Source organism: Panthera tigris, chromosome B2 (assembly GCF_018350195.1).
Source record: "Panthera tigris isolate Pti1 chromosome B2, P.tigris_Pti1_mat1.1, whole genome shotgun sequence".
Lineage (NCBI taxonomy): Eukaryota > Metazoa > Chordata > Mammalia > Carnivora > Felidae > Panthera > Panthera tigris.
Genome location: NC_056664.1, coordinates 148120174 through 148662879, shown reverse-complemented (window position 1 = coordinate 148662879; position 542706 = coordinate 148120174). Strand labels below are relative to the sequence as shown.

Genomic DNA, 542706 nt, shown 5'->3' with positions numbered 1-542706 from the left:
AAACACTTACTGAGCACCTGCTATGCGTCTGGCACTTTTCTAGGCAAAAGGGTTACAGCAGTGAATAAAACAGACAAAATCCTTGAGCCCGTGGGATTCACATTCTAGTCATGGGAGCTGGACAATAAACAAACTAAATAAAAAGATATACAGTATGGTGGATGGTGGTAAGCTCCAAGGAGAAAAATCAAGCACGGGGGGGTCAGACAGGGACTGTCGAGGCCATTTCAAGTAGAATAACCAGGGAAAGTTTCACTGAGAAGGCACGACTTAAGGGGAGCCCTGAGGGAGGAAGGGGGGTGAGTCATACGTTCGCCTGGGGAAGGAACATTCCAGGATGAAGGAACAACAAAGACCGCGTCCCTGCAGCACACATGTCCCCGACATGCTCGAAGCCAGTGTGGGTGGGGTGGGCCAGGGGAGGCCGACCGGAGTTGAAGTCAAAGAGGTGACAGGAGCCAGGTCGTGGGGCCGTGCCGTCCACGGTGATGACTTCGCCTCTGCCTTCCCGTCGGGGTGAGGTGGGAAGCTAGTGGACGGTATCTCTGTTGTGACTTATGCTGTAAGGACGTTACTCTGGTGTCCATGTTAAGAGTAGATTAGGGAGAACCCAGGTGCAATTACGGTGACCATCCCAGCAAGATACGATGAGTCTGTGTTGGAGAAAACATCAGCTGGATCTTCTGGACCGGACACAGGGTTTGGGAGATAGGAAGCCACTAATCATCACCCCAGGGTGGCTGACCTGGACCGTGGAGAGATGGAATTCCTAGCACGGTGGGAAACGTTGAAGCAAAGGCAGGGGTGGGGGGTGGGGGCAGATATCAGGAAGTAGGTTAGGGACTTGAGAAGTCAGAGAACAAGTGGACCGTCCCAGTGGCGATATTTAGCACATACGTGTTTATGGAGTCCAGAGAGCGCGGGGCCGGACGTGGACCGTCTGGGCTCATGGGCTTGTGAGGTCACCAAGGGAGGGGGTGTAGATGGACAAGAGAAGACGCCCGGGGTCTGAGAATTGGAGGCCAAGTGCAAATGTGTCTCCAGAAGGGGAGAATAGTCAACCATGTCAATGCTGCCGGCAAATCAAGCAACACAAAACTGAAAAAATTGACCACCAGACCATTTAGCAACATGCAAATCCCTGCAACCTCAACGTGGGTTCTGTCGAGTGGTGTAGGGGGAAAAAATCTGACTGGAAGAGGGTTAAAAATAGGAGAGAATACAGACGTTTATCTCAGGGAGTTTGCATGAGGGAAAGAGAAATAGGCAGTAGCTAGATATGATACTCAAGTCGAAAATATTTGGTTCAGATGCAAGAAATAAGGGAGGGGTTTGCCTATTGGTGGGAATGGCCCAGTAAAGAAGAAAACGGTGACGACGCAGGAGAGGGAGACGTGCTCACTCTCCATCACCGAGGAGACCGAGGTGTCTGGGAGAGAGGGCGAGGAGCGGGGCGGCCCTCCCTCCCCACCCTGCGCGGAGGCAGCACCGTGGGCACCGAGGCCGGGAGCGGGTGGGGGTGGTCATGCTTCTGCAGGTTCCTTTCCGATCGGTCCTGAGTTCTCAGTGAGACAGGAAACGGGGCCATGCCCTGAGAGGAACGATGGAAAGAGAGGTGTCAGAGCTTTGCCCAGAGAGAAAGCAGAATGAGGCAGCCGGGGGGGAAAGATAGAGAATTCTCTAGCCGCCAGACAACAGTCGGCGGGCAACCGTGAATCCACAGCGAGGCCAGCCCCCATCATTGTTTGCTGTCTTTTTGTAGACGTATCAGTTGTGTGGGTGTAAGAGCTGAGTAGGAGAGGTTAATTCAAGCAGGGCCGTGGTTTAGCCAGCTGAGTAAGACAGAGAGCGTGCCAGTTGGTGACAGTGTGTGCAACAGAGGTATTACACTACCTTCTACCCACGTCACCCACAATACTCCAGTGATGGCCCATGGACAGACCCCTCCAGCCAGGATATCCCGGTGACGGCCCAAAGATAAATAACACCCCCCCCAAAAAAAAATAGCAATCACCATCTAGCTTCAGACACAGGGTTTAGCCAACCCACAGTTTTGCCTCCGACGCTGCATCTAATACGCTCTCGTGTTCTGATATTTAGCAGGCAAGCCCACGTGTCGTACAGTAACGTCCTCGATAATAACGATCGCTGCATCAGGCCGTTTACGCGGTAGATATTTTGCAGGCAGGTAAAAGTGCTACTTAAGCGAAAGCTAACTGAAATTGTTTCTGTGTTCTTAGCGAGTGCAATAAACGGGATGAGCGGTCTTGGGGTTACCTGCCCGTATTGATACCGAAAGCTTGCTAATAATGGGTGCTCTTAGACATCAAATGGAGGCCCGGAGACCAACCTGGGCCGGGGTTGGGGAGACATTACTCTGCTAAAATAACATGAATCTGGGGGCACGGAGATTTGTAACCTTCGATTTTAGCTTGCCCTGGCCTCACCTGTGATGTAGCCAGCACTCCACTAACCCTAAACTGGAGGGAACACCCGGCCCCGTACATTGGCCAGACATTAGAGGAGCATCACAGGCACGGGAATGAAGAAAAGAAAAGGTCTTCAGAATTAGGCACCGAAAAGGGCAATTGTGTGGCCAGGGGCCGAGAGCAGTGTCAGAACCCTGGGACCATTGGGAAAGCAGGCGGCGGGACCAGGGTGTGGTGGCCCTGAGAGTCCCCTATAGGTGTCCCGCTGTGACCCAGGTCGCACACAGAGCTTCCCACGTGCTGCCAATAAGCAGGAAGTTAGAAGGTGACTTACCTTCTGAGTGAGTTCTTCTCCACTGAGCTGGCTGGCCTGACTTTGTACCACCCGGAACAATTGAGTCACCTGAGCCCACGGAAACACACAGAGCGAGTCCCAGCTCGAACCCAAGGCCTGTTTCCAGCAAATACCAAAGAACTCAGAAAACTTGTAAACATTGCCCTGAGATAAATGTATGCCTTCATTGGTTTTTTTTTTTTATTTTTTTAATGTTTTATTTACTTATTTATTTTCAGAGAGAGACAGAGGGTGTGATCGGAGGAGGGACAGAGAGGGAGACACAGAATCCGAAGCAGGCTCCAGGCCCCGAGCCGTCAGCACCGAGCCCGACGCGGGGTTCGAACCCACGGAACCGCGAGACCACGACCTGAGCTGAAGTCGGACGCTCAACCGACTGAGCCCCCCAGGCGCCTTGTTTTCATTGGTTTAACACATAGACTGTTTTTCAAAACATGCAAAAGATATCACAGTTAAACGTTTTGTCTTGTTGAAAGACACAATTGCGAGAACACCAAACGGGGCTCTGGCAGGGTGGGCAGGAGACTTCCTTAACGTTTGAGGAGGAGACCCGTGCCGGTCACAAAACTCGTTTATTCTGAAAGAGTAAAATGGGCCCAACCTGCCTCCTGCTGCCAAACGGAACAACGTTGCGGGACTCGATTCTTTCTAAAGAAGAACCGCTAATAACCACGAGTAACACGACCAGGGGGTGTGCTATTGCACGCGGGGAATTTGAGACTCCGTGCGAGTGTAAATAATGAAGGCTGTTCATTCTAACCCTCATGGTAATGACTTCCCTTAGCGCATAGTGAGACCTCATTATGTAGAAACATCGCTGGCGCCCATTGTCGCGTATTGGGTTGACGTGATTAGCTAAAAGCAGAGCTTCCAGGAGTTGAACAAAACGGCTCAACGTTTCCTCGGCCCCCCTGGCCGTCCCACGGCTCCCAAGAAGAGGGGCCGACATGAGGTCGTAGTCAAATTCTGAACATGGTCATAGAGTCCCACGCGCTGCCTTACATCTCTCCCAAGATTAAATTTCTAAACATCGGTCACATTCGGGCATTCGGCTTTCCAGTGATGCTCCCTGTTTGTGTTAGTGCTTCGGAACCAACACATGGTCAGATAAAACGGAAAGTTCGTTCGTGAAAATAAGTGCAAAGGGAATTCCGAAATAGAGTGAGCTCCCAAGTGTCTGATGGGAAAAGGGTCGCCATGATAAAACTGAAACGCTGACTCCACGGTCTGTACCGTCCGACCGCTGAACATGCTTCTCTGGTGTCTTATGAGGTCTCCATTAAGTCACTTCCTCTGGACCCACCTTCCATTTTTCACAACATCCCGCGTTTCCCGGCTCTAAGTGGGCAGCAAATGTAGAAGAACCTATCTGTGGCCAGGCTGCGGTTCGCCGTGTTACGGAGTAGCGGTAAGGACCCCGTGACGACACGGACGCAAGAGCCGATAAACCTTCACCGTCAGCACAGACCCGTCGCCAGCATCGCATCCTCAGCTGCCTTCAGGGGTCACCACTTGTCCCATTAAAGCCATTCGGAGCAAAACGGCCCGTCTACAGTCACGGGGCCTGTCCCGTTCTCAAGGTCTCCTTCAGAACCGAGACCAGTCTGTCGCTGGTCTCAAGACCTTGACTCCTGATGACTGCAGAATGCTCCTCAGTTTGGGTTTGTCCTTATGCCTCGAGGCGGGATACCCACTTCTGGCGGAGATATCACAGAGGTGATGCTGTGCTCTTATCACCGGGTCCTGCCGGCTGGTGCTCGGCCGGGACTTGTCCCCGGGCCAGTGTTAACAGAGACCCCGTGACGGAGGTGGCCCTACCGGACTTCACCTCTGGCAAATCATTCTCTTCCACCTTGGAATGAATATGCATCATAAGAGGAGCAGCCGGTGAGGCTCTGCACGTGTCCCCGCCCCCCGCCAGCCCCCTCACTCCCGGGTATCTCTCGCATTACTCATTACGACTGTCCGGGGGTGACTGTCCATTCCCCAGCCCCTCGACGTCAAGAGACTGGCCTCCTGCTGAAAGCTTCCTCTTTTCCCCATTCGTCGATGTCAAGACAGACTCCCGGATTCCTATTTTATTTGTTGAATAACCCGCTGTTGCTCCACTAATGTGAACATCATTCTTTATCTTGCTGGAGTGTCACTCCAGAGCCGACCAGTAGGAGCCCCTTCAGGCTGGGACCTCCTACATCCCGCGTTCAGCCCGTCCCGTTCTTCTCCAGCCCCCGCCCTGGAATCTGCCACTTCTCCAAGTCTGGCTCCTTTCTGCGGGGAACCGTATATAGAAACTAATACGTGACCTCTAGCAGGTGCATTGCTGTGGGGTGTCCGCTCCCAGGCCCTCTGGGTGGAAAAGCTGGGGGATACATTTGTGTTGACACACACACACTCACCTGCTAGAGCACACACGTGCCCCTGTACTCGTATCTGCCCACATGGGCTGAAACCAGGACTCCTCACGAATACCCCCAATTTTAATTCAGCGCCCGATGATTTATTCTAGTCTTCTCTCTTTCCATCTTCGTAATTCCCTTCTCTGACCACGAGAAACGTGGCTTCCACAATCCTCAGGATATTTATCTCTTGGATCAACCCTGCCTCTAGCCAACCAGGCTCCCACCACCACTGCTGCCATCCTGAGACGCTACCGTCTCCACTTGCCTTGGCCCTCACACCCCACTCTGGGCTGCCACCCACACTCCCACATAAGCCACCTCCTTAACCCTCTTGTGTTCTGGGCTATGTGTCCACCCTGCACCAAGCGTCCACAGCCACAGCTCCCCCGGGCACTTGAACGTTAACTCACACACGAGTAGCTGTAAGCTGGTCTGCTGCTCATGGTTGCACAGGATGTACACTGAAAAAATCAGAGTCTGTGTACCGTTCAATCATAGTTTGGGGAGTTTTTGACCCTAGTTTCCTTTCCAGGCTCTTCAACTTTCTTCAGATATTTACTAACACATCAGCCCTTATGAAAAGATGACTGCAGGGGCGCCTGGGTGGCTCAGTCGGTTGGGCGCCCGACTTCGGCTCAGGTCACGATCTCACGGTTCGTGGGTTCGAGCCCCACGTCGGGCTCTGCGCTGACAGCTCGGAGCCTGGAGCCCGCTTTGGATTCTGTGTCTCCCTCTCTCTCTGCCCCTCCCCATTCATGCTCTGTCTCTCTCTGTGTCCCAAAAATAAATAAATGTTAAAACAAAATAAAAAGAAAAGAAAGAAAAGATGACTGCAAGAGTAAACTCACGAACATTGTTTCTCTCCAACCACCTGAAGAAACTTGTCAACAAAACTTTCCTCAAATAGAGTTCTTTCACTTGGTCGGTACGTACCGAGAGTCTGATTCATGCTAGAATGTGATCCTTTGGGTTAACGTTTATCGGGACCTCAGGATTCGTTAGGACTTTCCGAGTCCACACTTCCGCTCCTCATTTACTCTCGAGAATCCGGGTATCTTCCCGGACCATGACCTTAGTTTGGTTTCTAGGACATTCCCTTGGACATTCGAGAGACAGAAATGACTTCTGTCCGTGACCAGTCTTTTCAGCTGTTGCCAGTAAAAGTCACTGGCCACGTACCCTAAGCAGCCCGGAAAGAGCCTATTTCTCTTGTTCACAAAGGCGTTTGTTTCTTATTTTGTCCCCAAGTCCCTCATTCACTTCCTGGAGGGTCACGGCTGTAACCAAACAAACCCTGCGGGGTTGGTTGTCCCGGCGACGGCGGGCCGCCTGCACCACACAGGCTTTCGGTGCTGTCCCCCCCACCCAGGCCGGCTTCCTCTTCTCTCCACGGCCCCGGGGTGACAGGCGCTGAGCACCGAGGCCGTCCCGCCGCCTTTGTGGGGCACAGCTCTCCGCTCGGGGCCCTGCCTCCCGAAGCCACCAGCCTCTGACCACTTACACGCACACTCTCCGATCGTTGAACTGCTTAAAACTGCATCTTCCGTAGGAAACACGGAGACGACACGGTTCCACGGGGCTCAAGGAAGACCGTCGGAGGAGGGCACCTCATGCGAGCCAGCAAGAGCCTCGGCCCAAGCCGCCGAAACTTCCCGAGCGTTTGTTCTGTCTTTGGACCCACGTGTGGCCCAGCGGGCGAGTCACAACGCATGACAGAGGTCCCCGTGATGGCAGTGAGGGAGAGTGCTGTCCTAGAGACTGATTCCCCCCCCAGACCGTGGCCCTGTCTCCCACCCTGGTGGGCGTTTTGCCTGCACACGCGGGCCCCCGGGACAGAGGCCTGGGTCTGCACAGCAGCCTGGCAGCATCCAGCGCGGCAACGTCACAAGGCCCTGGCTGGGAGGCGTCCGCGGCATTTGACCGTGTGAGCAGAGGGCCCACCCTGGGGAGAGGGGACAGTGGGGGCAGGGAGCCCCGGGCCACGCGTCTAGGGACAGCTCGTCCACGGTATAGCAGAAAAAGCCAACCGCACCTCACTTGAGACTCGATTTAAGTTTTCTGTGTGTGTTCAGACTGCTCGCGGCTAGCTGATACGGGGACAAAAGATAACAAAACGCAACCACAGCCTTCCTGGGGGTTCGATCCAGGGCACAGATACCCGGGGACGGTCCTGAGAAGCGGCAGGAAACAGGCTCTCAAGGAGGTGAGGTCGGCGGCCAGACCCCTGCACTGTCTCCTGAAGGACGCGGGCAGGAGAGTGTGGGCATCGGGACATCGCGAGGAAGGAAGGCTGGGACAAAGGAACAAGGGGAGGACACCCGGGCGTCTGGGGGGTGGGGAGGCGGGATCGGCACGCTTCGTCCTGGAGAGGAGACAGGAATAAAGAGGCTTTGACTCGGCTTTTTCAAGCCCGAATTTGCCGTGTGGGACGTCGCGCTCGCCCGTGTAAGAAAACTCACTTCAGGGTGTAAAAATAGTAAACCCTCAGGATCCTTGGGCAGCAGCAAGGAGGCCTGGGGTCGGGGGGGACGGGGAGGACTAGAGACAGGAGACAGTCCCACCGCATACACCGTCGGGCAAGGCTTCAAAGAGGAACGCTCAACGGGTTTTATGCCGCGTCCAAATATCCTCGGGGGGTCATGGTCCTACGAGAATAATTCTCCACACGTGAGAACAGCCCACACAGTCACACCAGACGGCCCGTCAGTACTGCCGGGGTCTGCAGGCAGAAGCAAGATCAGGTTGGTCCGAGGCAGTGAGAGCCGCCTGACCGTTAGAGCCAGAGGCCCTCGGAGCCCCTGAGGGTCATGCACTGGTGAGCAGGTTGAACACTGCTCTACAGTATGGTCTGTGTGCTGGAGGCGGGATCCCCGGTCAGCTGGAGGAAACAGAGGCAGGCGGACGAGTTAAGTAAACCACCGCAGCGGTCTGGACACAGTGAGGGCAAGGGACACGCCACCCCAAAATCTGTCTCTCTGGCGTACAGATTGTTTTGGACGAAAGCCCCCTGAGAACCAGCAGATGTGGGAACAAGTTCTAAAGCTTGGCACACGTTCTCGTGGGGAAAGGGGCACGTCCCCCTGCCCCAGCCCGGGAAGCGGGGGCCTCACCAGTTCCCCCAGCGAAGCAGGCACAGGCTTAAATCCGCACGGCAAGCCTGACTCGCGGCCCTCCTCACCCTACTTTCCTGGCCGTCCCCCCACAGCCCGCCTCCCCCCACCCAGAAGCTCTGGCCCTTCCCCGATGGTGTCCAGGCCCGCGCTCCAACCAGCCTTCGGGGGACTCATCTCCGGGCGCCCCCGCAAGTAAACACAATGCCGTCCGAATCAGCTTCTGTCGATCCGAGTGTGGCCAGTGGTCAGCCCTCCTCGCGGGGCCCCCGCTGGAGAACCCAGGGTGGGGGACGGCACAGGACCCGGGGGGGGACGAAAGAGGAAAACCGAAATGTAGGAGAAGGTTTTGAAGGAAGAGTTAGCAGAACTGACACCTGAATCCGGAACTCGGGGGCCGAGCGTGACACACAGGTGGCAGGCGGGGGTCAGTGCCGGGAGAGCGCTGGGCGCCCTTGATCGGCCACCTTCCAGAGAGGGAGCGTGGGGAGAAAACGTTCCAGGCTTGAGCGAACAGCACGCGCAAAGCCTTGAGGCTGGGGAGTCGTCCCCCAGCCTTCCTGTCCAGGGGCCACAGGACCCTAACCCTCCCTCTCCCCCAGCAGCTCCTTCTCAGGTGCCCACGGGACCCTAACGCATGCGGGAGGCACAGGCGCTCACAGGTGCAGGTGTGAGGGCACCTAGAGAAAATCTGTTGTGTGTCCTTTACAAGTGAGAACATACTTCATGGGAGAAAAGTCAAATCGAGAGTATTAAGGAAGGTGTTGAACTTTACGAAAACTTCAGAGGAGATTGTTCTCACTAAGTGAAAAACTCAGCTTGCCTCCATGAACAGAACTTTTTATGTCTGGGGCTGAAGTGGCTCCGGGGTCCACCCTGACTGAGGCATTTCAGCAGTGACTTCTGCAGGACCTTGACGGTCTGAGTGGGTTTGTGCGGAGGCCGGCAGCCTCTGACGCCTGGCGGGGACCAGGGAACGGAAGCACGCGCAGCGTGACGATGACCAACGTCCCGCACGCCTGAGGAGATGGGAGCAGGGGGAGGGACCCCCACCGAGCTGCAGACGACAGATGTCCCGAGTTCCAAGAAGCAGCACGGAAAACAAGCACGGAGGACCAGCCGCGCCTCGACACCCAGACGTGTCTTAGGACGTGTTGTCTCATGAATACTCTCGGAGGCCTCTGAGCACATGGTCGGAAAGCACCGTCTTCGCTCTACGTTGGCACATAAAATGGCGAGATATTTAAAGCCTGCGGCGTGATGGCTCAGTGCGTGTGTCACGTGACAGGACTCCCCCCGTGGAGTGACTGCACCCACCGCCTCACAGGACTAGCTTGGGTTTCAACGTGTGACAACACTGACGTTCCGCTCGGAGCAAATGTCAATCGCACGGGGTAGTGAGATCACCTACGGTCACCACGTTGGACGTTAGATCCCCAGACCTCGCTCTGAAAATTTGTACTCTGAAAACCGACTTCTCCCTACTTTCCCCGAACCCCCAGCGCCGGCCAAGCACTCTTCTGCTGTCCGTTCGAGTGCAACTTTCTTGTCTTAGGTTCCACATACGAGTGACGCCACGCCTCGTTTGTCGTTCTCTGCCTGGCTTATTTCCCTTAGCACGATGCCCTCCGGGTTCACGCAGGTTGCTGCAAACGACGGGATTTCTTTCTTGCTTCGGGATAAACAATGCTCCATCGTGTACGTGTGCCGTAGTTTCTTTATCTTGAGTCAACACGCACTTGGGTTGTTTCTGCATCTCAGCTATTGTGAAGAACGCTGCAGCAACCACGAGAGTGCAAACATCTCTTTGAGACAACAGCTGCATCCCCTTCGGGCATATACCCAGAAGTGGGATTCCTGGACCACACGGTAGTTCTATCTTCAGTTACTTGAGAAACCTCCATACCTTCTCCCACCATGGCTGCCTACACCAGCTGACACTTCCACCAACAGTCCTTTTGCCCCACATGCTCGCCAGCGTTTGTTACCTCTTGTCTTTTTTCTTATGTTTTTATTTATTTTTGAGACAGAGAGAGAGAGAGACAGAGCATGAGCGGGGGAGGGGCAGAGAGAGAGAGGGAGACACGGACTCGGAAGGAGGCTCCAGGCTCTGAGCTGTCAGCACAGAGCCCGACGCGAGGCTCCAACTCACGAACCGTGAGATCGTGACCAGAGCCAAAGTCAGACACTGAATCAACTGAGCACCCCCAGGTGCCCCTAAACTTCTTCTTGGTTTTGACAGCAGCCATTCTAGCGTGGTTAAGGGGAACCCGCTGAGGTTTGGATGGGCATTTCCCTGGTGATTCATTAGTGACGTTGAGCATTTACCTGTTGGCCATTTGTATTTTCTTTGGAAAAAATGTCTATTTTGGTTCTTTGCCCATTTTTCAATTGGCTTTATTTTGGGGTGATTTTCTGGCTCTTGAGTTGTAGGAGTTCTTTGTATATGTTAGATATTAACTCCTTCTCGGATATTCGGTTTGCAGATATTTTCTCTGTTCAGCACTTTGCCTTTTCACTTTGCCACTGGTTTCCCTCACAGTGCAGAAGCGTTTTCATGAGATACGGTCCCACTTGCTTATTATGGCTTTTGTTGCCTCTGATTTTTGGTGTCATATCCAAAAACTCCTCACCGAGACTGATGTCAAGGAGCTTATTCTCTATGTTTTCTTCTAGGAGTTTTATGGTTTCAGGTCTTATGTTTAATCCATTTTGAGTTGATTGTTGTGTATGGGAGTAAGATAGGGGTCCGGCCCTTTGTATTTCTGTGGGATCAGTTGTAATGTCTCCTCTTTCATTTCTAATTTTATTTATTTGAGTCATCTCGATTTTTCTTGGGGAGTCTAGCTAAAGGTTCCTATTTTGTTTATTGTTTCAAAAAACAACTTAGTTTCATTGATCTTTTCTATTGCCTTTTTAGTCTCTATTTTATGTCTGCTCTGCTCTTCGTTATTTCCTTCCTTCTACTAACTTTGGCCTACTTTGTTATGCTTTTTCAAGTTCCTTAAGGTGTAAAGGTCCTTGAAGTGTAAAGGTGGGTTGTTTATTTGAGATCTTTCTTTTTACTAATGTATGTGTTTATTGCTATAAACTTCCCTCTTAGAACTTCTTTTGTTACACCACATAAGTTCTGATATGTTGTGTTTCCATTTTCATTTGTCTAAAATTTACTTTTTGATTTCTTCTGTGACCCATTGGTTGGCCAGGGACATGTTGTTTTGTTTCTACATTTCTGTAAATCCTTCAGTTTTCTTATCATAATCATTGATGTCTAGTTTCATGCCATTGTGGTCAGAAAAGACGCTTGATATGATTTTGACCTTCTGAAATTCATTAAGACTTGTTTTAATAAAGTATGTATTTTGGCCTAACATACGATCCATCCTGGGGAACCTTCCATGTGCACAAGAAGAGTGTGCGTCTTGCTGCTGTTGGATGGAATGTTATATCTGGTAGGCCTATCTGGTCTAACAGTGGTGCAGTCCAGTGTTTCTTTATTGTTATCTGGATTCTCTAGCCGTTGTTGAACGTGGGGTACTGAGGTACCCTACTATTATTGTATTGCTATCTCTCCCTTCGGCTCTGTTAACATTTGCTTTATATATGTAGGTGTTGCTATGTTGGATGCATAGGCATTTACACTTGTCACGTATCCTTTTCCTGATTTGACCCCTTGATCATTAGATAATGACCTTCCTTGTCTCTCATTACAGTCTTTGACTTAAAGTATACTTTGTCTGATACAAGTATAGCTACCTCTGCTTTTTTTCCCATTTGCATGGAATATCTTTTTACATCCCTTCACTTTTAGTCTATTTCTGTCTCTTGTAGGCAACATATAGTTAGTTGGGGGTTTTTTAATCCAATCAGTCACTCTATGTCTTTTGATTGAAAAATTTAGTCCATTTACACTTAAAGTAATCATTAATAGATAAGGGACTTGTGTTGCCATTTTGTTCACTGTTTTCTGGTGGTTTGTGTTCCTTTGTTCCTTTCTCCTATTCTTGCTCTCTTCCTTTGTGATTCGAGGACTTTCTGGAGCGGTGTGCTCATTCCTTGCTCTTTATGCTTTGTGTATCTTCTACAGGCTTTTGTTTTATGGTTACCATGAGGCTTACATAAAATATCTTATATTCATAACCACCTATTTTAAGCTGGTAAGACTCTAACTCTGAACATATACCAAAGACCCTCACCCCCACATATTTTTTATGTCTGGAAAGCTTTTTATTTCTCTTCAATTCTGAAGGACAACTTTGCCAGGTAGAGTATTCTTGATTGGCAGTATTTTTCTTTCCATGCTCTAAGTGCATTATCCCACTCCCTCTGGCTTACAAAGTTTCTGTTGAAAAATCTCTTGATGGTCTGATGGGGGTCCCCTCATACATAGCAGGTTGCTTTCCTCTTGCTACTTTTAAGATTCTCTCCCTGCCTTTAACTTTTGACAATTTAATGACAATGAGTCTCAGAGTGGGTCTCTTTAGATTCACCTTTGGAATGGTCTTAGCTTCTTGGATCTGGATGTCTGTGTCTCCCCCCAGCTTAGGAACATTCTCAGCCATTACTTTCTTGAATAAACTTTCTGCTCATTTCTCTCTGTTTTCCTTCTGAGACCACTAAAATGCATATATTAGTCCATTTTGTAAATTTTAAAAAAATTTTTTAAATGTATTTTTGAGAGAGAGAGAGAGAGAGAGAGCATGAGTGGGGAAGGGACAGAGAGAGAGGGAGACACAGAATCTGAAGCAGACTCCAGGCTCCGACCTGTCAGCACAGAGCCTGACACAGGGCTTGAACTCACAAACCTCGAGATCATGACCTGAGCCAAAGTCAGACATTTAACCTACTGAGCCCCTATATTAATCTATTTGATAGACTACTATATTTGATATAACCCTACTGGGGCTCCAGGCGCCCCTATATTAGTCTATTTGATGATGTCCCATAAGTCCCTTAAGCTGTCTTCACTATTTTCCACTTTTTTTTTTCTTTTTTCCCCCCTTTGAGTTCCAGTGCTCTGTCTTCAAGCTTGCTGATCCTTTCTTCTACTTGATCTAGTCTGCTGGTGAACATTTCTACTGAATTTTTTTGTTCAGTTATGATGTTTCGGTTCTGTGATTTCATTTGGTGCTTTTGAATATTTTCTATCTCTTTGTTGAAATTTTCACTTCATTCATACACTGTTCTGATCCCTGTGAGCATCTTTATAACCATTATATTGAAATCTCTATCAAGTAAATCACTTATCTCTGTTTAAGATCTTTTTCTGGATATTTATCTTGTCCTTTTCTTTGGAATGTATTTCTCTGTTTCTTTTCCTTTACTCTCTGCTCTGGTTTCTACACATTGGCCAAAGCGGCCACCTCTCCTAGACTTGACAAGAATACTCTTGTGTAGATGAACATCATCAGTCAGCCTGGCCCATGCTCCTAGTTCCTTGTCTCTCAAACTCTGGTGATTTTCCAAGCCTCCTTCTTTGTTCTCAGCGGCTTCCCATGCTTGAGGGGTGCTGAGACCCATCATCAACCCAAAGGGGAGGATTGCAGTCAGCACCTAGCTGCAGGCTGATTAGAAGCTGAGAAAATAAATAGGTCCCTTCGAGGGAGAAACTTGGAGGTGGGCATTTTTACCTGCTCCCTCTGTTCTGGGCCTGGGTGTATAGCCATTGGCAGGGCACGTGGGGCAGATGAGGATATGTTGCTCCTGTGACCATTAAGAGCTGTTTGTTTGGGGTGCCGAGGTGGCTCAGTCAGTGAGGCATTTGACTCTTGATTTTAGCTCAGGTCACGATCTCACAGTTTGTGAATTCAAGCCCTACATCAGGGGCTGTGCAGACAGTGCAGAGCCTGCTTGGGATTCTCTCTCTCTCTCTCTCTCTCTCTCTCCTCTGCCCTCACACTTTCTCTCAAAAATAAATAAAGAAACTTTGAAAAAATAGAAAGAAATCACTTTGAAAGAAAAAAAGAACTGTTTGTTTGCTACAGCCCTGGGAAGCGTAAGTACAAGCCCCATTGGCCATTGGGGACGGGTGATCTGTGGCTCTGTCCCTTGGTGCAGCCACAAAGCTGAGAAGCCACACGTGTGTGCAAGCACTTTCCAAGGAGACACTGGCGGCTGGGTTTTATGACTGGAGGGCAAGAGGATCAAAGGTATCGACCAGCAGCCCAGTGTCGCCTTCTAAACTAGAAACGTGGCCTCTGGATACCAACTTTTAAAGTATGCAGATAACTCGCTTTCAGAGAAAGACTGGGAGATGGGCAATTTTGTCTGCTTTCTCCGAGCTGACTTTGGGGGGACAGCCAGGTGCCTACCTGCTTGCTCATCGACAATTGCCTCTCCCATTGCCCCAGTCTTGTGAGTCTCAGGGACACACATCCCAGTGGCTTTCGGAGCGGGTTGCAGGGGCCCTCCCCTCTGGCGGGAGCCTTAAGAGTTGGGTACTGGGTGGGGGATGCAAACCCTTTACCCCTCGGGGAGAAGCTAGGAGTTGGGGTTCCTGCCTGATTGTCTGGTGCTGGGCCAGGGGCAGAGTTTATGGTAAACGTGTGTCTCAGCCTTTCTTAGGCGATTGGACGTGGGTGTTTGTTCACATGTCTCACATGTGGAAGTCACTTCACCAGCGTCTGGATCTCTTTCAGAGGGAATTGCTCTGTGTGTGGCTGCAAATTCGGTGTGGCCGTGGGAGGAGGGGGGCTCAGGAGCGTCCTGTGCCATCATCTTGGTTGATTCACACCTGGTTTCTGTTCTCGTGGTGTCAGTTCACTGGTGCATGCTGGGGAGCACCTCTCACTCTGCAGATCTCCATTTTAACCCCCGTCCTGCAGATCTGGATTTCCACAAGTGTGTTTTCATTTCGGCAAAGCACTTCACAAAACTGAAAGACGCTGTCAGGAACCAGGAGAAACTCGCCGCACCGCGAGCACAAGTGTGTATTGATGGGAAAGGAACCGCTGGCTGAAAGAAGGTGGCTCGTAGAACAGCCACGGCAGGTGATAAAAAATCTTCAGTTCTCCTTAAAGAAGTTGGGGGTAAACAACCTCTCTGGTATTGAAGAAGTGGATGTGTTCACAAGCTTCATCAATGAATGAAGCAAACGGAATTGTGTCAACTTCTGAAGAAGATAAAATGTGAAGAAATTTCTGGGAGCTGCCATTTTGTTATGACTGCTTTGTCAAAATCGTGTTCACGGAGCTGAGAAAATCTAGATCGCTAATATATTTTTTTAAATATTTATTTATTTTTGAGACAGAGAGAGAGAGAGAGCATGAACAGGGGAGGGTCAGAGGAAGAGGGAGACATAGAATCTGAAACAGGCTCCAGGCTCTGAGCTGTCAGCACAGAGCCTGACGCGGGGCTCGAACCCACAGACCGCGAGATCATGACCTGAGCCGAAGCCGGACGCTTAACCGACTGAGCCACCCAGGCGCCTCGATCGCCAATATTTTTAAAGCCCAAGCCCCTCGGACATCACAGCTCTTTTCAGTATTTGCTTAGACACAATTCATTCTTTGCAGCTAATGAAGCTGAAGAAGCCTGGGAATCAAGTTCTTTGCCCAGTAAAAAAAAAAAAAAAAAAAAAGATTTTCTCTCTCCCCCTGCCCCCGTCCCGCACCTGTGCTCTCTCTCTTTCAATAAGCAAATAAATAAAACTATAAACACAGAGGCTGGAAAGATACTATCTTGAATGGTGTTGTGACACATGAGTCCCACGTGTAATTTTTAATTTTCTAGTAGAACATTTAAAAAAGGTGAAGAGAAACGGAGGAGATTCATCTTTGAAATATTCGTATATCCAACATGTAATCATCTCAACATGTAATCAATACGAAATTTATCGGTGAGGTACTTTTCCTTATTTTTGTATGAAGGCTTCAAAATCAGATGTGCGTTTGGTCAGGTCAACGGAGCGCATTCCAAGTGTGCCCTTGCCGTGCGTGGCTACGGCCACCGTACTGGGTGGCACGAGTCCCACGTGGGTAGACGTCAAAACTGCGAGTTGGAGGCGGTCGCTCGCAGGTTTGACGCGAGTCACTACGATAGGTCATCCGGTCCTGGACGGCACGGGTGGCAGGAGGTATCGGTGATCTACGGCCAAAAGGACACTGCGTGAGAAACAGCCCTAGCACCTCAGTGGCGTGCAACGCTGACCCTCGTTATCGCTCGAAAGTCTACGGGGAAGCTGGGCGGCTCTACGACTGAGCCAGATGGCCAAGGCAGACCCGCGAGCCGGGAAGACGGTCCGCCTCTTGACAGGAAACTGTGAAACCCCACTGCAAAGGACAGGAGTGCTGGGCCACCACGCGGGGCCCCCGGGGCCACCTGTCCACCTCAGGCGGGGTCCGCGCTGACCACACAAGCGGGTCGTCTCTTCCAGGCCGGGCACCGCGTCCTCGGAGTGACGCGGCCTGACGGCTGAGCTCCCGGGACCCTGCCCTTTGTAAGGAGCCACACGAACTGCACCCGTGTGGGCCCCAGACGAGAACGTGGCGGGGGGGGGGACGGCCCGACAGCTGTCCTCAGGTTGGGGCGAGCCATCCCGGGCAAGAAGCAGCCCTCCTCTCAGTTCCCCTATTTTCTGAGGGTTCGTGTCACACGAGGAAGTGGGCCAGATGAGGAGACCGGCCGAATAAGGGAAGTTCCAGCAGATACCGGTTCATTCAAAGGAGAACTTTCTAACAAAAGGACTCCTTCCTATCAAATGATGCACCTGCCACATGAGGTCTGAGACTAGAAGTACTTGGGCAGAGGTGGGGAACCGAGGGACTCCTTCCCGGGGCTGGGTCACGGAGCTGCCGCCCAGGGGGCCTTCCAGCACTTTCCTGTCCGCGCCGGCCTCCCAGCTGCGGCTCTTTGGCGCGTGGGGACACGTCACAGCACCCTTCTGCCTACAGACCCAGCCAGACTTCCAAAGGGCTCCCATCGGAGACACGATGGCCCGTCTTCAAACCAGCCCCAAGTCGCGAGGTGTCCGGGGCACTGTTTTGTGACACAAAATGGGGAGAAAGCGCGGACCGGCCTGGGACTGGGGCTCACGGGGGACGACAGCCGGTGGAGCCAGAAGTAAAACGGAGGCTGGGCTCATCCGTGCGGCGCTCCCGGCTCCCGTCACCGTCCAACCACAAACCCGGACGCGGCGTCCGTGAGCCTGACCCGTGCAGGACCTGCCTTCTCGTGGGGCTCATGGTGGGACTGCTGAGCATTCCTGTCCACAGCGAAGTCATTTAGCTTCCTCCGGGCGAAACCACAGCAAACGGCCAGCAGCACCCGAGCTGGAATTCAGGACCAGGAGAGCCGGGGCTTTGGCGTGAAAAGCAAGCATATCACGCCGAATCGCCTGCTTCCTTACTAGTACAAGTTCGAGTCCCGGGAATTCGTGGTGGGGACGGCTGCCGGGGACGCCGAGTCCCACACAGCTGGAGGGGCCGCGGGCTCAAAGCGGACAGCCTCCTGCCAGCCTCCGGAGAAACCCGAAGAGGTTCCGGAACCCTCCTGGTTCTCAGAAGTCATGTAAGCGGAGGACAAGGAGGCCACGGTGGCAGGTGGGAACGAGAACTTCTGTAGCCGGCTCGACGAGAGCCATTCTCTGACTCAGTTTACGAAACTGTCAGGCTCTGGGGAGAAGGTGCATAAATCTGCACGGGACAGAGGCACCCCTATGAGAAAAGCCATAGGTTTCTTTTGGGGGTTCAGCATTACCAAAACTTCCGGGACGATTAGGGTGGTCTCCACTGAAGGCCACTGGCCAAGAGAACATCACAAGCCCCGGGGGAAACAGGCCATGAAGGAGGGGGGACCAACAGGTGACCAGGACTCATAGGTCTGCCTGTCCCTCCACCAGTGGGCTGAGCACACCGGGGGACAACTGAGTTTGTGCCAGCGCAGGCTACACCCTTGACTCGGTGGTGGTGTCCCCTTCCGTGGGGAGACCCCTCAGGCCCGCACAACGTTCCAGACGAACCACCGCGAGGGACCACTCATCCTCCTACCACCACGCGACAGAAGCCACGACAACCGAAGACGTGTCCCCATGCATTCAGGCTGGGGGATGGGCCAGGGTCTCCATTTCTCCCTCAGTGGTCCCTTCGAAGCAGGACAAGCCCCTCGAGGACACCCTCCCAGGATTCCTGGGAGATGGGGGGCAGTCAGGTGTGAGCAGGGCTGCAAAGACAGAAGCAGCAACAGGTGCTGGGTTTTCTGCTCCCGTGGCCAGAAGAACGAGGAAATTAGAGCCGTGACGGGCGGTAGGCTCCTAAACACGTATCAGCTGGCTTTGCGGGAGATAAAAAGGCCCAAAAGGCCCAGCTGACAGCACTTTGCCGACTCCTGTGGTGTGAATCTGGGGCGTCAGCCAAGGTCAAGCGGCCCCACAACGCCACCGACCCGGGACCGGGGAGAGATGTGCAGCCGGCCCCGGGGCTCCCGCCCACCGATGCACCTGCAGGGTGGAGGGCTCAGAACAGCACGCACAGGAGAGTACATTCCGTGTGATTCCACGGACAGGAGGTCCAGGGGAAGCCCCTGGCTCATAGTGGCCCCGCACAGGTCAGGGGAGGCTCACAGCAGGGGGAGGGGCAGGGGGTGACGGCAGAGGAGCACAGGGAACTTCCGGGACGGTAGACAGATTTTCTATTTTGATTGCTGAAAGGACTTTGAAAATGAACGCATTTTGTGGCATGTAAGTTGTCTCTCCATAAAGCTGACTTTTAAAACACGTGCCACCCCCCCACCGGGCGAAGACATCCGAGGTGGATTTCTAGAACTGGGCACCGGGCCGCGGCGAGGCCGAATGATGGCCCGCCCCACACGCGGCTTCCTTCCCGCAGCCGGCAGCTCCCAACTGTTTCCCACGGGGGCTGTTTCTGGATCCCACGGGAACGTTGAAGAGCCTGAGCCCGGTCCTGCTCTGGGGCCCTCGCCTTCTCTGCCCTGGAGGTCAGGGTCCCCTGGGCCCCGCCCCGTCTGGCTCCGTCCAGGCCGAGCCCCCACTCCCGTTCCCCATGGAGGTCTTAACAAAGGACCACACGCTCGGTGGCTTAACAAGAGACTTTTCACTCACAGGTCGGGAGGCCAGAAGCCCCAAATCGGGGCTGGTTCCTGCCGAGGCTCCGGCAGACAGACCCCTCCACGCCTCCCTCCCAGCTCCCGGGGGCAGACACACCCCTCCGTCTCTGCCCCTCCCCCCCCCCCCCCCCCCCCGCCCCGCACACCTCCGTCTGTGCGTCTCTGCGCCCTCTCCTCTGACAAGGACACGGCTTGAGGCTGGGCCGGGCATCCCACCCTGAAGCCAAGATGATTCCCTCTGAGACCCGGAGCTCATTCCGTCTGCCAAGACTCTCTTTCCAGAGAAGGTCACGTTCTGAGGTTCCAGGTGGACGTGAATTTGGGGGAGACACTATTCCACCACCCACACACACCCCAAATTGTACCCCCAGTCCAGTCCTCTCTGGAACCCCAGATGTCAGGCTGCCGCATCTCTCCTGCCCCTCGACTCCCCCTCCCGGACTCCCCAGATTGCCCAGACTCTGCTCACGCAGTCATGCTGGTCCGGGCTTCAGACGCCCCTCCCACCCCTCAGGCCACGCCCACCCGACACGAGCCAATCCGCCCGGCTCTCCCTCCCGGATCCACGCTTATCCTACGCCCTGAATCACGAGGCCTCCCCGCTGGTCTCCCGCCCCACCCCCTGCCCTCTGAGGCCCCTTCTCCACCCAAGGGACAAAGTGGGACTTTTAAATGCATTGGAATCATGTCTGTATTGTGTTCAAACTTCTCCAGGGGCGCCCCAAATACATGAGAATAAACCCCCGCACCCTGACTACGACCCCCAGGGCACACGCAGGACGTGCCGTCTCCCTGCTTTATCCCCCAAGTGCCTCTGTTGTGGACACCGGTCACCCCGACCCTGGCAACCAGGCCCTTCCTGGAGCTGGCGGGGCACATTCCTGATTCAGGGCCTTTGTCCTACGTCCTGTCCTACGTCACTACCAAGAATGCCTCCCCCAGACGACCCCCCCCCCCCCACGCCCTTAGGGGGCCACAAATGCTCGAGCTTCCCTGACCACCGATTTGCAGTAGCTTCCGGACCCCAACCCCATTTCTGGCTCCATCGTCCCCTGCCCGAGGCGTTTGTTTGCCTGCTTGCGCTCCCCGGCGTGCAAGCCCCAGCAGCGGCAGAGCTGTGTTTCGTTCACGGCTGACTCCCACCGTCTGGAACAGGGCGGGCGTTCCAGAAACACCTGCCGCGTGCATGGGGGGACGAAATGGCGACGGGCTCGGGGAACTCGTTAGACAGTGTGGATCTCGTGAAAGCTGAATTCGTTTCTCTAACCATCTCCAGACCTGATCTCTTGAATCGGCCTCTGGGCGACGCACAGATAGGGGGAGATCACCACAATCTGGGGCAAGCCGATTTTGTGATTTGTCATCTCAAAAGGGGAAGAGGTTTTAGGTTGAAAGAAAAAAAGGTAGGCAGCCTTTCTATGGGCCGGTTCCGCGAACCCCGGCAGGGCCGGGCGGCTTCCTTTCTGACTTCTCCTTGCTCGGGACTGCTCGGTCACCCCTTGGCCAGAGACCCCAGAGATGCCGCCAACCTCCGTTAGACAGAGAGTCTCAGTTGGCCAGAAGCCACACAGATGCTCTGGCCGTCGGAAAAACACGTCTCGGGGAAGTGAACGGACTCTCACACTCGGGGTTTCCTTTGGAAGCTGAAATTCCCTCTCAGTTAAGATATGAAAGGGTACAGGCCTAGGACACGGAAACGAGCAACACGTGGGGCACCGGAGCTGGGACTGCGGTGGCCGGGCCACGCGAGCGAGACGCCGGGTCCCAGCCGGCCCAGGACGCGACGGAGAGCAACAGGCCCCGGGGTCACATCGGCGTCTGCATCTTGACCACCTGTCGGCGGCGGGGGAAGGGAGGGGGTTGTGCGAGTCGCGCCACCTCCGGGCCGCCATCTCCTCGAGTGTGGGGTAGGGGTGCAGGCCTCACAGGGAGGGGTGCGCCCGACGGGCCTGGCGGTTGCACGCGGAAGCTCGACGAGGAGCAAGCAGCTCCTGCGTCATCCGAGGAGACCCGCGGCAGGAACGTCGCTTTCGGTGGATCCCGCTTGTCGACACCGCGAAGGGCTGCCCGCCAACAACCGACCCACGGCCCCAGGCCACCGCCGCGGGCTTTTGGGAACCAAGCCTTCAGAAAGCCGGTAGGAAAATTACTCATTTGGGTGTAATGTTGGCAGAAACACGGTGTCAGGCGGCGCTTTACATACGGGAACCCGAATGGAGGAAGTGGGTATGGAAGAAGGGAGAAAACCAGCCACAGAGGCGGGGCGGCCACGCCTCTTCCTGCCACCTGGAGGAAGCACACACCTAAGGAAGGGGTCACCAGGGTTTCCAGATTTGGGGTATTCGGCCGAGCCTCAGCCTCCCCCCCACCCCCCCACCTTGAGTGGAAGAGAGAAATCCTGTCTCTGCTGTTCCATCGAGGGAAGGACACTAGTCCGGGAAGGAGCCACCCACTGTGGTTTCAGGGCGGCACCGTCCTCCTGCCCACACGCCTCCCCCCCCCCCCCAGGCAGCCCAGCCCCCACCCACGGCTTCACGCTAGAATTCCCCTCCCCCATCTCCCCGTCCATCTTCTGACCCCCGTTGCTGGTGACGCGGCGCAACGCCGAGGGCTCCCTCGCCTCGCGTCTTCACCTCCAGACCACGGCCATGGTCGACTCAGGAGCGCCGGGCAACCTCGTCCACCCAACCCTGGCCCCACGGAATACGTCCCACACGTGGCCCCAAGCCAGCGTGGGTCTCCGAGGAGATGGTCCTCATCTGTGGCCTCGGCCTGGACGAAAGGGGGCTGTGGGATCTCGCCGTGGCCCAGTGGCTCCTGTTGTAAACCACACAGGGGCCCCCACGGAGGCTGGTGTGGTTGGCCGCCCGTGGCCCCCTGGTTTCTGGAGGGTAAGGTCCCTAGATTTGTCGGGGACAGCCCCTTGTTCCCGGGGAATCCTCTCTCTCCACACCGACCCCCACGGGAAGGCAGCTGCTTCTTTTTTGATATTTATTTTGAGAGAGAGAGAGCACGCGTGAGCACGAGCTGGGAGAGGGGCAGAGAGAGAGGGAGAGAGAGCATCCCAAGCAGGCTCCATGAGGTCAGCACAGAGCCTGATGATGCGGGGCTTGAACTCACGCACCGTGAGCTCTTACCTGAGCCGAAATCAAGAGTCGGATGCCGCCAGGCGCCCCGGGAACAGAGCTTCTTGTTAAAAGCAGGGGTCTCCCTGGGGTTCATCCTGGCTCCAGTCTCCGGGCAGCAGCGAGAGGGGCGGTTCACTGGAGTCAGCCTGGGGGCCCGCCCGGAGGAAGGCCGCGTGCACCGCTGGAGGACACGTGTCCCCAGGGGGCACTTGAAGCAGGGGGCATCACCCAAGACAGGTTCGGGCGTCACACTTCTCACGCACCGCGCCCAGAAAGCTCAGCTTTAACGAACTCTCAAGAGGTTCTGACATTAGCTGGATTTGAGAACGACTAAACTAAATGATAAAAAGGCTTTTTTCTCTCCAATCTGAGCCTCACGCGGACACAGGACTGTGTACACTTCTTCATGGGTAACAGTGTTCGGTGATACAACCGATCTGAAAGTCCCACTTTACGCCTGGAAACAATCGGAGAATCTCAAGATATTATCAGACCTCGGCGGCTCGCACTGACCACGTGATCCTTCCAGCCTCTCCCTCCCATCCTCAAGGTGGTTAATTCCAGGTATTCTGCCTCTCCAGATGTTATAGACCCTCGCCATTTTTGCTTTAGTCAACCATCTCTTAAAAAATGGTGATAAGAGGGGCACCTGGGCGGCTCGGTCGGTTAAGCGAACAGCTCCTGGTTTCCACTCACGTCGTGATCTCTCGGTTAGTGAGTTCGAGCCCCATGTTGGGCTCTGCACTCACAGTGCGGAGCCTGCTGGGGATTCTCTCTCTCCCTCTCTCTCTGCCCCTCCCTCGATCTCTCTCTCTCTCTCTCTCTCTGTCTCAAAATAAATAAATAAACATTTTTTAAAAAGGAGTCTTCTGCTCAGCTGACTGAACAAACAGGCACCCCAAATCCAGCTGATTTAAGTGAGCTCCACACCGAATAGGGGGCTCAAACTTAAGCACCCTGAGATCAAGAGTTACACAATCTACTGACTGAGCCAGCCAGGTGCCCCTCCCCTCTGGAAACAATCTATATTTGCTCCTTGTTTTGGGTTCTTAACAGTTTATTACGGTATGTGGAGGTGAGTTTTTATTTTATTTGGGGGGTTTTCTTTGGTGGGTTTTGTTAGGTTTTTTCATTCTGTTTTGTTATGTTTCGGTTTGTTTTTTGTATTTATACTGTTGAGGTTCTCTGAACTTGGCTCTGAGGTCTGTTGTCTTGCATTATTTTTGGAAACTGCTTAGCTCTGGTCTTTTTAAATGTTTCTTAGGCTGTATTCATTCTCTTTTACTCCGGACTTCAGTTACGTGTGTTAGATCATTTTACGTTGTCCCATGGCTCTTACATACCTTGTTTGTACCTATCACTCTTTTATTCTTTTTGTGTATCACTTCTGTCCATCTCCGTTGGTCTGTCTTCAAGTTCGTCAGTCTTTCTCCGGCTCAGAGTAGTCTACTGATACTCCCGCCGAAGGAATTCCTGTGTCTTGTATCAGTTTCTACCCGCGGCGTTCCTACTGGACGCTTTCTTACTGTGTCTACCTTTCTGCTGAAATCCTACACCTGTTTTTGCACGCTACTCGCCTCTTCCTCCAGACTGGCATTCCTCACGGTTACGGTAAAATCCCTGCCTTAGAGCACTGACACCGGGTCATCTCCAGTTCTGGTTCTGGCTGTATCTGTTGGCAGTTAGTTTTTATTTTTGTGTTGTTTAACTTTCCTTTTTTTTTTTTTTAATTTTTTAACATTGATTCATTTTTGAGAGACAAAGAGAGACAGAGCATGCGCGGGGGAGGGGCAGAGAGAGAGGGAGACACAGAATCCGAAGCAGGCTCCGGGCTCCGAGCCGTCAGCGCAGAGCCGGACGTGGGGCTCGAACTCACGGACCGCGAGATCATGACCTGAGCTGAAGTCGGACGCTTAACGGACCGAGCCACCCAGGCGCCCCTAACTTTGCTTTTTTAAGTGTCAACTTTTGATCGACTGCTGAAAGCCATGCATAAGTAGTAGAGACTGAAGGAAGTGGTTTTTCTGCTCGTAAAAAATAATTTTGCCTGTGGTGTGGGGGCAAGATGGCTGTTGATCACGTTAGATGTTGAACCGGCTTTGAGTTTCGCTTTGTTTTAGATCATTACCTTCAGAGCAGCACAGGCTTCAGAACCCTGCAGGGAAGGGCTGACTGCGTACAGGGTTGTGGCGCTGGAGGGTCTCCTGGGTTCCTGCTCCATCCCGACTCTCGGCCGCCTCGCTGTGAGCCTGTGCCCCTCGGGGTGGGGGGGGGGTCGCTCTCCCCAGGGGCTCTGGCCCCTCCCCAGAAATAGACAGCTCTTGCTTGTTAATGGTGCTCAGCTCCTAGTGGTGGCAGGAGGGATTCCTGATGCTGGGTCTTAGGCAAACGGTGCGAATCTGGGCCCCAGCGGGGAGTCTGGTGAGCATTCCCGCTCCTCCTTCCCATGGAAGCCATTCTCAGCCTTATATTTGTGCTGGTCTCAGGAGGGACAATGTCTCCCGTCCCTTTGCCTGCAGCACTGGGTCTTTGTGTTCGTCCTGGGACGGGAGGCTCGAGGCTTCTGCTCTACCGGCAGAAGAGGATAATGGGGAGTTTGTGTCTATTTCGCAAGAGCCACTGACGCCCTCATACGAGCCGGTGCCACCGAGGGGGCTCTTCCGAGGCCTCCGCCCCATCCCCAATCCCTCGGGCAGGCCCGTAGAAGGAGCCTGGCAGTGACTGCAAGCTTCCCTATGTCCCAGGCCTCCTGATATTTGAACCTGACCCGCTGGCCCAGGTTCGGTCTTTAAAACTGGCTGCTTTGCTCCTACCTATGATTTGGCTGCCACCTCGTTCTCCTTTCTCTGCCACGTCTGGCACAGTTCGAGTGCCCGTCTCCCCTCAGAGGGGGCCGCCTTGGTCTGGAGTCCGGCTCCGGCAGCCGTCTCGCACATGAAGCTCTCTGACGGTCTCAGGGAGAGCTGTCACCTGGTGGGAGACCCGGAGTTCTCTTGGAGCCGTGATCAGAGCGATTGTCCCCTGGGCCTTTCGACGTGGTTACGGGAAGCAGACGTCCGGCAACTGGCAAAACCCGAACGCGTGTGTGATTCTGGAGGCCGTGACCAATACGCCCGTCCCCTCCGCGGAAGAAACGCGCGTCGTAGGAATGAGCCCCCTCTCCTCGTGCTGGGGGCGGGGTGACACCCAGAAGGGGCGTCACCGGGTGGATCGCCAGGGTCAAAGCTGAGCGCGGCTGGAAGGCGTGTGGAGTCGCCTGCTGAGAGTGGGCCGGGCCGTGTCCCAGGTCGGGCAGAGGCTGGCCCTGGGGCTGTCGCTCAGGAGCAGAGCCAAGACGTGAGAAAGGCCACGAAGCTGCGAATCGAGGAAACACACGTCCAGAGGGGAGAGTGAGCCCGAACAGAGGGCAGAGTCCCAGGAAGCGGCCTATGGACAGCCTGGGCCGGGAGCTGCCTCGCCGGGACCGCGGCTCGCTTCCTAGGGCGCTCCGGGTGCCGGCTGTCCAGCTGAGAGAGCCGGATGAGCAGGACGGAAGGTGCGACAGCCGCGTGTCAGCACCAGGGCCCGGAGAGGACTCAGAGGCTGTCTTCGGCTCCCCTGCTGTGGGCCGGCTTCCCTGCCGTCTGCCTGTTCCCTGAAGAGCTCCAGTTGTGGCCGGAGAGAAGAGAAGGCCATTTCTCCTCCCACCAGGAGTTGAAAGTTCAGGGGCCATGGAGCAGTCTTCAAGGATCGGCTGTGCAACTGTCTGGCTTTAAAGAAGTCCTCCGAAAAGCATCTGTCTATTCTGGAAGGAATGTGAGTTGTTCTGTGGGCTGGGTGCTTCTCAAACTCCAACGGGCACACGAATCCCCCGACCCGTGGTGAGTCTGCAGATTCTGACACCCGGGCCCCGGGCCGGGGCCCCAAAGTCTGCCTTTGTAGCAAGCTCTGGGCGCCTAGATGCTCATACAGAGCGGGGACCACACTTCGGGCAGCAAGGTTCTAGAACACACACACACACACACACACACCAAGAGCTGGATCCAGGACGTGCCGAGCGCTTCTGAAGGATTCCGGTGCTCACAGCCTTGTCACCGCTAACATGCTGTGACAGGCGGTGGCACAAGTGGACATTCCACGCGCAGACTGACAGGTGGCCTTGTCTCGAGGGCCCGAACCTGGGTCCCGCCGGAACCCCGCGCGTCCCCCAGGTCTCCCAGGCAGGCGGGACACACAGCAGCACCGAGGGCAGCAACATTCAGCAGGGCTGCGAGCAAACGCAAGCATTTATCAGGCGCCAGTTCTGAGCCAGACGCTAAGCTAAGCATCTTTAGGTGTGTTGTTCATCGTTTACCCACTTTTCCAAAGGCGCGCACCCGAGATGAACGAGCACGGCCCCCCTGGGATTTACCCTGCGGGTGGCGGCACTCACCTTCCTGCTCTCGCCCTGCTGCTTCTGCTGTGTGTGCTGCTCCGTATTGGGACGGGTTTCTGTGGACACAGCTTACGCTACAGCCGACCCGGTACCGGTAAGATTCGGAAATGTGAACACCGGGGATACGGGAGCTATTGAAAGAAAGATCTGAAGCAAGACTCATTCCTCGATGCAACGTAGGACTGATCAGGTCTTATTTTTTTTTAGTGTTTATTTAATTTTTGAGAGAGAGAGTGCACGCGGAGGAGAGGGGCAGACAGAGAGGGAGACACAGAGTCCGAAGCAGGCTCCAGGCTCCGAGCCGTCGGCGCAGAGCCCGACGCGGGGCTCGAACCCACGAACTCTGAGATCACGACCTGAGCCAAAGTCGGACGTTCAACTGAGCCACCCAGGCGTCCTCATGGGGTCTTATTTAATAACAGATCTATTGACATGAAAGTTGCCACAAAACAAAAGTTTTTGCTGATGCTCTAAATGGAAATACGGGCCATAGGGATCTGCCGTTTCTTCCTTAAAGGTTTTCTTGTCAGCATCTCAACTGCCCAAATTACAGATTAAACACCACATTGCTGTTAGGAATGACTGCATTCAAGTTTTCATTCACAGATAAGGTCACTTCTTCAGTCTCCGCGTCTAGATCTGTATTTCATCATCGGTTCCTAGGAAAAGCTGTTCCTCAAAGTCACGTTGAATTCAACTATAAACTGATGAGTCTTTTTTTTTTTTTTCATTTCCCCTGGGAAAAAGCACCATCCATTCTGATATCCGTGCCATGCAGGCCTTCCCAGAACATCAGCGCTGTTTCATGGGTCAAGCAGAATCGATGGGTTCGCGTGCCTCACGTTTCTGTGAAGTCAGGGTGCTGGTAATCGGAACTCAGTACTTCCAGCTCTCTGCCGCCTGAGTCCACGTGGAGTGGCCTGCACTCCTCCACACGTCACCCCCCGGGCGTCGGCAGCTGCCCCATGACTTGCTTTGGTTAATACAATGAGTCCGGAGGAGAAGGACGGCACTCTGGGAGAGGCCTGTAAGTTCGGTGTGACTGTGCCCCGTGCGCCCTCTCCATTCTGGAGTGCTCCAAATGGTAGAGCCCCGTCAGGCCGCCTAGGGTGGAGGGCCGAGGGGGGCACACCTGGAGCGGGCGCGGGTGAGAAGCGGGGCTGTCTGTTACCGCAGCAGAATCCGGCCTGCCCTGACTCGCATGGCTTCTTTACTCATCTGAAGGGAAAATTGCAAAGGCACAGACGTCCCCAAAGAGAAACGACCTTAAAAATGTTTTAAACTCTTAGGACGCTTCCTCAAGGAGTGGGTTTCAACGGCTCCAAAGCTGTGTACGTGCTGGGGCCACTTTACCTCTTTCTTGCCGTTGCCAGGGGAGCGGCTTCCCCTGCCCGAGGTGGAATCACAAAGATCGCGCGCCTCGTTCTGGCTAACACGCGTGCAGCCCTGCTGCGTGCTAAGCGCTCTGCGTGGACCGCCTACCATCTGTCCCGCACGCCTATGAGGGAATGCTCTGGATCAGGAAAGAGGAAGTGAGAGCGGAGAAGACATGTGCCCGGGGTTACAGAGCCAGGAAGCCACGACACTGAGATGAGACTCCGGGTGTACGCGTGCACCTAATGACTAGCATCCGGGCCACACGCTGGCCGCCTCCGACGCCCGCATCCCGTATCTGGAAGACCCGGCACGGGGAGACGCTGGCTTCGTGCTGGTGATGGCACACGTCACCGTTCGCGTCGGCACGCGTCGCTTGGGACCAGGAGGCCTTGGCAGGAGCTGGTTCCTCTGGAAATCCGAGACACGTTGGAAGCCACAGAGGTGAGGAGGAAGACCACGAAATTAATAGGGAGAACCTGCTGCATCCCGGTGTCGCTTTTCTGCGTAAGAGTCACAAACTCGGGGCGCCTGGGGGGCTCGGCCGGTTGAGCGTCCGACTTCGGCTCAGGTCGTGATCTCGCGGCTCGTGGGTTCGAGCCCCGCGTCGGGCTCTGCGCCGACGGCTCGGAGCCCGGAGCTGCTTCGGATTCCGTGTCTCCCTCTCTCTCTGCCCCTCCTCCACCTTATGCTCTCTCTCAAAAGTAAACATTAAAAAAAATTTTTTTTTAAGTGCTCTAGGTGAATGCCAGGTGACAGAGGGTGGGGAAACAGGTCATTTTGATCATTTTGAGTGATCGACTTTCCCCTCCTCTTCTGGAACTGCCTCAGAAAACTGGAAAAAGTGGTTGCCTCGCCATCCTGGACAAAGTCTAATGGAGGTTGACCGAACTGCACTGAGGCATGTTTCAGAGCACTGAGAGACCAAGTCCATCCAGGTGACCCTGCCGTCCCACTGTCCCTGTAAGATGCGACATACATCCGTGTCCAATGTCATTTGCTTTGCCTCCAGACCCGTGTTGAAAGTGGGACCATTTCACCGTCTCCATGGCCCAACCCAAACCACGGGGTACTCACCCAGCTCCTGGTATGGCTCACGTGGTTTCAGGAGCGGCCAACAGAGGTGGCCTGCCCAGAGCTGGAGTCTGGATACCGGCCAGGTGACTCCCTCAGAAAGGGGAGGTTTGTTGACCCCTTTACACGGGTCCCACCGTGCAGACTTAGTACAACAATGTTGCTATCCAAATATAATTCTCTTCTCTCTTTGGGCAAATGTTCAGTTGGGACATTAAAAATCCTTCTCACTGTGTTAGAAAGAGTGGAAGGAGGGGGAGGGGAGGGGAGGGGAGGGGGGAGGAGAAGGAAGGAAGAAAGGAAGATTCCTCTCTTTCTCTACTAGAAAGGGACGAGCCAGAATATTTCTAGAAACAAAGAGAATTATCACAGGAATTTCATAAACACCTTCATCACATATATACACAACACATGGGATGTGTCACTTGTCTTCAAGGAAGAAGCACACAGAAATAAAACAGTTTATTCCATTTTTTTCTAAAATTAAAATATATATATTATGTAATGAAAGCAGAGAATTGTCCAAGAGTCTCACATGTAAGAAATACAGAGTTTGGGGGCACCTGGGTGGCTCAGTCGGTTGAGCATCCGACTTCAGCTCAGGTCATGATCTCGCAGTTGATGGGTTCGAGCCCCACATCGGGCCCTATGCTGACAGCGCAGAGTCTGCTTGGGATTCTCTCCCTCTCCCTCTCTCTCTGCCCCTCCCCCGCTCTCTATCTCTCAAAAATATACATTAAAAAATATTTTTTAAGAAACATAGAGTTTGATATGAGATATGCTATCTCGATTTAATATACGTGAACTGATGAAGTAAGTACAATTATCCCCATTTTTGCGATGATCAAACTGAGAGGTTAGATAACCGGGTCAGGGTTCAAGCAGAGAAGTGAAGCCAGTAGAATATGGACATATTGAGTCTATCAGTCCATTTATCTCCACATCTGGTCCTGGCGTTTGAAATCCATAGGACACACAGGAAGGAAACCAGATAACAAATGGGAAGGATCAAGGACAGCCGGACCCTAAGTAATGAGCTGGAACCCATGAGGTCAGACTGAAAACTGGGTCAGCTCTTCTGCCTCTGACCGTGGTGCCAAGAGCATCCTGCAGAGGCCAGAGCCCTTTGTCACACTTGGGTGAGGCACCAGAGAAGGTGGAGGGATCAGCCTGCAGAAAATCCCAAGCCCAAGGATTTTATACGTAAAAAATCATGGAGTCTTGGATAGGGACAATTCTGCATCTTCTTTCAGATCTGTGTCCTTTCTATTTCTTTGTCTTGCTTTATTGCACTGGCTACCACTTCCAATACAATAACAAACAGGAGTGATGAATGTGGACAGCCCTGGTCTTGTTCCCAGTCTTGGAAGGAAAGCATTCACTCCTTTACCATCATAATGAGCTGTGGGTTTTTGGTTGAGGTCCTCTAGCAGACTGAGAAACTTCCCTTCTGCTCCTTGGTTTGCTGAGAATTTTTTTTTTTTTTATCATGAATGGATATTGAATTTTATCAACTGCTTTTTCTATGTCAATTGACACGATCATGTGGTGTCTTTAGAATATTGCCATTTTGGTTTACATGGATCATTCTTCCAATATTGAACCACACTACCATTTCCCTGATAAACCTAATTCAGTCGTCACGTATTATCAATTTTATCTCTTGCCGAATTTGATCTGCTAATCTTTTGTTAAATATTTTTGTACCTACGTTGATGAGGGACATTTGTGTGTTGTTTTCCTGCATTGTCTTTGTCTGGTTTTGGTCTCCAGGGTAATTCTGGCCTCACAAAATCTGTTTGGAAGTATTCCTTCTTTGATTTTGACAAGACTTTGTAAAGGACTTATATTATTTCTTCTTGGGAGAATTTACTAGCAAAACCATCTGGATCTGGAGCTTCCTGTTTTAAAAGGTTTTTAGCTCCAAATTTATTTTCTCTAACAGACTTAGAATCATTCAGGTCACATATTCCTTCTTAAGTGAACTTTAGTGCTTGTGTCTATTTGGGAATTTGTCCATTTATCTAAGTTGCCGATTTTACATGTATGATGTTGCTAATAGTGTTCTTTTTAAAAAAAAAAAATTTTTTTTACACTTATTTATTTTTGAGAGACAGAGAGAGACAGAGCGTGAGCAGGGGAGGGGCAGAGAGAGAGGGAGACACAGAATCAGAGGCAGGCTCCAGGCTCCAAGCACAGAGCCCGACGCAGGGCTCGAACCCACGAACCGTGAGATCACAACCTGAGCCGAAGTCAGATGCTCAACCGACTGAGCCACCCAGGCGCCCCACTAATAGTATTCTTTTACTATCCTTTTAATGTATGTAGGGTCTAGTGACATCCTATATTTTCTTCATTATGTTAACAATTCGTGTCTTCTTTTTCTTGCTAGAGTTTAATAAATTTTATTGATATTTTCAAAGAACAAACTTTCGGTTTCATTGACTGTATTTTTCTGCACTCAATTCATTGATTCCGACTTTTACCATCCTTTCATTTATTTTCCCTTTTTTTGATACTCTCTTAAGGTAGAAGTTTGGATTACGGATTTGAGCCCTTTCTTTTTTAATATAAGCTCTGAAGGCTAGAAGTTTCCTTTTAAGCACTGCTTTTATGGCTTTCAAAGCACCCATATGTTTTGATATAGTGTATTTTCATTTTCATTCAGCTCAAAATATTTTAGAACATCTGTTGAGATTCCCTCTTTACTCATAGACTATAGAAATGTACCGTTTAATTTCCAAGAGGTTAGGGTTCCTTGTGAAACCTCAGGAATATTATCTTGTGAATTCTTTTCTTTTGTTAAGTTCTAATTTAGTATCATTATGGTCAGAAATGTGTTCATATCATTTCAGTTCTATTTAATTCATGAGGAGTTTTTAAATAATCTAACATATGGTTTATTTATGTGACTATTCTTTGTGCACTCGAAAAGAATGTTTATCTACTGTTGTTGGGTGGGGTATTTTACAAATGCCGGATCCAATTGGATGATGATGATGTTTGGTCCTTCTACATCCTTACTGGTTTTTCTGTCAGTTAATTCTATCAATGAGAGAGACAGGAATGTTGAAATTTCCAACTATTATTGCAGATTTGTCTTTTACTTGCTTCAGCTGTGATTTTTTTTTTCAGTTTTTGTTTTGTATGTTGTGAGATTTTTGTTTATTTATTCATTTTGAAGTAATCTCTGTATCTAGCATGGGGCTCAAACTCACAACCTTGAGATCAAGAGTCCCATGGTTCCACCGACTGAGCCAGTCAGGAGCCCCTGTTTGGTAGGTGTAGAAGCTCTGTTGTTAGTGTCTTCTTGGTGAGCGGACACTCTTTATCTCCGGTAATGATCTCTATTGTGGAGTCTGTTTTGTCTATTACTAAAAGGGCCACACCAGCTTTCTTTGGATTTGTGTTTACAGAGTATATCTTCCCCCAGGCTTTTTCTTTTTCTTTTTTTTTTTTTTTAACAGCTTTATTTGAGACAGTAATTCACATACCATTCAATTCATCTACTTAAAGTACATAACTCAATAGATCCTTAGGACATTTACAAATACATGCACCTATCACCAGTCCATTTTAGAATATTTTCATCACCTTGAAAAGAAACTCCATGCCCCTTAGCATTCAACCCCTATCCCCACCCGCCCCCCGTCACACCACCCTGAAGCAGCAACCACTAATCTACTTCCCCTACATACAGATTTGCTTGTTCTGGACTTTCGTATGAATGGAATCAGAGCATGTGGATTTGGTGAATGGCTTTTGCACGTAGCATATGTGTTCAAATTTCATCCAAGTTACAAGCGTGTATCAGTATTTCACTCATTTTTGTGGCCAAGTAATATTCCATTGTATGGATACACCACTTTTTATGTATCCATTCACACATTAATAGCCACTTGGGTCGTTTCCACCTTTGGTTATTATGACTAATGCTGCCATAAATACCCATGTGCCAGTTGTTGTGGAAACAACAACTTCTCTTGGGCATATACCTAGGAGTGGAATTGCCCAGTCATAGGATAACTCTGTGCTTAATCATCTGAATAACTGCCAGATGGTCTTCAAGCAATAGCACCATTTGAGATCCCCACCAGGGGTGCGTGAGGGTTCCCATTTCTCCATATCCTCCCCAACAGTTGTTATTATTTGACTTCTTTATCTCTAGCCAGGCTAGTGGATACGAAGTGATATTGTTGTGGTTTTGATTTGCATTTCCCTGAGAATCCGTGACATTGAGCATCTTTTCATGTGCCCGTTGGCCATCTACACATCCTCTTTGGGGAAAATGCCTATTCCGATCGTCTGCCCATTTTTTAATTGAATGTTTGGAGGAATCCTTTTGCTACTGAGTTGTAGGAGTTCTTCTCTACTTTGGATATAACCCTTTATCAGATAATGTGGTTTACAAACATTTTCTCCCACTCAGTAGGTTGCCTTTTCATTTTGTCGATGATTTCCTTTATTGTGCAGAAGCAAATGTTTTCTTCTTTACACACTTTTTCTCATCTCTTTCTGGTATCCAAATGATACAAATGTCTGCCTTTTTGTGGTATGATCCCAGAGTTCCCCGTTTTTCTCTTCAGTCTCTTTTCTGTTGTTCAAATGATCTCATTTGGTTAATTCGTCTTCAAGTTCACCGACTCGTTCCTTTGTCACCTTTGTTCTGCTCTTGAATCCACTGAGTATTTTATTCATTTAAAAAATTTTTCAGTTCTAATTTCCACTTAGTTCTTGATGTCTTCTCTCTCTTTCCCGGTTATTTCTCTCTCTCCATGCATCGCAAGGAGCATTACTACAATAGCTACTTTGAAGTCTTAATCTAATAATTCCATCCTGTGTCATCCCAGTATGTGCAACTGTTGACCGTCTTTCCTGTGCAAGTTAAGGGTTTAATGGCTCTTTGTGTGCAGTGCAAGTTTGGACTGTATCCAGGATAGATGAACATCAAAACCTTCCAGGTCTTGGTTCACTGTGTTTTAGAAGGCAATCAGTTGGTTGAATTTGAGTCCCAAGTCCCTATCTGCCTTCCATGGGTTTTGTTTCCAAAGCCAGATCAGTTCTCAAAGCCTTTGCGGGATTATTTAGGTCTATCAAATCCATATGGCGCCCTGTGGCTACTCTCGGGGCCGGGGAGCTCATCCCACAGTTCAGCACTCAATGTGTAGGGATACTGTGCAGGGTCAGATCCACGCATGAACAGCTCAGGGGTGCCCAAGTCATAAACAATGTTATGGGGCCATTTTGGGGGCTGCTCCCTTCTCTGCCACCTCCAAGCATTTTCTGGCTCCTTGGTTTCCCTTAAAGTCCTCCGGCCAGATGGCTCTGGCTTTCATCACCCACAATGCCCCTCACTCCCTCTGACTGTGCTTCTACTCGGGGCCAAGAGGCAGAAGCAGAAGTAGAGAAAAAAAATCTCATACAGGTTTATTCTGCCCTCCGGGGACCTCACTTCCTCCCGTCACAGCAGAGGGTCCTTCCTCCCTCAAAGACGAGGCAGCCGTGGGCCTCCAGAGGCTGGGGCGCAAGAGAAACGAAGCGGGACACAGACGCTCCTCTGAGTGCTGGGCGCCCCATTTCCCGGTCTTGGAGCCAGAACTCGGTGGCTTTTGCTGACACTCCCTCAGTCCACACCCACAAAGTCATCCCTCTCCTCTGACACCAATCATTCTGTGCAAAACGAACACAGTCTAAGTCCCGAGGGTCATTTCATGTTTAGAGAATCTTTTTCCTTTTGAAAAAACAGGACAGTGTAACAACACTAAATCCGTTACTTAAAATCCCCAAACCCATTCCCCTCTCACTTCGCACTTCACCTTCCTGCAATGGATACATTTACATCTCTGAATCATCTTATCCAAACACACGATGCAGCTATTTAGGCATTCCCGTGTCCTTTCCGGCGTGGTCACGTGGGTCCGTGTCTATGCCGCAGGACCGAGCCTTGCAAACCTATGACGTGGAATCACACACACTTTTATGCAAATAGGGCTTATTTGGCGGAAGGCTTCTCATGCTGTTCTAACGTCCACTTTACCACAGTGTCTGCTATGACTTCCCAACACATCTCTTTGACCCGGATCACGGAATTAAGAGTGTGTTAATTTTTTGATAAGAAAAGAAAAAGCCCCGCTCAGCTTCTTAACCTGATTACCATTTTTGGTGAACGAGAACTATTCTCAGTGATGGCGGGAGGAGCACGAAAACGTAACCTTTCGTGGATGGTTACTGCCATCCCTTACCCCCCTCCACCTTATTTTTATTATTTTCCACCAGTGTGTTATTTTTACCTCTTCAAGTAATTCAGGAAAACTTGTGTTTGATTGACTGTCATGTGTGAGAAATATTCTACTATAATTCCTTTCTATTCATCACCTTTAGGAGTAAAGCAAGTAACAATGGAAAGACCTTCGGGGCACCTGGGGGGCTCAGTCGGTTAAGCGTCCAGCTCCGGCTCAGGTCACGATCTCACGGTTCGTGGGTTCGAGCCCCGCATCGGGCTCTGTGCTGACAGCTCGGAGCCTGGAGCCCGTTTCAGATTCTGTGTCTCCCTCTCTCTCTGCCCTTCCCCTGCTCACACTCTGTCTCTCTCTCAAAAATGAGTAAACATAAAAAAAAAAATTTTTTTAAAGAACTTAATAGAGGGATTTACTTTTTATAAAATATCTAGCACAGCACAGGCCTCTCCTAATACTGAAAGTATGAATGACTGAATGAATGAATGAGTAGGATTTTTAAGGAACGGGTTGGTACACACACTTTCTAACTCTTGTAAAATGAAAACATATTGGCTGGGGCGTAAGTTACAATAGCGGCGGGCAGAGTCAGCTTCAAAACCTCTGTAACTTCACACAGGAGAACTTCGTGGGCGGGGCATCTGCCTCACATGGCTATTCGGGGACCCAGGCTGCCCCTTCCTGCGGCCACACCACTGTCTGTGGCCCTTAAGGGTGACTCCGAAGGCCACCAACAAAGCGACAGCTGGAGACGGTCGCACCGGGATGCCGAACGCAGTAACTTCCCTACAAGCCCTGTGGCACGGAGGATTAGGCAGCAACTAACGTTGAGGACGATGAGCCTGAATTAGTGAAAGGTCCTAAGTCACTGAAGAAAGAAGTGAAGAATCTGGACACTCACGAAGCTTACTGATCAGTTAACCTACATTTTAATTACGTTCTCCAACCCTCTGATTTGGAGAGAACGCCCGATCGACGTGAGTGCTCCTGGGTGCCGTCCTGGGCACAGGGCTCGCCTCGGGCGAGCGTGGCCGAGTTAAGGACCGAGGGCAGGTACGGCGGGGCTGTTACATAAGAGAACACTCGGCACACACATCGCTTCTGAAACCACAGAAGCCAAACCACAGTGGAAAATTCAGCTACTCTGGAAAGAATCAGCAAGATAATTTTCTGCAAAGTTTCCTACTCTGGTATGCCTTCTTCTAAGGTGGCCTATATTTTTAGTGCCTCTTAAAGCCCACATGATTAAAGAGCACCGAGTCTCCGAAAACAATGTACGTATACACATCCTATCACCACGGCTGAGGCTGGGGACAGGTGGCGGACGACACGTGCCGTGGAAAAGCAGCAGGGGTCCCGCCAGCTCGACCCTGGGAAGGAGTCTGCCTCTGGCTCCGGGGTCGAGCTCACAGACGGGGCTACGTGTGAGATTTCAGGTGTCTCCCAAGACTGAAGATGCTAATCCTTTTCTTCAACACGTATAGAAGCCTCTGAGAATTCTGAAGATCTTCATCAACTCAGGTGCTGAGGATCACCTAGGGCTTAACGCACACGTGGACGCCCCCACCCCTCGGGTCCCAGCGGTCCCAGGAGCGGCTGGCCCAAACCTGCTGGACTCTGAGTCCCGCCGCAGGTCCCCGGGGCGCTGGCCGTGCACGGGCTGGTCACCTCGCGGCCCAGCACCGGCAGGACACAGGAGGACACGGCAGGGCCCTCTCTCTCGTGCCCGCGCCCGGGGCTCCCGCCGCGGCCCTCCCCTCCTCACCCCCCTCCCCCCGCCTTCTCTTCTGCACCTGCGCCCTGGCCCATCGCTGCTCCCCTCTCTCCGTCCTTACTCGCCCACGACGCATCAACTGAACGTTTCTTTTTGTTTGTATAAAGTTGGTCTGTAAACACGATTTCCACGTTTTTTGAGCCCTCAATTTATTTTCTCCGTAGGGAAAACGTGTAAGTCTCTCTGCTGTTTCTTAGGACACACACAGCCAAGTATGTTTATGCTCCCATGGCGACTGGGTTCTTTTTTTTTTAATAAGAAATGGGAATCGCTGTGCTGCTCCCCTACGGCTTGAACACACGGAACTAGATAAACGACATAACTGGGCCTGTTGCCATTACTGAGCGCACTGTGTAGACGGGGTTATTTAAATACCGAAATGTGAACAGAAGACCAGTAGGTACTTCCAGGCAGCTTTTGGTGGCTGGTGCTCTGACGACACAATTGCAGGAGTCGCGCTGGCTTTCAGTACAGCTGTGCCCGTCCCCCCGCGGCCGTGCAGCCGTGTCTGCCCGGGCCCAGGGTCCTGCTTGGCCGGCCCGTCCGCACCCCCCACCGGTTTCCCTCGCCAGGCGGTTGGCACCTCATAGGCACCGCCCCAGCCCAGGCTGGCAGCTTTTTTCCCTGCATGACAGGGACGGTTCTGGAAGTCCTAGAAGGTCGGGGCTGGAGGCACCTGGGGCAGTGGCTTCCCCCGAAGCAGCAGAGGAGAACCCTCAGTTGTAAGTCCCACAACGCGATTCTGTGTTCCAGGAGGAGCAATCGTGGGCAAGACTTGGCCGCTTATCTTTCCTGAGGCTCACCTCAACACCTGTTTTGACTTAGCACTCAAAGCTCAGAACATTTTGGTCACTGTCCAGGAAATACCTACATTTCACTAAATCGTTGTTTGGTCTCCACGGTAAAGGATGGGTCCGTGAAGCCATTCACACGTTTGCTCGCTAGGATTTATCTCGATTGTAGAACAGACCCCTTCTCCACCAGGACAGACAACAACCTGAGAAAACAGTATCCTCAAGCCCGTTTCTGGAAGAATCACATGGCAGACCTTCACCAGAAAGTCACTGGGTTGGCACTTACTGGTCCTACAGGCGTTAAGTGCGGCCTTGTGGCAACGAAGGCAGCCAACCTCAGCAGCCCGGCCCATCCCCCGACCCGCTATCTCACCTCTGCTCCCTGCAGGGCGACGGCGGCTCCTTCACCATCGGCCCCGGACTCGCCATCCCGGATGCCCGCTTCACAGTCTCCTCAACGACACGGGCAGCCGCGAAAGCCTGTTGCCTGAACTTCACCGAAATCCTTCCGGAGTCACCCGGTTTGTGCGAGTCCCAGGCAGCGGCACCGCCGAGGAGCTCGTCAGCCAAGTGCAAGGTGAACCCGGGAGCGCCCGGAGTCACGTCAGAGCCAAGCACGGCCCAGGGCTGCACGGGGAGCAGGTGACCCGGGAGAAGAAAGGGACGTCCTCCGGGGCTCACCGTTGGCAGAGGGGTGAAGCGGGGGTTCACGAATACCCTGGAGAGGAAGCCCCGGCTGTCCCCTCCACCGGGAAGGGCGGAGTCGCCTTGAATGGGGTCTTCCTTCCTCCCCTCTCCCTTCCCTCACTTTAGAGCCTCGAGTTCTTTAAAGGACCTGAAATTACTGTGTTGTTTTTACATTTCTTTTAATGTTTACTTTTGAGAGGGAGGGAAGGAGGGAGGGAGAGAGAATGAGTGGGGGAGGGGCAGAGACAAAAGTGAGACACAGAAGCCGAAGCAGCTCCAGGCTCTGAGCCATCCGCACAGAGCCCGAAGCGGGACTCGAACCCACAAACCGTGAGACCGTGACCTCAGCCGAAGTTGGACGCTTCACCGACAGAGCCACCCGGGCGCCCCAAGACCTAAAATTATTTAAGGTGATAATTATAACGGATAATTCTTGTGCTTGTAAGCTACAGAGAGATAGTAAGTACAACAACACCACAAGGACAAGACCAGAGGGAAGAGAGCTGCCTGGGAGGGGAGTTTCCCTAGGCTGGTGGGAAACGATTCGGTGCAGACCTATGAGAAGTACGCTGTAAACCCCGGGGCGACCGCTGAGAAAACGCCTTAAAAATACAGTGAGGACCCTCGGGAAAACTGTGAAGAGACCAGAACCCAAGAGTTCTCCTCGCAGGAAGTTTTTCTTTCCTTTGTGCTTATCTGTGTGAGAGCACAGATGTCAGCTGGACCTGGCGTGGGATCGTTTCACGGCACACGGACACCTAACCGTCGTGCCGCACGCCTGAACTTACACAGCGACGCATGTCAATTCTCCTCAACACAACTGGAAAAATATACAGTGAGAAAATAATTTAAGAAGTTAAAACGTTGCACTAGAAAATATTCACTTACTGCAAAAGAAAACAGCAAAGGAACAGAGACAAAAAAAGACATGAGACAATTACTCGACAAATAGTAAAACTGCCCACGTAAGTCCAAACTGTATCAATAATGACACGGGATGTGAATGGACCAAGCAATCCAGTCAAAAAGTAGAGGTCACCAGACTGCATTTTTTTTTTTAAAAATCCAACTATATGCTACCTCCAGGAGACAAACTTTAGATTCAAAGACACGAATGTCATGCAAACGGCCACCACAAGAGCAAGGCGAGATGGTTTGTTTGTTTTAATTTTTTTAATGTTTACTTATTTATTCATTTTTAATTTTTTTTAATGTTTATTTTTATTTTTGAGAGACAGAGTGCAAGAAGGGGAGGAGAAGAGAGAGAGGGAGACACAGAATCCGAAGCAGGCTCCAAGCTCCAAGCTGTCAGCACGGAGCCCGATGTGGGGCTTGAACCCATGAACCGCGAGATCATGACCTGAGCTGAAGTCGGATGCCCAACCGACTGAGCCACCCAGGCGCCCCTCTTTGTTTATTTTTGAAACAGAAAGAGGCAGAGCATGAATGGGGGAGGGTCACAGAGAGAGGGAGACACAGAATCTGAAGCAGGCTCCAGGCTCCAGAGCCCGACGCGGGGCTCGAACTCAAGGACCGCGAGATCATGACCTGAGCTGAAGTCGGACGCTCAATGGACTGAGCCACCCAGGCGCCCCCAGGCAAAATGGTTTTAAAACAAAACGAAATTGCTAGAGAGAGACATTTTCTGAAGATACAGCAATTACACAGAATGCACCTAACAGCAGAGTTCCAAAAACACCAGAAGCAAGACCCGACAGAACCGAAGGAAGAAACTGGTAATTCAGCAAAGGCTGGCAATTCTGATGCCCCCGCTTTCAATACAGAATAAAACGGAAGAAGATCAGTAAGGAAACCGAATGCGTGGACCACACTGCTGAGCAGCCAGACACTCTCCCCGACGACAGCACAGAGTCACAAGGGCACGTAAAATCACTCCAGATGCAAATCGAAACCACGGTGTGAAACCCGTTCACACCCATCAGAATGGCGATATTCAAAACGAGAGCTAATAACGAGTGTCCCGTGAGCCGCGGCTCCCTCTGACGGCCTTGACCGAGCCACGGACCGACTCAGCGGGCCTGGGAGCCCGGGGACAGGAACGCTGTCCCCAGGAGGTGGCTGCCCAGCCAGAAACGCCTCCCAGGCGCCCCTGCCGACACCCAACCCCACGAGCGGGCTACCGTATCTGTCCCCCCGCCCCGTCCTTACAGAGCCACACGATGGGCCACGTACTATTCCAGGTGCCAAAGACACACCCAGGTGGCGAAACACGGCGCCCGCTCGGCCGGCTCGCACACAGCCCACGGGCCTGCGTCAGCGACGACACGGGAGTGAAATACCCTGGGTACACACGACAGAGACGGAGTGGGAAGGACAACTGGCGTCCCCTCGGGCTGGAACGTCTGAGAACAGGAGGGGCACGAGCCGGCGATTCTTGGGCAAGGGCGGTGCGGACAAGGAGCCGGTGAGTGGCGGGGACAGCGTCAGCGTGCTGACCATCCCACGTGAGACGCAGCAGGTGCAGGGACACAAATGGGGCAATAAAGCCTTTTTATTCGCTTTGAGCCACTACCAGTAAAATGACACGTCGCACGTACCAGTCCCACCGCACAATCCAGGCTTTCCCATACAGATGTGTTCCGTGGGTTAGTATCTCGGAAGGTATTTCCAAACAAAAAGAAACTACTCGTCACACTCACACACTCAACCTTTCTGCTCAAGGACGACGTGGGGAAATCACACTTTCCAGAGGGATGCAGTGCTAATGACAAATGAGGTTCCAGACGGGGCGTTTCCTGCCCGTCCTCCCAGATACGACCAAAGGTCGGGTTCTCTGCGTAACGGAACAGGGACCAATTTCAGACGGTGCTGTTCCAATGCTTTCCCCAAATTTCAAAAGCCACCTCCAGCTGTCACTCCCAATCCTGTCACTGAACTCTAGCTCCCATCAGGTAACAAAAAACAAATCACACCCAGGGGCGTCGGGGGGGGGGGGGGGGGGGGGCTGGGAGGGCTCAGTAGGTTGAGTCAGCTGTGTGGACAGCTCCGAGCCTGGAGCCTGCTGCGGATTCCGTGTCTCCCTCTGTCCCTCCCCTGCTCATGCTGGATCACTCGCTCACTCTCTCAAAAATAAAGCGTAAAAAGAAAAATTGTTTTCAATAAAAAGTAAGTCACACCTGTGACACAGGTCCTGCAGTGGCTCAGAGAAAGTGTTTCCAGAGACGGTTTCCAGGCAAATGCAGTTTGGAACAAGCACACGGGGGGACTTTCGGCAACAGAGCACATCCCCACACGGCGCTGTTCACGCGCACAAAACGTGACCCACCGCCAGGACGGAGGCCACAGCCCACGGACCGAGGGCAGACCGACACTGCGGCTCCCAGGGGGCCCTGGCCCGTCTTCTGTCCTCCTTCCTCTTGGTGTTTATGGCTCAGTTTCACCGAGGGGCTACACAAGCAGATTGTCAAATTATACAATCTCGCTCCTCACGCCATCACCTCCCTTTACCTCTGAGGGCCCAGCAGATATTTCTGCCCCATTTAGGCTAACGTGAAATGAAAAACGGGCACTCTGTGAACCACGGAGTCTGCTCACTTACTGAGATCAGTCAAGTAGGTCTAGTTCACTCTTTATTAATAAAGGTGACTTTTAATAAAAAGCATAATTGAATTCAAATAAAAAAAGTACAGAACATAACACATAATCACAGCGTCACTTACACAAACAGGAACGGACGTGCCCTCTCTGGGCTGTCTGGAACGGAGACCTCAGAGCCCTCGGTGACCTACGTGGACAGCTGCTCGGCAGGTGCGGGGGAGGGGGGCTGCCCCCAGGCCGGCACTGGCCCCGTGTGCCAAGGGCCGCGGTGGAACGACCTAGAGTGAGTGGGTAAAGCCCGTCAGACCAGATGTGGTCTTAGGCCATCACCACTGTTCCCGTCCAGTCTGGATTTGGATACGACCAGCCTCCACATCTGAAATAAAAGCGCTGCTTCATGCTTTCCGACGCCTTTTGGCCTCTCGTCTGTTTCCAGGCATCTTTATAAGCAATAAATTATAACTATAAAGAACACAACCTGCCGCTGACGCTCCTTACGTGGACCTGGGCAGCGACCACTAATGTCAGCGACAAGTCCAGGAATTAAAGGAGCAACCTCTAGATTTCTTCAAATCAGGCAAAACTACGTAGCACACACACAAGTGTTTTCATAGAAGCTTCCTGGTCTAACGACCCTTCCAGATGGAAGGAAATACACAATAAAGCGGACACGTCAAATTTAACTTCAAGTAACAGGCTTCAATGCTACACATGTACCAGGTCGTTTTGCCAAGTATGTGCAGAACCACCTAATATCGAATATGCTTTGATTCCAGACGGCTCAAGCCACACACACACACACACACACACACACACACACACACACACAGAGTTGTGTGAACCTACAGCTTTATTGACACCTTTCGGATGCTCTTAATACTCGTATTTTCATGGGTTCACTCCCTGTGAGGAGTCTGAGTTGTAGATAATCAATTTCCACAGAGAAATGTGTAGCCAAACCAAATTAAGAACTTGTATCTTCCACACATGGGCTCAAGTCGGAAGCGTTTTGTTTAGTATAACGAAAAGTTAATTTTTAAAAATATCTGCAGTCTTTTTGAAACACAAGGCACCAACAGGGAGCAGACATTCCAGCAAAGAGTGATTGTCTGGGGCGGGTGGGGGGGGGGGGGATGCAACTGATCAGAGTCCTCTGTCCTTTGTTGATGAGAATACTTCCTCCTTTCGTGTCTATGCAACGTCTTCCAGATAATCCGCGACATCACTGAGCTGGGACACAGTCAGGTCCTGCGTCAGGTCATCAAGCTTCGTGGTTCAAACAGAAAAAGGAAAGAGAGCTGGTGTCAGAAGAGAGAGTCATAAATAATCTCTAAAACATACTGCTGTCATTTACAGATCACCTTGTACTCCACAAACCACTTCATATTCAAAAGTCCCCTAAACCCTCCCCTTCCTCCCCCTATTTCGAAACCTGGGACGATTACCGAAGGCTGAGCTCGCAGCCCAAGGCCACGCTAACGAACACCTGTTGCCATAACCCTCCCAGCTGCCCCGGTGGCTGCAGGTACATCGGGTGCGACCAGAGACCAAGTGCCGGGAGCCGTCCTCCCCCAGCCTTCCCGACGCTCCCGTGAGGCACACACTACTGGTCCCGCTGTGCCAACGGGCAGGCTGGAGATGACCGATTAAAGCGCGCCCAGGAGACCACAGGACGCAAAAGGACACGCTCCCGGAGCCTGCCGGCTCCGACGAGCCGCCTCTCCCAACGGCCTGCCGCGTCCGCTCATCCCGCGGCGGTCACGGGCACTTGGGGAACGCCCCTCGTCCACCTCCGGGCCGGGCCGCCTACGGCCTGAGAGGCGCCCACCTGACCGGCAGCCGCCTCTGTGACGCCGACGGGACAGCCTGAGATGCCGCCTCCGTCTCGAGTGCAACGTGCGTCCACCCAAGTACACTGTGCCCTCTGCCCGAGAACAAGGATCTCCAGGACGCACTCCTAACCGCACAGCCCGCCGCACGTCCGCCGCATCGTCCTCTCCGGGCTTCCGCGCCAGCCCTGGCCTGCCTGTTGACACGCCGCTTCACCTCCCCCTGCACGGGGCTCCCGTCCCTGCGCCCACTCCCAGTCCTGTCCCGACTTCTCTGGCCTCTGCCGTCTACACCCCTGAGGCGGTCAGTTCGGACTCCAGTCCCGACCCACCGGGGCCCACCTACACCCACGACGCCCAGCCACAGGGCACAGGTGCCCCAGCGGCACGCACTGACCCCGGGAGCGGCCATCAGGGGCACCCTACAGACGCGTATAGGCCATGGTTTCTCGACTTGGGCCCAGTAGCTGTCACGTCACGATTTTCAACTGTTTTTCTCCTAATCCGTGTACAGTTTTTGAAGCTTCACAGTAAGTCAAGACAACAGACACAAACAGCGTTCCACAGGAAACGCTAACACCATACTTTGTCACTGGTATTGATGTCGTCCATTTCCACAGAAAGATCTTCCTCGATCTCTTCACCGATACTCAGCTCACTTTTTTCTGAGCGATGGCTGGTACTAGTTTGAGAGAAGGAAACAGAATAAAGGACACTGAACATGAACGTTTAAATGAAATATCAGGTGCCATTAACTTTGTACATATTACCTCACCTGACCCTTAACATAACTGATCGAGGGCAACAGAAACAGGGGAGTCAACTTAAGACATGAGAAAACCAAGGTCCGTGATGGTGACTGTGGCCACAATGCCAGGAAAAGCACAAACCCAGGTTCTTAAAATTTCATCTACAAGCAGTGCCATCTCTCAAGAAAACTGTATGATAAATCATTCTGTTAAGAAATAAAATATAAATTCTCAATTGGGGGGGGGGGTGAAACCTTGTCAGTTACATCAAATTCTCAGGCTCTAATTTAAAATTTCTCATCACACCCACAACAATTATTTCCAAACCATCAGGCAACTCACAGATTGTAGTATCATTACGTACGTAAAAAGGTATCTGAACAAAACATGACCTGTCATCTGAATGAGGACACTAGTTGGAGAGGGCAATGTCTGAAGTTAGGCACGCGTCCCCACCTTCCACATGGCTGGGGGAGCGCACGTGGACCACGGCGACCTGATGCGACCTGACGCCTCCGACTGGCCGTGTTGTGTTCTTACCAAGTTTCCTGAACATGACGCGTTTGTTCGCATTCTAATGCAAAACCAAAACAGGCTGCAAAGTGCAGGGTGTAACTCTGGAGTGACTAGCGTGCACGAGAGAGTCAAATACACTAAAATAAGCACCAACGTAATTCCGTGACACTTTCCTGTGTCACAAACTCTTTGCGATTTATTTGTTGCCCAGCTATTTTTCTTACCTGTTAAAATCATCAACATAGTCGTCGTCTTCTCCAGTCCCTGTAAGTTTAAGAAAAGACGGGCGACGTTTACATCAGCACGCTTCACGATGTAGCTACGATCGCACACTCACGTTTCCTTCAGGAAAAACCCCATTACCGAATGATATTGCATCATTAAAAATGAAGTCTCCAGGGTTAGAAATATCTTTCCCGTATAGGACACGAAAGCAAAGGACCAAATAAACTACCTAAGAAATAACAAAATGTCATTCATAAAATGTGGTTGATACCCAGTCTTTTATTCCAAGTACCCAAAAGCTAAATCACGTTGTATGTTTATCATTTGTAAAGTCGTCTGATATTAAAAATATCAGGTGCTGGATGTAATGGGAGACCTCAAAACCAGGTTATCATGAACCCCCTACTGCTGCCTCATGGGCTGTGAGTTCGAGCCCCGCGTCGGGCTCTGTGCTGACAGCTGGGAGCCTGGAACCTGCTTCCAATTCTGTGTCTCCCTCTCTCTCTGCCCCTCCCCTGCTCGTGCTCTGTCTCTCTCTCTGTCAAAAATAAATAACATTAAAAAACTAAAATAATGTCCAGGTGGGGCTCTCAGTTAACGTACCCGCACTTCACAATCCGCGTGACCTCAGGCAACTCACGTAACCTGGCTCTCATCTGCAGAAATGGAGGAAATACTAAAACCAACCTCACAGGGTTAAGACTGAGATAAAACCACCTGCTGCTATGGTGACAAGTGCGTGTCGCCAGCGTCATTATTACCCTAGGCTGGCCCGCTAACACTCGTACGTTACTTCAAATACTGAGAAGTCCACAAATTCATGACGACGATGAAAACAAACAGGAAGCAATACTGTTGCAATACCATCAAACAAAACTAAACAGAAATGCTGATTTACACCAAACCCCCGCGTCCGGCTGAATGACCAGACTTCAGCTGACGAGTCCCAGGTCTTCCCCGCAGTGGCACCCACAGCCCCAGCCCAACGACCGCACAGGTCCCGGCGAAGGCGAGGGAAGCAGAGGGCCCCCTTCTCCCAGCTGGCACCCGCGGCGCGGCCGGGCCCCTTCCCTCCACGAGGGGAACACTCAGTGTCCCCTCCTCAATAGCAGGCTGGGGCTGCCCTGGCTTTGACAAAGAGCAGGCTGTCAGAGCAGAGGGACAGCAGGAGGCAGACACCTGGCACAGGTGAGACGCAGGTGAGACATAGAGGCAGCAGGCCAGGCAGGGAGCGGGGCGGGGGCGGGCCAGGGGGCGGGCCAGGGGCAGGTTGAGCCGGCAGCCGCGGGTGGGGCTGAGGAAGAGGCGGCCTGCCCAGGAACCGGGGGAACTCTGGGCAAGGGCGCAGGCCCACCCAGCGTCACCTTCACCGCCACCGCAACCGCCACGGCTGCAGAGTCCGGCAGCTGGGGCGCGTCCACGCTGCGGCTGCAGGGCGAGCCGAGACACCACCAGAGGCAGCTGGCGCTCATGAGGCACCGTTCACTAGGGCCTGCGTGTGTCATTAGACTGTCTCCAGCGTACAAGGAGCTGGGTGCCGTCAGCGCCCGCAGACAGGCCCGGAGAGGGCACAGCCGGCCTCCGCCTGTTCGGACGTGCCACGGAGGGAGGCCCCATCTGCGATGTCACCTGCACCCACCCGCTCCCAAACCGGAGTCCTCTCCGCTCACTGCAGTGTCCTCCAGAATGCGGGGGGGGGGGGGGGAGGGTGTCGCCAGGCCCCAGCGCCCACCCCGTGAGCGCAGATCCGGGGCAGCGGAAGGTCGCGTGGGGCACACACCCATGTCCCGCGGGGACGGAAGAGGGACCGCCAAGCACGCGGGCCGAGCCGTTTCTTCCAGCCCCTCCCGGGTGAGGTGCGCCTAGAGGACGCCCATCCGCCTCTGTCCCTCCCCCGGGACCGGACACCGGAGGAGAGCCCCAGGGCGCTGTAAGCGCTCGCGTCCGCAGAAAGGCATTTCCTCCCTCAGGGTCACAAACCACCACTCCACATGACACAAGTGAACACCAGATCCACAGCCTGTCTCCCGCTCAGGCTGCTCCCCCAGGGCCTGGACGGCGCACTCCCGGTGCCCAGAGAAGGGACTCTGCCTTTGCACAGACTGTCCTCGGTCCGCGCTGAAACGTCACCCACCTGGTCTCGGCAGGGAAGTCGCCCCCGGGGCGAGGACGAGCCCACCCCCCGCCCATTTCCACCCCAGCGCCCACTGGCTCCCCCCACACCGCGGGTGTCTGCAGGGGCCCGTCCCAGGCAGAACCCCCCCCCCCGAGAACCCAAGCTCCACAAGCAGGGAGCCTGTGGTGGCCGCTGCGTCACCCACCCCAGGGGACCGCCAGGCGCCCAGTCAGGAGCCGCCTGCTGCAGGCCAACCCGCTGCATTTAAGATTTTATTCTGAAACATAATGGCCTTCAGGCCATTAAGACTAAAAACAGGAAATCTACTTACCTAATCCAAGTGATCCAACTTTATCATTGACCAACTTCAGATCTTTCAAAACCGTGTTTCCTCTTTTACCTGTGGAGGAAAAACATTCACACGGCATTGACTTTTAGAACCCGACAGTCTCTAAGGCGTATCACTGGTTTTGCCGGTATAGGGTTTATGACTATAACGTCATAACCAAACTCGAAGACAGAACTGCAAACTCTGACGAATGATGCTCACATCATGCATCGCACCCCCTTTTTAACCACACACCATACTGCTCTTTATTGAAATCTGACCAGGAAATAATTTCTGGCCTAACAGATAGCACCGTCTGTGAAAAGACTCATTAAGTGTAAATTCAGGCACTACGGTTATTCTCAATTTTATTTCCTTCAATTTTGCTTTAATTCAACGGCTATTTCATTTACCAAACTGATTGTTTTTTCAGTCCTAAGTGCTCAACATCCTCTCCCGGTCGTCATTCTCTACTCACCGTTAAGAGCAACTTGACCATGACCCGCTAAGTTCTCACTGCAGGTGACAACGACTGGGGAAGAAGGGGGCGGGGGGGGGGGGGGGGGGGGGGGGAACGGGCGTGGGCCACATGAACAGATAGGTGGCCAGTTTACTACCCGGCTCAAAGAAGCCACACGTCATCTCCTTCACATATCCTGGGGAATCCCGCAGCCGCACCACGTAACATAAAAAGGTTAGTAGGGGCGCCCGGGGGGCTCAGTCGGTTAAGTGTCCGACTTCGGCTCGGGTCATGATCTCGGTTTGTGAGTTCAGGCCCCAGGTCGGGCTCTGTGCTGACAGCTCGGGGCCTGGAGCCTGCTTCGGATTCTGTGTCTCCCCACTCTCTGCCCCTCCCCCACTTGTGCTCCGTCTCTCAAAAATAAACATAAAAAAAATTAAAAAACAAAGGTTAGTAAATACTACAAAATTATGCAAAAATCACACAATTTCTTAATAAAGATCTACTTTTTAGTAGGGTCTAAAACAGTGTCCATTAAATCTCTATTTACTGTGATATAGTAAACAAACTTCACCGACACGCGTCTTCGTTCAAGGCTACACTTTCAAACCCTCTGTCTTGTCACCACCTGCATGTGGGAGGGGAGGGAAGGTAAACCGTGCAGCGGCACGGCCCTACCACGTCTGACAATCTGCCTCTCCGGTACGTGGAAAAAGAGAGGTCAGATTCACATTCCGAATAAGGAAATCTTGCCATTTGCAATGACGTGGATAGAGTCAGAGAGTATAATGCCGAGGGAGAGAAGTCAGAGAGAGACAAATAGCATACGATTTCACTCACGTGTGGAATTTAAGAATCAAAACAAACGAGCAAAAGGAAAAAAAGAGAGAAACCAAGAGTCAGACTCTGAACCATAAAGAGCACACGGATGGGTCACCTGAATGGAGGGGCTGGGGGCATGGCTGGAACGGGAGGGCGTTAAAGGGCACACGCATCAGTCAGAGAAAGACAGATGCAGTCTGTTTTCACTCCTGTGTGGATCGCGAGAAACTTAGCAGAAGACCATGGGGGAGGGGAGGGGAGGGGAGGGGAGGGGAGGGGAGGGGAGGGGAGGGGAGGGGAGGGGAGGGGAAAAGAAAAGTTACAGAGAGGGAGGGAGGCAAACCACAAGAGACTCTTAAATCCAGAGAACGAACTGAGGGTGGATGGGGGCGGGGGAGAGGGGAAAGTGGGTGATGGGGGCCGAGGAGGGCGCCTGCTGGGATGAGCACTGGGTGCTGTGCGGAAGCGACCAACCACGGGAATCCACCCCCCAGGCCAGGAGTATGCGCCGCATGTTCGCCAACTTATCAAAAAAAAAAAGAACACGCATCATGGTGAACAAACACATAAAATAAATCTAGGAGATCACACACACACGCACACAATGATCTGGGGTTCTGATATCCAAAGGGGAAAAAAGATGGGCCGGCTCCAAATGGCTGAAGGGAGAAGATTTTAACATTCCCGTGACGATTATTTGCAATCATAAAACCTACAAAACAAATTCTTAAAAACCGATCGACTCTAAGTCCTGCTCGAGTCCACCTAAATGCCCCACACGGGAGAAATGCCTCGACACACTCACGATCTAAGGCGGCTAGGAACTGGGTTTTGGAAGCGTTTTGACGGCTGGGAAAGCGGCGGCACGAGGAAGCGAGGCGACCACGACCGTGGTAAAGGGAGGGAACGGGAGCCCCCTCAGGAGCACCGCGGGCTGAGCACTCGCGCAAAGGAAACGGCTCACGGGCTACTTAACCAGACAAAACCCATCGCCAGGCCTCGGCCGTGTCTCCAGCGCACTCACTTCCGGCCTCTGCGGACGAGGGGGCTCCGGGGGCTCCGGGGGCTCCGGTCAGGGAGCTGCAGCCGCTCTTCAAGGGGGGCGCGTCCGAGAGCGAGGCGAGGCTTCCCGCGGGCGGCCCGGGCTCGCTCCTCCTGCCAACAAACAAGCGGGTCGCTCAGTCGCCTGCGGCCAGGCCAAGGACACAGAGGCGACTCCACCGCGGCGGGAGTGCGCGCGGCGCCGGGACCCAACGTGCAGTCGCCGAGTCCGCGGCGCGTGACCGGAGAAGCCCGCTGGCCTCTCCCAAATCGTCTGCGACCTTACAAACTGAACTGTTCGGCACCTTCAGGCTCTGTGATTTTTAGAAGCCGGCGAGGGGCAGCACAGAGGCCACCTCCCCAGCGGTGCCCCGCCCTCGCGTGGGCCTCTCGCGGCCCCACCGCCCTCCTCACCCCTTCCCCGGGGCCTCCTCTCCAGCCCTGCCCACGCCCACCCACGCCAGCAGGAACCTTCCCAGGCCGCTACCGTCACCCCTCACCCCCCCACCCTGCCAAGTGCACCCGCACGCTCCGCCCTGCGCACGGCACCGCCAAGACCGGCCTCTCCCCGCACCCCTGCACGTCGGCCCCCTCCCTCCTAGCGCTGTCCTCAGCAGACAGGCGCACGGCCATTCCCCACTTCCCCACTTCATTGTCCTCCCCCCACCCCTCACACCCCTGTAAGACACAGCTCCCCACCTACCATCCACCCCATCCTCTGCCCAACCCGCTCTAACCCTCCGCCACCGCGGCCGGCCCCACGATCCGGCACCCCGCCCCCGTGTCACCCCTGCCTCCGTGCTGCGACGCAGTGACTGGCTTCCAGGACTCACTCCGGCCTCCTCCTTCCAGGACACCTCTCCGAACCCCCCGGGTCCCTTCCCTCTCCCCCTCCTCCTCCCCTCGCTGACTTCCAGGTGCCACCTGCCACTTCCCAGGTGACAGCCTCCAGGCTCCTCTAGGGGCAGCATCCAACACGGACACCTCCCTCCCCCCTCACTGGGCCTCGAGCCCAGACCTCTCCCCCGAATGCCCGTCGTCGGACGCCCTCAGTTACCGGCCTGAGGCCTGACCTCGGCAGCAGCGAGCTTCCCAGCCCGAGTTCTAGACCGTCACCTGCCGAGCTGTGCAGCCCAGCCCTGCTCTCCACCTGTCGGCGGGGTTTCCAACCTTCCAGCCATTCAGCTGAAAACCCTGGACCCTCCCTCGAGGTCACTTCGTTCTCTGACACTGACCGGCAAACACTTTTGGATCCGGCCTCCAAGCACACCCCCAGACTGCCAATTTCTCACCACTTCTGACGTCGTCTCTCACCCGGATAATCCCGACCGCCTCCCAGATGGACGCCCAGCAGCCAGACCCCCAGGGCTCCCGGTCTCCCTAACGGTGAAGTCGTACGTACTCCCGCCGCAGTGCCCCTCGCCGCTCTCTGCCGTGCCCGCAGGGCTGCGCGAGCTGCCTCCTCTCCCCGGAGTTCCAGAAGCCCCGCCATCTGCCCGGCCGACTCACCAACTCAGTGAGCTCCCCCCCTACCCAGGACGGACGCTCTAGCCGAGCACCACCGGCCTCTGCTCGCCCCGTCACTGCTCCCGTCACTGCTCGGCCATCACTCTGGCTGCATCGCCCTGGCGGCTTGTCGGGACCGCCTCCTCCTTGGTGCCTCTGTCTACAAGACTGCAGGCTTCTGGAGGGAGGCGCCCTGCCTGAGCTCTGGCTGCCCCGTCCTGGCACGGGACAGGCACTCGGTACGTGCCCGCCGACGGAAATCAGTGATACCCAGGTTTTTGCCACCTGGGGTTGTTTCACGGCACGAAAGGCTTTAGCGACACAAAATCAGACTTACGTATCAATAATTACAGAAGCTTTAGTAGCTCGTTTTTAAATTACGAAATACTGGGAAATGATGTTTTTAAGCCTCTGGCCTGATAATCCAAAAACACGGTTTACTCACCAGCCGTAAGTTTTTTCCGGTTCAGAAATGGGATCATCAAAGAAAGAATCCCCTTCCATACCATCTCCGTCTGGACAAAGGCCAGCTTTGTCTTTGACATCTAGACTTTTGTGACTTAGGAAAGGTCCAATTTTCGTTTCATGAGTCAGCAAGTGGAGACTGCTTCTGCTCTTTGGTTCTGATGAGGAGAGACTCGTGTCACTCTGACTGGCCTCACTGTTGGCCTAGAAAAACAGAACGGGAGAGAGAAGAGGCCTCCTTGGTGAAACAAAACATTAAGAAGCTATTTGACACAAGAAAACATCACACGGACATACACAAACCTGTGTGTGTGTGTGTGTGTGTGTGTGTGTGTGTGAGATCTCACAGCTGCATGGAGGGGAGAGTAACCCCGTGACCTATCAGCGCGTCCCCAGTTCACGGCATGGCTAACTTCCGAAGGAGAGAATGTCAAAAGTAATGTGTTCGAACCATTCTTCTTCTCCCTCCCTAAATGGAAGTATCTTTCCCTTCCCCGTTTATAAAGAAGCTTTCTCACTTATAAATAACTTCTGCATTTCCTCTTACGTGTCCATCACTGCGTCAAAAGTTATCTTAAATTAGTAAGTCGCCAACTTGCAGAAAGGAGGAGGGCCCACGGGTGAAGAAGGAAGATTAGTGCACATGAACGAACCAGGCAGTAAAACAAAGCATTCATCAGGGAAGACGGCACTTGTCCACCCAGCGCCAAAGAGAACAGGCGTCGAGGCCAGAGGGGCCCTCTCCGCCGCCCCCGCGTCGAAGGCAGATTTGCTGCCGAAAGCACCGGTCTGACTTCAGACACCGGACAACTGCCCGATCCACACTGCCTCACCCGTCCGCGGACAAGTGTCCCGCGTCCGCCTCTGCACACCTTACACGGTACAAGATCCTCAAGCGTCTCTACCCCCGTCCTGCCCATCTGGTGTTACGGGCGCAAAACCGCACACCGCAGTTTCTTGTTTTCAGTTGGCCTTGATCCGCACAACCTCACTTTACTCCATCCTTGGTCCCATTTCCTTTTGCCCTCAGACACGTCTAGGTCAACAACAACAAAAACAAAGCACGCTAGTGGCGATACAAGCAGCTAGCCTTTCTGGAGAACCTTCAAATCTTCCTCCAGGCGATCTCCTTTTCATCCTCAAAAGCAGCCTAAAGCACGGGGAGGGAGGGGAGGCGCGGGGGCAGGGGCCGTCTTCCCCGCTGATTCGGAAAAGGCGGCGTGCAGTCGTTTTAGTCACTTGCCAAGGTCCCCAGAAAGCTCAAGGGTCAGGTCAACACTAAGGTCTGATTCCAGAGCTTAGCCCTTAACACTCATGCCACGCCATTAGGTCGACTCGTATGAAATTGCACTTTTGTGGGTTCACACGGACAACTTCCCCAGGTTCGGCCTTCCGCACCACAGAGGGCAGTGCTGTGGCCGGGCCCGCACGTGTGCAGAGGACTCTCCCGTGTCCCCCCACGGACGCCTCCCCCGTCCACGCTCTACTGCCGACCACACAAGGAACCGAATTCAACTAGAGTAGTATTCTCCAGCCGGGACTGCTGCTGGGAGTTAAGAGAGGAGGCGTGTGCAGGGGGAGAGGCGAGCGGGCGAGGAAGCCGTGACGACGGCGCTCCAGGAGGACGCACCTTCGGTACGCGTACGGACAGGGTGGGGCGTGTGTGTTAACACACAGTTCACACTTCTCCACGAGAGGCCGTGACCGGCCGACAGCAGGCAGGACATGTGCCACACAGTGTTTCGGGCCTTGTACAGAGCCACACACTCCAGAAGTTCCTAACGTAGAGAAATCAATTCTTGTGAAAGAGACGTCCGGGAAAAGAAACACCAACCTGTCCTCCTTTAGACGACACGCGGCACTTTCATACGGCAGAAACGTTTCACCGTCTCCCAAGCACTTTCTGGAAGTTCCCCGTGTGATCAACTACAGAGAGGCACCACCCACCTACATGGTCCCCGGATTCGTGCCCGACGTCATTTACGATCCATACCCGCTGAGACACGGATTGATCGTGTTTTCAAAGACATATACATGTGGAAATAAATACCGTGACTCGTGACATTTAAACCCATTTACAACTACAGATACCGAGAAACACACTCTCTCCGTCAGAACACTCCTGAGAAAACTCAAAAGGTCGAACCAGTGTGAAGTAAATGGGACGTAAACGTAAAGCAACTTAACAAAACACGGTATTATTCCAAAAAAGTCTCTCTCGCCCGTGAAGTCACGTAACGGTTTATGTGACGTAACTGCAGTCCCCGTGATGAACCGCAGACACTTAGTGATCCCTCCCTCTCCGTCCCTGGTGATCTCTGACTGGTCCTAGCAGTATCGCCGGTAAAGGCACAAGGACTAGTTTTAGGAAGACAACTTCCACAGACAAGCGCGCTCTGATGTTCGGCACAATGCGCATTTTTAGAAGTAATAATTAGTTTGTTTTAAAACTGCAGTTCTCGGAGCGCCTGGATGGCTCTGTCGGTTGGGCGTCCGACTTCAGTTCAGGTCACGATCTCGCGGTCCGTGAGTTCGAGCCCCGCGTCGGGCTCTGTGCCGACAGCTCAGAGCCTGGAGCCTGTTTCAGATTCTGTGTCTCCCTCTCTCTCTGACCCTCCCCCGTTCACGCTCTGTCTCTCTCTGTCTCAAAAATAAATAAACGTTAGAAAAAAAATTAAAGCTATAGTTCTAGTCATCTAGGGGGTAAAATTTAAAAACACTCCATCTGCTTTGGAACTGGGCTCCAAATCCATTTCTAAGCTACACAGGAATGTGTCACCCTAACTGTGACTAAGTGTTTATCTAAAGAACCCTTACTCAATCGGGTTCCTAATGAATTCACTCAACGTGACTCCAAATCACTTCTCCCGTTGGAAAACAAGCCACACTGACAGAAGGATTTATCAAAACATCGACAGGTTACCACAAAAGCACCACAGAACTTTAAAACCGATTTCCACATGGGAAATCCGAGTCCTCTGAGCAACAAGAAGTCAAGTCACGACGTGTTCCCTAGAATGTGTTTAAATACCCTGCATCGTGGCTTGAGACGAGTCTGTCTTGTGCACATAGATCCAGTGACCGCAGTTTCCATCACGTACATGTGGACAAACCGGAGGAACCAAGGTAGCTAAAATTAAGCCCTGTTTACAACAAACCAGTGTGACAACAACAGAAAGAATCCCTAGACGAATTCACTCCCTTCGCATTCACTCCCTGGACGAGCTCAGAGCCCTCAGCGGTTGTGACGGGTTAAACGGTGTCTCCCCAGAAGGGAGGAGACGGAGCCCTAAGCCCCGGTGCTCCAGAGCATGCCCTCACCAATCGGGTCACGACAGACGGGACAGGTCACAGGCGCAGGAGGCAGGCCTGGCTCCCCAACGGGGAGGCCGCCCGGGGAGAACCCACGGGGGCATCCCGGCGGGGACGGAGCGACAGGTGCACGCCGTCCTCACAGTCCTCAGAGGAACCGGGCGTGCGGACACCCCCCTTTCACACCTGCGGCCTCCAGAACCACGAGACAGCAAGGGCTTGCTGTTTAAGCCACCAGGTGGGTGGTGCCTTGTCACAGCAGTCCTGCTCAGGGCTCCAGACAGTAGCCTCCTAGAGGTCGGTCTTTTCACAGAAGCCACTGAGCAGCACGAAAGCAGTCACTAAGTGCCCGTGCACCGACCTCGAGACTAATAACCGTCGTGGTAAATTACAGTAAAGTTGCAAGAAGGTTTCAGAATGTACCTAATTCTCTACAAGTACACTTACACATTTAGACTTCAGTCATTTCTAGATTAACAGAAAATTAACATCACAGAGAAAGAAGTTTCACGGTGAAAATAACTACAAATTTTCCAGGAACCAAATAATGAGTTACCACTAGAACATCTCGAGAACCAAAAAAATACCAAAAAATTACCACTAGAACATCTTGACCACCACCAAAATAATAATAATTCTGCTTTTCCAAACGAAAGGCTTAATCTGCACTGCTCATGCACAGAAACATCACACCTAAAGAAATAACCCACTTTAAAAAAAAAAAAAAAAGAGCAAACCCACTTTTGCAAAAGTACTAAAGGAACCTATGAGAACTAATTCCCTTCCTCGCTGGTGTCTCAAGCCCCCAGCTCTGCCCCACCCCCCACCCTGCCAGAGGCCTTTTTTGACCCAAGATTTAAAGAATTTTACTACAGCTGTAAAACTACATTTAGAATTCACTCACCTAGAAAATAACACCACCGTAGGTCTCGAAAGCCACAAAACATTTAAACTCCTCTAAAAACTTTCTCTAGACCACCAGTGCCTTTGATCTGCAGACAATCTGCAATCCCTCCAGACGCACCCTACCTCTGGCTCTGAAAACAGACTAGAAAATGACCCTCTGCACCGAGGCTCCGCTCTCCCAGATCTGGCCAGCAGCTCGGGGGCCAGCGGGAGAGGGCCTGGCTGTCCCCTCTCGAACCTGAAGCGGCCCCGCGACACGCAGCTGGCCGGGCACAAGTGCGAGTGGCCCAGTGCTGGGCCTGCTGCTCACCCACGTGTACCCATCCATTCAGGAAGGGGTGTGAGTGTGTGTGTGTGAGTGAGTGTGTGTGTGTGTGTGTGTGTGTGTGTGTGTGTGTCTGTGTGAGGGAGTGACGCTGCTCAAGTATCTAGAAAGCCCTGAGCAAAGTGCAAAGACACAGAAGCATGCCCACCCCACCCCCAAACCTACCCGCATGGCGGTCTTCACCCTTGCCCTCAATCAGTATCACGCTGGGCCGATCCCAGAATTTTGAAAACAAGGAATAACAAATTCAGAAGCATCCCTGTTTAAGAACTTGAGAAGCAATACGCTAACTAATTTGGATGTAAATCTAAAAAGATAAAAAATGAAAATTAAGAACAAAACAAAAAAGAAAGAACTTGAGAAGCAAAACATACCTCCACACACACTAGACTTAAAACCCTGAGAAACGATTACAAAAAGGATGATCTTTCCCATTACATTCAACGCAATGACAGAAAGCCTCTGAGTCTAAACATCGCAAACAAAAACTCCCTCACGTCTTAAATAACACACCTAAGTCAGTGGATTCCACCAGTCTGTCTGCACCACAACTGGCACCGGGTCAGCAACACCAAAGGGTTTACGGTGAAACGGACCGGTACAGACTCCGGAAGTCTGGAGTCCGGACCAGTAGAGACGACGCTCCGGAAGGAGGGCTCCCGACACACTGGGAACGTTTACCGCCACGCCCGCCCACCCACCCAAGACCCCTCCACCCAGGACTCCAATGCCCCCGGCCACCCTCCACCACCCTTCAGCATCTCACAAAGGAACAAAAACCAGAAATGTAACTTTTATGCAACCAACTTAAATTCGCTCCAAAACCTTGGATTTTGCTCTGCATATTGACAGGTTTATCGTAACAAGTACAAATCAAATATATATACGTACATACATATACGTACGTATATATATACGCACACGCATACATACACATATAGACATAAATGATTTTTGAAGCTCATTTCTAGTATGGATATAACTTCTCTGAAAACAGCCAAGGATCTCCAAATAAGCCCTAAGTCCCGAGCCTTCCTGCTTCCTGCCTGCAGAAGAACACGACCCGTCCACACCCCTGCTCCCTGCTCGGCGTGGGGCTCTCCTGCCGCTCCGCCCGTGGTCCCCACACTGGCTCCTGGCAGGCGGGGCCACGCTCACAGCTTTGCACCCTGGGAAAGGCCACCTAGCTACCCTGTGAAGGGCCCAACGTCAACGTCCACAGGCAGCTCGGTATTTGATTATTAAGATGTTAAGAGTGTTAGGATATTAAGGACACTGGAAGCCCACCGCACATGCAGGCAAGGCCGAGAGGCACTGGAACGAGAGCTAAGGGCTCACCCATCAGGCTGGACATAGGGGATGCTGGGTGCGACACAGATTTATCATGGCAATTCAGAAACAAGATCAAGGAGGGGGGGAGCGGGGGAAGTTTCAAAGTGGCTAAGTATCTTTGGTCAGAAATACAAAAGTGAGATAAAAGGGGCCCGACTGATAGCCTACAATTCCGGGGCACAGGCCTGTCCACATTCTTCAGTCGCCCCCCAGGTCGGGGGACCACGAGGCCTGCCCGCTGTAGACTGAAGGGTAAAGTCTGGGCCCACCATGGCTGCAGTTCACTGCAAAGTGAAAATTCATCTTGCGACGTGCTTTGGTTCTATGTATAGACCTCTTCGAAATGTCTGAACCAGGAAGACTGGATGAAAATGTAATACTATGAAATATGCTTTTAACGTTTTTGAAAAGTCCAACAAATTGACTAAATGTATCTTTAAAAAAACTACGCTGTTTTATATCGTTAGCCATCTTTCTTAAGGGGCGGGTCTCACCTCTCCAATGAGACTGTCGCCTGTTTCGGTGGGGACCACGGTGAGGTGCCCACAGCGCTTAACACAGTGATGTGCACCACACACGTGTTCAAACGTACCTGCTAAATGCCACTCTAAAGGGTCTTCTCACGTAGAAACACACACAGACGACACGAACAAGTACAATAACGGGAATTTACTGGAGAAACCACAAGAATGAAGGCAGCTAACACCACAAATCCAGGGTTTAAAAGCCCTTTAATTTTGAGGGTCTTCGATTATAAGCTAAGGTTCCACAAGAACTGAAGCATCTCACAGAACTAAAAACTAAATATCTTAAATATCTTATCCTAAACAGGTATGAGAACTGTCCTGATGAGTAGTGTGCTTCTAAGAACTCTAATACTTAAATTTTAAAAGCAGCTAATCTACTGGCTGGGTCAATTTTTGTCATCTCTGGGGAGGAAAAAACACGGCCAGGCACAGATTCAGGGCGCCTACCCCGTGCACCCCCACACACCCCCCGCCCCAGGCACCCCCGCGGCCAGGGCTTCGTGGAAAGGCTCGTCATCGACATCGACGTGCAACGGGCAGATGAGTTGCTGAATGCTGAACACCTTTCATTTATCGCCCGGAACTTATCCAAAAAGTAGTCTGATGTTCTATTTACCTCAGATAAAAATCATAACGTTAAGAATAAGAATGGGACCCCCTCCCCTGCTCATGCTGTCTCTGTCTCAAAAATAAAAACGTTAAAAAAAAAATTTTTTTTTTTTTTAAAGGGGTGCCTAGGTGGCTCAGTCGGTTGAGCATCCGACTTCGGCTCAGGTCATGATCTCAGTTTGTGAATTCGAGCCCTGCATCGGGCTCTGTGCCGACAGCTCGGAGCCTGGAGGCTGCTGTGGATTCTGTGTCTCCCCCTCTCTCTGCCCCTCCCCTGCTCATGCTCTGTCTCTCAAAAATAAATAAAAACATTAAAAAAAAAATTTTTAAAACAACATGTATAGGACCATCCAAAGGGAAAATAAATATTTTCGACTTTTTTTTGGACAAAACAAAGAATTCTCCAAGTAAAATTAACCGCACATTTGAAAAATACAACAGTATGATTTTCACCCAGATGAAAACTGAAAGTCAGATTACTTTTCTCGGCACTGTGACTTTATCACAAGTGACCGCAGACAAAGGAGCACGGGCCCGGGGCGGGCAGGGACCGTCCGGCAGGGACCCGCGGCCCCCAGGCTGGCGGTCTGCTGTGGCGCGGGCTGCGCTTCCCCTCTGCCCTCGCGCGTGTTACCTTGGCACCAGACTTCCGCCTGCTTGTCTTCTTCTTACCTTGTCCTGTGTACCTTGGTATCTGAGCATGAGAATAAAATGACATTTTACCACAAAGCATAAATCTGCAAAAAGAAACTAATTCATCACCAAACTAACAAAGCTTCCGATTAGCAAAGTTCTTAAAACTGGAAACCTGAATCAATCTGTTCCTTTTAGAGGCCCACTATTTTTTTTTCTTCTCTTGCCTTAACTCTCTTCCTCAAGTGCTTCAACCCACGGGGAACCGCTGGGCCTCACGGCTACCCGGTCACCCGTCCACACCGCGGCCGCAGCCCGCCCCACGGCAGCTGTGCGGGCAACCGCTCCTCCGGGCCCCGCCGGGCCCGGCTTCCCGAAGCTTCCTCGGGAGCACACGGCACGGGCCCCGAAGGTCGGGCTGCCCCCAGGCCTGACCACGACTTCCCAGGGTCCCCGGGCCCCTCTGTGGGCTCCCGGACCGGTAAGGCACCTGCTCTAAGACACAGGCTCTCCTTAGAGGCCAAAATGATTCCGGGAGCACCGAGCCGTAAAGGAAAGCAGGTGAGTGAAAGGTGGGGAAAGTGCCAAAACTCCGAATCCACACGTCAGCGCCGCCAGGAACCGCGTTCCCACCATCGGAAGGCCTCCCGTTGACACGAGTCGGCCGTGGCACCGGGAGCGGCCACGGCCACCCGGAGCACGGAGGACCGCTCTCTCAATCACCCTTCAAAACGACATCACTGTCCTGTGAGCCCGTGGGGCAACGTTCCCCCGCCAGCTAACTTCAACGATCCTCAGCAAAACTCCTAGATCTTGAAACTTAAGTCTGTGCACAGAGAGTAAGAACATGCGAAAGGCTTTGCTATCTTATCCTGAAGACACACCGCGTGCAGAAGTCGGTGCTGCTAACTGGCTTTAAAAAAATACTGCTACTCTGCTAAAGAGAGAGCGTCCAGAGAGCTCAATGCCGTGGGCACTAAGTGTTCTGGAATATGCATTAATTTGAACCCCTTCACAGCCAGACATTTTCACAGAAAGCAGTGCTGCTCACAAAGGCTCTGACAGCTGGCAATTCGTTTAAAGGGTCTTCTTAAACTCACTCACAACCTCGTTCTCTCGGTTACTGTGGTTACGGCCTCCCATGAGCATCAAGGGAAAACCTTCCCCACAGAAAAAGCTCACCAGACCTCGGGGAGAGGGGACCGCTACGCACGGGATGACGGCCCCTTCCCGCGGCGGGAAATAAAGCACCAAACCCTTTGGTCTCCAAATCGAAAAAATGAAAAGGAGCAGCCACATCCCAGAACCGGCGACAACACAGCAGGGACCGCTCACGGTGTCTGAGCCCGGGCGTCTGAGAGAGAGAAACCCCCCTCTACCACGTCCGGCCCCTACACGTCGCCTCACCTGGAACCACCCGCACAGCCCCTCCAGCGCGTCACCCTAACCCTGCGGGCTGGAGATCAGAGCGACGGTCCCAACGCCACCCGACCCGACCCCACCCCGGCTGGGACTGGCCGGTTCCACCGGTGCGCGCTGCGCCCGACCGGTCACGGGGCGGCACGCTCCCGAAGCATCCTCCTTCTGCCGCCCTGTTGCCCCCGGCTTCCAGTCCCAGGGTCCCGCTCTAGTCTCGTCCAGGGTGCCAAGTCCCTGAGACCCGACGGCCTCGGCTCAACAACCCATAGCCGCCCCCTACGCACGCAGCCAGAACAAACGTACGTTCGTATGAATCCTCCAAATGGCTCGCTCACATAAAACCCTTGTAATTTACCATCCAAACTGGTCCCCCGTCTGCGATATTGAACACAACGATATCCTGGAACCGCAGTCTGGAACCTAGTACCCTCAAGCCAGGAATTTATAAGCGAAGAGTAAGTAAATGTCCTGGTCAGCTGAGGAAGAAGATGTTCCAAGGACCAAACTGAGGAAGAAGATGTTCCAAGGACCACATGAGCCCACAGAGCCCCCACTTCTGTTATTCAACAGCATATTCCTCTCCAGGACACAAAATTCAACACAGTCCCAACCAAGGGACATAATCTGTAAAACCACAGGCTGCATCAGGGGAAAGACGCGTCTTCGCGAAACTATGCAGCGCTGGCGTCAGTCACGCGACGGGAGAGACAGCAGCAGAGTCCCCGCGGCCGGCTCACCTTGCTGGGACTGCTGTGTGCGCTCGTCTTGCCGTCCGGTGACTTCGGTGGAGAATGCACATCAGAGAGATCTAGCGCACCCTAAAACATTTCACAGTTAAAATTAAAACAGATTCAGAGCAAAACATAAACATACTAATTATGCCTCAATGGAATTGTAGCATTTAGAACTACTACAGGACGTCGGTGTTTTTGTAATTATCGTAAATATTCGTATGAGACTTTCCCCAATTTTGCTACAGCAGAAACAAAACGAAACACACTTAGATCCCAATCACCTAAGTATTTCGCTCAATGACCTTGACCCAGTCTCCCCCCACCCCCCGCCCCCGCCCAGCCCGTGCACGTGAACCCGGCCCGTGAGCCACAGCCACGCTTCCAGACTCGCTTCCCTACCCTGCCGTGTCTCCATCGTATCAACGAGCAACTCTCATGAGTCGCCCTCTTCGACGACCACGCCCCTCCCTTCCTCCTCCCTGAGCCCGGTGCCCCTCCAGCCCTGTCGCCGCCCGTCACCGCCCACGTCCGCGTCACACAACCACCGTCTGCAGGGCACGGCCGGTCAGCTCTCGGCGCTACGCTAAACGCGAAGGAGGAATTCTGCCATGTTTCTTGAACGGAAATCACCTCCTGAAATTCACCCGCTCCATCATCCCAAGCTCTGTGCGCCGTATGCGTGTTAAACATCGGTCACTTTGCCACAAGAACCCTTCCGACAACTGCAGCTTTTAAACGCGAAAACACGCTGCGCTTCACACCTTTGCTCCTCCGGCGGCCCCGTGACGTCGAGTCATGGCGTCGCCTTCTCCCAGGCCGACCGCCTCACCTCACCTCGGCAAACTTCTCTTCTTCCCGATTACCCTCCAAGGCCCTAGCCCTCTGCCAAGATATTAGCTCACTCGGTCTGGCTGCTTCTTCCTTCATAGGGGATCTTTTTCTGCCCGTTTGTCTCTGTGTTTACAGCCACCGTCCTGGTCGAGATCCGCCTTCCCCCCATCTCGCCATCTAACCTTCCCAAACGTGTACAAACGTGTACCTCCCGTGTACGCAAGTCTACAAAAGCTTCCCACTGACGTGAACGCCCGATCTGTTAAGAATGCCTGTCCCCAACAGAGGCCTGACGTGAGGAGAGAGGGCCGGGCCACAGCAGGCACGGCCACAGGCAGGTGGGGCCAGGGCTCAGCTCCAACGGCAGCCAGCGGGGAGAGAGGACGAACAAGGGGCAACATCCCAAAAGGCAGAGTGGAAGAGAGGCTGGGAATGAGAAACTCCCCGGCCGGATGCGGGGGTGAGGTACCGCTGCAGGGGCACAAGGGATCAGAAGGCGAGAAAGCAAAAGCCACTTTCAAGGACGAGCAATCTGCCTCAAGCTCAAGGTCCCACGTTTCAAAAAAAGACGTAAGGCCAGAAAGACGAGTCGACGCGTCAAGACTGAGGAATCTGGACGCTGCCTGGTTGCCATCACACGGTGACTGCAATTTCCAAAGAGGAAAGGAACAGATAAAGAGCTGAGCTTCAACACGGAGCCGGCAAGAGCGAAGGGTGCAGACCGAGCGCCGAGGGCACCCGCAGGTGCCGCTGAGCTGGACGGGGGCGACCACGAGGTGCTCCCGGGGAGGACAGGGCTCACCAGGGGCAGTGCAGACCGGCGAGTGCGGGACTCCACGCGGGGGCACATCCGACACCCTCTGCCAAATCAACTCAAAGTCCCGGGCGAGGATGCGGGCCCGGCAACGGGATTCTTCAGGTGGTTTAAAATGCAATCTGGGTCAAGGCATCACTAACTGAGTTCAGTGGGCTTAATCCACAGCTGGTTTTCTTCCCCGGCGTCAGAAGTCAAAGATTAACTTTAAAAAAACCTACCATTTTTTATTTCACTATATAAATGACAGGCTTCCTCTCAAAGTTATGAACACTAGTGAATGACAGAAGAGCCAAAATGGACACCCGGGAGTTCCCTACTTTAAATATGAACTTGACTCCGGATTTATTTGTGTGCACCCACACGCACACGCACACACGAAGTACACACCCCAATATTACGAGGGGAAAAGTAGCAGAAAGTAGGTATCTCGCAGCGGTCTCCGACCTCGTGGTGCCACGGAAGCCACGGAAGGGCGTCTCCGGGCCCGTCCGACAGACCGCAGCCGTGACACGGGCTAGGCTGATCGGGGAGGCGCCGGGGCCTCCGGTCACGACGACGGAAGAAGGCACCGCTGAGTTTCCATTTTCAGACCAAACCCACTAGGACAGACAGCTCTGACCGGGTCCCGGCTCGAGGCCGACCCCCCGTCCACAGCACACAGAGCTGGCCGGTGACGGCGGCTTCGGGCGGGACAGGGAGTCCTCCTGACAGAGGGACCGACCGAGGCCACCAGGGGAGAGGCAGCTCCTCGGAGCGGGACCGAGGAGGCACAGGCACACGACCGACACACACAGAGAAGCGGGGGGCGAGAGGTGGGGCTGCGCGGTCACGCGGGAGGAGGCGGATTTGTGTGTCTCGTGTGGCTTCCACTCGGTCAGAAGATAAAGCCGGTTTTTTCACACAGGACTCAGACGCCCGAGTGAGCTGACCAGGCGGGGATGTTTGTGAGGGGCTGGAAATCCTGGTTTCGAGCCGGGAGGAGGCGCTGAGCTGGATGTGGGGAGTCCTCCAGACGGGAACGGTAACAACACGAGACACGGCGGCAACACAGGCCAAACCTTACGAGACCTCTACGTGCCCGGACGACCTCGGTCCTCACCACGACCCTCGAGGCTCCTTTCTAGTCTCTCCGTCTCCTAGGTGAGGACCCAGCGCGCGTGAAGGGTGAGCGACCTCCGGGAGGTGACCCCAGCAGCCCGGCTCCGCGTCCGAGCCAAGGCTGGCGCGTGAGGGAGGGACGGCGAACCAGAGACGACGACGACGACGCGGGTGGCTGGCACTGCAGGGAGATGGACCGAAGGGCGACCCGGAAGGAAAGAGGAGGGCAGGCAGACAGACACGGCTCACCACCACCCACCGGCCCAGGAGAGAGCAGGAAGCGAGACGGTCTGGAGTTGGTTAAGTTTACGCGACTTCTTCTTCGCCACTAGCTGGTACGACGCCCATCCCATGATAAGCACCACCAGACACTGGGGAAACAACTACAAACGAGTGAAATTACACCCACAAGCCGAGCAACAACGTGGGCTCTGCGTGGGTGACTTGCTCACCCACCGGGACGCGGGTCTCACCGGGACGCGGGTCTGCTTCCTGCCGCTCGGAGCACCTTCCCGGTCCTGTCCCCTCCTGTCCTCCCGCAGCAAGATGGGGTTTAACGACTGGAAACGACCGCTGCCCCCGGGGCGCCCGGGGGGGGCTCAGCCGGTTAAGCGTCCGGCTTCGGCTCAGGCCATGATCTCCCGGTTCATGGGTTCAAGCCCCGCATCCGGCTCTGTGCTGACAGCTCAGAGCCCGGAGCCTGCTTCCGATTCTGTGTCTCCCTCTCTCTCTGCCCCTCCCCTGCTCATGCTCTGTCTCTCTCCCACTCTCTCTCAAAAATAAGTAAACACTGAATTAAAAAAAGAAACCAGTGTCCCCTTTAACTAACCTTCCTGCTCGTAAAATGCTCAGAACCAATCGCTTACTGGATACTCCCTCTGGTATCAGGAGCGTCACGTCAACGTCTGTTTCCTTACGTGAGCGCATTCCAGCTTGAATAGCTCTCAACTCTTCTAGTCCAAGAAACGTTCTCATATCTTATCTTTTCATTGGAAGTGTCTGTTAGGCCTTACACGTAACAGGTGCTCAGTCAGGCTTTCCTGATGTTCAAAGATCCTAACAGAAAATAAACTCTGAGGCTGTGTACGTGGCAGTGCGCAACCCCCACAACCTTACCTATAAATCCGGGACTCGTGGGACTAAAAGCACACCATTAGCCAGGTGTCTGAGACGACTACCATACCATCCACGTCTGTGAGACAGCGTCCTTACGTAAAGCTAACGTTTGCAAATAGAAATCAGACCATTAAGCTCATTAGTGGGATTTCTCAACAAAAGGAGTAAGAACACAGAAGCTTGAAAATGTCCAGAAACTAAGCATGACCAACAGCTTCACCGGCTCTACGTCTCTTTCTCAAAAGCTTTTAAGTTCGAAGTGTCGTTAACCAGCCTCTACTGCAGCCCTGTTGTTTGAAATGGTAACCAGACAGCGGCTAACGACAAGCGCAGTGTCCTCCACGCTGCGCGTGCACTAACTCCTGCATCAGGCTCTGCGATGCCCATGAGGCGGCCTCTCCCCCCACCCCACACAGGAGCCACTGGGGAGGGACGGCTCACCTAGAGCCAACGGCTAGCGGGTGGACGAGCCGGACCCCGCTCCAGGGAGCCTGGCCCCTGACCCCAACACCCCCACGTCCGTCTACACAACGAGTGCAGCTCCAGACTGGGAGCTACCACTTCTCCGATCTTCCTCAACATGTGCGTTTATACAATCCGAGTGTGTTTCGTTTTGCTTTAAGGGAACAGCTTTTTTCCGTTTAAACTCTGATTCGCTATGTATGCAAACACGTGTGTGGCTCTGCTGAGCAGCCAATACTTAAAATAGAAAAAGATAACGGAGGCTAGGACTGTACTCACCTCCCCATTGGTTGATCCTTTTTCTTTCTGTTGACAACGTCTGATCACTTCTAATAATAAAGGTCCACCCACAGTACCTTCTGCTTCAATAATACCTAGGTCTCGGGCTAAATTCTCTCGACCGTCAAGACCTTGAAACTAGGGCAGAAAGAAGGCGTGAGAAGTAAGATATAAACTGCACAAAAGTATGCAAATTACTTTCAGAGATTAAAGAAAAATATTTTTGAAACTGAAAGAGATCTCTAAACTCAGAGAGACCATTTTTCTAACAAATAAAATGCTTATTTAAAAAAAACTATCTAGGGGCGCCTGGGTGGCTCAATCGGCTGAGCCTCTGACTTTGGCTCAGGTCATGATCTCACAGTCTGTGAGTTCGAGCCCCACATCGGGCTCTGTGCTGACAGCTCGGAGCCTGGAACCTGCTGCGGATTCTGTGTCTCCCCCTCTGTCTGCTCCTCCCCCACTCACACTCTGTCTCTCTCTCTTTAAATTTAAATAAACTTGGGGCGCCTGGGTGGCTCAGTCGGTTGAGCCTCCGGCTTTGGGCTCAGGTCATGATCTCGCGGTCCGTGAGTTCGAGCCCCGCGTTGGGCTATGTGCTGACAGCTCAGAGCCCGGAGCCTGCTTCAGACTCTGTGTCTCCCTCTCTCTCTGCCCCTAACCCACTCACATTCTGTCTCTCTCAAAAAAAAAACAAACATTAAAAAAATTTTTCTTTTAATTATTTCTTTTCCTTTACCAAGTCCCTACACCCAAAGTCCCCATTAAAGTCCCCATTAATGGGTGTCGTCAGGCCACAAAAGACTCCTTTCAAAGTTCTATGAGGCAGCACTGGAACCAAGTAGCTGCAGCGCAGACGGCTTTTATGAAAAACAGATAATCAACTACCAAAGAAATCTCTACGCAAGACACTGCAAATTGTCAAATTTCATGAAGTTTCGGCTTAACCGAACCCACTTGTGACGGAGACAGTTTCAAACGGTAGACGCAAAAGTCATCGTTCTTACTGTGCTAGTTTCAGGCTGAAAAACGGCCAAGGTGAAGTCAAGGTTGAAAAACTGAAGAAATTCTGCAACAAGACCAGCCACCAGCCGGCCTGCAAAAAAGCGAGAGCTGATGAGCAGATGCCTCCCCTCCGGGAACCCCGAAGCCTCCTCGCGGACACCATGAAATAAGACCGACCCACTGATGGGAAAAACGAGGCTTCTAAACCGTTTCACCGCAAACTGATCTGAGAGGAACACGTTCACGCAATGAAAATCTCAAGTCTCCTCGTTTTTCTCGTAGGATCATCAGTTTGGAGCCAACTGTTAATCAGACAACTTGACATTTCACAGGTGGGCTCGAGCGTTCCGCTCCTTAGAGCGCTTTTAGCCAACAATTTCCCATGACCGATGATATTTAAACAACTTAACAGTTGTTCAATAAATGGCAATTTTAAAGTGAGGAGTTGTAAGAATCACAGACCTCAAAAAACATCTCAAACCCCTGCTCTCTCTGAAACGGAGCCATCATTTGAAAATCCGGAGAGAGACAAAACAAACAAGAACCAGCTGAACATCTTACCATCTCTCGTGTTCAAGAACTTTCTCAGGCTCTCATTGACTAGTGGAGTTTTGTTCTGTTGAAAAACGAAACACTGTGTCATGTGTTTATCCTAAAAACAACTACGACATGTGGTTTAACATTTAATGTTTTGGCAAAGATATAAATGAGATATGGTCACTCGCAAAATTACGGTCAAGCCCATTCCAAAACTCTTAAGTACTATAAAAACTCTTCCGTACTACTTAATGTTTCAAACTTAATTAAATGAAACTATACGTGAAATGTGTATTTATTTATAATTGGTGGGGTGCCTGGGTGGCTCAGTGGGTTGAGCATCTGACTTCAGCTCAGGTCATGATCTCGTGGTCTGTGAGTTCGAGCCCAAGTCGGGCTCTGTGCTGACAGCTCGGAGCCTGGAGCTGCTTCCGATTCTGTGTCTCCCTCTCTCTCTTCCCCTCCCCTGCTCACGCTCTGTCTCTCTCTCTGTCAAAAATAAGTAAACATTAAAAAAAATTTATTTATAATTGGTAAACATTTCATAAACTGCTTATTAAACTACTTCAAGGCCTAGATCTTCAAGCACTCCTGCAAAATGACATTACATTTACTTACAAAAACAACTGCTTATTATTCCAAACACGTGAAGCTGACATTTTGTCGCCGGGCACATCCACCATTTATAGCACGCTTTCAGTGAGCGGGACTCAAATTACACACACACTTGCTACTCCCCGCTCGTCAGCAGTATGTGAGATGATTTTCCGCAGTGCACAGGCCAGCTTATTTCTGTCATTACACGTTTATTCGGATACAGGAAAAATACTTGTGGGTCACCCCAGCTTCCTTAAGCAGACTGAACTACAGGTGTAACGGGGGCCTCACGCTCCACCAACGGGACTGTAAATGGTGCAATCGCTTGGGAAAGTAATCTGGCCATGTTTTCAAAAGCTAAAACTACCCCTGCCCTATGACCCATCTGTCGGTATTTTCTCGAAGAAAAGCACGGATCCAAGCAAAGATGTGCACGTGAACGTTCACAGAAGCCCCGTTTGTAAGAAACCTGGCAACAAGTCAAAAGTTCATCCCCAGGTGAGTAAACAGCCACGTGACCACACAGCGGGCACTACGCGGGAGGGGGATGGGACCAGCCAGCAGCACAAAGGACATGAAGCATCTCGAAGCATCTCGAAGCATCACGCGGAATGAACGCAGCCAGGTCGAGGAAGAAAGGAGCCTATGCTGCAGGATTCCACTTGAATGGCACAGGCATGGATGCACTTACAGGCCTCACAGGCATGGCACTTACAGGGCTGGGAAGGGTGTTGCAAAGAGGTCTGAGGAAGCTTTCGAGGGTCAGGACACGGCCACTCTCTTGACTGCCTCGTGGTTGCATACATTTGTTAAAATGTAACACGTTGTACATTTAAGTATGTTGAATTTACAGTGGGTCAATTCTCAATAAAGTTGTTTTTAAAACACCAAAGATAAGGAAGGGAAAGAAGACAAAGGTCCTTGGGGCGCCTTGGGGGTCCTTGGGGGGCTCAGTCGGTTGAACGTCCGACTTCGGCTCAGGTCATGATCTCGCGGTTCGTGGGTTCAAGCCCCGCGTTGGGCTCTGTGCTGACGGCTCGGAGCCTGGAGCCTGCTTCCGATCCCGTCTCTGGTTCTCTCTGCCCCTCCCCTACTCATGCTCTGTCTCTGTCTCTCTTCTCTCAAAAATAAACATTAAAAAAAAAAAAGAACACGGAGGTCCTTAATAGGTTGGTCTAGGGAATTTTAAGACAGTGAGTCGACTGAAATATTTAAAGAAAGTGGAGGGTCAAGATCAGATGTGGATAAAAACAGCCAATCGGGGAGCACTGTGGAGAAGGACTTCAGGAAGACAGCGAGGGACACGAGCAAAGGGGAGACTAGAGGGAAGGAACGGGCAAGGTGGAAGAGAAGTAGCTGAACACAGGCTAGGAGGGCAGCAGAGAACCTCAGACATCTCGGGTACAGTATGACACAGCCCGGCAACTCACTGGACACACAGAAAGAGCAGGGTCCAGGCACCTGTCTGGTGTCCCGCTTGGATACAGAGCTGTCCCTGTGAGCCCAATCGGTCTAGCAGGTGCTGTGACAGGTCTGAGGCTCACGCTATGGGTCAAAGCTGCAGGGCCGAAGTCACTGCTGTGGCCGAGGTCGTCGGGGAGAGAACACAGAACGAGAACCACCAGATAACGCGCCAGGGATTTAAGCGAGGTGCACAGGACAAAGATCACGCTAAAGGAACCAAGGAGGGGTCAAAAGGAAAAAAGAAGAAAACAGAAAAAAGTCCCAAAACTCCGGGGAGATTTTCAGGGAGAGAAGGATTAAGAATGCCAAATGCTGCAAAGAACTAAGATAGGTAAGAACTAAAATACAGTCAGTAAGGAGATTCTTCTTGACCTCAGCAAAAGGAGTTACTTAGATATAGCAGATTCAAAACCAATTTAAATGGACTGAAGATGCTAATGGACTCAAGGATGCCTAGAACTTAAGAGATAAGACCTGCACGCTCTTTCCAAACTTGGCTGTGAGGGGAAGAGCCAGCGGGGTATTAAAAGCGGAACATGAGTCAAGCAAACAGTTAAGGGAGAGCCCAAAGACGCGGCAAGCGGCTAAGGAGCTGAGAGTACCTGGAAGGCAAAACGCAAAGTGACCACTGATGGACGAGACAGAGCCTCCTCTGCCGAAGCAGGAAGGAAAGAGGCACAGATAAATACAGATGCGGGCAAGCTTTTCCCGGGCTGAGCGACAGACAGACGGGGGCGGGGCACACACCAATCGTCAGGACTGGATGCTTCTATCTCCCTGTGAAGCAAGAAACGAGAGTGGCCGTGGAGAGTGGGGGCAACGGGAGGTGGAAGTCCACGTGGGCCGAGCGGGAGGTGCTGAGCAAGGCGCAGGGCCTGCTCGGACCCGGCCGAGGCCGGCACCCAGCAGCCAGTCACAGCAGCAGGCCACGCTGGGTGACCGCTCTAGCACACACGTGCACAAGCAGGGAGGGGAGCAGTCTGCTGAGTTGAAGGACCTCCGTGGCTTTTCCCAGCGCAAGTATGGCTGGAAGGCGAGGCAGCTGCGGTTTCTGAGACACGGGCCACGGGGTCCAGACAAGTCAAGAACAGAGGGCAGCCGACAGAAGACGGACACCTGGACAAACACAGAAGGGCCAGGAATCGAAGCGCTTCAGGAAGTTTGGGGGGGGGGGGGGCACAGGCACCCAAGTCTAAAGAGGTAAGGAGATTAGACGGATTTGCCACAGAGGACGGTGAAGACCCTGACCGTGGAGTGGCTGTCGCCGACCAGTTCCCGAATACTTATTCAGAGTGGTGGTGAGACTGTGTGCCCCCACCGGGCGGGTGTTCACAATGCACACTGACACAGTAAAGGTCCTGAAGGATCCTGCCGGGAACTCGCGGACCACGGAACCATTTCTTCAAGCGGCTCCTATGACCTTGTTTCCCAGACTTCCCCTACGGGAAGGGATCTGCACCACCTAAGATTTACCACCAGCCTCAGACTTACCGTGGGACCTTGGCTTTCTTTAGATTACTCCAAACAATCTAAAATACAGGCAAAAAGAGAGTCATTTTGCCTCCCTTCCAATAGCAAAGAAATGTAATCCTTAATAACTCAAACTCCTCGCCGGCTACATGCTACTGTAAGCAGCATTTTAGAAAGATCTCTAAGTAATTAAAAATCAAACATCAACGAACAGGGTAATATTGAAATTTGTAGATTTCATACCTCTACTTTTTCTTGCTCTTCTAGGGCTAAAAACACAGCTGCTCGGAGTTCAGCCTTTTTTTAAAGGGGGTAAAGGAACACAAATGGTTTCAAGGCAATTTTCATGGCCAGAAGCGCACACATACGGCGTACGTTCCACGGGCGCCATCCCCACCGTCTAAAAGCCAAACAAGGAAAACCAACGGCGGGCAGGTACCGGCGGGGAGGTCAGGAGGCGCGCCGCGAGCTCTCTCCGCCGCCCCCCGCGTTCCCCCGGGGCCCACCCCCCCCCCCACCCCGGGCCTGGCGCCGCTTTCGCGCCCGCGACCACGCCAACTAGTTCTGGCGCCGCCCGAGGAGAAAGAAGTCCTCCCGGGGTGACACGCCGCAGCTGGGACCGCGACCACCCGCACCGGGAGCAGGGGGAGGGACCGCCTCGCCCGCGCGCCGCGCGCCACCCGGGGGCTCCCCGCGCGGACGGCCTGGAGCTCGCCCGCCCCGCCCCGCAGGGCCCCGCCCCCCACCCCGCGGCCCAGACGCGGCCCGGGCGGCCGGTCCCACGCGCGCCGCGACCCTTTGTGACGCCCGCCGCCCGCAGAGGCCCTGCGGCCCGCGGGCGGCCGGCATCCCCGCGTCCAGGCGCGGCCCGGCCCGGCCCACCTTGATGCGGTTCAGGACCCCGCTGTTCTCCAGCGTCTGCACCAGCAGGTCTCGCAGCTCCGTGTCCTCCTCCGGCACCACCGCGGCCGCCGTCGCCGCCATCTTGCTTCTCCAAGACAACCGCCCAAGCCGCGCCAACGGCCAACGGCCGCCGCCGATTCCGCTCGGCGCGCGGCGACGCGGCCGAGACCACGCCCCCGGCGCCGGCGCGAGCCCGCCCCCACGTCGGGGGCGGGACCAGGGGCGTTGGTGGGCGGGGCCTGCGGGAGGGGAGGGGCGGGGCCCCGGCTGTCCGCGGGCCGCTGGCAGAGGCGGGGGCTTTGAGGGAGGCGGTGCGGGTGGGGACGCAGCGCTGCGGTGCGTCGTCATTGAAATTGTACTACATCGCAGGCATGAATAAATCGTGTGCTTTGAAGGCTGGATGCGTTCCCACCGACCAAAGGGACGCCCAGTCCTGCTCAGCCCCGGGCGCAGCGGGGCGGGTGGAGGGTCGGTGTCCGAGACGCTTGAGACGGTCCCGGTGTCGCGTGCAGGCTGCCCCTGCAGACACACTGCAGCTGGGAAAGTCTGCCTCGCTTCCGTGGTGGAGCCGAACTGTGTGCACACGTGCGTCTGGGTGTGTGTGCACGCGCGCACCGCGATAGAGCCTGCACGCACATGCATGCATGCCTGTATGTAAATGTGCTCTTCAAGAGGAGCTTGTGAAAACATGCGTGTGTGTGCACGCGCTCACCGAGAGATAGCGTGCACAGACACGTACACACGTATATACACGCACTTCCCGACAGCCTCTACTTCCATGCAGGTATGTGCGTGCACACGCTCACCGATAGAGCCAGTGCATACGTCCCTGTGTGTGTGTGTGTGTGTGTGTGCACATGTCACAGAGAGAGAGCCCGGGAGCATGTACCGGATATACTGAAAGGAGGTACTGGGGGACTTACTATTCAGTGTCAATTATAGAAAGAATTGTCAGTTGCAGGTCTCAAGAGAAACGTGGTCAACAGGAAAGAACCATCAATCACAGGCCCCAGCAAGGAAAACTGCACTGCATCGTCTAGAAAAAATCAGCCTCTGCTGCAGCTCAGCCAGTGAGAAATCATCACCACCCTGAACTCCTGCTTTTCTCCAGAGGACTTTGGTTCAAAACACCCCCTCCCAGTCCCCCCACTTCTCCACAAAATAACGTTCCGTCCTTTGTTTGGAGGACTTACTATGGTTTTGCGAGGTTTGCATGTCCTAAATTGCAATTCTCTGTTCTCCCAAATAAACCCGTTTTTGCTGGTGAAAATAACTGCCTTCTACTTTGTGTGGGTTTTTTTTTTTTTGCTTCTAGTTTTTTTAATGTTTTATCTATTTATCGAGAGAGTGAGCACCAGCAGAGGAGGGGCAGAGAGAGAGGGGGATCAGAAGCAGCTTCGACCTAACAGGCTGACGGCAAGAAGCTCAATGCGGGAGCCAGGAGACCTTGACCTGAGCCAAAGTCGGACACTTAAACCGACTGAGCCACCCGGGCGCCCCCTGTGACTTCTGTTTTTGAGGTTAACAATACATGTGTGTATGTGTGAATATGTGCATGTGCACAGTGAGACAGAAAGTGCATATTTACACTGGGGTACAGTGCATTTACGAGAACGTTCAACATGCTGCTGTGCCGTTCCTCACACTCTGCATGTTTCCATAGTTTTGCAGTAACGTGTTGGGAAGGTGAGGAAATCCAGAACTATGAGGAAACTGGTAAGAAAAAGTGTGGATTCTAGAACCCCACCCTGGGACCCTCACTGGGTCTCACTGGGTCGCCTCTTCTCCCCACCAGCAGCGTCTTTTAAAATTGTATATAGAAATGTTACATACACACATACTTCTCCCCTTCCATAATTTTCATCCTACGCTTACTTTTTAATTTACTGGTTTCACTTAATAAGTCCTGGGCATCTTTTGATTTTGTACACATAGATTCTATGTACACATAGATTCTACCTCATTCTTTAATTCCCGCATAGTATTCGGTGTAAGGGTGCTCCAAATACTAGTTTTTTTAATTACACTAGGATGTGTTTGAATTTGTTCTGGTTACCGTGGAAGTAATGCGTACTGATGATTAAAAATCCGAACAAAATACACTTGTCATGAGCACAAGGTGAGGTAGGGAAGGACTGAATCACTATATCGAACACCCGAAACTAATATCACACTGCACGTTAGTTAACCAACTGGAACTAAAAAAGAAAATCTTTTCTAGCAAAATACAATTGTCCTAACACTCAGGTTATTCATCATTAAGTATTTTATAAATACAAATTTGTTGAGGAATCTACCCAAAAAATCCAAACAAAATGGGAAAATATTAAAAGTAAAAGTGTGCACATCTTTCCTGCTCACCTACCCACCACCCAGGACCACACTCTAGACCCAACCACCATAAAGTCTGTTTTTAGTTCCCCTGGTTCGTTTCATATCAGTCTAAACGCTATACACTTACATCTTGACCCAACCAGGAATGGTGTCTTCCAAAGAATAAAAATTTGTCTTCCAACTCCTAATTCTTAAAATTGTGTTACTTTTCATTTCACTGGTGGGGACTGTGTGACTTTGAACTGTCTAGCTAAATCATCATTTGTCCATTTCACACATGACCTGCTGCCTCCCCGCCCTGGGAGATGTGGAAATTAGCATATCTGCACTCTCTCCGCTCCCCGCCCCCTCCCTCCCCCTCATCACCTGTCCTAATGTTGTCAGTTTGATTCTTGTTTTTATACTGTCAAGAATTTACATTCTTTCCCTAATTACATCTTTCAAACTTTGTAGGTTGGCCTGAAAACCATCCACAGCATTCACAATATTAGGGGTGTAACAGGTCTGTTAGGCAAAGCCCATAAGCCTTTGAAATGAACATTTTCCTGCTCCCTGGACCATCCTGCAACTGCCAGCCCCCGAGGTGATCTGCCTGCGGGCTTTTCTGGCCACCAGAGCTTGCCCTGCCCGTGTTTGGGGAAGCCCTGCAGTGCCAGGGTAACACCCCCTCCTGAGAGCACCTCAACCCCTGGTGCAAGTGGATAAGGCCCCCCTGACTTGCTCCCCAGTGGGGGAAAGGAGGGCACTTCAACACTAGCCTCCATGGTCCCGACCTGAGCGCCAGTTAACTAGAAATCTGCCTGATAGCACAGCCTCTACGGGATCCCAACCTGCCTTGTCCCATTGCCCCCACCCCCCTGTGCCGTTTGCTGGGGTCCCCTCTCAATTTTATGTCTTAGGGTCTGCTTCCGGGGCACTGGAACCAAGACAGTTACCCCAGGCTCGGTCATGTAAAGCAGGTCCTAGGGATGGGGCCCCGGAATTGGATGGCTCACCAGCCAAATGCCAGGGAGGAGCCGTTGCTGATGGGAGCGGGGTGGTCTCAATGCTGACGGGTGCAGCGGCAGGTGGATAGGACAAAGTGGGAGAGGACACATGGAGGGAGGGGGTCCGGCTTGGGCCACCTCTCTAGCATTGGAGATGGGGAAAATGGTACTTTTAAAGATTCAGGAGTCAGATTTTTTTTTTAAATGATATCAAAGAGCTGAGGGAAGAGGATGACAGGTTCAAGTCAACCAACTGTCACCCCAGGGCCTGGTGTAAAAAACAGCCCTCGTGAGCCAGAAACTCCCATGACATCCCATCCGCAGCTTGAAATCCACTGCAGTAGGAAACTCTACGGACATCAGCAACTGCTATAAAGTAGGGCTTCGTATTTAAAGGGAGAGTCAGTTGTTAAGCATCTACTAGTACATCTTGGCATTCACTCTGCTTCCGGACCTGAGGGTTCATACTGTCTGTTCATTCTCAAAGCCTCTAGTCCTAAGCTTCAGGCCCCTCAGCTGTGAAGTGTCAACCTGTCCCGCAGAGTTTGGCCACGTAAAATAAGACCGCTTGTTGGAAGTCACATCTATTTCCTGATATCGAGAAAGCATCTATTGAGAAGTCGGTTTCTGAGATTGGCCTTAAGGAGAACAATTCCATCAGAAATAAAGGTCATTCCGAACGTAAAGGTTAACACGAGTAAGAGAGAGGGCTGGGGAGTATGGCCCGTGTTGGCGAACGTGGGATCAGGACACGTGCGAGAAAAGGGGAGCCAGTGGATCTGGATGTGGAGAAAATGGGAGGAAATTCCTACCTGTAGACTTCAGGCAGGGGAGAGCCAAGAGCTGTGCGTGGGGAGGAAAGTGGGGCACAGAGGCAAAGTTCGTATCGGTGACAGAAGTAAATGGGGGCAGTTCCAGCGGGTAATGGCGTGTCATTGGGGGAAGGAACCAATGATGGACACCTAGGGTTGGCTCTCCAGGAGGCAGCCGGAAACCCATTTGTCAGCACTGGAAGCCGAACCCTGGCTGTGGAAGGTGCTAAGAAAACAAGATCCAGCTCCTTCAGTCAAGAGCTGGCCATCCCAGGCATCCAGGCAAGTGACCAATTCCTGTGGCCCCTTGAAGACTCCGGTGAGGTCTCTGGGAGGTAGGGAAAGGGGCAGCTGGCCCGCCCAGCCCAACTCGTGCAGGAGATGGCCCTCAAGGGGAGGCACAGACAGGATCACAACAGGAGGTTTGCTGATGGCTGAAGGAGAAAGGGGCATCCGGATGGGTGGGGCCAAGCCTACTGGAAAGCCAGGATGACCCGGAGTGCAGGGCAGCGTCAGGGAGGGCAGCTGGGGCCCACGGCTGGAGAGGGAAGCCACCGGGTCACCAGGGCTTCGTCCACCACAACATGGGTTCGACTTTTTTTTTTTTTATGTTTATTTATTTTTGAGAGAGAACATGTGTGAGTGGGGGAAGGGCAGAGAGAGAGGGAGACACAGAATCCAAAGCAGACTCCAGGCGCTGAGCTGTCAGCACAGAGCCCAACGTGGGGCCTGAACTCACGAACCGAACCGTGAGATCATGACCTGAGCCAAAGTCGGACACTCAGCCGAATGAGACACTCAGGCGCCCCCAGAAGCTCACTAATTTCTTACGGGATAGCTCAAACTTCCTTAAACATGTTGCCACATGCCGTGTAATAAAAGAACTAATAAAATTAAATTATTGTAATTTTAAAAAGAATATAAGTTTCTAAAAGTCAGCCAGAGATTACAAGAGATTTCATTCAATACAGTAGAAGGAGGTCTGTTCAAAAACACTTCTTTCTTTTGTGAAAGTTGTTACCCGGTATAGTAGTATGTATACGGAGGGACTTCAATAAAAAGTTGTCATTTACTGTCTACAATGGGCCATTATTAAGCTCTGTAAATTAAATCAGTAAACTCTGCACAATAACCACGAACGTTGCATCTTATCTTTACTATCATTGTTACTATTCCTCCGGTGACCCAGCTGGGACTCAGAATGCGCATCTGAGATCAAACCCACTCAGAAAGCCAAGGAATGAAATGGTGTGGCCCATTTCCTGCAACAAGTTGGCAGGCTGAAATGAGGGAGAGAGGGAGGGGCTTTGCCTAATACCCCGGCCGGTCAGTAGCTCTGGGAACTTGCTAAGTAAGAAAGGAGCAGGGAAAGCAGCCCAGCAAGAGGACCATGTCCTCAGCATGTGGCCGGGGCTCAATGAACCCTTCCTGAGGAGACAGCAATAAATGAGGGAGGGAGGGAGGGAGGGAGGGAGGGAGGGAGGGAGGGAGGGATGGGGAAGGGGAGTCACAGAGAGGAAGTTGGGGGGGGGAGAGAGGGAAGGGTGGGAGGAGGGAAGAGAGGGGAGGGAGGAGTGGAAGAGGGGAGGGAGGGGAGGGAAAGAAGGGGTGGGGGAGAGGGAAGGAAGGGGTGAAGGAAGAGAAGGGAGGGAGGGGAGGAGAGAAAGGGGTGGGGGAGGGGAGAGGGGAAGGAGGGGAGAGAGGGGAAGAGAGAAAGGGGTGGGGGAGGGGAGAGGGGGAAGAGGGAGGGAGGGGAAGAGAGAAAGGGGTGGGGGGGGAGGGGGGAAGGGGGAGGGAGGGGAAGAGAGAAAGGGGTGGGGGAGGGGAGAGAGGGGAAGGAGGGAAGGGGAGGGGTGAAGGAAGAGAGGGGAGGGAGGAGTGGAAGAGGGGAGGGAGGGGAGGGGAGGAAGGGGTGGGGGAGAGGGAAGTAAGGGGTGAAGGAAGAGAGGGGAGGGAGGGGAGAAGAGAAAGGGGTGGGGGAGGGGAGGGAGGGGAAGAGAGAAAGGGGTGGGGGAGGGGAGGGGGGAGGGAGGAAGTGGAGACCAGAAGCCATGGGGAGGGGGAGGGGGACTGCTCTGACCAGCCCAGTGGACCTGGAGAAGCCAGCTTTTATGTGGCCTTTTCTGGGTCAGCAGCTAGGGTTCCTCTTTCAGCTAAACCACAGTTCTCCATTTTGTTTCTTTTAGCAGCTTTAGAAGATAACTTTCTAAGTCACCAGGGCATCATTTCAATGGCTTCTTTATCAAAAGAGTAAAGGGACCTCCTCCTCTACTCCCAGAGAGCAGTTGCCAGGGAGGGAATTTCCCCTCCAATGGGTGTGATTTTCCTATGGCAAAGACAATCTGCTAGGAGCTCTGCAAAGACACTAATGTCCTTGAGCAGCTTGAGGCTGAAGACACCACTATCTGTGCATTTGTCAACGTGAGGTTTTCAGTACTGTTGCTTAAAATGTATTTAGTAATTGAAGGGAAACATACTACCTTCAATTGAGTTGAGGAGGAAGAAATGGAAAATGATTCACTGGCTGTCTTCAGAGGTAAGAGAGCTAATAATTTATTAATTTTCATATCTCACCAAAGCGGATGGATTAAAGGTTAAAAACATTTATTGGGGCGCCTGGGTGGCGCAGTCGGTTAAGCGTCCGACTTCAGCCAGGTCACGATCTCGCGGTCCGTGAGTTCGAGCCCCGCGTCGGGCTCTGGGCTGATGGCTCGGAGCCTGGAGCCTGTTTCCGATTCTGTGTCTCCCTCTCTCTCTGCCCCTCCCCCGTTCATGCTCTGTCTCTCTCTGTCCCAAAAATAAATAAAAAACGTTGAAAAAAAAATTTAAAAAAAAAACATTTATTAATTTTTATTTTTTTTAACGTTTACTTATTTTTGAGAGACCGAGAGAGACAGAGCATGAGCGGGGGAGGGGCAGAGAGAGAGGGAGACACAGAATCCGAAGCCGCTCCAGGCTCCGAGCTGTCAGCCCAGAGCCCGACACGGGGCTCGAACTCACAGACCGTGAGATTATGACCTGAGCTGAAGTCGGACACTTAACCAACTGAGCCACCCAGGCGCCCCTGGGTTAAAAAACATTTAAAAGGAAACAATGGAAAAGATGCCCTTGAATGTGTTACCGATTATGTGCTTCCCACCTGGCTTCTTGTGCTCTCGAATTTCGTCTCCGTGTTTTGTTGGAGAACACTGCAAAGAAGGAACACACAGCTGCACAGCTTGTCGTTTTGTTTTATCCAAGCTGTTCAACAAATCGCTCTTTTTTCACAGCTTTATCGAGGGGTAATTCACATTTCATGCATTCATTCATTTAAAGTGTACAGTTCAATGATTTTAGCATATTTACAAAAGTGGGCAATATCACCCTATTCTAGTTTTCGAATTTTTCTGTCCTCCCCACGAGAATTCCCCCACCTGCTAGCAGTCACGGAAGCCCGAGGCAGCCACCGATGGGCTTTAGGTCTCTGTGATTTTGCCTATTCTGATCTATGTCTATAAATGAAATCGTATAACATGTGAGTTCCTGTTTCTGCTAAGTTTCACTTAGCATAATGTTTTCAAGGATCATCAACGTTGTGGTAGGTGTCTGACTTCGTTTCTTAGCAGCGATGAATGAATTACTGTTACTACCGAGTAATACTCCATTGTATGGATACATTTATTTATGTATCTGTTCATAGATTGATGGACACACAGGCTATTCTCCAGTTTGGGTTATCATGTATAAGGCTGCTTCAACACACAAGTCGAGTTTTTGTGCGAATATATATTTACTCGATGTAGCTCTGATTGACCCCTAAAAATAAAGACAACTTACTTTAAAAGAAAAGAAGGGTCTGGGCTCGGGCTGCAGAAATGAACGGGCACGGAAGATGCTTTGAAAGGCAGGAATGAACCACAAAAGCAAACTCTGTACCTCGATTCTGAGAATGAATTCTGGAGGCTACCGTAGGGAAATTCCTTCAGACACCCCACCTGCATGCTCTCGGCATGGAAAGTTCCTGATTCTTTAGCATTACAAAATTTATATGACGTAACTCCATTAGATAAAATAGAACCGAAGGATTGAATGAAGGCGGTAGGAATGCAAGAACTAGGAAAGTTGCTTCCACCCTCCCAAAGACACAGTCGATGCCACCAGAGGGCAGTGTGGACCAGGACAGACGGCAGCGGTCCCCTTTCTCAGCCTGTTTCGCTAGCTGCTCAAAGGCAGGACCTGGAAGCTGATGGCCACTGGTATCAGTTAATGGACCCTCCCTTTAACCGGTGCCTTTAAACTGGGTATTCTTCAATACCGAGAACAACGCGAAAGTGTTTTTCTTCTTTCCGCTACTTCTGAGTATTTATTTAGCTTTGCAATGCATAGCCCTCTTTTTGAGTTTATTTTATTTTTAGATGAAAAAAAAATTTTTTTAAGTCATCTCCACACCCAGCGTGGGGCTCAAACTCACAACCCCGAGATCAAGAGTCACACGCTCCACCGACCGAGCCAGCCGGGTGCCTCTCCTCTTTACGAATGTACTCACTTTTGTTGCCAAGTGCATATCTCCCCATGGGTGATTGGTCCAGGAGCCAGAGCTTTGGTACTGCATCGGTATGTGGTGCATTCGCACCTTGCAAATACACATTCTCTGGGCTTCGGGAGCCGTGTGCGACTCAGACTTGAAGAATCGGGATTTTTAAAAATTACTTTGAATTGCTACTGCTTTCGATTCACTGTTTTCAGCCATTGGTTAAATAGCTTTGACCCTGAAGCTCGGCATTTGAGCAATGTTAGGACTAAAACAAATGGGTTAAAACCATGAGATGCCAGTACTATTTTAATTCCAAAATGGATGTGCGTTGATTTTCTATAATGTGAGTGAAATCGAAAAGTGGGCTCATTGAGTTGGCGACTCTACAAAATACTCCAGAACGTTAAAATACACACAACACACAAAGATCAGGATATATCCGTTGAAAGAACCCTCTAGCCTCTTAAAATGTCTTTCGCATGTATTTGTATATGCACATATGTGATGGCGAAAGATAGGGTAAAATAGGCAGGGGGGAAAGGTTGGGACCTGAGGTCCCTGGGTGGAGAAAAACACATTTTGGAACAATGCTGGGAGGGTCTGACCACTGCAGACCCCCTCAAGGGTAAGGTTCCTCTCCAGCATGAAACAGACCCCACCTACTCCCCCTCAGGTTCCCCTCAGGAATTTGACAAAAGATCTAACTAAGAATAAGAAATAGACCATGAAACATATGACCCACAAGGAATGATGTGGCCATAGACCAGCCCTCATACAACCGAGACGAGCCAATCAGGAATGGACCTCCCAGCACCCAGAGCTATCAAGCCAATAAGGGTGGGACCTGGGAGAGAATAAGAGGGAAGGGAGGGGGGGAGGGCAGACCAGGACCTTCTAAAACAAGGACCCTTGCCTACAGTCCGAGGGCATTCGATGCCCCGTCTCTGTAGTGAGAGCTTTCCTAATATTCTTCCTTTCTAATAAACCTATGCCTGCTCCTCGTTCTGTGTCCACCTGTTCATTCTTCGAAGCAGCGAGACGACGAATCCGGGTGTTGAGGTAAAAAAAAAAAAATCCTGCAACACATGGCAAACTCCTCTGTTTGCTTTTGGCCTGTGTTTAAAATTTTTTTTAATGTTTTTTTTATTTATTTTTGAGACAGAGAGAGACAGAGCATGAGCAGGGAAGGAGACGAGACACAGAATCTGATGCAGGCTCCAGGCTCCGAGCTGTCGGCACACAGCCCCACGCGGGCTCGAACCCATGAACTGGGAGATCATGACCCGAGCCGAAGTCGGCCGCTCAGCCGACTGAGCCACCCAGGCGCCCCCTGCTTTTGGCCTGTGTTTTAAATTTGCATTTCCCCAGTGACTATTGAGGTTCCGTGTCTTCTCATCTGCTTGAGCTACACGCAGACACTCTTCCGAGATTCTTGTTGCCCCATTTTCACATAGCTGGTGTTTTGCTGACCGATTTCCAGAAGTTCTTTGTATGTCACGGACACCAACCCTTTGCTGGTAGTGTGCGTGGCAGATGATGGCTTACCTCTTCAGTTTCTTTGTGTTTGCAGAAAATTTAAATGTGAATGTAGTTCTGTTTACCATCGTTTAATGGTTCCTACTTTTGGGGCTTTGTTTTTCAAAAATCCTAATGTAACCCAAGATTAGAAAGTTATTATTCAATGTGTTCTTCCAAAAGTTTTAAAGTTTTGCATTTCATATTTAAATCCTTAACCAATCTGAAATTGATTTTTGTGGATGGAGTGCGGGAGGGATCAAATTTCACTTTTCCACATACATAAACAATTATCGCGCTGTTATTTATGTTGAAGATGCCCGTCTTTACCCGCTTACCGGCAACGCGGTCTCTAACATAAATCACCGTTCCATACATGAGTTCTCCCCTGAAGTCTCTATTCTGTTCCATTTGCATGTCGGCCTGTAACTACCCCGGTAACACAGGTAAGTCACTATAACTGTATAATAGGGCTTGGTGTGTGACAGGACGATCTTCCACCTTATTTTTCTTTTTCAGGAATGCTGTGGCTCTTCTTGGCTGGGCCTTTACTCATCCAGGTAAGATGTTAAATTAGCTTATCAAGTTCCTCGAAAACACTTACTGGAATTGGCCTGGGCCTAAGTGTGAACCTTAAAAAATAAAACTGTCATTTTACTAGCAAAAAAAACAAGTGTATTCAGGAATATAGCAGAGAACCGCAATCCAGGCCAAGCAAGCTCCGGCAAAACCACACGCAGGTCCAGAGAACGAAAGAGTCGCACGTTTCATAGACCAAAGGCGAGGAGGAGGGGCTGTTGTAAACCAAAAGCGGATTGGAGTACACTGGGACTTCAAAGGCTTCTCATTGGCTGAACGACGACTGCCTCTCATTGGCTGGACAGTTGCTAGGGGGACGAGGAAGATTTTCTTCCTCTGCAGGGGCGAAAAATTAGTAGCGAAGGGGGTATGAACTCGCCAGGTGCTCTCTTCCTATTGGGTCTGCAAATGATGCCAAGTGGTAGGGGCTGAGAGCTCCCCCTACTGGCCTAAGCGAAGTTTCCTTTCACTAATTTTCACTGATGGTGAAGTCGACAGCAGAGGAGAGAGAAAACGATAAAATGAGAAAAACCACCCTAAGTAAGTCTTCCCTTCCACGTGTTCAGGAAAACTAGTGTTGCACAAAGACGCCTAACAGAAAAGGATGAAGGTGAAACCCCATACAGAGGCGTTACAAGAAAAAAAAGAGGATAAAAAATAATCCTGTAAGTAGTACATCATGCCAGAAAGTCATGCTTCCAAACAGAGGAACGCTGTAATATTTTAAAATAACTTTTACTCCGGGGGCGCCTGGGTGGCTCAGGTCATGATATCGCAGTCGGTGAGTTCAAGTCCCGCGTCGGGCTCTGTGCTGACGGCTGGAGCCTGGAGCCTGCTTGGGATTCTGTGTCCTCCTCTCTCTCTGCCCCTCCCCTGCTCACGCTGTCTCTCTCTGTCTCTCAAAAATAAGTAAATGTAGGGGCGCCTGGGTGGCTCAGTCGGTTGAGCGTCCGACTTCGGCTCAGGTCATGACCTCACGGTCTGTGGGTTTGAACCCTGGGTCGGGCTCTGTGCTGACAGCTCGAGACTAGAGCCTGCTTGGGAATCTGTGTCTCCCTCTCTCTCTGCCCCTCCCCCCACTCAAAAATAAACATTAAAAAATGTTTAAATAATGTTGAAGGATAGAAAAGAAATGAATATTTTAAATATTAGACACAAAGTATGCCCCACTTTTATCTCTATATAAATGTTTTCGTCTTTCTTTAAAAATATTTCTTCATTAGGTGAAAACATTGTAACAAGTGAAGTGTTGTTTCAAGTGTTGTTAGTGTCATAGTTAACATTTGCTTCTTGTGTTTACCATATGTTGTAATTTTCATGTGGCAAAGCCCCTGGCTCCCAAATGTCATGACACAGAGACTACCAGTACAGTTAAGTAACGTATTATTCTGATAGACAATCAGCCATTTCATGCAGCTTGAAAGATTTTAACTTGGGGGTTGGAAACTTTCTCATCTTAAGATTTAGGGTGTGAGCCAGTGTATACTGAATCAAGCTCATATATTCAACATTTATTGTGCCGAGTAATAAGTTACATAATAGCTAAATGGTCAAGAGTCCTACAAATGGTAATTGACCACCTTTTGAATACTAAATGGAGGGAAGGAAGACAACCGTCCCCTTAGAATGTTCTCCCATACTGACTGATGAGTAAGGACAATCTTGCCTTGGGATATTTTAATCTTAAGCGGTGAAATTAACTAGAGAGGTCAATCACTAGGTAGAACATATCCTCCTGTGTTTGTATCACATTCTTTTTTGTTAAGTTTCAAGAAATCATCTAATTCAGCTTGGAAGCCATGTCGGTCTTCACGAGAGGTGTGCACACACACGCCCATGCACAATTACATGTCATGACAGCATCTGAATTTTGGTCCATATCTGCCCCTAAAGAAGTCTCTCATTTTGAAGGAGCAGCCTTCCCTAAGCTTCGATGCCTCATTATATTGTTGAATTACCTGAGTAACATCGAATGGATATAAATAATAATCGCAGAGAGCTCGGGGCTCCAGCCCTGTTTGTCGGTCAAGGCAATATCCTAGAGCTGCTCACATGTCTAAGCAAACCAAAACAGGAACAGAAAGGAAGGTGGTCAACACGACAGAGGAAAACCACAGTGAGATGCCACCTCGCACCTGTCAAAAGGGCTGTTACCCAAAGGACCCGAAAGGAGTGTGAGTGTGACGAGTGCCAGTGCGTGGAGAGGAAGCCCTCTGCGCTGTGGGTGGGAATGCAAATTGGTCCGGCCACCAGGGAGAACAGTACAGAGACTCCTGGAACCCCTGCGTGCTGGGAGGAGCCGACTGGGCCGAGAGAGGCCACGGGGAAGCCACAGGGAGGGGCTCTGGTGACAGTGCCAGCTGGGCCTTCCCTCCTCCCAGGGGGCGGGAGGGGGGTGGGGGGCAGGTGGAAAGTGCGTCCTCCAGTTCCAGCCGCCTCAGGGCCCAGTGATGGGAACAGACCGAAAGCGGCTTGAGCCTTCCCGCCGGAGGCCTCAGGTACCAACGGAGCCTCAAACGCCACTCGGGACAGCCGTCCAAATGGGCCTTTCCACCCAGCCCGTGGGCATGATACAATTGTTGGTCCACGCTGCAGAACGTGGGGTGGTTGCCCAGCCAGCAAAGTAGCAAACGCTCAGACCTGGGCCTGAGCCTGGAGGGAAAACAGAACCGAGGGGGCGTGGCTGGCACCGAACGGGCCCTGTGGATGTCAAGGCTGGGCGCAGGTGGTGGTGAGGGGTTAGGCCGGTCGGTAGACTTTGGCCTAGGGAAACCGCGCCTGTTTCTGAGACCACCCTTTTCTTCTCACTTGCATTTACCCAGTCCTTGCCCACACAGGACTTCCATGTGCTCATAGCCACAGATCGGCGAGCCCCACAGGGCAGGCTGCAAGCCGGGGGCACCCCTGGACTAAGACAGGAGGCCCCGAGAGCCCAAGGCCAACACACGGCGACACTGGGTGCCGAACTTTGACCTCTTCCTCCATCCCACCACGCTCCTCCCTCCCGCGTTTGCATACGATCCTGCAACACACACAGATCTGTGTTTAATAGCAGAGAATAATCACGCACGGTTTCCATGTATGGGTCCCTCCAGCCGGAGGAGCGTGAGCCGGTGCTCAGGGTAGCTCTGATTTCTGCACGTTCCTCACCCCCACCCCCAGAGGCAGCTGCCCTTCCTCCTGCGGGACTCCTTGAGCACAAACACCCAGCTTCCCTCTGCTGCGAGATCCAGATCAGCCTCAGTGTCGAGAGCCACATTCCGTGTCCTTCTTAACGAGCTGCCTCTCGGTTTTTCTCAGGTAAGAACTACTTAGGGGTCAGCCTCCAGCAAATGCCATCTCTGAAAAGATAGGAAGCAATCAGCGGTCTTCGGTCCCAAAGCACGCGTCTCCTCACACACGCTTCTCACTTCCTAGGTTAATGTCACCTGCTCTCCGTTATCCGTACCTCAAAGGACTGGGTCACCGCTGCTGGTGCCGGGAACTTGCGTGAACCTCGGCCCAGGCGGCACAACCATTAGAGTGACTGTGGCTTCCTTCGTGACTGCGGACGGAGGCCACTCACAGCCACTCTGCCACCGTGCTAACTCTGAGCCCTCGTGTTCTACCAGACGCCTCTTAATAAAATTAATAAATGACTTAATGCATAAATAATAAAATTTAATAAAATAACGTTAGGGGCGTCTGGGTGGCTCAGACGGTTGAGCGTCCGACTCTTGATCTCGGCTCGGATCACGATCCCGGGGTCGTGGGATCGCGCCCTGTCGTTGGGCTCCATGCTGAGCATAGAGCCTGCTTGAGATTCTCTCTTCCCCTCTGCCCCCCTCCACTGCTCACACCCTCTCCCCCCACCCATATATAACAGACCAAAAAAACACAAAACAGAATGTTGTCAAGGGCATTCCCCAGGAACCCTCAGTCTATGAAGCAAAGCCTCTGGGCCAGCAGGTCACAGAGAGGATGCTCGAACCCTGGGGGATGCGGACACACCTTGCAGGGGGGTGGCGGAGATTTAAGACCGATTTCCGTGTGCCCGCCTTCCAAGGATTCTTCTTCCTAATACTGAGCCTCCCGAAAAGGACTCTCGAGAATAGGAAGCCTTCTCCTGCTCAGGATAACAAAGATGTCCCCTCTCTGCGGGGCGCCGTCTTGGGGTGTCAAACCCTCTAGGGCCACAGAGTGGACAGCCCCTCACCACCCCAGGCAGCGTTTCGCTGTCCCCCCGCAAAGCACACGGGGGCTGAGCTGCCGGCTGAAATGCATTTTTTTTTTAAATTTTTTTTTTTAACGTTTTTTAATTTTATTTTTGAGACAAAGAGAGACTAGAGCATGAACGGGGGAGGGTCAGAGAGAGGGAGACACAGAATCTGAAGCAGGCTCCAGGCTCTGAGCTGTCAGCACAGAGCCCGACGTGGGGCTCGAACTCACGGACCGCGGGATCATGACCTGAGCCGCTGTTGGATGCTCGACCGACCGAGCCACCCGGGCGCCCCAGTAACATTTCTGAAGTATTTTCCAGAACTTCTGTGGTGCAGGAGAGAAAAGTCTCTGAGGACTCAGGACACTGGGCTCACCCAGCAGGGACCTCTCTCCTACACCTGCCCAGCTTCTCACGGCCCCAGGTTCCTCCTCTGAGACGTGGACGCGAGCACCCGCTGGGCCTGCCTGTTGGCGTGTGGGAAGACTGAATAAGATAATTGTAGCAAAACGCTCTCTAATCCAGAAATGGCTGTGTAAATGTAAGTTTTTTTGTTTTGTCCGTCAGCCTCTAGAGGGGCCATCTGTGAACAGAAGGCTTTTGGCTGAATGGATGAAGCAGGGCTGCATTTATTCCTTAGCAAGTGTGTGTTAGTTGTCTGCCTCAGGGTTACACATTTCTTCTCCTTGGGATGAGAACTTTTAAGATCTACTCTGTCAGCCACTTTCAAATGTGACATAGCGCATTATTAACTGTGGCCGTCATGCCTCGTGTTTTGAACGGATAGGATTGGACGCGCAGGGCCTCCGGCAGACAGGCGAAGAACGATGGGGAAAGAGCATGGCTTTGGTTTCAGAGCCCACACACCGGGTGGCCCTTCGAGGCCCCAGACCTGCCGCTGGCCTGGCAGGAGGCAGCCTCCGCGGGTCCCCGGCACCCCGAACTCTTGGCTTCCCCTGCTGCGTTCGATGCTGTATTAACACAGGTAAGGGGATTAATTAATGACGAGCGAAATGACTCCCCCATGACACAGACCTTTTAAGACAATGATGAAAGCCGAATTATGATGAACCCCTGTTTACTTTAAGCCAGTTAAGACAAACTATGAGTCACCGTCTTGATCTGGTCCACGTAAACTATTTTGTGGTTGGGCCGGCTTTGCAGACCGAAATCAGCCCCGCGGCAAAGGGTAGATTGCTTTAATGACGAGCTGTATTCCGAAGGACTTAGACTAGAGTCCCCTTTTTAATCTGTGGCCAAATACATACTTGAAAGGGACGAAAGGGAAACACAAAGATATACCAAAAGAAGAAAACAGAGTAACAACATGAGCCCGTCCGTCCTAAATTTGACTCGGAAGTGAACCCATGATGCATTTTCTTTAAAGCTGAAACCAAACAAACGGACAAACGTAAACATATGTCCTAGATTTGGGCCTCCGCAAGGCCTGGAGACAGGGCAAAAAGTTCCAGGACTAAGATCTCGGAGTACAGATCTCCGCCCGAGGGCTCGGGAGGCCTTTCAACAAAGAGCAGTAGCAGAAGCAGGGTGCCCATTAACGGATGTGGAATCCACGGCAAAGAGCAACAGGGAGACATTTCTTCATGATACAGGGGAGTTTTATAAAGAAAAAGCCGTAACACCAAATGACTCGAAAGCAAGATACACAGAAGTGCAAGACTGGGGCCAGGCTGTTACCCAGATGGCACGGCGAGTGTCCTCCTATGTGGAATCCAGAGGACGTCAGAGCCCCTTGTCTGTCTCTTCTGATGTTGACGCTGACCGCGGTGAAACCAGTCCCCAAAGGACTGAAGCATTCACAGATTTTAACGTATTTAATGTGTATTAACGCACCGCCACTCTGATTTTTTTGATGCTCGGAGAAGTATGATTCTGCCAATGGGAGCCCTCAGGTGCGCTCCTGAGCTGGGCGGCATTCGACAGCGTCCCCTCTCTCTCCAGTGTCCCCGTGCTCCGGGCTTTCGGTGACCAGTCTTCTCTCCCAGCCTGGAAGCCGGGGTTCTCCAGTCATGGTGCGGGTTGGTCCCAGCTGGTCACCGCCACCGGGACGGTTCAGTGGAAAGGTAACAAGGTTTTTGTTTGGTTGGCTTTGTGTTCTCTTTTTACAGAAAATATACTTGAGGGGCGCCTGGGGGGCTCTGTTGGTTAGGTGTCTGACTCTTGATTTCGGCCCAGGTCATGATCTCACAGTTCTTGAAATCGAGCCCCGTGTTGGGCTCTGTGCTGTCAGCTTGGGATTCTCTCTCTCTCCCTTCCTCTCTCTCTGCCCCTCCCCCGCTTGGGCACTCAAGCACAATCTGTCTCTCTCAAAACAAGTAAATAAACTAAAACAAACAAACAAAAACAGAAAAGAAAATATACGTTGAGTTGGTGATAAGATTCACAACTTGGATCCAGCCTGCCAGAACGTCTGCTTAACTTTGAGCACATTTCTTAATCTCTGTCTTACTTTCTCTGTCTTTCTCTTGTTCTTAAAACATCCCCAGTGCCGTTCATATCCTTCTTGACTTGTTTTGTGTATCTATTTTCTTAGCTTCTGAGCAACAGCGCCATGCACTTACTACCAAAAGGGGCTCTGGGAACAGCTGGGTGCCTTCCCAGCTCTTTCTGCCTTAGGATGTGTCCCCTGGGAAGCACAGTCCAATCACTGGGTTCCAAGTGACTTCAGCGGTGTCGGGGTGGCTCAGTCGGTTGACCACCTGACTCTTGACTTCTTCGGCTCAGGTCATGACCTCACAGTTGGTGGGATCGAGCCCCACGTCTGGCTCTGCACTCAGTGTGGAGCCTGCATGGGGTTCTCTCTCTCCTTCTCTCCTCACTCCTCTCCTTCTCGCACACGCTCTCTAAATACATACATACATACATACATACATACATACATACATAAACTTCTAAAAAAATAAAGTGGCTTCAAAGAATTCTTCTGTGTGGGTACACAACTATTCAATACCAACTTACGTTTCTTCCACTTTGCTTTTAATTACTAGAGGCTGCCTTTCTAAGAATTAAACTGTTGCCTAAAACACTGTTCCGAAGTTAAATCTACAGAACAACTCCTCTCAAAGAATCCTGGCTTCCCTCCTTGCCCCCTTCCGTAGCTCCCTGCGCTGAGAACCATCTATCTGTCCCACTTTCCAAGGCTGGGAACAAACGACAGAAAACTTAGTGGGGTGCACAGCCATTCATTAACCTCACTAACTTTGCGGGCCACGGGTCCAGACAGGCCACGACAGGATGACCGGCCCCGCCTTGTGATGACCGCAGGCCTCAGCTGGAAGAGGCCAAGGCCAGGGGGCCCGGGTCACCCACAGGCGGCCGCCGCTGGCTCTCGGCTCCCGTCCAGATGGGCCTCTCCAGGCGTCTCTCTGTCTCTCTGTCCGTGCGAGCGGGTGCTTCCCCACAGCCTGCTGCTGGCGTCCTCACAGCCAGCATCCCGGGCTGTGGCAGCCGTGTGGCCTCGGGAGCCACCCGGGATCCCCTCTGCCACCTTCTCTCTGGCAGGGGTCAGCAATCCCCTCCAGGTTCACGGGGAAAGGGGGTCTTCATATCTCGATAGAGCAAGGCAAGATTCTGGAAGAGTCTCTGGGCTGGAAAGAATGCCAAGGCCACTCTGCGATACAAAGTGCCACCACATTTTAATTAGATATTTTTTGTCCCTATAATTTAAACACTTTAAGAGAGGAGGAGTGGACAGAACTAGAGGGTATTATGCTAATCGAAATTAATAAATCAGAGAAAGATCAATGTCCTGTGACTTCACTCATATGAGGACTTTAAGATACAAAACAGACAGACACAAGGGAAGGGAAGGAAAAATAATGTAAAACCAGGGAGGGGGACAACACATAAGAGACTCTTAAATATAGAGAACAAACAGAGGGTTACCGGAGGGGTTGTGGGAGGGGGGACGGGCTAAATGGGTAAGGGGCATCGTGGAATCTACTGGAATCATTGTTGCACCATATGCGAACTAACTTGGATGTAAATTTAAAAAATAAAATAAGATAAAAAATTTTTTAAAATTAACAAAAAGAGAGAGAGGAGGAAAAAGGGAAGAGCTATATAGCAGCATTCCATGTCACAGTGGATCTGGGAAGCCAGAGGAGGGTGCTGTCGAGGAGGGACAGGACCCCTAAGAAGGAGGAGGAGGGGCAGGGCAGAGAGTACAGGATGGGGGGGGGGGTGGGCGTGGGGGGGCTGTGAGGCCAGACCAGTAGGAGCCCTCTTTTCTCCATCTACTCCGGGGGAAGACGTTTGTTTCTCTTTGAACGAGCTGAGATTTTTTTTAATTGACTTGTAAACGCTCCTATATAAGGGATAGCTGTTATTATGGGACTTGTATTCAAAGAAGGCACAAGCTTCTCTGTGCAGGCAGCGTCATGCGTAATGCATACGGGCCCCCGCCCAGCTCACGGAGGAAATCTTTCTCCAGAGGAGGTGAGGGTGGGTGGAACGACCGAGCACAGTGCAGCATAGCAGACCCCTTCACCCTTACCCCAGGGCCTGAGGGACACATCTCCAGCCTCACGTGACCTTGTCTAATGCCACAGGGTGCCACTCAATGGCTGGCTTTAGAGCTGGTGCTCTTTCCAATAAGCCCGGGCATTAGTTATCTGTATTTCTCTAAGCTACTAAAAACGATCGGTCAAGACCAAAGTGTTTAGACTATCTACTACATTAACAGTTAATGCAATATTCAACTATTATTCATAATGCAGTCTATTTCTCTGAAGGACGACTCAGTTCTGTAGGAATCCCTGAGAAGTCTACAACAGCTTATGTCTTTTACTGTAAGTCATTGTTAGAAACAGCCAAGTAAACCGTTTGTTCTAATATCTATGCAGGAGGGCATGTGAATGTGTGTCTGGCTGTGTGCACGCATGTGCACATGTAGGTGAGTGAACTCATCTTTTTGCTTTTCCGTCTTCAGAGCCTTTTATGAGAGCAGTCAGAAATACCATAAATAATACACCTTTGAGCAAACATTTGGTAAGAATTCCTTGGCCTTGAAGTCTAAACTTTGTCATCAAAGAATAAAGTTAATACAGTTGACGTTTAAACAACGTGACTTGAACTGCTTGGGTCCACTTACATGTGGATTTCCTTATGATTTTTTTTCGATTGCACACATATATGTAACCACACAGTTTAATATAGGATGCTAAGAGCACTTTTCTTCATATTTTATGGAAGGACCAAAAACACGTGGACTTTCTATTAATATCCAACACAGCCAAATCGAATTCCTAAACAGACGCGTTGCGATTTGTTTAGAGTCTAAAGGCTTAATGGCAATGATGAGGGGAGGGAAAAGTTTATTTTACATAAGTGAACGCAAAACAATTCACGAAATAGTAAATAAAATTTAATATGGCCTCAGGCACCCTGAAGGAGGCGGTGCCCCATGTGGAGGGGTGTTTGCTACGCCCAGATAGTCTCCTATTGGGAATTCTGTGACCGTAGGGTCATGGGGTCACGAGTCCCCTTCCTCCCGGACATGGTGCGGCCAACCTGCTTTGCTCGACAGCCAGGTCTTTTAGGATCTGTGAAAACAATTGCAAAATTGAAGCGTGTGCCCTTCTTTCTAGCTTCTGGGTGGGTAGACTTCTTTTACTAAACCAGTCAGTTCTTTCAAAGTTGTATCCACCCAAGCATAGAAATGACATTTTCTTTTCTCTGCGTTATTTTAGGACTACAGTATATACAACATACAAAACATGTATCAATCAACTGTTTTCATTGTCAGTAGGGCATCTGGTCAACAGGCTATTAGTAGTTGAGTTTTGGGGGGAGTCCAAAGTGACACGCAGATTTCTGACTGCACACCATTGATGCCCTTAAGCCCTGAGTTGTTCAAGAGTCAACTGTATATTCTTTTTTTATGTTTGTTTGTTTGTTTGTTTATTTATTTATTTATTTATTTATTTTTAACGTTTATTTTTGAGACAGAGAGAGAGCATGAATGGGGGAAGGTCAGAGAGAGAGAGGGAGACACAGAATCCGAAACAGGCTCCAGGCTCTGAGCGGTCATCACAGAGCCCGACGCGGGGCCTGAACTCACGGACCGTGAGATCATGACCTGAGCCAAAGTCGAACGCTTAACTGACTGAGCCACCCAGGCGCCCCTTTATTTATTTATTTTTGAGAGAGAGAGAGAGAGAGAGAGAGAGAGAGAGAGAGAGAGAATCCCAAGCAGACTCCACGATGCCAGCATAGAACCCATCTCGCGGGGCCTGAACTCACGAACCGTGATCATGACCTGAGCAGAGATCGAGGATGTTTAACTGACTGAGCCACCCAGGCAGCCCCGTTTGTATACTCTTTTATTTCGCAGTTCAGAGTCTCATGCTGTTTGACTTAGTCATTTTCTGTTCCAGAAAGTTTGTTCCCTGTGGTTCCAACTATTAGTCACATCTTCGAGAAACTTTACCCCGAGACACCTTTGTCTGGCCTCCCTGCTCGTCTCCCATCCCTCTTGCGTTGTAGACACTGCCCACAACAAACACGTCCACAAAATAGTTGCCAGGGTGGTGGCCACATTGCACGGGGAGGCCACACATCCTGGGAGTAAAAGAAGAGAAAGGTCAGAGGGAAAACATCTGGAAAGTGTCCTAACTATCTCAGCATACAAATAACTTAGAATGCAGAGGATTTTTTTTTAAATAAGATTCCCCGGAGGGTGACAAAGTTATTTAGGGATTGAGAACCCTGAATGAGCACAGCAGAGACGGGGGCCACAGTCGCCCGTCACACCCTTAACACACAAGGTCTACCACCAGCGCCCCCAAAGCCAGGTTCAGGGCCAGGAAACAAGCTGCAGAGCTCCCACCTGGAGCACCTTGCTGTCCGTCCCTCCAGCCGAGGGTCCGGAGAGCTTGCGGTGAGAGAGGACGCAGCCCTGAACTCCCAGCCTGCACCGGGCTCAGTGGGCTCGTGCCAAGCCACTAGTGACATCCCTTTTGATGATCGCGACACATTGTTAGAGAGGATCGCTTTCCTACTTTATGAATGAGGAAACCGAGGCTTAGAGGAGCCAGGTTTACACAGGTAACAGGTGGGAGAGCAGTAACTTATACCAGACGATCGGCCGTCGGAGGACATGCTCCTGGCCTCTGTGCGCCTCCTGCTCCAAAACGAGGCGACTTCGACCCGAAGCCCTCATCCACCCTGCGCCTCCTGGCCTAGGTCATGGCTGTCTGTCTGGGAGACGCCCGGTAAACATGAGCTTTGAGCCCAATGAGGCCCTCCTCCCGGGCTGGCCGGGACCCTGCAGGCTCCCGGGGTGGCGTTCCTGGAGCACACACACAGACAGTGAGGAACATGTTTGAAAACTCTGCAGCCTGACATTCCGCACGCTCCGTTGTTCCACAACTGAGTGTTGGTGTTTATTAGTCGCATCTGACAAATTCCCCGGCAGCAGACGCTGCCTGCCCACGCACAGCTGCTCAGTCAAGTGTGAGCGTCCCCTGTGCTTCCCGCACCCTCACTGCCACCCCGCAGGCTGCCCCTCTGTGCAGCGGCATGGGGCCCTCTGACCCCAAACCCACACGACCACACGCCTCACCCCTCACTTGCCCACCTGGTTTGCTTGAGGTCCTATTTCTGCCTCCTCGTTTAGTTGCTGTCCCCAGCTATTTGCCACCGTTCCCCGTATGTCCCAGACGTTTGCCCTGTGGCTGCAAGCCCCCACCCCCACCCTTAGAAGGATACTTTCTACTCTCCTGAGGCCAGGCTTGGCCATGTGACCTGTTTGGGCCACGAGCGATGGGACATCAGACCCCCAGGGCTCAGAGCCACGGGGGGGCTCCCCCACTGCTGGGCCATTAGAAGCCAGAGCTCAGGTCAGCCTGGTGGGGGGGGGGGGTAGGAGGTGGGAGCCACTGGCGCTTCGACACTTTGTCATTACAGTGTGACCTGTCAGGGAAACCAGGAGGAGTGAAAGTACCCAGAAGCTGTCCCTAGTCTCAGTCGGCGAGGCATAAGCATTGACCTAAGGATGATGTCTTCACATAAACGGCAGCTGCTGGTCGCTGCCTCCCTGGACCTGTTCCTGCACAAGCTGCCCCTCCTCGGACGCCTCCCCACCTGCCCTTTTGATGTCCTGTGGGAGCCGTGGTTCACCCGCAGGCTCCTCCTCCCCACGCCCTCGTGCGGAGGCCCCCGTGGCTGTCACGTGGCCGCGGGCCAGCTTCCAGAAAGCCCGAGCATCCACGTCCGTCTGCAGGGACGAACCCGCTTCTCCCCCCCGCCGCCCCGCACCCCCTGGGCGAGCGTCCCTTCCCCAATCTCACTAGGGCCACAGAGCCTCCACCTCTGGTCACCACGGGTACGGCGGGGCCCCTGGTAGCCGGTTCCCACACCTGACTCGTCCTGACCCTGTTCCCCCACCCCCCCCCCCCCCCCCCCCCCCCCCCGCCACCATGCGGCGCCAGACCCCCCACCCCCCACCCCGGGGAAGGGGTCGGTGCGGGGCGAGAAGCAGACATCACGGAACAGCCACATACATATTTTATTCAAACAGCCCGCACACGGTGGCCTTTAAAGTCGACTTCACGGTGCGGGACAGGAAGGGACACGAGGCCGGACGGCACCCAGGCCGAAGCGGAAACCTCCTCCGCAAGGAGCAAGAGCGGGTGGAGAGCGAGCGGCCGGGCCGGAGGCGTGTCCCGGAGGCGAGGCGCCGGGGGGGGGGGGGGGGGGGGGGGGGGGGGGGGGGGGGGGGGGGCGTGTCTGCGAGGCCGAAGGAGCTTCCGGGCGTCAGGGGACATTTCTGCCGAGCTGGGGGCGTGTCTGCCCGGCCGGGGGCGTGTCCTGGAGGCGGGGCTTCGGGGGCGTGTCTGCCCGGCCGGGGGCGTGCCCGCCTACGAGGGCGTGTCCGGGGCCGGGGGCCCAGAAGCGGAAAGGCGCACTTCCCGGCGGCGACCGGGCTGCGGCGACCGCGAAGTGGCGGCGGGGGGTCGCGGTGCAGCCCTGGCAGAGACGCGTGCGCGGCTGGGGGACTCAGGTGAGGCGGCTCCCCGGGCTGGGGTCGGCGGGCTCGGGGGCCGAGGCCTACGCCGGACGGCGGGCTGGGGGCCCCCCTCGGGACGGCGGACGCGGCCTGCAGCCGGTCAGAGGTGGGCGGGCTCCAGGAATTCTGCCCGTTTGCAGGGAGACGCAGGGCCCGGCGCCGGACGTTGTGTGTCTCCCCCCGGATTCGGGCAGGATGAAGCCTGCAGCCGCTCGCAGCCTGCTCCTGTGCGCCTTGTGCCTGGCGATGTGCCGCGTGGGCGGCGCGAGCAGGTGAGCCCCCTGCACGGCTGCGAGCGCCTGGTGCGGCCTCAGCCTGGCCCGCGCGGTGCCCCGGGGCGTGGGGTCGGCGTCGCGGCCCTTGCGGGTGCAGGTGCGGGCGGGAGCGGCGCGTCGGGGATTGTCGACGCGCATTTAGGTTAGGTTCCAGTAGTATCTGGGAAGTGCTGGTTCTTCCTCTTTTCAGGTTGACGGACAGTGATGGTTCTGTTTCTACGCGTGGCCAGCCTTAGGAGGAAGGCACTTTATGGTTCCCCCCCCCCCTCCGGGCCGTCCCTGGCTTTCTGGTCTAAAATTTCAGCTCCCCTCCTCCCTGCTGACATGCCTGTTCTCTTCCTTACTTATATTCCTTTTTTTTTTTTTTTAATGTTTATTTCGAAAGAGAAACGGTGCTCAGATGAGCAGGGGAGGGACAGAGAGAGAGAGGGGGAGAATCCCAAGCAGGGTCAGCACTGTCAGCACAGAGCCCGACTTGGGCCTCGAACTCACGAACTGTGAGATCACGACCTGAGCAGAAACCGAGACTTGGACCCTCAACTGACTGAGCCATCCAGGCGCCCCTGTATTCTTTGTTACTGATCACCACGGGGCACCATGTGTGTTTTCTTGGCTACCACCGTCACCGTCTCCCTCACTGGCATGTATGCTCCAAGAATGCCCGGGACTTGGTCCCCTGCTCACAGCAACGCCTCTGTCCACAGGAGGGCCTGGGGACTTGTCCCTTGCTCCCGGTGGTGCCTGGCCTGTCACAATCACTCCGTGTGTGTTGAACGAACAATGGCGTGAATGGATAGATGAATTAATTTTTCTTTAGCTTTAAAACAGTTCTTGAAAAGTAAGTCCTTTGTCTTTTAACAGTGACAACCATGAGTGGAAAAAGCTAATTATGGTTCACCACTGGCCCGTAACAGTGTGCAAGGTGAGTTTTCTGATCTCAACCACACCGCAACCCCCCCCCCACCCCCGTTCCTCCGTGGAAGCCCCATGCAGAGTCGTTTACACGCATGTTTCCTCGTGAGCTGGCATGTCATTTCTGGCCATCTGTCGCTTACTCTTACTGAGGCTGCTCTCTCTGGTTTTGGTTTTCCGAACTTCGCACCGTACCGTGTCTTTCTGGCTCTGGTGCTGTTTCCGAGCTCCGGGTAGAGTGTTGGACGGGAGGAGAATGAACGGGGTTGCTGGTGACCAGCTTTGAGCTCTGCTGGAGACCTGGCTCTGCCCCCCACACCCCCAGCAGGTCGGTCTTGTGAGCTTTGTAAGCCCCAGGTTCCGGTGGGAGGGGCCGCGTGTGGACAGCCCCAGTCTTAGGGAACACAGAAGGTTTGCCCCTGGGGCAGGGAACAAGGTCGTTTGGTGGGTGAGGCATTACTGTGACCCAATGTGGGTGTGTTCCTGGGCCCTGACTGTAAATATACCAGAAGTGCTTTCCTGCCTTGAGGCTTTAGAACTGAGATTAAAACAAAACAAAACAAAAAAAATCAACTCCTTGGGAAATGTCATTGTTAGGGAATTTCAATCCGGGGTGGCCTTGACGAGGGGACCTGTCATTACTCTGGCCTAAGCATCTTCCTGGGCAGTGGGGCTGTCTCTGGGCTCCTTCCCCGCATGAGTGACATGGGCATTGCAGGTGTGGCGACAGATGTGTCTTTCTCTCCCCGACCCTCCTCGGTGCTCTGCCCAGGCCCTCGGGCACACGCCGGGCACTGACCGGTACTTGCCGATGGTGGACGAAAGCCGCCCCAGCGCCCCCTTACAGGCTCGTCTGAGACACTGGACGTGGAGCCGGCAGAAGCCCTGGCTCCTGTGGCCAGTGGTGGTTTCCTGGGGGGCGAAACTGGGGGTTGGGAGAGGTGAGGTTCACGCCCCCTGCTCTGGTCCTGCCCTGGGTCGTCCTGCCCTTCTGCCCCCTCGGCGTGTGGCGGGTACCTTTCATGCCTCCGCAGGCCGGTCTCCTAAACCAGAGCCTCCCTCCTTTCCAGACCAACCTGGGACAGAAGCTTGCTCCCTGCCCAGGCGACCCCGAGAGGAAAGGCTTGAGAATCTGCGTGGTGCCTCGCCTGTCCTCGCTAGACACCCACACCCGCTTTTCATTGGCTTATTCCCTGCGGGGGCGACGGGCAGGACTTGGGTCTCGTCTGGTCTGACGGCCAGTGTAGTTCTAGACGGTCGGCTGTTTTGGAAAAACTCGACTTTAGCTAAACACTTTGGAGGTCCCGGGAGAGTATGCCACTGGGGTTTACCTCTGTGAACTTATCTTCATTGTCCCTTCCTCACCTTGGTGTCTTTGCTCTGGAATGTTCGCAGTTTCCATACGTGTAGCACTACCGCGTTCGGACCTGGAGCCTGAACACCCTTGAGTTTAGCTGGGTGTCGTCATCCCCACACGGGTACTTTTGGTTACACGTTACGAAAGTTATGGGCAAGTGAGTGCTTCCATCAGGCTGACTTAATCTGAGGACACGTTTAAAAAGAGGAAAGGCAAAGCAAAACTCAGGTTTTAGTTCTGTCGAGTAATTGTGTGAGATTGGACCCCTCCTTCCAGGACCAACACGCCCCCCCATGTAGGGCCGCACTGGAATCCTCCCCAGATCCCCTGGGGGCTGGTTTGTGTGGGCGCAGCCTATGGCTGGTGGTATATGTGAAAAGAAGGGAAAGGTGCTACGTGTATCTAAATAAACAGTGAAACCGATTATTTGCTCTGTTTTCTCGTGCCCTTTCTCTGCAGGAAGTTGGAAAGGACTGCAGAGACCCTCCGGACTACTGGACGATACACGGATTATGGCAAGCCCTTAGTGTGATTCCGATGTAAACAGGAAGGGGCGCCTGGGTGGCTCAGTCGGTTAAGCATCCCCCTTCAGCCCAGGTCATGATCTCGCGGTTGCGTGAGTTCCAGCCCCGCGTCGGGCTCTGTGCTGACAGCTCGGAGCCTGGAGCCTGCTTCGGATTCTGTGTCTCCCTCTCTCTCTGCCCCTCCTCCACTCAGGCCCTGACTCTGTCAAAAATGAATAAACATTTAAAAAATTTAAAAAAAAAATTGAAACGGGAAAAAGAAGCTAGCCGACCTGAAAGTAGCTTGAGGCCGGTCCAAACGGTTACACTCGTGATTTTTGTTAGGAGTTTATTCGCTAGACCAAATCCTTATTTATGGCATCTTCAGTCTTTCTGAAATAACCCTGATTTTGTTGCTGTTCGGTTCTGTCTTGATAGAACGGTAACGATCTGGCTTAAACATGCATTTAGGGACTCTGGGCCCATTTTAAGACGTAAGTGTAATTTCCTCATTTCGTCCTTCTTTTGGGGGCAATGAGTAGATATATAAAAGTAAATACACAAGTGTCCCACTCGTTTATTACACGTATCTATGTTGGCACCTGTCACAGTACCCAAATTCATTTTTCTGGTTTTGCCTGCGTTTTGTTTATCGTTTCCCTATTTGTGCATATTCTCGTGATGTTTAACCGCACACATCACTCTGCCCCGTCAAAGGGGTGCCTCATCCTGCCGCTCCCACGACAGGAGGGCCATGCTGGCCTTTGCTGGCACAGGCCTGCTCCTCAGGAACAGGGTTTTGTGGGAAGCAAATTAAACTGGGGACTGGGGCCCGGGCTCTGGCCCCTCCTTCGCCCCAGACTCACCAGTGACCCCGACACTCGTCTCCGGGACCTTGGCCTTCTTGGGTCCTACTGATGTACCTGCCACTCTCCTTGTGGCTGGAAGGACGGTGCACAGCACTGCTCTCGTCCCCGTGGGGGCTGCACCGATTTCGGGTTGCTGGGCCAGCCCGTTGACCCTGGAGACACATCAGGGGTTGGAAAGTAGATTTGGTGGCCTTGGGAACTCATCTGAAGACAGGAAGTTGGCGTGTCCCGAAGTAGGCAGACAAAGGGAAGTCGGAGGGTACCCTCGCTTGGTGGTTTAAGAAATCATACTAGCCGATCCTGGGTCGTTGCCAGCCACTGCCTGAGCCCGTTATGTATGTCCTCATTCGCCCTCATCGCCATTGGAAGAGAGGGGAACTTGCCGGTCTGCCCAGCAGCAGGGGAGATTGTCAGAGGGCAGTTGACTTAGACCCCACCCTGACTCCAGAGCGCCCCCTACCGGGTTGTTCAGTTTGCTTCCTGTTTGCCTTTCTCCTGGACGATGTCTTTGAAAGACGCGCCACCGTGACCGCTGATACCTGAGCGTCTTTGTTAAGCGACTCGCACCATGTGACGGTTTCTCTTCCTTTGCTCTCTGCAGACCTTACTGGAAGTGTTTCCTCCTGCCTTTTGGAAGCCATCTCGACCGAGACTAATTTCTGTTGTTTTTAATTTTAATTTCGAGGCCCGACAAAGCGGAAGAGTGTAACAGATCGTGGCACTTTAACTTCCAAGAGATTAAGGTACAAACTTTTAGTCGTGTCGCTGCTGCAGAGCTTTGGACTCAGTGAACTCTCTTCTCCGCAAGCGTGCCCTCAAGGTCATGTTTGAAAATGAGGACTCCCGAGCGTTATTCACCAAGATTGAACCCTTGGCACGTTGTTCGTATTTGCTGATAGCTAAGACAGTCCCACAAGTTAAATTCGAACTACGTGGTCTCCTCTGCCCTGGGCGCGAACCACTCCCAAGTGAACTGTACAAAGTGAAAGCAGACGTGAGCGGAGACGGCCCTGGCCGTCCCCTGCCAGCCCACGTTAGTCCCCGGTCCCCCGTGACTCCTGGTCGGCTTGCTGGGGTTAGCGTTTCTGGACAGCTCTGGCTCGGAGGACAGACACGGCACCACGCCTCTCCTTTCTGGCCGTGGCGGGTGGGTTTCTGAGTAGGGCCTGCCGGCAGGGAGGAAGGGTTGGGCCTTTCCAGCACAACCGCCCCTGTCACAGAATAGCCCAGGGAGTGGCTTTGGCGAGCCCTGCTCGTAGAAGGTCTCCGCTGCGTATGCTCACCCGCAGGGGCGCTTCCCTTTCCCCGCGGGATGCGGGCGACCCCCGGTGTGTGATCTAACTAGTACCTGGGTTTACAGGTCGCTGGGGCCTCCCCGAAAACAGGGGGTAGCATCAGGATGTGCTAAAACTAGGTTCCTTCCCGTGAAGATACGGCCCCCAAAAGGGCAAGGCAGTTAGTTCTAACAGATCGTTCTAACTGCTCTAGTCCAAAGGGTCTCCTCTGCTCCTCCTCCCTTCCTGTGAGGGACCTTCAGTCGCCTGAGCCTGGAGGCCGGGGTCTGAGGACCATCTGTAAGAATCATTAGTGTGCCCCAAAGCCTGGTCACGTCCCACTCTTCAGACATCCTTCCCGCACGCGGGTCAGCTCGCCCGATCCCGCGGGCTCGTTCGTGACTGGAGTCCCGTGGCCTGCACGTGGAAGTACGAGGTCACTGGTGCTGGGACGGCGCTGAGTGCCCAGAGCATTCAGGCCGCAGAGTGAACGTGACCCGCGTGTCCCAGCAGCCGCCCTGGCTGCCGGCTGGGCGGCGGGCGTGGGGGGACGAGGCAGGGGTGAAGAGCTGAGCGGGGAGAGGCTGTGGGAATGCACAGCAAGAGGGGAGCCCGGAAGTGGAATGAACAGGGCTGGGGGACTGGCTGGAGGGGAGCATCAGGCGGGACTCAGGACAGGAGCTTAGGCCGGGTGTCGTCTCCTTCCTGACACGGGCCCGGCAGGGGACTGCGCTTCGGCGGGCAGCCTGTTGCGGGTGCAGTGCCCCAGAAACGTCCAGGTGGGTTACGTGTGTGTGCCCGCAGAGAGGTGTGGGCCGGGGAGGACCTTCGGTGTGACCAGCGCGCGGCTGGGGAATTCAGCACGGGGACGGGGAGGACAGCAGGAGCGAGCCTGGGGCAGCCGTAGGGTTAACAGAGAAGCAGGACAGAGAAGCAGGAGGGATGGGCTTGTGAAGCAGCAGCCAGAAGGGGGGGCGGGGGGGAGCGCTGGCGGGGTTCATCAAAGGAAGGCTGGAAGTACCCTTTGGAGGGAGCGGCCTGGGGGTCAAAGCGGGGAGGCGTTCAGGTCGGTGCCGGGGCACCTGCTCTGTCGCACACGGCCCAGGGCAGCGGTGGTCCCCGAGGAAAGCGGGCCGCTCCCCCCGCCCCCTCGGTGCTGGCGGGGACTGAAGCCAGAGTGTGGGGGGTGCAAGACGGGGACGGGGACACCGTGAGGGGGGCAGCTTCCTGGAAGATAGGGCTGGCTGGGGCGGGGGAGCGGGTGGGGGGGGCCCGGTGGTTCTGCGACTGGTGGGCAGAGTGAAGCCGTCCTGAGTTTGTTTCTACACGGTTTCACTTTATTTCTGGTCCCGGGGGTTTCTGGAAATTGGAACGTAAGCCCGAGCACCGTTCAATTTAGGGAAACTACGGTACGGGGGGCGCAGACTGCCCAGCCCACACGGAGCCTGTATTTTGTGTTGTCTCTTTTAACGAGTAGATGCTACTCTTTAGGGCAGTTTCAGAAACCTAAAGCAGGAAAATTAAGTGGAGACCAGACTGCCCACGCATGTGCCCCCGACACGCAGACCGTCGCGTGTTGTTAACGCCTTGCGTCGTGCGGGACCCTCGTTACGGTATCGGTGCCTCATCACTCGCAGAACTTAGGGTTCCCATTGGGTGCGCGCTGTGTCACGTAGTTTTGGGGTCCTGACCCATGTGACGTGCGTCCACCGCTGTATCCTATGGGGCAGCCTCGCGCCCGGAGATCCCCTGTTCTCCACGTACTCACCCCTCCGTCCGCCAGCCCCTGACCCCAGCGACCCTTCCACCGTCTCCGATCTTCTGTCTTCTCCGGAGCGTCGCACGTTTGGAATCATTCAGCCTTTTCAGACTGGCTGCCTCCGCTCGGTTATTGCTTTGAAGGCTCCCCCGCGTCCCCTCCTGGCCGATGGCCGTGTCTCTTTAGAGCTGGGCAGTAGTGTTCCCTGTCTGCACGGCCACTTCACCCACTCACCTACGAGCGCTTGCGTTTTCAAACACACTTCTGTGATTAGTCAGGTTTCGTTTTCGTACGTGTCTTAAGAAACGTCTCCTGCAGAGTGAGGCAGAATCCTTTCATCTCTTCTAACGTATTAGTTTATCAAATTTGCCTGGTAAGTTTTGAGCTGTTAGGTCCTACACAGACTTTTTTTTTCCCCCCCGCACAGGACCTCCTGCCGGAAATGAAGATGTACTGGCCTGATGTGCTCCATCCGCTAAATCACAGCCATTTCTGGTAAGGGCAGCAGCCACTGAGTCCATAGCAGGATGCGGGGCCGGGGAGCACCGAGTGGGGCCGGGGGAGCACTGAGCAGGGCTGGGGAGCATCGAGTGGGGCTGCGGAGCACCGAGTGAGGCCTTGGAAGCACTGCGAGGAGCCGGGGGAGCACTGAGCAGGCCCGGGGAGCACCGAGTGGGGCTGGGGAGCACCAATTGGAGCCTTGGGAGCACTAAGCGGGGCTGGGAAGCACCAAGTGAGCCTTGGGAGCACTGAGCAGGGCTTTTCTTTGGCATGTTATCTTCAGGGCCCTTCTCCGGTGACTAAAACATGAGAGCAAGTGGAATTTACCTTTTAGGCTTGTGCTTCATCCGTATTTCATTCATCACTTTGTTTAGACTCTTCCTCTCCTGAGGTTTCACTAAACCCAGATAGGTATGTGCGTATCTAAGAGGCAGTCACTGCAACTCCCGCAGAGAGAGTGTTTCTTAAAGACGTTGTGCCGTTGTCCCGAGACACGTCGAGAAAAGAGAAGATGTGCCGACGAAGGTGGCTGTCTCATGCTACGACTTAGGGAGGAGAGGGAGGTCCCACCTGTGGCTCAGTCCGTGGTCTGGCCCAGGACTGTCTTTTGAGTGTGGCGGGAGGTGAGCCAAGGAGAAGGACGCTGTGTTTAATTCAGCATCGCTTCTTAAAGCATTGCTTTTGAAGAAGGTAAAATTAACATTCCTTTTATTTACATTAGGTTAACTGAAAACAATGATTTTCTGTCTCGCCCCTATGTGGCAACTCATGATTCACATTACAGTTATTCAGATGTTGTCCAAAATGATGAATTCCGTTTGGAGATATTGTGGAGACTGTCAGGAAAGGAATTCATTTTAGACAGAAGCTTTCTGCAACCACGTAGAGTGGCAGTGATGCCTGAACCCCCGCACCCCCTGTACCCCCAGTCCCCTGTCCCCGTCCCCCCCTCCCCGGTGCCCCGGCTGAGATCTCACTCCGGGTGTGTGGCAGGGATGCGGCTTTAACGTACCCAGGTCTGTAGGTCGAAATCGTCTCTTTGGCGGAGAAAACCACTCAGAGTTTGGGACGTGAATGGTGCAGGTCTCCAGGCGCGTGCTGCACAGCTGTGTTCTAGAAAACGGTTTCACGGTAGATAAAGTCGAGATGGAAACACAGTGGAAAAAGTGCCCAGGCCTTCACATTGTACTGGGCAAATGACAGATCCGGGCTAAGTGTGCAAAATATAGTTTTTCTACCTGTTCCAATGTTCTGGGATGGAATCAAGCAGACTGACGGGTGACTTAAAAATAAATCAACAGGTACGCGTAAAGAGGGCTGTCTGATTGGGGCCCTCGAACATTTAATCCGAATAACGTGGGCAGAGCACACATGTAGTTTTGGGCTCTAATAAAGGCAAAATGATACTTTTTCAGGTTGGATAGTTAAACGGCACATTTGAAAACTTCGGTTCCAAGCCCAAAGGTAAACATCGTGCGCTAAGGGTATTTATGCTCCCCGGAGCTCCCGGGGACAGGGACACGCGGGGACTGACTGCACCACTCTGCGTCACTGCCTCCCGAGCGTGGCGTTCGGGTCACCGCTCCCCTGCTGCCCAAGTCGCCTCTCCTGTGTGAGCTTCGAGAGTGTCTGCCTCGGCTTTGTCATTGGGAGCCGGAGGCCGAGGAGGGCTCCTGGAGGAAAAGTGTCCTGTTTAGTCCCAGATGGGAGTCGGGGGTGCAGAGTTCGGGGCCTTGGTGTCACTGCCCCCTTGAGATAATCCTCTGAGATCAAGTCTATCAGTAAGATTAGCCCTATGAGAAATACCACGCACACAGCCCTCTGCAAAGTAGGATTTTTCTTTGGTTTCTGATGGTTTTTGATGCTTGTACGGAAAAGAACAAGGGCTGGGGTCGCCCAGTTAGGCGAGCGGCCTCACCGTGGGAGGTGTCCCTGGGCCTCGGCCGCCCGGAGGGGCGCGCACCTCCCGTCCCGCAGGAGGGCCAGGCAGCCCGGGAGGGCGGCCCCCATGTCCACTCACGGTGGTCACTTCCCAGTGGTAACTGACAACTCTGAGATGAAAGATGCCCAATTCCAAGTGACGTGGGATTAAATGTTGGAACCACGTTAACAATAATAGATTCTGATCCTTCAGCGGTATTGAGTTAAGCTTGATCCCAAAACAACAATGATTGACCTTCGCTGGGTATTTCTTACGAGCCAGGAGCCGTTTGGCCAGTGTGCTAGTCCTCTGCACTCGTCCCGCGTCGTCCGCCAGCGCCCTCCTGCACGGGCTCCAGAAAGAAACGTGCAGCCGGGAAGACCCTCCTTTTCTAGGCCATAGGACATGGGCAGCTGTCAGACGATTCATTCTGGAAGCTGCTCTAGACGAAGAAGTTGTTCACACGTGTGTGTCTTTTCCCGCCGTCTCCGTGGTCTGGAGAGAGTCGCTGCTTGTAGCCCTGTGGTCACTCAGAGCCGCCTCCGTGGGGGATTTCACCAGCGGACGAGTGCACTTTGGACTGTGTTTTGTGAGCCGGCATACGACCCCCCTACGAGCGCCGGCGTGAACGCGGTTCGCTGAAACCTTACGAACTAATCACCGATGATCTAGAGGAAGCCCGACGCCGTCTTGTCCTTCCGCGCTGCGGGTGGCCGACACCCGAGCGGCCGCTGTCGTCCCCTGCGGGCGGCACACCTCCCATTTGCCGGGCGTCCGGATAGGGCCCTGCGCGTGGACTCTGGGCTTCCTGGCTGACTGGCCTCAGCGGGGCGCCTGGCTAGTCCCTCTGAGCCTCAGTTTCCCCATTTCTAAGCCAGTGGTGGTTTTGCAGAGTTGTGGGCACGAACGAGGAGTGTGAAAGCACCTCGCGGTTAAATCTGCAGCGAAGCCCGAGGAGTGGTTATCGATACGAAGGTTTCTCTGGGATACGTATTCGTGTTCGCCAGCAGCACCTGCTTAGTGGGCTGCCGTGTGAGGGTCTCTGGGCGGGGCTGATGGTGCAGGCGTGACGGGGTCTCATGGCCCTGGGGCCTCGGGTCCCCCTGCAGGGCAATCCGGAAGCACGCGTGTCGCACAGAAGGAACTTTACCCTCTTGTTTTGTGCAAGAAACGACGTGCGTGTCGAACGTCCTGTCCCGGGCGTGAACGTTTTCCTTGCGAATTTGTTTGATGACTTTTAACCCGATGGTTTTTGCGAAACTTCTCTCACAGGCAGCACGAGTGGGAGAAGCACGGCACGTGTGCGGCCCAGGTGGACACCCTCAACTCTCAGAAGAGATACTTCGAGGGAGGCCTGGACCTGTACCAGAGGCTGGCGCTTAACAGGTAGGGGACCCTCTGGGGCCTGGGCCTCGTGGGCGCCACCCTCCGCAGCCGGCTCTCCGGCCTGGGGATGAGCCTGGAACCGTGCAGTCCGGGGACCGAGGGCCCCTCTGGGCCCTAACGTCGTCGGACACGGAGTCGGCCTGAGGGAACCAGACCGACCGGGCGTGCGTCTCTCGGCCGGGTTTTCCCACGGAAGGATCTTGCGTTAACATGACAGTTTGTGTCGACTGCGCGTCACCAAGCGTTTGGGGCCCGGCTGTGGTGGCCCTGGAACAGGCAGGGCGGGGATGCGGGCGGGGCTCCCGACCCGGAATCCCGCACCGCCTGCCCCGTGCCTGTGCTCCGCAGACCAGGGAGGCTGGCTCACGGCCACCGATGTCCCTGCCGGGGACCGGGGACCCCCTTCTCCCGCCCACCAGGGCCCAGCCCGTCACCGAGAGATCGGGCGGAGAGGCTGGCCGGCCAGCATCTAGATGCTTCTGTGACCAAGCGTGCGAGGAATTCGTACTCTTCCTCACCTGAGTCATAATACACTTGTGACCTCATTTTCAAGGCCATGACAGGAAATTCTACCGTTTGCTTTGGTCAGAACAAGCCAGAATCCCGCCAGGCACCCGTGCCGACGCCTGTGTGTCAGCTCTGTAGGTCACGGTTGCCGAGAAGACGCGCCAGCCTCTGTCCGTTCCCTAGACGCCCGCTCTGCTTCCTCGGCGTGCAGGGGCGCCCGCGAGGGGAGTGTCCCGTCCCGCACAGCTGGTCCTCTGTTTCGCTGTCATCAGGGCCGTGCAGCCCCCGGGGTTCAGATGGGACCGGCCCAGTTCTGGAATGGGCAGGCGGTGCCTTTGCGGGGAACAGGATTGCAGGGGCACAGCCTGCAAACACGGCCTCAGAGCTTGTGCTTTTTTTTTTGTTTTAATTTTGTTTTCACGTTTGTTTATTTTGAGAGAGAGAGACGGGGGAGGGGCGGAGAGAGGGAGAGAGAAAATCCCAAGCAGGCTCCCAGCTGTCAGCGCAGAGCCCGATGTGGGGCTCGAACCCACGAACCGTGAGATCATGACCTGAGCCAATGTCCAGACGCTCCTCCAACTGAGCCGCCCAGGCGCCCCAGGTTTTGTATCACTTAACCCAATATGTTCAGAACATTAATATTGCAACTTGAAAGAAATATTTAAAAATTTGCAAAGTTTTGTACTTCTAGAGCACAGAGGCTTTGAAATGTGTTTGGATAAACTGTACATGGATAAGGCGAGGGCACGTTTATTTCTAGGGCCCTAAAGACCTTGCCCACTACCCCGTCCTGCCTGTTCCAGCAGAGAGATGCAGACGCTTGTTGGGGTCCTCTTTACAAAAACTGCCCTGTTAACGCGGCAGATAGTGTTGCCAGAATTCGCGGCCGGAGCAGGCGTGCCCTGGTCAGTCTGGTTTTCCTCGAGCAGGCTTCCCTGGCCGTGTCAGCATCCAGAGAGGCAGCCCAGGTCTCCGTGTCCGCTCTGTGTGATCGTGGCCCAGATGATCGGGGGGGGGGGGGGCGGGGGGGGGGGGGCGGCGGGGGCATGATGGGGGCTCGAGTGCTGGCTGGGGATTCTCAATCTGAGAATTGTTGATCTCCTGCTCCATAATTGAATGAGGGAGTTAGCCATGTGCTATTTTGACGGGATGGCTGGTCAAAACCGTGTGCTTTGGGAAACGAGTCGGGTCTGTGGGTGTTTGAATGTATGTAAGGATTTGCTCAGGTGTGGTTTTTCCGGGAGAAGCCTGGGATCCCAAATCAGTTGCTAACTATCTTTTGAAAAGCCGTGGCCCGTAGGTGGTCCCGTGTGTGCCAACCCCCTGGCATCCTGCCCTCCGGAACGCCGTTGGGAAGGACCCCGTGCTCGAGAGAGAGCCGGATCGGCAGTGTGCGCTGAGGGTGAGGGGTGGTCGGGGAGCACGAGCGCTCTTTATTTGCTGTCCTTGCTCACAGGTTTATTGCCCAGGGTGTAGACGGCAAGTGCTTTCTGTGCCGAGTGTCTTAATTTTTGTTATGAAATAGGATGTTTGAGAAGAACAAGAAAGGAAAGCGTACCGCACGATACAAGTAATCTTTCTACCTTTAAATTTTAGCATGCTCCAAAAGTTGGGAATAAAGCCGTCTATCAATTACTACCAGGTAAGTCTCACGTGGAGCCCCCTGACCCAGCACGGGGACTCCCGGCAGCGGCCCCGCGTCACTGCCTCCTGTGAGTGACACTGGGGTTCTGAAGTGACCGGACAAGCTCCCTCCTATTCCGCTATTAGGTTTCCGATAGATTTTATGTGAATTCTGCTTCCCTGTGCACGTTGAATGTAAACTGAAAACGGCTTACGCCCATGACTTTGAAGCACGGACTCGCGGTCCCCTGGTGAGAAGCGTGTTCTGGGCTCGCACAGGGCAGGTGCCGGACGCGTTTGAGAAGTACGTTTGGTTTTTGCGGTATTCTGTGTGAAGAAGAAGGCCCAGGAGTTGATTTTGTTGTCCTAGTAAAACGATAGTCGTGTAACCGCGACCACATCTTGCTGTCTGGGAAGCAGATACGGAAGCTAAGTGTCGTCCGCTCAGGACAACCCGTTTTCATAAACAGGCTCCTCCCGGCTCGCGGCCACAGCCGTTCCTCCGCGGTCACCTGCGGTCGCCCACACAGTTCAGGGGTTGGACAGGGAGCGTCTGAGTGACCCCCGGAGCCTGAAGCGCTCACTCTGGGCCTTGGCAGAATAAGCTTGCTGACTCCCGCTTTAGAGGGCCTATCTTCGCTATTTAAACTACTTCGGTCCCCGGGGGTTAACACAAAGATGTGAAGTGACTGGTTTCAGCGGCTCCTTGTCTCCAGCGTCATGGCTGCGTCCTGGGCCGCTTCGCAGGTCTCTTGACTGTGAAATTAACCGGCTCCCCTGTGCAGTCGGCTTCCTGCTCCCCTGTTCTCCTCCCTCCAGTGAGAGTAGGGGTGGCAGGTGACCCTGCGGCGAGAGCGTCAGCTGTGCCTGCGAGAGGGTGTTTGCAGGGCCCCGTCGGTCCCCTGGGCTCCTTTCTGCCCAGAATGTGCCCATCGGGGAACTGATTTCAAGCACATACTGGCACCGAGGACAACAGACGTCGGAGGTCTGTGCTGCAGGCGCTTTGTTAGGTGGCAGAGGCAGCAGTTGTGACCCAGACGGAAGTCCCCGGGCGGCGAAAGCTGATCTGACCGCACTTGGGAGACTCTCAGCTTTTGCGCGCGGCACCCAGGCTCTGGGTGTGGACAGAAGAGCTGGGCGGGGGGAGGACGGAAACTGTGTGGGACACGTGTGGGTGCCACTGGGTGGAGCCCAAGCAGGCGACAGCCCCTCCCCCGGCACCTCCGAGCCTTGTCTGCGAGCCCTGCTGTCAGCTGTGCACGTCAGCGACGTCTGCGTGGGGCAGAGCCATCATACCGCCTCTTGCCAAGGGTCATTTCTTTGCTTTTAATGTTTTTATGTATTTTTGAGACAGAGAGAGACAGAGCATGAGCAGGGGAGGGGCAGAGAGAGGGGGAGACACAGACTCTTTTTAATTTTTTTTTCCAAGTGTCATTTCTAATGCACCGTGTGTCATTTCAGATTTCAGACATTAAAGACGCCCTTGCCAGCATATATGGAGTCATCCCGAAAGTCCAGTGCCTTCCACCAGAATCGGTCAGATATGCTACATGTTGTTGTCCTTTCTGTCTTTATCAAGGAGACAAGTTCAATTCTTTTGACGTCTTTGTGGTCACCTGGAGTTCCCAGGGCCAGAGCTGTGCGTGTGTGTGTTTGTGGGTGTGTGTGTGTGGGGGGGGGCGGTGGTTGTGCGTGCGCACAGGCACGTTCCGTGTCTGTTTTCACATCACGGATGGGACACACGTTCTCGGATGTTTCTAGCAGCGTTAGCTCCATTAGCCAAATCACGGAAGCAGCCCAAGCGTCATCGACTGACGAGCGGATAAAGACGACGTAGTATCTATACGACGGAGTATCACGCAGCCACAAGACAGAGTGGAATCTTGCCGTGTGCAGGTGTACGATGCCACGTGAAACAAGTCAGTCAGGGAAAGACAAATATCACATGATTTCCAGTGAAATGCGGAATTGAGGAAACAAACGAGCAAAGGAAGAGAGGCGAGCCAAGAAACAGAGTGTTCGCTATAGAGGGCACACTGATGGTTACCAGAGGGGACAGTGGGGGGGTCACGGGTGGGGGTTAAGGGGGGCACTTGCTGTGATGAGCACCGGGTGATGTACATTACTGTGAGTCACTCTGTCGCACAGCAGACGTCGATGTGACACCGTGTGTTAACCACCCGGGATTCTGTTCATACGTAAAGCGGGTTGTTCTTTGACGCCACACTAGGATGGGGTTTGTTTTCTCGAGACTTCGTCCCGGCAGAAGAGCACGCGCGTTCTGCAAGGGCTGCTGGGGGACAGGAGCAGGGAGGTGGGCGTCCGGAACGTTCGGAGTCAGAAAATTTCTCAGGGTTTACGTTGTCAGTTTCGGTCACGTCAGTCGTGGGTATTTGTCTCACAGGTGAATTGTAGTTTCTTCCGTCGGCTTTGGTAAAGACTTAAATCCTTTTACCAGGGTGCCAGGGACCCAGTTCTTGTACAAAACCACGCGTCCCGATGCCGTGACGCGCCCGCTGTGTGCACAGAGGTGTGCGTGTCTGGGTCTAAGCGGTGTCCCTCACACGGGGCTGCCGGGCCGGCACGGGGAGCGTCTGGGCGGTGAGCCGGGTGGCGGGCCCTGCGGCCCACTGCCCCGTCACCTTGGGTGGCGCCATTGGAGAGGGCTCGTTCCTGGCGCCTGGAGCCCCGGGTCTGCAGTCACCCCTTGTCTCTTCAGGGCCTGGGACTCGAACGCCATCGGTGACCGTCTGAGATCAGAATCGTTTTCCGTCTTTCCCTTTCCCTTCCTAGGGTGAGGAGGTGCAGACCATCGGCCAGATAGAGGTGTGCTTCACCAAGGGGCTGCAGCTACGCAACTGCACGGAGCCCGGGGAGCCCGAGGAGCCCGCGTCCCGCCGGCCCGGAGCGGGGGGCCCGGGGCTGGAGGTCTGTGAGGACGGCCCCGCCTTCTACCCCCCACCCGACGAGACCCGGAAACACTGAAAAGCGGGAGAGTCACAGACGGCCGCGTGTCTACAAGCAGCTCCAGAGCGGAAGCGTCTGTTCACGGTCGTCCCTCCCGGGAGCGTGTCTGTTTCGCCGTCTTCGCGGCCGGGAGTCGATCCGCAGGCCCCGCAGGGCCGGGTGCAGCGTGGGGACACGGAGGGGAGGCAATGGCTTAGGCCTTCGCCCGCTCTGCGGTTGGAATAAAGGATACAGATTTTCCTTGTTTCTCCCTTACTGAGCGCTTCGGCATCCGAGCCGAGGCGGGCGCCCTCGGAGTTCGGGCACCTGCCGGGGGCTCGGGAGGCCTCCCGCCCTCACGCTGGGATCAGGCCGACGATCCGACGTCAGGCCGGGTGTCTCCGCCAGCTGCCTCAGGGGGGCGCGTCTTGTTTCTCGGGGCCAGAGGGGGCAGGACACGTTCACCCCTCCCCCTCGATGGCCTCGCATGGGTGTGTCCCCTGAGGGCCTGGTGCTGGCAGGCTAGATGCTCTGAGGGGCCGCGGGGGACACTGAGTGTGCGACAAGGTGCCGGCCGGCGTGCCCGCCCCGTCGGTGCTCTGACCTGCAGACTGAAGACCGGTTCAAATCCTGCCTCGGTTCCTTTCTGTGAGGACGTAGCCCAGACACAGAAGTGCGGGGGCCACCGGCAAATCAGTCCTCAGAAGTACCGTGACGCGGGGTGGCCGTGAGGGCAGGGCTCCCCCCGTGGACACCGCGCCCCTCCGTTGGGTGCAGGACGAAATGGCTCTGCTGCTGGGCGGTCGGGGCCGCAGGCGCTGCCCAGACTCGCCACCTGGCGCATCTATGAACAGAGGACACGGAGGGCTCTGTGAAATGGGCTTCCCGAGCTTTGGGAACCCTCGACGCTGTTCCTCCTCGCTCTCGGCCCTTTTCACACGTGTTTGGCCGCGTGGGTTGAAATCCGACCCATCTATCTGTCCTGGTTCTTTTCCTTACCAAACACTTAAAATAGAATTTACTCGGTGCCGGGCATTGTGGTCGACCCTTCAGAACATTGGCTTACTTGACCCTAAGACCACCCACACGTTCCGAACCTTGTCTATAACAGAAGCCCCCCCCACCGAACTGAGTGACCGTCAAAGGTGATGCTGTTCAGATAACTGATGCTTCCTCTCACGTCTTCTGATTATTGTTGGTGGCCAGGTGGGTGCGATCGATTCCAACAGCAAAAAGGTTTTTAATAAGATGCCGAGTTTCTCATCAGAGTGTAGTCTTGATTCTGTTTCCCTGCAGGGTGAATCTTTAAGGCTCTGTGCGTGTCCCCAGGGCCACTGTTCAAAGGACCACAAACTGGGGGGCTTCAAACCACAGAAATGCCTTCTCGTGGTTCTGGAGGCCAGATACCTGAGCCCACGGTGTGGGCAGGGCTGCGCTTGCCATGAACGCTGGAGGGAGAGTCCTCCCGTGTGTCTTGTGGCTCCTGCCGGTCCTTGGCAAATGGACACATCATTCCAGCCCCTGCCTCTGTCTCCCGTGGCTCCCCGCTGTGTGTGCCTGTCTCCATGTCAGATCCCCCTCTCCTCTCTCTGAGGAGGACACCAGACATCTTGGACAAGGGCCACCCCGACGACCTCATTTTAACTTGATTACATCTGCAAAGACCCTGTTCCAAATGAAGTCATATTCACAGGTCCTGGGGATGGGGACCCAAGACCCCTACCAACCGGACAAGGATGGGGACCCAAGACCCCAGTGGACAACGCTGGTCTGGCTGCTGGTTTTTGGATTCTGTAGAGTAGGGCTTACACACTGTGACGCCATTACTCCAAAGAGGAGCCCACTGGAAGATGGTCCTCCTACAAAAACGAGGACCGTGGGAATTGTTGGACGGGAGGTCTCTGAAGGATCTCAGCACAGTTAAAACCATGCAGTAAAGTTGGCAAGTTGGTTGACTTGATCAGAGCTGCAGGGATTTGTTTTTTTTTTTTTTTTTTTTAACAAGATCGAGGTTATCCTTTGTAACATTTGCCTTTCTGGCAACGCACAAAGACTACAAGTGAGAAAGCACTTAATAGATTCTCAACAGGTACAGTTCAAGACGTGAATAGTTAATACCCAACCGGATGGGTCACTTTGATGTGGGAAACATAAGCAAAAGCAAAAATTAAATTTCCTTACAGTTTCCAGCCCGGTCCGGGTCCGTGAAACAGGCAGAGGGGCCTCTCTCTAGGAGCTCAGCTCCTAGATGATGATGACACTTTGCTGAGGGCAAGAGGTGACCTTAGCTTAACATTATCCCCACCCCACCCCCCCCCCCCCCCCCGAAAATCCTCTGAGGATTTAGAAACATTTAGAAATTTCTTTGGAAACTTCCTTTATCTCTAGTCCCTCTAGATATATGTTGACAATCATACTCTAAGCTCATGGCCCCCTCATAGACATCTGAAGGGTCTCATGACTGAGTTCTTACTAAACAGTAATAAATGACATTTTCCTAACAATAGCGAGCCCCCTCAGGGTCCTGGAAATCTTGTTTCCAAAATTCCTTGAAAGCTTGAGCTGTCCCTAACCCCTCCCAACTTGAACGGATGTAATTGGCCACTCCCCGCAACCCCAGCGCATCCGGTCCTGTCCCGGTGCTATGAGAAAACCACCTTTTTGTACCGAAGATGTCTCAACAATTCTTTCTTAGCCATTCACAACAAACCCCAACATTTCCACATCAACGTTGGCATGAAGATTATTTTGACTTAAAAAGGCAATCAAGGGGCGCTTGGGTGGCTCAGTCGGTTGAGCGTCCGACTGTAGCTCAGATCACGATCTCGTGGTTTGTGAGTTCGAGCCCCACGTCAGGCTCTGTGCTGACAGCCCGGAGGCTGGAACCTGCTTTAGATTCTGTGTCTCCCTCTCTCTCTGCCCCTCCCCCAAAGGTAAACAGTTTTTTTTAAGTTAAAAAACACACACACACACACAAGATTCAGGGAAAGCTCTTTAAGTCCCCTTCAACGGTGGAAGAAAGAATTTAGACCGAGGCCCTGCTCCAGGAGGGCTCACAGTAAATAACCACAGTTCTACCATGAACTAGGGGTGTAGATGGGGAGCAGGAACCTAGCACAGCCGGTTTGATCCAAGTCCTCTGTGTCCCAACTGTCTGTGTGGCCACGAAAACATTTTTTTTTACCAAACATTTACTCTCGTACATCTCCTGTGAATGGAATTTCTTTCCTGGAAGTCCCAGACGCCTGCCCGCTTCTCCTTAGTTGAGAATGACATTTATACCTCGTTTGGCCTGTCTCTGGGATTTCTGTCCGTGTGGATTCCCCGTACGTACGCTATTAAATTTGATTTTCTCCCGTTAACCTGTCTCATGTCAATTTGATTCTTAGTTCAGTTAGAAGGACCTTTGAAGGGGACAAGAATGCTTGCTCCCGGACCGCTGGCAGATGTATCAGTGAACTTCTGGAAGGCGGAGAAGGGCACAGACAGCCAGACCCTGGCAACGGATTGAGAGAGGACATGGTATTTACTCAGTTCCGTGGAGGTTTGCTAGGCTACGTCTCAGCGGATCATTCTGGGCCAGTTTCTCCTGGCACCCCGCGGGTCCTTTCCAATGTGTACATTCACATCGTTTATCTCTGGAATGTCTTCAAGGGATGTAATTGTAGAGGTGAGTTCTGTTACCTTGTTAAAGCTTTATTTTTCAGGGACACCGTGTGAACGCTGTGAAGTCTTAATCCGAAGGTGACCGCTAGAGCGAAAACACAAACCTTCCCAAGAACCAAAATGGATTTTTCGCAAAAAGGACACACCAAATAAGGACACATTAACGGTAACATAACCCCCGCAGTAATTGCCACATGATATAAATGACCGAGTTGAGACCACACATACCAGTTACATGAATACACGTGGGTGCACATCACTTACCCATTGAAAAAGAAGCTTTTTTAAATGGCTCGAAAGCAAAACCAAATTCCACAATATAAAGGAGACACGCCTGAAACACAGCGATTCGAAAGGCAACAGGTAGAGAGGGACAGAGAGGGACCGGGCAAAGGGAGATGGTATTGGTGAAGTTTTGGGGTGATGGCGGGGGGGGGGTGTGGGTGGGCGGTCTGGAGTTGATGGCCAAGAAAGAATTCTTGAGACATCTTTGGTGCAAAAAGGTGGTTTTATTCCAGGGACCCTTGGGCAGCTGGAGGACCAGGAGGGGAGACTGGTTATATATTTGGGAGCTGGGGGAGGTAAACTTAAGGGGAAGTTTCCAAAAGGCTTTCGCATGCTAAGGAAGGCTCACCGGATCCTGGAGACCTAGCTCTTGTCCAGCGAAGGTTGTTTTTCCCTCTTGGGGAGCATTCGCATTACGACAGTAGTAGGGAGGTCTGGAGAAACATTTCACTCTATTCGCCTCGAGTATCTGTCAATGGGCTGCAGGTTATAAGGACTTTAATTTTTCCCGCCATTTCCTTCTGCCTTTCTTCCCCACATCACTGTGGAGGGGAGGGTGACGTTGGGCTCCAGGAAACTGAATCTCTAGGAGTTTCTGGAGATTAGACTATTGATAAACTTGCCTTTTTCTTGTAATTTAATTTGTAAACTGACAGAGACTCCTGTCCTGCATGACTCTGATCTCTATTCAGTGAACCTTCTGTTTCCTTTCCTTTCCTTTGTTCTCGGGCAGCCAGGAGAGCCCGAGGAATGTCACACACATCCCACCTTGGGGTACTTTGTCCTCAGCCTGCCTGAGGCTCCCTCATCAGTGTGATAGCAGGTGCCGCAGCCTCAGAAATTGGACTCCCCGAAGCATTCAAGGCCCTGCGGAAGGCAGGCTACTTGGGAATGCATAAAAATAAGCATGACTCGAAGACCTGGTTTCCCAAGACAAAGACGCTAAATGCTAAGTGATTGCTATGCTTGGGTGGTCAAGTGGCCGTATCCGGAGTTTGATCAAAAGCAGTCCCCTTTTTCTGTCTCTGTGACGGGGAGAGGGACAGCACGCTGCCTTCCAGGAGCTGTGGGCGGGGCCCAGGCTCAGCCTCCCAGGAAGGAGGCAGGGGTGGGTGGTCCTCGCCCCTCGCCCCAGGCTTTCCTGTCGGCCTGCTGGCCCCCCTGTGTCTCTGCTTCTCTTCTGCTTGGACCGGCTGTGTCTCCTGTCTGTGCAAAGGCAGAGGGTGAAGCAGAAACCGGGATTTTATCTGTGTCTACACTGGCTGGAGTCGCTCATCACCTTGGTCGCCTCCAGCAATGTCCTTAGTAGACAAAGAGACTTCGTACCCCAGAGAGTCATTGAAAAGCTGGCTCTTGTTCCTTTGAGTCGTTTTGCAAAGACGCGGCTCGAGGCTAGGGTTTCAACTTCATTATTTCCGGCCTAGCCAGTGAATTCGAGCAAACTTCATGTTTGAATTGCATTTATTTTCTAGCCCCGGGGAATCAAGGAAAACAGTTGCGGCTCAGACACCCTTGGATCTAAAGTCTGCCTTCTCTTTGTTCTGATGAGCCATTATCTTTTTACTTAGGGTGTATTTGTGAGGATGCTACTCTGGGCATTGCCTGCGGGTGGACGGACCCGGCGGGGTGCCGGCGAGGCCGGGCCCAGGTTCGGGCCCAGGTTCGGGCTGCCGCGTGGCCGAGCAGGGTCAGGGGCACAGAAGGCTTAGCGCGCAGCGGACGGCTCGCGCCGAGTGACTGTTCCCGAGCCCTTGTCTTGGCCTGGAGCTGGGTGGAGGGTGGCGGTCACCTGTTCGGTGACTGGGTCGATGCCAGCGAGTACCGGCCCGGCGGCGGCCGAGGACACGGGAGGGAGCAGACGTCCGCCCTCCGAGGGCTCGGTCCCGTCCAGAGACACAGAAGAGTGTGTGCGCATCGCTCACTGTGATGAGGGAGCGTGGGGCAGGCTGACGGCACCCCCCGTCCCCCCAAACCAGGAAAGGACAAAAAGACAGAAGGTTAAACGGATAAGGTCTCCACCAGTTTTCCAGGAAAAGGCAATCCCATCACAGCCTCAAGTCCAGGAACTCCCTGCTGTCTTGATGCTGATGCTTTGCTGGAGGGAAAAACAACCTTAGCTTGACCATAGCCAGGCCTCCAGGAAGCCTTGAGCTTGTGAAAGCCTCTTTGGAAACTTCCTCTTGGCTTTATCTCCCCGACTGCATAAAATGGTCACCGCCCCCCCCCCCCCCCCCCCCCGCCACACACACACACACACACTTACAGGGCAGCTTTTTCTGCCCACGGATCCTGTCCCCAGGCTTTAATAAAATCACCTTATACACCAAAGACATCTTCAAAAATTCTTTCTTGGCCCTCGGCTCTGGACCCCACGAACCCCAACCATCAGCCCAAAGCTTCGTCTACTGGATCCAGCTCTGCCCACGCCCTTCTCGCTGCAGACACTGGGAGGGGGGCCAAGGGCCCCCCGCCCCCCACCCCGGAGAGTCAGCGCCCAGTGGGTGGGAAGGAGCGGTTGGGAGAGGGCAAGCCGGGAGGGCAGGGACAGGGGTCTCCCTCACGGCCGAGGGCGCTCCCCCCACCCCAGAGCTGAGGGCCGGCGTCGGGGAGACCCCCTTGCCTGAAGCACCACGGGAAGAGGGCCCGCGAATGGACTCAGAGGAAGACACGAACAGTGAGGTCCAGGAGTGACCTCGGGGCCGCCAGCACCCCGGCGCGGGGAAGGGCCCTGGCCCCTGGTGCTCGGGTCCCCCCCCCCCCACACACACACCCTGCATCATCTGTGAGTGATTATGGTGTCCGGCCTCTGCTTCCCGTGGAGGCCTGCTGTCCCCCTCCGTGAACGTCCCCTCCCCTCTGCCTCCAGGAAACCCCAGCATTAACTTGGAACTTTCTTGTCCTCCGTTCTGCTGCCCTCAGTCAGAAAGTGTCTGAATTACACTCATTTTCTGCTTTCCAGCGGGACTTGGTTCAGAGCCCCTGATTCCTCATGTAGACCCCCCCCCCCCACTGGCTCCAAGCCCATCTTTCCTCCAAGTGCACCTCAGGACTCTGTCACCTGACTTAATCACAGCAGGGGGCTCTCTGCCATGGGGTCAGGCCTGCGGTCCTTAGTGTGGGCACCAGGGACCCCCCAGTCCCCTCCGCCGTAACACCACAGCAGCACCAGCACTCGGCGGGCTCTGGAGGGGTCTGGCCACCACGTCCCCATGGCCTGAAGTGTCCCTGCTTTGTGTGCCTGGAACGCTCTCCTGCAGCCCCCAACCACCCCCCTCCCCCCCCCCCACAAGTCCACTCTCACACCAGCTCCACTGTGACCCTCAGAATCTTCTGCAGACTTCCTGGACAGCACTCTGCCCCCGTGTCTGGGGATCTGGGGTCTCACCTCTGCGAGGGCTCTTGTTGAGTGAAGACAAGGGCTGCACCTCGCCTGCCATTAGACCAGGGGCTTCTTCATTCACTCAGCAGACGTTTTAGCGCTTCTGTGAGCCAGGCAGGCTTCCGGCAACTGGACCCAGCTGTGAACAGATAGACAGAAGCCCTTCCTCTTGGGGCCTACATCCTAGGACAGACAGAAACAGACAGTGAATAAGGACTGTGGTTGGTCTGTTTAACGGTGATGAGTATCCGGGGGGGTAGGGAGGGGCTGTGTTTTAAAGAACGTGGTCTGGGAACGTTCTGGAAGAAAGCAGCTGTCAGGGGTGCCTGGGGGTCTCGGTTAGTTAAGCATCTGACTCCTGATTTCGGCTCAGGTCATGATCTCGAGGTTCATGAAATCGAGCCCCTCGTTGGGCTCCGTGGTGCTGACGGCGTGGAGCCTGCTTGGGATTCTCTCCCTGTCTCTCTGCTCCTCCCCCGCTCGCTCTCACAGTAAATAAACATAAAGTAAAAAAGATATTTTTTAAAAAAATTGAAGGGAATTAGTTGGCTCCAGTAATTGAAAACTCTGTCTTCAGGTATAGTTTGATCCAGGGGCACAGTTCGATTACCGCACAGATGGCGACTGGCATTAAGAAAGGCACTTGAACCTTTGAAAACACCAGCTGAGCACCCCCCCATCGCACAGCAGGTCTGCTGTGAAAGGCGTAAATGGGTAAATAATGGCACCCGCGTCTCGCCGCGTGGCCCCCCACACCCACCCTCGCTCCGTGCAATCCGCTGGCGCCTGCCCGGTTGAACTGAGGGCATCGTCAGGTTCCAGGCCAACGTGGAGAGCCGCCGGTGGCTGGCATCCTCCAGCTTCCTTCAACGGTGAGGCGGGCTTGTGGTGTGGCCTTGTCACCGGCTCCCTTGGTCCCTCGCTCCTGCAGAGATGACAGGGGTGGGGAGGCCGCCACGGGGCAGGGCAGAGGCAGGGCCGTCCTGGGCCAGCAGAGGACGGCAGTCAGCGGAACGCGGCCTTGCCCCCACTTAGTGGACCCGGTGGGCCCAGGGGCCGCGTCCCCAACATACAGAGGGCCTCGGACCCTGGGCACGTCCCCAAGCAGAGCACGAGGGGTGACTCTTTGCCCGGGGAGCAAAACCCGGGCGCACGAGTTCCAGGAAGGTGTTCGGTGCGGGAGCCGTGCCATTCAACCCCCGGGTGGGGGTAGGCAGTGCGGTCCCCCCTGAGGCCCAGAGGACACGGCGAGGCCGGGAGTCTATTCCTGCTGAGACCCAGGCTCCCTCTGGGGACCCGCTGGCCGGGAACGCACTCAATTACTGAGCACTTTCTCTCACTTAGAGCGAAGGCATTTGTGCAACGCCTTTTTCTCTGCTGTTCCTGCCGAGAAAAGGTGGGCAGGCGGTGACTCAGGCCTCGTCACGCGGGCTTTGCGCCCCCCAAGCTCCGCGTGGCCTTGCGGTCACCAAGTCCCGGGCAGCGGGAATGGACTGCACAGACACCTGCTTAGACACAGAAAGCTCGGGAAGGGCTCACCGACGTCCGCGTTCTGGGGGTGAGGCCCCGAGGCAACGTGAGCCCTCCTGGAAGCAAACCTGTGCCCCGTTTGCCTCGTGTCACACTTCCGGTTTTCCCAAATCTGACTTCTGCCCAGTGCGTCTGTTGGGTGTGGAGGCGCCCAAGCCTGGCGAGCCGACTTGAACTTGGGAAAGTGTGTGTGAAGCCCCGTCCTCTCCTCTCCTCTTCATCACGGGGTGGGAGGGAGCACCGCTCAGGCAGGTGGCCAGAGGGAATCTTCCCAGCGAGGACGTCCGTGTTTGTAAATCGGGATGACAGTTTCCAAGGTGATGACAGGCGGGCAGATGGCAGCTAGCTTTCACTCAGGCCAGCAAGGCTTCTCGAGTATTAAAATCAGGAGCTCTTGATCCCTCTCCGGGGCTGCTGTGTTCGTCTGTATGCAAAAGCAGGGGTCGTGACGTCCAGAGGTTGTGTCCTTTATAAAGCTCGCCTCTGCCTTCCTGATAATATCTGTGCCTTCCCTGTCCGATGGGATCCGCGTTTCCCCCACCGGTGACTTTCCGGGAGAATGTCAACCTCTTAAGGATGCGGTACATCTTCCGCTTAATTTCTGCAGGCTGCTCGCTGATTCTTAAGCTGAGCTTGGGACGGGCCTGCCCTTGTGTCGTCTGTACGGCTGCTGTGGACCACTGCACCTTTGTCACAGACGGTGATGCGGAGAACGGGGACACGGCATTTACAGCGGACCGCAGCTGCGACGTTCAGGCAACTTACCACTTCCGTATTCAAATAATGAGACTCTTGCGTGAAACCATGGCCCCAAAGAATTGAAAAATTGTTCTGCTCTCGTTTTGGGTCTTCCGTTCAAACGTCTTGATCCGTTGTCTGGGTTGTTTGTGTCAACTTGGCTGGGCCACGGTGCCCCGAGATGGGGTCAAACATTACTCCTGGATGAGATTAACTTCTAAATGGGTAGACGTTTAGTTGCACAGATTGTCCTCCCTAAAGGGGGTGGAGCTCACTCAGTCTGTTGAGGCCTGAATAGAATAAAAGGCTGACCTCCCTGGAGCGAGAAGGGGTCTCCTCTCTCTCTCTCTCTCTCTCTCACACACACACACACACACACACACACACACACCCTACTGGTCTGTTTCTCTGGAGGACTCAGACTAATATGCATGCTTTATTTTTTTTTTAATTTTTAACGTTTATTTATTTTTGAGACAGAGAGAGAGCGAGAGGGCATGAACAGGGGAGGGTCAGAGAAAGAGGGAGACACAGAATCTGAAATAGGCTCCAGGCTCCGAGCTGTCAGCACAGAGCCCGATGCGGGGCTCGAACCCACGGACCGCGAGATCATGACCTGAGCCGAAGTCGGATGCCTAACCGACTGAGCCCCCCAGGCGCCCCTGCATGCTTTGAGTGAAGGTAGCTTTGGCTCATGCGAGCCACCCACCCACCCGAATTCTTGGGGTCTCTGTGTGTCAGACTTTCTGCTGTTCTCTTTCTCAGGAACGAATGAGGAGTTAATGATATGACTCCCTGCGGGGCCCCCCGGAAGTTTCCACCGCCAAGAAAGAACGAGCACGCACAGACACAGGTTGTAATGGGCAACCGGCCCCCGGAGAGCTGGCAAGCATCGTCACCGGGGGTGTCCGTGAGGGTGGTTGTGCAGGAGGTGAGCATTTGACTCGTGCACGGGTAAAGACACTCACCCTCGCCACCGTGCAGGGCACTGTCCCACCCGTGGGGACCACCGCACGGTCCGATCCGTGGGGGCCACCGTCCCATCTGTGGGGGGCGCAGTCCTGTCCGTGGGGGTCACCGTCCCATCCGTGGGGGGCGTCGTCCCATCCGTGGGGGGCACTGCCCCATCCCTGGGGGGCCTGATGGAATACAAAGCCAAAAGAAGGGCAAAGTCCTTTTCCTGCCCTTGGACACGGGAGGAAGGTTCTCAGGCCTCGGGCTGTCATAAGCCTCCTGCTTTCTCTGCAGACCCCCTGACACAGGGGTTACTGCTAATAGGGACAGAAGTGGAGGAATCGTCAAATGCGGAGCCGAAAACGTGGTGGCCAGTGAACTACCCCCGCCCCGTCCCGTCCCCGAGTCGCTCGGAGACACTTGGCCGCCTGTACCTTATATCTACGTCCTGAAGAGTTTCGAGTTTACGGGAAGGTCGGCAAGAATGGTCCAAAATGTCTCTCCTCCGAGGCCTTGGAGGGTAAGGTGCCACCATGGTGCCCAGCACCCCCGAACCTTCGGGTGTGTTTCCTACAAAGGACGTTCTCTTAGGGTCTCACTGCACCGCCATCCGGATGATGGCCCACTGCCCCCCGACCCGCAGACCTCGCTCCGTTTCCACCAACACCTTAGAGAAAAAGCATCTCCCCAGGACCCCTCCTTGCATGTCGTGGCCCTGCCCCTTGGTGTGCTTCGATCTGGAAGGTTCCTCGGGACTTCTGTGACCCTTGTGTCCTTGGCACGTGGCAGATGGCAATGTAGGCTTCGTCTGGTGCTTCCTCAGGGCATGCTGCTCTGTCAGGCCCGCGGGAGAGGGGGGCCTGGTCTCCTGCGTCCCGTCGGGGCGCCTGATCTCCACGGCTCCCGGCGGGCGTGTATCTGGCAGCTTCCACACCGTCAGGTTTCTCGTTTCTTCCTCTTTGTTAGTAACTATTTTGTGCGTGGACGGACTCTGCGTTTACGTAAGTATCGTTGTACTTCCAATCTACTAATTTAGTCATTTAGGTCGGCGTGGACTCGGGCTTCCTGCCTTTTCCCGTGAGTTATAACCCAGTACTTTCATCATTTGGTGCTCAGATAGCCCCTGACTTGGCCGGTGGGAGCCCTTCGGGCTGGCCTCCGTGTCTGTCCGCGTGGCCCTGCCGTTGCCTGAGCATCTCTTCGGTTTCTGGCACAGAAAAACGCCCTGCGACACTTGACCTCTACATCGATGTCTATACTGGCCCACCCGTGTTGTCAAGGAGCTCACGCTGAGGGCGCCAATGCCAGTCGAGGGCCACGGCGGTTACTACAGTCTCTCCCTCTCCACACCTGTGACTTCCTCTGGTGTCAGCAGAGCTGGCTGGGACCGGTCCGTGTCCTGCCGTGCCCCAGGCATGCGCTCTGACACCCGTGCTGGACCTCTTTGTCCCCCACCCCTACGGGGCCTCATCCCACCGGGGCCAAGCCGTCCCGGAGGGCCTGAGGGGGGAAAGGAGGGAGAGTAAGTTGGCGCCTTGCAAGGCTGTGTCTGGCGTCCGCGTTTTCACCATCTGTAAGTTCACGCACCTGCGCTTGCGGAAGATGTCAAACGGAAGCCAGGAGACCAAAGAGAATGATGCGTATTTAGTAATGAGAGGGTTCTAACAGCTAACACTCAAATAATTATATCCCGATTATCTGCTGTGCAAACCCACCCAGAGGGCTGCTGAGAGCCTCGTCTGAGGGTTAAAGTAACCCTGGAGACGGCCTGGATTCTCCCCACCATGCAGGGGTCTGGCTGGCCTGTAAGGTGGAGTCGTAGGGTGTTTCTAGGTGGCTTCATGCTGGATCTTTGGGACGCCGTGACCGTTTGCTTTGCCACGTCTGTTTCCCGAGCTGACTGCGGCGCGGAGAACCAGGGCCTCTCCCGGGATGTGTCCGCGGGAGGCGCGGGAGGCCGCCGAGCAGAGTGGACAGAAGCTTGTCGCCCCGAGGAAGGCTGAAGAAGCAGCGAGCATTCCTCCCTGAAGAGCCAGCCTGGCAGAAATGTCCCCGAGCTACGAGGACAGCCATCGCCTCGCTGCACCTGCCGCCCGGATACAGCTCTGTGCTCGGTCGAGCACCAAGCCCTCTCAGCGTCCTGGTTTCCCGTCTGGCCTCGGCGTTCTCACAGCAGGTGCGATGCAGCGGGCGGTCTTTGCCTCAGAAACGGCGCCTTTCCCCTCCCCGGTTTGTCTCAGAAACCCCCGTGAGCAGGACACCGAGGAGGCAGCATCTCTGGGTGGGAACAACTCCGTACTTGGCACGGTGGTCGGTCGGTGCCCGTCGGCCCTGCGGCCTGTGTGTCCCCACTGAGATGACAGCAACGTGAGACCATCGTCCCCCGTGAGTCAGGGGGCACAGCGCCGCCAGCTGCCCGGCGAGGCCATGCGAGGCACACACATGCAGACCCAGGCCCTGGCCCGACAGTCGGTGGGGCCGGGGCAGACACAGAAGGCGGGCGGGAGTAACTTGCTACCTCACCGCCTCGGGGCCCCGTGACGCGCTTTGTCCTCCCTCGATGAGCCTGCCGTGGGCTCTGTCTCGATGCCTGTTCATCACAGGGCGAAATGAAGCAGAGCGAATCCCAAACAGACACGGCTGTGCCGAAACTTTGGTGTCCCCACCGATCCATAGTGGAGTCGCTTAGTGGGAAACAGGAAAAGCGCCCAAGGGCTACTTAAAGAGTAAGACCCCTGAGATGATGCTGTATGAGGACGTGAGGGCAGAGCTCACACAGCGTCCCCAGGGCCGGGAGCGGAGGACCAAGATCCCAGCACACAGGAACGCATACAGGAATTGGCGAGCGGACGCCCCCTTTCTGGATCTTTTGCGCTGTGCGGACTGGTTTCCAGCTTAAGAAAGGTGTCCAGCTGGCTCCTGAGGTCGCCGGTGGAGGAAGTTGTCACCTAGAGCAGACGCAGGAGGCGTGGCTTTCGCACGTGCTCCCAGGACGCCCTCCGGAAGGGCTCACCAGCCGGGACTAAAGAGCGTGCGGGCAGCTTCGGTCCACGCGAGGCGACGCGAGGCGGAGGGAGAGCTCGCCCACCGGCAGGTGCACGGCTCCGACACCGCCCCGGCCCGTCCTCTGCTCTGTCAGCGCCGCGAGGCCACCTTGGTGTCAGCGGGGCCAGGCCTGCTCTCAGCCTCTCAGCCTCTGCTTCCGGAAGCAGGCACATCGGAGACCAGTGGCTTTGCTTCCTGCTGGCGGGAGACTCGAAGGGGCCGTTACCGAGGCTCCCTTGCACCCGGGGCAGCTGACTGTCCCTGTAGGGGTCGCGCTTCCCGGCCCCTCCCCTGTCGCTCTGGTGACAGGCACCTCACCGCCTCCTCCCACGGGCTCCTGGGCCTTCTAATCCGTTCTGCAGTTTTTATTACTAGCGTGTTAGCAGCGCTCACGGAGTGCTCGCCGCGACGCGGAGGGAGACCCTCCGTGGCATCCCTGGTCTCACAACGTCACGGGTGCCGAGTGCGGACATTGGGGCGGATGACGCAGCGGCAGCGGGGGGGCGAGGGGCCCAGGCCACGCGGACGCGAAGTGTCGGGCCAGCAACTCAAGCTCAGGAACGTCCGAGTCTGAGGCCAGCTGCCATCTGTCCCTTGTCGATGACGGTTTTCATCTCTCCACATACACAGCCACCCTCGATCGCTTACTACCAACTCCTTGCGGATGAGCCGGCCACCGGACACGTCTGGAAATCGTGGGCACGGACTGTGTCCAAAGCGAGTCTGCCGAAAATCACCCACCGTGCCCGGGACACACAACCCGAACCCTGTAGTCAGGTCTCAGTCCCTCGGGCTGCGGCCGCAAACAAAGCCCGTCCTGAGCAGCATAGACACAACAGACCCTGGTTCCTCCCCGTTCTGGAGGCTGCAAGTCTGAGGTCAAGGTGCCAGCGGAGTCCGTGTCTGGGGAGGTACCTTCTTGGTTCATAGAGCCGTCTTCTTGCTGTGTGCCCACGGGGCGCAGCGCTGAGGGGCTCTCTGGGGTCTCATCCCATTCATGAAGGGGCGCCCCGTGACCTGACCCCCTCCCAAGGGCCCACCTCCTGACACGTCACACTAGAGGTGAAGGTTGCACCATGACGAGTTTGGGGACACATGGTGGGGACACAGCATTGGGGCTGTACCAGGAACCAAAGCCAGCGGGGGTCTTTGGCTCCAAATCAAAGTCCTCTTGGGGGACTCTCATCCGGTTTGGGTCCATCTTGAAATCTCAGCGCCCCCTGGGAGCCGTTTGGAGCGCGCAGGTGGCCGAAAGGGTGTCTGGGCAGAAGATGTTGCCCGTCACATCTCCCCTTCCCTGCTCCTGGGAAAAGCAGACGGCCTCAATTCTCCCGTCTTCATCGAAAGGGTGGGGCTGTTTTTCACGTCCCCTTCCTGCAGAGGGACCGTGCAGACGTCTCTGCACAAGAGGGAAAGGACACCGAACGGTGAGCCAGTTATGATCAACGATTGCCAATCATAATGTCCCTAAACTGGGCTTAGTTGAGTCAGGATCAAGGCGTAAATGTTTCTGGAAGAACAGCTCACCGCAAAGGGGAAAGCCAACTTAAAAGCAGTCATTTCTGTAAACTACAGGCTCAAGAAACGTGGCTCTAATGAATTCCCTCATGCCAACGACGACGGACTGTAGTTTGTGAAAGATCGTGTAATTCAGAGTGTTCGCTACCTCAGAGGGGACCCGTACGTTACCTGCCTTGTTTTACCCTTTTATTTTTCTGAGCCCGTGACCTTTTCGTCCTGACACGTCTGGGAGTGCTGAGGAGTATCTTCATGATCAACGAAGCTGGCCTCTGAGAGCACAAGGGAAAATGAGACATGGTCCCAGCCTTCTAGAAGCTTGCTCTACAGCTGGGTGAATGGGATGTTCAGAAGAACTACGATGCGATACGCCATGTGGTTGGTACGGAAGATTGGTATCCGAGGGGCCTCTGGAGGGTCCTGACAGGTGGGGGAGCGCCGCAGGGCCTCCCAGAAGGCCGAATCGTTTGGCAGCAACACGGAGTAAGAAACGAGCCGGGCACGTGCGAGGGAAGGGTTGGGGGCGGTTGAGCCGGGTGGGGAGTTTGTGAACCAGCGTGGAGAGCCTGGAGAGGGGGTTAGGGGCCCTGATGACCGTGGCAGTTACAGGAAGCTTAGCAGGAAGGGGCTTTACCAACACCACGTTTCCCAGATGAGAAGGTGGTCGTACTTACGGACACGGGGCTGGGAGCTCGGCGGGGGCACAACCCCCGGAGGTCGGGCACTGGCGCTCAGAAGGGGTCCAGGCGACCTCGGAGGAAGAGAGAGGGTGGAGGAGGAAGCGAAGGGCCCCGCGCTGGAGACTACAGCCCCCGATGGGAAATCGGAACTCATTCTAGGGGCTGGCCGAGTGGGAGGAGAGAGAGTGGCCGTGGCCGTGGCCGTGCCGGGGTTCAGGGGCATGGGACGCTCCGTCGGGAATGACGGAAAGGCACTAGGAGGGGCCTGCCCAGGGGCCTCCACGCTGAAGTCGTCGAGACCCTCCGGGGGAGGATTATTTTACCAGAGCGTCCCGTGCGTCCTAAAGAAAAATACACGAACTCTAGAGGGACACATGTGGAGTTACGTTCTGTGTTTCTACGATATGAGGAAACACGAATGTGCAGGTCATGCTGCGGTGGGAGATTTCCCAGCTGAGAGGGTCTGGTTGCACGGCTGTCCCTCCCCCGGGGACAGTTCCACCTTTGCTGATCAGTTCACTTAGTCAACACCTAGTCTCGGAGGGCAGAGGGGTGCCGAGGGCGAGGCCGGGTCCTGCGTGGGGGTTGCAGCGCATGGGGCCATCGGGCACGTCGTGGGTCACCCTCACCGTCGGGTTCCCCCACGTGTCTCTCTGCTCCCCCTGTGACGTTCTATCTCCTGTCTCGAGTAGAGAAACTACCCCTCCCGGTCTCCATGGTTTCCAGAAACAGAAAAAACCCATAAATCTCTGCAAGCAGACCCTCCCAGAGACTCTGAGAAGGTCAAGACCCTGGCTGTCCTCGCGCTTCGGCCGCGGACGTGGTGCAGGTGCGCCCAGAGCAGAGGCTGTGTTAGTGTGCGCCCCCACCCCCACCCCGCGTGCAACGTCTCCATGGCAACGGGGCTCCGTGCTCAGCGAGGGGCGCCTCCCACCCGCCCGTCAAGGCTGCGAGCAGAGGGAGGCGGGAGGCAGCCAATAAAGGCGAGAATTATGTATTGTGACATGAAACACAGAAAGCCACATGCTGTACTTTTCATCTCGGCGCTGGGAATTGTGACCTTGGGATTTAACGCCCACACGCAGTCAGGATCAGACTAGAACTCCGGCGCTCAGCTCCCCAGGTGGTAACTAGAATGCCCCGTGTTCCTTCCATGTGGCGCGTGGTGCCACACTCGGTGTTTATTTGCCAGCTGTGTGGTGGGCACCGAGCCCCCGGCCGGTGGCCCGGGAGCCGGGTGACGCTGGGGTTGGCTCCTGCAGCTGGGAAGTCGCAGGCAGGTGTTCGGTGGCTCCCGTGCTCCTTTGTAACCTTCCAGGAGCGAGATGCCACCCCTCTTCCGGCCTGAGGTTGCATCGGAGCTGAGATCCTTGCCTGCGACTCAGCCAGAGTCCTTTTTTTTGCCCGCGTGCGCCTCCCACAGACCTCACCCGCTGGGAGCTGCCCCCGCCGTCTTCCTCCTCGTCCTCCGTGGGGCCTGTCGTCTGCACTTCCGTGGATCTCCCCTCTGATCCACAGGGACTGGCAGCAGGAACCCAAAAGGTCTACACAGCAACAAGCCACTTAGGTGTGAGCTGTGCTTTATGCGTTTCCTCCTGCTGTTTCCCACTCGGTCCTCCCCGCGGGCCCGGGGACGTGGACGCAGCAGGTGCACTCACACCCACTGAAAGGTTACGAGAAGGCCTCCTCTAGGTCCGTGGTCCTCCGGCGTGGGCCCTGGGCCTCCGGCTCCGGAATCAGCCGGGGCCGGTCAGAGACGCGGTCCCCCGTGTCTCGGCTGTCTGCTAGCACCCGGTCACTGCTCCCACGTGCTCGACGGCGTCCGAGAAGCGTGGCTTCAGGGGCACAGAGCCAGGAGCTCCCACGGTTCCTCGACACATGCCCACCCCGTCCTTCCGACGGCAAGCCCAGCCTTTCCCCTGCTTCACGCTGTCCCCCAGTCAGGTAGCTCAGGACTAGGGTCTGGCTCCGGGACGCAGAACCAAATGTATCTACAGCCCCCGACGCAGCGACTGCAAGGCTGAGCCGAACCAGCGGGGACGGACAGGGAGGGGTGAGCGAGAACGGCATCCGACGACGAGGGTCCGGGACAGAATGCAGGGTCCTGGGTTGGAATCCCAGCTCTGTGCTGTCCTGGCTTCCCGACTCTGCCTCCCTTGCGTCACCTGCCAAGTGCAGACAGCATCGGGGAGTGGCGGGGGAGTCAGCGCACAGACGGGCTGAGACGTGAGTCTGGCACGCGTGAAGATCTCAAAGACGTAGCGGCTGTCACGGCCCGAGACGTCCCTGGGGCAGGTGAGAGGCGCTGGTCGTGCTGGCCGAGGCCCGAGGCTCACCCCCTCCCCCCTCCTCACGTCCTTCTGCGTCGTCGCTGGCTGTGCTGGGAAGAGAGGGGCCGGTCACGCAGCCCTGGGATCTCTTGGCTCAGTGACCGTGTCTGCTCCCCGTCGTCACTGCAAGGCCAGTGGACGACGTGACCCGGGGGCTCATTTCCAAAGCAGAGCGATAATGACATGACACCCTGGGTGTGAGTGTCACCAGTGGGGCTGAGGAAGGGGGCGGGCAGAGCTCGGCAGACGTGTGGGCGGAACAGCAGGGTCCGCCTGACCTGCAGGACACCCCGCGCCCCGGGCAGGCCCCGTGGCACAGGGCCGGTGAGCCACAGAACAGGCTGGGTGCCCGTGCCGGGCTCGTGTCGCCGTGCTAGCCGGGGCCGTGCCGGCCGCCACGGTAAACACACGCCGACACCTCAGTACCCGGGCCGGCCGGGGCATCCTCCCCCGGGTTACCTGTGTGGCCGACACGTGGAGCTAAGCCTTCCAGAGGGGCGTCTGTCAAAGCGAGGGTGGAGCGGGGGCCAGTGGAGCACGCCCGGGGGCGGGTGCCAGCCACCCCGGGGGACAGCCAGCGTGTCAGTCCCCCCGGAGAGCGGGAGACGTAGCTTGAACGACAGGCCTGGCTTGTCCTACTTTTCCGGGGCTGTCGCGGCCAATTACCACGCTGAGCGGTTTAAAACACAGGCGCTCTTCTCTCCCCACCCCTACCCCCACCCCCTCCACCCCCCACCCCGGCCTGGAGGCCAGGAATCCAAAGTTAAGGGGTCAGCAAGGCTGTGCTCTTGCCGAAGGCTCTGGGGGACGCTTCTTCCTGCCTCTTCCAGCTTCCTATGTCGCCTCCTCGTTCTTTGGCCCTGCCTCAGTGGTCCACGTGCCCCCCCAAAGCAGACGTCATCATTTCAGAGGAAAACGAGCAATAACGATGAAAACGCACGGGCGCCGTCTGAGCAGTCGCGTTTGCTCGTTATTTCAGAACAGATCGGCCTCGGGCCCGCACTCTTGAAGGACTAATTTTCTTCAGGCGGCCGTTTGCTGGGAAGGGGAATGTAAGAATCTTGACTCACGGTGCCTTTATTGTCTCAGAAAAGACAGAAGGGCCGTCGTTTCGATTTCCTTCCGCCAGGACCACAGGCGTGAGGAAATATCGTGGATGACAGGCGGGTTTGAGTTTTTATCCTGCCACAGACTCGGGGCAGGTCACTTAACCATTCTGAACCTCAACGTTAACCGTGTAAGGTGGGGCCACCAGCCTGACTAGCGGGACTGAAACTACCAGGTCGGGGAGGGAGGGTTTTGTAAGGTGCGCCCGACTGCGAGGCCAGGCTGGCTGTGGCAGGTGCCCTCGGTCTGTCCAACATTTTTGAGGACCCGCTAAGCTGTCCTTCCCTGGGCACTGAGCACATCTCCCCTCCTCGAAGGGACTGTAGCCACTGGCGGGGACAGGCGTGCACACGAGTGAACCCTTCCCTTCTCCTGCTCCTTTCTCTGGGGGAGTTCTCCTTGTCAACAGCCACTTCTGTCGCTGTGTTTTCCTCCCCAGAGGCCCCCTGCAGTTCTTCAGATGAAAAGCCTCTTCGTTCCAGGACCACATTGCCTGCATTTTTATGAAAACTGGTAAAAACAAGGTAGCATTGGTTGAAAACTTGTTGGGACAACATACCAACAAATTGCTTTGTTTTCTTAAACGCTAGCTCCTCTGGTCTTGCTTCGCACTTGGTCCTTGTGCTGCCTACACGGGGATCCATGGGGGTGAGGCTGCCATTGGCATTGACCTTGGGCTTCAAAGACCAACCTTGCAATTATTATAGAACCCGTGATTATTGAAGAAAACTCAGGAAACACAAATGAATATAAGGAAGAGAATTAAGTTCAGCTATGATGCCACCATGCAAAGGGAGTCATTTGAAAAAGTTCTCTCCTTGTCTTTCTCCTCTGCTCCGTAACACATTTTCAGCGCTGGTTACAAAATGCCATCTGAGTGGTTTTTAAAAACAATCACTCAAGGCTGAATCAGTTATAGCAAATCCGTGGCAGCCTCAGACATGAGCTTTTTAAAAAAGTTCCCCAACCATCTCCCCACTGATGTAAAGCTTTGGGTTTTCAGGTTCCAATTTTTGTTCACGCTCTTCCTACACATCCAGTTCGTTCTAGAAGATAAACAATTTCAAACAAAAAACAAAGCTGAAGGACTATCTCAGCAAACGTGTGCTCATCAGCTGGAACCTACCGTTAACATCTTACCACGTCCGTTCTGCCATCGATCCGCTTATCCGTCCCTCTGTCTGTCCACTGAGCCATTTGACCCATTTCAAAATAAGCTGCTGGCATCCGTCCCTTTTGCAAATATGTCACCATATGCGTCAGTAACGCAGTTGGCATTTGTTTATAGGTTTTCACTTCAGGTGTAATTTATTTGTGTGTGTGTGTGTGTGTGTGTGTTAGAGAGAGAGAGGGAGAGGGAGAGTGCTCACGCATGGGAGAGGAGCAGAGAGAGAGGGAGAGAGAGAGTCCCAAGCAGGCTCCACGATGTCAGGGCAGAGCCCGATGCGGGGCTTGAACTCGCAAACTGTGAGATCACAGCCTGAGCCAAAATCAAGACTCAGACGCTTAACCCACTGAGCCACCCAGGTGCCCTGAAAGGCAGATCTTAAGTGTCCATTACCTGGGCTTTGACCGAGCACACACTTTTGTGCCCTTGACCCTATCAATCCAGAGAACATGACCATCGACCCAAGGGGTCCTCACGTGTGTCTCTGTTACTCCCCCCTGCCATCTCTGTTCTGATTGTTTTCCCATAACACACGTGAGACTAGCCTGTTCTAGAACTTTACAAAATGGGAACCATCCAGAATTTGCAATTTCACATTAGCATTCTTCTACTTAGTGGCACTGGGTTTCTGTGGCCGTCGCAATAAGTTATCACAGATTTAGCAGCTGAAACAGCACAATTTTGTCTTCTCACCATTCCCTGGGACGGAAGCCTGATGTGGGTCTCCCCAGGCTAAAATCAAGGTGTGGCAGGACCGGCTCTTGTCTGGAGGCTGCGGGGGAGAGTGTTTTCTTGCTTTTAACCAGCTTCTAGAAGCTTCCTGCATTTCTTGGCTCATCCCCTCCAAATCCCTGTATTTTTTTTTTTTTTAACATTTATTCATTTTTGAGAGACAGAGCACGGGCAGGGGGAGGGGCAGAGAGAGAGAGGGAGACACAGAATCCGCAGCAGGCTCCAGGCTCCGAGCTGTCAGCACAGAGCCCGATGTGGGGCTCGAACTCACAAACTGTGAGATCATGACCTGAGCCGAAGTCGGACGCTCAACCGACCGAGCCACCCAGGCACCCCAATGTTTATTTATTCTTGAGAGAGAGACAGAGCGTGAGCACGGGAGGGGCAGAGAGAGATGGAGACACAGAATAAAGCAGGCTCCACGCTCCGAGCTGTCAGCACAGAGCCCGATGCGGGGCTCGAACTCACGAACCTCAAAATCACAGCCTGAGCTGAAGTCAGACGCCCAACCGACTGAGCCACCCAGGCGCCCCTCAAAACCCCTGTATTAAAAAACCCAATTCCTGTTTTCCTGTTACTCAGCAAAACGACTTACTTGCTCGATCACTGACTGATTACAAGTGACATTAAATAACACAGATGAATGGTCAGATGAAGCCATACATAGGGTGAGGTCCAGAAGGGTCCCACGCACAGGAGCTTCTGTCCCCTTCGGGCCTCACCACCCTCCTGGCACATGGATGTGTTCTTGTTAACCAACCCAGAAGCTCTCTGAACCCCGTCCTTCCTAGTTTTTATGGAGGTTTCATTACACAGACACGACTGATGAAATCATCGGCCACGGGTGGTTAATTCAACCTCCAGCCCCCTCCCTGCGTTTGGGGGTGGGGCTGAAAGGTCCAGCTCCCTCATCACGCGGCTGGCTCCTGGGGTGACCAGCCCCGTCCCCAAGTCCCCCCGGAGCTCTCCCAAGTCACCTCATTACGTGTGCTCAGCGTTTGTCACGAACGACGAGAGACGCCCACGTCACCTTTATCGTTCCGAAACTATTTCAGGAAGCAAGGACAAAACCCAAATATAACGAAAGGTGCCCCTGTGGCTCTAATCACTTAGGAAGCCACGAGGGTTTGGGGAGCTGAGAGGTGGGACCGAAGACCAGGTTTACATTTATCATGTCACGGTCACACCCTCGTCCTCCAGCTCCAAAGCCAGCCGTGGCCTCTCTCGCCTCACGCTTCCTCTTCAACTTTTAGGGAAAGTGACGACCACCGCCCCCTTGGGAGTCGGGATAACGTCCCTATTGGAGGTGAGCTGATTAGCACCCCGAAGGCCTCGTGTGTAAGCAACACGGTCAGGGTTCTGGGGATCAGCGCTTGGAAGTCTTTCGGGGGCGTCATTCGGTCTACCCGCGTCCGCATGGCCGTCTTGAGAATCACCAGGGTGGCTCACGTGCCAGCGGTTCATTCCTGCTACTGCTGGGGAGATTTCCACCGTATACAATTACCAGCGTTTATCCATCCTGCTGACGGACAGCTGGGATCCTCCCCGTTTGGGGCCACGATGGGTAAAGCCGTTTTGATCATTTCGATCATTGTTGTTCAAGTCTTTGGATGAGGTACGTGTTATTCTCTTGAGTAAACACCTAGGAATGGAACTGCCGGGTCACAGAGCGGGTGATGTTTCCGTTTTAAAGGAATTGCAGCCCTTTTCCCAAAGTGGGACGTCCTTTGTCACACAGCAACGATGCGGTAAGAGCCCTTTTTGTGCCACATCCTTGCCAACATCGGGCGGTATTGATCGTTTTAATTGTAGGAATTACAGTAAGTTGGTGGGAGTATCTCATGCGGTTTTTACTTTGCATCTCCCTGATGACTAATACCGTTAAGCACTTTTTCTTGTGCTTATTAGCTGTTTCTGTACCTTATGTTACGAAAGGGCTAATCAAACCTTTTTAGGGGATTGTGTTTTTATTACTGAGCTGTAGGAGTAGTTTTCATACTCTGCAAACCAGTTCTTAGATACGTGTTTTGCAAATTTTTTTTTTTTTTAAGTTGTAGTTTGCTCAGCTGTGTCCTTAACGGTGTGTTTGGATGAGAAGGTTTTATTTGGAGGTGCCCGGCTGGCTCAGTCAGTAGAGCACGTGACTCTTGATCTCAGGGTCGTGAGTTCAAGCCCCACCTGGGGCATGGAGCCTACTTGGAAAGAAAAAGAGATTTTTTTTTTTTTAAGTTTTTTATTTCACTATAATCTAATTTTTTTCTTCTATGGTTATTTCTTTCTGTGACCTGTTTAAGAAACATTTGACTACTCTTGGGGAGCCTGGGTGGCTCAGTGGGTTAAGCATCCGACTTCGGCGCAGGTCACGATCTCACGGTCTGTGAGTTCGAGCCCTGCATCGGGCTCTGTGCTGACACCTCAGAGCCTGGAGCCTGCTTCAGATTCTGTGTCTCGCTCTCTCTCTCTGCCCCTCCCTGCTCACACTCTGTCTCTCTCTCTCTCTCAAAAATCAATAAATAAACATTAAAAGAGAGAGAGAGAGAGAGAGAGAGAAACAGTTGACTACTTTAAGTCACAAAGATTTTTCTCTTATATTTTCTTCTAAAAGTTTTATGGTTTTACCTGTGATTTATGGCAAATCACTCTTTGTATACGGCATGACAAGGAGTCAAGTTTCCTTTTCCTACAAAATGGAAATCCGGTCATTTCAACACCGTTTGTTAAAAGGATTGTCTCTTCCTCAGGGGGTTGCTTTGGCACTGGAGTTGAAAATCGGCAGACTTTCTAATAAAACGTCTATCACTGGGACCCCCGTTCTATTGTATCCATTTGTCAATCTTTGTGCCAGTTGTCACGCAGTCTTGATTACTGGAGCGTTATGGAAGTTCTAAAGTCCGGAAGTTTAAGTCCTACATGATTTTTCTCTTAAAGGATTCCTTTGGATATTCTAGATCCTTCAAATTTCTGTACACATTTTAGAATCTACTTACTGATGAAGTTTTGGGGTGATGGTGGGGGTTCGTAGGGTCCAGAGACGACGGCCAAGAAAGAATTTTTTGGAAACGTCTTCGGTGCAAAAAGGTGATTTTATTAGAGCACGGGGACAAGGACCCGAGGGCGGGAAGGGTTGCACTTCAAGTGTGGGAGGTGATTGTTTTAAGGAGTCGGGGAGATAAAGCCAAGAGGGACTTGCCCAAGAGACTTTCACCTGCTAAAGACTTCCTGGAGGCTTGGCTATGGTCAAGCTAAGGTTGTTTTTCCCTCTAGCCAAGCATTCACAGTGAGCATAGGAGTTCCTGGACTTTAGGCTATGATGGGATTGCCTTTTTCTGGGAAACTGGTGGAGACTTCTGTCAGTTTCACTCTTTGTTTTTCTTTTGTCCTGTCTTGTCTTTATGGTTTTCAAGGTAGAGGTCTTACATATCTTTCGTTACATTTGTTCCGAACTATTTTGCTTCTGACGTTATTATAAATGGGCTTGTTTTAAGTTTAATTTTCCAGTGACTGCTCTAAAGATGAATTTTACTTGTTGATGTGATAACCAAGCACTGGTTTTAAATTCACTCATTACAGTGATTTCATGGATTCTTCAGGATTTTCTAGATTCACAGTTATGTCATCTGCAAACAGAGTCAGCTTTTTTCTTTTATACCTTTTGCCCCCTGCCCAGTTAGACTCTTCGGGACAATGTTGAATGAAAGTGGTGAGACAAGGTATCCTTGTCGTACTTTTTGCTCCTAAAGAGAAAGCTCGTGATTTTGCACTAAGGGCGACATTAGCTGGAGATCTTTCCTCAGGTTGAAGATGCTTTCATCCATTTCTGAGAGTTTTTCCTTTAATCATGAATGGGCACTGCACTTTGTCACATGCTTCTTCAGAACTATTAAAACAATCCTGTGGGCTTTCCTCTCTGTTTTCTATTAACTTAGAATTCATCTTTTTTACTTTTTGTCTGCTAACATGGTGATTGAGCTTTAAAAAAATTTTTTTAAGTCTATTTATTGATTTTTGAGACAGCGTGAGTGCAAGCGAGGGAGGGGCAGAGAGGGTGACAGAGGATCTGAAGCGGAAGCCCGATGAGAGGCTCGAACTCACGGACCATGAGATCATGATCTGAGCCGGAAGTTGGACGCTTCACTGACTGAGCTGCCTAGGCGCCCCCAGGCGATTGATTTTGAGTAGGGTTAAACCCATCTCGAATTTCTTAGATAAACTCTACTTAAGTATATGTTCTCCTTCTCATAGGTGTGTAATTTATATTTGCTAGTATTATGTTAAGAAAATTTGTATTTATGAGGGTTACTGATGTATGCTTTTCTTCCTATGTTTTGTTTTTGTCAATGCTTTTGTCGGATTTTGGTATAAATGTTAGATTGGACTCATGAAGTAATTGGGGTGTTCATTCCTCCTTTGTCTGCTGGAGGAATTTCGGTGACATGTCTACTATTTTTTTCCTACGGTATTTGAATTCAATGCTAAAACCATCTGGGCCAAATATCAAAAGTCTTTTTGATATTGATTCAATAATGTTAGTAGATAGAGGATTATTTAGATTTTCTGTTACCTGTGCCAATTTTGAAAGTTCTGTAGTTTTCGATCTAGAGAAGTCCCATTGGATCTTTTCTTCATAACTTTGGTTTTTCTCCTCTTTATGCTCCTGCTTTCTTCCACCTGCTTAAACATATAGCGCATATTTATAATTGCGGTGTTAATATCTGTTTCACTTATTTCTATCATCGCTGTCATTTCTGAGTCTGCTTCTTCGATGATTTTTCTGCTGATTATGGGTCATATTTTCATGGTTTTTTTATTCAAAAAATTTTAAAATTGAAGTGTAGTGGACATGTAATATTATATTAGTTTCGGGTGTACCACATAGTGATTTGACAATTCTATACGCTATGAAATGCACACCACAGGAAGTGTAGTTATCACCTGTCGCCGTATTTATTACAATATTATTGACTATATTCTCTGTGCTGCGCTTTTCATTCCTATAACTAATTTATTTTATAACCGGAAGTTGGCCCCTCTTTATCCCTTTTCACCTATTTTCCCCATCCCCCCCACCTTTCTCCTCAGTGTATTCCCTCTATGAGTGTTCTATATTTATGAGTCTGTTTCTGTTGTTGTTTTCATATTTTCTTGTTTCTTTGTATAGCTAAAATTTTTTGATTGGATGTTGGACATTTTCTTTATTTTATTTTATTTTTTTAATGTTTATTTGTTTTTGAGAAAGGGAGAGACAGTGCGAGTGGAGGAAGGACAGAGCGAGGGGGAGACACAGATTCCGAAGCAGGCTGCAGGCTCCGAGCTGTCGGCACAGAGCCTGACGCGGGGCTCGAACTCACGCACCACAAGATCATGCCTGAGCTGAAGTCGGACGCTTAGCCCAATGAGCCACCCAGGTACCCCCAGATGTTGGATATTTTAAATTGAACATTGTTGCGTGCTGAATTTTGTTGTTTCAGTATTGTTGAGTGTTGTCTGGGGATGTGGTTTAGTTACTTGTAAAGGGTCTAAACTCTTCAAAGCTTGCTTTAAAACCCTGTTACATGGGTTCGGGACAGCCTTTAGTCTAGACCTAATTTGTTCCTATCACTAAAGCAGTACTCTTTTGAGGATGTTACTGATGCCCAGGTATTAGAAGGTCTTTCTACATGGGAAAACATGAACTGTTCTCAGCCCATGTGAGCTCCAGGGATGGCTCTCCCTTCTCCTTTACTATGGCTCTTTCTCTGCCTCTGGCTCTTTCCCCACGCAGGTGCACACGTGAGGATCAGCCACGTTTTCCAGGGTGCATCTTGTCACATTTCTGGAGCTCCTTCTTCATTGCTTTTAAAACCAGAAATTATAATCTTCCCAAATCCTAAATCCTTCCCAAATCCCAAATTCTGTCTCTTCAATTCAGGGGGGCCACTGGGCTCTGTTCGGACTCTGCTCCTTTCTCTGTCACCTGCAAACTCTCTCCAGACGATAACGTGGGCAAGTCTTAGGCTCATCTTACCTGTTTCCCTTTTCTCAAATAAATGGTCAGTGGGATCTCTGTCCTGAGCTGAACTGAAAATGTCCAGCATCGGATCAAAATTGTCAGCCATGCAAAGAAACATGAAAATATGACTCGTATCCATTGTTTCACATATTCTGAAAAGCATATTTCTTTATGTTTCTTTTTGTTTTAGATAGGAGGATAAATCCAGCCTCTGTCACTCCATCCTGGCTGAACAGAAGTCTCTGTGAGTTTTGATCACAGTTTTCAGCCATACCGTGCTGTTACTCTGCCTAAAAGTCATAAAACAAGAAACTCGCCATGTGGCATTTCTTTCTCCCAAATTGTGCCTCCCTTCCAAAATATGCTTGTTTTAGTTCACTCTCAGAGCCTCCTAGTAGTTGTTTTTGTATTTTGCACATAGTCAATGATTATTGCATTCCAGAGGTTGGTCTGATGAGGGATGAAACCAAACTTTTATCTTTTCTTTAAAAAAAATGTAATTTATGGAGCACCTGGGTGGCTCAGCTGGTTAAGCATCCGACTCTTGATTTCAGCTCAGGTCATGATGTCACAGTTTGCGGGATCGAGCCCTGCATCAGGCTCTGTGCTGATAGTTCAGAGCCTGCTTGGGTTCTCTCTTTCTCTCTGAACTTCCCCTACTTGTGTGCATGAATGTTCTCTCTCTCTCTCTCAAAACAAATAAGCGAATGTTCAAAAAACGCAATTCACTCCATCTTTAACCCTATCCCTATTAATACTGCCAACCAATGTGAAAATGTCCTCCCATCCTTCTGATTCATACTCTCGTTCCGCCTAGGCTGGACCCAGTGTATTTCTAGCCTGCAAACTCTCTCAGTTAGTCAACCGTGACACCTCCCTCCCCACCAGCCCTTTGGTTGCACATCTGTTTCCTGATCTTCACTTAGCCTTTGGACCATGTGAGACATAGTCCCGCTTGAGAGGAGCTTCGATCATTCTGTGATGGAAGCAGCTTTTAAGTTATAATACAACACTAATATCCAAATTATTAATTCATTAAGGAAGCTCCCAGGCACTCTGCTAGAGATACAGTTGACAATCAAGGTCTCTGTTCTCAAATCCTTGGATTCTAGGTCAGAAAAGTGAACAGGTGACATCAAGCATCAGGGAAGGCGTGTGAAGGAAAGTATAACACACTTGGGTCATTGTTATAATGGCCCTAATGACGTCCAGCGTGGATTTAAGGGAACTGTTGTACAAGAGGGCCAGCAGAACAGGGCCCTGCACACAGCTGTGTAGGCACAAGACAATGCTGGTGGTACCACTGATATCTTGGCTTCCCCCGAGTTGTGCAGTGCAACCCCTGTACAACAGTACACCATAACCTTGGAAGAATTCAGCAAAGCCTCGGGAGAGGCTAATTTTGAAGAAAGACTTGAAGTATGAACATTCATGTGCCAACGATGCGTTTTGGGTTCACACCATCCGCGATTTGGGCTGCTTGTAGCGTCAGGGGCGATGCTCCTCCCTCCCATCCGGGAGCCGAGGAAGCTCAGGCGGCACCGTGGGGTTGTGCCTTTCAGACACGCGAGGTCGTTACCGCGGTTGATTCCAATACTGGGCGGAGACAGAGCTCAGAGAAGGGAAGCCTTCAACCACAGGGCAACTAAATAACGGAGTTGGGGAGTGGACTTTGGGTCTTGGGCTTGGACTTGGTGGTCTTTCTACGCCACGCCCGGGCTCTTTCCTTAAGTGGATCGAATGCCTTCTTTTTATTCATACACAGGTCATGTATCACCTGCTGAGTCGTCTGCTCAATGGTGCTCATGGGATGTCCCCATCTTCCTGATTCTGTATTTTGTGAGTGTCCAGCACCACCAGCCTGCCGTTCCCTAGATATGGCCCCCAGGCATCTAGGTTTGTGTTTTGTTTGGTTTTTGATCCGCTTGAAATTTTGCCTCCGGGCCACATAGACGTTTACATTTCTGTGCTCCCAAAAGGCCCTGGGGAATTCAGGACACACGTGTGTATTTAACCTGATCATCTTGAGCTGCCTGTCTGGGGTCCTGTTTCCACACCTACAATTGCCCCCTCATTTTCTGGGAACATTTCGCTCAGCTGGTAACCATTAAGTCACCACCAATAATACAAGCAGAAACAAGTCTCTAATTTACCCAATTACTAATTTCTCAAGTTTTGAAACTAATTTTTCGACAGATGGCTCATTAAAATGTAGTAAAAAGCATCAAGAGTGTTACAGACACATAATGAAATATATAGACAATGCTTCGATTTCATGTTAAAAAAAGAGTCCTTTCCCCTCCAATTAGGGGAAAAGGCAGAAGTTTTTATTCCTAGGCAAAAAGGAAAGGGAAGATTTCATAACTATGTTCACGTTAATGAAGATTTGGATTTATCCGTGCAGTTCAAATCTTACAATAACATGAGTTATATAAGAGGGATTATTGCAAACCTTTACGGTCCACTCAGTATAGTCTTTAACTTTTATGTAGACAAGTCTATTAATCTACTCTTTTGTGATTTATTCCATTTTTAAAAGATTTTATTTTCAAGTAATCTCTACACCCAACGTTGGGCTTCAACTTACAATTAACCTCAAGATCAAGAGTTCGGTACCCTTCTGACTGAGCCAGCCAGGCGCCCCTGCTGTATTCCATTTTTTATGCTTAAAAAGTTATTCCCCAAACAGCAATCCCTGTCAAAATAACACCAGCATTCTTCACAGAGCTAGAGCAAGCAATCCTAAGATTTGTATGGAACCGGAAAAGACCCTCAACAAAGCAATCTTGAAAAAGAACCAAAGCTGGAAACATCACAATTCCGGACTTGAAGATGTATTACAAAGTTGTCATCATCAAAACAATACGGTACTGGCACAAAAACAGATACTCAGATCAATGGAACAGAATAGAGGACCCAGAAATGGACCCACAAACGTATGGCCAACTAATCTTTGACAAAGCAGGAAAGAATATCCAATGGAATAAAGACAGTCTCTTCAGCAAGTGGTGCTGGGAAAACTGGACAGCGACATGCAGAAGAATGAACCCGGACCACTTTCTCACACCAGACACAAAAGTAACCTCAAAATAGATGAAAGACCTCAATGTAAGACAGGAAGCCATCAAAATCCTCCAGGAGAAAGCGGGCAAAAACCTCTTTGATCTTGGCCACAACAACTTCTTACTCAACACGTCTCCGGAGGCAAGGGAAACAAAAGCAAAAATGAACTACTGAGACCTTACCAAAATAAAAAGCTTCTGTACAGCGAAGGAAACAATCAGCAAAACTAAAAGGCAACCGACGGAATGGGAGAAGATATTTGCAAACGACATATCAGATAAAGGGTTAGTATCCAAAATCTATAAAGAACTTACCAAACTCTACACCCAAAAATCAAATAATCCAGTGAAGAAATGGGCAAAAGACATGAATAGACACTTCTCCAAAGAAGACATCCAGATGGCCAACCGACACATGAAAAAAGGCTCAACATCACTCATCATCAGGGAAATACAAATCAAAACCACAATGAGATACCACCTGACATCTGTCAGAATGGCTAATATTAACAGCTCAGGAAATAACAGATGTTGATAAGGATGCGGAGAGAGAGGATCTCTTTTGCACTGTTGGTGGGAATGCAAGCTGGTGCAGCCGCTCTGGAAAACAGTATGGAGGTTCCTCAAAAAACTAAAAATAGAACTACCTATGACCCAGCAATTGCCCTACTAGCCATTTATCCAAGGGATACAGGTGTGCTGTTCGAAGGGACACATGCACCCCCATGTTTATAGCAGCACTATCGACAATAGCCAAATGCCCATCGATGGATGAATGGATAAAGAAGGTGTGGTATATATATACAATGGAGTATTACTCAGCAATCAAAAAGAATGAAATCTTGCCATTTGCAGCTTCATGGATGGAACTAGAGGGTATTTTAAGTGAAATTAGTAAGTCAGAGAAAGACAAATATTGTATGACCTCATTCCTATGAGGACTTTAAGAGACAAAACAGATGAACGTAAGGGAAGGGAAGCAAAAATAATATAAAAACAGGGAAGGGGATAAAACATAAGAGACTCTTAAATATGGAGAACAAATTGAGGGGGTTATGGGAGGGTTTATGGGAGGGGGGATGGGCTAAATGGGTAAGGGGCTTATGGAATCTACTCCTGAAATCATTGTTGCACTATATGCTAACTAACTTGAACATAAATTAAAAAATAAATCGGGCGCCTGGGTGGCGCAGTCGGTTAAGCGTCCGACTTCAGCCAGGTCACGATCTCGCGGTCCGTGAGTTCGAGCCCCGCGTCAGGCTCTGGGCTGATGGCTCGGAGCCTGGAGCCTGTTTCCGATTCTGTGTCTCCCTCTCTCTCTGCCCCTCCCCCGTTCATGCTCTGTCTCTCTCTGTCCCAAAAATAAATAAAAAAAAAAACGTTGAAAAAAAAATGAAAAAAAAAAATAAATTAATTCATTTTAAGAAATCTAGCCCCCCCCCCCCCCCCGCCACTGCCCCGAAAAGAAAGTCTAGTATCAATAATCGTAGCTCCCATTTCAAAGCTTAGGTTCCATCAGGAGATGCTTTGCCCTCAGGGCCCTCACCCTGAGCTAAGAGACCAGCTGCAGGGAAGAACAGGCAGGAAAACAGGACACATTCGGTGTGGTGTGTCCGTTGCCCTGGAAGGAAGGAAGGGGGGGCGGGGGAGAGCCCATTCACCTCATGGGTCTCCACTACCAAATCCTCCCGAGAGCAGTTCTTTTCTATTGTACCTTAAGCCCGTGTGCATTTTCTGCAGTCACTCATTGGACGACTCCCTCCCACTCACGTATGTGTGTATTTTGTGCTGCTCTTTGCACAACGTGCCTTTCACGTGTGTGTTACGTCTGATAGAGCAAGGATTGTTCCTGTTATCCTTTTGGTTCTTTCTTCGGTTAGTTTTAAACTCTTGCTTATTTTCTTAAGTTCTAAATCACAATTGGGTTTTGGTGGTCGTCAACGGGAACATTAAAGTCAATTTTGTGGAATATATATGCTTGCACCTTTCAGGTTTCCTAGCCAGGAACGTAGCATATTGTTTAGTCTACTCATGTCAATAAGTCAGTCCTTTTACAGCTTTTATATCCACTTTCATGAAAATAGCTCAACACGGAAAGTACGTTTGAGTCACAACGATCTTTCGGGCCGCTTCTAAAATTGCCCAGTAAGCAAAGCTCACTTTTCCTCTTTGTAAGATGAACTTCGTATTAAAAATTATTTTATTGTAGTATTTTTTTTTATTTTAAACTTTTTTTTTTTTTTTAACGTTTATTTATCTTTGAGACAGAGAGAGACAGAGCATGAACGGGGGAGGGTCAGAGAGAGAGGGAGACACAGAATCCAAAGCAGGCTCCAGGCTCTGAGCTGTCAGCCCAGAGCCTGATGCAGGGCTAGAACTCACGGACCGTGAGATCATGACCTGAGCTGAAGTCGGACACTTAGGAGCCACCCAGGCGCCCCTTTATTGTAGTATTGTAAAGGCACACACAGTAACAATGTTCCTGTCCACGGTGCAAAAGCTCTATGCACAGGGATGTTCACTGAAGCAAAAACACTCATTTGTAGGGAAAGATCAAGGTAGGTCAACGGAGTGGAATGTTCCATAGGAATTTAAAATGATTTTGAGGGGGCGCCTGGGTGGCTCAATCGGTTAAGCGTCCGACTTCGGCTCAGGTCATGATCTCAAGGTCCGTGAGTTCGAGCCCCGCGTCGGGCTCTGGGCTGATGGCTCAGAGCCTGGAGCCTGTTTCAGATTCTGTGTCTCCCTCTCTCTCTGCCCCTCCCCCGTTCATGCTCTGTCTCTCTCTGTCTCAAAAATAAATAAACGTTAAAAAAAATTAAAAAAATAAAATAAAATGATTTTGAGGATGTAACAATGCTGGAAAACATTTTTACCAGGCTGTGTTTTAAAAGGTGGGTCCGACGGTCTGTTCTCTGTAAGAATTTCTTCCTTAACGCTTCCTATTTTCACTCCTGTTTGCTCTACACGAGCCACACTGCCTCTTTTATGTTTCTTCTACTAGTCCACACACGCCTGCCTGTATATATGCCCAGTACACGCCTGAGTATGCACCCGAGTGCACTCCCAGTACCTGCCCTAGACGCGCCCAAGCGTGTGCCCCGTTACACCTTCAGGCGTCTGCACCTGCTATCTGCCCGCATCGCCCCACCCAGAAGGCCACGACACGCAGCTCTCTCACCCCCTCCGAGGAGACTTCACACGACTTTTCTTCCCGCGGGCCCTGTCCCCCTTCCCGATCGTCACGCGACGTATGACACGGTACCGATTTACGTGTTTCCTGTCGGTCCCCTCCCGCCCCGATGTGCCCTGGACAGGGAATTTGTCTATCTGTGCAGATGGTTATACCCAGGCCACGCGGAGAGGCACCTGTGCACATAAACAGTGTTCACACGTTAAGTACTAGAGGGGCCCAGAGACTTCCTTGCGTCAATCCTCCTTCTGTCGTGATGATGAGCAAGGCCTGTCCTGACTCCTGCTCGAAGCCGCTCTGCCCACCCACCCTCCTTGGTTACTGAGGGCATCTAACAGGTGCGAAACATTCAGGTGGGCGGACGGGCTGACGGAAAGCGGCTGCAGTCCCAGCCTGTTCCTTGGGGGCACCGGCATTCTGGTGGCCACACACAGGCTCAGCCCCTGTGCAGGGAAAGTGTCCTCCCCACGCGTCCCCCCGTTCCCCCCTGCCCCCCCCCAAGGGAGGGAAGGCTCTGCGGTTTCTGGTGAGCGTGGCTCCTCTTGGAATCACCAGAGCGGTCCCTCGGGCCTGGTGACTTTGCGGTGGTCGAGGAGGCAGACACAGACAGAGGCCAGGCACCCGAGCCCCGTGTTCACACGGGTCACGCCGGCCTCGGTGGAGACGTCCTGGCCAGACTCCAGCCTACATCTCGAGTCCCTCGCCCGCCCCGCTTCCCAGAGGAAGGCTTGCTGACCTGTATCGTGTCTTACTCCTCCGTCCCCAGACGGCCCGCCAGATCATCAGCGACACAGGATCTAGAGGTCACGAGAAATGGATGGTCTGCCCTCTCTCCTGGCTTTTCAGGAGTTCATTTAGAGAATGTTCCTAAGAGAGAGCCAAGATTTATATGCATGAGGGCCCGGCACGTGGCAATGCAGAGGAAACGCCACGAGCTCCAATCAGAAAACATCTATTTTTACCGGAGAAGAAAAAGTCCAGGCGAGCTCTCTCTGCTGACGGAAGTGCCATCTAGAAGACTGCGGTAATCAGCTGCGGGGAAGAAAACAGACTTGAGAAACAGGAGACCAAAGGCTGTTTTTAAAGAAAATCAAGCCCTCTAACAGAAAAGCTGGATGAGATAAACACATCAGAAGGGCGATCTGGCTTCTTTGAAATAGCTAAGACTTCAGTGTTTCTGTAGGGAAGGAATCCGGGTCTGGGAAGACGCGTAACGAAACGAAATCGTTGGCAGAAATGGGGGATTGTTGTCCCAGCGCTCAGGGCTCTGGAGGGTCAGTTTGCGGGGTTAGGGTTACGGTTAGGGTTAGGGTCACGGTTAGGGTTAGGGTTAGGGTAGGGGCAGGCCTACAAGGAGAGGGGATGCGGATTTCAATAACCATCAATTTTAACCACATTGTGGATGCTGCCTTCTGGGGACCAACTAGAATAACTGGAAAGAACAGCACAAAGTCATTTTCTTTTATTCAGCCTCTCACTGTTCCACATGTAATAGTAGTCATGTGATGGGAGGGTGGCACCGGTCCTTCCCACCTCAAGCCCTAACCCCCGACCCCGCTCCTGAGAGGGGAGAGGAGCTGGAGGGTGAGTCAGCCAATGGCCAACAGCTTGGTCAATCGTGGCAGAGGGTGGGTGGGTGTGACGAGTCTGCTGTAAAAACTCACGAGATCGGGTGTTTGGGCATTTTTTCCGGAGAGCTCCCCCGCTTACCAGCATCCTTCCACATGCCCCTGAGCCAGACCTCCAGCTCCAGGAGGGTAGAAGCTCCTTAGTGCAGGACCTCACCCCACACATCTCTTCATCTGGCGGCTGCTTTGTATCCTGTGCCACATCCTGTAAGATAAGCTGGCAAACCCGAGTTCCCCTGAGTTCTGCGAGCCACTCTAGCGAGTCCATGGCCTCTCGAACCTCCGATCTGTGTCCTGTGGGTCAGAAGCCCAGGAAACAGCCTGTGCCTGGCGCCTGGTGACCTAAGTCTGCGGTGGGGACAGGGGCGGTCTTGCGGGACTGAGCCATCACCTATGGGGTCTGATGCTGTCTCTGGGCAGACTGTGCCGGAACTGGCTTGAAATCTCCGACAGCCTGCTGCTGTCTGAGAGCTGCTGGGTGTTGTGTGGGTGTTGTGTGGGAGGTGGGGGTGGGGAGGGGATTGGGCCCAGGAGCTCTAAAAAAGGAGGGGTCCCCTGGAGACTTGGGGGAGGAACAGAATGGACTTTTCCCAAGACTTTTTACCCTTACAAGAAGTGCACACAGCTTCATCCAAAATTAGTCTGAGGATTCAAAGGTAGGATAAATTATTCTTTTTTTTTTAATTGTTTTTATTTATTTTTGAGACAGAGAGAGACAGAGCATGAACAGGGGAGGGGCAGAGAGAGAGGGAGACACAGAATCTGAAGCAGGCTCCAGGCTCTGAGTTGTCAGCACAGAGCCCGACGCGGGGCTCGAACTCACAGACTGTGAGATCATGACCTGAGCTGAAGTCGGGCGCTTAACCGACTGAGCCACCCAGTCACCCCAGGATAAATTATTCTTAAAAAACTAGCCCAGTAATACCAAAGGGGCATTTGCTTTTTTTTTTTTTTTAATGCCCTGCCATGATGATTCTTTAACAGGATTTGTATTAATACGGTCAGTATTGATCTTATAGATTTTACACTCAAAAGTAGGGCAAAACCCCCTCACTCTTCTGCTCATATCACTTTGGCAAAGTCCATAATCAAAGCGCTCAGATCAATGCACAGGTCTCGTTGGTCCTGCACACGATTTTTTGTCTCCCTCTGCCACTCCTACCCCTCTGAAGCCTCAAATATCCCTCCGTTTAGCAAAGACTGGACCGTAGACTAACTGTGAACCAAGCACTTTGCTTGACTGCAGAGACGTCCAGGATAAGACGTCCTGCCCCTGTGGAGCGAAGGACAAAGGAGTCACCTGCTGGCAAGCTGTTTTACTTGGATGGTTAAAGAATCAAGTCAACGGGAATGCAAGCTGGTGCAGCCACTCTGGAGAACAGTCTGGAGGTTCCTCAAAAAAACTAAAAATAGAACCACCCTACGACCCAGCAATTGCACTACTAGGCATTTGTCCACGGGATACAGGTATGCGTTTTGAAGGGACACATGCACCCCCATGATTATAGCAGCACTATCGACAACAGCCAAAGTCTGGAAAGAGCCCCAATGTCCATCGATGGATGAATGGATAGAGAAGACGTGGTTTATATACACAATGGCGTATTATTCGGCAATCAAAAAGAATGAAATCTTGCCTTTGGCAACAACGTGGATGGAACCCGAGGGTATTATGCTAAGTGAAATTAGTCAGAGAAAGACAAGAATCATATGACTTCACTCATAGGAGGACTTTAAGAGACAAAGCAGATGAACATAAGGGAAGGGAAACAAAAATAATATAAAAACAAGGAGGGGGACAAAACAGAAGAGACTCATGAATATGGAGAACAAACTGAGGGGGTTATGGGTGGGAGGGGGGATGGGCTAAATGGGGGAGGGGCACTAAGGAATCTACTCCTGAAATCATCCTTGCACTAGATGCTAACTAATTTGGATGTACATTGTAAAAAATAAAAAATAAAATTAAAAAAAAAAACAAGAATCAAGTCAGAGGGGAGAAAGACCACTCGACAATTCTGTAACATTCCCTCTTCCCAAATCAACGTGTTTTGTGGACGCCTTGTAAAATTCCCTTAGCAACTAACTGATTATCATTTATTGAGCTCTGAGCTCCTTCAGGTCTCCGTCGGGTGTTCTGGTGAACGCGATGTGACTTCTCTTCCAGGACTGTGTCCGCGCTTTGCTTTCTGTTAGGAAACACTCCCACTGCTCGCACAGGGGTGACAGTGACCGCACAGTGAAGCGGGGACTGTCATTTGGCTCCTGACTAGTGTGGCTTCTGGCCAAGCCCGTCTTCCAGCTGGTGCTTTCTCGGGGTCTTCCAAGCTCCCTGACAATCTCAGCCTCGAAAGGGGTCACCCTGGTTCTGCCCGCTACCTAGCCGTGCGGGTTTCTGGGGCGAGCGGACGCTGTGCGTGGATCCCAGTTCACCTTTGCATAAAAGGAATGTTAATGCACTCTTCCAGATCAACCAGGGCAAGTGAGAGGACACAGGTTTGTTTGGTTAGCAGCAGGCTGTTAGTTTCATTGGTCTAGTACCCTAAGGGGTATCTTTCCATGCCTTTGCTCTGTATAATTCTGCTCATATCTCAAACATCCATATAGAAATGGGTAAGCCTGTCATTTTTACTGTCTTAATCATTCCTTGAGTCAAGCACTTCATGAAAATACTATTTGTTTTCTCAAGACTACGTGTCAAGATGAGCTCAACCATTCTGTTCTTACATTTTCCTAACAAGATAAGGTTTATCTTTAAAAAATGTTTTTTAATGTTTATTTATTTTTGAGACACACACACACACACACGCACGCAGAGTGAGAGCGGGGGAGGGGCAGATAGGGAGACACAGAATCCGAAACAGGCTCCAGGCTCTGAGCTGTCAGCACAGAGCCCAACACAGGGCCCGAACTTACATACCGAGAGATCGTGACCTGAGCCGAAGTCGGACGCTCAAACAACTGAGCCACCCAGGTGCCCCAAGTTTCTGATCTCAGGAACAGTGACACCATGACCTGAGCCGAAATCAACAGTGGGATGCTTCACCCACTGAGCCACGCAGGCACCCCTGCTCACCTGAGTGCTAACAGAGGGGCCCCGGGGTGCCCCAGCCAGTGTCTCTCAGATGAGGTATGGCTTTGAGAAAATGGCAAAGGCAGCATCTTCCAGACCGCGTTTTGTTCGTGTGTGTTAGTTGAGGGGCTATATGATTGGCCTCGTGAGATCTGAGATAAATTTTGGAGCAAATAGGTTTGGCTTGAAGCCAAATGTATTTAATTTAAATAAATACATTCTGATTCGCTGAATCAGAGGGGTTCAGCATTTGTCTCACGATCTCCCCGCAGGACCAGCGAGTTATAAGCCTCCCCGCTTATAAGCCGCTAAACACCATGCAGGCTTTTTTTTTTTTTTTTTAAACAAGATTGTGCTAACTTCTGGGAAGTGTTATAGGTGGGCAAATACGATGAGGGAGCTGCAAAGGTAAATGTAGATGTGTTATCATTTTTACTTCCTTCCATATTGTGTGTGTGTGTGTGTGTGTGTGTGTGTTCTTTCTTATCTCAGGTGTGAGGTTCACGTGATCGGTAGGTATTTGTCAGGGCCGCGTGCGTCCCTGCGGGAGACACCTTCGGGACGCGCAGGGAGACCTGGGGCCCAGCTGGTGGCGGCCGAGACATCACAGGGCTCGGTCACATCGACCTTCCTCACCCGTGAGATGAAAAATTAGCTGCAGGACTGCAGACAATAGCTCCGTCTTTAAAAATGTTCTCCTAGCTTATAATTTACTTTTCATGGTGAAGAGACGCGGTTTACTCTGTTCTCGGCCTTTTTTTTCTTCCTTGTGAATGATTTCTTTTGGAAAAAAGCTGCTGTTATGGCTCAGTGAGTCACGACTCTGTTGTGTTGGAGATGGGGCCTGGGGTATTTCCCGCCAAAGGGGCTGATTTGGATTCCAACGACCTTTTGTGTCTTTCTGGACGGGCTGCAGCATGTTAGTATGTAAAGTGGCTTCTGGAAGCCTGTTAGCCGCCAACTAAAGCGACGTCCCCTGTACCCTGGCCAGTCCCCATGGAAGGAAGATGCAGACTGGGGTCTCTAAGCAGCAGTTTTCTTTGGGCCTCTGGTTCCTGTGGCATGCACCGTGCTTTCTGAATAAGTACAGTCTCTCCTCATTCTCCGGTGTGTGTTTGCTTGGGCCTCCATGACAGAGGACCACAGACGGCGTGGCCTCCCCGAGAGAAACTCGCTGCCTTGTGGTTCTGGAAGCTGCGAGCCCGGGATCCGGGCATCGGCAGGGCCGTGCTCCCTCTGAAGGAGCAGGCAGATCCGGGCCGTCCTCCCGGCTGCTGGAGGCTCCCGGGCTGGTGGCAGAACTCCACCTTCCACGGTGTTCCCCGTGGGTGCCTCTGTGTCCACATTCCCCATTCAGAGGGACACCAGCTGCCGTGGGTGAGGACCCACCTATTCCAGTGTGATCTCACCTTAGCTGACTACAACTACTTGACCGGAACCTCACTAAAATGGAGTGGGGAGGTTGGGTGGGGGCGTTCTCACGCCCTACGGTTTGAACTAGTAGTTGTAGACCCAACGGGAAGAGGCAGACCAGACCCTACATGGACTTGACCTTGCGCGCGGACACTATTACCCCACCCGCTTCCTCGTCCCTCGACTGCTCAGCCAATGAGAAGCCGCCACACTTCTGCCGACTCCCGGTGGACCTTCAGTTTAGGACAGCCCGCCCACTTACTCCTTTCCTCCGCTAAGAAGTGTGCCTCTCCTTTGTCCTCCAGAATCCCCTAGGGTTTGGCCAGAGCTCATTGTCCCAGGTGGCAATTCTCCTTTATTCCCGAGTAAACCCGTCTTTGGCTGACGGAGTCACTGGTAGATTTATTTGGAAGGTTAACGCTACAAAGACCCGATTGCCAAATAAAGTCACATCCTGAGGCGCTAGGCTTAGGATCATGCCATGTGGACTTGGGAATGGGGGAAAACACAGCCCCCTAACAACGGATAGCATGCGTCTTGTTAAAATTAATTTGGTTTCGAGGGTCTGGAAAGGTTTTGTGACATTCTGGAGATTGGAAACGCCCAGGCCAGTGATCACTCCCCTAGGAAAATTAGTACTTCTCTTCGTTTTATCAAACCCTTCCAATGTATCAACTTGCAAAATGCAACGGCCTCGCATAAACCGTGTGGGTCATTTAAACATGCCCATCACAGCACGGAAGCCTTATCATCTCCTCAAGCACCGGATGCCTCGGAGTCAGCCGGGGTCCTTCCTCTCGGATCCTGCCCCATATTCACACGCACTATTTCTGATGAGAAGATGAACTTCAGACAAGTTGGGTCTTAGTTGCAGAATGGGGCCCGAATCAGATTTCCCGATTCCCACTTCTGGTCTCGGGAGGATTTGGTAGCGGAGACCCACAGGCTGAATGGGCTCTCTCCCGCCCACCTCTCCTTCCTTCCAGGGCGGTGGACACACGGAGTTCTCCTGGTTTCATTTACTCAGGAGAGTGACTTTTCATGGGGGCCACGTTTCAGTGAGCTTGGTGCCAGTCCACACCTCTCATGTTGAGAGAGGACTGAGGCTGCCTCCCCTTTGACCTCACGCTTCCCTGTCGGTTCTTCCTTCCAGCTGGTCTCTTGGCTTGGGGTGAGGGCCCTTGAGGGCAAAGCATCTCCCGGTGGAACCGAAACTACCCCTTCGAGCATCAGGACGGAGCTGAGCCAGCAGGACCAGCCGGGATCACTGGGAGACAAGCTGCCTTTGACCTTCACTGCCCACCTGCACAGACCCACCTCTGCCCCACGTTCTCCTCGCATACACCTGCAAGTATCTTCGGTACTTTGGAGACCGTCCTTGAGACGCCAGTCCGCCGTCTTCCCGGAGCTGGCCTCCCTGAAATCAGTCCCTTTCCTGTTTCTCCATCACTCCTTTCTCTGCCTTTGGGAACCTGGTGTGTTTGGGGCCCTGGGACCAGGTGCTCGTGGGTCCCTGCGCCCCGGCTACAATTTCACGATGATTCCGTGGCCAGGGTCTCTTGAAATACTGCTTTTAGTCCATGGGGTTGGCTTCACGAAAGACTCATTTCAGCAAGTACTCTTCAACTGCCTTCTCTTCTTGGAAACTGAGGCTTGTGGGTGGCGTTCCTGGAAATCAGCTTTTTGAGGTGGTGTTCCTGTTGAGAAAGCTGTTCGAGTTTTCTTGGGATTTAGTTGGACACGCTTCCCCTGGCACTCGTGATTTCTTGAGTCCTTTATTTGAAGCTTTATCTTTTTAGGCATTTAGATAAAACCATCCTTTCCCTTCAGAAAACTTGCCTTTCTCTTCTCTAATCGTCCACGCTTCCTAATTGCAGTGCGAGCCCTTCCAGATGCGGCCGACGCTTTTCCTGGATCGGTGCCCTTTTTTTAAAGTTGTCTTTTCTATCTGACTCTGCGTTTCGGTCTCGCAGTCTGTTTCACGGTCCTCTCTGTTCTCTGTCCAGTGCGCCTGGCGCCGTGTCTGGGCACGGAGTCCCAGGGAAGTGACACGTGCTGAGAAACCAGTGCCGAGGTGATTCACTGAGGTGGTTGTTCGTTTTTCGGTAATAATCTTGGGTGCTGCAGGAGGGAGCGATTAAGAGCGGAGAAGTGATTCCAGAGCTCCCAGATTATGTAAACTCTCGGATCCCTCCAGGGCCCCTGGCTCCTGTGAAGCAGCTAAACGAGGTTCAGCCCCTTTATCGGTGCCACATTTGCATAGGTTAGTTTCAGCAATTCCTAAGCTATGCCTTGAATAATAGCTCTTTTGTGTTTGGTGACAGCTGATTGTGGTAAGGTTCTAGCACAGGGGCCAGAGGCTGGTCCCAACTCACTTCTTTCCCTCCATAGTCCTTCCCCCAGATGAAAGGGCCTGTGGAAAATTCCGGAAAGTACAAGTTTTAGGAACACCCAATGAGGAATTCAATTCCACTTCCCTCCCCACCGCTTTCAGGGGCTTCATGTTTTCAGTTCCTCAGATGAAAAGATTTTGACATCTCGTCAGCGCTATTTTTTAGGTCAACCATTTCCCTATTGTTACATAAATACCATTTCAGTTATCAGTCTGTGAGCCTCTTATATATTATGTTCTGTTATAAATGACCTTATATTATGATGAACCCACTGGAACCCTTCACTCTACTAGCGAATGTCGACTTTGAAAACAAACAACATTATTATTTTTATTTTGAATGGACTTAATTCTCAAGATCCTCGCTGGGCTGATTTCGTACAAAGAGAAAGTGACTCACAAATCAACACAGAATAGGATGGAGCCTCTTCCGTTGACTCTGGCTCTATTCTTTTAGCTCTGAATTGCAAAGTATCTGGGATTTGGGCTAGTTCAGTGGGGTGTGTGTGTGTGTGTGTTTTGTCATCGAGTGGATTTCTTAGTGATTTTATCAAGACGAAAGAGACAAAGGGATTGCTAAGTTTTGGAAGCAGTAAGCCTTTTTCTTGGATGTTTTTCTCAAACATCAACGACTCCGGAAGCAACACTCTGTCGCATTAGACTTTAACACTGTTTTCCCCAAAGAGGGAAGCAAAGGTGAGATGAGCATTCAGGGTCTGGGAGCTGAATGCCCTTCACTCGAGGGCAGAAATGGAGTAAGACAGAAGCAAGGAGAGGGAAGGAGAAGGAGCCGGGGACGGAAATGTCCCCTGGAAAGGTGTTCCCCCGGTGACCCCTGTCTAGACGCTGGGGTCCCCGTCCGCAGTTCCGGGCCTGCGCAGTGGGCGGTGGGCCTTGGGGCGAGTCCTTCCCTGGGAGCCCCAGGACGCTCTCATCTGTGAAATTGGGTGGTTAAGTCCACATTAGGTGGAAGTTAAACGGGAACATGTGCGCGACGCGCCACATTCTTCCTGGAACTTGGTGAACGACTGACACCACACTGTCTGACTTCGTCTTCCTGCCCCCAAACCCCGTTCCGACGCCCACGGATCCTGTTTACTCCCGCACCCGTCCTGTCCGCTCGGGGACCGCCGGGCCGCCGCGTGGCTGGAACCCGCAGGGGCGCCCTGTGCGGTCACGGGCCGCGCCCCGGGTGTGTGTGTGTGTCGTGGGGGGGGGGGTCCCAGCGCTCGGGAGGGGGCAGGGCGGGCGGCCCGGAGGTATCGCGGGGTGGGGGGAGGGGACGCTGCTCGGGCCGCCGGGTCCGCAGCGGTTCCCGGAGGCGAGAATTTTCTTCAATATTCGCGCAGGAGAAGCTGCCCGTTGCATCCGGCTTCCTGCCTGGCGGCCTGGTGCCCGGCTCACGGGGCCTCCTGGGGCTTAGGGGGTGGCGGGCAAAGGAAGGGGTGCGTGTGTGTAAGGGTGTGCGTGTGCGCGCGCGCGCGCGAGTGTGTGGCGCGCCGGGAGGGAGAAGGGCAGAGCCTGCCGCAGGGCCCCCTCCGCGCCTCCCCTCTTCCCAGCGCCCGGTTGCTATGCAGTTTCTATGGCAGCGGCATCCTCAGCCCCAACTTGCACCCATCATTTAGAGCCAATTAAGGTAAAATAGTGGGGGCAGGGAAGGAGGGAGTGGCGGTGCAAGGGGGAGGGGCGAGGCCGGGAACCGATCTGAGGCTGCTGGTGCAGATCCGAGGTTGTCTGCTCTGGTCGTCGGCCCGGCCCGGCCCGGCCCAGCCCAGCGCAGCCCCAGTCCAGCCCAGCCCAGCTCAGCACAACCCAGTCCAGCCCAGAGCAGCCCAGCGCCACCTGGAGCAGCCCAGAGAAGCCCAGCCCAGCCCAGAGCAGCACAGCACAGAGCAGTCCAGCCCAGCCCAGCCCAGCCCAGCCCAGCACAGAGCCCCACAGCCCAGCAGCGGAGCCCGGCCTGGGAGGGCATCAGACTCACCGCTCAGCCGTACTGCAGACCCCTGCCCACCCCCCCGGGACCCTCTCCCCACGGTGCCTGCCTCTGCCCGGGCGCCGACTGTCTGTCTGCCCGCCTCTCTGCGCTGTTCTGTGCCTCTGCTGGTCTTTTTCCTTACCGTCAGTACTTGATCGGAGGGAAAGGAAAGTTGTAAGAAATGCCGATCGCACAGTTGCTGGAACTATGGAAGAAGATCGAGGTGGAGCCCATGGAAATCGAGGTGAGTCCCAGAGAGGGGTGAGTCCTGAAAAAGCCTCACTTAGGACTGAGTGCGTGTTTAACAGAAGGGATGCTTATTCGCTGGGGACTATTGGGTGACAGAAGGCTGGGTGTTGAGTGCGTGTGGAGCTGTGGATGTAGAGTCCTGCAAATGTGTGTGTGTATACGTGCCCCCCCCCCCCACCACGGGGCACCGAGTGTGGTGCAAATGTACGCGTGAGAGCTAACGTGGTGAAGAAAAAAATTGTCGCCCTTAAACCAAACTTCGGGATGCTTCTTGAAGTCTTCACAGGCTTCCCGACTCATCTGCATCAGTTTGGTTTTCCTTCAACAAGTGGCTTTACGTTGTAAGAATTCCATTTGCTGCAGTCTAGGCTGAGCCAGAAAGCCAAACTGTGGTGACTTAAGAAACAGAAGGCAGGAAGATCATGCAGTGTTAATAGCCCGTGCGTTCGAAGAAAGAGGAAAGAGAGACTCATAAATCTGGAGAACGAACTGAGGGTTGCTGGAGGGGTTGTGGGAGGGGGGGATGGGCTAAACGGGGAGGGGCATTGGGGCATCTACTCCTGAAATCTTTGGTTCACTATATGCTAATTTGGATGTAAATTTTAACAAATAAAAAATAAAGTTAGAAACAAAAAAACCAAAACAAATAAAGAGAAGAGATAATGAAATGAAAGGGTCCGTGGCCCCCTCCCCAGGGCTGGCTGGGAGGCAGCACCTCTGCCACTGTTTGACTACGGGCTTCCCTAGGGACGTGGAACTCTCTGGAAGCCTGTTCCATGGAATTCGATTTCCTTAATTTGAATTATGGATGCTCAAGGTACATTTTTCTGTGAGGCTCAAGTTTCTCAAAGTTTTGAATTATTAGACGTACCTACTGAATAATGAGACTTACCTGTACTGCTCCTAGCTACTCAAATTGCTTTCACCCGTGGCAGATTGCTAACTTACTAAATGTTTACAAAATGCAAGCTTTAATTTTTGCCTTATCCCCCATCTCAGCGTCAGGTCTATAAATTCTTCTCTTAAATGTTATTTGTTTTGATATTACGCACTCTCTGTGGAGACATTCACGTAATTTTAAACCGAATGAGAGATTCCGTGTTAGAAGAGAATGTATTTAATATTTTGTATTTAATGCTTTTTGGGGGAGCCAAGCTAACGTAATGCTTGCAGTCTGTTGATGTTCCACAGACACGGTTGGGCACGGCATAGATGGTCAGCCTATTTTTTTGATGGAACAACGTTGCCGTCGCTGCTGGTGACAACTAGCTAAGCCTCGAGAGAGGACATCCCACAGCTCTTTGTGGTCATTGACTGTTCTGTGTGCACGTGATGGTGTTCTTGGCGTTGAAGACCGCGCCTTAGAAAGAGCCTCTCTCTCACTTACATTTGGGGGGCCGAGGAAGGGCAGGAGTGAGGAAGTGGAGGGGCTCGGCAGACATCCTCGCCAGGCTCCGGACTGGGCATCCGGCCAGTGACCAGGGCTCCAGGGAGCAGCTGGTGTTATTTCTGAAATCGATTGAAATGGACCAGCAATGAATATACCTGTGTTATTTTCTTTTCAGCTTATTTATTTATTTGGAGGGAGACAGAGACAGCGTGGATGGGGGACGGGTAGAGACAGAGAGAATCCCAAGCAGGCTCCGCACTGTCAGCCCAGAGCCCGATGTGGTGTTTGAACCCACGAACCGTGAGATCACCACCTGAGATGAAATCGAGAGTCGGGTGCTTAACCGACTGAGCCACCCAGGTGCCCCTATACTCATGTTATTTAAAAAATACGTCATAGGGACTCCTGGGTGGCTCAGTTGGTTGAGTGCCGACTTTGGCTCAGGTGGTGATCTCACCCTTCACGCGTTCCAGCCCCACGCTGGGCTTGCTGCAGTCAGCACAGGGCCCGTTTCGGATCCTCTGTCCCCCTCTCTCTCTGCCCCTCCCCTGCTTGAGCTCTCTCTCCCAAAAATAAAAAAACATTAAAAAAAAAGGTCATAGACACCACTGCCTTGCCACCCCCTTTAGAGGATAATTTAAAAGTCTTTGAGTTGATGTATATGCAGCAGCAAATCACAAAAATTTGATAAAATTTTCTTCCTGCTTCCCAGGTAAATGTTTTAGGATGGTTTATACCATACACAGTATGTTTGTTAAAATAGAGCATCCAGTCCTATTTCTCTGGAACCCAGAAAATCAGAGCTTTTTCTGGAAAGATTGAACCAGAAGAATTGGTCCTGAGGTCCTCTGGGTCCTGGGGAAACCTATGACCCCCCCACGCATGAAAGCTATCCACCGTGGGAACCCCCCACACATTAAATCTATCCACCATGGGACCCCCCCCACGTGAAATCTATCCACTGTGGGACCCCCCCCCCCACTCCCCCCACACATGAAATCTATCCACCGTGGGACCCCCCCCCCATGTGAAATCTATCCACCGTGGGACCCCCCACGTGCGTGAAATCTATCCACCGTGGGACCCCCCCCCCACACACACGTGAAATCTATCCACCGTGGAAATCAGAAGCTGGTTTTACTTCCCAGTTTGTCCATGTTTTATGTTGTATGACATTGAAATAAGTCACATACCAAGAAAATGGGCAGAACAAATGGACAACGTGTGACCTCTGAACTCCAAACTAAATATTACCGGATCCTTGCATGTAAAGCTCCATGCCCTTCGTAGAAGATCCGCTGTGGGTATGGTGCTTGTGACTCCATGATTCATTCGCTTTTACACAAATTTAACGTGACTGATGACCAGTCTCCCGGTGGAGGTGGCTCCCGGATTCCAGCTTTATTCTGACTTGGGTGCCGCTCTCCCCTCGGCCTGGTGTTTTCATCTGTAGCCCGAGGGCCTGGCCCGGGTGGGGCTGGAGGCTGGCTGTGCTGGGGACGCTGTGGGTTTCACTGGGTTTCACACAAACGTCTTGCCCCCGCACACAGGTCAGGGGAAGTTCATCTGGCGGTCGAGGGAAAGTATTTGCAGTTTTGTGAGTTGTTTTCACGTGTTTCCGGCCGTGTGTTTTACCAGTTAATGAGGTGTATTGACAAGGAGACGGGTGCTAATTAAAAACCGGGCCCTCCATGAGTCCCTGGAGAATCTGGCCTTAAAAAGCAGCAGCGTGGTGGGAATCGCTTTCGCAGGCCTCCCAGTAGCTGCTTTCAGCAGTTCAGGGTGGCCAAGGGCATGCCCTGGGGGGGCGTGCAGGGCAGAAAACGGGAGATGGGATTGAGTGAAGGGGGCAGAAGCCCACCCCCAGGGTCTGGCTGACCCGGGCGTTCCTTTATTGGAGTTCTTTCAAAGCAGTAAGAGTGACCTTTCTTTCCCGGACGTCATCATGCATTAAAGGAAAAGCCCCTGTTTTTGAACAATGCAGATCATATGGGACTCCCTGACAGGTCACGGTCTGGTCTGGCTCGTACAGTGACGTTATCTGATGGCCACTAGGTAAGCCGCCGAGCTGGGTGTGCGGCGGGTCAGCCAGCTTGGGGGCGGGCGGCGTCTGGTGCTCGTTCCCTGGACACGCTCCACATCCCTCGGCGGTACCTCGGGACATGTTCCTGACCTGTGTAGGGAAACTGAGACCCACGTTAAGCAAGGCTCAGGCCCAGAGCCTCCTGATGAGGCCTCATCCTGCAGAAACACTCTGCTTTATGTGTTTACGGGCCAGGAACTTCACTCTGTCTGGTTTAAGTCATTTTCTGAGCTTCGGCCGAGACTGTGATTTTATTCCATTCGAACAAGAATGGTCCAAACCCCCTCCCTTTGTCACTCCTCTGTTTCCAACTTCTCTCTGTCAGTGTCTGAGCCCCATCTGAATCCACGGCCCCCACCTCGCTGGTCAGGGAGTTCCGTAAACCACCCGCTTCTCCTCTCGCCTGTGGCGTGAGCGTGGCTGACCCAGTAGCCTGGTTACTCAGATGGTTCCAATGAGTCAGGTGGAGATGTCCTCTTGCACTGATACGGAATGTCTAGTTTGCCCGTTGTCTCGGTGACCTGTGTGATGCTGTTTTCGAGAATGTTGTCACGCTAACTCTCTTCCGTGTATGTCTTTGTTATCAGACCCCCGAGGAGGATCTTAACCTGGACTCGGAGCCCATCGTACAAGATACCGTGGAAGAAGTAACTATACACGTTTTATTCCAGTCTGGTTATTTGGGGGGGGGGGGGATGGTGGGGTGGGAGGGAATGGTGGGGTGGGGGGGCAATGGAAGTTTGAAATTAATAGCCCGTGAGCAGTTGTCGTGGTGAAATATGTGTCTGCACACATACACCTGCACAAACACGTTATGTGCACAGGTGTAGGTTGTGTGTGTATTCTAGTCGATTTCCCTCAACAGGGACACACAGAACATAGGGAATGAGAAGAAAAATCACCAGCCAAGGAAAAGGTCCCAGCCGTTGGGCATGGACTTTTCCAAGGGGACATGATGGATTTAAAGACAGGCATGTGGGTAACGCAGCCTCTGACAACGTTTGGGGCTGCGTTTGGGACAGCAGAGCGAGGACGTGGCCACTGTCCCCGGAGCCAGGCCGGTGGTGGCTCGTGGTGTAGGCCAGCAGCCGAGGGGGGTTCAGAGGGGAGGCTGGGAGGAGAGGTGGGGGTTGGGCAGAGGGTGATGCCCTGCAGGGGGGGGGGGGCGTGGAGTGGCAAAGAGCATTAGGTGTCACCGACTGTGTCAGTCTCGTTTCCACGCCGCGTGGGGCCACGTGCCTGACCCGGGCGGTGGGAAACCACGCTCGACCTTAACGGAGCCCAGACCACAAGGGTGTCATAGGGGACCTTGTGGTGCCAGAGCGCTGAACTGCAAAGGTGAACGGAAGCCGAGGGCAAGGAATTCTATGTAAGCAGCCGCGTGTCTGTCGCTGCTAAAGAAATGCCCTCGCGCCCTCCCAGGCAGCTGCAGCCGCGGAGAGTTGACAAGGCCATTAAGAAGCCTCAGCTTCCTGAGTGGCTCAGCGATGCTCCGCTTGGAACCATGGAAGTTGTAGAATTTGCAATTCTGCCGACTTCAAAATAGCTGGCAAGGTGCGGTAGCTGGGAGGGGTGGATCCGTGAACGTTGCCGGCTGCACAAAATCGTTTGCTCCGATGCCGAAAGCCGCGTGTCGCGTCTGTCTAAACGTGGGCGCGCCGACCCGCGTTTCAAGCCCAAGTGCCGCTTGGTGAGTGATCACGTGACACAATATGTTGGTTAAATAAAGACAAAGGGCACAAAGTTGCCTCGTCATTAGCTGGCGGCCTTTCAGTTCTGTGCTTTTTGTTCCCGCTCTGGGAGTGGGCAGCCCGGCTCTGCCCCTTCCTGGCTTTGCAGGAAGCTTCCAGCATTCTGGAGCACAACATTTGGCCTGGTGTGTGCATTCCCTTGCACTCCCTGGGACGGGAGGTGTAGCCCTGTTTCTGCCAGTTCTGCAGGGGTCCAAGGCTCACTGGACTTCTAGCCAGTGACTTCCCTGAGAGGGTGGCCGGGGGAACGGATAGCCGCCCTGTGACGGGTGCAAATAAGGAAGGAGTGCCCTCCTTGCACATTAACGAGGTCGAAGGCCCAGGGTCTCAGAGCAACCAAGCCGTGCCTGGACTGCACTTTTATTTATGCTTTGCTGGGCATCTGTGGGCAGTTTGATGGCCAGGAACCTTCGAAGTGTTTCTTGCAGGCAGATTCGTGTAGTACGCGAGCACTGAGCAGTTACGTTCTGGAGCTCTCTACGGCACTGAGCTACAGGTGTGCGGACCGTTCCTTTCGGTAGGCTGAACTGACCCTGTGATTGTGTGATGTGCAATGCAGTTAACAGACAATCTTTTAAATCATTAGCGATATTTGTTTCCTAAGACCTCCTAGTCTCCAGTTGCCTTACCCTGAACATTTTGGATAGAAATGCACATGATAACGTGATGCAGAAAAGCAGTAAAATCAATCAACCTCTTTCAAGTTATTTTTGCTGATGGAAAAGTACGATACAGCAAGTTATTACCATTTCCTGATGGTAGAAAATCAATTTAACTTTGTTAATAAATGAAGGAGGACAGTTCCAAACGCATTTTAGGAGTATTCTGAAGGACGTAATGTTGATACGTAGTACATCGGTGCTGTTTGTGGGAGACAGAAATTTCGGGACAATGAGCTGTTTACCCAGGCTTCTGCCAGTGCTGGGAGCCACACGCAGGGTCGGCCACATAGCAGGCGGGTGCCGATGTCCAATGCTCAGTTACAAGCAAGGACTTCCTTTCTTGTCCGCGTTGGCCTTCCTAGTGTAACTGCACAGCCTCTGTTAAGGGTCGATGGTGCAGACACACGATGGGAATTAGAGTATAAAAGTCTCACACTTTGGCCAGCCTGACGCGTATGATGATGGAAAATCTTATTGAGGAAAAAAAATCAAGTCAACAACAGTTCATTCAATCAATCGATCAATCAATCAAGAATACCTATTGACGACCTGTGGTTAAAACGTGGTGCTCAGGGGCGCCTGGGTGGCTGTCGGTTGAGTCTCCGACTGCTGATTTTGGCTCAGGCCATGATTGCACGGTTGATGAGATCAAGCCCCACCTTGGGCTCTGTGCTGACTGCTCAGAGCTTGCTTGGGTTCTCTTGCTCCCTCTCTCTGCCTCTCCTCCTCTCTCACTCTCTTTCTCAAGGTAAATAAACTTGAAACCAAAACGAACATGGAATGATGACCAGGCAAGTGCGTGTGCCCTGGAGGCGTGCCGGACCCTCCAACCTTGTGATCATGCTGGCTGCTACGGCTTCTTTACGTGGGAGTATTCTCCGTATAGATACATTGAAAGCAGAGAACACGCTTGGGATATCTCATGTACAAATATCTCCGTGTGTGATTCTCGCTCAGTTGTATTTCATCTCCTGCTCTGTCCAACCTGAAGGAAGGTCTAGAATAAAGATTGCAGGTGGGCTGGAAGTTGGTGCCGGAAGCTGGGTGTTGAAGCCTCACCGCAGGGAGAGAGGCTCCTTCCCCACGAAGTCGGTGTTGGTGCAGGAACTTTGTGTCAGAAGTGCAGAAGGGTGGCTGTTGGTCTCCTTTCCCTCGGCACCTCCGAAGTGGGCACCCTTGAGAATCGGGGAAAAACAATAAACTCCAAAGAAAAAAAAACCCTTGGCAGATCCCGTTAGGAAACACTTCTTCAGCTGTATCTTTAAGGGATTATTGGAAGCGGCTGGGGACAGAGGCGACAGCTCACAGTCTTGGGAGGGCACGCTGAGAGCAGAGATGACCCACGGATGTGTCCGAGGCACCTGCTGTGTGAGGTGCGTGCTCCTGTCCCCCGTCTCCTTTGTGAACATTACATGTTGCGAAGCCGGGCAAAAGGTGGGCATTCAGGACCTACCAAGTTTACAGGCGACATGCTTCACTTCGGTGCACGCCGCGGAGTTGATCCAAGGTGACTAAGTCTAGGTGTCTGGGAAGCCTGTGGGGCCGGCCTCACCACCCGGGAGCCCATTCGTTAATCTCTGGGGGAAACGGAGTGGTGTGGGGAGGCAGGAAGGAGAGGGCGCCTTCCAGGATGCAGAAGCCAGGCCCCTGGGTACCGCCCAGCCCGCGACTCCCGCAACCCTGCCTCATCATTCACCCTCCCGTCCCTGTATTTTATGTTCTAGTTTATTTTCTTATTTATTTTTTTTATTTACATCCAACTTAGTTAGCATATAGTGCAGTGATGGTTTCAGGAGTAGAACCCAGTGCTCATCCCAACAAGTGCCCTCCTCAATGCCCCTCACCCATCGAATCCCTCCCCCAACCACCTCCCCTCCAGCAACCCTCAGTTCGTTGTCTGTATCTAAGAGTCTCTTAGGTTTTGTTCCCCTCCCTGTTTTTATGTTATTTTTGCTTCCCTTCCCTTGTGTTCATCTGTTCTGTGTCTTAAAGTCCTCATATGAGCGAAGTCCTAAGATCTTTGTCTTTCTTAATTTTGCTTAGCATAATACCCTCCAGTTCCATCCCCGTAGTTGCAAATGGCAAGATTTCGTTCTTTCTCCTCGCCGAGTAATACTCCATTGTATACAGATAACCACATCTTCTTTCCATTCATCAGCCAATGGACATCTGGGCTCTTTCCATACTTTGGCTATTGTTGATAGTGCTGCTATAAACATTGGGGTGCATGTGGCCCTTCCCGTCCCTGTATTTTAGACACAGGTGTTTTTTTTAGGCAAGTTCCTAATTTTAGAGAACAACCTGTGAAAAATACTGGAAATTGGTGTATGTAGAGTAAAACCTTGGTTCGTGAGCAGAATTCATTCCAGGAACACGCTTGTCATCCAAAGCACTTGTATATCAAAGTGAATTTCAAGAACCATTGGCTCAGTTGGGATCATGTGACATTCGGCGTCATGTACGGCTCGTATTGCAAGATGTCGCTCATTTGTCAAGTTAAAGTTTATTAGAAATCTTTGCTCGTCTTGCGGAACCCTCCCGGAGCAAGTTACTCGCAATTCAAGATTTTACTGTATTTTTTAAAAGTGCCTAGAAGTCAGGACTATGTTTATTAATAAAGACCATTTTCTTGTTTGGTCAACTTTAGAAACCAGGTCCAGATAAGTTATTCTTTTTTTTTTTTTTTTAAAGTTTATTTATTTATTTTGAGAGAGGCAGAGACGAGTGACGGAGGGGCAGAGAGAGAGAGAGAGAGAGAGAGAGAGAGAGAGAGAGAGGCTCTGCACTGTCAGCATGGAGCCTGATGTGGGGCTCGCACTCACCAACCGTGAGATCACGACCTGAACCAAAACTGAGTCAGATGCTTAACCGACTGAACCACCCAGGCGCCCCAGATAAGTTATTCTCAACATTAGCATGGGTTTTCTTAATTTCCTCATGACTGCTGGGGTGTTGCCCTCTCCTCCCTCCCCCTCCAAGCTTCTCCCCTCGGTTTTGATAGCAGAGACTCGATGTCTGTAGGGCAGAACAGAGTGTGGGGAGGGTCGCAGCTGCTGAGGTCAGCTGCCACTTGGTGGAGAGCTTTGTGGGGGGATCCACCAGGGGGGTACCGGTGGAGGGAAGACAACCCCCATGGCCCGTCTGAGGATGCTTGAGGATGTAGTTCCGGCCGCCCGGCCCCTGGCCTCTTCTCCGGATCAGGTGCACCTGTGGGCAGTTATTCGGGGCAGGATGTTCTGTGCTTTCTGAGCATCTGTCAGAGTGACCTCCTTCAGTGACCTGACTTCCAAGCAGCTACAGCTTGGACCCCTCGATTTCTCCGCTCGAGGGGAGAGGGGCCCGGAGCAAAGCCAGGGGAGAGATTTGGGGGAGCGGGAAGAACCCTTCATGCTCGAAGGAGAGAGCAACCCAAAGGGTTATCAGAACCCTCGGGGCTAACATCGTGGTAACATCGGGACGTCATCGGGGTCGGGGCTGAGCCACCTGCACCCAGACCACCTGTCGAGGCCAATGTGTCATCTCCTACCTGGCCCGCCCTGGGGTGTAGACAGCGTTTCGTTGTTCCTTTAAAAAAAAAAAAGAAAGAAAATGCCATCCAGACTGGTGTGAATATAGCTGAGACAAGAATAATGAAGCCTCCGAACTAATAAAGCAATTAAGAGCAGTGCAATTACAGTTTAGAGCGATAGTTAATAGTTTGGAAAAGAGATTGACGAGAAGGTCTTTCGAGCCTGCTTATTATCTTCCTGCCTTTCAAGCGCCTGTCACATCTCCTGAGGCTGGTGTCGCCTACATCACACCCACTGTGTCAACCCGTTTACTTTTGTGGGTCTGTCTTTCTGTCCAGCCAAAGACAGGCGTCCCTTCAGTCCTTGCAGAGACTCTGGAAAGGGGGACTGGAAACCTGTTTCGGAGGGAGGGTGACACGGCTCAGCGGGTGAAAATTCCATCTGTGTTTCGACGCGCCATGGAGTAGGCAACGGGGACAGTGACTCCGCGGCACCTTAGCACCTCCTCAGGTGGAGAGGAAGGAAAACGGACCATTTCATAATGCGGACCGTGCTGCCTCTTCCTGAAGTGTCTGTGCTAACAGTTCGCAAGGATCCCCCCCACCAGACAGGAAGCAGGCCTCTTACCACCCTGCCGACCTCTGGCGTCCTGGTCATCACGTGGGTGTGGTCACTCCTCGGGGCGGAGGGGGGATGGCTTCAGCTGGTTTCGGTTTCTCAGAGCCTCATCCTGCTGCCTCTGTAACGCAGTCAGCAGCCGGTACGTTCTGACGGTGCTCCCTCCGAAGACGCGAGGTCTGCTCAGTCAGCGCTCCGGGGAGCAGCACCCTCTAGGCCCCGGGGCACCCGCCGGGGACTGCGTCCTGCTGTCTGAGCCCACCCATCAGGAGGCGGCGACATCCCGCATTCGGGCAAGCAGAGCAAATTACTCGCACGCGGCACCTCTCTGCGTCCTGCGGGGGCCTCGCGCGGCCTCGGGGGACAGGGCCACGGCCCGATGTGACCCAGGCTACCCGCCAGCACGGTGATGTCACGGATGGTCTCCTAAAGAAAACACCGGTTCTCCCGGCGGATGGTGCTGAGCAGTCCCCCCACAGCCAAGAATGACCTGTGTTGAGATGGTTGCTGGATCGTGAAGGAAGCACCTGACTTAAGGCTGCCGTTCGACCCAGAGCAGTGGGTGGGAAGAGGCCCTGCGGCCAAGGCTGGGGTGTCCTTTAGGGCCTCCTGTGTCCGAGCCCCTCGGCAGTGATGGTGCACCTGTCCCGCCTGCGAGGAAACCCAGTGACTCGATAAGAACGCTGCCTTTTAGCGTGGCTCTGACCTCTGTCACCTTCCGTCCTTCCCACAGCCCGGAGAAGTGGGAGGGAGGGCCGTTCGTTGCCTGCCCTCTGATGTGGTTTGGGGCACCTGGCTGGCTCCCTGGAGCATGTGACTCTGATCTCAGGGTCGTGAGTTCAAGCCTCATTTAAAAAAAAAGAAAAAGGTGTGAATTTGCTGAGTATAACCAAGGACCAGTGAATAAGGGAATTGCAAACCAAGGCTCTTCATGCTGGTGATCTGTTGTCTCTTCTAGAATCACGGGCTCCCCCCACCGTGGTGGGGTGGTGGCTGTTTGGCTAATGTGATCGGGGCCCGGGGTCAAATGCTATGGCTTAGTCTTTCCCCCTGGGATTAAAACCCTGTGCCAGGTGCCTCCCTGCCCAGGCTGCCTGGGCCTCCCCGGCCCTGCTGGCTCCTTTCCGTGCCCACTCTGGAGGCCTCGGGGGCAGCGTCACCGCGGCCCACACCTGCACCTTCTAGGGCTTCGTGGAATTCACGGACCCTGCTGACACACTGTGGCTCTCTCTCCTTTTTTCTCCTCAAAATCCGCTCCCCTGCTGTCTTCAAAGTAGGAAGATACAGAGTTGTTTTCTATGTGTACAAAAGAAAAAAAGTCCAAGAATCCCCAAAGTTCCTTATATTCTCTTAATCTCAAGTGAATAATTTGAATGATCATGGTAATTTAGTCATCCTCCATAGTAATGCTGCACGTGTGTGGGTAAAATGAAAGCGTCAGGTGGAAAGTTGTGTCGCTTGGCGTCCTTTGGGTATTTTGTGGCAATAAAACGTAAAACAACGAAACCGTGCTCTCGTGACATAGGTGCCCCTGGGCGCTGGGTATGGAGACCCGGACTCTGCAATTTATGTGAGTCCTAAAGATCTCCGGGGAATCATTAAGACAGATTTTCTCCCAAGATGTAGTCCCAAACACCCGTCGTGCCAAGTACAGGTTGAGAAATCGTGGTAGCGTCTGCCCCCCGTTTCTCTCCTGTCCGGGTTTCCGGGGGCCCCGGGGAGGGGCGGGGGTCCCGAGCGCCCCAGGATGAACGGAGCAAACCCTCGTGTGCAAAGAAAGCCCAAAGAACTCACAGTCTCTCAGGAGATGTAGTTTTGGAAGCATTTTATTGTCTGTTTTTCAGCTTGACAGAAACTCGAACAGGATCTGTTATTCAGGAAATCACAGCCTGTGAGGATTCAGACGCATAGATGCGTATTTCCAAAGTCCTAGGATAAATACCAGAGGGGGATTTCTCGCGTTCTTCTCGACACGATGAGGGTCTCTGGCGGTCGGGGGGCGGCCGGGCTGCTGGCCTCGGGCGTCACAGCCCCCAGGCGCACGTCTGTCCGTCTGTCTGTCTGTCTGTCTGTCTGCCTGTCTGCGGCCAGCTCTCCCCTCCCTCCATCCCCCCCGCCCCTCCTCCGCTCTCAGCAGATGTCTGAGTGAGCGCTGTGTGCCTGGCACCCGGCCAGGCTCCAGCATTCAGTGACAAAGATACAGGAGCCGGACAAGAGTCCTTGCTGCATAGACCTGACAGTTGAGTGTTCTTGGAAATAAGCAGCTAAATACGACCCTTCCGAGCAGGGGGCAGTGGATGCGGAAAGAAAGGGGTGTGGGGCCGCGTCAGCAGAGTGGTGGGCAGTGAAGAAGTCCTCTCCGAGCAGGTGGGGTTCGGGTTGGGACTGGAGTGAGGGGACAGGACAGCTACCAGATCTGGGGACACCTCCAGGCACGGGGCTGGCCCAGCGGCTTGGGAGCTTGGGGAGCCTGGAGAGCGAGGGGACCACGGGGAGCCCAGGGACCATGGGGTCGAGGGTGGAGGGGACGCGGTGCAAGGACCTGGAGACCAGGGGCAGGTCTCTGGGTTTTACTCCAGTTTTTCAGAGAAGCCACAGGGACTTCTAAACCCCCCAGGAGCTCGTGGGGGAAGAGTAGACTCCCCGAGGCTTCTTAGGGGCCGCGGGTGGCCCAGGCCAGCAGCGGGTGGGCAGCACAAGGCTGCCGGGCCTTCCAGCGGCCCTCTGTGCGGCATTCAGTGCTCCCGTCCACACACTGGGGCTCGAACTACAGACATTCACGCCTGCGGTTCTGGAGGCCGGATGGTGGCGGATGTGGAATACCAGGGGTTCCTTCCTTCTGCGGCTGCGAGGACAGCCAGCTCCGGGCTCCCCCCAGGCCCAGGGTTGCCTGCCGTCTCCGTGTCCCTGGGCTCGCACGCACGCGCCTGGTCCCTGCCTCCGTTGTCCCGTGGCTGTCCTCTTACAGGGACGTCCGTCATACTGCATGAGAGCCACCCAACTCGATGACTTCCGTTCTCACTAATCACATCTGCAATGACCCTCTTTCCAGATAAGGCTCCGTTCTGGCATCCTGTGGTTTGCGATTTCAGCATCTCTTTCGAGGGCGTAGTGCAACCCGTAGTAAATATGTGCTTGGGAAACTCGTTTTCTTGGCTTGACGGGTCCGGTCTCAGAGTCTTCGTGCAGACCTGCTTTTGAGGTCGTGAACTAAAACCCACGGGTGTTCGCCGACTAGTTTTGTGGCAGTCTCTTCTCCCACGCCAGCTGGGCAGTGTGTGGGGCTCCCCCTGGCTTTGGGTGGCCACGAACTCCCGGTGGTGGGGGCGGGGGTGCCTAGTGTGGGATGAGGGAACACTTTTGGGGTGATTTTGCCTCAGGCACCCGTCTTCCGTCCGCACAACCCCTACCCTTGTTGGTCCTGGCCCCTCTTAGAGAGTGGCCGTGGGGTATGACGCTCACACTGTGTCACCTGAGCGAATACGAGTCGTGGTCTGCTGCGGGAACTTGCCTTTCCTCAGCCGGAGGCCCCTGTGCTGGGCCCTCCCCTGACTTGACCGCGGTGTGCCTGGTGGGGGGCCTGGTGCCACCCAGCCCTGTTGCCAGTGCTGTCTACACTGCGCACGTCTAAACACCACAGGCTTAGAGCTTTCTGATTGTTATGTTGTTTTGCTCTGCAATTAGGCTCCGTTCTTGGGTTCCCCCCCCCCCCCGTATAACCCGAGGAAACCCCACCTTCCGCCACTTCCTGACACCCGACTGGCCCATCTTCCGCCTCTGGTGGCTGTTAACCATCAACCCCACGGCCGCTGCCTTCCAGGAGCAGGGCGGCCTCCATGACCAGAAGCCCGTGTCACCTGCTTGGGCTTCCAGACTTCATTAACAGCCGAGCGCGGAGTGGGAATGTTCAGCTTTCTTTTTCCTTTTCTTTCTTTCTTTTTTAAAGTTTATTTTGAGAGGGAAGTAGGAGAGGGACCGAGGGAGAGCGAGAGAATCCTAAGCAGGCTCCATGCTGTCAGGGCAGAGCCCGACCATAGGGCTCGAACTCACAAACCCGGAGATCATGCCCTGAGCCAGGGTCAAGCGTCTGATGCTTAACCGACTGAGCCACCCAGGCGCCCCAGCTTTCTTCTTAAACAAGGTGAGACCTTGCAGTTGATCATTCATGATTAGTGACGCCCGTGCTCAGAAAGCAGCCCCCTGGTATGTTTATGAAAAGTCAGTGTGGTCACTACGGGAACCAGAACACGTTTGGTAGTATGCATCACGAGGGCTGCTGGTGGGAAGTGAGGACCTGGGACTCGTGTACCTTTGTGTTAGCAGGTGTCATGGCGCATTTAGAAATCAAGTGCAAACCCCACCATTTGCGCAGCCCGGGCATAGGCCGTGCTGCCCACGCTTTCTGTGTCTTTTCGGTCGGGGCTGCACCACCGAGGCCCCCGGGGAGGCCTGGCTGTGCTCAGTCCTAGAGGAAGGCAGAGAGGGAAGAAGGCAGCCCACCCCCCACAACGTGCACACTTGCTCTTGGCCGTGCTCGACAGCCACCAGGGATTTTGATAAAGCCTCTGATCTGGTCCAGTCTGTATCAGTGGGCCTGAGACTCAGCATTTCTAATCAGCCTTTCTCCCAGGGGTGTGCTGCTTCTGGTCTGGGGGTCACACCTTGAGTCTCAGCAGCAGGGAACCCTAAGAACAGGGGCATGATGCTCAGAGTTAGGAAAGGAGTAGCTGGGCCGTCTTTGAGAACACTGCCGTTGACGTCCAAATCTGTTTTTTCTCCAAGCAACTGGCATTATGTCATTGATTTTTGTTGTTGCTAGTATCTATAGTTATTGCTGTCAGAAATATTTTGCTATATATGTGGATAATACAAATTTTATTCAATAGTTCAACTCATGATCTATTCGGAAGGTAGATATTTGTCTTTTTCTATTTTCACGATTACTAGTTTTTTAAGGTTTATTCATTTTAGAGAGAGAGACAGAGAGAGAGAGAGAGTATGAATGGGGGAGGGGGCAGAGAGAGAGGGAGACACAGAATCTGAAGCAGGCTCCAGGCTCTAAGCTGTCAGCACAGAGCCCGACGCGGGGATTGAACCTGTAAACCGCAAGATCATGACATGAGCCAAAGACGGACACTTACCTGACTGAACCGCCCAGGTGGCCCTCATTGTTACTATTTCTAAACGACACGAGCTTACGATCTTCTGGTTCTGGAGAGCTGGCCCCACAGTCATTTTCACTGGGGTCAGATCAGGTGTCGGCAGGCCTTGTGTCCCTTATGGAAACTCCAGGGGAGAGCCTGCTTTCTAGTCTCTTCCTGCTGCGGACCCTGTCCGTGTCCTGGGCTGCTGACCAGCCTCTGTCTTCACAGCTGACAGCATGGCGCCTTGTCTCTGCTCTGACTTCCCCTTTGGCCCTTCCAACCCCCTCTGACCCTGGTCCTTCTGCCTCTCTCTTAGGTGGACCCTTGTGATTACCTGGGATGGCATCTGGTTTTAAATTGGTAAACTGAACTATCCAGAAGTCTCCATTATGAGGCAAGAAGCAAGTGAATTTAGTTGGACATGTAGAAAATCATAATGTAACTAGGGGCACTGGGGTAGCTCAGTCGGTTAAGCATCCGACTCCGGCTCAGGTCGCGATCTCACGGCTCATGGGTTTGAGCCCCGCATCGGGCTCTGTGCTGACAGCTCCAAGCCTGGAGCCCGCTTCGGATTCTGTATTTTCCTCTCTCTCTGCCCCTCCCCTGCTTGCACTCTGTCTCTCTCAAAAATAAACATTAAACAAAAGAAAGAAAAAAGAAAATAATAACTAACCACGAGATATGGCATAGTTTCCTCACTCCACTCTCCTTTACCTTCCTTAAAAGTTGCTATATGAATAGTAAATATCTATTCACTTACCTAAGAGATATTTTCTGCTTCTGACCTGAAAAGGGCAATTTAGAAGACGTGGTGATGAATGACACATCCCTTGGCTTCAGGGATTTTGTTAGAAGAATTGAAGGTCCACAGTGGGAGGCATACGGTGATAAGTTCGTAAGAACAATGTAAGAACAATGCAGAAAGTTACTGTAAACACAGCTACCAAGTGAGAAGGGAAAACACAAAGGAAGAAACCAAGTAAGGAGCACCACGGTTTAGCTCTCAGGGGGCCCGAGCGATGGTTGTTCTAGTCTGTGATCGCTGTGGTCAAGGATGACCACACAGGTTGTGGCTCGAAGCAGCAAAGACTTGTCTTCGAGTTTGGAGGTCAGGGTGTCCTTGTTGGCAGGCTGTGTTCCATTCTGGAATCCGCTTCCTTGCTTTTTCCAGCCTCTAGTGATGTCCGAATTTCTTGGCTCACCACCCGCCACAGCAGTAGCTTCAACCCACCCTCTGCTTCCACCCTTACGTCTGCTCTTGGACTCTGACCCTCCTGCCTCCGTCTCATAAGGACCCTTTGATGACAGCAAACCCATCCTTTTATCCAGGATCCTTTCCCCAGCCCAAGACCCTTCAACGTGGAAGGTAACCCATTCACCTGCTCTGGGGCTCACCGTGTGGAGGCCTCTGCGTGCCGTTATTCACAGCGATCGTGTCTGTGGGACGGCTGTCCGCTCTCTTCCCGAACCTGGAGCTAAAGACAGGGAAGGGCAGTTGCATATTCCAGAGACAAAGGAGACCCAATAAAATATAATAAAATGTAATATATGCTTCTAGGCTGGGTCCTGATGTGAAGAAACTAACTGTAAAACATATTTCTTGGGATAATTGGAAGATTTTGAGTGTGGCATAGGTAATATTTTTGTAGATTATTTTTTGTTAATGTTTTTTGCTAAAGTATTTTCGGCAAAGTATAGGAATCATACATTTTACTGCTTAACGTTTCATTTCTTTCCCTCAAATGTAACATTTTCCTACGTAAGCACAGTGCCCGTTATGACCGACAGGTTGGTGCTTCTGTTCTGCCTTCCCCAAACCATCAGATTAGGAAGGTCAAAAACACCTCACTTTATTTTTTATTTTTTTAAAATATTTTTTATTTATTTTTGAGAGAGAGAGACAGACAGTACGAACAGGGGCAGAGAGAGAGGGGGAGACACAGAATCTGAAGCAGGCTCCAGGCTCTGAGCTGTCAGCACAGAGCCCAACACAGGGCTTGAACCCACAAACTGTGAGATCGTGACCTGACCCAAAGCTAGACGCTTAACCGACTGAGCCACCCAGGCGCCCCGAAAACACCTCCCTTTATAAGTTAAGAGCTACCTACCTTTCTGTCCATGTTATTTTACTTCCTTGAAAAAAATCAATTACAGTTCAATTGTACTTCTGGTGGACAGGGCATTGATTTCTAGCTGTTAATTTTAACAAAGAGCATTAGCTGCTGACCTCCTCGTCCAAAGCTTTTAAAGACCGAGGTACTCAGTCCATGACTCAGACACTCCTAGTTTGCCATTCAGGGATTGGGGGTTTGTGACCCAGAGCCTTGGCCGATGAGTAACTTGATCGTGAACAGAGTCAGTGTAACTTGTGTGTGCCTTGAAAGCAGGAGTTCAAAAGAGGCCTTCTGCTAATTGTGACTTAGGACAAATCTGCTTCTTGATTGTCATTTCTCATGTGAAAACTTTATTTACTCCTGAAGGGAAAAATACACAGATAAATTATTGGTTAAAAGAAAGCAAGTAAACAGACCACATCAGCAACAGACTTTGATGCTCTGGTTCTGCTTAGGATGCAGAAAGTCATAGAGAAAATGTTCTCAAGAATGAGAAAAAGCCAGGTGATCTACAAAGTCATGACTTTCCTGAATCCATCAGAGGGCAAGGCACCCAGAGAGCTTTATCCTCGAGGATGACAAGCTCCTTCAAGGAGGGCTGGGACATGATCTATTTCTGCTGTGTTGAAGAATAGGTGGCAGACACAGCCACCATGGAAATGGGGAAAAACACAACAGCTGAATGTAGGCTTCCGCACCAGCTTTAGAATCTTGGGACCTGAGGCACAGGGGAGCCCACACTCCTGTGCATCTCCTCCCCGCACGCCTTCGCTGGAAGTGTGTGAGAAAGATTGGGGCCAGGGCGTGACTTGAGGGGGACCCCACCCAGCTTCTAGCACTTCTCTCGAATGATGCAAAGGCCTAAGCCACTGGGAGGAGCCCCATGCTTCCCTCCGATGCTCGGGACCCTGGGGGACCCTGTCTGTGGGGCAGAGGTAGCAGCTAAAAGCTAGCTGCTGTGAGACAGTCTGCCCCCCTGTATTTCTATATACTACCAATAAGAATTGAAAATTGAAATTAAAGTTATATTCAGAAGCATCCAAAGACTGTAATACATAGGGATACATCTAACAAAATCTGTGCGAGGTTTGTATACGGAAAACTACATAACACACTGCTGGAAAAAAAAAAACTGATGAAAGATTAAAGAAGACTCAAATTAATAAAGAGGTATACTATATTCATGGATAAGAAGAATCAATATTATTAAGGTGTTCATTTTCCCAACTGATTTGGCAATTCCAGGCAATGCCAACTGAAATCCCAGCAGATTTTTTTTCCCTTTTATTTTTTAGGGCAGTTTTAGGATTGCAGAAAATTCAGCAGAAAGTACAGAGATTTACCAAATACTCCCTGCCCACCCCCCCCCCCGCCTCCTTCACTACCGCTGTCCCCCACCAGAGCGGTATGTTTGTTACAATTGATGGACCTACACTGACATGTCATAGTCACCCAAAGCCCATGGTTCACATGAGGGCTCACTTGTGGTGTTGTCTGGACAGCATACAATGACATCTGTCCGTTTCATCTCACTGCCCTGAAAATCCTGTGTTCCCATGGGAATGTTTACACCTTCATAGCTCTGTGGCCTCTGTGCTCAGGCTCATCATCTGTGAGTGCAACTAAGATTTGTGTTGTCCTCGTGGCTGTGAGGATTCAGTGAGGAAATCCCGTGCAAGAGCTTGGCGAGCTGCCTGCACATGGCGAGCACTCAGTAAATGTTCACTGCCAGGGTGGCTTGCATTGTCCTGGAAGCAAACTAAGTATCTTAATGAGGCGAATTAAACCGTCTTACATAAAAGAGCAAGCTGTTTTCAAATACATTGGCAAGATCTGTTTACAAGGAGACATTTTTTAATGTGGGCATTATGAATAAATTCTGCTCTTGAAGGCATCACGGACAAAGCTTTGGCTCAACAATGCTTTTCCAGCTTTCAGTTCCTTTAATTATGTGTGCTTGAAAGTAATAAGTGTGTATTTAGAAATTATGATATATGATTCGTGGTTTTCATTTAGACTTATTTAAATATCTATTCATCATCATCTGTTATCTATTATCTATCTACCTATCATCTACCTGTTACCTGTTGTTTATCAATCAGTCACTCCATCTACCTATCATCATGTTATCTTCTACTTGTTATCTCTTTATCAATCATTCTATGTATCTATCTATCATCATGTGCCTGTTATCTATCAATCATTCTGTCTATCCATCATCATCATCATCTACCTGTTATCTATTTATTTATCAATCATGCTTTCTATCCATCCATCTTCATTTATCTACCTATTCTTGGTATGTAATTATGAGATTGTGCATATAAATGTATGGAGAGGTGGTAGAATATAGTTTGCTTGAAATACTTCCTGCTGTAGTTTCCGTACTTAGTTTGGAATTTCTCTCTGTCGCCTTTTGCTTTTGTGACCAGGTACGGGGAAGGTGAGGACGATCATAGCCAGGCAAACGGGAAAGAGGGGGTGTGCGCTAAAGAACGCTTACCAGTCTTTGATCTTGACTAGTCTAGGTGCCTTCTGTTAATGGGAGCGTACAAGATTTGACTTTGCGTGACCGGCTGATTTCACTGAGCATAATGTTCTCAAGGTCCGTTCACGTCATGGTGTGTGTGAGACTTTCCTTCCTTTCTAAGGCTGAATAATACTCCGTTGTGTGTATAAACCACATTTTGTTTAGCTGTTAATCTGCTGGTGCGCACTTGGGTTGCTTACATCTTTCGGCTGTTGTGAATCGTGCTTCTTTGAACACGAGTGTGCAAATACTTGTTTGAATTTCTGCCTTCACTTTTTTATGTGTATGTACCCAAAAGTAGAATTGCTGGGCCACGTGGGAATTCTGTTGAAGTTTTTGAGGAATCTCCACAGCAGCCGCCCCGTTTTACATGCACAAGTGTTTCAATTTTCCACATCCTTGTTATTTTCTGTTTGTTTGTTTGTTTGTAGCTTTCCTACTGGGTGTGAAGTGGTATCTCAAGGGGTTTGATTTGCATTTCTGTAATGGTTGGTGATGTTGAGCATCTTTTCATGTGTTCGTCGACCATTCGGATATCTTTTTTGGAAAAATGTCCGTGCAGGCCTTTTGCCCATTTTTAGTTGGATTATTTTTGCTGTTTGGAGTTGCAGGAGTTCCTTAAACATTCTGGATGTTAACCTCTTATCTGATGGGATTTGCCAAGATTTTTCTCCCTTCTGGTGGTTGCCTTTTCACTCTGTTGATTGTGGCCTTTGGTCCTCATAAGTTTCCAATTTTGATTTAGTCTGTTATACGTATTTTTCTTTGTTTCTGTTCTTTTGGCATCGTACCTAAGAAATCATTGCCAAATCTAACGTCATGAGGCTTTTCCTCGTTTTCTTCCAAGGGTTCTGTACTTTTAGGTTTTCTGTTTAAGCCTTTGATCTGTTTCAAGCCAGTTTTTGCACATGGTGCAAAGTAAGGCTCCAACTTCTTCCTTCTGCGTGTGGCTTAAATCTTTGATCTTTCTTCCAAGGACGAGGGCTCAGTGTCCCTGTGGTGTTAGCACGGTGCTCGGGACACAGTAGGGTCTGGACACAGCCGCTCTCTGGGGTCATCACATACCATGGGATGTAACATTTCAAACATAATGAAGACGTGGAAGAAGTCCTCATGCGTCCCTGCATTTCTCAGAACACATGGAAGACTTTATATCAGCTTTTCTTTTTCTTTTTTTAATTTTTTTAATGTTTATTTATTTATTTATTTATTTAAAAAAATTTTTTTTTTAACATTTATTTATTTTTGAGACAGAGAGAGACAGAGCATGAACCGGGGAGGGTCAGAGAGAGAGGGAGACACAGAATCGGAAGCAGGCTCCAGGCTCTGAGCCATCAGCCCAGAGCCCGACGCGGGGCTCCAACTCACGGACCGTGAGATCGTGACCTGAGCTGAAGTCGGACGCTTAACCGACTGAGCCACCCAGGCGCCCCTAATGTTTATTTATTTTTGAGACAGAGAAAGACAGAGCATGAACAGGGGAGGGTCAGAGAGAGAGAGGGAGACACAGAATCTGAAACAGGCTCCGGGCTCCGAGCTGTCAGCACAGAGCCCGACGCGGGGCTTGAACTCACGGACTGTGAGATCATGACTTGGGTTGAAGTCGGACGCTCAACTGACTGAGCCACCCAGGTGCCCCTATATCAGCTTTTCAATTATAAATATAAACTGTATATTAACTCAGAGTTGACTTGGAGGAGGAAGAGAAAACGGGAAAAATGTTTTCTATGCTCCAGTTATTCCAGCCAGTTAGTAAAATTTACATGTTTTCCTCAGTGAAACTTAAAATACCCAGCAACCTCGAAAATTTGTCAAAAAAACCATCTATTTATGTCCTAAGTGTTATTTAATGACTCATTGTTGTATTTGTCTTGATTCATTCTTTTGGGTTAATTTCATCGCATTTTCTTTATTTTCCACTCAAGATTACTGATGAGAAAGGCAGGACAATCAGGTGATGGTCACGACAGGGACTGGTCATCCCCACTGGGAGATCTCATTTGCGGTGTCCAGATTCCTCTCCCCCCACACCCCATGGCGAAGCCCAGCCTGGTCTGTTCGTGGCATTATCTAAAAACCAGAGTTCCGAGTTACTTCCTGTTAGAGACGGTGGCTCCTGTGAAGGCCCAGCTCCCTGGACGCAGCTGTCCCTGGCTGCACAGAAGAGTGGCCCCGTCTGTTCTCTCCCTGCTTCCCCACCGGCCGGCAGGTGCACACTCTCTTTCCTGTCATCCTACCTGGAACCCCTATGCCTTCTCCACTCATTTGGAGAGCCTGTCACTGTCCTCACTTGGAAATGGGTTCCTGACCACCGAGTCACCTGAAGTTCTTGAAAGGATTTGAAAGCCTCTTTTTATTCATTTGTGGGAAAACAGCACCTGAAACATAGCCGTGTGGGGGTGGGGAGACTGAATGATGTTCACTTCCCGGTGAAGGCCACCCAGGGAGGGAAGCTCACAGCCTGAGAAGTGCTACAGCCCCCTGGGGTGTGAGGCAGTGGTCAGCAGGCTTGCAGGGGCCGGGCGGCAGATGACCCTAGTGCGTGGTGCTTTGGCTTTTAACTGTCTTAATGTGACAGGTTCAAGTACACACAGGCACCTGCATGTACACGCACGGAAAGATTTGACACGCAACCCAATTAAATATTCAATTTCGTTTCAACTCCATTGGAAAATGTGTCCCTGGAGCACCTTATAAAGTGAAAAATCCCAAGCTCTTCCTGCTGACCTAGGACACGACTCCCAGGCTGGGCAGAGCACGGGCTGGTATGGGTCACCCTGCAAAGCGGGCTGTTCGACCTCAGTGGCCGTGAGGCAGGGAGCCGCAGTAGTGCCGTGTTGATTTTGGTTGAGATCACCGATGGCTCATCGTTACTGCACACGGTGCTCTCCTTGGCTGATTTATTCATGTATTTGTTTTCTAGAAACATCCTCCTGCACCTCGCCTGGAGTATGTGCGCAGGGGTTTCTCCTGGATATGGTGATGCGTCTACGGTTATGTATATACATACACACGTGCACATGCTTGTACACGTGGTACAGTATATGTGTCCCCCTCCACCCCCCCCCCCAGCCGAGATGGAACTGGTGACACGTGTATTATGAATGTTCAGTTTTAGGAGAGAGTGCCATGCTATTTTCTCAGTCAGTTTTTGTACAAGGTAAGAATCTTCCTTCTGCACTGGAATCATGGTTTTGGGTCACGACCGCTCAGTCTGGGGGAGCCTGTGTATTTGTGTCTTGGGTGTAGATTCCTGGCGATTCTGTTCTGTGTTCAATATAGGTATTTGTCAGCAGATTGCTGCTCTGCAGAGCAGTGCCTTGTGGGTTTTTTTTTTCTCTTTCCTTACACCATTCATGTCTTAGGAGGGCACATTTAAAAGTTTGTGTCTTTCCCCTCCTGACCATTTGGTAACCTCCTGAGATATTTTGACTTTAATTTTGAATACTTCCCATGGAGTAACACAAGGAGTTCTGCTTTCAATTTTGTAATAAGACTGGGTCCCTTTATATCCACCTATCATTTAGTATTGAGGAAGGCATTACCATCATCTTCCTATTCAGTCCAATTCAATATTTTTTAAAGTACACACCATGTGGGTGCTAAGAAAAACACAGACCCTCCAAGAATCTTATGATGTGGTGTGTGTGGTTATGAGGGCAGTGTTTTGGAGAACGAGGCAAGATTCTGCTCTGTTCTAGAAGTATTCTTACCTTATTTTAAAATCTCAGCGAAAGCCTTTTCATCATCTACCATCCATATTCAGAAGAGGCATAAATAGCAACACAATTTTTTTTTTTTAAGTTCCTGAAAGTGCTCTTAAGGGGTTGGTGCTGCTGCATAGAAATGTGGTTCAGCTACTACCCTACATGAGCGACACTTTTGTGTGAACTCACTCCTTTTATTTGTGGAAGGAGTTTGTACAGATGAAAAACTGACGACTGCGAAACCTCTGTCCATGGTACTGAAATTCTCACGCAGGCAGAAAGTTTTGTGGTCATTCCCTACATACTCAATCAGAAGTGCTCTTGAATTTCTCTTTTATATTGTCTCTTCCTCTCCAATTCCGTTGCCGTGGATATATCCCAGGCCCACAGTGCCCTCCTGAAATGCCCATTGGCTGACTTGGCTGAATGAGGGGAAAGAGGTGGGTGGAACATCCAAGCCTGTGGCCGCTCTCAGTGAGAATTTCTTTTGTGCCCTGGACTGTTTCCTAAATTAATTGGTATCTCTAAACCTAAAGTTACAGGCTGTAGGATACAGTTTTGGTAGAGCGCATGAGTTTGGATTTAGGTTTCAAGACTATTTGAATCATAACGGTTTTACTGTATATTAGCAAAGATAAATCAGCATGGGCTAAAAGCTATGAAAAACTATCCCGGTAGCTCAGCAGTTTGAAGAAATACATGTTTATCGCTTCCTATATCACATCTAGTGGAATATTTGTGGGCAGCCTTCCCATGCAGTGAGCGGGGCCCGGCTCCTTCAAGGGCCAGCTCTGCCACACCCCTGCACACCCCACAGGTCACGCTTAGGCCCCCACATCAGTCAGAGGGGAAATGAAAGGCGTGAACATTCTTCTAGACTATAAGGAATGGTGACTGCAGAATACTCTTTAAATTCATGTTTCATGTGATTTTTTTAAAATGTTTTATTTATTTTTGAGAGAGAGAGAGAGAGAGAGACAGAGAGAGAGGGAATAGAGCAGGGAGGGGTAGAGAGAAAAGGAGACACAGAGTCCACTAAGCAGGCTCCAGGCTCTGAGCTGTTAGCACAGAGCCTGACGTGGGGCTCAAACCTGTGAACTAGAAGATCATGACCTGGACACTTAACCAACTGAGCCACCCAGGCGCCCCATGTTTCATGTGATTTTTAACCCATTTCTTTAATCACGCACATGACCTAGTTCATGCCTTGGAGTGTCTCTCTCCTTTGTCGTACCACAGAACACCATCTCTTAAATGCTAGGGTAACATATTTCTAGCTTGAGAGGATTCATGAGAACATTAGCACACATTGCCAAGATATTTTCCTTTAGCTTTGGTGAATAATAATGAGCGGTTTAAAAGAAAGATATTTGTCTTTGCTCTACCTTACCTTAAAATGAAAGAGCTCATGTGATTTTCAGATTACATTTTTAAGTTATTGTCTCTTGGTTCTTTACTGATTAATATAGCCAACATTTAAAAAGTATTTTTGATTATAGCTGGTTTTACAGACTATCTTTTTTAAAAATAATTATTTACTTATTTTGAGAGAGAGAGAGTGTGTGTGCTTGTGCAAGCTGGGGAGGGGCGGAGACCGAGGGGGAGAGAGCGAATCCCAAGCAGGCTCCGCACTTTAGTGCAGAGCCCGATGTGGGGCTCGAACTCACGAACCGTGAGATCATGACCTCAGCCGAAACCAAGAGTCGGACGCCTAACCGACTGAGCCACCCAGGCACCCCCAGACAGTCTTTGAAAATAACACAATGTATTTGGGGCACCTGGGTGGCTCAGTCGGTTAGGCGTCCGATTTTGGCTCAGGTCATGATCTTGTAGTTCATGAGTTTGAGCCGCACATTGGGCTGTGTGCTGACAGCTCGGAGCCTGGAGCCTGCTTCCGATTCTGTGTCTCTCTCCCTCTCTGCCCCTCCAGTGCTTGCCCTCTCTCTCAAAAATAAATAAACATTAAAAAAAAAACCATACCATAATATGCTGTCTCAGTAAGATGATCCTATGCAAAAAAAATTAGGCGTAAAACAACACATTTTTGAAGAGCATTAAATATATTTTAAGTTGTTCATTGCAAGCCATATGTACACCGGTAGCATGGGGTTGATCAACAATCATCCAATTTAAAAACACTTATTGACTGTCTGCCATGTGCCAGATGGAGTACAAGGCAGCAGGCACTGTTTAGCTTTGAGTACAAGACGGTCTGACCTAGACATCTGATGTAAATATACCGGAGGAAGGCGACGGGAAAGCCTGGTCTCTCTTCCATGGTATTACTCCGTAATGTGCTCTGAATTTCATTAGCATTGTGGGCCGCCTGGGGGGCTCAGTCGGTTGAGCGTCCGACTTCAGCTGCAGTCATGGTCTTGCAGTTGAGGGTTTGAGCCCCGTGTTGGGCCCCGTGCTCACAGCTGGGAGCCTGGAGCCTGCTTCGGATGCTGTGTCTCCTTCTTTCTCTGCCCCTCCCCTGCTCATGCTCTGTCTCTGTCTCTCTCAAAAATAAACGTTAAAAAAAATTACATTATCATGTCAATATATTTCCTTTAAATAAAAACGAGTAGCACCCAAAGAGTTTTCTTTACCGTGAAAGCAGTGCTGCCATATGGCGTTATGGGTTCTGTGTTGCGGGAGGTCGTGCTCTCCCACAGGGCATGTTGCAGACCTAGGACTGTGACCCCATTTGGAAATAGAGACTTTACAGATATAAACGGGTTGAGAGGAGGTCATCAGCGCAGGCCTTAATGAAGTGTGGCTGAGCCCTCATGGGGAGGGGAGAAGTGTGGGCGAGGGAGACAGCATGGGTGGGGGAGGCAGGGGCTGGGGCGATCAGATGGCCAGTGACACCAGGGGCTGGAAGAGGCAGGAAGGATTCTCCCCTACGGGTTTCAGAGGGAGCACAGCCCTGCCAACAGCTTGATTTTGAACTTCTCTCCTGGAAGGCTGTGAGACGAGAATTTCTGTTGTGTGAAGCTGCCGGGTCTGTGGGACGTGGTTACGGCAGCTCTAAGAATCTAATCCGGTATGTTCTAAATGAACTTGGAGCACAGATAAATATAGAATGAATTCCCTTCAGTTTTGTTAGAGTCCAACACGGTCAAATCTCGAGTTTGAGCAGAGTACTGTACAGGCAAAGCTGATTCTAGGAAGCCGGTCGTGAGGGAGCGCCCCACGGTTTGGCCAGAAGGAGCGTGAGCTGGGGAGGAGGTCTGGTCTCTCGTTCCTGCTGTGGGGCCTTCCCCTCCACCCCCACCGCTTCCCCACAGACAGAGCTGAGAGAACATGGAGGTGCTGAGGGCCCCACGATTTAGTGTGAATTATTTGAAAATACAATCCGCAAGACCGTTTCTGCTCGGGATGGTCTTAAAGTCATGTTCGGTTAGGGAGGGCGTTTTCTGAGTTTGTAGGAATTGCTCCTTGTCTGGGTGCTCTTCAGTTTTGAATGGGATCATTGAGCCTATGACTCATCCAGTGCTCCCTGGCGTATCTGGCTTGAGCTGGTGGCGAAGCGCAAAGATGGAAAGCACGAGAAGGTGTGAAACTGATCTGCTTGTTATAAGGCTTGAACACATGCAGATGAGTGGGGTCTTTTAAGGTCTTTTACGTTTTTAGCTTCACCTTATTCATGAAAGTAGGTGTGACGGTGCAGGCACAGGGCCCAGACCTGCCTGAGCAGGTGCTAGAAGCAGGCCATCTATTTACAGCCGGGTGGGGCAGGAGGGCCACGCAGGCGGAGGGGCCACTGTGTGGAATGTGAGGAGGGCGAAGGCGAAGCCGCCACCGCTCTGGACACCTGTCCACCCTGCGGACCGGGGAAGCCTCTCTGAGGAAGTGACGTTTCCGCTGGGAATTGGGGGGGGGGGCAGAGCGGGTGGGGGAGGGCTGCAAGCATCCGGGGGGCCCTGACACTGCCTTCTTCCCCCGTCTCCCAAGACGAGATGACCACAGTGTTTCTATAAGAGGTTCCTCCCCAGAGCTCAGCACCCAGCCGGCAACCATTGTTCAGCTTTGTAATTCACATCCAGAATGAGACCCTGAAATATGCACCGCGGACTTTGGAATCGCTAGAGAAAGATCCAGTACGTTCTATGTCATTTTCTTGTTGAGCAAATCTCACTTTCTGAGGGCTATTATTTCAGGAACATATATGGTAATTTGATGAAGAGGAACACGCGATTAACTAGGACTTTTTGTTCCTTGACCACGGAGCTGAGGCAGAAACCAGACAGGGCTCACACTTGCAAAAATGCCGCTTTAGACTTTAAAAGGTCAGGGGTGCCTTGCTTTTATCAAAGGATTTAAAAGAATTTTGTATAGGCAGCTTAAAAAAAACGAGTGAATGTTGCTTCTAGCACGCTAAGGCTGTTGTGCTTTTAAGGGGTCAAAGGCTCATGGAAACGTTCCCCAGGATGAGTCAAGTGCTGTGGTTTTCGGTTTTGGATTTGGAGGCATTCACAGAGGGCCTGCTTCTTTCTCAACACGGACCCTGGACGTTGGCTGTACGCACTCCCTCCCCTTCAGGACCTCCGGAACGCAAGTAGGATACGAAGCATCAGGACATTTCCACAGCCGCGTCTTTCCGCGAACGATAAGAACAATGACTTTATGGACGCGGGTGATCATACCGTGTCTGGGAGCCGCTGCACTAGGGAAGCTTCCTTCCTTCGCCAGCGTGAGCCTCCTCTGCCCACTGGGCAGGCGGATTTATAGGCACGGAGACCGAACGGGGTGATGGCTCCCCGGGGGCAGGGCGTGTGAGGCTGGCCCCACCGGCCATGGTGTGGTGGGCGCGCAGGATGGGCCAGGAGGCCGCTCTTGCCTCTTCACACAAGTGGTGAGGCTCATCGTCAGAAGTGATGTAGGGAAGACGGAGTGGAGGGCAGGAGCGCTGCCCCCTCGCCGTGGCCCCTGAAACTGACAGAGGACTTCCCCGAACCACGTGTGCTGGGCTGTGGCTGAGTTTCCAAACGAGAGGCCATCCTCTCGAGAGGCACAGTCAGTTCTCGATATTTGAGACAGTTACGTTCTTTTTTTTTTTTTTTTTTTTCGAGACAGGGAGAGAGAGAGGGAGAGTGCATGAGCAGGGAAGAGAAGCGGAGGGAGAGAGGCGGACACAGAGGCAGAGAATACGAAGCAGGCTTCGTGCTCAGCCCAGAGCCTGACACCTGTGCTCAATCCAAAGACCCTGGGATGGTGACCTGAGCCGAAATCAGGAGTCGGACGCTCACCCGACTGAGCCACCCAGGTGCCCCGAGGGAGTTATGTTCTAGAAAGTTTTTGCGAACGCTGGATTAGCAAATACTGACCCTCTGTCCCCAAGGGAACTACAAGGCTAGGTTTCTGCACGCCTCTGGTGCTGACATTTTCATCAACTGACCACGTTTTGTGTGTTGGTATGTTTAACCATGCCTGGTTTAGCATATGCCGGAGATTCCCGAACATGGAGACTTGTCCCGGTGACGCCAGTTTGTCCCTCTCCTGGGGCATCACATGTGCCTGGATTCCTGGGTGGGTCTGCAGGACCTCGTCGTCTTCCTGACTGAGCCGTCAGAGCCTTGGTACCGAGGAAGCAGATCCGTCTGAAACTTGCTGAGCCGCTGGGCCGCTCTCGGGTGCCTGCTGTGGCCAGCTAGCCCGGGAAGAGGGGTCCTTTTAGACGGGCGCTGTTTTCAGTGGTCTCGGCTGGCGTGACGCCGTGTGGACACTTTGTGCGCCGTGTCATTACTGTGTCTGTTGGTGACCTCTGGTGCCACAAACAAAGTCACAGTGAGCATCCTCTCATGTGCCTCTTTATCGACCCGTGTGCCTGGGTGTGCACTTAGGAGTGAGGTTTCTTGAGTCGTGGCTCTGAGTGTTTTTAGTCTGAATGAACATAAACATGGCCAGGACGCCGTCCAGCCGGGCTGTGCCCGTCTACACCCCACTGCCGGGTGTGAAGTCCTGGGCCCCACATTTCCTCTGCCCTTGGTGCTGCCCGGCATTCTGACTTTGCCAATCTGGCATGTGCCCGCCGGTGTCTTGTTGCCGCCTCGGTTTGGACCCGTCCGACTAATGACCATTTTAACTCTTTCTTCACAGGCTCGGTGTCTGCTTGGGCTTTCTCTTCTGAGCATCACCGGTCCTCATTCTCTGCCCATTTCTGTATTTGAATTCTCATCTTTTTCTTTGGATTCATAGGCTGTCCTTATTTATTCCTTCTGTTGGTCCCTTGATGATGTGAAAAATCATAAATGCCGTTCTTTTAAAAATTTTTTTTTAAACATTTATTTATTTTTTTTGAGACAGAGAGAGACAGGGCATGAGCAGGGGAGGGGCAGAGAGGGAGGGAGACACAGAATCGGAAGCAGGCTCCAGGCTCTGAGCTGTCAGCACAGAGCCCAATGTGGGGCTCGAACTCACAGACCATGAGATCATGACCTGAGCCGAAGTCGGACGCTCAACCGACTGAGTCACCCGGACGCCCCCGTAAATGCCATTTCTGAATATAGCTACTATATGGTAATTAATCTTGCCCTTCAGTGAAAAAAAAAGAGTATAAAACCGATATGATCAAATCTACATTTTTTTTTCCCCGCCTTATGGTTTGAGCTCTGGGAATTTTTTCGTCTAAACAAATTTCTTCATTCTTGAGTCACACAAATCTACTCCTCTTACGCAGAAGTACACTCCTATATCTTCTATGAACGTTATAGCTTAATTTTCCAGTCGTGGCTCCTAATCTCCCCGGGCTCCATCGGTGCCCACGGGGTACCAGGATGCTGTCTTTGCCTCTCTTCGCATAGCGGCCCAGTTTCCCCAAAACCGCCAACTGGAGGTCAGATTAAAGCGGACAGGGAGCCGGGGTCAGGCACACAAGGGATGTGTCCGGAGGTGGGACTTCTGGAAGGAGAGGGGCCCGAAGGGGTAAGGAGGAGGCTCCCCGCATGAACATGGCCCCAGGGCAGTGAGATTATGTTTGCGATGGCGGAGAAAAGCAAGAAAAGCTGGGGAGTAGAGCAGGTGTAATTGGAAACGGGGCGTTCAGGGCAGGCCTCCCAAAGACGCTGCTGAATAAAGACTGGACGAGGTGAGGACAAGAAAGCATTTCGCGGGGTGGGGCAGGAGAGGGCTGGCACTTTTGAGGCCGGAGAAACAGCGAGGAGGCCAGCATGACTGGCGCACAGTGGGTCTGGGGAGAGCGTTGGGGTGAGGTCACGAAGGTAACGGGGACCAGGTTGTGTGGGGCCTTTGGGACCGCCGTAGGGTCAGGGCAGCTGCTCGGGGAATGGAAGGACTGGCTTTGTTCGGCATCCTACGCACTCTGTCACTGGCCGTCGTGCTGGGAGGGGAGATGTCTGTAGTCACACACACGAGCTCATGACCGCCTGGTCCAGGGGGAGAGGTAGGAAGAGGTCTTAGGATGGGCACATGTGGAACCAGAGCCAACAGCATGTCCTGCGAGACTGGGTGTGGCCGCAGGAGTCGGGGGTCGAAAGCTGAGTGAAAGGGGGTTTTGAGAATGTGGGATTGACCTGGGTGCCGAGCAAGGCGGGGTCGGAGGATGGGAAGAGGGAAGCTGGAGACAAGGGTTGGTAAAAGGGGCAAAGAAATGGGGCCCAGGAGCCGAGGAGGCTGTTCAGGCCCTGCCGATTCTCTAAGGGGGAGATCGAGTGGCAGGGTCGTTGACCCCTGCAGGGTCACATGGCCAGACACACGCTCAGGGACCCGGGGCCCTTGGCCCCAGCCCCACAGCCTCTGTGGGGTCACTGTGAATGACTCCTTCTTCTTACTGTATTTTTAATCGGTTTTTGCGGGGAGTTTTGTGAAGTGAACTTGTGTCAGGTGAACTTGCCTACCCGTCTGTAGGCCCCGAAATTCGTGAGTCCGTTGGTGTTTCTGCACGAAAGGTCCTATCAGAGCAGGTGATATGACCTCCCGATCAAATCGTCTGCCTATCAGTTGTGCCTGGATTCGTGTCAAGTTCCTAAGCGATGACTTCGTGCCAGTTTAAAATTCTGGGGCCACGAATTTTAGCCACTGTCTCTTCTAACATTTTAATTTCTTCCCTGGGACTGTTCCGTGCTTGGAGGGTGATGGGCGCAGGCTGTGTGCATCCCGCCTGGTGGGAGGCAGCCCCCTGTCCCTGCAGGGGGGGTTGGGCTCGGGCCAGGGAGGGACAGGCACCCCACACTCTCTGAGACCGCAGCCGATTCTACTCTTCCGGAAGAAGAGCCTCGCACAGAACCAGGGAAAAATGAAATTACTACATGAGATTTACATACGTTTCCATGAGCAAGAGAAGCAAACTCGTTCTTGAATGCCGGGAAACCATCCAAGGTGCTGGCTCTCGGGCATAATTGTCTCCACACAGGTTTCCACACGGTAAAGTGTGCAGATTTGCGCATCAAATGATAGTCCTGAGAAATGGGGATTAAATCTGGGACAAGCCACCGATCCCCCGCCTCTTATCAGCGTCCACTGTGCCGCCACAGCAAAGGGTCCCAGGAGACCACTGGGGGTTCTGCACAGCTGACCTGGGGGCTCGGAATTCAGAAAAACGTACATTGGCCGCATTGCAGAGGGAGCAGGGGGGAAGGAGAATTTCTTTTTAATAATAATATCTCAGGAAGGGAAAGGGAAGAGGGAAGCCTGTGGTCCTGGCTGCTGGATCTGGGAGTGTATTTTCTGTTGCAATATCACTAATAAATGCTTTCTCTTAGATTAAAATCCAGGTATCTAGGGATGCGTTGTGGCTCCAGGCCAGGCTTCCCATCAGTGCAGTTGCACAGGTCACTTGTGTTCAAAGGGAATAGCTTGTAATCTCCCCACCGGGGTTCAGAGAATGCTTCGAATCTTTGATAGAATTAAAAAAAAAAAATTTCTTAACGTTTATTTATTTTTGACAGAGAGACAGCATGAGCAGGGGAGGGGCGGAGAGAGAGGGAGACACAGAATCCGAAGCAGGCTCCGGGCTCTGAGCTGTCAGCACAGAGCCTGACTCGGGGCTCAAACTCACAGACCGCGAGATCATGACCTGAGCCGAAGTCGGCCGCTCAACCGACTGAGCCACCCAGGCGCCCCTAATCTTTGATAGAATTTTAAAACTTAATGGCTAATAACAATCTAAGGGATAAAACAAACACATTGATGTAGCTGTAAATATAAAGCACCCTAGGTAGCACCCTGACCTTTCATTGAACTCTTTTCATTTTTATGGGCCTGGGGCCATATAATAAAAACCTTTACTGCAAATTCCTGCTTTATTAGGTAATTTATTTCTTTTTTTTTTTAATTTTTTTTATTTTTTAATATATGAAATTTACTGTCAAATTGGTTTCCATACAACACCCAGTGCTCATCCCAAAAGGTGCCCTCCTCAATACCCATCTCCCACCCCGCCCTCCCTCCCACCCCCCATCAACCCTCAGTTTGTTCTCAGTTTTTAACAGTCTCTTATGCTTTGGCTCTAGGTAATTTATTTCTATATCTGTGCATCATTTTAGTCATCTTTGTTATTTCCCGTCACGGTGCGTGACTTTGAAAAATCGCCATGTAAATCACATGTAGTTGACATCTAGAATCCACAGAGACTTTAGAAACTCGACAGAAATTTCAAGTGGAAAATTTCTGGGAGGCTCACGGTTTTGCAAGATTATCTGGGTTCCACAAGAACAGTCTAAAAAATGACAGCACATTTTGGATGCAATTTCCTAGCGGCAACGTCTTCAAAGCAATTTTCAGCCTTCTTTGCTCATCCCCAAGGGGGTTTCCATTTTTGACTTACAAAAAAGATGGCTTTGGAAATCTAGCCGTGGAAAATTTAGGGGCAGTTTTCTAGATTTTATGTAAATGGGAAGATCACAAGCTTCTCATCTCCTCACTCCTGGGAGCGAATAACCCAGGGGACAGGCTGCAAGCCTCTCCCGGGGGTTCCTAGTCCCGGATCCTGGGGGAGCCCCGGTGGGGAACGTGGTTTGGGGGGGAAATCTGAGTCTGTCAGCTGAGCATTTGGCCTCTGGTGGTCTGGTTTCTGGGGCTCGTCAGGATAATCACAATCGGGGAGCTGCCGGGTTTGCCTGTGGGCTCGGTGCCTACTTTCCTGGGAGGGAAGGAATCACCCGCCTATGCCCAGGCCAGGTCCCCCTGCTCGGGCCGTGGGACCCTCCTGTGACTTCTGCCTGCACGCCCTCCTCCCACACTGCTTCCTCCCTGCGTCTTGCTGCTCTCCTGGGCCAGGCCCAGGGTGAAGGACAAGGACACCTGGCTGGGGTGGGCCCCTCACTGACGGACCAGGTGAGCTGGGCTGTGAACCTGGGACCAGCTTCCGTGGACCCAGACGAAACCACGTCTGCAGCAGAAAGGCCAGTTGTCTCTCTGCATCCTGTTCCGGGAAATACTCAGGAGCCACTAGAGAGCGTGAGCCTCACGGTGACCAGGTCCTGGTGCCTCACGCTGTGGCTCTGGCCACTGTCACCTGCCCGAGTGACCCCTGGCGGTCTGGCTTCTTGTTCGCATCACCAGCAGAAGCATCGTTTCTCAAATGCTGCCGGTTTTCTGTCTGAAGGGTGTTTAGAGTCCAGCGCACGGTAATTTCGGGATCTCTGTTTTTGGACACATTTTTTTTAGACCTCAGTTACTTTGGGCAAAGTCTCAGGACCAAAGAGACAGATTTAATGCTCGGTGTTTAAGGACTACGGTTGCAAGAAATGACGTAAAATCAGCATAGGTCTTGACATGAGAGCAGTTAGAATAATTTTCATCATTTCACATACACATTATCTCCTGTTATCACTCGGTCACAGAGATTATCATTTGGAAAAAATAGTAACTCTAATTGAACTAGCAGTTTAATGTTACGGTTACATATGAGTAAATCATTTTGTCTTTATTAGTAACGTGGCTTGCCTAATTTTCTCTTTTTCTTTTTTTTGATAGTTATTTTATTTTTGAGAGAGAGACAGAGGGCAAGTGGGGGAGGGGCAGAGAGAGAGAGGGAGACACAGAATCCAAAGCAGGTTGGTTCCAGGCTCCGAGCGGTCAGCACAGAGCCCGAAGTGGGGCTCGAACCCACGAACTGTGAGATCATGACCTGAGCTAAAGTCAGACGCTTAACAGACTAAGCCATGCAGGTGCCCCTAATTTTCTCTCTTTCTTAATAAATGGCTAAACGTTGATGTCCTTTTGTCCAGGGAATGCTGGGTCACGGGTGGGCTGGCTGTGCCCAGATAGGCACCGAATTCTCCATGTCTCAGTTTCCCCTGTTTGCAAACAGGGGGTACCTGATGTATTCCCTTCAGAGGGGTGCCCTGAAGACAAAAGGAGTCAGCCCGCTGGCACAGAGCCACGCCCAGCGGGGGTAGCGGCTGTGTGCCCTGGGACAGTCCCTGTCTGCTTTGTCTGAAGACCTTCCAAAATTCTAAACTGGGTCTGCTTTTATTATTTTTTTTAAATCTTTTTATTTTTGAGAGAGAAAGAGACAGAGACAGCACAGACTGCGAGATCACGACTCGAAGTCCAAGTTGGATGCTTCATCGACTGTGCCGTCCGGGCGCCCAGCAGGGTCTTATTTTCAAATCTTTATGTAGTCTTTTTCTAGTCTTATTTATTTTTTCTTCCATGGATAAGTTAAAGGGTCATTGCAACTAATTAACAGTAATTCACTTCTCTCTTACTGTTGGCTGATGTCTTGGGAAGGATCTTAAAAACGATTCCTGAGGGGGGGCCTGTGTGGCTTAGTCGGTTAAGTGCCTGATTTCCGCTCAGGTCATGATCTCACGGTTCGTGGGTTCGAGGCCCGCGTCAGGCTCTGTGCTGACAGCTCGGAGCCTGGAGCCTGGTTTGGATTCTGTGTCTCCCTCACTCTCTGCCCCTCCCCTGTTCACTCACTGCCTCTCTCTCTGTCAAAAATAAATAAACATTAAAAAAAAATTTAAAAACTATTCTTGAAATTCTACCCTGCCCCCAAGTTTTTGAAATTACACACCTTTGAGGCTATTAGATAATTATTCCTCCAAACTTTTTTTTCTCTTACCAGTTATAAACTATTCACATGGCTCGTAATTTAATTTCTTAGAATACTAGGATTGTTTGCAATTAAATAGACTCGTTGGTTTAAAATTGTGTGGTAAATGTATACAGAAAATTGTAAATATACAATGTGTTTAGTGTTTAAAAGTTGAAAATAAGATGAAGACTTACTTTCTCTGTCTCCCCCTTTGCTTTTCCTGTTAAATGTTTTACATTCTTTAAAAGTAGGCGCACAATTAAATTATTATGGAACTGGTGATGATGCTTAAGAAAGCCATTCACCAGAGTGCTTAATGCGGTTAAATCGGTTTTCTCGGCTTCTCACCCTCGGGGACGCTGGTCCCTAAAAGCCCACGGTCTCTCGGTTTCAGTGTCCTTTCTGTTGTCCCAAAACTCTGGCCTGAACCCTACTGCTTTTGTAGAGTAGTTTGGTTCTTCTAGATTCTTCCTGTTCATGTTATGAGCAGTCCGCCATTTCAGAGCCAGCAGGAGGCACGTTTCCAGCCTCTCTCATGGACCAAAATATTTTCCTGGGACAGATGATCAAGGGAGGAGCCTCGAGTGGAATTTGAAGTTGTCTCAAGTAGAAAATGCAAAGTGCGCCAGTACGGGAGAGGTCCCTCGTTCCTACAGCTTCTAGGTCCCTCCCCAACCGTTTCTTTTTCCTTTTCTTTTTTATTTCAGGTTTTTTTGTTTTTTAAAAAAAAAAAATTTTTTAACGTTTATTTATTTTTGAGACAGAGAGAGACAGAGCATGAACGGGGGAGGGGCAGAGAGAGAGGGAGACACAGAATCGGAAGCAGGCTCCAGGCTCTGAGCCATGAGCCCAGAGCCCAACGCGGGGCTCGAACTCACGGACCATGAGATCGTGACCTGAGCCGAAGTCGGACGCTTAACCGACTGAGCCACCCAGGCGCCCCTTATTTCAGGTTTTTATCTAAATTCTAGGTAGTTTACATCCACCCGTTGCTTTTTAAACATTTTCAGGAGACCCAGCTTCTGCTGTAGGGGGCTCCAGGCGGTGGAGGTAGGCTTCATGCCTCCAGTGCCCGGTGCCCGCCGGCCGAGGGCAGACACCACAGCCAACCTGTCACTGTCACCCGAAACCCCCTTCCTGGACCCCTGTTGCGTCGGCCCGATTGCACGCACGTGAACTCCCATCTAGGACTCCAATGTGTCAGTGACTTAGAATATTTTTCGAGAACGCCTAAGGAGTTGGTTTAATTGAAACCGTGATCTGGTTTCCAGGACCTGAATGAGCTCACGACATCGGCCAGTGCCAGAACTGCTAGAAATGATAGAGATAAAAATAAACACATACACGACAGTGCTGTTTCCTGAGCAGGGAAAATGTTCTCTGCCTCTTTTTCTCCTTGAATTTGAATTTCCAGCTACGTACCCCTTAGAATATTATCCTAATGTGATGTATATGGGTCTTCGAGAAAAAGTCATCACCTGTATTCTTGCAGGAAACATCCGTTCATTAGTTGATTTTTAAATTGTTTTACACGTTTGCTTATTTACTTATTTTGAGAGAGAGGTGGGGAGAGAGAATCCGAAGCAGGCTCTGCACTGTCAGCACTGAGCCCGAATCGGGGCTCAATCCTACGGACGGTGCAATCATGACCTGAGCCAAAATCAAGAGTCAGATGCTTAACCGACTGAGCTACCCAGGCTCCCCCTCATTGGTTGGTTTTTAAATTGCCTGTAACCCTCCGACTCTAGGCGTTAAGTTTCTTTCGAATTACTGTTACAATTGTTATTGGCATACAGGTGGGTAAAATATGTTTTGAAATGGGAAATTATCAAATACAACAAGTACAGCGATCAGGAATTCAGAGCAGGTCTGCGGGGCGATGCACGGAGGGCCACCGAGGCCCCCAGCAGCTGGGACCCCGAGCCGTCTGCCCTGGAGAAATCGTGCACAGAAATAGGAAGGAAAGGGGGGAATGGGAAAAGATTGGTTATTGTACTGTTACTTGGTTTTTCCGAGCGCCGTATGCCAGAGAGCACCTTGTGATTGTTACAGATTATTTTGAAAGCTCTGCCAGCTGAAAATTTGAACAGCTTGCCCTTCAGACTTGCTGAGAGCACAGCAGTGGAGCTTGTAGGACTTGCCAGGGTTTCCGGAGTGAGACCAGGAGCCCTGGGCGCCCTGAGGCTCCCGTCCCCACGGCCCCGAAAATGCAGTGGAGGGAGAGTGAGGGGCGAGTGGTGAGCCTTTCCTTTGGGAAGGGGGATCGAGGCCTTGGAGGGGAATGGGGGAGACTCCTAGGAAGGGGATCTGGAAATGACAGACGATTGCTTTAAGAATATTCACGCCCTTGTGCCCCTGGGAAGGGCTTTGCCCATAATGCTTGGCGGTCTGGGGAGCGCTGACGTGGGGGCTCAGCCAGGGGCAGGGCCGGTGCACAGTAGGGTCTGAGCACAGCCTCCTGGAGAACCTGGCGGGGGACGTCTGCCCTCGGGTTTCCGCGTAGCCCTTATAAACTCCTTCTGGACGCTGTCATAGCAGAGTTGTCTGCTTTCGGTAGTGAGGAGCTCACACACACGCCCAGATGTTTTGCACCAAGCGTCCGTGTGCTGGCCGATGTCTGCAAGCTGGAGGTGAGGTGTACCCCATTCTCAGGTGGGCTTTTTCCGCATCTGCTCTGGGATGGTGCACAGAATGGGGCACAGAGCGGGGCACAGAATGGGGCATAGACCGGGGCACAAAACAGGGCATAGACCAGGGCACAGACCGGGGCACAGACCAGGGCACAGAGCGGGGCACAGAATGGGGCACAGATCGGGGGACAGAATGGGGCACAGACCGGGGCACAGAGCGGGGCACACAATGGGGCACAGAGCGGGGCACACAATGGGGCACACAATGGGGCACAGAGCGGGGCACAGAATGGGGCACAGACCGGGGCACAGAATGGGGCACAGACGAGGGCACAAAACAGGGCACAGACCAGGGCACAGACCGGGGTGCAGAACAGGGCACAGACCGGGGCACAGAGCGGGGCACTGACCAGGGCATAGCTCAATCACGTGAGATAATACTTGAATCTGTTAGGCCAGCGAGAGTGCTCTGAAGAACCCAGCAAGCAAATTTTCACCGCTCAACACTTTCAGCCTGTCTTAACTACCATGAGATACAGACAGAAACGATGTGGCAGGATGGAACCTTCCAGTCCACCCGAATTCTGTGGAGTCGATAGTTTGATCTTCGCTCGGCTCGCGTAGGCTGCCTGACAAGGAAGTTGATGATTCAGATGTTATTTTCCTCCTGCTGCTTTTCACCAGGCAGCGGACACATCGGGGGTTCTTCTGTCGCTCCTGCCTGTGTTTTACCCCCGTATCGGCGACTGGTCCCCCGGCACAGCTGGCAGACAGGCACTTGTCGGCCTTAACCAGGAGGTTGTCAACCATTTCTGTGAGCTTCTCCACCTTACATATATATATATTTTTTTAATGTTTAGTTTTGAGAGAGAGAGAGAGAGAGAGAGAGAGAGAGTGAGCACACGCGGGGGAGGGGCAGAGAGTGAGGGAGACACAGAATCCGAAGCAGGCTCCAGGCCCCGAGCTGTCAGCACAGAGCCCGACGCAGGGCCCGAACTCACAAACCGCGAGATCATGACCTGAGCCGAAGTTGGACGCTTAACCCACTGAGCCACCCAGGTGCCCCACACATATATATAGTATATACTATATACTCCATAGAGCATACACTATATATGATACACTCTATAGAGTATATACTGTATAATATACCACATAGAGTATGTACTATAAGATATATATATGTTATATATATAAGCTTATTTATTTTATATATATTATATATATTTTGTATGTATTTTATATCATATCTTATATATATTATTATGTAATTATTATATATATAAATATATATACATATATACACACATATATGTATGTATATATGTATATATATTTATATATTATCTTATATATATTTATATTATATAATATAATTATTAAATATATACATTTATAAATATGTTTTATATATATACATATATACACGCACACACATATATATAAGCTTATTTATTTATTTTGAGAGAGAGAGCATGAGTAGAGGAGGGAAGAGAGAGAGAGAGAATCCCAAGCAGGCTCTGCACTGTCAGTGGAGAGCCTAACTCGGGGCTCGAACCCATGCACATGAGATATGACTTGGGCCAAAATCAAGAGTTGGACACTTAACCGACTGAGCCACATTTTTTAGAAAAAGAAAAAAAAAAGTATCAGGGGTGCCTTGGTGGCTCAGTCGGTTAAGTGTCCAACACTTGATTTTGGCCCAGGTCATGATCTCACGGTTCATGGGTTCGAGTCCCACGTTGGGCTCTGTGCTGGAAGCGCAGAGCCTGCTTGGGATTCTCTCTCTCTCTCTCTCTCTCTCTCTCTCTCTCTCTCTCTCTCTGTGCCCTCCCCTACTCTCTCTTTCTCTTAAAATAAATAAATTTTAACAAATATATATTAGAATAAGTATACCATACCATGTAATGTCTTTATTTTTTATTTATTTTTTTTTTCTAAAATTTTTTTAATATTTATTTATTTTTGAGACAGAGAGAGACAGAGCATGAACAGGGGAGGGTCAGAGAGAGAGGAGACACAGAATCTGAAACAGGCTCCAGGCTCTGAGCCGTCAGCACAGAGCCCGACGTGGGGCTCGAACCCATGGACCGTGAGATCATGACCTGAGCCGAAGTCGGACGCTTAACCGACTGAGCCACCCAGGCGCCCCCCATGTAATGTCTTTAAATGGCATCCGTATCTTCTGTGACCTCTACTCTGCCTGTGTCATCTGTCTGTCTGCACGGATTGGGGGTGACTCCCTCCCCTGGGCCACTGAGCCAGTCTGGGCAGAAAGACAGAGACACAACAGCAGAATCGGGGACCAGAGAAACGTCCCTCTGTGCTCGTATGTTCTATGTCTGGGGGCCTTTGAATGAAGTTGGCGAAAGACACACTGGGAGCAGGAAAGAAAGGGTTCACTTCTGAATGCGAGAGGCCCCACGTGTCAGTGCTCCGGTGAGAAAGTCCAAGGGGCAGTCGGGATCTGGGGTTCCCGTGTTCGACTTAGGGAAGGGTGCAGGGAGAGCGGGATCCCATGGGAAGAGTGGATATGTTTCATTAGGAATGGTAAATCCGTCTTTAAGGAGAAAGTTTGTGATAACACTTGTCTATAGGGGCGTGAGTGGTCTCCATCTTCTCTAGGGCCCAGAAACTCCCTGAGAGGGCGTTTACGATGGGGTTATTCGCTGTGTCTCCTCTGGGAAGGGAGCTGCCCCACAGAGATCCGTCACAGACATCATTTCTTGACGTTTCTGCTTGCAGTTGGATGAGGGAAGGCTTCCTTCTGTATCTGTTGAAGGTCGAAGGTGTACGGCCTCAACCAGTCTTCATCGGAGCCCTGGCGTTCCCGGTGGGTCCGCGCGCTGCTGGGTCTGTTCCAGGCTGTGCGTGCCCTCCTTGACTGCCAGACCGCGGGCCGAGCCCAGCCGTGTCCTGCGTCGGTCTTGTCCTGCCCGCTCCCTTCTGCCCGGCGGTCTGGGCCGAGCACGGGCTCTGGTGGGAAGCACTCCGTGACGTCCCCTGCCTCACTCAGCCCCACCGCGGTGCCCTGGGCTGCACACGCGGCCTCTCCTGCCTGCGGTCAACCTGTGAACCCTGAACCCTTCCTTGGAGTCCTCAGTGCTTAGCTGGGTGGGGGAGCAGGACAGCGTCCGTCTGTAGCGATGACCCGTCGCGTGCAGGGACAGGGGACCCTGAAAACACCGAAGGAGGAGGAGCTGGGGCACGAAGGCCCCAAGCTGTCTGTCGTGGGGCTGAAACAGGGAATAGTGGGCAGTGGGTCTGGAGTGCCCCACGGTCACATTCGGTCTCCTTGGGACCAGTTTCCGTGTCTTGTAGGTGTAGGGTTTTGGCGTAAAAGCTGTTGTGTGTGTGTGTGTGTATGTGTTATTTCATTCTATTTTTCATAAGTTTTATTTATTTTGAGAGAGAAAGAGGATGTGAGCCAGTGGGGGAGGGGCAGAGAGAGAGAGAGAGAGAGAGAGAGAGAGAGAGAATCCCAAGCAGGCTCCGCACTGTCAGCCCAGAGCCCGACACGGTGCTTGAACCCACGAACCGTGAGATCACGACCTGAACCCAAATCAACCAGCTGGGCCACCCAGGTGCCCCCTATACACTTAGGTCTTTATCTTTGGATAAACTCCTAGCCGTTGGGTCTGAGACTTTAGACTTCTTTATAGAAACGCTAATTTTACGTCTTATAAGTCTTCACGCAAAACAGTATTTTTAGGAACTTTCTCCTTCTTGGTTTCACTTTCCGTACGGATGTGGGAAAGCGTGTGTAGGTAACGTTTGCAGTGACTCAGAATTCCAGGGGCGACAACTGCTTACGCCAACACCCGCGTGGCGCTGCTCCCGGGACCCCTCTCTCCTGCCCCCTGCTGAGAAGCAGTGAGACCAGAGTGTGTGCAGTAAAGCTGTGAGGGCTTTGGAATCGTAAGTGACTGGAAGCAAATTAGGGGGGCCAAAAATACCGGCTTGAGATTCGCTAAATCCTGGCTCTGCAACACCAGCCATGCGGCTTCGGGAAAATACTTCTGCTCTGCCAGCCTCAGGGTCCTTATCGGAGCATCAGGTCGGCACCCGGTTACGGGGAGGACCTAGCATCGGAGGCTGGGGAACGCGTGGGTCGTGCGCGGTGTAGATTCTGTTATCGCTCGGGTTTTCTGGCACAGGGTCCACAGAGAGTAACTACTTTAGAAAAAACACCTCCTCTAATAAAGAGAAGAAAAAAGCAATCGCTCCCCTGAACCAAAGGAGCAAATGATGTGTATTTTCATACCTAGATCCTCTGACCCGTGAGGAAATTGGGGCTCACAGAATCAGGGTGAGCTGCCCCGGCGGCGTGAAGGGTGGGGACCCGCAGGGGCCCAGGGGAGAGGCTTTGACATCAAGTTGGAGGGGTCGAGGATTACATGCTGGGGCGGGTCTTCCAATTCCGGGATGAGAACTGTGTTTACGGACAAAAGGATTGTGCTGTCAGGGTGTTCCGAGGACACAGACCAACAGAGAGTGTGTGTGCGTGCGTGTGCGTGTGTACATATGTGGAGGGGCAGGACTTATTTTCAGGGGCTGGCGAGCCTGAGGCCTGTAGGGCAGGCCGGCAGGCCAGGCTGTCGTGGGCGGGCCTCCTGGAGGAGGGTCCCTTCCTTCTTGGGGGAACCTCAGTCTTTTTCTCTAAAGGCCCTCAGCTGAGGGATGCGGCCACCTCGGTGTGGAGGGACGTTTGCTCTACTCAAAGGCTGTTGATGCGAAGGTTAAGCGCGTCTACAAACACCTTCACAGCAGCATCCGGACCCGTGTGTGACCGGCACCTGGTCACCGAGGCCGGGCCAGGTGGACCCACAGCGAACAGGCCTGGGAACCAAAGGCTTATCATCGGCCCAGGCAGACGATGAAGCGCTCTGCTGAATGAATCGCAAATCCGTTCGGATTTATGGGAGCGTTTATGAACGTGGGCTCCCGCCCTTGCACGCATCTGGTTTATGTGGTCACAGGGCTGAGGTGGGAGGGGACGGTCCCCTGTCCCTGGAGCACAGCTGTAACCGTCTGCCTCTCAGCTGCACACGGGGCATCCGAGGAGCCCTGCCCGTGCTCAGGAGGCTTTGGGGCGGCCGGCCCCGCTCTCCGGCTCTCAGAATCAAGTCCTGCTTCCTTCCGGGCTCTACCTTTGAGCTACAGTCTTCGTGTTGGGGCTTCCGAGCTGCTCTCCGGGCACAGCGGTGGCCACGTTTACGGGCCTTGTGCTTGCGTGTCTTTGCCACATCACGCTCGTCTGCCTGCAGAACCTACCAGGGCTGGAGTCTTGCTCCTAAAGGTGCCGTTCACTCTCAGTCGGGGGCGATCGTGCACCCCTGGGGGACATCAGCAACGTGTGGAGACAGTTTTGGTCATCGCAACTGAGACAGGGATTGCCCTTGGCATTTAAGCCCGGGGATGCCATTAAAGTGCACGGGGCGGGGGGGCCCGCCACAGAGCCAGCCGCCCCAAACGTCCACGGTGCTGACATGGGGACCTGAGGCCCCGAACGCTGCCTCCCAGGAAGAGTTTGTCCTGGAGACTCTGAAGCAGCCCGTCTCCTGGCTCGCGGCTCAGCTCCCCACGCAATCTCTAGATGCCGGGTCTACACCGGCTCTGCCCTGCTGGCTGATGGCTCCCTGGCCCGCCCACCAAGCACCCGCCCGACCCCAGTGAGTGCCTGTGATTCCTGGGGAACCTTTGCTTCAGCAGGAGGTCGAACAACACACTCCGACGGGGAAGACGCCTTTCATCTTCATATTATCTCGGGTCATCCCCGAACACATGGTCGGGGGATCGATAATTAAGAAAGAAATGAAACCAGTTTCTTGTTTCTCTGAGACCATAGTTAATAATGACCCAACGTGGTCCTACATACGTTCTGTGAGTGTATTTTCTCTTCCTTGTGATTTTCTCAGCAGCGTTTTCTTTTCTCCAGCCGACTTTATTGTAAGAATGTAGCACATGACGTGTAACACAGATCAGTGATGCGTTAGCCGACTGCGGCCGTTATAGGGAAGGCTGTCGGTTCGCAGTAGGTTCTTAGTACTTACGTTTTGGGGGAGTCAGAGGTGATGTGTAGATTTCCAACAACGTGGGGGTCGGCACCTCGACCTCCGCATCGGATGCCCTGATTTGTTTTCCAGAGGTATGGCCCTCACAAAGGGAGCCAGAGAGGAAGGCACGAGATGGCAGGTGCTTCTGAGGAAGGAGAGCTCTGACCCGCGATCTTGCCACGCTGTTTCTTCAGAGGGATTTTCTAGTCCTCAGGGGCCCGGAGAGGACCTCAGTGCCCCGGGAGGATTTGATGACAAGTAGTCAGTAGTCTCTTGATGGTGGCAGACTAACACAGCACACCTGGGTGGTTATGATTCGATTATTTGGACTGTGATGGCCACGAGGTGTTGACTGGCTGGGGCGTTTCTCAGTTACAGAAAAATGCCTGGCTCGGTCTACGTGACCCAGCCGGGCGGATGTGCGAGGCAACGCTGTGGACGCGCTGGGTAGCCTGGGTCTCTAAGACAAGAACGCGTGTTCTAGAGGTGCAGCGAGGACTGTAACAGCGCCCGTGAAACAACCCCAGTGGACTCTCCAGTGTCTGGAATTGGCTCACATTTCAAGTTCAGCTGACTACAGTTGTTGAAACACTCAGTGGACATGTGACCTGCTTCTCTGGTTGTTCTCAGCTGGCCCACAAAGGAATCTGGCCTCCCTGGCCGTATTAGTCGACTATGATGGAATTATGAAATATGGAAGGTTTGGGTTTGAGAGCGGACGGCTAAGAAAGAATTCTTGAGACGTTTTTGGTGCTAAAAGGCAATTTTATTAAAGCACGGGGACGGGACCCGTGGGCAGAAAGAGCTGCCCTGGGGTCATGAGGAGTGACTGATTATATACTTTTTGATTGGGGGGTGGTGAGGGATAAGTAGGTCTCTAAGGAATTTGGAAGCCAGGCTTCCAGGACCTTGAGGGGCTGGCTGCTGTGAAGGACTTTTAATCTCCAATAAAAAAAACATAAAGAGTAAGGCGCGAAGGGCAGCGGTGAGTTCCTTGAAGGAAGGTCACGGTCCGCATGCAGGTGTCTGTCAGTGGGCTTCGAGCCGTAGGGAGATTGCACTGAAGGCACGCTTTTCTTGCCTGTATTCTCCTCTCCAGGCTGTGGCTGCTGTAACAAGTACCATGGACTGGGCAGCCTAAGCAACAGGTGTTTCTTCCTCACGGTCCTGGAGGCTGGACGTCCAAGGTCAAGGTTGGTTTCTTTTAAGACCTCTCTCCTTGGCTTGCACATTGCGTCTTCTGTGTCCACATACGGTCTTCCTTCCGTTTCTGTGTCCTGATCTCCTCTTCTTAGAAGGACACTAGACCTTTTGGATCAGGGTCCACACGCCTGACCTCACTAGACTCGATTACCTGCATAGAGACCTTTCTCCAACAGGGTTCCATTCTGAGGTCCTGGGCGTTACAGCCTCAACGTATGAATTTTTCAGGGGGCACAGTTCAGGCCATCACAGTCTCTACTTATAAATGATGGTTGTGTTTTTAATGTCTATGTGGATAGGATCATAGTCTACGTTTCCTTTTTTCCAAAAACTCTGTGATATTTTTGAGATTTATTCATGTTGATCATTTAGTTCTATTTTATTTACTTTGGGTGCCGAGTGGCATTTGCTGGTATGAAAATACCAGTTTATTTTTCCACTCCCCCACCAAGAGCCAAGTCGGATAATTTCCATTTTTTGTTCTTTTAAGCAGTGCTCAGTGGAAAACCTGTGTCTTCCCATGAACATATACTAGAGTTTATTTCTCTGTTTAGATACTTAAAAGTGCAATTGATGGGCCATAAGATACATACATTTTGAAATGAACTCGGTATTGACTAATTCTTCTCCAAAGTGGTTGAACTTCTGTATTCTCTCTCTAGCGATTTAGCAGAATTTCTCTTTTTCCAAATACTCCCCAACTCCCATTGGATGTGGTTTGGCACACTTATGCTATTTGTAGGAGCGAAGAATTCACTTATGTGATGAAGAGGAAACGTCTCTCCATCATGTGCATTAACCTCGATATACCTCTGGTGCTAATTCTTTCTGAGTGTGTAGGTCAGAGGCATAGCCTTTGGGTCTGTGGCCTGTTTTGAGGTCGTGGTGTCTTTTGTTCAGCCAGAATTTTCTTACTTAGATGTAGTCCAACCTATTGATTTTTACAAGTACAACGTATGGATTTTTGACCTCCTGGAAAAATGCCTTCGCAGTACAAGTAAAAGCACAATCTCCTGCATGTCCTTTTGAAACTTACATAGTTCAGCTTTTTCCTGTTTTGGTCTTGAATTTATTTTTGTACGCGGTATGAGGTGATCCGTGAGTTGGCTGGCAATGCTTGTTCCTCGTGTCTGGCTGCCCGTCCCTGAGCCCCTGCGTGCTGGGCCAGGCTGCTTGCACAAATGGGACCACTCCAGCGAGGGCTAAGGTGCCCGTACCTGCCCGGTTTTCCTTTATTTCTGTGTATTTCCTTCAAAAGGTTTTATCGTATTTTCTGTAAAGTCCTACACATTTTGTTACACTTACTCTTTATACTTCACGGGTGGTCCTTTCTTCTCTTCTCTTGCCTTTCCCCCTTCTCTCTCTCTCTCTCTCTCTCTTTTTTTGCCATTGTAAATGCCATCTCTTTAAATGGTTTCCTCTTGGGGTGCCCGGCTGGCTCAGTCAGCAGAGCGTGAAACTCTTGATCTCAGGGTTGTAAGTTTGAGTCCCCCCTTGGGTGTAGAGATTACTGAAAAAGCCTTTAAAAAACGGTTTCTTGCCGATGTACAAAAACACTATCAGCTTTTGAATATTCACTCCTCTTTCCGGCAACCCGTCACAACCGTCTGGTTAGAATTAATAAATTGTCAGTACGTCCTCCCAGATTCTATAGAGAATTATACTCTCTGCGAACCATCGCAGCTTGTCTACGTTTACTTCTACAACGTCTTGTTTGAGTTTAAAAATACTCATCTCATGTTCTCTTTAATGCTGCCCCCCCCCCCGCCCCCCGCCCCCTGCCCCCTGCCGGCAGAGGCTCTGGGTGTGGCCCTGGCTCCCACGTGCCCGCTCTCTCTTCCTCAGGCCACATCTCTCCTTGGGTTTTGAAATTGTGGACTGAGAGCACCTCTGGAGCCTCGCCCGTTCCGTGCGGACTCCTTGCGGCCTGGCTCCAGATGCGTCCGTCCCCGGGAGCCCCGCGCGAGCCCCGCGCGTCTGCCAGGCGCCTCCGGTGTCTTCCTGGCGTGGGAACAGCTTTCGTGTTCAACTTCACTTGAACCCAGTGCCAGGGTAAGTTCCCCCAGACTCACGGAAGGGACAGGTCTGGCATGTTCAGTTATTAGGGATGACTTTGTTTATTTTTTATTTTTTATTAATGTTTATTTATTTTTGAGAGGGAGAGAGATAGAGCACGGGCAGGGGGAGAGGCAGAGAGACAGAGGGAGACACAGAATCCGAAGCAGGCTCCAGGCTCCCAGCTGTCAGCACAGAGCCTGACGTTGGGCTCAAACTCGTGAACTGCGAGATCATGACCTGAGCCGAAGTCGGACGCTCAACCGACTGAGCCGCCCAGGCGCCCCTCAGGGATGACTTAAAAAAATATTTTAAACCTGAGCTGAAGACAAGTTAGACCAATGTCCTTATTCTTATGTTGCTCAGTGGATTGTTCGGTTTACCCCTCTCCGAGGCCACTCAGTGGTCCAGCCTCACATAGCCGGCTCAGTCCCAGTCCCTCAGCTCACGAGGGCCAGGCTCTCCTTTCCTGTACCTCCGTGAGTGTCAAAACCTGCCATGAACAGCAAAGAGACAAACAGCCCAACTGAAAAAGGGCCAAAGATGTGAATAGACCTTTCTCCAAAGAACACATACGGGTGGCCAAAAGGCACGTGAAATGATGCTCAGCATCGCTAATCGTTAGCAAAATGCAAATCAAAACCACAAGGAGATCCCCACCAGGATGACTATAATAATAAAAGAAAAATGCCAAATAACAAGTTTTGAGTGAGACCGTGGAGCAGTAGAACCCTGGCACGTTGCTGGTGGGAGTGCAAGGTGGTTCCCCTGCTGTGGAAAAATCTGGCAGTTCCTCAAAAAACTCAAACTCGACAATTCTCCTAGATATGTACCCAAGGTTGCTGGCAGGGGCGACTCGAACCAGGGCACGTCTGGTTCACAGACACCAAAAGGTGGGAGCCGCCAAGCCTCCGTCAGCGGCTGAGCGGATGAACAAGTGTGGTGTATCCATACCGTGGAGCCCTCGCGGCCATCAGAAAGGGACAGAGTGGAGGCGTGTGCGTCGAGCTGAGGAACCTCAGAAGTGTCCTGCTGAGGGGGAGGGGCCAGACACCAGACACCAAAGCCGTCCACTGTGTGGTTCCTGCGATGGGGAAGTCCACAGTGGGCAGCACGTACGTCTCACTGGTCACGGGAGCCGGGGGGAGGGGCCGTGGGCGTGAGTCCTGACTCCTCAGGCTTTTCATGTGGGGTGATGAGAATAACTGGAAGTGGACGGTGGGGATGGTTGCACGGCGGCGTGAATGCGCTTCACGACACCGTTCATTTCAAAATGGTTAATTTTATGTTACGTGAAATTGGCCTCAATTAAATGTTTTTGAAAAATATTTTGAACGATTTTTTGGAAAAATTCAAAGATTACAGAGACTGGAAATCCCCGGGGGCAGCTGTGGTGGCCGTCCAGCCCCGTGGTCCCCATCCTTCACCCTGTGGGTCCCCCTTCCTTCTTATGCCTTCCTTCCTTGCCCCTTCCTTCCTTCCTTCCTTCCTTCCTTCCTTCCTTCCTTCCTTCCTTCCTTCCTCCCTCCCTCCCTTCCTTCCTCCCTCCCTCCCTCCCTCCCTCCCTCCCTCCCTCCCTCCCCAAGCCACTCTGTTTCTCTGTCGTCTGTAAGCGTGCGCCGTGAGGTCCTTCTTGCTTGGATTTCTCTACTGCTTGCAGGATGAGCATGTTCTCTGAGAGCCCCCCACCATCTATTTTGCTGTGGACCCCACCCCTGGGCCCCGGGGAGGGGAGGGAGCACCGGGCTGCAATCCAGAACACCCCCTTTTCTAGTGCTGGCTTGGCTGCCCCGGAGACTAGTCACATAGCCTCACGGCCCTGCTTCATTAGAGAAGACACAAGCCGCAGGCCAGGAAACGGCTGACAGGGGGCGGGTTTCCTGGCAGATGCCGTCACATCACCTGTGTCACCCTTCAGGGTGAATAAAGAGGGTTCTGTGGAGCTGTGGGCCCCCAGGAGAGGGAGAGGAGGGACTGCTAAGGGCAGGCTGGCTCTGGAAAACAGCCCTGCCTTCCTGGTGATGAGCTGAGCATTTCATTCCTGGGGGAGCACAGACATCTGTGAGCCCCCACCGAACAAAGGCCGGTCCTGTCCTGCAGCAGGCGGCCAGGCTGGAGTCCCCGCGGCAGACACAATGTCGGTGGGGAGGGAGAAGCCAGGACTGCAGGACACATGGACACGCAGACTCAACACAGCGCTTGGGGGTGTGTGTGGGGGTGGGGGGGTGGATGTGTGTGTGCCCAGGTCACCCAGCGTCCAAAGACGTTTAAGCATCGACACTGCAGAGGAAGGGGTGGATAACCTTGCATCGTACATGAACTGTTTGGGGAATTTCTAAACGGCTCCAGAATGACAGGATCGACATTGATTTAGGGCCTAATTGTTTAGAAGAAATAGAATTCAGATGGGGCCCCGCGCGGCCTCCCCAGTCAGCTGGTGCGTGGCCGCAGACCGAGTCTCTGGCGCCACCTGCTGTTTGTCCGTGGCCACGCCTTCCCGCCAGCCAGAGTGACCGCAGTCACTCAGATCTAGTCCGATGCCTCCAGGGTCAACTCCTAAAGGATCACAGACCAGAAACAGGACGCCAGTGTTCTCGATGACGTCTCTGATCTGGGGTCGGCTGGGGCACACCTTCCTTTTCCTGCATCAACAGCATCAGTGTCACCCACACTGATCATCTGCTGCCTGCCAGGTGCCTAAAATGTGTCACCCCACATCCCCCCCCGCCCCGTAAGGCAGGTACTGCCCCAACTGTGCAAATGGGGAAACAGGCCAAGTGGGTAAGTAACTTGCCCAGTGTCTGGTGGCCGGAAACAGCCTGCCAGCAGGTCGGGCGCCTGAGCTCCACCCTTGCGGCCACCGCACCTGCTGAAGCAGCCTGGGAGCTCGGTGGTCAGTCCTGTGCACCTGCGTTAATTTAAAGCAACAGCAATACTCCAGGCAAATCAGGGCTTAAAGTGCCGAGCCTTTCCCGAATCCCACGTTCTAGTTCCACCGAGGAGATAATAGTGTATGTTCATTCTATCAACTGCTCACCTGGCCAAGTGTGCTTTTGAGGACGGTGCACACAGTCTGTGAGGTCCTCCACCGTCTAGTAAACAGGGACTCTGGAAGCGAGCCAGACCCCTTGGTTATTACAAAGTTGGCTTGTCAGCTTTATATACTGAAAGGCCAATCTCAAAGGACCCACAGAATCAAGTGAAGCTTGTTCATCCAGACTAGAAATTCCAAACGCTGTAGGCACTACAGTTGGGGGCCTTTCGCTCGTCCGTGGCACATGATTGCTTTCGAGAGCTTTGCAAAAATCTTCAAGCCGTATTTTTTTCCAGAATGGTGATTAATACCTTGTCTAGGTATTTCTGATACTTTTCTTTCAAGTTCGGAAAACACATTTGCCCCCGTTCATTTATTTTCCAACACAAGCTTGACAAGTTTCCTCTTCGTGGAATACGCCTGGATTACAACGTTTCTGTGGAGGGTTTTATGCTGTGGCCTCTTTGGTTTTTCCCTGGGGATCTGGCCGTGATGCTCCTGGAATCATGCCAGGTGCATTTGGACTCAAATACAGTCACAAGACTGATGGGAAGAGGAAGGACCGGCCTGACTCCTCTCGTGATGGAAACCTGGCTTAGCATCCCTCCTGCCCTCCCTCTCCTCACCTCTGCCTTCTCCGTGTCCTTCCCCACCCACCATAATCACATGGGCTCCGAGGGAGGAGGGTGGGACCTGGGGGGACGTCCTGTCCACTCATCTTGGATTGGAAAGGAGTAGTAGGGACGGGGATCAGCACTGGTGGAGTTGAAAGGCCCCCACCCCGCATGTTTGGCTCAGGAGCTGAGCCCGGCGGCTGACTACCAAGTAGACTGAGCCCTGTCACCTGATGCCCCTTGTCACCAAGTCACCTGATGCCCCTGTTTAATTCACTGACTCTTACTTGCAAAGGGCGCGGGGTCTGGAAAACAAAGGGCAAAGAGGATTTGTGACTGTAAATGAGAGACTCTGCAAATTAATCTCGTGTTTTCAGGGAGAGCCCCTCAAATACTGAATACCCTGTATGCACGGTCCTGGGGGCTTCAAGGCAGCCGGGGTTAGGGGCGTCACGTGTGGGGTGTCCCCTGCCAGCCCCTGTGGAAGGTGACCAGCTGGTGGGCTGGTCACGGTGTTGAATAAGACCACGGATGAATGTGTGGTCCTGTGGGACTTTGGGGATTTTCATTTCTTGCTTTCGGGCATTTATTTGTAAACACACCATTTATGTTGCGTCAGGCCTCACACTCTTTCTCAGGTTACAGGCACCAAATCATAGTGGCACAAACCAGGTGGGCAACTGTGGGCCTCAGTCCTTGGAAAAAGGCATGGCCTCCGGCGGGTTTGACGCAAAGGTTCTAAGGCTGCGCGTACGTCGCCGACTTGCTCTCCATCCCCAGGCAGGCGCCTTTCTTGGGTAAAACAAGCAGCAGCCCCAGACTCAGAGCATCTGCAAAGCTGGCCCCCAGGACAGAGAGGGCCGGAGCCGTGGGCAGGCCTCACATGCCCACCTCTGAGAGGACACTGTGCCCGGAGAGTGACCAGACCCGGGTCACGTCCCTGTGCACGGTGATGGCTGATCACGGCAGGGACGCTGTCTCCTGGGCTTCCAGAATTCGTTCCCCGTAGAAAGACTGAGGCGGGCTGCTGGGGACAAGACCCTCAGGTGTTTGCTCTACGCGCCCTGTGCAGTGCCAGCCGGTGTGCAGGGAGCAGAGCCCGTGTTCGTGCTGTTTAATACTGACCGTCCAGCCAGGGGACACGGGACAGGGACAAGGAGGACAGCAAGCATTCTCAACCTGGACGGCACACGAGTGTCGCCTGGGAAGCACTATAAATACTGAAATGCCCGGACGGTCCCTGCCCTTCTGATTGCTGGGTCTGGGAGTTTGTAAAGCTCCGGATGTTTCTAACAGGCACTGAATGTCGAGAACCAGAAATGAAAGGTGTCACTGATAACACTGCCGTTTGTAGGTTGTGTCGGGAGATGGGGCGGTGCAGGTTGGGGTTGGGGTGCGCTACCCAGGAGTGCAGACCTCTCTGGCGGCGGAATCCGAGGCCTTTCTGCGGTCGGCGCCGTGGGAGCGTTCTCCCAGCTCTTTCTTCTGACCCTTGACCCCCAATTACTAGCGAGGGGCGCAAGAGACTAATTTGAAGTTTGGTTTCCTTCTTCGTCTCTTACTTCTCAGCGGGTAGGAGCCAAGGAGCAGAGAACAGAAGGGAAACGGGGAAGGATGAAACAGAATGGACACTGAGCCCCTGCGGCAAGGGGCGGACGGAGAAGAGACCAGCCTTGGTTTCTGGTCTCAAGATCCTAAAACGTGTCGCTAAGTAAACTCTTCAGGCAATTTCGGGATTTTACTCCAGCCAAAGAGAGGCTTGGGAAGAGGAGGGGAGGCCCGGATGTGTCTGTTCCTGGGCTTGAACGCCACGACTGAGCAAGTCTGGGTTTTCAGTAGTTCTTTTGGAGTGTGTTCACAGACGAAGGGCCTTCCTGCCCCAGAGCCCGGAATGACTGTCTTCATAGAATGCAGAGCGGACAGGTCACCTCAAAACGTTTGTCCAGGGGCGCCTGGCAGGCTCAGTCAGTTAAGCCTCTGACTCTTGATTTGGCTCAGGTCATGATCTCACATTCGTGAGTTTGAGCCCTGCATCAGGCTCTGTGCTGACAGTGAATCCTGCTTTGGATTCTCTCTCTGCCCCTCCCCTGCTTTTCTCTCTCTCTCTTTTTTTAAATTTTATTTTATTTGTTTTTGAGACAGAGAGACAGAGCTCAGTAGGGAAGGAGGACACACACACACACACACACACACACACACACACACACAGAATCCCAAGCAGGCTCCAGGCTCTGAACTGTCGGCACAGAGCCCGACGCGGGGCTCGAACTCATGAACCGTGAGATCATGACCTGAGCCGAAGTCGGACACTTTGACTGAGCCACACAGGCGCCTCCCTGCCTCTCTCTCTCTCTCTCTCTCTCTCTCTCTCTCTCTTAAAAATAAATAATCATTTCAAACAAAACCAAACATTTGTCCAGTTCCGTTAGGGGCAACTGTGGTAGTTAAATACGATGCATCTGGAGACGAAACAAGTAACTGGTTTTGTTTCTTTGGTTCTTTTGGTTGAGTTTTGAGGTTGGTAATAGAAGCGTCATCACTTCCTTTGGCTGAAGGGTAAAAGTTTCACAAAAGCGTGTAAGTTCCCCTCTTTCGGTGTGGACTGCAAGGCTTCCTGAGGGCTCGAGAGCGTCTTCACATTATTCAAAGTCATGTGGAGATTAATGTTTCGAAGCAAAAAGCTCCCGGGCGCGGTGAGTGTCCGCGTAACTGTGCTCAGCGGCAGCCCTGCTCCCGTGAGTGACATCCTGTGACTTAAAGGACTCTTTTCTCCACTTTTCTGCCTCCACAGGGCAAATGTGACTCCGCCTTGCCTGGGACCAAGCCGGCCGCGTCACTAGAGGTAAGAAATGCTGGCTTGTTTTCTTCCTCCAGGATAGGATGCAAGGTTCGTTCTTAGAAGAGGGCGGGGCGGGAGGCTCCCTTTCGGCTTCTTGGCTGGTGGTGAGCCCCCCGGAGTGGGGGAGGGCCGGCCGCGTGCCTGGGGAAACGGGGACCCCGCACCCCGAAGCTGCCGTCACCTGCCGTCGTGGGTGAGGGGCAGGTGCGCCCTGCGCTGCGCAGTAATGCGTCCTTGCAGCCGGGGTCTGCCTCGTGCGCTCAGCTGGGAGCGTTCTGCTGTCTGCGAAGCCAGCGCGTGTTGTTCTGAACTTGGGGGTCTCCGGGGACACCATGCGTTGTACCTTTGAAAACTCTACTGCGTGCCTTCAAAATAAGCGAGAGTCACGACGGCGAAGGGAGACCTCGAGGCAGGTCAAGTTGGGGTGGGGGGCTGGCCCCGTGCCGTCTGCCTGCGGGGTCGGTGGCCAGCCAGCTCCAGGAGCCTACGGGCCACGTGCGGGGCTCGGGCTCTCACCCTGGAGCTTTTCGAGGGATTAGTCCTAAAACGGGCCCCTTTGGGCGAAGGTAGATTTCCCTCAATATTCCAAGCAGCGGTGTGGGTTGAACGGTAACGTTATAAATAAGAAGTTTTATGAGGTGGGCTGATGGGTGTTTTCTTCTCCTGACTCCCACGATGCCACCAAGCAGGAATGGCCACCCGTTCAGGTGACGTGATGGCGTCTCTGTTTGTCGGGCTAAATATTCACGGCAGGCATGGCAGGTGCGGTGGGCCTGTCCCCACAGGTGTCAGACGGGTCATTTGAGACCTGGGTTTTGGGGCGCCTGGGTGGCTCTGTCGGTTAAGTGTCCAGCTCTTGATTTCGGCTCAGGTCGTGAGCTCACAGTTCGTGGGTTCGAGCCCCACGTTGGACTCTGTGCTGTTGGCATGGAGCTTGCTTGGGATTCTCTCTCTCTCTCTCTCTCTCTCTCTCTCTCTCTCTCTCAAAGGTAAATAAATAAACATAAAAAAAACCCCAAAACCCTGGGTTTTGCTCAGGTTTAGTTAAAGTATGTGATTACATCAGGCTATATCTGGTTCATACTAAACAAAATACACATGGGGGCGCCTCAGTGACTCAGTTGTTTGAGCGTCCAGCTTCGGCTCAGGTCATGATCTCGCGGTTTGTGAGTTCGAGCCCCAGATCAGGCTCTCTGCTGTTAGTACAGAGCCTGCTTCAGATCTTCTGTCTCTTTCTCTCTCTGTCCCTCCCCTGCTCATGCTCGCTCGCTCTGTCTCAAAAATAAACATTAAAAAAAAAATGCAAAAACACAAAATACACACTTAAAAACCCTACTAAGCATCTGGCAGCTTTCTGGGGGCCCTACGTCACCAGCCTTGTTGGGGTAGGGGCTGTCCTGCTTGCTGTGCATCTCGGGAGCAGCACAGAGAAGCGATGGGCGTCTCAGCACCTCCTCCGTGGGTCCGCGAGTCCCGTGGGGCAATACGGAGTCCCGGCCGATCCCTGGAGCCTGTATTCCCGGATGCGAAGAAGCCACTTGTGTGAACGGTCAGTCTTGCATTTGATGGCTGACATCCATGCGAACAAAGCTTTCCACCGAACCGCACATTGTACCTTTTACATACTCGTGGTACTCCCGTGTCCATCTAATGTTTTATGAATAGCTCAACGCTAAGAACTTGGTTGAAGAAAAGTTCCTCTCTGCCATTTTCTTGTGTGAATTAGATCTTCCTCATCAGACACAAAAATGGTGTCCGTAGCATTGAAGGTTGGTGATAACTGATTTAGGGTCCTGTAACATCTCAAGGTGTTCTGGTTACTTTAGTTAAGGGGCTAGACAGGTGCCTGAATACTATTTCGCGTTGCCTCCTAATGTGAGTAAGCTCGGGGGTGAGCGTGTTGTAGTGGGAGGGGCGGCCCTGCTGTGCTTTCCTCATAACCGGTTTTCAGTCTTGCTTATGATCTGATCAAGAAAAAAATGGTTCAGCTCCAACCGGTGGTGGTTGTCCGAGCTCTACTCGGCTTTCTACGGTCGGTGAGGAACCGTGTCTCCTGGGAAGACAAAGTTTCGTCGTTCTGCCTGTCCTCTCCGCCCTCGGACCGGCCCTGGGCAGCAGGAGCGAGGAGTTTCCACGCTGCCTGTGGTCCTCGTCTCTTGGCCGCAGAGATGGACGTAGGCAAGTGGACAAGACTGTGTCTGGTGGGCGTGGGCGTCACTCGTGAATCATCCCCAGTGACCAGTCCCACACGCCTGTTACGGTAAGAGCCATGGTCAGAGGTAGAAGGATTTCCAAGAAGAACCATCTCTGTGGGGACCTTGTTTTCTGACCGTATTTGGGTCGAGGCTCTGGGAGGGGCCCGGAAGCAGTTGCAGAAGCCGGTGGCCAGCCTGACCCTGACCCCCCTAGCACTTGGCCATGTTTTCCGAGTCGCCTTGGGTTGATGGGCAGGGGTCCCTTCTTTCTTTTTTTAAACTTTTTATTTGTTTTATTATTTTAGAGAGAGTGAGCAGGGGAGAGGGGCGGAGGGAGAGAGAGAATCTCAAGCAGGCTCTGTGCTTAGCAAGCAGCCACGCGCGGGGCTCGATCCCACAAACCGTGAGGTCCACGACCTGAGCCGACATCAAGAGTCGGACGCCCAGCCGACTGAGCCTCCCGGGCGCCCCGGTAGGAGGCCCCTCTTATGCTCAGAATGAACGCACACGAATCCAACCTCACGAAGCGTCACCTGGGAGCATTCCGGATCTGGAAAAGGCAGTGAGAGCGGTGCGCGAAGCGTTTCCCTTCGTGTCTTTCCCCCCTTCTCCCCGCTTCTCTGCAGGTCTGTGTTCAGCAGACTGTTCACCACGAGAGAGGATTGCAGGGTCTCCTGTCTGAAATCCTGGTGCGTTTTGGCTGCTGGGGCGTAAGCAGGTGCTCGCAGCGCCCTGATGAGAAATGGGATTATTTTACAAGGTGCCTTGTGGAAGCTGCGGATACGGCAGACAGCGGCGTGTTCCCGCTAAACCTGCAGGGGCCGTCGGTTCAGCAGCTAACTGAATTTCTTCTCCCTCTTTATGTGTTTGATTTTATAACAAGGAGAGGGGCGCCTGCGTGGCTCGGGCAGCTGACAAGTGATTTGCAGTTTACTAATGCAGCGTTAAGAGACGTGGACGTAACTATGTATCCAAGCAACTCGAAGGGGTCTTTCTGTTTGAATTTGTAACTTGTCTTGTGGCTTCCTCCTGTACACTCACCTCCGTTGGGGCGCCTGGGTGGCTCAGTCGGTTAAGCGTCTGACTTCAGCTCATGCTGTGATCTCGCGGTTGGTGAGTTCGAACCCCGCGTCGGGCTCTGTGCTGACAGCTCGGAGCCTGGAGCCTGCTTCGGATTCTGTGTCTCCCTCTGTGTGACCCTGCCCCGCTCCTGCTCTGGCTCTGTCTATCAAATATAAATAAATGTAGGGGTGCCTGGGTGGCTCAGTTGGTTGAGCGTCCAACTTTGGCTCAGGTCATGATCTCGTGGTCTATGGGTTCGAGCCCCGCGTCGGGCTCTGTGCTGACAGCTTGGAGCCTGGAGCTGCTTTGGATTTTGTGTCTCCCTCTCTGTCTGCCCCTGCCCTGCTCATGCTCTGTCTCTGTCTCTCTCTCTCCCCCTCTCTCTCTCTCTCTCTCACAAAAATAAACATTAAGCAAATTAGAAAAAAGACACTGACCTTCGTGAACCCGGAGAGGTAGGAGGCCCTCTGTGGCAGCAGGTGCTGAGAGCAATGTCATGGCCAAGCCAGGCACACCCAACACGAGCTCCTCGCTTACGGGTCAGCACCGACAACCTGCCGTCGCCCCGGCCACCTTCCCGAGGCGACTGTTCCTTCACCGATAGCGCACTTCACAGACGGGGGAAGGAAGTCAGAAATGACGCGATTTGCTCAGTCCTGCAGCTACAGGGTGCGGCTCGGCCTTTCAGACAAGCGGATGCTCTTTATGTCCTTTTCTACACGCCAGCTCGACACCTCACCCCCTCTGCTCCAGTGTAGGCCAGCCTTCTCTAAATTGTGGTCTTGGGGGAGAAAGAAAAAGCACTATAGGCAATTATGACTGTCTTTTATGATTCACTGGAGGTTAAATGAGGCTCTCATGTTTTATTAGGGGTCAGCTTATTTAGGACTACCCGCTGACGTGCACCGTGCCTGCCCAGGAGCTGTAAATGCGCCCTGGGACCCCGCTGTAGCAACATTAGGGGTGTTGGGGCACCCGGGTGGCTCCCTCCGTAGCGCATCTGACTCTTGATTTCCGCTCAGGTCATGATCTCACAGTGTGTGAGTTCGAGCCCCGTGTCGGGCTCTGGGCTGACAGCTCGGAGCCTGGAGCCTGCTTTGGATTCTGTGTCTCCCTCCCTCTCTCTCTCTCTCTGCCCCTCCTCTGCTCATACTCTGTCTCTCTTTCAAAAATAAATAAATAAACTTAAAAAAAAAAAAACAAACCAAAAAACACTAGTGTTATTAAAAGCATCAGAGGTGGGAGCAGCTGGGGGGACGCTGTTGGTGAGCTCCTGGCTGGAGACTCACGTAGGACCCACTGCTTGATGGAGCCCAGCCATGTGGGGGCGGGGGAGGGGGTTCCGGGGGGGCAGCAGCCCTGGTGGCACTGAGCTGCTCCCACCCATGGTTCCCTGCTTCAGAAACACGATGTTGGAGTCTACAGATTTTTAAAAATTTTTTTTAAATATTTATTTTTGAGACAGAGAGAGACAGAGCATGAGCAGGGGAGGGGCAGAGAGAGAGGGAGACACAGAATCGGAAGCAGGCTCCAGGCTCCGAGCCATCAGCACAGAGCCCGAGGCGGGACTTGAACTCACACACCGTGAGATCATGACCTGAGCCGAAGTTGGACGCTCAACCGACTGAGGCACCCAGGGTCCCCTGTAGTCTGCAGATTTTATGTCCTTCCACCGTCAACACCCACAGTTGCTTCTACGGGTGTTTCCAGCTGAGGTGTCCGCATTCCTTTCTCGAGATGCACAGTGTTCGTGGAACACTGTGATTCTTCTGGATGTTTTTCCTTCTGGGCATTTTCCTTCCTCAGTGCACAGCGACCGTTCTTCACACCATTCCCTGCACCCCCTGTGTCGGCCAGCAGCGTGGCAGTGCCGTGGGGTTCAGAAAGGACCAGACTGGAAGCCCGTGCCTGGCACGTAGTCCCACCCTCTCCCCACTTAGCTACTTGGCAAACGTGACCTTGGTGAGACCGCGTTGCCTGCTGGGCGTCTGCGGACTGGATGCAATTGAAATCGAGATAAATGGTCAGAGCCTTCACGTACTTTGTTTTTCTCTCATACATGTTTAGACATCTATGGACGTGCACACATAATAAGTATTTTATACGTTGATACGGTGAAGATATATTCATTGCTGTTGGTCTCCAGATTCCCTTTGCAAAAATTTTTTAAAATTTTTTTATTTGAGAGAGAGAGAGTGTGTGTGTGAGTAGGGGAGAGGCAGAGAGAGAGAGAGAGAGAGAGAGAGAGAGAGAGAGAGAGAGAGAATCGCAAGCAGGCTCTACCCTCAGTGAGGAGCCTACCTAACTCGCGACTTGATCCCAAGACCCTGGGATCACGACCTGAGCTGAAATCAAGGGTCAGATGCTCAACCGACTGAGCCAGCCAGGTGCGCCCCACCAGATTCCTTTTACAAGCACTTCCCCTCACGTTAGTAGAAGCTGCCCATTCGTGTTGAATTCCTTTCCATTTTGCAGAGAATCACTGGTGCTTCAGCTCCCGTGCTTGGGGAGCCGGCCCCCACACGGCGGAGTGCTTCCCATCCTGACCCGTGCACCTGCTGGTTGAGCGCTAAACCTCCCGGGTTTAGCTTCCTGGGTTTAGCCTCCTCTCCTTCCCTCTCTGTCCCATTGTGATCCGCTGGTGCGTTTCTTGGGCCTAATTGTGCAAACACCCTAGTTCTGTGGCTCAGGGTTGGATGCCCAGTGTGACAGCAACAACTATCCCTTTAAAGCAGCGGCCAATCAATGGCGGGAGCCGTTATTTTTCAAAATAATGTCTTTGAAAAAGTATTTGGGACGTGAATAAGCCGGGATTGTCATGGAGATTTCCCATGGCATAAAATAGAAGGCAATCTCTTGCCACAGTCTCCATGACAACATTGAGTTCACGTGCTTACATATACCTGCAATTAAATTCCATTAAGAAGGAAAGGGCTGCATCTCAAATCCCTAGATTTACCACGACTGCTGTTTAGCTGGGGACCAGAGACCCGATCTGTTTTGCTAATGCATTTTCAAAAGCACTGAGCCTTCGATAACTACTTTTTCACCCTTCTGGGAGTTTGAGTTGTTAGGACAACTCAGAATCCTGTCACGAGCCTGGTGATTTTAGGACAGGATCATCCAGACGCTCGATTCCCCATTCTTCCCGCCCTGCGGCTTCTGTGCTCACCCACACTGCCACCAGGTGAAGACAGAGAGTGTCGGAGAGCACGCTGTTTCGAGTGATTCGGGCAAAATGTGTGGTGCAGAAAAGATGACATTTAAAAAAACATTTTCAGAGAGGGAGAGAGAGAGAGAGAGAGAGAGAGCGCACACACATGCGAGCGGGGGAGGGGTAGAGGGAGAGACACAATCCCAAGCAGCCTCCTCACTGTCAGCACACAGCCAGACGCGGGGCTCGAACTCACGAATTGTAGATCACGCCCTGAGCTGAAATCAAGACGCTTGAGCAGCTGAGCCACCCAGGCACCCCCCAGAAAAGATGACATTTTCGGCTGAGCTCTTTCCATGTTTTCTGTGGCGTGCGGTCCCCTGGGCCCGGGGAAAGGCGGTGACCCTCGTGCCCCCTCACGGTCCGCGGCCGGACCAGGCCGGGCATCTCCACGCGGACAAGCCCGCCGGGAGCTCTGCCGAACTTCTTTCTGATTTTGCCGAGTCGCTTATTGTCTGTCTCTTGGGATTCCTTCTTTTATGGAAGACCAGATAGATCCTCCCTTAGAAGTGGATGCGGAGGCCTTTAATTTTATTCCGCGTGGAAAATAAAGAAAATGTTTGTGGCTCCAGACAAGCCCGCTCTCCTCCGAAGAGCCACGACCCCAGGCGACGCTGATGTCAACTACGCTGCGAACAGCCCCCACGTGACATAAGCTTCCCTCTCAAGGGGCTGCGTGGGTTACAGACAGAGAACATAAACGGTTAATTCTCCTGCGTTTGTGATAACACTGCAACCTTAACGACCCTCCCTCCGCCAGACACAAACTCAGTAGAAAATTCTCAGTTCCCGTCAAGCCTGGATAAGATATTCTTTTGCCAGAGTGAAGGACTGTCGACATAATTGAAGTGTCCAGGCAGGACCACTGGAGCCCGGGTTTTAAGGAACGTGCTTGGTATTGTCCTCCTTCGACTCAGAAGTGCCGTGGAGTAGGGCTTGCAGCTGCCACGTTCTCAAAGCCCCTGCAGAGCCGCCTGCGGGACGGGACTGGGCTGCGGGTCCGTCTGCGGTGTGAGCTGCGTCCTCCGTGGCGGTGGAGGCTGTTCCCAGAATGACGGCTTCTGTCTGTGAAAAGCTGCATATAGACTTTCAGATCCAGAGCTTTCAAAAGGGTGAGATGTGGATTAATTTTAGGGGAAAGGAATGGCACCAGAATGTTTCTTAAGCTCCCGGTGGTTTGAGAATTCAAGACTGAAACGTGCGGAGACTGTCTGGACCCAGGCAAACTAAGAGATAAGAAATTTGTTGTGAACAGGGAGAACACTCGTTTCTGTCACTTCCCCTATGTTAGTATTTTTTGCCAGCTTTCAGTAGCAAAAAGCAATAGATTTTTTAAAGGGGGCATCTTTCTCTACTGACATAATTCAGCCTGTGAACAAACCATGCGTTTAAAAGATTTTTTTTTAGGTTTATTTATTTTTGAGAGAGAAAGAGATGGAGACCCAGTGCAAGTGGTGGAAGGGGCTGAGAGAGAGGGAGACGCAGAATCCGAAGCAGGCTCCAGGCTCCGAGCTGTCAGCACAGAGCCCGACGTGGGGCTCGAACCCACGAACCGTGAGATCGTGACCTGAGCCGAAGTCGGACGCTTAACCGACTGAGCCACCCAGGCGCCCCCACCTAACAAAGTCTTTTTAATAAGAAGTATGATTAATACAAATTCTGCCTTAGAATGCCCCTCGGAATGGCTAACCTGGTAATTAGTCTTTCCAAAGCTTTCTACGTGTCTTCTGAGGTGTGTGTGTGTGTGTGTGTGTGTGTGTGTGTGTGCGCGCACATGCACCCTTGCAAACAGGACATTTACCTGGATAAATGTGTGCTAATTGGTTCTGACTCCTGGGGGAAAGAACATACGGTATTTGTGGTCTGGAGACCGCAGAATGCATGGAAAGGGGTTTGGTTACAACAAAACGGACAGTCGTACAACTACTTTCATTTGGAAAAGACGTATCCTTCAAGATTGTGGTATAAGGAAGGGACGGACCGGCCACTGCTGTCCTGTGCCGCCACCTGTCATGTGTCCCGCCCTGAATCAGGGCAGGTTCTGTCCATTTTGTCTTCAGTTTCCTTTTTGTCTTTGATGCCTTCTTCCCAGGCCCTACATTTTTATAGCAGTGCATTTCCACAGCCACTTCCGTGACGGTGACTTCTGTTGTATCTGTCACCTAGAAGCTGATGGTCGGCTGGCACCTTTTCCATACTGCGGCTTTAGGCCTTCAGAGGAGGGGCCCATTTAGGTACCTACAGGAAGCTTTAGAAACTCCCAGAAGTCTCACCCAGTGTCCTCACAGGTCTGACCCTGACCTCACTCCGTGCACACAGGTTGCATGCTCAGCCGTGGCCAAGACCAGGGTCGCGGGGAGGGACAGCCAGAAAGGGCTGCCTGTTCTCGGGAGGTGAGGGTGCTCCGTTTTCCCCAGGAGGGCAAAGCAGACTTTGTTGTTGCCCAGGCAGGCTGTACTCCAAGGTAGCCTGCAGTAGTGTGTACTTGAAGACAGAAAGTCGGCGCACACGTGTGTGTACAAGTGCCAGCACGTGCAAGTGCGTGCACACGCAAGTGTCAGTACGTGTGTGCACATGCACAAGTGTTGATGTGTGTGCACGTGTGCAAGCACAAATGTCCATGTGTGACAAGTGGCAGTGTGCATGTGTGTGCACATGTGCACACACAAGTGTTGATGTGCTTGTGTATACACACACACGCACAAGTGTTGATGTGTGTGTACATGTGTACGCATAAGCGTTGATATGGATGTGTGCATGTGCACACGCCCAAGTGTTGGCGTGTGCATGTGTGTGCAAGGACAACCATCGATGTGGGTGTGTGCATGCACAAGTGTCCGTGTGCGTGCATGTGTGCAAGCGTCGACGTGTGTGCCACGTGCACATACACAAGTGTCAATTGTGTGCGTACATGTGCACGCACAAGTGCCGTTGTGTGAGTGTGTATGCGTGTACACGCACAAGTGTTGATGTGCTTGCATATACACGCACACGCACAAGTGTTGATGTGTGTGTACATGTGCACGCATAAGTGTTGATGTGGATGTGTGCATGTGCACACACACGTGTTGGCGTGTGCAAGGACAACCATCGATGTGGGTGTGTGCATACGTGTGTGCATGCACAAGGGTCCGTGTGCGTGCAGTGTGTAAGCGTCGACGTGTGTGTGCCACGTGCACATACACAAGTGTCAATTGCGTGCGTACATGTGCACGCACCAGTGCCGATGTGTGAGTGTGTATGCGTGTACACGCACAAGTGTTGCTGTGTGTGCACGTGTGCAAGCACAAGCATCGAGGTGTGTGTGCAGAAGCGTCTGTGCATGCGGGTGCACGCGTGCACGCACAGGTGTCGGCGTGCATGTGTGTGGGTGCGCGCGGTGGAGGCGTTCCTCAAGGGACTCAGACCGCGGACAGGGCGGTCCTTGCCTCGTCGGTGTCCGTTTGTTCACCGAGTGCCACCCGAGACATAAGCGAGCGTGTTTCCCGCCCTCCTCCCGAGTCCCCTCCTGGTGTGACGGCGCTCCGGCCTTGGCAGGAGGGCTGGGGGAGGGGCCTCCGGCCGACCCCTGCCGGGAGTCCGACAGCCTGGAACAGCCGACTCGTTGCTGGTGAAGCACGTGGTGTTGACGGCTGGCAGGACTCAGCGGAGCGGGCCCGCGCGCCTGGGCTCGGAGACATGGACGGCCTCCAGGCGCTGCTTCTCCGCTCTCTCCTGTCGCCTGGGAGCCCGCCAGGTTCAGGTTTATCTCCGCCAGAGCCTCGCGCCTCACGGCCCGCCCGCCGCAGCGCTTGGGCGGAGGACGTGGGTGCTCCCGCCCCCCGCTGGGGTCTGTGCCGCTGGCGGGCAGGGGCGAGGCGGAGGCCGGAGCCTGCAGGGGGGGCTGGAGGGATGGCTGGCTCGCCCTGCGGGACCGGTCCCCCGGGCTTGGGGCAGAGAGGACGATGATCAGGCTGCCGCACAGGAAACTGCAGAAACTGTTTCTCAGGAAGGTAAGTGGGCGGGGGGACCTCGCCCTCGGCTGGGAATCCCGGGGGAGGTCGCCACGGTTTTAATTTGCTGCCGGGAAATCACTGCTGTCCTAGATGTTGGGCAGCGAGCCCCAAGCTCCAAGCTGTTCCGTGGGGCAGAGTGAGATTCCGCGCCTCGCGACGCGCGCCCGTGCCGGTGTCGCAGGTCACGGGGGACACCGAGAGCAGGTCGGCAGCTCCATTCGGACTGTTGCCGTTTTCACTTGCCTGGCTTTCCAGGGGGTGTTAGAGCCCGAACGGATACACTGTTGGCGTCCCCGGATGTATTTTCACCATCACGGAGGCCGCGTCGCTCAGTCGTCCTGCGATGTCAGAAGCAAAGGGAACGGAACGTGTCGAAGTTGACCTTTACTGAAACCGTTGCTGAAAAGGCGAAGTTGTAGGAGAGAATTGGATTTAGCAGTTTGCCCTTAAATTCTTTTTTTTCGTTTTTAAAAAACAGCGCTACTGTCGTAAAACGCACGTAACATAAAATTTGACCATTTAAATCGTTTTCCGGCGTCCCGTGCGGTGGCATTACGCGCGTTCGCTTTGCAGTGCAGCCGTCATCACTATGTGTCCAGAGCACTCGCGCCTTCCCAAACTGAGACTCGGCCCGTGACACGCCCTCCCCACTTCTCCCGCCCCCCCGCGTCCCCGCTTGTAGGTGAGATAACTCTAACACGTACAGTCCTGTGCGCTGTGTCAGGTTACAAAAAGCCGGCTCAGGCAGACTGACTGTAGGCTGTCTGTTGGATTTGTTAGGGAAGTTACTTTGAATTGTTATCTCTTTTTTAAAAATGTTTATTGAGTTTTGGGAAAGAGAGAACGTGAGTGGGGCAGGGGCAGAGAGAGAGGGAGACAGAGAATCCCAAGCCGGCTCCACGCTGTCTGTGCAGAGCCCAAAGTGGGGCTCGAACCCACAAACCTTGAGACAGCACAGAGCCCCACGCGGGGCTTGAACCTGGGAACCGCGAGATCATGACCTGAGCTGAAGTCAGATGCTTAACTGACGGGGCCACCCAGGTGCCCGTATTGAATCTCTTTAAAAAAAATTTTTTTTTAACGTTTATTTATTTTTGAGACAGAGAGAGACAGGGCATGAACGGGGGAGGGTCAGAGAGAGAGGGAGACACAGAATCTGAAACAGGCTCCAGGCTCTGAGCGGTCAGCACAGAGCCCGACGCCGGGCTCCAACTCACATGCCGCGAGATCATGACCTGAGCCAAAGTCGGACGCCTAACCGACTGAGCCACCCAGGCGCCCCTCTCTTTTAAAAGAGAATTATGAGCTACAGGTTTGTTTGTTCGTTTTTTTAAATCACCAGCACACCAACATAAGTATGGGATTTGTGAGCCTCAATACTTTTTGAAGAAAATCTGTTTTCTTTAACTTCGTATAGCTTTTTTTACATTGGACAAAATGTGTCTGTGCTTGCTATATGTAGATTTGGGGTTAATAAGTTTACTTGTAGATCTTTATACATGGAAATATTTTTTAAAGATAAATTTATGTTTCACTTGACAACCACTGCTAAAATACTGTTTTTAGTAGTTTTATAAGGTGAACGAAAGCTGTTTCCTTCTACTTTGGCGGTTAAGAAAACTGAGGTGTTAAGCTCGCAAGGGGCGTGCTCACGCTGTAGGAACATATGGACAGACCTAAAGGTAGAATTTGTGCCCCTGGGGGGCGCCTGAGTGGCTCAGGCAGTTAAGCGTCAGACTCCTGATTTCGGCTCAGGTCATGATCTCGCGGTTCGTGAGATCGAGCCCCGTGTTGGACTCTGCCCGGACAGAGCGGAGCCTGCTTGGGATCCTCTCTCTCCCTCTCTTGCTGTCCCTCCCGGACTGGTGCTGTCTCTGTCTTTCTCAAGATAAATAAATAAACTTAAAAAACTGTTTCCAAACATAAGATTAAAAAATAAGTAAGTGCGTGAGGTGAAGGACTTAAGGTAGAAAAATGAATCTGAAGTGAGGCGTGAGGTTGGTCCCCTAATTGAAGTCACGAGGGACAGCGTGCTTGCAGATGGCACGCCGTGGCCCTGATTCTGAGATTGCTGGTTCCCCGAGCAGCAGAACACATGGGGTCTGAGCCACAAGAAACAAACAAAAAGCCTAAAACCGGTTGTTCAGGTGAACATGTCTTTTTGTCCCTGAGCCCAGAGAGAGACATCCCCCCCTACCCCCACCCAGGCCTTCCTAGCGAGCCCACCGTGTGAAAAGCAGTGAACGGTATCCCCAACAGTGGCCTTCGGTTAAGTACAGGGCGTTTCTCAGTGATGTTTTTGGTGACGCCCCGAGTCGTAGGCTGGGGGGTAAGACCACCGTACAAAGCGGAAGTCAGCCCTGTGCGGTCTGGGCGAACCGCTCTCTGAAGGTCTGACTTCACGCAGGGACACGGGAAGCCACCTGGAAGTACGCGTGGATGCGTCTCTGTAACTTTGGGGACGGATCGGTACATTTTGTTAGAATCCAGTGGCCCCGAGTTTGGGGTCCTTGGCAAGTACAGGAATGCGCATTTTTCGGTGCTGCAGGTGATGAGGAGGGGCTCATACCATTTGGGCACCGGAAAGGGTCTTAGAAACCACACCGCCCACGACTCCATTTTCTAGACAAGGAGACTGAGGGTCCGAGAAGTTGAAATGCGCCAGGTCACCCAGAGAGGGAGGGGCAGAGCTGGGGCCCTTCTGAGCTCTTCCCTTTATATCGCGATGGGCACACATGTCAGGGGTCAGCACCGCCACCAGAGAACCGCGATGGTGACCCCACCCGCCTCTCTTAACCATTCTTCATCTTCACAGTGTCTTCATTTGACACTTTGACCTGTGGGGGGGCTCACCCTGGGGGCGCTGCTCCTCCCAGGGTGAGCCGGTTTCTGGAGACAGTGAACAACTCACTCGGAGAGCACCTTTCATGGGGAAGCAACCCATCCAGAGCCACGCCCAACCCTGCCCTGTGGGGCTCTCGTGCTCTGGGCCACTGGTCCCCCACCCTGTCACCCCAGGGCAGGTCCTGACAGCTAGTCCCCCACCTGTCACCCCAGGGTAGGTCCTCACAGCTAGTCCCCCACCCTGTCACCCCAGGGTAGGTCCTGACAACTAGCCCCCCACCCTGTCACCCCAGGGCACGTCCTGACAGCTAGCCCCCCACCCGGTCACCCCAGGGCAGGTCCTCACAGCTAGTCCCCCACCCTGTCACCCCAGGGTAGGTCCTGACAACTAGCCCCCCACCCTGTCACCCCAGGGCACGTCCTGACAGCTGGCCCCCCACCCGGTCACCCCAGGGCAGGTCCTGACAACTGGCCCCCCACCCGGTCACCCCAGGGCAGGTCCTGGCAACTAGCCCCCCACCCGGTCACCCCAGGGCACGTCCTGACAGCTAGCCCCCCACCTGGTCACCCCAGGGCAGGTCCTGACAGCTAGCCCCCCACCCTATCACCCCAGGGTAGGTCCTGACAACTAGCCCCCCACCCTGTCACCCCAGGGCACGTCCTGACAGCTAGCCCCCCACCCGGTCACCCCAGGGCAGGTCCTCACAGCTAGTCCCCCACCCTGTCACCCCAGGGTAGGTCCTGACAACTAGCCCCCCACCCGGTCACCCCAGGGCAGGTCCTCACAGCTAGTCCCCCACCCTGTCACCCCAGGGTAGGTCCTGACAACTAGCCCCCCACCCTGTCACCCCAGGGCAGGTCCTGACAGCTAGCCCCCCACCTGGTCACCCCAGGGCAGGTCCTGACAACTGGCCCCCCACCCGGTCACCCCAGGGCAGGTCCTGGCAACTAGCCCCCCACCCGGTCACCCCAGGGCACGTCCTGACAGCTAGCCCCCCACCCGGTCACCCCAGGGCAGGTCCTGACAACTGGCCCCCCACCCGGTCACCCCAGGGCAGGTCCTGGCAACTAGCCCCCCACCCGGTCACCCCAGGGCACGTCCTGACAGCTAGCCCCCCACCCGGTCACCCCAGGGCACGTCCTGACAGCTGGCCCCCCACCCGGTCACCCCAGGGCAGGTCCTGACAACTGGCCCCCCACCCGGTCACCCCAGGGCAGGTCCTGGCAACTAGCCCCCCACCCGGTCACCCCAGGGCACGTCCTGACAGCTAGCCCCCCACCTGGTCACCCCAGGGCAGGTCCTGACAGCTAGCCCCCCACCCTATCACCCCAGGGTAGGTCCTGACAACTAGCCCCCCACCCTGTCACCCCAGGGCACGTCCTGACAGCTAGCCCCCCACCCGGTCACCCCAGGGCAGGTCCTCACAGCTAGTCCCCCACCCTGTCACCCCAGGGTAGGTCCTGACAACTAGCCCCCCACCCGGTCACCCCAGGGCAGGTCCTCACAGCTAGTCCCCCACCCTGTCACCCCAGGGTAGGTCCTGACAACTAGTCCCCCACCCTGTCACCCCAGGGCAGGTCCTGACAGCTAGCCCCCCACCCGGTCACCCCAGGGCAGGTCCTGACAGCTAGCCCCCCACCCTGTCACCCCAGGGCAGGTCCTGACAACTGGCCCCCCACCTGGTCACCCCAGGGCAGGTCCTGGCAACTAGCCCCCCACCCAGTCACCCCAGGGCAGGTCCTGGCAACTAGCCCCCCACCCTGTCACCCCAGGGCAGGTCCTGACAGCTAGCCCCCCACCCTGTCACCCCAGGGCAGGTCCTGACAGCTAGCCCCCCACCCTGTCACCCCAGGGCAGGTCCTGGCAACTAGCCCCCCACCCTGTCACCCCAGGGCAGGTCCTGACAGCTAGCCCCCCACCCTGTCACCCCAGGGCAGGTCCTGACAGCTAGCCCCCCACCCGGTCACCCCAGGGCAGGTCCTGACAGCTAACCCCCCACCCTGTCACCCCAGGGCCGACTGAGCCACCCTGGGGACCAAAGGCAGGCGTTTTTAAAAGCAGTTCATATGGAGGGTTATTTAAAAGGCCATTAATGCAAAACATTTACTACGTTGTTATTAAAAAGTGGTTGCTGGAAAATAATGACCCACGTCAAGGAAAGAGGAGGAGAGAGGGTTGCAGAAAGTATAATTCACTAATCGTTTGCCCATTTATTGATTCTCTTCCCATTTTATCAATGAAAAATTCTGTTCAAAGGAAATTGATGATAGTGAAGCCTCACAGAAATTGAGCAGCGGGTTAAAAATGCAAGCAGCTGGAATCTGAGGAAAGAACACACACATAGTTCTTCGGATGGCCCGGCCTGGTGTCCCTGTGCGACTCCTAAGGACATCCTGTGGCTCTTAAAACCCCCTGACCTTCTCGGATCTGTGAAGGCACAGACCTGTCCTTCATTTCTCTGCTTCTAGTAAAATATTCACCCCCAGCGGCACACGTTTGTTTCTGGTGATGGTGCGTGTGATTAGTGACATTGTATTTTAAGAATGGGCAGAAACTGTTGGATCCAGTTTCTGTCGTGAAGGTTGTGAATGTAAAGAAAATACTGAGACGGCATCCAGTTAATATTCAAGGCTGCTTACGTGGGACAGTACAGCGGCGATTTTAAGTGTGTTATTGGGTCTTTACGGAGATTGGTTTTCTGGGGTTGTGACTGAAATTTTCTTTGCAAGAGGCTTATTTGGAAGGGAAGCCAGGAAAGTATGGCTGTATCTCTCTGTTCTACCCAAGGATGATGGTTCATCTGTTCTATAAATACTTGTGGAGCGTCTGCTCCAGGCTGAGTCCTGGGGGTGCAGCTGTGAACCAGGTAGATGGGCCTGCCCTCTCCGGCTCACGATCCGGCAGGACAGCCAGCCCTCTGCCCTTGGTGACCCACGGGCTGCAACAGGGACAGCACGGCCCCGGGGAGAGGAGCTTGTAACAACGCCACCTACAAGGGAAATGGCACCTGTGTCTGCCTTCTGTGGTGACCTCACCCACAGCACGAGCTGCTCACGGTGAACAGGCTGCCCCCCGCCTCCCCCCCCCCCCCCCGACGTGTCACAGGAGGTAGGTACAGTCAGGGCTGAAGGTGTCGGGCTCCCAGCAGAATGCATAAGACTCGCTGCAAGGGCTGGGGACAGGGCCGTGGTGACCATGTAGGTAAAACCTCGCCAGGAGCGTCCAACCTCCTGGTCCAGGTTTCACCAGGAGATGAGCCACCACGAACACAAAACCGTGGGGTGGTGGCAGCAGGGAGACCTCAGGTGAGCAGGGATATAGGAGCTGGTACAGCAGGATTCAAACCCGTGTCACGCTGTGACACGTAACTGCTCCGTAGGCTGTCTCTGCCTGAGAAGGCCAGGAGCGCCCAAGGCAGGGATCCCCAAGACCTAGAACCTTCCTCTAAAGGAATCATTCTGTGGGAACCTCCTCACGAGCACGGACCGAGTACGGACCGATCATCCTCGAGTTGACTTTAAGTAACAGCCCCTCGAGACCGTCCGCCAGTGTGGTCTTTTGAAGGGACCGGCTCCTTACGGTTTTACTATCTAATGCATAGTGTAAACCCTCTTTCTCTCTCAAGATTTCTTTCAGTTTATTCTAAATTATCCCTCGAAACTAACACGTGTCCCCAGTTCTAGAATCTGAAGCTTTGTAACGAGTCCGCGCTCTGGATTTCCTCACAACCGCCGTGGGCTGAGCTCAGGCTTCTCTGGAGCCCGTCCTTTCTGTGTGACGTTCCCACCAGGTTAGCCTGGCCTCGCGGCCCCTTCTGGAGGATGAGGCCGGAATGAATTACACTTATTAGACACAGGTATTTAAAATAATAGACACTGATTTTACATAATTTCGCATAAGTACACGCGAGCCGTGGATGCATTTTTAGAGCAAGATTTTTTAAAATATCAAACTGAGGTATACAGAGTAAGCCCCCTTTTGATCAGACAGGAAGTGATAAATCAGTCTTCACGGATCCAGCCTGGTTAGGCCTCTCTGTGCTTCAGGATCTTTTTCTCACGGGAAGACTGGCTTCTGCTTTTCAGGATTTTCTTTGCCCCACAGCCTTTGACTGTGAACAGTCAGGAAGAATATTCTGTTTGTTCTGTGGGTTTCCAGGAGTCTGTGCATCTTTTTGGCTTTGCATCAGATCCCCGATTGCCTAAGCGTTAGAATCCGCTGGTGATGCAAAGTCCAATCCAACTGGCTTGAACCAAAAAAAAACAAGAAAAGGAAATTTGTGGGGCTCGCAAACTGGAAACTCGAGAACACCGTGATTCTGAGCTCAGACACACACGCTTCCGTCCAGGCTCCTTCCCGGGCCCTGAGTGGTGGCCCCAATCCTGTTTCGGGTCACCACACACCCAGTCCGGCAGGAGAGAGGGTCCTTGCCCCCACCTGCCCTGTCATCTGTCTGTGTCCCCGGGGGCGGGTTGGGGTGGATGGATTCTCCCTGTAGACAAGCACGTGTCAGGCAGGCCTGTACCGTCTGCAGCCCCCCCACCCCCACCCTGCTGAGGGTTCCAGCAGCTGCTCAGCCGTTTCTGGAGCAGGACAGACTGCCCCCCGAACCTGCAGAAATCCTCCCTGTGACCAGTGTGTGGATGCGGGAGGGGGGTGCGGGGTCCCCGTGCGGTTCCCATCCCTGGAATTCATCGCGTGCCTTGGCCTGCCAGGCCCTCCCGAATCACCAGAAGGTGCCGGTCTTCCCACACCCCCTGGAGAACAAACAGGCAGCTTGAAGTCACATCTGTCGGGTTTCCAGGAAACAGCACGGGGCTAGCAAACCCCGCTGAGTGGCAGAAATAATGCTGTGATGTGTCATCTCTCTGCTGTGGCCTCGCTGACCTGGAAAGGCTGCCGGGCCCGGTGGCTACAGGGGCACAGGTGAAAGGGGTGTGCCCTGTGACTTGCTGGGCTGTGGGGCACAGGCCAGGGCCGCCCTCACCGAAGGACGTGTCACACTGGGAGTGCGGCCGGCTGGGGCTTCACCTCCTTTTAGGCAAATGGAGTCTGTCCCTTGCAGAGCCGGGCCTTTCTCTGTGTGATCGTATGCCACACGGCGGGAGGGCGACCTCCGCCCTCGGGAAGGTCCCTCCGCTTCCAAGGGGAGAGCTTGGGTTTATGGAATTTCCAGCTTCTGGTGCTTCGCACCAAGTCACAACCCGAGTCACAGGGCGGCTGGACACGGGCCGCATCGCCCTGCTTCCTGAGGGCCAGGGGTCAGGCTTTCCCGGCAAGGCGCTGGTGAGCGACGCTGTTCTTTATGCCCGAGGGACGCACCCGGTGGCTGTCCTCGGGCACTGACTGGCTAGGTCTCTGGGGAGATGACCGTGTGCTCCTGGGGACAACGGCGGGACAGAGAAGAGAGGCAGCAGGAGGACATGCCGGGAGGGTAGGGCCCTGGTGAAGCAGAAGGAAGGCGCTGGGTGTCTGGGGAAGAGGAAGGAAGGGCCTGTGTGGGGCTCGGGCAGGGGGTCGCAGGTGTGTGTGTGTGCGTGTGTGTGTGTGTGTGTGTGTGTGTGCACGTGGGGAGGGGGACATGGGGCCTCGAAGTCCACGATGAGGGCTCGGTGAGTCCCAGGCCGCATTAACCTGCCAGGAAACAGGCTGCAGAGGAGTCGGGGCAGGCAGGCGGCCGGCTGGAGGCCTGTGTGCCCAGCGCACAAATGTCACAGGAGCCTGGGAAAGTCGGGGTAGGTGGAACCAGCATCCGTAGGGGAAGAGAGCCGGGGAGGGGATGCCCTGTGCCCCAGCACCTCTGATGGCGCCGGGCGGGTCCCCCTGCTCTGCCCCAGCCCCCCGTGCTGCTTTCGACTGCACCTGCACCTCTTCCCCCCGCCTGTTTCTTCCACGAACGTTCCACCTGCCCCAGCTGCCTTTACCTGCACAGGTAGCAGGTGGGAGGCCAGAGCTGCCGGGAGCACAGAGCGGGAGGAGGCTCGCGGCAGGTCGGGCAGCAGCTGGGAGTCCGCAGGCACCAGCCGCATGGCCGGATGCTTTGTCTGTCACCTTCTCGGGCAGAGGTCCCTGCCCCCTGGTGTCATGCATACAAGGGGCCTGGCACTTTCTGGCAGAAATGCTGTGGGAATGTAAGCCATCGTTAGCCTTTTCTGTGCTCGGGACGGGGCCAGTACCGAGGGCGTAGGGGTGACACAGCGGGAAAGCTCGAAGGCCAGCCGGGCTCGTTCGCGGGACCGGAGGCCTTACTGCTGAGGCTTCCTTCACGGGGCATCACTGTCCACCTAGCTTTTCGTCTGTGTCTGCGTTAGCTCAGGGCTCCTGCCCTGCCCACCCGGGCCTCGCTCTCCCCTGGACGGAAAGCCGTGTGTCCGGTTCCCTGCCTGTCTCTAAGGACAGTTCCCGCACCGATGAGCGTCCACAGGTCACGGCAGCCCCCGACGTTTCATCCGCCTCTGCCTTTTCCCATCGGCCACACTCCGGAGGTCCCTGCGTCAGGCACCGGGGCTCCCTCTCGCTTGGGGGGCGGGCCGTCTTCAAGGTCACCCCGCGGAGGCAGGGCTGTTCCGCCCTTGGCGCGATCACTTGTGCTTGAAGCAAAGGATCCCGGCGAGGTGGGACCCTAACCTCAGAGGCAGCGCGAGCTCGCCCCAGGGTGTGCCCGCCGGCACGTCTTCGTGCACAGGTATGTCACTTCGAGAGATGGTTTGCTGAGTGTAAGCGCGCCCAGGGTCCCGGGGACGGGTATCAGCAGGAGCTGTTGTAGGGCGTCCTCAGCGGGCGCAGGCGTGAACCCGACGGCCCCCGACCTCGTGGGACTGCGGTGGAGTGCTCGGAACGGCCCTGGATCAGGCAGCGTCCCGGCTGTGGGTACCCCAGACCTAAATGGGGCTTGGGCTCGGAGGGCCAGTTTGCGTGTGGTCGCACAAACGGCAGGTCCCCGAACTCTGAGGAGAGCCCCCGCCCAGACCGAGGACCCTCGTGTCCTGCGGCCGCCCCTCCCGCCGTCCCGCTCGCGTTCGGAGCTATGTGTGCTCGGAGATCGCTGGGCTCCTTGCCAGAACGACCATCTACAGAAAGTTGTAGGGCCAGAGTCAGCAGGGCAGGAAGAGGGAGCGTCAACGGCCACGGCATGGACGCTCTAGAGGCCGAGGCAGACCGCCAGCTGTGGCTCGAGGGGCTCAGGGCTGGCGGGAATGCGCCGTGCCAGGTTGAGTTCTGCACCTCCCGGGCAGTCCCGGCGGTGCCTTCAACGTGCCCTTTGACCTGGCGGCTGTCTTCAAATTAGTTTCTCTTTCCTGAGCCACGGGCTGTCGGAAGACGAGGGATAACTCTGCGACTGAAACAGCGACACGCGGCAGTGTTTCTGGCTGGTCTGAAGTCGCCTGGGCCTGGGCTACAGGCTGTGGGGCTGCGGTGGACACAGTGTCACCCCCAGAGCTGCAGACGTGTGTCCCATGTTCCTGCTGGGGTGCTGCCCTTGTCCCCCTTACTCTCTGAACGAACGCTGGGTAGAACCAGTGTTTGGATCCAGTCCTCGTGTCCCCAAAATTCACATGTCCGAGTCCAACCCCCAGGACCTCAAAGAGTGACTGTATTTGGAGACAGGTTTTTACTTTTTACTCTTTAAAAAAAAATTTTTTTTAATGTTTGTTTATTTTTGAGGGGGGAGGAGAGGCAGAGAGAGAGACACGCAGAATCCGAAGCAGGATCCAGGCTCTGAGCTGTCGGCACAGGACCCGACGTGGGGCTCGAACTCACAGACTGTGAGATCATGACCTGAGCCGAAGCCGGAGGCTCAACCGACTGAGCCACCCGGGTTCCCCAATTTTTTACTCTTTTAAGTTTATTTATTTATTTTGAAGAGAGCAAGGGAGTGCCTACAAGCAGGGGAGGGGCAGAGAGAGAAGGAGAGAGAGAATCCCAAGCAGGCTCTGCACTGTCAGGACAGAGCCTGATGTGGGGTTCAATCCCGGGAACTGTGAGATCACGACTGAAGCTGAAATCAAGAGTCGGACCCTTAATCGACTGAGCTACTCAGGTGCCTCTGGAGACAGGGCCTTTAAAAAGGGGATTAGATGGGGGGGCGCCTGGGTGGCTCAGTGGGTTGAGCATCCGACTTCGGCTCAGGCCGTGATCTCACAGTTCATGGATTTGAGCCTCACGTCAGTCTCGTGCTGACAGCTCGGAGCCTGGAGCCTGCTTCGGAATCTGTGTCTCCCTCTCTCTCTGCCTTTCCCCTCCTTGTGCTCTGTCTCTCTCTCTCTCTCAAAAATAAATAAACGTTAAAAAAAACTTTAAATAGGGGATTAGATGAAAATGATGTCCTTAGGGTGGGCCTTAACCCTCTATAACTGGGGTCCCTGTAAGAAGAGGAGACCAGGACACAGACAAGCACCAAGAGACCACCATGTGGGGGCACAGGAGAAGCCAAAGCGGAGGCCTTGGAAGGGGGCGGCCCCACGGACGCCGGACCTGAGACGTGGCCGCCAGAACCGCGGGAGAACGACGTCTGTCGGTAGCTGTCTCGTCCGCAGCATTTGTTACGCAGCCCTGGCTGACAGCCGGGGAGGGGCACTCAGGAGGAAGACAGCGAACCAGTGCCCTTCCCGGCATGCCCGGCCGGAGATTTGGGAGCAGCTGCCTCCACGTCTCCTGGAGCTGCCGTACAGGTTCCTGTCACCGGCTGAATCTGGTGACAGCTTCCTTATCCTTCTGAAACTTGGGGACAGAGCACGGCCAGTGGGGACGCGCAGAATGAATAAAGAGCTGCCTCCCAGGTGTTGTGGCCTCACCCCGAGGACACATAGCCGTGTCTGAGCCGCTCTGGGCTTTGCTTCTCCTCACTGGGTTCTGTCGTCCCCCTGGCACGCACCTGCCTGCCCTCGGGCCCTCTGCCCGTGACCACAGTGGGGAGGGCCCGGCACTGTTGATTCTCCGGCTTGTCGCCATAGAGGCCGCGCTTTGGGAGAAGGAAAGTGCCCCCCGGGATCCCAGTTACGCCAGGGCCCTCCCCCAGTCTGCACGCTCCTCTCCCAGGCCCGTGGCTGTGCTCTAGCTACGGTGGCCGAGCCTCCGTGCACCCACATTGGTGGCCACCATGGCCCACGACCAGCCGGCGGTGAGGCAGGCCAGGGGGTGCCCGTGCGCTGAGACCCTGGCCTCCCTGGTGGAGGGTGAGGGTCCCTGCTGCCGGCCTCAGGAAGTCACCGCGTCTGCAGGGTGGGGCGTCCTCAGAGACTTGACCAGGAGAGTGCAGGTTGGTGGACCCCGTTTGGCGAGTGTTTTGCGGGCAGAGCGGCTTCCTGGACGTAGGATCGCGGGAGCACTGTGTGGAAGTCCGGGTGCCCCCGGGACGAACAGGCACGTGGGTGTGCGACCGCCCTGAGGTCTCTGTGTCCCGGTGCCGACGCTGAGGGTGGGGGCGACGACGCCTTCTGCATCTGGTGGCACCAGCCGCTGGGGCAAGAAGGAAAGTACTCACACTCCAATGTCTCGCCAAACCTCCCCTTTTGCCACTCTCCTTGGGGAGGGCCCTGAAGGGAGGCGGGGCTGTGCGCTGACCGGGGGCCCAAGTCCTGCCTGATGTAGGCTGGTTTGTCGCTTGGGTCACGTGGGTGGGAAAGGTAGCGGGGAGAAGGAAGGGAAGCCCCCGCAGCATCCATGTGCAGAGGACAGCACACACGTTGGCCGGGTGAACAGAACTGCGCACTCCCGTGTGTGTCCCGGTGTAATCGGGGCTCCCCTGGGGGGCAGGGGAGGCTAACGAGCTCCCTGTAGAGTAAGCAGCTGAGTTGTTATAGCAGCGCAGCCCCCCCCGCCCCCCAGATGTTCAGCTATGTGCGGAGTCGCACGTCTGCCCTACTTTATATCGCACACTCGTGGAGAAGGGTGACGTGGCCGAGCAGCCGGGGTCCGGAATACGCTGGGATTCAGGCGTGTTCGCTGTGCCGGCCAGGCACCCGGGGCCTGTTGTCTGTCCAGGGCGCTGTCCGGCAGCACGTCCTCCCCCCTCGGCCACAGAGTCCTCCTCGCCTGAGACCCCGTGGAGTTCGCTTGCACGGGCCGCCTCCCTCGTGGCCGTGGCCGCGTCCTCGCAGGGAGAGCACAAACCACGAGGCTTCCCGGGTGAACCCTCAGCCCCATCACAGGAGTGCGTCGCTAGAGAAACATGCAGACGTACAGCAGTGGCAGTGGAATGGATCTTTCTCGTCCCCTTTTTATAACTGCTTTTGGGGAAATACCTGAGCTTTTTTCATGCCGGTTCTTTAGCTCCGCATAAACACCTTGGGAAGCGCTCTGGCTGTCTTCTGGGCGGATGGTGTGGCCTCATTCCCGTGCTTTCGGGCTGACCGACTCCTGCTTCATTCTGGAACTATCTCATCGTGTTGGGGCCCGCGTGTGTGTCCGGCCCCTCGGTGTGACATCCCCTGGGGCTTGTGCCGCAGTCGACATGATCGTGACAAAGCCCCCTCCACACGGAGCTTACGTTTTCTCACAGTTAGATAAGCCCTGTGAGTGCCGAGAACGTGTATGCGTGGGGCGGGGATAAGTGCCGCGGCAGGAGGGGACCAGAGCGCCGGGAAGGGGGGTGAAGGGGGCAACGCTTCCCCATCAGGTGCTGCTGGCCCGCGCCCTCCCCCGCGAGCACCCGCAGACCCCAGGGTCGGTCAGGGCGGGTTGGGTTCGCCTGATCCTTGTGGGCACACTCGGGGCGTGTGTGAGCGGTTCACCAGTCACCAGCACGTTATTAGTAAGCCGAGGATTCTAATCACCCTCGTTGGATTCCGTGGTGCTAGTTGGGGGCTAACTTCTCCGCCCGAGTGCCGCTTAGAATTACGTGTTTTCCGTTTCCGGTTGGAAAGAATTAAATTTAGGAAAGTGCGAGAGAGGATCTGACGTTCAACGTGCAACATTCAGACACAGCCCTCGCGTGTGCACCGTGTCACAGCACCATCGGCACATTGGCTTCAGGTCGCGTTGAAACCGAGCGGCGGTTCCCTTTGCCAACCTCAAGCCCCCGTCACCTGCCGCCAGCTTGAACTTGGGGTGTGATCGTCCCCCGTGACCGTGGGGCCCCTTGACCTGAGGCTGTTGTTTCTGTCACAAGCGCCCTCTGTGCTTTATGGAATTCGCGGTGTCCGAGCCGTGCTGTTTCAGTCACCTGACCCAGGTACGCGGGAAACCTCAGCACGCGGAGCCGATGGCTTCCCGGTCTGGTCCAAATGGCAGAACCCGGGGTCTTTCACAAATAATTGGGGTTATACCTGTGACCTAACAGTTGTGTTCAAGTAGTTCATTTGGGGATCCTTAAACCTAGTGGATTTATTGCAGTTCCCACTTGTAAGTCGATCTGCTTCAAGTTTTCGCATTGTAGCTTGAAGTGACTTACAGATTTAGAACTGTTTAAATATGGAACGGCACCGTGCAAAATATCAAGGAAAAGAGGAAACGTTCAAATCGTTGAAGACGTGAGTTTAGACAAGTTCAATGTGAATGACTCACTGCAGATGCTAAGCTTGTCATGCGTTTCATAAATATCTGCTAACTCTTGTAAATTTTATTTCTGACGTTAGGGTGTTTTCCCCTCCTCTCCGCTTAAAAAATAGCTCTTCATTTTTTCTACAGTCTCCACTGTATTTGTGTAAGTCTGTTCATATTTCCAAACCTGTGTGTGTTTTTGCCAAACTCGTCCTGCAAACATACAGATCGACGTGTCTGGGCTCCACACACCTGTTGTGTGAGGCTCGGAAACGTCTCCTGAGAACCACTGGCCGGAAGGAGACGGTAACTTCTAATGCCTTTGGATATTTTCTTGGTGGTGGATTCCATTGCCGGAATCAAACAGTTCTCCACCAGGACGTTCCTTTTGAAACTCCACGGGTGGGTGCCTCGTGCGTTCTGTGTGAAAGTTTGGTATCTTTGCAGCAGATCTCATTGTATCCAATGACGCAGATTTTTTTTTAATGTTTATTTATTTTTGAGAGAGAGAGAGGGAGACAGAGTGTGAGTTGGGGGGGTGGGGGCTTGGGAGCAGAGAGAGAGGGAGACGCAGAATCCGAAGCGGGCTCCAGGCCCCGAGCTGTCAGCACAGAGCCCGACGCGGGGCTCGAACCCACGGACCGTGCGATCATGACGTGAGCCGAAGTCAGACGCTTAACCGACTGAGCCACCCAGGTGCCCCCTGATTTTTTTTTTAACCCAAGGAAGTCACATATTCTTCACCTGTAAAATGGCACCAGTACCGGTAACTACTTCTAGGGCTTATAGGGACGATGGAGTTAATTAGTGAAGCTTGAAAAACAAATATGCCAAGTTGTCAGGCAGCCCCTGTCTCCAAAGCACCATGAAAGACCTCACACTTGCTGGTCTCTAACCACGGGGGGGTCCCTGTGTGTCTAAGGGCTGTCTTAGAGTTCACACTGCTTTGCTCTTAAATGACCTCGGCATCTGGCCTCTCCTTGCTCCCTCCTCAGTCCTCCTCCAAAGCCAGGGTTCCCTCACTCCATGCCCTGCTGTCTTCTAGCAGGAAGTAATGCAAGGTATGTGCCTGCGGGGTTGACCTAGGGAATTTGCTGGAAGGGTTTCTAAAATGTGGCTGGACTTCCTCCCAAAACAGTGGCTTTTAAGATTGTCGAGTTATAACTTCTCTTTCTGTCATTTTATTTATAATACATCGACTCTTGCAATGACTAAACATAAACTGGAAGTAACCTAAATATACATTAATGCGGGATTGGAATATTCAACAATAAAATAGACATTCAAACGTTAATCGATAAGGAAAAAAGTCCACGTATGAAATGCAAACAGTAAAGTATGAGACAGGGAGTTGGCAAAAGTTGTATTTTATTTTATTTATTTTTTTATTTTTTTTAACGTTTATTCATTTTTGAGACAGAGAGAGACAGAGCATGAACAGGGGAGGGGCAGAGAGAGAGGGAGACACAGAATCCGAAACAGGCTCCAGGCTCTGAGCTGTCGGCACAGAGCCCGACGCGGGGCTCGAACTCACGGACCGCGAGATCGTGACCTGAGCCGAAGTCGGCCGCCTAACCGACTGAGCCACCCAGGCGCCCCTAGTTGTATTTTAATTAAAGGGGCGGGTGCCTTGGGGGTCTCAGTCAGTTGAGCGTCCGATTTCGGCTCAGGTCACGATCTCGTGGCCCGTGAGTTCGAGCCCCGCGTCGGGCTCTGTGCCGACAGCTCAGAGCCTGGAGCCTGCTTCGGATTCTGTGTCTCCCTCTCTCTCTCCCCCTCCCCACTCATGCTCCGTCTCTCTCAAAAATAAACATTGATTAAAAATAAGTGTTATGTATGCCTAAAATTCTAGGACATAAAAGACAATGTCAAAAGTGACCTCTCTATGAGTGATGGCTTTATTTTTATTTTACTTCATACACTTTTCTGTATTTTTAAATTCTTTTTAGTGAGAAATAGTGTTTTTTTTTCATAATCAGAAAAATGAGGTTATTTCTGTTCATGACAAAATATACAACTATTGTATATCAAAGGAGATTTGAGGTTAATTTGGGGGTTCGCCCAACTAGGAATATACTGTATTTCTTGTGACTCTAATTGCCCTCCCCCCTCTCTCCCCCGACCTAAATTTTCCGAGAATAGAGGCACGTTTTTTTATCTCTAAGTCGAATCAGCTCTTACGGTGCGCATCAGCTCGCTGGGGCTAGAGGGGTGTTGTGATCGATGCCCTCGGGTAGCTCATCCTCTAGCCAGGGCCAGTGGCCCCGAAAACTTAGCGGTAGAGCGGAAAGGGTAAGTACAGGGTGGCAGGAGACAGACACACTTGTGCGAAAGTACAGAGGAAGGATCGCCACTTCTAGGCGGGGGGTGGTAGGTCAGGACACTTCCAGGGCCGGGTGGTCTTTGGACAATATAATGAAAGATGGGTGTATTCACTTCCTTTGCCGTGTAACGCATTTTTCTGAAACTGAGTGGTGTAAAATGAGGCACACCTGTTCTCTCGAAGCTTCTGTGGGCCAGGAATCTGGATCCCAAGCTTCAGGGTCCCCACGGGCGCAGTGTAGGTGTTGGCCCTGTTGGGGCTCTCTAAAGACTCAGCTGGGGAAGGACCTACTTCCGGCTTCACTTGGCCGCGGGCCGTTAGACCACAGGCCCCTGTTCCTTCTCGCTGTTAGCTGGAGCCCGCCCTCCGTGCCTTGACATCCAAGCGTCCCCAGCACAGCAGCTTGCTCTGTCAGAGCACCCAAGCAGAGGAGGCCATAGATGGCTAGCGAGACGGAAGTCAGTCTCTTGTCACCTCATTGCAGAAGTGACACGCGATCATTGTTGCCATATCCTGTGGGTTTGAAGCAAGACACTAGGTCCAGCTCGCACTCACGGAGAGGGGTGGCGCAAGGGGACAGACGTCCGGAGGTGTGTTCGCTGAGGGCCACCTCAAGGGCTGCCTGCCGCACGGGGGCTTGCCGTGTAGATGTGGGGGTGGGGGCGGGGACCCAGGAGTAGCTGAGCAAAAGCAAGAAATGGGGAGTCCTAATTTTAGAAATGTGACCCTCCTCCCAGTCTGTGCCAAGAAAGGACATCCCTTTTTAGCACCTTGTTTTTCCTTCCTCAGGAGGTGTAAGGACACATTTTTCTCTATTCTTTGCCCCGTTCTCCAGATGTCGGGGACTAATGCTGAGCTTCTGGTAATATTTAAAGTCGTAGGAGCACAGCCTCTCTGCCCCGAGACGCTGCGGGGAGCTTTCCAGGCCCAGACACTGCATCTTCCAAGCTCCCAACTGTGAGTGAGTCCTTTACGTCAGGACTCAGACCAGGGACCCGACGCAGGGGACGAGCCTGGCGTCCGCGTGTGTGGCTGGGACTCAGTGTCCCCTCACTCAGTGTCTGTCTCTGCAACTTTAAAGGAGTCAATGTTTTCTATGTGAGAAAGCCCACTCCGCTTTTCAATGGATAATTTGCAGAGAGGAAGTCTGGAATTCTCTTGGATACCGGTGGTGCATGCGGCTTCTATGCAGGGTCCTCACTGCCTGCAGGATGCTGATTATAAGGTCTGAGGTCTGAGTCATCTCACAAGGCATCTGGAGACACGCACCGAGGAATCTAAGGGGTAATTAAGCACTTTGCGGAGTAAAGAGCAAACTGCAGGTACCTACCAATTATTACACCCGGCTGTGGCGGGCGGGGGTGAAGGGTCACGGTCGAGCGTGGTTTATTAGGTAATGAGAGGCTGACAGCTTTGAAGGTCTGTTTGTTCCTACATAATTATATACAAAGGCAGCCCAGCTTTGTAGATGAAGCACAGTGTGAACACTCTTCAGCAAGTGAGAGGAAATGACCTGAAAATTTTGTATCTTCTAGGGATTTCTAGAACCTTCCTTCACATAAGTGGCAAGGAATGTCACACCTTTATGGGTATTCGTCCTTTCTCCCGTGTGAACACACGCAGGTCTGTGAGCCCTTCCCGCTTCCAACCAAGCTGACCATCCACAGAAGGTGTGCAGGGATTGGAGGGCCGGTAGGGGGTGAACCCGGTCAGCCTCGGAGAAACAAGGCTGCTGGTTTTCTTAAGTTTATCTTATTTTTTATTTTTTAAAACTTACATCCAAATTAGTTAGCATATAGTGCAACAATGATTTCAGGAGTAGGGTCCTTAGTGCCCTTCCCCCATTTAGCCCATCCCCCCTCCCGCAACCCCTCCCGTAACCCTCAGTTTGTTCTCCAGATTTAAGAGTCAAAAATACGGAAGCTTCACGAATTTGCGCGTCATCCTTGCGCAGGGACCATGCTAATCTCCTCTGTATCGTTCCAATTTTAGTATAGGTGCTGACAAAGAGCAGAACAAGGCTGCTATTTTGACAGGACAAACAATGGACGGTATTTTAGAGCTTTTAGGGTTTTGTGGATCTTGGAGTGGATTTTTTTGTGGCCGGGACAAATTTCTGAGTGGTCTTGACCTCCCCCACCGCCGGCAACCTTGATGTCAGATAAATCTTGGGTACATTTTGCTGGAGAAATGGAAAGAAATTCGGGGAAAAGAACAGGGAAAACGTCACAGAGGCCAGCGGGGGGCAGACGTCACATTCTAACGTGCAAGGCACCCGGGGGTGGTGTGCAAGCAGCTCACAGGTACCACGTGCTCTTACCACGTGGGTCGATTTCAAGGGACTCTAGAAAATCTCAACAGGGGCTTCGTAGTAGCATTCAGGAAACAGGACAGAATGACTCGGTGGGCCGGATGTGTTTTGGGACAAGGGACCTCAGCTCTGCCTTGGAAGATGCGAAGCACGAATGCCTTCTGCTCCGTGAGCCTCGAGAATTTTCCAAGGGAAGAACAGAGATGAGATCACACACGTAGATCCAATTCCCAAACGATTTGCCTGTGTTCGGTCTTCATTCAGAGATAAGCAGCTGGAAGATGGAGGGTTCGGTGTCTGTTGACGAGTCTGACAGTTGGAGAGAGTTTTACCATGAACTTTACCGTTTGGGAACCTGCATAACACGTTGTTGTTGTTTTTAAGTTTATTTGTTTTTGAGAGAGACGGCGCAAGTGCGGGAGGGGCAGAGAGAGGAAGAGAGAAAATCCCACGCAGGCTCCGCGCTGTCTGCACAGAGCCCGACGGGGGGGCTCGAACTCACAAAACGTGAGACCATGACCCGAGCTGACGTCGGACACTTAGCTGAGAGACCCCATGACGTGTTTTTCACAAAACCATCAGTACGTTGTTCAGCCGGATCCAGCGTGTGTGCGTAAATCAGACATGTCTCTGCTTCTGTCCCCCTGAGCTTTCCGGAGCGCTCAGATGTAGCCTTAGCTCATCGACGGTGGCGTCTCATCAACTCTCTGACCTGTAGACATTCACAGCGCCTTGGTCCTATTGTTAGTTTGCTTTGCAAATCGTTGCCATAAATGCATTTCCTCTGTGCGCCTATGGCGCGTCCCTGGAAGCCGGGCTGCTGGAGAAGGAGGAACTATCATTTCCAGCTTCGCTTCTGCCGCCGAAGCGTCTCCCAGGCGAATAAGTGACTTCTCAGCGCTCTTTCGGGTTTGCTGGGAATTTAGTCCGAGATTGTCTTACTGTGAGTCACGACTTGGAAAGTGGATCTGAAATAGCACCAGGACATAGGCGCAGAGCTTCGTAATCCATACACGGAGACTCCCCTCCGTCTGTATAACGTTTTACTGGTTGCGGTAATAAGGGATGCGCACTTTCCAAATCGGTGGTATTTTATCGTTCTGCGCGTGGGAAGTCTGTTATGGGAAAGGTGAGTTTGCCTAATCCTTCATGAGACAAATTTATAAAATATTTAACTGCCCCTGAAGGAGAAATTGCCTTAGAAATAAAACACGGCTCTGCTTAGGGCTGGCTCAGCATCCACGGACTCGGGTGTGCCGCAGCCTGGCGTGTGTGGTGACAGGTGCTGCATCGCGGGGACAGTAAAACTGCACATTGTTCTCGCGCTGCTGTCTGGCCCCCGTACCTGCGTGTGAACTCGTGAGGTCTCTTAATGCTCTTCCGGAATAATGGCTGAGTATTTTCCTTGGCACGTGAAAGAACCGATGGCTGGAACTTCCCGAGGACACGAGACCGCGAGCCGCTGCGCGTGAGCAGAGGGGTTACGCCCTCCTGAAGCGTGAGGGGTCAGTGCCGTCGCTCATGGCCCGTGTTTCTTTCCAAGAGTCTGGGTATCTCTTTTCCACCCAAGCAGATGGTGCTTAGGGAGAAAACCTCATGTTTGTAATCCTTCCCGGTCTAAACACTCCAGAAGGTCCACGCCTGCTAACAGGAAGCAGAAAGCTAGAGGGCAAGAGGGGTCGCGTTCTGCCCAGGCCTGTTGTGAACCAGTAGCCACTCTCTGTCCTGCGTGGGCCGCTGTGGGCACCGCTCCCCCATGCCTGCGGCGGTCACCCCGACACACTGAGGCCACTGGGGACTTCTGAACACAGGACCGCGGCTCCCGCGTTGGAGAAATTTAGAGCGATCACCTCGGTTCCTGTCTCCCTCTGACGAGTGGATCTTTGCCCCGACAGCCTGCACCTGCTCGCGGCAGCCTCCGAGGATGGGGCCCTCCCCCTGTTTGGGGACGACACCCCCTCTCGCGGCAGCTTCACCCCTGCCCCGACAGCATCCCCGGAACCCTTACCTTGCGTACTTCGCCCTCTCCCCTGAGTGCCGGTGCCCCCCACTCGGCCCACAGACTCGCTCCGGTCCTCTCTCACAAGGAAACCCAGGAGCTTTCCTTTGGCCGCGGACTCCCCTCTGAGGCCTGCCCACCTCCCCTCTCCTAAGCGGCAAGGGTATGATATGAAGGACATACATCCACGCTGCAAGATGACGTCAGAATTACCGTACGAGCAGACCCGGGGGCTGAGGGCAGGACGAGAACAGCCGTGGGCTGGTGCCCACAGCTCCTACCGTGGGGCCCCTGCGTCTTTTGGGAATGCGTGTGTCCTCACCTTGTCTACTAAGTTCCCTAGATGTCAGTGCAAGAGAACACTCCAGGCATTTCCGTCTCCAAGCAGTACAGCGATCCAGGTGACTCAAGCTGCTCTTGTTACTGGCTGGGTAGACCTCGCTCCCTGGGGTCCGTAAAGCGGGTTATCAGACGTTAGGAACAGTACAATTACCTCTGCCCTGCAGCCTGATGCCGCAGATGTCCGCAGACTTTCCCTTCAACAAGCTGAGAACGTCACGGCCAAGTATCACTTGGTGTAGAATCCTCGAGGCCCAGACTGACACAGGGCGGTCTGGCTGGGCCAGGAGCGCTCGCTGACCCCTCTCCTGCCCCCAGACACATGAAAGCCCCATGGAGGAGGGTCCTGAACCCCCAGAGAGAGAGAGGTGACATTTGGGGAATGTCTAGGGTACATTTTCTGCGGAGAAGAGAGCAGGCTTTCATATGCTGCTGACTTGTCCGGAACAATGTTTGAGGCGTGTTAGGTGACTGAGTTCAGGGTTATGTGTCTGAAAGATCCCAGGGAAGCAGAACTTATCTAAAATGAGAGCCAGCTGACTCCCTACCACCACTCCAGGGTACAGGATTGACCTGAGAAGTGAGGGCCCAGCCAAGGACGTGTATGTACCTGGGATTCCTCGAGGTTTTGTTCTGGCCAACCACTGCCCCTGCCTTCAGGGTTCATGTCTCGCATCGTGTCTTCTGGAAGAGGCTCCTGAGGCCTCCCATTGTACCCGTCCCCTCTGCACTGAACACAGTTTGGAGGCGTCCCCATGATCCACCTGTTTCCCTGGACAGCAGTCCCCACCAAGGGGGCGCTGTTCTTAATTCCTGGTGAATATTCAGTGGTCTGGGACATAGAATGGTGATGCTTGCTGAATGGAATCAGGATTGGGGGCTGCTTTTCAAGCTGTGACGGCTTCTAAGGCAAGGTGAAATGATTCCTGGCTCCCTGAGCCAGGGCTCATGGTGCTTCGCGGCCGTCCCGTCCGGCCAGGAGGCCAGCCCCTGCTGAGCTTGGTCCAGGAGGCCCGGTGACTGACCAGCTCTCTCCTGGGTGGCCGGTGGCCTCTGAACGCTGGATCCCGTGGAACCGCTTTGGAGTGCACTCCTCTTTCTGAGAGCTACCGTATCCCGATGGGGAGGACTACTCCTAAGAATGTTTTTTCCCATTTGGATATTTTAGAGGACGTCATCAAACTGTAGAGGAATTTCAGAAAAATTCAACAAGGTATGAGGTTCCTAGCATCTAGTTTGATATGTTAATATTTTGGCTTTTTTTTTTTTTGTCTTTCTTTTTTGTAGTAAAACCAAAAGAGAAAGAAAAAAAATGAAATTCTGCAAAAAAAGTATTTTGACTTTAGTATTTCTAGTCCTTTCCCGCCTCCACAGCCATGGCTAATAAGACTTTGGTGCAATGCCTTCCCCTCCACTTTTGTGCTTTTTGTTAAGAGTACGTGTGTATTAAAAAGTAATATACAGAATAGCTTTGTGTAGCTTAAAATTTATGGAATGAAAAAACTGAAACCACGACGCCTGTCATTCTGCAGGTTGTGTGTTTCACCCCATGTTGTCGCTTAGATTTTCCTACGTCTGTGGTTCGGTCCTTTTCAGGGCCTCTCAGTGTTCCAGCCTGGGACTATTTCCTGTTTGTTTTCAGCACCCAACGTGTGGCTCCTCCCGTCCCTTCTCCCTCCCCATGTGCCTAGAATAGGAATCTCGGAGTAACAGGGCATTTTCAACTTTACCAGGGGTTCCCGGCCTTCTGTCCTAAGGCTTCTTAGTAGAACTGTCTCCTGGGCCCAGAAACCACTGTTGATTGGTTCCCAGTAGATTTTAGAAACAGTGTGTTTGTGTGGGATGCGCAGTGCCCGTCTGGATCTCCCCCCGCCGCCCTGAGGCCATCCCCCTTCCCTCAGCAGGCAGGGGCCCGTCCCAGCCATCACCCCACCCGGGAGCCAACCTGTGCTGGGTGGTGTGGCCGGAGGTGGGGGCAGGGAGCCCATCCACGAGAGCAGGTCAGAGGTGATGCTTAGCTCAGCTGGAGCCAGACAACTCAAGGTTGCTCTAACACCAGGGGTGGGAGAGTGGCTTGCCCAGCAGCAGCCCACTGGCTGGTGGACCCTTGACTTAAATCCGCAGCCCTGTGCTCCGTCTCTGGAATTGGGTAGGAAGGTCTGCACGGGAGAGTCAGGCAGGGAAGGGGGGGGGGGGAAGGGGAGCAGGGTGGAGAGCAAAGGAAATTGGACTGATAGAACTATTTATGTATTTTTTTAGAGGGAGCATGAGCAGGGGAGAGACAGAGAGAGAGGGAGAGAGAGAGAATCCCAAGCAGGTTGCAGTCTGTCAGCAAAGAACCCACTGTGGGGCACGAACTCATGAAACCCTGAGATATTGACCTGAGCTGAAACTGAGAGTCACATACTCAACCGACTGAGCCACCCAGGCGCCCCGATGATGGAACTTTTTAAGTCAGGTTTCAAAAATGATTATTTCATGTCTGTATTAGTTTGCTAGGACTGCTGTAATAGAGTCCCCCCGATGGTGGCTTACACGTCAGACATTAATTTGTCACGGTCCTGGGGGCAGGGGGTCCAGGATCAGGTGTGGGTGAAATCCCAGCGTGGCCCCTTCAGAGGCCGTGAACCTGCTCCAGGCTTCCCTGCTGGCTCACGTGGTTTGCTAGCTGCCCTCGGGGTTCCTTGGCCCGTGGCACCAACACTCCGATTTCCATCTTTGATGGCGTTCCCCCTGTGTGTGTGTGTCTGTGTCCACATCTCCCCTTTGCACAGGGGCACCAGTCACATTGGATGAAGGTCCTCCCACCACCCCCCCCCCCGCCGATGACCTCATTCCAACTTGATTATCTGTAAAGAACCCTATTTCCAAAGAAGGTGACATTCTGAGATTATGGGGTGAGGACTTGGGCATCCCTGGTGGCAGGGGACACAAGCATTTTCTTCCTCTGGAAGCTGGCTTGGAAAACATCTGTGCGGTTCAGGACGCGAACGTTCTCTCCACTCTGCTGTGTGGTCTGATTCTCCTCCAACCGGATATGCTCGGGGATGCATTCCCCCTAGACTGCATTGATTGTGAGCAGCCTGTCTGGCTAGTCGGTCGAGAAGGAGGGATTAGAAAGTTCTAGTAACTTTTTTTTTTAATCTCCAAAAAAACTTCTCTGTATTCTTTTTTTTTTTTTTTTTTTTTTTTTTTTTTTGTAGATTTTATTAGAAATGACATGGAAAACAATGGCGGGTGACTTTGCTGTCCCTCTCATGGTGTTAGAGTAAGCGCCTCCCTCTAGGCCCTGCCTTTGGTTCCGCATCTCCTGGGCGGACAGCGGTCGAGTAAATAGCACACCGCGCTCAGGGCCAGCCGGCGGGAAGGCCCTGCAAGAGTCAGGAGAGGAGGACCCGTTAGGAGCACCATCCACACCAGGCACGCGAAGGGCGTCCGCGTTTCATTGGATTTTGTTCATTTTTCTTGCAGTCTTCAGGTCTTTGTCTATGTGCTTATTAAAGGGCAGATCACGAAGTAAATGCTACCAGGTAGACCAAACTAAGCTAACGAGGGGTGCAGAGAGAGTAGGTCCCTTCGATTTTAGGAAATACCGAAGTCAGTGCGCTAGAATGATGGTTTCCAAGACCGTGGGGCAACCACGCACCACAGACTTGTCTGCGATGGACCTCATCTCCAGGCTTGCGTTCCCGCTCTGGCTTTGTTAGTCGTGTAGAAGAAAGAACTGTAATCTGTAAACCCACACAAGGCAATTTTGGAAATGAGGAAGGAACACGTGGTGTTGATCCTGCTGTAAAATCCACAGTTTCCAGCTTCCTCTGGTTGGAGTCAGTTTGGACCATAGGGGTTTCTAAACATTTTTTTGGTAAGTTAAAAAAATTTTTTTTATTATTTTTTTCATGAGAGAGAGAGAGAACGCGTGCGTGCGAGAGGGCTCACACAGGCGGGAAAGGGGACGGAGGGAGAGAGAGAATCCCAAGCAGGGTCCGTGCCCAGGGCAGAGCCCGATGTGGGGCTCGATCCCAGGACCCTGAGATCTTGACCTGAGCTGAAATCAAAAGCCAGACACTCAACCAACTGAGCCACCCAGGCGCCCCCATGGGGGATTTCTTTAAGACAACTTGGGAGCCCTTGCATTCAGGATCCCGAGCATTACCCACATCCTGTGGCATCAGAGACTTGGATGAGTGGCCAAGCTTGGGAATGGCGCCTGGAGCTGCCCGCTAGACCCTCCCTTCCTGACCCTCCCCTAACACTCGGCTTCGGAAGCCGATGTCTGGTCTCCTGTTTTCAGTTTTCTAGCTGCTGTTTTTCCAGGCTCTGACAACTCCTGACGTTTTTCCTGACAAACAGCCGTGGGGTCCCTCCACCACCCACCCTGGAACCCAGAGTTGTCACAGGAGCAGCCCTGCCACCTGCACGTCCCAGCCTGCACGGCAGACGGTGGTGGGAGCCCCGACTTGCAGCCTCTGACTCTACTAACAGTCATTCAGCAGGTTTTTGTCGTACAGACAGTCTCCTGGTTGTCAAGTCCTTGGAAGCCTGCTCTCCCGAGACCCGGAGCTCCCACTGAAGACCAGATGACCCAGGGCGCATCGCCCATGTCCCCAGCCAATACTTGGCTGCAGGAAAGGAATCAAAGGCTTGAGAGAGTAGCAATTTTAAAAACCGTCACTCAAAAAACAAAGATAATTAAAATTCTTTTAATGAAAAGAAATCAGAAGAACTCAAGTTTTCTCAGTCAAAATGAGAACGTGTTCCGGGCGAGTCGTAGGATCAGTCTGGTCCTCCTCCACCTGCGTGGCAAAAACGGGATGCCCGAGGGGGTTTTCTCTTCACAACTGGCCAGATGCCTTGTATGTTTGATCACTGGCTTCATTTCTGTGCGCTGGCTTCATTTCTGTGCACTAGCTTCCTGCCTCAGTGATTTCTCACAATTCTTCAACGTGTATTGCTTGGAACCTATCTTAGGGGAAAGTGTGAGCCATGGCCAAGACCAATAAAGGTTCAAGGACACTGTAGCACACGGGGAAGCCACCGGAATGGTGGTGAGGAGGGTTCCTGGCCCCCGGTGTTGTAAAAAAAATCATGGTTTGGAAACTGGAAGGCTTTGCTGTGCCGAATTATTTGAGGTGCTGGCACAAAACACGATTGTGTCGTGTGTGGGTCCAGAGGATCAAGCAGGAATAGATGTGGAGTAGGGGAAGGAGGGAAGGAAGGAAGCATGTCAGTTTCCAAGCAGGGTTTCAGCTCAACGGTTGGAGCCACCCGCTTCTAGTGCTGTCTTTGAACAACAGGTAGCCCAGTGGTACTCGGGAAGGCCTATCATAAGGGGGCTTTATGCCTAAAAACTCTCTAGGGGCTCTTGGGTGGCTCAGTCGGTTAAGCGCCCAACTCTTTATCTCAGCTCAAGTCATGATTTCTCGGTTCGTGGTTCAAGGCCCTCATCTGGCTCTGCACCGACAGTGCGGAGCCTGCTTGGGAGTCTCTCTCTCTCAAATAAATAAATAAACGTTAAAAAAAAAAAAACAACTGTCTGGATGGCCTCTGTGTCCCTTCCAATCCTGAGATTTCCATGCAGACATGGCAGATTTTACTCTTGTTAAAAATAATGAGAACTTCACTTGAAACGCCCTAAAACCCCGGTGGAAAATACACAGACTAACGTAGAGATCGCTTCCTTTAAAAACGCAATCTTTCGGCCTGATTCTATCACATTCCCATTGGTTTCTGCACATCACTATCCTTGAGAGTTTTTGATGTGCAATCAGTTTAGGTGTTTATGTTGCTGATTTCCTGTGCCAAATGTTTATCTTTGAACGGCTGATCTTTTTTATCCCCTCAACTTTGTGGAGATGTAGTTGACACGCGATAATCACATAAGTTTAAGGCATACAGCGTGCTGATTTGACACGACGATCACCACCATGGTATTAACTGCCATCTCTAGTCCATTACATAATTACCATTTTTTCTGTGTGTGTGGTGAGAACACTTAAGATCTACTCGCTTAGCATCTTTCAAGTGTATAATACGCTATTATTAACTATAATCACTACGCTGTACGTCTGACCCCCAGAACGTATTCATGCACCAATTTACATTCCCACCAACAGTTCATGAGGGTTTCCTTTTCTTCACATCCTCACCTGCACTTGTGATCTCTTGTCTTTGAAAATTTTTTTTTAATATTTATTCATTGTTGAGAGAGAGAGACAGAGCCTAAGCAGGGGGAGGGACAGAGGGAGAGGGAGACACAGAATCCGAAGCAGGCTCCGGGCTCCGAGCTGTCGGCACAGAGCCCGACACGGGGCTCGAACTCACAGACCGCGAGATCATGACCTGAGCCGAAGTCAGACGCTTAACCAGTTGAATTACCCAGGCGCCCCTGTGATCTCTTGTTTTGACAGGTGTGAGGTGGTCTCTCAGTGTGGTGTGGACTTGCGTTTCCCTGGTGATGAGTGATGTTGAGCATCTTTTCATGCACCTCGTGGCCATCCGGATGCCTTCTTTGGAAGAATGTCTATTCAGTTCCTCTGCCCGTTTGTTACTTGGATTGTTTAGTTTTTGTTGTTGGGTTGTATGAGTTCCTTACACTTGGATAGCGTAGGATTCCATCGGCTGCCTTTCCATTGTGTGGACTGCTTCTTCCGCTGCGCGGAAACTTGAGCGTGATGTCGTCCCGCTTCCTAATTTGTGCTTTTGTTGCTTGTGGTTTCAGTGTCCTAGCCAAGGAATCGTCACCAAGACCAAAGTCAAGGAGCTTTCCCCTGTTTTCTGTTAGGAGTTTTACGGTTTCACTGCTTCCGTTTATGTCTCTAATCCATTTCAAGTTATTTGATTATAGTGGGGTAAGATAGGGGGTCTAATTTCACCCTTCTGCGTGTGGATCTCCAGTGTCCCCAGCAGCACCTGTGGAAGAGACCTTCCTTCCCTTTTGGCTGTGTCTTGAAGGACTAATCTTGTCTGCGATTCACTTCTAGTCTTGTTTAGCACGTTCAAAAAGTCGCTTACCTCTGATCGCAGGCAGACCTCGTGTTTGTATTTCATCTGCCCCTAGGTAGGCTTCAGAAAGAAGAGTGATCTGTGGTGATGCTCCATCAGGTTAAATGTTTAGGGAATGAAGCATCCTGTAAAGTTAGTCCGGCTCAACCTGTGTCTTTGATGCCTGTGTTACAAATCTTAGCATCATATTTCAAGTAGAGAGCTTTTCCTTTCGAATAGCAGTGCTTGTCTTTGTTTATAAACGTAGAGCCTGCATGAGAAAAGAGAAACTGTTGTCTTCGCTGTTACCTAACGTGGGTCCTACTCGTCCAGGATCTGGCAGTCTGACAGCCTGTCCATTCAGGGTCTTTGTCTTGTAGTGATGGGGCGGCTGCGTAGGGCAAAGTCAGTGGAAAACAACAGGGAAGCTGCCGGAAAGAGTCGTTTGGCCAGACTTTCATTTCCCGAGCCCTTGGCGGTTGAGTTGAGCCACCCCTGAATCTCACATCCATTGAGAGCGGGCCGGGATGATGGTTACGGGTCCTACTCTGGTCCTCTGACAGCACCTCTGGGACAGCGGCCGGAGAGGAGGCTCATCTCGAAGTATTTCAGAGACATTTGAGGCCGAATGAATGAGACCCACTCAAGGGACACATGCCATCCGCCTTGTCTGCCGCCCGATCAGCCCGATTGTGTGTCCCACCACGCCGTGCACGTGCACGCACATGCACATCCACCGAGCAAAGCGCTGGGACCCCGCTTCTCACCCACGTCTCCGCCCCTGTGCCCGGAGGGGCTCTGCCTTCTCCCGTCCTGCCTTGCCTTCGTCCCTTCCCTCTGTGAGACCCTTTCCCCATTTAACTCTCCCTTCTGATGTAAGGTGCTTAGCCCTACAGGAGCAGGACTGTTGGGTTCTGTGGGTGAATAAAAGCTTGACACGTAAATGGGCATTTATATAAAAGCAAACCCTGACGTCTCTGTGCGGACCCTCGAGTAGCCGGACAGACAAGTGCACGGTCCACCCCTCCAAGTTCGGTATGTTCGTAGTCCGTCTTCATTCAGAGCTGAGCTTCCGGACTTTGGAAACACACACTTTCGTGGAGGGTAGACTTCTCTCATCGGGCTCCACCTTCACTGTTAGACTGATTGCTGGCACATTTTAAAATGCTTTCTGTGTTTAAAACGTTTTTATGTTTAAAAGGTTTATGTGTTTTTCTTTCATTGACAAACGTAAAAGGCAGTTTAGCATCTTGTCAACATCTACGTCTTAAGAAAGTGAAAACAATTTTTGCTAAGTGCTGGGATATTGAAGCAAAACGTCCAGAATAGGCAAATCTATAGAAACAAAGTAAATTCGTGTCTTCCGCCATCGATCTTTAAAATTAAATGCAAGTTTGAATATTTTTCTTTCGAAGTAAAAGATTCTTTTTTAAGGATATACATAATTTTAATGTTTATTTATTTATTTTGAGACAGAGAGAGCAGGGGAGGGGCAGAGAGAGAAGAAGGGAGAGAATCCCAAGCAGGCTCCAAGCTGTCGGCGCAGAGCCCGACGTGGGGCTCGATCTCACGGACTGTGAGATCGTGACTTGAGCCGAAACCAAGAGTCAGACGCTGAACTGACTGAGCCCCCCAGGCGCCCCATGGATGTATAAGATTTCTTAAGTCATAGTTTGAATTCTGGGGTTATCTCGTCATTTTCAGTCATAAGTTTCAACAAAGGGTAATTGTTTATCTTGATATATTAGAAACAAAGAGTTAAAAATCAGTTCTAGAATTTGGGACATTACAGCACATGCAGATTTTTCAAAGGTAATGTTTTATAGAGAAAACATCATGTGGCCAAGCAGATGAGAGGATTTAAATGTGGAGCCAAGGTCTACCTTCAAGGACAAGATTCTGAGACATTTAAATACAGGAGAAATCAGGTCGTGGAGTGATAGTAATCTTTGTTTTGAAAGCTTTATTTATTTTTAATATTTATTTTCTTAAGTGGGTTCCACGCCCAACGTAGGGCTTGAACTCATGACCCTGAGATCAAGGGTCAGGTGTTCTACTGATTGGGCCGGCCAGGTGCTCCAAAGTTTTTTTCTTTAAGTGAGTTCAGCAAGCCAAGGGGTCCTTGGAAAAGCCAGGGGAAAAAGAAAACATAGAGTCTACTTAGATATAGAACCAAAGGCAAATGACTGTGGGGGTTTTGTGACAGGAGAGGGTGTAAACGCCACCAGTGTTAAGCATGTAAAATAACATCAGACACCGAAAAGGCAGAAGAGAAGGTGGGAGTCTGTGCCTATTTCCTCAACGCCCAGATCACTGAGCCCGTAGAGAGGATGTCAGTTTGATAAAATCAAGGGTACAGGAAGGCGCCTGGGTGGCTCAGTCGGTTAAGCGGCCGACTTCGGCTCAGGTCGCGATCTCACGGTCCGTTTGGGCCCGCGTTGGGCTCTGTGCTGATGGCTCAGAGCCTGGAGCCTGCTTCCGATTCTGTGTCTCCCTCTCTCTCTGACCCTCCCCTGTTCATGCTCTGTCTCTCTCTGTCTCAAAAATAAATAAACGTTAAAAAAAATTAAAAAAAAAATCAAGGGTACAGATATTGAATTACTAGAAAAATGAAATATTGTAATTTAAGAAGCCAGAACCAAAATGACGTGGAGAAGTGAGGGAACGAGTTTACCTTTCGTGGTGTGTTATTAAGGGAGCCTGTGCAAAGCGGATGAGTCAAGGAATAGAAGTTTCCGTTTGTCATAAAGCTCTTCATTAAACCAAGCTGTGGACGGCTCAACACGATGAAAACACACAAAACGCAAAACTGGGAAATTGGGCCGAATGGCAAAAGGTAGGAAGCAAAAGAAAGCAGAAAACTGGAAACACAGTAAGTGTGGCACCAAAACTGAGCCCCAGCAGAGTTTTCATGTCACATAATACATGTGGCGAGCACACGTGAGAATTCTCAGGTTGAGTCAGAGCAAAACTACTCTTCCTGTACGTGGCCTGAGGGGATCTCTGAAAATGGCTCCCTCTCCCCTGGACCCAGAAAACCCCACAAAGTCATGCAGATCAAGAGGTTCAGATCTTTTTAATTTTTTTTTTAACCTTTATTTATTTTTGAGACAGAGAGAGAGCATGAACGGGGAGGGTCAGAGAGAGGGAGACACAGAATCTGAAACAGACTCTAGGCTCTCAGCTGTCAGCACAGAGCCCGACGTGGGGCTCGAACCCAGACTGTGAGATCGTGACCTGAGCCGAAGTCGGCCGGTTAACCGACTGAGCCACCCAGGCGCCCCTGACTTTTTAAAAAAAGATTCATTTATTTTTTTAATTTACATCCAAATTAACATATAGTACAACAGTGATTGCAACAGTAGGTTCCTTGATGCCCCTTCCCCATTTAGCCCATCCCCCCTCCGGCAACCCTGTTTGTTCTCCATATTTCAGAGTCTCTTCTGTTTTGTCCCCCTCCCCGTTTTTATATTATTTTTGCCTCCCTTCCCTTGTGTTCATCCGTTCTGTGTCTTAAAGTCCTCATATGAGTGAAGTCATGTGATCTTTGTCTTTCTCTAATTTCGCTTAGCATAATACCCTCCAGTTCCATCCGTGTACTTGCAAATGGCAAATTTCATTCTTTTTGATTGCCGAGTAATACTCCGTTGGATGTGTATACCACATCTTTATCCATTCACCCGTCGATGGACATTTGGGCTCTTTCCATACTTTTGGCTGTGGTTGATAGCGCTTCGTGTTGAACTTGAGAACCTGAGTGAAACTGTCCAGGCCACCCGGGCTGTGCGTATAGGAATGGCCACCAGGTATGAGAAGCAGGTCACTTTGCAGAAGGAATGTGTGCCATTCTGTGGCTACAGTGGTAGAGTTGGCCACACGGAGGGGCTGGGCGCAGGGTTGGTGGCCAAAAAGAGTCCTGATTTTTTACTGCACGTGCTTCAAAAATGCACGGAGTGATGCTGAGCTTAAGGGGTTAGACACAGACTCTTGGTCATTGAGCACATCCAGGTAAGCAAAACCCCCAAGATGTGGTGCAGAACTTACAGGGCTCATGGTCGGACTCACCCATGCATGAGTTGCCCTGCCACATGGAGACGCTCCAAGGGCAGATTGTTCTGGAACCAGGAGAGGAGGTTGCACAGAAGAAAGAGATATCCCAGAAGGAACTGAAGAAACGAAAACGTACGATCCGGGAGTAAATTCTGCATAAAATAAAGGCAAATAAAAGTAAATAAAAAACAAAGCAAAAAAAAAAAAAAAAAACCCAAAACCAAAAAAATAAATAAGTAAAACCTACCTATTTATATGAAAAATTGCACCGTATCTGTGAAAGGTTGACTATGAAGTCTGGACTAAAAGGATTTCAAAAAAGGAAGCGGCTTGCAGTATGAAAACAAACCGGGCAAAATTCAAGAAGCAAGCATTAAACATGTTCACTGTGACCGTGACAGAGTGCTTTGGAGAGAAGTTGTCCCGTCCCGGGGCCATACTCCAAACAGCAGCACGTAAGCTCGCGAAACAAAGCTGCAGACGACCCAGGAGAAGAGCCACAAAGCGAGGAAATCTTGCCTCGCCCCCGGTGGGTTATGACGACTGTGACACCGTCCCCTCCGGAGTCAGAGCCGTGTGCACTGCCTGTGCCCTGGGCCCAGGGCACGGCTGGACTCAAGTCCCAGCAGGACGGTGGGGAGAACATCGGGGCCGTACGTCTCGAGTGTTGCACGCGTGGTCGGATTCTACTTTTAGGAAGTGACGGAGTTCTTCTTTGGGGAAAAAGTTAGAGCACATGTTTGTGACATGCTTTATGGATACCGGAAAGGGAGGTCTATTTTCAGGGTGTGGGTCTCTCTCTCTCTGTCTGTCTCTCTCCATGTGCGTAGCACACGCGTGTACATGCATGAGGAATGCACGTATGTGCCCACGGGGCGCCTCATTTGGGCCTCAAGACTTAGTGCTTTAGTTTTTCAGAACAATGTGCAGATCCTGCTTTGAGCCAGGCTCACAGCTCCCGGGCCGTAGAATCAGCCTCAACCCGGGAGGCTTGGCCGAGGCCCGTCTGCCCTAACTCACCTCTGCCCTAACGCACCTCTGGTTTTTCTTACAACTTTATCTGGACCCTACTCAGTCCCCTTCATACTGGTCACCTTTGGGGCACCTGGGTGGCTCGGTCGGTCAAGCGTCCGACTTCGGTTCAGGTCATGATCTCGCGGTCTGTGAGTTCGAGCCCCGCGTCGGGCTCTGTGCTGACAGCTCGGAGCCGGGAACCTGCTTCGGATTCTGTGTCTGCCCCTCCCCCACTCACACTCTGTCTCTCTCTCCTTCAAAAATAAATAAACATTAAAAAAAATTTATACTGGTCACCTTTACAGAGCACTTGTGTCATACCCCCCTGGAGATACAGGCCCCAAACCTTGCAGTCAGCTTAGAGGTGTTCCCGGGGAGCCAAGCACAGGGATGGTTCGTGCTGGCGTCACGGAGAGCTGTGAGGAGTCACGTGGGCCCACAGAGGTGGAGGGTGCTCAAAAGAGAGTAGCTGGAATTATTCCGGGGCGGTAGAGCGGGATGGAATTCCTGAACTGAAGGTAAGGGGCTCGCTCCTGTCGAAACGGGGGGAAGCACAGAAGGAAACTCTGAGCAGACCGAAGAAGGCCAGGTCTCCAGAAGGGACGCCCTGTGCTTTGCTCCGAGAACCAGAGCATCACCCGTTTCGGAGGATGAGATAAAGGAAACGAGAAAGCTTTCCACCTACGACGGACGTCAGCAGTCCTGTCCGAAGGGTGTCGTGGCAGTTTTCTTCTAGAACCCCAGAGAAAGGATGATAAAGGGTACGTGAGGAACTCGCCGTCGAATGGGCGTTCTGCCCCTCTCAGGTGGTTGACAGGTGACGCTGAGCTCAAAGGTGTGACCCCCGTGGTCTGCTGGTTCCTTGCGATGTGGGGACAGTGTTTTTAGAACCCTACCCTGTTTGAACTTGTGGCCGGAAGGGGGAAAGAAAACCGGGGAAAGCTTCCGGCCACCTGAGCCCCGCGCCTCCCGGCTGCCCCCGCTCCTTCTCCGCTGCTTCCTCGTGTAGCAGGCCTGTGCGGCCTCACGCAACACCCTCGCACTTGAAATGTGTTGGGGCCTGTCCTTTCCCTGAGGGACAGGAGGAGGGGTCTCCACCCTCCACGTGTGTTCTGATGTGGTGTTGAGAGGAGACAGTGTCGCCCGGTGGTTGGAGCACAGAGCTGGAACTTAGAGTGAACGGTTTGGGCCTCCTGACATCCGCTCGGCCAAGTCCCAGAGCGTAGGTTGCTTTTCCAGAAAGTCCAGGGTTTGATAACTAAGCCCTGAGAAAACTAGCACCTGCTGATTTATTCTGCTTACGCTTCCTGTTTTTTCGGATCATACTATATTCTTTTTTTTTTTTTTTTTAATTTTAATGTTTATTTATTTTTGAGAGACAGAGGGATACAGAGTGCGAGCTGGGGAGGGGCAGAGAGAGGGAGACACAGAATCCGAAGCAGGAGCCCGACATAGGGCTCGAACCCATGAACCGTTAGATCATGACCTGAGCTGAAGTCCGATGCTTAACCGACTGAGCCACCCAGGTGCCCCAGGATCATACTATATTTTGATTGTATTGTTGTCCATATTCTGCTTTCCTGCTACAGGTTGTAGTTACTCTTATGATATTAAAAATAAAATCAACCAGTGTAATAACTCCACGCGTGTGAAACGGGTGCGTACGTGTTTCGTGGCAATGGTGGTGTCCTGGCGGGCAGGGCAGGGTCCCGGAAACGGCTGTTTTGGGGGCGAAGGGCTTGGATCTGACCCAACTTTGGTGCCCGCCTTTCTCCTCTGAGTTGGCAGTTTCTGAGGCAGACAGCTTAGTGGACAGATCGAGTTTGCAGAACAAGGAAGGGGCTTCCATTAAACTCCCAGTTCTGCTAATTCTTATTGGAGAACATTCCAGAGCAGCTGGGTGTGCGGGGCTGGCCTTTCCGTGGGGTTCTGCCCGGGAATGAAGAGCTCATTCGCCGTCGATTGCAATCCACCAGTGCAGCGACGCCCCCCTGTTCTGTTCTGAAGAGGGGCTAATGTGTTCATGTGTGAGTTTTGCTCAGAAGACTGAAATTGTTCTTTCCAGAAGGAGCCATTTTAAAAACTAGGTCTTCTAGAAGTGTTTTCTTGAAAAACAAAACCAAAAACACCCTGGGGCACCTGGGTGGCTCAGTCGGTCGAGTGTCTGACTCTTGGTGTTGGCTCAGCTCACCATCCCAGGGCTGTGGGATCGAGCCCCACATCGGGCACACCCCAAGGTCGCACACTGGCCGAAGGGCTGTGCTACACGTGAAGCCTGCTTGAGATTCTCTCTCTCCTCTCTCTCCGCCCCTCTCCCCCACTCGTGCGCTCTCTCTTTCTCTCTAAAATACAAATTAAATAATTGAAAGAAAAACAAACACCTTCTGGAGACACCCCTGGTGAGGGAGAGATGCAAGACGGGGACGAAGTTGCAGAGGGCTGTCGTCACACAGAAGGAGACCCGCAGGGACGCTGCCTTTGGTCGTCCCCACTGGATGACGGAAGAAAGACAGAGGGGCCACCAGCGTGGGGGGCAATGACTAACTGCAAAAAACCCAGCTCTCTGCCAGCGGGGGAGAGATTTGCCAAAGGGGTCGCACACGGCCCTGAAATAATAACGCCTTCAGCACCGTGGACACGAAGGCTCTAACTCTGTCCTTTGCAGCCCCCAGAAGGCCTGGCAGTATTTGAATGAACGAATGAATGAAATGCTCAAAAGGTCCCCACCAGCGCGTGCAGTGAGTGGTAAGTACAGGAAGCTGCAAGAGGCACCAGGCACTAACTCCAGAACGCCATGGAAACGTCCGAGGGAGTCTTGATGGCTCGGGTGGTGAACGTGCGGTGGTGGGCACACGGGCCGAGGTCACGTCGTCTCGACTTCACAAATAACTACACGGTGCTTCCTGTGTGCCAGGCACTGAGCTACGTACTTTAGAAGCATTAACTCCTCCTAACCACCTACGAAGCGATCCTATCGTTGTATTTTACAGAAGAGGCAAAGAAAAAGCAGAGAGGTTAAGTCACTTGCCCAGGGTCACACAGCTCATGAAAGGTGGATGTAGGATTTGGGCCTGAGCAGCCTGGCTGGAGGGTCTGGTCTCAAGCACGCCACAGAACCGCCTTCGTGATCGATAACGTGTGGGCCTTCACGTGTTGTGGGGCCTCGGCTGAATCCGTCGATAAACTGCCCGACGTCCCTTCTTTCCCTTTTAACCCTGCCTGTCTTCTGAGGGTGCTGCGTTGTACCTGCCACCTCTTTTTCTTTCCCCTCTTGACTTCCCTTTCCTCTGGAGTGAGAGTCGTAGCTTTGAAACACGTTCAAGGCCAGCCTGCTGCTGCGGATGTGCAGTTGAAGAACTTTCTGGTCTGCAGCTGACCTTCCGTGTGTTACCTCATTGATTTCCAAATCTGCCACATGGGGTGCGAAGCGGTCACTGTTATCTGTATTTTCCAGATGAGGAAGCTGCCGCTCAGAGAACCTACAGCCCACGCCCGCGTACTGGCCGAGTGGGGGGCTCGGAGTCAGACGTCCTCACCCCAATCCGGAGGCTTCCTCTGTAGCGTCGTGTTGATCAGACACAAAGATGGGGTTTTCTAGACCCCTCCGTGCTCCGTCCAGCATTGCCCCTCCTCACGGCGTCGCCGGCTGTCCGGGCCCCACTGACCGTGACCGTCTGTCCGTCTCTGGGGGCTCTCGGCTGGACTGGTGGGGTCCCGCGTGCTGGGCTGTGGCCTCTGGCTGTGCGTCCTCTCCTGGATGTCATGTCTGCTTGCTCTGGAGCAGGTGTGGACAGACCCACCGGAAAGGCCAATTCTGTGCAACCAGGCTCGCCAAATGACCTGAGCCACTACGGCCTTAGGGCAGCTGCAGTCAAGGAACAGACACCCAGACGCCCTAGACTTGTCGTCATTATTAGAATGGAAAAACGTTGTGAAACATACCAAGAGTCTTAGACTCTCAAATATATCCTACCCCAATTCCTGGCACCTGTCACCTGTCTTGGCACCAAGGGCGCCTGTCTTCACGGTGGTTTTCTTCTTATGGTTAGAAACTTGTGTTTGGTTATGTAAAATATACGGTAGTATTTTGAGAGGGTTCGTAGAATAATAACTGTGGTTTGTCTTTTCCACTCCACGGCATGTCTTGGAGGTAAGTCTCCATTATTCTTTTCAACAGCAGCAGGAAATTGCTGTGGTGTGTTAAGTCATTTCCTTAGAGATGGGCATTTAGGGCGTTGGTGTTTTTCTAGAAAACAATGAGGCAGGCGTGTCTCGGGACCATCGTTCTGCCCACTGCCAGCCCCAGCTTGCCCAAACAAGTCCCCGCCTTGGCCTCGGAGTCGCAGCCGTGAGATGTCAGAGCCGGGGAGGACCCCGCGGTCCTCGGCTCTAACTTCCTCGTCGTGAGGGTGCGGAAACGGGCTTGGACGAGTGGCTATTTGTGTCCACAGCAGCAGACTGACTTCTGCCAGCCCCACCAGGCCCCACCCATGGCGTTGGTTTGGCCTCCCAGCCACCAAGTCTCCTTTGACGCCTGTCCCATCACGGGGAGATGGAGTGTGTTTCGCTAGTGCTGCAAGCGAGGGGACGCCCAGAGACGGACTCCCGTGCTTCGGTCTGGCTAGCGGATTCTTTTCTGGGTTTGCTGCACCACAGCTCTTCCTCTCTGGTGGCCTTCCTGTCTTGCGGGCGGCTGTAAGCGTTTTGGAAACCGTGCCCGAGGAGAGGATCCCCCAGTGGCTCTGCCGAGGTCTCCGGCGTGTGCCCTTTTGTTACTTAACTTGCCCTGGTCTGTAACTGCTTCAGCAGAAGCCCTTTCATCAGTCATGGCAGTCTTAATTATAGATTCCGAGTTGAGATCCTCATGAAATCCACAAGCAACTACCCATCTCAGAAGATGGCAATGGCGCACTCGTGGGCGCTCGGGGGTCGCGGACACGCAAGCCACTTGCGTTCTCTGTGAAGACTGTGTTACACAGAGAAGTCACCATGTAACCTCAGACGTGCAACTTCTCAGAAAGTACCTTCTCAAGTACCTTAGGTCGGATATGGGAGTTTACTGCACAGACGCTAGGACGCTTTGCGGGAGGTGTTGCGTGCGGTTCGACGGCAGGGCGGGCTTGGCTTCGTTGCTTTGTAGGAGCTCAGTTCCCCACACCTCCTCTGCCTTCCCGGTGAAACGAGGGTGCGGATAATGACCTAACGGGGCCACGCGAATATCGTGAGACGATAGGACTAGATGTTTGATAAATAAATAAAATACATTGCTTTATTACCAAGTCTTGTTCCCATTTTGAATTAGGAAGATGTCCAAACCATCTCGGCCAATCATTCGATGCTAGTTTCTTGCTCAAGTCTTACTCAATTTCCTTCGATAATGGCTTTCTTTGTCTTACGGTTTGTTTGTTGGTTGGTTTCCAAGGCGGTTTTGCACGGTGGTTGATGGCTCTGTTTCTGGGTCAGACAGCTTTGGGTTTCCTTCTGGGTTAGCTGGCTCACTCTGGGGAAAGGTGCGTGGGTGGCATTCAACTTTCAATACCATCCGCTGACACAGAAACATTAGTCCTTTTATTTAGTTAACAATTTCATCTTTTGGTTATAATTATTCGAAACCTATTCTTTTTTAAAAAAATATTTTTAAATCTTTATTTATTTCTGGGAGAGAGAGACACAGCGTGAGCAGGGGAGAGGCAGAGAGAGAGGGAGACACAGAATGTGAAGCAGGCTCCAGGTTCTGAGCTGTCAGCACAGAGCCCGACATGGGGCTCGAACCCACAAACTGTGAGATCATGACCTGAGCCGAAGTCGGACGCTTAACCGACTGAGCCACCCAGGCGCCCCAGAAACCTGTTCTTTATCGTGAGCTTGGAAGATGAATATCATAATTAATATTGTGCTTCCCTCTAGAGAGTTTATAAAGTACCCACGTTCTTAGCACATAATAGGTGTTCACCGAACGGTAGTTATGTTGTATAGGCTTCACCAAACATTTGGGTACTTACCACTTAAAATGTGAATAGTTATTTCATGAAAGGATGTCTATTTTACAATGTTTTATTATTTTAAGATATGCATTGAATTATTACTATGAGAAGTGCTTACAGAACTGAGAGTCAATACTGATAAGAAAGAGGTCTTAAGATTTGGGAGTTTGAGCATTTCTCGATTTCTCATCTGGGGATTTAAGCCAGCTGAATGTTTAGATCTAGATTCTTTCTCCCACACATCCCAAGGTTGTCATTTCTGTGAAATTCGACATAATTTCCTCTCTGCAGATTGTGGTTGAATGTTGGGACATAGAATTTGCAGATTATAATATGAACATTCCCTATAGGATTTCCTACGTATCTACTGCGACATTTATTAGAAAGAGGGGAAGATTTTAAGAAAAAATTTTTAATGTTTATTTTTGAGAGGCAGAGAGAGAGGCAGAGAGACAGACAAAGTACAAGCGGGGAAGGGGCAGAGAGAGAGGGACACCCAGAATCCGAAGCAGGGTCCAGGCTCGGAGCTGTCAGCACAGAGCCCGACGCGGGGCTCGAACCCGCAAACTGCGAGATCATGACCTGAGCCGAAGTCGGACACCCAACCGACTGAGACACCCAGGCGCCCCAGAAAGAGTGCAAGGTTAATAATCATGCCCCCTTGTGATTCCTGAGCAGAAAGTAGTAGTTTCCAATCTGAAAACTGATGATGGCATATCTCCCCATTGATGAGTGTTTTAACGATAAGTGAGCAGAATGTGAGATACATTCACTGAATCCTTCGTGTTCTGATGTATTTAATAATATCTAATCAACCTCTCGACTGGATCCAGAATAACCATCGTGGGGTTCAGGAAATCATTCAAAATAGAAGTGGACACACACAGAAATCACTACAGACAACCTGGGCAGTGCAGGTGTCGCTATTAAATGAGCGATGGCAGAGTGGAGCAGGTGTGGATTCATCTAGAGTTCTTACTGGTGTTGCATACCTTCTGGGTGTGCGAAGTGAAAAAAGGGAGAAGACTCTGAGTGCCCGGGGCCACTTTAGGAGGTGGCAGCTAAGGATCGGGCAGAAACAAAGAACTGAACTGACCCCAAAGGGATGAGGAACATCTCTCCCAGAGCACCAGCCAGGGCGGTGGGAGGAGCGCGGGAGGGCCTGCGCTCACCCCGGCACCTCTCTCTCCTGGAAGGAGCCCCTCCCTCCTCTTGGTCTCTCTGGAATTGCCTCCACACTTTGGCTGTGGTTCCTTCTGGGTTTCACCATGGAAACGGTAGCCCTCTGTTGACCCTCAGGGGACGTTGGCACCATGTCGGGGACATCAGGTGACATCAGACCAGTGTGGTCCGTGAGCTAGGCATTAAGTTTCACGTGTTTTGAAATGGGTGGGGGAAAAGTGTGAAAATTTTCATGACACATGAAAATTACATGAAATTCAAATTTCACTTTCCGTAAGTAAAGCCACACTCATTCGCTCACCGGCTGTCTACGGGCGTCGCCCCGCGGCAGCGACAGAGGGGAGCACGGCAGAGGCCGTGTGGCCCCTGAAGTGTTTACCGTCTGACCCTCTACAGGGACATTTTGCTGATTGCAGCTGGAACCTCTTGGCCGTGTTGCCGGAGTCAACCCCTGGTCAAAAATGAGGATTTCTTCCGTGTGGTTAGTAAACAGTCCTCAAGGTCCTTGCTTCCTGCAATTCTCAGTAATTTTTAAGTGTTCGATTGTTCGTGTGCACACGTGTGCACGTGTGCAGGCACACAGGCGAGTAAGAAAAAAACCTAACGGCCGGATATGTAGCCTTCGAACCTTCTCCTCCCCTATTTCATTAATTAGTTAAGACCTGGTGAATGTGTTTAAAGATATTGGGATTTCGCTCTTCATGAACTCAAGGTCAGTGATTGAGATGTAATTGATCTCGGAGCATTTGCTGGGTTTGCGTGGCCTGGTGTGAGGTCTCTGGCAACAGTCAGTGAGATCTTGAGATCCCTCTCCATTGAAACAGTTGCTGGTTACTTTCTTGGAAACACATCCTTATTCATCCATGTTTTGGGGCCCAGTTATTTTGACAATTTTAAAGGGAATGTGTGCGCAAACTTCTCGTATTTTCAGATGGTTTGTATTTTATTGTATGATTAAAAAGTCAACACAGGGTGCCTGGGTGGCTTAGTTAGTTAAGCGTCCGACTCTCGACTTCGGCTCATGTCATGATCTCATGGTTGGTGGGTTCGAGCCCCGTGTCAGGTTCTGTGCTGACAGCACGGAGCCTGCCTGGGATTCTCTCTCTCTCTCTCTCTCTCTCTCTCTCTCTGCCCCTCTCCCACTCGCTCTGTCTCTCTCAAAATAAATAAACTTTAAAAAAAAGTCAGTATGCATTGGTTGAGGTTTCAATATGGCCTTAAGATTATTAATTTTATTCAGGGGCGCCTGGGTGGCTCAGCCGGTTGAGCGTCCGACTTCGGCCCAGGTCATGATCTCACAGTTTGTGAGCTCAAGTCCTGCATCGGGCTCTGTGCTGACGGCTCAGAGCCTGCTTCCGATTCTGTGTCTCCCTCTCTCTCTGCCCCTTCCCTGCTCATGCTCTGTTTCTCTCTGTCTCAAAAATAAATAAAAACATTAAGAAAAAAAAAAAGATTATTTTATTCAAACAAACATGGAATGCTTCATCTTTTTCAGCGGGAAAATTATTTTCAAAGGCTTTTCGTTTTTCCCGATGAATTGGCTCAGGTATCCTCTTGGAGGCTGAAAAGCAGCCTAAAACGGCCGAGCAATGTTGCCCAAGAAACTGTCGGGCATTCGCTTCTCCCCAGGCCAGCGTCTGGCCGCTGCTGGCGCCGGTCTGAATGGCAGCCCGCAGCAGAGAGAACTTCACTCCTACCCTTGTGCTTGTGACTAAGGGACCTAATGAAAGGGGAGTGAGGGTAGACTCAGCGCCGTTTCTGTCTTTGTAAGAAAATGACAAGCAAATCAATAAAACAATCATTACTCTGAAAATCTATATCAAATGTATCTGCCCCAGGTACAAGTTAATTATGAGAGAAGCCGGGTCATTTCCAGCATGCTGATTTGTGTTCTTGGAACATTCTGGAACGAAAGCAGACCATGCTCTATGTGTCTGGCACCCCCACCCTTCCCCACCCCTCTGTCCGTGAACTTTCCCCTTTGTCTCCTTTGTCTCCAGTAGCCCCCAGACAAAGCTGGAGAACGAGCCCTTCCACGGCCCACCCTGTGTGGAATGTTAGGGCGACCTACGTGGCACGCTGGTGGCTGGGGTTATGCCGGGTGACGGGGTAGGTAGGGTCGCCTCAGATGACCGACCAGGGAACTCACACTGTTGTCAGTGGCTAGCCCAGCGGAGTTCTTGAGATCAGGCGAGCCACGGTGGAAACTGAGGCATGAAGCAGCGGGGCGTCGAGCTGGGTGTTGTGGCAGCGATGGGGCTGATGCGGGTGACGACGGGCTGACCGTGGCAGGCGCCCCAGTGAGCCGGTCGGCTTCCTCTGTGTTTTAAACCTCACCACGACATCACCTGCTGCAGAGAACGTGCTCAAAATTGACCCACAGGATATCACAGGCAAGACTCCCTTCCTTTTGCCTCTGGTTTCGCGCTGAGTATTTCACAGACCCGGTTTGGTGGGCGTGTTTTCTTGCTCGTGCAGTGAGTCTCAGCAGAGGCTGCATGAGGTCAGGAAGGGCTCTGCTTCTAGGACGTGTGATAACTGCGTTTGTTCTTTGAGTACTTTCAGCCACCATGAGGCCATGTGTCCGTCCTCCCTCCTCCCTCCTCCCTCCCTCCTCCCTCCTCCCTCCCTCCTCCCTCCATATCCTGAGTGAAGCTTTTGCATTTCCACCCAGGGCCGTGACCCAGATTTCGTTTGAAAGAACAGCAAAAAGCAGCAGCTGCTGCCTGGGTTTTCCTCCGCAGTCCGTCGGTCGAAAATCTACTCCTTCATCCCCCTGAGCTTCCCCTATATTTGTGTCTCTTCTCTTTTTATTAATCAAGTGGGATTAGAAAAATAAAAAACCTGGGCGCCTGGGGGGACTCGGTCAGTTGAGCATCCAACTTCGGCTCAGGTCATGATCTCGTGGTCTGTGGGTTTGAGCCCCGCGTTGGGCTCTGTGCTGATGGCTCAGAGCCTGGAGCCTGCTTCCGATTCTGTGTCTCCCTCTCTCTCTGCCCCTCCACCACTCACACTCTATCTCTTTCTCAAAAATAAATACACATTTTAAATGTGTATTTTTGAGAGAGCTGACAGCACAGAGCCCGGCGCAGAGCTCGAACTCATGAACCACAAGATCATAACCTGAGCCGAAGTGAGATGCCTGGTCGGCTGAGCCACCCAGGTGCCCCTGTGCTAGTACGTTCTAATGAATGCTCCTCGGTGACACACGACTGAGCTCACTTCCTTGCCAATAGAAGAAGAAAACTCAGGACAAACTTTATGTTTACCTATTCAGGTAATCTTTGTCTATCCATACAACACATGGCAGCATCCAGAATGACGAACTGGGAAGGCGGAGTGCTCTGGCTTCAGTCCGTTTTTTGGACCTCTAGGGACACAGCAAATCTGTGGACCTTGTGGGGCTGCACTGAGACCACGCGGGGAGAGCAGTGACTGTGCTGCGGCGTGTGGGGCTCATAACAATACTGTAGTGGTACCTCTCTCCCTAGGCTGCCGTGGTCCATTCCTCTGTCAGCCTGTAAGCTTAGCCCCGCCCTGGCTCAGCACAGGCACCCCAGAGGTACTTGTCAATTAAATAGGGCAGCTGCAAAGCCTTGTGTAACCTACCCAATGGGTGTTAATTTGGCCCAAAACACCTAGTAGTCCTCTGTATCTATCTATGAGTGTTATCCCCTTGTCAATAGCCAAAAACCCCCTCTTTAATCAGTTTAGTATTTGGATCTAGACAAGAGGAGTCCCTGTCCCTTGCCCCTCATGAGAGAATGAACTCCTCCACATTCTGCACCCCTCACTTCTAACCATGCTCCAAGTGCCTGGGATTCAGACTTGCCTGCCCCGCCAACCCTGAACCTCCCTCAAAGGCCTGCGTGGGGGCCCCTTATGAAGGTCCATCCACCTGTGGGCGGACCACGCCAGCAGTGTGTCCCTTCAAGGTACATTTCATCTGTGCTGGCAAATCTCTGTGTGCTGAGCTGGATTCCTTTATTAACCTTTGATGTCTGCAGGATCTGTAGTGATGCCTCCTGTTCTATTCTTGATACTGCTGATTTGTGCTTCCTCCCTCCCTCCTTTGTCAGTCTTGTTAGAGGTTTGTCAATTTTATTGATCTTTAAAAACACAGGTCTTTGTTTCATTGATACTCTTTGTTGTTTTCCTGTTTTTAATTGCACTGATTACTGCTCTTTGTTTATATTTATTCATTCATTCATTTCCACATATTTATTTGTATTTATGTCCTTCTCTGTGCTTGCTCTGGGTTTACAATGTTCTAGACTTGGAGGGAGAGTTTTCTATTGTTTTTCCTCCATTTCACTAATTCCTTCCTCTGTTCTCTCCATTCAGCTGTTGTTCCCAAACTGCAACCTTTCTATATTAGTGTATTCTTTAGATTCCAAATTTCTGCTTAATTCTTCCGTGCATTTCCTGTTTGTTAGTTCGGGGTTTGTTTATTCATTTATTTTTATTTGTTTCAACCTGTCTGCAGTTGCTTGCTGAAGCATTTTTTTTTCATGGCTGCTTCGAGATCTCTGTCAGATAATCTGAACCTCTCTGTCATCCTGTTTTCACGTCTGTTGGTTGTCTTTTTTCATTCGGATTGAGATCTTCCTGGTTTTTGGTGTGATGAGTGATTTTTTTTGGTGTGGTTGAAATCTGCATTTTTGGTTGTTCTGCTGTGAGACCCCGGATCCTTTCTTTCTTTTTTTTTTTTTTAATTTTTTTTTTTTAACGTTTATTTATTTTTGAGACAGGGAGAGACAGAGCATGAACGGGGGAGGGTCAGAGAGAGAGGGAGACACAGAATCTGAAACAGGCTCTAGGCTCCGAGCCGTCAGCACAGAGCCTGACGTGGGGCTCGAACTCACGGACCGCGAGATCGTGACCTGAGCCGAAGTCGGCCGCTCAACAGACTGAGCCACCCGGGCGCCCCCCCGGATCCTTTCCAAGACTCAGGCTTAGCAGGTGTGTTTTGACACCACTCCAGCAGAGCAGGCGAGGCCGCCACCTCATTCCTGAAGCGAGGGGTGGGAGACCACGTCTTTCCACTTGATTCTCGGGGGGGGGGGGTTCTGTCACTGCTGGGCAGAAGGGGGTGTTCCAGCTTCTTGCGTGGCCTCCACTGCCACCAAGGGATGGTGTGGGCTTATCACCACTGAGCAGTGGTTGGAGGCCTCTTGCCCACTGGGCAGTAGACGGGGGTGTTGGGCACCTCAGTGTAGCCCAGTGAGGGAGGACTCCAGGCTCCTCCACGTGAGAGCACCGGCTCTTGTTGGGACTTCATCTCCTTCTCCCCCGCCCCGCACCATGCCCATTAGTATCTACGGTCGCTGGTTTCTTCAGCTCCGGGGGTGGGATACGCAAGGCAAAAAGAAAAACCCAGGGGACTGACCCCCAGGTCACTCCTCGGGTCCTGAAGTCTTTAGCTGACCTGCCTTCTTCTCTCCACGGTTCACAATCTTGTGTTTGTTTTCCATGAAATGTCCAGAGTGTTTGCTTGATCTTAGAGGGATAGGGAAAAGAATCTGTGTTTCGCCTTCTGCGTATGTAATTCATCTACTTCCAGGACGTAATAAAAAGAGAGACAGTGTTTGTACCCACCCACACGAGGTGCGTGCACGCACACATTATTGCTTAAGAAAGTGCGCTGAGGAGTGCATCTGGTGCGATGAGCCGTGCTGGGGAATAATCTGGGTTCAGGGCAATGTTCGAGTATCCATCTAAATCAGATATTACTGATTTAAAGTCCCAGCATCTGCAGGGCTTACAGCTAGAGTTTTACCTTGAATACTTCAGATTCGAAATGAGGCATAACATACAAAGCAAAATAGAACCGGAATCTTCCAGGTCTTCAGAGAGTCGTGGTGTACATTCTTTAGTTGATGTGCCCAGGTGATGCCGTAAGAGCATTGATAAGGAGAAAAAGACACTGTGTGCTGACCCAAGACACGAATGCGATTACACTTCCCTGTCCGGATTTGATTAGTGCTCCCTTGGGATTTTGAACATGACTTTATATGGCAGATTCTGGTTAAATATGGAATATGGCGTGTGTGAAAATGGAAGGTCTCGCCGATGTTTAAACATGTCCTTCCGTTTAGAAAATCACAGTTGTTCTGTTCACGATTTGGACCTTTGCAACCCCTAATTCGTTTTCAGCTGTGATGAGTCAGAGGCAGACTCAGAAAGTGAAGTGTTTATTTGAAAAATACTTGTTGACGATAATTAAATCCACCCTGGAGAATAGAGGGTGCATCGATGGACCTGTTAAGTCCAGACGGTGTCGGGGAAAGATTGAACACAGCTGGCTACAGAATGCGCCAGGATCTAAGTTTACTCCTTTCCTTCTCGTCGTCGTCTTTTTGTTATTTGACATTTCCTAATCCTCTCGACCTACCTGTACATCAAGTTCCTCCCAAATCTCGTTGGAGACTCTGACTCTCCCGGGACAGAGGCGCTGCGAGGAATAACAATGATCAGAAGTGGAATGAGAGCTGAGATTAAAGTAATGCACAAACCAGTCTTAGTTTCCTCTCTTCTGTCGTGGAATTATGTCAGTACATGCCCCATCGTCAAGATTCCCGGCTTCCGGGACCATGGCTCTGGTTCCTCCATTAAGAAAAGCAGTGATGTGTTACGTTCGTGTCCAGAGCACCCTGCGGGCACCGTCTGTCACTTCTTCAGCAGCACGCAGCGAGGTCAGCAGCAGGGCCCACTGCCCAATTTTGAGAGGTCACGTCACCGAGCCCCAGTCGGGATAAGTGACATCTCAAGCGGTGTTAGCTGGCAGAATGAGGGGTGACCGTCATCCTGGCTCCTGGCTCGCAGCCCGTGATCCTGCTCGTTTTCCTTCTTTGAATATTGACACACCGAGCAGCACGTTACCCGTGTTTCTCATTTCTCCCACTTGTCTGCGTGACTAACTCAACCCCATCCACAGAGCTTCAGAGCCTTTAATTTGATGGCGCAGTTTGCCGTTTCTTGTTGCCCATGGAAATGGGCGGAGGAGACTCCGGTTCGGCAATCGCCTGTTCTGAAACCGTCACTCAAGTTGAAAATGAGAAGATTTCGGTCGTCTGGGAAAGTAAGCCGTGGTGGGGAACCCTCAGAGTCGATTAACAACTGTCACTGATTTAATTAGCAGTGATGCCTGCCCGTGTCACCAGCGCACGCTGCCCGGTCACAGGTGCTTCCTGCAAGAGCAGGCCACGTTCGTCCGCGCGGTGTCACTGGGCCCCTTCTCTGCTCTCCTGCCTTTCGCCACCATCGAGAGCAGGGAAGACGCGGAGTCTCCAGGAAGGGAGACTCTGTTTACACCAAAATTGTTATTATCCTGTTTTTTAGCATCTGACCATTTTACCACATCCTGATAAAAGACGTCATTGAAACCAGGAGTCAGACGCGTAACCGACCGAGGCCCCCAGATGCCCCCAGAATGTTCCGCTTACAGATGTCCTTATGTGTCAGAGAAAATTGAGGCTCACATCTAGGCAAAGAGGTTTGTTCATAAGGCCTAAATGTTACATCACAATTTATAGCAATCGTACTTAAATATCTGGATACATGAATAACGGTAGACTTCTCAAAGTTGTAGTAAACGCAAAATATTAAGAAGCTAATTTAAGTATGTGAGTTGTAACTCCACACATCAACACCACGACTGGAATAAAAGTGAGCCGCTGAATGCGATGAGATATCCTGCCTTTGAAGTGTCCACTAAGGGATTGGCAATCCAGGTGCGTTATTTATAAAGCAGTACCTGTGTTCCTGAGAAACCTTGCGGTGTGCAGAATCATCCACTGAAAATAGCAAGGGCTTAGGGAAATACTGGGTTGCAATAGAATATGCAAAACCTTAGAAAATTTGTAACCAGAGCACTAACTGAAAAAATAATCCTTATTAAAAATCCTCACACGGATATTAACTCTTCTCTAAATGTTCGGTAGAATTCTCCTGCGAAGCCATCCGGCCCTGGACTTTCGTTTGTGGGGAGATTTTTGATTACTCATTCAATTTGTTTACCGGTTATGGTCCGTTCAAAGTTTCTGTTCCCGTTTCAGATTTGGTAGGGTGTGAATTTCTAGGAATTTGTCTATTTCTTCCAGACTGCCCAGTTTGTTGACATCTATATGATTGCTCACAGTATTCTCTTATAATCGTATTTCTGTGCTGTTGGTTGTGATCTCTCCTCTTTCATTCACGATTTTATTTATTTGGGTCCTTTCCTTTTTCTTTTTAATAAATCTGGCTAGGGGCTTATCAATTTTGTTAATTCTTTCAAAGAACCAGCTCCTAGTGTCGTTGATCTGTTCTACAGTTTTTTTGATGTTGGTATCATTGATTTTTGCTCTAATCTTTATTATTTGCCTTCTAATGCTGGTATGGGGCTTGATTCGCTATTCTTTTTCTAGCTCCTTTAGGTATAAGGTTAGGTTGTGTATTTAAGACCTTTCTTCCTTCTTTAATAAGGCCTGGATTGCTATATACTTCCCTCTTATGACCACCTTTGCTACATCCCAAAGGTTCTGGACTATTGTGTTTTCATTTTCATTGGCTTCCATGCACTTTTTTATTCCCTCTTCAATTTCTCGGTTAGCCCATTCATTCTTTAGTAGGATGTTCTTTAATCTCCCAAGTATCCATGGTCTTTCCAAATTTTTTCTTGCGGTTGATTTCAAGTCGCGTAGCATTGTGGTCTGAAAATATGCATCTCCATTTTTTGTACTTGGTGAAGGCTGATTTGTACCCAGTGTGTGATCTATTCTGGAGAATATTCCATGTGTACTCAAGAAGAATGTATATTCTGCTGCTCTAGGATGAAATGTTCTGAATATATCTGTTAAGCCCATCCAGTCCAGCGTGTCATTCAGGCCATTGTTTCTTTGTTGATTTTTTGCTCAGATGATCTGTCCATTGCTATAAGTGGGGATATTAAAGTCCCCTACTATTAGGTATTATTATCCATGAATTTCTTTACATTTGTGATTAGTTGATTTATATATTTGGGTGCCTTCAAGTTGGGGGTATAAATATTTACAATCAACGGAATGAGAGAAGATATTTGCAAATGACATATGGGATAAAGGGTTAGTATCCAAAATCTATGAAGAACTCATTAAACTCAACACCCCCAAAAGCAAATAATCCAGTGAAGAAATGGGCAGAGGATATGAATAGACTGTTTTCCAAAGGAGACATCCAGATGGCTAACAGACACATGAAAAGATGCCCCACATCACTCATCATCAGGGAAATACAGATCGAAACCACAATGAGATACCACCTCTCACCTGTCAGAATGGCTCAAATGAACAACTCTGGAAACAACAGATGTTGGCGAGGATGTGGAGAAAGAGAAAGTCTTTTGCACTGTTGGTGGGAATGCAAACTGGTGCAGCCGCTCTGGAAAACAATATGGAGGTTCCTCAAAACGTTTTAAAAAAAGAAGTATCCTATCACCCAGCAATCGTACTACCAAGTATTTACCCACAGGATACAAAAATACTGATCTAAAGGGGCACATCCTCCCCAATGTTTATAGCAGCACCATCAACACTAGTCAAATTATGGAAAGAGCCCAAATGTCCATCGACTGACGAATGGATAAAGAAGATGTGGTACACATATATAATGGAATATTACTCGGCGATCAAAAAGAATGAAATCTTACCACTTTTGCAACAACGTGGATGGAGTTAGAGTGCATTATGCTAAGCAAAATAAGTCCGAGAAATACAAATATGATTTCACTCATGTGGAATTTACGAAACAAAACAGACAAACATAGGGGAAGGGAAGGAAAAATAAAATAAGATAATAACAGGGAGACAAACCATAAGAGATTCTTAACTACAGAGAACAAACTGAGAGCTGATGGGAGGGAGGTGGGTAGGGGGATGGGCAAAACGGGTGATGGGTATTAAGGAAGGCACTTGTTGGGATGAACACTGGGTGTTATATATAAGTGATGAATCAGTAAATTCTCCTAAAACTAATCCTACACTGTACGTTAACTTAAATTGAAATGGAAAGAAATCCTTGCATAGGAAATAACACTTCAAATTCCTATGAAATGAAGTATGCTACAGTACAGATGGAATTCTGCTGTAATACAGTGAAAGACAAAGGCAGCTTGATGGCAGAACGGGCAAGGACGGGTGGGTGGCTGGCGGGGAGGCAAGGACAGAGAGGGACGGTTGCAGGCTTTGCACAAAATGCAGTGAAACCACCAGCAGAAGTTCTGGAGATGACCTGGGCTTGCTCCTCTTGACAAAGATCCTGGAGAGTCTTGCAACACAGACTCTCAAGACTGAGCATGTGGCCAAACAGGACCAAGGAGGGAGACGTGGGTCAGTGGGTGCCGTGTTCACTTGTGTTAGGGTCATTGGTGTTCAGTGTGGTGACTTCCATGTGCTGGAGAAGTCTGCCTATGCCCCCTGCGTCTCCCACATCATGTTCATGTCGAGTCAGTCCCAACTCTGTCCGCTACAAATACATTAAAACATTTTTTTTAACGTTTATTTATTATTGAGAGACAGAGACAGAGCATGAGCATGGGAGGGGCAGAGAGAGGGGGGGACACAGAATCCGAAGCAGGCTTCAGTCTCCGAGTTGTGAGCACAGAGTCTGACGTGGGGCTCGAACTCATAAACCACGAGATCATGACCTGAACCGAATTCAGATGCTTGACCGACGGAGCCACCCAGGCGCCCCTACAAATGCATTTTATAAAACATATGCCCGTAGCAAACCAAGCTGCATTTCATCAGTAACTTGCAAATGTCAGGGCGTTGCTTTTGGACAGGATCAGGTGGGTGGTTGGGAGATGCTGATTATCTGCGGAAGCTTCTGGAAGAAGAAACTGACCTTGAATCACCTTGGCTACCTAGTGTATGTTACCAACAACTGCCTTATTACTATTTAAGATTGCTGTACCTGTGAGGGGCATTTCAGTGTCTGTTATTTATGATCGAGTTAAACTTACCCCACTTTTGGGGGGGGATGTGGCAGTTCTCCAGATGTTACCCTCATCTCTTATGAAAAATCAAGCTCCAGCCCAGCGGTCTGTGAGAAATGTGAGCCGGTCCCTTCCAAGAAATGGAAACAGTACCCAGAATCAATTTAAGTTCTTCTTAAGACAACTAGAAACAACTGGAAAGTGAATTCATAAAACAAACGTTACCTGAGGAAGTCATGCTGGATGATTCCATTTGTCTGTTAGATTTTGTGCTCTCGGAATTTTTCCCAGGCTCCTTTTATTTTTCTCTTGTGTAGAAAAAAATGAACACCTTAAAGCAGAAATGTACACATTAGCTTACTTGAATTGCAGAAAAGAAATTGGAAGCTGCCAGGCTCTCTGGACTGTCATCAAAGTTAACTAGAGCTTTGCGTGCTTCTAAACTAAGCCCTGTCCTTTGACCTCACAGGCTAGGTGGCGCTGCTTTTCTTTTTCATTCTCCCCTGAAGAAATTTGGAGCAACCAAGAGGGAGACTGGAGGAGAAAAGAAGATGCATGTTTAGTGGCTCGGGTGGGGAGGAAGCGAGGCCCTCCCGGAGGCCGTGCATTCTTAGGCAACACACTGAGGGCCCGCTGTGGCCTAGATTACGAGCTAACTCCTCTTCGAGGCTGTGTCTGTGTTTGATGTTGGCAACTTAGTGAAAGCATGTTTTGGGCTTCCTAATGGAGTCAATATGTGTGTTCTTTGGGTTTAAAAAGTGGTCTCAGCTCGTGTGAATTGAACCCCGTGTACAAGGTGCATTGTCAGTCCCATAGAGCCGTGACCCCTCCTGCAGAGGAAATTGCCCCCCGCCCCCCATGACCTGGGGTATAATGCAAAAAAGATGCCGTATTTGGAATAAGTCCGGTTCCCACGATCGCATGATTGGGAAAGGGTGTTTTGATCGATATATGTCGCCATTGGCATCCATCGGCTACGAGCAGTTCTGTGAGCAGGACGCGTCACATCGTGATGTAGGTGATAACATGATTTTACCTGTTTCGCTTGGCGAGGTGAGTCCAGCTTAGAAAATGACAGGGAGTTTCATCCACCCGGAGAGACACGTATTGGAAAGTCAGACCCAATGATGCGGGGTGCCCCCCAGCCCAACGAAGGCCTGTGGCGGCAGGGCAATCACCAGCCGGAGACGGCAGTCTACGGACACAGTGGAAGAAGGTTTGTTGGAGGGAGAGTCTGAATGAGAGCTGGACGAGGCAGTCCTGTCCGGGAAGAAGAACCAGGCGCTTAGCCATGTCCCCAGGCTTCTGGGAGGCAGGGCTTGCAAAGCAGATAGGATGACAAAGCCTGAGGGAGATAACTCCCCGGAACAGAAGCATCCTCAGCACCCACCTTACGTGGTGCTCGTCACATGGTCCTCGTGAAGAGGAAAATGGAGAAATCATTTTTGAAAACTCCAGTGTATGGGGCACCTGGGTGGCTCAGTCGGTTGAGTGGCCGACTTCGGCTCAGGTCATGATCTCGCGGTCAGTGAGTTCGAGCCCCGCGTCGGGCTCTGTGCTGACAGCCCAGAGCCTGGAACCTGTTTCAGATTCTGTGTCTCCCTCTCTCTGACCCTCCCCCATTCATGCTCTGTCTCTCTCTGTCTCAAAAATAAAATAAATGTTAAAAAAAAAAATTAAAAAAAAAAAAAGAAAACTCCAGTGCGATCCCCCACACGTAGCTCCCCAGGGACAGTTTGGGAAAGGACAGGTATGAAAGGGAGACCGAAGACACATCCAGTGAGTAAACACAAATTCTAACTACAGCATCGCAAGGCATAAGCTCTGACTTGGGTGAAAGGTCTTTTAGGATGCATGCGGACCAATAAAATGTCACCATGAACATGATATTGTGCCACATGTCCTGAGTCACTCGGCATTCCCAGCCACCTGCAAGGCAGGCAGCGTAGGGCACTTGTTTCTATCTGGAAGATGGAGAAATTATGGTGCCCAGTGTCCCCACAAGCTTCTCAAGGTCACAGAGCAAGGAAACGGCAGGGCCGAACTCAGAAAGGATGTTCTTTGGCCTCGATCTTCGTTATTTTGTGGGTACAGAGTGTGATAAGAGTAGAGGGAAAGTAGTTCCGTTAAACATTAAACCTCTTTGGTTGCCCGATGTGGGTTCCAGTCTCTTGGCCTGGACAAGGGTCCTTATCAATTGGATGTGTATTTCAATCTGTGTCTTTGTGACAGAGGATATCAGACCGTATGTGAGTTCCTGGTTCTGAGAGGCCAGAGTGCGGTACCTTCCCATCCCAGAGCAGAGAACTCGATGGTCGTCATCAGCACGAGGCCAGGACACACGGTTAAAATGACGGGTGAGACAGGTCTATAGGAGAAACAGCAGTTAATGAAGAACCAGCCATCTCAGAGTGACCTCATTCACATCAACAGAACATTCCGGAAAATGCAGGAGAGGGTCTGTCAGGTAACTCTGCGAGAATGAAGGATGGAGGTGAATGAAGGAAGTCAGATTATTTGTCAGTCCAGGGAGAGGTCCGGGACAGGTCCTTCTCCGGCAAGATGACCAGCCCGTGCGCCCCACGCCGCCCCCTTTCCGTACCGCCACCACTCAAAGCACGACCTCGCAGTCACTCGTTCCCTCTCACACATTCATACCTGTGACCGCAGACACCCTCCCAAACGCTGCCCTCGACGCCCCGTGCTCCCATCCACCTTCCCCATGTCCTCAGACTCTTCTCCCAGAATCCTCTGCCTTGGGGTCCTCCCCAGTGGAGGCGACTCGTTCCCCCGTTGCATCTTGTGCCTGGGTGCTACGTGTTTGGGGCGGGTGGCTCCCGGGCTCAGCCCTCCCGTCAACTGGGACACCTCATGCTTCTCTGCATCCCACCCGGTTGGCTTCACCACTCGTCCCTGTACTTGTGTGGCTGTCCACTCCACGTGGCGTCACCACGGTGATTCTTTGCTGATTCTGGAGCCCACCCAGCCTCCATGCCCGTGTCCTCGACATCCGTATGAAAACCTCGTCCGATGCTGTCACCTCTTACTTCCTTCGCCTCCCCCTCTCCTGTGACTTTCTCCGTCTTCTCCAAATATGCCGCTACTTTAAACTCTGTCATCCCGGGAACTCCGTCACCGCAGTCGACAAGTGATCCTGCACATTGTCTCGCTCCGTTTCTGTCCTTCTCGCCGGCTGTAATGGAAGCCACGCTGTAGACGTGCGTCCTCTCAGTAGAATCTCCCGCCCATCGATGGGCCCGCCGCCTGGCCCACCCACCCCTCCTGTGGTCACCTCCTTCTGGCCAGCAAAGGTCCTATCGTAACTTTGCTGCAGACTCTGAAATATCTTGCCCTGTAGCCTTTTAATCTGGTCACGGGGGAAAAACACAACCTGGAAGGAGCCAGTCATTTCCTGTTCTCCGTGTGTCTGAACTCTGACGACTACAGGGTACGTTGTTACCATAAGGATGCGTGGACCCAGCCTCGCCAGCCCAGCCTTTGAGAACTTCCCCTTGTTCCTAGCGTGGGCCTGTGCTCACCGTGCTCTCTCTTCGGGGACGACTTCCCGCTTTTCTCCCCGCACTTCAACCTGACCCGCACTCTGGCCAGCGTTCTCTCCAGTCGCCCTTGCTTCTTACGAGGAAAAGAGAGAAAGAGAGGAAGGAAAGGAGGGAGGAAGGGAGGACGGAGGAGGAAGGAGGGAGGAGGGAGGGAAGGAAAGAGGGAGGAAGGAGGAAAGAAGGAGGGAGGAGGGGAGAAAGGGAGGAAGACGAAATAAGGAAAGAAAGAGCAAATCGCTCAGAAACAGCCTCAGATTCCTGCTCTGACCCTACAGGTCCTGCTTATACACACCCAACCCCGTTTAAGAAAGTATCTTTCCTCCTCTAAAGGTAATCGGGAGATTCACAAGGTGGGTTAATACTCTTATTTCAGTCTTTCCATTTTTGTTTATGTCCCAGTCTCTTCTGCACGCGTGCATGCGTACACACACACACACACACACACACACACACACACACGCCCGTGCACACACATTCACTCCAGATTTACACATGCTCGCTCCTTAGATTTAGTGTTTTCTCCTCGTCACCGTAAATCGTTGTAATTACCCACTCTCACCCCACTTCTGCACCTTCTGCCCGCTGTGCGTTCACTCCGCCCGCATCCCCCGGTGCAGACACTCTTTGGTGCTCGGCTACAGCAGTGACCACGCAGACAGGCGTCCCCTCCAGCCCTGTCCCAGGGCCGCTGCCAGTGGCTCTGCTGCTTAATCTGTGGATGTGTCAGGGTCTGATTCTGCTAGGACACAACAAAGAGGCTCCAGAACATCGTGACTTAACGTCAGGGAGGATTGGATCTGGCGGGGGGTGGGACCGATGCGGCTGGTCCAGGCTGGTGGGGAAGCGGGGAGCTCTCCTGCACGGCGTCATCTGGGGACCGCCCATATTGTCACTCTGCTGTCTTTGAGGGTGAAGTCCCTGTCCATGGAGCTCAGACGGGATCGTTCTCAGGTTGGGTGTCCACCCTTCGGAAGACAGAAAGGGGAGCCTAGCACGTTGAGTCCGTCTTAAATGGGGTGCTGGGGAGTCCCATCAACCCCCCACACGTACCGGTGACCGGAGCTCGGCCACATGGCCGCACTCAGCAGGATGGGAATCTGGGAGACGAAGGCTCTTGCTGGCTGGCCGTGCACCCAGCGGCTGCCCTGCCCCCGTTCCAACCTACCTGACTTTGAAGCGATCCTGCTCATTCCTGTTTCTTTGTGCACTCCAGAGTTTGCGGATACCGTTGTGGTACCACCCTCGAACTTATCTTCGTTTTCTAGGGTTTTTTTGTGTGTTCGGTTTTTAACTTTATCTCCTTCCTGGGCAATATCATCCCCTCTTTGGCTGATGTATTGGTCAGGCTTCTCCGGAGAAACAACCAATAGGATATACGTAGGTATTTATCTATAGATATCTCTATCTGGATATCTGTATCCGTCTGTCTGTCTGTCTGTCTATCTAGACAGAGAGAGGGAGGTATTACCGGGAATGGGCTCACTCGATTGTGGAGGCTGACATGTCCCTATATCAACAGTCGGCAAACGGGAGACCCAGGAGAGACAATGGTGTAAGTTTCGGTCTGAGAGCCAGCAGGCCCCAGACTCAGGAAGAGCCATGTTTTAGTTCAAGTCCAAAGGCAGGAAGAAGACAGATGCTTGAAAGCTTGAAAGCATCAGGTAGGTGGTAGTACCCCTTCCTTCAGGGAGGGTCAGCCCTTTTATTCTATTCGGGACTCGATTGGACGAGGCCCACCCACATTAAGGGGGGTAATGCGCTTTAGTCTCTATCTGTTCAAATGTTAATCTCATGCAAAAACATCCTCCTGACACCCCCAGGATAATCTTTGACCAAATACTTGGGCACCCAGGGGCCCAGTCAAGCTGACACGGAAAATTAACCATCACAGATGATTAGCAAATGGTAGGACCACTTGCTATATAATAAGGAAAAATAGAGAAGGAGCTGTTCGTTTTAATGGGTGGTTCAGGGGGAAAAAATGATGTGTTCAGCCGTGGACTTGTTAGTTGAGTTTCTGTGCAAGTGGCAATAACATTTCAAGCAGAGAGTGGGCAGCGGGCACGTTAGCCTGAAGCTTGGAAGGGAAGTCTGGCGTGGAGTTAAAAAGGAGCTGTCATCTGGATATAAACGACGTTCTCCGCCTACGTTGGCGGGTCTCTGACGATCATCTCTGACCCCCCCCCACCCCAGTTTTGTTCATCCTGCAGCCAGTCAGTCACCCATCCAGGTTTCCCCCCACCCGTGGGATCTCAGATGACTCTGCCCTTCACGCAGCCGTGGTCCGAGCGACGTTCCCGGCTGGTTCCCGGAGACTCGCCCGCACCTCGTCCAGCTCTTCCCTGGTCAGAGGCAGTTACCACGCAGAGAAACACCTTCTAGCTAAAACCCTCTCGCGGTCCCATTGCACTTAGGACAGAACAAGATGCAGCCGGCCACGGTCCCCGCTGGTTCCCACCACGTGGCCTTCCAGTGCCTTCTGAAGGAGCAGACCCACCGCAGGCTCTGGGTCTGCTCACGCGGGGTCTGCCGTGTTTGTGTTTTGTTTGATACTCGGTCTTTGTGTAGACGCCTCTTTTCACTTTTCTCAGCGTAGACGATCGCTAACTCGCCTGTTGGGTTTTGGCTTTGCTGACACTCGCTGGGGCGCCCCTGTCTTCCCGCTCCCCGTTCTCCAGATGACCCGCTATGCAGAGTCCTAACAACTGCGTTTGCGTACGTAACTTGTAGTCATTTGTTCAGCGATGTTCCTGTAGCGGAATGTTAGCGCCACGAGGCTGGCGTGCCTCTCACTCACCGCTGCTTTCCAGGGTTTATTTCACAGCCTGAGCGATTACCGCATCTCTCTCGAACACACGGATGCGCAAGGAGAATGACGCGTAACATGCCGATCGCGTCGGGGGCTGGCACCCCGCTGGGAGGAACGGTCAACGCGTTCAGTGATGGACCAGCATCCAGAGCATTCTCTTCTGGCAGCCACAGGTGCTCCGGTCGCTGGTGGGAAGCTTCCCTCAAGGCTACCATTTTCTGAGCCATTTGGCTTGTTGAGTGTGAATTAGCTCACTGTTATCTTCTCGCTAGAGAAACGGAAGCATTCGTTTCAGGACTGTTGTTGTAACGTTAAACAATTCCCATTAACCTGGAATGTGTATGTGTGGCCCGACGCACGTATATGTCCGTACAGATTCACGAGTAACGTGAGTTGTTTCATGTGACGAACTTCACTCCGCCGCCGTGCACCGTTTTGGCCAGCCCCGCGGTGAGCACCTCTCAGATCATGAACTGCAGCGTGAGAGAAACGAGAAACTGTGCACTTGGCGGTACTGGGAAGGGGACAGTGATGTGCAAGGGTCTGGTGGCTCCACGCTGAGAGCCGGGTGCCGGCCCCTCCTGGAGCAGCGTCTGTGTCCCCCGGGCACCCACCCCCCCCCCGCCTTCACCTTCTTGGGTCTTCAAGATGTGGGTAAGAGTTTGGAACAGCATTTCTTGGATCCAGAACGTGGCTGATCAGGACAGTGGCCCTGCAGGGCTGTGGGCTGTGCCCGTGTACACACTTTATTTAATGACCTGTTGTATGTGGGGGGCCACAGCAGCGGCCCCTCCTTCCCGATTAGGGGTGCTATTGTGTGCGGAGTGGGTAAGGCACTCCCCTGCCCTCCGGGGCCTACAAGCCAGCAGGCCACACCTGCCAAGACAGCTGTGGCCATACAGGGTGACCCAGGGCACCACAGAGGTGAACAGGGCTGGGGGATTCACCCCCTAGACTTTTGTCTGGGAACAGGAAGCCGGGAGGGAGTTGGCCAGATCGAAGGCACAGCATACACCCTGGAGAAACCCTGCTTGGGGGAAAGGGAGGAGGTGAGGAGCAGGGGTGGGCAGGCAAGGAGGGGTGCACTGGGGCCACAACAGGGCAGGGGGCTCGGGAACCATTTTACGGGGCCTTGGGCTTTGTCCTGAGGACAACGGGGTCCTCAAGGATTATAAGGCTTGGATGTCAGCGTTGGTCTGGTCACGCTGTGGAGAACGGGTTGAGACGGGGTTACGAGATGGAGAGTCGGGGGCTCCCCTCTGCGGCAATTGGGAGACACGTGGCAGGTGCAGAGGATGACAGAAGCAAGGACACGACGGAGAAGAGGCTGAGTCAACGTGGGAACGAAAGGGAAAGACCCCCAATAGCTGAGTCACGGGCGGAAGGTGTGCCTGGCTGTTGCCGTCAGAGGAGCCGGCAGCGGGGAGCCGGGAGAAGGAGCCGGTGTGGCCCTGGGGACCGCGCCATCTGCCGCACACCGGGTGCCCCATCGACAGGTGCTGCTACAGGTTTCTGGAGGTCGGGGACACAGGTCAGCCGGACACCGTCCGGCGCTAGCAGTGTGGATGGTCGCTAACACCACGCGGCAGGAAGTGGTTCCCACAGCAGGGCCGAAGCAACCCCCGCCCTCCTGGATCGTGCGGCTGTGACCCCGGTGGCCTGTGCCCTCACCCCAGCTGGGGGCGGCGAAGCCCTGTGAGGCCGCACTTGGCAGCTGGAGACATTTTCTCGTTGGTCGGGGAGCTCCGCCTTCAGCTCTGGAACGTTACTAGAAACCTCTCCACAACTGAGCCAGTTAGCGAGGCAGCAGATGCCGTGACAGTGACGTCACTGCATTGGCCGGGCCGTGAGTGACAGGTGGCTCCAAACGGGGGAGATTCTGTGCAAATGCCCCGGGGAAGAATCGCCCGGCCTCCTGCCCCCGGTGCTCGCCTCGACGTGGAGCTAAGCAGGTGGTTTCTGCGTAGGTCTGACTTGCCAGGTGAAACTCCTCAGGTCCCCCAGTCCCCACGCGTGTGGGCGTGAGGAGCGTTTGGACGGGCCACCCCTGTGAATTGCGGGGGATTCACGGGCGTAAAGATACTCTCTTGTCTGCTCGTCCAAAATGCCACACAGATTCCCCACGAACGGCGACGTCCGCTGATGCCTGATAGAGACGCATTTTAGTTTTGTCCTTCCACATGGTGGTGAGAAGCCGCATTGAGCGAGGGGAGAGTTCCTTGCGGGGGCCTGAGTGGTGCTAGTCAGTCACGGGAGGCAGGCTGAGGTCCCGACCCCTCGGCTGCGCAAACCAGCTGAGTCACTTTTGGCCGAGACGTGTCTCAGCGGCAGTACGGTCAGTGGACCTTATTTTTTATGCCTTTTATTTTTGTGGGCCTTCTGCCCAACTTTGCTAAGGCCAATTTAGCTGCTGTTTGGGGACGCACAGACGAGGAGCCTAGCGGGCGTGGTGGGAGTTTCGAGCTGGTGGGCATGCTGTGTTCTCAGGGAAGGCGAAACGGCACGTTGAATCCGCCAGCCACAGCCCATCAAGGAGCCGTTGGGGTGGATATTAAGGGCAGAGACGTTTCTTTTTAAGCTCCGTCACTTCAGAACGGCGGGGGCCATTTCATGAACCATCGGGGTCCGCCTTAGACATCCGTGGCCACAGATCTGGAGGGAGGTTCCGGTTTAGGAACCCGGAGGACAGCGGTCGGACACAGGAACAGTGAATCTTTGTGGCTTTGCACTTAAGCCGCGTGGCGCTGGTACATGGCTTACGTTCTCCCGGTTTTAGGTTTCTTTCGCAGAGGCCCTAGCCACGGTTCGAGGAGGTCAGAGCTGCTCAAAATGACAGAAAGAGAGACTCCGGGAAAAAAAACGCACGGAAGCAAGACTGACGACGACGGGAGTCGCGTTCTTAGCGGCCCGCGCTGCCGGCTCCCGGGCACGAAGACGGAGCAGAGCGTGTGCGTTTGGCCGGGGCGGTCGGCCGTGTGGTCCAGCTGCCCCCACCGCCCTTGGCTTCCAGCTAGTGGCGCGTCTGATCTGGGCTTCGCTCAGGCCCGGCAGACCCGCAGCAGAACAGGTGGCCAACCTTGCCCGCTCGCCACCCGTTGGAGACGGCGGTCCCTATATTAAGTAAATGAGCCCGGGGTGCTGGATTAGGTCAGTCCCTAAAAGTGGTTCTGATTTGGCCTCGCTGCACGGGAACGGCGTGTTGCTGCCGCCCGGGGAGAACCAGCCCGAATGTTGACAAACCCCACTGGGAGGTGTGCTCTCTGGCACGTGGGGCACTGAGACTGTCCACGCTCCAGGAGGAGGAGCGGGCGACTCCTGGCCCTAAACCCATTTCTCACCGAGGCAGGATGCTTTCTCGCTTCCGGCAAGCCTTCTCGAAATTCTACGGGGCGCTGTTAGTAAGTACCTTCGCTGCTTCTTTACAAACTGCTTCGGAGCACGCCGTGTTGTCCCGTCTGGGAGCCACACTGGCCAGTCCCTTAGGTAATTGTATTTCAAAGTCACCCATGACATTGCTAACCTTTCCGCCTCGCTTCCTGATACTTAATATGAGACCCGGAGTGTGACTTTTTTTTTTTTTTAACTTTCACTTTTGTCATTTATTTTTCTTCGTTTAGGTGCAAACTCGTCCCGCTTGGCTGCTGTTTTTGTTTATATGTTGACTCGCGAGGGGGTCCTGTTGCCCAGCGGCTGCTCTCTGGCAGACGTTATTTGATCTCGCCGTTGAGACTGCAGAACCTCGCTCGCTCTTGGGCCCCTGCTCGAGCTCTGGTCTCTGGGGGCAGCGGTTTCTTTTCCGCAAGGGGCAAGTTTAGGTTATCTAGAGCTGGAGGCACAAGGTAGGAGGCTGAGCGGCGTTCAGTCCTTTCAGGTCTCTGCCGATTTTTTTAATTTATTTTTTAATGTTTGTTTATTTTTGAGAGAGAGTGAGCGCACGTGCGTGTATAAGCAGGGGAGGGTCAGAGAGAGAGGGAGACACAGAATTCGAAGCAGGCTCCAGGCTCCGAGCTGTCAGCACAGAGCCCGACGCGGGCCTCGAACTCCTGAACTGTGAGATCATGACCTGAGCTGAAGTTGGACGCTCAACCGACTGAGCCACCCCGGGCGCCCCTCTGCTTATTTTAGACCACTTTGTCCTCCCAGCCCTCCTCCCCTGAGCCAGCAGGTGCCAGCAGGTGAGGGTGAGGTGGGAGGTGGTCTTGGATCTGGACTTGCTCTGTGGGGCATTGGCACAAGCACCCCCATGCCTGGCTCACCTTTGTCTCCCCCTGGGAATCCCGTTTGACAGAACTGTGTCTTTGTTAATCTGTGGTCCACTCTCCCAACAGGATTCCCTGTCCTGTTACTGGTCCTGTGTAAGAGGTTGACTTTAATTGGTCTGTGGATATTCACTGAGCATCATGGGTAGCTGCCCAGCGAGCGGGGGGTGGGGGGGTGTGCGCCCTGGCCAGCTTCCTCCTAGCTTTCTGTGATTCGTAATATTCCGTTCTAATCTTTGGATAAACAAGTAAATGCCTGGATAAACAAATGCCTGGGGCACCCGGGTGGCTCAGCTGGTTAAGCATCCGTCGTTGGTTCAGGCCATGATCTCGCGATTGGTGAGTTCGAGCCCCACGTCGGGCTCTGTGCTGACGGCTCGGAGCCTGGAGCCCGCTTCGGGTTCTGTGTCTCCCTCTGTCTCTGTGCCCCTCCCGGACTCATGCTCTGTCTCTCAAAAATAAATAAACGTTAAAAAAGATTTTTTTTTTTAAAGAAAGAAATGCCTGAAACATACTCAGCACTGTTATTTGGAATATGCCTTTGCCTCAACCCCACGGGGCCTGCAGTCCCTTTGAAGATTTAGACCGGAGTCCTTAGATCGTGTCAGGGCCTGGGGTGCCGTGCACACTGTGGTACTAACGGGGAGCGCACAGTATGTGGTATAAACTGGGCGCAGTGGTGAAGAAAGTGTCTTGGAGGCGGTCAGACCCCACTGGCCCCTGCGAGGACGCAGACTTGGCAGGGGGTGCCCGGCTGGGACGCAGGAGCAGTTGTTGGGGGGCCTGGCGGGCCTCGCCGGGGTTTGTGAGGAGAGACCGGCCCCTGGAAATCCTTGTGGAGTCGCAGGTGAGGGAGGCCTGAGCTGCAGGAGCCGCAAAAGGGAAGGGAGGTCCCCCCGCCGCCCCCGCGCTCTGAGCCGGGACGCGAGCCCCAGACGGCGCCCGTCTCGCCTGTTTGCCCTTTGCTGGTTTCCGCCCGTCATGCGTCACAGACGTTTGTATGTATCTGGACAGAGCGCGGGTTTCCCAAGCTGAACCACCCGGGCCCGAATCTTCTAGAACCTGAAGGATCTTTGAGAGGTTTCACTTTTGTTCTCGCGTGGCGAAACCGCGACGGGAACCGTAGGAACCGTGTGCGGTTGGCGCTCACGGGTGCCGCACACTGTTTATGACCCAGCTAGCCAAGAATCTATTTAAAGCTTTCACTTAATTAACGTTCCTTATAAAACATAGAGATGTCAGTGCCAGGCAACAACCCTCGTGAACGCGCGTGCGCGGCAGGAGCACTCGGAGGTCTCCGTCCCCGGGGACTTCCCTGAAGAACGGGAACAGATAGGTCCGCCTTCGGTGCAAGCACATGTCGCTTGTATTTGTACACGTGGTCACTTGCGTCTGAAACTAGACCCTTCCAGAGGACCAACGCTCATTAGGCGGCGTGTCTGTGTGTTTCGCAGACGAGGAGCCCGAGGCCATCTGGAGGAGGTGAGTTGCCCGGTTCCCCGGGTGGTGGTGAAGCCGGGGGTGTGACCGCGCGGGCCAGCTGCCGAGCAGAGGCCCCACGCCGCCCTCCCCAGGGAGGGGACGTTCGCCTCATGCGTGGACAGGGCGGCCGTGTGGCGCCGTGTGGGGGACCCCGGCCTGGAAGTGGACGAGCGGGGGTCACGATGCTCTGTCTGTTAAGGATCCTTACAACTGTGTAAAGCGGTTCGTGGCCACCGGGACGTAATTCTGGCCGCAACGTCTGCGTCTGATTTCCCGATGTCTGCCGGGAATCCCGTGTGGCTCTCTGAGCCGACGGGCGTGTATTTCTGCGGCCGGGACGCTCCGTGCCGAGGAACAGGCAGATTCGCCGCCATTCTGCGGGATGGAAAGGGCCAGTTTGCTGAGTCGTTGCTCTAGTGGGTTCTCTCCGGGGATGTCGACACCTTTCCGCGCCGGAGTGGGATCCTCACTGGATGCGAACGACAGACGTGACCAAGTGCACGGGCTCGTGTGTCCAAGCCGCAGAGGCACACGGCTCCCTGCCCTCACCCTCCTCCCTCCAGTCCTCACCGTGCCCCTTCCCGGACAGCCCCCTCCCGGCCATCGGCACCCCTCCTCGGGGAGGGACGCGGTCAGGACTCCTGGGCGCCTGCCGGCAAGGTCGGGGGCCTCGGAGTGGCTGTCGGTTCCACCTCAGCATCTGGTGAGTCCCTATCATGGTACCTCTCTCTGTGGGGCGATGGCAGGTGGACGCCCACTGTCCCAGCAAAGCGCACGGGGATGCTGGGCTCAGCCCCTTGTGGCTACCACCGGGCAGCCCTGTTCAGACTCAACAGACGTTTGCCTGTGAACCGTGGGGGCCTTTAAATGCACGGGGTTCAAGCGGCCAGCTTACACGGTTGTCCTCGGTTACCCACGCCTGTCCTCTGGGGTCCCTCCGGCCGGCCCAGGGTGCGTCAGCTGCACAGGGCCAGCGGGGGCCGCAGGTCTGAGGGCACAGCCGGAAGGAACAATGCACAGTGAGGCTGGCCGGGCTCAGCCTCGCCTCCCCTCCCCTCCCCTCCCCTCCACCTCCCTGTTCCTGTGTCCAGGCACACGGTTTCGGTCTTCCCTCTTGGACTGAGGGGACACACGCGCCCACAGCAGGTATGGCGGGCACCTGGCCCCCGGGTTCCTCTCCGGGTGAATCCAGACGCCTCCTGTCGGAGGCAAGAGAACCAGCCTTTCCACGGAAGCGGAGAAACCGTGCATCCAAGCCCCAGCGGGGGGCACGCGGGGCTGCTGGTGCGCACGGCCGCTGCAGGGGCGGCTTGGGCCGAGGGGCCCGGTTCTGCACCGTGTGCAGGGAGGGGAGCGTGCGGCAGGTGCTGGATGACAGGGGAGGGGGAGTCTCCACTGCGAGACGACCGTGTGGAGCGCGAGCACCTGTGTTGTTGCTGATGTTGGAGCAGCTCCTCGGGGCCGTGTTTGGACGCCGGGCGCCGCTGAAAGCCGCCGTCACCGCTCAGGGAGTGACGGGCCCGGCTGCTCCGATGAGTGACCTGCTCTGAGCAGGGGAGGCGGTGCCCACAGGAGGGCAGGGGCGGGCAGCGTCGGTGCACGGGGGTCTGGGGTGGGCGGGAAAGTGTGCTGTCGGGGCCCCCAGCTCCCTGTGGCCAGTCCTGAGCCGGAGCCATGCGATTGATGACGCCTGTGGCCGGGCCTTCTCCATCCGTCAGTCACACGTGGTAAGTCCCATGGATTTGAGTGTCTTTCTTGGTCTTCGGCCTCCACCTTCAAGCCCTTACCTGCTCACTCAGGATTACGTCCAGGTTCTCTTCCTGCTCGAGAGTCTCGGGGCTGTGGGCGACGTGCGTGTAGGTGTGCGTGTTAGTACAGATGTGCGTGTGTACAACAGGTGTGTGCGGGCGTGTGCAGGGGCTGACTCATGTCTCCAGCTCGGAGGACCCCCTCATCGTCGCGCTGGTCCGATTCCTCTCCGCCTTTCAGTCTGGATCTGGGAAATGGAGGCGTTGTTGTGGCTCTTTGGAGATTAAGCTCCCAATTCCCCGTTAGAAGATGCCAGCCCCGTTTTAAGTGCATTACACGTAATAACCCACTTAATCTGCAGAAGTCGTAGGAGGCCGGTGCATTGGTTACACCACTTTACGTAGGCGGGAAGTGAGCATGAGCAGGTTGCGCGTTTATAGGCGTGCACGCTGGTGTGTATAGAAACCATTGCTAAGCTGCCTGTCACGTTAGTGCCGCGCAGCTAACCCGGGGCACTTCCTAGAGCCTGGAAGACTTGTGACTCCGGCCGCGCGTCGTTTCCCCCATCGGCCCACGAACGTTCCATGCGCGGAAGCGGCGCTGCGTGCCCCTCGCTCAGACCCCAGCCCGGGGTGACGTGTTGCTTCACGGTCCTGGTCTTTGCTAAGTGGCCATCAGTGGACCTGGGGAAGATAGCGTCGCGTGGGTTCCTCATCACCAGTCCCTTAGGAGTTACCGTCCTCGAAGGCGTGGCTCTGGCGGTAGGGTGTCCTCCGCGGGCAAGGGGGGTGGCCAGAGTGGGGCCGGCACGGGCAGGGGGTCAGAGAAGACTTCCGGGCGCTGGCTCTCGGCCGCCCCCAGGTCTGGCCCCCGTGTCCCGGTGTTCACAGCACGTGTGCCCACGGCCGAGCCCGGCACCTTCCAATCCCCCCGAAGACTCACCTGCACACGGGCCTCAGTGACCGCGGGAGCCTTGCCCGAGACTTTGGGCAGAGGAGAGCGAGGGCAGCAGCCGTGTCCCAGGAAGCCCAGGGACTCCTGCCCCACCTTCTGCCCTCAGAGACCCCCATCAGCTGCACCTCAGCCAGAGCCTCCGCTGTCCTTTGTCCCGGCATCACCCCCCCCCCCCCGCCATCCCGCTCTGGCCAGGTGGGGGGGCCGAGCTAGCGAGGAAGCCCCGCTCACAGAGGCCGCCCCCGTGGCAGGCGGGTGGTCTGGCGGCCTTGGTGTCGCTACTGTATCTGGGGCTCGTTCCTGCTGCGCAGGGCTCAGCAGTCTCTCCCCGCGGCTCACACCGTCTGGAGGGACGCTGCCGAGGGCCCGTCTCCCGCGTCTGTGCTCCGATGGGACAGAAACCCTGTGACCTTTCACGTGGTGCCGGGTCCGCTGGCCTCCGCTGCGTGCCGGCGATCCTGCCCCTTCCTCAAACGTTCCCAAACTCAGTGTGTCTGAATGTTCTCGGCTGGCCCTTCAGCCCAGAAAGTCAAAGTTTAGCAAGCCACATGTGGGCGGCTCACGGTGATGGGATTTGCGTGATCCAGACGATCCGGTAAACTGGCTTGAGTGGAGAAATAAATACGGTGAAGCAGACAGACGCCGACGGAGAAACACGTGCTTCTAACAAACCCCTTTCCCTCCGGAACCCCCCCCCCACCCCCCGCCGCCCCTTCGGCTTCATGGGCGGGAAATCCCGCGGCTGGCCCCCGACCCCGCGGCCACGACACGGGCGCCCGAAGTCGGAAGTTGCTTGCGGCCGAGGCTTCCACGCAGCACCCCTGCCCGCGGGATTCCGGGGCTTTCCACCGTCGGGCTCGTGGGCACCCGGCTCTCAGGATGCTGCCCAGCTTTATTTCCCTGTCCCGATGGCCGTGCCCGCCGCTCCTGCGCGTACGGGGCCCTCACCGGCCACCGCTGCTCTCGTCACCGTCGTGGACGCGGAGGCGAGCGCTGAAGACACGATGCGGCCGAGTGTGCTGTTCCCACGGCCCGGGAAGCGGTGGCAGGAACGAGGCAGGCGCGGAGTGTGGGCTCGCGTCCTCTCCTCCATGTGACCGGCCGGCACGAACGTGTCCCGGGGCCCCTGTCGCCCTGACTCGGTCCTTCCACGCCTTTACTGGGCCACATTCTCCTCTTTCTCCTTCTGCCTGCCAACGGAGGACATGGAGCGATGCCCCCGCGTGCGCGCACGCCCCCGGGGCCCTTGGGGGGGCTGTCGGGACAGCCGGTGTGCACGGGCACCAGAGGGAGGCCTGGCTGCTGCCTCAGGACCCCTCGGTGTGGCGAGGTCCCGCCTGGCACAGTTGGAAGCAGTGGACTAGATGTGGGGACGCACAGAGGAGTGTGATCCGGCCGGCAGTCAAGGCGGTCTTCATGGAGGAGGTGACGAGTCTCACAGGATAAACAGGAGGAGCCAAGTGAGCGGAAGAGGGGAGGGCACAAGCGAAAGGCAGGCCATGCGATGCCATAGCGGACACAGTCTGTAGGCGGGGGACAGGCTCCCGTGGCTGTTGCAGGGCTTGCCGGGTTGAGTTTCTGTGGCGGGTCCTAGCACAGCACTGCGGGTTCGGCCCTGGCCCCTCTGCGTCCTTCTCCGAGATCATCTGGAAGCATCTCCCCACCTGCACGTGAAGCCGATAAGAAGCTCGGGAATGCGTCGAGGGACGAGGACAGCCAGGCATCCCGCGGCAGGAGAGGTGGGCGTGGCTTGGTGGTGCCCCCACGCATCCCCACCCCTAGTGACCAGCCCCGGCTGTGACTGTCGTCGCAGTGATGGGGGCCAGCAGGACCGGCCATGCCCCTGTCCCTGGTGTCCGGGCCTGATGAAGCTCGCCCGCCTGTGTCTGGTCTGCGAGGGCACCGAGTCTCTCCGGCCGCGTGCTGCCCTCGGCCCCTGGACCCGAGGTGTGAGGTGGAGACACCGAAGCTCCTCGCGCACGCTAGCCGGCCCGTGTCACCTGACCGCGTCTGTCGGGGTCGCTCTCGGAGTCTGGTGGTGCCGTCCCAGCAGCATCCGGACCCGGGCTGTGAGCCCATGGCTCCCTCCCCGGCTCCCGGCTTGGGGCTGGTTTCTCAGTCCCAGACGGTCACCTTGGCCGGGAGAAACCAGGTCCACAGAAGCGTGAGGACCCGAAGCGATGATGCGCGGAGGCGGTCCCCACAGAAGCTGGGCTGCAGGAGGGGCTACGAGGCCGTCGGTTCGAGCCCATGGTCTTCTCCAGTCCCGGATGAACCTGCGCTCCCAGCAGCCTGTGTCGGCACAGGAGACCCTGTCCATGCTCCCAGGGAGCTTAGGGCGGGAAAGACAGGGACAGAAGGGCCCGGTGGGGCCCCTAACCACAGACGTCCCAGTGCTGCTGTGCTCCTGGCCCCGGACACTCGTGCCGCGTGCGTCCAGGCCCCCTCTGCGTCTCCACAGCACGCAGCACCGCCCGGCGCGTGGGGACGAGGCGCCCTGGCACCCGCTGTTTGCGTCAGGATGGCCCTGGTGGGGGGAGGTGGCACCCCTCCCCCCCTCTGGGTGTCCACGAGCCATCTGCCCCCACGGGCTTCTCTTTGTCTCCATGTTTCTTAGCCACCCAGATACAGCTCTTCAGACTTGACGACATTCTGTTACTATCGAGTAGAAAGAGGTAGAAAGAGCACCACCTTGTGAACAGTTAGGTCCAGGCTTTCTCTCAGGAAACACGCTGAGTTGTTTGGGGAACAGGTCAGGCTCGTGCTGGGAGGTAAACCCGCTGAGGGGGCATCCGAGGGGGCGGTGCCCGCCGAGACCCCACCCCTCCTGGGAGGGCAGGTGCTGAGCCTGTTCCCTGACCCCTGTCCCCGCTGCAGCCAGATGACAGGCTGAGCTAACAGACTCGCTTCATACTGTAGGTTCTCACAGGACAGAGTCCGGGGCGGAATCGGGGCATCGCCAGCCTTTGCTGCACCTGCTGTGTTCCCGGCCTCGATGCGGGAGCAGCTGGGGAGAAAGGTCGCTCTGCCACTGGATGGCGCCACGGGGGTCTGGCAGCCCTGAAGGACTGGCCCCCAGGACGCCCCCTCCCACCTGCCACCTTGCGCCTACGGGCCAGCCAGTTCCCTCACCACCCCGCGCCCACCATCCGAGCTGTGGATTTTGGCCCCCGGAGGTGTTAAGCGTCCGGAATGCGTTCTTCTCCCACGGTCTCCGTCTGATACGTGCTCTGGTGGCATTTGTGCGCGGGCAGTGATCTGGGGACATCGATTTCCCAGGCAGAGGAGCGCTGTGGGAGAAAGGGACGTTTGCTGATTAATGGAGGGAAGAGTTGTAAGCCCCCGTTCTTAGGTGAATCATTAATTACAAATGAAATCTGACATTATGTGACCACATAATTAATAAGGTAAATCTAAAACTAATAATTTAAACTAATGAGATAATTTTGAACATTTCAGATGTCTGGAACGGAGGGAATGAGGTCTATAGATTATAACTGACTCTTGAAGCATTTTCTCTCTCGTTTACTCATTGCCGGGTTGGGAGGGCATGGTCATCGTTCTTGCCTTTTCAAGACTTTCTTCTAATTAAGAACATGATTGCACAGGGGCGCCTGGGTGGCTCAGTGGCTTAAGTGTCTGACTCTTAGATTTGGCTCAGGTCAGGATCTCGTGGTTTGTGAGATTGAGTCCCACGTCGGGCTCTGTGCTGAGAGCACAGAGCCTGCTCGGGGTTCTCTCTCTCCCTCTGTCTCTGCCCCTCCTCTGCTCGTGCTCTCTCCCTCTCTCAAAATAAACTTTTGCATATAGTTTATAAAATTAAAGTCTCGGGTTTCAGACGCCTGCAGCACGCACAGTCCCATACAGAGACGCATGAAGGTGTTAATGGTCATGAGGACACGTGGGTTTCAAGCCTGGCCTCTGCCGCGGCGCATAGTGGAGGCATTTCTCGGACCCACGTGCGCGTCCTTGAAGCCAGACTTCGGGGTGAAAGTGTGGGTCTCCACGCACCGGAGCGTGGACCAGAGCGATCCCGGGTGGGCTTAGCCAGAGGCACATGGTGGGGCCACATGTCCCCCCACTGACAGACCTTCTCTCCATCCCTCATTTAACTTTCTCTTCTCTTTTGTTGCTTTTCACCCTACAGTGACTTGGCTGTAAGAACATGGCTATAAAAGTTAGGATTTACGTTACTAATGGCCTTCCAGAAGCATCGGTCACAGAGGGCGGTGCGAGTCTCCGGGGAGCAGGGCGGTAGGAGACACTGAGGGCAGACAGGACGCTGTTTGCAGGGAGCCGGCTTCCCTCGGAGGCTCTGATCAAGGGTCTTGCCGTAGGTGAGCAGCCACTGTGTCCTTTGTGTCTGGGTCACTGGTACTCATCTCCAAGCTCCTGCCGATCGTCTTCTTGGGATCCCGATTATTCTCACCCTCTGAGACAGACTTTGGGGGCGCCACAGAGCCCCCAGCATTGGCCCGCCCTTCCCGGCTCTCCCTCCCGCCACCCGGGGGCTCGGGGCTCTGAGTGGGGCGCGGTGAGCAGACCCACCACATTTATGACGTGAGCCGAGGGTGAACCCTGGGCAAGAAAAAGAGCAAGAACATCCCATTTGCCTTCGGTGGCATTTCAACACCAGTGTTTTATTAAATAAGTGGGACCGAAAGAGCCGAGGGAGGCCTGTGCCTTTGTTTTCAATTGAGCGTTTATGGTCCTCGTTTCATTACTGAATTAAAACGGAGAAAGCTGGTACATTTTATTGCCTATAAATATCGAAGGGGAAGTTTGTTCTGAAATGTGTTCCTTGGGTGAATTGCCCGTAGGTTAAACAGAAAAGCAGCCTCTGAAAACCTTAGGACGCTGCTTAAGGACGAGCAAAACATTACGATTAAATCATGTGTTGCGTAGGCCATTTCTCTTTTTATATTCTTACTCATCATAAGATTTAAACCTGAGCCTACCATCCCGGGACAGAATGATGGGGTTTGAGAGTGAAGCACAGGAAGGCTAGTATGTGTCCCCTTGCAGAGGGGCTGAGGACGGGACACTCCTGGCGGGGACACTGTTGAAGGAGGGGGGGTGTCAGCGCATTAGCATCCTGGGGTGGGGAATTCAAGAGAGGGCTTTGTCCCTGGGACAGAGGCCACTGTGTCATTTTGGGAGCAACCTCAGGGGGGCAGAAACAAAGGAGTGGCCCAGTGCTGGGACCTGAAGCCTCACGAGGATGGCAGCGTCTGGGGGCCACCGGGGCACAGCTCTCCTTCTGCGCCCAGGACCCCAGGCGTCCAGGCAGAAAGAGGCTCAGATTTCCCAGGGGTGGCGATTCTGGGCAGCAGGTTGAGGGAGGGGCTGGGGACAGGCCTACAAGGAGACGTCGCGCACGGGGCCGACGTGAGGACCATTGGTCCTGGGGGTGGTGAAGGTCGCGGGCCCCCCACCGCCGCTGCCTGTCCCGAGGTGGGGTGTCTGCTTCCTCCACGGTCCGTCAGCCCGCAGCGTCTTCAGCTGTGCAGCGGTGCTCAGACATCGTATTCTCCAAACGTCTGTGGGTTGTCACGCGAGGGAACAGAGGCTTCCTTTCTTGCTCTGATTTCTACCACCTTTTCCTTTCTGGCTCGGTTTCTTTCCGTCTCCTTCTGTCTTCGCTGTTCGCTGCAGAACGAAGGCTGACTTGGAGCAGAAGGGGGGGAAAGGGAGGACGGGGGACGGGGCCTGGTAGGGACGGATGGCACGTGGGGGGGAACACTGAGGGTCCCCCTTCACCCTGCCGTCCCCCTGGGCCCTGTCCTCCGTGCCCTCGCATCTTCGCAGTGTGCACTGTCTTACTTGGAGGCAAACGTGAGGGGCAGTGTGTGTTATTCGTTGCGTCGTGACCTAAGGGGCAACATCCGTCACTCAATTGTCGTTCTCTTTGCGGTTTTATTCCCACTAACGTGTTGCCTGTTTGTGCTGGTGGCTGGCCGGCCAGGTCTTGTAACGTGAGCCGCGTTTCGTCAAATTGCTATTTGTGGCAAACGAGTATGGATCCGTGCGCTAACGACCGCAGCCAAAGATCCACTTGGGGATGGACATCTAAATACACACAGCTCCTAAATGTTCAACCCGCGGGCAAATCTGGGAAATTCACCTGCCACCACCGATGACGTACCGTGCACTTGAGTGTTGAGCACCGGCACGCACAGTGGGGCCGCAGGGGCAGCACCAGACGCAGGGAATTTAGAATTAAAAGACCTAGAATTCGGGTGCCTGGGTGGTGCAGTCGGTTAAGCGTCCGACTCTTGATCTCAGCTCAGGTCGTGATCTCACGGTTTGTGAGTTAGAGCCCCGCGTGGGCTCCAAGTTTGGAGGCTGCTTGGAATTCTGTCTCTCCTCCTCTCTGCCCCTCCCTGCTTGTGTGTGTGCTCTCTCTGTCTCTCAAAATAAATAAATAAGCTTTAAAAAAATTACCAAAAAAAGACCAACCTTCAAGCTCCCTTTGGCTGCTTACTGTCTATAAGTCTGATGCAGGTCCAAAGGCCTCTTTGAAACTCGGTCTTGTTCTTTTTCTCACCTTGCCCCCAACCCACTCACACCCAGGGATGACTCACAAACCACGGTCATTCCTTCCTCCCTGTCACGGTGATGTAAGCTGGGAAGTCTTCATAGAGGCGCTCACCTGTCGGGAGAGACATTCAGACAGTATCCCCACCTCGCGGAGTGTAAGTCGTGCTTGGGAAAGCCAAAGTTTCTTATGTGAAATAAAGGACAGAAGAATCAAAGGCAGAGTCAAGCCTTGATAGTGCATTTAATGAACGAAGAGCACACTTGGGGCTCAGTTACCGGGGGATCCAACTTCCTACGTGAGCAGACTTGCTGTGCATCGTGACGGACTGACTCCTCAGCGGAGGGCTGGAGCCGTGGGTGGGGGGAGGGGGGCAGGACATGCCCTGATCGAAGGAATAGCTTTTGTCAGGAACAGGTGGCGTCTGTGGGACATGGAGGGACGTAGGGGGGACGCCCTGGGTGGCAGGAGGCTGATGAGACGGCACGGGCTGGCTTTGTGCCGCGATGCCGGGTAGGTGGTGCGGATACGACCAAGTATGGCTCGACATACGAAATTAGTGTTATACGTGGCCAGGGTCACGGCTGCATTTTTAAAGCACCCAGCTTTAAAGTTATTTCATGCTGCTCTGGGATGCTTTTAATATCAGAAGCATTTTAAAAGTTAGAATCTCTATAAAGAATCTACAACCACGCTCATTTGCTTGAGAGGTTACATCCCTTCTTAAAAAGTGAATTTTATCGTAAAAATTGTGAGCACATACAGAAGAAAAGAGTATATTAAATCCCCACGGATCTGTCCCAGACACGTAATTTCAAGACTTCTCAAGTAAAGACCGGTCTTGTTTTATTTATGCATCTGCTCCCCCCTGCCACCACCGATTTCCAGATTATTTTGAGGCAAATTCTAGTCATTGTTAACGCAATCCAAAAGTGTCTGCCTTCCTTTCAAATAGTCAATATTGGGGCAGCATCCAGTACCTACTTGTGTTTGGTAAATAAAATCTGTATGACCAGGCTTGTGATTTTCCTCTGCAGTGAGACCTTGCACCTTCTCTGTGTCCCTCTTGTACTGTCTCTCTCAGCACTGCATGGAAACCAGCCCTGCCCGCGTGTCCGTGGCCTCTAGTTGGGCTCCTGGAGGATGGCCATGTCCCCATGTCAACACGGCCCCTGCTTCTCAGGTGTTCGCACACCTGGAGGTTGTTTTATGCCAGGCTATCCATTTTGGAAATCTGCAGACAGCCGCGTTCCCACGTGGTTCCACCTAAATTTGGCAGAGTTGAGTACATCTGTAGCAAGAGCTTCCTTCTCAAGTTAACTAAGACCACGTTGGTCGAAGGGGAGTCCAGTCTTTCCGGCACACGTCCCTTACGTGCTGGGTTACGAAAGAAGCCTTCCCAGAGCTCCAGCGGCTACGGCCACTGGTAAGCCAACCTGGGCAGACGACCAGAGAAGTACTTCGGTCATAATGATCCGCCTTTTTTTAACGTGCAGGCTACATACAAAGGTATAAATGGAAGCAGATTGGAATCTGGTAGAACGAAACGGGTAGACGTCCCAAGTGCTGTTCACACCGCAGCAGGCTAAGTGCCCCGGGAATATGAAGCACGGATCGTGACTTCAGTCACGGCTCAAAACTGCAGGGGAGAAGACGTCATACGCCAGGTCCCTCACCGAGGTGAAGCCAGTTTGCGCCCAGCTTTCTGTTATTAGACGGACGGCTTCCTCACCTTACAGAGGAAAACAAGCACGTGGTGACCCCGGAAGAAGCCGATATGGCTCAGAGAACAGAGGAGAACTTTATGAACCTGGAGAGATTTGAGAAAATATGGCATCATGGCCAAGAGGATGAAATGATGAAGCAATAATTAAGGAAGAAAAAAGTATTCTTCCAGATTTAAAATACAGCAGCTGGGGTGCCTGGGTGGCTCAGCTGGTTAAGTGTCGGGCTCTTGGGTTTGGCTCGGGTCATGATCTCATGGTTTGTGAGATCGAGCCCCGTGTCGGGCTCTGTGCTGACAGTGCGGAGCCTGCTTGGGATTCTCTCTCTCTCTCTCTCTCTCTCTCTGACCCTCTCCGCTCTCTCAAATATATAAACTTAAGATAAATGAAACAGGGCTGCCAAAAAATTCAGAAAAATGGGGAAAATGTTGAGGGAGTCTCTGGTACGTAGAACTGGAAAACAGAGAAAACGTGATCGGAAAGAGAAGGAACTTCGTTAACTCTTCATCTATCGTGTCGGGGAGTCCTCGGCATTCCGGACTCACCAAGAAGCAAGGCATGAGAGTTGTTACCTGTGGAGGGGCTGACAACAGGCTACCCGCCTCTGGGAGCGGCAGGTGCCAGGGAACCGCTGTGACTCCAGCCTTGCTACTCTGTTCATTTGGTGACCTTTCCCATGTAGGGCCGACCAGGAGTATTTCGAGTATGTCGGTTACGAGCACAGGGCAGGCAGCGGGCTGGTAGGACTGGAGCTCTCGGTGGCAGTGAGGGTGGGGTGGGGGCCCCGGGTCCTCTCCTGTCGGGAACCAGTGAGGGGTAAGACCACCGTGCCCCGCAAGGGGCTCTGCTCGCATGTCCCCTGCACCCCACCCGGTGACAGGGTGGCACTGACCTCAGGAGGGCGGCGTGCGGGAGCTCCAGCCCCGGGCCTGGACAGACAAAGGGGAAACCCTAGAGCCTTGGCCACCATTTATTTGTTCCTCACGGTTTACTTTCCAAGAATCTGTATTCACGCAGCAATGTTTGGGAGAAGCGTGAATTTTCAAACATTTCTTTGTTTGAAATCACGATGCTTGTTTCTGGCTCATTTCTGGCCTCTTTCAAGTTGGAGTTCTGCTGTTTCCATAAATAACTGCTGAATGCATTCCTAGATTTCCTATCTGGTGCTTGCTGATTCCTAAGCCCTCTCCTCACCCCGGCCTCCCTCCGAAGACATCAAGACATCAGCCCATTGTTCTGGGCTCCAGTCGGGCTCCGAGTCCGCTGTCCCCTCAGGCTCAGGCTCGACATCTTGACGACAGGGCATCTTGTGCCTTCGCCCGGGTCCTCGGCCCTGCTAGTCGTCCCCACCCGGGACCAGCTGGAAACTGCCGGCCACTGACGTGGATGTTTTCACCTCGCTGGCCCTGTCTCCACGGAGCGCCCGCCGGCCGGGTTCAAAGCGCCATTGTCCCTAATCAAAGTCAACCACCCTTTCAAATTAGACCTTTCCTGTTTTCCATAAATAACTTTCCGAACGCATCGCGTCGCTCTTTTTAAACAAAAATAACCTATTTATTGTCAGGGATGACTCTGAAGAATTTTCCGGGTGAGCGACCCTTGGCGGTTCCTGTTTTCCGGCTTCAGGGGTGGAGGGCGCTTTAGCGGATGGACAGCCCAGGTCTCCCGCCGAGCCCCCGCACCTGTCCCCGGCACCCGAGGAGAGCTGCACGGGGCAGAAAATGACTGTGGCTCCTTATTGATATTTATCTGATGGTAACTGTTTAGAACAAGCACATCAGAACTGCGGGACACATCAGCTGTTTTTAGCAGCAAGCAGTAAGGAGATGGTGAACGCCTCAGAGCGTCTTGTGGCGGACTGCCTCCTGCTTGTCCGTGGGGCCCTCCCTGACCCCGTCCCCCACGGCCAGGTACCACCACCGGGGCCTCTGGAGGTGGGGGGCCGGCAGACCTGTGTAGAGCTGGCCAGCACGTCTATTCCCTGAGTTCCTTGTCTGTTCCAGGAGCCCGACCTCAGCACTGCGGGCCTTCCACCCCCAGCTTTGGCTGGGTGGGAGCTGGGGGGAGAGGAGGTTCCTCCATGCCTGGGACCGGTGTTTCCATAGCACAGAGCCCAGCTCTCTGGCCTTTTTGGAGAGAGAGAGAGAGAGAGAGAGAGAAAGAGAGAGAGAGAGAGTGTGTGTGTGTGTGTGTGTGTGTGTGTGTGTGTGTGTAGGAGCATGTACCCAGCATGACCTCCCTTGCTTCCACATGCACACATATGGCCCAGACCTGGGGCCCATCAGCGCATCCCCGTGTCCACGTGGGCGCACGTGGCCCAGGACCCGGCACCACACAAATACACAGGTAGCTTCAGAGCGAGTGGGAGTATGATGACTGAGGGGAGATGGGAGGGACAGGGCAGCTGGGAAGGCGAGGAAGAGGCTTGGGGTGCCCACCCAGGGTGCAGCCCTGTGGGGCTCCCCCACCCACACCTTTGACCCGCTCTGGAAGCCGGGGGCGAAGGGGGAACGTGGGAGCCCACTTCTGCTCTCGGCGTGGCCCACGGCAAGGGTGTCTCAGCCAAGAAGAAGAAGCCTTCCTTCTCGGGAGGCAGAGTCTGTGAAGGAGGCAAGAGTGTCCCGCTCTCCGCACACGGAGCCCGCCGGCATCACGGGCAGGTGGCCGGGGACCGCGGTCCCTGAGATGCTTGGTCGTCTGGGGCCGTCCCCACTCCCAGACGGTCTCCCGGCCACAGAGAGATGTGTCCGGTTTCTCCACAGAATGAGCACTGCTATGACATCCCAACACGTCTTCTAGAGGAATATGCACTTGTTTAAAAATCAGGATTGAAATCAAGAAAAAGATCTGGAGATGTCCGACTGGCCCTGTCTGCGGGTGAACAATGACTGGCCTGTATCTGCTGCATTTATTGAACCGAGACCACGATTTGACAGATTTCTGCCTGTTAATAGCTTACTGCTCAAAGAGGGGGGATTCTGGCAATGATAGCATGCGTGTCTCATTAGTACCTGCGGGTTAACTGGTTAATTACGGCTGTTGTCTGGTGTTAACGTGAAAGATGAGTATTGTCAGCTCGCTTATCTTGCCTGAATTTTGATGGTTTCAGGGTGAAATATCACCGCCGGGTCAGGATTTATGTACCGATGCAGTGTTTACCCTGGGTTTGGTGTCTCTCCCGCCGCGTCCCCAACCCCTGGACCCTGCTGCGTGCTTTCTTGAACCACTCTCCTTTTTTAATCTCCACCGAGGACATTTTCGCACAGTGTTTTTTTTTTCTGTGATCTTTCCCCCAAATTGACTTTAGAGCGGACATACAACCTACGATCTGTCAGCTGGCAGGACCCTCCCGAGAATCGACAGGACCGTATCACTGGCTCGGCTTATAAATGGGGACTAGGTCAGGGCAGAGGCCACACCCATCAGGATCACAGATTTCAGACCCCTTGGCTCCCCAGTAAGTCTGTCCCGTCCTCCTCGTAAATGCGAACATGGGTGAACTCTTGCCCACCCGGCTGGGATCTCTGACGCTTGCCGATTCGTGGGCGCGCGGTCAGAGAACTCAGCTCACCTCCGAGTCCCGGTCTCGTCCGCTCCACGACGGGGTCCGGCCCCGACCTTGACTGGGCCCTGCCGGGAGGCCTCTCCTGGGGCCCGTCACCCAGTTTCCCCGCTCAGCCTGCGGTCTTTGCCCCAACTTTGCTTTTCTCCTCCGCTGATTTCAGAGCCAGAATTGAAGGCAGAGGCTGACAAATCGACCTCACTTGTTCTTATCAGACCGCTGATGCGGCATCGTGCCGTGCATGATGGCCCTCTCCTATCCCCCTAACTTAGTGGGGCCGCTGTGACCGAACTTGAGTGTCTCTTCGGTATCGAGAGTGTTGTAGTGGGCGGGGACCTCTCCCTCCATCATCGACATAGCATCACGGACTCTACCTGCCTTGGAATTCCTTATTTCCACGCCCAGTGATCACAGTTGTCACTGGATGCTTTCTACCTGAACCAGCCGTGGGCTGGCGGGTTCCATCCAATTTTGAATGGAGACGGTTACAGACACCTTCTTCAATATGTTACAAATAGACCAGGACTGGAGTGACGAGCTGGGGGTTGTTCCCTGCCCCTGGCTTCTAACAGCCGTGTCACCCACTTTCTCAAAAGTATCATTCTTCTCGTCTTCACGGTGTCGGACGGTTTTCTCTGCGACTCCCTGATGAAAGGAAACAGGAAAATTGCCTTTAAATGACGTGCTAGACACGGTGGGATTGTGGGGAAATTCCCTTCTTCCCTGTCATCTGTAGGAACTGGGAGTTGTCTCATATCAAACATGACAAAGAAAATTGTGACTAAAAAGCTTTTAGAGGTGAGAGTCACACTCCAGAATGGTCCACAGTGCCACACTTGACTTTGGCCATCGATGTCTGAAAGTCTACGACTTTGCTTCTGTGTAGGGACGGATAAGCATTAAAAATGGATCATCTTATGTTCGAGAGTGATTTTATCTCCTGTTTTGGCTTTTTACCTCCTGCATTAACTACCTTTGATGCACGGCAAATTACCCCAAACGTACCCACGTAAAAAGCGAGCACTTCGTGTCGTCCTATGGCTGTGAGTCAGCTTGGTGGGGTGCCTGTGTCCCAGGGTCTCTCGTGATGTTGCTTCCAGCTGGGAGTCAGGGCCGTGGTCTCACCCGAAGGTTTGACCGCGGGCAGTTGCGTCTCAACGCGTCCGTGTGACCGTTCGCCAGCCTCAGGTCTGTGTCACTCTGGCTTTCCAGGGCCCTTGGTGTTTGCCTGTCCGAATGGCCTCACGTTCCTGCACGCTGTCTGCTTCCATCGGGGAGATCTCCCTCAGCAGGTGACGGTCCCTCCCCAAACATCTCGTGGGCTCCTACCACGTCCTGGTCCTGGGCTCCTCACCTGTACATCTATGACCTCTCTGCCACAGCCATCCAAGGGCCAGAGAGCCACCTGTCCTTTGTACCTTCAGGGCTCTGGGGGTTCAGAGCCTTGCAGACTCTCACTTCGGGTTGACGCCTTGGCAAGCTTAGAAGATTGCAGAGCTGTTCACACCAAGTGCTCTGGATCTCTTCATCCACACCTTCCAAACTTTATCCCATTTGAAATACCTAATCAGGGATGATAAAGTTCTGATCTCCCCCAGGGGCTGTTTGCCGTATGCTGTTTGTTCCGACTACTTTCTTTGGCACGTGGTTCTGCATTTTTACAACAGCAGGGAAAAATGGGGCACTTTTTGGCCTGTCCCGGTGGTCGACGGATGTGGAAATTTTAAAAGCTGCTATCTATAAAGAACTGTGTGTTCCTGTGACGTATTTTTGCCTAAAAGACATGAAATCTGGCCTTTTGTGTCTGTCCTGTAGAGGTGTCAGAAAGACTTAGATTTTACAAAAATGCACATACCACTAAAATGTTTCAATATATGTATATTACAAACTCAATTTATGGTTCAAGTGTGTTTAAGAAAAGGAAAATGAACCATTTGCACAGAGTATATCTTTTATAGTTTTTTTTTTAATCCTCACGTTAAAAGAAGTTTACTTGTGCTAAAATACACATAACAAAATTTATCGTCTTGGGGCACCTGGCTAACTCAGTAAAGTGTGAGACTCTTGATCTCAGGGTTGTGAGTTCAAGCCCCACATAGGGCATGGAGCCTCCTTTTTAAAAAAAATTACCATGTTATACATTTTTAAGAATGTAGTGCCGTGGCAGGGCACCTGGGTGGCTCAGTTGGTTAAGCGTGTGGCTTCAGCTCAGGTCATGATCTCGCGGTTCTTGAGTTCGAGCCCCATGTCGGGCTCTGTGCTGACAGCTCGGAGCCTGAAGCCTGGTTCAGATTCTGTGTCTCCTTATCTCTGCCCTCCCCCCCCCCCCCCCCCCCGCTTGCACTCTGTCTCTCTCTCTCTCTCCCAAAAGTAAATAAACATTAAAAAAAAGTTTTTTAAAGAATATAGTGCAGGGGCGCCTGGGTGGCTCAGTCGGTTAAGTGTCTGACTTTGGCTTGGGTCATGATCTCGCGGTCTGTGAGTTTGAGCCCCGCGTCGGGCTCTGTGCTGACAGCTGAGTGTCTTGATGCTGCTTTGGATTCTGTGTCTCCCCCTCTCTCTGCTCCTCCCCCGCTCATGCTCTGTCTCTCTCTCTCTCTCTCTCTCTCTTTCTCTTTCTCTGTCAAAAATAAATAAACATTAAAAAAAAGAATTAAAAAAGAATATAGGGCAGTGGTTCCAAGTTCGTTGGCCACCATTCACCTCTACTTCCAGCCCCTCGCACCTGCCCTTCTACTCTCCATCTCTATAAACTCGACAACTTTAAGAACCTCATATAAGTGGAGTCATACGATACTTGTCCTTTTGTGGCTGATCTATTTCCCTGAGGACAGCGTCCTCCGGGTTGTAGCACGTGTCAGAATTCCCTTCCTTTTTAAGGTCGAGTAACAGTCTGCTGTGTTTAGACACCACATCGTGTTGGTCTATTCCTTTGTCCCCGGACACTAAGTTGCTTCTACCTTTTGGCTGTTAAGAAAAACGCTGCTGTGAGCACGGGTGTGCCAGTAGCTCTTTGAGATTACGTTTCCAGTTCTTTGGGGTGTATACCCGGAAGCGGGGTTGCCCGATCGTATGGGAATTCTACCTTCCATTTCGTGAGTCACGGCCATGCCGTTGTGCACAGCAGCCGTGCATACGTGCTCACCACCGAGGCACGAGGGCTCCCCCGCCTTCACGTCCTCACCGACAGTTGTGATTTTCTGGGGAGTTTTTCTCTATCATGGCCATCCTGGTGGGTATGAGGTGGTGTGTGTGTGTGTGTGTGTGTGTGACTTTCATTTGTACTTCCCTGATGATGAGAATTGTTGAGCATCTTTTCATATGCTTGCTAAGTCATTTGTGTATCTTCTTTGGGGGAAATTATCCCCATGTTTTATCGGCGAAACCAAAACGTACTGGCGTTCGAAAATGGTACTTGCTACCATTTCTACACAACGGATTCAGATTCCTGCCCAACCACTTAACTGAGCGGAACATTGCTGACGTTAGCAGGACGGTGGATTGCTTTAGAAGCCGTCAACAACTTTTGAAGAGTGCTCCCCTGATCTCTGTTCCCCCAGAAAGGCGCCCCGTGACGTCCCCACCCTCTGAAGTACGGGAGAATATCCGGAGATGTCCTGATCGTGAGTGACCCAAGCATTACTTGCCTTGCAGAGCACGTCTCCGATTTTAGAACCAAACTTCTGATGAGAGTTCAGCTTGCTGCTTTCGTCATTCCTGGATCAATCAGCCGGAAGAAAACTGCCTTTTGATAACTTTTCTATTTGGGGACCACTGATCACTGTTCTTTTCAGATCACGGGCTCGGGGAAGATGAAGTAGATGATGAGCCCTCTTGACGGTTTCCACTTTGATTGGGTTATAAATGTGTAATTGGGCCCATCATCACGATGCCGGGCAGACTCTCTAGACTGTGAGTTTCTCTTCTGAATTTCTCGCCGAGGCCAGCCATCTGCTCTGCCCTGACGCAGTCTTGCCTCCGTGACTGTCGCTTCCCTCTTCCTCACGCAGCTTCCTTCTTGGGGACGTGGGGATAGGGCAGCCAGTTCCTCCCCTGAACAAGGTTTGGAGCAAGTTCTGTGGGAGGGACTTCTCATTTACCTCAGATTTTGGGGTAGGGCTGTGCTCCAGCCGGCCAGCTGATTTTACCCACTGACTCAATCCTCATGAGGACTGTGTCAGCTCTGGGGTGTTTCCAGTGGAAACATGATTCGTAAAGTACTTCGTGTTGGTGCTTGACGTCTGTACTTGTATTCTTCTCGTGAGCTTCGTATGATTCTCTGCACGCGTGGGGACAGCCACATGGGGTCTTTGCAGAGAAGAGGGTAGGACTGAGCTTCTGGAGTTTTTGCTGGAAGTTTTGTCCCAAAGCTGCTGCAATCCGAGCCTTCTTTCTGTTTGGTAATGGTGGGCGAGGGGAAAAAAGAAAAACAAACCCCACACCAGAGAAAGCCCAGTAGCGGCTATAAAGAGTTTTATAAACATACTTTGAGTCAGTTAACCCTCTACTTTGTACTCTTGATGCAAATTTAGGGATGTTCTGACCAGGGCATGACTCAAGAGTTCTCTGTAAATGAATCCAGAGTGTGCCTTCCGGACGACGAGCCCCTGGGGCTCTCCCTCACCCGGGTTAGCATCGTTGGGGGCCGTGTCGCCACAACACGTGCCCTGTGGATTCTGTCCTGTTTGGAAGCTGTCTCAGCAGCTGTGAGGCTGCAGGCTGGTCTCCTTTAGTGCTGGCCCTTCTGGGTAGAGTGTGAAAAGGTGCCTTTTAACATGTATACTGCTGTTCCTTCCTTGAGGGTCCCAGAAACAAATGACCGTTTTCAGCATCCTGGTAACTTCCACACTGCCCATGTTCCCGATGGTTTAGAACTCCTCTCCTTTCCTGAAAAGAAAAAAATCAGTAGCTGTTTCAAGTACAGATGGCTGTACCACATTTGGTAACGAATGGTTCTACAACCGCCTTCTTTATTCCTTCTTCACACTTACTAACTGTGTGCTGTGGGTCAGGTCCTGGCTATCCTGATAGATTCAGAGCTCGACAGAACAGGGCTGGGGCGTGCAGCCTACATGGGCTTGCTGTTTCGTGCGCAAATTGCCGTGGCTTCACGTTCCGTGCCATCGTAAAAAACATACGGAGTACTTTGTGCAAACAGGGGACAAGGTGTGGGACCTCTCCTGGGAGACGCTGGCCGGGGGTGGGGCACTGGGGCTGCTTTGCGTGGGTGTCTGGAGAGAAGGGCAGGATTGGCACACAAGTCATATGAATGATGGCCCTGAGGCCCAGAGAAGAATGACCCTCCGATAGGTCTACCGGTTGTTTCTTATACGTGGCAGCCAGCGTGCTATGGGGGGAGGTTGTAGCAACAATAAGAGCAGAACATCGGATAAATGAATATCCACCAGGTTCCCTGTGGGACATACACACGTTAAGTCCGCAGTACGGGAACGGGACGGAGGCGGGGCGGACTGACGTGTTCACGTCAATGGGAATGAGGCCGTCAGAGTATTCGGGGAAGAGCTCGTACCCAGGCAGTGGAATGGGACGAGAATTTGAGAAACTCCAGGATTATTTAGGGGAAATTGAAAAGTTACTTGCATCACATTATTGGCATAAAAACATTTGGCCCCCTAGCTTAGGTTGATGACACCGAGGATGAAAATAGAAGCCTTATTTTCTTTTCTTCTTAAATCCCAGTGTGGTTAACATACGGTGTTATATTAGTTTCAAATGTACCATAGTGACTCAAGAATCCCATACCTTACTCAGCGTTCATCGCGAGAAGCGTACTCTTAATCGCCACTGTGTATTTCAGCCGTCCCCATCCACCTCCCCTCTGGTGACCATCAGTGTGTTCTCTGTGGTTAAGAGTCTATTTCTTGCTTTGTCTCTCTCTCTTTTTTTTTCCTTTGCTTGTTTGGTTTCTGAGGTTCCACATACGAGTGAAATCAGATAGTATTTGTCTTTCTCTGACTTACTTCGCTTGGCCTAATACACTCTGGTTCCATCCGTGTCATTGCAAATGGCAAGATTTCACTCTTTCTTATGGCTGAGAATATTCCATTGTATAGACGTACCACAGCTTCTTTATCCATTCTTCAGTCGATGGACACTCGGTCTGCTTTCATAATTTGGCTATTGTAGATAACGCTGCTGTAAACATAGGGGTGCGTGTATGCCTTCTAATTAGCGCTCTTGTGTTCTTTGGGTAAATACCCAGTAACACGATTCCTGGATCAGAGGGTAGTTCTATTTTTAGTTTTTTGAGGAGCCTCCATACTGTTGCCCAGAGCGGCCGCACCATTTGGCATTCCCACCTACAGTGCACGAGGGTTCCTTTTTCTCCACATCCTCACCAACGTCTGTTGTTTGTGTCGTTGACTTTAGCCATCCTGACAGGTGCGAGGCGATATCTCGTTGTGGTCTTGATTTGCATTTCCCTGGTGATGAGTGACGCTGAGCATCTTTTCATGTGTCGGTTGGCCATCTAGGGGTCTTCTCTGGAGAAGCGTCTGTTCGTGTGTTCCATACGGGACGTGGAATTCACAGCTGTGATTGCGGACTCATGAGGTAGAAAGTCCAGCACTCGCCAAGACCACACAGCTGTGTGGCTGGACCCAGCCTGGGCCCTGGTAACGGGCTATAATTTGTATTTACTTATGATTCTTTTTGGTATGTATGCGTGCTATTTGATATGGAAGAATCCAAAGAGCTAGACTTTTACTGTACTTTTCATGGGGGTAGTGGGGATATTGAGAAGGAGGGCAGTGTTCGTGCCCTGGACATCAGCAGGCCCGTGGAAAGGTCTACTGGAAACTGTAGCCGCTAGTTGTGCGTATGAACAGTTCAGCCAGACGGAACCAGACTGTAGCCTTAAGTAAAATACTGATTTTCAAACCTGGCATGGCTTGCTCGAACTGGTGTTGATCAATCAGGGATTTATTAGGAGATTTTGTAACGTTCATTTGATCTTTACTTTTTTTTTCCCTTTATTGATCAAATGTTGGTATTGGCCCTTCTGCTTCTGTCGACGTCTGGTCCCAGGGCAAACGTCCTGCCTCGAAGATGTGCACGAGGCTGATTTCTCAGAGCTGTCGCCGCCGTCACTCAGTCCGGGGGGGCGGCGGTCCTTTTGCCCTAACCTTACTCTGCGAGCCGGACAACCTGATGGGTGCAGTCCAGGGGGTGTGGAAATGCCGGGATGAAGCCAGGCGCCACCCTGCACGCCGTGACCACCAGGGGCACCCGGGTGGTTCTGAGCTACCCCAGACCCGGCCTGGAGCTGCGAGACCCTGCCCTCCTGAGGCGCGGGACAATCGCTCCCGTGACCCGCTGTGCCTTTCCCGCCCCGGTGTGGCGTCGTGAGAGTACAGCAAGGAGGAGCCAAGGACACGTGCCTGCCACGACCTGTCCCTCACGGCGTCAGCACAGCCCAGCTGAGAAACCAGCTTGCGGTTATGACCACGAAGGGAAATGAGTGGAGCATGTGTTGACAAGCACGGGGTCATGTCCTGTTGGTAAGCTGGCCCTCCAAAGGGGCCCAACACACCACACGCAGGACGCTAGGCCTGTGAAACATGGTGGGCTCGAGGAACGGGGGGAATCCAGACCCTCCAGAGTGCACCGCACGAAGGGAGAGGACCCCGGACAGGAAGGGAGAATCCAGCTCTGGAAGGGCTTCGTAAATGGTGGAACCATAAAGGGTTCTGCTGTGGCTCGTTCCGGACGGGTGTGGAGCTGGGCGGGGAGGGGCAGGACCGGATCCAGGCTGGTGGGGCTGTGCCCAGGAGAGCGGAGGGCGGCCTTGCGCCCAGGAGAGGGGCAGTAGAATGCAGGCGGTGGTGGGTTCCAGAAGTATTCAGCAGGTAGATGTGGTGGTTCCCTGCAGACAGGGCAGAGGGAGGGCCCTCGGCATGTCCAGGGTGGGTCAGAGCAGGTGGGGTGCCCTTGGGGGGGTGAGGACAGGGGTGGGGTGGGGTATCTCCTTCGTGGGCCTCCAGGCATCTCTCTCGTCCACGACGGTGCCCAGAGCTGGGGGTTGTTCCTAAGGTCTGGAAACCTCCTGTGTCGCTTGTCCTCATGCAGCAGGACACAACAGGTGCCGGCCCGCAGCTGGGAGCTCAGATTGGGCACCCAAGGCAGAGGGGGTGCCGCGCGGGGCTGGTGCACACGCGGACTCAGGCGGTGAGCAGGCGTCCTGCAGGCACACACAGCACTGAGTTCCGGGAGGTTCCCACCCCTGCTGCCTCTGCCCGGCGGGAAGCGTGTGCCACACTTCCCAGGGTGAGGAGGGAGCAGTGAAGAGGCTCCGTGGACGCATGGCGGGGGGACCCCCGCGCTCTGTGCATTGCTCACCGTCCCGGGCAGAGCAGGACAAGCCCAGCAGGTGCTTCCTCGAGGGCGGGGGTGGGGAAGCCACCGCCAAGGACACCTGCCCCCAGCACGCACAGGGGATCCGTGACCAACTCCTGGGTCGGCCCGTTCTCCTACCCGCCCTCCCAGCCACCCTGCTTCGAGTCTCCAGTCTTTCACGGAAACGGAGGCTTTAAATCAGATCGGGATTTGAATTCCCATCCTGTACTGACACTGAGATCCAAGTCAAGTCCAGATCTGTATACTGGAGCTTGTAGCCCTCGGGCGGTCACAGGGGTTGTCTGAGTCGAGGAGGGGGAAAGCCCCGGTTCTGGAGTCCCGTCGGCTGGAGCTCCCCCCTTTCACGTTCCCGTCTGTCTCCCAGGAGAATTATCTCTGGCAGAAATCATACGTAGCCTTTTCTCTTGGTCTCTAGGCTATAGCGTATAATGTATGAACTTGTTATTGAAAAATGGCCAAGGGCGCCTGGCTGGCTCAGTTGGTTGAGCCCAGGTCATGATCTCACAGTCTGTGAGTTCAAGCCCCACGTCGGGCTCTGTGCTGACAGCTGGGAGCCTGGAACCTGCTTCGGATTCTGTGTCTCCCTCTCTCTCTGCCCCTCTCCCACTCACATTCTGTCTCTCTCTCTCTCTCTCTCTGTCAAAAATAAATGAACACTAAAAAAAAAAAAAAGAGAAAAAAAGAAAAACGGCCAAAATTTTGGCAATTTTATGTGCTTGGCCTAATTCGTTCATTATAGCATTCAAGAGTCTTCCCTGCAGCGTTGCAATTTCTGTTCTTAAAGAAGCACATAAAACACAAAATAAGACAAAAGGGAGTGTGTGTGTGTGTGTGTGTGTGTGTGTGTGTGTGTGTGTGTGTGTCTGTACCTCAAGGACAGACTCAACTTCATCTTTTTGATGTAGCCCTTAAAAAATCTTCTGGAGTTCACATTTGCTCCTGATCACATGTTTTGGTGAGTGGCTCCGAGAACAGTTTGTCCTTAAGTGAATAGCACAAACATCGGCCATGACCATGGACTACTTGCCTCTCACGTAGTGTGTTTATTCCCCACTTGTTTGGAGCCCTGGTCCAGTTGTGGGTGTGCTGGCCTTTGTAAAAAGAGGGATGTGTTGACAAGGGTTACCCAGAGCGAAGGCCCATGGAAACAGAAACGTCACAGTCGTGTTTGTTGTGGTCTAGGAAGCTGAACAGAACAAGGGAAATTAAATCAAGTACGAGCGCGATGGTCAGGAGCGGCCTACATGGTTCACGGTGTGCGACCAGACAAATGAGTCGTTAAGGTTCTAACGAATTTCCACTACAAGCGTAAAGTTTACGAAGTATTTTCAACCACTATGGAACTTTCCAGAAAACCCGTGAGATGGGGAGTGCTGGCCGTGATTTGCAGGTAACGGAACTGAGGCATCACGGGTCTACGCGGTTTATGTAAAGTCCCTGGGCTGATGGATGCACATCCGGAGCTGAGACTCGGGCCCTGACGTCCGTTCTTGTGCTGGTTCCCTGATACCTCATTCGCCCCTGCTTAGCGGGGAGCGTGATGGCACCCACACACCAGCTTCCTGGGTGCAGTTCCTGTGACCGTGATCCCTGCCCTCTGTCCGCAGGGACCCTCCTCCCCCTGTGGCTCCCTCCTCCCCCTGTGGCTCCCTCCTCCCTCTGTGGCTCCCTCCTCCCCCTGTGTCTCCCTCCTCCGGAGCCCTTCTGGAAAGTGGTGAGAACCCCCGCCACCTGCTTCTCCACAAGGTGCTGGGTCCTCCGAGGGATGGTGGGGATCATTATTTAATCATCTTGATGTGCACAGCGCAGAAAGTAAGGTTCTCCTTTGGGACTAGGGGTGAAACCAAACGACCAAAGAGGAGAAGCCCCCCACGGGTTCTTCTGCGCATCCCTGGTGAGCCCCTCGGCCCCGATGAGTGGCCGAACTCACTCGTGGTGGTGAAGCGACCCCAGCCGTTCTGCATCTTCAGAGTGTGAAACCTGGGCGCCGGGGGTGTGGTGAGCCACAGCGTGCTGTATCCCCTTCTCTGCCCTTGGCGGGGCCGTGTTTTCCAACCGTGGCTGCTGGTACATGTGGAAGAGAGCCGCTCTGAGTGGAGATTCCTTCCTTGAGCGTCCGGAGCATGAGGCAGGAGGGCCATCTGTCGGTTTCTGTTTCTTTCCGCTCAGATCTCTGGCGAGGAAGCAGTGGGGACAGATCAGTGTTCTGCTGTTGGCTCAGTATGCTCAGGCCGCCGTGACTCAGTACCCCAGGCAGGGGGCTGACACAGTTTACTTTCCCGCAGTGCTGGAGGCCGGGAGTCCAAGATGAGGAGATGGGCAGGTTCCGCTTCTCCCGAGGCCTCTGTCGTTGGCTGTGGACGGCCATCTTCTGGCCTCTTGTCATTTGTCCGTGCACACGCATCCCTGGTGTCCGTCCGTCCCAGCCTCCCCTTCTTGTAAGGACATCAGGCCGACTGGATGGGGCCCACCCTAACCACCTCATTTTAACCTAATTCCCTCCTCGGGGGCCCTGTCTCTAAACACAGTCACAAGCTGAGGTCCTGCGCATTAGGGTTTCGGCATATGAATTTGAAAAGTAGGCACGATTAAGACCAGGCAGTTAATTTGGTTTAATGGGTTATGATGACATATTACATTAATAAGCTAAATCAGAGAGAGTCCAGAAATATTCCATACGATCGAATTTATATACGCCCCCAACACCGCGTCTGATTATATTCACATGCATTTAAATTATGTCACCGACTTAAGCGTATTTCAAGCTTGGTTCCACATTTACACCGAGTCCAGTGAGCCAGGAAGGCACAGGTGGCTGTGCTCTAGGATGGGTTGGTTCCTGGCGAAATCTTTGCTCACCTGTTGTGCTCACATTAAGAAAAACGTCTTCTGTGAATTTCGTTTTTCATCTCTCCTCATATTCCCACATCCCGGGAGCTGGCGCCGATTGGTGGCGATACAAGAGCGACCCACGTAGGGCTAGGGGGGTCCTTCCAAGCGTGAAAGCATGTGACTGCAGACAGAGATGTTCCGACGTCCCCCGCCCAAGGTGGGCACCTACCGCGTGGGTGATTTGGAGTCCGGTAAGTCCCCGTGTCTCCCGTGCCCACCGTCTCTTGTCACCCTTGCAACAAAGGTGTCCCTTGCCTGCCAACCGATGGCTAACCCACCTTAGCGCAAAAGCCGTCACCTCACAAGTACAGCCCGTTCTTGGAACAGCGACATCCCAGAAAGAGGAGGACCGATGGATTAAATCCATGCGAGGGAGGGAATCCTATACCTACGATAATCTTAAAAGAGTGAGAAGTAATTTGACAAAATCTAAACCATTTCTGATTTTGTGATATTAAATAGGTGGCAATAAAGAGAGATTCGTAAGATGGTAAAGAAAGCCTTACTTCACTCACTTAATGCAGCCCCACGATTAATTCAGACACAAAACAAGGATTCCCACAAGCACTATTAAGAATTAGTTTCGGGGGCGCCTGGCCAGTTAAGCATCTGACTTCGGCTCATGATCTCATGGTTCATTTGAGCCCCGCGTCAGGCTCTGTGCTGACAGTGAGGAACCTGCCTGGGATTCTCTCTCCTCCTCCCTCTCTCTGCCCCTCCCCCACTTGCTCGCTCTCTCTCTCTCTCTCTCTCTCTCTCTCAAAAATAAACATTAAGGGGCACCTGGGTGGCTCAGTCAGTTAAGCATCCAACTTTGGCTCAGGTCATGATCTCGCGGTCCGTGAGTTCGAGCCCCGCGTCGGGCTCTGTGCTGACAGCTCGGAGCCTGGAGCCTGCTTTGGATTCCATGTCTGCCTCTCTCACAGCCCCTCCCCCACTCAGGCTCTTTCTTTCAAAAATAAATATTTAAAAAATGTAATATATAGATAAGTAAACCTTAAAAAAAGAAAATAAGTAAACTACTCTCCCACAGAAAAAAACGGGCAGAAGACCTGGATGTGCTTTACAAACTAGAAAAATACAAACAACCACCAAATACTTTTAACCCGCTACCAATAATCAAATACATGCAAACGCGAAGAGTAGGCGACTTTTGACCGTGCGGATCACCACTCTTTGCGGAGCCATGGTGAATACTAGCAGGTGCTGTAACTTTGCTGAGGGGTATGGGTTGATCCAAGCTTCTGGAAAACAACTTGACATGTGTATCATTAGCCTCAAGGTGTCTGTGACTGTTAACTTGCTACGCCAATTCGTAGAGACGCATTCTGTGGCATTAATGAGACATTCATGAGTTATGTCCAAGAATACTCCTTGCAGTATTATTTTTTACATAAAAAAATCTAGCAGCGGGCAGAAGGGCCAGGGTCTGTTACCCCACAGAATGAGGGTATGGCGCAACCATCGGAGGGTTACAGAAACGCGCGTTCCGCAAGTGAGGCGATCGGGTGCCCCAAACTGCTGCTGCTGTCAAGTCTCCGTTTGTGGGTGCTCTCCCGCGACTCTCCTGCCACTCAGATTAGCCTTTGGAATCCTTGCCTCGTGAGTAGACCATCAGTTGTGCAAATGATGGTTTGTTTCTCCAAATGAAATGCATGTTCATGAGACAGGAACTGTGTTTATCTTGTTTTCTCCCGTAAGGACATCCCCGTGCACGGGGCAAGTTATGTGTGAGGCAGGCATACAGATGTGTTTTCAATAGTCTCTCTCTCCCTCTCTCCTTCCTTCTCTCTCTGTCCCTCTCTTCCTCTCCCTCTCTCTCCCTTTCTCTCCTTGTGTCTCCCTCTCTGTCTCCCTCTCTCTGCCTCCTCCTCTCTCTCCCTCCCTCTTCCTCTTTCTGTGTCTCCCTCTCTCTCCCTCCCCACCCCTCTTACACACACACACACACACACACACACACACACACACACACACACAATGAGATGCAGGCCGAGTGACGCTAATCCACTAGAAGAGACTAGACCAAAATAATAGTGCTGATTATATAAGATTCTTGCAGAAAGTGACATGATGTTCCCATGCGGTTTATGGAATAACCACATTATGGAAAAATTATGGAATAAACACATTAAGGAAATAAAGGCAGAATTGAAAAGCAGTTTAGTGGGACTTGTTCATGCCTTACACTTAGCTGGTGTCTCCAGTTTACACGATTAATTTGTGAATATTCTTCATTTCCATTGATTCCTTTGATTCGCCCGGTAAGATAAGCAACCACCCCCCCATCTCCCCACTAAGGGGATGGGGTCCAGGAGGGACTGCCCCTGGTCCCACGGTTCGTGCTGGAGACGGAGGGCAGCGGGAGCGGGACTGGCATCGGAGGACCCCACGTCTGCACCGTCTTCGGTGCCGGCGGCTGTGACCACCCTCCTCTTTCTGCCCAGATCCCCGGAACTCACCTCTGGGGTTAGCTTCCACTCTTACATGCAGTGGACCTGTAAGAAAGTGCATGTTTTTGGCACAGTCGGTGTAGGAAAGAAGAAAACAACTTGAAAGGAAATATTTTTTTCCCATGGTCAAAACAAAACTGTCACCCCTGAGCACCTTGGGCTCTGCCCTGCAGACTGGCCACGGAACCACGGAGCAGGGGCTGTGACCTCCTGGGAACACGGGTCCTTCCAGGACCGTGCAGAGGCCTCCGGGAGAAGCTGAGGGAAGTTTCTGGTCCAATTAGTTTTGCCAGCCTGTGTTTAGATAAATGAAAGACTTAATGAGCGATCCTACCTAATTTTAATTTTGTTTTTTAATTAATAGGCTGAAATCGGGAAAAGGCACTTTGTGTCTTAATATATTTAGCATATTTGACTTGTTTTTCTTCCTGCCTCGTTAGTACTTCCCCTGGGACATCTGCCCCATCTGTGTGTCAGCGGATGCTTCTGTGGCCCCCATGTGAGCGCCACAATAGGGCTTTGGTGGGTGAAAGCGCTTTATGCTCCCACGTGGTGGGGGCAAGGCAGGGGAGCAGGTGAGTCATGTGAAGGGAGGGATATAATTCTGGGAGGGACGTGGAAACTTCTAGCACTTGGGAAGAGTGAGAATTTGGGTGCCTTAGATCCATGGTATTTAGTTATTCGGTCAATGTCGGGCCTGGAATGTTGGGGCCACAAGGCATGCTCTAGTCCTGGCCCCGCGGGCCCACGCTGCACACACTGACACACGTCTTACGCACGGCAGGCAACAAAACGGACAATCGCGTGACCGAGCCTGCTTGCCTGGTCGAGGTCTCCATTCTTTCTCCCTCTTGGGGAACCCACACCACGGAAGGCTGTAGGGGGTGCTGAGTTTGTCCACTCCAGCACCCCCAGGACAAGTTCCAAGCACAACTTTCTGCTCTGTCGCCTTCTCGAAGGGTGTCGAGGGACCTGGAAGGTTTAGGGTCTCGAGTTGCTGAGGGCTTCGGCGTTGCAGCGAGTTCCCCCGTGACAGGTGGGGGTCAGAGTTGCTGTTTTGGACAACGTGGGAAAACCCGGGGGTTCTGCTTTGCAGGACTTTAGTGTTGTTACTGGTAGGTTCCACCCGCTGGGCCCTCGGTTGGCTGTGTTGGGGTTTCGAGGTGCGTCCCCAGGTTGGCGAGGGCTTTCATCAAGTGGCTCGGCCTCTGCATCTGAGGAGCCCTCAGCATGCGATTTAGAAGCCCCCTCTGCCCCAGGGGAGCCGACCTGCCCCTGCCGCGTCCACACGAAGCCAGGCGTGCCCGGTGCGGCTGGAGCGCTCGGCGAGGCCCCCGGGGATCGGCACCTGTCGCCTGTGCTCGGCCGACTGATAGGGGAGGTGGGTGGGGATCCCCGTGACCCTCAACGCAGTCACGGATGCTAGCTGCTAGTCCGGACGTCATCCTTCATTGGTCGAGTCAGCAGTCAACCCTTGCTTCGGAAGAGGAAACTGACGCCAGCCGGCCTTCTGGCTGAACCACACCCACGGTTCCGATCTCTGTCATCAGACACATCAGAGAGACTGGCTTGGCCTCTTGCGTTTTCCCACGTCCCGTAGTGGACAAGATCTGCTCACAGACAAGACGAACGTGCCACCAGCTCTTGCCGTTCGACGTCTCTTCCTTCCCGATGTCGGTGGTGCACGTCCCTCTCTCAGTGCGCAGCTCTGTGGCTCCCCGTCCTCGGGGCCGGGGTCTGAAAGCCCCCAGAACTTGCCTGCCGTTCCCCCAGAACCTGTGTTAGGTGTTCCCTGAATACGATTGTCGGGCACACCGGAGCCTCATCTACGCTGTTGTTCGGGGCGCGGACGTGTCTTATTGTGGAAATGGCATTTTTCTCTCCTAGTCGCTAAAGTTTCTCTGACATTTCTTTGGTGGCTGTTAAGAAAGTCAGCAGTAATGAGACAAACGCCTGTTGACCATCTGACATTTCCCCAGCACGGGGACACTCGCGCTCTCGTCCAGCTTTGCTCATTGTTCTGTGTGTTTCCAAGTTGGACGTGGCATCCACCATGATGATGTTGATCCCCATGGTGATGTGGCAGTTTTCTCTGGGTGGCTCCTGGGGCCCCGGGCCCGGTGACAATCCTGTACAAGTTGACAGCCGCCAGCCTCTTGCGATCTATCTACTGGGTCGCAGGCTCATCGCCTCACCTGCCAGGTAGTTACTCCCGTTCCGTAGGTGAGGAAGCCAAAATGCAGGCTTAAGGGCCTTACCGAAGGTCGTGGAACAAGGTAGCCACTCAGATCCCAGTTTTAGGGCCCCAAGAACAGAGTGGCATTACTTACCTCTTTTCCGTCGTCAACAAGGTCTCACGAAGCCTGACTACTGGCAAGGGCATCCGCCTGCACCCTTGCGTGCCTGGTTCCGCACCCTCAAGTTTCTGATTGGCAGCTCTCAGAGCCCTATCTTCTTGGATAAAGGGGATCAAGAGGTTCCGGAATGTTCCAGCCTGTGCCAGCACGGTGTTCCGGATCAGGGTCGCGCTCCTGCGCATCCTGCCTGGTCTCGCACGGAAGTTCGGCCAGTGTCTGGCCAAGGTTACCGCTCCCTACGTGCTCCCACGTGCATCACAGCACGCCAGCCTCGTGCTTCGGGTGCAAACGAACTGTTTTCCTCCGAACCTAAATCGAGGGTTCCTTGAAACTGGCAACCAGGCGGCATTTGTTCTTGCATCCGCCCAGAGCACGGACCCAGTGTGCCAGCGGAGGAGGAAGTATCACGTTAGGGTTTGTCGAATGGCTCTGCTTTGTGCCAATCAACGTACATTTGCTAAGTTCACCCTGCCTGTGAGCAGCTCGGTTTGAGGCGGCCTGCAGCCGCTGGTTCGGGAAGCACGCCATGTGGGGAGACGTTCTGTGTCCGAGCCACACCTCGGAAGGCAGGACACAGCGGTCAACAAAGTCCCGCCTGAGAGCTGGGCTGCCAGCAGGACTTTCCCTGTTAGCGTGAAGTAAGTTCACACGCACGCCGGTGCGCGAGGGTTAACGGACGGCTGAGCGAGTAATTGTAAGACAGACACGTAGGGAACCCCTCTCAGGCCAAGAACCAGAACACCGCCGAGGTCACAGTCACCCGGGCTTCTGTGCAAATGACTTCCTCGCTCTGCTTGCACGGTTTTAGCCGTGGAGGGCCTCCTCAGCCATACGTGTGTTTTCCAAGTCTGTGATCCATCTGTGAGGTTTCTTTCGCGTCTGTCTGGATCACCTCCGCATTTGGGAGAGTCGCCGTGGGGACGGGTGCCTCTGCGGCTTGCCTGTCAGTCCGCTGGAGACTGTTCCCCTCACTCCCCCAGTCACATGCACCTGTGCCCCCCGCCCTCCCCGCCGGACGGCTCGCTCCCAGCTCGAGGCTGTCTGTCTGGCACGGCTGTGAGAGCTCACGTGCGCCTTTCTGCCTTTCTGCACCTGCACCCGCACCTGCGTCTCTGCTCATTCCTGCACCTGTGCCCACACCTGCACCTGTACTGGCACCGCGCGGTCCTGGGCCCCAGGGCCGGGCACCTCCACCCGCTCCTCCCTGGGCCTGCCAATTTTCCAAACCAGTCTCGCGGTTCACGTTCCTGCCACCCAGGGAGGCAGCAGAGTCCCTGTTGTTCTTCCAGAGGCCAGCCTTTGACACCTATGCCATATTTGGGGCCATAAGAAGAAATCTCAGTTCTTTTGGCGGGTTTTGGTTTTTTTTTCTGCCATCTTATGGGGAGTTAATAACAGACTCTCGTCCGACCTCCGGTCACCACCCACCAGTCTCACCTGCCGTCAGTGCCGCCTCCAGGGCGTGCAGCCCACAGCCACGGCCAAGGTGGGCTCCTCCAGCAGGCCCGTTGGCTCAGCTCCAGCACTGAGGCTACCAGTGTGCCAGAGTCACCTGTATCGGGTTCCTCGCCTGCCTCGCTGCTTTGTGCGTGTGGGCAGCATTTACCACACCACTGGCTCTGGGTACAAACGCCGTCACTGAAATCGGGACCCTTCTCGCATGTCATGTCGAGCTGGCGATGTGTTTTCCTTTCCTTCAGTCCGTGTTGGCTGAGATTCACCAGGTATCATAACTGATGACTGTAAACGCATGAATTTTCAGCAAGAAAAAAGGAGAGAGGGCGTCTGGCTTCGGCTCAGGTCACGATCTCATGGTTTGTAAATTCGAGCCCCGCGTCGGGCTCTGGGCTGACGGCTCGGAGCCTGGAGCCTGCTTCGGATTCCGTGTCTCCCTCTCTCTCTGCCCCTCCCCTGCTCATGCTCTGTCTCTCTCTGTCTCAAAAATAAATAAAAACATGAAAAAAACTTTTAAAGGAGAAAATTTAGGGGCACGTGGGTGGCTTCGTCAGTTAAATGTCTGAATTCAGCTCAGGTCCTGATCTCGTGGTTCGTGAACTTGAGCCCCACATGGGGCTCTCATGCAGAACCTGCTTTGTTTTGGATCCTCTGTCTCCCTCTGTCTCCGCCCCTCCTGTGCTCACACACTCTCTCTCTCAAAAATAAATAAACACTTAAAAAAAAGGGAGAGAGAAAATTTCTATGGCAGATAGACTGGATACTTTGGAAACGTCTGGTATATAGGAGCACAGATGAAAAGAGGGCTGGGTGAAATATGGAAACATCGGGGGTGTAATTGCCCAGGCATCAGCTTTCGGGGTGCTTGGCCAAGTTAATTTAACTTCTCCCCACTCCTCCACCTTGAGACTCGGGCGTGGAGATGTGGGGTGCTGGAAGCTATCGTGACCCCTCAGCCAGGGCCTGTCTCTCTCCTTCCCAGGGGTGCACATTTTCTCCCATGTCAGTACCACTGGGAGTGGAGTGCATCCAGGTGGGAGGGAGGCTGGGGTTCCAGAATGGGGCGAGTTCTCACTTTCGGGCTGAACGCACCCAGCCCTGGCTCACTCTCTGACCCTCAGGAAGGACGCACTTCACACCCAGCTCTTGTTGCAAATGGCGGAGTAGAGCCGGAAGGAGCCTTGCTGACCCCCGTGAGTCTGCTGCTCAACAGCTCTGGGGCCAGCATGAACTCGTGGAGCTCTTGTTAGGAAAGGTGATTAATTCGTGATCACTTGCGTCAGTTTGAGTCACTGGCAACTGAACATACCTTCGTCCAGCCCAGGTGCAGGGGCATGGTTCAACCAAGGAAGAGAGTAGACTCACGTTCAAAGAAGCCCTTGGCCCTCCCTGAGACGATTGGCAAAACAAATACGTATTTATGTCTTTTAAGTTAAAACAGAATATTTGGGAAATCGATTTCTCTTTTCTCACGATTCCTGATTTAACCAAACCCTTCCCATTTCCTGATGTACTGTTGGCAGCGACTGGTCGGGCGAGATGGCTCCCCCGAGGTCCAGAGCGGGGACAGGTGCGTCCGGAGGAGGCGCCAGGATCACTCAGGTGGGGGAAGCTGCCGCCGGAACAGTGCAGGTGCCTTCCCGGGGTGCCGGCACGGGTCGCCCGTGACCCCCTGAAGCCGAAGAACTTTCCAGCTCGACTTCTGGAGCACGAGGACACCCTCTTGTGCTTTGGGACGTGGAACTCTGTGGTCTGCATGGCCTCACATTTAGAGACTCAAGGGGTAGCTTAATGAAAACGTACTTGAGATCCTGTTTCAAGCCCATGTGACAGCATCGTCAGAGCTCCCACTACAGTCTGGTCCCTGCTTTGTTCCCCGAGCCCCCAAATCCATGTTCCTGCCTCTGCCCTTTCTTACCCCTGCACAGCGCAGAGCAAGAGGACTCCGCCTGAGGATGGAGATGTTCCACATCTGTGACCTTCTAGAAGTCGGGTAGTGTGACCCAGGAACTAACATTTGGGTTTGTTTCTTTTTTTTCTTTTTCTTCTGGAATACTTCTACATTTACAGGAAAGTTGCCAAGATAGTAGAGGGGGTCCCTGTGTGCCCTTCACCCGGGTTCCCTGCCAACATCTTGCATGCCACGGTGCCTTTGTCAAACCCGAGACACCGACATTGGTGGGCTATTGTTATTAACCAAACTGGAGACTTGATCTCAGTTTCACCAGTTTTTCCTTTTTTTTTAATGTTTATTTATTTTTGAGAGAGAGAGAGAGAGAGAGAGCGTGAGTGGGGGGGGAGCAGAGAGAGAGGGAGACACAGAATCCGAAACAGGCTCCAGGCTCCGAGCTGTCAGCACAGAGCCCGACGCGGGGCTCGAACTCACGGACCGCGAGATCTTGACGTGAGCCGAAGCTGGACGCCCAACCGACTGAGCCACCCAGGCACCCCCGGTTTTTCCTTTAATGGAACTTTTACATCTTATTTAATTTTGAATTAATTTAAATGCAAGGAGCCTCATGTGGCAGGTGGGTCCTGACTGGGTTGCTCAGCTGTAGACAGTTTTCACCATGACGGTCCTCTGGGAACTGTGGCCGGGCCTGCGCCCCCCCGCCCCCCAGCTCAGAGCCTGCCACAGCTCCCCCTCTTCTCAGTCACAGCCCAAGCTCTTGCCCTGGTCTGGGAGGTCCCCGGCCTCCCGTCTTCATCTCCTAGGACTCGCCCCTCTCGCTCACTGCACGCAACACTGTTCCCACCTCCTGCACCCACACCTGCTCCCACCTTCTGTGCCTGCACCTGCTTCCATGTCTTGCACCCACACCTGCTGCCACATCTGCTCCCTCCTCTTGCACCCACACCTGCTCCCGCACCGGCTCCCACCTCCTGTGCCCGCACCTGCTCCCATCACCTGCCCCCTCGCCTGCTCCCGCTCCTGCACCTGCTTGGAGTCCTGCTATTGCTAATGGAGAAAACAGAACAAACCGCGCCCTTTCCGATGGAACACAACCAGTAAGTGTGCTTCCTCCACGTGCAAGCACCGTGTCCAGTACCCAGCGGAGAGCACCGTGCGTTGTGACGATCTTTACGGCAGTGCTGTAGTATTTCCGCCGAAAGGCGTTTCACTTCGGAAGAGTAAACGCGGCACTGGATACATTCTTTGCAACGAGCTCTGGTTCTCTTTGCAGGAGTTCAGAGGCACGCGCTCGCCAAATTAGAGAACGTGGAGAGTCTTGTGGGCGAGTCCGGGCGAGTGTCTCTGAAAACGTAACTACTATATGGCTGAAGAATGAGTCCATTGAGATAAGAACACAACCTGCTCTTGGCGCTCCTTTCCCCTGGTTCCACCAGGGAGATGCCATCCTGCAGGGATCTGCCGGGCACGGTGGCCCGTGTTGGGCAGAGGCCTCTGGGAGACAGGTTAAGGGTAGTCATGCTGTTTGCAAAGCATTATAATCAGCGATGGCAAGTGTTTGAAAATATGTTTTCGTGAAAATGTGAACATATTTGTTTGGTTTGTGAAACGGGTGGTCCCTCTCTGAGTTGCCCCCCCCCAATGTTTCTAGGGGCGCCACCCCATTTGTTTTGTTCCCACGGTGAACCGGGGACCCCGGGTCAGAGGTAGTTGCATGGCACTCCCTACATGTCTTGTCGGCTTGCACTCATTTCCCTTTTCCATCAGTTTAGGGTCATGAATCAAATGCTCTCAGGTGTTTTCATCAAGTAATACAAAATCCGTGCAACGTTCCGGCTGCTCTGTGCTCTGTATCTCCGATTAATAAGAAATCCAAGGGGCGTCTGGACTGCTCAGTTGGTTGAGCATCTGACTGTGGCTCGGGTCACGATCTCGCGGTTCGTGGGTTCGAGCCCCGCGTCGGGCTCTGTGCTGACAGCTCAGAGCCTGGATCCTGCTTCAGATTCTGTGTCTCCCTCTGTCTCTGCCCCTCCCTGCTCACGCTCTCTCTGTCAAAAATAAACATTAAAAAAAGGAAAAAAAAAAGAAAAAGAAATTCAGGGAAACAGTTCTTCTTTGCTGGTGACCTGGTGAAGGCCCGCCAGCCTTTCGACGCGTTGCTGACTTTGTAGCTTCTGTGTTCTTGTGCCCGATCCCGGAACGGTGGGGCCTGGTTTGCCTGGAGCTCATGGCAGGAATGAGCCGGACGGGTCCCCAGGGATTATTTCACCTCCTCAAAAAAGACACAGGACAAACAAGTGGAATAAGGAGAAACAGGGTGGTGGGTTCTTCCCGGGCTACCCCGGGAAGGCAGACCCCCCACCGCGTGACCGAGGGGCCCGTGGAGTCCGAGCAGCCGGGGAAGCCAGGCGCTGCGGCGTTGTCTGGTGTGGTAATGGCAATGAAGGTGTGATTGCGGAGCTTGCCCGTTAGACTGGAGAGAGGCTCCCCTACCCGAGTGGTCAAGACCGGGTGAGAAAAGCCCAGTGCAGCTCACAGCGGAGCGGTCTGGGATTCGTTCGATCCTGGATGTCCTGTAACACGGGACCCCGAGCAGGTGGCCTTCAGCAGCAAGGTGTTAGCGTGGCATTGGATCATTTCACCCTCCGCCGAGTGTGAGTTGTTTCTCTGCCACATAAAGAAGCTCGTTATGAGCAAAGCAGAAAATAGCTTGGTTGAGTGAAGAAATGGTGTCAGCTTCAAGGTTGAGTCATACACAAAGGTGACCTCCACGTGGCTTCTGCCAAGTTCCTCAAAGAGAACAGAGTGGTAATATCCAGCTGTGCCTGGGGAAAGGAGACGAATTTCTTTTCTGTTGAAGACTACACATTTGCAACTGTCTTTTGGGTAAAACCAGGTGGTATAAATTTCCCAAGAAAAGTTTCAGATTCTCAATAAAGTTTTTCAAGTGGGAAAGGAAATTGGAATGAAAATACATATGGAAATAAGTTCCTGGTGAGTTTTTTTTAAATAAAAATAGCAAACAGAGATAAGATGTAATACCTCAGATGGCCTTTGTCACATGTAACCTGCAGGTGGTTCCCCTCTGAGGCCACCCACAGCCTCAGCCCTCCCCGTCTATGCAGAGCAGAGATGATCACAGACCGTATTCTCGCAACATCTCTATTTTAACTTTCTTTCATATTCTTTTTTTAAAATTTTTTAAAATGTTTATTTTTTGAGAAAGAGAGACAGAGCGTGAGCGGGGGAGAGGCAGAGAGAGGGGGAGACACAGAATCCGAAGCAGGCTCCGGGCTCCGAGCTGTCAGCACAGAGCCCGCCGCAGGGCTCGAACCCACGAACCGTGAGATTGTGACCTGAGCCAGAGTCGGAACCTACTAGCCACCTAGGTGCCCCCATTCTTTAATATTCTTAAATTCTTTTAGCTTTTAATGGTCTTGAAAACCCAGCAGCAGGAAAGAAGGAAGGTGTCTCAGGAGCGTAGTGGTCATGGGAGCCCGGCGGGGGGGGGGTGGTGGGGGGGAAGGGTGAGCCCCCTGCCTTGAATCGAGACTGTGTTAACCCTTCACCGGCAGTGTCCGGGGTGGTGCAGACTGAGGGGCTGGCCGGTCTGGGTCCCGGTCGTGTGGGCACCTGAAATAACCACGGGCCACAGCTGACACATGGGTTCTCGGGAGCTGTGTTTCCAGAGGGACCCAGGGAAGAGCTCTGAGGATGTATCAGACCCAAGAGTCGGCTAACCGCGTGTTGCACACACGCCCCGTAAGCCACGCCCCGTTGCGTAAATGTCACCGTCCTCATTAACCAGCTAGTTAGACCCGATATTTCAGAATCCTCCACAAAGGCGGTCATCGCCTAAGCACCTAAGTGAGTTTAGTAGCTGGTGGCAGAGTATTTGATCACTGTCCCCAGTGCTTCAAGGAAATGTCTGCCCCCCTTTCTTGCGATGAAGCTCATAGCTTTCCTCGGGTTTCCTTGGTCTTTCTGTGAAGAATTGTCTACTGGTGATAAAATGTTCAGTGAAGCAAGGACACAGCCTAGTGGATCTCACAATCCTTGGCAAAGGTGAGAAATTCGTAAGAGGTGAACCAACACCAGGCTTCTAGCTTCATTGCTTGTAATAACCTGTTTTTCAGGTACACTTACATAATGCTGTGCCTCGGGATAATTGCATAATCTGGTTAAAAGAAATCTTTGAATCCCTGCCCACATGATACAACACTTTCCTGTACTTGCTGAGTTGTACAAATGGTTACATCCATGGAAGTAGATGTGGTCTGCTTTTCACGAAAGAAAGAAAGGAAGGAAGGAAGGAAGGAAGGAAGGAAGGAAGGAAGGAAGGAAGGAAGGAAACTTAAGATGTAACCATGAGATAAAGTAGAGAAAACACCAATGTTGAACCAAAAGATTTCAGTTCTGATCTTTTTAAAAATTTTTTTTAACGTTTACTTATTTTTGAAAGAGAGAGAGAGAGAGAGAGAGAGAGAGAGACAGAGCCCGACACAGGGCTTGAGCTCACAAACCGTGAGATCATGACCTGAGCAGAAGTTGGATGCTTAACCGACGGAGCCACCCAGGCGCCCCTCGGTTCTGATCTTAATTGTGACCCTCACCTCGCTGGTGACGTGTCCTGTGCTGACATTTTTGGGTAGACAAGAGCCTGTAGCTACAGAGCCGGCTTGGTGAGGGCACGGGACGTGGTCGCATCAGGGGTGTGCCCGGGAGGCACGGGACTCTCTCGTGGACCCATCCCCGGGCCACGATTTCAGGTGCTAAAAACGACCAAGCCAGTGGCCTGTCCAGGTGCTAGACCTGAGCCACCTGAGTCTCACGAGCTCTATGAACCCGCCTCGAATCTCGCTACGCTGCCCAGTCACGACCAGTCGTGCAGTCTTGTCTGCGTCCTGGGAGTCACTTTTCTACTGGTTGCTCTGAGAGTCAGAATCATTTAGAATTTCAGCTGGAACGTTGGGGTGGGGGGCAGGGGGGCTGGGTAGGCTGGAAGCCAAATTTTGAGCTTTCCCAAACCCATAGAATGTTGCCTGTGTGCACCTGCCCGACTCAGTTTTACCTTTGCCCACAGTATCATAGGCATGTGATGCCCTTGGCCTTAGTGCAAGGCCAGCTATAGCGAATGCGGGACACAGGCCTGAAAAGAAGCCACCATGTCTTGGCCCCTTGCGTGCCTCCAGGGAGCTGGAGAAGAGCCCTGTCGTCCACTGCCTGGCTCCTGATGCAAGTTGGACGCTGCGTTGTTTTCAGTGTCTAGGAGTAAGAGTGTGGTGATGACAGATCTCCTGCAGAGACCCCAGATAGAGTCCTGGGGAAGCCCACCTGATTCCCTCAGAGGAGAGGGGACTGTGGCTCAGCAGCTTGGGGTGTAGGGGAGTCGTGCACGTCTGTATTTCCCAACGACACATGTGATGTTGAGCAGACCTTCCTCGAGGCATACGCATCTGCCTGGTCCTGCTGGGCTGGAGAGTAGGGCAGAGGCCGGGGGTGGTGGGAGATGTAGCTTGAGGGCAGATGGGGACAAGTGATGGGTGTTGTTTGTTTCACGGACGTCTGGTTGACATGGGACCAGTTACAGGTGGGAACATTAGTTACAGGTGTACGGATGGTTCAACAAGTCATACGTTATGCTCTGCTCCCCACACCGTGGCTGCCGCTGTCACCGCTATCCCTCTATCGTCGACGGTATTCCCTGCGCCCGCGACCTACTCAGTGCAGAACTGGAGGCAAATGGACGATCAGGGTGATTGCGAAGCCCGGGACGGAGGCGTGTACGTTATCCTGCAGGTGCTCAGGGAGAGAGCATGAAAATCAGTGGTGCGGTGAGGTGGGCGTGCATGTGCACGCACGTGTGTGTTATCTGTGCACACGTACGTGTACATATATGCTGGGTGTGTGCGTGCGTAGGAAAGCTTCCCGGGGAAGATGGCCCTTAAATGTACCTGTAAAGGATGAGACGAAATTGGCTACATCAAGGTGCTGTTTTCGAAAAATGACGAGACCACCGTGTATGGGTAAAGTGAGGCAGAGCAGCCCTGGGGAAGGACCCCTGTCTGCGAGTCGGCCAGAAAGAGGTTGAAGAGGAACTGGGGGCTCTGAGGGGTCATCCAAGGGGCTCAGTCTTTATCCTAAAAAGTAGGGGGAAATCAGCGACTAGGGGGACAGAGAGGGGCTTGGCCAGCCGTGACTCGTGAGAGCCCATCCAGATGGCGGTGTGGAATGATCCCATGCACGTTGTACACGTCGGAGCCACCGTCCGGGACTGTGTAGAAACACGGACTCCTACAGAGCCCTCACCGCCCCCCGGCGGCTGTCTGGGTGCCACCCAGACGGACGTGGCTTCACCCACGCCTCTCGGGTCCTCTGCTGAGAGCAGACCCCAGGTCCACACCATTGCTCGCAGGCTGCGGGCATCAGTCTTGACACCCCAGCGGGGGAGGAGCAGGACCCAGTCGGGGGTGGGGGGCTGATTTGATTCTGCACATCGTGTCGCACCGAGGGAGAGCCCCTGCCCCCACTGTGCATCCCGGGCTCACTGACATCACACTGGTCCTCCCCACAGGTGGGATCTCCTGGGACATGGTGGTGCTCTCAGGGACCCTGGCCTTTTCTACAGGGGCTTCTCCCAAAGAAGTTACCCCTGTGAAGCCCAGCCCCACCGCTGGCGCTCTCTCTCTCGCTCTCTCGCTCTCTCTCTCTCTCTCTCTCGACTGCCCCAGTTCCAAAATCAAGGAGTTGATTCTGTCTCGAAGGCTCCAGAGATCTTGGGCCAGCCTCCCTCCAGCTTCTGGTGGTGCTGGGGATACTTGGGGTCCCTGGCGTGTGGACGAGGAGGCATCAGGCCAGTCTCGGTCTCTGGCTGCCGTTCCGTGCGTGTGTCTCTTCTTGTAAGGACAGCAGACGTGCCGGATTTAGGGGCCAGCCGAATCCCGTTATAACCTCGTCTCAGCTTGATTGCCTTTTGCGAAGACTCTTTCAAAATCAGGTCACATTCACGGGTTTGGGTGTCGGGACCTGAGTATATCTTTGGGGGCACACAGACCACGAACACATCCGTCGTGTTAATGCCCCACGGAAGAGCCCAATTCCCAGCCCTTCATTTCTTTAGGGTTTTGTGGGTTCTTTTATACTCTTAGGCCGTTACGTAAAATATTTCCAAGCTAAAGTGTGTTTGCCGTGTGCTTTCGCATTTGCAGCTTTCAGCCTAATCCCTCCCTGGGAAGACGGGGATCTCGCTGAAGTGTGGCTCCCCGGAAAGCGGTGGTGGGGCTGGAGTCTCAGGCTTCCTGAGAGCCCGCCACAGCCTCCCGGGGAGGAAGGGAGATCACAAGAATAACCGGAAGCCGTGCTGTCGTGGGCTGGGGGAGCCGCACGGAGGACGAGGCACTGTTGGCTCAGAACCATGGCTGTCCCAGCGCTGGACTTCAGGATGTCCCATTGTGAATCGAACATCTGTTCCCTGTAAAGAAGTCTTTTTGGAAGTAGCACGTCCTATGGCCTTCCATACCTAAAAATATGATTTCTGGTTGCTGACTTGGCCCCTTAGTTTGCCAAGGTGATCTCCAGTTACGGGCTGAAAGAGAGGAAGAGGGCGGGGCGGGGAGGGGACCAGCCTTTAGACATCAGTCTTCATCCGTGTACCCTCTGTCCTGCGTCACAAAGCACGTGGTGTCGGGAGGAATGGCGCGGCCTGGCCGCCGGTCCCACTGCCTGCTTTCACTCCCCTGTCTGTCCAGCAGATACGTGTTTTGCGTGTACCAGGCACTGGGTGGGCTGGTTTGCAAGACAGACGCAACTCTGCCCTCGTCGAGTCTGTAGTCCAGGGGCAATGAAAGCATTCATCCCATGATCGCACAGACGCCCAAGTATTCCCATCTGAGTAATTCCTCTCGCATCGAGAGCGTCTCCTGGGGGCCTGGCTGACGTGGGGGTTCATGGAAGGCACCCCTGGAGGACTGGTGTTGGTTGGAGGAGGAGTGTAATCTCGGCGAAAGAGAGCAGGGGAGGCAATGTGCCCCGGGCGGGCGGGGTAACTGGGGGTGGGGGCCCGAGCCAGTGAGGAGCTGAGGTCAGAGGTCAGTTCTGTAGAATTTTGTTCGCAGGAAGGAAAGGCGTTCAAGGCATTGATCTGGAAATAGGCCTGAGATTTGTGTCAAAACACCGTGAGTGTTTGGGACGCCCGGGGGGCTCAGTCGGTCGAGCGTCCGACTTTGGCTCAGGTCATGATGTCCAGGTTCATGAGTTCGAGCCCCCCGCGTCGGGCTCTGTGCTGACAGCTCGGAGCCTGGAGCCTGCTTCAGATTCTGTGTCTCGCCCCCCCTCCCCCCCCACCGTCTCTCAAAAATAAATAATAAAAAAAGAGAGAGAGAGGAAAGAAGAAACACCGTGAGTGTTTCTCTGCCTGCATCAGCTTCCGTACACGAGAGCAGTGTTTTCCATCTTGGAGGCCACACTGTCAGTTCCCGGGTTAAGGGATTGATCACCAGCTTAAGGGCTTGTGTGAAACCTGGGTCTCTGATCGGGAGAGCATCTCTCAACTTGTTAGTCTTCAAGGCTGTGCTGGTTCCTCTTGACCTTTTCATTCTCCCATAAAACAGGTAGAGTTCGTTTGTCAAGTTGCACCAAATAACCCCAGGGTTCTCATCAGAATCCAGTTAGATTATTAATCAACGTGGAGAGAATTTCCCTTGTCGGAATTTGGAGGATACTTTTATCTTTGTGGGTTTTTTTTTCCCCTTGAGCATTGGTTGTCTCTCCATTTCCTGTGTTCTTTAATATTATTCAATAGTTTTATAATTAAATATTTCATGATAATTATTACAGTTGTATCTTAAATAGTGTCATTTGAGAGCTGCATTTTCTTAAAGATTTTTTTTAATGTCTGTATTTATTTTTGAGACAGAGAGAGACAGAGCGTGAACAGGGGAAGGGCAGAGAGAGAGAGAGAGAGAGAGAGAGAGAGAGAGAGAGAGAATCCCAAGCAGGCACTGCGCTGTCAGCAGAGTCCAATGTGGGACTCGAACCCACAAACCATGAGATCACGACCTGAGCCAAAGTCAAGAGCCAAAGGCTCAACTGACTGAGCCATGCAGGCGCCCTTCTTTCTAGAAAGATTTTTTAAGTGCTGGATCAATTTGTTAAGTAATTATAAAACCTGTAAGATTTTTAATTTTCCCTGAGTCACTTTTCTTACATTATCTTTTCCTAGGATTGGTGCATCTCACCCACAGCTTCAAATTCAAAGCCCTGAAGTTGTTTATTATCGACTCTGAGAATCCCATTCATTTCTGCTGTCCCTGGAGCTGGGCCCTTTCTTTTCCTAAGTATCTGTGCTGCGTCCTTTTCAATTGATTATTCTTACCCACATGTATCACTCCATTGAGTTTTTCAAAATACACTTTTGAATTTATTTGTCTTCTTTACTGTATCTTTTTTCTCTCATGAATTCTGATTTTCATTTTCAGTGTTTTCTTTCTTCTGCTTTCCTTGAGTTTATTCTCCTGGGGCTTTCCCCCCTTATTCCATAAGTTATATGCTTAATGCATTAATTTTTAGACTTCTTTCTAACCGAAGCATTGGATGCTGTAAACATCTCTCTAAATTTTAACCTGATAGCATCCCACAGAGATCGACAAGCAGTATTTCTTTAAATCTCTCAAATCCAAATAATCTCCAGTTTTTACTATGATTTATACATTATTAAATATTTACTTATCAATAATATTGAGTAATTTATATTATATAAGCGATTAGACTATATTTTTAAGATTTCCAATCATGTGGGGGTGTTAAATGATAGAGTAAAAAATGATCTTTATGGTGCAGTAAGAAAAATCAATCTATATGGTAACAGCTACTTAGGAGATTATTTTTTTAGATAGTTTACTGATCTGTGCTTTGCAGCCTAGGTTCCAAGATGGTCAATTTTTTTTAACTATCCCACGTGTACTTGGAGAAAATGCCCGGTCTGGAGTGGTTGGATGTTGAGCACTATATATGTTCCTTAGGTCAGCTTTCCCAAATGGATTATTTAATTATTCTAATGCGTGCTGAATTTTGTTTTTCTGTGTGATCTATCCTGTATTGAGAGCTATGTTAAGACATGACAATGGATTGGTCACATGACAATGGATTGGTCAGTTTCTCCTCTTAGTTCTGTCCATTTGGGGTTAGTGTATTTTGAAAGTGTATTATTTGGTGCATGCAGGTTTAGGGTTATTGAATCTTCCTGGTGAATTGAATGTTCTTCAATATACGGTGATACTGTATCTTCAGATGCTTGTTGTGTATTTCGTATGGGGCTAATGTTGTTTTACCAGCTCTCTTTTCATTAGTATTTGCATGGTCTGTCTTTTGTCATTCTTTCGTTTGAACCTTTCTATGTCTGTTGTTTTAGACGTGTCTCTATAGCTACATTTGGTTTAAACCGGTTTAGCGCTCTTTGTCTTTTCCCTGAGAGTGTAGCCCGTTAATGTTGATTGTAATTTTTTATATATTTTGATTTATTTCTACCCTTTCAGTTTGTGTAAGGTTTAGTTTGATTTTGCCTTACTTGCAGCTAATTAGCCTGCTACTGTTTGGGGGAAGGAGACATAAGCTTCAAGGATCAGAAAGAAGGGACTTCATGGTGCAAGGAGCAGACAGTGGCACCAAAACCGTATTGGCACTGGGTTCCTTTGCCCCCAAGTTCCATTGGGCCATCTTAGGCTGGAGGGCGGATGGATCCCCTGCTCACTGTCAAACCGCATCACTGCCAGAAACACAGAGTTTGAGGGGCCTGGTATTTTGTAACGAGTGGTAGCAAGACTGCTCTTTGTCTTGGAGAGAAACATGACTTCATCCCTCAAGGATGCCTGCTCCCAGAACAATCCTGAGCACTGGCCTGGGTTAGGAGTGAGCAGTGCCTTATGTTTTTCCCATACTCAGCAAGAATGAATCAAGAAAGCAGAGACATTCAGGGCCCATGGTGGCCGCGCCCTCAGCAAGACGTTGGAAGATGTTTGCGCTCGTTCCCGTCCCGCCGTCTATGCTACTTTTTAAATCAAGACGTCGTTTATAACTGACATCAAGGTATACATGCACCAATTGTGCAACGCTTTGATTCTTTATGCGTTCATAAGTGTTTTGTTCTACCCATCAGTTTCATTGTCGGATTTCTCAGCCGGTTTACCTGGAAGTGACTTTATCTTGCCCTTATTCTGGAAAGGTATTTTGCAAGGCAGAGGCTTTGAAGTCAAGATGGTTTCCCTCAGCGCTGTTTACTTACTATTGCACTCTCCCGTGGCTTCCAATAGTGTCATTGAGATGTCAGTCGACGCTCTAACTGACATTCCTATGTAGAAAACCTGTCTCTCCTTATGGTTGCTTTGAAGAAGCATTCAGTGGATTTAATATGGATTTAGGTATGGATTTCTTTTTATCTAATCCTCCTTGGGATGTGGGGAGGCTTCATAAATACGAGGATTGGTGTATTCTATCAACTCCAAAAGCTTCTCAGCCATCGGCTCACCTCTTTGAATAACATGTATCTGGGTTTCTTTCTCAGAGTACGACTCAGAGGCACTCTGGATTTTTCTCCCTCTGTCTTCCACATCTCTTAAACTGGCCTTCGTAGTTCTTGTCTTCTTGACTTTCCAGTTTGCACGTTGTCACTTATCATCAGATCTAACTTTTCCTTTATTAACTGTTTCTTGGACGTGGTCTAAACCACTGTTTATCTGTTGAGCTTTTAATTTAAATCATTGTAGTTTAATTTTTTAAAGTAGCCTTCACACCCAATACGGGGCTTGAACCTACAACCCTGAGCTCAAGACCTGAGCTGAGGTCAAGAGTCAGACACCCAGCTGACTGAACCGCCCAGGCACCCTCAGTTTAATTTTTTTAAGCTCTACTTATGTTAACAAATCTGCTTGATCGTTTTATAATCTCTAGTTCCCTTGTTAATACTTTCAGTCTTCTTTTTTGTTTTTCAAACATATTTAACGTATTTTATATCATTTACACAAAAATTTCAACCTCTCCGTCTTTGCAAGTCTGATTCCGTGGCTCATCATCTCCGCTGCCTCTTGCTTGTGGTAGCTATTTCCTCGCATATTTATGATCGCAAATCGGGTCCCTTGGAAGGTTTTCTGTTTGAGCTTTGAGACACGCTTAAAGTAGTGCCTCCAGAGTCCTTATATTTGCTTCTGCCTGGTCCTTGGGATGCTACAGTCTGGGACCATTAAAAAGTAAACTTTTGGCTTGGAGTTTTTCAAGCTGGTAGTGCATGTGGATTTTGTTCTGGAACTAAGTGAGCTGCAGGAGGGTGGCCGTCGCTTCTTATAGTGCTCACGCATGAATACGCAGGTCCCCTCCCAGCCGTCCCCCTACAGTCTGCTCTGTGGGGACCCTGACTTTCAGCAGAGTGGCTCAGACCTGACCTCCCACCCCGCACGGCCCCGAGCTCTCTCCAGTCCTGTTCTCCAGACCCTGCTGAGACTCGGGTCTGGGTTACAGGGATTGACATCCACCTCTGGGACAAACGTTGCTTCCTCTTAGGGGGGAATATCTTCTGAGCCTCAATTTCTGCTTACATTTGTGTTCCCCTACGTACTGTTGGATCAGCCATGCTTTAAAAAAAGAGGATTTTCTTCTTGTTCTATCCAACATCTTTGTGTCTCAGGAAGGCTCCCTCTGCATACGTAACCTGTGCTACTAGGAAGAATGGCACGCCACCTCCCCAGCCGCCCCCTTGCCACCTCCCCAGCCTCCGCCAGGGGCTCCCTGATGAGGAAGGTGAATTCCAGGCACTAGGGGCCTTAAGCCTTGTGGCTTCTAGTGTCGCCGAGAATTTCTCGTATGTGTGCATCTGGTTCCCATCTCCGATATAGGTGTTTGGTGTTTGGGATGCCATGGATGTCTATGAAATATTGTTTAAAAGATGAACGTTTCTCACTAAGAAAAACTTCTGGCAAGATTTGACATTCTCCTTTGTACCCATTCCAGGTCTTGAGGGACTTTTCTATTTTGAGGATTTTTTTTTTTTCCTTTTTAAGTTACAGAAATCCTTCCTGCTATAGTTTTCACCTGTTTCCTCTTTCCTGTTGACTCCCTTCCTCTTGAAGTTCCTCTGTAACTTGGGCATCGGCTCGGGCCGACAAGAAAAAGCCCCCGTGCCTCTATTCACAGTCGGGTTTTCTCACATGCCGTTAGACCAAACGCTGTGTTCACTGGTGAGCCTGTTCACCGGCTGTCTCCATCACAGAGGGTCGCTGGGACTTCTGTCTGGGGATGACAAGTGTGCCTCAATCTCCGTGGGCGGCATAACAAAGCACAGCAGACCGGAGGGCCGCAAAGAGCAGGCGTTGATTGCCCCACACTTCTGGAAGCCAGAAGCCGGAGACGGAGATCGAGGTGCGTCGAGGGTCAGGCTCCCCTGACTCCTGGAGGGGAGTTCTGCCTCGCCTCTTGCACCACTCCGATCTCTGCCACCCTTGTCACGTGGCCTCATTGTGAGGACATCAGTCACATTGCATTAGAGCCCATCCTACCCCGGTATGACCTCATCTTCACCAGTTACATCTCCAGCAACCCAGTTTTCAAATAAGGTCACATTCTAGGGGCCTGGGAGTCGGGACTTCAACATGTTGTTTTAGAAAGGCACACAGTTCAACCCGTAAGAAACCAACATGTAAACACTAGGAAGGTCAACCCCAGGGTTTCTGCTGGTGCTGTCACCCCCCAGTGAAGAATGCCCCTTTCGCCCCTCCCCCACGTAAAATACCGACCATTAGAAAAGACCAAGCACGTTACAGCATCTACACGAAATGTTTTCCAACTGCTTTTCTCGGCCACATGCTTGGGTCCCTTCCGCTGTTTTGTGTAACAAGCCTCACTTTGGTGTCCCTGTGCTGTCTCATGAGTAAGCTGACCTTTAAGAGGAAAGCTAGATACTCTGCACCAAAAGCACAGCCATAAGGAGGCCCAGGAAGGCCAGCAGACTTCTGTCTGTGCGATGCTGTGTCCACAGGATTCTGGCCTCGTGCCACGTCTTGACCAAGTGTAATCATCTAGGGAAATGAGGGTCCTAGCCTGTCACCGTCTTGCTTGCCTCTCCCTTCTTTGATTTCTTTTGGTAAACACCTAGTAAAGTGCCTGAGATACTGCTGGGAACTCAACTGATACGCAGACCTCGTGGGGACCCTTTTGTCTTACATACGTTTAGACACTAGGTTCGGCGCCCTGAGCCTCATAAGATGGGATTCGTTGTGTCCATTCTGCGGATTTCATAAGTGTGTTCTATAGATGAACAGTGATGTAGGCCCAGCTGTTGACAACCAGCACATCTCCGAAAATAGTCAACGTAAAACCCCTTAAACAAACGTGTGGAGGCCTGAAGATCGTAGCCGCCCTGAGTATCTCCGAGTTGGTGGGCGGGGTGGGCAGAGAAGCCAGGAGTCATCATCTGGTGCCGTAAGTAACATGGGGAGCCCCGGGGAAGACTCCCTAACACGGCCTGCAGCGTCGGGGGGTTTGGGGAGACTTCCCGGCAGCGACCCAGCCCTGCGCCGTGAAGTGGGAGAGGGGTGCAGCCAGTGGGTGGAGGCGGGCGGGCAGGAAGGGCGTCCCGGGCAGTGACCACAGCACGCGCGGTGTCGGGGACACGGGGAGCTCGTGCTCATGGGGCGCGTCGGCGTGGCCCAGCCCGAGTTCTGGGGCAGGGAAGGTGGGGGACAGTGGCAGGGCAGAGGGAGCAGTGACCAAGAAGAGCGTGGCCGTGCAGCTCTGGAGTCTGTCCTTCTTCTGGAAGAGCTGGGGACCTGTGGTGCGTGGGGGTAACTTGACCCGCTTTGCTCCTAGAAAGATCATTTTAGTAGCAGGATTGCAGATGGGCCGTGATGGATGGGACCCGGCCTGAGATTACTGCATTCTGGCAGGAACCGATGAGGGCCCAAGCCACGTGACCGATAGCAAGGGCTGGAGGGGAGGTGGGGGGAGGAGTGAAAGATACTGAGAACGTCTCGCCAACAAGTCTCTGCACGTTAGAATTTGGGAAGAAGGAGGCACAGAAGTGAGTGTCATTCTTGCCTCCTGGTTTGGGCAACGGGGTGCACGGGGCACTTACAGAAGACGATACGGTTCAACAGGCAGCTTTCAGATGGAAATTCTAGAAGTGGGGGTCTGCTTCCTTCCCGGTCACCATCGCTAGTTTTCTGTGTGACATTCAACAGCGCCCCGGCCTCACTCCATCACCCCCCCCCCCCCCCGCCGTGACACACAGGTGTCTCCAAACACTGCCAGACGTCCCCTTGGGGGACAAAGCCTGACGCAGTTGAGGACCCTGTTCTAGAGGCTCAGGGTTTCAGGAGAGGGACAGCGCACAGAAACACGACTCAGGTGTTCGACGTCTGATACGCGTTCCACGGAGCAGCCCTTCCCACGGCCAGTCAGCTCTGTGACACGGAGCACGTGTGCGAGCGTGTGTGACATGTGTCCAGCCCTACGTCGGCACGTTCCCAGGAGTATCTTGTCCAGTTTTCTCTGCTGGGGCGCTTTTAGACTCTCTTGAATTGTATTTTCATGTCTTCCTTTTATTTCCTTGAACGTATCCGATGTCATAATTTCACATCCCACATCCGATAAATCAGGGCACGTCTGATGCCACGGGCAGCTGTCTTCCTGGTCATGTGCTCGGTGGCCATGAGCTCGTGCTCCCTGGAGCTGCGTCTGAGGGAATTCTCGAAGGCTGGGTCTCACGGGGATTTCTCTAGAGGGCCTTGCTGTGTGTTTCTGCTGGGCACCTCGGGTGAGAACTAGCCAGGATCACTTGAGTCCGCGTTGCCGTTGTTGGGTGACCCAGAGAATGCATTCGGGCCAGGAGGGGCTGTGTGGGCACAGAGGCCCCAGGGGCTCGTTCTCGCCCTCCCCGTCCTGTGCCAGTGCTCTGTCGCGAGCCCTTGTCTGTAGGAGGAATTTCCGTCCACCTTGCCCTGAGGGCAGAGCCCTGCCCCACCCCGACCCCAGAGGGTGGCGTCCCTCCTCTGTGCCCCTCGCTGCTGTAAACGGATCGTCAGGGTAGCAAACTTGGATGTCATTCTTGACTCCTCTCCCCCCTCACTCATCACATCCAGTTGTAACTGGTTTGTCGAACAGACTTGGCTTGTGATCGGATCAAAACACACCTTCCGATGCTCGTCCAAGTGAACCACAGGGAGACCCCGTCAATTTGCACAGCTTTTGCTTCCACTCCCGGATAACAGACAACCGTGTTTGCTCTAAGTGTTAGATACTTGATTAAGGAATGAGTATTTCCAGTCCTAAGGACTGGCCACACTCGGGTCTCTTTGCCTGGCTGGAACCAGCTGTGTCCCCTCCAGGGTCAGATCGGGAGGGCAGGGGATAAGGGAGAGGACACACATACTTATACTGCTCTGCGCCCAGCTGGGCTCTCGCTGACCCTTCCTCTCAGGGAGAGCTGTCCTGTCTTCTTCGGGGGGTATTGTGCCTGGAGACCCCCCACCCAGCCTGTGCACACTAACAGGACAGAGGCCTCTCTCTCTGGAAGTTACCTGGAATTCTTTCTTCAGCCCTGGGCCCACTGCCACACCACTTCTGCTCCAGACAGGGTCTCTGAGACCCCCACACTGGCCCCTTTCCCACGTGGCCATGCCTGATCTGTAAGACATTTTCTCGCATCCTTCCCCCTACAAGCCCTGTGAACACAGGCCCGCTCTCTAAACGGCCCCGCCCGAGCCGCCCGGAGCAGGGGCCACCCCGTGCCTCTCTCGATCCCAGGCCTGAGCTGCGGTATCCCCAGCAGATCACAGCTGTCACCGTGGGGCTTGAAGCAAAGGAGCTGCCATCCCCCCACCTGGTCCTCTGGGTGGACGGGAAGGAGGGGTATGACAGCACAGACTTTGCCAAAGTTACCTTCCTTCCAGAACCCTCTCTCCTTCCTGTCCAGGGTCTGTTCTGTCCTCAAGGAAGGCGGAGCTCCAGGGTCGAGCAGACCTTACTTGTTGTCTCGAAATTCTGAAACATCATACCTCATGTGTCTTGGGGACTTGGTAGGAACTTTAATTTTCATGACTCAGTCATGAAACCCTGTTCGTTGTAACTTCTCGAGAACCCTGTTCTTCCGCAAGCCGGGAGCCCACTCCCTCTGTTTGCCCGGGAAATGGCTCCTCATCCTTAGAGGTGACCCCAGATGCCACCACCGCCTCCGTGGCTTCTCCAGCTAGGGTTGACTTCTCATTTACCTCTGCCCCCGCGTCTCCTTACGCCTTTCTTTCTCCTTACGTCAAACCCGCATCGTGTGCGTTCGCTCACCTTCTCTTCCTCGTGGCTGCGAACTTGTGCGGGCCACGAGCCACAGCCCTGTTTGTATTCCTGAGGCTGCTCACGGTATCGAGCACTGTGAGGTGTTCCGCAGTCCCCTGGGGAACTGAGGTGAATGCACGTGGCCAATCCGGCGTTCTCTTCGAAGCAACAACCACGCAGCATTCAGTCCCAGGCTTCCGTGTTTAAGTCAGGGGAAAACTTAAGATAACCACGGTGGGGTGGGGGGGGGGGGTGCCGATCCGCTTTGTCTTCTCTTCAAGCTTCCCCCTCCCCACCATCTGGGCATGAGCCTTTATTAAGCTCACCCTTCCCCCTAGTATTTAGGGGGGGGGGATCATTTAGGCCCGGGTTAAAGAGGACCCTGACCTCCTATAGATTTGGTGGTCTGGAGGTATTCATTGTATTCACGGAAATGGTGGTAAATGTGGTGGTAAACGATTTCTAGAGATTACTTTTTAAATGTGCATTTACTTATTTTGAGAGAGAAAGCACGCACAAGCAGGGGATGAACAGAGAGGGAGAGAGAGAGCAAGAGAGAGCAAGCACGAGCAGGGGAGGGGCATAGGGAGGAAGAGAGAATCCCAAGCAGGCCCCATGCTCCACGCAGAGCCCGACTCTGGGCTTGATCTCACCACCATGAGCTCGTGACCTGAGCTGAATCCAAGGAGTTGGACGCTTAACCGACTGAGCCACCCAGGCACCCCTTTAGGGATTTTGATACACTTGCTTTACCTGGATAAAGACACGGGCAAACAAATATTCTAGCAATGAAATCATGTCTATAATTGAACATAGGAAGGCGTTTTATTTTTTTCTTCTGTGACGTCCAAGTTCACTAGAACTGTTTGCACTCAAGTGTAGGGGGAATCATGAGCATCCCATGAGGCATTTCCTTTCCAATTCTGTCACACCAGGTCAAAATGCTCTTGTGGTAAAACACGGGCCTTGAGTTAGGCTGGCCCCGAGGCTTTTGTCCTCGCCAAGCAAGGAAGTGGCCATGTCCGCATCCTGACTCGTCAGCACAGAGCCCCACGCGGGGCTCGAACTAACCAACCCGGAGATCATGACCTGAGCTGAAGTCAGAAGCTTAACCATCCGGGACACCCAGGTGCCCAGACCCTATTTTAAACGTTGACTCAACATGTGCACATTGCACAAGAGTAAAATCGAAAAGGCTGCACAGAGCTCTGAGCTCAAAGATCTGAAACTGTCTATAGCTCTCTGATGAGCATTTCTTAAAAAAAAAAAAAAAAAAAAAAAGTGTGTTCCCCTTTAAGGCAACCCCCCCCACAGCCCTACAGCCAGCAGCTGGCCTCTGAGAGCCCTGCCTCAGGACACTGGCTGTGCGGGCCTAGTAAGTCATCCGTTTGAATAATTTTCTATATATGGAGTCGGAGGTCATGGAGAACGGATATGCCTTTGTTCTCCACGCACTGCCAAGGGAGGTTTCCCCAGAGCGCGTGGGGATCCGTTCATCCCCGGGGAGTGAGTCCCGGGGCTGTGGGGCCTGGCGGGGCCGAGGAGAGGTGCGGGGCGCACTGGGAACGCTCACGGAGCCCCTGGGATTTGGGGTTCAGTTTCCAGGCATGTTTTCTAATGAACAAAAGTTTTGTCCGGCGCAGAAGAGCATTATGCCCAAGTGTGTATGTGGCTGTTTTAAGGAAAGGAAACAGCGACACCCCCAAGCTAGAGAACAGCCCCGCAGGCCAGCGGAGCAGAACCGAGGGCAGGCGCCCGAGACGCCGCTCCCAGCACCGCCCGCCCGGGGCCCCGCCCGGTCCTCCGCCCGGTCCTCCGCCCGGTCCTCCGCTCGGTCCTCCACCCGGTCCTCCGCCCGGCTCGCTAAGCAGGCACCGCCCAGGGCGCTGATTGGCGTTGTGGGCGAGGGGCGGGGCAGGGCGCCGGGAGTGCTCCCAGGGAGGAGGAAGAGGAGGCAGGGCAGGAGCGCGGGGGGGGGGGGGGGGGCGGGACGGTGGCCCTGATTGGTGGTAGTGGCGGGCCCAGAGCAGGGGCGGGGCTTCTCGGGACGGGTCCTCTCGGGGGCAGAGGAGGAGAAGGAGAAGGAGGGAGACCTTGGGGCTGCGGGCGCTGATTGGTGGCAGTGACGAGGGGCGGGGCAAGGAGACGGGCGCTGATTGGTGGCTGATGGAGGGCGGGGCGGTTTGGGGCGGGGCTGCGCGGGGCTGGTCCTCGCCAGGTGGAGAGGAGGAGGAGGAGGAGGAGGAGGGAGCATCTGATTGGTCGTAGTGGCTGTGGGCGGGGCGGGGCGCGGCCGCCCACAGCTGGTTCTCACGGGCTGGTGGCTGCAGCAGCAGCAGCAGAAGGAGTAGGAGGGAGCATGTGGGGCGGCGGGCACTGATTGGCGGTAGTGGTTGTGGGCGGGGCGGGTTGGGGCTGGGCGGCGCGGGGCTGGCCCTCGCCAGGTGGTGGCAGCAGGAGGTGGAGAGGAGGAGGAGGAGGAGGAGGAGGAGGAGGAGGAGGAGGAGGAGGAGCAGGAAGCATCTGATTGGCCGTAGTGGCTGTGGGCGGGGCGGGGCCGCACAGGGCTGGTCCTCGCGGGGCGGTAGCAGCCTCGGCAGCAGCAGCAGCCGCAGGAGAAAGAGTAGGAGGGAGCATGTGGGGCGGCGGGCACTGATTGGCGGTAGTGGTTGTGGGCGGGGCGGGGCGGGGTGGGGCAGGGCTGCTGGGGGCTGGTCCTCGCGGGGAGGCAGCGGCGGCAGCAGCAGCAGCAGCGGGAGGTGGAGGAGGAAGAGGAGGTGGAGCTGGAGGCCGCTGGGGCAGCGGGCACTGATTGGCGGTAGTGGCTGTGGGCGGGGCGGGCTGCCCGGGGCTGGTCCTCGCAGGCTGCAGGGGGAGGAGGAGGTGGGAGGAGGGAGCGCTGGAGCGCCGGCCGCCGTGGCCGGCTCGGCCTGCCCTTTGTGCCCGCAGCCCGCGCCCCGCGCCGATGGCCGCCGCGCCGGGCTCCCTGGCGGCGCGCACCCGCCCGCGGACCTGACCCCGCGCGCCTGGGATGCGCCGGGAATGCGCGTCCTCCGGGCCTGCGGCTCCTCCCGGCTGGGCGCGGGGCGATGGACCTGAGCATGAAGAAGTTCACCGTGCGACGGTTCTTCTCCGTGTACCTGCGCAAGAAGTCGCGCTCCAAGAGCTCCAGTCTAAGTCGACTCGAGGTAAATGCCGTCGCCTCTGTGCGCGCAGGTACCCGGGTCCCCGCCGCGCCCTGGAGGATGCTGCGGGTCTCAGAGCCATTCCGAGCCCTTTCTATTGTCACATGCACGGTACCCACAGTCCCATGTCTGGGAGTTAAAGTTTTTTGAGAGCTGGTCCGGATTTTCTAAAATCGAACGCTATTGTTGGGACTTAGTAATAACTGGACCGGTCCTCGGGCTCTCATCGGGGACGAAACTCTGCCCCTGTGGAATTTCTAACTCATTTTGTTCCCGGGTCTGCGCAGGATGCGGGTCAGTCACCGTGCCCACATAGGTGCTCCGGGTAAGGGGGGCGTTGGGATCCGTGCGGCTGGGCTGTCGCTCCCCCGAAGTCCAAAGTACAGAACCTCCCCGGCGCTCCCCTCGGCTGTGGGTCGGGGTGGATCGGGTTTATGGTACGGTGGCCCACAGCCACACAAGTGCTCCCGTAGCGGGCAGATGTTCTGTACTCGAAATCCGTGTAGCGTTGACCATATGTATATGTATACATATACAAAGGTAGCAATAGTATCCCCTCCCGCCAGTCTGAAACGATGCTCAGTAGTGAAGTGCCTGATGCAATATCCCTGCAGCTCCGGGTTTGATATAGATTCGACCTGAAACCCAGAGGACCCTGAAAATTAATGTCCTTTTCTCCTGTCCCTCATCTTGTCATCTTTGGGTTTCCAAAGTCATCTGTGGACAGTTCTCTGATGTGGTTTTTATTTCAGCAATCAGACCTTCTTCTCCTTATCCCAGTGTTCCAATTACATCGTTCAATCTATAGATGACCAAATGGTGGAACCCTGTTTAAGTAAAACAGACATTGTGATGTTGGGGGGAGGGGCTGGCGACACAAGCTAGCGTTTCCCTTCGACATTGCCCTGGCCTTTGCCACAGGGCTGGCGCCCATCTCCGTTTTTGTTTGTTTCTGATGAAGTCGAATCAGTTGGAACAATGTCACATTTTTCATGTTGGCCTTCTTTGTCCAGCTGCCATGATACGGATCCGGGTGTGGGTTGTTACAATTAAGAGATCTTTAAGCAAAGCTCAGGGTTAGATATGAATGCAACAGGGAATTACTTGTATAAAAAGTTTCCTTTGCGGTATCACCGAGTCAGGATTGGACTAGATGGGAGTCTTTGTGGCTGGGCTCTGAGGGTAAAACAGATTTTTCAAACAAGTACAACTGTTAATCAAATAATGGAGGAGGGCTTGCCTTAAACCTCACATTGACAGAAATTAAACATGTGTTCATCGAGATAAATCACTTTGCTGGATCTCAGGCACTTTAAAAAGCTAAAGCTGATAAGAATAGAAACTCAGAACAGTATTTACCTTTATGCCTGATAAGTTTTTATTCATCAAATGCCAAGTTCATTATACAGCTCCTTGTCTCCTTCCGTTTCTTGTCCTTGCCTCGGGGAGGCACACGGGTGAGCCAACTCCCAGGGCTGTTCGGGAAGAAAGGCAACAGATACCAGGCTGAACTAGTGGAGGGTCAGCGATCCTGTACAGCATGATATACACAACCTCCCATGTCATGGCTCAGCAAAGAGAACCAGGGTTTGAAAGTACCTCAAAAAAAGAATATAATGGGCGCCTGGGATGGCTCAGTGGTTGAGCGTCCGACTTTGGCTCAGGTCATGATCTCACGGTTCGTGGGTTCGAGCCCCATATCAGGCTCTGCTGACAGCTCAGAGCCTGGAGCCTGCTTCGGATTCTGTGCCTCCCTCTCTCTCTGCCCCTCCCCCACTTGTGCGCGCGCTCTCTCTCTCTCTCTCTCAAAAATGAATAAACATTAAAAAAAATTAAAAAGACATGGTGAGAACCAAGAGGGGAATATAAATGAGGTTTCTTCAATGTGAAAATAAAATTTCTAAAAATAATAAATACACCGTCGGCTACGTACGTCCACTGACTAGAAAGGGATGTGATTGATCTATCAGCACGTAATCAATGAGCACTTCATACAGTCTGGATGCTGGATGCTGGACAGAAGCATTAATAGAGAATGGGCAGCCCAGATAAAGTACTCTGTTCTCTACAAATGCCTTCACCTGTGTCTTAGGAAAAATCACGTAGACGTGTGTTACTATCCTCAGTCTATTGCTAGGAGGATCTCCCCCCAGAACTGAGGATCTTGATGAAAGCTTACCAGCCGATTGATTCTGCAGTTGCTTTGTAAAGACCTAGTATTTGTTCCGCCCTTTTCTCAGCATTGTAGATCCAGAAACCCTAAGTCCTGGAAGTCCTGGCCTCACGGTGCCTCCACCTAGTGGGGGTTCTAATAAGTCGCTGACCCTGTGCTTTAGTCCAGTAACTTCCAGATTCCGAACCAGCTGCCTTTCTTTTTCCAGAGAAGGCTGTTAATTTGTTTGCATATCCACAGCAGATTATAGGCCAAGAAACGCTCATCCAAAAAAAAAAAAAAAAAAAGTTAAATTTCAGAGGGGAGGTCTGTCCATAGTTTGAGGTTGTGTGATAGGACATATAAAGCCTTAGCATGGATGTATATTTCCTGTTTGGACTAAAGAAAAAGACAACTCATTTTGCAAACATGAACATATTGTTTTAATTGTTTCTGTGAAATTTATTTTGTAAAATATACACAGAGACTGAACATTTTGGTTTTTGAGTTCAAAATCTGGTGACATAAACAGGAAGGTGACTGTAGCTACTTTAAGGGTAAAAACACTGTTATTTTTATTAAAACAGCCATCAGGGAGAGACTTGGTCTTAATGTTTTCCGACTTGGTTTTAAATTTAACTTCACTTTAATCTAGAATCCAACATTTGCTAAGCTCTAACCAATAGAGAAGCCAGATTACTTAATCAGACTTGGACACAGTTTATGAATTACAGCTTAAATATTTTTGTAGTGTCTCAGCATTGCACCAACTAAGATGACCAGGATAGTCGACTCTGGCTGGAATGATTTTGGGAGTTTCTAAATGGAAAGTGGATATCTTTCCTAGACTTCTTTGAGCATGCCAGAGAAAGGCGTCAAGTCTCCGTGTCTGCCCTTCACCCTGATCTCAGGGCATCGACAACACTGCCCGAGGATCTCAGCACCTTCCCGGAAGGTGCAACCGTCTCCTGATTCAGCAGCCCATTTTACAGATGAGGAAACGGAGCCCAGGGAAATCCAAAGGGCTTGCTTTATGGTCCTGGCCCCTAGAATGTTATAAAGGACGCTCTTGCTATAAGGACGTGTGCTATCATTCTGGGTTGTATGGTTACTGGAGTTTACCAGGTGTTAGATGGGACTTGAAGGAAGGCTGTTGTAATCGTTACGAGGAAATTACCCTGAGGGACATTGGGATGTTTTGGAATGTGCCCCAAACCTAAGATTCTTCTAGAGAACCTTTTTTGGAAGTTAGAAAGTTCCAGGTGAACCTGGGCTTTGTGTCGCAGTCACTTGAACTGGATTCTCAAGTCCACCTTTCACAGCAGCTGGCTCCTTAAACTCTGTAGCCTCCTTTCCCTGCGCGGTGAGATGGGAGAGTAGTTCCTGCCTCAGGGGGTTAAAGTGGCCAGCGTGAGCTGTCGTGGAGACTTAATGCTGCTCTGGATGGTAACACTGCAAGTCAAGAGTTGTCAGCTGTGGATACTGATCGATATTTTCTGGGTTTATTGACATTTTTCCTATTGCCCAGTGTCTCCTGCCTCTGTGTGCCCCTGAGATTGCCCCTACGGCCTGCAGAACCCACGGCTTGTGCTGTCTCAGTACACTCTCAGCCTGGTAATTAAGAGTTCAGATGACCTTCCTGTGTGACTAGGGGAAGAAAAGGCCAGAGATTGGCCCCATTCGCTAAGATGAAGTTCCCGTCCCCTGGCTGGGATGGCGATGTTCCTCTATCCTTACCTTACGTACCGCGCTATGAGTCAGCTGAACCGATCCGTGAACCCGTTACCAGTTCGGGTCCCAAAGCCATGGCATCTTGAGTTGAGGTGGCTTCTAGAGTCAGGAAATGCCCCAGCATCAGTGGCCCGACTGATGGAGCTTTGGGAAGGAGTCCTCCTTGGCTGGGCCTTCAGTTCCCCAGGAGAGACCCCAAAGCTCCAGTGCCTGGCTGGGGGCCTGGGGAAGGTTGAGAGGGGTTGGCTAGGAAGGGCGTTGAGTGCCTATTTTTTTTAAATTAATAAAAAGTGATATTATGGACTGAGTAAGCTTTATCTATCAATTGGCCAAAGGTATCCATACTCAAAGTCAGTCGCTTAAGGAACAGTCATTTTGTTTGGAGTCATCAAAGCCAGGGAGTCGGTTCTCTTTGACTACCTGTCATTTCATCTGTCTTTGACATTTTTGCTGAAAGACGATTGCAGGTGAGTGACAAGGACACAATGTCCTTTAGCTGGGAGACGGATGATGGTGAGCGGTTAAGCGGAAGGAGAATTTCATTTCTTTATGTATTCACTCAATTGTTCACACAACTCCAAGAATTTTGAGCATCAACCATGTACATGGTGCTAAGCAGTCGGTATATGATACGTGATCTTTATATGATCTCTGCCCTCCATGCACTTAACGTCTAGTGGGAGAGGCATTCTTGTGAACGGAAGCCCTACAGCGTGGAATTCTGTAAAATGACCAGCATCACTGGACTTAAATGGTCTTATCATACCGATTGTCAATTTGTTTCCATTTCCCGCGGTCGAAGGTAACTGACCGCTGTGTGTAGATGTGAGTATTTTTTAATTGCTTACCCCCTTTTAAAGGGAAGCATGATGTGCCGATAAAGTAACTGCTGAGGGACTCTCACCAGATACTGTGAGCGTTGTTGGCTCTAGTCATGGAGAAAAAGAAAGCTTCCTGGAAAGTCAGACATTAAGGCTTCTTCTTGGTGCTTGATAGGTAAGCTCTTCTTCTAGATCTTGGGTGGTTTCCCGGAAAACCATTTCTAATTAAAATAATTTTCAGGTGCCTTCAGTAAAGGCACCCAAAAGTTCTATGTTAAGGCTGATTTTTTTATTGGGCTTTCAGAACAACAAAAGGCAGAGACGACCACAATAAATAGTCCGTATTGATGAGTACCTCATTTGCTTACTGTTCTGCTTATGTATGTTTATTCTATTTAAACAAATTTTTTTTAATGTTTTATTTATTTTTGACACAGAGAGAGACAGAGTGTGAACAGGGGAGGGGCAGAGAGAGAATGAGACACAGAATCCGAAGCAGGCTCCAGGCTCTGAGCCATCAGCACAGAGCCTGATCAGGGGCTCGAATTCACAACCCGCGAGATCATGACCTGAGCTGAAGTCGGACACTCAACCGTCTGAGCCACCCAAGCGCCCCTGTTTATTCTATTTTAAAGACACTAAAATTAGGGGCACCTGGGCGACTCAGTTAAGCAGGTCAAGAACTCACAGCTTAAGGGTTCGAGCCCCGCATCGGGCTCTGTGCCGACCGCTCACAGCCTGAAGCCTGCTTCAGATTCTGTGTCTCCCTCTCTCTCTGCCCCAACCCCGCTTGTCTCTGTCTCTGTCTCTGTCTCTCTGTCTCTCTCTCTCAAAAATAAATAAATAAGTATTAAAAAAAAATAAAGACACTAAAATTTCTTTGTGGTCATTTTTTGTGATAAGCCTTATACCTGCAATTTCAATACAGAATTTCTCTCCTTACACGGAAGGAAAGTCCCCAAAGTATCATTGCTTGTTCAAAAGTATGTGAAAAGACAGCCGAAAATATTGAGATCTCACCCAATTGTCTTTTTTCACCTTGTTTACACCTTCTTTCCATAAATCTGCGGGCAGGCAGTCCTTCTGTCGCATACCCCAATACAGCAAAGGAGGTTTCCCTATGTTTTTCCTGCTTTCACAAGCCCGGGAAAGAGCTGAACACCGACTAAGGGAAGGACGGTGTCTCAGTGCACATCATCTGACATTACCCAGGATTTCACTCTGTTTCTTGCATGAGAAACTGTCCTGGATGTGGCAGATTAGCAAGTGGGTAGGAGACGTCCGACGTCCGACGTCGGATGCAGGGAGGGAGGTGGAGAGAGAGAGGCTCTAGGGCTTGAACCGAGAGTCATGCTAACCAGTGTTGTGGGGGTTGTTCAGTACATTCGGGTGCTCCAGTGGAAAGTGCCCCTCCAAAATGTGGGGAAATCGAGGCTAGGTCTGTTTGGGATACAGTTGGCAGCCAGTAGTCGAGCCAGGAATAACCTTCATCTTTGGCCCGAAGGTTCTGGGCGGGTCAAGCTAACCCTAACGACGTCCTGTACGTGCCCCACCGTTATTTCTGATGACGCGGGTTACGCTGTGCGGTATTTTCCCCCCAGCATTACATGTTTGCTGATATATTTTCACTGGTAAAAGCTATTAAATTAAACTCAAGTAGGAATTATCAACAAATAGTCTGTTAAGCCACAGAGCGATTTAATCAAGCAAATGGATGAGGCACAAATATGTTCAGTATAAACTGTGGTTCATCATATCTGCTTCGCAGCTGCGTCAGAAGCCCCTCCTGCTACGAGCCAGTGAGGGGACGCCGTGGTGGTGCGGCTACAATTAACCACTTGGAACCCGCACGCCGGGCCACGGATGGCGAGCGTGTGGGAGACACAAGCCCACGATTTCCCACTGAGCAGGCAGGGCTCTGTGTCTGAAACCGCCCGACATGTGCCGTGACACAGACTCTCCCCCACCAAGCTGTAGTCAGGCTCTGAGCCTCCGACCTTGGGCTCCTGTGTCATCCTGGGTTGGGTCTGCAGTGCCCAGTGTTAGCAGGAATCCCGCTGAGTCCCTTTAGAGAGAATTCCCCCTCTCCACCCCCATACCCTCAATATCTGACCAACTTTTTTTTTTTTTAATTTTTTTTCACATTTTTATTTTTGAAACACAGAGCGAGACTGAGTGCAAGCAGGGGAGGGGCAGAGAGAGGGGGACACAGAATCCGAAGCGGGTTCCAGGCTCTGAGCCGTCAGCGCAGAGCCCGACGCGGGGCTCGAACTCACGGACTGTGAGATCGTGACCTGAGCCGAAGTCGGACGCTGAACCGACTGAGCCACCCAGGCGCCCCCGAAATTCCTTATCCCCACCACTCTGCAGCTGATGTCTGCTCGCTCTGGCCCGCCTACAGCAAGAATCCCACTATGTCGGTCTAGAAAGACTCACCCTGCCCTCACCGACCCTCCAGCCCTGCTTCTTGCCCATAAATCCCCACTCTTCCTTCTTGTATCCGAGTGGGGCTCAGCCTCTCTCCCCTCCCGCGAAACCCTATTGCTGTGCTCCCAGGATGCTGTGCTCCCAGGAATACAGTCTTCCTCACTGTCTTTAGCAAGTGTCAGCATAATCTTTCTTGCCTGGCACTTAATGTTGTGGTCATCTGCATATGTACCTGGAGATCCATGAAGGGTGTCCCAGGAACACCACCGGTCAGAGAACCCTCCTCAGCCGCACCGGGAAACTACAGAGCACGCGTGCCCCCGCGAGCTCTGCTTTACAAAGGTCCTGGGAACCTCCACACCCTGCACTGTGCCACCTCCCACCACTGGATGCGCCCCCACCTTGCTGGCCGCCCTTCTCCTGGCCACCTGGCCCTTCCCTCTGCCTCTCCGGGCCCCTCACCCTGTTGAGCTCCTGCCTCCTCAGCGACAAAACAGGGAGAAGCATAGGCCAGTGCTGTCCTCGAGTTATTAGATGCTCGCAAAGTGAAACGTGCCTCGTCAGGGCAGAGTCTGCACTTGGCATTCTGTGGGCTCAGGCGAGGCCGGCTTTGGTTGGACCCTATCTGCATAGGGTTTTGCACTATGATACAGAAACACAAAGTTTCTCCCCTGTCTCGCCCTTCTGAGTACACATCTGCTTCGGGTTAGTATTATCACCACAAAGCAGCTTTTCCTAAGTTGTGGCTCTGTTAAGGTTACCGAGAGTGATGGTTTAATCGACGTTACTGACGTTTGAAATGCGGGTCACGGAATAGCAGCTCTTGTAAAAGAGAAGGGGGGTTCACGGGCTGACACAGGGTGGCCGGGGCTGGGGGTGTCGGGAGAGGGGGTGAGGTCCCGGTACATATGCTCTGGCTTCTCACAGAAAATCGTCCTTTCTTTTGACTCTTCTGGTCTCCCGCGTGAAATTAACAAGATTCAAAAACCTGACTCTGAGAACGAGTGCTTAGACTATTGGCCGTTGTGTTCCCTCCCATTGCCAGAGAAAAGAGGGCTCTGAGTAAGACCCACAAGCCAGGAGAAACATGCTCCGTGCCCTGGAATGATTCGTGTGCTGTGTTTTCCGGCGTGGGATTTTCAGATTTAGCCAGAACACGAGTCTGGGACCTGCTTTGATGGGTGTCTGCCGTTAACATGAGTTGGGACACTTTGCATGAGACGTCCCGGCCACACCGTCCTGCCCAAGGCCCACGGGCTCACAGCTTTTCCTAAAATGTGCAGCTGGATTTATAAGGGGAAGGTGGGGAGGGATTTTACTGTGAAAGACTCTATTTTGGAACGGTGATGGTCAAAATGCTCCAATGACTACTTAAATTGCTCATCTGGGTCTCACGGTTCACATTTTTCTTAAGTTTTATTTTATTTATTTATTTTTTTGAGAGAGCACAGAAGCAGGGGAAGGTCAGAGAGAGAGAGAGAATCCCAAGCAGGCTCCACATTGTCAGCACAGAGCCCAGTGCAGGGCTTGAACTCATGAACCCTGCGATCATGGTCTGAGCCGAAATCAAGAGTCAGGTGCTCAACCGACTGAGCCACCCAGGCACCCCCAGCAATGTTCACACTTTTGGCCCAGGATAATTGCAGACTTTCTAGAACTAAGGTTGGATATAATATCGATTTCCAAATGTATCTTCCTATCCAAAGTATAGCGTGCACAGTCCCTTTCTAAGGATGAAAACACCAGAAAGCGTCCAACTCGGAAATGTGAGTACAACGCGAGAGGAGGCCGGAAGATGCCTTGGAGGGTCTTTGTGCGAGGAGGCGGAAGGGAGGCCGGAAAGACTGAGGAAGCCCAGCGGAGTTAGTGCCTGTGGGGCCCCCCATTCGCGTGGCCGTCCTCCGGTGAACCGCTGAGGCGCGTCACGGCCACAGTCCACGAGGCGAACGCACAGAAGTGCCACTGGAGACACTCCTGTCCCAGGACTTGCTAGGACGAGTCTCTGGTTGGCTCTGAAGAGAAAGGAAAGGAAAGAAAACCAGACGAACAAAGCGGAAGAGAGCACTTATTTTTAGAACCCCTTCGGCCTCTCGCGTTCCGCTCGGATCGTAAGTACTTTAGGGACCGGGACGTGTGCTGCTGGATCGCGGGAGCCACTCTGGCCGACTGTCCTCATCCCAGAGAACCCCTCGAAACAGCATGCGGCTGGGCATGACGTTTGCGTTTCTAGATCTTATGTTTCGAGATCTTGCATGAATTTTGATGTGTAACTGAATCAAGACTCTGTAGGCTCCGTTCCGGCAGCAAAGTAAAGAAAAATGTGTGACCCGAGAGGATATGCTGAGGTTGGTCCGCAAAGGGCCCGTGTACACGACATGCTCAGTGTGCACTTCAGTGTCTGTAAATGTTTAGACTCTTAAAGTTTTTTTTTTTTTTTTTTAATTTTTGAGAGAGACAGAGACAGCGTGAGCAGGGAGGGGCAGAGAGAGAGAGGGAGACCCAGAATCCGAAGCAGGCTCCCGACTGAGCTGTCAGCACAGAGCCCGACGCGGGGCTTGAACCCACACATCGTGAGTTCATGACCCGAGCTGAAGTCAGACGCTTAACCGACTGAGCCCCCCAGGCGCCCCTGCCTTAACGTCTTCACTGGCACATACTGCTTTTTTCTTTGACAGCCTGTGCTGTTGAGACTGGTGACAATAGGACTTCAGTAGTTGACGTGAGAACAGACGAGGTGACTCTCAAAATGAACGGGCCGTGATCATTTTGTAGGTGCACAAGGGAGGGACAAGAGGTACAAACCGGAGGCCCTGACAGGGCTCCTCCTTACTAGGGGTGACGGGCACGGCGAGTCATGGGGGCACAGCGCCCGCCTTCCCGTTACTGTCTCCACCTCCGTGCAGAGTGAGGGGAACCTGGCCCCTTTTCCCAGCTATGAGTGCAGCCTTCCGCCCCCGCTTCTTGTGCCGCACCCCATCCAGCCCCTCTGGGGACCCTCCCTCCACCCCTGTGTCGTCCCCTACCCTGGCTGGCTGTCCCTCGGCCCCTCCTCCCACACCCAGCCTCCCCCTTTGCTGGAGCCCCTCCGGGGCGTGGGTCCAGAGCTGCTTTCCCGGAGGACTCTGGCTCTGGAGCACGGACATCTGGGCGGAGAAGCCCTGTGGGGTTGGGGGCAGAGAGGTCGGCAGTGCCGCGAGGCCCGGGAAGGAGTGGACTGTGCCACCGTGGGTCCTCGCCCAGAGGGCGGTTTGTGTTCAAGATCCGTCCGGAGGGAAGGAAGGTGTCGGCAGAGAAGTGACTTCCTTGTGGTGTGGGCTCGGTCACCCATTTCTGCGATGTTCTGGGTTTTTATCCCCCGAATCACATCCCCTCCTGCCGGGTCAGGCCCGGGTCTGGGGAGCTGCCCCAGCAGGTGCGGAGGAACGCGCCTGTCCTCGGCTGCCGACGGCGTGGGCCCGGCTCCTCTGTGCTAGCTCGGCGCTTTGTCACCATGTGTGAACTTACAGAAAACCTGCAGCTGACCTGGACCCATCAGGCTCGACCCCAGTGGCTCTGGGTCCGTGGACAGCGCGCGTGGCCCCCAGGGCTGTTGTCCTGCCGTGTCCTATATGGATGCTGCCCGTGTAGCACGTGTGTTCTGGGTCGCTGTGTGTGAAGCCCTTGGAGGCCTTCGGTATTAACCAAACACTCACCGCGCCTAGAAATGATCTACAGGGCTTGCGTTTAGGGGGTTAAAGCGTAGGGGCAAATGGGCACGACCTGAGACTCATGGCGGGGGGAGGTAAAACCACTGTGTACGTGCAGCAAACAAAGGATGATAAAACCACACGTCAGCACGACACCGTCCTGGCAGCGGGAGCTTCACGCCTCTGAGGCTGCTGTTTGGCGAAACTTGTCCACACAACTGGCGTCTGGTCTACACTCACAGTGTGGCCGATACGAGTGTCGTCCCGCCATAGGGATTGTGGAAAAAACAAGACAAATCGTTTCTATCACTTAAAATTTTTCAAAAGCTGCAAAAGTATCTTTTTAAAAACGTTTACTTTTGAGAGAGAGCGTGAGCAGGGGAGGGGCAGAGAGAGAGGGAGACACAGGATCCCGAGCAGGCCCCAGAGCCGTCGGCACAGAGCGGGACGCGGGGCTCGAACCCAGGAGCGGCGAGATCATGACCTGAGCCGAAGTCAGACGCTCAGCCGGCTGAGCCCCCCCAGGCGCCCCAAAAGCTGTAAGATCGCTTAAGAGGTTCAGAAGCTATCAACATTTTAAACTCCCAGAAATTTTTAAATATAATGCATAGCAGCAATTTTTAAAAACTGAGAAACCAGAAAGGCCAATAAGGATTTGTGCTTTAGAGCTTGTGCTTCCAGAAGAATAAGTGTAATTCCAGGAAGGTGGCTTTTGAGACAGCTCTGAAAGCAATTTCCCATGAAATGTGAAAGCCTCCCAACTCCAAATGCTGGGTTTTTTTGACAGATCATCTCACGTTAACACTGATGTGCCCGAGGCTGCTTCCGGGCTGGTGGAGGGAGTGGTGGCCGTGGAGGGACGAGTGGTGGCCGGTGGACAGCAGCCAGGATCTGCCACGGTTCCCTGTGCGCGCGTGGCCCCCGGACGTGCCTCCTGCAGTCCCCCACTCCAGTTCAGCCTTTGTGGGCCAACAACGGTGTCCTTCCTCCGTGGTTGAGGCAGGAAAGTGGCGGCTTCCCTAAAGTTCCAGACGGCCGGCGGTTCATTCCGACCTGACCTGACGTGCCCGTGTCCAGGACTTTCCTTAGCTCACAAGGAGAGGGCCACCCCGTGTGATATCTTCAGAAGTCTTAAGACGCTTTTCTTACCCCTCCGTCCGTCCCGCGACGCTTCCTCCTCGTTTTCCCTCCCCTCCGCGAGCTCCCCCGCGTGCTGTGTGACCAGTGAGCCACAACCTGGGAAGCACCTCTCAGCATGGACGGGATGTTCTTTGCACCTTGTGGACGGTCAGCTGAGACGGATCCTTTAGTTACTAGAGCCAAAATTCTACAAAGGCAGGTGAGGAGCACGGCCGTGTGTCCCGCTGGGACTCCGTTGGCAGGAGACACGGACGACGTAAGGAGAGGAGGGGCCCGGGCTCAGGGCTGCCCGCTGAGTCTCCGTCAGCCCGGGGAGTGCGACAGAGCCCAGCCCCAGAGTCCACACTGGGGAGCTGGCCAAGTGTGCCGGCGTGGACCCACGGCATCCTTGGCCAGTTGGGAGGCTGGATGATGGCCCCAGAAGGGGTCCATCTGAGTCCTGACCCCAGGGCCCTGTAAACGTGACAGTATTTGGCAAAAGGCACTTTGCACATTGAATTAAGTGGAGGGTCGTGAGGTGGACAGTCCCGGACGATCCGGGGGCCCCGGGGCATCACCTGTCTTTCCAAGACAGAGGTCGGGGGAGACTGAGAGGAGGGAGCAGAGGACACGATGGGGGAAGAGCCAGAAGCTGGAAGCCAGGGGACCCGGCCGTCCAGGAGCCTCCAGGAGGGCCCAGCCCTGTCCACACCAGGGACACCGGCTTTGGACTCCTGGCTTCCAGAACCGTCGGAAAAGTCCGTGTTCTTGTCAGCCACTGAGTTTGTGGCGATTCGTCCCAGCAGCAGACGGACAGGCACCGGAGGTCAGTTCGTTTTGAGTTGCACCCCCAGTCGTGGGGGAGGCGGCATCCACGAGGGTCCTCAGCTCTGAGCCTGAGCGCCTGCAGGGCGTCTCGGGGCCGCCGTGTGGGGGTCCCACACCGTGCGAGGCTGGTGGCCGACGACCCAGCACGAGCCGTGGCCATGGCTTTCTCAGAGGCTCTCGGGGCGCCTGGGAGGCCCTGCCTAACCATCGCTCAGGCAGTAAAGGTCTGGGGAGCACTCTCCCGAGGGGTGAAGCTTCTGCTCATGGAGCTGGTGGTCTTGTGGGGGAAGAGGAAAAGTCAGATCGACCGAGCAAAATGTACCGACAGTGACGGGGTTGTGGAGAAAGGCCACACGCAGTGAGCGGGAAGCCAGGGGGACAGAGGAGAGCAAGCTCTGATAGGGCGGCCCGGGGAAATGTCTCAGTCTCGGGGCCATTTTAGCAGGGGGAACAGAGCGGGGACACAGCTCCCAGTGTCTCTGTTCCTCGGGGAGAAGCAGGTGCATGCGTCCTGAGGGGGGCAGCTGCAGGCCGGCACACCCAGAGCAGGAGGACCAGCGCTTGCGCCGGGAGGGGGGCTTGCAGCTTGGAGGGGTCGGATCTCAGCCTACAGGCAGCGACACCCCAAACGGGGTCCTTCTGGGGAGTGACAGGGCTCTGCGTGCCTCGGAAAGCCCCTCCCAGATGGGGTGCGGGAAGCGGACCCCTGGGTGGCGGGGCGGGGGGGGGGTTGGAAAGCTGCATTTGATGAGGGAGGCAGGCCCCGGCCCCCGTGTAAGTGAGAGAGGGGCCGTGGGCCCTGCCCCATGGAGGCCCTGATGGGCCTCAGTGGGGAGATCCCAGGGTGCCTGCTGGGATTCACGTTGGGCTCTCCTTCCCAGGGGACAGCGCGAGGTGCCCCCAGACAGCCACGCGCTTTGCACGATAGCGCGGAAGACAGAAGGGCTTCGGGAAGCGCGAGTTTCCCCTCACGCCGCGCTCGGTTTACAGTGTGGAGCCACACCTCCCGCCGGCCCGGGCCCCCGTCCGTCCACGGGCCCGTCACACACCATGTCGGAGGCACTGGTGGGAGGCCGTAAGTGCAGAGGCAGGCATGTGTCCGGCCTGGACGTTTTCCTGATTGTGACGGTCAGACTTCCCCTCCAACTTCAGAAATCCAGACACACGTTTTTCATCAAAGACTTGAAGTATTAAGGAAAGGTCCTGAAAAGTTGATAAGAACGGACGGCTCATTTCCTGCAGGCTGTGCCTCCTCTGTGTGTTCTGAAGGCACGAAACAACTACTTATTTTTAAAAAGAAATAGTCGGGGCACCCGGGGGGCTCAGTCGGTTGAGCGTCCGGCTTCGGCTCAGGTCATGATCTCATGGTCTGTGGGTTCGAGCCCCACGTTGGGCTCTGTGCTGACGGCTCGGAGCCTGGAGCCTGCTTCCGATTCTGTGTCTCCCTCTCTGTCTGCCCCTCCCCTGCTCGTGCTCTGTCTCTCTCTCTCTCTCTCTCTCAAATAAATAAACACTAAAAAAGAAATAATCAAGGGATGGGTGTGGAGAAGAGTGAGGAGGGGGAAGGAAGAGGAGGGAAGGTGGGGAGCACAGTCAGCAAAGGGGTCGGAGCAGGGACGGGGGGCAGACATACAGAGAAGGGGCGTGGAAGAAAGACAAGACTGACACAGAGAAGATTCGGTCGTGGCCACTTGGGAGGAAAAATCATCAAAACGTGGGAAGAAGTCACGCTGTCCTGAGCGTGACCGCAGCACGACAGGCGGGAACGCGGCGGGAACGGGCAGAGGGTGCCCTGTAACCTACGTTGGAGACACAGGACTGCTTGAAGCCAAGAGGAAAGGGCAGGGGCACGGAGCAGGGGCACCGGACGGAGCTCCTCGAGTCTGGGCCCCTCGCCCTGGTTCATAGCTGGAGCACAGAGCCGAGCAGAGGTGCAGGATGTGATTCTGGAGCGAATTCGGCTTGTGTACCGGCGGCTTCTGCTTTTCCGTGGTCCTCTCACCAGGTGCTCGTTGCAGGGAGGGTAGACGCCTGTCGGAAGATGGGGGGAGGAGTGCCTGGGATATATCACACCTGGCAGACAGGGGGTCGGGGACAGGCTGAGCCGCGAGCTTCCCCAACGGGACCCGGGAGTCTCCCCCAGACTCTTCTCAGGGGGGACAACCAAGCTCCCTCCTGCTGCCCCCGGTGGGCAGAGCTCTGGCCTGCAGGGGTGGCAACATCAAAGAAAAACCAGAAGGCAGAAAACACCCAGATGGGACTTGGAGAGGGACTTTGGAGAGCAAGTCCCATCTTTGTTAATTGGCGGTGTTTGTGCTGACGTCACAGAACGCGGCAGGCCGACAAAGCAGAGGGTGTTCCTGTGTTTAGGTGACCGCGGCTGGTGTGCTCCCCGGGCGTGGGTGCCGGAGCCTTCCCCCCACCCCCACCCCCACACCCGTGGGGCATCCCTGCCCGCGGATGGGGCCCGAGGAGTCTTCAAAAACAGATGTATGGAAACGTAAGAACGTATTGCCAACCACACAGCCCCGGACAACAGCTGCTCGGAGCCCAAGGAAGGACGAGCCCTCGTACAATGTGATCAAAGAGTCCAGAGTGGCCCCTCACACACCCTTGTTTCACTTCCCCTGGGTCTTCATGAGCCAAGCGCTCGGTGAATTTCACTCTCCTACAGTGTCCTTCGTCACCGCCAGCTCTTTCAGGTTGTGAAAACGCGGCTGGTGAAATGCACCAAGTGCCTTTCAGGGACACATCCGTCCCTGAGACAGACCCCCGGAGCTCCTCCATCTGGGACAAAACAAGTAGACACAAAACCAGGATTCAAATGCTTATTCTTGGGGCGCCTGGGTGGCGCAGTCGGTTGAGCGTCCGACTTCGGCTCAGGTCACGATCTCGCGGTCCGTGGGTTCGAGCCCCGCGTCGGGCTCTGGGCTGACGGCTCGGAGCCTGGAACCTGCTTCGGATTCTGTGTCTCCCTCTCTCTCTGACCCTCCCCCGTTCATGCCCTGTCTCTCTCTGTCTCAAAAATGAATAAACGTTAAAAAAATTTTTTTTAAATGCTTATTCTTCTTCATGCATTTTCTGGTCCCTACAGTGAAGGGGATAGAACCATCTGAAAACTGGCTAAGGCAAGTTTTCTTTCTTAGCGAAGGAGAGTATGAAGCATTCGCTCTGATGGTCCGGGGATTAAAACAGAATGATCCAATGTATGTGTATGTGTTTGTACGTGTGTGTGTGTGTGTGTGCGTTCGTGTACGTGACCGCGAGGTCCAGCCTCCGGATGGGGCCAGTACAGAGAGCAGGGCAGAGCCAACCTTAGAGAAGTGAAATCAGAGCCCTGTATCAGCTCGAGCCCCTGGTCCGTATTACCTGGGGACGTTCAGTTATGGGATCTAGCCAGTCCCTTTCATTGTTTAAGCCAGTTTCATTTGCGTTTTCACTCATGCAGATAAAACCATCCTGGAGCACGCATGTGATTTCATGAGCTCTTTATAAGAACCCTAAGAAGTAGTATAATTATGCCCTTTTCACAGCTGAGAAAACGAATATTAAAAGATCACATAGCTTGACGGGGTCGTGCTGCTCGTACTGGGAATCGAGGACCAAACTCGGTTCGTTGCCTCCAAAGCAGGTGCCCTTAGCCACTAGGATGCGCATTAGAGTCAGAGCAGCGTGTTTAGACCACGTGACCTGTCCCGTGCACACTGGCCAGGAAACTGCCATCCCAGAAGTGTTTTGTGTCTAAGAAATGAGGAGGGGACTCCTGGGGAGGCATACACTGTGTCTGAGTTCCAGCGTCCCTGGTGGGGGATGCCTCGTACGTACAGGTGCTCAGCAAGGAAGCCGTGTGTGACTGCTTCCCGTCCCTGTGCCCAGGTGGGCTCAGGAGGCTGGTTAGCGGGACCAGCCCCTTCCCGGTCCAGGGTTTCCGGCCCCAAACTACTGATGGTTCCACCAAAAGGCAAAGCTTTTGATGTCCCTGTAATGACAGCAGCGAGGGGCCCGTCACCACACCTGATTTCCACCTTTTGCTACTGTTTTGGGTCCTTGTGGTGTCCTCATGGCAAAGACTGCCGTGAGGGGCAGAGCCAATCGCGTGGGAAAGTACAACTGAGGCTGAGCAGATCCCCAGAGGAATTACAGCCTCGAGAAGCTTCCCTGGGAGGGGGGCTTGGTCCCGCTAACGCATTTCTGTGACTGTTTCTTTCGCATCGATGGGCGTGTGTGGTAAAATATTTAACCGTTTTAGAAACAGTGATAGAATTCTGACAGAAGGGGGGCATGTCTTTATAGGATGTGTATTTGGAAAACATAATAATCATACTTTTGTGTTTCCCAACATAGGGGAAATGCTTTTTCAGAGTTTCCGGTTTAATTGAGATGGTACCTGGGGAACACTAAAGTTACATAGTTTTCATTCATTGAAAAAAAACCAAAAGGTTTATTTTATGTGTTGCTAATCATTGTTTTATCCTTTTGGGGTGTTTAGTGGGTCTAAGGATACTTTTGTTCCTTTTCTGTCTCCTTTTCTTTCCCACAGTAATCTCCAGTCTAAAATCTAGATCATATAAGTAATAATATGAAAAAGTAAGCATTCAGAACAAGATAAACATGGGCGTTGATTCTAGGAATATTATTTTCCTTATTATATTTAGCTTCCCACTTCTTAAAATTATTCCGTCGTAACTCTACGTAATAACTAGATATGTATATGTTTATTTTGTGGAATAAATTTCATGAAAGCATTGTAACGTTGTTTTCTCTGCCATCATTTTCCATATGCTATCATGGCCAGATTTTTTACCAGCCCTGTCTTTTAACTGTAGTGACCATATTTTGATACATTTCTGGAAGGAATTGTTTACATACAAGAGTGTACAAAACCATGACGTACAAGATAAAGACTGACGGGCGAACCACATTTTCCGCCCCAAAGGTATCCACAAACGTGTGAGCTAAATGCCTTTGTAAGTGTTTGGCAGGAGGAAACGGGCCACCTAATTCCTAGGATCTTTTCTCTGTTAAGCATGCTGAGTTCGTTCCTTTGAATCGCGTCCTCGATGGACAACTAATGCTCTCAAAATTCAAGAAATTTGCCTTAACTCTCACCCCTCCTTCTGTGGCCATTGTCTGTGGTGACTGGATTATCTTCTTCACAGGAAGGACCAGGAGCCATTTGCCTTTTAGGTTTCATGGTATTGTCATCCTGTGCTAAGCGCCTCGCAGGCTCACAGAACCCCTTCAGAATCCCTTTTTACGTGATGCTTCCCATTAAGTATTGCTGTTCCTGGCAAGCTATTTGGTAGTATAAGGCACAGTGTTGAAATAAGTAGCAAAAGGTAGGAGTGTAGAGAACAAAAATCAAAACAAGAAAAAAGAGTAAGAATGATTCGGAAAAATGCGTAAAAGAAGGTAAATGAGTAAATCAGATGATGCGAAGCTGATGAACTCGCTTTATCTTGAAGGTGGCAAGGTATTTTCTGATTAGAAGAAGATTCCAGTTTGTGAACTCCCCATTTTCAAATAATTATAAGTTAATGAAGTATACTTGATACTAAAACCTTTCTGAATGAAATCAAGATGTTGGTAATTTGTAATACACTTTAGAAAAAATGTCTTATTTTGAGAAACTACATACACTAGTGGGGGAGGGGCAGAGAGAGAGAGAGAGAGAGAGAGAGAGAGAGAGAGAGAGAATCCCAAGCAGGCTCCAAGCTGTCAGCACAGAGCCGACTGGGGGGCTCGATCTCACAAACCATGAGATCATGACCTGAGCTGAAACCAAGAGTCAGACGCTCAACCGACTGAGCTGCCCAGACGCCCCTATAATACATTTTTGATGTTTTGATATTCTAGGTCGTCAGTAGGAATATGAAACCTCGTGTCCACCAGTGTGGCTGCAACAATGTTCTTTTTTTAAAATCTTTTTAATGTTTTTATTTATTTTTGAGACAGAGAGAGAGAGAGAGGGAGACCGAGTGTGAGCGGGGGAGGGGCAGAGAGAGAGGGAGACACAGAATCCGAAGCGGGCTCCAGGCTCTGAGCTCTCAGCACAGAGCCCCATGTGGGGCTCAAACCCATGAATCGCGAGATCATGACCCGAGCCGAAGTCGGACGCTCAATCGACTGAGCCACCCGGGTGCCCCAACAATGTTGTATATTAGAAGGATGATGGTGTCCCCAGGCAGCCCAGCAGTCCTTTCTGTGAAGACCCTAAAAGTAGATTGAAATCATGGTTTCTCCACGTGTCTCCTACCCTGGGACGCAGTCTTCAAACATCATGTACAGACTTTGAAGAAGAGCCACCCTGCTTGCTGGTGATGGGTGGGGGGGGAAGGTGTTCACCTCCCTGTGGTCTCCCCTCCCCCGTGGGTGAGAGGCCAGGCCACAGGACCCCGGGGTCCCAGAGAAACCCAGTGTGAAGGCTACCAGTTTAGACAAACGATCCCATAGCAGAGGACCTACCATGAACCCGCTTACCTCTGCCGTCTCCACCCATCTGCTCGAGTGGAGACAACAGACCCCCTGCCACCCCCCCCCCCCCCCCGCAAGCATTTTCCAGAGGCCAGGGGACATCGGGCTGAATTTGGGCTGACCCTATTATACATTCCGGAGGTTGTGCTTCAGAATAAATTCCCAGCCCTAAATCGTCCAGTTCTTTCTGATCAGTTCATTTTCCTCTTTCATGTTTCAAAAACTTTTGAAATCCAATACAGTTAACCTACAGTGTGATATTAGTTTCGAGTGTGCAATATAGTGATTCAACACTTCTGCGCAACACCCAGTGCTCATCAGGATATGTGTACTCGTAATCCCCTCCACCTGTTTCCCCCACCCCCCAGCCCCCCTCTTCTGGTGACCACCATTTCCTCCTCTATAGTTAAGAGTCTGTTTCTTGGTTTGTCTCTCTCTCTTTCCTTTGCTCCTTTGTTTTGCTTCTAAACTTCTGCATGTGAGTGAAATCATATCATATTTGTCTTTCTTTGACTTACTTCACTTAGCATAATACTCTCTAGCTCCATCCATATCATTGCAAATGGCAAGATGGCATTCTTTTTATGGCTGAGTAATATTCCAGTGTGTGTGTGTGTGTGTGTGTGTGTGTGCGTGTGCGTGTGTGTGTATACACCACATCTCTACCCACTCATCCGTCGATGGACACTTGGGCTGCTTCCATAATTTGGCTATTGTAAATAGTGTTGCTGTAAAGGACGCTGGTATCCCTTCGAATTAGTGTTTTTGTATTCTTTGCGTAAATACGTAGTGCAACTACTGGGTCGTAGGGTAGCTCTGTTCTTAACTTTGTGAGGAACCTCCACGCTGTTTTCCACAGTGGCCGCATCACTTTGCATTCCCGCCAGCAGTGCACGTGGGTGCCGTTTTCTCCACGTCCTCACCGACACTTGTTTCCTTCTTTTCTAGTCTTCAAAAAAAATATCTCTAGCTTCCTGGTTGCTTGGACTTGGGAATAAACATAGCTTTGTGTCTAAATACGTTTCCGATACGGAAGAAACAGGATAAACACCTAAGGAATAATTCCACATCCATGGGGGGATCTGGTTGAAGGCCAACAAGTTGAGAAAGCTTTTCCTTGAAGAAGAAATAGAGCGAGAAACGAATGAGAGGAAGTTCTGCAAGACTCAGGGGAAAAAAGCCTTTAGACCCTTTCACCAATTTCAGAAGGTTGCCTCTCTCTGTGTGGTATCCGCACACATATGCTTTTATGTGCCTTTCAGATCCAAACAGTCGTCAGAATGTTATCTGTCCCTGATTTTTGTCTCCCTAACAGATGGACGTAATCCCAAGCCTGTAACTGGAAATTCTCGGGTGGGGATTTGCTTCTCCCACATACCGATCGGTTGATAAATTAGATGTGAGAATCTTGATTCCAGCATTTTTTTATTTTTGTAACACCAAACTGGACTAAGTTTACAGGGACATAGGGATACTTGCACCAGCATATGAGTGGACAGAGGGACCCGGCTTGTATACCTGTGAGTGCCTGCGTTTTTGCAGGGGCCAAGGGAGCATCCGTCATGCCCTGGGGGTGGGGGGGGGGGGACTCCATAGCCTAATTATGTCCTCCTTTCCATCCTAAATCCTCTCGCAGTGTCTACAAGCAGATATCCTGGGGAAACTGCCCGTCGTGACTTCAGCCAAGGCCTCCTAGGACCTTTGTGAAAAAGTCTATAGTTTTTTCTGAGCATTGAGTCCAAATTTGAGATTAGATGTGGGAGAAGAAGGTACCGTGCGCCGTGTTTAAGTTGCGCTGTCATAAACGGCGCCAAGAAAGTCCCTTCTTTGAAACTCCTCAGGATTGTTTGGTTCTAAATTCCCTTGAGTATCAGGACTTTTTTCTGTTTGTTTGTTTTTTATAAACAACTTTATGAGATCTAATGCACATACCAGCAAGGTCACCCAGATAAAATGTGCAATTCGGGGGCACCTGGGTGGCTCAGTCGGTTGAGCTTCCAACTTCAGCTCAGGTCATGATCTCACGGTCTGTGAGTTCGAGCCCCGCGTCAGGCTCTGTGCTGACAGCTCGGAGCCTGGAGCCTGTTTCAGCTTCCGTGTCTCCCTCTCTTTCTGACCCTCCCCCATTCATGCTCTGTCTCTCTCTGTCTCAAAAATAAATAAACATTAAAAAAAATTTTTTTTAAAATGTGCAACTCAGAGGTTTGTAGCCTATTCATGGAGCTGTGCAGCCATCAACGCACTCGAGAACATTCCTCACCCCCAGAGGAACTTCTGGACAATTGCTACGACACCTGTTTTCTCCTCCACTGGTGTCCAATAGCCCTAGGGAGCTACTGGTAACTTTCTATCTCTGCAGATTGGCCTACTTTGGGTCTTTCCTACACGTGGTGTTTTGTGACTGGCTTCGTGCACTGCACTTACCATAATCTCTTTAAGGCTCATCCATTGTTGCCAGACGTGGACACATACGTGTGGCCAGAGCACATATTGTTTACCTAGTAGTCAGCTCACAGCTGCATTTTTCTCACTTTTTGGCTTTTGTGATTAATGCTGCTATGAGCAACTTTCTGTGTGGACACAAGTTTTCCTATCTCTTGGCTATGTATCTAGAAATGGAATTACTGAATCAGATCGTAAGTCTGCGTTTAAGCTTCTGAGGACCCTCCAGGCTATTTCCCAAAGTGGCTGCCGCATTGTTGTTCCCAGGGGCAGTGAGGGAGGGTCAGATTTCTCACCGCCGCTTGCTATGTCAGTGTCACTCACTGTTTTGGTGACACCCATCGTCGTGGGTGTGGAGTGGTATCATTGTGGCCAAGTTGTGTTTCCGAACTGACTCGTGCCATCGAGCGTCTTTTTGTGTGCTGATTGGGCATCTTTTCTTTGGGGTCATGTCTATTCGGATCTCTTGACCGTTTTTAAATATTAGGTGATTTTTTGAATTTATGAAGTTGTAAGAGTTATTTCTATCTTCTGGATACAAGTCACTTATCAGATACATTATTTGCAGGTATCTCCCGCCATTTTGTGGGGTGTCTTCACCTTCTTGATGATGTCACTTGCAGCCATGTAGCCTTAACGTCCACGCTAGCTGTCGTTCTGCTGTGATGTGCACTCTCTTCGAAGGCCCTTTGCAACGCTTCTTAGACACCCAGGTTTCCAGTAGGGTGTTGTGTTCAGGATACATTTGTGGAGAACTAAATCCTCGCGGCTACTTGCTTTTCTCATGTCTGTTTAGTTTGGTTCCCCGGGGCCGGACAGGGAGGCATATTTCCAAGGACTTGATTTTAACTCTCCATAAGCACTCGGGTCTATGGGTCTCGAGAGAAATAGTGTCAGACAGCCGAATCTACTTAAATGGTCCGATGTGTACCATTTTGTTTTCAGCTGGGCAGGGACTGCTGACCCCACAACCCTGGGCTGTAGCTATAACAAAAAAGAACGGAAGACTCTAACTTGGGGAGTCCGCCTTGCTCCCGTCTGCGTGGCCGCCTTGGGCTGGCTGTTTTCCTAGACGCTAACCATGGTTCTGAACCTCCAGTGAGGAATCAGCCCAGAGGCCAGCAGTCTGATGCCAGGTTTGTGACTTTGTGCCTTAAGCTAAGTTCACATCAACCTGCAAAGTAACCAACTTTCTGTTCGGGCGGCCGTGTCTTGGGCAGGCTGATGCCTTTATGTCTTAATCATTAATCACGCGTTTTCATTTCAAGTCTTATTACCATAGAAAGCAGCCTTTTGCCTTGTTCTTTTTGATAAAATGTATACGCTACTGTTATTTTTATGTCACCTCTGAAACATCCCAGTTGAATGCATAGAGGGGAGTGTGAGAGAGTTTCTGCATGTTCTTCTATTTAAAATGCCGCCCCCACATGCCCTTTCCTGTTGCAATCGTACTGTCCGTGTTAATTTTGTGCTATAATGTCACATCAAATTTAAGTGCCAAGATGGAAAGCATGATATTATAAAACTTAAGTAGGAATAGCTAATAGAGACTTAGAAATATAAATTCTGATATCCTAATTGGATTAAACCTTAACAAGCACTTTTTAAGTTCCAAGCCAGAACTTTAGGACCCCATATCTAAACTCATCTTTTAGGCTAAGTGATGACTCATACGTTACCTTTTAGGAGCTTACGATCTAATTAAGAAGATAAGGGCAATATCCTGGAGATAATTTCAGATGCTGTAAGACTTCATGTCCCGTGTGGCATAGATCACAGCAGGCACCTGGTCTAACCTAGTGTAAAACTGCAAGTTTTGAAGAAAGGAAGGCGTCTGGGGGCTGAAGTCTTCCCTGATAGGATGAACAAGTGTCCCGTGACTCTGCCCTTGGTCGTTAGGAACCAGGACCCGAACGCACATGACTCGGTTGCAGATTCCGGCGTCTGTGTGGACGGAATCTTTACAGAGACTCTGACTGGCGGTGCTTCCAGGGGAGGGAGGAGAGAGATGGCGAACACCGGCATGGGAAGCTGTCCAGGGAAGAGCCCTTGACGCCCCGTGGAGGGAGGAGACAGGGCGCGGGCCCAGAGGCCGTGGGAGCCCCGCTGGTGCTCCAGATAGCACAGGCTGGCGGTCTCCTCCCTTGTCTTGAGTAGTGTGACCGCTGTGCTCTGGAAATGCGTGCTTCCCCGGAGCTCACGTGTCCGTGCTCGAGCACGTTCTGTGTTCCGTTTGAGCCTCGGCACCGACAGCTCCGTGATGAGAGCACTTTCATGAAGTTGGCCTTGAGGATGAGGCAGGGCCCCGGTTGATAAGGTGATTTGCTGAAGGTCTGCGGCCCCAGCTCACAGGCCCCCGTGTCCCAGACTCCCTTCCGTCTCCGCGGCCCAGTCAGAAGGGCCCCCGATGCCCTCTGACCGAGGTCTGCTGTGTGACACCTTGTGATTAGCTCAGGACGCTGCAGTCACCCCGTCAGGGCGCCGTGGACCCCTCTGCACAGTAGTAAATGTGGAGTTCAGTCCTTCATTTACTGCTACCTCTTTTCTCTTTCTTTCTCTCTCTCTCTCTCTCTCTCCCTCCCTCCCTCCCTCCTTCCTTCTTTCCTTTCTTCCCTCCCTCCCTTTTCCTTTCTTTCTGTCATTGTCTTTCTTTTTCTTTCTTTCTCCCTCCCTTCTTCCTTCTTTCCTTTCTTCCCTCCCTCTTCTTCCTTCCTTCCTTCCTTCCTTCCTTCCTTCCTTCCTTCCTTCCTTTCTCTCTCTCTGTCTTTCTCCCTCTGGAGCTCTTTTTTCTTTTTTCTCTTTCTTTTTCTCTTTCTTTCTCTCTTTTCTTTCTTTCTTTCTTTCTTTCTCCCTCCCTTCTTCCTTCTTTCCTTTCTTCCCTCCCTCCCTTTTCTCTTTCTTCCTCCCTTCCTTCCTTTCTTCCTTCCTCTCTCTCTTTTTCCCTCCCTCTCTTTTCTTTCTATTTTTCTCTCTTTCTTTGTCTTTCTTTCCCTTTATTTTTCTTTCTCTTTCTTTCTCCCTCCCTTCTTCCTTCTCTCCTTCCCTCCTCCCTCCCTTTTCCTTCCTTCCTTCTTTCTTTCTTTCTTTCTTTCTTTCTTTCTTTCTTTCTTTCTTCCTCCCTCTTATTTTCTTTCTCTCTCTTTCTTTCTTTCTTCCTTTGTCTCTTTATTTTCTCCCTTTCCTTTCCTTTCCTTTTCCACAGGCTCACTCCAAACCACCAAATAGGTCACATAAGCAATCCTGTATTGGGGGGAAAGTTTTAAAAGAAAGTAAGATGTTTTCTTACTTTTTATCAGTGAACTGTGATGTTCCCATTTAAGTAAACTTGAAACTTCCAAACACTGGTTTTAAAGCAATTATTTCCTAGACCGCTTGTTCAAATCATATCTCAACACCAGAGCTGTCTACAAGGGGAAAGTGTTAGTGGCCATGCATTTTGAAATAGTGTTGCTCATGGTTAAAAACTTCAAATTAGAACAGCCTCCTCCTGGGAATGTTGTCACAGAACGTTGGGAAGAGGGCAACTCTGCCTTATTTTATTACATCCCCCCTTTTCACCAATAAATGTTGCCTTTTATCCCTCTTATTTTGTGGTCCTTCCCTGTGTTCCTGGTGACCTTTAGAAGAGGGACGCGTAGGGAGAAGTTCTTAGCTGCAGTCCCACGCCTTCCGCCTTGTACACAGGGCAGTTACCCCGTCTCTACCGCCGGATTGACAGGTGTTGGGGGAGGGTCCTTGGCTTCTCCACCCTCCCTGACATCATATCCTGAGCAACAGGACGAGGGGGTTCATTTGGGATGGGCTCCCCACAAGGCTCCGCCACACTGAGGACTGTCGGTGATGCTGTGGCTGTCTAACTTGTACTTCAGCTCAGCTTGACCTTGCTTGCGTCCTTCACGGCGCCCCACCAATTACAGGTGTCGGAGGGAGGGGAAATCCACGGACGAAATCCTCCCCACGACCTTTCAGAAACCCAGCTGTCTCCCGGTAAAGGTGTTGGGTGTCCTTGACAACAAAAGGAACCCTGGGCAGTGGCCGTCCCCATGCCTGTCCCGTTCCGGAGTCAGATGAAGCCCACGTCTGACACCAGCCCCCTGTTTCTGGCAGATCAGGACCTGGAAGGAAGGCACCCTGCCCTCCCTTGGCGGCGCCCTGCCCCCACACTCTCAGGCTGTACCATGTTCCTGATGGTAGGGAGCACAGTCTTGTCTGGAATCGCCACAGCCCACACGGGCAAGGACAGATGTGATGGATCTCCGCCATAATGTGGGTCACGCAGAGACAGCTCAGAGACCGAGACTTAGCGGGAGGAAGGATGTAGAATGTTCCATTCTTCATACCCGGGTGCCCTTTTATACCAAAGGCTGGTGTTATTTCAGAAGAACTAACAAGCTGTGTTGGTTTCAGTGAATGTCTGTGTCTGCAAACACTGAGATCTCTTAGGCCTTCAGCAAACTCACTCAGAGAGGGAAAGCCGGACGAGTTCCTAGGTGCCCCTTGTCGCTGCAAAATGAACAAAATCCTTTCGATTTTTTTTTTGAAAGGAACGGTTTTATTTGAGCCCAAGCGAGGACACCTGCCGGGGATACACAATCTTCACGAAGAAGAGAGCGAAGGAACGTGTGAGACAGGACTGTGTGTGTTTTTGTGCCATCAAGAATTAGGAACCCTCAGGAGCAAGGCCATTCCAGGAAACTGCAGAAAATTGATCTCACGCTTGCCGGACGGGCAAGGTTGCAGGCTTCCCGGCTTGGGAACCCAGGGAGATTTTTACTCTCTAGTTTGAAATGTTTCTTTGAGGCCACTTGCTAACAAAGCAGATGTCCGATGCGAGCTCAGGGCAGAAACAGAGCCCGCGCTTTGAAGTTTGCTGAAGTCGTTGTGACCTTGGTAAGAGCACAGCTTCCCTTGAAAATGTCCTGAATCCCCGTGAACAGCATCTTGCTCTCCACATCCCACACCCCGGCTGGGCCCCTTGCTGTGCAGAACACGTGCTCAGTTCAATAAACAGAAATACCGACTTCACTCCTTTTCCAATTTCTATTGTCAAATACTTCAGACATACATGCAAATTTAAAAATATCATAGCAAACACTTATTTCCTCATAATTCAGCCCAAGAAATAAAACGTTGTCGATATAGGTGACCCCGCATTTACACCTCCCTGATCTCATTCCGGTCCGTCACCCAGAGGTGACCCTTGTCCTGGATCTAGCGTCATCGTCCCGATCTATTTCTTCGTCTTCTTACTGTATATCTCCGGACACTATTTCCTGTTGTTTGGGGGCGGCTTATGTGTGTATGGTCAGATGCACCTGTTCTATTTTTGTTTTAAGTTTTTAATGTTTATTTATTTTTGAGACAGAGACAAAGCCCGAGCCGGGGGGAGGGCAGAGACAGAGGGGGGACACAGGATCTGCAGTGGCTCCAGGGCTCATATTCTGATACGACTCGTCCCATGTTACATTGATGACATATGTCCACGTCTGTCACCGCAGGTTGGTTCCCTATGCTGGCTTGCATGTGGGTTCCTGCTACCTACGATATGAACGTTTCGTTCTGTGGACGGGCGCCGTTGTGTTTTTCTATGTTTATTGAGAGCGATGCTGCTCAGATGCCCTGGCACGTCGCTCCTTGTGCCCATGGAGTGGGGGGCGTTTTCTAGGGCACAGACCTGGGGCTGGCAGGTGGTGTCCCTCTGCGGCTCGAACTCACGCCGCTGGGTCCCCTGCGTCTGGCGCTCCCCTGCCGCTGGCCGGTTTGACTTCTAGTTTCCTAGTCTCCTTTTCTCCGTCTCTTTTAGGTGGTTTATGGGGAACTCCTTGCATATTCTGCACAGGAATTCATGAGTTGTGTGTGTTATAAGTAGCATCCAGGGTGTGGCCTGTCTTCTAACCTTTTTATGCAGAAGCTTTGAATTTTTTATGTAGCTGAATTTATCGATCTTTTTCTTGATGGCATGTGCTTCCTGTGATAAGAAGTCTTCCTTACTCTGAAGTCATAAAGCGAATTTGTTTTTATCTAAAACCTTTAAAGTGTTATTATTTCTAACCGTTTGGCCTTTAACTGCTTGAGATGCATTATTTGTCTAGTCTGAGATATGAAACTAATTCTGCATTCCATTGTTTTGGAATAAGATAACTGGTTTCTCAGCCCCACTTACGGAATTGTCCGTGATTTCTGCACTGACTGTGACGGCCACTCTGTCACACTGTATGCTCCCCTAGAAGCGGTGGGTCTAGTTCGGTCCCGTTTGTCTAACCTGGGCCAAAACCACACTGTCTTATTTGCTATTTTTTAATGGTTTTATTTATTTTTGAGAGAGGGAGAGAGATTGAGAGGGAGAGCATGAGTGGAGGAGAGAAAAAGGAAGACACAGAATCTGAAGCAGGCTCCAGGCTCCGAGCTGTCAGCACAGAGCCCGACGTGGGGCTCAAACCCACAAACCGCAAGATCGTGACCTGAGCCGAAGCTGGATGCCCAACTGACTGAGCCACGCTGGTGCCCCCTGTCTTATTTGCTATTGGCGTAAAATAAGCCTCAGTATCGAATTCAGTGGGGCTCTCCTACCGTCACATTGTTTTTCTTCCCTATCACCTTGCGTTTATGCTCCCAAAGTTTTTAGAGACAGCTCACCCTTGACTCCACTGTATCCTAACTGGATTAACTCACTTTCAAATTAAACGTGATGTTTTATGCGGCGATGTTTTATAAGCAGTGGAGAGCTATATGAATTTGAGTCGTGGATACTCACACTGTGAAACTATTGAGGTTTATGTGGATTTAAGAGCATTTTATGTATTTCGTGTATCTACAAGGATGTAACTTGCTCACAAGTGGAGAAGTGGGGGTTGATTTTTGTTACTTGCCCTGTGTCATGTCATGTAGCCTGAGGCACTCAGTAAATATTACCGCGTGGAATCACCCATCAGTCAGGCTCAAGGCAGACCCGTTAGCTGTGTCTGTGTTTGTGTTGGTTTTCTAACTCCTTTCTTCATTTATCACCATTTTTTTTTTTTGCGGTGAGGGCAAGGTGTTTCTTGCGTCCTTTTTTCTCTCTCTTTCCCTTAAGAAATACAGGACACACAGAGTATTTCAATCAACGACTCCCTATTTCTACTAGACGGAAGCCAGGCAGATTTCAGCAGGAAAAACTGTAATAAAAATGACTAGGTTTAAAATGTAACTAAACACTGATTTGATAAGACCGTTTGCAAAACGCACGAGCGTCTCATTTGCTTTTGTCACTGATTTCCATACGTTTGAAATTTCATTTCGCTTTCAAACGTCTCGAGGAAGCTTCATCATTTAACCCTGAAAATGGGGTAAATACGGCAACTTTTGTGCTGTAAGAGTTATCACTTCGTTCTCCCGTTTATTCAGCCGGCCTTCGGGCCTGAAGCTCTGGCAGGCTCTTGCCCAAAGATCAGTGGGGCACTCTCCTGGCGCTCACAGATCCGAAATCCATCAAGAATAAGCCATGTGCCCGAATTCCCGAGGCAGTGTGTTCAGGAGGACAAGTTAGATGAACTCAGATAGGAAAAGTCACATCTGACTGGAGTGACTCATTCATTTCTGCATCAAACAAGCCTTTATTGAGTTTCTGCGAGTGCCAAGCACTGCCTGGGGGAACCTCCCAGAATGAGGCGGAAACCGTCTCTGTGCCCTTGGAGCCCGCGGTCTGCTGGGGAAGACACTGAACAAGCGATTCCAGTGTGGCGGGTGGACCAGCAGACAGTGTCGTGGTGCATAGAGCTGAGGGATCTAATGTAACCGGCCAGCGGGAGGCCCGTGGAGGAGATGGCGGTGACAAGGACACAGTCAAGGGGAGGACACAGATGCACCGGCCAGAGTCGGAGAGGTGTGCCGGGTGGGGGGAGGGGCGGCGACTTGCCGGACGTGAGCGACCTGCCCCGCGAGACTTGAGGGGTCCCGTCCCTGTGTTAGGAAATAGATGTCACTGTCGTCTCAGTGCTGAACTCATCCTGGGCTAAAACCCGTCGCTAGTCCGGCTTCTCTATCCTGCAGCGTATTTGTTCTTTGACATTGAGCTTAGTTTTGTTATTGAGTTGTTGCTGTTGGTAACTTCTGCCTTCCAATCTGTCAGTGCATTTAGAGGCGTGCATTCTGTCATCCTGCAAGGGGACCGTCCCACCAGCCTCAGGAAGTGTCGTGCTTCACCCAGTAAGAGCGCCACGTAGCAGAAGGCCAAGGACACGCCCGTGGGAAGCCCCCTTCCTGGACGATGTGGATTGATCACGTCAGGTGGCTGGTCAATATGTGTCCATTTTATTCCACGTACCAGTGAGAAAACCTTATCAAGTGCCTTTCCGGAGACCAGAGAGATTTTTTTTTTTTTAATTTGAAGCCAAGTTAGTTAACGTGTAGTGTAAGTTGATGTCAGGTTAGAATTTAGTGATTCATCACTTACATAAAACACCCAGGGCTCATCCCAACAAGTGTCCTCCTTAGTGCCCCTGACCCATTTAGCCCATTCCTCACCCACCGCCCCTCCAGTAACCCTCAGTTTGTTCTCCGTATTCAGGAAACTCTCGGGGTTTGTCTCCCTCTCTGTTTTTCTCTTATTTTTCCTTCCCTTCCCCTATGTTCTTCTGTTTTGTTTCCTAAATCTCACATATGAGTGAAATCATATGATATTTGTCTTTCTCTGACTTATTTGCTTAGCATAATACCTCCCAGTTCCATCAGCATTGTTGCAAATGGCAAGATCTCATTCTTTTTGATCACTGAATTATATTCTATTGTGTGTGTATATATACGTACATATATACGTATATATATGTACGTATATATATATATATGTCGTATCTTCTTTATCCATTGATCACTCGATGGACATTTGGGCTCTTTCCATACTTTGGCTATTGTCAATAGTGCTGCTATAAACATGGGGGTGCACGTGCCCCCCTAAAACAGCACATCTGTATCCTTTGGATAAATACCTAGTAGTATTATTCCTGGGTCGTAGGGTAGTTCTGTTTTTAATTTTTGGAAGAACCTCCACGCTGCTTTCCAGAGCGGCTGTACCAGTGTGCATTCCCACCAACAGTGCAGAAGGGTTCCTCTTCCTCCGCATCCTCGCCAACCTCTGTTGCTGCCTGAGTTGTTGATGTTAGCCATTCTGACAGGCGTGAGGTGGTATCTCATCATGGTTTTGATCTGTATTTCCCTGATGATGAGTGACGTTGAGCATTTTTTCATGTGTCGGTTGGCCATCTGGATGTCTTCTTTGGAGAAGTGTCTATTCATGTCTTTTGCCCATTTCTTCACTGGATTGTTTTTTGGGCGTTGAGTTTGGTAAGTTCTTTGTCGATTTTGGATATTAACCCTTTATCTGATATGTAGTTTACAAATATCTTCTCCCATTCCGTCGGTTGCCTTTTAGTTTTGCTGATTGTTTCCTTCGCTGTGCAGAAGCTTTTTATTTTGGTAAGGTCTCAGTAGTTCATTTTTGCTTTTGTTTCCCTTGCCTCCGGAGACGTGTTGAATAAGAAGTTGCTGTGGCCAAGATCAGAGAGGTTTTTGCCTGCTTTCTCCTCTAGGATTTTGATGGCTTCCTGTCTTACATTGAGGTCTTTCATCCATTTTGAGTTTATTTTTGTGTTTGGTGTAAGAAAGTGGTCCGGGTTCATTCTTCTGCATGTGGCTGTCCAGTTTTCCCAGCACCACTTGCTGAAGAGACTGTCCTTATTCCATTGAATATTCTTTCCTGCTTTGTCGAAGATTAGTTGGCCATACGTTTGTGGGTCCATTTCTGGGTTTTCAGTTCTGTTCCATTGATCTGAGTGTCTGTTCTTGTGCCAGTACCATACTGTCTTGATGATAACAGCTTTGTAATACAGCTTGAAATTTGGAATTGTGATGCCTCCAGCCTTGGTTTTCTTTTTCAACAGTACTTTGGCTATTTGGGGTCTTTTCTGGTTCCATAAAAGTTCTGGAGTTGTTTGTTCTAGCTCTGTGAAGAATGCCGGTGTTATTTGGATAGGGATTGCATTGAATATGTAGTTTGCTTTGGGTAGTATTGACATCTTCACAAATTTGTTCTTCCAACCCATGACATGGAATGTTTTTCCATTCGTGTGTGTGTGTGTGTGTGTGTGCGTGTGTGTGTGTCTTCTTCAATTTCCTTCATAAGCTTTCTGTAGTTTTCAGTGTAGGAAGAGTACAGGATGGCAGGAAAGACAGAAGAGAGAAACCTGGGTACTCACCCAGAGAAGACCCTCGTGGTTGCCTGGATGGCTCCGGAGTCTCATGGAGCTGGGACATGATTTCTCTTCCCTGCCCTCCTTCCTCCAACAAAGACAGGCTTTCTCTTCCTGACGCAAAAGGGAAGAATGTTGTATAAACAGAGACCCTCGGAACCAAAATGTTTAGAGCTTTTACGCACACAAGGCATCCGTGACTTAGTTCACGATGAGCACATTCCAGGCTGTTGAACCCAAAGCCTTGAAGTTCAGAGGGCCATCTGATTCCAAGGTCTCCATCCAGAACTGGCGTCAGCATCGCGCTCGTTCAGAACATAGCGCGCCTCTCCATTTCTTTGTTGTCGCCGCCCATCTTCATTGCTGAAAATTCAGTCTTAATTTTGCAAACCATGTAATCCATCTGTAAGCCTCTCTGAATTGTTCCTGTGAGAGCATAAATGCTTGTGAGAAAGTTGAAACGTGGACCCTCTGCCCCCTTGGCCTCTTCTCGGGACCCTTCCTTGCACTGGGGGCTGAGGAGGAGGACGGGATGGTCTGCAGAGGCGGGGTAGCAGGGCTCCAGGGGAGGGCGCCGGCCAGCACCGCTCCTGCTCTCCAGTTCACTTCCCCTCTCCCTCCCTCCCATCCCGAGAAGTGTTTTGTGTACTCTCTGCCTGTGAGGTGGATCCTAAGGGGGAATAATAGCAACGATTGTGGTTGTCAGGTGCCCGTGAAAGCCAACCGCGCCCGCTGCCGGAGATGTCCCTGGGACGGCTCGTGGACCCACTTAACCGGGACCTGAGTGGGGCATTTTAACAGAGGAAGACAGACACCCTTTGCGCAAAAGCTCGGGCTCCTGTGTGATCGCGGTGGCTCGATGCGGTGGCCGTGTGCTCCGGATCCGGATCCACGGAGAGGAGCGCGTGTTGACAGCAGGGCCCCTGCACTGGCTGCGTGTCGCCTCTTCCGGGGTCGTGCCCCCGGGGGGGGGGGCATTTCTTGACTCTTTCTGTTTCCTGATTCAGAAGCCCTGTTTCGGTGCTGCTGGTTAAATGCAGAGAGAACCCGATGACAGTTTTGGTTCTGGCTTTGTCATCTGCTCGGGCTGTGTTTGCACATTGTCCGGGTCACTGCAGCGCTTGTCCAAATCAGTGACATTTTCATGTAGCGTCCCCTTATGGACTGGATCCATCTGTGCACCCGACCGGCCCCTCGATGTTTTCTCTGCAGGAAGAGAAATTCTTCCTTCTCTCCCTGCCTGTTTCCCCCTTGCCCTCCAGCACGCGTGTCCCCACTGGCTGGACGCACTTACCTCCCGGGGAACACCGTCCCTCTGGCCTCACCTCGCCGAGACTCTGGAGCCTGTGCTGGAAGGACCCGGGTCGCCCTGCTGTCCCGGCTACTGGCTGGTCTTTCGGTCTTCGGTCTTCCGCACTCCGCCTCCCCTCCCTTCACAGACGGGGCACCTGCACCTGCTCACTGCCCCCCAGAACGGCATGTGGCAGCCTGGCCTTGGACACCCCAGGCCCCTTGGCGTGCTCCCCCTTCGTGGCCCCCGGGCCTTGCCTGCCGTGTCCCACCGTCCCGTCTCCCGTCCTTCTTCCTCCAGCCCTCACTCTGTCCACTTCCCACCTGCTTATCCCTCCCTCGTGAACGTGGGCACACTCGTGTGCGTCCAGGATTGTGCTTGCCATGTCTGCACCACTGCCCAGCCCTGCAGGGAGAATTTCCACATCCCCCAAAGTCCCCCCTCCCTCCTCCACATCTCGGTCTGTCTGTGGCAGGACCACTGTCCCAGTCCACACTCTTCTCCTGTAATGTGGTTCAGGAGTGCACACCTGGCCTTTACCCTAAAACCTGCATCTACCCCCTTCCTTCCTTCCCTCCCTGGTCCTCACCTCGTGACCCGCCCCAGGCCCCAGACCCCAGCCTTGGGGGTTCTCCGCCTTGCAAACTGTGCCGCACCCCAGTTCCAGAAAGACGTCCCTGGCATCCTGGTCAGTGCACACCTTCTAAACCCATCAAAAGCCTTTCTCTTCTCGTAAGGTCAGATCCCGGTCACCGTCCAAGGATTTCTGCAGCCGGATCCTGATCTCTACTTCCAGGCTTATCTTATGTTGAGCATTTTAGGATAGAATACCATTCCAGTACATTCTAGGAGACCGCCCGCTTCTGGAGGCCTTGATCTGCGATTGGCTTGGGTATGTTTGCCTCATCAGACCAGCCGATAAGGGATCCTGTTCATTGATGTGGTGATAATCGAAGGGAATGCCCTCCACTTAGTTGTAAGTTTTCCATCTCCTGTCTTAATATCCTTCGACCCGTCTCTGTCAGTTAGCAGATCACATAGTAAATACTGAGTGGGAATAACTTTGGGGTTCTCACAGCCAAGTACTACTCTTACAACAAAAAGGCAATACGGACGTGATGCTTTGGGACAGATCGTTGGAAAGGCCATGTGTCTGAAATGGCAAGGTTGTTGTTGTTTGGGGGTTTTCTTGTTTTTTTGCATTTGACAGTTTTTTATAGGATTTTTTTGGGTTCTGATTTCTAAAATAATACATGTTTATTACAAAAACTTATGAGGGGACTAAATAAAACCAAACAAATAATCTGTGGTCTCCCCTTCCACAGCAGCCCCTGTCTAATTTCTGGCGTGGTCGATCTGGTGCTTTCCCATGTACGCATATGTGCAGCTGTTAAAAAATTTAATCACACTCTGGAAAGTGCTTCACAATCTGCTTTTGTCTCTTACAATACATCGTCAGCATTTCTTTTATGTCACTGAATAGCCCACACACTAAAAAATAATGGCCACATTCAAATAAAGGCTGAATTTAATTTTCCTTTTTTAACACTGAATTCATTTCTATTTTTATATTATTAAAAACACTATGATGAGCGGTCATGACCATGAATTGTCTGTGCATCATTTATTGTCTCAGGATAGACTCTCAGCAGTGGACCTGCCAGGTCAGTTGCACTGATGGATAATTCTGTTTTCTACACATTTATCCCAGCATCTATCCCAGTATTTCCCAGGATGTTTACCTTCCTGGTCTCTCAGAACCCTCATGTCCTTATTCCATTGCCTGTAGCAGTTTGATACAGTAAAAATGCTCAATGCTTTTGTTTGTTTTTAAGTATCAGTGAGTTTGAAATTTGTTCGTATGTTGATTATTACTAGTCAGTGTCAGTCATCTCTTTGGAGCTTTGCCGTTTTTCATGGAGCTCTTTGTCTTTTTCTTATTAATTTGTAGGAGCTCTTTACATATTAAGAATGTCAGCAACTTGCCTTTGCTTTTTTTTTTTTTTAACCAGTTTGCCTCTTTCCTTTTTTTATGGAACGTTTTGATAGAGCTAAGCTTCCAATTTTAAGGTAGCCAGATTTGTAAATCATCTTTGTGACTTCTTCCTTCACCCTTGTACCTAAATAGGAAAGATCTGCATCATTCTGGGCTTTTGAGAGATGCTCACCTATTGTACGCTGCTTACATCGTCATTTCGCTTTTAACACTTCATCGCCGTGATTCCAGACGACTGTATCGTGTATGCGTGTTGGAAATAGCTACTCACCCACAATTTTAAAAGCTACTTTTGTCCTATGCTTTCTTCATAGAGTCTCAGATTTACTTCCCTTTCTCTTCCGATCTGTCCCATTCCAGTCTGTTGTTTTGCTTTTCCCTTCTCTTTGCCCACTAGTAGAGGCTTATTTAAAGTGCGTTTCTTCCAAACGCTTAGAATTCTCTTTCACGGTCCAAAAATACACGTTGGGATTTGATTGGAATGAAAATAAACCCATTGATTCTTCAGGAAAACTGACTGCTGAGGCCCCTGACTTCTCCTCTGAGCCCCGCCTTCGGTCTCAGGTCATGCTCCACAGCTTTGCCTGCCTCTCACCTGAGTGAGCAGCTCAGATCCTGAATGCCTAAAATGTCTCTGTTTTGCCCTCTTGTGTGATCACCACTGCAGCTAGATGTTGACTTAGAGGCTCAAAATACTTTCCCTCAAGATTTCGTGCAGACGCTGTTTTGTTCTCCGATGTAAGGATCCTTTGTTACTGGTTCCTATTTATGAATAAACGAATATATTAGGTTAGGGTACTGGCATGGTCTGTTCTCTCAACACATCTGTTCTTTAAATAAGGAAGGGCATGTCCAAGGGCAGCGCTTCTGTAGAATGCAAGGGTGGGCGGCAGGTGGGTGGCAGGTGGGCGGAGGCTCCCCAGGTGGCCAGGTAAGAATGCCTTCTTCACTCGAAGGCAGGTGCTTCGGTGCAGTCCCCTCCTCCTGGACCACCTGCCTGCCTTCCCTCACCCCCTCCCTCCTCTCTTTCTGGGCCTTTCTCCACTCCATCTGATGTAGGGACAGGCTCTCAGTCGAGTTCTGATGTGCTTCTCCTTCTCCCCCTGTGTATCAGGCACTTAGGGGTGTGGTCAAGAACGTTGACTGTAGGTTCTGGGTTCAGATTCCCGCTCCTCACTTACGAGTCAGGAAGTAACTAGTAAGTTACTTCAGTTCCCTTGTATCAGGTGGGAGGGACAAAGAGCCTAATTCATAGGGTTGTGTTCCCCGGTTGGTGCTCTCGTGTTCCTGGTCTCCGTGGGCAACCACACCCACGCGATGCTGTCCGTGGACCCGCTCTTCCCGGCACAGGTGCTCATCGGTTATCCGGCTGTTCTCCCTGTGGCCCCGCGCCCGCTGTTTGTAACAGTTGACCTCCCGTGCTTGGGAAACAGCTCCCTTTCTGCCGATCTGCGACATCTGCTTCCCCCCGGCCAGCCAGTCCCCTCTCTATCCCGCCCTGCGGGGTTTCGGCAAACTCTCCGGCCCTCCGCCACATCCCGGCTGGTTGTGCGCAAGGTGGTGGGGTCGTTGCTTTTCGATTAAGCGGCCCTCCCATCATTTTCTCACTTTCGCAGCTCGGAAATGTTCCTGGATCACAGATGCTGTCTGTTCTTGCAGCTACGAATGACTCGTCTGTCCTTTTGGTTGGGCTCAGTTTGTGGTTGGTTATCGTTAACTACGCTTCGTGGCCCTGATCGTGCGCTGCAGGCAAACCCCACAGTGGTCACGACGCATCGCTGGGAGTGCCGGGGTCCCGGTGACGGTGAGTGACGGCCAGTGCTTGCTGCGTGCTGGGTTGGTGTCCTGGGGCAGCCGTCACCGGACCGGGGGGCTTCCACGGCAGAAACCTGCCCCCTCACAGTCTGGAGGCCAGAAGTCTGACATCAGGGTGTCTGCAAGGCTGTGGTCTCCTCGGAGCCCCTGGGGGCGGGTCCTTCCACGCCCTCTCCAGCTGCCAGGGGTCCAGCCTTTCCTGGGCTTGTCCCCTCTGACCTCTGCCTCTGCCGTCACGGGACACTGTCTCCACGTGGCCTTCTTACGAGGACACCAGTGTGTGGGATCAGGGCCACCCTGCTCAGTAGGACGTCGTGTTCACTGAGTACATTTGCAGTGACCCCGTTTCCACATAAGCTTTGCTCCACATCCTGACGTCATTCAGATTCGCTTTCGGCACTCAGCGGGAAGCCGGGGGTAGCGTCTCGGCCAAGCCCTGGACCCTGGCTTCCTTTCCGCTGCCTCCAGGTATTAGAGGTTGAAGTGGGTGTTCCATGGCCAGCAATAGGGTCTTCTCTTTCCCAGGTCTGGGGGCGGTTTGAGGTCACATCCAGGGACGCGTGAATTGTCTTAAACTGATGTCGTTTTCTGCCAGATACCGTAAAGGCTCTCATTCCTGCTGGTGCTCGAGACGTTTCTGATCTGATTTTCCACTCTTTCCAAGTTTTCTACAAAAAAGTAAAACCAGACCAAAAAAACCCCCACAAAGGCAAGTAGCCTGCTCTAATCGGAAAGACTTGGTCTTGGTTATCCAAACAATGCTTGCCAAGCCCGGCCCCTGTCTTTGGCCTCATCTGCTTTGCCCCACCTTGAACGCCCTCTCCCTGCCACAGTCTTCGAATTCCCCAAATGTTCCTGGAAGCATGCCCTCCTCACACCGGCCCTGCCCTGACCTCCGTGGCTCTCACTGTCCCTGCGTCCCACGCCACGTGTCCCGGTCCTTGGGGGTCTCGTCTGGGAGTACACGGTCTCGTCCCTCAGTCAGACCACGAGTTTCTCTCCGTTCGGTTCCCATTACGAGAGTTTAGTTTATACCGTATACAAATGAAGGGAGCTGGACATTTTGAAAACGCTTCTAACGAATACAGCCTGTATGGGCGTAAACATTCCATCAAAGTCCTTCTGAGGCCGGTATCACATGCTCTGCTGGAATGAGGAGGCGTTGGGGACACAAGTGGTGTCTCTCAAACACAGCGTTCCTTGTCAGTGCCTTTCGGTTAAGGCCGGCACTGGAACCAGCACGAAAAGCAGAAACTCCAGGGCTTCCAGTCTCCTGATGTACCTCTGGGCACCTACCGTCCATGACGTAGAAAAAACTAAGCATGAAACAACATACCAAGGACAGAATGGCGTCGGCAGTGCCGCCTTTCCATGAAACTTGAGGAACGTCACCTGATCTCCAGCGTGAAGGCACAGTGCCCACGTCAGGGAAGAGTGGATCCGTGTCTGCCCACGGAGGCCAGGCCGCCGGGCCGGTGAGTGTCGGCTTCCAGTGTGGTAGGCACCGGTACCCACGTGGAGCGTGCGTCCACAGGACCGCAGAGCTGTCTGGGTCGTTCCGCAGACTCGTGTCGCCCATCGTTTCCTTTCTCCGGGTGAGAACGAGCACGGCAGGCAGGAGGGCCGAGGGGGACCCGGGGCGCGCTCTTTTCCTTTTCGAGCTGTCGAGCTGACTCCCTTCCACACTGGCTGTGGAACGTAACGGACTCTCGCTGGCGGCGAGGGGCCGTCTGGCCCCGCGGCCAGTATTTTCATTTCAGTCTGACCATCTGTTTCCAGAAGGCCTGGGCTCTCTTTGAAAGCACTTCACTTCTGAAAGCGTGGCAACAGCTCGAGATCCCTGGGAGGTATGTTACTAATTTCAGCGATGATGATTCATCAAAGACTGAGAGATTTTTCTTCTTGTTCTGCACAGAGCCCACTCCCTGGCCACCCACCACCTAGATTCCCTGAGCCACCCACGGCCCGCCTCCCAGCTTGGAAACAGGCCCGGGACAGCCATTGTATTCCTTGCCCAGTGACTTGTCCTGAGTGCCAGCGGTCAGCCCGAGATCCAGTACATGGTCCCCGGCCGTCACGTTGACGGTGAACGAAATATGTTTCCCGGACGCGGGCCTGAGTGTGCAGCACCGTTATTATCAGGGCGTGGGTGCATCTCCTGGCGTCTCAGGGCCTGGGCCTCCAGGAACCCCTGTGTCCATCATCAGGACCGCCCGGGAGAGCCCAGGCTGCTGATTACTCCTCCCTCACCCAGGCGGCAAAGTCAACGGTTCTTGGAACGGAGATCTCGGGATCCAGTGTTGCCTTGACGGTTTTTCTGCAGCGATATGAATCCTGTGCAGGCAGGGTGGCAAGTCCCCAGGTGGAAAACTGCTCCCAGGCTGAGCCCCGTCCGCCTGGCCGGGCCGGAGGGAGGAGACGTCAGAGTTTCCCTGGAGCCCAGTGTCTCTGCCGCGTGCGGGGTGCATGGCTCCGGCCGCCGCGGAGTGGGGCACCCAGGAGAGCCCTCTGAGACCCCGAGTTCCGGGGACAGGAAGCCCCAGATGCCCCCGCATCTGGCTGAGCTGCCTGCCCGGAGCTACAGCCGTGACTCGTTCTCTCCGCACCTCATTTTCCTGAGCACCTACCACGTGGCACGGCTTGTAAAGGGCACCCTGAGTAGATCTGTGAGCAGATTTGATTCTGCTCCCCCCACCCCCCCACCCCCCCCGCCAACGTGCAGCAAACGTTTTGAGAGTCACTGTCCCTGTTTTCAAATCCCACCCCGAAAGCAGCCCAGGGCAGAGCCTGATGGTGCTGGCTCCCGCCTTCTCCACGGGGAGCCCCGCGTCACTGCGGATCGCAGTATTTGTGAATTTGGGCCATATGCACCGTGCCCGCCATACAAGCCCGGAGAAAGTCAGATGATTGAAAATTCCTGGGGCGCCTGGGTGGCTCAGTCGGTTACGTCTCCGACTTCAGTTTAGGTCATGATCTCAGGTTCGTGAATTCGAACCCCATGTCAGGCTGTGTGCTGACGGCTCAGAGTCTGGAGCCTGCTTCAGATTCTATGTCTCTTTCTCTCTGTGCCCCTCCTCTGCTCACGCTCTGTCTCTCTCTCTCTCTCTCTCTCTCTCTCTCTCTCTCTCTCTCTCAAAAATAAATAAACGTTAAAAAAGAGGAAAGAAAATTCCAGTAAGACCAAACCTTGAGTTTTATCATCTCACGATTTATTTTTTCAGAGATTCGGGCCCTTCATCTTCTATATTATATTTACTTTATGATGATTTGCTTTTTTGATCTTTTATTGCAGAAGCAGAAACTTTTCCAAGGAAGATACTAGATTACTGTATCAGATATTCAGGAATAATAATAATAATAATAATAATAATGTTTATTATGACGAGTACTGTTTTGAGGCTGCACCAGGTAGAGCGGGTGTTATGCGTGTGTTAGCTCGTTCATTTCTCAGGGTACCCCGTCAAGGCCAGATCGCCCCGCTCCACGAAGGAGAGAAGGGAGGTCAGGTGCACTGCCTGATGTCACAGTGAGAGTTGATTCTGGTGAGGCATTTCCCTCGCAGAAGCAGAGAGGAGCCCCCGGCTTGTGTTTCCTGCTTCTTGAGTGGCTTTTCCGAGTCCCAGGCAGTGTGCACACTCGGGCGTCGGGCTAACCCAGCGCCTCCCGGGCGCAGGGTAACGGGCGCTCGGGCCCTGGTCGGTGTTTTAGTGCAGCACCATACAGGATATTGCAGTGAGTTGGCGGAAGAAAAAGTGCATTTCTTGCCCCGCTATCCGTGTGATGTCAGCGTTTCTGGTCAGAGCCTGGCTTTCTTCTCGATGATGGGTCCAGGCTCCACCAGCCCCAGGGCCTGGACAGCCCTCCACTCCCCTGGTAGGTGGAGAGACACTGAAGAAGGGGGCAGCCACTTCTTAAGGCACACCACTGCTCTTCTCCCATTGGCCAGAACCAGTCACGTGACCACGCTTGGCCACAAGGGGCGCTGGGAAATGTAGTCCAGGCCGGGAGGCCCACATCACCCACCCTTGGCCCCAGAAGCATTTCTGTTCAAGATGATACTAAGGGGATTTGGCTCCACGTGTAACTGATTTATATTAGATCTGTGGCCTTACTTCAGAATAAACCTTGTAATTCTATGGAGTAATCTGTAGGCCTTATTGAAAATAACCTTTTTGAAAGAGGCCTACAAGTGATGAATCACTAAGTCTCCTCCTGAAATCATTATTATGCTATATGCTAACTAACTTGGATTTAAGTAAAATTTAAACATTTTTTTTTTAATTATCACTGAGTTTTTCTCCTTAACGTTAGCAAACAGCCTGGGCAATTGCCCGCAATTATAAATAAGCGTCCGAATTAGGTTCTGTGCTAAGACTGACAGAGGTACTGGAGAACTTTAAGTGATCAGTACAGACAGCTGAGTAGTCCCCGGCTCCTCCCACAGGGGAGGGCGTCCGAACCAAGCAGCTAGAGGGAATAACATCCCGGTGCAGGGGGACCTCGATTTCCCGCTCCTGTTTGCTCACCCCGCCTTCTCCCTGCAGTCGGCGCTACGCGTTTCCGACTTTCTGCACCAATATCACCTTTCAAATAGATGATTCACGATCTGCTTAGTGGGAAAGGAGTCCCGTGGGAATGATTTCTGTGTTCACAGCTCTTCGAAGAACGTATTTGCTGATAACTTGGCTTGGCAGCGTGGCTGTTTGGGCTCATTCAAACTTTCAGTTGGAAAATCGTGAGAGTGACAAATGCGATCACAATCAGGTGTGGAAACGAACACAGTGGGGCACAGTGCACGACACAGGGTGTCTGTGACGCGTGGAGGGCCGTGTGGCGTCCCTACGGCCCCCAGGCGCTTTCTGTTCATTGATGGTAGTTCACGGCACAACTGTGTGGTGTCACCCGGCGGTAAAATAGACCTCAAGACGTCAGTTTGTATTGGAGTATTTGTCACTGCTGGGTGGGCTTATACAATTACTGTAAACGAAACTAACGTATTGGCTGTGTTTTCACTGTGCGCTATGTCACTGTTAAACAGGACCCGTACATTTAGGAAAGTAAAAGGCTGTAGAAAAATATGAGAACAGGCAAATTTGCACATTTCTCCTTGAACACATCCATTCATCGTTTTGCATGCTGCTTCCTGGAAAGAAATGAGCCTGGCAAAAGGCTGCACGGCCGCCCCGAGAAGGAAGCCCAGAATCTTGTGATGTTTTAATAAGCTTCCCAAAGGAACGCGATGGGTTTAGCTTCGGTTTGGGGTTTGGGTTGTTGTTTTGACATCTCATGTCACGCAAACGTTTCTCAGGGCGTCTCTTGCCCTGTCTGGGTAGCGGAGGGAGCCCAGGCACGTGTGCTCGCCTGAGTGTCCGTGCTGGCCCAGCCTTTAAGAAAAATGTGCAGGACACTCAATTCTTCCATAACCAGCTTCTCAACGACTGATCACCCCCACCCTGTGCTCTTAAAGTTGTGCAAGGATCTCGTGAGATGTCTAGTCGCTAAGATACGCGGGAGGCCAGGGGCGCTGGTCTGTCCAGGATGTGGGCGTGTGGGCCTGGTGACGGATGCTGGACATCAGGCCCACCGATGAGGGCCAGGTGCTTCCCGGACGAGCACAATTTCAGTGCTTTTAGGCCACAAATAGCCACTTGGTAGTTTCCAGGAACTGATTATGTGTCGTATAAACATGAAACTTTGAAAAACATGCAAATTTACAGGAAAACTTATCAAATTGCTTTATCTTAATTAGAATTGACGTTGAAATAACCATTTTGTTTGGCCAAGTTCAGTCTGTGTGTGCTTTAATTCTCTTTTCTCCAAGTGATCTTCTTTTTTTTAAATGTTTATTTATTTTGAGAGAGTGAGAGAATGAGCTCAAGCAAGAGGGGGAGGGGCAGAGAGAGAGAGAGAGAGAGAGAGAGAGAGAGGAAGAGACAAAGAATTCCAAGCCAGTTTCACACTATCAACCCAGAGCCTGATTCGGGGCTCCATCCCACAACTGTGAGATTGTGACCTTAACTGAATGAACCACGCAGCCGCCCCTCCCTAAGTGATTTTTTCTTTTTTTTTTTCCTAAAGTTTATTTATTTATTCTGAGAAAGAGAGAAGGCACGCGTGGGGGAGGAGCAGAGAGAGCAGGAGAGAGGGAGAGAGAGAGAACCCCAATCAGGCTCCCCTCTGTCAGTGGGGGGCTTGAACTCACGGACAATGAGATCATTACCTGAGCTGAGGTCTGACGCTTAACCGACTGAGCCACCCAGGCGCCCCACCTAAGTGATTTTTCTTATGAATGAAAGAAGTCAACAATCAGATTATGGGAAGTTAAGTGAATTTCCAAGTAGGAGAAAACACGCAGGATGAAAACGTACTGAGGCGTTTTTCCCAAACCTTCAAATCATCATCCACCCCAAATTACAAACAATATTTAAGTTTTAAAACCGGCTTATTCTTACATTGCTGTATTTTATGGCATTTCCTATTCCTTCTCTAATGGCATGCCTTTCGTGAGAGCCTCTCCAAAAGCTTTTCTCAAATGTTCCAGCTTTCTCAGTTAAGATGGAAATCACATCTAATGGTTTTAATAATGGAGATTTTATTACCATCTGTATAATTTGTGGCCCTTTTTCCCATAGAATAGATGCCTTTTACATTTTGTTCGCATTTATGTTATGCAATGAGTTTGGTAAGAATACATAGTATACTACAAAACTTGAGATAAAAAATAACTCCCACAGATCCACGTAGGTTGTGAAATACAGTTTGTTCTGGGGAGAGGACGGTGTGCTCGTCACCACCCGCTTAGTGAGGTCACTGGTGCCACGCTGCTGGACTAGTCCGTACGATGGCTTAGAAGACGGCGGTTTTAAAGTCCTTTGTTCTCAGGGCGCCTGGGTGGCTCAGTCGGTTGAGCATCCGACTTCGGCTCAGGTCACGATCTCACAGTTCGTGAGTTCGAGCTCAGAGCCTGGAGCCTGCTTCGGATTCTGTGTCTCCCTCTCTCTCTGCCCCTCCCCTGCTCATGCTCTGTCTCTCTCTCCATCTCAAAAATAAATAAAACATTAAAAAAAAATTTTTTTTTAAATAAAGTCTTTCGTTTTCCGTAGAAGTTTGATTTCATTGGACGTGTCCCTGTTTCAATTCTTTGTTTCAAAAAGTCCGCACCCCAGAAGCCAGCCTGACGGATCCAGATAGCCTTTGATGGCACTGGACGTGCGTCGTCCTGTGTCCTGTCTGACGTGCCTCCTGCTCCGGGCCGCACCTGCTCAGCCCAGGCTCAGGTGACACTCCCTCGGGGCTTTGACATCTAAACTGGTTCGCGTCTGAACGTGAGCGGTGGCACTTCAAATAGAAGGCGACCTCAGCTGGGGCCTGACATCGGCCGGGTCTGTGCTGGGCTGTGTGGGAATGACTGAATCCCACCGTGGGGGGTAAGAAGTGCTGAGAGGGGTTTTCATTTGGGGCAGGGAGGATGGGGCAGAGCCTGGGTGGAGGTCGGCCTGGAGGTCACAGAGGCCTGGGGGGGCATCGGGTGGGACACTCAGGGAGGGGATTTGAGTGGATTTTCAAGCAGGGAATGAGGCCGTACATACACCCACGTGAAGCCACTTTCATTGCTGTTAAGGTTTCCTGTCCGCACACCTGCTCCCCCAGCAGACGGGACACCCAGTCCTCACCCAGTGCCCGGGCCGGGGGTGTTCCCGCATCCTGGGTGCAGGCGTACCCTGTCAGTTGTGCCCGACCGGACCCGAGGGTCCCTCTTGGTGGGGTGTCATCACCGGGCAGCGGGGGCGGGGTGCCCAGTGCCAGGGAACAGCCGGCCGGCCGCTGCAGGTGTAAGGACAAAACCCATCCCGTAAAACATGATAGTGCAGAGATACACTTCACTGCTTTCGTTTTTCTTTCTTTAAGTTTTTTTAATGTTTATTTATGTTTGAGAGACAGAGTGTGAGCAGGGGAGGGGCGGAGAGAGGGGGAGACACAGAATCCGAAGCAGGTTCCGGGCTCCGAGCTGTCAGCACAGATTCCGACGTGGGGCTCGAACCCACGAACCGTGAGATCACGGCCTGAGCCGAAGTTGGATGCCGAGCTGACTGAGCCACGCAAGTGCCCCCTCGAAGTGGTTTTATTTTGAGTTTATTAGAACTGAAAACCTTTTGCCTTTGAATTCTTTAAGATTTTTTAGAACTCTCTTTAATTTTATTTCAAAACCGGCAAAACGCCAGGCTGCTTCCCTGCCCGGCTTGTTCATCCTGGGCTGGACTCACCCTCCCAGGCTCTGCGGGAGAACGTCAGTATTTACCGTTAACGCCCGGCCGGTCTGAGGAGGCCACCAGACCAGGACGGCCAGCAGCTCCACATGTCCACGTGACGAGACTCGCGTGGCTTTACGGAGACAGGCGCTGTGGATCCGCCGGCCACGCGGGCCACACGGGCCACGCAGGGGCACCTGGACGCCTTCCCCGCAGGAACTGTGCTCCTGGGCTTTGTGCTGTCCCACGTTTGAACGGAGGGCAGTCTGTCTCGGCAGCAGGATGCTGTCCCCAAGGAGAGCAGGAGTGCACCTGCCAGCTTGTCCGTGTCCCCTCCCCACGCACGTGGACCTACAGTGGACTCTGGGAAAGAACCCAGAGTCAGGCGGCCCCGTCCAGTGGAGAGGGATCTCCGAAATGGACTCCGTGTCTGGGGCCACCCGGCGCCCAGCAGAGGGAGGGGACGCTTCCCACGCGGCTCCTGGCACTCCAGACACGCTGTCCCCCAGGCACGGAGGGGGGGCCGTGTGTACAGAGGTGGCCCGTCCCTTCCTGCCACCCCCACTGCCTCTGTCCCCTCGTTCCCTCCCGGAGAGAGGCAGCGGCAAACCCCAAAGGTGCAATTTGAGGGACGCCAGAGACGTGAGCGCTGTGATCTGGCACCCCGTGTGAGAGTGGGGTGGGGTGCCGCCGTGGGAGCTCCGCCACCCTCGGGGTCGGGGACGGGACAGACCAGAGTGACACAGGGCCTGGCTCGCAACCTGCATCCAGGAACCGCCCCGGGACACAAGGGGCCGGGCTGTGCGCCCCCAACCCCCCGTGGGTCAGCCCACCCCCCGCCCCCCGCCATGTGCCAGGAAGGAAGCGGCTTCACCTGCGATCCGTGAGAGTGTCCCCCGCCCCCTCTGTGTTCCCGTGAAAGCCGTCACAAGCAGCCACCGCTCCACACGCAGGATGTTGGCCAGGCGACAGGTGCCAGGCACCGGCCATCCCTTTGCTGGGGCAGGGTCACTACCGCACGTTGACAATGTTGACACCGACTTCTGCTTGGTAACATCCTGGCTCTTTTCTTGGTATAAAGTTAGTAACTGTCTAAGCTTACGTCAGACACGTGAAATCCTTTTCTTCGCCGAAATTTATTGACTATAGCACATGGGAGACCCGACACCAGAATCAGAAGACTATCGAGAAAGCTGGAATCCCTCCTCCATCCCACCACTCGGACCTAACGATTGAATATTTGGGGACATTTTCATTCTTTCAGAGCTTGTTAGAACTCACAGAAAATTGCGTCCTTAAGAAACCCGGAAGATCACGGGGTTAGTGTATTGTTTCCTGGCCATCAAGTAGCATCGTGCCTGAGTTTTCTTTTACGCATAATGTCTTCAGTTTATTTCCACTGTGCAGAACGTTTAGGGTTTTTTCCTGATGGTTTTCACCAGAAATAATGCTACGGATGGCATAATGGCGCATAAATGTGTGATCGTCTCCCCAAGTCTTGAACGTGAAATCCCTTGTTTCCAGATAAAGAGTTCGGGAGCAGAGGCACCAGATTCTGTCCGGAGCGCATGGCGAACGTGTCTGGCCCTGCGCCGCCGGCACGTGGTCCCTACAGTCTGGCAAACACGAGATGTTTTTATCTTCAGCGTCTTCGTTATGTGGAGAGATGAGCCCGGTGCCTCCTGTGTTGAAGTTTATGTCTGTGATAGCTGCTGAGGCTACTTTAGGAAGTACCTTCGTTGGATTTTTAACTTCCTCAGATGGAAACCGTTACTCCATGGAGTACTTTTTGCTTTGAGCACGCTTGCGCGCGCGCGCACACACACACACACACACACACACACACACACACACACACACTATTGTTTTCGTTCCGAATATTTTCCCAGTTTGTCACTGGCCTTTTGGTGGTGTTTATGAATTGCTTACAAATTTTAGAATTTCTTATGTGGTTAAATATTTTTCTTTCTGTTCCCATGGCTTTTAGACTCCTTCGTTCCCTCAACTGCAAACAGTGACGTCCTTGCTTATATTTTCCCTGATTTTTCATACGGAGTGTGTGTTGGTGTGTGTGTGCATTCAGCGCTAGACCATCGGGGAGGTGCATCGGGGTCTGGTGTCGGCTAGAGGTGGGCTGGCCTCCCCGTCGCCGGTGCTGGCTCCTCCCTCGTGTTTCGGCTCTCGTGTCACAGGGGCCTGCTCCAGGCCTTGGTCCTGCCCCGTCGGCCCAGCACCCGCCACATCGGTCCGTCACTGTTGTAACTGCTGTAGATTTACAACACAGTGTAGTGCCCCAGAGGGCAAATTCTCCCGGAATGCTTTTTATTTCCCCCAAATTTCTATGGTATTCATCGTTATTTCATATATAGTTTAGATAAATGTGTCATTTTAATTTTTTTAAGTTTATTTATTTATTTTGAAAGAGAGAATGAGGAGGCACAGAGAGAGAGAGAGAGAGAGAGAGAGAGAGAGAGAGAATTCCAAGCAGGCCCCACACACTGACAGTGTGGAGCCCAACTCGGGGCTCAAACTCATGAACCCGTGAGATCATGACATAAGCTGAAACCAAGAGTCGGACGCTTAACTGACTAAGCCCACCCAGACGCCCCAAATTTGTCATTTTTATTTTGGTTTTCTTTTTTATGTTTTTTTATTTCTTTTTGAGAAAGACACAGCAGGAACGGGGGAGGGGCAGAGAGAGAGGGAGACACAGAATCCCAAGACGGCTCCAGGCTCCGAGCGGTCAGCACAGACCCGGATGCGGGGCTCGAACTCGTGAACCACGAGATCATGACCTGAGCTGAAGTCAGACGCTTAACCGAGTGAGCCACCCAGGTGCCCTCAAATCTGTCATTTTTAAATCCCTGAAGAAGCCCCTTATAATTTGGATTCAAACTAGGTTAAACGGCCATTGGGTCGGAAAGAATGGGCAACGCTCTGTGTCACTGGCTTGTCTTTCTGCTTACTCAGATGTGTCGGTGTCTCTGTCATGTCTTAACCTACTTTCTAAATACCCTTTAGTTGCCAGTTTTCGTATTTTATTCCCCTTCGAATGTTATCTGGCTTCTGGATAACAATGTTATCTGTTGCGTTCACTTCCTTGCTAATTTTGATGTTTAAGAATGAATCGTCTCTCTTGTTTGGCATCCAAAGCCTCTATTATTAAATCTAACGTATTTACTTTGGCATAGGTTCTCCGCATGCTGAATATACACGCAGCCAGCCTCCGAGCTACATTCTTAGTTCTAATTTCTGTTTCTGTGCTTATTGCATTTTCTAGAAGTTCTAGGGGAGCATTAAGTAATGATGGTAATTATGTGTGTCTCTGTGAGTGCTGTCGTTTTGGGGGGATTTTTTTGTTTTTGCTTTTGCAGATGGAATACAAGAAACAAAAGTTAAAGCATCGTCGTTGGCGACGTGCATTTCTGACTGTGGTGTCGCTGTCGAAATGCCTTCCTGTCGTGTAGGTGGACAGAAGGCAACTGAGACCATATCGAATGACCCTTTTGTCCTCTCATCCACGAGGCGGGGGAGCCTGTACTAAACCCGCCCCCCCAGGACCCGCCTGTGCACAGTGCTGTCCCCCACGGCTTTGGAGCCTTATTAAATCTAACGTATTTACTTTGGCATAGGTTCTCCGCATGCTGAATATACACGCAGCCAGCCTCCGAGCTACATTCTTAGTTCTAATTTCTGTTTCTGTGCTTATTGCATTTTCTAGAAGTTCTAGGGGAGCATTAAGTAATGATGGTAATTATGTGTGTCTCTGTGAGTGCTGTCGTTTTGGGGGGATTTTTTTGTTTTTGCTTTTGCAGATGGAATACAAGAAACAAAAGTTAAAGCATCGTCGTTGGCGACGTGCATTTCTGACTGTGGTGTCGCTGTCGAAATGCCTTCCTGTCGTGTAGGTGGACAGAAGGCAACTGAGACCATATCGAATGACCCTTTTGTCCTCTCATCCACGAGGCGGGGGAGCCTGTACTAAACCCGCCCCCCCAGGACCCGCCTGTGCACAGTGCTGTCCCCCACGGCTTTGGAGCCTTTCCTGTGAGCCTGGCTTGGGGCAGAGGCCAGGTGAACCACAGTGGTGTCCCTGGGAGTTAGCCCAGCACAGAGCAAAGGCGTCGAGTCATTTAATGTACAAAGCACAGAACCTCAGGCTGCGTAGCATGTGACGTGTTTTCAGATCATCCTGTCGCTGGGCACCTCTTCCCCACGTCTATATATGACTTCCTGAACTTTCTTCCCAGGGATAACCGTCTAACCAACCCTTGGATCCTGAGCTTTTAGGGCCCCCAAAGTGAGAAAAGTTTAAAAATCGCTGCTGTGAATCCCGCCGTTCTGGGTGCGTCGTTAAGCGGTCCAAGTACAAACCAGACTTCTCTCCCAGGATGGCAGGATTTCAGAATAAGCAGCATCTCTCGCCCAGCAGCTGTGTGGGACGAACCAAGGATGCTTTTCAAGGAAAGAGCACCAACTCGGTGCTGGGAAGACGTGTGGTTTCCAAGGGGATGTCTCCCCGGGGACGTTTTACCAGGCCTTCCTTTCCCGAGTCACAGTGGAGGATTGATGTCACCCCAGAGGGTGACATAAATTCCTACATCTAGACAGCAGCCCACGAGGCTCGTTCCATGTTGTCTGTACAGCTGCCACGTGGGTGGCCGGGTAGGTCCTCACAGAAGAGCGTGTCCGCCGAGGGCCCAGGGCACCTGGGAGCTCTCGCCTGGGGAAGCGTGGCCTTGGAAAGACCCGCAGGCAGGCAGGTCTGGAGGGACGGCCCGGAGCAGAGCTCAGGAAGGCCTCGCAGACCACCCAGAGCAGGTGCGGCCGTCGGAAGGGAGGTCCTGCCGTCCCCAAGCCACACAGGCCCTTCCACAGGAAGAGACACCACCAACTCGGAGACGAGACGCAGCAAGGGAGAGGAACCTGCAGGCAGCCCCATGGCCAAGGCCACAACATCCACGGACTCCTGTTCTCACACCTGCCGAGAAGGGATGTCACTGCCGGGGCAGGGAGAGGCGCCCCGATTGAGACCAGCCCCTGCTTCTCAGGTGGCGCTTCTGGGACCTGTGGGTGGAGGGTTTTTCCGGAGAGACCCGCTCTGAGAGAGAGGAGCTCTGTGTGATCACGTATTTCTGGTAAACTTGTGTTTATCTTACAGACTTTCCTGGCTGTTTTTTTTTTTTTCTTCCAATGAATTCCTTTGTTAGTAAATCCAGAATGTAATATTTTTGCATACATTTACTAAAGTCAGTTTAATCTTTTCAATACACTTTGAACATACAGTATTTGATAAATGAAACTGGGACACTCAGTTGTCCAAAATCATAAAACCAGGAAGACGCAGAATTTACCATGAAACCCAGATTTTCTGATTTGAAGTATGTTCTTTGCCCAAAACCACTTTTCACTTGCTTGCTTGTTTTCTAGTGTCTTGAATTTTACCGAAAACCTTAGCGGCCCCTATCAGAGAAGGCTTGAGGTCTGTGCTGTGGCCACTGGCGACACAGATGCTTGTGACAGTCAGACTCTCCCTCCAGGCTGCAGGTTGGCTGGGTTTTCTGAAGTCCGATGTGTTTCAGAGACACGGAAATGAATTCAGCCCCAAAACATAAGAGTCAATTACTATTGACTCTAGATTCAATTTCCTTTTAATGTGGTCCTCTTAAGTTCAGACATCCTTAACTGGGGGTTCTATGGATGGGTCTCAGGAATTCTGGACGTTCTAGGACACCTTCCAGGTGGATGTGTACCCGTGTGGTTTTCTGGGAAGGAGATGCCATGATTTCATCGTATTCCCAAGGATTTCTGTCCTGGAAAGTTGTTGTGTGCAACCTAGTTCCCTTTGGTGTTTACCGAGAGCAGGGAACAGTAGCTATGGGGAGACTCTTAAACCAGCAGGCGGGGGCTCCCTGGGCAACAGGGGTCTGTCCTCCAGCCCCCCAGACTCGAGAGGTGACCCTGCCTTGGACTCCCAGGAGGCATTCCTGTGCTGGTGTGGATGCTGCATCGCGGGCTAATTCCACTTCTGGCGTGTGCTCCTGTCCCAGATGAGTTGGTTTTTAGATTTAGATGCAGGAGGGGTACCTGGGGGGCTCAGTCAGTTACAGGTCATGATCTCACGGTCCGTGAGTTCGGGCCCCGCGTCGGGCTCTGTGCTGACAGCTCAGAGGCTGGAGCCTGTTTCAGATTCTGTGCCTCCCTCTCTCCCTCTGCCCCTCCCCCACTCAAGTTCGTTCTCTCTCCCCCTCCCCCAAAATAAACATTAAAAAGAAAAAAAAAGATGCAGGAAATAGGTATCTCTTGGCCATTATTTTAGCAGAGCCTGGGGAAATTTACGTTTGTCATAGATGGCCTGAAAGAAGTTAACCCCCTGTGCTCTACTGGTCTGGGAACTTCTGGGCGTTCCATGGGGGCACCGAGGGTTTCCTCCAGCCGACTGGCCAGCCCAGGCGGGCCGGGAGTGTGTCCCATGCCTTCATACACCCCAGGCTCAGTCCAGAGATCTGTGCGTGTGTGAGCGGCCCTGTCAGCCCCTCCGAAGCACTCTGTTCCAAGCTGGTTTCCTGGTCAAAAATCACCTTCCTGGATGATTAGTTCTGTTCACACATCGGCATTGCTCCATGGTTAATCAGTCCAAGTGGACGCACTTTCGTTAAATTGGAGTCCGGGGAAACGGACCAAAATTAGTCATCTTTTTCTCAATTCCCCTTTGGGTGTTTGCTCATCTTTATACACTTTTCCTTTTGGTTTTTGAGTCACTAGGCATGGATCTTCCTGCGACAGTGTCCTTGGTAATCATTCATGCCCAAGGCCATGTACGGAAAACGTACTGGCGTTTTGGGGAGAGGGGCCGATGCAGTGCGCATCGGGGCGGTGCTGCTGGCAGGGGGGCGAGGACCCAGCGGGACGGGAGCACGGTGCTCCAATCCTGGCAGGGGGGCGAGGACCCAGCGGGACGGGAGCACGGTGCTCCAATCCGCTTTAGAAAGAACATCAGGGGGCGCCTGGGTGGCTCAGTCGGTTAAGCGGCCGACTTCGGCTCAGGTCATGATCTCGCGGTCCGTGATTTCGAGCCCCGTGTCGGGCTCTGTGCTGACAGCTCGGAGCCTCGAGCCTGTTTCAGATTCTGTGTCTACTTCTCTCTGACCCTCCCCTGTTCATGCTCTGTCTCTCTCTGTCTCAAAAAATAAATAAATGTTAAAAAAAAATTTTTAAGAAAGAACATCAGATTCTCCACAATGGACGTGGCTGGAGTCAATCCAGTGTAGGAGGAAGCAGAAAAGGTGTTTTGTGAAGGAGCGTTAGGAGGACCGCTGAGGCTTTAATGCCTTCTAATTTACACCCGTAGCACATCAGGGGCTTTTATTCATTAATTCATCCGACCCATTCTGGAAGCTCCCGACTCTTTGGACTAACAAGGCCCTTCGGTTTACGTTTATCATCCGTTACACAAAGAGCCGTTCTCTTGGGAGTCACCGACATGTGAGGGATAAACCGTGTGGCCCAGTCAGCCGTCTGCGGTATGAGGAACCTGGGTCCTCTGCAGCCCCTCAGTGCCTCTCCTGGGCTGGCTGTGTGACCCTGCACCAGCCCTTGGCTTCTCTGGGCCTGGGTGGGTGCAGGGGTGAGGCTGGGAGGCAGCCTCACCCTGTCCCTCCACCTCTGGTGAGAGGGACCCCCTGCCGGGAGGCCTGGGGCCCAGAAGGGAGCAGGACCCCTATTCCCCAGAGGCTTGTGAGATTCCAGACAGGGTCGGGCAATGCCGAGAACTGCCGAGACTAGCCACAAGCAAGGACGCGGGGCAGGCGGTAGAGGGCGGCCCAGAGAGCGCCCTGGTCGCCACCCAGGCTCTGCCTCGCATGAGACCCCCGAGTCATCCAGAAACAGAACCACCCACCACATCTGGAGGCAGCATCTCTGGCACCAGCATCAGAACTGCCGGGGCAGGGGGACTGTGGTGGCCTGGGTTCCTCCATCCGCAGGCGAAGGCGGGCAGGACTTCGAGGGAGGGCGGGAGACCCGGGGGTGCTGAGCCCCGGGCGCTCGTGCTTGTCGGGTGGGTCCTCAGGCTCATGCGAGGGTCCGTCTGGAGATGCCAGGGAACAGCCTGAGAACACTTCCAAGGAGAATGTTCTGGAAATGACGCTGACGTAGGCTTCGCCCAGCGTAGTACAATGGTGAGAAGGAAGGTGGCCTTATCGACCGTGACAGGCAGTGACGAGGCCTTAGCCGCGCACGCCCTGATGAAACCACACACGGTTACATATCCCCGGTGCCTGGCAGATGAATTGCCAAATTCTAGGCTGGATTCGTGTGAAAACCTTTCCGTTCTTTATCTCTACCCCAAGTATCCAATCACATGTCTCTCGAGAGGTAGTTAGGAGAACTGCATGGCAGTTTTACACCAGGACAAGGAAACGCCCCTCCTGGTGATGTCCCTGCCCGGCATTCTGGCCACAGGAGCTCACAGGTGACGTCTCCCGAAGGAGTCCGAGGTGAGGCAGGAACCATTTGGAATCCCGTGTCCTTGAAAAGAGTTCAGAGGATGCCACCCCAGAGAATACTCCATGGGGGCCCCACTCCACCAGGCCCCGCCCACGCTGGTTCCCCCGAGCGGGCTGATCTGGGGCTGGGCTCCCAGGGATAGTTCACCGGCTGGTGGCACCAACCGCTGATGGAAGTCTGAACCGCCTGGGGCTGGCTGTCGTCTCCCGCAAGGTGACAGCACAGCTGGGAAACAGAGCTGGCCTCAGGCCTGGTGGGGAGCGCTCGGAGGGGCCACGACGTTCCGAGGGAGCATATTTACCTTGCAGCATATACGCCTGGGAGGCCGAGCAGGCTCAGCGATGCCCTTCTGGACGGGCAGCGGGGCCAGTCGTCCCTCAGCAGGTGGTCGAGCACTTCATCAGCAGGTGCTCCTGTCACAGGCCCAGACTTGCCCGGACCAGTCTTAGGACTTTGAAGCTTTTGTAAGGGTCCCCTGTGAAGGGTTCACCTGCCGTCTCTGCTCAGATTCGTTTTACCATTACAATAAAATTGGCCGCTGGCGAGCACATCTTCGTTGAGATGTTACAGTGTAGCACATGAAGTGTGGCTTCTAGTGAGATTATTGTAGAACATTGGCTTTCCTTTTCTCTCGTTAATGTTGGAGATTTATTTCAGGAGTGGAGTCTGCCCTCTCCTGCTTTATCCCGGAGTCTATGGCTGCCCACTCTGTCCCTCGCTGTATAGCCTTTAAATGGGCAACTCAGTACAAGCCCCTTGATGACTCATGAAATTGATCAGCTTTGAAAGCATTTTCACGGCCCACACACGGACAGCCCAGATACGAAAAGGGGACCGTGTATCCTAAAGCCACCACCTCGTCCTTGTCACTCGGGCCAGTTAAAACACGAGCTGGCTGCTCAGAGCCACTTAGGAAGTTGGCCTCACCTTGATCGGGTGACCCCGAGAACGTGCCAAACTTTCCTGGGTGGAAAGTCCCGGAATCTTGTTTCCGCCTCCCTAGACTGTGTCATTTGTACATGAGAAAAATGCCCGTGTTTATAGTGTCGGAAGGAGACCTCCGACAACAGAAAGGAAATATTCAAAACACTTCACGTTAAAGAACACAGGTGAGCTAGACACTGAAAAGGCAGCCGTCAAAAGGGGGAAAAAATCATCAAGGAATTTGTCAACTCTTGTTTTCATCTGCTGTAGAAGCTCTTTAAAATTGGCGATGAGCTGGAAAAGAAGGGATGTGTAGGGCGGGCGGCAAGTACGTCACGTGATCAGGCGGACCGCCGAACGAAAGTTGCGTGTAGGTGCGGGCACTTGGCGGGGTGAGCTGGCGGGCCCTCCCGTCGGGCTCCCTGCCGGCTGCGGGATCGGGCGCGGCCGTCCCGTCCCACCGGGGCCTCTGACTTGGAGAAGGTCGCCCTTCTCCCTCCGTACGAGATGCACGCACCTACGAGGAGGGCAGAGTTGCTCAGATGGCTTGTTCCTGGGTCAAGCCAGTGTGGTACATTTGAGCCAAAAGTGCTGGAAAAAGTCGGTAATTTGGCATGGTGTTTACTGAACGCGTGTTTTCTGCTGTCACTTGCACGGTATTTTAGTGACACGGGAAATTTCTCGGAAAAATAAATCCCTAAACTCCTTTCAAAATCAGGTTTCCTATGTTACCGGTTACCGTTTGTAAGACCCATGACTGCTTTTCACTCGCTGGGCCCTGAGCACCTGTCATGTGTGCGTGCGTGCGTGTGTGTGTGTGTGCGTGTGCGTGTGTGTGTGTGTGTGTGTGTGCATGTGTGTGTGTGCATGTGTGTTGGCTCACAAGGAAGTTGCTGGCAGGGTCGTGGAGAGGCGTTGCCTTGACTGGGTGTCGGAATTCCATCCCAGGTCAGGTTTGCCCTGATGGAAGGTCGCACCTGGTGGCCAGCTTGCTCTCTCTCATGTCCCCTGGGGCAGCGTGTGCCCTTTGAGGACCGCAGCCAAGGGAGATGACGCCCTTGCTGGCCCTGCCTCCTCAGGGGAGGCCTGGTGACTCCGTCCTTCCTCCTGGTCTCTGACCGTGCTCGCTGCCCCCCTAAACGGGACAGACGATAGGTCAGAAACCCTGTGGGGTCTTTATGCTGTCGCCAGCTCCTGGCCTCACGGCTGATTGTTTGCAGCCACTTTCACAACCAGAGAGGCACGGGCTGTCTCAAAGCTGCCCGGCCTTCTGGGAATACAGCAGTCCCCAGGCCTGACACAGAAGCTCACATTTGCACAGACTTGTGAAAATTCGCGGCGCTCTTACTTGGGGAAAGCGCTGGTCCAACTTCCCGGGTAACGATCGTTTGGAAGGTGTGAGGGTAGGCTCCGTGTGTCCGTCTGTGGGAAGGGGTGGCCAGAACTTAGCACTGGATCCGTTGGCTCAGTGATGGCAGCTCCCAGGACCGCACTAGATCATTCCGTACAGCCCCCCCCCCCTCCACCACACACCCAGGGTTTGGATTGCAGCCACGCTGGCGAGACCTCACCCTGACACACACATCCTTGGTGCCCACAAACAGACGTGGACCTAACCCAAGTATTTTTCAGTGGGGCTCAGTCTTGGGCGAGATCCGAGGATACATGCAAATGTCAGTGGGATTTGCACGAATGTTCCAGAGCTGTCATTCTGGGAAAGAAGAACGATTTGGAAACATTCAGAAACCGGAAAGCAGACTGGTTTTCTTTTGGAAACTACAATTGCGGTAGAAATCAGCCACGTCCGTTTAAAGTAGTTCCTTGCGTTTGGCTCGGTAACAGCGTCCTCAGCGATGAGATGAGCCAGACGGGTGACAGTGTGACAGTTGAGTTAGGGCGGGGCACAGGAGAGAGGTGGGGTGCTGTGCAGCAGTTGGGGGGCGGGGGGGGCATTGCACTAGCCAAGCTGTCCCCAGGTGCCCTTCCTACGACCGCCACTCGCCAACCACCGATGGTTGCCATTGCGTTCGAACGAATTCTGTTCCTTTCTGAGCATTTTCAGGGAGTTGAGCCAAAAACAAAAGGCGTGTGAATAAACACGAGCGGCCGAGACACCTGACACCTACAGCGTATGAGTTCTACCTGGAGAACTCTTAATCCAACAATACGATGTTAGGGTGCTCCTGTGCTCGCGATTGTGGAACCATTCCGATCTTAAGCCGCTGATGGAGCCCGGTTGATCACACGTCGTAGCTTTACCCCAGAACTGACAGGTGGGGCCGTGGAGCACCCACAGCTCTTGCCAGGACCAAAGTTCAGGGATTACGTGTCGTGGCTGGTCCGCCACTGCTGTGTCACTGGATGACGACCTGGCCTTCTGTGTGCATAGGAAATGGTAGAACTTCCACGCCGTGGTTCGGAGTAATGGCCTCAGCTGATGGGTTTTCTAAACAAGTGTTCACACCATTTTTCTAGCGGAAAAGGTTAGCTTTTCGGCACGTGACCACCAGAGCTTCAGGACGGTTTTGGGGGTTTTTCTCCAGCATCACTTGGGTCTGTTACAGACAGAGCGTGTGATCTACATGGGCGGTAAGATGCCACCCAGACTTGTTGAGCATGGCTGAGCGTTTTGGTAAAGCCCCAAGTAAAAAATTTTTAGGGGCGCCTCGGTGGCTCAGTCGGCTAAACGTCTGACTCTTGATTTCGGCTCAGGTCGTGATCTCACCGTTCATGGGATCGGGCCCCGACTCGGGCTCTATACCGACAGCGTGGAGCCTGCTTGGGATTCTCTCTCTCCCTCTCTCTGCCCCTCCCCCGCTCGAGATCGCACATGTGCTCGCTCTCTCTCTCTCTCAAAATAAATAAATAAATAAAAATCAAAAATACTTTGAGTATGACTTCTTTGAAATTAGAAATTGCATATAATGCAAATGATGACTCCACGTGGAGGGAAGGTTCCGGAGCCCACGCCTGACGTCACAAGCAGGGTCGACCCTCATCAGGTTGTTGTGGTCCTGCCACACGTGTGGTTTGCAGACTGACGGAGGGCATCCTGTGCAGGGCCAAACGGGAGGGTGTTTGATATGCTCTTTAAAGCCACTGGAAGGTATGTGTTTATTCCCACACAGACACTTACCGAGTGAATTCTGTGTGCCAGACACTGCTGCATAGGAGGGTGCCACCGAGAACAGAATGGGTGTCGGCGCCAAGGGGCCAGGACCCTGGAGGAGTCAACTGAAAATGCACTCACCCTGCACTAACCTCCAGTTTCCCTGAGAAGCGTCTGCCGGGTCACCGAGCTTCTTCCAAACAGCGTCACAGGTCACCGCGTAACCAAGAACCTTAGGCAGATGAAGTCTGTCTCCTGGGGGGGTAAAACTGTCATTGTCCTGATGCCTCGGTCGGCCCCACACTAGGTGTTTAGAGTCTCAGTCTTCGGTGTTCTGTGAAGGACGGTGCAGGTGGATGGCAGTGACCTGCCGAGTGAGACGCCGTCCAGAAGGATGCGTTGTGAAACCCATGCTGTTTGTCTGCTCCGTGAAATGCTTCCTCTGCGCTCGTGACTATGGGAATCTGTAATTCATAGCTCATCTTGGCAGAAACGACTGCACATGTCGAGTTCGAGTTTGCTTAATTCCATTTGATTCCATCATCTTGGGCCAGGTCCTCCCAGTTCCAGACTCCAGTTCCCCACCCCGGGGTGGGAGCCGTGAATTTTATTATTTTTTATATTTTATTTTTAGCTTTTATTTATTTTTTTGAGAGAGAGAGCACGTGCGTAAGCAGGGGAGGGGCAAAGGGGGGGGGCAGAGAGAAAGGGAGAGAGAGAATCCCAAGCAGGCTCTACACCCTGACCCAGGGCTTGAACCCATGAACCATGAGATCATGACCCGAGCTGAAATCAAGAGTCAGACACTTAACCGACGAGCCACCCAGGCGCCCCGCTTTGTAATCTTCTAAAATGTCAAGTAAGATGGTTTAAAAACCAAAAGAGGGACGGTTACTCAGTAACTTCTTTCAATGAGGTTTTTGACCAAAAGTTTCATCGTTTCAACGGAAACCGGTAAAAAACAATCTGCACGTTACCGCTGAAATTGTTTAAACTTCATTCTGAAGTTCGTGATCGTTTTCTGCCTGGATTCTGTTTATCAGAACCATCGAGATACGAAAATCGTGTATACAGCAGACCTGTTACATGAAACCTGTGTTCTGAAACTCTGATGACCGACTCAGCGGTCTTCTCCAAGGAGATTTGGGGATGATCTGCTTTGGGCAGGAAACTGGAAAAATAGCTGGGACCCGAGTATTGGCAGAAATGGTTGTCCTTCATTGCCCCAAGTGCCGAATCGTGCTTTAGCCTTGTATGGGGGCACGGTCCCTGAGAGATGCCGGGAGTGTTAATCCAACACGACGCATGATTTTGCTTGGATTACTACTCATGACTACTCAAGGAAAAAATGTAAACTCTTCATATTTGTATCTACAAACCTATTTAGGAGAAATTTATCACACTCAACTCGGTTGTCTAATTTGCTACAACGGACATTGATCTCTAATCTCACTTTTAGACCAGCGTTTTGTTTGTCGGTTTCCAGTAAATTCCTACCCCCTACCCCCAAATACCCTGTGTCCCAGGAAAATAATCTGTGAGCTCACTGGCCACCTGCCAGGCTGGCACATATGTGTGGTCTCCATATTGCGTCCCATGTGCTCCCTGACTGGGAATTTTGTGTTCATCCACAAGAGGGACTTTGCATGTTGAGTCTAAAAATTTTAATAGCTTTAAAAACGTTGAACCTTTCTTTTCCACCAAATGGTAGGCTTATTCTTCACATCCAGAGATGGCATCCAAATTATTTAATGCTGGCTTCTGTTTTGTTTTGTATTATTTTGTTTTGTTTTCTTGCAGCAGGATTTTATTTGCTTGATTAGCTCACAGTTAATTTTGCCTAAACTTCCCATAGTGTTTCAGTGTTGCTGGATAGGACAGCAGTGGGTGAGCACAGGAATCCCACAATGACGGTTAGTGAGGAGACTTTACTATTTTTAAATTTCCTTATAGAGAAGCCTGGGTCTTGATCAGTTTTATACTTCTATATAAAAAATTTAGAAAGGAATGGGAAGAAAATTAATCATGAGTGAATGTTTATTCATGTTAATGAATCATGAATGAAAAATGAATGTTTATTCATTCTTGAGAGACAAAGAGACGAGTGCAAGTGGAGGAGAGGCAGAGAAAGAAGGAGACACAGAATCCGAAGCAGCTCCAGGCTCTGAGCCATCAGCACAGAGCCCGACGCGGGGCACGAATCCACAAACTGCAAGATCGTGACCTGAGCCGAAGTCGGACGCTCAGCCGACTGAGCCACCCAGGCGCCCCACTTTACAAATGTTTTTTTATTCTGTAGTAACTGTAGAGTCACGGGAAGTTACGAAACCTAGCACAGACTATCTTCTCTTCCCCCAATTTTCCCCGCTGACGTTATCTTATATGACAATACTGTATAAACAACCAGGAACTTGGTATTTGATGCGATCAACAGACTTTATAGAGCTGTCACCAGTTTTACACGTGCGTGCGTGGCTGTGTGTGTAGTTTGTCCAAGTCAACACATATGTGGATTTATGTGACCACCACCACAATCAAGACACAGAATAGTTTCAAGTCCACAAAGATTCCCCCTGCAACTCTTTTATGGACGCACACACACACACACACACACACACGCACACGCCTCCACATCCCCTACCTCTGGCAATAATTAATACGTTCTTTTTCTCTATAGTTTTGTCATTTCAAGAATGACACACAAATGAAATCGCATAAATACAATCTTCGGAGATCGGCTTTTTTTGCTCAACATAATTCTCTGGTGATTCATTCCACTTGTGTGTCTCAGTAGTTTGTTCTGTTTCATTGCTGTGGGATGATGTGTCTCAGCTTGCTTAACCGTTTACTCACTGGAGGACATCTGGGTTGTTTCCAGTTTGAGTGTGACTGGTGAAGGTTTTTGTACGACCAGAGTCTCCTTTCCACTGGGGTTGATGCCCAAGAGTGTAATTGCTGGGTTGTACACCAAGTGCAAGCTTCATTTTATAAGAAACCACCAGACTCTTCCGGGCTGTACCATTTTACGTCCCCACCAGCCATGTAGGAGAGATCCAGTCTCTCTGCATCCTTGCCAGCATTTGATGTTATCGCTTTCTTTTTATCTTGCCGTTGGTAGGTGGGTGGTGATGTGTTCTTGTGGTTTTACATTCCTCTGACAGCTCGTGATGTTGGGTCTGTTTTCGTGTGCTTCTTTGCCACGTGTGTATCCTCTTTTGTGAAACAACTAACACTTTTACCCATTTTGTAATTGGATAGTTTGTCTCATCTTACTGGTGACTTTTGAGAATTCTTTTTTTTATTTTTTTCAATGTCTGTGTATTTATTTTGATAGAGAGTGTGGACGAGTCTGCACAAGTGGGGCAGGGGCAGAGGCAGAGGGAGACACAGAGTCCCAAGCAGGCTTCGAGCTGTCATCTCAGGGCCCGACGTGGGACTCGGTCCCACAGCCGTGAGATCGTGACCTGAGCCGAAATCGAGAGTCAGACGCTCAACTGACTGAGAATACTTTATGCTGTAGACCCAGATCTTTGTTGCAGGAGTGGTTTGTAAATGTTTTCTCCCAGTCGATAGCCTCTCTTTTCATCTTCTCAGCAGAGTCTTCGAGACCAAAAGTTTTAAGTTTTGATTAAGTTCATGGCGAAATTGAGCCCCGCACTGGGCTCCACGCTGGGCACAGAGCCTGCGTGAGATTCTCTCTGTCTCTCCCCGTCTGCCCCTCCCCCGCTTGCGCTCTTGCGTATGTCTGTGCGTGCGCTCTCTCCCTCTTTCTCTCTAAAACAGAAAATCGTTTTTTATTAAGCTCAGTTTGTCAATTTTTCCTTTTGTGGATCATGCTTTTGGTGTCATGTCTAAGTTTTTTTCCCCTAGCTGTAGGTCCTGAAGCTTTTCTGCTGAAAGTTTTATGATCATTTAAATCTCGGATCCATTTGCGGTCCATTGTTGTAAGAAGTATGGGATCTAGGTCACGTTGCTTTTTTTTCTTTCTTTCCCTTGGAGATCCGTTCCTCCAGCACGATCTGTTGAAAAGACTCTCCTTCCTCGAGTGAGTTAGCTTTTCATCGCTGTCAGAAAGCGGTTGGGCGTAATTGGGTGGGTCTACTCAGGGCTCCGTCTTCTGTCCCACTGGTCCAGCCAGACCAGCCTCTTGATCACGTTAGCTACGTCGTAAGCCTTCTCATCTAAGCCTTCTCATCAGCAGGGGGACTCCTCCCCCTTTGGTATTCTTTTTCAAAATGCGGTTAGCTATTTCTGGTTTTTTGCATTTCCATTTAAATTTTAGACTCCGCTTGGGGCACCAGGGCGGCTCAGTCGGGTTGAGTGTCCAGCTCTGACTCAAGTCGTGATCTCACGGTTCGTGAGTTTGAGTCCCACATCGTGCCGTCTGCTGTCAGGACAGAGCCTGCTTCAGATCCTCTGTCCTCCTCTCTCTGTGCCCGTCCCCTGCTTGCACGTGCCCTGTCTCTTAAAAATAAATAAAAACGCAAAAAAATAAATTTTAGACTACAGCTTGTCTATATCTACAAAAAGCCTTGCTCAGTTTTGATAAGAACTGCATTATACCTACGGATCAATTTTTGGAGAATTAGACCCCTCACTCTGTTGAGTCTTCTAATCTGGGGACACGGCATCTCCCTCCGTTTGCTTAGCCCTTCTTCGGTTGTGTTTCTCTCGGTAGGATTCTGTAGTTTTCAGCACAGCTACTGTCTGTGTTTTGTTAGCCTTTACGTAAGTGTTCCATTATTCTGGGAGTGGTTGTAAATGGCACAGTCACATTTAATGCCTGAGTAAAATTTTATGTGACGGATGTGTCATTTAATGCGGACATTGAAATTGTTTCCCATTTATTCGTTCCTATATAAAATAATGGTAACAAACAGCTTTCCATATTCAACTTTTATTGATAAAGTCTGAAAACTAAAGATTCCTGGGCCAGAAGGTACGACGGTGCCTCCGGACGGACCACGGACTTGGTGTAGAGAATAAAAGAATACTTTCTGCCCGGGGCCCGCTAATCTGCACGCGACAGGTGTGCTTTTCTAGTCACGGTATTTTCTTTTCTGGTCACACTTCTTTTCTCTAAAACGTGGAGTGGCTGTTTAGATCCTTTCCTGTATCGTGGCTGATTACGTTCTACCACAACATAAAACTCTTTATAGGGCACCATTACTGTTCTCCCAAAAACATGACCTCATCCCGCGAACTTGCCCCCCTGGTACCTGGTGCTGCCATTATTCTCGCCCTGCAAGTGGCCTCTTGCGATCCTTTTGCTTCGGATGTGAAGAATGGTATCGATCTGAATAATCCGTCCTTCTCTCCAGATCCTGCTTTGCCTGCCCTCACGCAGGTCACGTACGTGCCCCTGCCCAAGTAGTGGCCGTGCAGCGTGGCGTGGCTGCTTCCAGAGGGAGGGCCGGGCACGTGGACGTTCGAGGATGAGTCTTTCCCAATCCGAGCAATCAATGTTAATAGCTATTGCCATGCATTTGTTGGACCATTAAAAAAACCTGTTACTTAAGCAACGTTTTCTTTGCGGAAACCAAGCCACAAAGGTTTGCTTAGAGACACGCCGTCAGCCCGTCCCGTGTCCTCTCCACAGGAGAACGCGTGGTACTCGTCAGCCTCCCGGAGCCACAGCGCCCGCGTGAGCGACTCAATTACTACAGCCCACGCATTTTGCCCACCCGTTCGATATTCGGCCTTGAGTCACTTTTTAGGTCTGTTTTGTCAGTGAGAGCTACAGAATTTGTACTTTCATTACAACTTGGGCCTTGGACCTGAGCGTTCCCGAGGACACACTTACAGTGAGGATCTTCTGCGTGTGTCAAGAAAGACACAGGGGCGTCTGGCTGGCTCAGACGGTAGAGGGCATGACTCGGGTTGTGGGTTAGAGCCCCACGTTGGATGTAGATTACTTAAACATAAAAAAAAAAATCTTTACCAAAAAAAAAAAAAAGACACAAACAATCCATGGAGACGTTAACTGTTCACATTGTCGTGGAGAATATCCTTTGCCCTTTTGAGGATGTGATCCTGCCATCTAACCACTAGCCTTGAATGTCAGTAGCTTCTTATTGACGGTTCTGGAGAACCTTTGGCTCCACACCTCAGATTTTCTTTTGATGAGAAACATAAGTGAAACCCCCGTAATGACACTTGTACATATGCCTTCTGCCTCTAACTATGCAGTCCAGCCATGAGCCTGTCCCCTTTAAAAAAAATGTTTTTTAATGTTTTTATTTATTTTTGAGACAGAGAGAGAGCACCAGCAGAGGAGGGCCAGAGAGAGAAGGAGACACAGTATCCGAAGCAGGCTCCAGGCTCCGGGCTGTCAGCACAGAGCCCGACGCGGGGCTCGAACTCACAAGCTGTGAGATCATGACCTGAGCCGCAGTCGGACGCTCAACCGACTGAGCCCTCCAGGCGCCCCCCCCCCTTTTTTTTTTTTAATGTTTATTTATTTCTGAGACAGAGAGAGACAGAGCATGAGTGGGGAAGGGGCAGAGAGAGCAGGAGACACAGAATCCGAAGCAGGCTCCAGGCTCCAAGCTGTCAGCCCAGAGCCCGACATGGGGCTCGAACTCACGGACCGTGAGATCGTGACCTGAGCGGAAGTCGGACGCTCAACCGACTCAGCCCCCCGGCGCCCCTGTCTCCTTTTATTAAAGAAAGAACAGGAGCGGGCCATGGTCACCGGTGCGAGTGGACGTGTCCTTGTCAGCCCAGGTGGCTCAGTGCATCCCGGACAAGCTTAGTGCCCAGCTGTCTGCAGGGGACCCCGGGCTTTTCTCGGACTGTAGTTACAGAGCACCTGAAACGTGTGAGCGAGGAGTCCTGCCCGCACAGAGTTGCTGACCAGCGGTCAATTCCGCACCTTATTCTCTGTCAGGAACATCGGGTTTTGACAAACTGTCCTGATACAGGTATTTACCGAACGTTTACAAAATGTTGACTTCAAAAACCAAAACCAAACCTAGGATATCGAGTCGGAAATATAGAAACAGGTGGCACGCCTGGCTGGCTCAGTCAGAAGAGCACGTGACTCCCGATCTCAGGCTCATGAGTTCAAGCCCCACGTTGGGTGTCGGGATTACTTAAATAAATAAACAAACTTAAAAAAAAAGAAATATGTAAATAATTAAGTCTTGGAGAAGGTGATATTCAGATAAATTTTCCCTTTTGTTGGAAAAAGGGATGAAGCTCGTCCCCGTAGATCTCACTGGGGTATGACTGTAACCTCCTCGGCTCACTGATCGTGTGGGTTAGCCTCATGTAGGTTTTGCATTTGGGATTGCAGAGCCTAGATTCTCAGTTTTCTCTTATCTCTCGGTACATCCTCTTTCGTGGGACGCACCTCAAACCCAGTGAGAGAATGTTCAGAGTATGAGGACTGGAAGGGAAGCAGCGTGATGACCTCTGCTCAGTGCACACCCAGGGTGTCCCGTTACCCTCTGCGGCCTTTTGCTCGGCGCCGTTTTTAAAATTGTGCGAGGGAATAACGACTCATTCAGTCCCCTTCGTGCCCACGTATCGTCCCCATAGAAAGCTGCCCGTTCCTTGAGGGAACTTCTCGGCGTTGGACCCCGTGGCGCACGCCTTCCATCCACACCCAGTTTGGCGGCTCTTTGGAGACCCCTCGGTGCCTCTGAATAAATTCACACCCACAGATAGCCACCTCCTCACCTCGCGCTGGAGGTGACTACTTAGAAAGCACATCTCCGGAGGCCACTGTTGAGATGAGGCAGAAACGGCCAGCGATCCGTGTTTAGAGCCTTCACCTCAAACACAGCCGTCGGACGCCAGAGCCTCGCAGCTCGAGCCTCACGCAGGGAGCTCAGGGCTGGACGGAGCCCGCGGGATGGTGGGGGTTAGAACCCGGGAGCCCGGAGCCGGCAGCGTGTGGGACGCCGTGGGCCTCCAGGCCCCGCGGAAATGCCACTCTGGCTGCTGTCACTGCGCAGAATCACGGCCGTCGGGGAGTCTGATTTGCGTGGACCGTGATCTGTAAAAACGCGGGCAGACATGAGCCTTTCAGAGGCTGGAAGGGACAATGATTGGAGGGGACAACAGGCAGCGGGGACGAAGACAGAACGGTGTTGGGGTGGAGCTTCCACCTAAAAACAGAGGGAGAAGTTCCTGTGACCTCAGTAACCAGAAGCAATGAGACTGGGCGGGGTGACGGCAAGGTTTTGGATGGGAGGGGGTCGGGATCGCTCCGCTGCTCCCCTGTGCTTCCCCTGTGTCTCCTCGCCTGGTGCTGCTGTGCTGTCGTGCCCCTCCACGAGGCCTGGCGTGCACACCCCCTCCTTGTCAGTGTCACTGAGTGTGCCCTGCTGCAGGGACTGCCCCTCTGTGCCGAAGCACTCCCTCGGGTAAGACGGAAATGCACTCGGACTCTTGGTTTCCGCTCAGGTCATGGTCTCACCGTTTGCAAGATCAAGGCCCGCGTCGGGCTCTGTGCTGACAGCATGGAGCCTGCCTGGGATTGTCCTCTGCCCCTCCCCCACCCATGCCCTCTCTGTCGAAGGAGGGGGGGAGGAAGAGGAAGAAAGAAAGAAAGGAAGAGAAGAAAGAAAGAGAAAAACAGGGAGGGAGGGAGGGAGGAAGAAAGGAAGGAATAAAGAAAAGGAAGGAAGGAAAGAGGAAAGAGAGGGAAGAAAGAAAAAGAAAGGAAGGAAGAAAAAAAGAAAGGGAGGAAGGAGGAAGGAAGGGAGGGAGGAAGAGGAAGAAAGAAGAAAGAAAGAAAGAGGAAGAAAGAAAGGAAGGAAGGTAGAAAGGAAGAGAAGAAAGAAAGAGAAAAAGAAACAGGGAGGGAGGAAGGAAGGAAGGAATAAAGAAAAGGAAGGAAGGAAAGAGGAAAGAGAGAGGGAAGAAAGAAAAAGGAAGGAAGAAAGAAAGGGAGGAAGGAGGGAGGGAGGAAGAAAGAAGAAAGAAAGAGGAAGAAAGGAAGAGAAGAAAGAGAAAAATAAACAGGGAGGGAGGGAGGAAGGAATAAAGAAAAGGAAGGAAGGAAAGAAGAGACGGAAGAAAGAAAAAGGAAGAAAGAAAGAAAGGGAGGAAGGAGGAAGGAAGGGAGGGAGGAAGAGGAATAAAGAAGAAAGAAAGAGAGGAAGAAAGAAAGGAAGAGAAGAAAGAGAAAAAGAAACAGGGAGGAAGGAAAGAAGGGAGGGAGGGAAGAAAGAAAGAAAGGGAGGAAGGGAGGAAGGAAGACAGAAAGGGAAAGAAAGGAGGGAAGGGAGGGAGGCAGGCAGGCAGGAAGAAGGAGGGAAACAGGTGTTCCGGGATGAATGGGGGCCTTGGGCCCGCACCGACCCCATCCCTCCGGGAATTCTGCGTCCTGACGAACATCAGGTCAAATGCACCCGTGCTTCAAGCGCTGTAGGTCACCGGGCTGGAAACCAGACCTCGGGCGACCTCGGGCGGCTGGGCACGTCTTTCCCCAACTCAGGTGTCCTGTGTCCGGCTCCTGAAATTTCAGAGCTTCACCCTGCCGGCTCAGCATTTCACCCAGCCCTTTCCTGTACCTTCCCCGCCCCGTCCTTCCCGCCTCCCTCCCTCCCTCCCTCCCTCCGTCCTTGGCGGTTGTAGATCCATTCCTAAATAAAGCCATCCTGTTTTGTCTCAGTTCCAGCCGGTGCCCGGAGGCCCAGCTGGACGGAGTGCCTCTACTGAGTGGCTCCGCATATTTTAAGCCCCTTAGATGGAGAGGAAACTTCATAGAAGTCGTTTCCCGAGGACTCGACTGGGCGGATGCGGCTGGCCTGCCGTCGCATCTCACAGTTGCGCACGCGGGCCAGCGAGAGCAGACCGGCGGCTGAGCCGTCTGACCTGTCTGCGGGGAGGGGGGCCTTCTGGCTCTTAGAGTTCACGGTGATCCTTACGTCCTGTTAGCGAGAGGCGTGAAGCCACCGCCCCCGGGTTTCTGCAGTGAGACGCATGTCTCTGCTGGTTCAGGGTCCAGGAAGCTTTGCTGGTAGCAAGAGACCCCGGACCTGCCGGCGGCCAAGGGTCAGACGCTGCGGGAGCTCCCTGAGGGTCGTCCCCTGCTCCCCCCCTGCCGAGGGCCTCTGCTCTCGTCTGTCCCTCCTGCAGGAGGCATCGAAGGCCAAGGCCGTGGGGCCTTCTCTCTCTCCTCTTCTCTCCACTCTGAGAACATTCCCGAGCTTCCCTTTCCTGCAGTACCCCAGACTAGGTGTGGTGTGCTCTCGTGCTGAAAGCAGCTCATGGCACTGGGTCTCTTTAAGTTTTTAAAAACATTTTTTAAGGTCTATTTACTTTTGAGAGACAGAGACAGAGCATGCATGGGGGAGGGGGCAGAGAGAGAGAGGGAGACGCCGAATCCGAAGCCGGCTCCAGGCTCCGAGCTGTCCGCACAGGGCCCGACGCGGGGCTCGAACCCACGAGCTGTGAGATCATGACCTGAGCCCAAGTGGGACGCTTAACTGACTGAGCCAGCCAGGCGCGCCTTCAACATCTTTTTTGAGATACGTAAACGCATGAGTGAGTTGGGAGGGAGCAAACATTCAGAGGCCAAAACCTGTGTTAGAGCAAGAACCCCGACTAAGAGGAGGGTAGAGGCTGACCGTCTCCTTGACAGCAGTCGACGAGGCTGGTGACCTCGTAGCCTCACGGGGCAGGGGGCTGGTGACAGGTCCCAGGTGGCCGTCTCGCCCACCTCCGCGTGAAGCAAGACCTCACGGAGGACGCCAGAGCCTGTGCCCCGTCAGACAGCTGTCACACACGTCCCGCTGCCTGGGATGAGTCTCCGGCCGGATTTCTGCGGAGGGGTCCTGTCTGGAGGTCCGCGCGCAGCCCCAAGACGGGGCGAGGTCCGAGGCTGCTGAGAGGCTCTGGAACAAGGCGCCCCTGCTGTCGGGAGGGGTAACCGGCCGTGCTCCGACGTGCAGACGCTGGGCCGCAGACTTAGTTGCTGTGGCTGCACCGACCGCCCAGCGGCAGGCCCGGGCTGGCTGGGCAGGGCTTGCTTGCAGGGGTCAGACGTCACCTGCTTTCCTTGACCTTTTCTACACTTACAAACCACCTGTTTAACAATTCATTCTGCAGCCCTCGTGGGAAACGATAGCCTCCACGCGAATTGTGATTTCTGGAATGAACTCTGTCTGGAGGGGAAGCTAACACTTGGTGTGATTTTTATCTTCTATGTCGTCATCATTAGTATTTCATGACTTTCAATTTGCACGTGGTTTTCATAAATACTCTGCTTCGAAAAGGACCTGAGACGCGGATGCCTCGGAACAGAGGACATTCTAAGAAAGTGGCCTTGGTGCAGGGAGGAGGGGACAGCTGTGAGGTGTCCCCCCGTCCCAGTCCGTGGTCAGCACCGTCCAAAGCTCGCCAGCCTCTCGCCACCGGGGTGCTAGAACCCCTTCACGGGACGCTCTGTGTGACCCGTCAGAACTGCAAACACAGTTCAACAGGGCTTTAAAAAAATCCATTGTCAAAAATGATCTTGTGATGTCTTTTAAACAATTTACGGCCCCAGTTTTTATCTCTTACATTAGAATGTTTTTGAAACCCTCTTGCTCGTGAAGCAAGCACTTGACCATAGTACCAGCTTCTCCCCCCAAATTCCTCAACTTATTTAAAAAAAAAATGCATTCAAAGGAGTTACACTAGAAACCAGATGTTTAGAGGATTTAGGAACAGAGTTTATTTTCTTAAGGGGATAACGTTAAAATCCACAGAGTTTTAGATAAAATGACCCAGCTGGTAAGAAAGAAAAGGCATTCATCTCCAAATGAGACACGGAGAATGTTACAATTCTGGTGGCCCTTTAGGGCAGTAATCATGAAATGATCCAGAAAATAGGACCATCCCATCGGCAAGCGGAAGCAGACATGCTGGGACATGTTCCCCTCCCTGCGTCCATCTGGGGGTGTTCTGTGCGCCTGTGGTCAGCATCGGATGCCAAGCCTCTCTTCTCGTCTCCTGTCTCCCCTCCCCTCCTCTCCCCTCCCCTCCCGTCCCCTCTCTCTTCTTTCTTTAAGATCTTGGGAAAGAGAAAAACAAAGTATCCTCAGGCGAGTTCAAGCCAAAGTGTCACCACCAATGCAAAACTCTAAAATCTAAAATGTGACACTCTTAGTTCCTTCTCGTACGGATAGTTGAGATTCTTTGCTCTTAAAGACCTCACTGATTTCACATGAGGAATTAACTGCCTCGCCACGTTATCAGGGAAGAAAGTCCTCAAGTTCCTGATGCCATTCTTGGAGGTGAGATTAGGTGTGTGCTTTGGGCATATTTACTCGAAGTTCTTGGGCAGCAAGAATACACAGATCGTGAAATGTTCTGGAGATTCGTTTGTAAACCTTTGATGTGAAATGGCAAGAAGGTGAGCTGCCGAGGTGGGAAGGCGGTGTGGTGCAGGGAGGAGGAGGCAGCCCGGACGGTAGCCGGGACAGCCTTAGAAAGGCGCCGAGCCAGCTTCACGGACGGGCGCACCAGGAGCAGGGATGCGGTGGCAATGTCCGGGTTGTGGGCGCTGCGGGTTCCGCTGTGAGAGCAGCACCTGTCCGACCCAGTGGGTTGAGTGACATCATTTACTGCAGCTGCTGGGTCTCCACAAAAAGCGGCTAAAGAGGAGGAATGATCTGGAATCTTCCGGAAACACACATGTGCTGGGAAATGTCATCGGGGAAGAGACCAGCGGGTTAAGAGTCCACACCTCCTTGACCCTGTCCCCTTTGGGCGTCTGGGAGGACACTGGGTTCTGTAATCCACCCATGCCTGGGGACGTGCTGACTTTGCTTTCTAGTCATCACTGTGACTGTTAATGTATCCCCCCCACCTCCGTAACCAAAACGAAGTTTTGGAAAGATGAGATTCGGTGAATTATTTATTACCTTTTTCGCGGTGTCAGTGTTGCATCAGCTCGGCTGCATGACTGAAGTTATTTCGGGAGGGAAATTGGGGTTTGGGGTGACTCACCCCGGGCTGTGCGGTACGTAGCGGGTGCTCCGTGGAGCCATGACTGCAAAGTGCCTCCTGAACGGAAAAGGGGCCCCTTGTCCTTAGGCGACAAATAATCTTCAGTTTCTGTCTTCAGTGGACAAGTCGGCAGCAGGAAAGGATAGCATCTGTGTTTCTGTGGGGACTTAGAACTTCGCTCTGCTCTTGCTTTCTAAGTGGGGATCGGAGTCTGCAGCAGCGACGTGGGTGCGGTTTTCTTCGCCGAAACGAGGCTGCGCGGTGAGCGCTGAGGTTTCTTCTTCCTGTCACAGACGAGAGGTTTCCCTATAGAAGCTGCTTTGTCTCCTGGGCCTGCAAGTCCTGGAGGCCCGAGGTTTTGTAAGGCGGGAACGGCTTCCCACGTGGCCTCCCCCCCAAACTGCGATCTGAGTACGACGCCCATCTGCTGGCCTTTGTCCCCAGCATTTGTTTATTCAAGAAGTGATCCCAGGGGTGCGCCTGGGTGGTCAGTCCGTTAAGCGTCTGACTCCTGATTTCGGCTCAGGTCATGATCTCACAGTTCGTGACTTCGAGCCCAGCACTGGACTCTGAGATGACAGTGTGGAGCCTGCTTGGGATTCTCTCTCTCTCCCTCTCTCTGCCCCTCCCCTGCTCATGCTCTCTCTCTCTCTCTCTCTCTCTCTCTCTGTCTCTGACTCAAAATAAGTAAATAAGCTTAAAAAAATTAAAAAAGAAGGGATCACAAATCAATGACATTCTTTTTTTTTAAATATATTTATTTATTTATTTGCAGAGAGAGACAGAGAGTGAGCAGGGGAGGGGCAGAGAGAGAGGGAGACACAGAATCCGAAGCAGGCTCCAGGCTCTGAACTGTCAGCACAGAGCCCGACGCGGGGCCCGAACTCACGAACCACGAGATCATGACCTGAGCCGAAATGGGACGCTTAACCCACTGAGCCTCCCAGGCGCCCCAAATCAATGACATTCTAATTCGCGTCTCCTAATTGAGCTCATAGGAACATCATGTCCTGACCAAAAAGAATCCATTTGGCTATATTCATTGTTTGCGTTCAAAAATAGAATAACCATCGTTTTTACACACATGCCAAATAATCCTTGAAGATGTGGAAATTGGAGAGTTTCCCTTAACCGTCGGAAGAAAAAATGCCAACGATTCCTGCGGAGGCTGCTGACCGGGGGTCAGGGTTTGCCGTTCGTACGAGCTCCCTCTACTTTAAAAGGTGTCGAATACCAGTTACGTGGAGATAAAATAATGCAATTTATAACTTTTGAGAAACGGAAGTGTTCGCACCATTTAGAGAGACCTCTGTCCTGTACTGTAAATCACTGCTATTATGACTTCATCTGAAAATCTTTGCTCTTAGACGAACGTATGGGGAGGAAAAGGTGTTCCGTCAGCCTGTGATTGGAAACCCACCTCTAACACTATGGGCTGTGCACCTTCCTCGGGATCGAATCTCTCCTTCAAAAACCACGTTTTAAGGAATAAAAGAAAGAACAGTGTGGAGAGTCCTGACTACCCAGAGTTCAACGTGCGAATGCATTTCCTTCACTCTGTTTCGAGGAGCTTCTCAGCCGGCGCGTCCCGATGTTTTCCGGCACCTCGTGCATTGCCAAGAGGTTAGAGCAGGTCAGAGGACAGAGTGATCAGATGGACGGTGGATTGAAGGGGCGTCTCGGGGAGGCAGAGATAGACTCAGCCACACGTTGCTGGCCCAGGGCGGGTGGAGAGCCTGTTACAAGTGACGCAGGAAGTTCTCTGGTGAGAAGTTGTACTCATTTCTGTCAGGGTTTTAATTTCAGGAACAAGGGCTTTTATTTCTTTTCCTACTGGGAAATCCTGCTTCTCTACTGGCAGAAAAAGCTCGTCTGCCTGCTTCTTCTGACGTAGCATCTCTGGGAGAGCAAGGAGGAGGAGGACACACGTCTGTGCTTCGCAAACTGCGTCCCCGTGTCCTGTTGATGGCCCTTCTCAGCACAGGGCTGTGGACCTGAACACAGGGTTCTCAGACGCTCACTCTGTCCCCAGTTGCCATTTTCGTGCCTGCCCCACCCAACTCTCGCCCAAACTGTGAGAAGCAGAATGGATTTCCTTGAGGGCCCCTTTCCGTGTCCCTGAGGCCCCGGTAGGACCAAATGACAAAAACCGGTACAGGAAAGAAAAAGTGGCCCACCGGGCGGGGATGGGGGGCAGGGGGCTTGGATGGTTAGGCGTCCAACTCGTGGTCTCAGCTCAGGTCCTGATCTTACGGTTCGTGAGTTCAATCCCTGCATCGGGCTTTGCACTGAGAGTGAGGAACCTGCTTGGGATTCTCTCTCTCTCCACCCCTCCCCCTCTCTCGCTACCCCTACCCCCGTCTCTCTCTCTCAAAATAAATAAACCTAAAAAAATAAAATAGGCACAAATAAGGGAGGTTATGTAAAGCCCCCCCCCCCATGGCGTCCCGACTTTCACAATAAACCCCCGTGTGACAGCTACCCTCCCTCACCAGGAAGTAGAGATAGCCCGTCACCAGGGATGGGAACCTTTTCTGCGTTTTACCCCAGCCCAACTCTTCTTCAGAATTCCTACCTAATGGAAGTTCCCGAAGCCAAGCTTTCTTTCTCCGGTCCGTTCCTGACAGATTTATAGCCCTTCTGTCCTTAAAGAATAAAAACGGCCTATTCTGGTCATCTCTCTGGGTCTCCATTTCACGATTGGGCCTCTGTGCGCGCATAATAATACTGCGATTTTTCTTTCCTCCTGTTGATCTGTCTCGCGTAAATTTAACTCCCAGTCCAGCTGTAAGCCTTGAGGGCAGAGAAGACTTTTTCCCTCCGTTCACCCCGGTCCTCAAAGCCCGTGACCTTACCCAACTCGTCACAACGTCAGCGTACGATGAAAGCGAGATGCGTGCGGGGGACCCCGTTGGTTGGTGCTTTCATCGCGTGTCGCTGCTCTCTTGTAGGAGGAAGGCACCGTGAAGGAGATCGACATCAGCCACCATGTGAAGGAAGGGTTTGAAAAGGCCGACCCTTCCCAGTTTGAACTGCTGAAAGTCTTAGGACAAGGATCCTACGGAAAGGTAAGTTGGAGCTTTGATTCCCCCTGAGTGAGTCTCACGCACTAGATTGTTGGGGAACAGGCACGATGGCAAAGTTGCCTCCTGGACACAGGAAACGTGCAGGCCCTGAGGCCTCGGGAGTGAAGCTCACAGGCAGGGCCCCCCCGTGCGCGGCCCCGTGTTAACAGCAACCCGCACACACGTGGGATTGTGAACTCACTCTGCACAGCTCCGATCCGGTAGCGTGGGGCTGTGCCAACCAGGACTGCCCGGACCCGTGAGAATACCCCACACGGTCCCCTCTCCTGAGACGTCCCTAGACGTCCACTCATCACGATGGTGACGAGGGTTCTTCGACCCAGCCAGTGTCTCTCGGAAAGCACACGCTCAAGAAAGAAGAAAGCGGAGCCCTTCGGGGCTGGCCCTCAGGAGTCAGGAAGGCCGCGACTTGCCCCTGGGCTCCTCTCCTTACCCTCAGCCTCTGTTGTGCAGTTACTCTCTCGCTGAGCCTCGGTTTCCCTGTCTACCAAATGGGGATGACAAGAACTATGTGATTATGGTACCGATTGAAGACGGCTAGAATCCCGTCAAGCGCTGGCTAAGCCGTATCTGTGCACAGGATTGTGTCCTTTCTTACCTTCCAAGTGCCGTGACCGCTGACCCCTCCCAGGGGGTGAGATGGGGGCGGGTCCACAAACGGCAGGACAGCCGTGAATCTTTTCAGTTACGATGACGTGTGCGTCCTTCCCGCACAGCGTGGACTCCTTTGTGTCCGTGGCGGAACTGTTAGAAATCTGTAGACTCTGACGACCTGATTTCTGGACTATCAGGGCCCGAGAGGAACAGGAAAGCCAAGCTTTCCTAGGGTGTCAGCAGAGCATCAGCCTGCATCTTCAAAGTGGTCATTTTTGTGCGGACGTTCACCAGATCTCTCCATTCTTCATAGGACTTTGTGCCAAGTTGAAATCTGGTGCCTGTTGATTTAATGTCGGATTAATACTGTGTTAATGATGTTTTGGCACGTCTCTCACAGACCCTGAAGGTGTGATTGCGAAATTTATCTTTTGACCTGCTTCTCAGGTGGAACGTGTTTTTCTTATTTCTTTTTCACTTTCGTACGGTGACATGGTAAGGAACGCGTCGGACGTGGGTACAAACATACTAGTTTTGAACCGTACAAAATTACCCGTATTCAGAACTTCGCGTCCTACAGAAATGTCTGGTTAACATGGTCCACAGGGTATTTTTGGAAGTAGGGGACAAAGATTTCGGTCTCTCGGCCTAAGAAGCGTTACCAAAGGCACAAGGCAGAGTCACTTGACGCGGTGATGGAACGTGTGCCGTTAATTGGAAATGTCAGAAAAAAGCCCAGTGGTGCGGTTCTGTCTCTGAGGATGATGGTTTCAGAAAAGAGGTGAGCCAACGCACGTACATTCCCCGCGTTTGTTTCCTGAGAACGGATTCGGCCCGTGGGGCACACGACCCGCCGAGTGAGCTCGTGTGCAGCGTGGGGCCCGGCCTGGCGGGCGGGGCTCCTGCGTGTGACAGAGTCCCCCTTCCTTCACGGTGGACGCGCCCAGCACCGCAGCTCAAGGTGCTTGGTCACGGCAGGGATGGGACCGTGTTCCTGAGCTCGACGGAGACGCGGGTCTGGGGTTCTGGGGGTCCGTTCAGAGACTCGACTGGACAAGACATACCCTTGAAACTGCCCTCCCGAGAGACCTGGGGGTTAACAGTGAAAGGCGAACAGGCTTTGTCCAAAACGCACCAGATTTCAAATTTTGAATTAACAATTGGCTTTAACAAAAAACCATCCTTTGGAAAGCAACGAGGGAAGTAATGTGTTTGATAGACTCCCTCGAGTGACCGTCTTTGGACGCCACACCCTTCCTCCGCGCCTTCCACGCACCTGGTCGCTTTACGTTCACTTGTGGGACCGGAAGGTACAGCTCTGCAGGTCGTGATGAACGAGAGAAACGAAGGGACGAGGCGGTAGCCGTTTGCACGTGTGTTTTACCCTCCGCCAGCGGCTTCATTCCCATCTCAGCCACGACTCGCGTGTTGGGCCAAGTCGGCGGGGCCTGGAAGCGAAGCCCGGGATTCCCCGGGGGACGAGGGAGCCGAACAGACGAGCCGGGACTCCGGAAAGCTCCCAGAGGTGCCGACGTCAGGCACTAGAGAGCCACAGACACAGATTATATTTGCCCACTCGGGGCTGCCTGTTCCGAAGTTGTCGTGAAAGCAAAAGTAACGGCAAGGGGGGAAAAGCCGTGTGTTCTGACACCCCGTGTTCCTCTCTTCTTCGTGCCTGAATGCGGTTTGTCCTTATGCAGAAGTCCTCTGCACTTGCTCTCTGGAGGAAACAAAAAGAGCAAAACGGAACGTTTTCATCCTGCAGAAAACGCACGTTGAACAGGTTTCCCTTGTCACCTCCGTTCCCAGGAGCAGAGAGCCAGAGTGAAGCTGGAGTGCAGCGTCCCCAGGCCACAGTGACCTGTTACTGGGTCCCTCCATTCTCCGCCCCCGCCCCGTGCAGGGACTGCAGGTGCCAGCGACGCAGCAAGGAATAAAACGCGGTCTCCTCCACTTGGCCTCGGCACCGATGCCTACTTTCCGACTGCAGGCTCTTCCCGGGGACCAAGACGGACTGTGCCGTCCCGCCCACTGCGGGGGCCCCGCCGGACCCTCCCGCAGCCGCTGCTCCCCTCGTGTGCATCCCGGACAGAGGATGGGTCCCTGCTGGGGGCGGGTCCCCGTGCGGGACCACACAGAGGACAGCGTGTGCTCCCGTGTCCGAGTCAGTCCTGCCAAGTGTAGGAAGCAGTTTGCCGAAGCAACTTGCTGGGAATAATGGAGACCGTCTCTGGTCACTGGGGACGTGTCGAGACATCGTGATTTCGGGGGTATCCAGAGAGCTGGGAAACACTGGTGCTTGGACAGGAGAAACAGCCTTGTCCTCGGGCAAGGTGACTTCAGCATCGGGACAGGAAAGCAGCGAACGGCTGGAAGACACGGCCACGTGTCCAGGTGTTCCTGGAAAGTCTGGAGGAAGGAGAGGCCCTGGAGCCGCCCGAGAGTCAGAAAGCGACGCCTCCCCCTCCGCCCCATCCCCTCGCCTGTTCCTTGGGGTCCCTCGTGTGGATAAACACCAGAGGTCCGTGTGGAAACACGCTTTTCTTTACAATACTCGGGGAAAGGATTACAGTTCCCACGTTCGGAGAAGCGATCAAACCAAGCGAAAGCAGGCTCCGGTTTTCCTTTTACTAAACTGGGAGCACGTAAGATCTTCCTTCTGAAGACGTTGTCACCCTGCCGTCCCCTGAGAGGGCCCGGCCGCCACCCGGGTGGAGGACTTTGCAGACCCTTTGCGATGTTGCAGCTCTTGAGAGAGAGCTGAAAAGTTTGCCGAGAGAATCGGGGAGGGCTTTTGCTGATGACGGCAGCACGTGCAGATCTGGGGCGATTTAGGGTGGCCCGGCACCTGTGTGTCCCCCCCCCCGCCCCCCGTAACGTCTTTGCGTGTCACATGCCGAGCCGCTGAAGAAGGCAGTTCCAAGAATGCAATGAGGGAACACGTTACAGCCAGCTGGATTAGAGATGGAAGTCGGCAGCCACACTTGCTGAAACGGCCCGAGTTCTCGAGGACCTATTTCACTGCGTCCTAAATGTCGTGTGTCCGGCGGGCGGTCGGGAGAGGCAGCCTGGGCTCGTGAGCCCGTCTGTTCTCTCGAGGTCACGTTTATCTCCTGTTAGGTGCCCCGCTTGCCCCCAGGGTCCCTCCTGATGCTGTTCTCGCGGTGACCCCAGGGCCTGGCGCAGAGTGGGGGCTCGACAAGCACCGAGAGAGTGGAATCTCTTCCAGTTGTTTTCAAAAATAAAAATGCAACTCTTTTTTTAAAAATCTTATTTATTTTTGAGAGAGAGAGAGTGGGGGAGGGGCAGAGAGAGAGAGGGAGACACAGCATCGGAAGCGGGCTCCGGGCCCCGAGCTGTCAGCGCAGAGCCCGATGCGGGGCTGGAACTCACGAACCGTGAGATCGTGACCTGAGCCGAAGTCGGACGCTCCACCGACTGAGCCGCCCGGGAGCCCCTAAAACTACGACTCTTTTCATAGCAGAGAAGACATCACTATTATTTCATTTTTTTAAAGCCTGAGATATGGTAGAGAAGGAGGTTTATGAGCACCTGTTTATGCAGAACCTGACATCACGGAGCTCACCTTAATTGTGGCAGCCGACGTGCACTTGGTCTGCAGCGAAGCCTTCAGTGGCGTGGGGTCCGCTGCCCGTGAGTCCACACGTGTGCTCTCCCGTACGTTCACACGTGCCTTGCACACACCCGCCTGATATTGCAGGGAGGAGGCAGAGGAAGGAATGAAAACGGAGGCGGAAAAGATCATTTCCGGATGTTGCACAGCCGTGAAAGAGGGGTTTCACTGCTGTTACTGGTTGTCTGACTGTGGGAACGCACGGAGGTTCGAGGAGCCACGGCCGAGCCTCTGTTCAGTGACTCCGTGACCCTGGCGGGCTCGCCGCGTGGCCCCGTGGTCCCCGGTGCCGTGGCAGGGGGCTGCAGCCCGAGCGTTTGGCTCCTGCTCTGCGGTGCTCTGGCCCCAGAGGGTCATGCTCCCCCTTTGCTCGAGTCTCAGCTGTTTAGCTAGCAGCCCCTCCCTGCCACCCACGCCTGCCCCCCGTCCCCTCGCCTTCTGGGGCGCAGCGTTCTCCTGTGTGTTCCGGGCACTGACGCTCAAGCCCCTCCGGAGGGCCCCCAGCCTCTCCCACCTGATCACTGGGTTGTGCCCGTCCCTTGAATCCTGGGGGCTCCCCTCCACCCACATGCCCACACCAGCCGGGGGACCGGGTTTGGAGACATGGGGGGACCTCCTGCGTGAGCAGAGACTGCACTCAGAGGGCTCAGGATGTCAGGCAGTGAAGTTTCCCTCCACACACCCCACCCTTCTGACCACTGCTGTTGATTTTCTACCTGCCTGCCGGGAGGCTCGTCCCCAGCAGAGCCCTCGTCTGCAGGGACTGTAGGAGGTGGTTTGCGTAGCCATATCTGCTGAGGGAGACTCAGATGCTCTCCCCCGGGGTCTGGGCCACAGGTTGGTTCACCCAGACAACCAGCACCACGATGTGGGACACGTGTACGTGTAGACACGTCCCGTGTCCGCCAAAGGTGACAGAATAGTCCAAATCCGAAAGGAAAAGGGCACCCGCTTCTAACTGTCCTTACTCTGGGGGCAGCGTCTGGTGGGGCCAGCCCGTTGCCCTCATTCTTGTCTGGGAGGAGGAGGGGGTCTGTTTGCATTGACCCTGATCCATCCCGGTCTGGGGAGGGTGCTGTGACCTGGGTGTGGCAGCGGTCAGGAGGGAACGGGGCAGGAGGCAGCCGAATCGCCTCGAGGGCACTCTGTGAACTAGGGATGGAAACGATGACCCCATCAACCCACACCCGCGTGCAGGGACTTTGTCTTCCAGGCCCAAGAATGTAGACGCCGAGCGGTGTCCTGTGAGGAAAAGGACCCTCTGTTCCCAAGCTCCTGCCCTCAGTCACTTCCCTTCTTGTCACTGTCCCCCCTGAGGGCAAGGCTGTGTGTGCAAACCCCTCGTGCTGGCTTCTGTCCCCGGCAGGTGACGCTGCAGCCACCCTCCCCCCGCCCCCAAACACCATGCCTCGTGGGCTGGGCTCCTGGAGCTCGCCCCGCCCCTCCGGCAGGTCCTTCTGGCTTTAGGAGGCTCCGTGGGGGAGGCATTTGGGGAGGGGGTGAGTCACCATCACCCTTGCGATGGCCTGTCTGCTGGATGGCAGGTGTCCTCGGCATGGCCATCTCGATCATGCCAGCGGAGTTCTGTGTCTATCGGGAAATACCGTTGATGCCCCAGGGAGATGTGTGTGTGTATTTTGCTAATTGTGTTCAGCGATCACGACCATGACCCTGAGCTCACCGAGCCCCCCCAATGATTGTCCTTCCTTTTTCTGGTTTTCCTTCATGTTGCACCTCAAAATGTGTTTCAGAATCATTAAGGATGCACACAGTGTACTAAGAGCCGTTTAGAGGCTAACTCTCTGTATAAATTTAAGCTGCTCAAAGCTAAAATTTGGGTGAAGAAAGCTCAAAATGAGAGAACCCAGTTTATCTTCAGAATCAGACTGAACCGTGTGCTTGGCCAGTCAGGGTAGCCTTCTCAGTGGGGATTTACAAAAGGATATTTAGAATAAAACAAATGATCTTCCTTAAAATTTCTGAATATTGTTTTTCTGGTTTTTTTAAAGTTTACTTATTTATTTGGGGGGGGGGGGGAGAGTGAGTGGGGGAGGGGCAGAGAGAGAGGGAGACACAGAATCCGAAGCAGCTCCAGGCTCCGAGCTGTCAGCCCAGAGCCCGACGTGGGGCTCGAACCCACAAACTATGAGATCATGACCTGAACTGAACGGAGTTGGATGCTCAACCGACTGAGCCACCCAGGCACCCCACGAATACTGTTTGGTTTTGTAAACAACTCATATTTTTTTTCCTGATACAAGATGTTTAAGAGAAAGTTAGCGACACCAAAAACCAATGATTCTCCAAACGTGTAACGCTGTGCATTGCAGAGGCAGTCAGTTAGATGAAATTCGTCCCGCTTCGATGTTGGAGAACATTTTAAGTGTAAAATTTTCCGATGGCATATTTATTTTGCTGGATTCCCCCACCCCACCCCAAACTCCCTTGTAGACCCCCTTGTCAACGCAAATAAGGAAAACGAGTTTCAAGTCTTACCAAGTTCGGGTGCTGTGTGTTCTCTTTATCAGGTGTTCCTGGTGAGGAAGACCAAGGGGTCTGACACGGGACAGCTGTACGCGATGAAAGTCCTCAAGAAAGCTACTTTGAAAGGTGAGGACTTCTCGAAGGGGCCGCTGTGTTTGGGACGTGCAGCCGCGGTTTCTACGCTGCCTGCCATTTGCGTGAATACGCGTCCTGTTTGCTGGTGCGTGGTTTCTGAAGCTGTCTCTAAAGGAGTGTGTCAGACACGTTACTCTCCAACCGACGATAAACAGTAGAAACACTCCCCTGGATATTTAACATCTCCCTGCAAAACTTCCACGATTTTCAGGGAGAAGAGCCACATTGCGTAAATACCGTTCTCCCACATATGTTCTGCCGCGGCGTGCCATTTGGGAAAAAGAACATCGAGGAGGAAAGCAGAAGCAGGTTGCGTGGCTGCCTGTGGACCGTGACTCAGCTTGAGTCTCCAGTCCCACCGGCTTGCTCACTTTCCAGCGACACGTGACTCGTGGCCGTGTTGTGTCCCTGTGGCTGGCGGTTAGAGTCCAACACCTGACTGTGGAGCTCTGTGCCCCTGCCCTCAGGGAAGTGTAAGCACTAAACCCAAGGTCAGAACAACACTGCATCTGAGACCCCCATCGCTGGCTCCCAGTCGCCTAGCCCACAACACATACGAACGAGCACCTGCTCCCGCTCCGATCCCTTCCAGTGGCCCTGTTGGTGAGGGAGGGGCCCGTCCCCTGAACAGTGGAAGACGGCCGGCCACCCACACCAGGCCCTGGGCAGGTGCGGCACAGAGTTATTGGTCATATACAGTCCTCACACCCTGGAGAGGAGGGTGTGAATGCCAGGCTGGGCCGCACGGGCCGGTACTCGGGAGCAGGGCCACCAAGGACAGGCTGGGCCACATGGGTCAGTACTCAGGAGCAGGGCCACCAAGGACAGGCTGGGCTGCACAGGCTGGTACTCAGGAGCAGGGCCACCAAGGACAGCTGGGCCACACGGTCCGGTACTCAGGAGCAGGGCCACCAAGGACAGCAGGGCCACCAAGGACAGGCTGGGTCAGTACTCAGGAGCAGGGCCACCGAGGACAGGCTGGGTCAGTACTCGGGAGCAGGGCCACCGAGGACAGGCTGGTCTGCACAGGCCAGTACTCGGGAGCAGGGCCACCAAGGACAGCTGGGCCTAACGGTCCGGTAGTCAGGAGCAGGGCCACCAAGGACAGGCTTGAGGAGGCAAGATGGCCCCTGTCTCCGCGGAGAATGGGTGGGGTCTGTTTGAATAATTCTGTGGGCTGGCCCGTGTATTGGGTGAGGACCAGATGGGGGGGTAGCTGGTCCAGCTTACTGGGAAACCATCAAGGTGGGGGGCTCTCTCAGGGGTGGGGTGATATCTGTCAAGGGCAGGGAGCTCCCAGGCCTTTGGGCTCCGTGAGACTCGAGAATGTCAAAGCAGGTTTTGAATCTTCAGGTCTTGGGACAACGTCCTCAGGGGTACATTCAGGGGGCAACACAAGGAATGTGTCGTTCTCTGCAGACATGCTGCTTCCTGTTGCCTGGTGAACAAGGTAAGACAACCAACCTTGTAGGACAGGAAATGCGTAAACCAAATAAATATGGACGTGCACGTCTCAGGTGTTCAAAAGAGAACAGGTGTTTTTCTAAAAGAGGTCGTTCAAGGTCGGAGAGGCTAAGTGAGACTCACGTCCAAAAGGATGGGTGAGGTTACTGGGCAGCAGGTGACCAGACCCAGGCAACCTGGTCATCCCAGGACAGGGACACCCACTTTGGTCAGGCTGGAGCCTGCCTCGGGATCACCTGTGCGTGTTTGGGAGGGGACGTTGTTAGAAACAGACTCCCAGGCCGCACCCCCCTACTGAATCTCAGTCTCTCAGGGCCTGGAATTTGACTTCCTAAACAAGTTGTCTCAGAAACTCTTGTTTGCGTTCTCTGATCGCGGCATTCTGCCTTATTATAGACGCTGGCGAGTTTCATTCAACATTTCTAGTAACCCCATAATTTAAGCCGTGCTCTTTATAGTGAACGTTTTTTCTGGTAGCTGTAATAATATTTCTAAAACTGCCGATGGAACCTGGCCAAATATCCCAAGATGCTCATAATAATGTAATTTTAAAGGATGGTTCTTCAAAAGATACGTAGGAAGCAAAGACGAACTGCGGGAAAATGTACAGGAAACAGAGCAGGCTTTGGCTCCTCGTCCCCAACTTTTAATAAAGAGATTAATAAAGTAATCTCTTCACTCAACAGTAGTTCCATAGAAGTAGCAAAGTAAATTAGACATTTGTTGGTTCAGGATCACCTGGAAAATGGGTGTCTGCGGAATAAAGAGTCCCTCTGGCACCTGCTCAGAAGGTTGGACGCAGTCACCTGTGACCCGACCGCCCCACTCCTGTGCTGTAACCAAGAGAAACAGAAGATGTGTGTGTATACAAACACCTGCATGCGATTAGCCGATTCACAAGAGCCAATAACATTTGGGGGAAAGCCCAAAACGTCCATCAACTAATGCACACACAAGTGTGATATATCCACATAGTGGGATTTACTCAGCAGTAGAGATGAAGGAAGCCCGCCCTCGCCCCAGCGTGGACGACGCTTGAAAACATTACGCCAAGTGAGAGAAGCCATTCGCAAAGCTCCCTGTATTGTGCGATTCCGCGTGTCCGAAAGTCCCCAGCAGGCAAATCCGCAGAGACAGAAAGTCAACCAGGAGCTGCCGGGGGCCGAGGGGAGAAAGGGAGTGATTGTCAAGGGTGTGGGTTTGTTTCGGGCTGGTGGAGAAGTTTTCAGATTGACCGGTGACGGTTGCGTAACTCTGAATATTCCAGAAATGGTTGACTTGCACACTTCAAATAAGTGAGTTGAATGGTATACGAATTATAGCTCAGTAAAGCTGTCATCTGAAAAATGAATTGCTGAACAACAGGGCCATTTGCTAAAACCCTCAAAGCACTGAGACTGACTCTCCAGCACCACGTGGGCCGAATCCGCAGCCCGACGGGGGAGCCACGTCGTTCCCACGATCACACCCCGGCCTTCTCTCCGTCGGCAGATTCCGTGTCAACCTCCCCGGCAGTGACCTTATGTTCCCTTTTCCCTTAAGTCATAACTGTTCCTTCTTCCCCTCAAATACAACCTCACCATCTCCTGCCCTAAAAGGAGAAGGAGAAATAGTAGGAGTGACACTGGAACCCCGATCAGGGAATCCGTGCTGTGCACCTGCTCGGGAAAAGCAAAGTCAAGTCAATGAACTGGAATCTGTTCTCTGTTTACCCCGCCGCTGAGCCTGCATTCTGCCAGCATTAACCCTGACCTCCATGCTCAGGCCAAGCACCCTGGCTCAGTGATCCCACCCTCCGTGGATGCACGTCTCCACACTTGTTTTGTTGATAATCCAACCCAGTGTCCTTGAGAAAGTGCCCCGGACACGGTGTTACAAGGACTAGACGGGATACAAAGCGTGTCCGCGGAACGATCACAGTATTGGGACGTGCGTGGATATCTCCATCAGCACAGGCACGTGCACGTACAAGCAAGTAGGAAATCTATGTCACGCTAGTGAGAAATACACCAAAACGAACACGGTTACGGGATTCCTGGTAGCCTTTATTTTCTTCCCTATAGTCTATATTTCAAGTTTTCAACGAAAATGAAACACGTGTGACTTTTATCATGTAACGTTATTTGCAAAATATTCGGACCACGTGGTTGACTACACAAAATCATGTTTACATGGTGAGAACGAGCCACATCGGCAGAAAAGGCTAGAAAAATTTCCCATGTCCTTTGCTCCTTTAAAACCTGCCTCTCGAACCAGACGTTGTTTGACATCCTTTACTGTTTCGGCTTTCCATAACGGTCCATCACTACAGGACAGACTTTTTCTTTCCAGAAATGCAATGGGGATTTATTTTCTGAAGAGAAAATAAAAAGATTAAAAAGCAGTGTTTCACGTGAGGGGCACCCCATCATCCCAGGAAGACTAGTTACGTGCGGGGGCAGGAGGCCAGGTGTCTCCGCGCCCCTAACCAGGCTTCGCCTCGGGAAGGACCCCTGCCCTCTCCGAACCTCCCTGCCTCCTGGCTCACGGAAGGAAGGGCTTGGCTCAGAGGATTGTTTAGATTTGCTGGAGCTCCGACCCCCCTGCATCCCGTTAGCCCGAGTTCTTCAGACACTGTCCACCTTGGTGTCAGCACCAGTTTGCAGGCTGATTAGTAATTCTGCGGAATGTGCCAGAGGGGCCAGGAATGCACCGTGACAGTGACGCTCCCGCTCGCCTACGACACCCGGAGAAGGTGCAGACAATGCAAGGAGTTTGAAATGGTGAAACCATTTGGAGAAGGGAAACGTGAAGAGGGGCGGAGGATGTGCAGAAGTCTTTGCAAAGCTGCAGATTGCTTCTCCGAGCCATGGATGACTGTCACGTGTGCACAGGAGAGAACCGGTGTGGGCAGAATTCCAAACCACCTGACGTAAGGATAATAGTCTCTGACAGCTCTAGTTAATCTTTAAATAACTGAGGAGTTGTGGGGCGCCTGCACCCCTTTCTTTAATGAGGTGACACATTGCTTGTAGGGAAATGTCAACTGCTCCGTAGCTGAGGCTGTGGGGGCTGGCAGCACCCCCACCCCGGCCCCGTCTGGTCTTCCTGGCACATTCCCCCCACCTCACGGGCGTGGGGTGCAGGGTGCAGGGCACGGGGTGCAGATGCGGGACGGAGGGTGAGGGGTGCAGGGCGCAGGGTGGGGCCGTTTGCCTCCTGGTTGCTTCAGGACCCTTTGCAAATGTCGGGCTTCTTTCGTAACTCTGTGCTCATTACTCAATTATTCATTGAGTTCTTACGGTAACAGTGTTATAGACGGTCTTCCACACATCATAAACCCAAAGGCTGACGCCTGGGGAGTGGGGCTCAGACGGCTGTAGGCACAGTCCCAAGCCTGACGCCAGGAATGAAGGCGGCCTGGTCTCCATGCCCTAGCTAAGTGAGTCTGCCCGCGGGGACGGTCCCCCACCTTAGTGACAAGGCTTCCCCAGCGTGGCTACAGGCTGCACTTGCCTGCGGGACTTTCACAAGAGGCTGCTGCCTGGGGCCACCCCCGGGGCTCTGAGTTGCTGGGTCTGGGTGGGTGCGAACACGAGAATTCGTCACCCCCAGGTGAGAGGCCCCGGATACAGTGTGGTGGGGAGCACAAACCTGGGCCCTGGGGCTCGTCCTGCTCCACCGCCGTCGGCCGTGTCGCCTGGGGGAGCCTCTCCCGGCCTCCCGTTCTCTTACTTAAAGTGGGGCGATGTTGGTAAGAGCACCTGCCTCGTAGCGCTGTGGACGTGAGCGTTAAACCCGCAGGCTCCGCGCCAGCTGCCTTCGGCTCGGGCCCTTTCCTCCACGAGCACTGGAGACAGGTTAGGACTGCCCCGTCTAGGGTTGGGTGGGTCTCACTGGGCAGGGCGGGAGTGAGGAGGAAGGCTGGGCGCTAGTTGCCCTCTGCTTGGAAAGGATTCCGCCTTCCTGCAGCCGCCACCACGTTCACTGCCAGGAAGGACCGGTCCCCGCGGAGAGGCCCAGACGCAGTGCAGCCGGGCCCCCCGTGTGGCGCTGTCCTTTCACCGGGCAGTCCTCCACGACGTGCAGGCGCTGCTCAGGTGAAAGGTGTGTTTGCCTCGACAGGTTCCCGATAGGACTTCCCCTGTGTTTTCATGCCTAATTAATTTTTCAACCGTCTTCCCTGGAAGTCAGCTTTCTAAGCCCAAGGGTGGTACACGTTCCCTGCTCTGAAGGAAATGAGTCCTTACTCTGTCCTAGCGATGCTAAGGGGAAAAAAATATATCATCCCGGCAAAATCTCTTTGTTCGGCCAGTTGCGTAAGTCCTGGGCAGTCACGGTCACTTCACACGTGTCCGTTGGCAGCAGTGGGTGGGGGCCCGTGGCCGCCGGCCGTGGGGTCAGAGGACGTGGGCCTGGCGGCCTTCTGAGCTTGTCGGATGGCCCGGCCAGGCCATTTCTGCTAATCCTCTGCCCTTCCTTTAAGAGGCAGAGCCCTGATCACATCACTCAGCAGGTGCTCGGGGAGCACGGAGTGTGTGGTGTCCGGGATAGAAACGCACGGCTTCCATTCGTACTGATTTCGGTGTTGGAACCAGCGCCCAGCCCGACTCAGCCCGGGGGGCCTCAAACCTCAGAACGCCCTCTTCAGCACTGTTGTTTTTATCCCCTCTTCTCTTACACGGCTGGGCTCGATTTAAACACGCTGACTTGTTGGGGCGGCCTGGGTGGTTCAGTCGATTAAACGTCTGACTCTTGATTTCGGCTCGGGTCACGATCTCACGGATCATGAGTTCAGGCCCCGCGTCGGGTTCACTGCTGTTGACACGGAACCCGCTTTGGATCCTCTGTCTCCCTCTCTCCCCGCCCCTCCCGCACTTGCGTTCTCTCTCAAAAATAAATAAAATTTTAAAAACACTGAAAACACCGATTTGCTCAGAAACCGAGCTTCAGTGAACGCCTTAGTTTGCACAGATTTTGTTTCCAGGCAAATTCATCACAGTCATTTGGTTCACATTTGGATGCTTGCAAATTCTGGGTGGGGGAGGAGAATAAAGCAAATCGCGAGCACATGTTCCAAGTGCCCCCCCTGCCCCCCCTGGTGTTACTGTCCTCGTTGTACAGGTGAGGACACTGAGGCACAGAGTAGCGAAGCCACTTCCCGCCGTCCCCCGAGTTGGACGCTGTGGAGTCACGAGCCCGTGCCCATCCCGTGATAACGGGCGCTGGGGACCCAGCCCATCCCACTAATTGTCCTTCGGGCACTCACTATTCGGGGTTATTTTGCCGGTACATGCTCAGGGACAGAAGCCTCCCTGTCTTTCTCCAGCCTCCTGGAGGCGCCTTGGACCTCAGGTAAACATCACCCGTCGGCAACGGGCACCCGGCTTCTTGGTCTACAGTGCCTGCCTACAGATGAAAACCCCGAGGGGTCCTTTCTCCGTTTGTTTCTACCACAACTGTGTTTCTTGCCTTGTAGATATGTAGAAAGTAGGAAATGGATTCCTGTCTCCCCTTGTCGTCTTTAATGCCTGTGCCGTGTGTACGCGGGAGAGAAACAGGCTGGAGATTCATCCACAGAAAGATTCTCTGGCCAAGAAATTAGTTATGCAACCATGTCACTCTCTGTAAATGATCTGGTGTAATAAAGGGCTAGCATCCAAAATCTGTAAAGAACTTACCAAACTCAACACCCGTAAAACAAATGAGCCAGTGAAGAAATGGGCAGAAGACATGAATAGACACTTCTCCAAAGAAGACATCCAGATGGCCAGCCGAGGCATGAAAAACTGCTCAACATCACTCATCATCAGGGAAATACAAATCAAAGCCACGACGAGATATCACCTCACACCAGTCAGAGTGGCTAAAACGAACAAATCAGGAGACTACAGATGCTGGCGAGGATGTGGAGAGACGGAGCCCTCTTGCACTGCTGGTGGGAAAGCACACTGGTGTAACCAGTCTGGAAACGGTGTGGAGGGTCCTCAAAAAATTAAAAATAGCACCACCCTACGACCCAGCAATTGCACTACTAGGAATTTACCCAAGGGATACAGGCGTGCTGACCTGTAAGGGCACATGTACCCCTATGTTTATAGCAGCGCTTTCAACAATCGCCAAATGATGGAAAGAGCCTAAATGTCCGTCAGCTGACGAAGGGATAAAGAAGTTGTGGTTTATATACACAATGGAATACTACGTGGCAATGAGAAAGAATGTTATGTGGCCATTTGCAGCAATGTGGATGGAACCGGAGGGTATTAGGCTAAGTGAAATAAAGCAGGCAGGGAAAGACAGATACCACATGTTTTCACTCATAGGTGGAATTTGAGAAACTTAACAGAAGACCATGGGAGAGGGGACGGGGGACAAACAATAGTTTCAAACAGAGAGGGAGGGAGGCAAACCATCAGAGACTCTTAAATCCGGAGAACAAACTGAAGGTGGATGGGGGGTGGGGGGGAGGGGACAGTGGGTGATGGGCATTGAGGAGGGCACTTGCTGGGATGAGCCCTGGGAGCGATGAATCATGGGAATCTACCCCCGAAACCAAGAGCACACTGTATACGCTGTATGTTAGCGAACTTGGCAATAAATTATATTTAAAAAATAATAATAAACAAATACATAATCCGTATAGAGAAACAGACAAATCCTGGAGGGTTAGGCCACATATGGTGGTTAAGGTGGTTACGTTTTTAACTTTTATTATTTGTGGTTTTCTTCCTTTTTCCTCTGGTCTAAAGAATGGCACAAAGTTTTGCCACATTTACGGATACAGCTTCTCACGCGAGGCCACTTTTTTGCTATGAATTCGACCTCTGAAGGCCAACAGGTCTTGTGTGAGGACGGATTTTTTGCCCGCGTCCAGGAGCCTGCTTGGGGTATAATTTCAGACCCAGTGGGCTTCTGCGGGCAGAGGAGGGGAGCGGTGAGCCGTGGTCACTGCGCCCGGCCGAGCCTGAGCTCACCGCCCACGGGCGCGTGGATTCGAGTCCGAGGTGGACCCTTCCACCTGGCCGTCTCAGACTACACTGGCCGTTTCTCAGAGAGTTCTGCTGACTCGTAGGGTGGATGGGGTGCTGGCCGGCAGAAACGGGCCCTGGGTTCTGGTTTTGCGCTCAAAGGACTGTGGGTCTTGAGATTTTCTGTCGCTCCTGCCTGAGAGGGACATTAGCCAACGTTTGTCTCCTAAAACCAGAACGGGCCAAGTGGTTGAGTAAAAACATTAACGGGTTGGAGTGTGCCGAACTTTAGATTCCTCGGGAGCACTGAGGAGTGGGTGTAGACATCTACGCTTGTCTAAAGGGGTGTGGGGTTTGGACGTCCCGACGCTGTCAGCCCGATCCCTCCCCCGCCAAAAGCACAGCTTTCCAGAAAGTAGCTCCCGTGTTGTGCCGTGAGTGGCGTCCACCAGGGCGACCCCGCAGCGTGCTTCCTCCCCCGTTTTCCTGGGAGGGAGATCCTGCTCTTCAGGGTGAATTAACACGCTTCTCCACTTTCATCTCAGTGCCGGGGCAGCCAGGGGCCGTGACGGCTGCAGGACGCATGAAGGTCACAGCTGGCAGGCCGGGAGCAAAGCCAGTCGTGAAAAAGCACGTCGCCCTAATCCACCTCGTGACAGGACAGCCACAAATACGGCGTCGGTTGGACCCAGAAAGGTGGCAATTTATCCCCGACTATCTACGGCGTATTGTTGAATCTCACAATAGCTTAGAACATTTTTTCCCTTTACATCCGTCGTAGCCCCGCTTAGTTCCAGTCTCACCTGTCAGATAGCAGAGAACAAATATCCCGGGGCGATAGTGTGGCCTGACCCCAGGTTTTGCGCCAGCCTAGAGCCCCCCAGCGCGGCGGCTGCTGGCGTTTCCCACATCTGCCCCGCGTCCTGTGACTCAGTGACGCGTCACAATGCAGGCGTGGGGGAAGCATCCCTCTTCGTTATGCACCTGGGTCTCGGGAATCAAACCCTGGGCATCCTCCGCTGTCCCCTGGCTTGACGGGGATGCGTCTGCCTTTATGCCCGTGTCTTTCTCGTGCAAGGACACTCCGTGGCCGCCCGCCGAGTGGCAGAGTCGCCGGTCCGGGCCTTTCCCGCCATCCCTGGATCCGGCCCCGGCGGCCAGCCTGGCAGGGGGAGGCGTCGGCGAGGGCGGACGGTGAGCCCCGCTCGGCAGAATCCGCAGACCTGGAGACCGTCCCGGCCGCTCGGGACCCCGGCTCCCTCTTGGCTCGCAGCCAAGGGGCCCTGTGTGCCAGCTGCCCCTCCACGTCTTGTTAGCTCGGCCACACGAGTCCCCGGAAACAGTCGGTGACGCAGCCCCGGCACCGTGAAGGCCGTGTCCCGCGTGAACACAGCCGTCCCCCGTGTCCCGCCACCTGGCAAGGCCCCGTCCACACCTGGGGGCCGCTCTCACAGCACGCGTTTGGGGACACGTCCCCCCAGCTGACGTGAGTGCCGTGACGCTCACTCGGGGTGCTGGGTCTCTTGAGGCCCCTGGCCCCTCTCCCTGCCTCACGTAACCTCCACGTGTTGTCTTGGCCTTTTAATTTCACCATGTCTGGGACGGCTGGTTGTCCTGTGTCACTTCTCCATTGCCTTTGTTACAGATTCCCACCTGGACAAGGATGCACATTTTTCCTTGTCATCATTTTTGTGGATTGATCTTTTTCTTAAACACTTCTTAATAGATCTGGGATTTATTTTTGTGTGAAAGGCAGGGAGGAAATATATATATATATATATATATATATATATTTTTTTTTTTTTTTCCCCTAGCTGTAACTTAACAGTTCCTTGGAAATTTGCATGTAAGATCTTCTCTGTTGTCTTCACCAGCACAGCCGTTACCAGCACTCCGTCCGTCGTGTGGCCCAGCAGCTCCCTTCACTGCAAGCACATCTGACACGATGATAGTCGTGTCAGTCCCACTTACCGGATTCTCAGATGCTCTTGACCGAGCTTTGCGGGGAGGTGGCTGGGTGGGTGTGGGGACACGGTGTCCCCTTTTCTTGGCTGCTCTGCTTCTCCAGGTCGCGTCGCGGGGCGGAGGGCTGCGGGTACTGAGGATGCAACAGGGACTTTTCCCGGAAGGGGCCACATTTTGGGGGACCAAGGCTGGCCTGCTCTGTGGAGACAAAGGGCCCCCCTCCCCTGCCTCCAGGAGGCAGCCCGGGCCTGGGCCGCAGTGGCGCACTTGGGTCCACACAGCGGGTTGCTTAGGAAGGCTTCTAACTGCACCAGAAGGGACAGTCCCAGGCCCCACCATCATTCTCACGACGTGCCTGCAGCTGATGCTGGGCTTGTATCGAGCATCTGGAACCCTCCCTGGAGTGTCCCTCCCGCTCCCCTGGACCCCGCCGGCCCTCGGGGGCTCCCACACTGCCATCTGCACAACACGGCTCCCAGACTCTAACTTGCTGGGGGCAGAGACGGCTCTGCCTTCCTTGTGCTGCACAGAGAAGACCGACAAACAGGACAGGGACTGGACAGGAGGACGGAGCTCGGCGGAGAGAAATTCGAGGTCAGGTGGGAGGACTGTGCCCCCACCACTCAGTTGTCCCGTTTGCAAGGAGCCGGGAGGACCGGTCCCGTCCCGGGCTCACGTTGTGCTCCCCCGAGGGCCCAGGCTCTGCCCTCAGCCCCTCCACCAGACGTGCCTCGCACGGCCCGCTTTCTGTTTATGGAGAAAAGAGAAACTACACTGACCAAAGCCTAGGTCACGACATAGTAACTCACAAATGATAAACAGGAAAAACAAGACTAAATTCGGCAACACGACCTCCTGGAAAGGTTTGCATGCAATGACTGCCATCAAAGAGCCAGAGGGAATCTTGAACTTGAGGCTCTCCGCTCCACAGACAAAACCAGAGCCAGCGATACAAATCGCATGAAATAGAAATGCCCAGCGACTGTTTCGACTCTGGGCGCCGTGCTCCGCTTGAGTCTCCGGGGTGGCAGTCTGCACTCACGGCTCTGGCTCACGACTCAGTTTCTCCTTTGTCCTCCCGAGGGTCTGTGTTCTCTGCTCTGCTGGAATCTGTGCCCACCGGCCCAGCTCCTGGCACCGCTGCTTCCCTCCAACGAGCCTCGTCTGCTCTCCCGTAAACCCAGGGCTGGATGATGCGCTCCCCGGGGTCCTCGCAGCAGAGAGGCCCTGCTCCTCTGGTACAGCCAGACGAGGACCCGCTGCGCATCACTGGGGTGCGGACGATGACGAGCCAGACCCCAGCCCCTGCCTGGTGCTTTGGTGCTGGGGGCTCGGGGCCGTGGGGGCACAGAGAAGGCTGGGCTGTGCAGGTGCCACTGGGAGACCCGCAGCCCTGCCCGTGGCCCTCTCTGCCAACACGCGGCCCTTCTGGGTCACCCGCAGCCACCGCGGTCACCGGGGTCTGGCATTGGGACGGAAACAGCAGCAGTGGAACAGAGGAGGAGTAGCCAAGGAAGCCCCGGGGGTGTGCAGCCCACCCCACAAATGAGCCCAGCTCGGTGTGTGCGGCCAGGAACCCGCGTGCTATGTCCTTGTCCCCGTGACGACCCCGTGAGGCAGGTTCTGTTACCGTCTCTGCGAGGAGAGTGCGTGGAGAGCAGCACCGCCTCCCGGTGACAGAGCCAGGACGTGTGCTCAGCGGCCACTGCTCCCCAGCAGCCGGGCAAGGAGCGCGCAGTCGCGGCCCCAAAGCCAAGGTGGACTCCAGAGAGCCCGAGTACCTGGAGGAGAGTGAAGCCAACGTTAGAGCAGAGGGCAGGCGGCTGTCCTGTGACCAGCAGTGACAGAGGACTTCTTGTTTCTTTAATTCTGATAAGACGGACATAACGTCATGCTGACCATTTAACCATTTGCAAGTGGCATTAAATCCATTCACAGGGGGCGCCCGGGCGGCTCAGGTCACGATCTCACCGTTCCGTGGGTTCGAGCCCCGTGTCGGGCTCTGTGCTGACGGCTCAGAGCCTGGGGCCCGCTTCGGACTCTGTGTCTCCCTCTCTCTCTCTGCCCCTCCCCACACTCTCACTCTCTCTCTGTCTCTCATAAATAAATAAACATTAAAAACAAACCCATTCACAGTGTTACATAACTGTCACCACTGTCTATACCAGAACTTTGTCACCATCCCGAACAGCGACTCTGTCCCCATCCCCCTCCCCCACCCCTAGCTGCCACCCGGCTCCTTTCTGTCTCCAGGAATTTGGCTGCTGAAGGGACCTCGTAGAAACAGAGTCATAGAGTATTTGTTCTTTGGGGCCTGGCTTGTTTCACTCAGGATAATGTTCTCGGGGTTCGTCCGTGCTAACGCGTGTGTCGGCATTTTATTACTTTTTAAGGCAGAAGAGCGCCGTGCGGGTAGACCCCGTCGTATTTATCTGCTCGTCCGTTGGCGGACCCTTGGGCTTCCACCTTTTGGCCGCTGTGAGTCATGCCGCTGTGCACGTGGGTGTGCTGGGACCCGAGTTCCTGGCTTCGGTTCTGTGGGACGTAGACCTACGGGTGGCACGGCTGGGTCGCGGAGCGGCTCCGTGTTTAACTCTCTGAGGAGCGCACGGTTTGTTTCGCACCGAGGCCGCACCGTGGTACAGCCCCACCCGCTTCCGCCCAGGTTCACGTCCTCGCAGCATCCTTGCCCGTGCTTGCCCACGTTCGTCGTCGTTTATTACGGCCGTCCTTGGCGACGCACTTCTTAAATAAACCTTTAACAGGACACGTCACTAGGCCAAATTGTGGAAGGATTAAACGCCTGGTCCGGTAACGCAACACCCGTACTCCTCACACTTGGGAACATTTGAGGAAATTTTCTCCCTCTGCTCGCAGGGGGTGGTGCGAGGTCACCGCCCTCGGTGTATCGGTTTGCTCGTGGGAATCGTGGGGTTATTCTTATTCTCAAGTGGTGATCTCTTTTGGCTTGCTTATTTTTGCCTCAAAACGAATTCCATCTGTATTCCCAGATGGCTACGCTTTGGACAATGTCAGCACCAGAAAAGAGTAATACTGAAACTGGATAAAACGCACTAATTTTTTTAAGAATCCCTAGTGCGTAATTATCCTCAAGGACAGAGAGAAGCAGTCTTTCTCTTGATTTCCGGTTCCAGCAGGAATGGGAAGATCGCCATGTTGTGACCCTAAATGATGCAAGCAAGAATCACGTAGGAATGTTAACGCTCTTGGCTGAAGGAGTCGTGGGAGCCCACAGAGCCCTCCACACCGAGTATCACCCTGCAGCTCACTGACTATGTACAAAGGGACGTGTGGGGACACTGATGGCTTGTCCCCTTAATCACATCGTCAAGTTTAGCATCACGTAGCGAGGGTAACGCAGCACGCACACATCATCTGCTGTGATCGGAGACACGTGGCATCACCCAGCAGAGATCTCCCCCCAGAACGTTCAGCCTCAATCTTACAAAGCGTCCAGACCCGACGTCAGTTTGCAAGGAAAAAAGGAGTTAGAACCACCTATTAAGCAACAATCAGACACACCCAGAATGTGGAAGAGGCTACGAGAAGCTGGCCTGGCCTCACCGAAACGTCCACCGAACACGAGGGAAGAAACGTGGGACCGTTCTGTTCTAGAAGCAAATAGAATAAAGAATTGTAACAACCGAATATAATGAGTGAACCTTGACCCCAGATTGGAAAACCAACAGCTGTACGTGACATGGCGGAGGGTGTGGAATATGGATTGGATCTTAGGTGACAGTGTGACATGATTGTTAGTCTTCTTAGAGGTCACGGCCGTGTCGGGGGTAACGTAAGAGACCGTCCTTCCTCCTAGGACGTGCTGGTGCAAATGCACCTAGGGGTCAAGTGTCATGGGGTCGGCGATTTATCGTCGGAGTTTGGGCTAAAATGTGTGTATGTGTGAAGAGAGAGGAGGAAAGCAAGTGTACCAGAACGCAGACAGTTGTTGGCTGTAGGTAGACGAGTTGAGGGTGACCTTTATCCTAGTATTCTGACTTCTGTATATGCCTGAGAACTGTAACAAAACATCGCGGGAAGTTATTTGTAGCTAACGTTTTAGGTAACGTGCTCTCTAGGACGCCATTCTTGTCTCTTGAAAGCCTTTGTTTTTCTGTTTTGCAGTTCGGGACCGAGTCCGATCGAAGATGGAAAGAGACATTTTGGCAGAAGTGAATCACCCTTTCATCGTAAAGCTTCATTATGGTAAATAGAGTCAAACATAACCTGCTTTTGAGAGGCCCTGACGCCACCTTCCCAAATCCAGGGAAAATGAATCCGCGTGCTGGGACAGAAGGAGAAACCCCCACCACCCACCCTGTCAAGGGCCTGCGTGGCGTGGGGCTGCCTCCTCTCTGTGGTCCCGTGATCTCTTCCGTGGTCTGCCTCTCTGAGGGAGCAGGATGCCCGGTTCTAATCGGATTCAAAAGCGGGGGGGGGGGGGGGGACTTTGTTACCAAATTATCATCGCTGATATAGTAAAAAAAAAAAAAAAAAAGTCTCTTGGCCTAGATTGGGGAGAATCTGTGATCTATTTTTGTGTTGTTTTAGAATGAAATGCCATATGACCCAATAGTTTCTTTAACCAGAATGGCATCACCTTCCGTATTTTAAGTGAAGGCTATGTTTCAAGCATCTTAAAGATAGTAGCTCACGGGACCCTCAAAACTTCCTTTCAAGGAGGTTACCGTTTCCATTTTCTGGAAGGGAAATGAGACACAAATCAAACAATTTTGATGTTTGCGGCCACATGCCTACTCTGCCACGCCGAGTCCTCCTAGTTTGCTTTCGGTCTTTTCTCCCCTCGGGAAGCAGTAAGTGCAATCTTCAAATTAAAAGTAACGAATGAACGGGTGACTCTGGAGTCATGCCAGACCGCGTTAACACTTACGACCCTAGCGAATAACTAATATGCGTCAAGTGCAGGAGAAAAAGAAACAAAACGAAACCCCTACCTTGTTGGTTTCGAAGGCGCTGGGTGTGGGGCGTTGTCCGGGACGTTTACACAAATCAGAAGGAAGCAAAGGCATAAGCCGAGTCCAAAGACGGGAGGAGGGCAGAGACTTCTAGCTCCTCCTCGCTGTTAACTTCCGATATTGCTAAGAAAACACTTCAGTCTTGTGTAGAAAGTGTGTGGCCCATCTTTTCAGAGCTAGTACAAGTGAATATGGATGAGAACTTGCTGGAAGCCGGTGGTGAGCGAGACTTCTCTGGCTGGCAGGCGGGTGCCCCTGGGTCTGTCCCACCGTGTCACCTGGGCCAGCTGGCAGGCAGGTGCCCCTGGGTCTGTCCCGCAGCGTCACCTGGGCCAGTAGGTGGGTGCCCCTGGGTCTGTCCTGCACCTGGGCTGGCAGGTGCCCCTAGGTCTGTCCCACCGTGTCACCTGGGCCAGCTGGCAGGTGGGTGCCCCTGGGTCTGTCCCGCCGTGTCACCTGGGCCAGTAGGTGGGTGCCCCTGGGTCTGTCCCGCAGCATCACCTGGGCCAGTAGGTGGGTGCCCCTGGGTCTGTCCTGCACCTGGGCTGGCAGGTGCCCCTAGGTCTGTCCCACCATGTCACCTGGGCCAGCTGGCAGGTGGGTGCCCCTGGGTCTGTCCCGCCGTGTCACCTGGGCCAGCTGGCAGGCGGGTGCCCCTGGGTCTGTCCTGCAACGTCACCTGGGCCAGTAGGTGGGTGCCCCTGGGTCTGTCCTGCACCTGGGCTGGCAGGTGCCCCTAGGTCTGTCCCACCGTGTCACCTGGGCTGGCCGGCAGGTGCCCCTGGGTCTGTCCCACAGCATCACCTGGGCTGGCAGGTGCCCCTAGGTCTGTCCCACCGTGTCACCTGGGCCAGCTGGCAGGTGGGTGCCCCTGGGTCTGTCCCACCGTGTCACCTGGGCCAGCTGGCAGGCGGGTGCCCCTGGGTCTGTCCTGCAATGTCACCTGGACCAGTAGGTGGGTGCCCCTGGGTCTGTCCTGCACCTGGGCTGGCAGGTGCCCCTAGGTCTGTCCCACCGTGTCACCTGGGCTGGCCGGCAGGTGCCCCTGGGTCTGTCCCACAGCATCACCTGGGCTGGCAGGTGCCCCTAGGTCTGTCCCACCGTGTCACCTGGGCCAGCTGGCAGGTGGGTGCCCCTGGGTCTGTCCTGCCGTGTCACCTGGGCCAGCTGGCAGGCGGGTGCCCCTGGGTCTGTCCTGCAGCATCACCTGGGCCAGTAGGTGGGTGCCCCTGGGTCTGTCCTGCACCTGGGCTGGCAGGTGCCCCTGGGTCTGTCGCACCGTGTCACTTGGGTCGGCAGGTACCCCTAAGTCTGTCCCACCGTGTCACCTGGGCTGGCTGGCAGGTGCCCCTACCTCTATCCACAGGGGCCCGCGGGAGGCTGGCCCTGCCCCTGACACACAGCCGTTTCAGCTGGTTTCCGGGGCGTTTCTCTGAAGAAGCACCGGGCGTCTTACCGGGATATTAATCGCACCTTCCATGTCAGCTCTGTGGTTGATCAAATGCCATTTGCTCTCCTGCTGCCCGTCAAGCCCTAGGAGAGAGGATCCCACCCAGCCTCCGATTTATACAGTTCAGACGAGTCTTTAGTTAGAGGAGGTCTGTCTCTCCAGCCCTGGCTATTGCAGTGCGTCTAGCGTTTACTTCTAGAAAATAGAAGGCTCTCGAGTGCTCGGGGATATCGGGACCCCCGCAGCCTTACCTCCTGTGTGCCTAACACAGATGCCAGGGGGTAGATCGTCAGTAACGTTGAACTGACCGTCAGTGGTCAGCGGTGATTGGTTTCCCTGGACCCCCACATGCACGTCCAGCCCCCTCTGGAGCGAGGCACGCTGGCTGACCGGTGGGCAAGACCTGAAATTATAGGTCACGGTGAGCAAACCCCGGACGTGAGCCCCATTGCCGTGTCGCACAGCGGCCGAGCCGGCGGGTCACCGACGCCTCCGCGAAGGAAGGGAGCAGAGGACAGATTTCCCTGACCTGCAGCTATGCGGGGTGCAGCCGGGGAGGGGAGGAGGCTTGCTCCTGCGACCACGTGAGCCCGGAGCCCAGCATCGGCAGTGGGGGTCGGGGGAGCAGGCTGGGCCCGTAGACACTGGCTCCAGGCCGGTTCCAGCCCCTCTGGGATCAAAAAGGAAGCAGGCAGTGAAGGAGAGGAGAAAAGACCAGAGAGGTGACCCTCCAGGCTCTTCCTGAAAGTGAGGGACACAGACAGACTCGTTCCTGCGGCCCTTTCCCCCGACTCTGCCCCGACCCCCGCCCGACCCCAGCCCTGCTTCTGGAAGGCTCCGGCATGTTCCGTGTGTGGCCCGGGATGCCGACCCTCCCTCCTTCCACAGCCTTTCAGACGGAGGGGAAGCTCTACCTGATACTGGACTTCCTGCGAGGAGGGGACCTCTTCAGCCGGCTCTCCAAAGAGGTGCGCGGGGCCGGGAGGGCGGAGGGCGCCCGCGGGAGGGGCGGGTGCGTGCTGCGTGTGACACTGTGTGTGCGTGACTGTGTGGTATGAGTGTGTGAGTGTGTATGTGTGTGGGGGAGAGCGTGTGGGAGTGTCAACATGCGCGCGTGTGTGTTCGCTGTGGGGTCACGTGTGTGTGTGTGCACACGCGCGCGTGTGTGTGTGTTAAACAGGCGGCACAAGGGGTGCGGCGCGGCAATCTGTCGTCCTTCAGGGGCCGTGAGAGCACGGCCCCGAGGAGCCCCGCGAGGCTGCGCACGTCCGTCGGTCCGTCCGTGGCTCTGTCCGCCTCCCCGTGAGGAACGGACGCAAGCAAGGGGTCGTAGGAACAGGCGGGAGGGACTGTTTCACGGGGTCTCACTCTGCGTCATAGGGAGACGCGACTCCCTCGCTGCCCACCCACCCTGGTGGTGCCAGATCTGCACACAGGGGGTCGCCACGACCGCCAGCCCCTTCCCGGCCCCAAGGCGTAGCCTGGACCTCACAGTCCCGACACGGGAGTTGTCCAGAACGCCACCCTGCGCGACACGAGAGCCCCCCGGCCCCTAATTGACGTGAAGAGCTCTCTGCTTCGTGGCGGGGGGAAAACCAGCCTTCTGCTGAAGGAGGCGGGAGCACCGGGCTTCCGACCTCCCGAGCCCTCTCACCCAGCGCAGGTGTTTACCTGGCTGTAACCGTGGGCTCAGAGTGCCCGCCCCCCTTTTCTGCCCCTCTCGCTCCTTTACCAGGGGACCCTTCCATCCTGCCTGGCCGTCCAACACGGACAGTAGGCGGTAGAGCAGGACTGGGGGTCCCAGAGCCCCCTGCACTGCTGTCTCCCTCCGTTATCAAGGGTCCCCCAGACCATGCACAAGTGATACATTGGGCTCCTTGCGATAGACGTAGAAGGCCCGGGGCTGGAGGAATCAGATCCGGGCTCTGCAGAGAGCCTCCCGGAGCGGATGTCTGGTCCCTCTTGTGCTCACGTGTTTCCGAAGATGGCTTCTTGATCAAAAGGCAACAATAATCAGCAAAAAGCCCCATATGACCTCACTAGGGGAGCGTGTGTCTCCCGTGACACCCTTTATTTCAGAATCGAGGCAAAATTTCCAAGTGTGGGCACGGCAGGTTCTCAGAAACAATACGGGAAAGTGCCTTTTTTCTGTTCTGTCTTTGAACGAGGCCGGTGGGCAGCGTCCTGCCGTGTTGGTCACTGCACTGACTTCCTTCAAGGACGGGCGTCCGTGGGGTGTTTCATTTCTGTGCAGAAACGACTTGTCGTTTGTACTTGGGGGCTATGCTGAGATGCGTCCTAGGAACCGGGCAAGTAGAGAAATACGGCTGCGCTCTGAGCACAGAACGCAGACAACCCGTGACGGTTGTAGAGAGAGAAGAAGTCAGATTAAAGAGAATCCAATGGCTATGGCAGAACTTGACTAAAAGTGAGCCCGCGGAATATGGTAGCCAGTTTAGAAAAGAAACACCCAGCCGGAAGTACAGCCTTTGAGCGTGGCGCGACGACGGGTGGGTCCAACGGCCAGAAGGCCAATGAGGATTGATGGCCCCAGACGTCGCTGCCCGGGACGATGGGGTGTGTGTCCCGACCCCGTGGGGAAGCGTCCCTTCTGTGAGATGGACGCCCCGCACCTGTGGCAGCCTGAAGTATCCGCCCCCCAGTTCCCCGAACTGCCCTTATTCTAGTTCTGTGCTCACCAGGGAGCCTTGTCTGCATCCAGAGAAGGAATTCAGCAATAATACGCCCTGGCGGTCTCTGTGACATTGGTTTCTCACAGTGAACATAAAAAAGTGGTTTGTGATAACAATCTGGCTTTCCAGTAAGGTGACTTTAAAAGCCGCCCGCTGGTCCTTAACGGGACCGGAGGTACGGAACTGTCACCAAGATAATGGCGTTGACGTCTGCCGGGCACCCGGCCTGGCGTTTGCCTCGGCTAGCCCGCGTCGGGGTGCCCCCACGACTCTCCCCCACGTGCGGGTCGCCTTTGGCAGAACTCGCCTCACTTTGGGCGGACAGTGGGTTTGCGTAAACCCCGGGGCGGGGCGGGGGGGGATGAGACCCGAGGTGCGTTCTCAGCAGCCCCTCATCCGGCCTCGCCTGTGCCGTTTCATAGCACAACCACTCACATCAAAATATACACCCAGAAACACCCCCCAGAGCCACGTGAGCCGCGGGGGCGAGGAGGAGGAGGAAACCAGGCTCCCCGCTCACGGGCTAAGTTCGCCGTCTTCGCGGGGAAGTAAGTGCTCTTCTGCCTTCGCTGACCTCACAAGTATGAAGAGAACTCCCTTTTCCGTCCTAAGAGCCCAAAGAGCACTGTGGGGGGAGCTGTGATCCCCTCCAGAGCGGAGGTAACTGAGCGTGCACTCCGCAGGGCCGGGTCCGTCAGAACACTCTGGCCACAGGATGCGCCGAACAATCCTGCTCTTTCCTACTTTCTCACTAGGTGATGTTCACTGAGGAGGATGTCAAGTTCTACCTGGCTGAGCTGGCCTTGGCGTTAGACCACCTGCACGGCCTGGGGATCATCTACAGGGACCTGAAGCCCGAGAAGTAAGCGAGCGCGTGAAGGACGCCCCTCTGCACCCCCTTTCTCGCTGCCCCCGCCGGTGGCCGTTGCTCTCTGGTGGGTGCACCCCGGAGAGAGGGCTTGGGCCACCCTCTCGCGGACGCCTCCCACGCGGGTTCCACCTGTCCACCCCCGGGAAGGTGTCCCAACGGGTGCGACTTACGCTGGGCATCCCGCCCTTCCTCCAGAGCCTTTACTCTTTGATCCACACCGAGCTGAAGAAAAGACAGCTCTTCTCCGAAACCATTTTTACCAGGTGCGGCGGTCGTTTGTGGGACACGCCCGGGTGACGTTGTGCCCGCACACGATGCAGAGTTCATTTGCCCAACACCGGTGGGAAGTTCAGGTCGTGTATGGCTTTGACTTAAGCACCTGCAGCAGTCAGCCACAGTAGAACACCACCGGCTGCACACGTAAATAATGTTTCCGTAATCACAAAAGGCCCTGTCTTCAGTGTCCCCACAGAGGGGACAGTCTCCTGTGAACTACAGCTGTGTCCCTTAGGGAGCGGTAGCAGGAGCGGATCTCACAGCTGCGAGCCCTGGGCGCCCATTAGGCGTGCACCCCGGTTCTCTCTCTCTTTTAAAGGGCAAAGGGATCTTTACAGTTAAAAATAGTAATATTTAATAGCAGAGTGGAAGAAAGATCTTGTCATCAATTGGAATTAGTAGGAGATTAATCTTGAAAGTTGCTCCTTTCTGGGCAGAGATTAAGCACAACTGAAAGGCAGAGATGAAAATACTCGCTTCTTTCCTGATAACTTGTCTTCTTAATTATGTGCCGCAACATTCCCCTTCAGATTCCGTTAAAACAGTCGGCCTTTTTTTTTAATCTCAGGGCATAGGTTTTAATCGTGGTAAGAAAAACAATATAAAATTAGCATCTTCACTAATTAAATTCACTTTTAAATTTTTTTAATGTTTCTTTTTGAGAGCGAGAGAGGTACAGAGCATGAGCGGGGCAGGGGCAGAGAGAGAGGGAGACACAGAGCCCGAAGCAGCTCCAGGCTCCGAGCCGCCCGCACAGAGCCCAACGCGGGGCTCGAACTCACGAACCGTGAGATCGTGACCTGAGTTGAAGTCGGATGCTTAACTGACCGAGCCCCCGGGCGCCCTGACATCTTAACCGTTTTTAAGCGTGCAGCCCTGCGACACAAAACACACTCACACGGCTGCGTGGCGTAATCCACCTTCCAAACCGTCTCCTTGCAAAACTGAGTATCTGTCCCCGTGAGACACTCACTCCCCTCACCACCCTCCTGCCCCTGGCACCCCGACTTCTACTCTCTGCATGTGAATCTGGCTGCTCTAGGCTCCCCCCGACCCCGACCCCCGTGTAAGTGGAATGCACGGCGTTTCCTGCGTTGTGCCTGGCTCACCGCACTCCGGTCCATCCGTGTGCTAGGGTGGGACGGTGTGGCTTCTGTCCATTCCCCTTCCTGGTCTCTTTAAGTCTGGGCTGGTACCCCTGCCACCCAGAGCTGATGGGACAGGATCTAATGACAGCAAAAGAAGGAATGGAAAGCTAGGAGCCCCGGGGACCCTGAGGGCTGACAGCCGGAAGAAGGGCCTCCTCAAGTGCCTGCGGGCCTGCGTCCGCCCTTCCAGACTCCCCCTCTGCCGGCCGGTGAGCAGTGCCCTCCCACGGGAGAGCCGGGCACGGAAAGGCCGGTGCCCCTCCCCCCCCCCCACCCCCACCCCAGGGCTTCTAGATGTCAGATGCCGCTGTGACAAGAGCTTGGACCCAGCTCCTATGACAAGGCGAAGCCTGCCGAGCCCCAGGGCTCCTCGGTGCCAGGGCCCAAGGTGTCACAGGCTCCCCAGAGCCTGGGGTGGTCACGAGAGCCAGGGTGGGGCTCACGGAGGGGCGACGGGAAGAAGTAGGGGGCCTCTGACCCAGAGAAGAAATGCACGAGGCTCCGGATCTGCACGGGCCAAGGCGATCCTGGACCCTGAAAATCACATTCCCCGCACAGGACAGCCTGAAGGGTTCCCGACCCTTCCCGTGGGCTTAAGAAGGTCTCAGACCTGCGGGTCCCAGCTTTTGCCGGGTTAACCCCAAACACCGTGGATCTGAGTCCGCTCGTGCCCCGGCAGAAGCTGCTGGCGGGGGAGGCCGTACTGTGCAAGCCCACGTCGGTGCGTCGCAGGCGAGCCCGTGTGCTGACTGCCACCCAAAGTCGCGCCCGCCAGCCCGGCTGGGCCGCTCGTGAGGCATGCTTTCTCCTCTCTCTTTCAGCATCCTGCTGGACGAAGAGGGACACATTAAGATCACAGGTTTGTAAAGGGCAGCGGTGTCCCTGTGACTTCCCCCTGGCCGGGTAAATGGGGGAGCGGCCTGGACCCAAAGTCCCCCTGACGCCCACCTCGGCTGCTGTGTGTCTCTGATTTGGCGGGCGTTTTCACAGATGTGGATGAGCTGTGTGTGTGTCCTCACAGCGTCTGGAAATTCTCGAGCTTGCCGGGCTCCCTTCCGTTTCTCTCTCCTTCTGACCGACAAACCTTCCAGCACCTTCCCTGCAGACTCTCAGTCCGGGCTGTTTTGGAGCCCCCTTCTCCGCACCCCTTTCCACCCCCCCCCCCCCGCCTGCCGAGGCCCCCTCTTCTCCACACCCCTTCTCCCCGAGGCCCCCTCTGATCTGCACACCTTCCTCCCCAAGGCCCCTCTTCTCTGCACCTCTTCTGCTCGAGGCCCCTCTTCTCCCCGAGGCCTCTTCTCCACACCCCTTCTCCCCAAGGAACCCTCTTCTCCCCACCCCTCCCCCCCTGAGGCCCTCTCTTCTCCACACCCCTTCCTCCCAAGGCCCCTCTTCTCCGCATACCTTCCCCCCCGAGGCCCCCTCTTCTCCTCACCACTTCCCTCTGAGACCCCCTCTTCTTGCACCCCTTCTCCCCGAGGCCCCCTCTTCTCCACAACCCTTCCTCCCTGAGGCCCCCTCTTCTCCTCACCCCTTCTCCCCAAAGCACCCTCTTCTCCACGCCTTCTCCCTGAGGCCCCCTCTTCTCTGCAACCCTTCCTCCCCAAGGCCTCTTCTCCTCACCCATTCCCCTCCGAGGCCCTTTTTTCTGCACACCTTCCTCCACAAGGCCCCGACTTCTCTGCACCCCTTCCTCCCCGAGGCCCCCACTTCTCCCCAACCCTTTGCCCCCAGGACCCACTCTTCTCCTCACCCCTTCCTCCTAAGCCCCCTCTTCCCCGCACCCCTTCTCCCCAAAGCCCCCTCTTCTCCACACCCTTTCCTCCAAGGCCCCCTCTTCTCCACACCCTATCCCTCCGAGCTCCCTCTTCTCTGCACCCCTTCTCCCCGAGCCCCCCTCTTCCCCGCACCGCCTTCTCCCCAAAGCCCCCTCTTCTCCACACCCCTTCCTCCCCAAGGCCCCTCTTCTCTGCACCTCTTCTACCGAAGCCCCTCTTCTCCCCGAGGCCTCTTCTCCACACCCCTTCTCCCCAAGGCACCCTCTTCTCCACACCCCTTCCTCCCAAGACTCTCTTCTCCGCATACCTTCCCCCCCAGAGGCCCCCTCTTTTCCTCACCCCTTCCCTCCGATGCCCCCTCTTCTCCACAACCCTTCCTCCATGAGGCACCCTCTTCTCCTCACCCCTTCTCCCCAAGGCACTCTCTTCTCCACACCCCTTCTCCCTGAGGCCCCCTCTTGTCTGCAACCCTTCCTCCCCAAGGCCTCTTCTCCTCACCCATTCTCCTCCGAGGCCCTTTTCTCTGCACACCTTCCTCCACAAGGCCCCGTCTTCTCTGCACCCCTTCCTCCCCGAGACCCCCACTTCTCCCCAACACTTTGCCCCCAGGGCCCCCTCTTCTCTTCACCCCTTCCTCCTGAAGCCCCCTCTTCCCCGCACACCTTCTCCCCGAAGCTCCCTCTTCTCCACACCCCTTCCTCTGAGGCCCCCTCTTCTCCACACCCTATCCCTCCGAGCTCCCTCTTCTCTGCACCTCTTCTCCCCCAGCCCCCCTCTCTCTGCAACCCTTCCTCCCCAAGGCCTCTTCTCCGCACCCCTTCTCCCCGAGCCCTCCTATTCTCTGCACCCCTTCCTCCCTGTGGCCCCCTCTTCTCTGCACCCCTTCCCTCCGAGGCCCACTCTTCTCCGCACCCCTTCTCCCCGAGGCCCCCTCTTCTCCGCACCCCTACTCCCGAGGCCCCCTCTTCTCTGCAACCCTTCCTCCCTGAGGCCTCTTCTCCGCACCCATTTCCCTCTGAGGCCCCCTCTTCTCTGCACTCCTTACCCCCGAGACCCCCTCTTCTCACCCCTTCCTTCTGAGGCCCCCTCTTCTCCGCACCCCTTCCCCCCAAGGCACCCTCTCCTCCACACCCCTTCCTCCCGAGGCCCCTCTTCTCCGCACCCCTTCCCCCCAAGGCCCCCTCTCCTCCACACCCCTTCCTCCCGAGGCCCCTCTTCTCCACACCCCTTCTCCCGAGGCCCCTCTTCTCCACACCCCTTTCCCCCGAGGCCCCCTCTCCTCCACAACCCTTCCCCCAAGGCCTCCCCTCCCCTCTCCGTGGCCCCCACACAGTCTCGCTGCCACATGTCCCCACACCGTTTTCCCACAGGGGAGTTTTACCCAGTGCCAGTACCAGGCACGGTGCATCTAGTCCCTGGCAATAAATATCGATTATACATCTTTACGTGCTTGTTAATGTTGAAAGTTAGGTCTAAAATTTCTCATGAGCTTCTGTACGGGATCCCGACTATCCATTTAACCGGACCTTGCCTGGCACGGCTGTAGGGCACCTGTAATGTCCTGTCATCAGAGTTATGGGGCCTTTGGTGGAGGTTTAAGCTTCTCTTAATACTTCAGAAGTTTTCTTTGCCAAACGAGGAACTGCACATAGAATATAGACGTGACACTTGTGTGCGGTGTTTGCGAATAGCCCTGAGCTCCCACGTCAAATGTATCTATGATGTTACAGGGTTTGGGCTTTCTCTGATCAAGTGACCATGCTTCTGTTATTATTATTATTATTATTATTATTATTATTACTCCTGACCCGGGGCTAATCCTGTGTCATGATTGGCCGTTTGGGCCAGGCGCCAATTACCAACAACCGCTCCCAGGCGCTAATGTGCAAAGCAAGTCGTTCCGCTGGAGGAAGCACATCCACCCATAGGTAGTGTGACCTCCTTGCCCGGCCTGTGACCTCACGCCACCCTCACCGGGCCCTGAAGGACATGATGGATCGTGGCCTTCTTCCCAAACACGCTGAAACCGAGGGCCACCGTCCTGAGAACCACGTTCCCACGACCTTTGCCCACCAAGTGCGTGGCCACGCCCGCTGTGCCAGAAGGGAGATCCTCGTGGGGATTTCCTGGGGGTCGGGGGTCGGGGTGGCCGCCCACCCCACGGCAAATGCCATCTTCCCTTTGTGCCTCAGCACCGGGGACCACATTCCCCAGCGGCCCGTGCCTGGAACCCCTTCCAGCCCTTTACTTCAAGCTAACCACCTCCGTCCGTCCCAGCGGACCAGGGGCCACGTGCTTCTCTGTCCCCAGGCCTGCTTGTCGGTCCCCAAGAAGTGCCATCCCTTGATCCTGTTAGCAGGCACTCCTGGGTTTGTAGATTCTTGAAAGACTCTGTAACTTACCGTGTGGGGGCACGATGACGCTTGCATCCAAGGAGGGTTCTGTGCTGGGACAGAGCGGGCGGGAGGGGTGACACGTGCGGGCAGAATTCCCCCACGTGACGGGGGAGCTGGCGGGTCGGGAGCCCACACAGACGCGGTCCTGACTGCCGCCCAGACTGAAGCAGCGCCCTGTGCTATCCCTCTTTTAGATTTCGGGCTGAGTAAGGAGGCCATCGACCACGATAAGAGAGCTTACTCCTTCTGCGGGACCATAGAGTACATGGCACCCGAGGTGGTGAACCGGCGGGGACACACGCAGAGCGCCGACTGGTGGTCCTTCGGTGTGCTCATGGTAAGGGACCTCCCCGTCCGCGTCGCTGTCCCTTGTGGCCGGTCCCCAGGTTGGCCCAGAGGCCCGCGAATAACCAGGGAAAACAGTGTTTGGGATGTATACGAGCAGTGTGGCTGTGCGACCCGGGGACGGGGAGGAGGCCACCAGATTCCTGCCCCTGCCCCTCCTGGCCGCCTCCCTCTCTGCCCATCCCTAATTCCACCATCAGGAAACAGAACTGGGTTCACGTAAGGACCCACAGGTACTAAGAGTCAAAGCTTCCTTGTACTTAACAGTCGTACAGGCTGAGCATGAGGGTTTTAAGGGATGCGGTGATCTTCGTATTAAAGACATTTGTCACGCACAAAATCCTTCTGCCTAGTCGCAAAACTTAACGTGAGCCAAGATATACATGGAGTTGGACATTTTTACATCTACATCTAGAAACTTGACTTTTCTTTAGCTCGTGTGTTCACACAGCTCAGACACAGACACCGCCCAGCCTGGGGCGTCCTGTCCCCAGATGGTCCTTCCTGTCCCTTCCTCGTGCCCCATCACTCCGCCGTCCTCCCCGACAGCACTGCGCTGGGGGCCCTCCGTGCTCCCGTGCCCTCAGCGCACACCAGACTTCTCGGCTGGCGTGAGGCACAGCCTGTGCGTCCCAAGCCCAGCTTCTGTGCGTCCAGGCCACCACACCACATGCCTCACCTCTGTGTCCGACGCCCAGGGTTCTGAGCACCCTGTCTGGGTCCTCTTGGCACTTTGACACATGGCCGCTATAAATCCGTCATGTTGCAAATACCCACGGGGAGTGTCTCCCCAACACAGGCACTTGGGCACCGCCCTGTCGGACCCCATCACGGAGAGCAGCGCCCACGCTCGGGGAGCTCCGTGACCCGTGGGGGTGACACGGCTGTGGGCTCTCACCTCAACCTCCTCCCGGGGTCCCCTGCCCTTCCTCGTCCCAAAGCCCTAGGAGAGCTCTGGAGTTTGGAGAATATCGCATGGACGTCGGTCCTTTGCTTTTCCCGAGGAGACCTGGTTCCAGCAGCATCTGGCGTCATTGACGCAGCAGGAACCGGGAGCTCTTGGCTCTGGGCATTTCTCACTGAGTTGGCGGGATCATCCGGTCATTTGGGTTGAAAAGACTCCACAGTCAGGGGCTCTTTGCAGCCGGGGAAGCGAACGGGTCCAGGACTGTTGTGCTCGGCGGCAGGAAGCGGGAGGGGGCGTCACCGTGATAACAGGGTCTCATGGCACTGAGTTTACAAGGCGCCTCCCTTCCTTCTCATCCCATCTGAACCAAAAAAATCATTAAGTTATGTGGGAAAGATCTCATTCTTTCTGTTTATAGAAGTGGAAACGAAGGCTCAAAGAGCTTGAGTGATTAAGATCATATAATTGTTCTAAAAACCACATTCTCATGTAGACCTGCCCACCAATCCCTTTAGCCCCCAGCGGTAACCAGCTTGCAGCCAGATGTGACGATGCCTGTTTTCCTTTGGGCAGCACCAGGAGCGACTTCCAAATTCCCACTTGCAAAGAGAGATGGGTCTAGGGTGGCATTGGTGTCGCGCCTGAGCTCGGACTCGGGAGGAGATCGGTTTAGGGCATGCCGTGTGTATACGGTGCCCTCCACCGGCTTCGTTAAAGGGCGGGTGGGACCACCAAGGGAGCACCGCCAGGAAAGGTCTGCACACTGCAGGGGTCACCGCCCGTCCCCTGCACGTCCTCACTGAGGGGCTACCCCCAGACTGTCTGATGGCCACAAGTGCCCTCCAGGCTCGGACGAAGACGCCTGCATGGATGGTGGAGGCCCTCGTCCTCGAACAAAATTGTCTGAAGTTAGGTCCTTGAGGCTGGAAAAGAACTTGAGCGGTAGTGGTGGTCTCCATGGCAACAGTAAATCGCTAACATCTCCACACTAGCCTGGAACTCCGTTTTCAGGAGGACGTTGGGATTATGCTTTGTGGGTGCTTTGTAGACATCGGAATGCTCCGAGGTCGTAAGGGAGAGGCCCTTAGATTTTTCTCTCATTTCTTAGCCACTCACACCGAGCGTGCGTAGATGTTCACACGCAGGTGTCTGTGTAAATTGTTCGCCACATACAGCTGGCTCGGGCTCAGGAGCTGCCCTGGGAAAGGAAATGAACGCCTGCACCTCTGCCCTCAAAGGACCAGGTCATGTAGACCTTCAAGTGCTCAGAGCAGGGGTGATGCACAGTGGGTGCTGAGGGTTGTGGACTAGTTTGTGCTCTGCGCTCTCCAACACACGTGCACACAAACTTATACACCCCTGCTGAGGGGCACCTGGGTGGCTCAGTCGGTTAAGCATCCGACTTCAGCTCAGGTCATGATCTCACGGTCCGTGGGTTCGAGCCCCGTGTCGGGCTCTGTGCTGACAGCTTGGAGCCTGGGGCCTGCTTCGGATTCTGTGTCTCCTTCTGTCTCTGCCCCTCCCCCACTCACGCTCTGTCTCTCTCTATCAAAAAATGAATAAACGTTAAAAAAAAAAATTAAAACAAAACCACACCTGCTGAGCCCAGGCCAGCCCTGCCCCACCCCAGGTATGGCCACCATCCCAAATATCCCATTTCATTGTAGGATTTGTCCTTGTCCGTTTTCACATTAAGATGTAACTTGCCCTTGATTTCTTTTTTAAGAATGTTGTTCAGCCAAACGAACTTGAATTGTAGGTTCCCTGCTATGAAGTGTGTCCCTTACGGAGAACCTTCTCGTTCCACCGCTCCCGGCATCGTTTGGGTGCCTTCCGTGGTGTCGTGTCTGTGCCGCAGGGCTGGCCACTCTCTTGAGGCTCGTCAGATGTCCCTTCAGACAGGGCTTTCTACCCCAGCACTGTTGAGGTTTGGGGCTGGACAGTTCTTTGGGTGGAGGCTGTTCTATGCATTATAGGATGTTAAGCAGCATTCCTTGCTACTCAGTAGACGTCACGGGCACCTACACCCCCAACCTCCCCAGCTTGACCATCAACCTGTCCCCAGACATTGGGAGATCCCCCCCTACGGGAACAGCCTCCCCCACTGAGAACCACTGCTGTAGAAACGTCAAAATATTTATCCTTCTGTACATTTCCACAGCCTGCCCTGGTGCCGACCTGTGAATGGACCTCTTGGGGAACCACCAGCACGTGTCCTGGTGTGTGGGACCCCAAGGTCGATGATGGCTTATATCAGTTTGCCCTGGAAACCTTGGTCGGTCTCGGTATTGTTGAACACCAGAGCAAAACTCTGACTGCATATAATGTCCCAGGAAAGCACATCAGTAAGGCCCTGATTTCCTGGGATCCTTAAATACGGAGAAAGTGCTGAGCGGCTTTGTTGAGAACAGTAATACCGAAAACTGAAATGATCTCCTTTCTCCACGTGTGACAGAGAGGGAACCTGTAAGGGGGCTGGAAGTGGGGAAAATAGACTCGTGTGGGGTTCATCACGATCACCACCACCAGCATTGTCTTCATCAGCAAGCATTTAGTGGACACCCACGTTTGCCGCTGTGTTACGTGCTCATGAATAGTGCGTGACCTCCCCCTGTGTTGCAAGGGGAGGAACAGGGGAAGGAGGGAGAGAAACACAAAGGCTGTGGATCCCCCGGGGTCATAGTCAAAGCGAAGAAGGACTCACCAGGCGAATGCTGCAAGTTGCTGGTTGACCCACGATAAAGGGTTACATGAGGCACAGATGTTCGGGATGGGCCCCGATTTTGTAGCAATGAGTTCTCAAAGGCTTTTCCTTGCCATGGAATTTCATTCCTGAAGGAAGAAAGGAGAGAGAAAGAAGGGTAGAAGCAAAATAGGAAGGGGGTTTTCTTTGCTAATAGGATTCTATTTTAAGAGATACTTTGATGTCTACGATCAACGTATAAACTTTCATCTAGTTTTGTCAGATGAATGGCTCATCTGCCAGAGCGTTCTACCCTTCCATTTAATTATATTTGTCTATTTTTGGATCATCTTCTGGACTCTCTGACTCTCCGTTTTTATGGCTTGTAGATTGATTGATTGCCTGCAGTCTGTTCTGTGTGTTTTCACCGAATGAGTGCACACGGGAGGGACAGCAGGTGTTAGCACAGAGGAATGCTTCACACATCTCAACAGGAAGGAACTCTTAACATTTCTTTTCAGATTTTACCTTCAAAAAGCAAACCAAGAGTATTAATAAGGCCTTAACTACACTCATTGCTTTCGGTTGGTTAATTCCACTCCCGGCAGGCTGTCATAAGGGTAACTCCATGGGGTAGGAAAGCTTTTAGGTACATTTCGGCATTACTTATAATAGCAGGAAATTGGAAACGTTCTAAGTGTCCAACAACAAATAAACGTGTTTGGCATATCCACACATAAAGTGATGTTATGAAGATTTTCCAGTAAGCATTGGAAGCCTTTATATTGTTCTAGGAAAGGTTGGTATATAAAACCTTATCTGTGTTTTTAAAAAACACAGCTTCAAGAAAGTAGTAGACGGAAATAACAAATATTAATTGTGGCTCTCCCCGGATAATGGGATTGTGGGTGATTATTTCGGTCTTTCTACTCCGATGTCGTTCTCGAGTTGTTCCTAATGCGGAGGAGAGATACCGCGGGATAAATTTTAAAGGAACAGAGACATGCAGTCGGAATCAAAACTAAGGCAAGTTTAGTAAGATCATACCAACACCCGCACCGAGGCGTTTCCTTATACAGTTTACCCGTGAACCGCACAGGGCTAAGGGGCACTGACCTCTGAAGGTAGTTGAAAATCCACATACAACTTCGACTCCCCTCAAAATTAACTAACAATAGCTTAGTGTTGACCAGAAGTCTCACAATAACATAAGCGGTAGATTGACACATATTTCGTGCATTATATGTGTTACGTGCTGTATCCTCACCGTAAAGTAAGGTGAAGAAATGTTGTTAAGAGAAAATCATAAGAGAAAACACGCCTGTGGTGTATGTAGTACTGTATTTACCAAAACATGACCTGCACGGAAGTGGATTATTTCACACCCGTGTCGTTCACATCCGTGCTGTTCACACCCATATTGTTCACAACTGTGTCGCTCATACCCATGAGTCACAGCTGTGTTGTTCCCGGCGGTGTCGATCTCACCCATGGCGTTCACACCCGTGTCATTCACAGCCATGTTGTCCATGCCTGCGTTGTTCACACTTGTGTCGTTCACGCCGGTGCTGTTCACACCTGTGCTCACACCCGTGTCACCCACACCCGTGTTGTTCACACCCGTGTTCATGCCTGTGCTGTTCACACCTGTGTTCAAGGCTCAAGTGTAATTGACAAGGACGTGAAGACACGGACTGGGACGGATACTGTAGCCTCTGTCAGATTCAGCGTCCCATTTTCAAGGACAGGGTTTGGTGGCACGCCTGCCCTCGTTCTTTCTCAGAAGGAGGCAGGTGCGCACCTCGTCCAGGTCGTACCCTGCGGATCCAGGCCGCCCTTTCAGAGCCCGTGCAGTCCGGGCTTTTCCGTGCTCGGGACAGGCGGGCCCTCGATTCTGTCTCCGTCCCAGAGGCCGTCCCGGCAAAGGTCCGCTTGTTATTTTCAGCGTGGCCCTGTTGGAGACATTCCTGGCGCCATACTGTTCTCACTGGAGGTTCTTAACGGACCGAAGTCACTCTGCCCTGGCCGCCTCCACAGCACCCACCAGAGAAGGACGGGAACGGGGTCCTCCACCGGCCCCGCGGAAGGGGGACGGCCCCGCCTCCATCCCCTTGCCGTCCCCTTCCCCAGCGTGTCTCGTCTCCACGGCGCTCGGCCGGCCTCTCCTACCACGGCCGGGGTACGTCCTGGGTTGCTGGCTTGTGCGCCTCCCCGCCCAACTTCGAGCGCCATGAGGCCGCTCTGCTCTCTGATGGGCACCAAGCATGTCGGCCAGCGCCTCCGCCGGATTGATTGGGATTTTGAAAGGACACGTGAACTTTGGCTGCATTTTGCCCACCTGGGGGTCTCTGCCGCTCTGAACACTCACCCTCCTTGTTCTGTGTTCCTCTGCAGTTCGAGATGCTCACGGGATCGCTGCCATTCCAGGGGAAGGACAGGAAGGAGACCATGGCCCTCATCCTCAAGTGAGTAGGAAACACCCACCCTTGGGGACCTATCCAGTATGCCCAGCACCTTCCAAAGCAAGAGCTCCGGTCTTGGAAGCCCGGGTTGTTAAGTAGGCATCAGCAACAACCGTGGTATGCATACTTGGTGTTTTCACTGCAGGGGAGATGCTGACGGGGATCCCCGAGTGACCCTGGTGAAACGCAGATAACGTTTTCCATCAGCGAAATCGCGTGTGGTGTCAGCGGCAGGGAGTGTGGTGATCAGGGACCTTCCGAAACAAAGTACAGATTCGGAAGGGCAGAGGACTTCGGGGCTCCAGAGAGCACAAGAGCGGGGGTTCCTTTCTTTCTCTGCCTCTTGACCCCGTTCGTTCAGGTCCCTGAGCTCTCCTGCCTCACGTTGGCAAGGAATCACGTTGCCCACGTGACTGGACAGACGCACAATTTTCTGTTCAGTTCTCCCAAAGAATCAATTACCGTGCAAGTGGCTGTTGATCTTAGCGTCCCGGAAAGACATGTAAACCCAGTGCCGGCCCTGCGATGACACCTTAAACATGAGCAGGCTCCGTGTAAGCACGATGTCAGAAGGGAGAGCTCCAGGAGAAGACAGGAGCGTGGATGGGGGTAGAGAGGCGGCTGGAAACAGGTGGCCCCTCGCTCCAAACTAATGTCCCTCTGCTGCGCGAGGGCGTAGAGAAGCCGTAAAGCTGCTGGTCCTCGTGACCCGCTCTCGCAAACCCTGCAGGTGGACACGACACTTTTATAAAAGCAGGAGGCGCCTAAAAAGCTTAAGTTTTTGACGGTTGCGCCATTGTATAAGTGGGAAGAGAGAAAGGAGTGGAGGAAAGCCCACAGAGAGGATTTGATCAGTGTCTTCCTCTGTTGTGGGCGACAGATCTGTGGCTGCGGTCTGCTATTTTTGCACTGCTTACCTGTGTGACTTTTAATTTGAAGGGGGAACATGAGCTGTACTTTCTCTAAAACTAGAATAATTCCCTCCGGCTAATCCTGTGTGTGGACTCGTCGCTTGGGAGTGGCTGAGCATTTCTTAAAGTCAACACCAAGCTGTGGTCCCATGGCTCCCAGGACACATTCTGGGGACCCCGGGGACCGAGAGCTCAGGCTCCCATCAGGCTCCTCCTTTCCTGGATTTTTTTTCTTTTTTTGCAGTCATTTGGGTCAATTAGATTACTGGGTTTTATTTTATTTTCATTTTATGTTTTTCATCACAGTAGGTTGATAAGCGCACATTAACTTTTTGAGGAACCTCCACACCGTTTTCCAGAGCGGCTGCACCAGTCTGCATTCCCACCAACAGTGCCGGAGGGTTCCTCTTTCTCCGTATCCTCGCCAACCTCTGTTGCTGCCTGAGTTGTTGATGTTAGCCATTCTGACAGGCGTGAGGTGGTATCTCACTGTAGTTTTGATCTGTATTTCCCTGATGATGCGTGATGTGGGGCATCTTTTCACGTATCTGTTGGCCATCTGAAGGTCTTCTTTGGAAAAAATTCTATTCATGTCTTCTGCCCATTTTTTAGTTGGATTATTTGGTTTTGGGGTGAGGAGTTGTGTCCATTCTTTATGTATTTTGGATACTAACCCTTTATCCGATACGTCATCTGCAAATATCTTCTCCCATTCTGTCGGTTGTTTTTTTTTTTTTAGTTTTGTTGATCGTTTCCTTCGCTCTGCAGAAGCTGTTTATTTTGATGTGTCTCCAATAGTTCATTTTTGCTTTTACTTCCCTTGTCTCCGGAGACATACCTGGAAAAATGTTGGTACGGCTGATGTCAGAGGTGTTGCTGCCTGTGTTCTCTAGGACTTTTATGGTTTCGGGTCTCACATTTAGGTCTCTCATCGATTTTGAGTTTATTTGTGTGTGTGGTTACGAAAGTGGTCCAGGTCTATTGTTCTGCATCTCGCTGCCCAGTTTTCCCAGCACCACTTGCTGAAGAGACCGTCTGTTTCCCACTGGATATTCTTTTCTGCTTTATTGAAGATGAGTTGACTATGTATTTCTGGGTTTATTTCTGAGTTCTCCGTTCCATTGATCTGTGTCTGTGTTTGTGCCCGTCCCATACTGTCTTGATTAGTACAGCTTTGTAATGTAGCTTCAAGTCTGGAATTGTGATGCCTCCAGCCTTGGTTTTCTTTTTCAGAAGTGCTTTGGCTATTTGAGGTCTTTTGTGGTTCCATCCAAAGTTTAGGATTGTTTGTGCTAGCTCTGCGAAGTCCCAGATTTTCTTCCTGGTCCTGCAACAGATCGAACACAGAGGTAGATAAGCATATCTGCCTTTCTCTCCTCTCACCCAGAAGAGATTCCCGAACTGTAAACAATATCACTCTTCTAGCCAAACCTTTTGTTGTTATTTGGAAAACGTGGTTCATAGCGTAGTAACGTAGTAAAACATCATTTAAAATGTTACTTATGTTAATGGGATTCTTAGTGTTTCTTTTTAATGGTTGCATTAGTTTTGAAGCGAATTATTCAATCGCTATGGTAAAGATTTCTCTCCTCGAACCCACATAAACAGAAGTTCTTTGATGCCTGCCGTGACTTCTAGGGCGCAGAAGGGCCCTAAGGCCAGAGAGTTTGGGTGCTGCTGCTCTGGGTCACGTCGGTTTGATCTGTTCATGCTGACTGAGCAGGATCGCAAAGTGCCGGAGAAAACTCTGGCCGTCCTTCTCATCCTAAACTACAACTCCGTTTTCAGAGCCAAGCTGGGCATGCCACAGTTCCTCAGCACCGAAGCCCAGAGCCTGCTGAGAGCCCTCTTCAAACGGAACCCGTGCAACCGTCTGGGTAAGAGCCCGCATGCGCCCCGGGACGGCAGGGGCCGCCCGCCCGCCCACCTCTACTGCCTGCCTGCGCGTTTTGCCAGGTTCACTGAGAGCAAGGGGCCTGAGTCGGGTGTGCAAATGCCCTCACGCGTCCAAGCTACAAGGTCTTCTAAGCCACAGTCTCTGGCCAAGGGTTATTAGCTATTTCCTAAAAGGCACTGTTTTTGCACAAAAGGGTGGAACTTGTTTCTACTCGTTTTATGTTTAGAGCCCCGCAAACCTAGCACAGGACGGCTGAAAGCTGCCTCTTGTTCAGTCCCCCTTAAGTTAATACATCCTAACGTGTGTGAAAATCGAGATTTACGTGAATGTTAGCCAAGCGCTAATCCACTTTCAGAATCACTCTCCGCGAAAGGTTTCCCCCGGCTGCCTCTCGGTGGACTTCTCCTCCTGCAGACGCACGGGTTGCCTAAGGACTCCCGCGAGAAACACAGCTGCCGAATCCTCTTTGCCCACTTGCCGCTTTCCATCCCTCGTTGTCACGGGCACCTGCGTGCGTGCTGAGCGTAGTGACGCGTGGTCAGCGGTCAGCAGTGCGGTGGGGCCGTCGGGCGGGAGGAGGTGCCCGGCCCGGTGCCCACTACGGGGGGAGCTGGAGAGCAAGGACATTAGCAGGCCCCGTCCTGGTGCCCGCATAGCGCCAGGCCCTGCTGTCCACAGAGGTGATGGAACGACGTATTAACACTCGGCAAAACCCACCAACGTTTTAAACCGTTTATGTTGCTCTATCAGGAGATGTTACTTCTAGAAGTCCATCCAGCCTATAAGCTGCGTGTATAAAAAAATGCTTGTTTAGCAACGACCTAGAAATAAGGCATATGTCCAACAGTAAGGGCACCGTCAAGTAAATTACGGCACGTCGTCCCAGACCTACAGGGCAGCCGTTTAAATGGGGTATGCTGTCCCCAGGTGTCCCCGCGATGGCACCAGTGACCTCTCAACTGGGTAATTCTCTCTCGTGGAGGACCATCTTGCACTGCAGGATGTTCAGCGGCATCCCCGGCCCCTCCCTGGATGCCTCCCTCCCCCTGCCGTAGCAAGTACAACCGTCTCTAGCCTTGACCCTGGGGACAGCCCCCCGGTGAGACCCTGGTTCTGTAAACCCGGCTAGAGAGATGCCCAGCATCTATCTAGTTGCAGAGATGAGCTGCTACAGAGTCTAAAGGCATCCCATGGTGGAGCCTGTACCCATTTAACAGCAGAGGCGGCCTCTGCAAGGGGGTGTGGGGAGACCCACGTGAGCCCCGGCCCCGAACACCCACCTTGCACAAGCCGCGGGATGGTGTCTGTTAAACGGCTGTGGTCGGATGACTTTGACTCAAACCAGCCAGCGTGATAACTGCACCTCTTAGGGGCTGCACCAAATAGGGGCCCAGAGGCCGGACCCTAAAGGCGGGGCCTGCTCACTGGGCCACAGGCACTTCCCTGGAGGCAAGGCCGAGGCCCTCCCCGGAGAGCAGCTCTGGCCACTGAGCCACCAGGTGCCAGTGGGCAGGGCAGGGAGCCTTGAGGTCCAGGATGGGGCGCACCCCGGCCTCCATGGCGGGTTTTACACTGCGCTGACAATCAGGGGCTGTCGTGGTGTCTGTGCGTCCAGCTCGTGATCCGGAGGAACCCTCCAGGGCTAAACAGAATCTCCTCCACCTTGTTTCGGGCAGTGAAGTCCCAGACGGGACCTAAAGACTCTGGCCAAGAATCGTCAGGACCCCTCCTTGTCCTGGCTCTGACCGAGGCAAGGCCAGGGCCCTCGATTCTGAGCCATGCAGCGACGCCTGCACCAGGCCCTTCCGTTAGGAACCGGGCTTGCCCGCTCCCTGGCCGCGTGTGCCTGCACAGGCAGGCTCGGGAGGGCGGGAAAGGCTTGCCTCTCTCTCCGCCTTGGCGGTCTCCCCTACACGGCACGGGGCTGCCGCAGACAAGGCCCTCACGTCACCGTGGAGCCACCCTGCCCTGCGGGTGAGGGCCACGGGGGCAGCGGGATAACGCAGCCCCAGGAACGCAGATGGGGAGTCGAGGGCCCGCGTCTGACCCTTCGTCCTGGAACTGCTGTCTCGTTGCAATTTTGCCAAACCCCGTGTGGCCTGGCCCGGGCGCCTCCGCGAGAGAGCAGACGCTCACATCCGTCCCCGTGGCCTCTGGGGAGGAGGTAGGCAGCACCTGGTAATTGCGAGAGGTGTTTTAAGACCTAGAAGCAAACAGTAAATGCGTCCCTCCGTTCGGTGTGTTCACTCCCTCCAGTTCATCCCTGAGCATCGCACAAAGATCATGACCGTTTGCCTGTTTCTGATCTGACTTTCCTGATCATGAATCAATTGCTTACCTCCCCTGAATGTCTCCGTCCGTGTGCGCGTGACCAAGAAGGAATCCCTCCCCGTCCAAAGCCAACCTGCGCTGCAGCCTGGCCCGTCTTACCCCGCAGAACGCACCTGCCTCAGAGTCTGGGGTGCACATAAACATCTCGCCGGTCATTTCCACTCATTTCTGGGCCCCCCGAGCCCACCCGGTCAGAGCCCCTGTGTTGTTCTGTCCGTCTTCAGATGCCTGGTCCCGACACCTGGGCACACCTCTATTCTGATTCTGTGTCTCCTTCCCGAGTGCTCTACCCTGACCGGCGTGGGCACAGCCTCTCCGCACAGCCCGGAGGCAGGCTGGGGGCAGCTCAAGCACTCCTCTGCCCAGCTCACTCTTCTTCTGGGGCCTCGGCCCTCCCGGGGAGGACGGTGGTGTGCATGGGGCACTGCCCTAAGAGAATCATTATCTCATTGAAATCCTCACAGCAGTGCTTCCCAGTAGGGAAAGGAGGGTATTCACAGAACGCCTGAGTCACTTACAGTTGTTTAACTGTCGTTTTTCACACTGCCGTTTGTTTTTCTCGAAGTAACGACTCACGTGGCAGTAACAGGTTGTAAGCATTGGCTCGGCAGCTGGTTAGCGAAAGCCCAGATCTACCCGTCTTCTAGGTTTACCGTCCCTAGTGCATTGTTTTTCCATCCTCGTGAGTGGTGCCTTGTGGTCACAAAGTGGCTGCCACAGCCCCAGGCGTCACATTCAGTTGAAGGGAGGAAATGGATAAAAAAAAGCTGCCTCTGTCCCTTTTATCAGGAAGGCAAAGCTTTCCCCAAACCTTGGGACTTCCCTGTGCTTCTTGTGGACAAGGAACCGTCACATGGCACTTCTAGCTAAAAGGAAGGTAGGAAGACAAGTATCGGGATACAAGGAATAGGGGATTGGGAATGGTTGTCTTATTTGCCGGCCTCAAGGTCAACTGAGGAGGTATTCAGGAAAGGGTGAGCGGACTTGAGGGAGGCCCTGTGCCTGGCCTGCCCCCCCGCATTTCTCATTCCTCTTGGGCAGATCTTAGGGACCCGTTAGTTATGAAGGAGAGGAACTCTACAGTATGTCATCCAGGCTTGCTGGAACGTGGAGAATGGCAGGGGTGAGCCTAGAGAAGGGGAGCTCCTGAGGAGCCCCGGGTGGCAGCACCAGGCACAGGGGCAGAGGGCCAGGACCGCATCCTCTCCGGACCGGTTTCCTTCCCTCTCTGGGAACGGAGCGTGATGGCAGTAACTGTCTCCAGCGTGGTCGGACGGGCTGGAAGGGCAGAGTGGTGACCGATCCACAGCACACACCGTAACGTGTCCAACAGATCTGTGAGAAGGCAGAGATCGTCGGCGCACAGAGACCCGTGGAGGAGCCCGTGTCGGGACCTCTTGGCCACGTTGCTTCCCCCTGATCGGACCCTTTTCTTTCTCCGCCGCCTGGTTGTGGGACAGGGCAGAGCAAGGCTGTCCGATGCACAAGGACCGGTAACCTAGCTCTGGCAAAAAACAGAAAAAGTCATTTTATGGGATGCGTTTAAAAGATACAGTTAGGGGCGCCTGGGTGGCGCAGTCGGTTAAGCGTCCGACTTCAGCCAGGTCACGATCTCGCGGTCCGTGAGTTCGAGCCCCGCGTCAGGCTCTGGGCTGATGGCTCGGAGCCTGGAGCCTGTTTCCGATTCTGTGTCTCCCTCTCTCTCTGCCCCTCCCCCGTTCATGCTCTGTCTCTCTCTGTCCCAAAAATAAATTTAAAAAAAAAAAAAATGTAAAAAAATAAATAAATAAATAAAATTTAAAAAAAAATAAAAAATAAAAAAAATTAAAAAAAAAATAAAAGATACAGTTAAACATTTTCCTGAGATCGTTGCAAAAAAAAAAAGGAAGATTGAATGTCTACCTTCCACGACAGGACAGCATTCGGGTGACTTACCTCATCCTGAATTTGAACCAGAAAGAGAGCAGGGCCTCTCCAGTCACGAAGAAGAGGGGGTCCGACCCAGTTGCCCCGAGGACTCTCTACACAGTGCTCCAACAGTAATTGTGCCCATGGCTGAAACTCTTCTTTCAAGACCAAGTCTGTGCCGCACAGATCTGTCCAGTCTCTGCCTCGTCGCTGTCGGGGGCACGGGGCACGTGCGGAAACCACACACTTCCTAAGGGGGCCGGGGTCGCACCTCCTCTCCCGCACAGCTGCCCTCTCGGACACGCCCGAGGGAGCCTGGCTGTGAGTCTTAGCCTGCCCGACCTCTCCCCGGGGGAGACCAGGCTCAAAACAGAGAGACAAAAACGCGGGGCACGTCCGCTCGCTGAGACACACAATGTGATTCCGACCCGTCTCCTGTAGATGCTGGAGAATTCTGTCTGGAAGCCAGTCTCCTTTCGGATACCATTGCATTGGCCAGAGAGCATTTGTCACGGTGACCTGGGTGAATGCGACACGGGGAGGGGCTGTGTGCTCCCTTTGTTCTGGAAGAGGGATATCATTTTCGAAATAGTCTATTTTTTGTCTTAGCATGTAATTATACAAAAATCATAGTTCTCTAACTCCAAATATTACTTTATCATTTAGTTTAAAAAAATTTTTTTAATGTTTTATTTATTTTTGAGACAGAGAGAGACAGAGCATGGACAGGGGAGGGGCAGAGAGAGAGGGAGACACGGAATCCGAAACAGGCTCCAGGCTCCGAGCTGTCCGCACAGAGCCCGACGCGGGGCTCGAACTCACGAACTGTGAGATCGTGACCTGAGCTGAAGTTGGACGCTTCACCGACTGAGCCCCCCAGGCGCCCCTATTTTATTATTTAGTTTAAATAATTGACGAGCGAGAAAGATGGGCGTATTTAGCGTATAGATAATCGTGCGTTAGAAGATACGGGCCCTTTGGAGCCCACGGAGGCATGGAAGCCAGCCGTCTGTGGCCAAAGACTGCCCTCCGGATCATGTCTAAAGGGGATCATCACACAGTTTTCTAGGAGCTATCATCCTTCCCTTGGGAATGTTCACAACATGCGACGTCCACACTAAACATGAAGAAACTGTAGTCGGGGTCGTTGCTTACATAGCTTTCCCAAGGAAGGCAACTGAATCTTTGTTTCTCTTCCAAATTTTTATCTAAGTTCTAGTTAGTTACTGTGGTATTGGTTTCGGGGGCGGAGCTTAGTGGTTGATCACTCACATACAACACCCAGTGCACATCCCAGCAAGTGCCCTCCTGGACGCCCATCACCCGTCTAGCCCATCCCCCACCCACCTCCCTCCGTCAGCCCTCAGTCTGTTCTCTGTTGTTAAGAGTCTCTTATGCTTTGCCTCCCTTTTTTATATTATTTTATTTTTCTTTCTCTTCCCCCATGTTCGTTTTGTTTCCTAGATTCCACAAGTGGAATCATATGCTATTTCCCTTTCTCTGACTGACTTATTTCACTTAGCAAAATACACTCTAGTTCCATCCACATCACTGCAAATGACAAGATGTCATTCTTTTCGGTGACTGAATAATATTCCATTGTATACATAAACCACATCCTCTATCCGTTCATCAGTCGATAGAAACGTGGGCTCTTCCCGTACTTTGGCTGTTGTCAATGGCACCGCTATGAACATTGGGGCACATGTGGCCCTTTGCATCCGAATTTTTGTATCCTTTGGGTAAATACCTAGTAGTGCAGTTGCTGGGTCATAGGGTTGGTTCTGTTCTTAAAGGAGCCAACTGAAACCACTTGCCCCCAGATCTTTAGCCATAAGGAGAGAGACCACACTGGGTAGATTCATCTTGACCTGCAGGGCAGCTGGGTTGGAAGGCGGGGTCCTCCCCTCCTTTCTGTTTGCTGTGAGCCTTATTCTTGGCCCCAGAGTAGCCCCCGTGCCCTTCAGGGAGCTCGGAGCCCTCACCCCAAAGCCCGTTCTCACACAGATTTGTGTCATGACCACGTTACCTTCACATCAGCCAGAACCTCTGTCTCTCGATTCCTAGCCTGTTGAAGAGCCCTCGCCCACCAGGTGGCCCCAAGGACCCCAGCCCCGGAGGCCCGGCCTGATGTTGGTGCTGGGAAACAGCAGCCTTTCTCCACGTGCCCCCCCACCCTCCTCCCGGTGCCTCCCCTCCTGCTGAGTCCCCTTGTGAGGGGGTAAAAAGCGAAAGGCGACCACAGGGAAGGCTGAGATGCTCACTGGCTGTCCCCTGTCCTCTGTGGGCGGAGAGAACACCCAGTTCTGGAGGCCGGAGGTCCAGGAACAGGGTGTGGGCAGGGCATGTGCCTTCTGAAGCTGGGAAGGAGAGTCTGTCCCCGCCTCCCTCTCCCCCTCCAGGGAGATGCTGGATCCTTGGTGCTCCGGGGCCTCAGGGGACACCAGCCCCCCCCCCCCCCACTCTCCCGTGTGTGTCTGTGTCCACATTTCCTCTTTTCGTAAGGCGGCCGGTCATGTTGGGTCAGGGCCCACCTGCCCAGTATGACCTCATCTGTAACCACATCTGCAGGGTCCCCACTTCCAGATAAGGTCACGTTCTGAGGTCCTGGGGGTGAGGACATCGACATAAGAATGTCGGAGGGACACAGTTCAATCCGTAACCCCCTCCTGGGGCACGTGCATAGAAGATGCTGGAAGAAAGAGCAAAGATGCCTTACACCTTGCAGGTGGAGGTGCTGAGGCCCCCTCCCCCCATACGATTTGCACAAGGGCCCACGGCTACCCCAGGCCTAAAGCTGGCATTTCTGCCCCGGGATCCCCCGAATGTCCTCGCTCCACAGTCTGCGTGGAAGTCTCACCTGCCACTGACCGGCGGCCGTCGCCGTTCGGTACACACGCCGTGAACACCCGCAGCAGGTGCCGGTCACACGCGGGTGCTGGTGCTGCCACGGCCTCCCCCGCGAAAGCCGGTCACGTGGACCCGGAGGCCAGAAACCGCAACCGCGGGGGGAGGCGCCTGCTGCCTCTGGGGGGACGGTCCCCCAGCAAACCTGAAAAGCCGGTCCCTTCCGTGAGGGCAGGACGCTGGCGGGCGGAGCGGGCATCCTGGAGGGAGGGGAGGGAGAGGCAGGAGCACGCTGTGTTCCATGTCGAGAGCGGTGAGATGCCCCACTTCACGGACTTCAAGAGCCTCGGAGTCAAGTCTGTGTTCTTTTGTTTCTTTTTAATGTTATTTTTAGAGAGAGCCAACGCATGCATGTGCACGGAGCAGGGGAGGGGCAGAGAGAGGGAGAGAGAGAATCCCAAGCAGGCTCCGCCTTCACAGCACAGAGCTCCGTGCGGGGCTCGAACTCATGAACCGCGAGATCGCGACCTGAGCTGAAATCGAGAGTCAGATGCTCGACCGACTGAGCCCCCCAGGTGCCCCACATGTGTGCTCATTGCGACCGTGACGGTGTGCACGTGGCAGCTGGTGTGCACGTGGCAGCGTGTCACACACTTATTTACTGTACGGTGTGAGAGGCTCAGCGATACGACCCCGTGCACAGTAGGTCAGCGGCCCAAACAGCTGCTGTTGTCGGGAGTGGGGCCAGGGGGCGGACTCCCCCTGCAGGATTCCTGGGTTGCATCCGAGAGGCCACGGCCGTGCTGGGGACGGGGCAGGGGGCGGGCGCACACAGTAGGCCCCAAGAACATCACAGGAAAAGCTGGAGCAGGCGCCGGCAGGTGGGGGGGCCCGTGTGATCTGGGAGAGGCAGTCCAGGCCAAGCCGGGTGCCGAGGGCACCAGGGGTCCCTCTGAAGGAGGCAGCCAGGGGACAGTGTCGGTGAACTAGAGAAAGCCCCCTGGGGCCCGTGTCGCTGGTGACCTGGTCCACACAGGTCTGCGGGGAGGGGGAGGTCGGACGTGTTACCTGAAGGTAGCCTCGGGAGACCTGTCCCTCCGCTGCACCTCAGGGTCCTTGTCTCCGCCCCGGGGGTGCCTCCAGGTGCGACACTGGTCGCCCCGAAAGATTTGCAAGCCCCGGAAGCCAGAGACAAGAACCTGGGGAAAGGCCCCGTGCCAGCCTTCATGCTGCAGCCCGGGAGCACCCGGGTGGGGTCGGGTCGAGCGCCCTGCAGAGCCTCGGGGTGTGCCCGTCGGCCGTGGTCACCAGACGGTGGTGGCGGCTCTCGTGACTGGGGCTGTCGGGCGGGCCCTACGAGGCGGCTGTTTTGAGTAAATGCCTCTCCAGACCTTCTGCAGGATGGGAGGTTGCAACGGACCCACTCTCTAGGGCTTTGCAAAGTGGCCGCTTGTCTGGCTCGTCCCTCGTGACCGTCCGTGTCTCCTATAGGAACTTCTGGGAGAGTCTCAGACCCCCAGGGGGATGCGGCCGCGGTCAGGTAGGAAGGAGATGGGCCGACGAAGGTAAAATAGCACGGCCGTGTAGCCCGCGTCGGATCCAGTCCCCAAGCAGACCTGTGGGGAGCGGCTCCCCCCCTCTGGCAGACGGACGGCTCTCTGTTCTTTGCGTTTGTGTTCTGCTCTCCAGCGTCCCATCTCCACAATGCTTTCCCCGTCCTGGTCTCCGATGTCCCATCCCGGCTCCCGTCAGCAACAGGCCGACCTTTGACGGCTAGGTCAAGACCAGCACGCCGGTCGGCTCCAGCCAGCCCTGGGGGCCGAGCGGGCGCCAGACCCCAGCTCTCAACCGGCAGTGCCCTCTGAGACCCAGCAAGCAAACATTTTAGACCCTGAGTGAATGAGATGCCAAAGGGCCGGAAAATACTTCCAAACTATGAACAATAACGTGTAGGCGAAGGGTAAGTGATTAAAAGGTAAAGCACAGGCCTCGTGTTCACGTCCTAGACGGTGCGGCCTGGACGTGACAGTCGGGCAGAGCTCGAGTGTATGCGAGGACACCAGTCCCAAGTGAGCTTGTCCTGAGCGCGCCCCAAGAATCCGAGGCGGATACCGTGTGACTCGAAAACAGCAGCCGAATAAAATACTTCAAAGGCATCTCGAAGGGGCCGGGGATTAAACATTTCCCCAGGCTGTCTGTGGAAGTATTTGGGGCAGACGCCCAGACCCTTTGAGAATAATTTACTGAGAATGTACAAATCCAGTGATGATTAACCCCACGGTGAAAGAGGTCGCCTTGTTAAAAATGTGGAGTGGAGAGCCGACCGTAACCGGGGCCGTGGAAAAGCAGACCCCGCCACCGCCGGAGGGCACGCTCACGACTGTGCATTGACTAAGGAAGTCCCAACTGGGTGCCAGGTCACACCGTCCCCCCAGGGGTAGAAATCAGACGCGTGGGGCCAGATGGACACGTCCAGTGATACTGCAGTTTGGGGATGGACCACAGATGATCAAATGTCCCTACTGCAGAGAGTAAGCGTGAACCCTCACATCTGCTCCTTTGACGTTTCTAATTCATAATTACCTGACGTTGGAGAACGTGGTGAAAACTCCTCACTTCCGGCGTGCTGGGTCACCGCCCCCCGACGGCTGTGATTCAGGGACCTGCACAAACGCTCCCTGACTTTCCTAGCCCAGAACTCTGCCCGATTGTCAGATGTGTGCGGTCGACGTAGAAAGGGGTCATCAAGGACAAAACCGCCTACTTAACACATTTGAGGAGAAGATCAACAAAACCAGAATCCAAAATAATAACCACATGGGCCCTAGGAAGGTTGACGTAGGCCTTCAAAAACCGTGTGCAGAAACTTTCCTTCTGTTTCACATTTTTCTCCTTTGGAACGCCTATAATTTTTGAGTAATAGCCAAAGTGTTAATTCGTTCACTGTCGACTGTTGGCTGAGGCCTCAAAGCACGAACGTGGTACAAAGCCTCACTGCAGCGGAAGGAAAAGGTGCAGATAGAAATGTGCTAATTAAGCATCCGAGAGAACCCAGCCCGCACCAGCGTGGAATTTGGAGCTACACCAATGTCTGTGTTTCCTTTGGGTCTCGCCTGGTTCCAGTTCCTGCGGCTCGTATTCGCAAGTGATGAGCGAAGACGAAACGTAATGGGAACAGAAGGCAAAGTAGGTTCTTCAGAGGCATTGAGCCGATGAGTCACACTGCGGGTGCGAGCCACCTCGGGCTCCGAGCTCGCACCTCTGACCGACCCCCAGTGCTCTAGCAGCAGGCCAGCGTTCACCGAGAGGGATCCGGGAAGCAGTAGGCAATCGGGGGTGGGGTTCCCTCTACTTTAATCCTTATCGCCGGGAGCGTGTTTCAGTCAGAGTTCTGGGCTTGGTCAAAGGCGGCCTGCCCACAGGATGGGCTGGGGGAGGTCAGCGCTGGGAGTCAGACCGCGGATTGGTTCTCCACGTTTCTTTACAGCAGCGCTTTGGGTCCCTGTCAGGGGCTGCTAGCTGCTGGGACCAGGTCTCAGGGCTCTGGTCAGGGGCTCACAGAACAAGGGAGACAGACCCAGGAATCCGGTGAGGTCCTCCAGGAAGCACCTGTTTCTACTCATTCTGGCACTGCTGACACCAGATGTCTGGGTTTTCCAGCAAATTCTTCCCTTGTCAGTAGACGCCAGCTTGGAGTCCTATAAGTGACTTCAGTCTGGCTCTAACCACCCAGAGTTGGCACAGACCCCGAGGGCTCAGTCCCACAAGGTGTCCCCGCTTCTGGTGCCCCTCCCACAGCCCAGGGCCTCACCTGTGCATCCGACCAACCAGCTATAAATCAGGAGTTCCCAAGACCCCTTCTCTGGGTTCAGTAATATGCTAGAACAGCTCACGGAACTCAGGAGACACCGAGATCTGTGTTTATCACAAAGGATATTTTAAAGGACACAGTTGAAGAGGTGCATAGGGTGAGGTCTGAAGGACCTCGGAATTTGGGGTGCACCACCCTCCCGGCACATGGATGCATTCTTGCACATCAACCCACAAACTCTCCAAACCCTGTTGTCTAGGGTTTCTATGAAGTTTCCACTCTTTGGGTGTGCTCCATTAAATCACTGCGGTGGGTGATACGCCCCTCCTCCAGCCCTCTCCTCTCCCCTCCCTGGAGGTCAGAGGTAAGGCTGGAAGTTCCCACCCTGTAGTCACGTGGCTGGCCCCGTGGTTGGCTTCCGTGGTGACCAGCCCCCATCCTAAAAGGGCTTTCCAAGGACCACCCCATTGACACAAATTCTGTGTGTGGGGGTGGGGGGATCAAAGAGGCTTGTTGTGACCAACAAAAGAGCTGCTGCTGGGGCCAGGGACCACAACCAAATACTGTGACAAAAGATGATTCTGTTATCCTCACGACTTGGGAAATTGCAAGAGTTGGGGGGCTCTGACCAGGAGCCAGAGACAAAGACTGAAATAGATGCTTCTCACCATATCATCATATCACAGGTCCTCAGAAGAAAACTCCAAACTGGACTGAGGACGAGGGTGGAGCCCCAGCCTGGGGGCGACACAGATCTCCCTCCAAATCCTAGTTCTCCTCACAAACTCTCGGGCGACCTTGACCACCTTACCCCGTGTCCTTCAGCCTAAAAAGTAGCGGTCACAGTCGTAGGCCCTCGGTGTGCGCAGAGCCGGGCAGGAGAGCAGAGGAGAAATCCCAGAGTCTGACCGCCACCCGCGTTGCCTTGTATCACAAGTCCGGCGATGCTGCGGGACCAGCAGCGGGGTCTCCCCCAGAGTGTTGGCCTGGCCAGGCTTCCCCGGGCAGACACGGGAGGTGGGCCTGGGCCTCCGTCCTCCTGAGACATCTTTGCCCGAGGACAGCTCTCGCCCCTCCTTTTCTCCCCACGTGAGCACAAGGACCAGGATGCAAAAGCATCCGGCCGCATCCAGGAGGGCCTCATCTTCTGGGACCCCGGGACCCCGTGTGGGGGCTGCCCCCCAACTTCTCAGGCCCCGACGGTGAGGCTGGATGGGGAGCAGCACAGTGAGCACAGCAGCTCGGGGTGGCTCCCCATCCCAGCTCCCTCCCCCATCGGCCAGCAGCCACCAGCTCCCGCTGTCCTGGGGTGGGCCCGCAGAGCCCGGGGTGCAGAATCGGGAAGCCTGTGCCTCACAAACCGAGTGACACGGAACCCCCGTCCCCAACCTTGGGACAGGAGCTGGCTGGAGACGGCCCAGCCCACGCGGCCCCCGTGCCACCAGCCCCCTCCCTGGCCCACAGTCTCTTCCCCCGACTTCGCATCCTGGAGAAAACACAGCTCTTAGGGCCTTAGGGTTTTGGTTTCTCTGATTAATGGACTTATTTTTAGAGCAGCGTTAAGTTTACAGAAAAGTTGAATGGAAAGTACAGCCAGTTCCCTGCGCGCTCCCAGCCACCCCCCTGCACGGTTTCCCCTAACACTAAACTGATGTCAGTGCCATGCGTTTGTTGTAAGGGACAGACCAGCGCTGGCCCGGTGCCTCCGTTAGGCTCCCTCTGCCTGTGCACTCACGGCAGACATGTAGTGACACAGTATCGGGCAAAAAAGTTTCACAGCCCTGAATCCTCTGTGCTCGGCAGACTCGGGCCTCCCTCGCTCCCCCAGCTCTTGGGATTTCATGTGAGGAATCATGGGATTTCAAGAGAGGAAGGAGCCAGGCCGGGCAGGAACAACCAGCCCAGCGGAACTGTTTATAAGCCGTCTCCAGGGGCCCCGGCGTTCGCTCGTGTGGACGCCAGTCTTTCTCTGGGTTTCGTCCCGCTGGAAGCTGCCTCTTCAGTTCCTGGCTTTCTTTCCCTTCCCTGTAAACCCAGAGCAGCCTCCTCTCCCACTGCCCCCGTATGTCCGCTGCCTTCTGGAAGGCCGGCCTGCGCCAGCTTTAATGGGCGTCTGAAGTGCGGCCGGAGGGCGCCCGGCTGGCTCGGTCGATAGAGCCTGTGGCCCTTGTGGTCTCTTGACCTCTGGGCAGAGTTCAAGCCCCACGGTGGGTGGTGGGCGTGGAGCCTACGGGGCCTCCAGCTTCCTCCCCCGGATTTCCAGGCGTCCCCACACCTGCGGCAGGAATATTCCAGCCTGCCTCACCCCTGCTCTGGGCAGCCCAGCCCCTCCCTCTGCTGCGTCCGAAACCATCAGAGGCCACGAAATCGGGGGTGTATTCTGATGCCCGTGTCTGCTCTGTCCCGGGACAGGTGCTGGCCTCGACGGGGTAGAGGAGATCAAGCGGAACCCCTTCTTCATGACCGTAGACTGGAATGTAAGTTGCGCACGGCGGTCCCCGCCTCTCACGACGACGGGGAGCGAGGGGGCGGGCACACCAGCCGGGTACAAACCAGAGGTGAACGCGGCCATGTCACCTGGAGGAGGGTGACACCTCTCTCCGGAGCCTATGAACAGGCTGGCATTTTACAGGCACAGACCAGGGACCACCCGTCCCCGCAGCACCAGGCCCGAAATCCCTTTATCGCTTGGCCCTCTAGAGGCAGGTTCAGATGACCCTGCAGCCACTGCTACGCACTGAGGACAGAGTGGAGATCACCGTCCATCCGGCAAGGGGCTGCAGGAGCCCCTCAGGTCACTTGGTCACTGGGCTGTGGTTTGCTGGGTCCCTGGGCCTCTGTCCCTGGGCCCCTGGGCCACTGCGGGTCTCCAGGCTGCTGGGTCTCTGGGCCACTGGGCCGTGGACAGTGGCCCACTGTGCAGGCCTCTTTGGTGCTGAATTGAAGCACTGGCATCTCAGATTCTGTGTTGCTTTTCCAGTCTCTTTTCAGGCCCGGGCCCCCACAGCTAGCACTCTTACAGAGTTCTTAAAGAAAAAATGTATCATCCAGACCGTTAAAGACAAAATCATGGCTGACGCTTGTTAGCGACCTAAGGAAGACTTACCATCGTGGTGCATTTAGGGACCACTGGGCCGGGGTCTGCAGTCGGGAGAGAGCTGGGGCTCAGCCCGGCCGAGCTTGGGCCAGTGGGGTTCATAGCCAGGGGACAGGCCGGGTGCCGATGGAAAGCCACTGAGAGGAAACACCAGGGCCGAGGGGCTCTTGTGCTGGACGCCAGGCCTGGTGATGAGACAGACATCACCTGGTCGGGGGAGGAGACCCCGTCAGAAGTCAGCCTCTGGCTCCAGTTCCCCAAGCCAGGGCCGCAAAGCCGCGTGGCGCCGGACGCTGGCTCCGGGGCTCCGGAATCTCAATCTCATTCCACCAGCCACTCGAAGCCGTTTCCAGACCCTCAGCTCGGGGCTGGTTCATCTCAACAGCTGCCCTGTGCTTTGTGTGCACGGAAGACGTCCCTCCTCTGATGTCTGTTTCTTTTGGTCCTTTCCTTTAGGTGAACACAGCTATTACATTTGGAGATCTTAACAGAGTGTAAAAAAAGAGTTAATGTCCTCTCTAGCACAGGGCTGTCATCATTACCCGTGTTTGCCCTTCCCTCTGTCTTCCCCGTGTCCCCATGGAGCGTGGTGCCCCAGCCGCTTCCGGCCAGGAGTGGCTCGGCGGCCCCCAGCCCCCGGTGTTGCCCCTGATGGAACCCCTGTTCTCAGAGCTTCTGACCCTCCTCCCCTCTCCTCCTCTTTTGGAGAAAGTCAAGCTGGGAGAACGTGAGATTCTTTAATACCCACGTCTATGCTTCTGACTATGCAGCTTTTACGAGATCAAGTTTCTTTCCAACGGTGACACTGGAGAGGAGCGTGTGAGATGCTGGCACACGTCACCTCCCCTCCGGGGACACAAGCCTAGCTCAAGGGCCAAACCGACAGCAGGTTGAGTTCAGAAAAATGGAAAGGGGAAGCGGGACATCAGAGCCACTGCCTGCGCGTGAAATGTCTTTTTACTTAGCTTTCCGGAGATGTAGGCTCGCACGTGACATCGCACATGTCATCCCCAGCTCACGGACGGGCACCTGAAGGTCCTTTTCAGCCGATTGTTTTCGAGTTCTGTACAGCACGGAGGCTCTGCTGTGTGGAGTGATGGGGTCTCAGGCCCCCGAGTGCCGGCACGGCACCACACACGAGAGCCTCAGAAGCTGAGCCCTGGGGACGTGCCCCCACCCCGGCACCCCGCGAGGACGCGCTCTGGGGCCAAGGGGGTTGCTCTGCCGTGTCCCGTCCCCTCCCACCCACGCGGCCCAGAGTAGAGCCACACACCCCCTTCTGTTGTCACTCACTGTTCCATCGGCTCAGCCTGCTGTTGGGCATGTTGGAGACACCTCCAGGACCTGGGGACAGAGCGTTGGCCAGGACGGGCAAGTCCTACACGCTGGTCTGGGAGAGAGAGGCAGTAAGCAAAGGGTGCGCCCTTGGTCCCAGAGAGAAAGCAGCGCTGTGAAAAGAACGAGCAGGGGAGCTGAGACCCCACCTGTCCCTCCCGCTCCCCTCGCCCCCCTCTCTGTGCACCTGTCCGCCGCCCAGCACATCCGCCCCCGGGGGCCCCCTGTGTCTCAGTTATGTCCTCCTCATGTCTTCTCCTAAAAGCCAGTTTCTTGGGGGCACCTGGGTGGCTCAGTCAGTTAAGCATCTGACTCTGGATCTCAGCTCAGGTCTTGATCTCAGGGTCACGAGTTCAAGCCCCACATTGGGCTCCGCGCAGGACGTGAAGACTACCAAAAAAAAAAAAAAGCCAGCTTCTCGCTGAAGTCTCCCTGGGGGCCCTTCCAAACCTGCAGCTCCTCGCCCAGCGCCCCGACTCCCCTGCTCCTTTTCCTCCGGCTTATCACCTTCCAAAGCACTGGGTCATGGCCCTTATTTATGTCGATCGTCCTTGTCCGTCCCCTGCCGTTCGGTATACCCTCCCCGAGGTGAGGATTCACTGTCAATGTTGTTCGACGTGTCTCCCACGCCTCTGAGATGCGCCTGGTCCAGAGGACGCACTTGGTAAATACTGAGCAAGCGAGGGAACAAGAGAGGCTCTCGGGGCAGAGGAGCCCACTTCTTGCCCGCTCTCTGGGGCACCGCAGCCCCCCCCCCCCAGGCACAGCCGAGAACACAGAGGAGAAGGAGATTGCTGGGGCGTCGGCTGGGATGACCAGGAGGGACCGGGCACTCAGCTCCGGGCGCCATTCAGCACAGCTCTGCCCAGGAGGACCTGTCGGCAAGAACTACGGACGGACGCTCATCTCGGCCAAGAAGGGAGCCCCCCGAAGAGCAGGCCTGCGGAGGGGGGACCAAGAGAACTTCCTGCACGACGGCCTTGAACCCCACGCCAGTCGGCTCTGCGTCCCAGGGGTCCGCGCCGGCTCTGAGCAGTGGCCCGGCCTGTGTCTGCAGCGTTAGGAAGGCGAGGGTCCCGTGGGAGACCAGCTCCAGTGCACCCAGCACCGCTGTGCCGGCCAGGGGACGGGGGCGGGGGTCCCTGCCCGGACACACATGGTCATTGGAATCTTGCACCAGGAAGGCGGCAGTCTGCATTATTTCAAAGTAATCGGACTAAAACTGAGGTTGGGAAACCACTCCTGTTGCTTTTGGCATTTGATTCCGTTGTGTCTCTGAGAGAGGCCCTTCAGATTCACGGGGACTGAGCATATCTACCCTCACTTCAGTATTTGCCCGCAGAAGACGAGGCAGGGACGGAGAGGGAGGGAAGGCTCTCATTCCCTCTCCAGCCCTGGATGAAAGCAGCCAGTGCGTGGTTAAGGGAGCTCTGAAGAGCCACTTCTGTGCAAATTCACTTATTCCACAAGCAGTGCTGGGTGCCGGCCCGTGTCCCGGTGAGCAGGGCGTCCGTGGTCCAGCAGTTGTAAGACGCAGCTGTCCTCAAGTTGCTTGACATCTGACCGCTGCACGTAGACGAGAGATCCCCGTCGCCACTCTCCGCCCGTCCTCTCCTCCCTGCGTGCCAGTGAGCCCCGGTGTCGCAAAGACCAGCCCCGGCCGTCGGTCACACACCGGGCACGCCGCAGACCCATCGGGAAAGCAGACGTGAAAATGTCCGACCTTGACGGGTGCCCGGACGTGTGCCTCCTGCCACAGCAGCCTGGACAGCTGAGGGCCACGGCAGAGGAGCCTCTGCAAAAGCCGTTACCGCCAGGAGGCCTCCCCTCTGCCCGGCAGGTGCTCAGGACGACAACGAGAAGCCATTTCCTCAACCGTCTGGTTTCTGCCCGGGTGTGCGAGCCCAGCGCCGGCCTCGGGACCCGACCCGGAAAATATAAACGTACTTATTTCGCTCTCTGCTTCCCTCTGTGACCCAAAGCTGCCAGCAGAAATTTTCGGGTGACCTGTTGGTGCGGAATAAGTCCGTTCCCAGTGGATGTGGGGTCACATCCCCCGGTTTGCCCTGCTCTGCCATTAACTTGGCTGCACAGCCGATCAAATAAAACCGCCTGGGGGCAGATCTTCCTGAAAGAGCCTGGTTCGGCAGCCGAAGGAAAACTTGCGGTTACAGCCCGAGGCCTCGGCAGGGGGTCAGGGGGAGCCCCGCACGTAGTCTGCGTTTATTTGCCCCTGATGCTGCGGGAAAGTTCATCACCGCGGCCCGCGGGACCCCCACCCCCAGCCCAGCCCGGGGGCCCCTCGCCGTGGGACAGATGCTTGCCTCGACCACAGGCACCGCGGACCGACCCCTGCTGACCAGCTTGCTGCTTCCTGGCCGGGGCTGGGACCTTCACTGTAGCCGTTCAGCGCCCGTTATTGTGAGGAACTCACGCCTGTGTTCTTTTTATACTCCTGAACCCTTCCGAGGGTAGCAGGTGTTGTGATTCTGTGAGGTGGGAGGGACTCCTGCGGGAAACTGAGGCACAGGGCAGTGAGAAGACAGCCCGAGGTCAGCACCTGCGAGAACCCCCCCGACCTTGCCGGTCGTGCGTGCCAGCAGGAGAGGAGAAAGGACTTCTTGCCCCCAAGAGTGGATTTTAGGGGTTCGGGTCCCGGGAGCGGCGGGCTGCTGGCCAGTCTCGGTGCCTGTGTCAGAGTGTGAGGCAACTTCCGTCCGTCTGTTCCCACATTAAATACCGGGCTTCTCCGTTCAAGGAGCCCGACAGGACTCTGTTCAAGGAATGACCGCCCCTCCGTTCAGCACCCTTGTAAATCCAGATACTTTGGTTGGAACCGCTTGCGGTGAGGGTAACCCATATAGACGGAGTCCCATCAGATCCCCCCTCCCTGGGTGCTCGGAGGCTGTTTGAATTCTGTTGCTCTGGCCAGGCTTACGGCGAGGGTAACCCGTGTAGACAGAGCCCCATCAGATCCTCCCTCCGCTTCCCCGGGTGCTCGGAAGCCGTTGGAATTTTCTGTTACTCCAGCCAGGCTGCCACCACTCTGCGTCTCTGCGTTATTTCTGCGTCGCTATTTCGGGAACGATCTATAGCTGTGCCCTTTCCTACTGGAGAGTGTTAATTTTGAAATGCCTGGAGCCAAAACTGCCTACAGAAGCAGATGTTACGTCCGTGACCCCAAGCTCGCCTCAGCCTCCTATTCCATTACCCAGTTAGCATTTTCCCTGTGCTCCCTCTGTTCTGCCCTCTGTCATCTGAAGGTCTTTTAGGTATAAATAGCCGTGCTGCACCTGCTCAGAGCTTCCTGGCGGATACTGGCTCGATGCGAAATCCGTTCCAGTGTGGCTGTGACTTGTGTCAGCCTGAGATCCTGGGACGAGCCAGATGATTTGAAGTGATGCCTGGTGCATTGATCATGAGACCCCATTCTCTTTCCAGCAGTGTGGGATGGATCGTTCTGGATGCTCAGAGAGGGGAATCTAGGTCAGAATTATAATGCCTCTCGTCAAGCTCAAAACCTACACGAAATGCTGCTGCCGTTTCGTTCTCGAATTAACCCTGTGTGCCACAGTTTACACGGCAAAATGAGAAGCGAGATTACTTTTTCGCTAAAACCTCAAACCCGCTCCTAGGTTTGCACACAGGGAAAGAAAAGCATGTGTGATGATAACACACACTAGCACTTTCCAGAAGTTTGTCCAGCAACGGGAAGAAACTGACCGACCTTTACGACCGCAACAAGCATAGGGGAGCCATGCACAGGGCGGAGGGCACCTGGCCACCCTGTCCAGCCCTCCGCTACCTGCTTGGAACCAGGATGAAACCACAGCACCCTCGGGGCACCACAGGGTGGTGTTCCCGGCCGCCCTTGGACAGGCTATGCTCATAGGCGTAACAAGAACAGGGACCGGTGTTCGGGGGGCTCTGGAGTCTGCACAGGGATTCCCGCCCCACCGTGATGCCCCCACCGGCCGGCAAGCCTTCGGCGGACCCTCTCGCACGCCCTCCCCTCCCGTCAGCTAGGAATCCTTCGGGAAGCACAGGCTTACAGAGGAGGTTCAGAAACACGAGGAAAAGCAGACGTGCACATGCGTGAGTGAAGCCGGAGTTTTTACACGCTGTAACGCACTATGATGGCTGGGCTCTGTGCCGGGTTCAGGGGGCATGCACCGGGCTAGGAAGGAGGGCACTGAGACTCTGCAGCAGGGGAAGCCAGCGGGTACCACGTCCTCTGCTAGGTTACAGGGGTCATCCTGATGAATTCCTTTTCCTGACGGTAAAGACTTGGAAGGTGGGAAGCTGTGCCTCCCCCAGAGGTCGGCCTCCCGGCCAGGACTGCTGTGCCATTCTCGGGGGGCTGTCTCAGAGGGAGACCAGGGTAGAACACGTGGCCCCGGGAGTCAGCTTGGTCACAGGAGGCACCTGTGCTTTCTCGGGTTTTCCTCCGTGGGAGGCCGGTTAACAAGCAGAGTTGGGCAGGTTTCTGCACGGAGGGGAAGGGGCTGGGACTGTGCCAGTCACCTCGACATCCCAGCCGGCTTCTCATCAAAGCCAGCGTGCGGTTCTGTGGCTGGTGGCCGGGTGGGAAGCGAGGCTGCGGGGTGTCCCGAGCAGGGCGTCACGGTCCCCACCGCGGGGTGCGCACACAGGCACAGTCGTGGCCGCCGATGCCTCCGGGAGCTGCCCAGTGAACCATCAGGGAGCAGAAGCGCTTCGGCTCCAAAGTGCTGGGTTCGGGGGACTGTTTAATCCGCAGCCGTGAAGCTGGGGGCGGGCACTGGCTTTCAGCTTCCAGGGGACCCCGTGCTGGTGGAGCTGGGGTTAGAAGAGGAGCTGAAGGTCACCTTCAGCTCCAGGGGTAACGCCTCCCCTTTGGATTAAGTGACAGCCAGTTCTGTGTGCGTGTAAATAAGTCCCCCTGTTAACGAAAGCAGGAGCCCCCGGCTCACGGAGATTCCTCTCTCCCCCCTCTCCCTCTCTTCCCCCGCCCCCACCTCCCCAAGTAGCGAGAGAAGACACGGATGCCGAGGGAGAGGATGTGCGTTTTCCTGGAGCAGGACAGATAGCGATTTAATCACCCAGCTCGAACACCGCAGGAGAATCGCTGGTGCGAGGAGAGAGGGTCTGAGCCCCGCAGGGCTGCGCTGGGCCATCGGTCTTGGTAACGGCCGGCATTTTAATCAGGGTGCACAGCTCGCTTCTCCCTGTTAGGTTTCCTCTGACAAGTGCATACATCAGGGAAGTTTATTCCCATCCCGGAATGCGTCGCCGCCGAAAGGAGCATCTTTCTATTTACGGAAAGAGTTCAAGGAGTAAATCAATCCCTAATGAAATCTATTCACCCAGGGCAGGAAATGACCAGCGAATGCAGGGCGGAGTTAACACATTCTTTCTCGTCGGGTGACTCCCGAGTGCACACCCTGAGCGCCGTCCTGTGCACGCCGCGGCCCCTGCTGCTCCTTAAGCGGCAGAGCCCGGTGGCCATCGGTCAGTGCCAGCCTCCGGGGCCCCTTCGCCCGGACACAGCTCCCGTTCTGCCAGCCGCGCCCGCACTTCCCGCGGCCACAGGGGCCTCTGCAAGGGTGTGCTCGGGCAGGGACCAGGACGTCGTGCCCTGCTGCCACCTGCTGGACCCTCCCCCGCCGTGAGCGCTGCTATAACAGGAAGAGTCGGGATGCCTGACCCTCCTCCCGGCCGGCCCTTCGTCACTCCCGACCTTGCACAACTCACCCCACCTATCTTAACCTGGGTTTCCTCACCTGTAAAACCAGGAGAGGAAATCTGCTCTTCTGTGTTATTGAGAGATTCAGAGCAGATCTGGATGGGAGTCGCTGCAGACGTTTTCGGAGCCATCAGGATCCCTGGCTCCAGAGCGGAGCTCCAGACTTACTGAAACAAAGGCACCGAGAAAGGGCCCGGGGGCACTCCTGTGATCAGGCAGAACTAGGGAAACTCAGACGGCTGCAGCCAGACCCGCGTCCTGGTATCCAAGCCCCACAGCCAAGTTACCATCCCGCCCGGTGCTTGGCACCCTGGCCAGAGCCACTACTGTGCGCCCAGAACTTCCACGTCCTGAAATCCACCCCGGTGGCGCCCCCTCAGCCTCCACCAGGACTGGCAGCACCGAGGCCCCCACACCTCTGCAGCCCACAGCCCACCTCCCCGACCCACCGAGCCCAGCCTCGCCCCCCTGCCCACACTCCCTCTTCCCCATCTGCAGCTTTATTCGCCTCGTTACCGGGGCCCGATTCCAAACTGTGTTGTCCCTTAAATTGAATCTCCCCAAAAGCATGAACTGTCGCCTTGCCTGAGAGCGTTGAGAACACCACAGTCGGGTTTGGAAGGCATTTTCAAATTTCCACTAAGACTGGAGCACTGAGAGGCGTGGGTTTTCCAGGCATCCTGTCACAGCTCAGGCTCCGTGATGCAAGTTCGGGGCCTCCCGACGTGGCCATTCTCGAGAAAGGCTGACTCACCATCGAGTCAGGTGTTGTGCTGGGCCCGTCGGAGGGCACAGGCATGTGTAGAAGGGGCACTGAAGCAGCTGCTCGAGCAGAGGGGTCCAGGCCCCCAAATCGGGGACGCCAGAGCGGGTGCCCAGGGCACGTGCCCCAGCCCCCGCGCCCAGGCTCGGTTCCCTTCTAGCTGGGGGCTTTCACAGCGTCCCCCAGGGGTGGCCTCGGGGTCGCCGGGGCAGAGAGGAGGGCACCAAGCAGCAGGTACTGCTGTCACCCAGGGTGGGGCAGCGTGGGGCTGTCCTGCCAGATTTTACTAGAAGAAAAAAATTCTACTGCCCAAAAAGGTTTAAAACCAAAAAGGTTTAAAACGTCACGTTGCCCTAAATGGAGAATACTTTGCACGTGTCCAGACCCTCATGCCTTCGGTTATGACTTTTATAGAATACATTCCATTGTGTTCTGCGTCCTACGTAACGTACGTGCATCATATTTTACGCGTATTCGTACATACGTCAGAGTATCCAGAGGTGCCATCCACAGGTGGAAACGGGGCGTGTGCGCGAAGTGTGTCCCCCGCCCCGGCGGCGGGCCGCGCTATTCCACGGCATTCTCTGGCGTTGTCGGTGGCTCCTCACGGCTCTGTCTCGCTTTCCCTGCAGAAGCTGTACCGGAAGGAGATCAAGCCGCCGTTCAAGCCAGCGGTGGGCAGGCCCGAGGACACCTTCCACTTTGACCCCGAGTTCACAGCACGGACGCCCACAGGTGTGTCCCAGCAGCGACCCAGCGCTCTGTCTGGTCGTGGGTCCTCCCCCCACCCCCCCCCACCCCCCCCCCGCTGCCAGTTCAGGGACCAGTCCTTTCAGGCAAGCGCAAGAAGGGAACGTCGAGACAGTGACAGTCTCCATTCAGCTAGAGGGTCTTGTGGGGAGAGGAGGGCCGAGGGTGAAGTCCATAGCTGTGGGAACTGTAGCCCTGACGCATGCCAGCAGCCGACACTGTCCACAGAGCCTTACCAGCTACCAGGTCTCAGCACAGCAGACGGACACGGAGCCTTGGCTTTCGGGATCTGTCAACAATCCCTCTTAAGGTCTGTCGAACTCCGTCAGTCCAAAGTCATCATTTTGTGACGTTAATGAGTCAGTATCAGGGGGTTGTTTTTGAGATCTGGGAATGGTCTCAGTCTGCGTGGACCACATGACACACAGCTGGCCTGGCGCCCTAAACAACAGACATCTACTTTGGTTCCCGGTGGGGGCTCCCTTCCCGACTTGCAGACAGCCACCTTCCCTCCGTGTCCTCACGGGGCCTCACTCGGTGCTGTCTCTCCCTCTTCTTAGAAGGACAGCAGTGCCGTTGGGTCAGGTCCCATGGCCTCGTTGAACTTTACTTACCTCCCCCAAAGACCCCGTCTTCAAAGACAGGCACATAGAGGGCGAGGGCTTCAAACTCTGAATTTGGGGGGACGCAGTCCAGGCCATACAGTAGTGGTATGTTGTGTAATGGTGTTATGTAAACTAAAGAGGCGAACCCCCCTCGTAGAGGGATTGGGGGACCACGTTCAGGGAGCTGGTGGATATGGGGCTACATACGGTGTATATGGGGGGTTCTTTGCTCGCTGACTTGGAATCCGAAATTTTGCATGACTTTAAAGGTGATTATGAAAGTACACAGCCAACTACCAAACACTAAGTGGAAAACTTGGAGCAGAGAATCCACTTTGTTCCCTTTGGTTTAGGCTCCTCATGCTAGGAAGTAAATTCGCCCGGTGCTAGACTAGAGAAGCTTAATTAAAACCCAGAAGGCTCAGCCGAGTAGTTTTTAGAATCTGAAGATTATGTTCTGCGAGAAGCAGCGCCTCCTGAACGCTGCGGCGTTGCCCCGGCGGGCGCCGAGCTGTTCTAGACCCCGGGCCCCTGCACAGAATGACGGCTTCGAGGTCTGCTTTCCCTTAGAAACCTCCCAGGCTACCACCAGCTGCTCTGAAGGTCCCCACCGAGCACAACGGATCCAGCACCATTAAGCAGTCTTCAACCCCCAGGGTGCTTTGGCATCCTTCCTTGGGGCTTTAGATTTAAGAATTTGAGCTCATCCCAGAGAATTCGCCAGAGCCCTGCAAATGGCGAGGGTGAAGCGTACCTCAGGAGGCTCCTTCACAGCCTCTGAGGAGTGTGTGTGCTTTGGGGGAGGTACGGCCCTATTAACTTGGGCAGATGCACTTGCATTAGTGAGCGGAGAATTCGTAGATCGCGTAAGCAGTGTCTCTGAATGAAGGAAGGGGCGCGGAGGCCATCAGCTGAAGTCCAGGCGGGTCCTTATGAAGGTTGCCTCGGCCAGCATTTGGCTGGTGTGGCTGCCGTGCCCACGTGGGAGGTGGCATAAATAGAATGTAACAGGCTTTAAGATCATCGAGGGGATGCTGATTTTTGGCACGGTACTTAAAAAGCAAACACGAGAGTTGGATAAGAGAATTTTCAACTAACTAATTGAAACTGAGGAGTTGGAAACTTTGATGATCCCATGACTCGTTTCTGACTACTTTGTCTGATGGGTTTTCAAATCTTAGCCCGGCATCTCCCACCAGCCAGCAGCCTCCAGTGGCCAAAGGAGATATAAAGTAGCTTTAGTATTGGCTTAAGTTTAGGGGAAAAAATGCTGTAAGCCTTTCAGAGGACATTCCCACTGTGCATCCAGAAACCTTACGTACAGGATGTGGATCATCCAGTCTTTCAGAATCACATTGCTATAGCTTCCCTTTAACACAGCCATGCTCTTGGCTCATGTGCTTAGAAAATCCTACTCTCTTGTTAATATATACATATAGAGAGAATGACTTTTCTGTCTCTCAACACTTCACTTAGTCCCTCGCACAAAGGCGAACTGTGTGATGTCATTAAATTAAGTAAAAGTGACTGGGGAACTCCAACTAGGAAGCTCCCCCTGGAAGGTGGAATTCTCTCGTTGTTACCTGCAGACTCACCTGGCGTCCCCCCCAGCGCCAACGCTCATCATCTGTTCAGAGGATTCAGTTTCGTGGCCTCGAGTCTGGTCCAGGAGGCCTCCCCGCAAGATCTGCACAAAGCCACGGTCCACCCCATCGTGCAGGTAACCCCGCACCGCCCGACTCCACGGTCTCCGGCAGGTGTGGGTGGTGAGGGTCACACGTGGACGGAAAGCTGGCCTGGGAGCAGGGGCGGGGGCGGGGGCAGCTGGTGCCTGGAGCGCCTTCTGCCATCAGCTCCTTTCCCGGCCTCCTGGGGGTCACTGAGTCTCATGGTGACCCGAGCCGTGGCTGTTAACCCTGTTCCACATTCATCCTAACGAAGGGTAAAGAGTTCTGATGAGGCTGTCACCGTGGCGTGTCTACAGCCAGAGCCCCCACACGAGTCAGACGGGGTGTGCTCACGGTGTGCAGTGGGGCCAGTACCCCGAGAGAGCGATTTGGTCTGTGGCTACAAACCGACTTTTTGGGAGGTCGGTGCAGAGGACATTTATTTTATAAGACGCTTCCCCCCCCCCCCCCAGTTAGTGTGACCAGATGCAGAGAATTCTAAGAAGGAACGGCGATCACGTTTTATTCACGGACTGGGTCAGGGAAAATTGGGCGGCATTAGATCTCCACATCGCCTCTCCAGAGCCTTTTGGGAAACCACGGTGTGTCTGACGTGGGCGCTTGATGTGACAGGGCTTCTGGCGGCTTCTCGACCGTGCTCTGAGTGGGGGGTCGTGCCTACGGGCCATGCCTGGGACATCAGGGGGTCGGATTTCCAGGTAGATGACACAGCCAGGCACCGCTCTAGACCCCAGTGTCACAACCACACACGCAGCTTCCGCAGGTCCCCTGCCCCCCTGTCTCAGGCTCTCAGGTCTTCAGGGGGATGGGCCCAGGCAGTGGATACCGGGTACCGTGGTCTGAGAATGAAGTTCACAACCGGAGAGGTCAGGGGAGTCGGGAGGTAGGTCGAGAGCCCTTGCTGACCAGCAGCATGACTCCACGAACCCCTGGGCTCAGTGACCTCAGTGCACCGTCTGGAACCCCCCTTCCTGCCCGTGTCCCGTGTGCCTGTGGTCGCGCCCTTGCACGAGAGAGCCCTGACGGCCGTCTCCGCCCTTGGTCTCTCTCCACAGCAGTTACACGGGAACAACGTACACTTCACCGACGGCTACGAGATCAAGGAGGACATCGGGGTGGGCTCCTACTCCGTGTGCAAGCGATGCGTGCATAAAGCGACGGAGGCAGAGTACGCCGTGAAGGTAAGACCGCGCGCGGGCGTGGGCAGTGGCGCGTGCGGTCGCCGCGCACAACCGCACCGCTCCGGCGAGCCCTGACCGCGGCAGGCCCTGCTGAGCCGGCCGCCTCCCTCCCCGCTCACCGTCTCCCCAGGTCTCCTGTGACGGAGCGCAGTCTGCTTTGGTATGAGGTCACCCGTTCAAAAATTATTTTGCAAATCATGAGTATTTTCAGTTTTATCCCACGTCTGAGTGCCGACCACCGTTAGTAGCTTTGTATAAGTGCACTCTGGAATAAAAGCTTTGGGTGCCCAGTATTCTGGAAAATACAGTTGGGGGACAGGCGCAGTGTTTGATGGGAGAGGGGGAAGGAAGGAGGAAGCCCCGGTCACCAAAAACTACCTCAAAGAAACGAATAGAGGCATAAACCGGTTAAACCCGTGAAAACCTAAGCAGAGAGCTGGCCATTTTACTCTCCACCACCCGGAAAAGTCCGTAGTAAGGATTATCTGTAATTATCTAGAATCCCGTCTCTACATAGTACCTTTAGCCTCTGTAATTGTTGCTACATTTGATAGTTCATCTGGAAATCCCAAAGACCAGCTTCTTCAGTTTTCTGGGTGATAAAATATGGACTAAAGCTAAAGCTTCCCGCTAAAAGCACGACCTAACTTACGTAAAAAGCGTAAATGGCACATTCTGTCCACAAGAGCGGGAGAGAGGCTCTAAGTCCACCGCTTTCCCGCTGAACTGACCGCCGGGTCCGGCCTGTGGCGTCGTCGTGGCCGAACCCAGTGTTGTCTGCAGCACGTGGCCCTGCCCCTCCCTGCCCCCAGGGCCCTCCCCCTGGGGGAGCGTGGAACCTTCCAGCAGGCAGCAGGGTAGAAGGAGCAATCCCGTCCATTGCGATTTTCCTGGCCTCTGAAGAAGTTGTCCGAAATGATGACTCAGGCAGATGAGCTGTTCTGCACGACTCCTCACCCAGGCCCCACACCGTGTAGTGAACACAGGTTTTGCAAAAAGGGAGACCCCCAAGAATAGCAGGCACACCCACCCAGTGTTTCCTGCACTGAAAAAAAATGCCCAACTTTTTCCGGAAAAGACAACAGCCAAAAAAACCTAGACCAAAGACTGTAGGTCTAGTTTGGGTTGGAAAATGATGGCTTGTGGACACGTGTATGTTGAATGCCTCTAATAAGAAAGAGCATTTGAAATACGGAGGAATGGTCTGTGGGCTCCACGGACATGCTGTCCGTGTTCAGCCTGCCCACTTCTAGAGCACTGTGCCAGGAGTCGAAGGGAGGCACGCAGAGAGCTCCCGGAGCAGAGGGGAGGCGTGCAGAGGGCTCCGGGAGCAGAGGGGAGGCGCGCAGAGGGCTCCGGGAGCAGAGGGGAGGCGCGCAGAGGGCTCCGGGAGCAGAGGGTGGAGGGTGCACAGCACTGCCAGCCGTCCAGCCGTCCGCAGGGGGTGTGCATGGGCCCCCAGGTGGTGTCGCAAGCAGTCTTCCAGGAGTTTCTAGGACTTGGGTTGCTGAGGAGTTTCGTGTTTCCTCCTCCTTGGGGGAGCTCATGGGAGCACCTGCGAGGCCGCCCCTGGTTCCCCAGGCAGTGCTGCTCCTGGAGCCCGACGTGGGTGCGCACCTGCCCTCTGCGTCTCGCTCGTGTTTCACGATGGAGGCTTCACAAGCATACAGGGGCTTTGGAGGATCTTTTCTGCATGGGTCATTCGCACAGAATTTCTTTCGGCAGTTTGTCTGGTGACCAGCAGCCATCCTAGAAACAATCGCAGCTTCCAGCGAGCAAGGAGAAACACGTCTATTGTCTGGCCGGCTCAGTGACCACGATGCCCTTCTAGAAAACAGCCAGCCTCTGTGCAGTTGATCAGCTGCATTTTGTGCCTCTGAAAATAAATCTCCCATTGACAGAGGCAGTTGTGTGTTTCCCCGTACTGTCCCCATATCCAGCTCTCTTATAAAAACACCATGTGAATTCGGCTTTGTTCCGTGGCTTTAGCTCGGACCTTGACGCTCTTGTTGAGGCCACGCTGTGCTGGGAATTTCTGAGGCATCTCACCCCAGGGCCCAGAAGCCAGGCGCGTGGCTGCAGCTGGGTGCCACGGGAAGTCAAGCCTTCCTGTTTCTTTTTTGCACGCCTTGAAGTTCCCTGGACAGACAGACCTGGTGGACCTGGCAGGGATCCCCGCCCCCATCCTTGCTGAGACCACAGTGGGTCGTAGTTTATTATCTAGAAGGTATTTAAATTTACCAAGCGTAGGAAGGAGCGCCTGGGACCCAGAGCTGTGTAGGCTGCTGGTTGGAATGACCATTGTCAGTTCACTGGCGTTGGCTTGGATCTCCTTCAAGGGCAACAGGACCGGCAGGAGTTTCAAGGCAAAGAGCTCGGTTTTCAGGATGGGCCCATTTGTTAGCGGAACGTTTTAACGTCCTGCAGATCGCTACCCTGCCCTTTGTCAGCATTTTCCAGGTAGAGCGGAGCCGAACTATTCTTTGACCTTTTTCTGCATCAGTTGCCTGGCTGATACCTGGCAGAACCGAGAACGTGGCACTTAAATCGCTGGGCGTGTGAGCCGGACCTCGGGTCGATAAACGCCCTCCGGGACTCAGCTCCCGGCTAGCTCGCGAAATGTGGGGACCCGGCCATCCACATTCTCGCGTGGATGGAAAAGGGCGTCTGTTTCATTTTGAGAAACCGTCTACCTCCACGGGCGATTCGGAAGCCTCCCCCCTGAGTCAAGAGCAGAAGAGCGTACGTAGGGACCTGGACGAACATTAGGACGGTGACCGGAGTGCCGGGGCTCCTGTGCCCGGTCGTCATCGGTCCGGCTGGCTTTGCCCCCTTCCAGGGACACTGGCCACGTCTGAGACATTCTGCGTGTCACAGCTGGCATGGGAGTCGCCGCTGGGGTCTAGTGGACAACGGTCAGGGATGAAGCTTGACATCCGGCCCAGGACGGCTCCCTCCCGCTGTCCTCAACGAAGAATTACCCAGCCCATAATAACAGCGGTGCTGAAGAGGAGGACTGCAGCCTAAGGCACCCTTCGGGGACGGGGGACGGACGGGCATCTCACAGTAGGCAGCGCGCGCACACAGCGGGCACTCTGTAAGCGTCGGTACAGACTCTGAATCCCTCAGCTTGGTCCCTGTCTTCGGATGAAGCAAACGAGGCTGGGCTGACCAGGGTCTTTCCCCGGGAGAGCCCGGCCTCAGGCGGTGAGGCGGGTGCTGCCTCCTCGTCCTCGCGGACCCCACCTCGGGCCGACTCGGCGTGGGGTGTCCCTCCGGTGCGCCCACCCAGTGCTGGGGAGCTGGGTGGGAAAGCCGTTACCTCCTCCCTCCCTCCTCCCTCCGTCAGGCTCAGTACGGTTGACAGACGCGTCCACTCTTACACCCCCGGCTGTTTCCGAGGGCAGAGCAGCCCAGCCATCCGGGCGCCACCGAAGTTCGCCTTTGCTCTCCTCGTCGGCCCCAGGAGGCAGGGGGCCGGAGGGAATCGTGCGGGACTTTGACAACCTGACAGAACAGCCCAGACGCCAAGTTGTTTAAGGCGAGAGCAGGACGGCTTACGGAGCGCAGAAGGGAGCTGCGACGGAGCGGCGCTTGAACGGGGGAGGTTTGCGGAGCGGGAAGCGTCTCTAGTCTTCTCTCGTTCCGGCTACGTGTCCCTTTCCACGAAGCCACTCCTGAAGTGGCTCAACGGCAAACAGCCCAGGGCGCCGGCTCGTGTCAAAGGAAGGGCTCCCGAGGAGCCTTGTGTTGGGGGGGGATTCGCTGTGGAAAAGCTGCCTCGCGCCCCCAGGTGTCTCAGCCTCTCATGAGCCTCCGCAGGTGCGCCTTGAGACCGTTCCAGAAGGTGTCTGCGAGCGACTCGGTGGGTGCCGACCGTGGGGCGCAGAACTGACGCCCACCCCCGAGGTATCACTTCTGCCGCTTACATCCTCGGTTTCGAGACACGAGCATCAGTAAACGTCTAAGCAGCAAACCCAACACCTGAAGCTCAGGAGACCGGGAGCGGCAGGCGTTAGACAGAATCCAGACCTGTCGCGATGTGTTGTGCCCTCTTGTGGCCACGGGGACGATGACCGTGAACAGCACTCGCTACGCGCCAGCCCGGAAACGCTGCGCACGTGAGCTCACGTCACTTTCACGACGCGGTGCTGTGATCACCCTCGGCGTCCCCTCGGGGACACAGAGACCGGACACCCAGCTCGTAGATGGGGGAGCCGCCCTCCCTCCAGGGGGTGCATGCCCTTGACCTCCGCGGGGTGTTGCCTCTCTGCTCCAAGGGGGGGACCGTGATACCCCCGTCCAGCTCACCCCCTTGCGTGTTGCGACACCCGGGTCCTGAGAGAGCGAGACGGCCACGCCGAGCGGGTGGTTCCGCGGCCTCCACCCCACTGCCCCGGAGCCCAAACCCCACAGCCAGTGGCGAGGCCCCGTCACCTGTCCCCCCTCCCACACCTCCCCAGCTGGACTCAACTCCCCACGCTCTTCCCAGGACACGGGAGGCTCCCGCCTGGGGAACACGTTTGCCTCCCTGGGGCTGGAACGTTCCTCCCCGAGACCCGGGTGCCGGCCACCTCGTGTCCACAGGCCCCTGCTCTCGGCCGGGGTCTCCCTGCCCCCCGCCCCGGCTCCTGAGCTGTCACTCCGTGCTCCGTGGCCCGCAGTGCCTTCTCTCGTGACGCTTCACACCCGACAGACTTCGTGTCTCCTCTCCTGTCCATCTCTCCACCCCCGTCGTGACCGTTGGTGTCAGGGACAAGTGTTACGTCCAAGGAGCATCAGGAGCTTTTCCTCACATCCCACGTCACTTCCAGCCTTTCCTGGGCTTCTTCACTGTCAGTGTTGACAGGACAGGTGCGGACTGGAGTGTTTCTCGTCTGGGAACACGTCGCGTTCTGCACGGATCCCCTCGTTCAGCCAGCCGACGCTGTCCGTTCCTTTGCACGGTTCTTTTGTTAGTGCTCTTCCTACGGCAGAGACAGCGGTAGGTCCTGGGCGGGACCACGGACCTGTTCTCAGGGAACCCACAAGCCAGCCACCGAGGCGTCTTAGGGATCGCAGAGCCAGAAGCTGCCGCCAACAGCCCACGTGACTGAGGAGTCTGAAGCTGGATGCGCTTCGGACGTCAGCCCTGGCCGCGGGCCATGGTATCTGCAGACGTGCAAGCGGGTCCCCACGGCTGAAAGGCGCCTGCGGGCCGAGGCACGTTGGGGAGCCGTGGCCAGCTCCTCCCGGGGCAGCCCCCGCGTCAGACACGGCCATGCCTTCTTTTCAGTAGCGCGTTTGCGTGGTTCGAAGTCACGAAGTTTGTTGTAGCGACAGATTCGGGTAAAGATGCAGGAGGGTCCTGACGAGTGTGTGAGTCCGTGTCGCCCAGTTCTTTCCGGGAGTCGCTGGGCCCGTCCACGCACACGGGCAGCTGGGCCCGCGCTCCCTGCGCCCAGCCCGCTCTGCGTCCGCGGCAGACCGTGGCGGTAGCGTTAGCATGTCTGGGCTCGTTTCCGTATGTGTATGCCGTGTGCCAACCAGAAACACAGCAGAATCAAGACAGATGTTTGACCTGAACAGAGCTTAGTTTTAGAAGGCACACTGGCGTGGAAACTTTCGTTTTTTTCCAGCCGGAAAACTCAGAGTTCTTTCACTGTGTAAGCAAACTAATTTGCCTAAGTTAATGGTACGAGAGAAGTCGTCTGCTAAATCTTACAAACGATCACACGTTCTCCTACCCCTGTTCCAAATAGGGCATTGATCCTTGGAACAAGTCAGGGAAATACTCCGCCTCGAGGGGCTGTTCAGGCCTGTGAGCCCCCCACCGCATGCTCATCATAAAGCCCTTTTCCCCACAGGAGTCAGTGTCCCAGGAGGGGTGCTTGTGGAGGGAGCCAGGGAAGGGGAAGGTGGAGATGTGCAGAGATGGAAAGGAAGAGGGAAACAATGCTGATCACCATGAGGTCTTAGGCCTCTCTTCGGTAGCCAGGAATAAAAATGCACACGAGGGGAGCCTGGCCGGCTCAGTTGGAACATGAGGGTCTTGATCTTGGGGTCGTGAGTTCAAGACCCATGAGTAAAAAGAAAGGAGGAGAGAGAGAGAGAGAGACAGAGATAGACAGAGATAGAGACAGAGAAAGAAAGAAAGAAAGAAAGAAAGAAAGAAAGAAAGAAAGAAAGAAAGGGAGGAAAGAGAAGGAAAGAAAAGAAAGGGAGGAAAGAGAAGGAAAGAGAAAGAAAGAAAGGGAGGAAAGAAAGAAAAAGAAAGAAAGAAAGAAAGAAAGAAAGAAAGAAAGAAAGAAAGAAAAAAGAAAAGGAGGAAAGAGAAGGAAAGAAAAAGAGAAAGAAAGAAAGAAAGAAAGGGAGGAAAGGAAAGAAAAAAGGGAGGAAAGAGAAGGAAAGAGAAAGAAAGAAAGAAAGAAAGAAAGAAAGAAAGAAAAGAAAAGGAGGAAAGAGAAGGAAAGAAAAAGAAAGAAAAAAGAAAGGGAGGAAAGGAAAGAAAAAGAAAAAAAGAAAAAGGGAGGAAAGAGAAGGAAAGAAAAAGAGAAAGAAAGGGGAGAGGAAGGAAGGAAGGAAAAGGAAGAAGGGAGGGAGGAAGGAAGGAAGAGTGGGAGAAAGGAAGGAAGGGTGGGAGGAAGGAAGGAAGGAAGGAAGGAAGGAAGGAAGGAAGGAAGGGTGGGTGGGAGGGAGGAAGGAAGGAAAAGGAAGAAGGAAGGAAGGAGAAGGAAGGAAGGAAGGAAGGAAGGAAGGAAGGAAGGAAGGAAGGAAGGAAGGAAGGGTGGGTGGGAGGGAGGAAGGAAGGAGGAAGGCAGGCAGGCAATGCTCTTGGTCGGTACCTCTGAGCTTCGCCTGTGGAGGGAGCCCTCCCGTGCCCGGCACTGCCTGGCGCACTGACTTAGCCCCGCAAGTGCCCAGCTGGCTAGAGCGCGGCACCGCGGACGGCTCGCTCACCGGCCGGGGTGGGTGGCCGACCCCCCAGGCGGTGCCCCGCTTGCTGTCTGCGGCCGCTGCTGGATGAGAAGGAGACAGGGTGGGCGTCCCGACGCCGCCTCCGTGTTCCGTCAGGATTACCTGAGCATCGGCTTGGGAGGGAGGAGGCCTGGCTCGCCGGCACGTATGTGGACAGTCCCTTCTCCCGTTGCCTCAGAAAGATTATAAAGCAGTATATTCTCAGAGTAAGGAACTTGAGCCACCAGCACTTTCTTGGACCAGAAGCAAGTCTAACAATGCCAGTCCCAAGAAACCAATCCCACAGGGAGGAGATTCATTCCTAGACGTGTCTAAACGGTGTGCTCGAACCTCTTTCTGGGCTCTGCCTTCCCCCAGCACAGACTGCAGCTCGCGCTCGGGGACCAGTCGTCGGGCCTCACGGCTAAGCATCTCTGTGAAGACAAGAAGATTTGTGGCTAAAAGCAGCCAGGACTTGCTGACAAGGGTTAGGATCGACACACGGGGCCAGCCCGGGGCGTGCAGCCGTGGGGACGCGGGCCAGCCCTGCCCAGGTCGGGGAGATGGTGGAGAGCCAGGAGGGCGGCCGTCGGGTCCTGCGCCTGCCACTGTTGGGCCCGGCTTCCCCTCCGGGCTGGGTGCCCACCTCCCCTGCACACCCACCTCCCCACCTCCCTGCCTTGCCTTCTGGCTTCAGGTCGGCTCCTCCGTGGGAGATGCCACAGGACTGAGGAAGGTAAAGGCCCCAGCTCCTGTCGGAGGACGGCCCCCACAGCCACCCCCTCTGGCCCTGTAGCTGCTGGCTGTCCCCCCACCCCCGGGCCACGGGCAGTAGAGAAAAGGCTTCCCACATCCCACGCCACCATGAGAGTGATCAAACAGATCTATGCTACGAATACGTTTCTTCATTATGAAATCTTCTTTGAAAAGAGATGCATCCGCCACTAATTTTTCAAAAATCCAGTAACGTATTTCAACCGTCTCCGATTTCAAAGAGAAGGTCACAGACCAGAGAGACCGTACGTCCCTGCGGGCCTTTGGAGCAGAAGGGATGCCAGGGCCCGGCCAGCTCACGTCCCACCAAGCCGTGTATTAAGGACCCCCACCCCTGCCGAATGAGCCTCCACAAAGGCTCTCCCTTGGGACGATGCATTAGCTTCTTTCCATCACAGAAGTAATCCTGGGGTCCGAGCTAGAACTCCAGTGGAGTTAAATGTAGCAAGACGAGAAAAATGTGTCAAGGGAGGGAGCTTAACTTTTTGTTTGTGTAACAACGCGTGTCACGGGGCTCACAGTCCTGGGGCACCAGGGTCCTCGGAGCTTGGCTGTGGGCTTGAGAGCCAAGATGCAGGGGTGCCTGGGTGGCTCAGTCGGTTAGGCATCTGACTCTCGATTTCGGCTCAGGTCATGATCCCAGGGTCGTGGGATCGAGCCCCACATCGGGCTCTGTGCTGAGAGTGGGGCCTGCTTGGGATTCTCTGTCTCTTTCCCTCTCTCTCTGTACCTCTTCCCCACTCAGACACACTTGTGTTCTCTCTCTCTCTCTCTCTCTCTCTCTCTCTCTCTCAAATAAAAAAAATAGGGGCACTGTTCATAACACCTCGTCCTGTCATCGGAGGCCATCTGTTTTCACGGGCGGAAGGATTTTATCTGCTAGCCCGCAACGTGGGCTACAGGTGCTGGGTTGCGGAGGCGGGGGACGTTTGCGTGTCTGAGCCACAGCGGCCGATTCAGCGTGCACGCCAGCCCCGTGCCCCCTGGGGAGAGCCATGCACTTGGCCACACTTTGTTGCCAGCGCGTAGCCGCAGAGTAAGGCTAAGAGACGCCCGGCGGCAGCCGGGGGCTCATTTTGGACGAGCGAGGAGCACAGGCCACCCACCCGGAGCCCGCCATCTAGTGGAGAAGCACCTTCCGTTACGTGGTGCCTGAGTGAGCTCCCCGAGCCCACCCCTCTCCACCCACCGCCCTGCAATAGCTTAAAATTCGCCCCTCTCCACCCGCCCTGCAGTAGCTTAGCATTCGTGTCTGAGGCTCGTGCCTGCTTTTTGTAAGTGTCGCCCTGGTGCTCGTCGGCAGGGAGGATTGCCACGAACATCCAGGCGACTGTAAGGTGTCCTGTGGGCGTGAGCTGGAGGCGAAGGGAAGGCAGAAAGGGTCCGAGCCAGCACATGCTGCCCGGGAGCCTCACGTCAGGTGCTCTGCTCATTCTAGATCATCGATAAGAGTAAAAGAGACCCCTCGGAAGAGATCGAGATTCTCCTGAGATACGGACAGCATCCGAACATCATCACGCTCAAAGACGTGAGTGAGCGTCACACGGCTGCCGTGTCGCGTGTCGGCGTGTTTCTCCGGGGGTGGCTTTCTCCGCGGTCCAGCCACTGTTCCTGCCCCCACGAGTGTGTGCCAGCCTCTGCCGCCTGCACCTCCAGGTCCCTCGGCACCTGCGAGCCCGAGTCCCCAGGACAGCGGGCCCCCTCCCAAATCAGAGAGAGTGCCATGTAAAGGGCAGGATAGCTGGTGCAGACTCTGGGCTGTTCCTGAACGTAGCAGAAACAAGAGCATGGAGTGGACGAGACGGGGCTGGGTCAGATCCGAGACCCCGGATCCGGAGCTCTGGCCCTGGGGCTCCTCCCAGCGTCCTCCACCCCTGCTGGCCTGGGAGAGGGAAGGGAGCAGGGGTCCTCCCCACTGGAAGGACACCACAGAGCCCGGGGCTGCAGGGGTGGGGCCGGAGGGGAGAGGGAGCTTTCACCCGGCCACCTGCACCCTCACACTCCCGAGTGATTCCACTGTCCCCAACCCCAAACCTTAAGATTTTGAGGCCACTTGGAGCTCCCTCCAGGCCCCGTCGGCTCCTGGAGCAGGAGGACTGCAAAATGCCGACCAGATTCTGAGGCAAATGCGAAACAGGCACCTGTGTTGACAAGAGTAGAGTAAACGCCGGCTTTGTCCCCCTGGGTCCCCATCACTGGGCCCCCGTCGCCTTCACTGCACCGTTCGGGGCTCTCTGCATTTCAGCTTTTATTTATATGTTAAGATCCACAAGTGCAAAGCGGCTAATGTGAAAACCCCCTAAGGTTTCCAAGCCAGTTCCACCCTGTTGGGGTGCGAGGTCCCCAGCTGGTGATACGTTCACAAGCACATTCTCCAAAGTAGAGGATGTTCTGGGTTCATAAACTGGAAACAAATACACCCAAATTACCTTTACAGCTTGCATTGAGCTCAGAGTCAGGCAAATCGTTTCAGCCATTTGTTCTGGAAACTCGCTGATCTGTGAGCTCAAAACTACTCGTTTGTGGGGGATCTGCCCCATTTCCACGAGGCTCTTCTCGATGCCCGGGCACGCCCGTAGGCAGGGTGGTTGTGTCCACACAGGCATGTCACGAAAAGAGCAAGGGCGGAGGAGTTTTTGGCTGTTGTGGGGTTTTTTGGGTTTTTTTTTCTTTTTATGTTATTTACCTACTTTGAGAAGGAGAGAGAGAACGAGTAGGGGAGGGGCAGAGAGAGCCAGAGAGAGAATCCGTGCTGTCGGCACAGAGCCCGACGCGGGGCTCAAACTCACGGACCGTGAGATCACGGCCTGAGCTGAAATCCAGAGTCCGACGTTTCACCGACTGGGCCAGCCAGGCACCCCTTGGCCGTGGTGTTTCTAAGTTCCTGGGCGCAAAGGTGGTTTGACGAAGCTCTCCTTTTCCGTTGCTTTCGGCCATAAAAGTGCGGCTGCCATGCGGTGGGTTCTCTGTGCCTCCCCGCCCCTCCCATTCTGGATTCTGGGGTCTGGCTACATCTTGTCTACGGTGCAGCGGGACAGAGGGCCCCTGGGGGCTGCTTGGACATGACCCAGACCTGCTGGGCCAGACCCTGCCTGCTGACGACAACCCTCCCCCCACCCCAAGTGGTGTGCCCGGTAAAGTCTGCAGAGCTCGGCCCCGGAGACCCACAGCAGCACGGTGCTGTCCCTAATTCCCCAGCAGAGAGGGGAGCGAGACCCCCACGATTCATTTCCACTCAAACCTCGCCCTTGCAAGCTCTTGGCCTCGCTGACTCATTCCCTGCTTTGCGGCAGATTATTAAAGCCGGCTTTTCCTAAGAACCGCGTCGGGTGTGACTGGAATGGCCATTGGCTCATTTTCACCAGAAGCCTTCTTTTGACACCGGCTTCCGCCCCGTCCAGGGCGGCCCTTCCCCCCACAGCAGGCTGGCTGGCGAGGGGGCGGGGTGGCCGCGGTCCCTGCGTGGGCCCTGAGGTCCGTGCGCCCCTGTCTCCGCCTCCCAGGTCTACGACGACGGCAAGTTCGTGTACCTGGTGACGGAGCTGATGCGTGGCGGGGAGCTCCTGGACCGCATCCTGCGACAGCGACACTTCTCGGAGCGGGAGGCCAGCGACGTGCTGTGCATCATCACCAGGACCATGGATTACCTCCACTCGCAGGGGGTGAGCCCGCCGTCCTCCCCGGGAGGGGCCGGGTCAGAGCAGGAACCGAGGATCGGGAGGGAGCGGGGGGGTGGGAGGGGGGGCCTCGGCTTCCTTCTGCGTCACACCTGCCCCCGCAGGGGCCAAGGTCAAGGCACATGCTGTGTCCCGGGGAGCCAGCCGGAGACATTACGTTTACCTGGACCGGTTATACAGAAAAACGTAGGTGGGCTTGGTAAAGGGGAATTTTGGAGTTTCCGTCACCTGCTCTTAGAACTGAATTCCTGCACCAACACAAAGGAATTCCGCGGGTGAAACGACAGTAAGGGCTAGGTTTCCCGCCGCCTCCCCGTCCTCCACACGCTGCTCTGCGCCCTCCACGCCTGCAGTCCCGGACAGACCGGGAGGCCAGAGCACAGGAAGGTGAAGTATCTTGCCTGGGGCTGGTCGCACAGAGGGAGTGACAGGGACAGGGTCCCGCCGGGCTCTGGGCTTCCAGACCCCGCGCTCGCAGCCCCAGGCTGCCTGGCTGGGGGTGGCCGTGTGGCCCCACGCCTTGCTCCAGCCCCCGTCCTCTCGGCCCTTCCTGCGAGGCGGACGGTGCTCCCCGGCCAGCCCCACACGTGTGGTCGTAAGCGTTTAAAATGCAGCCGCCTCCGAACAGGACGATGCTCTTCTGGGACCACACGGCAGGCCTGTTCGGTGGTCACCCGGCGGTCCGGGAGTAGGGAGCATTTTCCCAGAACCCCAGAGGAGACCCTTTGGACGATGGTTTTTCCAGACTGGCGTCTCTTGAATGAGGGGGGTGGTGGACCCAGACTCTCCTGCTCCCCTGCCCTCAGGGTCTCCGTAAACCCGGCTGGCCGCCCGCCTGTGTCCCTCCAACCTCCCTCCTATACCCCGTGCCTGGGTTTTAACAGGACAGTGCAGCTTCCAGGCCGTGTTCAGACACACACGTGTGCTCCCAGTCGGCCTCTGTCCCCTTCAGAAAAATCGCCATGTGCCCCAGGTAGCTGCTTTGCTCTGAGATGTGATGACAACTTTGGCCGATCCTGTCCCTCGTGCTTGGAGCCCCGCGGCTCCCTCGGCACAGGGGCGGCTGTAGGGCTCCTGCCGATCGCCTGGGCCTGTCCGTGGTCACACGTCCCACGTCTGCCTCGCTCTGTGGTGTGCCCGGCCCCTCACCGCGCTGGAGCGTGGTGGGCACACGATAAACACGTACCTGTAGAGGTCTTTTCATCCACATCACCTGAACTCACCGCACGTGATGCTCTCAGCTTAGGTAGCTGCTTAGTTACTGACTCATTGAAATATTCATTCGCCACCAAAGAGGTTTCTAGGGGGCCCCCCGGTCTGAGCATCAACGCGAGAGGAAGAGAGGAGGGAACCCCCCCTGCCCCCCGCAGGTCAGCCCCAGTATAAGCCCTGCTGTTCTGAACGCACCGCCCCTTCCCTTTCTTGCCCCATCCTGGGCCTGCTGCCTTTCCAGGTTGTTCATCGAGACCTGAAGCCGAGCAACATACTGTACATGGACGAGTCTGGAAACCCTGAGTCCATCCGCATCTGCGATTTCGGGTTCGCCAAGCAGCTTCGAGCTGAGAACGGGCTGTTGATGACACCCTGTTACACGGCAAACTTTGTCGCCCCGGAGGTAAGACCTCCGAGCCCGCGGAGGCACGCCCTCCCCCACTGCAAAGGGGGATCTTGCTCAAGCACCCTCACCTTACCACTTTAGTTTCCTGTTTGTCACGCTTTTCATGGTGATGTTCTCGTGTAAAATCGGACTGTGCGGTAGACCATGAGGATCAAACCCGAGTGTTTGCTGGGAGTCGCTGAGACGTGATGCGGTCGGACTGTCCTGTCACCCGGAAGGGAGCTAACGGGTCCCCTGTGATCAGAAACCTACCTACAGCTGCACAGACGGAGGGGCGGGGGGGGGGGGGCTGCGTGTCTGTGGGTCTCCTCTGTGCCAGATGCTGCTCCAGACTGTGGCCCACGGCGGACGCCGGCCGGCCGCTGTGGAGTGTCACACGAGGCCCGTGGCGACTTGCAGGGGAGGGCTCCTGGCCGGCACCCAGTGGGTCAGATGATCTCAGCAACAGCCTCGGGTACATTTCCACCTTCTCAGGCTCCCGGGGATGGTTTTGTTAGGCTCTGAAGTCACTGATGTGTTCACGAAGACAAACCCAGTTTCTTGCTTTCTAGAAACTTAGCAACAAAACCTGAGAGGCCGGTCGAGCAGGACAGGGCTGGTGGGAATGAGGGGTTAGGAAGGAGAACAGGTGGTAGGTCTGGATTCTGTGTGGATCCTTCTGGCTGCTGGTGAAGGCAGGCTGGCACCTAGTGGTGGGTCTGCGAGCTGAGAGGTAGCCCCCCCCTCCCCGCCCCAGGGTGGTGAGGAAGGCAGGGTGCTGAGTCGAGATGCAGCTGGGCACGGAGCCTACACGCATGGGACACAAGGCCATTTTTGGGTCACCCAGATGCTACCTGGGGCCCCTTTGAAATACTCTGCTTATAAGCCTCTATTGTTGCCTTATCTGATCAGAAATACTATTGATGGGGGGCGCCTGGGTGGCTCAGTCGGTTGAGCGTCCGGCTTCGGCTCAGGTCATGATCTCGTGGTTCGTGAGTTCGAGCCCCGCGTCGGGCTCTGTGCTGACAGCTCGGAGCCTGGAGCCTGTTTCAGATTCTGTGTCTCCTTCTCTCTCTGCTCCTCCCCTGCTCGTGCTCTGTCTCTCTCTCTCTCTCAAAAATAAATAAACATTAAAAAAATTAAAAAAAAAAAAAGAAATAATATTGATGGTATTGATTTTAGCCATTATGAACTATCTTAAATTGGTCTATTGCTTTACCATTTCCAAAGCACTTTCACCGGTATTTTTTTTTAAGTTTTTATTTATTTTTGAGACAGAGAGAGACAGAGCATGAGCAGGGGAGGGGCAGAGAGAGAGGGAGACACAGAATCTGAAGCAAGCTCCAGGCTCTGAGCTGTCAGCACAGAGCCTGATGCGGGGCTTGAACTCACAGACTGTGAGATCATGACCTGAGCTGAAGTCGGATGTTTAACCGACTGAGCCACCCAGGCGCCCCTCACCGGTTTTTTTTTACTTCTATCTTGATACACCGTTCGAAGTACACAGGGTGGATACTATTAGCCACACTTGATAGATTAAGAAAAAAACCAGGTTCAGTGGGTTCAAGTGACTTTTGAAGGTCGCTCAGCCAGTGGAGACAGGGCTTGAACGACGAACATTCGGTTCATTTGCGTGTGCCGGCTGGTTGGCCACCGACCGCGTTCCCGGCACAGCCCACGGTGTCCGCGTTGCAAACACGGGAAGACGGGGTCCTTGCCCTTGTGTCGAAGACAGTCGGACACAGTCCTCCATGTTTGATGCTCAACCCCGTAATGTACAGTAATCCGTGAGCATTTATGCTGCTTTCCTTACTGTTCTCAACTATAAATCTATCAGAGCATCGTCTTCCGCGGAAGTACGCAATCCTAGGACGCGTGAATTCTTCTGTTTTAACCGTCCCTCAAAAAACTAGACATAGGCTCACCACGCAGTGCGGTCACGCCCGTGTCCAGCGTTTCTGAAAGCAGAGACAGGAGCAGATATTCGCCCACCTGTGTTCTCAGCAGCCCTGTTCACCAAAGGTGGGAGCCACCCACGTGTCCGTCAGTGGCTGAATGCCTGCACAGAATGTGGCATGTTTTTCAGTGGGTTGTGAGCCTTGAACAGGAAGGACACCCCGTGCCACGCCTCAACACGATGAACCTCGAGCACGTTACGTTGTGTGTGATACGCAGGCAGAAGAGCGTAATTACTGTATGATTCCACATGAGGTCCCTAAAGCAGCCAAATCCGCAGAGAAGACCGGAGGAGGAGAAGGAGGGTGGGGGCGAGGGCTGGGGGCGGGGCACAGAGAGCCAGTGTGTGATGGGAGTTGGTTGCAGTTTTGCAAGAGAAAAGAGTTCTGGAGGTGGATGATGGGAACGCTTGAGTAACTGAACCGTACTCCCAAAACTGATTAAGATGGTAAATTCTAGGGGCGCCTGGGGGGCTCCGTCCGCTAAGCGTCCGACTTCGGCTCAGGTCATGATCTCACGGTTCGTGGGTTCAAGCCCTGCGTCGGGCTCTGCGCTGACAGCTCGGAGCCCGCTTCAGATTCTGTGTCTCCCTCCCTCTCTGCCTCTCCCTCACTTGCACTCTGTCTCTCTCTCAAAAGTAAACATTAAAAAAATGCTTCTTAAAAGACGGTAAGTTTTATGCTATGTACGTTTTGCCATAATGTCTTTAAAGTCCCTTTAAAAAGTAAGTCTTTCCTTTTCAGCTCGTGTATCAGTGGATCTGGCAAGAACTGTGGTTCCTGTGTGTGCCCTGGTCCTTGGGGAGCCCTACTGCCAGGCACCACAGTTGACTTTGCGTTGATAAACGACAGTTGCCCTGAAGACGTCCCCTGTCCCCCACCTGCCCAGCCCATCATCCCGTCGGAACAGCACGCTGGGAGCTTGAAGTTTCCTCCCCAGTGCTCACCCATCTCCTGCTTTTCCCCTGCAGGTCCTGAAGCGACAAGGCTATGACGCAGCGTGTGACATCTGGAGTCTGGGGACCCTGCTTTACACCATGCTGGCAGGGTAATGCGCGCCTCCCATGGGTGTCAGCACGCGACGGCACGCGCACCCGAGCCATCACGAGGCAGAGGTGTCGGGGGCTGTCCCGTCCGGGCCCAGGGTCAGCCCTGCCCCGTGCCAGGGTGGGGACACACACTCGCAGGTCCTGGGTGAACGCTTTCAGGCTTCCTTAGCCCTTTCGGGACAAATAAAGACCAGGGATGAGAAAGTTAGCTTTATGTTTTCTTTACATTTTTTTTAATGTTTATTTATTTTTGAGAGAGAGAGAGAGAGAGACAGAGCACAGGCAGGGGAGGGGCAGAGAGAGAGGGAGACACAGCACCCGAAGCGGGCTCCAGACTCCGAGCTGTCAGCACAGAGCCCGACGTGGGGCTCGAACTCACGCACCGCAAGATCATGACCTGAGCCGAAGTCGGACGCTCAACCAACTGAGCCACCCAGGCACCCCAAGTTTATTTAAATTTAAAGAGAGAGAGAGAGTGGGGGAGGAGCAGAGAGAGGGGGAAACACAGAATCCAAAGTAGGCTCCGGGCTCCGAGCTGTCAGCACAGAGCCCGACGCGGGTCTTGAAACCATGAACCGTGAGATCCTGACCTTGAGCCGAAGTCGGCCGCTCAGCCGACTGAGCCCCCCGGGCGCCCCTGTTTCCTTTAGGAAGCACCCGTAAACATTCCTGGTCAGACAGCACCTCGAGGCAGGCAGCCAGGTAAAGGCAGGTGACTGGTTTGCGTGGCCACCGGACGACACGCCTGCCATCACGGAAGGAGGGTCGGGTCCGCCGCGCCCCTTCCGATCCGGGGTCTGCCCTCGCCAGCTCTGCTTCTGGGCCGGGCTCTTTCCTCTACTGGCCTCACTCCCCTCACTTTTAAATGAAAAAGAAGGCACTGTGTGACACGTTAGGACTCCAGCCTTAAAGGCCTAGGACCCTACGAATCCAGAGTGGGATCGCTCTGTGATTTTCTGACACTCGCGTTGTGTGTACGTAAATCTCAGACCGCAAACTTTGCCACTAAGACCAAGTGTCATGAGATTCACGCAGAATTCCTTTTCCAGGAAGGCGTTTCTTGGCATGCCCCGGTCTATGGTGGGAGGTGATACGATAACTCACAACGCGGCAAGTGCCGACGTATTGTGTAGTGTCTCTGTGGGTCCCCGCGAGTGTATTATCCTGCCTGTTTGCAATTGAGTCTTAAGAAATTGGGGCGCCTGGGTGGCTCAGTCGGTTGGGCGTCCGACTTCGGCTCAGGTCATGATCTCGCCGTCCGTGAGTTCGAGCCCCGTGTCGGGCTCTGTGCTGACAGCTCGGAGCCTGGAGCCTGCTTCGGGTTCTGTGTGTGTGTCTCTCTCTCTGCCTGTATCCCACTCACACTCAGTCTCTCTCTCAAAAATAAATAAACATTAAAATTCTTTTTAAAAAAAAGATTCTCTCTCTCACTCTTCCTCTCCTCTCTCTCTCTCTCTCTCTCTCTCTCTCTCTCTCCTTCAAAAAACAATTTGTTTGAGAACTGGAATTGGTAATAGACCAACCATGGGTCTCAGACTTCAAATCTCAGGCTCTCTGCCACGGTCTCAACGAGTCACCGGACAAACCACCCTAACACAGTGTCCCCAGGGGTCCAGAAACGGTCCAGGGAGCTCGTGCTGGGGTCCACAGAGTTTTCTGCACTTGCCTTATTGACCTACAGCATTGGCCAAGTACGGAAGAGGGACGTAGCGTTAAGAAATAAGTAACGCTTTCCCCTGATTCTGGATTTGGAGCACGGCGGCAAAGAAAGAGCTATTCTCAACAAGGCAGGGGCAACATCTAGCTGTGAACTTCACCGTAGGTCGTACAGCAGAGGTTCATTTTACCTGAATTCTCTCATTGCACAGATTTACCCCTTTTGCAAACGGCCCCGATGACACTCCCGAGGAGATTTTGGCGAGGATCGGCAGTGGGAAATACGCCCTTTCTGGGGGGAACTGGGACTCCGTCTCTGATGCGGCAAAGGTGAGTGCTTCCCAGCGCTCTCGCTGCTTAGGGTGGGGACTGTAGTGACCGCTCCGTTTGCGAGGAAGCTAGGGGAGACCCTTCATAGAAATAACACATGTGTTTTATCTCGTAGATTTTTTTTTTTTAGCTTCTCAGTTGAAAAATTCTTTTTCGCAAAGCTTCTCACGTGTCCCACAGTCTTGGTGCCCTGGGGTTCTCCAGAGAAATAGAATCCATTGGATTCCATGTGGACAGGCAGATACAGATTCTATGGAATTCATTGGATTCCATGTAGATAGGCAGATACGGAGATAGATTTATTCTTAAGATCAGTTCATGTGACTGTGGAAGTGACATGTGATAAGTCTAACGTCTACAGAGTCTGCAGACTCCGGGAAGAGCTGGTCTCATAGCTCGAGGGCAAAGCCCTTCTGCTGGCTGACTTCCCTTTTCCTAGGGGAACCTCTGTCTTTTTAACCTTCAGGGTTTCCCCTGATTGGATGAGGCCCACCAACACCATGAAGGGTCATTACTACGAGCTGACAGATTTCAGTGTCAATCTCGTCTAAGTAAGACTTTCACAGCATCATCTAGACTGGGGTTCGGCCAAACACCGGGGACTGTGGCTTAGACAAGTTGACCCATAAAATTAACCCTCACACTTCTGGTGACGTCATGAAATGGCGGCCCTGAATGATCACAGACTGATCAAGGACAACTCTGGGACAGAGATGTGTTTCTGTTGTTTTTGAACGCTTCGCACTGGGGCTTCTCGGTAGCCTCGCCATTTGGGACCAGCCTTGTTTAAGGAAACGTCAGACTTCATCTTTTTCAGTTGAGATCATCAACTCCTCTCTAATTAAATAGTAAATGATCACTGGACCACTAGTAAGAAGGAGTATCGACTTTCCGTTTCCTGTGTTACTGTGAAATGGGTAGACGATCTGGGGTTCTGATTTCAGTGCTGCCATCATCGTCACCGTGTGACCTCGTACGGAGATGGCGGAGGGGATGGGGAAGATGGTGAAGTGGGTAGAAGAGATGATTGTGGAAGTGCTGACAGAGGTCATGGCGGAGGTGATGACAGAGGTCATGGCGGAGGTGACGGCAGAGGTCATGGCGGAGGTGACGGCAGAGGTCATGGCGGAGGTGACGACAGAGGTCATGGTGGAGGTGATGGCAGAGGTCATGGTGGAGGTGATGACAGGTTGCGGCAGAGGTCATGGCAGAGGTGATGACAGAGGTCATGGAGGTGACGACAGAGGTCATGGTGGAGGTGATGGCAGAGGTCATGGCTGAGGTGATGGCAGAGGTCATGGTGGAGGTGACGACAGAGGTCATGGTGGAGGTGACGGCAGAGGTCATGGTGGAGGTAATGGTGGAGGTGATGACAGAGGTCGTGGCAGAGGTCATGGCAGAGGTGATGACAGAGGTCATGGCGGAGGTGACGACAGAGGTCATGGTGGAGGTGACGGCAGAGGTCATGGCGGAGGTGACGGCAGAGGTCATGGCGGAGGTGACGGCAGAGGTCATGGCGGAGGTGACGACAGAGGTCATGGTGGAGGTGATGGCAGAGGTCATGGTGGAGGTGATGACAGGTTGCGGCAGAGGTCATGGCAGAGGTGATGACAGAGGTCATGGTGGAGGTGACGACAGAGGTCATGGTGGAGGTGATGGCAGAGGTCATGGCTGAGGTGATGGCAGAGGTCATGGTGGAGGTGACGACAGAGGTCATGGTGGAGGTGACGGCAGAGGTCATGGTGGAGGTAATGGTGGAGGTGATGACAGAGGTCGTGGCAGAGGTCATGGCAGAGGTGACGACAGAGGTCATGGCGGAGGTGACGACAGAGGTCATGGTGGAGGTGACGACAGAGGTCATGGCGGAGGTGATGGCAGAGGAGACAGCCGCTGGTGTCTGGTGAGCGCATCCCTTGTGTCAGACCCTGCCGCTCCCACTGCTCCCTTCCATCCACTCTGTCTCAAATGAGTATAGGAATTGTCTAGTCTGGTGGTCCCCAAAGTAGACCAGCACTCGGGTGCTGGGGGTTCCTTTGTGAGGTGATCTTGGAGGCAAGAGTGGGAGGCAGGGAGAAGGGGTCAGGAAAGGAGTCAAGTCAAGAACAGGAGTCAAGCCAAGTGCAGGATCAAGTCAAGCACCAAGATTGCAGGCAGAGGGCTTCACTGCCTCCCAGGACCTTGACGATTTCCTCCTGCCCCTTCACCGCCGTGTCTTCTACCTCATCTGGCCCCGTGCCTTTTCCCCTCTGTGTTCACCGTACGTACAACAAACCTCCAATCTTCCCCAAAACAGACACAGCCCGTGGATTGGTCTGTTGTTGCTTTACCCGCATCCTGCACGTACCGTGTAGAAAGGTATTATTTACTAGGAGATCTTGAGCGAATAAATAAAGGTCTCTCTGCTTCCATTTTTACACTTGGGAACGGGAACAGTAATACTTCCAGAACATATTTCTTGCAAGAAGTTACTAAGATGAATGTTATCAAATATTAAAAGGCATGGGATTTCTCTATAGAAGGAAAGGATATTGTATTAGTCTGTAGTATTCCTCCTTCCTGGTTTATGACCAGATCTCCTGTTGAGTGCTTCGGCGTTGCGGTATGCGTGTGCGCTAATTCATGTGTTTCACTGAGAAATGTCACGGCGATACCAGAGGAGGATGAGGAGGCTAGCAGAAGAGCATGGATTCTCGTCATGGCTCTTCCTTGGACAATTGTTCAATGGCTACAAATGTCGACATCTCCATCTGCAAAACAGGGAAAGTAATATTTGCCCTCCTTCCCCCAAGGCCAGTCCCGATGACTCTTGAGAACAGGTGCATCGAGCACATGAAGACAGTCTCATGAACGCTATGCAGATGCCGATCACAGCCGTGACTGTGTGTGCACACGTGTACGTGTATTGCGATGTGTGACATAAACGGGAGCTTTGTCTTTAAGCTACTTGGAGGACTTTTTATTGTTATTACCTTACAGTCAAATAAGAAAATTACCTCTGGGGCACTGGCTGGCTCAGTCGGTTAAGCGTCCGACTTCGGCTCAGGTCATGATCTCACGGTTCATGGGTTCGAGCCCCGCGTCGGGCTCTGTGCTGACAGCTCGGAGCCTGGAGCCTGCTTCGGATTCTGTGTTTCCCTCTCTCTGCCCCTCTCCAACACGTGCTCTGTCTCTCAAAAATAAATAAGCATTAAAAAAGAAAAAGGAAAAAAAGAAGAAAAAATTCCCTCTGTTGGACATTATTAGCCCATCGGACACATGTAATGGCTACAGATTGTCAATTCCATGGCTGGTGATTATTTATAGCAAATGTTTATGGATAGTTATACTTAAATGTAACTACACCCATTGTTTTCTTTTTAACATTTATTTATTTTTGAGGGAGAGAGAGTGCAAGCAGGGGAGGGGTAGAGAGAGAGGGAGACACAGAATCGGAAACAGGCTCCAGGCTCTGAGCTGTCGGCACAGAGCCCGACACGGGGCTCAAACTCAGGAACCTTGAGATTATGACCTGAGCCGAAGTCAGACGTTTAGCCAACTGAGCCACCCAGGCGCCCCTATGTCCAGTGTTATAACTGGTTTAAATCTGTGGGACAATCATTATTTTCGCTTCTCCCTTTGGAAGGATATCATTTTGACTAAAAGACCATTTCATTACATTATATGCACCATTTAACATTTCCACGTTTGAGTTCTCTTCGGATGTAAAATCTTTAATCCACTATAAGCCTGGAATGAGCCACCAAGTCGATGATGATTAAGATTTAAAAATCACTCACGTACTTTAAAAGCTGATCGTGAACACGTGACCCCAAAATGCTGACCATCGGCCGGAACAACGGTGAGGTTTTGCCGTGAGAGGAAACAAAGGAATTTTACTCGGGAGCCTGCTCGAATCAGCTTCGATCGGCCTCCCTTCCCCCTCCCTGTGATCTGCCCTTACAGGATGTCGTATCCAAGATGCTCCACGTGGACCCCCATCAGCGCCTGACGGCAGTTCAAGTTCTCAAACACCCATGGATCGTGAACAGAGAGTACCTGTCCCAAAACCAGCTCAGCAGACAGGACGCCCACCTGGTGAAGGTACCAACAAATGGTCAGGGGGGCACAACAGGGGGGTGGGGAGCACAGAGGCGTGGCCCTGAGACCTCCCAGTTCACCCGAAGAAATCACAGTGTGGGGGCCAGGTGGGGAACCGATCACGGGCGCAGCACGTATCCCTCATTTCTTAACTTCCACACGTTTCTTCACCGACGAGCCAGCACATGCAAAGCTCTGAATAAGCTACCACGTCTGTGAACAACCCTGAACAGCTTCATTGTGTGCGTGTGTGTGTGTGTGCACGCACCCGTGTGCATAGGAGACAGAGACGGAGAGAAAGTGGGAGAGAGACAGACAGACAAATGGGGTGGAGAGTGGGAGAGAAGGAGGGAGAGAGGGAGGTGGATAGAGTCTTACATCTCTACCAATTCAAGGTTCCAAAGCCCTTCATTCTAATGATTTTTTTAATGTTTATTTATTTTGGCGGTGGGGGTGGGGGGTGGGAGCACACAAGCAGGGGAGGGGCGGAGAGAGAGAGAGAATCCCCAACAGGCTCCACACTGCCAGCACGGAGCCCAAGGTGGGGCTCGATCCCACAGAGCATGACATCACGAGCCGAGATCAAGAGTCGGTCGCTTAACCGACCGAGCCACCCGGGCGCCCCAGCCCTCAATTCCGGATCAGAGGCCTGCAGACTTGTCTGTAGAGGCCCAGACTGTGAACATTTGAGGCTTTTCGAGTCAGGTATCTCTGTCACTACGCCTCGGATGTCCTGCCGTAGCACAGAAACGATACACAGGTGGATGGATGCAGTTGTGTTTCAGTAGAAGCTTATCTACAAGAGCGGGGGCCCTGGGCTGGGCCCCAACGCGGTCGTCTGCTGACCCCGCCGTTCACCACAACTGCTTCCCTCGGCTTCCTGGGACGGGTCCCACAGCACACGCAACGTGGAGTCTGGCTGCGCCCCCTAGGCGAGCGCGTCCCGACGCCCGCGAAAGAGACGCGAGGCTGTGGAGGGAACGCCGTCAGGACGCGGCCAGCAGCAGTGAGAGTGTCCCCCCAGGGATCAAAGGGTTTTAGTGGACAGAATAGCCGCTCCTCTAACTCACGTCTCTCCTTCGACCCTTGCCATCCGGCGATCCCAGCCTTGGTTCTCCTGACCTTCCGGTACAACTGTTCTGATGGAAGCCACGTGTCATTGCACGTAACCGCGGCAAGGCAGTGGCTTCTGGCCACCTGGGTCGTGATTCACCCGCACCCCGCTGGGCAAACCAGATAGACTGGGGGGCATCCAGAGGACCGGGGGGGGGGTCTACACCGCAGGAACGAGCAGGTTCTGCCTCACATGCTGGGCAGCGGCTGCCCGGAGCTTCTCGGGAAGGACTGGGGCCACACCACGGCCAGACGTCAGGGTCAGCCCTTTCGGGTCTCCCAAAGCCCTGCTGGTGTGGCAATGTACCGCGGCACGGGGCCTGGGACCCCATCCTGGGGTTCCGTGCGCGTCCGGAATACCCCAGGTCACAGGCCACAGGCATAGTTCGGGACTGGCGCGGGGCGGTGGACGGACGCGTTATTCACGAGGCCCCAGTGCACGTGGACCCTGCAGTGAGCACGTCGCGCCCCGTGCCCCAGGGTCCGGCAGGAAGGGCGTCCGCGCCCGCCGTGCGCGCGCAGACGAGGGCTCAGCGAGGCCGGGGGTCGGGCCCCCTCGGGAGCGGGCGGGCAGCGGGTCACCGGCCTCTTCCTTTCGCTTTGCAGGGGGCTATGGCCGCCACCTACTTTGCCCTGAACCGAACCCCGCAGGCGCCGCGGCTGGAGCCCGTGCTGTCGTCCAGCCTGGCGCAGCGCAGGGGCATGAAGAGACTCACGTCCACGAGGCTGTAGTACCCGCAGGCTCTGCAGAGCGTCCTCGGGCTCGCGGGCAGCGGCCTGGGCCCCCGCCACGGGCGCCACGGAGTGACCACCGCCCGGCCACGGGCCCCGGGCGCCTCCGCTCATTCCACGTTCTCTCGCTCCGCCTGGATGGGATCCGGCCCCGGGACCTCCCACCGCCTCCGGCCTCCCGCCTCCTCCCCCCGAGCAAAGCCGGACCGACTCGTGTCACCGCTCACCGCCCTGCTGATCGCCCGTAGGGCCCTTCGGACTCTGGAGGTCTTTTCCGATCGTGGCTTAGATCGAGAGCGACAGAGATTTTTGCCAGTTACAGAGCCGGCGACTTGGCCAGACCCGGACACCGGCGTCCTCGTTACTGGCCCGGGAGGGCGCGCTGGCTGGTTCGCCTGTTGCCGGAAGGACGGGGTCGGCACGTGGCACCCAAGACTAGGCGCCGGGTCCCCTCCACATGATCCAAAGAGCCCTTGTCCCATCTCCCCCTCGTCTCTGACTGAGGTGTTGGCTGTTCTCTCCCGGGTCGCAGACCCGAAAGCGGGGGGAGCCCGGCCCGGAACCGGCGAGCAGCATCCTTGCCTCGGAAGCCTCTTCTCACAAGAACAGCACGTCCTTGGGGAGGAGCCAGCTGCAGCCTGTGCCCCCCGACACACACACACCGGCCCGTGTCCTTGCTCCCCCCGCGGCTGGATGGCTGGCGGGGGCTGCGGGGCCGGGGTCCGCGCTCCCGCCCGGAGGTTCGGAGACAGAGCTCTAGGCCCGACAGCCGGCCACGGCCCTCTGTCAGCCCCCCGTGCTCGCCCAAAGCACCGGTTTCTCTGTCTGCTTTCCTCTCTCTGGCCCACGGGAGACCCCCTCCCCTCCCGGGGCGCCGGCAACCCTGAGCTGGAGGGAGGCAGCCAGAGGGGAGCCCGGAGGCCGGGCCGCCACGCGGGGGCCTGGAGGGGGCGGAAGGAGGCATTTCCAGGGCTACCGTGCACTTTGTGGAAGCTGTGCTTTTGTGTCGCATTTGTGTTTCTGTTCTTCAGTGACGTCTTACGTTTCCCTTGGGGTGCGTGCGCACAGCAGGGGCGCGGCGTGGAGCGCGGGGCTGGGCGCCCCTTGTTCAGGAAGGCCAGGACAGGCTGGACGCCACTGCCCAGGCGGAGGCCGGCCGTGACTCCCTGCGGCCCTGGCAGGGTGCGGGGCGCCGGTGGCCCTCAGGCAGGTCTCACCGAGAAGGCGTGTTTCCTAGTTCCCTTCCTCCCCCATCTCCGCTAACTACCCAACAAGAGCCACATGTCGCCTTCTGGGCACGACCCCTTACCTTCTCCCGGTTGTTTTCAGACCCTCACAGGTAAACGTTCTGCAGCAGCTCTCGTTATTCCACGAGCCCTCTCCTTCCCTCAGACACCACACGACATAAAGGGTGGGGACAGGTTCACCCGTCTGTTTTGCACCAAGCCTCATCAGGCATCTCTCGTGTTTCCCAAGAGAAAATGCTTTTCCCCAAGGCTAGAAAGACTTGATCCTCAACCGTTTCGTGTTAGGTCTGGATTCTTTTAATCGACTGTTAGAAACTTAGGAAAAACTGGACAGCCCTTAGGTCACAGGTTTGACCTCCTAGGTACCAACCGAGGTCATCACGCCTTCTGTCCGCCGCACGAGGTTTGCTGGCTCACTGGTTAGCTCACCGGAGGCCAATGCGCGAGGGACGCAGGCCCGAGGGGGGTGGCCCGTGTGTGCTTCCCAGGCTCCCCCGCCCCTGCCTGTCATCCCCTTCCGGGCCACCGTGCACACAGCCCCACATCCTCACTCTGAGAGCCGCAGAGGGACCCCGAGACTCACCTCGCCCAAGCCGTGCCCTGAGCGGAGACCCCAGGGCCCCCCCTGCTCACCCCCGTTACTTGAACGTCTGCCAAATACCTCTGTTTTCTCAGCTTATCCAGAACGAGGCGATACTTGAAACCGTCCGACAGAAAGTCAGCCTGGAGAAGTCAATATTTTCAGCTTAACGTCAGAGTCTTGAGCGGAACAGCCAGTGGCCGTGCTTTATAAGCAGCGGTCGTGTGCGAAGGAAGGTATCATATCTAGTTCTCCCTGTGCGGTTCACCCCCCGCCCCCGCCCGTCATGCGTGGCTCCGTGGGCTTCGCACACGCGGTGAGATCACACAGAACGAAATAGCTGTCCCCCCCGCCCCCAGTATGTAGAGTCACAGCCCCTCTGGATCCCAAAACCACAGACTTTGTCGCCAGAAAACCTACCCGGCCACTGCGGTCCCTCCGGGGTGCCCACTGTGGTTCCGTCCCACCTGGAGATCCCCCCCCCCCATTTGACAGAAACACCTGACTCACCACCCCCACCGCGAGGGCTCTGCCAGATGCTGCCCCAAGTCAGACTCGGGCAGGAGTGAGATCTCACCTGTATCCTTAGGTCAGATTGTCCGTGACCTGTGTGTGTGTGTGTGTGTGTGTGTGTGTGCGTGTGCGCGTGTGCGTGTGCGTGCACTTGGAGGACTGTCCGGCGTTTGAAGTGACCACAGTGCTTCCTGTTAGCCAGTATTGTTGATTAAATGGTGTTCTTCCTAAAGCCGCACGTTGGGATTTTTGCCTCACGCTTTTGACTGGGTCTCTCCGGGACACGAGGAACTTGATTTGCACTCTTCTTCTTTCCAAACGGCTCTGTGGCCTTTCACCTCTCCGAGAGTCCTTAAAGTTCTAGAACGGAAGAGGACCCCGCGGGGCCTCGCAGAGCCCGGGGGTCACCTGGGAGACAGGAACTCAGCACCGCTGCAGGTCGCCTCCGCGGAGCACGCTTCCCACCCAGCCCCCGACTCGGCACTTTGTTTACAAGCCCGCGACCGTGCGTACAGGTCATTCCCGTGTTCACGCTTTGTATTTTATGTTGGAGATGGGCGGCCACTATACAGATATTTATTACGCTTTCCAGACTTTCTGAATAGATTTTTTTGAATAAACATGAGTTTTATGAAGTGTAATATTTTCCTAGCAGAGCGGTAATTTGGGGACTGTCTGTGTCGTTGCCAACTATCGTCGGCAGATACGCTTCTCACCCCTGCTGCCCCCTCGCTCTGTCCCGGCTGTGGCCCCTGCGGCTGGAAGGTGGCTTCCCCTTGGATGGCCGTCCGGGCCGCGTGGAGAGCTGGTGGGGGGCACACAGGTGCCTCTGCGTGCGCCTGCGGCTTGTGTGTGCGCACGTGCGCTGTGTGGTGTGTGTGTGCACGTGTGCCCGAGCGGATTGTGTGCTTACGTGTGCCTTGTACAAGTGTGTGCGTGTGTGCACTCCACTCGGAACCTGGCCGCGTGATGGGGCGGGTGCCGGCCGGACACGTGGACGGCTGTGTGGGCGGCGAGGCAGGTGGCGCAGGGGTGGGGGCTGCCGGGGGTGTCCCCGCTGTCCCCGTTCTCTGCACGGCCACCCGGCCTCCTCCCGCCTGTCTGTTCTTGACACACAAGCAAAACAAGAAGCTAGGCTCTTGTCCGCCGCTCTCCGACCTAATTTCTTCTTCCCGTTTGGTCCATTCCCGAGCGGCCCGTGTCCGCAAGCCAGACGCGCACACACACGGACGTCCACAGCTTTCTGCCGCCACTTCCGAGGTGCCTCCCCAGCAGCACCAGGAACTCTTCCCAGAGCCCCTCAGGCTCTCTGCGCAGGCAGGAGTGTTGAGCCGGCCCAGGGATTCGAGCCCACGGGAAACGCATGAACATTCTGCCTCCTGCTACGCGGTGGCGGGGGGTGGGGAGGGGGGGAGGCAGTCACCATATGCCCGCACCCCCTGCCCCGTCACCGACCCCGTGGCACAGACCTGGTGGTGTGAAATAGCCTTCCCTCCCAGCTGAGGTTACAGCTCCAGAGGTGAGAAGTCCCGGGTGGGTCCTGGGGCCAAAGTCAAGGTGGGGGGAGGACTGAGTTTGGGGGGCTTCGGGAACAGAGCCTTTCCCGGGCCCGGGGCCCCCGTGTTCCTGGGCCCCTGGCTCTTCCCCCATCCGCAGAGCCAGCCCCAGGGGGCTGAGGCCCGTGCGTTCCCCTCACCCACCCCCACCTCCACTTTTGACGACACTTGGAGACCTCAGTGCACGTGGATACTCGCGGATACTCTCCCTGTTTCAGGGTCAGCTGATTAGCACCTGACACACTCACGGGTCCTAGGGACCAGGACACGACATCTTCTGAGGGCCCATTATCCTGTCCACCACACCACACAGAGCGAGAGTCCGTGTTGCCGTCTTCAGTTTGCGTGTTTGTCTGGGTGCGAAGGTAGGATGTCAAGAATGGTGACGTTTTGGAGGCTTTGGGGACGAGTCGGCCCGGCACGGTCTCCGGTGTGTGGATGAAGGCCCGAGACTCGGGGTCAGAGCCCGCAGCAAACAGAGTGGCCCCAGGCCCACGCCCTTCCCCCTTGCCCTCGGGTCCCCCGTGGTGACGGAGAATGGCACACACGATGGGCTAGGTCACAGCTGGGCACCCGCACCTGAGAAACCCCAGTCGATAAGGGCTGGCCGCCCTTGGCCCCCGGGGGGACACTGTCCCTGTCCTCCAGGCAAGCGTCCTTGAGAAAACTGTCCAGTGACGGCTCACACACGCACAGAGACACAAGACCCATGGGGACTCACCTCCCAACAGTAGCGGCTCTGTGTCTGCTGTCCCCGAGTGTCACCCAAGGACTTGCAGTGGTCCTGCAGATCCCTTTCATGTGGCATATTGTGCATTTGTTCTCAGACTCAGCTGGTCCCTCGTCCTAAGGGACACCGACCCAGGCTGAGACCAAGAGGCTGAGGCCACGTGTCGTAAAGGAGCCTTAGGCCTGGCTCTTGGCTTGCCGAGGCTCGGCCCCGGCAGACTCCGACGTTTCATCTGGCCCGTGACCTCCTAGGTAAAAGGAGCACACTTTGTGTGCAAAGGCGGATCCCAGAGTCCGAGGCCCACAGCAGGTGCAGGTGTGCCCCCTCCCCCGGGCAGTGTGCACGCGTCCCGCGTCCCCCCGGCTGGGCTTGCTCAGCCTCGCCCGGGACCAGGACACCTGCCTTCACGTGACTTCAACCTCATCTGTTGCCAGTTTCTCAGCGTTTCTACCCAGAGTGAAGTGATGTCGTAAACGCTGCATGAAAAATCAGACGATTTTCATGAGACGATTTCAATGAGACGATCCCTCAAGGCAGAGATTCAGTAATTCAAAAACCACTTCCTGAGCCCGGACCACCGCCCCTCACTGTCCCCGGAGCTGGAGATGCGGCAGCAGCAGAGCAGCACCCCCCCCCACCCCCGCCCCGGGAAGGCAATCCCCTCGCAGAGGGAGAAAGAAAACAGCAGTAAGATAGGCAGCAGGCTCCCAGCACGACTGCTGAGAAGGGAAGCCGAGTGGAGTGAGGGGGAAGGAGATTCACAGCGTAAATCCATCCTCAAGCTTCCCCGGCTCCTCTCAGCCACAGATGTTACCAGCCTTTCAAGGCACAGCTATGAACTGTGTAGTGTAGTTAATGCATTCCCTGTGCATGGCGATAATTCAGGATCTAAAATCAACAGCATTCATCCGTGACGTCTGTCCAATCCGGGTATCTGTTTGTCACTTTACCGTGATGAGGAAAAAACAGCCAATAAGGGGCGCCTGGGGGGGGCTCAGCCGGTTAAGCGTCCGACTTCGGCTCGGGTCACGACCTCATGGTTCAGGGGTTCGAGCCCCACGTCGGGCTCTGTGCTGACAGCTCACCTGAAGACCTTGAGAGCACAGACCGAGGTTTCCCGAAGAAGAGGGAATTCTCCTCAAGACTGCAACATGGAGACCCTGCCCGAGTCTCTGACCATCAGACTCCGACCGTGACATCACCTCTTACCTGAGTCTCCAGCCTGCTGGCTCGTTCTATGTACGTCAGGTCTGCTAGTCCCCACGATGGCGTGAGCCAGTTCCTTAAAATAAATGTCTCTCCCTCCCAATAGATAGATAGATAGATGGTAGATAGATTGATGACAGATAGATAACAGAAGACAGACGATAGAATAGATAGTAGGTTGATAGATGATAGAAGATAGGTAGATGATAAATAGAGATAGATGATAGATATAGATAAATGATAGATGATAGATATATACATAGGAGATATAGATAAATGGTAGGTAAATAGATGACAGTTAGACATAGAGGGATACCTATGTAGCTAGAGATAGAAATATATCTCCTATTGTCTCTGTTTCCCGGAAAACTCTGATTCAGTAAGACTGTGTTTCCCTTGGAGAAAATGAAGAGGCAAACCTGGCTGTCACCTGGGCCTGATACAGTCACAGCAAGTCATATGCATGCCATCAAATCCGCAGCAGGGGCCCAGGCAGCTCCGTGATTGTAAAGGACCTCAGACCTGCTTTCATTGTAGCCATGTGTATCCAATCATCTGGCTCAACTACTTCTTGCCAAACGTTGTAGGCAAGCTCGCGTGCAATGCTGGTGCCAAGTGCTTCTCGGCATCATCAGGGCCTGTCCAGCAAACAAAATCCTGCCCCCTCCTCGTGCCAGCTCAGGCAAAACCTTCTCTGGACCCTGTCGCTACTCAGAGTCCCTACCACAGCGAGGAAGACGTTGCCAGGAATTCGGCTTGGGTGCGTCCTTCTACCCCTGCCTGGGACACCGCTGAGGGTATGTTCTCCCTTCCTGCCTTTCTTTTCAAAGTTATTTATTTATTTTTGAGAGAGAGAGAGAGAGAGAGAGAATGCGCACCTGAGCAGGGGAGGGGCAGAGAGGGAGAGAGCTCACGACTTGAGCGGAAACCAAGAGTCAGTGGGACGCTGAACCTGCTGAGCCCCCCAGGCGCCCCATGGGCTGTGTTCTTTCTATTCTGAGCCCAGGACAGCACCTGGCAGAAAAAAGTATTTGCAAATGAACAAATAGATGAGGTATGGAGCTGGAAACCAATTTGACAGTAAATTTCATATATTAAAAAATAAAAAAAAATAATAAATAATAAAATAAAATAAATTATTAAAAAAAAAAAAAGATGAGGTATGGAGCTGCGGGGCATAGGACATTCTAAATAGGGCCTGGCGTCCTCGGGTGGGTCAGGTGGCCTCATTGAGGGCGGCGGGTGGATGACATTAGCTCATTTCTTCTTCCCAAAGCTTCGCTGCTGCGCCCCGCACAGGGCACCTGCCATCGGGGTGCTCGCGGTTGGCACAGACCGCCACCAGAGGGCGCAGGGCAGCTCCCTCCAGACCCAAATTTGGCTCTCCTCCTGGATCCCGGCACTCACCTGAACTCACTGCACAGCATTTCCTCGGGATGAAGCCGGGATCCTTTGATCCGAAGCCTCTCTCCCACCCCTCCCGTCCCGACAGGTCACATGCATGGCGCCTGAGTCTGCACGGCCCTGGGCCACCGAGGTCACCTCCGGACGCTGCAGCTCAGAGCTCTGTCCGAAGACGCAGCACCCCACCCCCCACCCCGCCCCGTGACCCTGGCCAGTACGACGTCCTCGGCGGTCTCCAGGCCCACCGCACCCGAACTCTATGCTGTGCTGCCGAGCGGCCACGAGCCCACATGGGGCTGTTAACGCTTAAACTTGACATACAGTTCAGCTTCAGTTCTGTGGCCACAGTGGCCACGTTTCAAGTGTCCCACAGCCGCATGAGGCTAGGGCTCCCGTGTTGGACAGCAGAGACTCTAGAACATTCCCTCAATCGCAAACTATTTTAGTGTGCCGATCGGGAGTCTTAGAGACAAGAGAATCCGCTCCAGCCCGTGTAAGCAGGAAGAGAGTTATTCAAGCGTATTGGGTAACTTGAGCCCGCGGCCGAGCAGGCCTGGAAAGCTGCATGGCCAGAGACCGCGAAACCAGAGACAGTGTCCCCCCTGGGGGGGGAGGTGCTGGCAGAAATACCCTGCCCCCCGCCCGTGCACCTGCCCCTGCCCCTCCCCAGGCCCCCGCCCACACACCCAGAACCTGCCCCTGCCCCTGTCCCTGCCCCTCCCCCTGCCCCCACCCTGTCCCCCGCCCCCGCTCCCTGTCCTCCCCACCCCCACACCTGCCCCCTGCCCCTGCCCCTGCCCCCACACCTACACCCGCACCCACACCCACTCCCTGTCCTCCCCGCACCCGCCACCTGCCGCCCAGCTTAGCCTGCCAGGGACCGCAGGCTGGATCGCCCCGGACAAAACTCCCTCCGCTCCGCGCCTCGCGAGGACGACGCCTTTCCACCTGGCTCCCAGACTTCCAGATATCTGCAGCACAAGAAAGCCGATCTGTTACGCCGTCCACACTGCAGCCGGCGGCCACTGCAGATGCTACAGCCCTTCTCCCTGTGCTGGGAGCGGCAGTGACAGCAGACGCATGCCCGCCTCTCAGGCAACGACCCTTTGTAAATGATGGGGGCGCCACGCGCCCCCCCACCCCCGCCCCGGAGAGAAAACCCAGACGGGCCTCAGCCCATCAGCTCCGCTGCGGGTGACCCTTCCCGTCCGGCCCGTCCAGGGCCATAGCCCAAAACTGAGGAGACACGCGGTGCCACCCACGGCCAACTACAGAAACGGGGGACCCCGGGGAGGGGCGGGGGGAGGAAATGGGTTATGGTAAAGCCCAGGAAGAAGTTGTGGGTAGTCACCGTTCAACTGTGTCCCCCTCCAGACAAGTTCCTCAGCCCACGGAGGACCGTGGGAGCTCAGTCCAGTTAAGGTGGGGTCGCTGGATGGGCCCTCGTCCTGTAGGACTTTCCCTGGAGGAAGGGGGGTCCACGCCAGGCACCAAGGCCTCCACAGAAACCAAGCCTTCTCACTCCTTGGCTTTGGACCTCCAGCCTCCAGAAGTGAGACAGAGAAATCTCTGTTGTTTAAGCCCCCCGTGTGGTGGTTTGTCCCCGCGGCCCGAGTGCACAGACACGGCCACCGTAGCTGTCACAGCAGAAGCTGGTGGCAGCCCCAACCACCTCCCCCAGGTCTGATTCCATGTATCTTTCCCCCCAACCAGGGTGTGAGCTGCCTGACACCTTCTGTCCCGTGTTCACCTTGTTCTGCACCTGGGGGGCTGGGCCTTTGTCACCGGCGAGCAGGGGGCCACCTCCTCACCCCCACCCCCACCCCCAGGGTAGCAAGAGCCCCGGTGCCCTTGTTCACCAGCTGAGATCACTGGAAGGTGACGCCTGGGGTCTGTGGGTTACGCAAGGCATCTGACGGGTCAGGTGGAGCATTTGTGTCGCCTGGGGAAGCATCCTTCCGCAGAGCCCAAGGGCACAGAGAAAGGAAGGAAATGCTTTGCTGGTGAGTCCCCGGCCACCAAGGGAGGGAGTTCTGCTGGCTGCTGGCACCTACCTCCCACAATCTCCAGTCCAACAAGGGCAGAAAAGCCCCTCGCTGCAGGGCCAGTGTCGGCCGCCCAGGCCAGGACATCCCCCCCACCCCGGTCCCCCGGTGCCGTGACCGTCCCTCAGTCGCCCACACTGCTATCCTAACAGGGCACCATCCGTAGGACCACATGGCAGGACTCGAGAATCCTGGGTCACTGGCCGCTGGGTCTCCTTCCCTCCCATCTTGGTCAGCTCAGGCCCTAACAAAACACCTGCCTGGGACGGACACAAGGGGCCTTCGTTCCTCGTCGTTCAGGAGCCCAAAAAGTCTGAGGTCGGGGCGCCAGCACGTCCCTGTCTGGTGGGACCCACCTCCTGGCTCACAGAAGGTTCTAGTATCTTCCTTTAAGGGGCTCCACCTTCATGACCTCACCTCAACCTAATCACCTCCAAAGGCCCCCCTCCAAATACCGTCACCTCAGGGGGGTAGGGCTTCAAAGTATGGACCTGAGGACACAAACCCTCAGCCCATCGTGCCCCTTGGCCGTGAGTTTCTGGGTCAGAAACTGTGCATTTTCAATGCGTTTGGGCCGAGGGTCGCCCATGGGTGCGGCTGCTGGGGAAAACAGGGCGTGTATCCGTGACTGGCACTTACTGTGCCCTCCCTTCGCCCCCTCCCCCAAGCAGGTCAGGGAGAACCACCCTGAGGCCACCAGGAGGTGCCAGGGGGCTGGGCCACCCCTCGCCCAACACACCTGCGCCAGACTGCCCACCGCCTCGCACAGCCTCCAGCTGTGAGCGGGACAGACAGAGCCTGGAGCCCCGGTCTGCTGTGCCCTGCCCCGTCACCTCATGGGACTCCCTCTGGCACTCAGCACGACCTGCCAGATCTACCCCCCCCCAGCCCCCCTGCCCCACCTGCCTCTCCCACTGGAGTGCGAGCAGGGCAGAGTCCCCGATTGTGTTGACCTGAACCCCGGGCACAACACTGGACATCTCATGGATGTGGGCGATGCTGACAGCAAGAGAGTGGGGAACAGCACAGAGACGGGGCGGGGGGGGGGGGTGCCCGTGAGGTCCGAGCCACGTCTCCCTTAGAAATACTGCCCTTCCTCCTCCTCCCCACCTGCCCCAAAAGTCCCCGGGAAGCGATTTCAACACATGGTACCCGGGCTGCGCGAAAGCAGACGCACTCGTGCACTGTGGTATCTGAAGTCAGGGGTTCGAATTCGAGCCTGGGCCTTTCTGACGGGCGTGAGGACCCGCCGGGGGTCCTTCCCTCGGGGAGACCTCGCAGAAGCGCAGGGGCCTCCCGCAGCCCGCGTGCGAGGCCACGGGACCCAGGAGGTGTCCTGTTCCCTTGGCAGAAACATCCAGAGCAACTTACTGCCACCGCAGGCAATGTCCCCTTGAGGTTAATCATTCAGCGGCACTAGAGTTTGGCCAGGGAATCCGGTAAAACCGCATCTTCTTATGTGTAGCACGAGGCCAGGGATACGGGATGGGGATAAGCCAAATATTAGCTTTCAGATATGCTGCCTAGGACGGCCTTCCAGACCTGGGCCGTGTGGCCCACGTGGAAGTTTCTCTGAGGTCAAGCAAACACACCTACCGTGGTGAGCGGCGAACTTCGACCCACTTTGTGAAGATGCCTATAGAACTGAGCTGAGCTCGCTCTGTGTTTTCACGTCCCTGACTCATCCGTGTGACGGTACGACCCTCCCGGGGAGTTCAGGTCAGATGTGCCTCGGTTCACCTGGCGATTTTCACCTCCGGCACTGAGATCACATTTAGGGAAAAAAAGGAAAAAGAGAAAAGACAGTGTGTCTGCTGAAGTCCAGACAAAGCCCTTGGAATTCAAGTTCCCCACCGCCAGCTCCAGGCGGACAAGAGGCACCATCGTGGAAAGCTCGTGGAGCTTGCTGGGGGCCATGCAGGGAAAACAAGAGGCGACCCCGGGCCGTGACCAGGAGGAAACGTTCACGGCGCATCGGAGGCGAGAATCCGCCGTGTGTCTTGGGGAAACGAGCCACCGACCACGGGTGGAACACAGCAAGGAAGGGCCACACTGTGGATCTTGATACAGACAATTCATATTCATGACAATATGCTCAGCCAGTATTATGTACTCAGAATAGACACAAAATCTTCCACTGCCGGAACGTCATTTTTTTTAATGTTTATTTTTGAGAGAGAGAGAGAGAGAGAGAGCAAGCGGGGGAGGGACAGAGAGAGAGGGAGACACAGAATCCAAAGCGGGCTCCAGGCTCTGAGCTGTCAGCACAGAGCCCGACGCGGGGCTTGAACTCATGGACTGTGAGATCACCACCTGAGCCGAAGTCGGAAACCCAACTGACTGAGCCACCCAAAGCACCCCATGGAACATCATTTAGCTTAAAAACGGTAACACCTAATGGGCTGATCTAAGCAACTGCAGTATGAAACAACGTAGAAAATACAGAACAGAATTTCAAATCTGGAAACAAACGTTGCCAATTCGTGGCCTGAAAAATAAACCCAGGGAGAGGGTGTTTTTGAGTCCTGAGTGTGGCTAGAGGTGAACAAGCTGATGTGTGTCACAACAGACGGTGCTCTAGCTATTTTAGCTGCAAACTGGGACTTACTGGAATTTTAAACCCCATCCTGATGTTCCTCTTAGGGCTTTGTGTGTTACATTGTGTGATACATTGTGAAAATATTGTATTCAGTCTTCTGAAGCACACACTAGCAAGAAAGTCACAGAGTTTTTAAATTGTGCAAATACCATGAAGCATCGTCAGTTTCAAAGACCCTGGAAAGAAACAAAGGACAAGGAACAGAATGATGTCTGCCAGTGCTTGTTGGCTGAGTCACGAAAGAGTCCTTTACCTGCAGTCCAAGAATTTCTCGAGGGACGGACCCCTGGGCATCTGAGTCGGTTGGGCATCTGACTCTTGGTTTGGGCTCAGGTCACGATCCCAGGGTCGTGGGATCGAGCCTTGCATCCAGCTCCATGCTGAGCATAGAACCTGCTTAAGATTCTCTCGCCAAATACTCAATAATCAAAGACAACAAATGGAGTGGGATTTATGTTTTCTCATTAATATCAGTGTACATAGAAGAGCTCAACGTGAAGCTTAACAACACCATTTAAGAGCTTTTCGGGGGCAACTGGCTGGCTCAGTCGGCAGAGCGGGTGGCTCTTGATCTCAGGGTAGTGAGTTCGGGTCTGACGTCGGGGATCTCAGGGTAGTAAGTTCGGGTCCGACGTCGGGTGTAGAGATTGCTGAAAAGTAAAATCTTTGAGGGGAAAAAAGGGGAAAAAGAGCTTATTGGTGACCTTGCTAGGCAGGTAGGGAAATGTATTTGCAATCCAAATCTTTGGAACACAAATCCATATGCTGATTTTACGAATTTTTCTAACGTGAATAAATAGGTAGAACGTGTTAACAGGAATTTACAGCATTATATGAATTAACTGCAAACACTACCCCCAGAGCTGAGGGGCTGCTTCTCAGTTTACACAGTAAGGAACCTTTGAATTCAGTGCTAACACAACTGAGTTGAAGTGGGAGGAGGCCGGTTCACCTACATTGAGCTGATGTATTTTGCAACTGATATGCTTTTGCTTCAAAGTAAATTCTCCTAAAAAAGATTAACCAGTATTGCCAGTGCGAACCCAAATGTTAAAGGAAAATGATTTTAGGGGTTACTCGATTCAGTTTTGGAAACTTTTTCCATATGCCTGAAATAACTTGGTTACGTAAATATAATTTTTAAACTATGAATTCTATGAAATTTAAATACAGATCAAATATTGCTAATGAAGAGGCACCCAGGGGGCTCAGTCGGTTGAGCGTCCGACTTCGGCTCAGGTCACGATCTCACGGTTTGTGAGTTTGAGCCCCTCGTCGGGCTCTGTGCCGACAGCTCAGAGCTTTGCACCTGCTTCTGATTCTGTGTCTCCCTCTCTCTCTGCCCCTCCCCTGCTCACACTCTGAGTCTCTCTCTCAAAAATAAATAAACATTTAAAAAAAATTTCTTAAATATTGCTAATGAAAATTTAGCATCTGGGGAGTGCCTGGCTGGCTTCGTCAGAGGAGTGCGTGGCTATTGATCTCAGGCTCTTGAGTTCAAGCCCCACATTGGGTATAGAGATTACTAAAAAAATTAAAAAAAGAAAACTTACCATCTGAATTGAAATGAATCATAAGTGTAAAATACCAGATTTTGATGACTTCATATGAAAATAAAATACTTCAATGATAATTTTATACTGATTACACATTGAAATCATATTTTGGATATTCGGCCGGACTAGATCACTAAAATTAACCCCACCTATTTCCTTTACAGCTTGAATGTAGTCACTAAAAACTTCAAGTCCTGCGTGTGGCTCCGGTGATATTTCGAGTTCCTTTTTCCTCACGCCGGGGTCTCGTGGGAGAGGGATTCCATTGCCGGCTGTCCTATTGCATGTTGCACCTGCTAGACATGTTTGATTACTTCCTGAGAGTGTCCCTGGATTACATGCCTTAATCCTTGCATTCCCAGGCTTGATGGGATTCAGGTTCCAGATGTGGGTGGACCCTTCACCAGCTGTTTACTTGAAGCATCACACCGGGAGGCAGAAAGTCACAGTCCTTCTGATGGTGACGCTAAGTGGAATCTCCTGGATCCCTCCTTGTAAATTTGCATTTCCCCTTTCACACAGCGAACAGTCCCTGGGAAGATCTGGCTCCCGTTTATTTACCAAATGACTAGAGTTCTGTGCTGCCTTCTGTCTGAATCCGTCACTGCAGTCGGGATTGCAAACTGGTGTTCTTTTCGTTCCACCACTCTTCCATATCTATTAGCCGAACTCCTTCTGAGGACAAGAGCTCTCCTCCGTCACTAGGCCTGTCTGAAGTAGTTCATATGGGTAAACGCTTCTTTCCCTTTAGTTACCGGAAGAGTTGGCGCACGAATTATGGCAAAGGAGTTTCAGGTTTTTATTTTGTTGGCTTTTCTTTCTGTGCCTTTTTTAAGGTTTTTGTTTGTTGCTAAGTTTTTTAAAATAACTTTACCGGGATGCAACTCACATATGCAATGTCTGCCTTTAAAGTGTACAATTCAGTGGTTTTTAGCACATTCACAGAGTTATCCCGCCATCTGTACGACCAATATTGCACGGTTTCCACCCGGAAGAAGAGTGCATGGCCCTGCCCCAAGCCTCGCAGCCCCAGGCGGCCGCTAGTCTGTTTCCTGTCTCCCTGGATGAGCCCACTCTGTGCACATCATATACGTGACCTCATACTGCGTGCGGTCTGGGTGCCTGGCTCCTTCATAAGCACTGTGCTTGCTAGATCTATCCACGTCGTAGCGCGTGCCAGGACTTCGTTTCGTTTTATTGCTGAGTAATAATCCATCGCGTGGCTAGTCCACAGTTTATTTATCTGTTCCTCAGTTGACCCAATATTTGGGTTGATTTCACTCTTCGGCTGTTATTTACAATGCTGCTATGAGCATTTGGATACAAGTGCTGTGTGGACATATGTTTTCAGTTCTCTTGGGTGTGTATCTGGGGGTGGGGTGGCTGAGTCATGTGGCAACCCCGTGTTTCACCCCGGAAAGACGGCCGGGCTGTTTTCCAAAGCAGTCAAGCCACTTTGCACTCCTAGCGGCCGCGAGTGGGGGTTCCCGTCCCTCTACGTCCTGCCCAACACCTGTTGTGTTCCACTCTCTTGACTGTGGCCTTTCTGGAGAGTGTGAAGGGGGGGGGGTCTCATGGTGGTTTTATCATTTCCCTGATGGCTAATAAGTTTCGTGAGCTTATTGGCCATTTGTGTGTCTTCTTTGGAGAAACCTCTATTCGGTCCTTTGCTTGTTACTTAATTGGGCTGTCTTTGTATTACAAGGTTGTAAGTTATTCTTTAAATAGTTCTTTATGGGGCGCCTGGGTGGCTCAGTCGGTTAAGCGGCCGACTTCGGCTCGGGTCATGATCTCGCGGTCCGTGAGTTCGAGCCCCGTGTCGGGCTCTGTGCTGACGGCTCAGAGCCTGGAGCCTGTTTCAGATTCTGTGTCTCCCTCTCTCTCTCTGACCCTCCCCCGTTCATGCTCTGTCTCTCTCTGTCTCAAAAATAAATAAACGTTAAAAAAAATTAAAAAAAAAAATAGTTCCTTATCAGATATATGACTTGCAACAAGTTTCTCCCATTCTGTGGTCTTCCTTTACATCCTTTGGTTTTCCCTTAAGGGTCCTGCAGTCAGGCTTTGTTCTTTCTGATACTCAGATTGTCCTGGGTTTAGTCACTGGGAGGCCCTCCCCACGGCTTCCTTTTCTATCAACACAAAAGGTAGAGTCTCGGCCAGCTTCGGAGCAGACCAGGGGGCTTTGCAGGCTGCTGCCGTCACCACCCAAGAGCTCATCCCGTGGCCGCTCCGTCCTGCTGCACAGAGAAGAAGGACTGTCTGCAGTCAGTCACGTGAGCTACCCCTTCTGTGGATGTGGCTGTAGCCGGGGCCCAGGGCCCCAAACACACCAGGTCCGCCCACTCGCTGCTGGCAAAACCCAAAGGCAGGGAAAGGAGTGATGGAGAAACAGGAAAGGGACTGATTTCAGGGAGGCCAGCTCCAGAAGACGGCGGACTGGCGTCTCAAAGACGGTCTCCAAAGTGCCAAAGATACTTGCAGGTGTATTCGAGGAGAACGTGGGGCAGAGGTGGGTCTGTGCAGGTGGGCAGTGAAGGTCAAAGGCAGCTTGTCTCCCAGTGATCCCGGCTGGTCCTGCCGGCTCAGCTCCGTCCTGATGCTCGAAGGGGTAGTTTCGGTTCCGCCAGGAGATGCTTTGCCCTCAAGGGCCCTCGCCCCAAGCCAAGAGACCAGCTGGAAGGAAGAACCGACAGGGAAGCGTGAGGTCAAAGGGGAGGCAGCCTCAGTCCTTTTTCCCAGAGCAACTTGTCCCCACAGGGTGTTTTCACCACACTCAGAGCCAAACCATTGTATGAGAGAAGTTGAGATCCCCCCCCCCCACCTTTCTCCAACATTCACAGCCCCTCACTGATTAGAAAACAGAGCAGCAGCAGAAGGGGGCTCGCAGGTAGGCACAGAAACTCAACTGCATATCTGGTGCGATATTGGCTCCATTTATAGATTAAAAACCGAGGCCTAGGCAGTTTTAAAAACTTGCCAAATGCAGGCAGCTAAATAAAAAGTGGCAGGATTTGTTCACCTGACTGGCAGGCCTGGTTTCTTCCATCGGCACACCCTGGCGGCCGGGCACGGGGCCTGGAGCCCCTAGACCGCCAGTCCCACGAGATGCTCCTTCCAAAGGGCTCTCTGGTTAAGGACATTTGGTAACTGCTCCATGGATTAACTTTTATGCCATCACAGTTCACATGAGCTTCATAAAGGCTCTCAAAAGAGCTGCAGAAAAAAATTAACCTTGTCGGATTCACACGCTTCCTAAATGCCTTTGGCCCAGGAAACCCTGCCCTCCATTGGCCCAGGACCCCCTGCCCTCCACCAGCTTCATTTTTCCCCTGAAGCCCCTAAGAACACCGTGGTAGGAGAAAGCTGTCTATACTCACAAAGCGTGTCGGCCTCTTCTTCCCTGTGACCAGCAGTGGGCGATCCGTGGGTGACAGTTTGGCATCCTGTGATTACCCAGTTCCCTCTCGCCTTGCAGGGGTTGGGTTTAGTGTCTAGTGTTTAGTGAGGGTTGTGGCTCCAATTTCAGTACAGAATGCAAACTAGTGATGCCTCTATTTCCTTTATCCTTTATGTCTTTATCCTTTATCATAAACCATATCCTTTACCGTTTATGCCTAGGAAACTCCTGAACTGCCGAGCAAAATGAAGATTCCTTGCCCGTGAAGCCATTTCTTTGTGACTTCTGGAGGAACAGTACTGATGGGGCTTTGGGGCGATGGTGGGGTCCGGAGCCGACGGCCAAGGAAGAATTCTTGAAGATGTCTTTGCTGCAAAAAGGTGATTTTGTTAAAGCACAGGGACAGGACCCGTGGGCAGAAAGAGCTGCACTGGGGTTGTGGTGAGTGACTCATGAAATACCCTCAAGTTGGGAGGGGGTTAGGGACAGAGCAAGTCTCTAAGGCATTTTGGAAGCAAGGTTTCCAGGACCTTGAAAACACCATTTATTACCGTTTAGTAAAACCTCAGTCATGAGACCCTTCAGATGTATACCAGGGGCCATAAGCTTGGAGTATGATTGCCGGCACGTATCCTGGGGGAGTTGAAATAAAGGAGGTTTCCAAAATGAGTTTTTATATGTTAGTTAAAGTAGACTCATGGGATCCTGGGGGTCAGGCTAAGGTTAAGCCAAGATTCCCTTTTGCCCCCCAGCAACGTTATCAACGAGCCAGCTGAGCTCCTAGAGGAAGGTCACTCTGCCTGTTTCAAGGACTTGTAGCTGGGCTGTAGGCAGTAAGGGAATTTAATTTTTCATTTGCCTTTCTTTCCCACACCACCATGGCCAGCAGTTAAACCCCCTTACATCTTGGTGAGGGTGATATTAGGGCTTCAGGAAATGGAGTCTGTAGGTTTCTGTGGATAAGATTGCCTCTTTTTAAAAAATTTTTTTTTTAACGTTTATTCATTTTTGAGAGACAGAGAGGGACAGAGCATGAGCGGGGAAGGGGCAAAGAGAGGGAGACACAGAATCTGAAGCAGGCTCCAGGCTCTGAGCTGTCGGCACAGAGCCCGACGCGGGGCTCGAACCCACGAACTGCGAGATCATGACCTGAGCCTAAGTTGGACCCTCAACCGACCGAGCCCCCCAGGCGCCCCTAGATTGCCTCTTTCTTGCAGTTTACTAAGCTCTCCATAAACTGAAGGAGCCCCCTGTCCTGTATGACGATGATCTCCATCAGTCAGACATTTGCTTTCTTTCCTTTCCCCTGCTCTCGGGCAGCCAGGAGAGTCCGAGGAACATCACACATACATCCCACCTGAGGCGCTGGGTGCTGTTAGTCTGTCCTCTGCCCTCAGCTTGCCCCACGCTCCCTCATCAGTATGAGAACAGTGACCCAGGAGAAAAGTGCGTGGGGCAGGGGCTGCTGATCTCGAAGTATTCAAGCCTTGGGGGCAGCACAATGGATTGATTACAGGTAGGACCTGAAGAGCTAAGGAGGCAAGAAAGTACACATCCATATTCCAGACGGTACACTGGCCTCTGAGTGCCCCCGGTTCTCACTGAACTCCCGAGTTTCTTGGCTTACTCATTTACTGCATTCTTTAAATTACTAAAGCAATCAAACTAATGTGTGTTACCTAGCTGGAATCCATGTAAGGCAGGTGTTGGGCTGCAATAGATGGGCAGCAGGACGTAACAACACATCTATGTTTTGAATGTGTGTGTGTGTGTGTGTGTGTGTGTGTGTGTGTGTGTTTTACGTTTATTTAGAGAGGGGCGCCTGGGTGGCTCAGTCGGTTAAGCGTCCGACTTCGGCTCAGGTCATGATCTCGTAGTCCGTGAGTTCGAGCCCTACATCGGGCTCTGTGCCGACAGCTCAGAGCCTGGAGCCTGTTTCGGATTCTGTGTCTCCCTCTGTCTCTGACCCTTCCCCGTTCATGCTCTGTCTCTCTCTGTCTCAAAAATAAATAAACGTTAAAAAAAAATTTTTTTTTTTTTAACGTTTATTTAGAGAGCGACAGAGACAGTGCGCACAGGGCGGGGGCAGAGAGAGAGTGGAACGAGAACCGAGGTTCGCACAGAGTCGAGACACCGAAGCGTTTCTTTCCAGGAAGGAACTTTGTGCCGGCAACGCTCGGTTGGGTTCGCACTGGAAAAGCTGAGCCCCGAGTGCAGTGAGGTGTAGTCTTTTATAAATGTTTTTCTTGCCTGTCTCCCATACATGGTAACACCCAGTCACGCGGTCTGATTAGGTGGCCTCATGTCACAGGGTCGTGAGGCATGTTACGTACGCATACAGCCAGGTTGCCTTCCCTTATCTTGAGGGGTCCCCCCACCAACAGTCCTTAGGGATGAGAGAAAATCCCAAGCAGGCTCTGTGCTGTCAGCGCAGAACCCACCATGGGGCTCGATCCCATGAACTGAGACCGTGACCTGAGCCGAAATCAAGAGTCAGGGGTCTGACCGACTGAGCCACCCAGGAGCCCGGTCACACATCTATGTTTATAAAACACGTACTCACCCCCCAAGTACTCCTCGGAAATTGCCTCTTGTCATCACAATAGCTGTCCCCGATGGACAACATGGTCCTCATTATCCCCATTTCCAGAAGAAAACCTGTGTAATTAAGTGTGTTAGTTCATAAGCAGAACGACCGTGTCCTCTTTTCCTTTTTTTTTTTTTTTTGTTATTTTGATAAGTGAAAAAAACATGGCAAGTTTACTGCCATAGAGAAGACTGCTTGTACCGTGTGAGGCATCACAGACCTGCCTGCCAGGAAACCCTCCACAGGACGCCCACTGAGGACCCCCCTACCCACACAGGCACCGCCCTGGATACGGTGTATATGGACTGCCTACACAACACCGGCCCACATGGGTGCGGTGTAACTAAGGGCCAGCTTCCCCCCTCCTCTGACTTCAATCTGTCTGAGCTCACAGTTCCTGTTCCTCATAGTCAACAGGGAAGCCCTGTGTGTGCCCGTCATTTCTGGACTTTGAGAACTCTAGGCATATGAGGTTCTGGCTCGATGCTAGGCCTTTGCAGCCTCTTCCGGAAACCTGGGACTCAAGCCAGCGATGTTTGCATTTTTACCTTTCCATACTCTGTCCATGTAGGGACCGGGTGAGGTTTTCTAGGCCTTTCTAGAATTTCAGGAAATAATGTAGCTGGGTCTCTTGCCTCCTGCTGTGTTCTCTTATACATTAGACCATATTACCTGCTCCATATTTGAAGTAGGAAAGATACGTATTTACATGGAAGAAGTCCTAATTGTGGCAACATGAAATAAAGAAAGCACAGCCCTTAGAGAGAGAGCCAGATTCAGATCTCGGGGAAGCTGCTGCTTAGCAGAGCGTTATTCCTTTTATATATTCCTTTAATTAAATCCTCTAGCTCCTACCTTCCACGCAGTGGGAACTTAACAGAAGCCTCGAAGATCCAAGTGTGGCCCAACTGTGGCAAGCAGAATGTTCAGAAGCTGGCCTGGCGGTGACACCAGGAACTGGGGACAGGAGCCCTCAGTCGTGTTTCTCCACGCGCTGTCACTGACCAGCTTTCAGAGGCTCCCCTCCAGATCTCCTGAAGCTCTAAGCTTGAGGGGGTCTAGGAATCTGCAGAGGATTCTTCTGATCCACCGCTCCTGAGGAAAAGAAAATACTAGGAGATAAGACTGAGCCATTGTGAGAACCAGGAGCCTCTTCTCACACTGGGTATTGGGGAGGGACCCTTCCCACGAACCCTGCAGAAGCACCTCGGTTTTATTCAAGAAGCCATTCAGTTTCTTTACGCTGCTCCCACCCCTCTGGGTTGTAAGAACTAACGTAGGAAAAGTGCCTAGCGGTTAACACACGGTAGCGAGCATTAAAAAACAAAACTCAAGAGGTAAAATTTAAAGATCTACTTGGCTTTATTAAGCGATTCGTGAATTGGGCAGCATTCCATCCGGCCAGGAGAGACGTGCTCCAAGGAGTTGTCCAAAATGGGGCACCTGGGTGGCTCAGTCGGTTAAGCATCCGACTTCAGCTCGGGTCACGATCTCGCGGTCCGTGAGTTCGAGCCCCGCGTCGGGCTCTGGGCTGATGGCTCAGAGCCTGGAGCCTGCTTCCGGTTCTGTGTCTCCCTCTCTCTCTGCCCCTCCCCCGTTCATGCTCTGTCTCTGTCTCAAAAATAAATAAACGTCAAAATGGAAGGTGCCGGAGTCCAGCCCCAGCAGGTCCAGGGGATCCCGAAGGATGAACGGCGTCGGCAAAAATAACAAATGCACACAGACGACAGCAGTGTGTTAGACAGGCCGCTTTATTGTGGCAAGCATGGCATTACGTGCATTATCCCTTGTGGCGTGCATCATCTATGTTTCTTGGCTTTACCTAATTCTAAAAATGCTCCTTTGTGTCATCACCCATTAAGGAACCTCATGGTTATTTCTTTGTAACATTCCCTCCTCCCCTTTGCTTATTTTTTTTTCAACTTTTTTTTTTTTTTTTTTTTTGGGACAGAGAGAGACAGAGCATGAACGGGGGAGGGGCAGAGAGAGAGGGAGGGAGATACAGAATCGGAAACAGGCTCCAGGCTCCGAGCCATCAGCCCAGAGCCTGACGCGGGGCTCGAACTCACAGACCGTGAGATCGTGACCTGGCTGAAGTCGGACGCTTAACCGACTGTGCCACCCAGGCGCCCCTCCCCTTTGCTTATTGATTAATTTCTTCATACTACTTTCGTTATGTATCTACGTTTACTTATAGTTTATAAAGCGTTTGCTCTGCTATTTTCATGAAAGGCCATCCAGCTCTCAACACCTCAAGTGGAACATTGACAGGGACAGGACTTCTTAATTGTTCAATTGTTCCTTTGAACAATTTGCGGTACAAGGAACAAAAGTATTTGCTTTGGTCTGGGGTGCCGGGAGGGAGCCAAGAGGGCCCTGGGAACCCACGCCTTATGCGCTCCCAGAGAGACAATGTATACCTGGGAACTAATGGACCATTCTGTACCTTAACCCACCAGGTCCAGTTACCATCTGGGATGCCTCCTGGGGGCCAAGTGGGCCTAGGGGTTGGAGTCACTTGTATCCATAGATACATTCCTTTGTGGCCGGAGTGGGGCTCTCGAACCCATTTGCCCCCCTCCCTGGCTGGGAAACATATGGGGCTATCTTTCCTTTAGGGGACGGGCAAGCGGGGATGGCACCCGCTGGATAAAAGGTTGCTTTTTTGTCCTGGGGATCATCCCCGAGTTTGCCCCATGGGTTTATTTTGAATCATCAATGCCAGTTGGACCATGGGGATGGCCGTGATGAGTAACAGGAGGGATACCAGTAGCTGCCCATTCGGAGGGGCGCCGTGCGTTGCCCTTCCGCCAACCACCCGGGCTGTGCCATCAGGAAGGCTGGACGGATCGGCTCCCGGCAGGAACGTTTTTATAGAAAAGAGGGAAGCAAGAAGTTACTTGCAAAAGAAAAGATGCTTTCAGGCAAGGTCACCTTGGGAAGGGCAAGGGGTCTTACCACGCACATTAGGTCATCTCCTTTGGGGGCCAGGGTGGACTGGAAAGGGCCCAGGTAACCTATTACCTCACTGATACTGGCCAGAAAATTCCAGATTGGCTGGCTTCAAATTCCACTCCCGGAAAGTTTGAAACTGCAATTAAGTCTTGGTTTGCAGGACTGGAGGCAAGTGACTCCACCTTGGGCCTGCGGTTTTCTTTTTGGCGCTAATAATCATAGCGCTATTAATAATCAACCCTCTTGTTTTTTCTCAGCTCATTCATTTATTCCTTCACCTTGAACCACCAGCTGAACATAACCGACCTTCCTGTGTTATTCTGGGATGGCAGTGCTGCCTATTCAGACAACTTTCAAACAAGATCAAGGTCAGGTGTGACCCACGGAGACCCTGAACAGAAAATGAATCTGATTCAAAGCCCTGCTATTTTACTTCTCAAAGGCATTTCTTTAATGCCATTTAAAAAGAATTTTTTTTTTTTTTTTTTTTGAGAGAGAGAGTGAGCCGAGAAGGGGCAGAGAGAGAGAGAGAAGGAGAAAGATTCCCAAGCAGGCTCTGCACTGTCAGCACAGAAATCAAGAGTCGGAGGTTCCCCGACTGAGCCACCCAGCGCCCCTGATGTTTATTTTCGATAGCGTATGTTTCCTGTACAAATTTCAATAGGAATAAAAAAAAGTATACGGTGAAAAGGCAGTTTCTCTCCAGCCCTCTGCACTTGGACATCTTCTGAGGCAGTCCCTGCTAACACGTCCCTTTCAACTTTGGAAACAAACTTACAGATTTTCTCTGTCCCCATGCACAAATGAGTAGCACACATTACACACGATTCTGCCCCTTGATTTTTCTTACACATTTTAGAGCTCTTTCCATAACGGCACACACAGAGCACCCTTCCCCTTCCGAGCTGCTTACATGATTCAGTGGAATGGACGCAGCGTGATCTAACCCTCCCTGTGGGTGGACATATTAAAAATAATGCATCTGAAATTGCACCAGCTTGCCTGTCGGGGGGGGGGGGGGGGGGGAACCGCTGGAGAAGGGCCGGCGGGGCCAAAGGGCGTGTCCATAGCCAACGTCAATCCACGCCACCAACCGCCCACAGCAGTGTTGACATCCAATCTAGGCTCCTACCAGGGACTGCCTGCCGCCCGTCCCCTACACCTTCACCAAAAGGCATGGTGAGCTCAGTCGGTTAAGCAACCCATTCCGCGTCAGGTCATGTTCTCGGCTCCTTGAGTTCTAGCCCCGCGTCAGGCTCCCGGCCGCTCTCTGCGCAGGCAGCACAGAGCCTGCTTTGGATCATCTGTCTCCCTCTCTCTCTGCCCTTCCCCCCATCTCAAACCAGCAAATAAAAAAGCGGGGGAGGGGGGACAATTAAAAAAGAGACCCGAACGACCGAACCCTCCTGTCCCGCCTCCCCGACAGGGCGTACCCAGAGCGCACCCGGGCCGCCCACGCGGGCACTCCGGGCGCACCCCGGCCCGGCCAAGGTGCCCTTGCGGGTACGGCGACACAGACCCTCGGGCGGCCGCCACCGACCGCTACCTCCGCGCCAGAGGACTGCGGTGGCCGGGGCTGAGCCAGCGCCAGCCAATCCCCGGCCGGCCCCGGCCGTTTTACGGCAGCAGGTCCCAGCCAATCCGCGCCGCCGCCTCCCGCCCTGCGCCCTCCCATAGGCCGAGCGCCCGGCGGCGCGGCGCGGCCGTAAGGCGGAGCCGGCTGTCGTGACGCGGGCCCCGGGGGCGGGGGCGGCGTTCCCGCTGTTCGCTGGACTGGGTGTCATTGGGCTCCGAGGAGCGGCGGCCGGGGCACTGCGGGGTGTCTGGTGTCGGGCACGGCCATGGCGGGCGCGCTGGTGCGGAAAGCGGCGGACTATGTCCGGAGCAAGGACTTTCGGGACTACCTCATGAGGTGACGAGTCCCCCGGGCCAGACCTCCGGAACCCCCGAGGGCTCCCGGAGGTCGGGGTTGACGCCGCCCGGGACGCGGGGCCACGAGGGCGCGGGGGCCGGGCGGCGGGGCCAGCGGGGGGGGGGGCAGCGGGGCGGGCTCCGGGCAGCGCCGAGGACCCTGGCCCCTGGCGCGGTTTCCTGGCCGGATGTCGCCTCCCGGCACCTGCGGGGCAGCTGGGCGCCCAGGTGTGGGGCTGGGAGGGGCCGGCGGGAGGCGCCGGGAGAGCGTGCGCGCGTCCGGGACGCGGGCGCTGCTGCAGGTGCGCCGCAGGTGCGCGCGATCGCCCCTCCTGGAGTCCCCGCGATCACTTGTGCCGGGCCCCGCGCGCCTTTCCGTTTTCCGGCTTCGGAGGACTTTCAGTCTGAGCGGGGAAGGGAATCCAATCTCAAATATTTTTATGCACGAATATTCTGACGGCCAAAGTAAAGCAGCGCGTCTCCAAGGACATGCTTTTCCTTGCTCGATTTTCCCTTCACTCTTCCTTTCCAGTTAGAAACGAAGGGCATTTGCGGGTGAAAGGGCCCAAGACACACTTTCTACATTCTATTTCCATCTCGAGTCTTGAGACTGTTGCTTTTATTTCAGAATATTTAGTATAACTTTACGAGCTTTATATATTATTATATTATATTATATTATATTATATTATATTATATTATATTATATCATATCAACCAGATATTAGAGATGTTTAACTTTTTTTAAAGTAACCTCTACACCCCAGGCGGGACTTGAATTCACAACTCCTGAGGTCAAGAGTTGCAGGCGCTACCCACCGAGCCAGTCTAGTGCCCCCGAAACAGTTTTAAATATTTAGGAGTTTTAGTTTTGGTTTTCCTGTCTTGTGATTTTAAAACCTAGGTGTTGGGCTATGTTTTGTCTTGGGGGGGGGGGCGGGAGAATCCCAAGCAGGCTCCACGCTGGGTGAGCAGCTGGACCTGGGGCTCAGTCCCACCACCCTGAGATTCTGACCTGCGCCGAAATGGAGAGTCCCACGCTTGACGGACTGAGCCACCAAGGCGCCCTTGTTTTTTTTGTTTTGTTTCGTTTTGTTTTCCAATGGTGAATAGCGTGGTGAAGAGGCTAAATGAGGACCACTGAGGACAAGTGAGTCCTGTAACCATCCAAAAGGTACAGCGCGAGGGCAACTGAACCTCTGCCAATGTGAAAAGAATTCCTTTTTAAGTCCTGAACTCTGCAAACACTGTTTACTCGTAATTTTACGGAGCAGCAGGGTGAGAGGTGCAATTCAGGCTCTCCTGTGATGAACTTGAAGCAAGCTTCACCCCCGGCTCTCCGTTAGGGGGTTTCTGTACTTAAGTAGGACCGTGATCAATGAGGACAGATGTTTCGTGCTGTGGAGCGGGGTGGTTTATCAGAGGAACGTGTTGGGGAAATCTGAGCAAGTAGTCCTGGGAGGGTCAGTTCTCAGTCCTGCGGTTAAGTTTCTCTTGGGATGTTCCCTTTTTCCTACTGTTTTCTGCTTTGGATAATGGGCCTTCCTGATCATTAGGTACAGCAAAGGATAAAATTGTATGGAATAACTGAGAACAAAGTGGTCACACCTTATTCATTTAAGAAAAAATACTGATTTTTAGGTAACGTCCTATTACCTAAGAACAGTTTGTTAGATTTATTTTCGGGGCGCCTGGGTGGCTCAGTCAGTTTAGCGTCCAACTTTATTTAGCTCAGGTCATGATCTCCCAGTTCGTGGGTTCGAGCCCCACAACAGGCTCTGTGCTGACAGCTCAGAGCCTGGGGCCTGCTCTTGATTCTTTGTCTCCCTCTCTCTGCCCCTCCCCTACTCGTGCTCTATCTCTCTCAAAAATAAACATTAAAAAAATGCTTTTAAAATATATTTTCAAGGAAGTGAGCCCTGCTTTTTTCTTATTTTTACTATTTTCTATTTCTGTCTTTTTTTCCTAGCAGTTAGGTTTCCCAGAGCCGGACTTTTTAACTCGATATTTTGATATGGTTTAACCTTTCTTCCTAAGATTAACTTCATGTGGTTTCCTGTGTGCACACTTTTTCCAGTGTTGCTTTGACTTAAGTCTTGACTAAATGAGGAAGAGAGTGGCAGTGCCCGGGGAAGAGTGCTGTCTCCTGGGGCAGCGGACGGAAGAGTGGCTCCTACTCAAGGGATCCCCGGCAAATCCAATCCCAGTGGGCCTCGGCTACCTGCCTGTGAAATGGGTTTAATGATCATGCCCTTTCTGGTTGGGTTGTTGGGAACATTAAACTGGATGAGGGATGTGAAAATAAATACTCAGACTCCCAATCACCATGCGATTTGTAATTTATATTCCACTGTGTGTGTGTGTGTGTGTGTGTGTGTGAGAGAGAGAGATCAGAAACACTCTATACTGTTCTGGAAAAGGTTAAAATCTTGTGAAGCTCTGTGACCCTGACCTGAAATGACTTCTGTGGACTGACTGGATGGAGCGAGATGCCAGGCTGGCTGTGTTTGCCCTGCTGCGGCTGTTGGCAGCAGTGGGGTTGCATGCCCCCCACAGCCGGGGGTGGAGGGCCGCTGAAGGCCTGGTATCAGAACTCTCACCAGGCGATCTTTCTTTTTTTCCAACGTTTTTTTTTTTTTTTTTTTTTTTTTTTTTGGGACAGAGAGAGACAGAGCATGAACGGGGGAGGGGCAGAGAGAGAGGGAGACACAGAGTCGGAAACAGGCTCCAGGCTCCGAGCCATCAGCCCAGAGCCGGACGCGGGGCTCGAACTCACGGACCGCGAGATCGTGACCTGGCTGAAGTCGGACGCCCAACCGACTGCGCCACCCAGGCGCCCCACCAGGCGATCTTTCTTTGAGCTTTTTCTCCTAGAAGGAGAACCTGCTCCCCCTAGAACTTACAGGGGAAAGCTCTCCCTGTGTGTTCTCCCAAGCTGCTGTGCTTTGCAAACGAGAATTAAGCCCCGGGAAGAAAACCTCATCACCTCTCTCTTCCATCGGAAGTGAGGGTCTGCACACCCTCCCCTCCGCAGTGACTTGTTCTACCGACTTTGCACTCCCTACCAGCGGAAGATCTGGGTCCTTACGACCTACTGAGGGGAGACAGAGGTCTTCTAAACTAAAGCTGTTCCTGAATTTTTTTTTTTAATGTTGTATTTATTTTTGAGAGAGAGTGCACGTGGGGGAGAGGCAGAGTGAGAAAGGGACAGAGGATCTGAAGCAGGCCCCGTGCTCACAGCACAGAGCCCAGGGCGGGGCTCGAACTCAAGAACTACGAGATACGACCTGAGCTGAAGTCAGACGCTCAACCGACTGAGCCACCCAGGCGCCCCATAAAAATTATTTTAACAACACGGTTGAGTGTTTCAGCAAAAATATAAAATCCTATTTCATACAGATTATAAAATTCCGTCTGTCACGTTGTATGAGTAAGATTGAAATGTCTTTCTTACTAATGTGGATTTCCAAGTGTATTTTAAAATGTTCATTTTTTTGCACCAAGCAACAGAAGTTAGGGAATAGGCTGTAGCCGTAGCAAGAGTGTGGACTTTGATTGGATATAGAATGGAAAAAAATGAAAGGCATTACAAGGACGTTTAAGTAGGGCCTTTTTTTTTTTTAATGTTTTTATTTATTTTTAAGGGAGAGAGAGACAGAGCATGAGCAGAGGAGGCGCAGAGAGTGAGAGGGAGACACAGAATCCAAAGCAGGCTCCAGGCTCTGAGCTGTCAGCACAGGGCCCGATGTGGGGCTCGAACTCACAGACTGTGAGATCATGACCTGAGCTGAAGTCAGACGCTTAACCAACTAAGCATCTTAGGCACCCCTAAGTAGGGTCTTAATATTAAGTAATTACTGACAGCTTTCGTCAGATGTGATTTATGGTAATGTCAGACCCAAGTGATGAGTTTGAACAGTGAGTTAGAATCCTGGCGCCCGTCATTTTTGGCTGTGTGGTCCTGGACAATTACTTATCTTTTGTGCTTTGGTAGCTGTTTGACAATATAGTATCATGCTTGGCAAAAGTAAGTGACCCATTTATTCTTTATTATTATGCCGTGTTGAATCCTCTGGGTTCTTTTTTTTTTTTTTTTTTTTTTTTTTTTAACATTTATTTATTTTTTGGGACAGAGAGAGACAGAACATGAACGGGGGAGGGTCAGAGAGAGGGAGACACAGAATCTGAAACAGGCTCCAGGCTCCGAGCCGTCAGCACAGAGCCCGACGCGGGGCTTGAACTCACTGACCGCGAGATCATGACCTGAGCCAAAGTCGGCCGCCCAACCGACTGAGCCACCCAGGCGCCCCAAATCCTCTGGGTTCTGATAATCTTTTTTTGGTGCCTGCTGTCTCTTCTTTGGCTGATTTTCTTACCCTAATGAGGATCTTGAATCAAGAACTTCCTGGATCTCTGTTATCTTTTTTTTTTTTTTAATCTCCAAAGTGGGTCTTGAACTCACAACCCGAGATCAAGAGTCGTGTGCCCTACCAACTGGAGCTGGACAGGCACCCCTATCTTTTTTTTTTTTAATTTTTAAAAATTTTCTCATATACTTTCTTGATGGAGTAAAAGAAATTGCTTTTTGTTTTCCCTTTCTTCATTCTTGCTTCTGAATTTCGGCTAAGAAGAATGAATTAAGATTGAACAAGTAAATTCTGAGGTGTAAGGCATGTGCTTTAATGATTGAGTCAGTGATGGTCTGTGCAGATTTATTCTAGAGATTTACCCCCTTTCCTGAGAGAGGTGGATGGATGGATGGATACACACACACACACACACACACACACACACACACACACACACATAGGTGTGTGTGTGTGTGTGTGTGTATACGTATATAGGGAGACACAGGATCTGAAGCAGGTTCCAGGCCCAGCTGTCAGCACAGAGCCTGACACAGGGCTCGAACCCACAAACCGTGAGATCATGACTTGAGCCGAAGTCGGACGTTCAACTGACTGAGCCACCCAGGTGGCCCTTGACGTATTTTAAATGGTACCGAGTTTAACGTTCAGAAAAAAAAAATCACTGGAAAGTTTTTACTGTTCATTCATTCAACAAAGACTTGTTGAATGCGTGGCAAATGCTGGGCACTGTTTGACGTTCAGAGTTTTAGAAGTGAACAGAGTGTAAAACTACTTGCCTGTCTTTAGGGGCTTTCCTTCTGGCGATAACCTGTTCCTAACGGCGAGCTCGCCGTTGCCGGAGCTGTGCGTCACCGCGTCTCTCTCCTGCTTGTCCTTTCCAGAGAAACGCCCCCCCGTTCAGCCTGTGCCGTCCAGCCTGACGGCCGTGAGCGCTTCCGCTGTGGCCACAGTCCAAATGGGGTGTGCCCTGAATGTCTACACGCACCGGATCTCAGGAGCTTAGTACAAAAAAAGATTGTAAAATAGCCCATTCATAAGTTTCTCTCGATTACGTGTTCAGATTAAGAGATTTCCGGTACGTCAGAATGAACTTAGTAAAATCGACTTCTTTTGTTTTACTTTTGTGAACGTGGCTTCTGGAAATCTTAAAATTAACGTGTGGCTGCTGCTAGTCACTTGCATCACGTTTCTGCGGGACAGCTTCGCTCTGAGGCTTCGGCGTTAGACCGTGTCGTGAAACGGAGGTCAGCGCTCTTGCTGGGTTTACCCCCACGTCTCAGGGAGAGAAGAGTGTGCTTGCTCACCTGTGGCTCTGCTGCGGGAACCGGAGCGAAGCGGGAGGTCGCAGGAACCTGGAGGAACAGACGTCTTTCAAAGCAGCTGATCTCTCTCTCTCTCTTTTTTTTTTTCCATGTCTCTTGTCTGCGCCTTGGTGACTCCTCACCAAATAGTACGGTAAGAAAATTGTTCTCCTTCATTTCAGGCTTTTGCAGACTTTCTGCACTAACAGAGGTATGGACGGCAGGCCCGGCCGCCTTTGCTTGAGATAGCGTATCCAGCCACCGTGCCTGGTGGCTCTCCCGGTGTCCCCCTGGGTGACCTGGTCCACTCTGGGCGCTAACCCCTGGCGGGACCAGTGCCTCGACTGCTGAGCTGACGGGCGTGGGCCAAACACGTATTTCCAAACAGGGAAGTGACACCTAGAGGCGTGTACTAGGCGAAGGGTGCGTTACTGACTTTCCAAGGCTAGATCTCTTAGTGAACGAGTATTCAAGTTATTTTTACCTTTCATGTTCTTTTTAAGAAACAGTGTTCATAATCGAGTGTGTAGATAGCCTTCGACTTGCAGCGCTCTGCCTCACGCTTAAGTCCTCGCACCGGAATTTGTAATCCCGTCATTTGTGCGGACAACCCCAGGGCCGCTGGGGGTGTGGGATTTCTGCCCCGGTCTTGTCCGTGGCCCCAGCCGTGAGGGAAGACGCCTGTGTGCCCGGTGGGGGAAGCCCCTCCTAGGCAAACTCTGCAGGCTGTTCCAGCCCGGAGGCCGTCCGTGATAAAGTAGATACTGGGCCACCGCGCAGTGCGGAGCTGTGGAAAGATTAACTAGAAAAAGATGAAACTAGACCAAAGTGGAGAAAGGCCTGGTCAAGAAAGGAGGAAAGGAAGACACTGGGGTGGTGGCTGGAAAATGAAGGGACTCCCAGGAAAAGGACAGGTGGAGAAGGGAGGAAGATGGAGACGGAAGGCTGGGGGCCCTCCGTCACCAGGCGTCTGGGATGGAGGGGAGAGAAGGGACAGCGGCCACCCGTCATTCAGGTACTGAAGTTAAGGTTCTAGAGGTGTGTCTCACCCAGATAACATCCGGTCTAAAGACAAGAGGACTAGAGCCGCCCAGAACCCCGGAGATCGTTTGCACCCGCTGTGTCTGGCTTGCGGGGTCCTGACTCGGTTGTAGACTGTCAGTGCCTCGCGTCCCGGCCCCGTGGGAGCTCTGATGTTTCAGACCTAGCATGCGAAGTAAGCCCTGCAGAATGCTCTCCTGTCCGGCCAGGTGTCATTCTCCTCTATTTTTCTTGGACTTCCCTGGTCTCCCGCTGCTTATGGGAGTTTGGGTTCTAATGACTCCTGGTCGGTGTCAGAAACGGATTCAGCAGCCTGAATTTGCCTTAAATGCTCCAGCGGGCGGCACTGCATAGATTACTGCTTAATATTCTGAAAACTAAGAAGGGTGTTTGGCCAATGACGTGTGGTTTCTTTCATATTTTAAAGTGCTGAAAATTGCACATTCATAAAACAATTTTTAACGTACTGGAAAAGCCAGCAGCCGGTTTTATCAAATTGGGTGCCGCTGCTGTTAAACACGGGCAACTTCTTGGTTCTGGGGCGGCCGCGGTCACAGCGTGGCACGTAGGCGGGGCTTTGCCGTCAAGAGTAGTTTCCAACCTTAATTTCCTAGGATCTGGCAGTTCTGAGTGCGGATTTCCAGGCTCTCTGATCTTAATCTAGTTCACACAAGCTGAAAAGCAGGTTCTCCCCTCTTAGGGTACTTTCTTCAGAAAAAATACCCAATTTAGGATCTGCATGGTAAGGGATAGTGACAGATCTCTTAATGAGCATTTGAAGGGGGAGGGGGGCTGATAGATTTAAACATTACCTTGCGGAGGATAGTTGTAATGAGGTTTAAGTTGCGCCAGGAGGGCATGGGGTGAGAAGTTAATCGGATTGAAAGTTCCCTGGTGGGAAGCTGCCAGATATTTTCTGCCTCTGGGCTCGCCTCTGAAGAGCGGCCCATTTCTGGGCTGACCCTTGAACCGTCAGGGCCCGGATGTTAACTGGCCTGCAGGCCACGCACACACCACGCACGCGCGGTGAAGACCTGTCCTCACGCATTTCCATCATCTGCGTTATCACTTAGGAGGGCTGCAGCTGTTCACGCCCGCCTTACCCTTTTCCTCTTCCCTTTCCCTCCTCTCATTTCTGTAGCACTTCTGGGGCCCTGTAGCCAACTGGGGTCTTCCCATTGCTGCCATCAATGACATGAAAAAGTCTCCAGAGATTATCAGTGGGCGGATGACATTCGGTAAGGATGCGACTGGGAACAGCTGGGGGGACTTCACGCATAGAATCACGCGGAATATGGCTCCCACGCTGCGCTGTTCGCAAGCGACCTATAGAGCGACACGGCGTTGGAACGGCGTTGCTTGCCCGTGGGGAGGAAAAAGCAGAGTTGTTTTGAAATATTTATCTAGAAAGTGTTGGGGTCCTGTGTGCCTTTCAGATGGGCACGCAACTAAAAACTGTCCTCTTGAACCTCTATTTGGAGGAAGTGCCTTTAAGTTTACTTGGAGCCCCGCTACTTGTCCTTAAGGTATTGCTGCGGGATTAAGTAGCAGTTCTTCCAGACGGTGGGCCGTAAACAGTTCTGGGGGGACAGGAAGTGGTCAGAGCTACTGGCCGCTGCAGCCAACAGACTGTCCTTAGAGTGTTTAGTAAGTAAGGCACCAAGCGGCAGAGTAAAATGTAGGATGAGCTTCCCATTCACGGAAGCATTTAGGCAGTGACTTTCTTCATCTGCCACGAGTTTTAGCAGGAGAAATTCTTGTTCCGATTAAGGTGATTGAGCCCCGACCTCCGAGCACGCAGCTCGGGGTCTGCTGAGCCGTAAGTCATTGCCTCGCTTTGATGTTTCTGGCAGCTCTCTGCTGTTACTCCTTGACGTTCATGAGATTTGCCTACAAGGTGCAGCCTCGAAACTGGCTTCTCTTCGCCTGCCACGCCACAAACGAAGTCGCCCAGCTCATTCAGGGGAGTCGCCTTATCAAATACGAGTAAGCCCCTTCCGGTCTCATCACTTCCGTTTTGAGAAATTACGGAGAACGAAACTCAAATCTGGAGGCGTCGGGGGCACCGGGCGTGAGTGTGTGCAGAGATGATGCGTTAGCTGTGGGGGAAGCTGGACTCTGAGCAAAAATACGCTGTTGAAAAAAAAAAAATATGCTGCCGAACTGAAAACAGTGAGTGCACTGCAGGTTTGCTTATTAAAACATGCAAATTAACAGGAAGTAGGATATTGCTGTTTTCATAAAATTTTCGGTTTACATTAATAAATGTAAAGGTGTCTTCTCAAAGTCATCCAAGTTCTTGGAGGCCCCAGTGAAATTTGTCTCAAACTGAATTTCTCTTTGTGTTTATTTCCAGGATGACTAAAAAGGCATCGGCATAACAAGGGAAAATGAAAAACCAGCTGTTGGAAGGGAAGCTATGCCGCTGCTGAGTCAGTCTGCCTCACGATAGGCTCGCTAAGGAAAACAGGCTGGCTACTATTTTTACTAACCAGTTTTTCTAGAAATAGCTGAGAGTCCCGAAGCCAACTCTCTGCTGCCTTACAAGTACCGAATATTTTACTTCTCTTCATAAAGAGTAGCTCAAAATATGCAATCAATTTAGTAATTCCCGATGATGGTTTTATCTGCGGTAATATGTATAGTACCTGTTAGAATTTACTTAATGAAAAACCGACGAGAACATCGTTTGTAATTATTAGCATTTAAGTACTCAGAATTCTTAACTAATGACCACGAGACCGACGGCTGGCCACATACTCCAATCTCATTGCCAATGTTTTGAAAAAGTGTGTATTTCCGTGCAGTGTGTATATTGAGCTGCTGGAACTTAATGGCAATAAATGATTTAAATATTTGTCAAACGAGTGTGATTAAGTATCTTGCTGGGCTAAAAAACCGCAGAACTAGAATGTCCCTGGAAAGAGCGTTGTGCGTAGAGTGGCGCTCCTGGAAAACGAGGAAGGTGGCCGGGGGACGGCGAGCTGGACGGCCGGTGTCGGGAAGGCGCGGGCGGTCACTCAGGACGCGCTCTTTCCTGCGGGCGGCGTTAGAAAGTGCACCCACGGGTGGCACCCGGAGCAGGCCGTGGGGTAGCTGATGGCGAGCCGAGCCGCGCCCCCGAGAGCCGTCGGGTGACAGCCCACAGCGGACAGGCGCGTGTCCCCAGCTCTGCGGGCGCCCGAGCAGGGGAGCCCATGGCCCAACAGCCGCTCCGGGGAGTCGGCCGGGGTGGGGGGAGGCCACAGCGCTCACCTCTCCCCACGGATGGCGGCACCGCTTTCTGTGGCAAAGAGCGGCAGGCGGATCCGAGTCATTTCTCGCGGTCACTCTCTTTAAAGGCGCGAGACCGTGGGCGGAGTGTTTTCACCTGTGCTCCCGTTTCCCCTCTGGAGGCGAGGGGGCGCCGCCTCCGGGGTCCCCTCAGGCCCGTTGCTCCGCACTTGACCCGAGCGGGGGTCGGGAGAGAGGACCCAGCGACGAGAGCCCGGACTGGCTTAGCGAAGTGAGAGCGCCAGGTTCCAGTCGTGCAGGTAACGTCGCTTGTGAGAACCTCAGACCGCAGGGTGTGGAAAGTGCCAGCTGGAACCTGCCTGGGGCTTCCGGCCGCCCTCCGGTGCCAGCCACCGCTGGCGTTCTGGTTTGGGATATTACTCTTTTAAAAAAGGTTTTGTTTCAATTTTATTTATTTAGAGAGAGCACGCACACACGCGGGGGAGGGTCACAGAGAAGGCGTGACAGAATCCCAAGCAGGGGCTGCAACATCATTGCAGAGCCTGATGTGGGGCCCGAACCCACAAACTGTGACATCGTGACCCGAGCCGAGATCAAGAGTCGGAAGCCCAACCCACTGCGCCCCCGGGCGCCTCTGGGATCTTCCTCTTTCTTTTGTCCCTTGCAAGAATTCTCGTCCGCCCGTCTCACGTGCTACTGGGGAGCAAGGGCCTTTCCCGCCTCTGAAGGGACAGCTGTCCCTAGAGCCTCGGGGATCGTGGTGCAGACACTGCAGACCTGAGAGCAGGAGGCCTGATGACACAGTTCTACAGGCTGCCTCAGTGGGCCTGCCCATACACCTGAGAAGGCAGGCAGGGGCCAGCACGGTCCCTTCTCCAGCAGGTGTTCCTGACCTGAGACAGAAACCTGCAGGGGCGTCTGGGCGGCTCAGGTCACGATCTCAATGGCTCGTAGGTTCAAGACTCACGTCGGGCTCTGTGCTGACAGCACGGAGCCTGCTTGGGATTCTCTCTCTCTCTCAAAAATAGACGAATACATTAAAAAGAAACCTGCAGATGGACACGGAGGAACACATGGGATGAAGGTCCATGCAGACGATGCAGAAGTTGCATGGGGGGGGCGGGTACTGGGTGCCCTAGGGTTGCAGGGAGGCTCACCATCCTGGGGAAAGGAGCGAGGGACCAGGAGGGGACACCGATCCTGTCCCTGGCTCCCTCCGAGGGTCTGAAGCTCCCAGCCGTCTGCCTTCTCTGCGCAGAGCCGAGTGCTTGCGGGTCGGAGGGAGGGTACGGGCGAGACCAGAAGGTGTGAAGCGTTCCACTGCGGGGCTCTGGGTCCTGGTCTCACCCAGATCAACACTGATGTGAGAAAGTACGTTCCGGAGCAGAATTCCTCTGTTTTTGTTCTTGTTGTTTTCAAGCTTCTTGGTTGCTTTAAAATGACCAGTGTCTATCAGCAGCAGAAAGGACACTTCCCACAAGTGGGCATCCAGGTCGTCTGTGATCCTTGTCAGGAGAAGACCGACCGGTTAGCCGTCACTCTGCTCTCGGGCAGTGGCAGCCTTCCAGGCGGCAAGGACTCCGAGGCCTGGGCCGGCTCCCGCCCGTACTGCTTTCTTCCTGGGGATTGGCACGGCTCTGCCTCCTAGGGACATTTGCGGGATATTCTCACGAAAGGTGGCGTCGGGTCCGTGCCCAGGGCCGTGTGTGGTGGACACACTGCTGGTGACGTTTGTACAGTCACCACAACACGAGTCAGCCCTCCAAGTGGTAGTGGCCCCACGAGAAAACGCAGAGACAGGACGGGGTTGAAGCAAAACTCGGTTACCCAAAAAAGCCCAGAAATACATGCTCAGAATGTTTAATGCCTGCACGTGACGATCTCTAAAGGTAACACACAAGGGCTCCCGAGTATTTTTCGTTTTCCGGTAGCAGAATACACGGATGCACGTGTGCTGTCACCAACCTCCAAGGTGAGGCTGGCACCAGCTGTCCGTGCTCACGTGCTGTGGTGGCTTCAGGCATCTCCCTTCTTGCTGTGACCACCCCGTGGGGCGGAGGTGACCATTGTCGAGCGCTTCCTGACTGCGCGCCACAGACAGCGGGGGTCCTGGCGCGGCGGCTCAGGGCGAGAACGGCCACTGCCAGCTTGAGGAAACCGGACCCTCAGCGGCCTTTTGTTTCCTAATCCTTCCTCCGCAGGCGGCTGGCACCGTGCCCTCGGCCACACGCCCGCCCGGCGGGACCCAGGCTGGGCTCGTTCGTCTCCGTCCTCTTCCACTTGGACCTTGGCTTCCCAGGTGCGTTGCGGGGTCCGTCTGGATGGTGCGTTTACACGCTAGTGAGAAAGTGAGCGTGGGCCCTGGCATGTCGACACTGCATCACTTGGAAGTCACTTGGATGGCCTCAGAGATAATGGCCACATCATCTAAAGCAAAGCCCGAGTTACCCGGCACTGGAGCCCTTGGGGGAGAGCAGCGGCAGGGGTCCGTGCAGAAAGGGGCCGCTCCGGGCAGGAAAACCCCCAGAAAGCCCCGGCCTCACTGTCAGCCCCCAGGCACCTGCTGAGAGCTGAGCTGAGCCGGGCGGGCCCACAGCACTCCCAGGGTTTTGCTGGTTTGGGTGGAGGTGACAGGAACCTCGGGAGGGTGGCACGAGGAGGATGAGCCCCTGGCAGCTTGACTACGAAAGGACACAGCTGCTTTACCTACGGGCACAGCAAGTGATGTTCCTTGGCCCGTTAGCCAACATCCGCCATATTCCTAACGAACCCTGGCGGAACTGCTTTCAGGGGCTCTGGAAGGTCCGTCTGCGGCAGATGGGACCATATCGCAGCCCCGCCTGGACATTCCCACCGAAACCAACAGGTGCGTGGTGCTGGTTAAATGGTGGTTTTCTATTTCTGTTTATCAGCAGGACGCTCACTTACAAACACAGCCCTACTGAAACGGCAGGATACGTGCTTCACTCTTTCCTTTTTCACTCGATTTTATTTTATTTAAAAAAAATTTTTTTATGTTTATTTATTTCTGAGACAGAGACAGAGCATGAGTGAGGGAGGGGCAGAGAGGGGGAGACACAGAATCCGAAGCAGGCTCCAGGCTCTGAGCTGTCAGCACAGAGCCCCACGCGGCCCACAGACCGTGAGATCATGACCTGAGCCGAAGTCGGACGCTTAACCCACTGAGCCACCCAGGCGCCCCGAGTTCACTGCCATTGCTCAGGTTTGTTTTAAACGTGAAGGCTTTTGCAGTTCTTGGAGCTGATAGTTCTGAGGGCGTGGTAGCTTTGGGCCAGTTTTCTCAGTGCAGGAAATCGGGGGTCAGCCTGCGAGCGCACTTCGAGGTGACAGGCCCATCTGAGCAATGCGATCTCTACAGCGCAGTAGCCACGTGGGGAGGGAGGGGGCACGCGTGCCCTGGGCGTGCTCGCGGAGTCGCTTGCCTGAAGTGCTCTGCCCCGGGCTCTGATCCGTTTCTCTCCGCCAGAGGCAGAGACGCACCCT

General features: G+C 53.2%; 6 protein-coding genes, 4 long non-coding RNA genes and 1 other non-coding gene across 18 annotated transcripts; 7 read left to right on the top strand and 4 right to left on the bottom strand.

Annotated features, from left to right (window-relative positions):
- Positions 1-43225: 43225 nt before the first annotated feature.
- On the bottom strand, positions 43226-73036 carry CEP43 (centrosomal protein 43). 3 transcript variants are annotated; one of them, XM_042987524.1, is made up of 13 exons: positions 72806-73034; positions 72167-72220; positions 68417-68471; positions 67858-67946; positions 66851-66988; positions 62251-62331; positions 60096-60155; positions 52431-52654; positions 50463-50593; positions 48160-48228; positions 45712-45751; positions 44808-44904; positions 43226-43659 (listed from the first exon to the last, which is right to left on the bottom strand). In XM_042987524.1, exons 1-13 carry the CDS (start codon positions 72905-72907, stop codon positions 43585-43587), a joined length of 1215 nt encoding a protein of 404 aa, XP_042843458.1. In that variant the 5' UTR covers positions 72908-73034; the 3' UTR covers positions 43226-43584. The 3 variants fall into 3 exon arrangements, with proteins under 3 accessions (XP_042843458.1, XP_042843459.1, XP_042843460.1); XM_042987525.1 differs by lacking the exon at positions 60096-60155 and having other exon boundaries at positions 72806-73035; XM_042987526.1 differs by lacking the exons at positions 60096-60155; positions 62251-62331 and having other exon boundaries at positions 72806-73036.
- A 159-nt stretch (positions 73037-73195) lies between these two features.
- On the top strand, positions 73196-74099 carry LOC122238820. Of its 2 annotated transcripts, none has more exons than XR_006218010.1 (2): positions 73196-73610; positions 73788-74099. It is a non-coding gene; the product is annotated as an uncharacterized LOC122238820 (long non-coding RNA). The 2 variants fall into 2 exon arrangements; XR_006218009.1 differs by having other exon boundaries at positions 73782-74099.
- A 22579-nt stretch (positions 74100-96678) lies between these two features.
- Positions 96679-112888, top strand: RNASET2 (ribonuclease T2). 2 transcript variants are annotated; one of them, XM_042987521.1, is made up of 10 exons: positions 96679-96788; positions 96935-97066; positions 97931-97991; positions 99798-99877; positions 101396-101453; positions 104171-104238; positions 107438-107551; positions 109655-109700; positions 111143-111217; positions 112475-112888. In XM_042987521.1, exons 2-10 carry the CDS (start codon positions 96990-96992, stop codon positions 112664-112666), a joined length of 771 nt encoding a protein of 256 aa, XP_042843455.1. In that variant the 5' UTR covers positions 96679-96788; positions 96935-96989; the 3' UTR covers positions 112667-112888. The 2 variants fall into 2 exon arrangements, with proteins under 2 accessions (XP_042843455.1, XP_042843456.1); XM_042987522.1 differs by having other exon boundaries at positions 96680-96788; positions 99798-99853.
- LOC122238819 lies at positions 98024-99762 on the top strand. The gene is made up of 2 exons (XR_006218008.1): positions 98024-98922; positions 99052-99762. It is a non-coding gene; the product is annotated as an uncharacterized LOC122238819 (long non-coding RNA).
- Positions 112889-156572: 43684 nt separating the features above from the next.
- Positions 156573-504979, top strand: RPS6KA2 (ribosomal protein S6 kinase A2). Of its 3 annotated transcripts, XM_042987516.1 has the most exons (23): positions 156573-156728; positions 160794-160853; positions 210614-210664; positions 412862-412978; positions 419753-419834; positions 434366-434446; positions 437555-437634; positions 440115-440221; positions 442476-442513; positions 446023-446165; positions 452158-452228; positions 454925-455013; positions 468343-468407; positions 477483-477585; positions 479795-479925; positions 480949-481074; positions 490223-490312; positions 492288-492446; positions 493915-494076; positions 496985-497061; positions 498931-499048; positions 502991-503128; positions 504845-504979. In XM_042987516.1, the coding sequence occupies exons 1-23, from the start codon at positions 156666-156668 to the stop codon at positions 504968-504970; spliced, it is 2277 nt and encodes a 758-aa protein (XP_042843450.1). In that variant the 5' UTR covers positions 156573-156665; the 3' UTR covers positions 504971-504979. The 3 variants fall into 3 exon arrangements, with proteins under 3 accessions (XP_042843450.1, XP_042843452.1, XP_042843451.1); XM_042987518.1 differs by lacking the exons at positions 156573-156728; positions 160794-160853 and adding an exon at positions 210389-210515; XM_042987517.1 differs by lacking the exons at positions 156573-156728; positions 160794-160853; positions 210614-210664 and adding an exon at positions 338949-339170.
- Positions 157835-160671, bottom strand: LOC122238818. The gene is made up of 2 exons (XR_006218007.1): positions 159317-160671; positions 157835-158242 (listed from the first exon to the last, which is right to left on the bottom strand). It is a non-coding gene; the product is annotated as an uncharacterized LOC122238818 (long non-coding RNA).
- Positions 239686-239790, bottom strand: LOC122238875. The gene has a single exon (XR_006218027.1). It is a non-coding gene; the product is annotated as a U6 spliceosomal RNA (small nuclear RNA).
- LOC122238817 (putative type-1 restriction enzyme specificity protein MPN_285) lies at positions 499431-502088 on the top strand. Its single transcript, XM_042987520.1, has 2 exons — positions 499431-500558; positions 500857-502088. The coding sequence occupies exons 1-2, from the start codon at positions 500253-500255 to the stop codon at positions 500950-500952; spliced, it is 402 nt and encodes a 133-aa protein (XP_042843454.1). The 5' UTR covers positions 499431-500252; the 3' UTR covers positions 500953-502088.
- On the top strand, positions 504979-506975 carry LOC122238816. Its single transcript, XM_042987519.1, has 2 exons — positions 504979-506176; positions 506893-506975. The coding sequence occupies exons 1-2, from the start codon at positions 505109-505111 to the stop codon at positions 506965-506967; spliced, it is 1143 nt and encodes a 380-aa protein (XP_042843453.1). The 5' UTR covers positions 504979-505108; the 3' UTR covers positions 506968-506975.
- A 13435-nt stretch (positions 506976-520410) lies between these two features.
- On the bottom strand, positions 520411-524455 carry LOC102967385. Its single transcript, XR_006217391.1, has 3 exons — positions 524367-524455; positions 522012-522173; positions 520411-521079 (listed from the first exon to the last, which is right to left on the bottom strand). It is a non-coding gene; the product is annotated as an uncharacterized LOC102967385 (long non-coding RNA).
- A 4617-nt stretch (positions 524456-529072) lies between these two features.
- Positions 529073-538832, top strand: MPC1 (mitochondrial pyruvate carrier 1). 2 transcript variants are annotated; one of them, XM_042987513.1, is made up of 5 exons: positions 529073-529257; positions 535078-535081; positions 537110-537206; positions 537822-537954; positions 538325-538832. In XM_042987513.1, exons 1-5 carry the CDS (start codon positions 529187-529189, stop codon positions 538347-538349), a joined length of 330 nt encoding a protein of 109 aa, XP_042843447.1. In that variant the 5' UTR covers positions 529073-529186; the 3' UTR covers positions 538350-538832. The 2 variants fall into 2 exon arrangements, with proteins under 2 accessions (XP_042843447.1, XP_042843448.1); XM_042987514.1 differs by lacking the exon at positions 535078-535081 and having other exon boundaries at positions 529198-529257.
- Positions 538833-542706: the final 3874 nt, after the last annotated feature.

Bases quoted from the DNA above. Each gene is read 5' to 3' on its own strand.
- MPC1 (XM_042987513.1), top strand. From the start codon at position 529,187: ATGGCGGGCGCGCTGGTGCGGAAAGCGGCGGACTATGTCCGGAGCAAG. The intron at 537,207-537,821 runs GTAAGGATGCGA...TGTTTCTGGCAG, and splicing joins CAGTGGGCGGATGACATTCG to CTCTCTGCTGTTACTCCTTG. The intron at 537,955-538,324 runs GTAAGCCCCTTC...GTTTATTTCCAG, and splicing joins AGTCGCCTTATCAAATACGA to GATGACTAAAAAGGCATCGG.
- RNASET2 (XM_042987521.1), top strand. From the start codon at position 96,990: ATGAAGCCTGCAGCCGCTCGCAGCCTGCTCCTGTGCGCCTTGTGCCTG. The intron at 97,992-99,797 runs GTGAGTTTTCTG...CTTTCTCTGCAG, and splicing joins GGCCCGTAACAGTGTGCAAG to GAAGTTGGAAAGGACTGCAG. The intron at 99,878-101,395 runs GTAAACAGGAAG...TTTAATTTCGAG, and splicing joins GCCCTTAGTGTGATTCCGAT to GCCCGACAAAGCGGAAGAGT.
- LOC122238817 (XM_042987520.1), top strand. From the start codon at position 500,253: ATGGCAGAGGTGATGACAGAGGTCATGGAGGTGACGACAGAGGTCATG. The intron at 500,559-500,856 runs GTCATGGCGGAG...GTGACGACAGAG, and splicing joins TGGCGGAGGTGACGGCAGAG to GTCATGGCGGAGGTGACGAC.
- CEP43 (XM_042987524.1), bottom strand. From the start codon at position 72,907: ATGGCGGCGACGGCGGCCGCGGTGGTGCCGGAGGAGGACACGGAGCTG. The intron at 68,472-72,166 runs GTATGAAATCTA...GTTTTTCAACAG, and splicing joins AAGAGCAAGAAAAAGTAGAG to AACAAAACTCCACTAGTCAA. The intron at 52,655-60,095 runs GTAACACGCGCG...CTGTTTTTCTAG, and splicing joins GGCGGAAGTCTGGTGCCAAG to GCCAACAGTGAGGCCAGTCA.
- RPS6KA2 (XM_042987516.1), top strand. From the start codon at position 156,666: ATGCCGATCGCACAGTTGCTGGAACTATGGAAGAAGATCGAGGTGGAG. The intron at 434,447-437,554 runs GTAAATAGAGTC...CTCCTTCCACAG, and splicing joins CATCGTAAAGCTTCATTATG to CCTTTCAGACGGAGGGGAAG. The intron at 440,222-442,475 runs GTAAGCGAGCGC...TCTCTCTTTCAG, and splicing joins AGGGACCTGAAGCCCGAGAA to CATCCTGCTGGACGAAGAGG.
- LOC122238816 (XM_042987519.1), top strand. From the start codon at position 505,109: ATGGGATCCGGCCCCGGGACCTCCCACCGCCTCCGGCCTCCCGCCTCC. The intron at 506,177-506,892 runs GCAGGTCTCACC...CTGTTTTCTCAG, and splicing joins GGGGCGCCGGTGGCCCTCAG to CTTATCCAGAACGAGGCGAT.